The 565834-nt window shown below is 41.3% G+C and overlaps 37 protein-coding genes and 1 long non-coding RNA gene across 59 annotated transcripts; 20 read left to right on the top strand and 18 right to left on the bottom strand.

Moving 5' to 3' along the window:
* Positions 1-13480: 13480 nt before the first annotated feature.
* Positions 13481-62095, bottom strand: acot7 (acyl-CoA thioesterase 7; the record flags this gene model as incomplete). Its single annotated transcript, XM_083975217.1, has 9 exons — positions 61937-62095; positions 56816-56933; positions 55125-55281; positions 45192-45283; positions 44803-44917; positions 44263-44349; positions 31505-31621; positions 24297-24481; positions 13481-13579 (listed from the first exon to the last, which is right to left on the bottom strand). The coding sequence occupies exons 1-9, from the start codon at positions 61984-61986 to the stop codon at positions 13481-13483; spliced, it is 1020 nt and encodes a 339-aa protein (XP_083831343.1). The 5' UTR covers positions 61987-62095.
* A 1211-nt stretch (positions 62096-63306) lies between these two features.
* Positions 63307-64226, bottom strand: LOC310988339 (transcription factor HES-2-like; the record flags this gene model as incomplete). Its single annotated transcript, XM_083974889.1, has 4 exons — positions 63307-63629; positions 63740-63827; positions 63936-64031; positions 64137-64226. 4 exons carry the CDS (start codon positions 64224-64226, stop codon positions 63307-63309), a joined length of 597 nt encoding a protein of 198 aa, XP_083831015.1.
* A 13464-nt stretch (positions 64227-77690) lies between these two features.
* LOC310989242 (transcription factor HES-2-like) lies at positions 77691-78734 on the bottom strand (the record flags this gene model as incomplete). The annotated part of the gene is given in 6 exon segments (XM_083976236.1): positions 77691-78037; positions 78145-78328; positions 78438-78558; positions 78560-78612; positions 78614-78659; positions 78661-78734. Coding segments are annotated over 6 exon segments (825 nt in total).
* Positions 78735-91236: 12502 nt separating this feature from the next.
* espn (espin) lies at positions 91237-131038 on the top strand (the record flags this gene model as incomplete). The annotated part of the gene is made up of 14 exons (XM_083975831.1): positions 91237-91539; positions 93504-93697; positions 100918-101104; positions 101503-101685; positions 102660-102791; positions 104122-104377; positions 104714-105021; positions 108927-109085; positions 111991-112225; positions 113002-113055; positions 116424-116569; positions 116745-117122; positions 126959-127038; positions 130894-131038. The coding sequence occupies 14 exons, from the start codon at positions 91237-91239 to the stop codon at positions 131036-131038; spliced, it is 2760 nt and encodes a 919-aa protein (XP_083831957.1).
* LOC310988872 (uncharacterized protein) lies at positions 119787-121187 on the top strand (the record flags this gene model as incomplete). Its single annotated transcript, XM_083975676.1, has 1 exon — positions 119787-121187. The coding sequence occupies one exon, from the start codon at positions 119787-119789 to the stop codon at positions 121185-121187; it is 1401 nt and encodes a 466-aa protein (XP_083831802.1).
* Positions 131039-134037: 2999 nt separating the features above from the next.
* On the top strand, positions 134038-146220 carry arhgef16 (Rho guanine nucleotide exchange factor (GEF) 16). Its single transcript, XM_083975969.1, has 15 exons — positions 134038-134208; positions 135001-135647; positions 136210-136261; positions 137643-137806; positions 138148-138204; positions 140124-140284; positions 141687-141839; positions 141922-142051; positions 142645-142719; positions 142856-142948; positions 143107-143258; positions 143942-144127; positions 144514-144584; positions 145725-145826; positions 145939-146220. The coding sequence occupies exons 2-15, from the start codon at positions 135069-135071 to the stop codon at positions 146076-146078; spliced, it is 2115 nt and encodes a 704-aa protein (XP_083832095.1). The 5' UTR covers positions 134038-134208; positions 135001-135068; the 3' UTR covers positions 146079-146220.
* A 573-nt stretch (positions 146221-146793) lies between these two features.
* On the bottom strand, positions 146794-151891 carry ybx1 (Y box binding protein 1). 2 transcript variants are annotated; one of them, XM_083976097.1, is made up of 8 exons: positions 151624-151891; positions 149639-149702; positions 149355-149388; positions 149179-149268; positions 148692-149042; positions 148245-148330; positions 147589-147881; positions 146794-147135 (listed from the first exon to the last, which is right to left on the bottom strand). In XM_083976097.1, the coding sequence occupies exons 1-7, from the start codon at positions 151727-151729 to the stop codon at positions 147635-147637; spliced, it is 978 nt and encodes a 325-aa protein (XP_083832223.1). In that variant the 5' UTR covers positions 151730-151891; the 3' UTR covers positions 146794-147135; positions 147589-147634. The 2 variants fall into 2 exon arrangements, with proteins under 2 accessions (XP_083832223.1, XP_083832224.1); XM_083976098.1 differs by having other exon boundaries at positions 148755-149042.
* A 2154-nt stretch (positions 151892-154045) lies between these two features.
* On the bottom strand, positions 154046-167120 carry ppih (peptidylprolyl isomerase H (cyclophilin H)). The gene is made up of 9 exons (XM_083974804.1): positions 166963-167120; positions 158447-158511; positions 158308-158331; positions 157969-158013; positions 156495-156537; positions 155743-155835; positions 155358-155445; positions 155209-155249; positions 154046-154543 (listed from the first exon to the last, which is right to left on the bottom strand). Exons 1-9 carry the CDS (start codon positions 167026-167028, stop codon positions 154475-154477), a joined length of 534 nt encoding a protein of 177 aa, XP_083830930.1. The 5' UTR covers positions 167029-167120; the 3' UTR covers positions 154046-154474.
* Positions 160314-162936, top strand: LOC310988871 (putative G-protein coupled receptor 160; the record flags this gene model as incomplete). Its single annotated transcript, XM_083975675.1, has 2 exons — positions 160314-160352; positions 161820-162936. The coding sequence occupies exon 2, from the start codon at positions 161842-161844 to the stop codon at positions 162934-162936; it is 1095 nt and encodes a 364-aa protein (XP_083831801.1). The 5' UTR covers positions 160314-160352; positions 161820-161841.
* Positions 167121-167741: 621 nt separating the features above from the next.
* Positions 167742-170254, bottom strand: taf10 (TAF10 RNA polymerase II, TATA box binding protein (TBP)-associated factor). The gene is made up of 5 exons (XM_083975975.1): positions 169858-170254; positions 169219-169376; positions 168805-168869; positions 168211-168325; positions 167742-168040 (listed from the first exon to the last, which is right to left on the bottom strand). The coding sequence occupies exons 1-5, from the start codon at positions 169988-169990 to the stop codon at positions 167951-167953; spliced, it is 561 nt and encodes a 186-aa protein (XP_083832101.1). The 5' UTR covers positions 169991-170254; the 3' UTR covers positions 167742-167950.
* A 1375-nt stretch (positions 170255-171629) lies between these two features.
* Positions 171630-177056, top strand: LOC310988461 (putative oxidoreductase YteT). 3 transcript variants are annotated; one of them, XM_083975057.1, is made up of 14 exons: positions 171630-171782; positions 171987-172095; positions 172478-172562; positions 172639-172712; positions 172964-173023; positions 173141-173248; positions 173472-173525; positions 173802-173932; positions 174195-174249; positions 174473-174565; positions 174672-174806; positions 175236-175337; positions 176075-176236; positions 176541-177056. In XM_083975057.1, the coding sequence occupies exons 1-14, from the start codon at positions 171769-171771 to the stop codon at positions 176685-176687; spliced, it is 1329 nt and encodes a 442-aa protein (XP_083831183.1). In that variant the 5' UTR covers positions 171630-171768; the 3' UTR covers positions 176688-177056. The 3 variants fall into 3 exon arrangements, with proteins under 3 accessions (XP_083831183.1, XP_083831182.1, XP_083831184.1); XM_083975056.1 differs by having other exon boundaries at positions 173469-173525; positions 176541-177055; XM_083975058.1 differs by having other exon boundaries at positions 171994-172095; positions 173469-173525; positions 176541-177054.
* A 7614-nt stretch (positions 177057-184670) lies between these two features.
* On the top strand, positions 184671-193413 carry errfi1b (ERBB receptor feedback inhibitor 1b). Of its 2 annotated transcripts, XM_083974951.1 has the most exons (4): positions 184671-184915; positions 188897-189049; positions 189909-189988; positions 191125-193413. In XM_083974951.1, exons 2-4 carry the CDS (start codon positions 189012-189014, stop codon positions 192141-192143), a joined length of 1137 nt encoding a protein of 378 aa, XP_083831077.1. In that variant the 5' UTR covers positions 184671-184915; positions 188897-189011; the 3' UTR covers positions 192144-193413. The 2 variants fall into 2 exon arrangements, with proteins under 2 accessions (XP_083831077.1, XP_083831076.1); XM_083974950.1 differs by lacking the exons at positions 184671-184915; positions 188897-189049 and having other exon boundaries at positions 189062-189988.
* An 850-nt stretch (positions 193414-194263) lies between these two features.
* emc1 (ER membrane protein complex subunit 1) lies at positions 194264-204722 on the bottom strand. Its single transcript, XM_083974762.1, has 22 exons — positions 204570-204722; positions 203986-204113; positions 203825-203890; positions 203643-203736; positions 203428-203556; positions 202969-203095; positions 202645-202794; positions 202312-202479; positions 201966-202037; positions 201467-201565; positions 201238-201334; positions 200319-200435; positions 199300-199499; positions 199017-199166; positions 198663-198824; positions 198339-198458; positions 197856-197993; positions 196252-196425; positions 195960-196170; positions 195745-195829; positions 195537-195666; positions 194264-195186 (listed from the first exon to the last, which is right to left on the bottom strand). Exons 1-22 carry the CDS (start codon positions 204659-204661, stop codon positions 195007-195009), a joined length of 2889 nt encoding a protein of 962 aa, XP_083830888.1. The 5' UTR covers positions 204662-204722; the 3' UTR covers positions 194264-195006.
* A 652-nt stretch (positions 204723-205374) lies between these two features.
* Positions 205375-254376, top strand: ubr4 (ubiquitin protein ligase E3 component n-recognin 4). 11 transcript variants are annotated; one of them, XM_083975087.1, is made up of 107 exons: positions 205375-205500; positions 208661-208758; positions 208876-208979; positions 209188-209317; positions 209620-209765; positions 209915-210014; positions 210390-210531; positions 210860-210984; positions 211105-211229; positions 211886-211945; positions 212066-212256; positions 212504-212603; positions 212932-213069; positions 213343-213460; positions 214790-214831; positions 217281-217468; positions 217624-217780; positions 217933-218018; positions 218330-218499; positions 219334-219613; positions 219998-220130; positions 220354-220433; positions 220569-220697; positions 221173-221355; positions 221642-221764; positions 221873-222102; positions 222429-222547; positions 222636-222733; positions 223120-223277; positions 223395-223601; positions 223721-223822; positions 223912-224012; positions 224714-225101; positions 225249-225312; positions 225420-225611; positions 225945-226015; positions 226176-226368; positions 227127-227360; positions 227448-227618; positions 227756-227938; positions 228562-228720; positions 228962-229114; positions 229263-229490; positions 229736-229893; positions 230077-230251; positions 231535-231736; positions 232015-232178; positions 232296-232512; positions 232998-233214; positions 233765-233797; positions 234096-234159; positions 234279-234413; positions 234854-235028; positions 235191-235322; positions 235421-235542; positions 235847-235958; positions 236076-236206; positions 237252-237429; positions 237603-237707; positions 238146-238283; positions 238717-238885; positions 239037-239241; positions 239319-239432; positions 239654-239863; positions 239957-240106; positions 240213-240440; positions 240645-240723; positions 240832-241074; positions 241466-241634; positions 241926-242070; positions 242282-242367; positions 242463-242550; positions 242793-242986; positions 243144-243383; positions 243475-243613; positions 243724-243849; positions 243992-244021; positions 244234-244362; positions 244462-244811; positions 244934-245024; positions 245135-245219; positions 245438-245565; positions 245661-245790; positions 245907-246067; positions 246247-246356; positions 246492-246633; positions 246867-246948; positions 247100-247273; positions 247552-247673; positions 247793-247990; positions 248163-248243; positions 248366-248453; positions 248671-248798; positions 248896-249003; positions 249138-249254; positions 249376-249566; positions 249725-249898; positions 250010-250109; positions 250234-250452; positions 250582-250695; positions 250898-251040; positions 251174-251299; positions 251386-251580; positions 252067-252291; positions 252571-252661; positions 252943-253105; positions 253288-254376. In XM_083975087.1, exons 1-107 carry the CDS (start codon positions 205376-205378, stop codon positions 253350-253352), a joined length of 15627 nt encoding a protein of 5208 aa, XP_083831213.1. In that variant the 5' UTR covers position 205375; the 3' UTR covers positions 253353-254376. The 11 variants fall into 11 exon arrangements, with proteins under 11 accessions (XP_083831213.1, XP_083831217.1, XP_083831210.1 ...); XM_083975091.1 differs by having other exon boundaries at positions 212504-212612; positions 226176-226323; XM_083975084.1 differs by having other exon boundaries at positions 212504-212612.
* Positions 254377-258822: 4446 nt separating this feature from the next.
* LOC310988260 (transcription factor HES-5-like) lies at positions 258823-259648 on the top strand (the record flags this gene model as incomplete). Its single annotated transcript, XM_083974791.1, has 2 exons — positions 258823-259083; positions 259202-259648. The coding sequence occupies 2 exons, from the start codon at positions 258823-258825 to the stop codon at positions 259646-259648; spliced, it is 708 nt and encodes a 235-aa protein (XP_083830917.1).
* A 4565-nt stretch (positions 259649-264213) lies between these two features.
* her12 (hairy-related 12) lies at positions 264214-264848 on the top strand (the record flags this gene model as incomplete). Its single annotated transcript, XM_083974792.1, has 2 exons — positions 264214-264282; positions 264396-264848. The coding sequence occupies 2 exons, from the start codon at positions 264214-264216 to the stop codon at positions 264846-264848; spliced, it is 522 nt and encodes a 173-aa protein (XP_083830918.1).
* Positions 264849-268023: 3175 nt separating this feature from the next.
* tas1r1 (taste receptor, type 1, member 1) lies at positions 268024-271724 on the bottom strand (the record flags this gene model as incomplete). Its single annotated transcript, XM_083975821.1, has 6 exons — positions 268024-268949; positions 269423-269543; positions 269924-270142; positions 270230-271000; positions 271086-271413; positions 271540-271724. The coding sequence occupies 6 exons, from the start codon at positions 271722-271724 to the stop codon at positions 268024-268026; spliced, it is 2550 nt and encodes an 849-aa protein (XP_083831947.1).
* A 3369-nt stretch (positions 271725-275093) lies between these two features.
* Positions 275094-279981, top strand: rprd1b (regulation of nuclear pre-mRNA domain containing 1B; the record flags this gene model as incomplete). The annotated part of the gene is made up of 7 exons (XM_083975557.1): positions 275094-275793; positions 276497-276626; positions 277091-277236; positions 277430-277548; positions 277983-278109; positions 278477-278652; positions 279832-279981. Exons 1-7 carry the CDS (start codon positions 275643-275645, stop codon positions 279979-279981), a joined length of 999 nt encoding a protein of 332 aa, XP_083831683.1. The 5' UTR covers positions 275094-275642.
* A 3174-nt stretch (positions 279982-283155) lies between these two features.
* Positions 283156-285893, top strand: LOC310988985 (kelch-like protein 10; the record flags this gene model as incomplete). Its single annotated transcript, XM_083975820.1, has 5 exons — positions 283156-283286; positions 283452-283938; positions 284172-284789; positions 285083-285232; positions 285549-285893. 5 exons carry the CDS (start codon positions 283156-283158, stop codon positions 285891-285893), a joined length of 1731 nt encoding a protein of 576 aa, XP_083831946.1.
* A 437-nt stretch (positions 285894-286330) lies between these two features.
* Positions 286331-292768, bottom strand: LOC310988267 (protein-glutamine gamma-glutamyltransferase 2-like). The gene is made up of 15 exons (XM_083974799.1): positions 292679-292768; positions 292101-292286; positions 291733-291966; positions 291466-291584; positions 291128-291256; positions 290568-290736; positions 290238-290370; positions 289954-290057; positions 289424-289512; positions 289060-289213; positions 288737-288825; positions 288037-288220; positions 287586-287746; positions 287133-287269; positions 286331-286794 (listed from the first exon to the last, which is right to left on the bottom strand). Exons 1-15 carry the CDS (start codon positions 292686-292688, stop codon positions 286647-286649), a joined length of 2046 nt encoding a protein of 681 aa, XP_083830925.1. The 5' UTR covers positions 292689-292768; the 3' UTR covers positions 286331-286646.
* Positions 292769-293988: 1220 nt separating this feature from the next.
* Positions 293989-316534, bottom strand: LOC310988984 (pleckstrin homology domain-containing family G member 4B-like). Its single transcript, XM_083975819.1, has 25 exons — positions 316284-316534; positions 309196-309393; positions 307582-307911; positions 306405-306636; positions 305703-305882; positions 305400-305606; positions 305111-305231; positions 303728-303755; positions 303522-303620; positions 303176-303327; positions 302908-303046; positions 302351-302473; positions 302075-302272; positions 300978-301578; positions 299894-300173; positions 298527-298776; positions 298191-298280; positions 297693-298004; positions 297445-297615; positions 297070-297247; positions 296842-296958; positions 295963-296247; positions 295576-295805; positions 295280-295338; positions 293989-295173 (listed from the first exon to the last, which is right to left on the bottom strand). Exons 1-24 carry the CDS (start codon positions 316284-316286, stop codon positions 295300-295302), a joined length of 4563 nt encoding a protein of 1520 aa, XP_083831945.1. The 5' UTR covers positions 316287-316534; the 3' UTR covers positions 293989-295173; positions 295280-295299.
* On the bottom strand, positions 303768-304961 carry LOC310988443. The gene is made up of 3 exons (XR_014595484.1): positions 304930-304961; positions 304669-304755; positions 303768-303844 (listed from the first exon to the last, which is right to left on the bottom strand). It is a non-coding gene; the product is annotated as an uncharacterized lncRNA (long non-coding RNA).
* Positions 316535-332806: 16272 nt separating the features above from the next.
* Positions 332807-349560, bottom strand: kif5aa (kinesin family member 5A, a; the record flags this gene model as incomplete). 2 transcript variants are annotated; one of them, XM_083974780.1, is made up of 29 exons in its annotated part: positions 332807-332870; positions 334084-334169; positions 334287-334326; positions 334610-334689; positions 334987-335164; positions 335321-335537; positions 335865-335969; positions 336758-336829; positions 336962-337022; positions 337207-337308; positions 337541-337650; positions 337894-337955; positions 338123-338240; positions 338350-338538; positions 338651-338797; positions 339136-339342; positions 339457-339525; positions 339697-339878; positions 340021-340169; positions 340741-340889; positions 341397-341501; positions 341594-341718; positions 344699-344786; positions 344902-344957; positions 345077-345125; positions 345388-345492; positions 345813-345886; positions 345974-346061; positions 349432-349560. In XM_083974780.1, 28 exons carry the CDS (start codon positions 349558-349560, stop codon positions 334091-334093), a joined length of 3135 nt encoding a protein of 1044 aa, XP_083830906.1. The 2 variants fall into 2 exon arrangements, with proteins under 2 accessions (XP_083830906.1, XP_083830907.1); XM_083974781.1 differs by lacking the exons at positions 332807-332870; positions 334084-334169 and adding an exon at positions 334173-334218.
* Positions 349561-350829: 1269 nt separating this feature from the next.
* mbd6 (methyl-CpG binding domain protein 6) lies at positions 350830-367680 on the bottom strand. Of its 3 annotated transcripts, XM_083975966.1 has the most exons (14): positions 367293-367458; positions 367075-367167; positions 366280-366510; positions 365419-365558; positions 362970-363072; positions 360861-361032; positions 357938-360355; positions 356456-357465; positions 355957-356065; positions 355697-355842; positions 354042-354815; positions 353822-353874; positions 353543-353609; positions 350830-352450 (listed from the first exon to the last, which is right to left on the bottom strand). In XM_083975966.1, the coding sequence occupies exons 4-14, from the start codon at positions 365532-365534 to the stop codon at positions 352379-352381; spliced, it is 5040 nt and encodes a 1679-aa protein (XP_083832092.1). In that variant the 5' UTR covers positions 365535-365558; positions 366280-366510; positions 367075-367167; positions 367293-367458; the 3' UTR covers positions 350830-352378. The 3 variants fall into 3 exon arrangements, with proteins under 3 accessions (XP_083832092.1, XP_083832091.1, XP_083832093.1); XM_083975965.1 differs by lacking the exons at positions 367075-367167; positions 367293-367458 and adding an exon at positions 367465-367680; XM_083975967.1 differs by lacking the exons at positions 367075-367167; positions 367293-367458 and adding an exon at positions 367465-367680 and having other exon boundaries at positions 353543-353602.
* Positions 367681-368647: 967 nt separating this feature from the next.
* stac3 (SH3 and cysteine rich domain 3) lies at positions 368648-373591 on the top strand. Its single transcript, XM_083976364.1, has 13 exons — positions 368648-368968; positions 369601-369641; positions 370088-370166; positions 370449-370602; positions 370757-370854; positions 370980-371040; positions 371315-371412; positions 371610-371679; positions 371855-371904; positions 372059-372141; positions 372313-372364; positions 372492-372629; positions 372816-373591. Exons 2-13 carry the CDS (start codon positions 369634-369636, stop codon positions 372921-372923), a joined length of 999 nt encoding a protein of 332 aa, XP_083832490.1. The 5' UTR covers positions 368648-368968; positions 369601-369633; the 3' UTR covers positions 372924-373591.
* A 1162-nt stretch (positions 373592-374753) lies between these two features.
* Positions 374754-377435, top strand: LOC310988983 (kelch-like protein 10; the record flags this gene model as incomplete). Its single annotated transcript, XM_083975818.1, has 5 exons — positions 374754-374884; positions 375046-375532; positions 375756-376373; positions 376509-376658; positions 377109-377435. 5 exons carry the CDS (start codon positions 374754-374756, stop codon positions 377433-377435), a joined length of 1713 nt encoding a protein of 570 aa, XP_083831944.1.
* A 1994-nt stretch (positions 377436-379429) lies between these two features.
* On the top strand, positions 379430-383944 carry LOC310988571 (neurexophilin-2-like; the record flags this gene model as incomplete). The annotated part of the gene is made up of 2 exons (XM_083975222.1): positions 379430-379516; positions 383090-383944. 2 exons carry the CDS (start codon positions 379430-379432, stop codon positions 383942-383944), a joined length of 942 nt encoding a protein of 313 aa, XP_083831348.1.
* Positions 383945-384472: 528 nt separating this feature from the next.
* LOC310989207 (serine hydroxymethyltransferase, mitochondrial-like) lies at positions 384473-394267 on the top strand. The gene is made up of 12 exons (XM_083976192.1): positions 384473-384609; positions 385622-385816; positions 388533-388612; positions 388822-389022; positions 389805-389886; positions 390029-390151; positions 390944-391083; positions 391709-391871; positions 392020-392119; positions 392509-392664; positions 393036-393143; positions 393381-394267. Exons 1-12 carry the CDS (start codon positions 384577-384579, stop codon positions 393506-393508), a joined length of 1509 nt encoding a protein of 502 aa, XP_083832318.1. The 5' UTR covers positions 384473-384576; the 3' UTR covers positions 393509-394267.
* A 4046-nt stretch (positions 394268-398313) lies between these two features.
* On the bottom strand, positions 398314-402749 carry LOC310988440 (NADH dehydrogenase [ubiquinone] 1 alpha subcomplex subunit 4-like 2). The gene is made up of 4 exons (XM_083975034.1): positions 402610-402749; positions 400034-400119; positions 399180-399237; positions 398314-399034 (listed from the first exon to the last, which is right to left on the bottom strand). The coding sequence occupies exons 1-4, from the start codon at positions 402652-402654 to the stop codon at positions 398948-398950; spliced, it is 276 nt and encodes a 91-aa protein (XP_083831160.1). The 5' UTR covers positions 402655-402749; the 3' UTR covers positions 398314-398947.
* A 5448-nt stretch (positions 402750-408197) lies between these two features.
* Positions 408198-413926, bottom strand: actr5 (actin related protein 5; the record flags this gene model as incomplete). Its single annotated transcript, XM_083974730.1, has 9 exons — positions 408198-409020; positions 409523-409655; positions 410104-410243; positions 410452-410556; positions 410937-411101; positions 411780-411997; positions 412294-412463; positions 412564-412802; positions 413543-413926. 9 exons carry the CDS (start codon positions 413924-413926, stop codon positions 408718-408720), a joined length of 1857 nt encoding a protein of 618 aa, XP_083830856.1. The 3' UTR covers positions 408198-408717.
* Positions 413927-421400: 7474 nt separating this feature from the next.
* Positions 421401-424186, top strand: LOC310989292 (vesicular inhibitory amino acid transporter-like; the record flags this gene model as incomplete). Its single annotated transcript, XM_083976307.1, has 2 exons — positions 421401-421793; positions 422774-424186. The coding sequence occupies 2 exons, from the start codon at positions 421401-421403 to the stop codon at positions 423959-423961; spliced, it is 1581 nt and encodes a 526-aa protein (XP_083832433.1). The 3' UTR covers positions 423962-424186.
* A 1226-nt stretch (positions 424187-425412) lies between these two features.
* On the top strand, positions 425413-431099 carry LOC310988415 (bactericidal permeability-increasing protein-like). 2 transcript variants are annotated; one of them, XM_083975007.1, is made up of 16 exons: positions 425413-425551; positions 425721-425857; positions 426035-426149; positions 426322-426453; positions 427500-427655; positions 427733-427796; positions 427915-427975; positions 428133-428224; positions 428434-428610; positions 428697-428756; positions 429207-429374; positions 429734-429801; positions 429881-429923; positions 430015-430075; positions 430176-430252; positions 430361-431099. In XM_083975007.1, the coding sequence occupies exons 2-16, from the start codon at positions 425758-425760 to the stop codon at positions 430439-430441; spliced, it is 1455 nt and encodes a 484-aa protein (XP_083831133.1). In that variant the 5' UTR covers positions 425413-425551; positions 425721-425757; the 3' UTR covers positions 430442-431099. The 2 variants fall into 2 exon arrangements, with proteins under 2 accessions (XP_083831133.1, XP_083831134.1); XM_083975008.1 differs by having other exon boundaries at positions 425473-425551; positions 425724-425857.
* Positions 431100-431811: 712 nt separating this feature from the next.
* Positions 431812-438745, top strand: LOC310988416 (bactericidal permeability-increasing protein-like). 2 transcript variants are annotated; one of them, XM_083975009.1, is made up of 16 exons: positions 431812-431977; positions 432109-432245; positions 432407-432521; positions 432752-432883; positions 433858-434013; positions 434099-434162; positions 434367-434427; positions 434522-434613; positions 434763-434939; positions 435026-435085; positions 436568-436735; positions 437186-437253; positions 437335-437377; positions 437469-437529; positions 437630-437706; positions 437801-438745. In XM_083975009.1, the coding sequence occupies exons 2-16, from the start codon at positions 432146-432148 to the stop codon at positions 437879-437881; spliced, it is 1455 nt and encodes a 484-aa protein (XP_083831135.1). In that variant the 5' UTR covers positions 431812-431977; positions 432109-432145; the 3' UTR covers positions 437882-438745. The 2 variants fall into 2 exon arrangements, with proteins under 2 accessions (XP_083831135.1, XP_083831136.1); XM_083975010.1 differs by having other exon boundaries at positions 431937-431977; positions 432112-432245.
* Positions 438746-439580: 835 nt separating this feature from the next.
* LOC310989178 (PRELI domain containing protein 3B-like) lies at positions 439581-444322 on the bottom strand. The gene is made up of 6 exons (XM_083976143.1): positions 444220-444322; positions 443088-443256; positions 442906-442995; positions 442260-442330; positions 442038-442140; positions 439581-441920 (listed from the first exon to the last, which is right to left on the bottom strand). The coding sequence occupies exons 1-6, from the start codon at positions 444249-444251 to the stop codon at positions 441804-441806; spliced, it is 582 nt and encodes a 193-aa protein (XP_083832269.1). The 5' UTR covers positions 444252-444322; the 3' UTR covers positions 439581-441803.
* Positions 444323-451327: 7005 nt separating this feature from the next.
* LOC310988982 (ephrin type-B receptor 2-like) lies at positions 451328-462687 on the bottom strand (the record flags this gene model as incomplete). Its single annotated transcript, XM_083975817.1, has 15 exons — positions 451328-451436; positions 453147-453302; positions 453404-453597; positions 453819-453968; positions 454595-454810; positions 455055-455302; positions 455888-456010; positions 456164-456228; positions 456495-456603; positions 456954-457116; positions 457222-457346; positions 457467-457802; positions 458328-458483; positions 461402-462086; positions 462592-462687. The coding sequence occupies 15 exons, from the start codon at positions 462685-462687 to the stop codon at positions 451328-451330; spliced, it is 2931 nt and encodes a 976-aa protein (XP_083831943.1).
* Positions 462688-487354: 24667 nt separating this feature from the next.
* Positions 487355-494046, top strand: lrrc38a (leucine rich repeat containing 38a; the record flags this gene model as incomplete). The annotated part of the gene is made up of 2 exons (XM_083976163.1): positions 487355-487982; positions 493799-494046. The coding sequence occupies 2 exons, from the start codon at positions 487355-487357 to the stop codon at positions 494044-494046; spliced, it is 876 nt and encodes a 291-aa protein (XP_083832289.1).
* A 4411-nt stretch (positions 494047-498457) lies between these two features.
* vps13d (vacuolar protein sorting 13 homolog D) lies at positions 498458-546967 on the top strand. Of its 3 annotated transcripts, none has more exons than XM_083976153.1 (69): positions 498458-499173; positions 499860-499974; positions 500475-500552; positions 502073-502263; positions 502463-502543; positions 502921-503037; positions 503407-503511; positions 503849-504019; positions 504252-504352; positions 504673-504841; positions 505255-505356; positions 505755-505944; positions 506518-506700; positions 507019-507149; positions 507273-507327; positions 507720-507899; positions 508094-508224; positions 508310-508442; positions 508533-510803; positions 510916-511070; positions 511475-512530; positions 513246-513336; positions 513453-513579; positions 513678-513858; positions 514537-514761; positions 515371-515518; positions 515884-516100; positions 516636-516807; positions 517227-517342; positions 517525-517749; positions 517871-518166; positions 518352-518485; positions 518747-518902; positions 521937-522123; positions 522242-522316; positions 522439-522639; positions 523629-523718; positions 524837-524977; positions 525138-525263; positions 528996-529098; positions 529259-529411; positions 530078-530213; positions 530341-530388; positions 532023-532173; positions 532350-532566; positions 532655-532902; positions 532995-533186; positions 533292-533418; positions 533582-533724; positions 534148-534278; positions 534625-534800; positions 536079-536202; positions 536341-536576; positions 536667-536769; positions 537005-537162; positions 537312-537420; positions 538183-538353; positions 538861-538965; positions 539558-539707; positions 539906-540055; positions 540213-540309; positions 540699-540847; positions 541263-541397; positions 542290-542457; positions 542846-542978; positions 543368-543563; positions 544764-544895; positions 544990-545230; positions 546176-546967. In XM_083976153.1, exons 2-69 carry the CDS (start codon positions 499878-499880, stop codon positions 546305-546307), a joined length of 13119 nt encoding a protein of 4372 aa, XP_083832279.1. In that variant the 5' UTR covers positions 498458-499173; positions 499860-499877; the 3' UTR covers positions 546308-546967. The 3 variants fall into 3 exon arrangements, with proteins under 3 accessions (XP_083832279.1, XP_083832281.1, XP_083832280.1); XM_083976155.1 differs by having other exon boundaries at positions 498459-499173; positions 514537-514719; XM_083976154.1 differs by lacking the exon at positions 498458-499173 and adding an exon at positions 499271-499373.
* Positions 546968-547755: 788 nt separating this feature from the next.
* LOC310988981 (immunoglobulin superfamily member 21-like) lies at positions 547756-558625 on the bottom strand (the record flags this gene model as incomplete). The annotated part of the gene is made up of 10 exons (XM_083975816.1): positions 547756-547838; positions 548215-548244; positions 548347-548539; positions 548986-549086; positions 549751-550243; positions 550884-550999; positions 552257-552375; positions 552797-552918; positions 553238-553350; positions 558568-558625. 10 exons carry the CDS (start codon positions 558623-558625, stop codon positions 547756-547758), a joined length of 1428 nt encoding a protein of 475 aa, XP_083831942.1.
* Between the last annotated feature and the right edge of the window lie 7209 nt (positions 558626-565834).

Here is a 565834-nt window from a genome sequence, read left to right as displayed (position 1 = left end):
AATGATGACAACAGCAGTGTAGATCAGATCTGTATCTTGTATTAGCAACTAGAGAAACAGCTTTATACGCTGCTTCAATGCAGATTTGTCAGCAGTACCTTTCTCACATCTAGGCACATTGCAAGTCACATCCTGGATGACAAACTTGTCACTTTCACATTAGTCACATTTTGGGAACAAAGACTTTTCACTCCTCATCTCAAACTATAATCTGCTGAGATGCAGGGGGGGGAGAGACGGGTGAGCCGAGACAGATTTTGGCAGGCATGAAGAAGGATCCATTCACTAAAACAAAGGCCAAAATGGATAACAGTGTGTCTGAATGAGATCAAACCAGTAATTACACAGAACCCTGTTCCAAGGAACACAGCGATTTTCAAGGCACTTTCTAACCATGCTAATCATCGCAATGTCGGTCAGTGTGTTTGGTTTGGTAGAGAGTAAAAGAAGAGAAGAGCATAGAAGGGCATTTCTGTCTGTCGATCAACAATACATTTTGTTCCTTTCTATCACACTTTTTATGTGCATCTTGGAGAAACATTTAATCTGCAATTTATAATGTCTTGCGTCATTGTAGCGTCACATTATTTGGTCACACGTCACTGGGGGCTGGCTAGTCAGGCTGAACAGTGTCGGACTGTGTTCGTAAAAAAGTTTTTGACCATCACTATTGTTTAAGGACTTTAAGTTACTAATTTCGTTAATTTGATGGTATTTTACTTATTTTTGGAATTTATTATTAAAGGGACAAAGAGGAGTTTTGGAAAAGCGAAGCGTTTTCACACTACATTTATGAGCCTCAGCGCGTACCGTGAAATTCTTTGACCGGCGCCAAGACAGACTCATGTTTTCATTCATCAAGAATTAAAGTCAGAGGTTTGAAGACGATCACATACCGTCGTAGTTCCGACCATAAACGGCGATTTGGCGGCGTTATTCTCATGACCCGCCGGGCAGCGTCCGCGAAACCGAAAGTAAGGAAACGCCGGTCAGCTTGCCCAGCATTTCCGCCACCACTAATAATAACAAAATAACGATAGAGACAAAACGATATATTTATTGAAAATGGGCCCATTAAAAAGTGTGGGTAACGTAGATTCATCCACATTAATATGAGACTTTGTTATTGTTGTGGAATTTTTCGTTCGATGGAGAAACTCCTCGTTGTCCCTTTAATATGGAACCAAGTTTGTCATCGTTTTTCGACTGCTTTGGAAAATAAACCTTTTAAAAGAAGTACCTACACAGTCGCTTTTTTCTTGTCTTGCTTTAAGTACATACTGTACATTTACAATGATGAGGGCCGTCAAACCCTGTGGGGGGGGGGGGGATTTCCATGATGTTTATTTGTTTATGATGATGATGTGTGGTGGTGGTGGTGGTGGTGGTGGTGGTGGTGACCCACATCTCTCAGCTTCAAATTGGCAGGAGCTGGAGTAGACAAGGGGAGTGGACCTCTTCTATAAGCACCCCGCTGACAGGTGTGAGTGTGGGGTCTTATTGCCAGACCAGCCACTCATCCCCGGAGCTGTCGGAGAGGAAAATACTCTGCCCCAGGAGGCAGCACAGCTCTCCCTAGAGCACAACCTCAGTGTTTAATATTACATGTCCAAAGCTCACCCATGACAGGTGCTTCAAGTTAACTGGTGTGACTTTGTCAGCAGCACCCTGCTTATAAACACTCATGCTAAGGAGCTGACATGAGCTGATACAGTCCACTGCAGCTTTTGTACAGTGAATGTCAGGAGCAGTTATTCATTTTTACATCATTATTTAAAGAAAATAATACAACATATGCAGTTACTGCACTGCTGCCTAATTTATAACTATTTAAATTGTAATTCTTCTCTGTTACAATCCTGATTTTTTTTCTAGGTGCAATATATTTCCTTTGTTTAGTTATGTTTACTGGACACATGCATACCCTGACATACTTTAAATAAATAAACCTGATCCATGGATTATAATCAGCAACTTTCTGGTTGCACAAAGTGAGAAACACAACTTTAGAGTCAGCGAGCCACAATCCACGGGCTTCAGTACCTACAGTACAGCCTATTTCTATTTGCATGTTACAGGCTTGAACTGTTAATTGTTTGGCCTTCACTGTGCAGAGTGGTACATGTGCAGTTTAACAGGAGGCACTGCAGAAGTAGGAAGGTTCCCCTGGGCTCACCTTCAGTCTGTGCTGAATATGAGTGTCTGTACTGCAACAACTAGTTTTGAAGACAATCTGTATTCAGGCAGTGAGAAAACTTGAAGCCTCCAGTGTAGAAACAGTGAGACATCTCAATGAAAGAGGGGATATCTTGTGTCAAGCTGTTGAACTTTTGAAATGAAAAATTAATATGGTTATGAATATTCAATATTCATACATTATGGGAGAAGCTTTAGATGTAATGTTGAAATTTTTAAACAAGCTAGAAGTCACTAAATATTATCCTACACCAGAAGTCTTGATGTGGTGTGATGTGATATTCTGGCATTGTAAACAGTCACTGTCCTTCACAAGATCTTATATGTAAATACAGTATAGGAATAGCCCTTACTACTGTATTTATAGCGCATATGGCCAGGGAGGAAAATTATCAGGAGTGTTTTCTTGGTTTTAAGATTAAGACCTATTACACAGAGGTATCATTCTAGTTGAATATAAGCATTAATGTGTGTGAAATCTAATACAAAACCATGTAACTATTTCACTGTATATTTTCAGTTCAGTTTCAGTGTGTTTACACTGTGTGTCCCACACAGTGCAGGTAAAGAGCTCTCCTTCACCCCATGAAGGATTACAATGACCCTCAGAGGCCAAAACACTATCAATCTCACTCATCTCCAGCGAGCGCTCATTATCTAGTTATCAATGAGAGGCCTGGCGAGGTTCTCCTTGCGTGACAAATGATCAGCTGAACCGGCTTTAACATGCAGTCCAGCAGAAGGGCTGGATACCTCTGACAACGTACCTCTTTAAAACTCAAGAGGCTGTTTTTGTGACCTCTCTAGACCTGTTGTCGTAATGTTTTTACAAATTGTATTCCTGGAAGAAAGGAAAAAGAGGCAACAGTTATGCCTTTGGATTTTTCGGAACTACCCTATAATATTTTATTGGTAAAAGAGAAATGAATGAAGTAAGAATCTCTGCAGGACAGTTTGTCCTTTCCACAACTGGTTGAGAGTCATTACTAGGAGCGCCTTCACCGCTATGACCTAATTACGCTACTTAACTGTCTGACCATCAATTTCATTATATGCGCCTCATTTTAAAATGCCTGGTTGCAAACCCATCAAAACTAAAAGTGGGCCAAGGCTTAATTAAGAGCTATTAAAATTCCTCTTACCACTCACAGTGTGTTTAGTCTGGGCTCTATATACAAAGGGGGAGGGAAAGTAGACCTGCTCAACTTCCAGCCAAACAAATGGCCTTTACTGAACAGTCAATGTCCACCATAAATTCAATCTGTTTTTATTTATATGACATCCAGAGGCTTACTGTGTCACCAGTAACTGTCATGTCCTCATCCTCGCTTCATCAGATCAGCTATTGGCTCTTATTGTGTACTGTATGTTGCATAGCAACTGCATTAGTCTTGAAGAAAGCATTCACTGAAAAAACATTTGGATCACAGTAACTGAATGTTTCCCTCATTGCCATAAAAATAAAACACTAATTAAACTTTTACTGCGAGATAGTGACTTTAACTATTCCAAACCATAAAACTGGCACTGCTGTGTTGGTCCAGCACATCATGTCGAGTAGGGCCGGTCATTTCAAAGCAATGTAAGTGAGCAGCTCCAAAAGTATCAGCCAATGGTAATTAAAGGATACTGGCACACTGAATTTCCCTGCATGTCTCATTATTCTCCTGGGTCAGCAGCTTTACCGTAATTACATCATCATTAGGCAATCTGTCTGAGACCGAAGCTGTGTCCAATATCACAGCCCGGTTCGCTCATCCAGTTTCCCCTATAGCCTATAATGTTACCTATTCAATACTCACATTCAATATTTAGTTATAAATGGTCATCACTGACAGGTGTAGTGTCACACAAATGTGAGCTTTATATCTGTGTTATGTGGAAATGCTAAAACACTTAATTAAGCATTCTTTTCAGACTGAAAGTATGAACTTTCACGTACATGGTGGAAATGTAGTGCAGCCAAGTAATTTAAGAGTTGAGTCCACAATCTATGTTGGGTGCCAGTTTCCATTCATATATTATTTTATGTTTTTGAAGTTGCCTTATTCTACATTATGGACATTCCAGTATGAGGATTTAAATTTAATTGTCAACCTCAACCACATCATGTTACAGGTGTAAGGCGGCTGTGATTAATTGCCATAATGGACAACTATCAAAATACGTAAATATTATAAGTGGACAAATTATTTTGCCTGTTGTTGGCTTGTTACTTTAACTACTACAGGTACACAGCGCACACTCACTCATGCACACACATTGTTGAACAACAGAGCAGAGAAGTTGTGACACAGACGATAATTTAAGATTACTGGAGTGGACATCACTGAATATTAGTCTAAGAGAAAAACTAAAAAGGTCAAAAACAACTAAATCAAACAACCTGTTCTACAGTCTACAAACAGAAAAGTGATATTTGCATCTACACAACAACATTTCAGTGGTTGAGCTAACTGTCAAGAAAAATGAAAGCAAACTGGAAGCAACAAAAGGAAAGCTGTCTGTGTGAGTCAGTTCATCACTAATCATTAGCTAATTCTTTCAAGAAATGATTGTTTAAAAACAACTAAATTGTTTAGTAATGATACAGAACAAGTACTCTTCAGAGCTCGACCAATAAGGCAATAGATTTAATTAAAGATAAAATCCCAACAATACCCATCCTCACAGTTGATTAAAGGCTGAATGAGGGAGCATGAGTAAGTCTTGTTTAACCAATGTTATTTTGTGACACGTGTTGGTTTATTAGTAGACAGCGGTTTTAAATACCTTTTTTTCCTTGTAACTGACAAACACGCGCTTAGCCAATAGTTTGTCTGCTGCTGCCTTTGCCTTTACAATGGATAAGTGTTGAGAAAATGTTTAGGCCAGTGGACAGTGTGGTTTTTCAAACATTGGTGAATGAACTAACAACATACATTTCATACAGTGTATAACCTTCCCCTGTGAGTAACTGTGCCATCAGACAGCAAATATGCTTTCATTTCAGGACTGAAACAACAACAATAACATGTTGTTGCCACGCGCCGCTTCCGTTTAATCACAGCATTTCACTAATGCACAGCATGGAGGCGTGGTCAGCTGGCAGCCTGCTCTCTAATCAGAGGACGTAGATTCAGGCTCCTGAGTCAGCCATGCTCCACTTAAGTCTCTAAACGAAACCAGTGACAGTCTCTATCATCACTATCAGATCCAGTCATCGCAAAATAGAAAGCTCTAGAGGTGCTCTATGACCTTGACCACTGACATTCCTGTCAAGAGAGGTAAGCTAAGTCAGTTTCTCTATTGATTCAGTATCCTCCGCCTGTAGGTTCCACATTAAACCAACAAACTAAACACAATGCAACCTCCTTGATCAATAGGGTCACTACTGAAACCTAATGCTTTGTGAGAATGAAACTAATCGTTTCCCTAGAATCAGGACCAATATAAGCCTATTTAAATTCTGTTTATTGTCTCCTAAAAGGAAGAAATGTCCATGGATTCACAAATGTAGGAAAGCATCAGTCAATGAATCCAGTGATGATTAGCAGATGTTGCCACATGGCTGTCATACCCTAAAAATCAAGCCCATGTCACACTGATGCAGCGTGATCTTGAATATTTAATGGCATAAGCATCAATTGATTAAATACCCAGTAATTTAATTATCCTCAGACGTACTCTGAGGAAATCTAAAACTTCGGCTCTAATTGGCTTTTACAGTGCACTGCAGTTAAATGGAGTCTGCTCCACAGTAAACATAAAGAGGAAAACCTTACACCTAAAGCTCATTAGAGCAACTTCCAAAGTAAATGTAATTTGCTGATCAGTTCAAAATCTACAAGTTCACAAACACTTCATTTGACCCAGGATGTATCCATTTTGTTGGGCCTGTGAGGATGTATTGGTGGTATACCAATACTGCAAACTAGTATAAACCTAACATTGTTTTTCATCAAAAACTGAGCACAGTCATTAGAGAGCAGCAAGCTTGCAGTAGATATGCCCTATCCTCTGTGATTTCCATAGCTCCCTGCCTGCACTTGGTTGTCCTGTCACACAAAGCTACAGTAAATACCTAAAATTACCAGCTGTGTCAGGAGGGTGCTTAACCACAAATTTGCAAATGAGGTAAAAGATATTGAAGGGTCACAACCCAGGATCCAAAATGCTGTTTGATATTCTTGAAGCACATTTAAGCACTTGACTTGGCTGAGCCACCAGTCAGAGAGAGTTTACAGAGAGTAAGTAGTTGAATTTTCCATCACAACTGGAACCCTACGGGCTCTCTTCCTGTTTATGTTAAGCTACCTCCAACTATGACTGTATTGGGCACCATATGGCAGAGGGTTTACAGTTTGCCTCAGAAACATACATGTTAAGGTGATGGAACGATGCCATAAACTAAAACAGAAACACAAAATTGATTATTAAATTCAAACTGGTACAAGGGACTAAACATTTTTAATTGGCTTAAATGAGATATGATCATATAACGCTGTTTGAAGGAAGGCAGACTCTTTTCAGTGTGTTGTGGGAATAACAGAGCAGTGTGAACACGGGCTAATGCGGTCACAAAACGACAGAGCCAAACGTGTGACGAACAAAATGTCACATATGCCCCGTGAAACTCTGAGGTCTAGTGAGGCTTTGTGTTGTAGCACAAAACTGTCACATGTAATGCCATGGATCATCCTCCACGGCCGCCCTTTGACTTGTGGCTACATACAAAATCACTTTCTCCTCTATTTCTGCTGTTTCCACTACAGGCTATTATTTTCTACTGGGGACACCTGCTTAACGAACATCTAAAATAAGGCAAAGCTGAGTCTGTCTCCTCATTCTTCATTTTTTACATTCCTGGGATAAATGATGTTGACAGTGGAGCATGTGGCTATGACACACAGCAGAGATATTTTCTAAATGCAATAGCATAACGGTATCTTATTTCCTTTTGAGTAAAGTCACAAGCTCACATCAAAATTTCAGGACAATGAGTAAAATGTCTGAAAATCATTAGGCTATGATTACTTGGTACATAAATGCCTACTTAATTTATTTGGCCTGCTGTAGGCTACTATAAATGTGCACCTACTGTGTTCAGTCCACCAATATAGTCTAAAAACCATTAACAACATTGAGTGTTTGATGCTACAATATAAAGTTTTTTTTGTTTTTTACTATTTTCCTCTTAATATTCAGTAACTCAAGTGAGCATTGTACATGCCACATTAAGAGGCTATAGGCCCACTATTTAATTTATCTTCTCTTTATCTTCTAATCTGCTTGATGAATTTTGTGATTATAGGATACCACATTAGTAATGTCAAAGCAGCCTCTATCACTATTTCCTGTTACAGGCTGTTTTTTCTTTCTGTCACCAACAGTGTTAACTCAGTGTCTAATCTCGGTCATATCCAGTAATCCCGCCCCTACCAGCTCTGTGTAATTACCATTCTTAATCCAGTGCACGGATTTAATGTAAAAGACTCCTCACTCAGTTAAATTAATGTGTAACCCAGGTCACACTGTGCAGGCTGAGACTCGTAGCCTAATGTAAAGTTTCACTTCATTCGCCTTGCATTGCAGTCTGGTTAATGAAGCAATAATCTGAGTAGGCTACCGTAGCCTAGGTCATCTTTACAGGAATGCTACACGTTAATGCAAATGTTTAACATTTACACACTTCTCCTTGTGGTCGTTCTGAGCTGCTCGTCCTGCAGGACAGGACAGGACAGGACAGGACATCACCTGTCTCCTCGTTTTCCTCCACTTGTTCCATCGAGCTAATCACCAGTGATTGTGAAACATTGTGAACATCAGCTGTGAGACTTATTTTACCTTTCCACGAGACGTGCAGGCTCTCTAATATCGACTCATTGTTCCAGGAAGAGAGATGATGAAGAAAAGAAAAAACCTCCACTGTGGCTGAAGTCACATCAGTTGAGCTCCGTTAAAGTGGCTTCCTGTGGTTATTTACATCCCCCAAAAACTGAACAGCGGCAGGAAGAGTCGACAGCATCAAGTTAAAGCAATGACCTGCGAAATGTAGGATGAGCACATCACCACAGCTGTACTCCCATGTATCGTGTTGCCCTCTCTTTGTCTCATTAACGAGAGGAAGAGGAGGGGGAAAAAATAACAAATTATCGACGAGTTTTCACCTTCTTGAGCACGCGGCGAGCGGTGGTGCGACAGCACGAGCGCTGAAACCACGAGGATTTTGGGGGGGAAAGACGAAAATCTTCTCCCTTATTTCCCGACACTGGCGAAGCGAGCGACGGATGAAGGCATGACTGCTGCGCGCTCCCGACAGCTCAGGCTCGTTCGCGGGTCAGGCTCTCCGTGGCCGTGGGAGTGAACCGCAATAAGAAATAATTCATGGAAAAGAGGTCGGCATTTCAACAGAGCGAGAGCTGCTCCTGCATGTTGCACGTTTGCTCATGAACGGGAAGACACGGGCTGCTTTCATCAAAAGGCTCATTTGAATTAGAGTTTATTAAAAATGGACTTCACTTGTTAGAGTCAGACAATTGCAGCTGCGAGTCTATAAAATGAAACTAATTTTTGCCATAGCAACCATTTTCATTATCCAAACACTTTGGGGATGCTAACTGCATTAGGCCCACATATGAAGCATATTAATAGCAGTAATTCACGTTGTTTCCTCGTGTAGTTCATGCTGTTTTAAATGGGCCCCTTTCATTGGCATTATAGGAGTTGTTATGTAAGACTGGATGATTTGTTTAAGAACGGCTCTGCTCCCTAAGGGCTTAGATTGTGCCCAGTGAGAAAACTAATAGGCCAGACATGAGAGGAGAGACACAGAGGGGTCCCTGGTGCCTTTGTTTTCACCACTACTATAAGGATTATTTTTCATTTTCGTTTATTTGGTGGATGGTCAGATGAGTAGTGCACACTCTCCCTGCTTCCCATTCATTAAAATGGATACACACAAAACCACCTGGGAGCTGCCAGTGCAGCACACATAGCCAGGCTGTTCAGCGCTGAAGCACTTTAAAAAGAGAAGCTCCTCCAGATACTGAGGAAGGGAAGGAAATTACCCCTGAGCTTCGCAGCTGATCCAGTCGATATCTCCAGCACCTTAAAGAAACACTGCAGCCTCAAAATTTACACTCTCATTCCAAATTACTCAAATGTACACTGCAACCACACCAATGCATTTTATCAAAAATAAATGCTGTTCTTTTTCTTTCTTTCTTTTTTTTTTTTTTGCCTTATTTGCCCGGTTTATTTGCATGGTTATATTTAAGGGCAGGATTTTTAGAAGCTGACAAAAAACAGTGAGAGCTGCTGCAGAAAAAGACAGATTTCCCAAAAGACTCTTGTTTCCTCAGAGGGAAACACAGAGGAATTCACCTCCTATGGTAGTGGTTGGAAAAAACAAAACTTGAACCTTTTTTAGAGTTACTCCTACACATTAGGGAACCAGTGCAAAAATACCAAGATAAATGTAGAACTTTATTACCGTATGTCCTGTTTCTATACTAGATATTGGGTGAGAAAACTGAATGAGAAAGATGTGTTAGATTTTGATGGCTCCTCTCCTGCATGTGTGAAGACAAAAAGGAGAACAGTAATATTTTCCAAAGCCATTTCAATATTATTGTTACAATAATTACAATAACCTGTTTCAGGACAGGTGTGTGTTAGCAATATTATTATTTTTATTTATTTATTTACTTTTTGTGTGGTTTAGATAAATGAAATGTAGTCTGCTCACTTATGTTGCTGACTTTGTTTTACTCCATTGTAAAATTCTGTGCAACAGTGCTCGTTGCATCTCCTCAACCTCAGCAATGAACCTTAAAATAGCATCCAGGTTGTTGTTGTTTTTTTTTAAATATCAGAATTTTTAGCCGCCCCATCAGTTATGTCATGGTCCACTTCACAGCTGCAGCAACTCACTCGCTGTGTTTAAAGCTTTCGCAGGTAAAATACCCTCTCGATGCAGTGTGTGTGTGTGTGTGTGTGTGTGTGTGTGTGTGTGTGTGTGTGTGTGTGTGTGTGTGTGTGTGTGTGTGTGTGTGTGTGTGTGTGTGTGTGTGTGTGTGTGTGTGTGTGTGTGTGTGTGTGACACAGAGAGGGAGCAAAAGAGGGGTTGGTTGTGGAGGGGAAAAATGTAAAAGTTTCTTTTCATGATTGCAAACAAATGCACCCCATTTACAGAACTACGATGAGCATCCATTGAGTCCTACATTCAAATCATTTTAGGTAAAGCTTGTGTATGTGTAGATTCACCACTGTATTGGTGAATATGATGATGTCTTCATTAGAAGAGAGTTTGTTAAAAGAAGCAGACTGTCCATTTCTAGCTTCTCCTGTTTGATGCTAGGTGACCTGGAAGTAAAAACTAACAGAAGGCATTCCCGCCCACTGGCTCTTCTGGCACCAGGCTGCCCTCCTCTCTCACCGTCAGCTCTATGATCACACTTCACATCACACACACACAAACACAAGCACAGGCACAGAGGCTCGTGAAAGCTTAACGCTGTTTTGAATGTCCTGCTGATGTCCTCTCAGGATGTTGCCACCCCTCTGCGTGGAGGAGTGTGTGTGCTTTACAGTCAGAGGTAGCCTAATTTAGTAGTACTCCCAGTTAGGTCTCCTGTGGTTGTAAAAAAAAAAAAAAAAAAAAAAGGTTCCAGGCCAGACAAAGTACGGCCTGTCACCTACTCCTCTGCAAGGAAAGCCCTGCTGGCTCCAAGCCCAGAGAACAGAGGAGGGATGAATGCTGGACTCGTATGCCTGCTTTGTGAAGGTGCTCCAGGAAGAACAAAGAAAACAACTTTTACAAACAAAAAGGAAACACTGAGTTGGTTAACATTCTCTATAAGACATTGATAATTTAGGCATATTAAAGCCCTGCAAATGGACCTGACAGTAATAGACTGTTGCCTCATGCATATATTGATGGATTTGTATTCATGTGTGACCTTGACGGATAATGTGCACACGGTTTAGGTTTCTGTGTCTCATTTCATGTGTGAAAATAGAGGCCCCTGCTGTCAGAGAGTGAGTGACGATGGAGTCGCTCCTGAGCCGGGGCGCACACAAAGAGGGTCACTCAGTAATGAAATCAGAGAGTTTTCTCCACACCACCTCGCTCTATCGTTTATCCTTCATTCAGAGTCCATAATGGTTTTTCTCCTGCACCAGAGGATCATTCATTTTCTAAGTAGGCTTGTCAGTGTCTTACACCATCTCACAGAGCCGTGAGATAGCTGCTATCCCATAAACTGAGATGTAGAGACATGAGGTGGATGTGTGAGATCAGCTTTTACCTTTGTTTCAGTATTGTGAGGTGGATTACCTGATAAAGGTCTGAGGAACAAAACGTTGTTTTCTTAAGAAATCAATTACCTATCACCAGTGTAGACAGTGTGCGGGAGTATTTTCTTTTGCACCGTTGCGTGGTGGGAAAAAGCAGCTTCCTCTGGTGCCGATGTCTAGTGCTTCAAAGTGATACACCGTAACACACTGTGCACTGCATGATATTTCATAATAAATAATCTATTTACATGTGACTTCAGTTTTGCATTTCACCATTTCTGCTGCTACCTAGAGGAGAAACATCTATTTCTGATAATGTCATCTCTTCTATTTCAACTCTGTTCTTCCACACAAGTAACCATGGTTACCATATTGTGTCACTATGTATAAAAGCCAGCTGCTACTAGCTGAAATGGCAGAAGACAGTAATGAATACTGTTGTGATTGACAAGAAATAGAAATGACACCCATTTCTGAATGTTTTAACAGCAGAAACAGTCTACTAGCTGTGCTGATGTGTTACATCAGCCAAATGCTTTTCAATAAAGGTTAAATTTCCCAGAAGCCTTATCTTGACATCTAAGATGGACCCTGTCTTCTCCTTCTCCCACCAGATGCCTCAACTTCACTGAGGATAAAAATAGATAAATCCCCCCAGTGCAGCTTGAGCCTAACTTTACGGGGGGAAATGAAAAGCGCGCACACTGTGCTGGAGGGGCTGAGGGGCAAAAAAACAAAACAAACAACAACCTTCAAGATCCAATGACAAATCATTTTCCATCTGTGTGAGAAAAACTCTAAGAGGAGGAACAGGAACGGCATTTTTCTGAGGTTTAGACTTGTCCCTCTGTTCTTCACAGAGCTCTCTGCTTGTAATCTTGTAATTTCTCTTTGAGTTTGATCTCTCATTCGTCTGTTGCACAGGGTTGGAGCCTAAATCCTGCTAGTGGTGAATCAGATTCAAGTCTGATTGTGTTTTCAGTACACACATGACAAACCAGCCCTGCTGAATATTTAAACATGAGGAGTTTTCTTATGGCAGGTTATTAATCACAGCCATTGCAGTCCATGTCAATATGGATATTGATTTCACACTGGCGGCTGCTGACCTCAATTCATTTCTCTGATCTCTCTGAAGAGAAAGATGAACATCTGGAGACCTTTTTTGTTGTTATCCTTACAGTTTTTACTCCTATCGGGCTGCAAGGAGTCTGAACATCAAACAGAGGGAAAGGCAGGCAGAAGAAAGAAGGAGACAGAGGGAAAAAAACGGTGAAAGAGAGATGCAAGAAATGGGAGAGTGACATTACAGGAGAACGGAGATGGATGGAGATATGACAGTAACCAGGAGAGGAGAGCGCAGTAAGGCAGAGCAAACACTGGAGTGAGAGTGTGACAGACAGGGAGAGGAAGAGCAGAGTGGAAGGAGGGGGAGGGCGGGCGTGGGAGAGATGCAAGTTGAGTCAAAGCCCCTAAGCTTCCCTGATTTCACTGTGATAGACACAGTGCCGAAACGATAGATAGTGTGTGCCCTCGCTGCCAAGGCATGCCCAAGACAATGACATCATTATCATCAAACTATCAAGGACACGAGGCGAGAGCCCCAGACTCACACTTGGATCTTTTATTCATTATTATTCACTCACTTATTCATCATTTTCCTTCAACTCAGACTTTGCACGGACATGGTCATCAAGTCTTTATACTTAAAAATCTTTATAGAACAAAATAGTGCTCTCACTTCTACGTACAGTCAGACTCTCACTATTCACCGACAGTGATCATTAGCAGCCTTCATACATCAATAGAAATCCCCAAAATAAAATTATGTTCTCATATTTTGCATACATACACAGCCATATGTGGACACTTTGGTGTGTAGCAGAGGAAAAAAATCACAAGTTTAGGTTTTTCAAGAGGCTACCATTACAGAACAGGAGCGAAGGATTTTGTTTCCTTTATACTGAGTGTTATGTGGGACATTAAATGCTGCGTAGCCGCGGCGTCACTGCTGGCGCTCTTTCTCTGCAAGTCTCTTCGCTTTATTCTGGAGGTAACGCGCTTTTCCCTCTTCAGAACGTCTCTGCTCCTCCTCTCCTTCAATCTGAGAAACAAGCAGAGACAAAACATTTGTTTTCAGACACATTTGTCCCAAACACATATTATGCACTGAAATGTTTCCCTGGATCTTATTATATTAACCGTGGCATGATTTACCCGTCCATGCTGCTGTAATTGCATTCATCTTCTTGGTGAAACACAGAATGAATGACAGAGACTTGGTGAGGCATTATACGCACAAAAAGTAAAGTGGAACAAAACCACATGAGGTCATTTGCAAGACATCTGCATGATGCATTTGAATTCCTTCAGTTTCATTACAACAACATACAGTATAAGAACATGATGAATGTAAATGTTCAAAATGTGTATATCTGCAACGCTGGGACGCCAGGAAGGATTGCTGGCGGTCAGTAGGTCAACCTACAGTAAAGGTTCATCAAAGATCGTTCTTATACTTTTTGGTGGCTACTGACCTAAAGGTGTTTTGATCTATGGCTATGTAACTCAAACTACCCGACAGATGGATACTTGAGGCCTCAGCTGGATGAATCCTCATGTTTTCAGCTGTACTATTATACTGCATTGTAGGATCTACTTTTAAAACTAGGGGTTATAGGTACATTCCCATGCGGCACATAGTATATAACATATGTTTATAATAATACCTTCTGAAATAGATATCACCTTCACAACCAGGAAATCTGGAAAGCCTCCAGATTTACAGCTGCTCTGAATCACTTTCATACTTGTTCTTATTACAAGCAGCACATCCAGACCTGTGAAGAACAAATGTTCTTTCTCCTTCACTGATATCAGTGCTGCTGCTGATTCGTGCACTAGCCGCACAGTTTAATTAGACTGCCTGGCAACCACATGACTTAAACAATAATACCACCTCTAATGACAGTGTCAACACTTCACTTTTGTAAGGCTGCCCACTTCCACATGCCCTCAGCTGCACACTGTTCTTATGGAGTGGAGATAATATGTTGTATGAGTGCACATACACACACATGTTTGTGTTAGTGGTTGTATATGTAAAATATACTGTAAATGTTGGAAGCTCTTAGCTCAGATGGAAGCTCTTTGCTGTGACACACCAGGTGGGTGGCAGATTCAAGAGCACCTGCCACTCAGTAGCGCTCATGCCGCAAAGCTGACAGATGGCACCTTAACTTTATGGAGTGAGCAGAGTGGAAGCAGATCTGATAAAAGAAAATAAAAATAAAAACATACCAGAGACAAGTCCATGGGGTCACAACTCAAATATAACGAGAATATTGAAATAGTGACGCTGAGCTGCACAAGACAACACCAATGGGAATATCTTCTCTTTAGAGCAGGTTTACGAGTTTACAGCTGTAGTATTGGTGTGTTTGTTGTACGCTGGTTATATAACAGTCAACATACTGTTCAGTCAAATTTGCTTTTGCCATTCATCTGAAAGTAATGGATCATTCCAGTTCATTGACTTTCAAAGCAAAAAAGAAAAAAAAATTAAAGAACGGAGAGAGAGAGACAGAGAGAGAGAGAGAGAGCGCAAGTTTCACCACAGCTCTAGTATTGTCAAACATTTGCATAAACACAATTCAGACAATCTTAATATCAAAAAAGTTAATTTCTTCATTCCAAACGAATCAATAAACAGTCACAAAACAATTTATATATGAAGCTGAATGATAATGAGAGGAATTTAAAACCCTATGAGAAATTGAAGTTATTTCCTTGATTTGATGTCATTATCAAAAAATCACAAACAGTAATTCATGGTTTTTCTATTTCATCACTGCACAAACAGCAAACACTTTGTTTTGAAAGTAGTTAGTAACCTGCATGTGATCATGTTGAAAGTCTGGTGAATACACAAACAAGGACAATGATTATAGTATTTTCTGAGCAGGCTGACTTCCTCGATTATGCACTGTCATGATGAATGAGTGTGTAGTAATTAATGAGAAATATTAGACTATTAGTTAACGTGTCAAACTAGACATCAAGCAGCAGAATACACAGGGAGCTGGTCGTTACAGTGCATATTATCACAATAAGCCTAGAAAATTCTTCTTTCAGTATGCAGCAAAGACATCCATTGTTTCACACAAAACACTATACTGACTTTAAATGATTTATTACAAGTCAAAAAAGAGAGCACAACCATGTAGTCCCAAGAAAATAAAACACCAGTGTTGGTGAGAAAGTAATAATGCTGAAATGATTATTGGTCTGTGGTGTTCCTCCGCAGTCACCGAAGACAAACAGCATTTCGAAACAAACATTTCAAACAATGTGCCACTGGGTAACATAAGGAGTCAACTAAATGTTCTATAGCCGTTGAAAAGAGTGAACAGTGTGTGTGTGTGTGTGTGTGTGTGTGTGTGCATGACGGTTATGGGACAGCATAAAGCCCTAGTATAATGTGCTGACAGAGGGAAATTCAGGTGTCGACACACAGACATGAAACACGCATAAAAATCTCCATACTGTCTATATGGCAGGGCCTCTCTGTCACTCAGGCCCTTGAGGACTTGTCTATCTTTTGATTGTACTTTTAAATCACATTCACACTGAGCTACAGCTTGGGATGGTATCACAATCTATTCCATTAAAACCTATTATTCCTAAATAAAAATGACTATAAATAACAACACGAGATACTGTTAGAGGCAGAGGAGAGAGTTGATTCTGGCAGCAGAAAATTTCAGGCTGGCTGGTTGAGAATAAATGACGTATTGGGGTGGGGGCTATATTTGCCCCATGCTGGGTTTCAGTCCCATCTCATCTGACCAAACAAACCTAAACAAACCACACGTTCCAGTTTTTTTCTTATTCCAGGAAACTCCTTCAGATTGTCAGCATATAATCGAGTTATACGTTCTGCAAAGACAAATGCTCCTCAACTGATTGAACTTATGTGATTCAACCCGGCTTCTAAAGAAAGGCGGTTCCATCACTTGAGTCAGAACACATTATATTACTTTACAAGTTAGTTAGTAAGTTGTTCAGTCTGAGTTGTTCAGTCACTTTTCACTTGAGTTTTACCTCCACAGTACCTTTTTTTTAATGCTTAAGTATTCAGAAGTATAGTTCTATTTAAGTACATTATTGTATTGTTAATTTACATAATCAAACAACCTATACAATAAAGTGACTTACTAGAAGCTGTGGAATAAAAATCTTGCAGAATATGATACAAAGCCTATGTAGAAATAACCATAAAAACACCACTGAACAAACAAGTTGCTCTATTCATAATTCTGTTGTGATAAACACAGCAAACATTTAAAACAAAATTACTCTTTCTTTATTTTTAAACCATCAAACACAGATCTTAGATCAGAGCATGATCTCTGGAGAAGAATTTTCTGCCCCATCTATAGCTAATGAAAATGTTCCTCTGTGATCAACAGTGTGTGGTATATTATGTTTTCAAAATAAAATAAAATCCATTCCTCTGTTTTAATTGTTAATATTGTTTAGATTTACAAGGATTACTTGTCTCTTTTACAGTGACAGTTTGAGATGATTTGGGCCATCATGGCTAATATATATGCTTAAGAATAAATACTGATGTCCCTACTCCTTTGTAAGTATATATGTATGTGTATATACTCATTATTTGTCCTGTTCATATTATGAGGACATTACTGCTAGACTGCACATGTGCATGCATATGTTTATGCAAATGCGGATAACATTTGCATAACTCAATGAGACAATTCAATGCCAAGTTAAAAATGTCCTTTCAGTGTCCCCATGTAATTGGTATTCCCACAGTGGCTCCAGTCTAATAACTATGATTATGCAGGATCATCAACTACTACTGCTGACACAACCTATCAACCTGGCAAAAAAAACACTATTGTTCTTTGTGTCTTTAACTTAAATATCTCCTTTCCCATTGGTTATCACATTCCTGAAAATTCTGCACTCTCGTAAAAATTAGATGAAATCAAAACACCAGATACCATGTTTGACTCACAAGCAATACCTTGAGCGTATACTGTATGATGATGGCAGTTTGCAAAGATTGGGGCCTTTCCTGTCAAAGTGCACTTATTTGGAAATTATCTCATCATCCTCTTGTATACATTATTACTATTATCATGTTTTATTACTACTTTGAAATAATTTGTCGTTGAAATAGGCAGGATAAAGCAAAGGGATAATTCACTACACTTAACAGCTGGTGTGGGCTTCCTTGTTAAGGTGGTTAAGGTGCATGCCACCAAATCACAGTGACAATTGCTCAACTCCAGCGGCGGTCCCTGAATTAGGCACAAAATACATTTGGGGGCATTTTAGACAACAAAGGATCAACCCATTGTATTCTTCATCATCAAGGAAACTGAGGGAAGATTTGAAAGAGTCTTCGAAATGGGACAGTCTAGTTGCATCATCATGATGTAACTGGTCTTCAAATACATGCAGTCTCTGAACTGAGGTACAGTAGGAGTATTTCTACAGCTGATAAATAAAGACAAAGATGAGAGCAATAGCAGTGACAATGATCTAATGTTTGTATAGAATTTCACTGTAATTTTAACAGTTAGTAGAACTGTTTTGGTAGAGGGGTTCAAAACAATTGATCAAAATACAAAAGTAAAAAATGAAATGCATAAATAAATTAAATGTAAGCTAATACGATTATATAATGCAATGGAGTACATGAAGTATCAATCTGAATGTCTTCAATTGGTAAACAGGACAAAGTCAAAGACTAGTGCTTTCACTAATCGGGTCAGAGAGCCAAGAAAAAAAAACTGCTGTTTCACCTGGTGTGTTGGTCATCCAATAAGTGAACAGTTGAATGGAGCACAACAAACCAAATGGTGTAAACTTGGAACAGGGACATGGCTTGTAAAAGGGACTCGTTCAGACGATGCTAGCAAAATGCCAGAAGGGTTCCTTTGTGTTGGCACAAGCTGTTATTAGAGTAGGCACAGGGCATCAGTGGCACTGCCAAATGCCAGTGTCTCAAAAGTAGCACTACTCTGTAAACAGCCAACTCAAAAACACTAATAATAATAAAAACAATAATAGTTTGTCTGCCGACTAACCTGCAGCACATGTTTGAGTGTGTAAGAGAGAATCACAGTGAGACAGATACACTCATATACTCATGGTGACATTTTAGACAATGCTGAAAGATGTTTTATTTATGGACATAAAATGGATCCTCTCAAATACTCTGCAAGGCTTCTCTTGAATGCTGAGAGGACCTCTGTCCACTCATCATTAATATTTTATGTTGTCTGAATGAAATGGTAACAGGAGATATACAGCATGATTGAGTTAAGTAAACCACAAACAATTACCTATATTTTTTTGTTTGTGGTTTAACTCTGAATCACATGAAGACTACTAAGTAAAAACGTTGTATTCCTGTAACCACAATGTTGTTTGGTGTTTAATCATTGTCGGTTGTGTGGCTACTGGTTCCTTTGTTTCCTGACAACATACTGTATTTTCAAATGGAAACCAGTAAATAAAAGCTCAGTACGCCAGGAGTGGATTTCTTTTTCACTCTGAGCTTTTAACATCCGGCCAGAAATCAGGTAACTTTGAGCACAACTAAATCATCAAGCACAACCACATTTCATGTTGATTTTCAGACATAAAGTAAATGGACTATTGTAAACTCATTCAATTGCTTTTGTGTGCTTTTGGAAATACGTGCAATTCATAGAATGCAAAGAAGTATCAGTGAATCTCTATACTCTATCTTCTTATTTAAAGGCATCAAAGTACATATTATGATGAAGAAATTCCAAAGTCACACCTGTGCTGAACTTTATGTAGCCTAATAGATGACCTATGTATTGTTGTGTCGAAGGGTGAAAAGTGAAGTGTTTGCTCTAGTTTAGTTTAGTCTTCATTTGGAGCATGGAACAACCAGCTTTCTATGCATAATCATGAAGAAGATGTAATGAATAACTCTTAACATTTGTAATTAGCAAAATACAGCAATAGTACAAACACTGGAGTACAAACATCGGTATGTTGCCCATGTCATGCCTTGGGTCACCACAGAGGCAGAAATATCTGTAACCCTGGCACCCGTTAACCCATTGCTGATCGTCTTGAATGGGAGGCATCTAAAAATAAATGTGCATCACTTCATGAGGACTACAGGAGGTTGCCATGCCAACCGGGCTTGTTTTCATGTCAAGGGAGGCCAGCTGAGTCTCTGCCAGCGAGGAGGGAGCGAGATGGAAGAAAAGGAGAGATGGAAAGATGCAGAAAAGAGGGCAAAGGAGGAATGGAGAGAGAGAGAGAGAGAGAGAGAGAGAGAGAGAGAGAGAGAGAGAGAGAGAGAGAGAGAGTGAGGGACGCAGGAAAGATGAATAAAGACAAAAGGAGTGAGAGATGAAGGGACAGATGGGATAAAAGATGGCAGGAAGGAGAGATATGATGAAAGAATGAACAAGAATGGAGGGGAGTAAAGAGAAAGAACCAAACCTACTGTATGTTCACCAGGGATTAATGCACTGAATTAACTACACGCTCACTTTTCGCTCTCTTCTTGCTGAACGTGTGCACAGTATTGAGCAACAACCTTTTCATTCATTCACCATAACACACATCCACATGACTCTGCCCAGTGTAACCACAGTACGACATCATTCTCCCATCATCACTTTGAAATGAAGCGCTGACCTCGGTAACACTGTTTTTCTAACCTTGAGGATACCACCATCCCTTTAAAGTCAGAAATACAACCAAGACAGACGCACTATACTCAAAAGGTGCTTCTATGCATTTTTGATTATATCGATGCTTTGCCCAGAGCATGCATATATTTCCTCTGTGCTTTTCAAGGGAACTGCAGGAGAGAGGCGATGCATTCCCCTGATATCCTCCTTTCTGCTCATGCTGTCCTCTTTCCCCACTTCAGCATTACCCACAGTATGCTAACATCAGTGACAGCTCATCTACAACCCTCCCCCAACTCCCAAACACCCCACCCCACCCTCCCTAACCCCCAGCTGAGCTAAAACAGGAAAAGCTAAAAATAGTTAACGCAGCGGGCTGACTTGAGAGAAAGCGAGGATGAGAGAATGGGGGGAAAAGTACCTGCAGATAAAAATAGCAGAAGCTGCCCTTTCGATCAGGCTATTCATAGAACACAAGTGGGGCAAAAGCTGCCACAATTTCACAAGATATTCATTAGAGAAGGTTCAACATCTATTATTAACGTCTTCTCTCTGCAGTGTTTTTATGTTTAAATTGAAGGATTCAATGAAAGGAAAAATAAGACTTTCAGTGATCATGTGAATTAAGAGGAGGAAGGTGAGCCTGGCCCCTCTGAAATATTTTCAAAATAAGATGTGAAACTATGTGTTCTCGCATTCAGAAAGCATTCACACTCTTAGTATTGTTTCACAAAATGTCTCTTTATCAAGTTCCTACATTCTGACTGGAGTCCACCAGTGATAGACTCAGCTGATTGGATGCACACCAGTCTTTATCTGGTCTCACAGCTGACAATGCAGATCAGAGCAAAAATCAAACCATGAGGTGAAGGAACTGCCTACACAGCTCAGAGACAGCATTGTGTTGAGATACAGATCTGACAAAAGCTATGAAAAAATGTGCATTAAAATAAACTGATAATTATGATTAAATAATCTCAAACAATACATCTGATACAAAATCAGATTCAACTCAAATACACAGTGTTATATATAGGGGCCGTGCATTGAAAACCTGCAGACAAAGGATAAACCATATAAGAGAGGGTTGTTTGCTCTATAATAAGGTTTGACTATTTTATCATAAGGCTTGTTTGTTTTTTTAAATGGATTTTCAGTATGAGCAGAATAAAGAGGATCTGAGGGACAGGGATGGGAGTTTTTGGCTCAGGGGTATGAGACACTGGGAAAGTCATGTATTTTTAGAAAGTCACCCAAGATAACATAGCATGGTCTTTCAAGGAAATGTGCTTATTTTATTTTCTTGCCAAGAGTTAGATGAGATCAATATAAATAAATACAACTTTCCTGGGTGTATGCCAGCAGCTCAGCTTATCTTAGAACAAGGACAACAAAGCTCTCTAATTTACATTATTAGCATCTCCTTTGATAAACCTCTATGTGTAAATATTTTCATGCTAACACAGAGGAGCATCATTCTTTTTAATAACAGCAGCGATTATAAGGTTTATTGGGAAAATACAAAATTGCGGCACAGAATTACAGAGTGTGTACTTTGTTAAGCTAGAAAAAGCTAATTAATGTCATTGTTGCGTTTCCATCCCTCACAGTCCCATCTCCACTGTTAGGGGAAATCCAGGTGTTAATTGGATTGACGTGTTAAACCTTATTTCCTGCACGTGTCATGTCTCTACTCACAGAGGGACTGACATCTATGAATAGGTTTTGCATCATCAGTTTGAACGAACACTCCCTCATTTTGAGTCAATCTCATCCTATGTTTAAGCCTTCAGTAGAATCTCATAAAGCAAGAAATAGTCATCCCTCTCTCGCTCATATAAATAAACACACATTTGTGCCCAGTGATCTGTTCAAGCACGTGCGCATCCACTGGCAAAGCCCTCTCTCGCAAACACAGTCCTACACATGCAGGAGGTCTGTTTGTCTTTCTTTGAAACACAAACAAAGCCTGTCTATATCATAATTGTCCAGCATTTTCTTCTCTCTCACACATGCACACACTACTGTAATCTCTTCCCACCCTTGTTTATCTGACATGCTACATCAGAGCCCTGGCAGCCCAGACCACATTTAGATTCCCATTTAGATTTCCATTTATAGCGTTGATGATGAATTATTAACATCACCAAGAGATTTTTTTTTCCAACACTCTTTTCATAAAATTGAGGTGAACCGAAAAAAAATTACAATGACTCTAATCATCCCCTGCAATTCTCTGCCAATGAAACAAAAGCCATGAGCAGCTTGTGTGAGATGGAAAACCAGGTAAATGAATTCATGGAGGGAGGCAGACAATGGGCAATCCAAACATGGGGCCTTTGTGAAATGGAAATGGGGAAGACACAGTCACTTTATTAAAGGCCAGCCAGCACAGACACAAATTTGATGCACTTTTCTATCTGACGGCAGTACAATCTGAAAACTGTGTTCCCACATCGACCTGTCATGCTGTTAAAAACTGCAGCTGCACATTAAAGTGTGCTTTATGGTAAGAGGGGTCACTGCAGCACTTGGTAGCATGACAACACACTTATTACAACCATTTTCCACACACACTTCAATCTCAGCCACAGTGCCAAGCTTGGATTTCATCCCACAAATTTCTTACTACTCACTTGTGTTACTTGAAACCCAGCAGGATGTGGTGCTATGCTTCTTTTAAGCCCTTATGGTGAGTTAGACAGCACATACAGTATTTTTCTACAGACTTGGATTCATTATTTTGGCTATGGCAAAAGAAAATATGCAGGTAAACCAGAAAACAGCTTTGCTTTTTGATTCATGGCCCTCGCTTTTAATGCATTCCCCTGACCTACTCAGTACTCACTCTGCACATGGTTAAAGTTTAATGATTAGCTCAGGTGCAAACTCTGTGAATAGTGTACAAGTGTGCACTTAAGAGAATGATGACCTACTGTTGGTCTATCAGATTTCAGTGAGGGCCTCTGCTTATGGACCTTGCTGGACTGCAGAGCAAAACAAACTCTAGCATTAGATTAATATACACATGACATCAGTTGTTGAGTCACAAATATTTGGAATAACATTATTAATATTAAATGAAATTATTTGCAATCCACTAAATCCTTTATTTGGTGCTCTTGATGTGATTTTAATAGCTCATCACAGAGACAATCAGGGTGTATTATTGGAGCCAGGGCATAATTTAAATGTGCTGAGTTAAACAGATGGTCTGTGCATACAGAGCAGTGTTTGCATATAAACAGTGTCTGGACCACTGTGTACTGAGGAGGCAGCTCAAACAGTGGGTATCTCTCTCCTGTCTGCAGGTAAACACACACACACACACACTTCACATCCAAACAAAAAGAGCTGAGTCAGCGAGACACTGCTGTCCAGGGATGTAGTGGGGATATTAGCAATAAGCCCTCTGTGCTTAAGGATAACAGGGAAAATTTGCAGTGTCTCTAATGTGGACAGCTTTCCAAAACTCACAGGTGTCACTGACTTAAGGAATGTTACAACAACAACCAACACTGTGTGTGTGACTGACATTTAGTCAGTAATGCATTACATTTAGTCAAATTAAAGCAGTTGTAATTACAATGAAAAATTTGTCATATTACAATTTATTCTTAACAACGTCTAAAAATCAATACAAATATAAGAATAGTCTTGATCCTATCTTCCCTGTGTAATCATTTTACTGTTATGTTCATCATAATTTGTGATGAAATTAATGTATTCTGAATGGTAATCGGGGCGGGACCTGATAAGCTTTATGCTTCTCCCGTTTTCCCTTTCGGTCATGTGCTTGTGTAACTGAAATTGTGTGTGATGAAGTCTGATTCAATTAACATGTCTGAAATAAATAAATAATAATAAAAATAAAAAAAAATAAAAAGTTATTTGTTTTGTTTTTGCTTTTCTATTTAGAAAGTTATCCGAGCACACTTATCTTATTGATTCTTTATTAGCTCTTACCATTAATAAAAAAACATGATAAAGATCCATATCCATGAAAAGATTACATTATTGGCTGTATCTGGATTTTAAATGATTTACAAAATAAAATCTATTCTACATCACAGGACGAACTTCAGAGTTTAGATCGGTACCAACCTTAAGAGGAGGAATGGGGAGAGGTTTATTATCCTTATCCAGGGAGATGAAGGTGAAGAAGGCAGAGACAGCGCGGTATTTCCCTGTGTCTGGCTCCATCAGCGAGGAAGCGTCCACCAACACTTCAATTTCCATTGACTTGTTACTGACAAACGTGGGCCGTCCCGTCACTGTCACCACACAGCCTTAGAGAGAGAGGAGAAATAAGATAAGAAAAACATGTTAATAATAAATTAAAGCAATATAGTGCTTTTCCGTATTCTTAAGTCAGCATGCGGTTGTCAAAGACAAGTCCTCTCCTCTTCATTTAATCCTTTTAAAAGTAGCACAAACCAAAAAGCAAGTTTGCTTTTGTGTTAGAGTAGAACATAAGTTAGAAAATAAGTTAAGCTGTAAAAGAGGTGAATGTTTATTGCCACAGATTCAGAGGACATACTGTATCATTCCCACTGCTGCAGAACATTTGCTTCCCTTCCCTTTGATTTCAACCTGAGATTCATCCAGTCCACCTCAGGTTTGACTAATCAAAAATTATTTCTCCTCTCCTTTTGTCACTGCGGGGAGTTGGAACGAAAACAGTCAACTAAAAGCACTGGGCATCGCTGATATGTTTCTTTATTCTCTTTCATGTCTCTGTACTGTATTATTACTGCTGTTGCCATAGAGACGACTAGAGAAGGTGTTATCCCTGCGGTCTGAGACAGATATCCAGTATATGAGTGAGATCTCAAAAGATGCTCAGTTGTCTTAAATAATAGAACGTGTACATAGAAAGTGAAAAAGGCTTTTATCAGAATATGAGCCGCAAACCGCTCTGATGTTATGAGAACTGTTTCTTTTTTTCAAAGTATATTTTTTGGGGGCTTTTTGCCTTTGATTGATAGTGTAGTTGAGAGAGAGAGGAAATGGGGAGGCAGAGAGAGGGGAAATGACATGCAGCAAAGGGCTGCCCGAGTCGGGATATGGGGCCGGCTGCAGAGAGGACTGTAGCCTCTGTATAGGGGGCGCCTGCTCTACCAACTGAGCTAAAAGACACCCCATGAAAGGCATCTCTTCAGTAAAGTCATGACCCTTGGAATTTGAAGACTAATCTCATCAGGAAAAACTGCAGCATTTGAAATTGTATATCTTTACTTTGGTTTTCCTGTTTGGTGGTGTAACCATGGTTTGCCACCAGTGAATTGCCACTAAACTTTGTTTCACTGCTGTGTATATCATCTAATCTTCATATTGTCTTCCGCCCCACTGGTGACCCATAGGAGTGGAGCTTGTATAAAAGACCTCAGATGAAGTGTGCAGCATTTGACCATTCACTACAACAGGGAAAACGTTTTGCTGCCTTTTTATGCATCTGCTCATTTCCTTGTAGAGTAGAAAAAGTACTGAAAACTGCACTAGTTAGAATTGGATGATTGTTATTCTCACTTCTCTATGAGGTGTTATGAAATCACATCATCATTATCAGGGACCTTACATAATATGTGTTTTGAGAAATGATATCATGGTGACAATGAAAATCCCACTGAGTGAAGAACTGTGAAAAGGTAATTAAGTGCAATGATTGTATTAAAAGAAACAATACAAGGTGTGGCAACATAACTATCCATTTGTTTCTAGGCAGTGAGCAAATCTAGCACATGAGCACATACACTGAATGTTTTCATTCTCTAGCCTGTTGCCTGGCCAAGTGACAGTTTTTATATGTTATCTGACTGGTTCAGGTGAACTCTCTCTGGTGCAGATGTATCAGGCTCAGTGAAGCGTGCTCTGCTCAGTGACATTACACACACAAAAAAACTGAGCCCTGATGACAGCCTTGATTAATGCAGAAAGTCGATCTTGGACTTATGCAGCGCTGAAGGTCAGACAGTGTGGAAAAACTGGCAGGGGTTCATTTCTGAGGAGCTGTTTGATTGGCCAGATCCTCTGTGAGGAGAGTCCATGCTGGGGCCTGATGGTGTAGACACCAAGACAGGACTACAATAAGCCATAAATTCACTATTTTACAGTGTCTGCGAAGAGTGTTTAGGTTGTTTCCATAGGGCTATTGGTATTGTGTTGTCTCTATTCACAGATCATTCTCTATTACTGGATTTTTGCCAAACTGAGCTGGCCAGGTCGCCAGTCTATCAGCACATTCACACCTACAGTGCAGTGCGGGCACATAATAGTCACCAATCAACCCTGAGTGCATTTATTTGGACTGTGGGAGCCAGAGAACCCAGAAAGAAGCTACGCATGCACAGGGAGGGAACATGCAAACTCCTGAGAAAGGTCCCAAGGTCAGTGAATCGAGCCCAGAGGCGACAGAGCTAATCACTGTACCACATAAGTTAATGTGCAGGTCAAATAACTTTCCAAAATTTCTGTTGCTGGTAATCAAAGACAGTGTCTCACATTCAGACATTTGTTTTTACTTTAGTGGTGCTATCATTAGTATTTGACTTCAGGAATTCTTACTGTACGATCCTGCTTCGATGTGGATTTATTGTAAATACGTTTTTGAACAGACTCTTGAATGAGTAAAACATTTACTCTAAAGTAGCATAATATCACAGTACTAGTACCATACCATAGTTACCATGCAGTAATTATATTGAATTATGTATTTTAATGATTTATGGTGTTGGTGTAAGGTGCTGCCAAGACGCAATGGCAGAGCAGCTGTTACTGACATCACAGCCCTTACTTCCATCTTATTTACAGATTGTGGATGCTCTACAAGTTGTGTAGTAGACAAAAACCAAGACATTGATGTATCACTCTGACTATTCACTGTCTTTACTTATTCCAGCATTCTCAGAAATGTCAGGTTAGTAAAAACCATGCTGGATCCACAAAGTAAGATTTAAAATCAATAAACAAGAGCATAATTGTGGATGTTCAGTATGCTTCACTGTTCCCTTTACTTCTCTCTCACACAGTCTATCACTGTTAGTGTGCCTCTCCATCTCCTTTCATCTGCCATTCATCTTTTGAAGTTTTACGCCTTTCTTCTTAGTCTTTGTACCTCTGAGCATTTCGCTGTAATGGATAAAGAAGCACTGACTGAACACTACCGTGGTACATCAATGGCCGACACCTCCCTGACTTACATTCTCAGTTCATAATAATGCATTTTTGTTGAGTGGGACATCGTGGTGACTCTGCAGTTTACAAGCCGTGCAACGCTTCACCGTGTAGCTAAAGCGCACAAACAGAATCTAATAAACAAGTGATTCACAAGCTGAGACATGAATGCAGCCATCTTCTAATGTGTCTCAAGCATTATCATAGAATTTGTGCACATTTCAAAGTATGACCAGATATCTAAATAAATAAATAAACAAAGAAATGTGCGGCAGCTAGGATACCCACAAACTGCAAACACAAGACACAATCTAGATGAAACATTTACTGGCTTCAACAGTTTATCACATGTGTGTTTTTGCATACTGGACCTCACCAGATTATTTAAATGACACACATATACTACAAATATATGCTATAAAAGAAATCTATTATAGCTGGTACAGCAGGTTTACTGATAGCTTCAAGGGTTGATGCAGCAGAAAATTAGGCAGAAAATGATGTGTGAGATGAAATTTGTCAGGAAGACAAATTACTAAATTAAATAATGAAATTATAAAATGACAATGTGTTCATTCATCCATAATTGCTAAATCAGATGCCAATTTAATAATTTAATCTAATAACAGTTTTCATAAACTGTTTGCAAACGAAATAACTTTCTGAATTGTTTTTTAATTGGGATTACTCCACTAATTAACCCCCATCCCTAATTATTACTGTTCTCATAGACACAGTGTGGTGTTTCACACAATCCCTTTGATCAGATAGAGCAATCAAACACTTTGCTCCACGCTCATTAGTTTGTTCTGTTCAGATATTTTTCTGCCAAATCAGTGATACGTCAGAAGATGGTGCTCGCTCTTCCTGCATTTCACTGAATCAAGCTTTCAAAATTCTACATTAATTCACTGTGATCTGAAACTAAGCTCTATCTGTTTAAGCTCAATACATCAATCCACAGGATCCCCCTTTGGCTTTGTCACACAGCATGACAGAGAAAATGTGATTGTGGTGGATCATTAACATCTGGGATTTTTATTGATCCTCTGACCTCACTCAGTTTTTTATACTGTGGAGTCTCATTGTAGCTGTGAAGACATTTTTAAATTGCTTTATTCATTATTAAAGCCTTAAACTCTGTTCTTTCTATGCAGTCAGGTTGTTTTAGTCTCTGATGATATTTGCTAACACTGAATACCTGCCCTGCCTCTCCCTCTCCCTCTGCTGTGAATCTTCTGCTGCTGAACCGCACATTAATAAAATAAAATCTGCAATTAATTAAAGCAGAAGTAAGCGATCCGGTCGTTTTAGCTAACTTTCTGTCAGCCGATGGAGTTAGCAGTCCCCGCCCTCGTCCCTACGTCACCACATTCACGCGCATCCCTTGGCTGCACACACAGAGAGGACCGCCCCTTGATGCCGTTCTCTCTCCTCATTGGATAAAGGTTGTAGGATACAAGGAAAGTTTTCTCCTCAGCTTACAGCAGAGCAGAGTGACTGACAGACCCGTGTTTCGGACCAAACACTCTATATAAGTGATTGCTGTCGAAAGATAAAACTATTTAAGACTTATATTAACACAAACATTCCGCTTACTTCTGCTTGAAGTGAACTGTTCACTTGTTCAGGCTAAAAATTTTTTTTATTTTATTGTTTATTTGACAAGGACAATGCACATTAATGAACAATTTGTGACGTGCACATCACGTCATGTAAATATGCCGGATTTAGCTCAAAGCTAATTTCCATCCGTAGTCCTCACATTTAAGGCGGACAGGCATACCATACAAAAGGAAGCTACCTGCGTAAGTATATGAAAAAACATAGTATTAGCAGCAGTTACAACAATAAGAAAACGAATAGCAACCTGCATAAATAAAAGAGGGGACAGAGTACTAGCAGCATTTATATCAGTAAAAGATAAGAAATAAGAAAACGGATAACATTGCCATGCAGCTGCAGCTAAATCTAATGGTGTTGGCTACTTTTTTGATGTGTTTTTTAAATGTGAGATTATTGTCTACTGTAATAGTAAGGTACTTGAACTGGGTTACCAATTCAAGTTCCTCTCCTCCAATGAATATACTTTAGATCTGTTCTGATTTATTGGTTGTTTAGTGAATGTCATACACACCGTTTTTTTTGTACTGAGCATAAGGCAGTTGTTATTAAGCCAGTCTTGTACCTTAGTTAGAGCACTTGTGAGTTTGCTGGAAGTAATGTCAGAGTTCGGACCATGAGTAAAAATGACTGCATCAACACAGTAGGACCTCCAAAAACTCATAAACAAGTCATGTGAACATCCTCCACATGAGCCATGTGCAGACACAGAGCTAAGTCTGTGTAATGTCCCGGGTTCTTATCGTCTCATCTCGTCTCATTTGTCTGCTGGTGTGTGGTCCTCCAGCTTCACGCAGAATTGAAATGGAATACGCATTAGTTAAATGTTCCTCTACAATTCATCCATTTTTGTCAAAGTACCCATGAGCACTTATTGGAAACATAAGTGTGTGTTACTGGACAGAATTGAAAATTTTCACTGCTGAAATCTAAACCATTAAATGGCTTTGGCCCAGCATAAGCTGCTAACCTGCGTGTACAACATAAGACGACCAGACCTAGTAGATCCTCTGGAAGAAATATTTCTACTGGTCCAAGAATGAGAAGAAAGATTGGTGAGGCTTCATTAAGGTACGATGTCTACATCTATGGAACAAATTATCTGAAGATCTAAGGTGTGACCCCATTCAACATGCCTTCATGATGAGCAAGTGTGTTTATAATTTCTTTTATTTTGACTGTACATCACTTTGACGTTGTGAATTGCTAGATCTCTGCTAACCCTCGAATTATGCATATAATCTGCATTTAGCTGGCTGGAGAGAGTAAACTAGAAACAATACAAACCATGAAATGACAAAAGAAATGCAGAGATGCAGCCTACAATGCCAGTAGCTGTTTTTGTCTTGCTTTGTGTTTTGATCCGTAACCGTTTCCTACGCACACCTCATAACACTTAGGCCACTGTGGAAGCCAGGGGAAATCACATCACCACCTCCTAAACTAATGGGACAGATGGAGGCAGCAACTGGAGCGACCAGGAGCGGCTGAGAACCGTGGACATGGATCCCAACTGGTCCGTGCAGCTCAGCTTTCTGGTCCTCACAGAAAAGTCTGTTTTAAATGCCTCCAAACTCTCACTCCCTTTATGTACTCTGACCTGAAAAACATTTCAAGGCTTCATAAGTTATCTACCAACTGCATTTGAAAACATATTGTACTATATTAATGTGCAATGAACCTGGGCCAGCACTCATTCAGAAAACGTAATAATTCAACGATGGGGACAGATGTAGCTGATCCATTGTTAACATCATATCCTGGGCTAATCATAACATCTGGATGTTAGCCCTGGTTGTCTGGATCACATCATGTCCAGCACATGAAAAAAAAAAAAACTTTAACCCATAAGTGTACTGTAACACTGCTCCACTGACTTTGAATTTGGTCACTTCTGAAATATTTAGATTCAATAACAATCCTTCCTAAAAGCACTTTGCATCAGCTGTGTCCAAACGGTGCTGTCGATAAAACCTTTAAAAGTGGCATAAATAGTGTCACCATTATAAGTGGACACCTTTGACCCTCTTAAATGCTAAAAGCTACATGGACAGCAGTATTTGTCAAAACACTTGAATGGACTTTGAAATATGAGGCCTGTGGAAAAGGAAGCATAAACGTTGTTCTTCCCGTTCTCAGTGTCTCCGAGGGAGCAGCCCCGGGACAGAGCCTGGTAATGGAAAATAGTTCAATCATAACATCTTTCCAGATGTACCAGCTGAACTGCAAAACACAACTGGTCTTGATTAGTGGCTGTGTGACTGGTGTTAACACTGCTTAGCTCAATTTAAAAACATCACTGTCTGAGTCTCAAATTTATAGACTGCTGAGTTTTTCCACATTATCGTGCAATTGGGTCTGCAGAGAGTGCTGTTCAATGGGTAAAAAGGAGCTTTAATGGAAAGTGGAGACACGGTACCCAGTACTAATGCAGTACTAATACATGTTCGAACTTGTGATTGTTTCTATTTTTCAGACACTTCAAACTCTGAGCGGATTTTCTGTGTCCTCCTCACCTTTCTTGATCTTACGGTGGAAGTTGATGGCATCCACAGAGGCAGTGACGACGTTGGTGGCGCAGTGCCGAGCCGCCACGATGCCGGCGACCTCATCCATCAGCTTCATGGTCACACCTGTGTCAGAAACACATAGTTTGAGGTCATTGAAATGCACAGCATAGCCAGGCAGGAGGATTAATAGATGTTTTGTTTTTTTTTACTCTGTGTTTGAAAAATCTTTTAATTTTCTGGGTGGTCTTTAGGGTTAATCTCCTCATTAAGTTGGAGGATCCTCTGTGATGTTTGACACGCCATTTCACAGAGATATGATCGTTTGAAGTAACAGCTAATGGGTTTCCTGATTCAATTCACCATCCACTGTGAGATGGTGCGGTCTATGTCTAATGCATATGGATGCTGAGTGAATTCTTGTCACCGCAGACTGCCACATTTCATCAGTATTAAAGTCTTAAGCCTGTTACTCTCCAAGGTGATCTAAAAAGCTGATGTCTTCAAGTGACCTGTGTAATCTGGATATCAAACCTCAGTGCAAAGAGTCCCATTTGAAAAAATGTTCTGTTAGACCAGATATTGGTGAAGGCGGAGAGACGTGAACCTAAATTATGAAACTTAACGTACGTATCTGTAGAAATGGGAGTCAAGAATGTCACACTGTAATTTTTTTTTTTCAAAATCCATTACACATTTTAAGCTGTTTCTGAAAGGCAGGTTCTAGAGAGGAGTTGGCATAGGCCACCGGCTGCAACAGGCAGCAGAGATGGTGTCTGTAGATGTTCTCAGTGAGACCAATTTTTCAGTGAGCTTGTTCCCACTATTCTTGCTTGTGTTTAATGGTGCACACAGTGTTGAAGTTAGACACTGGGCTACAAACGGACTGCTCAAACCATGCTACACTAGCACCATGATGGAAAACCAATATTTGGACAATAGCTTTGCTGATGTTGGAAGCCCAATAGAAACAAAAAAAGAAATTCGGTCATGCTAGTCCTACATTTGACTTTAAGTCATTTACTGAATTGAAGCAAGAACTTTTTTGGCAAAAAAAAAAAAAAAGCTAATATTTTCTGAAATAAAATGACCAATAGATTAATGGTTGTCCACACTTTACAAAAAACAACTTGATTATAGTACAGGATATGTGAACCAAATGTAGCTGTGAAGAAGTGTCAGTTGCTGTATATAAATAAAAGCTTTGTGACCATGTGCCCCTGTGACCTCTAGTGGTTATTCGATCATTTATAACTGAGGTAGTTTCTGGGTGGAGTTTGCATGCTCTGGTGGTGCAGCTTCCTCCCACAGTCCAATGGCACAATAGGTTGATTGGCAACTCTAAATTGCCCATAGGTGTGAAAGTGGAAAGTGAGCATGTGAAGTTGTTTGTCTCCATGTGTCCACGGTGTACGCTGCCCTCACCCTATGTCAGCATGGATCGGCTCCAGCCCCCCAATGACCCTACACTGAAAAGTGGCATAGACAGGGTATGGATGGATGCATGGATGGATGGATGGATGAAAACACACCACTGTGAGTGAAAGGAATCCTGTTCTAAACAGACATTAGTAACAGCAACTTTCCAGGCCCATGATGCCAAGTGTAATATATTATGTAGTATTTATGGAGTATTTGATGCTAAAAAGATAGAAGCATAACTTTTGAGCTGTGACAGAACATCCATTCAGGAGTCCATCATCAAAAACTTACAGAAGACTTACTAAAACTAAAAGCTTGCAAATCATTGAAAGTGCAAGGAAACAGAATTCAAAGTTGCAGAATACAATAAGGACTGAGAGCCATTAGGCCCCTAATGGAGCAGCACTCACTGAAGTATTCACGGTTCCACACCTGCATTTGTCAGATTGTGACACACATACAGGCTTTGGCAGCTTGTGTCATGTGTGAGGGAAACAGTTGTTTGTGGGTTTCTCACAGAAAGTGGGACATCTTGTGTGGAGTGGGTGGGCTGTAGATGTGAGAACCGAGAACGAGTGGTGGCATCTGTTTCACATCACAGAGAAAGTGTGTGTGCATGTGCGATGTGTGCGCTTCTGCTTGTGAATGCATGCTTATTTAAGGATATATCCAGACCCTTGACTAGACACTCCAGTGGCCCCAGTGATTCCCAGCGAACTGCTTTTTGTATCTCTTATAGAACAGAAAATCTATAAGTCTGCCTGCCGATGGCTGCTTTGGCTCAAAAAGGCTTCTACCATCATCTCTATTTATGACAGCCAAATGTGTGGGAGTAAACAAAATGTGCTGCTTGCTCCCAATTGCAGCTTTCCTTGTAAAAGCAGACCCACTGAGTTGATCAAGAACTAAACATGCTATTATGTTGACATCTTCTTATCCGTCAAGGTCATGGCATCACTTTCATTTTATTGTGCTGCTAATATTGATTGAGGGCTGACAGAAAGTAGATTATTATGTGGGCAAGCTAGATATTTCAAACGCGAAAGTAGACTAATGCTAGAGGAAGTGAATTAATTTTCTGCAGTTTGAAGACATTGGGGAGTTGATTCTGTCATTATCAACCACTAAAGAAGTGTGTACTGAAAGCTGAATTGCCCACTCCTCATAAACAGATCAGGTGATTCAAAAACACTGAATGAAGTAATTTACCTCTAAAAAATCAGGACTCCTGCCAGTTAGGGATGTTAATCTTGACCATTTTTGGCAAACAACCATAACAATGACGCATGTTACCTTGATTAAAATAAAAACACAGAGACATAATAGATAAAATATATCCACTGAAAATGGTCTCTGGTTGAGGGTGGTGATGTGACCACAGCTCCAAGAGGTGACAACATGTCAGGCTTTGGGTTCAAGTGAGCAAGGAAAGAACTCACTCTCTTCCTCAAGCTTGTTATTAGTCATTTCCAAAAGCCATCTTGTTTTTTCTTTTCTCTCCATCTCCACTTTGTTGTGAAAATTGATGGGATCGCACTGAAGACTGGAAATTTCCCCTGGGCAATAAGGCACAGCAGGCCGCTGCTATTCAAAGTCTGGAGTGGTCATGTCTGAGCATGTAACACTTAATGGAGATCATGACCTGAAGAGATGATGGAATTGAAGACTGTATTAGACTAAACCGAATCTTTACATCTCAGTTAAAACCCACTGTACGTTACCTGCTCAGCACCAAATGTTGGAGGACTAGCTAGTAAACAGAGCAACAGGAAAATTAATATTACACTTACAACCATCTACCTGGTAGCCAAAAACATACTGCACTATACTGCACACTAAATCTGAATGATAATGTTGCACTGAATCAAAGAGATTTTTAAATAAAAACTCTTCTCTAACAAATTCGCCTTCAAAAGTGGTAATGTTGTGTTTAGATATATTAGATTTTGCAAGTTTCCAGGGTATGGACGAAAAGACCACTGCTCCAGTCTATAGTAGGATCATATACTGTAGTGTTATTAATTAATTATCCATATATTTACTAAAGCCCAAAGATCAATGTTAACTGAGGCGTTTCAAGCTAAAGTCTTGTTCTCCGTTGTTTCTATGGAACAGCCTCTTTGGGGCTGATATGATCCACTATCTTCCCAGCTGTCAAAGTTTGCTCTGACAAAAACCTTGGGGAACATAACTCTGGGGGAACCAACAGACCATGAACATTATATTTCTCTTCCTCATCAGCAGGGTTTGCTGCAATATGTGTATTGGTGTTTCACATTTTTAGAAGAATATTCCTAAGATAACCCGAACGCTAATTAAAGAAAGCTCTTGTCGGGGCTCCGTTTAGCTCAGTGGGTAGAGCAGGCGCTCCATATGCAGAGGCTATAGTCCTCACTGAAATTCAACCTAGCCAATAACAAGTGCCAAGATCATAAGAGGAAAGCTGCCGTTAACGGGTGTGTCCGGTGACTATTTTTGGGTGGATGGGTTATACCTGGACCTGAGTCCGTAATAATAAAATATTATATATATGTTATACCAGGGCTAGTGGCTTGGGGAAGCAGGATAGTCTGGATGAAGGCAGTTAGAAGCAGGCGAGTTTCCTCGTCACCAGCTTAAATATTCTCTAGAATTTCTCAGGTCAGTGACTGTTAGAATTTGAGAACTGACCCTTTAAACAGAGAGCTGGTCCAGTAAAAAGCCTTAGTAAAAGGGGCTAAATACCGGGGATCTAACAACCTGAAACGTCAGATTTTGTTTCAAATGCAATGTTACGTTTTTAAAATGTTAAGGTTAATTTTAATGTTTTTAAACAAATGTTATTTTTAAGGTCCCTAACAGTGTTATTTCTATACAGAGTAAATACATAAGAAAACTAATTGGCCTACTAAAATTTGAAAATGCTTTCAAAAAGATAATCAGCCTGCAATATACAATTTATTATTTTGATCCTTTTCACAGAAACATTTATATTTTTATCTTTCTCTCATAGCAGTTCTGCAACACAGCAGCTATGGTAGCAGCAGTCATCAGCTGATAAACTCTGATGACGTTAATCCTTGAAAAAAAAAAGTGACCCTGCTTTTTTTTTTTTTTAGATTTATCTCATTTGATCTTCCATTTGTGAATATTGTGAATTTTTTTGCTGTTTCTCTGTAATGGTATGAGTGCTGTTATCAGAATGAAATGGTCTTTCAGAGGTCATGCCGGGTAAATAAATGAATCATAAGGGACACAGAGAGGGCCCTGCTCAGCATGCTATGGGATGGAATAAATGCTTATGTGTGGCTATGCTGGAACAGTCAAGAATACAACTTAATAGCATGACGTGAACTCTGTGACTTTGTCAGAGAGAAATTCAATAAAATGTAGTGGGGACTTTGAATTTAGATAGAGACAGTGGGAGTGGGCTCCCATGGTCTGGTTCCCCAGCTCCTGAGTGTTGGCAGCTCCCCAAATGCCCAGAGAAAATGAGGATGGTGAGTGTCGGGGGGGGGGGGTATATAAGGGTATAAAAGTAGTGTTGTTTCACCAGTAGTTCTGAGAGCCAGTTATGACAGTAACTGATGAAGATCTTCATTATCTGAATTGCTGAGATTTTACCTGCTTGTTTTCACCAAGCTGACTGTAGGTATAAATGCACACTTTGCTGGACAGGCATATTAATATTTAATTGAATGGTTATGAAGAAATTAGGGACACGTGCACATGTGATGCATTATGGTCTGGATTTTAGATTACAAGTACTTCTCCTATAACTGAGACCTTGCCCCAAGTCCTCAGTCATGACAGGACCTTCTCAACTGCAAGGGTAATGTCCACCTTTTTTCCCCACCTACTTCTACTTTATGTTGCCTTAACTTAAACTATACACAATGTTTTAATTGTAATAGTGGGTTACTACTGTGTGGATCTGTTTTGAGGCCATTGCCCACCCTGTTTCATGCAGCAGGCAGCCAACAGTTCATCTGGTGCGCTAGAGAAACCTGTGACTAAAAAGCCAAGACATATCAAGTGGAAGACTGCACTGTCCTTGAGTAGCGAAGATGCTTGTCTTTATTAATCACTACCATCAGTGGATCTGTTAATGCAACGCCTGCAAAATCCCCCTCTCCTTGTACAGTTCATGTAAAAGGTTGAAGTGAGGCTCAATGTGAGACTACAAATGAGGACAAGCGAGGCCAAGACAGCCCTGGGCCTGGCGTTACACATTCACAGGGGTGACATGGCACACTATGACTCTCCCTTTGCCGTAGGGTGGGAACACGAAAGGCAGCGTGTGGAGCGGAGAGGGTTGGGGGGTTGGGGTGCAGCGGGATGAGGATGGAGAGAGGGGTTTGGGTGGATGGAGATGGTGTGTGCGAAGAGGAAAAGACAGCTCACTGCAAATGGGGGGAAAAGAGGGCAATTAGTAACCAAGACCCTAGTGCAGCCCAGTTTGCCATTGGGCAGAATACCTCTGTGATTAGATTCCTTGTGATGATTTTTCTAAATCTCCAAGCATAACGGCATCCAACGGCAACAAGCATGAAGGGAGCCTCTCTGTCGCCTATCTACTAACTTCAAGCCCTTTGGATTAGAAACAACTCACAGCAGAGGAAAGTGTCGCATCAAGAGATCAAAGCATTTGTGACCTGTGCCTTTCTCACAAATTCTCTCATCACATCCAACACCTTTTCTTTTCTCTGCTCTCCTCCCTGTCCGCTGCCTACCTCTATCCACCACCGACAATACCCCATCTCCCTCTGTCCCTCTCACCCCCTCCCCAATGAGTGCTTTAATCATGGACAGTATCAAACGGCTCAAACTGCCTCCTAATGAGCTGTTACTATAGAAACAGCTCCTGTTAACGTTACTGCCATGCAGCAACCCACCCACATCCGCTTATGAATTCCCATAAGCTGCAAACATGTTGTATATTTTACCATTCCAGCTGTGCTGAGCTTTACTAAACTCCACTAAAACAACTTAACAGATTTTAATTTGTAAGCAAGAACTGGAAAATCACTGAGATAGGATTCCTGTGAGTGAAATGCCCTCAGATATCGGGCTTTCAGATAAAACTAACCTCTGGCTGTGATGGTAAAGGTCACCAGTCCTGCAGATAGGTTTTCTAGATGAACAATTTGGCCTTCAGCTTCTGATTAACAGTTCATTTCTGCTCTGCTTTTTTTTTTTTTTTTTTTTTGCTGAAACATCCTCTCCACTAGTTAACATCAACGTGTGATACAACCAGCATGAGGAAACTTTTTAGGCAATGTCCTTGTCTCTGTAGTATGGAAAAGGAAAGACGCACAAGTACACAAACAAGATCCTCACACCTCCTCTTACCCACAACCCTGGTATGGTGGAGATTTCTCCCATTCAAAAAAAAAAAAAAAAAAAAAATATTGAAATTAAATATAAAAGACAACCAGGAGAAGTATGAGGTCTCAAAGTGTGTTAAAAAGGTATTACAGCATTAAGATGACAGGAGAAGCACAGTCACAGGTTAGATAAGGGCTTCGACAAATTCACATGTCAGGAGGATGCCATGATGAAAGCAAGGTCGTCCTCATTTCTATTTAAAAATATTTTTTTTATTCTATTCATATTTTCATCTCTCTATTTTTACATTTTCGGTTTGATTTTCTCTCGTTGTCTCGAGAAAGTGTTCTCTTTCTTTTAATATAAAACATATATATTTAAAAAAAAAACTACATTAAGCTGTGGCTACTTAAATAAGTTATTACTCCGCATTCACAGAACACACTCTTTACTCCTAAAGGTTAACAGGCTCCTTAGCCCTGTGACCAGTGGAGGTATCTGCTGTTGGTGTAGTGCAGGTGCAACATTTTTCATGGCATGGTTCACATTGATAGACAACTGAGCCTATTGGAATCACTTAAAGTATGTGTCCATTTCACTTCTCCTTTTACACACACACACACAGAGAGAGAGAGAGAGAGAGAGAGAGAGAGAGAGAGAGAGAGAGAGAGAGAGAGAGAGAGAGAGACAAAACACATGCCTTATTATGGTGGTCTATGGGCTTATGTGGTGTTGAATCAATTTGATGCAGGGAGTTATAGCTGGTCCCTTTTCTCCCTGTATTGATTATATGTCAGCATCTAGCACAAGTAAACAAACTCTGGCCAGTTAATGGCTGGTTTGAACACGGCAAGGCTCTGCTCTGTTTTTGGTTCAGTTCATTAAAGATCCTTTCACTCAGTAATAACCATATTCAAGTTCCCTCACTGATTTCAGCTGCATAACTGAGTCGTTTGAATTTGCATCAACACATGTTTTTTTTGTTTGTTTGTTTTTTTGCAGAACAAAAAAAGTTAACTTTGTAACTTACATTGATCTATTTAAGATGACCATTTCTCTTTGGGATTAATAAAGTTATCTGTATTTCAGTCTGCCAGGAGAAACCAGTGTCTCTGGCAGCAGCTTCACTTTCATTGGGATGTCCTGATCTTTAAACACTCTTCTCTCTCCCTCTCTTTCCCTCACACACACACACACACACACACACACACACACACACACACACACACACATGCACAAACGTTCAATCACACAAGCTCCAGTAGAACCTGTCCCTGTCTCCCCGATTTCCTCTGTCTCAGGCAGTGACATGTTTATATACTCACTGAGCACATATCTGAGCGGAGGACAGAGAATATATAGAGTCACAGTGATGGATGTGTTCCTGTGCTCAGGCAAGCAGGCTCAACTGAGACACACACACACACACACACACACACACACACACACACACACACACACACACACACACACACACACACACACACACACACACACACACACACACACACACACACACACACACACACACACACACACACCCCTACTGGCTAATTAAAAAAAAGGATCAAATACACTGCATCAATCATCAAATTTAGTGGACTAGCTAACAAAATCAGTAACAACACCTAACAACATTTGTGTCGTTTTAGCCTGATGTCTGATTTGATTTTTTTTTTTTCTTGGGCTGTGGTGCCACCTGTGGCAATCAGCTGCTGTTTCCATAGAAACAGGTGGTACACTAGAAATGAAGGAGGGAGGGAGGGGAGTGAGCAGGGAGAGAGGAAGAAAGAGCATGAGATATTGAGGAGAGGTGGGCTGAGGAGGAGAGGCAGCAGCAGGAAAAGGGAAAGCAAGAAAGAAAAGGAAGAATATGAATGGGCCTAGTGCAGGGTGCCAGCCGATGTTCTTTTGCATGTACAGCATTTCCAGGCCTGTTGAAGGCTTTCATTATGTACCCAGATGTTAACCACTTGAGGAGCAACTGTACAGTCGCGGGCCTCGACCTCCCAACATCTGGTTTTGTAAATATTTTGGGTATTTGTCAGGAAATGTGAACGCTAACGTAAACGCAATGTGCAGCCTGTTCACCTTCTTACTGCCAAGCGGCACGCATCTGTTATCGACTCAACACCACAAATGTGATCCACAAACATCAAACTACAGTGCAAATCAAAATTAAATATAAATAGATGCCACTCACTCACTGAAATATCACATTTTGTTCCAGAAGTGTTCTGTTACACTGGATCATCACTGTAATGGATAGAACGTAAATGTCTTTTGATACATGCTAAGTGAAAAATGATTTCCAAAATGAGTAATCTGATGCCCATATAGGGCAGACTGGGATCCCAAACAGATGATCAAATAGATGGTTTTAAAATGACACAAATGTATTGCATAAGCTTCGGCAACATAATTGTCAAATCTCGGTTCTGCTATTACCATCTGCTGTCAGTCATGATTCTACAGACAACAAATAACGATTCTTGTGTGCAGTCATTAAATGAACATGCATGTTCATGTTTGTGTGCACGATCTTTACATCTCCTTATTAGACTCATGTGAAGTAAGTCACTTTTCCAAATCACAAAGGGGAACGTACATAAATACCCTGTCATTGTCATAGAGAAGTCGGTTTGCCTTCTCCAACAAGAGTAGAGAAAGAGGAGAGCAGCTGAGTGAGAAAGAGTAAGACACAATTAAAGAGGGAGTGAGAGAGAGTGTGTGTGTGTGTGTGTGAGAGAGAGAGGGAGAGAGAGAGAGAGAGAGAGAGAGAGAGAGAGAGAGAGAGAGAGAGAGAGAGAGAGAAAGTAAGAGAGAGAGAGAGAGAGAAAGTAAGAGAGAGAGAGAGAGAGAGAGAGAGAGAAAGTGCCCTGGCTGCCTGACCTGACTCGGTTATGTAAACAAAATAAGTGTAGTGAAAGCAGCAGTGGTGAACAACAGGGAACATTGCCTAATGAGCAATGGCATGTACAGAGAGCGAGAGAGAGCAGTGGTGTGTGTGTGTATGTGTGTGTGTGTGTGTGTGTGTGTGTGTGTGTGTGTGTGTGTGTGTGTGTGTGTGTGTGTGTGTGTGTGTGTGTGTGTGCGTGCGTGCGCGTTTCCTAAATGACCTGCATGCTTGTTCCACATTTGATTTTTAATTGGACAGATTTCTTGGTGCTCTCTACAAATTAAAAAGGCAACCATGACACGTGCAGCACTTATCTGTCCCACCCTGCTCCCTCTCTTCGTCCCCTCCTCCCATCCTGCCACCCTGCCCCGGCTCTTTCTCGCTCCCTCTCTCCTCTCAGTCAACATCTCCCTTCTGTTTTGTCTTCCTCACTATCTGGTGTCTCTTTGATGGCCTCTTTACATAGCTGACCTCAATAGAAATGGCAGTATGAGTTGGGAACATCCTGCCAGAAACAATATACCTCCACTGATACAAAGCATCTGTTCTGTGGTGATAAAATGTTGGATTTGTTTCAGATGCAGCCAAAATGGTTTCCAGTGATGGCTTGCTTCATCTGTTTGGCACAAGAGATAATCAAGTTTAAAGTGAAACCGTCAAATCTGAATATGCATTTCTTTCATTAATTGTTTATCTTGCTTTTAATACTAGTTTGCTTTTTGTTTTGTTTTTTAGGAACCTGGCTCAGGCTCAGCCGAGAAAAGGGCCAAAGGAAGGGGAAACAACAAGAGCATATCTGTTCTGACAGTTGTTGTGAATACATGCAGAGGAAACACTGTTACTACCGAGGTGAAACCAAATTCTTTTGGATCTTGAGACACAGGTAATTGAATGTGCCCGAAAGTCATAAACTGGAGCGACAGACGGACAATTTGGTTTGTAAGTGAAGCAAAGAACTGGAAACTGCATCAGCACCAAGGGCCTTCTATTTTCCTGTTGTTAATTCTAGGCATTTATTTCCTGCTTTGTCCTTGCCATTTTGTCCTTTAGCATTACAGCCATGATGTCAATGCAACCAACACAGAACTTCGACAACCGTTATTTCAGCAACACAAGAGTGCACACACAAACACACAAAACCAGAACGATGTAAAATACTCGCCGTCGAAACAAACAACAGACATTACAGAACCTAAAAACACATTTTTATTCTCACTTCCCCCATCTTTCACTTAGGAGAACATAGGCACTAAAAGCCATGACATTTTCTCTCAAGGACGCTTCACTTTGGGGTATTTCTTCCTCTCTGTCAACAAGGGACATGTGGCACCGATGTACAGACTGTGGATTAGTGCCAAATGCAATATAATTTGTAGAGACCTTGCTGGTAAGTCATAAAACACAGCTGAAGATGTAGGAGGGAACAACATAGATAATGGAAACTTGTTGATATGGACTTTGCATGTGCTTGTGTGTAAATGTTTCTGTGTTTAAAAACTATTAGTCATTAAAGACTAGGGAAACCAAAACTAAATGTGTATATGTATCTCCTATTTCTTGTCTCATCCTTGTCAATTTCTGCCTCCTCTATAAATCTCTCTCCCTCCCTCCTCCCAGCTGTCCATGCCTTTTAACCTCTCTCTATATGTTCTCTGATGTAGGCGTCTCTGTTTTATCCTCTTCCCCTACACAATTTCCATACAGTCTGGCCTGTCCCTGCCATGACTACCAAACAGTTTGATGCTGTTTATGTGCTCTTTGTAGAAAATCGGCCACATACAGGAGACTCAGAGGGTGACTTGGAAACACAGGGGGCTGAAATAGCTTGTCAGCAGTTGTTAGCACTGTATCAATCACACAGTGCAGTTGTGCATTTTAAATAGTGCTCAAATAGAAGAAGAACAGTGCCAGTACTCAATACAATTCAAAACATAATACAATTATACTTATATTTAATAATAGATGGTCACTGCTCCATATGTCTGTATGTATGTATTTCCTTATAAATCTATCTACATTCTGTGAGCTTGTGTAACTTACAATTACATCTTCAGGAGATGAAGGTTATGTCCATATTTTCATTTTAAAAGACATTTGTTGTGCTAAAACTGGACCAGATCCTCTGTTTGACTGTGAATGCAATTGCTCATGTATGTGTGCATTTACAGGTGTGATAGTCTGGACTGAGGTTGTTTCTGACACAGAGATAAAATGACTGCCCGGACGGAGATTGTATCATGAAAATATAGTAGAGTGGACGTAGCCTAAAGCAGGAAAAGCCAGTGAGCTGTGTCAGGAACACAGATGTACAGTAACAATGTGTGAAGCAATTATAAGAAGCCCGTACTTCACAGCACACTTGCAGCAGTGCAACTTCCTTGAAGAGAAAAAGACACCGTTTTGTATTTATCAGGCTGTTGGTTATTTTTTCGTTGTAAAAAGTTGGTCTGTTTAGATACTGGGCTCTCCCAGACAACCTGGCTGGATTAATTGAGACGAACTGTATCCTCTTAAACTACCACACAGGTTTCCATGGACTCTTAACCAGATTGTTAGAAATAAGTTATTTTTCACAAAAACCTGCAACACAAGCAGCAGCAGAAGTTTGGTACTCACTGTTCTTCAATTCTGGTTTTATCCACCAACACCCGAGGAAGAAATCTAAGTCTTCAGCTGTTGTAAAATGTCTGAGGTCTTGAGAGACGCTTCACTTCCCAGGTTGTCATTTTATTCATTACTAATAATAAAAAATATGTGCCCATAGGAGCTTCCCAGTTTTCCTCAGCAATAATAATAATAATAATGGATTACATTTATATAGCGCTTTTCTACCGTTACCCGATACCCAAAGCGCGTACAGTAACCATTATTCATTCATACACATTCACACCGGTGGTGGTAAACTACGTGTGTAGCCACAGCTGCCCTGGGGCAGACTGACGGAAGCGTGGCTGCCATTTCGCGCCAAACGGCCCCTCCGACCACCACCATGATCATCAGCAGTATGTTATCGGCCGACTCTGGAGCTGACTCTACAACTCACAGGCCGTAAGACAGAAAAGTTAACTGTCTACAGCATGACTCCACTCTGCCTTCAACCTGGACATGAAGAAGATGAGGAAAATACAGTTGGACTCACCTCCATGAACGTAGTTATGAAGTGTGCAGTCAGAGGGACCCACCAGATGGATCAGGCTGGACTGGCTGAAACCAACAGTGTGCTGTTCTACAATGCAAACACACACAAACACACAAAAGATCTGTGAAAAACTTTTTTTTTTTCATAAAAAACCTGCCAGTGTGTATTTTCCAAGCAAAGCCACAGACACACACTGCATGCTGTAACGGACTGACATGCAACCAGCTGAACGAGTTAGCATACCTTTTGCTGGATCATCTGTGGTTGAGCCAATGCCAATTAATTAGAAAAATGTGAAAATAACTGTGTTATTATTATGTGTATAACAATATTGTAATGGTTATTGTTAGGGGACACAAGTGACACAACAGGACAGGATATGCAGGTTAAACCATTATTACACTTTAGATTTCTATGTAAGCATTTATCAAACTAGATTTCAGCTAATATGTTGCAATGTTTTTCAATTCACCATCCCCAGGTCTAGATTACTCTTCTGTCTTTGAGGTGAATCGGGGCCATCAGGGTTAGGGTTGTTACCTGGGTTGATTGGAGGTGACACCACCTCTTCAATCCTAGCTTTGGTCTCCTGTCTCTCTATCTTCTGAGCCTCATAGCGCTTCCTGCCCTCCTCCTCTTGCTCTTCACTGGCATACTACAGACAGAACATGGGAGAAACATGTTCACATACACATGGGTGTTTATAAAGAAGATAGACAAATCTTATCACGTTGATTTTCAAGACAAACAAGATGAGTAAAAATGAGCTTTTCAGCTTGTTAAATGTCACTATCTTTATCTCGACCAGATGTCCTCCCCTCCTTGACTCCTGGTCACGGTGTTTCTTATACATATGGAGGGAGGACAGTCAGACAGAGAGAGTGAAGTTGACAAGTAAAATGCCAAACTTAAGGTCAGAATGGATGTACCTTGATGGGCGGCACCTCCATAATCTTGTCGACATTCTGGAGAGAGCAGGGGACGTACCACAGCGCTGCCTTGTTGGCCAGCTTCTTGGCACCTGCGGTCACAGAGAAAAGGTTGAATTCTTGTGCCGAGCAAAATGTCAGCGAGGAATTTTACAGCTTTCTTCTACCAAATAAATGGGTAAAAGATTATTTTCGTGTCTGTAAACCAACTGAGTTTCGACAAGTCCGTTAAATAAAACAACACCAACAACAACGGAGCAAACCATTTTGAAATAGCTATTGTCAGTTTTGACAACACTTGCAGACACTTTTCATTAACACCCCAATAAAAGCCAATCCAATTTTTACAAATCCATTGGTGCTGCCCAAAGATTAGTCTTTCTTTTGCAAACAAAGGAGCAGAAAACAAATGGAGACAATATTCAAAGACAATCATTCATGTCTATTCAGAGCACACGCTCGCATTCACTAAACTCGTTCAGTCGGTTTGCACAGGGTTTAGCATAATCCCTAAATCCTGAACTTTCTGCATTCTTGTATTGTAAATATAAAATGGATGGTACGCAGTGAGTAGCAACCCACTTATTAAATTTTCTTTGCAAACAGTTATGTTTTGACATTCATTGTTTTTCTGATCGTTGACATGTTATGATTAGAGGTGTTGTCTTTTGTGATGATTACAAAGGTCTTCATGAGCAATGTTTTCAAGATACGTGAAACTATAAGGAATATCTGACACGGCTTTCAGCATGACATCTTGCACTCTGTAAAAAACTAAAGAAATATTATTTTCATTAATAATATTAATAATAGCTATGCATAACTGATTGATTTGGTTTTTTTATTACTTTTGTTCTGAACTTGCTTGAAACTAATCTTCTGGGCGAGTTGATCAATCACTACTCAATCCCTTTTAGGCGTGTTGGCTTTTGGATTTTTTTGTTCTCCTTTTCAAATTATTACATTTACTCAATTATTTCAACTGTTTAGATAACAGGTATGTAAAGTGTAAATATCTACAGTATGGACAATTCATGCTACTGTTTGTCTTCAGGGTGAATAGTCCTTCCAAAATTCTCAAAGTCAGTGCTCTCAGACTAACTTGTTGTGCATTTGATATCAATTCTTGTTAAGTGACATGCACTGCATCTGCAAATAGACACATCTGATGTCGCTGCAGGTTCCACATATACAGAAGATGAAACATGTTAGGGCGGTTGGGGGCTGCAGCGTCGTCTCTGCCGTCCTACAGAAAGTTATCATAAGATCAGAAGAAAAACTTTGAAGAAATCACATCTCATAGCAATCAGGCGGAGAGGTTGTCATAGTGATATCTGCTCTATTCTGCCTACACTTTTTTCACTTAATTCCCTAACAGAGAGAGAGAGAGAGAGAGAGAGAGAGAGAGAGAGAGAGAGAGAGAGAGAGAGAGAGAGAGAGAGAGAGAGAGAGAGAGAGAGAGAGAGAGAGAGAGAGAGAGAGAGAGAGAGAGGGGGCTATTTTGAGGTTGTGTTGTTATGGCACACAAGGGAGGCACACAGATTAACGACAGCACAGGGCCAGCAGGTTGAAATGAAATCTGTCTACAAGTGGTAAGGGTTTTACTTTATTCATCAGGCCGCTGCATAATCTGATGAAGTTAGTGGGATGGTTGGTCTAATTATCGTGAATTGACTTTGATGTTTTGAGATTAAAGTTGTGTTTTCTCAATTGAACAAAATGCGTTTTCTGTAACTGTTATTTTATTCATACATTGTGTCAAATACATAAAAACTTGCACATGGTAATTATGCACTGCTTCAACATGGACATTAAAATAGGATGCTTCATTAAAAAAAAAGAAATCTTCACCAAAATGGAGACTAGTGATCGACAGTTCATCAGCCTGAGACTTGGAAGGAGGAAATGTGAAGTTGAGAGAAGAGAGTGGGAGCGGAGACTTATGGCAAGCTGCTCTTAGGGAATAACATTTGCATTTTACACCCGAGTTAAAACCATGCAGGCACCCGGGTGGCGTTGCCATGCCGACCGCACTTCTCTCCTCCTCCTCCTCTTGTTGGCTCCCGCCCTTGCCAGCAACCAGGAAGTTGCCCACAGGAGAAAGGGAGGCATATTTACATATCCTTGACTCCACCAAGACTGAGTGACTCCGGTCTATTATTAGCTCCTGCTGGACCTTTTACATGAACTGTTTAGGATGGAGGGAATAAAAGGAGGAAGGAGGAACAGAGGGACACATAGTGGTGGGCTGAGCATTGGAATGAAGCAGGGAGCTATAAGAACCATTCCCAGTCCCACTGATAACCTTTTTGACCAGAACGTAACCAGGGAACCGGCTTTGAATTTGAAATCCCTCCGCATCAATAGCAGACAATGTCAGTGTTTGACTTTGTCCTCGCCTGAGCCCTGGCCACCTTCACAGTATTTACACTTTGCAGTATCATGTAAAGAGTGAGGCAGCCTGCATTCCCAACATGCACTTTAATACTGTAATACAGATGTTGACCTCAGTTCAGTAAATCTTTGAAACAGCTACAGAGAAACTCCTGTTCATTGGATGTGTTGGTTTCTATGTGACCACAGTGATTGCAGTCACAAAGGAAGGGTCTCAACAAGCAGGAGCGACAGCTGGCTTACTTAGTTAGCATGAATTAGTGAATAGGAAGATTTTGGCTACAACGACCATGAACACAAGCTCCACAAATCTGTTCACTCAAATTTCCACACTCTGGTACAACATTGGACAAATGGACCAACAGCACCATGACTCTGTGCACTGTGGCAGCTTTTGGATGAGAAAGGGCAAAATAAAATAGTGGTGTTGGTGTATTGGTATAGATAGAACATCAACGTAATGGATATGCAGCAGTGCATCGAATGCATGTGCATGAGTGGAAGGATAATCTGCATCCAGCAACACTCATTTTACAGGAGTATAATGTCTGCAAACAGAAAGCACTTTAGAGTAGCAGAAATAAAACATAGGATATCAATGCTAAGCTGAGCAACTATGAAAAACACATATCCTATTTATCTGACTTTCAATCAATCTATCAACATTCACCCAGTTAAAGGGACAGAAACCCAGCAAATAAAAACATCACCACGACATAGGCAGAGAATGTGTTTTTTAAATGTGATAGGCAGCAAAATTCCCACACAATACGATCTGTCATCTTTTATTATAAATTAGAGCACTTGCGGGAGCTGATTTGACTATTCACATGGGTGTTCAAGCAGAAGAGACATCCTTCCAGCACTGCTCGTGCATCATCCACACATCAATCCCATGGTATTCTAAGTTTAAGGCATCAATCATGACTTCATACTATTCACAAAATTCCCTAAAAGCACATTTTCTGCTCTCTATTTTTTGAACAACCCCCAAACCCCAGTCTGCACTACTATAAGAGCTTTAATCGCTAATATTTTCAAGCTTTCCCTCCTCTTTTGCCTCAATCTCTTTCCATCCTCACCCTCATCCATTTCTTTAACCTCAAGCAGTTTCACTTGATTTATTGCTGCCTTTCACTTGCTCAACCCCCTCTGCTCTCCCCTTTGTCTCTCCCCCACTACCCTTTATTCTTCCTACGAGCAGAAAACTCCCCTTGTTTTCTCTTCTCCTTCCTGAACAGCGTGTTCCCAGCTCGGAGACACTGCAGCAAGATTCATTCTTAGTGCTTGATCCCCGTGATCAAAACCACAGATTTTCCATTGTGCTGAGCCAAGGCTCCATTAGTTTTAACTACATTACAGTCCCACTGTGGGATGTTACAGCCTGATAGGAATAGATGAAATCATGCCAGAAGTAGAGCTCTGGGACGCAGCTTTGTGACAGAAAAAACAAAAACTATTTCTCACCCTGAGTTCAAACATCATGCAACATTTTACTGGACGTGGACTGGAAATGATCAAACTAAATCCATAATGAAGAGAACCAACTGACTGTAAGACGAAAACCTGCTCCACAGATGACACTTTGCAGTGACTCAAAGTAAACTGTTTTCTGTTGTACTCAAATGACCTTTAGTAATGTTGCATGTCCTGTTACGGACCTCAGATCAGCCCTTGGGAAGCTTTTTTCTGTGCTCCAAAAGTCAGACTTGCCTCAATCTTAATTGTTCCATGTCTTCCTTGTCTTTAACAGGGTTCAGAGTTATTTTGGGTTTAAATTTAGATTTCCTAGATTTCACATCATGAATATCCCATCTACTTTCTACTGTTTTTGGCTCGATGTCTGACAGGATGGATGAATAATTATAAGGTGCAGTATTTAGGCCAGGCCTAAAACAATACTTACTATATATTTTAATGGTTGCAAAAGTGTGTTTGTTTATTGCCATAGCACTCTTTCAGAACATGAGCCACTGGGATCATGGCAGGAACTGTCATGCTTATTTTAAGCCTCAACCCACAATGCATTGCTCTCTGCTCTGTCTATGGATGTGTGCGTGTGCATATTGAGGGGGCATGATCTATGTATGGTGTGTTTATGCAAATGTGTGCCTGAGTGTGCATGCAATACAAGATTTATTACCTCCGTGGGAATTGTGCTCATGTGTGTTTGTGACTGTGCACAAACTATTGTATTGCGTCTATTCATCCATTAATATTTAGTGTTTTTATTTTTGTGTGGCAATTTTATATCGGCAGATCCTTGTGTGTGTGTGTGTGTGTGTGTGTGTGTGTACGCCTGAGCACACATAACTCTCTGAAGTGTATGCATCATGTTGGATCTATGTGTGTTCTTCTATGAATGTGTGCAGTTCTACAGATATGTGTGTGTATTACCACGCATATTTATACATACCACACATGGGTATGTATAAATCTGTGTGCCAGTGTGCGTTGGTCTTTGTGTGATTGTGCATGTACGTGTAGTATATTAGTGCGCATGTGCTATCCCCCCCAGCGGGGACAATCATCACGGCTCGTGCCCACAGTAGGCAGCCTTCCCCTGGGGGGCCGTGACTGAGGCCTGCCTGACGAGATGCTGCCTGACTGACTGTGGAACCTGGATGCTTGCCCCCTCCCCCAACACACACACGCACACAAACACACACACGCATGAAATAAACATGAATGCATAAATACAAAGATGCATGTTCGCAGAGTGTAATATACGTACTGTCACAGTAGAAGCATGCATGTATACATATATGCAACGTATACACACAAGCTGCAAATCATGCATGGCTGCACCCACACTCAGGCTCTAACGTATAGAAGCATGTATAGAAATATAAACACAAACTACATATGCATAGTCTACAACCCAAGAGTAGCCTACAATTCCTTCTTTCGTGTTCCTGTCTAAGCTGTCAATCAATCTTTTGTCTGGGCAACAATGTAGCCATGAACATGTAAAACGCTGCCAGTCCTGCCTCGGTATGAGACTTCTCTAGGAAAGAAGGGTAATGTGTGTGTGTGTGTGTGTGTGTGTGTGTGTGTGTGTGTGTGTGTGTGTGTGTGTGTGTGTGTGTGTGTGTGTGTGTGTGTGTGTGTGTGTGTGTGTGTGTGTGTGTGTGTGTGCATGTGTGTGGGTGTGAGAATGCGTAGGTGTGGGACTTTTTCTATACAGAATGTGTCAGCATATGCAGATCAAGGTCTGTGTGCGCGCAGGTTGTCCCTACACAACCGTGTGTGTGTCAGCGTGATGGGTACGTGCATGCATGCGTCGTGTGGGAGCATGTGTGCAGGTACATCAGCTTGGCGTTTGTGTCTGACTGGGCCACAGTGTGTGAGGCCTGACGCTAAGCCGACATGACAGAAGCAAATAATGTCTGCTCCCGTTATCTTCTCTTCCCCCTCGGCCCCGCAGGAACCTTTTAAAGGGCCAAACGCTGAAGAAAACACACACATATTCCCATCCACACACATGCATGTAGCCTATACAGTACAGATGCACACACCCACTGTGAATAAAACATAAACACAGTCACCCATATGAAAAAATTACGCATCTAAAGGTGCAAGGTAAAAACATGGATTAAACTTTTTAAAACTGTCATTCTGTAAAAAAAGAAAAAAGAAACGAGTCGTTTGTGCAGTGCCTTGTTATGACCTTGAGTTACAATTTGTTGCTAGGCGACACCTAGTGATCGTAGTAGTAATTATAATGGGCAAAAAGGAGGAACAATCTGGATTAGTAGAAGGATGGATAAATATGAGGAGAGTGTTCAATTCCCATGTGAAACCAGCAGTTTATGTTTTGATTTTTTCCAAAAGCATTCAACAAAGTTGACCACATTGTTATTATTGTATCCATGACAACAATCACCTAATGTTGAGGAAGTAGGCTACTTTTCCTGAAACTTATCAAATATTTTTTGTGCCTCAGCCTAACCAAGGCATTATTATAGTAAAGATTGGTACCAGGGTAACTACGGCAACCAAAATCCAGTATGCATGCTGCTGCAGAAGACATTATTTAAGATACTTTAATGAGTCGTATCAGTTGGAAATAGGTCAGAGGAGTTGCTGTTTACATCACATATCTCTCAATTATGTTCATACAAATGAGCCTCTGTATAAATTCATGTCTAAAACTCCAACATATCAACATCTTGTCACACTGAATAAAACTGGATTTTTTAAATTTTTATTATTCATATATCTTTCTCCAGGACCACTCACTCCCTTAATGTTGATACAGCCTTTATATGCAATATGAAAACATTAACTGACCTGCTGACGACTCAAAACAGCGCTGGCATCCTAATTCATTTTCTTACAATGTTGTTTGATTTCATTAGACTGAAACTTGCTATCAAATATTAATCAGGGTAAATTTGTATGTTGGTGATAAAGTGAGCAAATCCCAGGTCCAGAGAGCTCAATAGCAAAGTTTAGCATCCCAGAGGATCTCACCTCCATGCCCTCTCAACACGAGCTTGAGCTACACTCATCTATATTACACCCACACTGGCTTCACTCTGAACCTACAAAGTTTACCCTTTTTATCTTATACATGCAAAGCTGTGCACTTCCAAACTAGAAGTTATTTTTTTTAAATATATACAGAAACTATGTGCATGTCATTTTCTGACCCTAAAACCAAGCTGCAAAAAAAAAAACAAGAAAAGAAAACTGTAGTTCTTTGAATGGCCACTAGGGTCTGGCTCTGACAGTCAAAACATTTACTGTACATGGAGGGTGTACTGGTTGGAGTGACAGCCAGCGTGCACTGAACACTGAAATGACTTCCTCTTGACTAATTTTTCTATCAGCCAGGAGTTTGGTGGCGTCAGACACGGCCAACATGATGATGACGGATCAGCCCACTCTGAGCTTCATAACTGCTCTTTAGCCATGTATGGGTGACGTCAGGGCTACATCCATCTTTATATGTCTATGGCTGAAACATATAAATGAATTGTGGAGTTGAAAAATGTATTCACTAAATAACCTTAATCTGTCTTAATTAATTAGAATTTTAAATTTGCAGATTCATGAAACAAATACATTATGACATCAGACACTGTTTTTGGCCAATATCACAAAGAAGAATAAGGGCTAAATCCTGTATTTATTTAAAATTCATATCAAAATCTATATTAAATTTGTTATGACTGTACTGAATCGCAAATCATGTAGTCAATCAAACCAAACAGTGCTGTGAATTTACTGTCAATCAGCTCTCTTCTTGACTGGGGTCCTTCCTGACAGGCATGTACTGTAGCAGGGTGTCCATGGCGATGCCTGTATGTAAGCTGCTCTCCACCTGTCATCTCATATCTCTGCCTCCGCCTCCGTCAACCTGCTTCCAGCCCAGCAACCAGCCAACCAACCAGTACAAGCCTGTTGCTAGGGCAACGGCTGTCTAGGGGATACTTCTTTTGTTTCTCACACCTCATCTCACCCTTTATCCTTCTTTCTTCCCTACTGTCACTCTTTCTTCCCCTTTCCTTTTCCCCCTGCTCTCTTTTTGCCCACTGATATATCTGCCTGCCTCTCTCCTCCCATTTGTGTTTCTTTCTCTTTCTCTGTCACTCTCTTCAAACGGTAGACTGACATTGCTTTAATGACACGCTGTCTCCTAATTATGAACTCATTAAATAAAAACCAACATGTAATCCAATGAGATTTGCTGTTTTACATATCATCATACATGCACCAGCACTTCCTGTTGTATATTGTAGGCTATATGTGGCTTTACATGTTGATCATTAGTGTATATCATCTTTCCTATTTTGACATGCATCCAAGCTTATGCAGTACGGTGAGCACATGACATTTGGTTGCTTCAGACAGTCTGTACATCGCTGTTATCACTGGCATTTAAAGGTTCAGTGATAACACTAGGTCAGTCCGATGTGATCCCTTCCTGCGTCTTACTCACGAGACTCTGGGCTGTGTACGTCTCAGTCTCCATACGTATCTGTGTGCATGCTTTTTATGTGCACAAAGCAGACGTTGAATGTGTGCAGATCTTAACAGACATTAAGATCACAGACATCAGTTATGAATAATCTAAAAGTGGAAACCAACATGGCTCTGAGTTCCTGTTCCCCTGCCTCAGCTCCTGCAGCAGCACCTCATGTGAATCATCATGTGTTGTAGCTAAGCTAGTGCTGCATTACTTGTTGTGTGCTGCCCTCTACTGATCAAAAAGCAGAATATCACAGTGAGGTCATCATTTTTCTGACACACACACACAAACACAAAGAGATGACAAGACTAGCTAAAAAAAAAAGGGTGAAAGATCCACAATATAAATTACCAGTGACATGGACTGACAATTATATTCCACTGTAGCGTAAATTACATATGGACAAATAATTCATAATTTCAATTTTTTGATGGAATAATTTCTGCTGCCAAAGTGATTCTGATATTTCATTTCCCATCTACTGTCTGCACTCCAGTCAAGCAGGTTATTATTATTATTATTATTCTGAAGTATATTTTTGGGGCTTTTTGCCTTTAAAGGGATAGTTCAACATTTTGGCAAATTGGCCCATTGCCATAATCCCTATAGTTTTAGGAGTAGGTTTGTTACCTTTAATTGTCGGTGCAAGCTATTTTTAGAATGGCGGAGCAGAGCCGCAAGCTGCTCAGAGCTACGCTACGGAGGCTAATGGGATTTCTTGGTTTCCCTCATTAAACTCATCAAATACACAATCCAACAACTCCAAAACGCTCTCGTGGACAAGTTGTGACCTGCACATATTCACCACACTATGAGATAATAACAGAACGTTAGAGACAGAGTTGTTTTCAAAGTAAATTCAGAGACTGCTTGCCGAAAAACTGCCCCAGACGAGGAACGCGCATCAACGTTTTTGCATGAATTTACCTCTAAAACAACTCTTTCTCGTAACCTTCCGTTATTATCTCATAGCGTGGTGAATGTGCAGGTCACAACTTGTCCACGAGAGCGTTTTGGAGTTGTTGGATTGTGTTGGATTAAAGGTAACGAACCTATTCCTAAAACTATAGGGATTATGGCAATGGGCCAATTTGCCAAAATGTTGAACTATCCCTTTAATTGATAGTTTAGTCGAGAGAGACAGGTCATCGTTGACATGACAGAGCCATTAATGTGATTAGTGACACCTGTGCTTCTCAAAATGTTTGTAGATGCTGTGAATCCACTGAAATCTGTCATTAAGAAGTCTGACTTCAGCTGTGTGAGTATTCACCAGGACATTACAGTGTTTATCAGAAAATAAACCCTCAATTAGCAGTGTGTGTGTGTGTGTGTGTGTGTGTGTGCCTGCCTAACTTCCTGTTTGCATGTTATGAATATCTTCTATCTCCTCTGCAGGGGTGAAAATGAGGCTAAAGGTGAACGCAGGTGGACAAACAACAGAAGCATTGGACTGCATTTTTGGGCATGCAGCGTTATGAAATAGTTCAAGCAACGACTAAATGGCTTCACTGTGTGGTAAGTTCCTGTTCTGAATGTCTAAAATGTGAAAAATGTGTCACCTGTGAGGATGTTCTCAGCCATGACTTTGACCTGCACCTCCAGCGAGTGCTTGGAGGTGTAAGTGATCTCAGCGGTGACGTGAGCGACCTCGCCAATGAACACGGGGGACAGGAACTCTGTCTTCTCCACTCGCACCAAAGCTGCCAAACAGCGGTCCTGGATAAGAGAAACATCAAGCCTAAAAGTTATACAAATATTATACACACATTCACAACATTAAAGAAAATGTTGTTGTTGTTTTTAAATGGGAATGCACCAAAAAATCTTTGAAAATTTGAAAGCCAAAAATCTCAGCACCTGGCAATAAGATCACAGATTCACTGGTACTCATTTACTATGCAACTCTAATGGGCTCACTTAGTTCTGTACAATCACAAATCAAACAAAAAATATAAACTAATTTTACTCCTCCTTGTCTGGTCCACTGAGATTAATGTTCCTCAACTGTAGGATGTTTTTTATCCATTACCAAGCTGCTTTTAACTCATTATAATAAGTCATTAGAGCCAGGTGTAGAAACATAATCTTGTTTATTATCCTTTGACCTTCACATCTCCAGTGGCACCACGGTGGCTGTGTGTCCAGATAAGTTGTTCACGTGAGTTTTATCATGATGTCTTCAAAAGATAAGTGTGCGGTGCACTTACAAAATATGCAAAGGGGCAGATGAAACTCAGTGTGTAGTAACACAAAGTGAGGAAACACAATACTGTTGGTTGTCACTGGCTTTCCCTTCTGCAATTTGACATTTGACCCAGGTGTGAGGTGTAACCGTGAAAAACAACACTTTTTTTTGTGCTTCGTAGTGAATTGTCCTGATTATTCTATATGTGTCTTATTTAATTTCATAAGTGAAAAACAATGTTGTATATATATATATATATGGGCAAGAAATGTCTAAAATAGACCAATCTGATTTGACTGTGTACAACCAGTATTTTCATTCTTTAGTTCCTGTGTCTTAATGAGGCAGATGTGTGCTGTAGTACGAGCAAAAAGATTATCAATGTGTTTGTCTGATTGACTTATCTACGCAATGTATGATCAGAATGTTTGGCAGGTGAGATGACAATCCAATGATGCAAAACAAAAGTTGGTTAAAGTTCACCAGGTGAGAGGGCAAACTGAGATGGTGAAAAAGAAAATGAATGTGGGACATGTCCTGTATATAAACATAATCAATGCAGCAATGCCCTTTGAAATGTGAGATTAAAAATCTGTTTAGAATAAACAATCTGAACTGTGGAACTGTGTCACGATATTCACATTGACGACGGACTGAATGAATCAGTTTCTTTAAGCTGCACAATCTCTTTAATGCTCTCTAAATCTTCAACTCCTTTGAGCAAAGAAATAACCCATCACATACTGGAGACAGAAACAATACCATGAAAGAAACATGTGTTAATGAAATAGGTAATCATATTAATTGAGCAGTTCACATTTATTGTGCTACACAGACAATTTCTACACTGCACAATAGGTTCATGTTGTATCTGAGATATACCCTGACACTAGTCTGAGTGGTGGAGGCAGACAACCACTGGGCTGCAATTTTAGTTCTTTAGATACAGTAATGATTGTATAATTCACTTTTTTTTGTCTTAAATCTGTACCTAAAACAACATAACTATCAACGGTACAATGAAATATCTAAGTGTTAGCTCTGAAGCTTGCTGTAGACTCTCACCCCATTCTGTGTGTTGCAGTGTCTCGTGCCCACGATGCATCCAGCTTCCTCAATCATCTTGAGGACGATGCCGCCGTGGATGTTGCCAACAATGTTGGCGTCATCTGGCCGCATGATCCTACAGCAAAGAGAAACTCAATTAGCATTAGGAGTCGTAAGCATCTTGTGCTATCACGGTTCCTGATTCTGCTCCTATATGATGGAGGCCAGAAAAGAAACACGATGATTTCAAGGGTCAAAGAAAGGTAATGTCTTCTAACTCTTCTCATCTGGTCTCATCTCTCATCTGGTACTTGAGGCTCATTAAAAAAAAAATAATAATAAAATTTGCACATGGTGGTGTGTTTACAGTTGAAGTCACTGAGCACTTACTAACAGTTACTGTGTTATAACCACACAACATATCTAGTTTACTATTACTATTACTATTTAGCTGAACTAGGCTGTTTAGTTGAAGCATTCTTTAACGTAGGGAAGGTTATCGTCTAATATCAAAAATAACCCCCCAGAAAAATGTTTTAGAGTAGTTTGTTGACAAAAGCTATCTAAACTACATATCTAGAAAAACATGTGCTGAGTTAAAAGCATTTCTATCAGATATAGCGCAATTGGTGTGGACAAATGATGCGCTCAACTTTGATAACATTGTATATTTCAGAGGAATTTTTAACAAAGTTGAAAGCATCCACATACTAGCCATGTTGACATAAATCATTATCTCAGACAGTCGTCATGTATCTCAGCTGTTTCCAGTGCGTGGGTTAAACCAGTCTTACCACATCTTATCTAACCTTTTTTCATACTCACACACACACAAAACACACAAGTATGCACCCCTGAATAATCATCACCAGACTAATCTTGGGAATCAAATAGTGAAGAATAACAACAGCTGTGATTTAGATTCTTTGTTTATATAAATTAAGTCAAGTCTTCCAATTTAAACACTATGAGTCAGAGTTGCATCCTGGGAAACTTGGCAATTGCAACACTAAATAACAGCTGAGCTACAGTAGCACTGAAAGATAAACATGTTAACCGTCGACTCCTGTGAAAAACTCCTTTGCATGACAATGCAAATGCACTGTAACAAATCATACATAACGCCTGTTGTCACAAGTGTTGCTGTACTTTCATAAAATTGTGTGTGTGTGTGTGTGTGTGTGTCAGAGATGAACAACCTGCTGAGCTGATATTTGGAGTTCTTCGCATCACTGCTAACTTGCTGATTTGTACTTGATGGATGTTTCTGCAGGGCAGCTGCCGTCTTGTCCACTTCATCCTTGCTGCTGGTCCGAGGCCTAAAGCAACGCATGTTTACACTCCAGCTGACTCTCTGTCTGACACTCTAACCTACTATCCTCCTGAATGATCTCCACATTCACAACCTCTGACTATTTGGGACCAGGCGTTCCTACGGTGAGTGATGTCATACAGGGTTTAGTGTTGACTCCGCCTTAGATGTCATGACTGGTCAAACTGGATCTCAGCACAACCACTGATACATACAACCACATACTGTATCTTATGACCATATTGCACCAAAGGTGTCACAGGTCCCGCTGGCACATAGACAGTTTAACAGGCAAAAAAGCATGGCCACACCTCAAGCAACTGATACTAGTTTTAAAGAGGAGAGAGTGAAAGAACCTAAATGTGGCAACAGTGTTTCCAAACTACAACATTGTCTGAAAATCCATTAAAAATCCTGATCACAAACACCTACCAAAAGCATGATGATGTACTGGATGGATCACTATTATAGTTTACAGTGTAATGCAACAGCCAACAGGCTTCATAACATCACCCAAAGGTTTCTGAAGAGCGGTTTTGAAGCTCGGAGAGAGCTTTCCCCGGTTGCTGACTTTGTCAACACCTGACGCTGACGAAATCCTGGCCAATCAGAAAATGGGCAACAAGTAGGGACACGTGAAGCACAGACTTCAGAGGAAAGAAGGCTGTGGCAAATAAAACACTTAGGCTACTTGCCAATCATTCAAAGTGGTACCCTATAGAAATCTAAGCCAAATCTAATCAAGTGACTTGGGACATGGGAGTCTATGGGGGCTTGTGGTCATTTGAAGTAGTGCAGTTTTTAATACGTCCATGTTGGCCTAATTTTTCAGCCTCAAGGTTGATATTTGAAATTATCAGACTTATGTTAATGTAGAAATTATTTCATATGCATATGAATATTGTACAACCTAAAATCGAAAAGATACAGGGCCTGGTCTCCAGCTGCTGAATATTAGTTTTTAAAGGTGTTCAGAAAAGAAAATTGAATTTGAGCCCACTGTGGGTCTTGACTTTAGTGTAATAACTCATCTATCAGACGTTGTAGGCCAAACTTTGTTAAAAAATCTATTTTTGAGTAAATCCGGGATGAAAGTGGGGTAGTTTTTTTCACATTGGATAATGCAGGCACACGAATTATGCGTCACGTTGCTCACAATTCATCAGCCACTGATATTGGATCCGTCATCCGTCAATCAAACGTCTGAGACACACACACACACCGAGCTTGGTCTCACCCCAAACATTGAATATCCCGCCCGCTCGATAACGACCAATCAAATTCGTTTTCCTTACTCGGGTAAACTCGTGCGGCAACTCGTGGAAACTCACGTTTAGCTAGTAAGTTGGCAACATCTGAAACAACTGACAGAGAAGGCGCATGACTCCCTTGAAGAAAATTGTCACCCATTACCAAAATCATCTTACTGAAACAAACAAAACCCCAAAGTTTTACCTGTGCGGCTGTGCCAAGGAAAAATATTGGTGAAAACTTCGAAGTAGCTTCAGAAAAGCAGGCATTCGTGTCATTTCTTTCCCAAGGCCCAACAGTGAGAGTTCAGCAAAGACCACAACTGATTGGGCTTCAGGAGACCTCACAAACTGGGGTTGAACTGCACTTTAGCCAAGACAATCTTACATCACCAGGTGAGGAAGGCATTTGTCAAACACTCACATACAACTGTAAACACAACCTTAAAATACTCACTTCACCCACACGTGCATTAGTGTTTGAACAATTCCTAAATTAACGACTCTTACTTCCAGGGAAAAACTGAATTACTGAGTAATCTTATTTTCATTTTAGACATTTGGATGATGAGTCAACCCAAAGCAACTTGTAATCAATGGCAGAGCAAACTATGCATATATTAAGTTGCTACGTTTGCGCACACACACACCACTTGATCTGTATCAGTATAAACTCTGTACGGGATCTAGAGCTGATGTCTCCATCTGCTGGCATCACTCTACAGGGTCACAACAACAAGGAACCTCAGCTGACTGTACAAACTGCTGTGGCTGTCCTACTCATTTGTCAGTAAACGGCTCTAAAGCTTCTCCTCAGGCCAGAATCTACTATTTCATTACACCTATTCAAAACGTAATACAGTTTATGGCACATGAAGTCACATTCTGATTCACACTGACAAACTCAGATATCCAAATATTTATGAACAAACTTATTTGGTCTTGTCTTCTACATAAAAAAACATTTCCCAAACTGTTTCCTGTCACACTGTGGCCAAACAAATATTTTATTGTTCATTTTACTTGGGTTGAACTGTCTTAACTGTATTGTTTGATTATAATTCTGCTTTAAAAGTAAAGAAGACCTTGACATGTTTTGTAATGGTGTGATTTTACCAAGTTGCCACATTCTGTACGTCACTGCTTAACTATGTATATACAGATTCTCACATTGGTTGGCTTTGTTACATTCTTGGCCTGGTTCCCTCTATCTGTGTATGTAGTCATACAAACTATAATCAATATGGCCTTTGATCTAACTATGCTCTACAGATGCTGTTCTGACGAGTGAGAACAGAAATGTGTATAAAGGTTTTTACCACCATCCCCATTGTTTAACTAGCTGTACCAGAATGGTGGTTTGAAATGAACATCAATGAAATGACTCATACTTTACCTATATAAGAACCTGCTCTTTCATCTTATACAAGTAGCCAAATTCAAACTTCAACGGTATCAGTACTAATCAAAAATTTAGACTTAGTCCAAAATATTAGTTTCAGACCTAAAAATATGTTCTTTGGCTGTAAAACCTACACACTTCTTCACGCAGCCATGCAAATTCACATGCACGATCAGGGAGGGAGTGGGTACACATTGTGGTGAAAGGGATGCTGTTACAACCATCCCTTTGTTACAACCATCCCCAGTCGCCCTACTATGTTTTCACTGTTGTGTGAGGCTTGTATTTGTCTGTTAGGTCAGATCACTCTCTGTCTCTCATGAGTGGAATCTACTTTCAAGATCTCTGCTTGTGTTCACACCTGTGTGACAATTAGTCACAGTACTGTAACTCTCTATGTCATTATATGTCCAGTTTTAACCTGTCCAGTTGCTTTGGGGATAGTTTAATTCAATTTCAAACATATGATTTAGCTGTTAGGCCTCCGCCTACAGGCGATCACAGGTACTGTACAATCTGCCCTGCGTGCTACAGGGAAATGAAGCCTATTCATTGCAAAGGTATTTTAATGGGTAACATCCAACTGAACCACAGAGAACTGCCTTTTTATCCTCTGTCGGTCCTGGTTATTCCACATGGGATAATAAATAATGGATCAACTGGGCGAGACGCGATTTCACCACACAGTCTAGACAACCCGGATACAGGAGACGAATTACAGTAACCTATCTGAAGGTTGCAGATTGAAATAAAACTTTTATTGACGTGTCGGTGAATTTATGGCGACCTTAATGTGTCCTTGGTAGTTGATAGCACGTCCTGCCGGTGCTATCGGCGTTGAGGTCATCACATAGGCTACGACATGCGACATACTAGATGATCAGCACTTCTGCCGGAAGCCCGCTGAATAAAAACGTGTAAATACGCATTTTCATTTTCCATCACCGATTACCAGGTTTTCACCCCAGAGACCGGTGTCTGCACACGGTGACGCGTTGTGCATTATAACGGGACATGAGGCGGATTACACGGGGGATCATCCCCGTGGGGGGACGCTCGCTCACGCGGCGAGACACCGGTAGTTCCGCGCGGTTCTCGTCAGTAAGTCGATGGGCAGCAGCACTTTATTAGCGGCTGAAGTCGGCTCGCTCGCACATGTGCTTTTAACGTCCTACCTGCATAACTGGAGAGAGGATGCTGCCTCGCGCGCCTCTGGCACCGACATGGTGATGATGAGGAGGAAGAGGATGATAAGCTCTCGTGGTGCAGCGAGATTCCTGTGCGATGGAGAGAAGGGGAAATCGGACTCCTCCGGTGTCCGCCGGCCGCTACAGACACGGTCTCAAAGAGAAATGACTCATCTGCGCGGAACCTCAGCTCAGTAGAAACGTTAGAGCTCTGTTTTGACTTGTGGCGAGAGAAAAAAAAAAGTACTCTCAAAGTTTCCTCTTCCCTTTCCTCTATAGTGAGCGATGCCTTGCAATGAATTAAACGGGAAAGGATATGATTGTGTACTATGTAAAACCATGTAATTGCCTGCAACTGCCGGAGGAGGGCAGCAAAGACTGCAGCAGATCAGACTTCAGTGCTACATAATTATGCAGATAGGGGCCTTTGGACGCAGCATCCATCCAGTCGCAACGACTTTTTCCAATGTCCTGTTAGAATCTGCTCGACAGATGTGTCTCCCCTGCCTTTGTTCGCTAATCATAGCGGTGTCCCCGCGACAGGAAACATTAGCTCGTCGCGACACAAAGAGTTTAAATCATTGCCTGCTGTAGTCGTTAAGTTTTCATGCGTCTATTGTTGGAAGGAGGCAGCCTCACAGAGCGTCTCCCCAGCTGCATCCCCGTAATGTGTATCTTTGTGTGTGGCGCGCTTTGCTGGGACTTATTTTCCTGTCCATGTTATTTTAATACAAATTACATATCTTTTGTGTGGCCCTCTTGTTGTTGCCATCTGTGCGCTAAAGATGTACCATTACGCATGAGTGTGGACCTATATTCTTATAATCAAGCATAAACAAACACACAACACGAGATATAACACTACATCGTAGTTTTATTTGTTTATATAGCATATATACAGTACATGCTTTCAATAGCATAAAACACATCCCAACAGAGATACTTAGTTTGACACATTATGTGTCTACAAAATCATCTGCACAGACTCAGGATGCTGACGTCTATGGTGCAAATTTAAACATACAATGACCCCTGGGGTCTTACAGGGCTGTTTCAACAGCCCTTAATAACTTAGTCCGCGAGGAGGACTAATTATTTACCGGATACATACATGCAGATTTTAAAAAAAATACGACTGTCTAAACTTGTCAACTCATAACAGGACAACAGACTCGTGCGCAAAACGTAAGTATATAATACTCAACAGTACGATTTAACGATGAATTCTGGCTTTTCATCAACGGAAACGCGGCATTAACTCACTGTGTATATTTACAAGTGATGTTATCTCAACATGTTGCCTAGATGGAGGCTTTTCACAGGCTTTTTGAAGACTCGGTGACTTTAACTTGAGAAATCTACCAAGGTCTCCACATGGCTGCGCTAACAGACTGCGGGCCTGCCTGTGCGGGACTGGGAACCACTGCGCCGCTGCTGCTGCGGGACTGGCTGGAGCTGAGGCTGGATTTGATGCTCATGAGTTTATGCTGGATCTGAGGAAAAGTCTTGAAGCTCTGGGTGCAGCAGTTGAGGCAGGTTGGGGTGACGGTGGCGGACATGGACTGCTGAACGAAGTCGTTCACCCGCTGACACGCGTCCTGGTCCAGGCTGGTTTTGGGAAGCAGAGCGGAGACGCGCTGGAGGCAGGCTTTGTAGCCTTCTCTGTAACTGTCTGTAGAATCTGAAAATACAATGGAAATTGTTAGTGTTATGTTTTATGTTCACAAATAATGTGTCCACTGTTTATAAAATCGTCAGCAAACGCATTAAAGAGACAGAACAATAACTCACCTTTGTTGTTAACGGGTGGAATGTCGCTGAGAAACCTCACGGTCATTTCGAGGATGTCGGCTTTTTCAAGTTTGGAGTATCGAGTGTTCTAGAGAAAATAATAATGAAATGTTAAAAAAAATAATGGCCTAAAGGCTTCATTGATATTGAACATGGTTTTTTCTCTGGATATATAGGAATCAATATAATAACTTACATCTCTGCCAGTGAGGGGAAGGATGAGGTTTTTCAAGACGTTCAAGCTGTCGTTGATACGTGCGCGCCTTCTCTTTTCCATCAGAGGTTTCATAGACTGAAAAGAAACAAATTACATTAAGTAAATATTTCAACACATTGAAAGAAATACATTTGAGAAATGGTTTAAGATTATGAAGGGAAGTCAAGTGCCTTCGCTTACCTTTCTGAGTTCAAGCGCCTGTTTTCGTTTGGCCACAGTCAGCCTTGGAGGAAAAGACTGGAGAGCTTCACAGGTCATGTTAGGAGACATTTTCAGCGTTGAATTTGTGCCAGGGATGTGTCCGAAAGAGAAATCGGTGAAGATGTGTCTCTAAAGGCCGAGAGGAGCGGTATTTATCCAGGTCCGTGGCGTCGGTCTTCGTGCGTCACGGGTACGCCCCCAAGCCGACACAAAACGATTTGAATTGGCCACGTATTCGATGAAAACAACACAAACGCATCACATTTAGCAAGATAACCATCTGTCTTCTACTCTATCCAAGCGTAACAACTGCAGTGCTTGTCTGCGTTATGATCCATAAACTAAATTAGACTAAATCTGCCTCAAGCAGCTGAAGAAATGTGTGCGTAAAGACGCTTTAGGTTTGGATGCACCGAATGCCCAGTGCTCCAATGTAGGCTATATAAAGTTAAAATAAAGTTAACAATTCATTTCACTGTTATTTTATATCTTGTTCTATTGTGTAAGTCATTTATAGGCTATAGAATAGTAAGTAAATGCATTTATTTGTGCGTAATTACGCATGCAACAATGCTTGGAAACAAAGCATAGTCTTCATTTATTTGAGTAGCTGCACATGAAACACAACAGACTGCATTAAAAATATATACTTTGTCTATAACAACAAATTCAGATTTTGCAAAGAGGATTTGTTTGCTGTTTTCCTTTGGTGTACGACTCCAATGTTTAGGTTTTTATGTTTAATTTTGATAACATATCATTTGGGTAATGGTGAATACTACATATAAAAAAATATACAGAAAGAGATACTTGTATAATATACTTCTATGTATATACACATATTATGCTCTTTGAACAACAGAGTGCAATACACACATCGCTGGCATAGGGGTCAGGCTTGCGTGTATGGAACAGTGTTGACACAGACAGACTCTTACTCCAATCACATACCCAAGCCACGCTACTTTCAAATAACATCTGCTCTTAGATTTTGACAACAATAGTTTTGCATATGACCTTTTTTTTTTTCTTTTTTTTTGGAGTTCCTGCCTGGGGGAGTGTCTACCTGTAGGGTGTATCCCCCCACCGCCAACGCTTCATGCAGGGCGGCGGGGGCTGAGAAACAGCGAGGGAGCGTGCTGCTCACAATAGCCACCGCACATGGTACAATCAGCCTAGTTATACATGATGCATTGCATTTAAGTAAATATTTAAACTTTTCTGTCTTTTGGATTTGAACTTGATTTTGTCATCAACCAGCTATCGTCTCAGGTGAGGCACAACTCAAACCTGAATTACAGATATAAGAATTTGCAGAATATCAAATCTAACAAAAACAAAAAAAACTGGAGCAATGACAAGCCATCAGATGCCACTGCACTCAGGGGAACCACGCGCGCAGCACGCGCCATGGGGACCAGATGGCTGTCTGTTACTGAGCCTTGAACCCCACCCCCCTCAACCTCCATCGATGACCCCACCCCAAACTGCCCCACCACACCAGCATCTCGAACAGCCAATCCCCCCTGTACCACCATCATATAGCAGCTAAGATGATCACACACACACACACACACACACACACACACACACACACACACACACACACACACACACACACACACACACACACACACACACACACACACACACTCTTTTTCTATAAACTTTACATACAGGACACATGATCTCCACGCAGTTTTAGCGTGGGTATCCCATCTGCATGCTTCTAATAGGTCCACGTTGTCCAACTGAAAACAAACCATCCTCACCCCCCCGTTTAGAAACTCCATGCAATTGTCTCCTTTAGCTTGACTCTTGGATATTATGGCGTCCAAGCTATCATGCAATGCCTGTTTATCAATATTATATGGTGATGACGAAACACAAAGCTCAATCTGTTGATGGGGGTGAAGCAGTAAAGGACTATTTAACATCACATAGTTCACACTGAAAAACGCACACTGTATATCTAAGAACCACTCAGTTTTACTCTTACACGGTGGAAACATCACACAACTGAAGCATATAGTCCATAAGGAGTGACAAATATGAAACTATATAAAATAAAAGCACAAAGGGAAGTGCCAAAGGGATTTGGCGTTGGCACTGGTACAATTCAAAAGCCTACAGTCAAGATTGAATTGATATTTTTAGGGCCTGTATTTTATTCTATAAAATTTCATTTTCTAAACTTTAATTATGGGGAAAATCCACACAGTTGAAATATGAAGGGAATCATCATGCAAACATGATGCGCGGCACGGAACATGAAAACCCAAGCGCTACCACGAAGTTGAAAGGCACACTTGCCGCACGCGCCTCTCACCAGCCCCTTGGGACCGAGGGATGATGGGGGTTGGGATGAGGGGAGGTGGGGAGGTTCGGTGAGGGGGGGAGTGGACTAGTCCCGAGTTTTTTGCTCTTACGGTTAGAGTCCTCTTTTGTCTTTTCAAGCAAATTCGGCGTCGGTAACCCATCTGTGCAGGCCAGATAACAGGGAGCCTTTGTCTGGAGATGTTCGGACACTTCATGGGAATTAAGTCACATGCGGCTGAAGGGTGTGTGTGTGGGGGGGGGGGGGGGGGGGGGGGGGCAGAGAGTGGGACTCCACCTGACTTTTGCCGCTGTGTGATGTGAGCTGAGAGAAAGACGGACGGTTTCTGCTCTCAGAACATGGCCACAGCGTTTGACTCCCATATGTGAACATCAGAAGGTCGAGACCGTTTCAGTGACTGAAAGATTCATTCTCACTTGTTCTTGTTTTCTCTGCAGTCAGTTGTGTTTCTTATTATGCCAAATTAAACTATCATGCTGCCATAACAAGTAAATTGATACTCGTCCTACTCAGAGCCTATGAAGACAAACAAGTTTCATCTTGGTTTTATTGCGTAATAACAAACTGGATAATGTGGATGTTAGAGTTTAGACTTCTTTGTATAGGCTGCCGAAAAAGACATTTTCCTTTAATGTTTTAATCATTTGATATGAGATATGTGGCAACAAACAAACAAACAAAATTAGATTCGATTTTTTTTAGATAGATAGAAACCAACAAGGTGGAGAGGCAAAGCATAAAGCCAAAGCTACAGATTACAGATCTCATAATGATCACATAATGATCACAAAATGCAGAAACATAAGCCACACCAAATTCAGCATCTACACACTAAAGGCTGCAATTATTGCCAAAGAGAATAAAAACATGGGTAATCCTTTAATATAACTTAAAGCAGAAGTGAGTGATCCGGCCGTTTTCGCTAATGCTGCGTTCCAGGCAGGCTTTTGAAATCGTAAATTACAGCTTCAAGTCACAACTTACGACTTTGTAGCGTTCCAGGCAACCCACTCATGTTTTTCCGACCTGTTTTACCGGTGAAAGTCACTATAACGGCCACTCGTAACTTCCGACCGGTGAACTCGTACCAGATCGAACTGGTACCACTTCACGGTCGGAAAAATACGAGTTTCCTTGAACGCACCATAACAGTCCTCGTCACCACATTCACGGCGTCCCTTGGCTGCACACACAGCCCTGCATGCCGTTCTCTCTCCTCATTGGATAAAAACTGTAGGCTACGATAAATGTTTTCTCTTCGGCTCAGAGCAGAGCAGAGGGACTGAGAGACCCGTGTTTCAGTCCAAACACTCTATGTAAGTGATTGCTGTCGGAAGATAAAACTATTTAAGACTTATATTAACACAAATATATCACTCACTTCTGCTTTAATGACCGTTAATACCACTATAATGTAAAAAAAAATAAGTAAATAAAATAAGTAAATAACAGTCAAGGATAGTTGAATTGATAGAATTATGAGTAATTATGGTAAAATATTGGGAAATTATGGAGTAAATTTGAAACAAAGGAAAGATGATTGGGTGGTAATTATATTGGAATCATAATAGTAAGTAAAGCCTACACATACTGTACAGGGTAAACCAGAAGGATTGTTGTTTTATTGGTTATCATTAGTTGATAATCTAGTATTATTCCCTCAACATTGTTGGTTTCCTGAACATACTGTATCTTTCCCAATCGGTCCCATCCAATATTTGTGAGGTGTCTGTCTAAAGACACACTGTACATTTTAATTAGTTAACTTCATGCAGAAAAAAGCATGCAAACCTATTGCCTTAAAAAGATAATAGAAAATGTATGTTGTACTAACAAATGCTCATCTACTGTAGTATATGTACATGTATGCAATATATGTACTTGCACTTGAGTTAAAGCAAAGTGCTTATAGGTTTGGCAGATTGTCAATTATAATACCTCCCTTGTTAATGATGGCAGTGTACGCACCGTGTCGGGGGGTGAAGATGATTTGGAGAGAAAGGTGTATCCTCATCTTTGATGCGCGTTTGTGTTGTGGTGCGCAGAGACAATAGCTGGGACACTGGGGCGGTGGCACTGATCTTGCAGAGTTGTTTTGCAGCTACAGTAAGAGACGCAATAAGTGACATGCATGTGGAAGGCAGAGTGCCTCCATTCTCCCTCGTAACAAGTTAAACCATTTATTAAACCATCACAATTACTCCAAAGCTGTTTAATTAAGGTAAAAATGTAGCATAGTTAAGCTACCAATACTGCATAGTTCCTCTTTAAAGGTAGAGTCTAGAGGTTTTTGCCCAAACATTAACATAGACTTATACAAATGAAATCCGTCTTGATCATCACCTATGGGCTTCTAGTCCTCGGTGGTGGTGACAGTGTCTGCAGAGCCCCCTCCCCCCGCCTGTATTTTGGTCTTTTGCTTTGTTTTGTTTTGCATGGGGACGCTTCTGGGTGGAGAGTCTGTGTTTTCTCTCCAGCCAATGACAGAGCTCAGGTGAAGCTCCAGGCAGCACAGTAGGAGGGCTGCTAGTCCCGCTAGCTGTCCCGGATACTAGTGGCCTGCTGGTGGCGGATGCTATCCACCACCACTAACACCAGCTAGCTTGACGCAAACTTCCACTTCCCAGCTCACCACAACAGCCCTCCTACTCGTTACAGCATAATACTTGAAGCGCCTGCCGAGTATCGGCCAACGGCTCCAGCGCTTCACTACTGTATTTCCTGTATTTTTTGGCTCTTTTGCCTTTAATGGAAAGCACAGTCGACCCTATTTCCTTTTCTTTGCGGTCCTGACAACTGCTGCTGCTGCTTCTACCAGGGGCAGGAGGCTGCACAGTTGAACCCAAGAGGAGGGGCCCAGTTTGAATGTTTTGTTTAGAAACTGCAACGAGGGGCGTCGCGTGGCGTAGTGGTTAGAGCGGGCGCCCCATGTATAGAGGCACAGTCCTCGCTGCAGTCGGCCCTGGTTCGAGTCCCGCGTCGGGCACCATTTACTGCATGTCATTCCCCCTCTCTCTGCCTCCCCGTTTCCTGTCTGTCTCAACTGTACTATCTATAAAGGCATAAATGCCCCAAAAAAATATACTATAAAAAAAAAGAAACTGCAACGAACAAACCTCCAGACTCTACCTTTAAATATATGACTGCTTCACCATATGGGTGATGCCATTTGGCCAGCTCATATGAAGGGTTAGGGTAAATGGGAAAGGAAAGTTAAGTAAAGGAAAGGTAAAGGAAAATATACTTCCTCACCATCTCTCGCCCTTCTCTCTCTCTCTCTCTCTCTCTCTCTCTCTCTCTCTCTCTCTCTCTCTCTCTCTCTCTAAGATATTGCTGCACACATAGCAAATTTCCCCAAAACACTATGTGCTTCTTTAAGTTGTATGAGAACTTACAAAGCAGAAGCAGAAGTACTGTAGAAGTGGGAGGCCTCCATGATAAGGGTGCACACATCTGATCCCTGCAGGTGAATGGAGAACAAATACAGTTCCAAGTCAGGTAGGCTAACAATCATAAGTATAAACACATAAACACATTTGTCAAAGTCTGTATGAATCTGATTATGTTGTCCCCCCCACTGTGACAGTGCAATTAGGTCACTGATTGAAGGAATTATTTTGAGGTCACAATCCACAGATTTACTGTTAGCAGACATATAAATATCTAATAAGATCAATTCAAATTCATTTTACTCAACACGCAATGGATCATAGACTAATATTTAACTCACTCAGAGTTCTGACATTATGCAGCCAATATGTGTTTTGAGTTGTGTCAGTCAATTCACTAATTAAATTAAGTCATGTTGAAATCAAAATACAACATGACGAAGAAATTCCAAAGTGGCTGACTTTTGTTATGTTGTCATGCTTACAGATAATTTTAAACAGCTCAAAGAGGTTAGGTTAGACTGCCAATATCGGTCTGAAATATTACAGTTTTTCTCAGTCGCTTTGGTGCTATTCTCAGATCAGAATGAAAGTTCTCATAACTATTAGTTCAACCTCCACAACATGTAGTCATTTGTCCACATCATAGTAGCAGTTTCTCCTTCCTCTGAACAAATTGCAAATGCTTTTGGACATGTATCAGTTGCTCTCATACAATTCTCTGCTGTTTTACAACATTATCATTTGTTTATGTTATGTCAGTCAAAATGAACTATACTTTTGAAGGCTGAATAGTCTTTCTCTATAAAACTAATAGTCCTCATTTCATTGCTTGAGTCATTACATACAAAATTCTTGAACTAGTTTTCAAAATCTGTCAAACTAGTTTTAAATGTTGGGAGAAGCTGTGAATTCAATTATTCAAACATTAAGGAACAACAGGTATGTATGGTATTGGACAGTAATTCAGCACTAAACAATCTGCACTGCTGTCATTGTGTCAGGCATTACTGTAAGATACAGTGGGACATTTACATTTAGACTTAGAGCTTCACTAGAGAACAGATTTACTGTATTGTAATGTATTACAGCAACCACAGTAAAGATTTCCCATCTTTACAGTACGGTACTGTACTACAGCATTTTACAAGTAGGAAGCACTTTGGCAGTATTGTACACTACAGTAATAATGGTTGATGCAGTACATGTACTGTACATTACTGTAATTTTACTCTGCATCACATAGGATTACAAGACAACCTCACAGAGGTGGAAGAGACTGAGCCCATTACAAACAATGGCATAAGGTTGAAAGAGATACAATGTAAGGATGACATTACTGTATCTTTGGGAATATTGAATCTGTTTCAATCGCTACAACTGACAGAGTGATGTAGATGAAAATGTGACTGGAACGTCTGGATGTGCAGGAATGATTTACAGTACTCTGTAGGTTCAGTTACTATATGTACTGCAACATTGTTTACGTAAAGTTGTACCCAAAGAGTGTTTCTTATGTTTGTTGTAGATGACTGTAGTGTATTTTTCCTTTGCACAACGCTGTGAACAAATCAGAATTGCAAAGAGCATATGCAGTAGAAATGTGAAACATACATATTCAGTATCTCCACTAAATACAGTAATGTGTAACTTTACTGTAGTTTTCACATGGCTGTACAAGTAGTGTATAGTGCTGTCTGGAGCATTTTCAGGTATCATCACTTTTTGCATTGGAAAACACTTAGAGAATAAAGTGTCCTAATGAAAACATGACAAAGCCATTTGACTATCTTGTTCATAAACGATGGTGTCAGGACTTCTCATTTTGACGACACTGACAGTTTCATTGACATGAGTACTTGCTTTTGAGGGATAGACAATCCATTTTGAGTAAGTGACGCGCTTTTGCAGGTCATCCACTAGGTTTTGCAGTTTGTGATAATTGTTCTGAGAAATGCACTAACTGTTGTGCAAATGTTAAGAGTGATGTGAGAATAGCACCAAAGCGACTGAGAAAAACTGTAAGTAAGCAAAGAAACCCTTGTCAATAATAATTATTCACTGTAGCCAAATTAACATTCCTTCAAGCCTGTGTCTTCTCGAGTCAATGTGACATTAACTTTGATAATGTACTGGTGTGTTACAGCAGCACTGCAGTCATTACAGCCTACAGAGAAGCAGCAGAGGCCAACCTCCATGTTTACATCCTAAGAGCTGCTACCACTTGAGACTTCGGCAGTTTTTATCTCGAGCCAAGCTGACACACATCATGTAGGCTACATTATGCAACTTCACCACTAGATGCTTTGGGAAATCTGTTAATTTAGATAGATAGATAGATAGATAGATAGATAGATAGATAGATAGATAGATAGATAGATAGATAGATAGATAGATAGATAGATAGATAGATAGATAGATAGATAGATAGATAGATAGATAGATAGATAGATAGATAGATAGATAGATAGATAGATAGATAGATAGATAGCCAGGATGGTCTTCAACTTACACCCCATCCTCCACTTAACCACAGCCTCTACCAGCTCCGCTCCCTCCCCCATCACAGAGCTACATTTTTTGATGAGCCTGTCTAGTCTGTTCCTGTCCCTGACCCTGATGTTGTTACCCCAGTCCCCAGCAGACAATGGCAAAGAATGTAACACTTGCAATGACAGACTGATAGAACATACGCAGCATTACATTACAGATGTCAAAGGACCTGAGTCGTCTCAAAAAGAAGAGCCTGCTTTGTGTCTTTTTGTACACATCATTTGTGTGTACGGACCAGTCCAGCCTGTCATCAAGGTGTACTCCAAGGTACTTGTATGACTGAACCCTCTCAATGTCCACCCCATCCACAGTCACAGGCCATAAGGATCTCTTGGACCTGCCAAAGTCAATAATCATTTCTTTGGTCTTTGATGTATTAAGCAAGAAGTTGTTCTTGTTGCACCAGTCTGTGAACGCCCCCACCAGGTCCCTGTATTCATCTTCCTGTCCCTTCTTCACGCATGCCACTATGGCCGTATCGTCAGAGTACTTCTGAACATGGCAAGATTCAGATTTAGACGTGAAATCTGCAGTGAAAAGCGTGAAGAGGTAAGGTGAGAGCACAGTACCTTGTGGTACTCCTACGCTGCTCACCACTGTGTCTGACATGCAATTCCCCAGCCTCACATACTGTGGCCGCTCTGTAAGATAGTTATAGACCCACAAGATGATGGTTGGATCTACACCCATCTTCTCGAGCTTTCCTCTCAGAATTCTAGGTTGAATTGTGTCAAAGGCACTGGAAAAGTCTAGAAACAGCAGTCTCACATATCGCCCAGGTTTATCCAGGAAGGAGTAAATCCGATGCAACATGTAGATGATTGCATCGTCCACCCCAATGTTCTCCCGGTATGCAAACTACAGGGGGTCCACAGAATGCTGTACTTGAGGTCTAAGGTGGCAGAGTAGTAGTCTCTCCAGAGTCTTCATAATATGAGAAGTCAGGGCTAATTTACTGTTTCTGCTGCTTCTCGACGTCAAAGTTCCCAAACAGGAAGTTAATCTGTTGCTTGTCTTCCTTGAGCCTCGATTTGGCGCCAAAATATTTAAAAGTAAAAAGCACAAAGAGGTAGTAAAGGACGACTTATGCCCATGCCCATAGTATTTCTTCTTCTTTCAGGAGTAGGCACAGCTGGGTGCACGTTTGGCTCCCACTGGTGTGATGTCATAGCCCGCTTTTCTTCATAAATCAAAGTAAACCCTACTCAGAAATGGTGTTGAGCAGGTGGGTTGAGCATATGCAGAGGCTATAGTCCTCGCTGCAGTCGGCCCTGGTTTGAATCCCGCATTGGGCGACCCTTCACTGCATGCCATTCCCCCTCTCTCTGCGTCCCCATTTCCTGTCTCTCTCAATTGTACTATCAAATAAAGGCAAAAAAAAAGCCCCCCCAAAACGTACTCAGAAACAGTAGCTAAGTAGCTTAAATCGTGCTCTTCACCATGCAATTACTGAAATGGAAAGAAAATGGGATGAAAGCTTGTAAGAATTCAGCCTAGCTATTGTCAATAATCAAGAAAAAAAGGAGTAATACTAAGTCAGGATAACTATTAGATTTTATAGTATTAAACACTGATTAAACATTCTCAATAATGTAAGCTGTTTTGGTACTGATTATCAAACAAGCTTCAAGTAACTGCTGATGAGGCATGTACAATGTTCAGGAGAATTCCTCCTGATAAAGCTGCTTCAGCACAAACATGTTCAAGATGTCTGCTGTGAACAGTTCTCTTCTGATCATTCAATTGGATTTAATCAAGTCTCTGCTCACAGCCACTCCAGAGGTTGGATTTTCTTTGTTTAGAGGTAGCAGATTGACTCAGTTTTAGCTTTGCCTGAGCTCCAGTGGGAAGACAGCATCATCCTGTAAGACAGCTCAATAAACTTGGGAATTCATTTTTAATTTTGGCAAATCATTTCTTGGTATGAAGTGCCCTTTTACTTTACTTTACGTGTTGCATGTTCTTCCCAAACAATTCAATCGTTTTGACAGCCCACAAAGCTTTATTTCTGTATTGTCTATGTGTTGTCTACTGTCTATTTGTGTGTCTATGTATTACCCTTGTATAGTAGTTTGTGGTCTGTGTTTTCTGTGTATTTTGTATAAGTTATATGTTGGGACTGCAGATGGAAATTAGCTGTGAGCTAAATCTGGTGCAACCATCTCTTCATTTTCTGCAAATGATTAATGCCATTGCACACTGTCCCTTAATAAACTAAACTAAGGATAACAATATGAAGAAGAAACTTTTATCTATACTGCACGTCACTGTTCTTTACAGAGAGAAAAAATGAATTAAAAACAAGAGTTTAAAAATGAAAAAAGCAAATACATCACAAAACAAAAGTGAGTTCCATGAAAATATAAATAGTGGGGAAATAAAACACAGCAGTATATAAAACATTCATATAAACTCTGATAGAAGAATGTTCTAAAAGAGTTATAATAGCCGGTCTGATTGGATGTCGACTGTTCCACATTTAGGAGTTCAGAACAGGATAGCGTCGGACACTTTTAGTCACCAGCTGAATCCTTGGAATAACCAGCAGAGCTGCCTCCATTGATCTAAGATGCCCAGGCACATGCAGGGATAATAAATCATTCATGCTTAGAACAAATCTTCACATCAGTGTGATTTGCTCACAAGGCTTCAACAGTTTAAAAAAAAAAACAGGACTGTACGACTCTTCATTTGTGCATCAAAAATTGAGGTTTACATTGAAAATTATTCCAGTGCTGTGTGTTGTTGGACAATGAAGTGAAGCAGGTTGGAAGAATGTGTGGGACCAAGTAATATGACTTTTTTATTATATTTTGGGGGGCTTTTATGCCTGTTGATAGGATAGCTGTAGAGAGACAGGAAATGGGGCGGCAGAGAGAGGGGGAATACATGCAGCAAAGGGCTGCCAGTGGAATCAAACTGGGGCTGCTGCGGCGAGGACTATAGCCTCTGCATTTGGGGCATCTGCTCTACACAGTGAGCTAAACGATGCCCCAGACTTATCATTATTGAACCTAAAAACATTTTGCAGATGGGAAGACTGCTGGACCAGTTCAGCTAATGTCTCTTTGAATACTTGTTTAAATGGATGTGGCTTTAGTTTTGTGTATGTGCTCTTGTGAATGAGAATACAGTTAAACACATCAATAGTTCCAGGAGTTACTGAATGAAATTAGGGTGAGCACATCTTTGATTATGTAGATTCTTTGATATATAGTAGTAGCAAATGAAATGTTTCTTAAATGTAAGACCTCATAGTGTTGTGAGTGTGCTCTTTGACAAACTCCATCCATTTATGTGATGTCTTTTGGGACAGGAGCCGTCACCTCAATGATTCTTCCTCCATCCATGTGTGGTAGATTCATCAATGGAGATGAAACAGTTTAAAATACAATTAAAACCCTTTAGCTGTTACTCTGAGGTTCTTTCTTAAATAACTGAATATTGATAATTCGGTGATGTGGTTGTGGAGTTTTTTTGTTTTGTTTTTTTTAAGTCAAAGTAGCTCTCCACACCTTTAAGAGAAAAGAACAAGACAATGACTTGTGCGTTATAAGGTCAAATAGATTGTGTCCATTTGTGTCTGACCATAAATTAAAATTGATTTATGTATAATTCCTGAGGGTTCATGTTTTCCTGACACTAAAACTGGTCTTAGATATGTTCCAAGTCCCCTCGTGTTGATTTTCATATCAAATCAAAGTGACTGAAACTAATGGTCACCAAAAAGCAAAGCAATAAAACTTCAGAAACCTCTATTTCACTTCTGTCGCAGCACTGTCACAGAGAACTAACAACTAACAACTAAGACCATAAGCCATACAGTATGTCAATGCATTAAAGAAACCATCATACTGCTTATAGTGTCCTAAAACAAAGACATCATATTTTAACTTAAAAATAACACTATATAGTCAGGTTTTAGAACAAGTCATTCTCATTCTTCCCTTATTCTGTGAAATCTTAAAAACTCTTAGTAAGGCTTAGTAGCCCTAACCCTAACCCTTTTTTTCTTTTCATAACAATGCACTTTAATCTACTTTTTAGGTTTTGTACAGTGTTACTTTTTTAACGTACTATCTTTATACTATGGGATTCATACTAGCAGGGGAATTGTTTGAACAGTGCACAGCTTATTTAATGTCATGTAAAATGTTGAAAGTAAGCAATATCCACTGACTAAACACATGCACAAACTGGAGCTTCTCATCTGATTCACTAGAGACATTAGCAAATATAAAGATGTTTGTGCAAAATGGGGTAACAAACAACTCCTATTATGATAAAGAATGACCAGGTTTGATACTCAACTGCAGTATTATTAAAGTTAGGTTTTATAAGGTTAAATAACTTAAAGATTAGATGATTCAGGATACCCAACACAGATATCACTGAAAAGCCTTATGGCAATTAAATATTAATGGTGTTGGATATAAAGTTGACCTAAAGTGATAAGATAATCTATTGTTATAGGCAACTACGGACAAAAAAAGTGTATGGTCACTTCAAAACTGTCATTGTAATTTGCCGCTGCGGACATCTCAATGTGTGTCACGATCACACAACCAGTCCAAACTTCTTCCCACCGATTTGGCGGCAGCTAGAGAGGCGCCACACATGAGCAACAATGGAGCAGCTGCTCATCAGCATCAATGGGCTCCAGCTGACCTGTGGCTTTACGCGTTGCGCGCCCTTTTTTTTTTATTTATTCCTTTCATGCCCCTGCGAGTCTAATCTTAAGAGAGTGAGGTCTGGTAATACATGTAACAACCTTATAATATCGCAAAATATACAGTCGACACAACACAGGCATTTTTTTCAATGTGTATATTTATTGAGAATGTTTAAATGTGGTAATGACAAACGTGGTTTTCTCTTACATGCCATCAATAGATAATATATAATCCTATTTAACACATAGTGTTTACAAACTACTCTGTTGCACAGACCAAAATACTTTTAAGTCCATCGTGCAAACCTCTAACAAAATAACCCTTGGGGTCTTACAAAAGTGTTGTCTACAACCCATATCTTTGACACCCCAAAGAGGATTGCATTTTACAAAGTTCATAGACTTTACAGTTTCTTTGAGATCTGTGCTCGTGCCCTCTGGCATAAAACGCAAAATGAGCCAAATGCTGAATTAACATTATACAGCAATTCTTATTCTTACATCGTAAAGACTACAGCTACTGGGATCACATCACACAAATAAATAACACACGTGTAATAGAAATGCATATATCATCTAATCTACCAAGGTCTCCACATGTCTTCGCTGGCAGGCTGCGGGATTGGCTGCGCGGGGCTGGGAGCCACTGCGCTGCTGTTGCTGCTGCTGCTGCGGGACTGGCTCTCCAGTCTGGAGCTGAAGCTGGATTTGATGCTCATGAGTCTCTGTTGCATCTGAGGGAAAGACCTGGAGGTCTGAGCGCAGCAGTTGAGGCAGGTTGGGGTAGCGGTGGCGGTGGCGGACATGGACTGCTGAACGAAGTCGTTCACCCGCTGACACGCGTCCTGGTCCAGGCTGGTTTTGGGAAGCAGAGCGGAGACGCGCTGCAGGCAGGCTTTGTAGCCTTCTCTGTAACTGTCTGCGGATTCTGGAGGAAGGAAAAATAAGATCTGGTCAATGACTGGGAATTTCAGAGGACGCATAGGTAACTGAAATGAGAGATTCTGTACATTGCATTCAAGAGATGATACTGACCTTTGACTGGAGTGGAGGGAAAGTCTCTGAGGAACCTGACGGTCATTTCCAGAATATCAGCTTTCTCCAACTTGGAGTAGCGTGCGTTGTCTTTGCCAACAAGTGGCAAGATGAGGCTCTTCAAATGACTGAGGCTGTCATTGATACGAGCACGTCTTCTTTTCTCCAGTAAGGGTTTGAGAGTCTGGGAAAAAAAAAGATGAAAAAACATTAATTCTATGCACTTTTACAAGAGTCAGTATCAGAAAACGTTTTCAATTGAATAAAAGGCTTTAATTTCTGCTTCTTCTTACCTTTCTTAGTTCGTTGGCTTGTTTTCTCTGGGCCACGGTGGACCTGGCAGGGAGAGGCTGGCTGGCCTCAGTAGTGATGCTGGGACTCATTTCGTTTGTTGTTGTGCTTTTTTTTTTTTTAATGTGAGATACTTGCTCTTGGAGCGGCTGAGCTGAAGTGTGGAGCAGAGCTGCAGGAGCCTCCTATTTATGTGGGTCCGGCGCGTCAGAGGGGAGGGAACACAAGCCACACACCCTCGGGGGATGGGTAGTGGGGGTATGCCTCTGGGAGTTGAGTGGAGCTCCGGTGTGGACCATCTGGTCCCTTAGGGCCCCTGCATCTACCGGTGGTATGCGGAGTTTTGTGATGGTGTTGCGTTTAATTGCCTCTAAATCTTTAAGTTTTAACGTTGGACCAAGGTCCTATTACACACAGAAGACAAATAATGTGTTGTTTTCCCCTTAAAAGACTATGTGAAACCCGATTCCTTTCATTTTGCTACATAAGAACCTGCTTCTTTTTTGTCTGCATGGCTTTGCCATAAAGATGGTTATGTTTCTGTTTATTCTTCTATTTGCATCAAAATAGAAGAATAAACAGGTCAGTAGCCAAACCATTCAAATCTTACATTGTGCGATGATACAAAGTTGCCTTAATATAAAGTAGACGAGTTTGATCAAAAATGATTTTTAAAAAGCTATGGGCCATATCATTTTAGTCAATTTATCATTGTCTGTGGGCTCTGCTTTCCCACCCACAACAAAAGAAACGCAAAACCACATGAGTAATCCTGCGGTGGGCAGAGGAAATCTATTCCTAAAAAATAATAATAAAAGCAGATACCCAAGCCACGCTATGTATGGATTAACATCTGCTTATAGAACCCCCCAGCAGCTTGTTTCCAATATCAACAACGTGGCGTTTACCTGGACCAATGGGGGAGGAGACAAGAGTCATAACCTGCAACAGACCAGATGCAGACAAGTGCATCTGCGGAGCATTACATGGACCAAACAAAGGACCAAGCGGCACACTGCTCTAACACCGCGCGTGAATAAGGCAGTGAGGAATATGCCTATACCTATATGAATGGAGAGCTGTTTTGGAAAGTGTCAGTATATATATATAACATAGCTTATATATCTATCATTGTAAACACTTAAAAAAAATTGAGTCAAACAGCTATTATATTAACACAGTATAGTTTCAGTCAATGTCCGTAGTTGACCATTAAACCTGCTGAAAGCTGACTGTAGGATTCACGCGTTCGGCACGCGCCACGGCCGCGCAACAGATGGGAACCCCCGCACACCCACCGCCCTTCTCATGGTCACCAGTCTCTACCACACACCCTCCCCTCCCCCTCTCTCCCACTGCTGTACCACCGCGCTGCTCCCAGCATCCCAGCATCCCAGCTCCTGCTCCATGTTCCTGTGCGTCCATCACTGACCACGGTGCATACACACACAATGACGCAATTACAAAGCAAGACTATGCTGGTCCAAATAAAACACAAAGCCATAACCAAGCACACACAGGCCATAGGACAAAATCACTTGGTTCTGAATGTCTGAACAACACGATTCAAATATGGAAAAACAGCATCTTTGTGCGTTGATTTTATGCAGGGGATGTGCAAGTGAAGCACTATAGACTGTGGGAAATGATATAAAATGCACGTTTGTCACAGAATTTGATCGAGGGTGGTTTATTTTACATGTATTTGATTTAACAAAGTCGAAGATGACGCTGCCCTTCGGCTGCAAGCTGTCCTCTCGTAGCTTGAGGGTTTTCAACCTTCAACCTATTTTCCAGACATTATAGATGCGTAGGTTTGCACGCGTCCCTGTTGCAACCCCCTCTCCCTCCTCCTCTTCCTCCCCCTCATAACTGCCACCAAGTCCAGTCTGGGAACGGGCCCTTCGAGATAAGACAGGAAAAAAAAAAAAAAAAAAAGTTAAAGGGAGGCTTCGGTTAGGAGCCTTTTTGTCCTGGTTTCAGCGTGGGTATCCATCTGTGCAGCTGAGGGCACAGTCATCCTTTGTTGAAAGGACATACAGAAAAGTTCTCCAGCCACTTTAAAGAAATACAGCCCCAACTCGTTTATTTGTTGTCTTAAACCACACGTTTGTGAATTCAGTGTCTGGCAATCGAAATAGAAATTGTTGCATTATTATCGTTATTATTAATTTGATGATAATTAATTAATTAATTAATATCTAATGAAGACATTAATAAGCTGCTGTTTTGAACACCAGTAGCCTATAATCTGGATGAAAAGGTGAGTAACACATTCTAACACATTCCCAGATTACATTTGATCCGTTTAAAGTTTGAGAAATAAATTCACTATAGGTGAGAATCAGTGTGTATAACCGGCATGAGACTGACACGAGCCACAGCGGTCGCACCAGATGGTTTAGTGAGGCGTGACGGCAGAAGCGTCGACGGGCTCCGCGCTGCTGAGGGAGGTCGTCGTCATCGCGCCGAAGGTGAGGGCTTCCAGTCAGACTGCAAAGTTTTCCATCCTCCAATTCGTGACTGCAGCTCAAACGCTGTCTGGCATCATCAAGCCAAAACCTACGCCAACATGATCCTGAAGCATCTGCATGCAGAACAACAATATCTGAAATATATTGGTTGGAAATGCTCGTTTATATGACACGAAATATTTTGGGGAAAAAATAATTTTGTTTACTTTCATAGTGTTACTTACATTTACAAGTGCAAATTATTATATTTTTTATTATATAATTTCCTTAATTTCAAAACTAATTTGCTGGTTGAAAAACGGTGTATGATGTGGTGTGTTTTTCTTCTTTTTTTTTAAGGCTACTTTAAAAGTAAGGGCGTTAAACCTATTTCCCAGCTGCCTCAAAGATGAAAATGGGGAAAATAAATTAGAGAACACAAAGAGACGCTGCTCAAGTTATTATTCTCACAGACTTCTTGGCTGCTCTATTCAGATTATAACTTGCTGGGCAGATTATTACTTTGCAGATGAGAAAACAACACTGAGTTGACCATGATCATAATGAGCAAATAAATCTTCAAGACCACAACAGAAACCAACACGAGCATTAAAGAGGGTGTAAATATGACAAATATTTGATACATTAGTCCAAGTGTAACTGTGCCATCTCAAGGTGTCACAAGATCATGTGTGGCCTTTCATATCTTTTTTTATTTGTATTTTTTCCAGCTTGTTTTGGGAGGCTTTTAGGCAGTCAACAGGACAGCGATAGAGAGGCAGGAAATGGGGAGACAGAGAGAAGCGGAACAACAGGTGGAATTGAACCGGGGCCGCTACAGCAAGGACTCTGCTTACAGGGCACCTGCTCTACCCACCAAGCTAAACGATGCCCCTGGCCTTTCATATCTGATCAAGAAGATTCAACTGTAAGTGACTGCAGGTTGGCACACTGTGCTGCTTTAAGAGCTCTGTCCATAGTGCTGAAGTGTTGGTCCATGTGTAGCAGTTGCTCTATTAAAGAGTCAGGATACCAAAGACAGTGAAGACTTGCCGTTGGACTTGGTCAACAATGTGTCTTACTTATAAAGATCTGCAAAAGACACATGTTAATGAAATCAAGAAGGGTTTTTTTTCACCTAACGTGCTGTTACGCTGAATGTATCTTCAGCTCTGTTACCAGTCAGCACTGTGGATAATGGCTTTAGACCATGTTCCTGTGTAAAAAAAAATAGAAAAAAAGAAGCGCCTTCATAAAGTCTGATCAGATATGAAAGGCCACACTTGACTTTGTGACACTTGGATGATACAGAAGTAGATAGAGGAAAGCATACACAATAATGCATCAAAGATTTACATCCTCTTCAATGCTCATGTTGCTTTCTGTTGTGTAAGTGGAGGGGAAGAAAAACTGCTCTTGAAGTTTTTGTTGCTCATTTTGCTCATGGTCCACTTGGTGTTATTTTCTGACCTGGAACATGCTAAGAGGTTTGTGAGAATAATTACCTGAGCACTCAGGTAATTACTCTATCTCTCTCTCTTACTCCTCATCTGTGAGACAGACTCTGTAAAATAAGTTTAACTCCCTGATTTTTAATGTAGCCCACAAGAAAACCAGGGACCAAAGTGACACTGAACATCCAGGAGCTGCAGCTAAAATACACCAGATCATAAACTATTGCACCAATTTTGAAATGGAAGCATATTGTCTAACTGCTTTCAGAGTAAAATGTATAATAATTTGAACCTTGAACTGTACGCCGCACGTTTTGATTTGAAGATACCACAATATATGCTATTCCCAAATATATCATGATATCAATATGGATTTTAAAAGTTTTTTAAATGTTTGCTCATGAAGCTGACATGCAGCACATTCAACAATGACGCTCAAATTTTGCAGCACAAGTAAACGTTTTGTGAACACTAAATGACTACACTTAGTTAAAACTAATGCAGGTTGATACAGCTGTCCGGCTATAAAGTAACCTCTATAGGGATTATAATGTTCTGTTTTTGTCAAGACTATTTTGCATTAAACCACCAAATGTAAATAAATGAGTGCTACACCTGTCTGTAGTTGAATCAATGCCTCTATCATGGTCATTGTCATCATCAGTGATTGTTGTTACTTTTTTTTTTTACTTCTTATATAAAAGGTGGCACAGGCTCAAAACATATCTGCATCCTTGGCTGTAAACTGACATAAACATATTATGCCTATAGTTCAGAGGAGGTTTGAGGTGCGAGGTTTGCATTATATAAAATGTTAAAACTTAACTTTAAATAAGAAACACAGTCAGATAATTTCCAAAAACCATTCTATTTATTATTATATTATTTTGTGTTCTTTGTTCACTGGATCACATCGCAAAGATGCAAAAAGGAGACCTATCAAAATTTGCCGTGAAGCTTCCCACGCCTAAAACAACGCCATGCCCATGAAGCATCTGCCGTTCCCGTGACGAAAAAACCCAATCTTTTTTTTCTTTATCCTGCACGAGGTCCATTTGACGTCACAGACCCAGTCCCAAAGTCCACATCAGCATCCACATCGTGCTTAGTGACATAGGGTAACAAAGGACACTGATAAAACCGTGTTATCTGTGCATAAAAGACATCTTACCAAGCTGAAAATAAACTTTGCCAAAGTTATTTATGTCTTTTATATGAATCCACCAGTATTAAAACTCTCAGAGTTTTAGCTGCATATTATCCTCTGCACGAAGACATAGCTTCTACAAATGATGTGCTTGTTTTTGTTATTTGTTATACATGGATACAAAGTACAAAGAAAGTACAAAAAAGTACAACTGTTGTACTTGGACACACATCGAAGAAAGATCTGCAACTGTTTCATTACGCACAGTAGAAACCGAGCATTACGCACGACTTCAAATATGAAATACTCCTAAATGTGGTGAAAGACAAACCACAGACGCAGTTGAATTTGCTGAATGAAATACGGGCATAAAAACTGCAAGTTTTTGTTACTTTGTTAAAATTGTGCTTTAACTATACATACGTTCTACCTTTGGATAGTCATTCTTATTGTTCCACTTTGAAAATTACAAGAAGCATCAAGCCCGGCGTCGTTTGCAGGGGCGGAGAAATACTTGTTTTGTGAAACGCGTAATGGCTCAGACAGGATTTGAATAACCAAACAAGTCCGACCAAGCCAAAAGCCAAGCTCGTGAAACAGAACGCACATCTGGCTGCCCGCGTTTGTTTTGTCCTTGGAGGTTGACAAAGGTAAACTTATAGAGCGTCACTCTCCACCAACACAGCTCTGACAAACTTGGACATTCGTGCGCAACAGCCAGAGACCAGACACTTTACCCCAAATTTAGAGAAAAAACAACTGTGTATTATCTCCGTGAATGCTGCAGCAGATTGGGCATTAGAGCGACCACATACAGCCGAGGTGAAATCCCCAGGCTTGTTGGCGGGTTTTTTTTTTTTTTTGTAATATTGGATTTCTGATTGAGGGAGATCCATTGTGCTGCCATGTCAGGGGCACGAGAACAGCACGAGCCAGCCAAACAAAGGCAGCAGATGGCTTTCCTGCTTCGATGAATTATTTTTAAGTTACAGAGACACAGGGACCATTAAGAGTTGTCCATGGGGAAATTAAAGAGCGAGGGGTTAATGATACAAAAAAAAAAAGATTTGTGGTAAAATGTATCCAATTTATAAAATATCTAAATTGGTCTATGACAAGGTGGATTTCTTTATATGATTCACAAAAAAAGTATTTGTGATTACTGTAACTGTAAAAAATACAGTAAATAAGAAGTGGAGAAAGAAAAAAGATGTACATAGGTATAAAGATATACTGTAGCTTAGAGCATCCTTGACCTCTGAGTGATTTACCCAGTTGATTTTATTACATTTTGAACTGAAAAGACACCTACAAGAAATAAGCCAATGGTGCTTCCGGTTTAAAGACTCTTGCAGAGGGACTCAATCAACTGATCGCCTCATTTCTCCGTGCAGAAGCAGCCCCTGCACTGCGCCTCAAGGTTGCAGCAGAGCTGGGCCGTGAGGGGGCGGGGCCTCTGCGAGGGGTCCGCCCACAAAGACAACGCGCCCCTGTCATTGAGCCACAAACCTCGTGTAGTAAAAGGGCGCTCAATACAACTGCAGCTTCCAGCCAGCGATCATCTATCTGCCAGAGCTGCTGCTGGCTTTAAATGACAGGCAGCAGAGGAGCAACCGAGACACGTCTGGTAAGCAATATTTATTTATGTATTAAATATATATACAGTATATTGAATTAATTATATTGTGTATCATACCAATCAGTGTAATGAATATTGCTAGTGTTATATATTTTACCCCTTGACACCAGAATTAGTATGAAATCTCACTGTGCTTTTTAAATATGTTAAATGTTCATAGATTAGAGTGTAAATATTTGTGTCAGTATTTATATGGCTACAGTGCAAGTCTTAACCATAGCCTTTACCTGTAACATGTGACTGAGAATGTGCTTAAGATTTTATGATCTTACTTTTCTTGTGGGCTTTACTGTCTTTAAATTTTTTTTTTTTTACTGTAGTTGTTTGGTGTAAATGCTATAAAATGACTGAGCTGGACCATAAATCCTATTAAATAAAGTTATGTGAGACACAGAAACTATCAAGTACAGTTTCCCACATTTCCAGGAAATGACATCACACCAGACAGAGTTGTCTCGGGCTTTCCTGACTTTTCACTGTAGATACTGCATTGTTAAAACGCCTGTCTTGTTAGATTAGTTGTCCTGTTTCTGTCAGCTGCTAATGAGCCTGAATGTGAGAAAGTCTGACCACATAAATTCTCACTGCAGCTTACGGATGACTGGGTCGCTGTGGGAGAGACGTCCTGCCTGCGTGAGTTCAGGGGCCAGAAGACGTCTCACTAATGCAGGACAGACAGAAGAAACAAGAAAGATTAGAAGTAGAGTGATGTTTATCACCTGTTGTCTCCAGGAGGCACTTATTCCTGCCTCTGCTCTTATGTCATTTGAAATTCTTTAAGATCCCGTAGGTACACTGACTTCTAGGCTACTTATTATCATAAGAGAATTAACTCCAGACAAGAGAGGCACACAGGGGAATTGTGTTTATCTTCTTCTGTCCTGTTGTTAAATTGTGTTTGTTAAATATAGAAGTAGTATATATATATATATATATATATATATATATATATATATATATATATATACACAGTATATATATATATATATATATATATATATATATCAAGAACAGGTAAGCCTAATGTCAAAGTGGTGTCAATGTCAGTTGTGACAGAATTGTTTCAGAGGAAAATAAAGCTGCAGGGTTCATTTGCTTGTGTGTAAGCACTATTCAAGAACAGTTTGACCTATTCTCCTTTTCATGTTTTAAAAGCAATGTTGGAAACATGTCTGCAATTTCAAGTAGCCAAACCAAAATAATATTAAATTATATGGATAATTAGATTTAGACTTTGTAATGTCTCCTGTAGATGTTGTCCTGATGTTTTAAGGCAGACAGTCAGAGAAAGAAAGAAAGAAAGAAAGAAAGAAAGAAAGAAAGAAAGAAAGAAAGAAAGAAAGAAAGAAAGAAAGAAAGATTGATTATGGGGTTGGGATGCAAAGTTTTATATGAATAATTAGATATACAGTTTAGAGAATGATTCATGAAAGATTATGGGGATGGGATGCAAAACTGGTGAATGAAAAAACATTTTTTATATGAATAATAAGATATACAGTTTGTAATGATTCCTGTCGATAATGATTCACGAAAGGCTGCTTTTATGAAAGAAAGAAAGAAAGAAAGAAAGAAAGATTATGGGGATGGGATGCAAAACTGGTGAATGAAAAAAATAAAGATTTATATGAATAATTAGATATACAGTTTTGCATCCTGTAATTATGATTCATGAAAGGCTGCTTTTGTGAAAGAAAGAAAGAAAGAAAGAAAGAAAGAAAGAAAGAAAGAAAGAAAGAAAGAAAGAAAGAAAGAAGTTTGGGTATGGGATGCAGAATGACAAAAATAAAGTAATACCCTCTTTTTGTGTGTTGGTCTTTTTTCAGCTGCTTAATAAAGTCCATTTTGCCTGGTGTCTTATTTTATCAACAGCCATGTGAACAACAGTTGTGTGTGTTTTATTCTAATGGCGGGTTATTCCTGTGGATCACGCGTCAAGGTGCAGACGGACACGGTCCTCTCACTGGTTCTACATAGACTGAAGGCTTCTTCCCTGCACGCGCCCGAGTTTACTCAAGCGAAAGCAATTACCTCATCGCACGCGCCAACCAGCTGAGTCGTTGCAGATGGGCGCGAGGACCTACTCTGTGTAAACATGGGCTTCTGCTATAATTTTGATGTAGCCTAATACTAGACTATATTTCTAAAATATTGAAGTTTGTTTTAAAATCGTGATGCCTTATGTGGGGAAAAACCTAGGCCTATTATTATTATTATTATTATTATTATTATTATTATTATTATTATTATTATTATTATTATTATTATTATTATAATCAGGCCTTTAGCTACTATTAATATTATATTATTAGTTAGGAGCAGTAACCTTCTTCATGGATCAAGTCTGTGTAGTACATTTTAGTCTTCACATGTTAGCTTCAGCCATAAATGTTAAATTAAGGCTACCTCTGATAAGCTACTGGCCTAGGATGTTAAATATGTTAAATTCAGGAAAACAACAGTCTGCACTGAGAAGCCACGTGAATTTAGGACTACATCTGATCTGCACGGTGCTTAATGGTCCATTAGTAGCAGCAGACAGACAGACAGCAGGTTGTTAGCTCTGAGCAGCGTGAACTTGAGCACAAACTGTCCTGATTTGAACGCTCCCGCGCTTCAGCAGCAGCAGCAGCAGCAGCAGATGTGACCATACAATAGATGAGGCCCACGCGCTGAATAATTGAGTCCAATTTGAATAACTGTCGCACGTCTGACGCGTGCAAGGAGTATCCAGGCTTTTTTCCCAGGCTTCCTAGGAAAACCGTTGGCAGCCCTCCCACCCCTCCACCACTTCCAGTTCAATAGGGATTTAGTTTCTCACTGCTTGAAGTTGTGGGAGCGTCTTTAAAGAAGCCTGGGAAAAGACTCCAGTTCACAGACACACGATTAAACCCAGAGTAAGACCCTCTATTAACACAGACCTCGGCTTTTGTGTGAGGGGCCCATTAACCAGCAGGTAAGAGAGTAAACACCAGTTCACAAGAGAAAACCGTTATTTCATACGGGATAAGAATGGGTTATATCCAAAAGTATTGTAAAATAGGCCTATCTTCTATATTAGCTCCTGCCAGTAGCCTACGTTTTTAAAACTGCAACGGTAAAGGTTTTAAACAAAATCCTTGGCGAAAAATGACTATTAATCGTTTTACTGTACTAATAGCTCATGTAGGCCCATCGCTGCTTAGCAGCTCATATGCTGCATGGAAACGTAGCCTATTAAAAACAAAATAAAATACAAAAGCACGCCAATAAACAGACTTTATTCAACCAAAATATTCGCAAGATCTTATAACCCCCTTTATATAGCCTACTTTATAGTGGCCTCGCTTCCGTGTAGGCCTTTATCCCGGGTTATAATGGTGTTGATCTCCTGTCCACTAAATCGTGTTGGAGAGTTGTTATTGTCCATTTTCCTTCGGGGAATTGTACCATTAGTCGAAAAATGCTCGTGGGAATTCCCCCTCCCCTCCGCCGCGTGTCTATGACAGTTGGACCTGTGCAACAGATGGACCTAGGAGGCACGCGCCGAGCACGAGCCGTGGCCCCCCACCCCCCTCCCTCTCTCCCTCCCTCCCGAGAGACACCCACCATGCAGAAAAGGTCAATGAGCCTAATCTGACAGTGACGAGGCAGGAAGCTGTATGAGATGCAGCAACTTCTCTGATTATCACGTCAGCTCCCAAATGATCCCATAAAAACATAAATATGGTTATAATATATAGGTTAATATAATATTTCAAATGGATTTTGGGGCGTTATTAAGACTGCATCACCAGTAAGATACAGGCCTATAATGGCTTGAATTCTGGCAGTCATTTCGTTTTGATATAAAACTTAATTGGTCATGTTTTCATAATTAGGCTATAGCCCTCGCTTTTTCCCCCACAATTATGTGTTTTTCTGATATGTTGTTGTGACGTGAGTGGCAGGTTCTCAGTGATTTAGAGAAGCCTAGACAAAATCATGACAAGACACCTGGACACCTCTGCAGGTAAAACCACTTATGAACATGAAACTTTCCTGCCACCGTTTGGTGATTTACAGAACTACAGTTTTTTTTTTACCTGACAGGATGAGAGTTCAGGCAGGCTGGGACTTAGACACACAGTCCTGAAGACACAGGTTTGGCTTATTATCCTCAAAATGTAACTAAATTATATTTAAAAAAAAATCTAAATCATCACTGTTAAATGACTGGTTAATCATTAAACAACTAAGGTAGAGCCTATTGAATTGAATTGAAAACTTTATTGAACAACATTAGTCAAGTGTTCAAAAGGATTAAAAACACAATAATGGTCCTATTTGATGTCAGGCAGCCTAAAATCTTACTAACAGTATGGACCTAATTTTCAGATGAGTGCCGTGCACTAAAAAGGAAGCTAATTCAAATACAATACAATATCAAGTGTAAATTCTTCTAATTATTGCACTTAGCGTGCTTAGTTCCAACCCTGCACACATCACAGTAAAAAAATGAATTTTTATTGTTTCCATTATGAGCTAGTCATAGATCAATTCTTGGTAGAGTTTACCAGAACATCAGTTATGCTGTAGGCTTCTCCACAACCACAAATAATGTTGCTGAATGAGTTGAAATTGCACACATCTGATTACACTGTGCCATACTGGCTCAATTTTATTTTTATTTTTCATTTAAATTGTAATGGGATAAACCAAAGCAATCATATTTAGGTTCATTTGTTTTTTTTGCTACTTGGGGATATGTCACATTATGATGATATAGGTTAGGTATCATGACAAAAACTTGAAAAGGCGACTGAAACTTTTTGTTACACATTTCAATGATTTTTCAAGTCTGCGCAAATTCTCATTTGTCCAGGTCAAAGGCATCTCTAGGCAACTGAATCAGGTCAACAAGTAGTCTACACGAACTGATGAAGCCACTTGGATAGGGGGCGAAATGTCTTCAAAGACAAAAGCTAAGTCCAGTTGACCTGATTCAGTTGACTAGAAATGATTTTTCAACATAACATGTGTGTCCTGTTGTTACAGCTACAGGTTGTGGTCATGAACTCTCTTAATTCCCAGTAAAAGATGCTGAATATTTGTCATATCTAGGCCTAATGAAGAACTAGATTTGGTTAAATATCATGTTGTGAGTTTGAAGACAGTAAAGTGAAAAGTGAACATTTTCATACCTCAACATTTGTAATAGTTTGGTCTGTCACTTCATCACATAAGGCCTAGAGTGAATCACATAACAAATTCCTGATTAAGTTATAACTGTCTGAGCCACATTTTGTATAGGCATACAGTCTGTGGTATACCCCAGGTCTCCCCTCCTGTTTCACCAAGGGCCACCAGATGGACCTCTACTGAGTCCCGACTGTGTGTGTCCAGTGATGCTGCTCCACGGCCACGCGTAATCTGAATGCCCACGAGCCTGTATATGCTCAACGAGCTAATTGCCTCATTATTATTTAACCGTGGGGTCTATATTTGACATCCCACCACAGTTGCATAACTTTCTCAGAGTTTTAACGAGCCTGTCCGCTCTGCCCCTTTAACTTCTGAGCCGATTTCCAGAAAGCAGCAACCTGTAACAGGCTCAGCGGTCCTCCCCCTGATGGATTATTAAACAGTCGCTCAGTCCCATGTCGCCATCTGCTATAGGAAGAAAAACACTGCGGAATATCCTCCGAGGCACATGATAGACGATAGTTAAGCAGAGAAGGTAAACAAAAACATAAAATAAAGCAAGTCTTTACCGGAAAAAGGGGAAGCAAAGTGGAGTAACAGGTGTTGAGCGACCGAGAGAGCAGAAGCGGATTACTGGCCCCACATCGTCGGGTAAAACACAGGCAGCAGGTCAGTTTACAGATACAGACACAGAATAAGGACAGTGGAGCGAGTTTTTTTTTTATCTCAACATGTAAAACACGTCGCTTTAAACAGCCGAGGCTTTTCCACAGCTCTATTGACCAGGAACGCGTCTTGTTTTGACGGAGACATGTGGAGCCACAATTGAACTATCGGGGGGGAAATTGACTCATCTTGAAAGTTTGTGATGCTGATCCCGTCTACACGGTGAAGTGACAGGGTTCAAACCAAGAGAAAGGAGTCGTCCGACCCTCTGCAGCGGCTATGGTGGTGGTGGAGGGCGACCGGACGCTGCTCGCCGCGAGGCAGGGGGATGTGCAGACGCTCAAAGTGCAATTAGCGGCAAAAACTCTCACGGTCGACATTAAGGACGTGCTGGGGGCTTCACCGGTCCACCATGCAGCCCGGGCCGGAAAACTGGCCTGTCTGCGTTTCCTGGTGGAAGAGGCAGCACTGCCGGGCAACTGCCTGGCGAACAACGGGGCGAGTCCGGCACATGACGCCGCAGCTACCGGTAACCTGGCCTGCCTGCAGTGGCTCCTGACCCAAGGTGGATGTCGGCCAGAGGTGAGTGACCCGAGCTGATGTGTGGCAGACAGTTAGGCCTATAGTCTTAATTCTCCGTTTCCTCCGACCTGCCTGCCATTTTTCTTAGATGTGTAAGCCTATACGTGCCAAACCCTCGCATCCAATCCCTCCTACAAGCCAGTGTGACCTCTCCAGCCAAACTTGGACAGGTATCACTGAGCTCCACTGGACACATGGACCAATGTTAGAGTGTTTTCATTGCACCACACATGTGAAAATACAAGAGGAGAGTTTGGACTTGAAAACGAGAAAGTCTGACAAAATGTTAAGACTTTAGACATCAAACCCCAATGAATCTATAGCAGAATTTTTACAGAGGCAACCCACAGATAGTCCGTTTTAATTAAGAAATACTTCAAGTGGTTGAATAACATATTTCAGATACACTACATCTTTTATCGGGGGCTGTGTTATTGTAGGAATAGGCACTTCCACAATAAATGTAGTCTAAACCTAATGATTCAGATCTAGCCCCCAAAGCTCTGAAACAGTAAAGTAAATCACTTAGCATGGACGAAGAGAAGAAGAGATCCCCAGACATTCACAGGAGCCTGAATGGTGCTTATATACTGTTCTAAAAAAGAAAATTGAAATGCAGTGTATAATACAAATCCATGAAATTTAAGGTAGATTGTTGTCGGTTGTGGATCAGTGGAAATGCACTGACAATGTTACAAAGTTTTAATTATGGCACTTGGCTTTAGTTGAAACCCCACTCTGTTGCTACCTCCTGTCCCCATGCTAATGAAGTAGCCTATGCAAAACTGGATTTGCAAAGGTAATATCCTTTATACAGCATGCTCTGTGGCACAGAGAGGGTACAAACCATAGACTGTAAAGGTACAAACAGACTTAATGACATAATGACAGTGGAGTCTGACACGATAGAGGAAAAATGTATAATGGCACTGTAAGTATTATGGTTAAACCTTCACATGACAGATTAAACCTTGTGAGCCCTTATGACTCAGTTACCTCATTCCCATGTCCCTGCTGGTAGTAGGAGGAAAAACATTTACTAGTGAGGGAATGCAGCAGGTATCTATCTATCTATCTATCTATCTATCTATCTATCTATCTATCTATCTATCTATCTATCTATCTATCTATCTATCTATCTATCTATCTATCTGATAATACAATACAATATACAATAACAAATGATAAGTGGAGTATTTATACAGGCAGAAAGGTAGAGAGATAGATATATTTTTATACACAACAGAAACACAAGCACCACATCTGAATCACTCAATCAGATACTGGATCTGTCCCGTAGTAATCTGGGATTCTAAATTTGAAACACAGAGTAATAAGAGCTCTATTATCTACTTACTGTCTCCATTACTTTTGATGACTGCCTGACAGAGCCCAGAGGAGTGACAAAGAGCACCCCACACCAAGAACTAACTGATAAAATAACTTGGCTGACATTTAGTAATTACCATCAGTTATCAGTTGCAGTGCAATTTACTTGATGGGCAGTTTCAATTCAATTCAATTCAATGTATTTAAAGTGGGACAATGCAAGTTCATGAACGAAACAAAATCGTAAACAAGCCGGATTGTAGCCACAGGCTAATTTCCATCCGCTTTCACTTGTCACAATTTGTTTTTGTTTCACGTTACTGCTCTTGGTTCCTGATTGTATCTGATGTTAATGATGTGCATTTGAGTGTAATAAGGACTAAGTTTAATAATCGCTCCACATCGCACCTCTCAGCCCAGAGACTCACCCATTAGTTTCCCTTTGGCACCATGAGTCTGGTTTAATGACAGTACCCGTAACCTTAACTGTGTGCTCCTACATGAGCTGTATGTTGTATGATTCACTGTCTAATCCTGTAACTCTGACAGTTTCTATTTTACTCTACACTGTCAAAGTCATCTGATTATTAAATTGTTCATGTTTTTTATTCTTCACTTCTGTCTTTGATTTACAGGACAGGGACAGTTCTGGTGCCACTGTTCTCCATCTTGCATCCCGCTTCAGTCACCATGAGATCACCGACTGGCTGCTGAAGAGCGGTGAGGTGGACCCCGGGGCCTCCACTGATACAGGCGCCCTGCCCGTCCACTATGCAGCTGCCAAGGGAGACCTGCCGTCTCTCCGACTGTTACTGGGGCACGTCCCAAAGTAAGAGCAACGCGGTTTCGTGAAACTGAAAGAATAGAAAACCATGTGTTGTCTTCATGTGTGATGGTCGGTGTTCCTCTGTGTAATCAGAGTCTAAACGCTGTTGATTTGGTTACTGTGCAGGACACCACACGGTGATTTAAATATGTTTTTTTTAGTATCACTCACAGCACAGTGGTTTTGTCGCTTAATGTGATCAGTGCTTAAATCTGTCAAAAAGTTATATTTATTATTTCCATAAATAAATTGTGATGTTCAGGATAAACAGCTCAAATCAATATGAAAATTACATTATCAGGCTAAACTTTGATGCAAGATACATCACTCTCATCCTCTATGTTTTCTTTATCCCTTTCTATCTTTCACCTGGTCACCCTCAGCACTGGTCTTCTGCCACTGAGTCAGCACTAGAGTAGTTTCAAATGCCTTTAGACTGACTCTAAAGAACTCAAATCTGTATTTCCAGTCAGCTTTACTCACTTTTTGTGACTGGAACATGCTGCATTAGATTGACAGTTCAGACTCAGTTTACTGTTGCACTTCAGCAATCTGACATTGACAAGTCAACTCTCATTACTTTTCAGATGCTCAGCAAATAATTCTGATAGAAAAACTTCTGACTTGTATGGTGGGGGGTACTTGTAGCTCTAACTGGTAGTGGTGGGAAGCAACCTGAACTTTGTTTTTCGATAGCTGTGGGGCAATCTAACCACTCTGTTCTAATCTCATTTAGAAAAACACTCTTAGTGGTTTAACTTTCCCATAATACTACCCACTGCCCTAGCCCCCATTTGCTAGATAATGCTATATGCATTGCATCTAGAACAGTTAACAGTGTTGTCACAAATCTGCAAAGCTCTGAGAGCCGTGTCAACAATCAAATCAAGTGTGTGTGTGTGAACTAATATTATTGGTCTTTTTTGCCGACTAAACAATCCAAAGGCCTGAAATATTTAATGAACTGTGCTCTAATGCAAAGGCCAAGAAAAGCTTCTAGTTGTCACATCTTAAAAAGGAGTTCTATCAAAATAGTCGCAGATGAACAAGAGTCGAAGGGTTAATGTATGCATTATGTTAATAGGGTGTTTGCGTGCAATTAGCCTTTGATAGATATCACCCTCAAGCAGTGCAGTCTGTAGCATCAGACCCCCATGTCCTAGGGAGATAACAACCACCCATATGGACTATGTGACTGCCATGGACATGATTGAGGTGCACTGATCACACAAGAAGGAAAAGGTCAGGGAGAGTCATGATGCAGCAATGTAGGTGCAGATTTAGCAGCATAAAACTGTTGCTGTGGAGCCAGTACTGTAGGCAAGTGCTGATATTTGTGATCTGCAACAACCTGTGACATATACTATTGTATATTCTGTAACAGCATATATCACTAGTTGAAATACTGTCACAGAAGGTGTTAGTTGTCCATATAAAACGTCATGTTATGCCCTCTGCAGCACCACATAGAAATTAAGGTAAATTAACAGGTGGGATTTAGTGTCCTGTTTCAAAGAAGAAGTAAGCGATCCGGTCGTTTTGGCTAATGCTGCGTTCCAGGCAGGCTTTTGAAACCGTAAATTACAGCTTCACTTCAATTACAGCGTCACGACTTACGACTTTGTAGCGTTCCAGGCAACCCACTCGTGTTTTTCCGACCTGTTTTACCTGTGAAAGTCACTATAACGGCCACTCGTAACTTCCGACTCGTACCAGATCGAACTGGTACGACTTCACAGGTCGGAAAAACACGAGTTACGGGTTGCCTTGAACGCACCATCAGCCGATGGAGTTAGCAGCCCCCGCCCTCATCATGGATCTATTGGTCCTTGTCCCTACGTCACCACATTCAGGCGCATCCCTTGGCTGCACACACAGCCCTGCATGCCGTTCTCTCTCCTCATTGGATAAAACTTGTAGGATACGAGAAAAGTTTTCTCCTCGGCTCAGAGCAGAGCAGAGTGACTGAGAGACCCGTGTTTCGGTCCAAACACTCTATGTAAGTGATTGCTGTCGGAAGATAGAACTATTTAAGACTTATATTAACACAAAAATATCGCTTACTTCTGCTTTAAGAAACAAAAATAGTCTTTAAGTTGCAGAGCCTGGTCTGTTCTGTGCTGACCTTGTCCAGGTACTAACTCCAATATTGTGTGGTTGCACCCCAGACAGGTGCATAGCTGCTGAAAATTTAATGAGTCTCAGGGACATGGTAGCTCCCTGATAGCTGGGTCCCATTCACTCTTCTCCACCGCCCCTCCCCCTGTTGCTGTTTACCACCATCTCCATGGAGACACACACAGTAGCGCCAACCAGCGATAAGATAATGAGGGAAACAAATCCAGTTGAATAGACAGACAGCTTTCTAGTTTCTGCCCTCAAGCATTGTTTACAAAGGAACTTTGCAGCAGCGAGATAGCATTCTCGTTTCAGGGTTCGTTACAAGCCACAAATTTATATCAGTGACTTTTCAGAGGGAACCAAATGGAGTTTGTTCCACTTGAAAAACCACAAGGATAACATGACCCTTGTTACATCATCGCTTTAGCAAGTGGCGGCCTAATGACGGTACAACACATGGTGAGTGTTGCCGCGCAGAGGTAAATAGCATGTAAATAAACAGTAAACAACCAACACCCACTACACTCCTTTTATTGAAAATAATATTTCACAATATTAAACCTGACCAGTACTGACTGTGAAGACTCAGGGCCTTTTTGTTTTTAATGCTACTTGTGCCACTTCATTTATACCTCATATATAAAATCCTGATACGTTTTACAAGTTCATTTTTAGAATTTAGAGCAACTATTCAACATCTGCACAAAATGTGATGAAAGTCACTGAGATAATTTAAAAAATTTGAATCGCCTATTTATTTTAGTTTGATCAAAGAGTTACATTCATACAACCGATATGTTTTGTTTAGAATGACATGCAGACAAAAGTCCAGCGTGACCTGAAGACAAGCACTCAAGAGATGGATCTCGAAACTGTTGCAGCATTTAACTGCCTGCCATTTTCTACTCATTATGCAATCCCTGTCTGTCTGTGTTTTAAGGTCGAGGCGGCTGTGTTTCCCTGATACTTTGGTGTCCTTTAGATTTACAAGCCATATCTGAATCAGTAGGTCGTTAGCGTGTTCATCCCCAGTGACCCAAAACCAACAGGCTCATGTGCTGTGTTGCTGCTGATAGCCTCGGCACACAAAAGACTGAATGAATGACAGGGAGGGAGGGCAAAAGAAAGACAGAGGGAGAGAGACTACAGACAGGTTATGTAATGAATTAGCTCAGATTAAAATCTTTGTCCAAGCCATAATTCCAGCATATAGTTGGGAAAGGTAGAGAAGGGTTACGTTAGGGTCAGCCCAATATCAAATGAAAGGTACAGTAATCCAAGTATTTGAGTTGGTAGCAAGAGATAGCAAAAATATTTGCACAGGTAAGAAAACATAGACAGGAGAAGTAAAAACACATTCATATAAATAAAGATGACCAATTAAATTGGCCAAGATGGCCACTATAAAACAGCAGGTGTACTCTCAGGGTGAGCGCTGCTCTGCTGCATCTCTGCAGCATCTCTGCAGGTCATTTATGTTTTTGTGAGAAGAAAAAAATTGAAGTTGCGGGGCGGTGTTTAGCTCTGGAGGCTATGGTCCTCACTGCAGGCGACCCCGGTTAGAATCCCGCACCGAGCGGCCCTATCCTGCGTGTCATTCGCCCCCCTCTCTGCCTCCCATTTCCTGTCTCTCTCTCGACTCTCCTGTCCATTAAAGGCGAAAAAGCCCCAAAAAATATACTTATAAAAAAGAAAAAAAAAAAAATTAAAGTTGCACCGATTCTCATTGCGTAACAGTTCACCAAGATGCCCACTCTCGGCTTTAAGTTGCTAAAATTAGTTCTCAACTCAAGTGTGTTCATAATTAGGCCCAGAGTGGTGGTGGTGGGGTGGGGCGGGTCGTGTTGCCGATTTGTATTTATTTTCTTCAACTTTAATCTTCTTAACTTCTTGGTGCAAGATGAATAAAAACCTCCGCCTACACAATTAGTACTGCATGCTTTTGTAAGAGCATTGTTATTACGTTGAAACCTCCAAAATCTATTCTGAAAGTGAAGGATTACATGTAGGTTTCAAAACTCACTTGATAAAAAGGCAGTGAGAAATATTACCGATATTGGAAAGTGTTTGACTCATTTAGGACCAAATAAAATGACCATTTGTTGTCTTTTCCTTTTTAAGGCAATGTAATCAATGACTACCTCTAAAGGAATATGTGTAGACTTATGAAACCGTTACATATCCACGTTGGAATATGGAAAGATCTTTAAAAATGTGATATGAGACACTGAGGTCACATAACACAACAGTTTTCATTATTTAGACAGGGAAAGCTATTGAGAAGGTAACTAGCCTTTATCAGGCAAGAAGACCATTAGTGTGACATCAATTACTTCGCTAGTAATGAAGCATAGTAATCAACCTTGGTCTTTGTTTGCATGTAGATGGGGGGCGGGGGCGGAGGGGACACCGGATGGACAATTACTGAGTTGAATTACTTATCGGCACTGAACTGGAAATATATCAGATGTCTGCTACTTCACACTGTGTTTTTTCCTTTGAGTGACAAAGTGACGGACAAGGCAGCGCTCCTTGTGCCGCTCGCTAGCTCCGTGGTCACACAAGGCTAAGCTCTTTCTCCTCCCATTGCTCTTTGAAATCTACACCTGTCCTCCAAAAGCACCTCTTTAGGTGAGAGAGCGTTCGAGCCTCCTCACTTTGAAGCAGCGGAGCCAACGTGTGCTTTGTTAGAAGTGTGTCCGCCTCACCTAAAACATACTCTGTCACGATCAGAGTGCGTGGTTAGGATTAACAAACGTAAGCTCTCCTACACAGACCCCAGTGCGCAGGTGAAACTTCAGCCCACTTTGGTTACACTCATCAATAATTGACCAGTGTGCCCACTTCCTGATGACAGAAGTGCAGATTACTTCCCCTTCTTATTTAAGACATGTTTGTTTTTACATGGAAGCCTTCCCTTCATCACAGAATCCATTCATTTTCCTCATAGACCATAAACCATCAGACTCTATTATCTTGTATGCCTGAATTTCTATGGAGAATTTGCCATCCATTTGTGGTTCAGGATAAAACCCTGATTGATCGTAAGCAGACAAAGTCCATGATCCATGTGCAGTTTTAGCGCAGGGTCTTTAGCTACTACTGTTGGCTTGAGCTCGTCTCTAAAGGGAAAGCTCGACAGGGTCATGTTTGTGTCTACAGGATCGGATCCACTCGTCCACCTATAAGCCCTGCCTCTCATTTCTGTCACCTTCTCCATTCCTCCTCTTCACCTACTCAGTCCGTCTTGGCCCCTGGCAAACCTGCGTTAAGCAGCACACAGCAAGTCGGGCAAAGCCATTGGAGTGATAATCCTCTTAGTACTGTAGACTCATTGCTCATTTGTCAGTGTCCAAATAAAGCACGACCTTATGGGATTTACCAGGGAAGCGCTCATTCACTCCCTGACCTCCCACTGTGACTGGAAAGATCTGGGACGGAGGAAAACGGGCAGTGGATGAGTGTTTCATTAGAGGTGGGGCTAAGGCCCTTTGGAAATAATGGGGAACAGGATTTGGCTCAGCATTGCTGCTGTCTGCTCTCAGAATAGTTTCATGTTGACAAATGAGGGGCATGTTTTCCTGTCAGTTACCCGTTTACGCCACACCCACACTGGACAGATAGACTGCATGTACAGTAATGTGTAAACAGATAAATAAATAAAAACCCATAGCAACTGTCAGACAGTTTTAGCTACAGATATTAACTAAAAGTTGCAATTTGATGGCAAGTGATGATTATGTTAATATTAAAGTATTTTATATTTTTTCAGTTTGTGTCCAGTTTGTAGCCTCCTTACTATATTGGGACTTTCTAACTTTTCAAATTAAGAATCAAAAGAATAAAAGTTTTTGTTGCAAATAGCTACATTCTGTATATTTAAAGGGCAACTTCGGTTTTTTTCAACCTGGGCCCTGTTTTCCTATGTTTTTCTGTATATGTGAGTGATGGATAACACTTTTATTGAGGTGGCTCCAGTATTGAGCCCGGCAGGCAGCCTGCAGCCCAGCTAACGCTCTTACATGGGGCAAGTGGCTCCCGTCAAAGTTTGCGGTATAAACAGGCATTTTTTTCAAATTGACAGGCTCAGATAGTTACAATGAGTGTCCGACAACATACCAGACCCTGTGGTCGGCACGGCCTCGCTGAAATTGTCTGCCGCTGCGCTGGAATCTTGATTGAAACTCAATGTAGGCTACGGTATGGAAGCTCAGCGGCGCTGTTTTCAACTGGTTCAACTCGACCGCAGCAGGAGGGGTGTGTTTGATTTCAGCTCCGGGCCAGACCGCAAGATGCCGTTGATGCGCGGCTTGCTTGTGTGCCTGCGGGGGCGGGGCTCATTGGGGCTCATAGACTCCGCTCCGTTCAAACCTGGTGCTGAGTGTAAACACACCCCACCGGCACAGAGCGTAGAGAGAGAAGGAGACGGAGACGGAGAGCTGCAGCTACTGTAGCGAGCCGGGCTCTCCTTTGCTACAAAGGTGGCTGTTTAACCCGGATAGATCTTCATGGTAATTTATTATTTATGTTCAGAGTTTCATCCTAAAATCAGCTGTAAAAACGCGGATGTTACACTATTACAGCTGGCGGCACCTTTACTTTGCAGTGGATGTGGATCAGGACGGGGCGTTTGACCGGAGGGAGAGATACGTATCCCTGCGGCCGCCTCAACCCAAATTTTGGCCAGAAAAAACCCTGAATACGTTAATTTCTCCTTTCTAGTATGTTGTCGGACATTCATTGTAACTATCTGAGCCTGTCAGTTTGAAAAAAATGCTCGTTTACGGCGAACTTTGACGGGAGCCACTTGCCCCATGCAAGAGCATCAGCTGGGCTGCAGGCTGCCTGCCCGGCTCAATACTGGAGCCACCTCAAAAAAAATATTATCCATCACTCACATCTACAGAAAAACATATGAAAACAGGGCCCAGGTTGAAAAAAACCGAAGTTGCCCTTTAAGTGTATATACACATACACCTGTCAGTTCTGTTTGTACCAATCGCACGATTCAATTTCCAGTGCCTCAAACAAACAACATAGAAATTTGGTCTCCCAGAGCCTTTTATTGACTTTCCAATTTCATTTTATTTAATTTCATACAGTGTTGTCAACTCCCAAACTAAGAATGGTGCCACACCGCTCTACCTGGCTTGCCAGGAGGGCCATCTTGAGGTTGTCCAATACCTGGTCAAGGATTGTGGGGCGGATCCTAGCATCAGAGCCAATGATGGGATGACATCACTGCATGCTGCTTCCCAGATGGGCCACAACACCGTCATCGTTTGGCTGGTAAATAAGACAAATATGTGCCCTGATTTATTCTAAGATTGATGTCCTGTCCTCAGTGTGTTTTTATTGTATTTTAAATTAAATCTGATCAAACGTAGTGAACTCACAGATGTCTATGAACTAGCAAATGAATGCTGTGTAATCTAAATTAATCCATAAAATGTTATTGCAATTGATGTTATATAATGTTATATAATTAATATGAAAATTATGTTTCATTAAGACATGTTATGTCATGTTACATCATGATTTGACACTTCGTGTTTTTATGGGAAATTATAAACATTTAAGATATAACTTGTTGCATTTACTAATTCACCCTACATTTAAAATTGTGCAGAATTCCTACTTGTTGTTGAATCTGAATCTAACTTGTGTCATTACTCTTTCTCATTTAGATGAGTTTCACAGAGATCAGCCTGACAGACAAGGACGGCGACGGGGCCACAGCCATGCACTTTGCAGCCAGCCGGGGCCACGCGAAGGTGCTCAGCTGGCTGCTGCTGCACGGCGGAGAGATCGTCACTGACAGCTGGGGAGGGACTCCACTACATGACGCAGCAGAGAACGGTGAACTGGAGGTGTGTGTTTGTGTTATTCTTCTGAGTTAATGTAAGTGCGGAGAGTCAGACTACAATTGACAGTGACGTAAAATGCAGGTTAATAAAAGACATAGTATAGTTATAGTTATGTGAGAGCTTAATGAACGAATATCAACGTCATAGCAATACTGGGTTTCACCCAAAACCATGCGTTTTGAATAGAAGGCCTCTTGCTCATGGTTTTGTTGCCACTCCAACCTAATACTTTGAATAGGGTTTTGTTGTATCCACTCCTGGTCAGTGAGTTGTTTCAACACAAGCTCTTTGTATCAAATGTACAGGAAACCCTGGTTTTGTGTCACATATGTAGCGTTTCAGATTCAGCTCAAAGGAAATTGATCCCAAACTTTGACTTACAAGGTGTTAGCTCACATTTTCGACTAGAGAGAAAATTTTTAAGAAGCTAGCTAAAACACAAAGGTCACTCAGGCTGAGAACAACAGGCTTAGTCTGCTTTTCATCTGGCACTTGACTGAGGTTTTCAAAACTAGACGCTTTACACCATTTGCAAGTTCCTTCTCAATACACATGGCTATTTGAATGTTTTGCCAGTCATATTCTGGGTAAAAAAATGAAGTAGCTGTTGCCTATTACAGTAATTATTGTTAAAAATGACTCAAAAATGACTGTATTTCTGTGTAGTCTATGAATTAGATGGCCAGTAAAGAAGTTATTTAGCAATTAATATTTTTAGATTTAGAATTATGGTATTAAAAGACTATAAAACTATAACATTTTAATATAAATCTATTTTACACTGTATTGAAGTGATGATATACTGGCAGTGTTTCAGCTGTATGATATGATATGTTTGATGTGGTGTTCTTTGAAGACATGTCATCTTCATTTTATCAGTGCTTTCACATTACCTAAAGATTCCAAAGAAGAAATTACACTTATTTCAATAGATTGAAGGTATTTTTTTTTATCTCCTCTGTGTCATCTGCCTTTAGTGCTGTCAGATCCTTGTGGTCAATGGTGTGGACTTAGGCATCAGGGACCAGGACGGCTTCACAGCAGCAGACCTGGCTGAATACAACGGCCACTCCCAGTGTGCCAAGTATCTGCGCACTGTGGAGAACATGGTAAGAGACACAGTGATGCTCTGCATGCTTCACCGCATCCTGAACCCTGATAAGCACAATCAGAGATCTTTATCAGCAAAGATCACAGCATTTACACAAACATTTAATTCAACTTCTTACTACGATACTTGTTATTTAAAAACTGCAACCCTTTAGGTCAGTGGTTCCAGCCTTATGGGGACCTAAGACAAATCTGAGGGGGCACATAATTAAAGATTTATGTAAAGAAATTATGTAATTTAAGTCTGTCACACAAAACTTAAGAACTTAAAAAATAATAACAAATGTTCATAATTCAAACTATAACAGTGTAACTGTGCAGGTAGAGTCATTAGTAGAGTGACCTACTTTCAGGTGAAAAAGGTGGGAACCACTGCTTCAAACCTGGTGATGTCTCACTGATGTGTTTTGCTTTTCTTTCTTTCTTTTTTTACCACTAATTGGTCCTGTGGGAGTTTAACTCTCACACGTCAAATCAAGACAACATACAGTATTTATTCCAGACAGAGAACATTCACAGAGTACAGCATGTGAACTGCTGCCTTTGTTGTTTGTTCAACCGGTCCCGCAAATATCCGACGTCCACTTCATCCTGTTCTGCATGAAATTATGATTCAGTATATCAGCTATTCTGACAAAATGTTGCATGCCTGAACTGTCGTCAAAAATTTTGATCACTCCAATCCTAACTTGTTTTGCCCCTGAATTAAAGCACAACATTGGAAAACACAAGACTGTGACACTGCAGCAAGAAAATAGTTGTCGCTGAGCCAACATGTCCCTTGACTGACATCAGTTTTTCTCAGCTAATTACTAGAGCTATTAACACTTGACACACTGTGGCCTCCACAGCTTCAACCCACTTAAATCCCCAAGTGGTTGGAGGAATAATAACTCCTACACACTGAACTTTCTCTGGTGAGCAAGCAACAACCTCCATCACCACCATACACACCTCCCCCCTTGTATTCCACCCATAAGGGATTGCATTGTGGGAAAAGCAGAGGGCCCCAGAGCCTTTCTGATCAGCTGTGAGATGTTTCATTAGTGTGCAGTAATTAAACTCATAATGCTGTTCTCCTTATGGGGCTGGGAGGTAGAGGAATGGGAAATCATGAATGAAAAAGATAATTATATTAAAGATAATTCATTTTCCATCCACTGTAATGACACTGTATCCTTTCACCTAACTAAAAGAACCACCCATGTTTTTATTAGGAGCATTTAATTAAGATATAATAAATCAAATAACAGCTTTGTTGTTTTTGTTAGACAGTTGAACAGAATTGACGTAATAGCGCTTGTATTCATGAGCTGCATCCTCTGACAGAGTGTTGAGCACCGTGTTTTGTCCCGGGACCCCTCGACGGACCTCGAGTACAAGCAGCCGGACTCAGGCCTCTCGTCCCCAAACACCACCATGCCCCCTGCCAACCAGGTGGCCCACTTTGACATCAGTTCACCATCCAGCTCCCTGTCCAACTACGACTCAGCCAACTCCAGCCAGTCCAGCACTGGGGAGAAGAGGAGCAGCTTACCGATGTCTCGAGGCCCACCTGCTCAGCTCAACACTGTTGCACACACAGGTCAGAAACCTGACTGTTTTCAATCATTCAGCCGTAACTCCTGGACTACTGTTTCTGTTATAAGTTATAGCTGAGGGTGAAAACTTACAGCTATGTACTGAACTAGAGTTAACAACATGCACCAGTTTCCTGCTTGTTGTTCCAGGTCACAGGTGCATGATATAGTGGTGCTGCTCCCTAGTGGCCTGCATGCAGACATTTTATTATGATCGTCTGTGAATGTGCACCAAGAGAATGGGATCTTGTTCATTTACAATCAGCAGTTCACCGTGTTTATAAACCATGCAACTCAAATCTATATCAAACCTGCCTACATGGGCTCTGTCTCTGTCCCAGGCGCCTCGGAGACAGCCATTACGGATATGCAGGCCTACATGGACATGCTGAACCCAGACATCGGCTCTGACACGGCCAAGAAGAGCAACACACCGGCTGATGCCACATCCAAACCCCCGCCCCCACCACCTCCGCCGCCCCCACCACCGCCACCGCCACCAGCCTACCCGCCTCCGCCTCCACCGCAGTGTCCTCCAGTGCCCCCTCCACCCCCGGGCTACCCTGCTCCACATGCCCCTCAGGAGCCGTCGTCAGCCGAGTTCCTGAAGGTGAAAAGCAACTTGCGGCACGTGGAGAGCAAGAAGAGGGTAAGAGCAGTGTTAATCTCTGAAGAATTCCCTCAGTCATTTTATATCGCTGTCATTGTTGGTGCATGCATAACAAATGGGTGCTCTGTGCTGTAATATTAACAAATACTACTTATTTTACTTATTTGTAGTATAAAGACAAGTACTTTGCATATTTTAGTTCATTAAAAAATGTAGATATCCATAACTATCACATGATGGAACAATCCCAAACAAGCAGAGGGAGCAGGATGTTTGGGATAAATCATTCCTTGTGTAAACTCAGTTGGGCTGCCTGTTGCTCTTGTGTAACAATGCCCACAATGGCATTATTGTGCGAGTACGAGGTAACAAGGTTAAAAAAGATGCTCATTAATGAGACAGGCCGTTGGGTTGACACGCACAATGGTTGTTATGATGGGCTTGATCTTAATTTTACTAATTAATCTGGCCTCAGATCACTCAGAATGTGCTTACAGAGCTGACGAGGAGGAGCAATTAAAAGCGACAACAATGGTTTCAGTGCTGCAAAGTGAGTGCTGTGGTAAAGGCCATGAAAAGTGGTTTTGAAATTGTAATTGTAATTGAATTGTTGCCGAGTCGTCCAGGGAGTGTATGATAGATGACCAATCTGAGGGATCACTTTCACTTCATGCAGAATTTATTTCTTGAGCGTTACCATGTCCTGACTATTTGGTCATTTAAACAAAGTTGCTTCAGCTTAAACCACGCACCATAAAAAAATATAGGTGTGATGAGATAGAGATGTGAGAGATATATATTTTGGATAAATACTTTATATATTTTCAGCATGGTATGGTATTGGCAAAGTAGCTGTGAAGTCTAAATCCACTATAGTGAAAGCCTTGTAAGTGTTGGAACACTTCATTTTAAAACCTGAAGTGTAGTAAGAAAAAGAAATGTGGGAGCTGCAGAATCAGCTCATTTACAGGAAAAGTCACACATGTCTAGACAGATAGATGGAGGCTGTATGTAAGGATCAGCTATGCATTAGACAGAAAGTCCAAAAGGCACCATTCATGTCTCCAGGCTGAGCTCTCTCGTCTCTGTGCATACACGCATGCGCCATCGGCCGAGTGGGGGAGAGTTTTTAGCAATTGCCGCCCCCCTCTCCTCTCTATACCCAGGTGACCAGCCCCGGGCACACACTCATTAACAATTGAACAGCACACACACACAATTAAGATAAGCATGCATCATATACATTGGGAAAAACAATCTACCTTGAGCACCATAGTAACAAAGAACAATAACCTCCATCCAGAGACACAGAGCTTTGCTTGTGATTCTTTGAGATTTCTGCCGTTTGTCTCATCTCATTTGTCTGAATTTGCCTCAACTGAGGTCAAACGTCATGCATAGCAGGCTTTATGTGTCATGTACTTTGTAACATATTTTATTATTCTTTAGACCTACTCCAGACCTTTTCACTATAACTAGTGGTCAAAATGTATCCTTCATGCTGCTAATTCAAGGCACTAGAATATTCTAATAATCCTAAATCCTGAGAGATTTGAGTGCAGCCAGCCACAGTGAGCTGACCAGCACCAGAGACTTTGAGTTTTGCATAAGAGGCACTGGACAGGGTTGGGGAGTGGTTGGTCTACGGAGTGGTGGTGACATCATTGCCAGTGCTGTGGACTGTCCAATAGGTTATTGATGAGGCCTGTGGGTAAAGTGAGAGGGCAGGTAGAGTGACAGATGTAGCGCTGAGCGGAGACGTGGTGACACTGTGGATCTGGTGACAGCTACTCTCTGTGCTTTGCTGAGCTTTGTGGATAAGGCTGAAGGAGCGCCGCAGGAGAGGATTTTTAACGCTAAGGTAAGATGTTCAGAGGAGCGAGAGAAAAGCTTTGTGTTCATCGGTCCCCTAAAAGTGATGCCAGGTCAAACACTGGGAAAGCAAACGTATTCAATGTTGCTTTGCATACGTAGGCTTCAGGTTGTGGAGCTGCTTGAGCTGCTGAATGGTTGGACAGTGAATGTCTCACATCTGTTTCATTATGTTTTACTCACAAGTTTCCTCTTGTTTTCTATTTTACTGGTTGTTGTCAGGCATGCATGTAAGTTTAGAGTCATCACATGTTGCACAAACAGCTTCCCTGTATATTTGTTCCTATGGTTGTTGTTTTTTTTGCAAAACCACATTAAAATGTTACTGAACAATGTTAAACAGCAACCAGGCTAAACAGCCGTCCACAATGCACACAAAAAAACATTAGACTGTAAAAACAAATATATAACAATGACATTATGTTGACAGACAGGTCCTTATAATGGGAAGAATGGCTTCCTGTCTGTCTGTGTATGTGTGTATATGTCTGTGGGGGAGGGGAGGGTGCAAATACAATGCTTTGTACATTTCCTATTCTTCGCCCACCTCCCTGGAGGATGACAATCAAACCATCTGTAGCGCTCCCCTGCTCACATTACCCTCCCACCTGATGAGCGCTCAGGGACCATTTCTTTGAAGGCAGACATGAGTCAACAGATCTAAACAGGCTTACAAGAACTCAGAACATGACACCACAAAGGAAGAGAGGTCAGGGGTCAGTTGTCAATTATTTCCACTTATATTAACACCAGACATCTGCTTGACATCTGAGGCTTTGGATTTCGTGAGAAGTCATGGCGACGGCAAGCACTGAAATGTAAATCAATCCCAGTTTGATTTGACAGGCAAAGTAACATCTTTTTTTTTCTGTCATGTCCAAGGTTGACATTTTTGGAGGTTAATTTTTGATAATATACAGTAAAAAGGGGATTTAAGTGTTTAAATGTATTTAACACTTATATTTTTTAGTTATATTTATACACTTGTTTTTCTTTACAATTTTTTGTAATATGCATGGCTGGAAAAAAGCAAAAAATGAATTTTTGATAAAGTTGATTTTGGAGAGTACCCAATGCAAATATGAGACTTTTTGCATGAGGGAAATGTTGTCACAGATTGGTTAGAAAAGCCACAATATCACACAATATCACTGCTCAAAATGCAAGGTGAGATTGTTCCCTTTTAATATCCCATTACTTAACCATAACCATAACATTAGTTTGATAGGCTACTGCCTTTACAGCTGCAGGTCGAGATGGATGTCAGTGCTAAAAGAGAGAGTGCTCAACTAGAGAGGCCAAGCTAGTGACCTCTGACCCTGCTCTGTGGGCTAAAGGATACTCTTACACTGAACTCAAAGCTGCATGTGAATTCTTATGTTCTGTGGTCCTGTGGGCCTTACATGAAACATGCTGATATTTCACTTGCACTGAATAAGGCCTTGTTCTGTTATTTAAATAAAGCTGCTTTGGTCGCATGGGACAGCTAATCTGGCCTCAAAACCTCCTATAGATTTTACTGTGTGTTGTGCTACAAGTGACAGGTTCACTCCACAAGCAGAGATTATCCTCATAAATCCATTTCCCTCTGTGTTTTGAGTTGTTGTTTTTTACAGCAACATGTATTGTGTTGTTCAAATACACAATTATTGTTATCAAATAATAATTTATCACTTTCATTTTATTTGACTTTTTAGGAATAGATACAAGAATAATTTATACAAAATTCCAGATATCCTGTTTTTCATCCCGTTTTCTGTAGTTAAAAGAAATGTACTACCTTGTAATTTGTAGATAATTTTACTCTGCTCTGGAAATAAAAATAATTTGCACTGGTGATTAATTTACTGATCATTATTTTCATGAAATACAAGAACAATACAAAACAGACACCAAGGAAGGTGACAGTTTACAGCTGGTTGATTAAATAATCAGATTTGGTTGATTATTTCAGGGATATTTAACCAATACATGTAATATACAAATTAAGGAAAACCGATAGGTGAAACCAAAGCCTTTTCTGACTATTCATATTTCTTAAAATAAAAAATAAAAAAACATCTCTTCCGCAGCTCAGTGCTGGTGAGAACCACGAGGCACTGCGACGTGTGGATTCGAACAGGAGGTCGAGGAGCTTCAGCAAGCAGCCCAGCACTGGGGACTACTACAAGAACCTGGGCAGTGAGTCGGCCGAGCCCCGCGGGAGCAAAGGCATGGCACCCAATGAGGAGGTAAGACCTTCAGATCTCTGCTGTTTGTTGTAACAGTAGTTCAATGGCACATCACACACACATACCGAAATTGTGTTTATTAAACACATGGATATACGATCATGATCTGGTTTGTTTTTGCTGTCTTGTGCTCATCCTAATCTTAAATCTCCCTTTATGTAATAAAATACATCTCAAGATTAAATCACTCCCTTGCAATGCTGTAAGATGTTCAGTGTTGGACAGTGACTTGTGAAGTGGGGTCTGTATGTCTTTATAGTCACTTAGAACACACCAACAAGTGCTGACCTGATCACTGAAAGGGAAGTGACACAAGTTGTGAATGGTTTTATTGGGAAGTACACATATTGAGATATCATGATTTACGTCTCTGTCAGAGGACGTGTACTGCAATTAATTCATGTCTATCGTGTTATTAAGAAGCAAAAAATTATGATGATGTTACATGTAACGTTGTTGTCTAACATTCACTAGGTTACTTTACAAACTTGGGTTAGGGTTAGGATCTGGTTAGTGGGTTGAGACTAATAAAATTAAAGTTTGTTTTACGTTTGGTTTTTAATTATCACATCTTAAAATCAATTATAACAAAGACAGTGCAATTGCAATGGATACTGGAATATGGTTTGTAAAGGGTTAATATACCGGCGTGCCCTTGATTGTGCTGCAGATAAGGTTTGGCTTGGTGACGGCATATTGGCATTAGGTTACCAAACTGCCTGCACCATTTGCCTGTGCATTATGCCACTCATCATGTTGCATAATGTGTCCTCTGGAGCTTTTGTTTGCCACCTGATGCAAACTGGCCCCTCATTTCCATTGCCTCTCCAGTCTCCACCCTGTTGTGTAAACTTACAATGGGACAAACGCAGGACAATCCAAGACAACACAGCATGTTGTAGGAAGTCTCCAATGACCAGATGAGAATAACCCTAAATGTTGTATTTTTTTATGGCCAAGGATCTGCTGTATAAATCGACGTATGACACAAACAAATCTGTAAGACCAGTTTGAACTAATTTGGGTAAAGATGTAAAAGCTTCCTTTAACCTTGACATTTAGGTATTACATTACAACCCATTTTTCCAAAGTAATCGATCAGCACAAATGGTGCGATAACCCAGATTTCTTTATGTTTATTTTTGGCAATAAAATTTCACAAATAAAATGTACTGCAACTTGTTATTTTGATTTTGCTATAATTGAGATGATGCTGAATTGTAAACATTTACAAAATAGAGAACCGGCCATCCTCCACTTCAAACATTAGCCTTAATATATGCTAAATACTTAATCTTTTAGGTTTTGTTGCTTAATATTGGCATTTAATTAACTTTGTCTGGGTAGGTTCTTAGAATCACTCTGTCACTTCTCAAATTGTGCCTTGATGTCTTGCTGAGCTGCCACTGGTTGCTCCATATTTAATGTGCAACACACATCTAAAATGTTAGATTACAAGCAAAAATACTTTTGCTTTTGTTCCTGCCAAGAAATATTCATTAGGGGAAATTTCTGAGACGTTTGGTTAAAACACTTGTTGGCTGCCACATGCCCGCACAGGCATCTGAATGAAGAGCCCCTGTGAGACTCTCGCCATTGTCCCAGGAGATTATATTCTCATGGGTATCAGGGGTGGGGGTGTTCCATCTGATATGGAGTATAATCCACATTTAGCCAATTAAAGCCTCAGTGGGGCCCCTCCTGGTCTCAGAGCCTTCCTACCAGATGGACCGGCTAATCAGAGAAAGCAACGGCACGTGCTGTCAAGACCCATCTGGACATGTCAGCCCCCCCCCCCAATCCCCCAATCCCCCAAACCCCCAGCCTCTCAAACCCCAACTCTCTTGGGGGTTTTAAAGAGTAAAGAGGGCAACAATGGCAAGCACGCGTCTGAAGAAAAAAGGAGGGGTGGGTCGAGTTAAATGTCACGGTCCATTAAGCAGAGTTATGGCACACTTTCAGAGCGTGTCTGACGCGTGCATGCGGGGGGGGGGGGGGGTTAAAGCACTATCACTTGCAGTGGCAGATGGCTTCTTCCCACTGTTTAGCCTCAGTTTTCCCCAAGAGATTAGGTCATGTTAACTCCATTATTAGCAACACAGTATTATGTTTTATGACTTGATTAGAGATGGCAGGAAGCAAAAGCAATGCAGTTCTACGTAGGCTGCACACATCTGTCACTGTCCGCAGTCTGTGTGCAAGAACTCACTGCTTGTTCAGCCCAGCAGGAGTTTCAACTGGCATGCCAGTGCAGGCAGGGAGAACAAAGCCACTGTCACCGCTGATTTACGAAATGTTTTCTATTTGTTACATAAAACAATTAGTCAAGTTGAAAAGGCAAATGTGTTAAATGTTCGATAGGTTAATACATTTTTGGTTTTTGTCATTTTCATGTTATAGGAATATACAGTTTGGCAAGTGGAAGGTAAAAATTCAATAATCAATGAGTCAGGAGCATCGACCCAAAATGATGAGACATTGATGCATATTATAATTTGTAAGATGTGCCTTTATTTTGAAATTCTCCTAGCACATCTGAGTAATGATGAGATATGGATAGAATTAAGGTCCAAGGTCGATGTTAAAACTGTAAACTCAACCAATCTGAATGTGGGTCTCTATAATGAACAGGAGGCCTATTCTTCTTTTTTTTTTTTTTTTTAACATACAGTACATTTTTTCATTTAAATGGTGGAGCTCAGAAATTAAAATGGCATATGATATTTCAGTTGCTTTTTGTGATTTGATATAATTGAAAGTAATTTTTTTTAATCAGCAGTTGATATCGTCTCATATCAATCACTGGTCCCTGAATCGAATCAAACTGAAATCGTATCAGGGTCGGCACATGTTAACGGGAATAAAATCTAACTCCGTCATGTCCCTCCCCCTCTTCTATGACCAGGGCTCCGTGTTATTGGAGGAGCCTACCGACAACTCCGCCCATAGCTCCGAGAATGGCACCGCGGAGGAATCCGTCCCACCCCCGCCGCCACCACCTCCACCCCCTCCTCCCCTAAGCGACCCAATGCCAACACCCCCTCCCCCGCCCCCTCTGCCCCCGGACACACCAACCACCCAGCATAACGTCATGTCTTACACTCCCACCAACCAGAGACGCCCATCCTCCTCTTCAGGAAGTGAGTCCTCCTTGACATTTCTCCTCTTGTTTTCTCCAGCTTTTCATTTACTCTGAAAATTTCCCTTCATTTTATACTTTTCTTTGGAGCCAAATATCTGTTCAGAGTTCCTAAATACACTTGTATACACATGTTTTCTGAAGGATTGTTTGCTCACACACCACTGTAAAATTATTCCTAGAAAGCAGAGTCCGTTGCATGATGTGCAGAATGTAATCCCTCAGCAGATGAGTTGAGTCTGACCCCAGCATCCTAAATAGCAGATTATAAATTAATGACGCTGGGCTACGATTACCCTGAGAACTGGTTTAGTGTTCAGCCATTTCCTTAAGTGCTCGTTGCCCTGGGTACTGCTGTCTGCCAGTGTACATGCTGCCCCAGTAACTATGTAATATTGGGAGTTTTTAAAACATGTCTGAGGTTCCGAGTAAGCTTGAAAATGCATGAGGATCAACTACAAGACTAAAGTTATTAAAGAAATAACATATTTGGAAGCAAAACTTAGTCCAGGGTTCAGTACGCCTGAACATGCAATTGGTGCTCGAACATAGAATAATAATAACAGTAACATTACGACACATGACTCTGACAATAACTATTGTACTGGGGTTCTACTTTTTTTTTGTGACTGTCTCCTCATTATCCCTCAAGTATACACTCCTGTTCAAATATTCTCCTTCTTCTTTTCACCTGCTGCATTTCCACCTGTCTCGCTTTTTGTTTGTTTTTCATTTGTTTGTGCCGCCCTGGCCTGTCCTCACCGCTGCTCCATCAAGTGGGGGAGATCTTTGCCTCTCAAGCAGAGGGAGGGGCACTAAGACCAATGAGGAGTAAGTACAGACAGTAGTTAAATCCCTTCATTACACATAGCATTAGGGCTCCATGATAGATCTTTGGCCTTTCCTGATAACATTTTAAACTCATGGGGCGTCCCAGCGACTCACCTGGTAGAGTGTGTACCATGTAGGCTTAGTCCTAACTGCACAGAGCCATGGCTTTGAATCTGACCCTTTTCTGGTTTTCATCCTTCATCTTTCTCTCTCCCTCCCACAGACTTTCCCTCCTTTTTCACTATCATGTCTAAAAAAAAATCCAACCTGTGTATCCAGCTTATCAAAGAAACAAATTGGTGTTCTAAATAATCAGTGTCCAAGAATGAAACAAATCACATGTATTTCAAAATAAGATTCCTCAAAACTGTAAATCAGTTTAATTGCAGCATGTTTATGAATGTGCTATTAAAAAGCAGTAGCATTGGGGAAGAAAGAGGAGAAGAGAGAGAGAGAGGAAATAAAAAAAGGTGGTGGTGTACAGAGATATCTCTCCTCTTTCTTCCCCATTAAATTCATGTATATTTATTGTATACGATTACTTACCATATAATTCCTTGTTTTTTGTATGCATTTGTTTTATGTTATCTTATGTTTCGCTGGGTTTTTTATACTCTTTTTCCCCTCTCACTTTTACTTTATACAAACTGAAAAGGGTATTGGTAACTATGATTAATTTGACTGTGTCATATTATCATCTTTGACTCACTGTGCCAATAAAAGTTTAAACGACAAAAAAAGAAGAAAAAAGCAGTAGCATTTTCCCTTTAACATTAAATTATAAACTAGTAAAACAGCCACAGCGGGTGCAGACACATGTCCAAGATGCCTCAGTTCTGGGTCCTAAACAGTGACATCAATTAAGCTGTTAAATTATGAAATGTTTCGTTTAATTTCGTTTATAGGCACTTTAAAATCTATGCATTTTATTTGCACACCTTTTTCACTAAACATCCAATTGTCTGACCTGTTTATGTTCCACCTGCTGCCTAATGGCAGGATGGCAATAAAACACTTAGGAGAAGTGTTTGTTCATTAATGGCATGATTTGTGCTAAAACGTTAATCAGGCAACAAGCAGGCAGTTAGGTCATAAAATCACACATCTGAGAGCTCAAGATGAGTTTACGGCTCAGACAGCCATTGACATAAAAGCAATAAAACAGGTGTCTGAGTGAGGATGCTCCTGCAGCACTGTAGACGGTTTGAAGTTCTCTATTGTTTCCTATTGATCAGAGGGAAGGAGATTGTACTTTTTATATTGTACAGTCATCTTTAACTTAGGTGCTAATGAGCAATGTGTGCTCACTAATGATATCATTTGTCAGATGGCATTAACTGTGTGGTTAAAGAGGCAGTTAGGTGGTCATAAAATGAAAAGCCACCAAAACATCTAAAAGCTCAATGGATGGAAGTTCCCTGTTGTTTTACACCGACAGGATAGAGAGGATCCTACTTTTATAACACAGGACACACCTCTAGTTGGTGCACTTTGTAACAGCACAGAACTGAGGAGACAATGCAGCTTGATTGTTCTTCACTTTTCTAACCCGCAGCAGCAAACCTTGCTGTGAGATTTCCATCGTAAGAGGCTATTTGTCAAATGACCTGTCACTGCCCCGCCCTCCTTTTTCACATACTCTGGCCAACTCCACACCCCTAGCCTAAACAGAATTAAACTCACACGCATACATAACCTCTATTACACACAAATAGGTAGGTGTATTCAAACATTGCACCAACTTCAGTCCAGTGTAATTTAGCTGCATATAACACATCTGACTTTGGATAATCTACTGTTGAGGAGTGCAAATGCTTGTTAAGGCTATGGGTGAAGGTAGGCTATTTATATTGCCAAAATTATTTTATTTTTTGTGACTGATCTAGTTGCATTTTCAGAATATTGCTCTAAGAATTATATTTTTGCTAAGAAGAAATATTAATTTAATCCACAAACAATTCTTTGACAACAGTTTTGAGTGTGAGGAAAAGTGCGTATTGTCTAAGGCTTCTATACGGATGGAGATCATTAGTCTTTCTTTCTCTCTATCTCTTTGTAATCCAGTAAATGTGAGGTGAGACTGTATGAATGCGTGTATGAGTGAACCAGGTTTGTTGTGGAGAGGATTGGTCCGGGACACTGGACTAATGAGCTAGGGACTGGAGGCTGTGTGTGTGTCTGTGGGGGTGGGTATGTGTGTGTGTGTGTGTGTGTGTGTGTGTCGCCTGACCACAGTGTGCGTGTGTACATGTGTGTTAATTCCTAGCCAGCTTGCCAATGGCTCGCTGTCACTTCCAGTTACTGGTGATTCCTTTAGATTTACCCCAACTGTGATGATGGGTTTTTAATAGAAAGCTGCTATCTCCTCCCTGAGAGAGAGACACAGAGAAAGAGAGAGCAAGTGAGAGTGAGGAGGGGTGGCAGGCTAGCGGAGCTCTGTGTCCAGCTAGACCGCACTGTGGTGGCCTCATCAGGGAACCTTTTTACAAGAGGACACTTTCTCCGTTGCCCAAGTAGAAAATGAGTGACCAATGAGGGACTGAGGAAACGTATTTCATTGGAGGTTTACTTTTACTGCAACAGGTGAGATAGCAGCTCTTTATGTGTTTAGGCCACAATATGTGAAATTTAAATGTATCAATATTTGTACGTTACATAATGCTGTTTGAAAGTTTGCTTGCTAAATCAAGTCTGGATTTTGCTGTTTGAATATACTACATTTCATCTTGTATCACTATCTTGAAATTAGTATTTAAAAATGTGGCCTCACATGTAAGCAGTGCTTTGATGGCTTTAGCTTTTCAGTGATGTCTGTCCTGTGAAAATAAAGTTCCCTTGTAGTGGTATTACCAGTAGAGGTCATGGTTATAATCTGCCTGAATTTGCTGCATGGTTCACTATAAGAAGATTAGGCTCCAAAGATGAATGTATACATTTTACCATCGACCCACTTTTTTTTCTTTCTTTTTTTTAAAGATGAAAGTTCAGCTCAGTATGTTAACATGGGCTGACACTTCTTTCTCTGGGTTCGCTATAGTGAAATAATTGCTCCTCCCCATTTTGATTAATCCATAAACTGTCAAAAGCCATTAAGTAGAGAAAAGGTAAACAAGAGTTAGAGGAATCTATCCATCTATGAGAGGCAGTGGCTGAGGACACCGTAGTGACTCCCATCACTGTCCAAATTGTTCAGGTCAGCATTGTTACCTGCCTGATCGAATAAAATATTCAACACTGAAATGCCATCCAACCCCTCTCTCACCCCCTCTTCTCCAGTGTATCTCTCTCACTCTCTCTGTTTCTCGTTCCCTCTATCCCGTCGTCCTTCTACCCGGTTTCACTTTTCTGCTCTGTCCCTTTGTCTGCAGGCACAAAATCTTTCAACATGATGTCCCCCACTGGTGACAACTCCGAGCTGCTTGCAGAGATCAAAGCAGGAAAGAGCCTCAAGCCCACACCTCACACTAAAGGCTACACAACCGTGTACTCCAGCACTGGACCCACAGGCAACAATGTAGGTCTTTGGTCACCTATACTGATGATGCATTAATAGAAAATTGTAAATTAATCAGCAAGATATAAAACAAAGATTGCAACAAGGATCTCTTGGAAAAGTAGTTTACAATCTCAGAGAAGCCTCTGCATGTGAAATTTAATTTCCATGTTCTCCTATATCCTATCCTCTACAGGGAAATACTACATCACCACCAGAGACCCGCGCATCTAGCCCACCAGCCAAACCACCATCCCCTCCAACATCCAATACCTCTGTCACCTCACCACCCGCCACACCAAGTCCCAGCCCCAGTCCCACCGGCTCTGGACCCGCCAGGACCATGTCGACCTCTGCAAGCTACGAGCAAATGCCCTCTAACTTGGTCATCAATGGGAACGGTGGAGGTGGCACAGCGGGAGCAGAGTCTGGAAGGAAGACTAGCCTCACAGATGTGGAGGCGCTAGTGCCCACTCACGATGAACAGGGAAAAGCAATACCTGAATGGAAGAGGCAGGTGATGGTGCGAAAGCTTCAGGTCAAGATACAAGAGGAGGAGGAGCACAAGCGTAAGGTAGGCATCATTTTACAAGGCTGTACAAAGGTCCAGAGGTTTTGTCTTGTCTTAGCTATCCCCATTGGTGGTTTTGAGCATTTAAAAAGTTCTTTAAACTTGATAATATAATATATGGCTTAATTTTCCAGTAATTGAACACCACAAAGGGGATAGCTGGTGCTTGCTTGAGTGTGGATTTTTGTGATTTTGACAAAGAGGTTGTATGAATGTGTTTTCAGTATTCATGCATGGCATAGATTTTGCTCACAAATTTTGGCTTGTTAGTTGAGTGGAGTCAAAACTACAAGTTCACAGGTTTATTTGACATATAAGGATAAGGATTTTGTGCAGTCAAGTTACGGGGTTAGGGGCTCATCCTCAGAACAAATGACCCAGGCAAAGTTACCTCTAAACTTTACTTGTGAATGTCATTCTCTGGCATCTACGTCTTGATGAGTTGTAACTACAGTGTGTGATACTATTACATGCATGTAGACATGGTATAAATTAGTAATTCATACAGCAGCAATCTGAACACTTGTTAGTTCTGAGTAATTCATGCAGGACTTGTGTTTGATTTGCAATCAAGGATTGAAATCTTATACTAAATGATCCAGTAGATAGGAATTTCTTTCCAGTGTTCTATTGTGACTGTAGTATGATGTTACAGTGGCATCATTAGTCTAACTGACAGTTTGGCCTAAAAGTGTTAGACTGACGATGAAATTTTATTAATATATTTCTCCCTGTGAATAATATAATTGAAAACAAATGTATTAGTACTTGCATGAGCAGCAATGGACCTAGGTAACCCTTAATCAAGACTGTTTTTTGTGCATCTTTATGCATGTTCTTTCCCCATATTGAGAGTCTTTGTTATTAGCCACAGACGTTTTGGACTGCAGTGAATTGAATACTTGGCTACACTGCCCATCACAGCATTAACACACTTGACTATTCACAGTGTGAGCTGGCATTTGATGGAGTTTTGCAGCTTCAAGTTGTTACATGCTGATTCAGTGGTGTGATGCCAGGCCCATTCACACTACAGGTCATCCAATAATAATAAAAATAGCAATAATTAGAATACTAACAACAACTGCAGAACACTTCAGTGAAAGTTTTAAATGTTGCATGTAAAATGTACATAAAGTGAAAAAAAAAGTTTTCCTTTTTTGGCAAGGAGATCATGACCTCTTAAAGAGTAACACCACATGCAGTTCCTTACTCAGGAAACCTTTGCAGCACTGACCACTCAGGGTTGACAGTTTCAACTCTGTTGCACCCTTGACCACTCCCACTGTGGTTTCTCTTCACTGTTGGGTGTGGGCTGAAGTGTGTCTGGTGCCAGTACCCAACAGTGATGTAACACTGCAACATTACACCACACATGAAATGCAGCAAAATTATTCATTAATAATCCAACAGCTGGATATCAGTACAAGCAGAATTCTCAGTATTTGTGTAGTCACTATACACGAACTAACAGAATAAATTCAAAAACTCTAAAAAGAAATTAGAAAGACAACCTGTAAAGGAATTCAATTAATATAGAAATGCAGATGTAAAAGTGCTGGTCAGTGTCAAAGGCCTAAAAGCTTATCACACACACATCAAACTTTTATCAATATTGGTTGAATTGATATTTGCCAATTAATTTAAGAAAAGCACAGCTTTCCCTTTCTTTGACTCAAAAGTAAAGGATGAAGTTTTGTGCTTTTGATGAGGCAGTGCCATTGCACCACTAAATCCATGTAAAACGTGTGTGTCGAGATGGATTTGCACTGAAACGTGTATTCACACCAGGAAGTTCAAGCTGAAGGAATCCCTCCCTCCTTCCCCTTTTTCTTGTCCTCTGGTCTCCTCTGACCTCTATTTTAGTTTGCGGCAAGTGGGCACTACCAGCCTCAGGAATGGCACTACTCCCATGTCCACAATGCCATTTTGGGCCCATTTGGGGAACTAATGACAGAAGAAGATCTAAACCGTATTGAGAAGCAAATTGAGAACCTGCAGGTCATGCACAAGGTGTCAGAAGTCGAGAAGGAGCTGGAAGAACTAGAGCATCAACTTCACCAACTCCTTCCAGTTTCTGCTGCCCTCGGTCAAGGCCATTTCTCAGTTAATCCCAAGCAGGTACATGGCCAAGCTGAAGATCTTCCAGCCTGGTGCAGCAAGATTTCTACCCTACTCAAGAGTATGGCTATTCTTCTTGCAACCCTTGGGGGGAAAGAGATAGATATCTTGGATCTTATATGTCCTGGATATTCTCAGGAAGATGCAAGGACTTTGAGTACAGTTCAGCCTGAAACATCAGCAGGCAGTGGCTTTATTGGAAGGTCTCAGTCCTTCTCAACAAGAGAGGATGTCGAGAAGGAAATAAAGCAGTGTGGAGTTTCAGTGAAGAACCTCAAGGCCAATTATGAAATTCAGAGTCACCCACAATCTGCAGACAACAAAATAAACAGGGTATACAAACGTAAGAGGTCACTCCCTGTGGTAAGTGGGTCTAGTTACCATCCAGAGACAATTCAGGAGGACACTTTCTGCTCCTCTGCTACAGTCCCACAGTCCAATACCAATGGAGGTTTACCTTCAGTAGAAGAATCAGTCTTACCACTTGTTGAGGAACAAGTTATTGTTGCATCTCGTGCTCCTGTGACGTTTGCATCTCCAGAGATAATGGCTCCAACTAACATTGAACAGTTCAACCAGGTCCTCTCTGCTGACCCCGTTTTAAATAGTGATCAACTTACAAGGAGCTTGGAGGTGCAGACAGATCTTAGCTATGTCCAGGAGTGCATTGAAATGAGGAAAGAGAGAATCGTTTTCCTGTTCCTTGAACACTGGCGGAAGTACACTATCTCTGAATCCTATCGGACTAAATATTCAGGCAGGAGAGGAAATCATTTACATGTTGGCTGGGAGGACTACAACCAATTTAGTGCACAGATTGGTGAGGAGATACAGAATGAAGATGACAAACTTCTCCTTTTCATGAAGTCAAAGCAGGTAGTAGGAAATCTGATTGGCCACTGGAGGACAATCATGAGTCAAGTACCCACACGTCAGATCCGCAGGTTGAGTCGAACCCAGATGATCTACTGGCCAGAGCACTTCTTGCCGCACATCAATGGGTCCCCTGTGAGCTATGACAGCCTAACTCTTGATCTTTTTATGCTTGGATACTTCCAGTTGCTAGAAATGAGCATGTCTCGCAATGAGCGCAAGTTCCGCCACCTTTTGTGCTATGAGATGTTTGACCGCCTTGGTAGCCATAAATGGGAGCACATAAGGCAGTTTCACAGAGAAGTTATGGAGGAGATTGAGAGGGGGAAGCGAGACTGGGCAGATGGTTTTGAAGAGATAAAGCTGAGGTGTTTTGGGGACTCTCGTGAGGGTGGCGGTGTAATGACGGCCTCCCTACATTCCATGTCACCTGACATGTCCATCAACCCAATGCAGGAATCACTCCCTCCCCCACCTTCACATCCACCACCTCCTCCTCCACCCACCCATCCTGCACCCCCACCTCCAAATGCACTTTCTCCTCCACCTGCATCACCACCACAACCTTACCCCCCAACCTCACAATCACACGTTTCATCATCATCTTCATCATCTCCTGCAACCCAGGATGGTAGATTGGATAATGGCCAGTGTCCAGATAAGACAACCCTGAAGAACTCATTGGAGGACAATGCTCAGGGCCATGTACAAACCAATGAGCAGACCTCATCAAATGAGGCTGTGGTTTCTAATGGGAAAAGCTCGGAGCAGGACCAAATACAGAGCTTGGCAACTGAAACTGTACAACACACTGATGCAACAGCAAAAGCTGAGACTTTACAAGCCACAACAAAAAGCTCAGGACTAGATCCAGTGAAAGATATTCCACCTGTTACTGTTAAAGTCATTGAAGAACCTCATGTTGATAAACCTCCACCAAGAGATGAACCTAATGAAGACTCGATCAGCCTGATCTATGAGCTGAAAGAGTTTAGCAATGAAGAAATTATCAGATACATTGACCGGAGCTTTGCTTTTTGGAAAGAAAAGGAAGCTGAGCTTTTTGATATTTAACAGCAGTACCCCACTAAAATCCCAGTTCACCTGGACCACTAAAGATGAAAGGGCAGGATCAGGGAAACTGAGCTGCACCGTGAAGAAAGGGGGAAACTAATCTGGTGTGTAAGTGTTTAGGTCACATAAGGGACTTAACTGCAGCAAAGCATAGAGCATCCACTTAGCTGTGCTGACTTTATCATTTGCGTAAGTGGACGAAAAGAAAGCATGTGATGTCAAAGAGACACACATTTGCTGCAAGCATTTCATGTTGAATTGTGTTGAACCATGAGTTTTTTGGAGCTAGTTTGATTGATTGCCATTGTACACTGCTTCTGGGAAAACAAGCTTTTAAAGAAAAAGATTTGCCATAAAAGTTGTAGTGTATTGTGTTTTTGTCTTTGTAATGAAGGACACAGATGGTTAAACTCTGCACACTTGGTTTCTGTTGAGTAATTCAAGGCGAGGGAGTCACTTTACAGGTGAAATCAATACCTGATCAAACATTTGATAGAATGCAATGCAACTAGGTACTCAGATGGTTTTTAAGAGTTTAAGCAGGTGTGGACAGTAACAAAGTGCATTGACTTGTACTCTACTTTGTACTCTTTGGATTATCTGTAATTTACTTTTCGTTTTGTTTTTGTATTTTTATTTTATTCTATGACTACATTTCTAAAGTGAGGAATTAATTTTCATGTATTTATTTTAGCAGAGCATACACTGTGTTGATTATCATCACAGTCATTACCACCGCCACTGCCAGTCGTGCTGTGCTAATGCATGTCTGAACAGCTCAGTTTGAAATTGCCAGTGCCCAGTGTTGGTTACTAGGTTTAAATGAGGCAGGGGATGCTTCAAGTCAATGTTTAAAGTTTTTAAATTAAATTTCCCTTTGCTTGCTGTGTTAAACATGATCAAAATTAATCAATACTTATTAACTAATACAATACATATTAATTTATTGACCAGCTTTGGAAAGCATGTTGAGGTATCAAATCAGATAAACAGCTTGTACTGGCTATTATTTTGTTAATTAAATTGTGTTTTTATGGTCATTTCTATCAGCTTTGTATCATATTCTACAAGCTTTTTGTATGTTCTTAAGTGAGTCAGTGCTTCAGTCACTTCAGAGTCATTAGATTTTCTAAATGTGGAACTATACAACAATGTGCTGCTGACAGAAAAAAAGATTGAATACTTAGGTATTTTTTCAGTCAAGTACTGCAGTACCTAAACTCGAGCAAAAATGTGACTGAAAAACTTTTACTTGTATCAGAGTGTTTTACCAGAGGTGAAGGTTACTTAGTGGGTAACAGTGGTCTTTGATTTTGTTTTGACAACGTGTGCCTTTCAGTATACATTAGAAAGACTAGCAGTACGGTAAGTGCAAGGCATTCTGTTACTTTCATCTTTGGTAATACAGAACTTGCAAAACTGCAAAATTATGACAGCAAGTGTGGAGGTGTTGATGTTATAATCTAAATTAAGAGTTTGTAGTTTTTTCATGGAGGTATGCCCCATTGTTTTGTAACTATTTATAATTATTGAATGCTTTTGGGAGACTTGCATTTCCTTTATTAATTGATTTTTATGTTGCTGTTAAAAATAAAATTTGTGGACATTTTTGTGATTATAAAAACATTTCAGTACTTCACTACACAATTCTCTGTTAGAGAATAATCTATAGATACATCTTAATTGACATATTTGGTATACATTCTAATTGATATATATTCTCAATGAGAATTCAAATAATCACTCTTATATTTGTACCAATGAAAAGGCCCACTGTCTGTCACTGACCTGTTGAATGTGTCATCCTTCACTGTGAAGAACCACACTGACTGTACTAATAGTGCATTCTCTGTAACATCAAGATTACCTTGAAATAACCCTCTTAGCACCACCTGCTGTCATGCTATCTGTGGCTTACAGGAGCCATAAGGAGGTTACAGTGAGTCTCGATCAACTCGCAGCTCAAAGAGGAGGGCAGTCAGCTGGTAAACTTAAAGACACATATATAGATTTGTATTCATGTACAGTATTTGTGACATACTTAAATGAAACAGCCCAGTTAAAAGTGTGAGGTTAATAACACAGTAACGTGCAGTCAACATGCTAAGTCAAAGTAAAGAAGAGCAAATGAAATGAAATTTATACTTTGCAGTTCTCTGCTCAAGGCAACAGGATGCGTCCAGAGTTACAGGTGTTGCTTTATACAGTTACCTATGCAAAAAAGAAAAAATGGCAGTGCGCTACAGTTTATAGTTCAATAATTTCCATCCTGGCAGGATGTCAAACAAAGAAACACGAGAGAATTCGGTCAATATTCAAAATAAAACACCGCGATTGGCGAATACGAGAGGCCAATGTGTGTGCGTTTGTAGTTTATTTGTGTTTATTTATCTAAACAGAGAGCGAGAGAGATGAACACACACACACACTATTGATAGATTTTGTGATGACTGCTCAAAGTGGGAATGTTAGTGTGAAACATAACACTACACATTGTTGTTTTCATTAAAAAACATTTGCACAAAGCAAGGCTATCCACTTTTCCATGTTGATAAGGGTATTAAAATGATCATTCAAGGGACATTTAGAATAGATGACACGTACCAAAAGCAAAAGCCAATACCTTTAAGCAAAACTTCAACAATCAAAGGCCCGTAATTTTTTCCCCCCCATTCATTCCAGCTGTGTTGGTCCAGCAACTCTTTGCCTGTTATTTTTATCAGCACAACTTTTTTTTCAGTACTTTGTAGTTGTCAGGTATTTGACTGGAAACATGGTTCAATTTTAAGTTGATAGTAGCTGTGGGTTTCAGAAATAAAAACTGTGTGGTGCCCCAACCTGTAAACTTGACATCACAAGAAAGTCACAGGTCTGATTCTTGTGTGAAGTCCATTCACTAATGCAGCAGTTGTGTGAACTGAGACTTTTGACTCTGAGGCACAGCCGTGACATTTCTAAGTCTAGTGGTTGACAACATCACTGGTTGATTATTACCGTGGGTGCATGAAGCTTGTTTTTTAATACAAATGGTTTGTAGCATCAAGCAAGTAACCATTAGTTTAACAGCACAGAGTAGTAGACAGTCTACTACTCTGTGCTGTTAAACTAATGGTTACTTGGTAAAGTTAATAATTTCACTTGATGTGGCCGTGAATAAATTAATTCCGATGTGTCGCCTGTTATATTTCAGTGTTGCCCAAACGCAAATCTTGAATAAGTCTCCGCTGTTTTCACATTAAAAAAGGTCTTTGTTTATGAGATTTGCTTGCTACAGCACCTAAAAAAACCCTCACTGTAACCTATCCAGCCTCGCTTCCAATAAAACACACACTCGCGTTATAATTGCGATCAGTGAAATATATAACAATATAAAACACAATTTAAAATGACAGTTGATGTTGCTCTAGTTTATATGGATAAAGCTTCATATTTAAAAGTAGCGCAAGAGCTGTCAGAAAAATTTAAAGCAGCCTCCTCTCTTGTCATATTTGCAGCAACACTGTTGCTTCAGGCTGATCGTGCTTTTTTTTAATATCGCTCATACTCTCTCCATTAAAACAATTGCACTCGTCTTGGCTGAAATCAGCCCGTTGTGGATCCATTTCGTGCGGAAGTAGAATAATATGACGTCAAACGCCCCCTTTTATGTGAACGCGCGCAGAGCACAAAGCCGTCACAGTACCGTTTAGCTCTGATTGCGGACTTGAGGGTTTGTTGAGCTGCATCTTGAGCACAAAGCCTAGGTATGTTGAGCCTCCTTCGCAGTACAGGCCTCTGCCGTGCCGTGTAAAAAAAACAACAAGTGTCACGACTTCCTGTATCTGGCCCTTCAAAATAAAAGCCCCATAGTCTTTCATATTGATTTTGAGACACGGCTCCAAAGGTTTGTTTGTTTTTTCCTGCGACCAATCGACCAAGGCTAATTTTTGGGGGCAGCCCTAGAAGTGATTTAAATGCCATATCCAATACATACCATTCAATTTTATTTCATGACATTTATGTCAAAGATACAGGAGAGTGATAATACACACATAGAAGCCAATAAAATCTCTTGTTCAATATCTCATGACTGATGAAAAATTTGCTGTGTTGAGTGCAGTAGAATTTTGATGCATTGCAATGCATCGCAATGCATCGGAGAATCGAATCGAATCGTTACCTGCTGAATCGTAATCGAATTGAATCGTGAGGGCAGTGCCAATGCACACCCCTACTATGAGTATTAGTCAGGGTCTTATGCAGAATAATTCAGTTATACAAAGATTAGACTACTGGGGATTTTTGTGGGCCTTCTGGGCGCTGCATGGGCCCCTAGAATTATCATCACCTTTCTCCCCTATACAACGGCCCTGGCTGCTCACCCCAGAACGACTGTTGAGTTCACAACAGCCCCCCCACATCGCCCAGCCCTACCTACCAGTGATATTCTCATATTACTGGTAATATCTAATATCTAATATTGACCAACCATAACTTTATATAACCCATTATTTATAACGTTTATATAGACTATGATAGGTGTTTATATAGCTTAGTTTATGTTTTTGTGTATATATATATGAAATGGCCCCCAAATATTTTGAAAATGCCCCCACTTTTTGGACTGTGGGGGGCCAAAATTGCCCCCAAAATATTTTCTTAATTTCGTACCCTGAGTAGACTATATATAAAACAAGCTTTTTTCCAAAAATATCAAGTAAATATAGTGAGTCTATCATCTCTGAGAATCAGTGCAACATGTGCCATGATATTGGCCTATACCACCCATTTTGAGACAGCTCACACATGACTCTTGACTAGTTCCATATCACTGAAATTATAGTTTTAGCTAATCTATCAGCAAATTTGTTTCTCTAATTTTTTTTCTTGCTGTGTAATTCCCTGGGGAATCATGAAAAATTCACTGTGTGGATAATCTTACCTGGATTCATGTTTGCCAGGGCAAGTGAAATGCTTTAGTAACAGGGATGCAACAGGGTAATGTATCTTGTGAAGATGGGATATCCAAGATGGCTGTCCTATGGTTGCTTCACCTCCAATTACAGCCTGAAAGAGAGGATCAAGTTACTGTATGTGTGCACTGCGTGAAGCGACGTCCTGTAAACAATGTCTTGTCCATTTAAAAGACCATTTTAATTCAAAGACACCTATTATGATTTCTGTTTGCTTTCTTCAGTACATACAGCAGTTAAAATAGTCTGACATACTCAGTGTTTAGTCGTCTAAGTGTTCCATAAAAGCTATTTGTCTAAAGTTTGACCCGTGGAGAATGTCTATGTTGATTGAACTAATTGAGCATTTCAGTTTTCTCTCTATGCAGGTGCTTACCTGCCCCTAAATCATTACCAGGAGTGTCATTTTACACTGCAGGCATGAAATACCTCTGTTGCACCTTTGATTTGTGGTTTCAAAGCCACAACCAAGTTATTTATATTTTATTTTATATTATATTTATTTTTTGATAATTATATAATATTTTTTATTATAAATAATAATTATACATTAATAATAAATGTATTATTATCAATAATAACAATAATAATAATAAAACACCAGACCAATATTTCTCATTTGGTCAGTGCCTTAAATGATGAAAAGAACCTTAGTTTGTATTTCTATGACTTACCATCCTTCAGATTTGTCGGAGGCTGATCTCTTCACTTGGGGATGAGGTCATTCAAACAGGATAGTGGGGCTTCTTCCGTTGTTACTACAATCCTTTACCAGTTGGTATGGGCCCCTATCTATCTCTCCCATTTGTTCATCTACAGGTGGAGGAGGAGGCTGCACGCCTGGCATCTATGCCAGCCTGGAGGAGAGACATGATGAAGAAGAAAATGGATGAAGAGAAGTGAGTAACGAAGCTGTGTTAATTTTCATCTCATTAGTCATCATGTACTAAATGTATCATAATGTGCCAGGAGGGGAAGAATGTGCTCATTGTGTTTGTACAGGTTAGTGTGTCTCTCTTTTGATGGAAGCCAATGACATCTTGAAAGTATGTATGTTGATGAACAAGGTGTTTTTCAATTTTACAAGATCTCAGTTTCTGCCTTCATCCATTTTGACACTATGACTTTGCACTGCAAGAGGTCATTCTGCACAACACTGATCAATTGTATTAGTAGTATTAAAAAGAAAAATTACAGCATGTCTTCTACACCTCCTATGATTTTGGATGTAATGTCACTGACTGAATGTGTGGTTTGGTTTACATGCATTTCTGAGGCAAATTGGTACACAGTGACATGACAGGTCGACAGACTGTGGAATATATCAGTTTTCAACATTTTTCTGAATGAGTGGACGATGGCATTCTGTGCTGCAGGTCTGCATCTCCGACAGTGTTGTATCTAATGCTTTGTGGATCTGTTTGCCAATCGTTCTTCATTGTTGTATTTCTGTTTTAGTTTTTCTACATTGTTTTATGTTGTGAAATACCTGTTGTTGCTGTTTAAGATATTTACACCTTTCCCTCTTGTGCTTATGTTATCCTGATGTGACAGGGAACAAAAAAGGTAAGGACACATTATCAATTATCTTTCATCTATTATCTATGTGAAGCTTCTTGTAAAAGGTGTTAAATGATACAGTGACAAGTCTCCAGAATTTCACAATGGGATCAAGGATCCCATCTAGTGGTCAAAGGTGGTCACAGTGTCTCATGCAGATATTTTAAGATGATGACAACTGATCAAATCTGAGACAGGGAAACAACAGGACAGTGGCATCCACAAATTAGATATTAGCCAAAAAACTAAAAGGAAACATAAAAAGCAGAGAGAATGCTCTCAGGCAGTGGGTGTAGTGGTATAAATATTAGGTGCATAAGTATTGACAAAGAAATAAAACATAGATATATTTCACCACTAGTCATATATTTTTGCTGTCAAAATTAAAGGTGTACAGAAAAGAAAATTGAATTTGAGCCCACTTTGGGTGATAAAATTAATGTGATAACTCATCTTTCAGACGTTGTAGGCCAAACTTTGTGCAAAATTCTATTTTTGAGTAAATCCGGGATGAAAGTGTGTATTTTATTTTTCGCATTGGATAATGCAGGCGCACGGATTATACGTCAGCCTGTACACGATTCACCAGCCACTGATATTGGATCCGTAATCCGTCATTCAACGTCTGAGACACGCACACACACACGGAGCTCGGGCTCGCCCCAAGCTTTGAATATCCCGCCCGCTCGATAACGACCAATCAAATTCGTTTTCCTCACTCGGGTAAACTCGTGTTGCAGCTCGTGACAACTCGGCGCGACAAACAGGACAAACGGCCATTTCTGTACACCTTTAAGCTAACAGGCGTTTGCAATCCTCAGGCCCTGAGTCTGTCAGACCACCCCGCACTCACTGACCTAACACTTTGAACCCTAAAGACCTGGTCCCATGTAGGTCTGTAATGTCTACTGACAGAAAATTAAAAGTATAGGCTGTGGTCTCTCACACTCTCACACACTCACACTCACACACACACACACTTTTTTTTTTACTAGGAGCACAGTGGACCCCAACTTAAAACTTCAGGAGTGCAAGAAAATCGCCCTGCACACCAAATATCCACATTTCCTTTTCATCCATGATCCAAACACACATTGGTCTGCCACCTGTAATGACAGATTCGCCATCGCCATTTCTGTTTCACCAGTGTTAAAAAAAATTAAACATTTACTACTGTCTCAGATTTTAGGGGCAGTCTGGAGCCCGCACACATTCAGCATGCAATCGCCTGCCGGTGTTGAATTTGGCTGTGGCTGAGGGGCGGATATGGGCTCTATGCACACAAACTGATTAATCCAGGTGTGTCTGTAGTCACAATGGTCAGACACACCTGGATTAATCAGTTTGTCCAATAATGTAAGACAGGAAACAGCATTGGGAGTAATATCTTTGGTGGAGCTGTGCATAGAGGAGCCCATTCCCGCTCAAATGCAGCGGAGGGGTAAATTGGCACCACGATTCTTGACATAACCAGCGCAGCTCCCCTTATCTTACCCTGGGCTTGATGTAGCAGTAGCTCCTTCAGATGAATCCTGGTGCTCTGGTTCAGCCACAGTCTGATAAGTTATACCGGTAATGCGATTTGTTGACGATGACGCAAACATCTGCTAGCATGATCGTAGGCGCTGCTAGCTTGTGCGGATTAGCATGATGTAGCCTGTTAGTCTGTCGGTCATATACTGTGGCGCATTCACACACTTTCTATTCACATACTTCTCAGTCATACCAGTCACACCGTTGTTCCACTAAATACACGCATTGCAGTTTCAAGGAGGGAGGCCGCAGTAAACATCAGACATATTTCTACCATGATTTCTACCTGTGGCTGGAGACTTAAGCCCCTCCCCCGAAGCCATGACGTAAACCGCGTCAGTTCCTACGCGCGGCGCGGGAATGTCGCCGGCCAATTCAAAGCAACAAATACTGGAAAATACCACGATATATTTGTGGCGCTGTTATAATTAATCAGTGTTGTGTTATCTCATCGAATAACGGTTTGTATAAACGGACATGTCAAAGTTATGCACCACAGCTATAAGGACAACCCAAAAACTTTAGCTCCCCTTGTTGGAGGTGCAGAGCTATGTTTCCAAAAGTTCTTGTAGCTGTTCCTGAAAGTGCTGCTGTTTTATTTTTTTCTAATTTAATTTCTCACAGGCTAAACAACCAACGCAGAGACACTGTATCACCCATAGTGTTGTTTGTTCAACAAATAGCCAAACAGAAAGATGAACATCCAAATATAATATCCAAAGAAGGAAAGAAAGTTTTCTCAAAAAATAGGAGTAGAAGCAAATCTACCCTTCTCACTGAGTGGATGTTGGTGTCTCCATACTTTTGTCCTGATATGCCACAAAATATATTAGACAATCAATGGCTACTAACTAGCTAGATAGGTGATAGATAGATAGATAAACTTCGTTGTCTGTCACGAGTGACAGAAATTCGTCTTTGACAGGCTCATGCAAAAAAATTGTCACTATCATTTTGTATTTCATTTAATTTCATTTTCATTTAACGAGATTTGCATGATTGTCTTTCATTACTTTCATTGAATGACACACTTAAAGCAGATATCAGTGGAATGTTTTTGTTAATATAATTCCTAAATAGTCCTATTTTCCGTCAGCAATCACTTACATGAAGTATTTCAGCCTAAACACGAGTCTCTCCGTCACTCTGCTCTGCTGTAACCCGAGGAGAAAATTTTCCTTGTGGGATACAAGTGTTATCCAATGAGGAGAGAGAACGGCATGAAGGGCTGTGTGTGCAGCCAAGGGATGCGCGTGAATGTGGTGACGTAGCACGAGGACCAATTGATGCCTGACAAGGGCGGGGGCTGCTAACTCATGGTGCGTTCATAGAAACTCGTACTTTGTGTTTTTCCTTCCTGTGAAGTCATACCAGTTCGATCTGGTACGAGTTCACGGGTCGGAAGTTACGAGTGGCCGTTATAGGGAACTTTCACAGACAACAGGATGGTAAAAACACGAGCTACGGGTTACCTGGAACGCTACCAAGTCGTAGTTGTGACTTGAAGCTGTAACTTACGGTTTCAAAAGCCTGCCTTGAACGCAGCATTAGCCGAAACGGCCGTGAAGCTTATATCTGCTTTAATTTACTTTCATGTGACTAAACCGAGTGTGTATTCCTGCACAATTTTAATTATTGTTTTGTTTGATGGCTGCATCTAGAAAAGTAGAGGCGGAGGCCAAACAGGCCAAGGAGCACGAGGAGAAGTCAGAGCTGGAGCGACTGCGGACGCTGGGCTATGATGAGACCAAGCTGGCCCCCTGGCAGCGACAGATTATCTTGAAGAAAGGGGATACGGGCAAATAACGAACTGGGCCATCTCCCCCTCCTTTGCCGTGCTGCACTCACCCCACACACACACACACACACACACACACACACACACACTCAACCCAAGGCCTTCACTGAACGCCTCCCCCTTCCCTGAGCCTCCACCCTGCACTGTACACTGAACAGAGGGAAAAAGCTTGTTTGTCTTCCCCCAAAACCCTGTCTCACTCTTCAGCCTCCAGAAACATGGGACCATGCAGTGGTTGCTGCTGTTCACAGGGGCTCTGAGCCTCAGCCTGGGTGACACACAGCACCATGGCCCCTCACCTCCCATTGAATGTCTCCTGGACACAAACTCATGGCACTGATTCTTCTGCTTAAGACACTTGCTTTAAATGCACCCGTCCTCAACTAATTTAAGGTTGTCTGTGGTATCTGTCCTTGGCTTTCCTGCAAATCAATAGACGCTTTTATATGTACAGTAGAAAATATAAGTATCTGTATGGTATGGGGAAAAGCCTGTTATTGCATTATTTACCTTTATTGGCCCCACTTCCTATTCAGTAACGAAAGGAAAAGTAGCTCCAGAACAGTTGTGTCATCTTAACATGCTCAGCAGATGCATATTACACAATGAAGCAGCTAATGCATTATTTATGTAGACAGTCATGAGATTTTGTATGAAACTCATAGAAGCACTTTCTGAATTGCTTCACTTTACTGCCAGAACTGTAATGCTAACACTGCTCAAACTAATCTGTTTGTTTAGATAAGCTTGTCGTCACTTCTGGATTGGGAATATTAATGTATACTGAATATCTTATTTAAAATAATGTAAAGATTATGTAGCTGTGCAAATTTAATTTTTGTTAATTGTCACAGGTAAAAAAAGCTGCAATGTACCAATTTAATTTTTATATTTGACATAAAAGTCAAGCTAATGTGATCATGAATGTGAAATGTTGTTGCATAATGCATATCAACCATGTTGTGATGTAGCCTATAATTAAGGACATTTGATCCCCAGGGCCCTGGATTTTTAGAGAAAAAACAAATACTATTATCATGCTAGTTTTTGTTTGAAAATGGCCTTTTTCTGAAAAGACAGAATATACAAAGAGCAGCAGACATCCCTGGAGTATAGCAAAGTTTGTCCTGTGTACTGTTCCAGCCTTTGTCCCACTAACCTGGAAGATGAATGTTTGATGAGCAGATCTGCTTTCACAGTGCTCTCTGTCTGCAAGAAACAGCTGTAACATCAAACGGTACCGTTCCTTAGATAGTGGCAGTGTTTTTGTAAGCTGCAGCCAATAGTGTGAAGAGTCTGGTTCTATTAGACACCTGATCAAAATAATTATTATTAACAAAAGTTATACAATGCACTGTATAACATGAGACACAAATAGAAAGTTGAATATGATACAGATAATTTCATAGTCACGATTTCTCTGGTTGAAAAAGCCTCAAGAATTCCCAGGATTCACATGTTTTTGGCCATTGGTTCATCAATGTGGGGTTGAATATGTAAATGGTGAGAGCTGTCTCTTTCTAAATGTCACACATAGGTATTCCCACATGATAGAAAATATTCTCTATGTTTACTAAACTTGTATGTAAAGTTTTACAGATGTAGGATATTGAGTGTACACATGTTGTCTTTAAAGACGTGATCCTGGTTTGGGAATCATTTGCAAATATTCTAATTCACTTTTATCGGATGCCATATGATGTTGAAATTGAAAATGATGTAAACGTCATTGCCATTTGATTTTCAATACATACATATATGTGTGTATGTATATATTCTCCATATAACTCTGTATTTAGTAACCCTCCCAGAATTTTGTCATTCATTGTTTCCACATTGCATTATAATACATGTCTCAGCCTTGCTTGAATAGAACGTTGGCTAATTCATGTTTAATTATATTTTCAGACTGTTAAAAATAAAAAGAAATAAATCTTAAATCACCTAAATTCAGTATGTTATTGTGTTGCCGAGGACAAACACGTGTACAATAAAATCCACTGGAGTTGTAAAACGATAAATTAATAAATGAGAGACCAGAAGCCCATCATGATCGACGATGATTCACCAGACTTATGAGGCCTCTGTTTGTGCCAGTGCATTGGAAACAATTATAGAAATGATGTAAGGATTATGCAAATTGACTGCAATGTCAGGAACTTTGAGGTAAGATAATGTAGCCTAGAATCACCAGGGGTGTACAGTAATGAAAGTATTTCTAAAATGTATGTCTACACTTAGAGACGAATATTGCCCCTTGGACTCCACATTTCCATGAAGTATTCTTACTTTGAAGTAGAGCTTTTAATTGGTGGAATTGATTTTATTTTGAAAATGTGATAGACCATACACTGTGTTGATCACAGAGGAAAAACTGTCACAGTCAGTCAGTCAGTGTCATGTAGCCTACTCCGTTAGATAAAGATTATAGATTCTTCTCCAGAGACCATGATCTGTGTCTGTGTTTGAAGACTTATAACCACAGATTACAAATGTAAAATAAAACCTTTAGCTACATTTGGGAAAGACTGAACAATTTGATGAGTGTGTGTATGTGTGTAAAGGCCTACTATATCATAATATGTAGGCCTATTATCTACACGCGCAGTTGTTTAACAGTCGGCCACCAGATGGAGACAAAGAGCTAGTGTCATCCAGGCAGATAAGGTGAAATAAGTTAAACGAACATTAGAGATAATGAATTTTGATGAAAAGTAAAAGGAAGAGTTTATCTTCTTACCTTTATATAAGGATTGGAACTATGTCCCAAGGTCAAACGTATAGACTTTGATCTTTCTACATTTAATTGAAACTGATTGTGTTTTATATGGAGAAGATTAACTTGTTAAAACCCAAAGATTCGAGCTTCCACTCTGTAAAAGCTCTTTTTTTTCACTTTTACCTGAACTTTTGCCTTCCTGTGATTGATTGAGGCTCACCTGTGGTGACGTCAGCGGCAGAGTTTAATGGGCGCCCGCAAACAGAGGAGGAAGTGAAGTGTGTAAGAAGAAATATGTGACAGACGGAGCAGGAGCGCAGGAGTGAGACCGCTGCTGCTCAAGCCGCACTTCTTACCTACTCCCTCTCTCTGTGGCCACAGCTGGCTCACACATCTGGACCCAGACTGTGGTGTCATTTCTACGGAGTCCCGCCGGTGTTTGTGACGCTCACCTCTCGGGTAAGACGACCGCCACAGAGCTCAAGACTGTCGGTGTTTGTTGAACTGCGTGTCACCTCGCTGTTTTGAGCCATGGGAATGTGAGGCAGACATTTTTTTTTTCTCCCAGCCTAATCCGTCTTTCAGGCGGAGAACTTATTGGAAAGTTGAGACTGAGCAGAGAAACAAGCAACTCATTTATAATTTAGTATCATATCTGTAGAATGTAAAATAAGTTTCTTACTGTCTGTAAAGAATGACATTTTAAGACTACAATAATAATAGCTACGTTTATGAAGGTTGGATCCAGGTGTGTCTTTATTTTTATGACCAGATAAAAAGTAGAAAAGTGCTGTAGTTTCTGTGGTGCACGGATTTGTTGGAGCAGGTCTTAGTATGTTCTTTTGTGTTGTGCAGTGCAGTGTAGGAAGATGCTGTGAGTCATGTGTGAGTGTCTTAATGTGAGTTTGCGGACTGACACAACTGGCTGCTCTCTCCAACTGTGTTTGTGTGTGAGTGGGGAACTGGATCATAGGTTACATCTGAAAGCCGCACTCAGTAGGGTCATTTAACCTGGTGTAGGCTGCTGTGTAATATCTAAGACTTTATAGGGGGGATATGGAACTGACAATTAAATGATAAATGTTAATGATAAATGCCAAGGCTTATCCTTATCCATCTCTATTACCCTTCTGTTTTCCTTTTGCCTGTATGTTAAGGTATGTTCTCTGCTATGTTATCTGCTCTAGTTTGAGGTTTCTGCATGTCTCCTAGTTGTTCATACAAAGGCTGTGTTGTCTCCTTCCTCTTCAGACTCCTCCAATGTTGTAAGTTTTGAAGTGCTCAGAAGACCGGGCCGTGGTCACGGCCAAGAGAACACCATGTCCCAAAACCAGTCAGACAGCTGCAAGGGCGACCCGGCCCCTATAATGCTGGAGAGCCATTTCTCAACAGAACTGCATATATGTGAGCCAGGTGACAACTGCTGCAAGCCAAAAAAACCCTCCACACCTCAGTTGGAAACAGAAACATCCACAACCAAAGAAGGTGCTGCAGATAAGCTTGCGGTGCCTCAGCAGGTGCTTTTGAGCACCCAGACTCCCGCAGCAATGAAGGTCGGCACCCACCAACTCATCCCCAAGAGTTTAGCAACATCTAGCCGACCTAAGAACCGCCACCACACCACCGTGGTCACGTTCCCAATAGGACTGGAGCACTCCAGCAGTGGGACTCGTAGCCGACACTCGACCCAGGGGCCGGATCTGTCCTGGGAGGACTATGACAGTGATGGAGATGGCTTTTCTTTGAGGAGGAACCGCAGGAACAAGTCGTACAGAGCAGCTGTGACCAGCCTGGATATTGATGCCATGGCGGCAGGACGAGGGACTATGGCCACGCTGAAACCTGTCAAAGAGGGCAGAGCACCCAGCCCTTCTCCAGCTCGCAGCCCTGGACGCAAGGTGAGATAGCCCAAGAGGTTGAGGAAGAAAGACCAGCGGGGTACGATAAACTCGTAGTATATTTAACGGAATTTAACAGGATATATTTCACAATGTGGGGTAATCAGTAGCAGTCATTCTCCAGCAATGAAGTGATCTGTAGATCAACTATGTGTGTTTATTTAGAAAGTGATGAGTTATTATGAGCAAAACTGATTTAAAAAAGCGACTTCACAGCCAGAACATACTTAACATGAAAACGGAGCCTAGTCGATACAGTTTTGTTCTTCTAATAGTCTCACAGCTCACAGCCAGCATAGCCAGTCCTCTGTCAAATTCTGCTTTAGTCATAGGGAACATGGTAACTGCTTCCTGTCTTCCAGAGCTGTACTAGTGTTGAGCAAGGTCTTGTGGGGGGTTTTACCACATTGTAATTAAAGCATGCATCATTTGAGGATTACAGAAGAGAAGCACTGTTGTAAAGACAATAAGATATTAGGAGGGGAAAAGATGATGAAGGTATGATTGATGCACAAGTACTCCACAGTAATAAACTCAGACAACACTGCTGTCTTCCCTGTAGAGAACCCTGATGAGAAAGAGGAACCAGAAGCATCGTGGCTCCTTCAAAGACGGTACGTTCACCAATGTGTCACTCTGTCCGTTGCTCTAAATTTGGCTACGGGACTACAAATAGTTGGGGGGAAAAAACAATGACATTTGGTGTTTTGCTCGCAATGTAATTACACGTCCTAGAACATCCCAGAAATGATTGTGACTTGTTACCTGGAATTGACGTGTGGATGCTATAATCTAAATGTCATATCTATTGAGAAAGAGAAAATCCCTGGAGGGAGCAGGGGGAGGATCAAACAGGAAATCATTCCCTCTGTACACTACACTCCCAGCATACTGAGGCTCTGTTGTCCTGAAGGTGGACGCTGGTTCTGCATCTCAGGACGCTGTTGTGATCAAAAGACATTTTCAGATCTAATTATGTGGATTTGAGAAGTTTTTTTTATTGAAGTATCTCCTTTTAGGGGGATGAAGCTGCCTGAGAACGAACTCTCTAACAATGTTAACATTAAGTATGTGCAATTGAATTGACAGAAACATTTCTGCTTGTTTCTGGTCGATGAGGAGTGTTTTTATCTGATCTCAAACATTTCAAGAAGAAGGGTGGTCATTTAACAGAAGCACTGAATCTTTTTTTCCCTGTACATTAAATACTGAGAGAATCAAACCTGTGACCCTTAATTAAAGCAGAAGTAAGTGATATATTTGTGTTAATATAAGTCTTAAATAGTTATATCTTCCGACAGCAATCACTTACATGGAGTGTTTGGACCGAAACACGGGTCTTTCAGTCACTCTGCTCTGCTCTGAGTCGAGGAGAAAACATTTATCGTATCCTACAGTTTTTATCCAATGAGGAGAGAGAACGGCATGCAGGGCTGTGTGTGCAGCCAAGGGACGCCGTGAATGTGGCGACGTAGGGACGAGGACTGTTATGGTGCGTTCAAGGAAACTCGTATTTTTCCGACCTGTGAAGTCGTACCAGTTCGATCTGGTACGAGTTCACCGGTCGGAAGTTACGAGTGGCCGTTATAGTGACTTTCACCGGTAAAACAGGTCGGAAAAACACGAGTGGGTTGCCTGGAACGATACAAAGTCGTAAGTTGTGACTTGAAGCTGTAATTTACGATTTCAAAAGCCTGCCTGGAACGCAGCATTAGCGAAAACGACCGGACCACTTACTTCTGCTTTAACTTTTACTAACTCTCAATGTGGGCCATGTTATTAGGAACTGATTGATATCTCTACTTTGGGTTAAGGTTAGGGGTCCTACTTTCATTTCTATGCTTTACAAACCACTTATAATGGGGGAATAACAACTTTGACCTCATTTTATTATTTGTTGTATGTATTTCCTGCTTCTGTGGTTATGAATCATGTTCGTATCTCCACATCTCACAATCCTGTTTGGATGTTTGTTGATGCCTGTGCAATCCACAGCTACCCCACGCCTCTACCAGGAGATCCGTGAGCGTGGACTGCACTCCACCAACCAGGATGAGCTGCTGGATGACTTTGTGGTGGTGGAGCCTCCCGTGGAGGACCAGGGCATCGTGGTGAAGAGCTACCGGCCAGCACAGCTCACCTGGAGCCAGCTCCCACAGGTAAACCTCTTACTGACATGCAAAGTGTGTGCAACCAAGCGCATACATACAGTAGTGTAAGTGTACATAAATTCATCTCAGTCATCACTTCCTCCAGCAGAGAACACTGGCAGCCAGTGTGTCGGTCTTCTGATCTTTTGTATAATTAGGGGCAATATGAAAGCTGAAATCAGCCTGATATAAACGTACACACCCCACGACCTTGTGTCTGTTTAAGATGTCAGAACATCCACTGAAGCTGACTGACAGGCTGCTGATGATCACATTTTTAAACATCAATGACAAAGCAGACTTGATTGCATAATGTGACAACTTAACTTCTTTTTGAATGTCTTGCAAAGGTGAAGGACACAGGAATCCTCACAATGATCACACCTCAGGAAAGAAAGAGACAAGAGGTAAGTTGTGTGTGCGCGTGTGTGTGTGCCATTATGTAGTTGTGTATACAACAGGTCCAATGCAGCTCAGTGGTCAAAGTATTTTTTTTTACACTCACTCACTGTTTTTTTTTATCAGCATCCAGGAGCCACACTGATTCCAATAGACTTTTAAAGACATTTTTCATTTGCAGTTGGGCACAGTAACATGTTCATAACATTTCAACATAGAAACATGCACTTTAAATAGAACAAGCATTTTAACAAAACAACATGTGATGCAGGTTCACAGTGTTGTTCAGTCTCTTTTTACACTATCTGTTGTTTCTGTGTCAGTGAGCTGGAATAATAAAACCTTGCAGTCGTCACGAATGGTTCTTACAGTAATATATGGTTCTCCACCGATGAAGTGTTGCACTTTCACACAAAAGACAAATGAAAAACGAACAGAGTCTGTGATACCTTAAGTCCATGAAAATAACTAGATCCTAAATTTCCTGTAGCCTAGTGCAACTCACTTTCATTATAGATAGATAGATGTCTGTATAACATCAAGGCTGGTTACATTTACTTAAAACAACAACAACTGGAAAGCAGGTCCTACATATCCTACATAGAAGTGTCTGAGGGTATATTTTCTCTTTCTCTTCACAAGTGCAGATGTTGTGTCAATACCAAAGGTCCACCCTGTGTGCACTGTGGTCCCTGAATAAGGCCACACCCTGCCAGTGTAATCACACTCTGGGCCAGGTGCTTGTTTTGCTCCTTTGTACTGTTGGTCACTTAATGGGTCTAGGTGTAGTGTTTGAGCAGGGTGATCTCATGGCAGCTCATCACCCCAGTGTTAACGCTACATTTTATGGATATTAAAGTACTAGGGTGAAGTTTGGGGCTATGAAACTTTGATCAACTAAGAGACATTGCTCTTCGACTATGCATGCTGTAATATTGTAGTATCAGGAAGATCTGAACAGAAAACACATTCCACTTTTTTCAGCCAAGTCATAGGGGAGCTCTACCAGAGTCAGTATGCACTAAAAATGATTCACTGTTCTTTTGTGAAGTTCTGAATTTTCAGCCCGAAGCATTAAGAGTGACCCAAGATTTTCAGGAAGTAGTGTTCTTGATTCAGTTTAGCTAATGCCCTTTGGTCCTCACAGTGGTGTGGGAGGTGTGCCATCACCGCCTCATAGCTCACCTACGATCATGACCACAAGCAGCAGAAGTTAAATAAAGATTCTTCACAAAATATTTATACTGTCATACAGGAAGAACTGCCGTACCTTGATCACACCTACAAATCAACCACTCTCAAGGTGTCATCCACTTCTGGACCTTTTTTGTTAGCTGCTGGTGTTTTCTGTGGGGGGTCAGCGCTATGGTAGCAAGTGTCCTAACTAAGTCATAAACATGTCTCACATTCTCTCACAGCCCATGAACCAGTATGGTCTCGCAGGTCCTCTGGCTCAAGTCTGTTGTGCCTTCCTGCTCTGAGCTGTTGGAACAGTTTCCACAGAGAAGCTGAGAGCAGCCAGAGGCGTTGTAGCTTTAAAGTGTAAATTCAGCACGCACCTCTTCAGCTTGGGATGTTAATTACTGTAAATCTAGTTGTCAATCATTAGTCACACAATTGTGATCATGTTCTAAATGATATTTTATTCTATTTTTACGAATTATTTAATGAAACATTTTTTATGCGCTTTCTTGTTTTTGCTCATGTTATAAAAGCTTTTTATATCTTCTTAATTGTATTTCAGCTTTCTTACTTGATTTGTTGCTTGTTAGTCATTTGGGAAACACTAACCTGTATGAAAAGTGCTGTAGAGATAATGATTGACTGATTGATTGCTGATATCATGACAAAATGAAAAGTACATATTGTAAATGTGACCGTTTCCTCCACATCCACGTCATTTTCGCTCTGTGTGGTCATTTCACAGGCCATTTTTGAGATAATCACCTCCGAGCATTCGTACCTGCACAGCCTGGGCATCCTGGTGAGTCACTTCAAGAGCAATGAAGCACTGAAAAAAACAATGACGGCGACAGAGCACCATCACCTCTTCTCCAACATCTCTGTCATCCACCAAGTCAGCAAGCGGTGGGTACAGCACCCTTTTTTTTTTTTTTTAAATCTATGATATCATGTTTTCTTGTTGACTGCTCCCTTAAATTAACTACTTACTTATTTAACTATTTATTCGTTTTTAGTATAATATGATCATGTATGCTGTTTCTGTTCTGGGGCTTGACTTTCAACTTGACTTCAAACTAATTAATTAATGTGTTGAACGAATGAATATTGTATGTAATAATGGTAGCTGCAAAACTGAATTGCCGTCTGGGATAAATTAAGTTGTATTCTATTATTTTCTATTCTATTCTACCCTGACAGTCTCACTTGTGTAGCTATGTGAGATGTGCTGATGGCTGATGGAGAACTGGTTGGATTTTCGCCACCTTGTAGAAAAGGACTTGATGATGCTATCTGTGTGTGAATTGGTGTACTGGGTTGTTGCTTTATCTGCATATCTGCAGGTTTTAAATGGAGGCATGTGTGTGTGTGTGCTTTCCCTTAGCATGTCTTCACTATCCCGTAGGCTCCATCAACATGTTAAAACATGCAAGCTGAACTGGTTCTGCTGCCTTGCTTCTCTGAATGGTATTCCCGCCTGTAAGATGGTAATGTGCTTGAGAGCTTGTGCTGCTCTATGCATTGCTGGCTACTTTACTTTGGATAGAAACAGATTCGGTTATAGCAGCAACAGAAGTGTCTGTCTGCCTTTGAAACTCCCTCTGTTGTCTTTTTTTAAGGTAGAAGTGAAAACGTGAACTGGAAGGCAGAAGTTGTCTGACTGCGGCGCTGCTGTGTGACATGTCTGACTTACAGTAGCTGAGTTTTTTTAAATGCGTCCTGGAGTTGCTTCCTGGGTTGGGCTGTTGTTTAGGTGTCATTTTACTCCTTTTTGTTAAAAAAGTTGCTTTGCAAGGGTGGGGCTGAAATTCTTTCAAGTCAGTCAAGTCAGAAAGGGCCTCCTTTTGTTAGTGTATTAAAATAGAAATGAAAATGTACGCAAGTTGTTTTAAGATAATTGGGAGGTCAAAATGATCAGTCTGGTGGGTTTGCTCTGAAGTTCACATTTGTCAGTGTTCACTGATTTCAGAAAGTATTTTGTTTCCAGAGATACAACAGAGGACACATAATGTAAATAGGCTCACGTGACCTACTTGGGTTGGACAAAGGCATAGAATCTTACTTTCTAGAGCTTTAAGTTTTTAGTTTTATTAGATGATCAATGTCAGTTTCATGACAGTGATAAGTTCATCCGTGCATTGATGGTGCAAATGTACTAATACATTTTCACTCTCAGTTCAGACTCAATGCGTCACTAAAACAGCTGTTGCACTGAAAACAGTCTGTAGGCAGAAAACATACCCCTCACTTCTTTTTTTTTTTTTTTTTTTTTTTTTTACTAACCCCTCTCCTCTCTCTCTATTTTTAGTTTTTTTGAGGACCTCGAGCGGCGTCACTACGATGGTCCAGTGATTCGAGATATTAGCGATATCGTTCAGAACCACGCTGCGCACCACTTTGAGCCCTACATCGTCTACTGCTCCAATGAGACCTTCCAACAGAGGACGCTGCAGAAGCTGCTGTGAGTAGCACAACAAACTGTTTACATCACCGCCGAGTTTCTGTAGTGAGCTAAAGCTACATTCTGCTTTCTGTCTGTGCAGGACCAGTAACAATGCTTTCAAAGAGACCCTGAAGCAAATCGAAGGGAGCAGTGAATGCGGAGGCCTCCCAATGATCTCCTTCCTCATCCTCCCTATGCAGCGAGTGACCAGACTGCCTCTGCTGATGGATGTAAGTTTAACCTCTACTGTCCTACAGTCACAGCTCTCAAACCTAAAAAAAGAAGCAAAGGCTCATTCCAGCAGGTTCATGTAATGTAATTACATTTACACTTCCTGGGTTTTGGACCACTGGCGCCTATAATTTGGACCAGGTATCTGATCTTGGAGGTGGTGTTTTTTTTAGAACATTAACCTGGAGAATCCCTCGCATGAACCACCTGCTAAACAATTTGCTCCAGCAACTAAAAAAATGTTTTACGTAAAATGAGTTATATTTTGTATGTTGTAAACCCTTATAATGTTGTAATGGTCTTGTAGTTTGTACTCAAACATGTGCCTCTACAAAGACTTTTAGCAGAACAGTATCTATAATCTATCTATGACTCATCCTCAGATTTTGGAAACTGAGTGAAAACCTCATTAAGTGTGTTTTTTAGGATCACACAAACCCATAACTTTGTGTTCAACATGTGCATGAATAGTGCTGGACTTAATGATCAGAGGCTGTCAGTGATTTAGGAGCCTCATATTCGGACTGAGGTAGGGCGATACTGCCAACAGAAGTACATTAGGGGATTTCATGTCTTTCTTTTCTCCACACAGACAATCTGCCAGAAAACTCCAGACACGACAGCGGAGTACTTCGCTGCTGTTTGGGCACTAAATGCCATCAGTAAGGTAGAGTTGCTGTGAATAAGCTCTGCTTTTGTGCTGAATCTCCAGCTGTTTTATGACCTCATGAGCTGGGGACTGTGAAGCCGATACGTTCTGATGGTCTTGATTGTCCTCGTTGTTGTGATGAATATCTCAACAGCTGGTCTCTAGCTGCAATGATGGAGCAAGGCGGATGGAGCGGACAGAGCAGATGTACACCATCCAGAAGCAGATGGATTTTGGTAAAATCAAGGTGAGGGTCGGAAAACAGTGCTTCCGGGGTTTGACATTGAAATATTGGCTATTGGTCTGGATGTAAACGGCAGAAACACAGTGGGACTAACCCTAACCCTAACTCACAATGGGACTCTCCCCCTTTTGCTAACCTGCACAAATCTTGTGTCCCCACAGCCGTTTCCTCTGGTGTCATCATCACGGTGGCTGAAGAAGCGTGGCGAGGTGACTTTCTCTTCTGAGGAGCTCAGCATCTGGAGGGCTTTCAGCACCAGGAGCTACTACCTGTTTCTTTTTAATGACGTACTGATTGTTACCAAGAAGAAGAGGTCAGTGGAGTTAAAAGGCACAGTTTGATGTGAATGTTATTCTCATTCTAAACCACATTAATGTCAGTAAATGTTCTCAAGGATATAGTATTTAGACATTAAGTATAAAATAATAGAACCACTTGAGATTGAAATAAAAAGAACTGTTGGGAGTCGACTAAACTGAACTGGGGGCTGGAGAGAAGAAACTCCAGGATCACATCTTTCCTGGACACTAAATAGGTCCAGCTGCTGGTTTGCAGGGAAAATGAAAAAACAAAGAGGACGGGGACAGAGAGAGGATAGTGTATGGCTGTGGTGCGTGTGCATACTTGAGATTCTTCAATCTTGCATTCAGCATGTTACTGTGACTGAGCACAGCTTTCTGTTTTGAGTTAGGGAGAAAGCAAACAATGTGAGCTCAGAGGAGTGAGTGACCCACAACACTGGAGTCATTTTAAGGGCTGTAGAGTCAGCACTGTGACCTGGTCTTCAGGTGCTAATAGGAGGAAATGCTGTTAGCAGATAGTTGCAGAATGCAGTTTTCAACTTTTTTAGCTGCACTATAATGTCTCACAAAAATTATTGTCACATTATATCTGTAAATGTCCATACTTGTTGTGACCAGAGAAGAAAATGGCTTTTGCCTGTTAAAGAAAATTAGCTAATAAATGTAAATACTAGTAAAAACTGTCTACATGCAGTGAGGAGAGCTTTGTTGTGATGGACTACGCCACTCTGGAGAACGTGAAGGTGGAGGCTGGGGGGGAGACTGAGGGACGGACGACCTCGCCTGGAAAGAGCTCCAACCACTATCTTTCCTTCAAACTGCTGATGAGCAAGAACAGTGAGGGGAGATCAGAGCACATTTCCCTGGTGGCAGACTCAAGGTACTGCTGCTCTCATCCTACATCAGCCATGATGGAAGATTTGAGTATTAAAAGATGACTTTAGGTACAGTTTCTTCTGGAATAGTAGACGATGCAGGCTGTGATTCTGTCAAACATTAGTTTATACATAAATTAAGAAAAACATCCAATGTTGATGCATTATAGTTAAGATGGCCTCTGAGAAACTTGTGCATGTGTCACATCCAAAAAAATCATTCACTTGCATGACCTTTAAAAAAGAGCTGATCGTTGGTGTCTGGCGCCCCCTGGTGACAGAAGTCTGAACTCCAACCTGAAGTGCTCCCCTGCATTTAATTAATTCAGAAAAGACAACTGTACTGGATGTGGCATTTACTGTGAGTGTTTGTTTTGTTTCTGTTGCCAAGGATGGACAGGGCTCGGTGGATAGTGGCTCTTACAGAGCATGAGTGGGGAGGTGTCATCACTTCTTCAGATGGTAAGTCAGTATGCTTCATTTACCGAGGGTGTCACCCTTGAATTAGACCTCAATCTTCAATATTCCAATCAATGACAACTCTGCTTTTGTACCTCTCATGTGTAAATTACTTGTTTTGGCCTTTAAGGGTGTTTTGCATTTTCCATTTCAAATGAGTCTGTAAACTGTTCAAAATAAAATCTTCCTCACACCTACACAGGTTCTCCCTGCTTTGCCAGGCTTTTGAACTGTGTGCCAACATTGCCCGTTAGTGAGTCGGTCAGAAAAGGAGGCATATGGCAGCCCACTTTGTCAGATAGCATTTCAAAGACTCAAAGCATGAGGGAAAAAAACATCTTTGGCTTGTTGATACACAATATAACTCTGGTCAGAACTAGAGACCTTAGGCTGCTCATCACCTGGCATGTTGTCCAGGTGGTGGCAGCAAATGCTTTAATTGCCGCCATTGTAGCCAATTTTTGATTTTCAATAAATGTGAACATTTTCTATAGTTTCCACTTGTTATTATGGCTTATAGGGTTGAGACAAATGGACAAAAATAGCTATTTAAAAAGAAATCTACAACAAAGTGTGCACAAATGGAGCAGGTTTGGGCACTTTCTAAAGCCACAATGTGTGTGTATACATACTGTGGACATCCGCAGTATGGATTTCAAGGCATGACAGTTGTGGAACAAGCATTCAGATTCCTACAGAGGACCAATAGTATCCCATATGTCTGAAGGCCAAATAAATGAAATGAATGGATATTAAACTTTATATTTTCCTTATTTAATCAGTGCCGTTCTTGTTCATACAATTACACATGCTTGTTAATGGCTAACTGTTAAGGATTAAACGCCATGGGGACACTATGGTGTTTGTGCTATAGCTGTTATTTAAAGAGTGCGTGATAGCACTGATGTGACGTCCTTATCAAAGGGTGTGCCTTTCCAGGGAAGATGACGCATCCCAGGAAGCAATGCCATGGGCTCAATCAGCATGTTTTTATTGTTCAAAAAGGTGCCCCAGTCTTTACAGGAAATAAGTAAAGAACCTTAAATGCTGAATCACTTACATAAAATCCAGTAAGAGATACTGTACCTAACAGTAAAGCTTTGGTTTTTTTTCACCACATAGACTAATGTGAATGTGTTTCAGGTATGCCACAGTATGAGGCCACTAAAGCCTACATGCCAAAGGAGCTAGATGAGCTGGGGCTACAACAGGCTGAGCTCGTCATTGTCCTACAGGAGGAGGAAGGTGAGGCTTTGGTTGTCAATAGGTCTAATATAACTCAGTGTCTCCTCATCTACTCCCCACAAAAAAGATGCAAGAAAACTCATTGAAATGTCCTGCTGTTTAATCTTCCTAGCCTGGTGCTACGGAGAGAGAATGCGAGACGGAGAGAGAGGCTGGTTTCCTGCTAACTGTGCCACAGAGATCACCAACCCCACAGCAATGGAGAACAATGTGCAGCGCATGAAGCGGTTGCGCAAAGAGACCAATGTTTGAATGGCAGTGCTGCAGTACAAGGACGTGCAGGGAGTGGACAAAATGAGATATGCCTTCTAGCAGACATGAGATTCTCACTGTCTTCAGTTTGTGTTGACACACTGATGAATTACACTGAACACGGGGGGACACATTTCTGTCCCAGAGGTCCATTACTAACGTAAGGGATGTTCAAGGATAAGGAAAGCGTGAAAGCCATTCTAGCACCTGAGTGGAAAACAGAAATATGCAGTAGTAGTATTTTCATTTACCTTGTACAATACTACTGTTATACTGGTGTAAATGTAATTTTTAAACTTACTGGTTGTAGTAAATGAACCTCAAATGTAGCTTCAGACTTTATTTCAATTCCAGGAGCTAGAAAATGTTAAGTGAAGTGCATTTCCTACACTTTGTTTTAAAGAATCTTTACCTTACCCGCTAAATGAGAAACTTGATCTTTGTAGTGCTAAACATTGGTTATATTTGTGTCACAACTGTGTTAGTATCATATATAGATGCTGTCTAGTCTTTGTAACCACTGTTTTGGTAGGAATTTGCCATTTAAAAATGTGGGTTATGATAAAGTATTTTATTGTTGGATGTGGTACATTAAATATTCACTGCACCACACATGGTGGCCTGGTGTAAATGTATGTAACTGAAAGAAAACAACTCTGGTTTGTGCCATCGTGTAGAAATAATATACTTGAAAAATAAAACGACCACTCGAGAATCCTGGTTTCTGGACTTTTATTTGAGCTTGCATTTTGTTAAAATGTTTGAATACATAAAAAGTTATTTAAAAATGTCAAACTGACCAGATATCAAATTCCATTTTCTCTTTAAAAACCATTTGGTGTAAAAACTTAGGACAGATTTAGAAAAACATTTGCTGTTTCCCCAAAACGTTTTGTTGCTGTCACATAAAAATAATGGAAAAAAAACAAGTCTGCATAGATTCTGCAGGCAATCGGTGGTAATCTGGTCAAATGCATGGTGCAAGCTTGTGACGTTCGTCAAGTCAAATCTTTATTGCTCAGATCTTGTTTGATGTTTCTTCTTGTTGACAAAAAAACTGTAAAGACAAAAAGCAGAAAATTTGCAAATTAGTCCACTGGTCATCTGTCACAATTTATTTTAGTTTTATTTGACATTTTCAATCATTTGGGTTTTGTTGTGTAGATTGCTATGTAATGAGTTGCCTGAAAATGTGCATCATCACCAGATAGCAGAAAAAGAATGCAAAGGCTAAAGCGACTGCTCATATGTTAGTGAGACAATAGCGAGTAGGCTTTACAGTGCCAGACAGTTTGCTTTATCAAATCCACTGCATTACCTCATGCTTTGGATCATTCATTACAGAGCCAAAAAAAGTGCAATGACAAGCTAGGCAGGCAGGCCTAGTAGGGGAATTAAAGGCAACTGCTGAACCTTAATGTTTGAGTTGCACTATTCCATGTGTTGAATCTGAATAATCATGCAGCCGAGGCAATCAGAACCATCAGCCATCATGGGATAACGGACTTACCCGGACGATGGTAAAAGATGGTAGGTGCCGGTGGGCAGTTTGCTTCCTACTCAGCCCCACCCTGCTGGGCCTCGGGAGCGGACGTTTTCTCTGCAGATGGGTCACCTCCTGTCTTGGCCTCCTTTTTTTCCTGGCCGGGGCTGGGCTTTTCACCAGTGGTTTGGCGTCTGCGGCGGTAGTTGAAGTTACGGCGGTAGCGCCGCTGGCGGGGCTGTTGGTTTTGACCACCTTCGCCACCCTGATTCTCTTTGTCCTCTTCACCGTCCCGCACCGGTCTGGGACGGGGTGGACCCCTGGAGAGAGCAAGACAAGAGGACTGTCAGCCAACATGAAGCACACAATGATAAAGAAGTGAAGATGTCATGCAAAGAACACAACAACTGAGACAAGATGCAATTTTATACTTTCAAGACAATTACTACTGAATTGGTGTAGAGAAAAAAAAAGGCAAATTTGGATGCACAGCTGCACTTTGAGGTTAGGCTGCAATGAAAGGAGAGCTTCTGGGGCCAAAACAGGTGGCAACAGTTATTATTCAAGGGTCCTTGCATTTAGTTTGGTGGACTCGATGCTACAATCCAGACAATCCAATGCTTTGCTCTCCCATTATTGCAGCTCTGCGTCAATGAAGCCAACATGCAAAACTTGGTCTGAACCTTGGTCGGAAGCCTCTGTAGTAGTTCTGCCTCACTGGTTTGTTGCCTTGGTCTGGACCTCCCTGGCTCTCGTCACCCTCACCACCCTGAAAGCAAACAGATCAAGCAGCAAGTAATACACCGCTTTTCCAGAGTCGGTCCACACGAAAACATGCGAACATGTTTATGTGTTCTTCATCAAATAGTGATGAAACTGACCAGGTAGCCAATCAATGTTGAGAATGATAGAGTACAACGTTGCCGTTGCCGAGGGGCCTATTTGAATTGGTTTGCAAAAATGTTGGCAAGACCCCCGATACACCAATCATTAATTTGTTCACAACCACGTGAGTGTTAAAAAAGGAGAGTGTTTAAAGCCGTGTATGATATTAACATATCAAGGTTCTCGACTTTGTTCACGGGACAGCTGGGTGCCTGCTTCAGGATAGTAGCCCTGTGACGGCGTACCTCAGTCATCTCTCCGCGTGGTGCGTTGGTGTACGGGGGCCGGCGGCCGTAGCGTCTACGTACAAAGTATGGCGGGTAGCGCCGTCTGCCAGGGTAAGTGGGTCTGCGCTGCTGTGGCTGCTGGTCTCCTTCAGGGGCGCTCTCTCCCCCTTCTCTGCTGCTGCCGCCTTTGTCACGGCCTCCGCTGCCAGGTTCACCCTCTCCGTCGCTCTGGTAATTGTCTGGGTACTCTCCGCCACGAGGAGGGCCCCTCCGTCGGGGGTAGCGCCTGTAGCGGTTCCTGTCCGCAGCATACTTACTTCCTTGGACTGCAACGCCTCCTGGGCCTGTGACATTTGCCGCCTCTGCCCCCTGTGCACGAAAGAATATTTGAAACAATGTAATTTCCCAAATGTATGGTTTTTAAATCGCTATTACGAGTATGTATTTTTCTAAGAGGCTGTAAATTAAAATCAGAACTTTTGTCAGTTACAAAAACTGAATGTACCTTCTCTCCCTCGACTACATCAAACTCCACAGTTTCTCCATCTCCAACACTGCGAAGGTATTTCCTCGGGTTGTTCTTTTTGATGGCTGTCTGAAATCACAAAAAAGCTAGGATGTGAGATTTTGTATTTGTGAAAGCTGAGAAAAGTTAGGAAAGTAAACATATCTACAACTTACCTGGTGTACAAAAACGTCCTCTTTTGTATCATTCCTAAACAAAAGAAGAAAACCACTCTCAGTTACATCTTAGCTGGCAGTATTCTGTTAAGCCACATAATACAATAAAATGCAACTCAACCAGATTAATCAAGTACTGAACAACCGTATGGAGACCCATGGACAAATCGTCTGGTAAGCTTTGTAAGCAAATCAAAGCCATAATAGGATTGGGAATGGTCCTACACACGCATAGATGCTATCAGGGTCTTTACGAAGCAGGGGTGGGGGTGGGGTTCACTTACCTATTGATAAAACCATATCCGTTCCTGACGTTGAACCATTTGACTGTACCCAAGACTTTTGTTGCTGCAAAGAAAGGCAGTAAAAATAAATGATTAAGCAATTATATGGTTGAGTCGTGTCATTTTTGTGTTAATGTTCTTTCAGGATATCATGCTGGACACTAATGATAAAGTTACAAACAAGGTTATGTTTCACAAGACTCAACCAATGAGAAACAGTAAAGGAATCAAATAACGACAGATGATGAGAAACTGACCACGGTTGGAGATTTTGGAAGAACAGAAGTTATATTTAACTCCCAACTGTCACCCTTTTAATAGATCCTGATGCTCAGGGGTGCCCTATGCCAGCTGCACTTAGTGTGAGGAATGACCAAAGACAACTATGAGCCATTAGTCACTGCACCGTTCCTCATGTAGATCTAAGTATGTCTTATTACCCGTATTATCAGTCTCTTTTCGATGTCTGCACTGCGGTAGCGCAACATGACAGATATCTGAGGTTGTAACATTGTAACATAGTAACCCCGGGGGCGCTGACAACGCTTCAAAGTTCAACTACTACTACAGACCTACTGCCCCATTTTAAGCCGCACTGCCGGAGCGTTCACACGTGGTAGTGTCGCGTCCGCATACGCTAGCAGGCAGTAAGCCCAGCTGGCTTGTTAGCATAGCCGTGTAGCTAACTGGGTCTCAACCATGTGGTTGGATTAGAGCCAGCAAGCGGAAATGGCCGTAGCATACCAGGCAGTATTGATTATAACTAAAGACGTTATTAAAAAAATATCAGTAATGCGTCACTGTTGTAATTATTTTCAACAAGGATAATACTAAATAGCCAAAAAATCCATGGAATCATGCGGCGGACATTTTGGGTGGCCCCATCAGCCATGTAAATAGCTAACACTAGCCGGCTAGGCTAACATGAGCTCGTTAGCCAACGAGCTACCCTCGTTATGAAGAACCTAGGCCATGATCATAGGGCTCATTTTCGGGCAAAAATTGACCATCGTTGACAGCGGTATTGTTGCGAATCTATAAACCAACACTGATACGGTTGTTTCGCCAGGTTCACAAGATAAATGTTTGTCCGTGAGTTTCGGCTATTATGGTGAAAAAATACCATCGTGGAAACAGGCTCTTTCGTGTGAACAAAGGGACTGCCGATAGCTAACGTTAGCCTGCGCTCGACGACGGCAGTCGTAGCCGATTAAGTGACCAGTACGAAATAACTTAGTGTTCCTCCGTGATCTGATCATCATTAAAGATACGGAGTATTTTCTAACCTCTCGACTGAAATAGCCGTTACCCGATAAGCTGAAATTCTGTTGAGAGTGACATTAACGTTGGTGCATAGGGTCCTATTAACAGCTGGATACAACTTCAACGGTCGTGCATGTGACGGCCAACCGGCAACATAGGATTCTATGGCGGATACTGAACGTTAGGAGGCCGATGAACAGGACATATTACCAATTTAATTTGAAGGATTAATATTATTACCACCCGCTTGCTCTCGTTTGAATGTGATTCATCCTTCTTAAAGTAACGGTTAACGTTAGTATTTAACTGATTTTTAATTACCAAGTAAGGTAGAAGAAGAGGACTAATACGGACAACGCGATCCATCCTCCAACTGACATTTTAGGACTGTTTCTGTAACTGTTAGCTGACAGCGAAGGGAAACACATTTTACTTTACCGAGGGAAAAAAATCAAATCATTACTAAAATCCGGTACTTCTTTACACATATCCCACAAATATCCAAAATCTGTAGGAATGCAAGCGGTCTTGTTGGCTAAATCGCCGTTATTTGGTCGTCTGTTAATTCCAAAAATGCTATTTGAGTTAACGACTGTGTTAGATTAACGTAGATAACCAACGGTTGATTGAGCCAGCGAAGGTTAGCAACTGCCGCTTTTCCGCATCGCCTCCACTGGGTCCCAAACCGTGTTAGCTAGCTAGCTAATTTCCCGTAGTCTTACCGATGACCTTCTTATCCCCCGCGGAAGCTGCGGCTGCCGGGCTGGATGGGCTCTCCGCATCGGCAGCAGGCGGCGGTGGTTGTTGTGTCTCGGCCTCGCTGCTCATGGTTACTACTGGTTGGTAATGGCTTCTGCCGGCGGCGGCTCTCTGCTATGTTTCCCGGTGCTAGATGGTAACCTGGGCCGGCGGTGGTGGGGGCTACTGCCTTCGGGCTCTCTGCTTTCCTCTTTCCGCTCCCGTTGCCGATCGAACTGGGCAGACTGAGAAACTGTGCTGGGGAATGTTCTTGGTAGTGGGCCCGCCCAACGACTCCTCCTATTGGTTGGAATCCTCAACAGAAAACCGAATCCGCTCCCATTGGCTAAAACCGTTGTCAATTTCGTTTGGCGTGCGCGTTTGCTAAAATTGATTGGCTTATGGAAATGTACCTGTCCATTTGCACTGCCTCATAATGATGTCAAAGCCAGACGACTGAGACAGCGTGTTCCAAGCTATGTCAGTTCCATACCTCGAACAACTGTTTGACAAGCAAAATAACTTCAATTCTGTCTCTCAAATCTTCAAAAGGTTTAAATTTGGTAAACCGAGTACTCACTTTAACCGAAGGGTTGATAGTATAGTTGCCATTACTAATGACAAAATAAAAGAATGTGGACTTTCCCAGAGCGCACTGAGTGGAAAATGTATTGAGGTATAAGTGACCTAAATTAACAGGAGAATTAGGAAGGCGTTAATATTTTATTTACTGAACATGATGTTAATGTATAATGCATCAGGCACCAGCACAGCTGCACTGATTGTACCTCTCAAACATACATGATACCATGCAAGATTTAGGGAGGAAGCCCATTGGTGCACTGCAGAGAACATTAAGTTCTCACCAGCCTATACACTGTCTGTCGGCATAAATAATAGCATGTAACAACAGAATAATTAAGTTAACAAAGCCGTAGCCATACAAACAATTTGGTGATTGATTTACTGTTGAAATGTGATAATTGTTGTCCCAAATAGTTGAGTAATTTAGATAAATGCTGTCTTAGGGCATGACACCTATGATGAACAGTAACCATAATATTTCTCTTTTTGGACCCCATGCATGATATTTGATTGCATACTGAAATAATTCACTGGTAGAAATATTATTCTGTTTTTTTTTTTATTTTTTTAACATGGTTACACTACTACTTTAATTTGAATGTGCACAAAAACTGCAATACGGACAGCGAATCCAAATATGTAAACTCAAATTTTCCAGCGCAGTAAACTAGTTATATGTTGTACCATCCTGAGTAGAAACCCCACTTCCAGTAGCACAGAGCAAACAGACCCAGACTGAGTGCGAGACAACCCCACCACAGCCCCCACCCATTGTCATGTTAATGCTCCACTGGCACTGTTTATGAGCACTGGCTGATGTGTGAAGAACTTGGTGTTAATGGCCAAGCCCCATTCTCCCACACAAAGATGGGCTTTAGCATTGACCCCAGAAAGCCTCCCCACGAAGAGACCCCCCACCCCCACCCCCCTCCCAAAAAAAAAACACACACACAAAAAAAAAAAACCTTCTTCCTGCCTCCATAAGAACTGAGTCTACATCTGAAAGGATTCTTTTGTGCCAAGTGAACTAGATCCAAGGCAGAAGGGGGAGAGCGTGGATGGGGGAGGGGATCTGGGGGCTTGGATTTGTATGGATGGCTGGGACATGAAGAGGTAACCATAAGTTCAGCAGGGGATTGCTTGGCACTCAAGTGTGTGGTTTAGAGGACTCTTGTGCTTTTCACTCCAAAGTGCTTCCGTCCCCTGCACCATGGCATTGGGGCATCGGCCCACTATCACTTCAGGATTCACCAGGCTGTACATCTCTGTAAAATACCCCAATGATAACTGCAATTTCTTTAAAAACTAAATAAGACATCATACTTGCTTTTTCTAAAGGTAAAATCTACCAAAATCAATGCATAATACACTGGGTACACAATGTTCTTAAATGCAAAGTTGATTTCAGAGAGGTTTCCAATCATGGATATCAAACCCTCTGTTCTTAGCACAACAGATATTAAGTACATTTCAAGAATGAAAAGGCAGATAAAGCAGCAGACCAAAGTAAAATACCCTGATAGCGGCCTACATGTATGTATAAAATAATTTAGTTGGTCTGAGACTATGGCTTCTGTAAATATTAAAATATATTTCATGACACTAGTAATAACAAATGTACTCTTGTGGACACCCCAGTGATTCACCGAGTAGAGCATAGACCATACAGGCTTTAAGTCCTAACTGCAGCAGCCATAGGTTCAAGTCTGACTTGCGGTCCCACAAGTGCGTTATCCCCACTCTCTCACGCCCTGACCCTCCTGTCTCACTATCGTAACTTAATAAAGGAAAAAAAAAATCAGGCAAAATCACCTCTAAAAGTTTATAAAAATGTAAAATATTTTATTGATAAATGAAGACACAGTGTTGTGCATAAGGAATGAGAATGTTTCACATGGTAACCAAAGATATGGAAAGTTATTGTACCAGTGAGCACACATTGTCTTTATGTGTATGAGGAAAAATATCAACACCCGCACTGGACATTAAGTTTTACAAAGTGAAATTTAAACCAATATATTTATTACATCCCTTCAGTGCCAATGGGGTTTGGATACAGTTGTCAGCCTGGGATTATTAAACAAAATTCTAAATTTTGATGATGAAATGATGTACTGCTGAATTTGACATTGTCCTCCCCTGTGCATTCTGGGAGAAGGCATCCATACAGGAAAAAGATGTGGATTTATATTTGTGTCAGAGGTACAGAGGTGATGGTTTTTTTTACATTGGTGTTAATGAGGAAGCTGGTTACATCTCTCCACACTGTGCTATAAGGATGGGCAGTTTGGGCTTGTTGTTGGGTCCTGTAGGGACGTTCTGTTGGGAGGAAAGACCATACATTTAGGACAAAACACTCAACATAAAAACATTACACTGAGCTTCATTCACTCAAACTGTCAGTGGTTGGTTTTCAGGCCTCCTCCACACCACTGCAAAGGTTTTGAGCACAGAATGGAGCTTTTTTTTTTTTTTTTACAGTGACACTGTATAACTGCTCCTTTTTAATTTTTACAGCATTTATACAACTAATCAACTGCAGAGAAGAAATTCAACATTGTGTTTACACTGCCTCAGTAGTTGTAGGTAGGATGTCTACTCTACTAAAATATTTGTGAAACTGGTTTTATTACATTACTCGAGATAACATTCATAACATTCATTTTGATCTAAGGGATGATTGCAAAAATAAGAGACATACACTGTTGTATGACAAAGACAAGGCCGTCTCAATGTAAACACATTGCATAAGTGTTTATGGGAAGACTATTCTTCTGTTTCTTTATATGCTGTGTTGGCTTGAATACATTTTTTTTTGTTTTCAGCATTTTCAGTGGGAACCCTCCACTCAATGTTTTGTTCAGTATTTTTGTCATTTTACAAATCAGTTTGAATTGTCTGTGGATTTATTCCTGCCAGAGAAAGAGTGAACATTTGTATTTCATCCAATTAATAAATATAAATGAATAATTAAATAATTTTACCTCAATTTTCCTCATGATCAGCAAACCATCAACCACTTTCCCTGAAACAGTTGCAAACAATACAATTAAACTCGGACACATAGACAAATAAAATTAAATAAATATGGATTTAAATGAATAGGAATGCACAAATTGTACTGGGGGCTCACCAAAAACAACATGTTTCCCATCTAACCAGTCACATTTAGTGCAGGTGATGAAAAACTGACAACCGTTCGTCCCTGGACCACTGTTTGCCTGAAAAGAAGCATTGATGAGGATAAGAGGAAGACTGCTGAGAGATAATGGCAGTTTTGAACACATTAAAGCCGCAGTTAATTCACTTTCAATGCCTCACTCAAATCCCATTCTCTGCAGAGATTGGCATCAGTTGACTTTGAAAGAATTAATCAAGTCTTGATTAACGTTTTGTTCTGCAGGATGTAGAGAACGATTACAGGAAATCCAGTGTTGATTTAGCTGAAGTCAAAGTCAATAGACCTTTTAGTGATTCATGAGTATCCCGGACATCAGTACATTGATGTACATACATACCATGGACAGAAGGCCGGGCGCAGAGTGCTTCATTCGGAAGTTCTCATCTGCAAATGGTCCTCTGTAGATGCTGCAGATACCAGTACCATCGCCCTTCACAAGAGACAAGGCAACCAGCCGTAAGACAAGTGGACACGTTTCTGCAGTGCTGTAATTACTCTCATCATCCCCCAGAGGGAGACATACCAAAAAGTAATTTCAGCCTGCTCGGTTCAAAGTTCAACTGCAGTTTGTTCAACATCCTGGGAGGCCATGTTGAAAAGCACAATATATGGTGCATAGATATGTAGGTGCTTTAGAGAGGAGTGCAAAAAGCTGCTGTGAGTCACGTTGGCCCAGTTCCTACACCACATTCCATCCACTGACGCAAACTACACCGCCTCAGGTTTGTTAAAGTGCAACTTTTAACTTTTAAAGTGCAATTCTTCTTTTACCTTTCACACTGAGAACAATTATCATAGATACCGCCAAAGCAGCAATCCTATCAGGGATTACTCAATGTGCAGTTACTTATGTTACCTAAGCACTCACAGTAAGCAGAGATGAACTGTCTCCTCTGCTGTGTCATGAGAAAAACAACTGTTGTGGTTCTTTATTTCAAATGTGACTGTTCTACAAACTTACTGCAGCCTCAAAGCCATATATGCTAACACAGACTGATACCAAACATTAAACCATGAATACGTTACTCTTCCCACAGATGTGACAAGAAGACTTATCAGATAGAAGATGAGGTGTTAGTTTGTACTTACATTCACAAAGTCCCCTCCTTGTATCATGAAGTCTTTGATAACCCTGTCAATGAGTAGTTGAAAACATCAGTAAATTCTGTTTTGCCTTAGGCAGGAAACTGTCGGAGAAAAACTTTGCCAGTAAGTCTTTCTTCCTTTTTTCACCTGTTAATCAGTGTCCAGCAAAGGCACTTTCATAAAACAAGGAAGTCTCCATGGGGGATAGTTACCGTAATACTTTTTATGGTTTATGGTTATACCACTGTTTAATCCAGGTGGCAAATGATCAAAAGATAAAAATCTCTTGCTTTGCAAAACAGAAATAGAAGTCAACCCAAGGGAGATAGGGAATCTGTTCTAACACATGATATATAAATGGATATTTCAAAAGTAACCAGAGACTTGTTGCGCTGGTTTAAAAAAAAAAAAAAATGTACATAAAGGGAAATTAATATGTTGTGTTGTCAAAATAAATAAAAATTAAGTTCTAAAAAAAAAAAAAAAGTAACCAGAGACTTGAAGTTTTTAGTCCAGTTGAAATCATTACAAATACTGTAGCAGCCTCTTACTTTTGTGCTTTAAAAAAAAAGAAGAAAAAAAAAACTTTCAGTGGTTTCCTAATCTGGGATCAATGAAGTCTATCTTATCTTATAAATGCGTTTTAATTAGGTTATTCATTTGGTTGTTAACACTTTAACACAGATATGTGAACAGTGGGACAAAGACTGGATAAGTGGACACCAACTGTGTTATAGCTGGAGAGCTGCAATCCCATCGGCATTCAGATATCCATTGTGAAGAATAATCTGATCAACACCTGTGACTGATTGCACAGCCAGGGAAACAATACTGACAAGGACTCAAAGTGATAAGATGGTCATTTAATATATCGTTGACTATTAAAATGCTGACGGTGGTTAATAGCTGGTAACTGCAGTGATGGAGAGACAGCTACAAATGAAGGATCATGGTTCAGGGATCAGGGATGCTCTTTAAGAGATCAGTAAATTAAAATTATTAACTATGAGTGTCAAATGATTTCCCTTACTCAGACGCTTGTTTTTGTTCTCATGTGAAGAACCACATTAATCATTTAGCTTATTGGTAGACATATATTACTGCCTATCACTGGTATATTACTGCTAAACATTTTCTAAATCACAGAATTTCATATTAAGTTTCAGATAATCAGAGGGAAAGTGACAAGATTTCAGTGTTTTGTAGCTCAGACTTTTTACCCCTCATTGACCTCGCTCTGACTTTTCATTTTCTTGCTTAAATTACTAGGGGAACAGCCAAGAGGAACATAGCCTCACAATTTACAGAAAGAGCATAATAAACTACATGATTCCTTTATAATGGTAGTCTTATTGTAAAAAGCTGTCCATCTCCCATCATCAGATAGAAATCAAGATAAAAATCAGATATGATAAGAAAAGATAAACTTTATTTATGCCTGACTGGGAAATGACTGGAAATGTGCCATGTTATTTACCTGTGGAACGTGCAGCCTTTGTAACCAATGGGCACACCATCTTTCCTGCGGGACAGATGTTTGAGACAGTAAAGATAAAACACACTGCAGTTTAACAAGCCATTAACAAAGCAGGCTTTCTCTGCATCACCTATTGCAGCTGAGCGAGGTGTTCATGAGAATGTGAGACGATCATGAGCAGCACAGCACTGCTGTCTCAGTGAAACAGGTAAACCCAGAGTTGGATAAACCAGCTGTGTTGTAATGGCTATTCAAGCCAGGCTCATAGAAACCTGCTGTGTTAAACAGGTTTCTCTGCATTGTCTTAACCTGATAAAAGGAGAACAGGGTTTGTCTTACCTGAACTCTCCAGTGCAGAACTGCCTGTAAAAGATAATGTAGGGCTTTGAAAACAGAAATAATCTACATGAACATATAAACCTGACATGTCATCTCTCAGATATGAAAAAAAACAAAACAAAACAATGTTTCTCCTTACCGGAAATTTTCTGCCGTCTTGGGAACCACATCGGCAAACAGCTCAACTTTCATCCGTCCCACATCCTGACAAACAGTTGACAAACACACAAACAAGAGTTATCAAATGAAGACAGACATGTAAACCTAAAAAAAAAAAGAGGAAAATCATAGCAGATGAATTGAAACCCATGAATCTTGCCCCTGGAGGCTTCTTTACGACTCTAATCTGGACTAACCAGTTATACCTCACCTGGTAACAGTATGCTCTACTGTGGCATACATCACCAATTCTTCTTGAATAACTGGTGTAAGTGTGGGACTGAATTTTGGTGTGTGAGTGTGTGACCCTTATTCTTATTCCAATGGTTGCATACTGTTTGCTTTCCCTTTATTACTTATCCCTGTCCTGTTTTTTTTACTAATCATTATCATAGATATATTTTTTTTTATCATTATTATTGTTGAACTTATTATTCAATCTACTGTTTTATTGAAACAATACACGCTTCTGTGTCCCGTGCCAGATACCATTTCCCAGTGGTCAAAGCATACATAATAGAATTATGTAAATGTGAGGACTACAACACTATTTGACATCAAATCCTCCTCTGTGTGTGCGTTTCATTGTGGGTGTCGGTCCACCCAGGCCTCCCACATCATCAGTGTGTCAGTGTGACAACAGACAATAAGCTGGTGTAAAAAAGAAGAGAGGCTTGTCTTCATGACATCGCTGCTCAACTGTTCCCTCCCTCCAGGCCGACTCCTCATTATAAAACAAGCAGACTTCAGACCTCCTGTCTCTGCTACATGGACAATCCAGTATGAGCGTTGAAATGAAACGCAGAAGTCGAGTGTGTTGACACAGAACAAACATCGGCTGCAGGACACGCTATCTGCTGGAAGGGGGGGGGGTTATCTGGCTGCAGTGAGACATACCCTGAAGACAAGTGTCTAACAACAGGTAAGAGAGAGCATATGAGGTCATTAACGTCATGTCGTTTCAGTTTCTACATTTAAAAAAAAAAATTCATATGTTCACATGTTTCAACGATGACTTCAGATTGTTTAAAACCAGAAAAAGAATTGCGAGATGAGACACATCAGGCGCACTGAGCTGATGCAGACGGTTATTAAGGCTGAGGGTTTCACTCAACAACCATGTTAGAGTCCAGAGTCCAGGGATAGCCACATCTACCTCATCTACTCTCCAGCATCTCCAAACGCAAAAAATATACATGGAGCTGTAATATCCGCACCAAGAGCAAACAGCTGCACACGGGAATCAAACTGAGCAAAGGACCTGCGACAAAGTGTGAGACATCATGTTAAAAAGTCTCTCAATATTTTCATTCATTAATTTCCTCCACTGTTTAACTAAAGCCTGAGCTCTGTGATGGCGCGGAAAAAAATGGCATCCAGGAAATAAGTAAGGTAGGTGATAACTTTCCAGCAGACTGTGCAGTATACGTATGTTACAAAGATTACAGTTTTATTTATTTATATAATTACAGCAACCTGTTGCCTCCATCACCTGACGTGTCTAACTGTATAGAGAAATGGTGTAAGCCAACAAAACCAGTGGGTGGGTGTGGTTTCAACTAACATGCATTGTTAGAGCTACCGGTCATAGGATATGTGAATCCACATAACAAGAGCCAGTCACCTCTTGGGAATATAGGAGGGAAAACAAGTGTGTTTCCGTGTAGGCTACAAAGGCGTGTCGTGTCCCATCCGATGTTTGCACTCACAGAAAGGAGGAGCCAAAAAGAGCAGCCTAAATGTAAACTCCAACTGACAGCAGTCACACACCTGCACCGACCGACCAGTCTCACTGAGAGCATGCAGGGGCTCTGGACTCGTATTGCCAGATGAGGGGGGGGGAGCATTTGGGCCTTTTGCGGACTAGGACAACCCTGAGCTGAAAGGTACAGACAAGAGAGGAGGGTCTCACTCGTTGCGTAATGCTGCACACTTAAAGCGGCCTGACTTGCTTTACCTGTCATGTTACCGGTAATGCGGAAACTAAGGATGCTATGTGTGTTGCTGGGATGAATACCATTGCTTTAATCATGTATGTTTAACATGGAACTGACTGTAAAGGAGTCATAGGTATGTCTTAATATACTTGTTTTTAAGTTAGCCATCTGAAATAAGGTGCCAAACACATTACAGCAATTCAGCAATGTTATTTTTTTGGCTGGCTAAGTAAGAGATGTTTACAAAGTAATGTCCTGTTCCAACATGATCTAACTGTGATTAGTTGTAAAGTCATATTTGCTAACTTAAAAGGAATGTGTCTCAAGACATCACTCACACATTTTTAAAGGGCCCATATTATGCAAAATCCACTTTATACTGGTTTTGTTGCGGGTATATGTGTTCCCGTGGCCTTTTTATGACGCCTGGAGGTGCTTTTCCATTACAGCTGAGTTCTTCACAGTTCCTCCTCAGTGTGGGCAGGGTCGTCATATCATGGCGGCTGCTACCACGTCGTCTCTCTCTCTCTCTTTTTCTCGTCAGCTCCAAACACACTCAGTGGGCGCTGTTGTTGTCTGTGTTTTTTTCAAATTAGTGGGTTTGATTCTCGTGTCGGAAGTCGCGCTTGCGACTCTTCCAGCAGTGACGACGCTCTGGCCAATCAGTGGAAGGCAGTCGGCTGACGTCATGTTTAGTACCGCTTCGGCTCGCCTGGAACCAGGACTGAGGCGTTACCAAAGAAGTACCAGGTACCAGGTACTAGTGGAAAAGCAAAAAAACCAGAGTAGAGCCGTGCCGTGCCGTATCGTGCCGTACCGTGCTAGTGGAAAAGCACCATTAGATTGCTGCAGATTGATTTGGGGGCAATACGCTACGGATACAATGTGGTTGGACCACTTAGACCTACGTGAAATGGTTGAAAAACAGCATAATATGGGACCTTTAAAAAAAACACATGTCATCCATCTTTCATAGTTTGGTGGTGTTGACGCTGCAGATTTTGCATGGGTTTGACTGAGAGCAGGTGGATGTTTCAGCATGGTCCTAGTACCTGCAGTTTCTGTTATTTAAAAAAAAAAAATATAACAGCAGCTTTTTTTTTTTTAACCTTAACCTCACTGTAATTTGGATCACTTTGGAAAATGGTGTGCACAGTGCACACATGATCAAAATAATATGTGGTGACACAATCTTACAAACTGCGTTTATACAGACCAATTCATGTGCAGGAAATGAGCCTTTAAACAAATTCCAAGGGGAACGCCAGGTACCTAATAAACACTCTCTTTCCTGTATGGGCAAAAGTTTGTTGCAAAATTAGGAAATGCGTCATCCTCTTTGTTCCATCACTTTTGTCTGTCTCTGCATAGCAAAAGTTCCTAACTGGTAATATATTGTTTTTCTTCTTTTTATAGCATTTTCCGGACTGCTACGTAAATGTCTCCAGAGTTGCCAGAGACTCTGCCAACCAGCACCTGCATCAAAATGCTGGCCATTATGGAGCAATGGGAGGAGGGATCTGCCCATCACACGGACAACGCTGACAAGTATCTGATTCTTCTGCTTTTCAAGTGCGGACTGGACGTGGTGGTCTTCTACCTATGCTGCCGGAAGCTGTCTGCCTCTTTTCTGAGCATGTGCAGCGTGTCCATCGTCCTGGCTGATGTGTTGGTGACATTTGGTATGGCGGCTATGTGGTTTCTCGGGGATGAAAGGTTTCTTGGGTCACGTTGCTTCCTGTTGGCCCACACCTCGGCGATATTTGGCGCGCTGCCTCTACCAGTGATGTTCCTGGGTTTATTGGACTACTGTTTAGAAGACTCCAGCCTTGGCAAGCAGAGCACCTGCTGCAAATTTGCCAGGAATGTGTTCTTGACACTGCTGGTGTGGATGCTGGCTGTTATCTGCTCCTTCAGTTCGGTGAAAGGTACGCCGATGGAACTGGATTATGTGACGGGGATAAAGGCAATGGTGTGCGAAGTGGAGGAATCCATACTGGTCCCCTACTTTGATTTGTTGCTTTTTATCCCAATCCTTTTTGCGATGCTACTGTTTTGGTCAAGAATTCCACATTGGGTGAAAGAAGCCGACAGGATATCTGACATGAGGGAGGAAAAAGAGGACCGGCGCAGCGATTTGTTCATCTCACCGCTCTCCGCAAAGACAAAAAGCAGGCAGGACAACAATCTGGACGAGACCGCTTTGCCACCTCTGTGGTTCAGCCTCACTCTGTGCTTTACAGCAATCTGGATACCTTACCTTGTGGTATCTGTGCTTTGTCTGGTCTTAGGCTACGGGGTACCGGCCTACATCAGTGTTAACCTCCTGTGGTTGGAGTGCACCAACAGTTTACTGATGGGTGTGGTGTTCTGGGTTAAAAGCAAATGGCTCGGGCCATACAACCATCTGCCGGACAATGTGTGTGCATGGCACGTTTACTGGCATTTGAGCAAAGGAACGTGGCGGCAGCAATCCCCCGCAGGTGTGTTTAACCCTTCGCGACAGAAGAGAAACTCCCTTCTTTACGTGTAACATGTAAAAAAAAAAAAAAAAAAAACTCTGTCAATTCTCATTTCACAGACCTGGAAATGAAAACGATGATACAGAGGAGTGAGTTAAGACTTCATGAGGATGAGCACACCTCTATACCTCTATGGACAGTTCAACAATGTGAATGCAGAATCTGTGCATCTCACATCTCTCCTTCAGCTCACGCACAAGTTTCCTGGAGTTACACATAAAGAGGAAGATGTTGTCTTTGATAATGTAATTATTTAAAGAACTGAGCAGCAAAGTATTGGGGGAAGAAAAGAAAACTTTGTAAATATTTGCAGAAATGAACTCTGAAATGTTTTATAGACTGATTTTGTATGTTGCCTTCAGGGATATGCAATTGCAATTAAGGATTAATACTCAGTTCAATTTTACTACCACAACAGTGCGTCTTTCAAGATGCTTCTCAATATTTTGAAATAATACCTTGATTTTTCTTTCACCGACCTTGATTATTTTTCTACTCTAATTTGCCAGTACACATTAGATGGATGCACCTGAAAGGACAGGATGTGTCTGTGTAAGCAAAGTCAAAGAAGTTCATAGCTCTTTCCCTTAACAAGGAACACAATGTGATATGATCAGGCTGATGGACTGGACAACAGACTACAGTACTAAGGATAAACAGGAACCAGGAAATACCTCAATTATTGTACACATGAAATCACATTAAAATTGCCCATTACATTTATCACTGCTGTATTTCTAAAATAGCAAACTGTAAAGATCATTTATGTTTATGTTCAGGGACATGTTCGGGAACAAAAGGATAAGACAACAGATCTGATTATTATATCTCAATAAATTTCTCTTTTTCCACGATGAGAACATCACCCATGTGGGAATATTAAATTCCATGAAGATGTGCACTCCGGTAAGATAAACAAAAAGGAAAGGGATTTTAGAGTTTTAGAGTTAAAAGTTCATAAGTGTTGTTCAATATTAGGTCCAACAGACTGCTGCTCAAACTGAATATCAGTTCGGAGAGTAAAATGTCCAGTTCATAGAGAGCCATGTGCACTATGATGTTATGTGCATACTTAATGTGATGTACGTTGTTGTACAATGTATTTTAAAACTACCATGACAATAAAACTTTTTTATGTTAAAAATGTTTTTTCCCTGCTTGTTTGTAATTATGTTCAAATGAAGAAGCGACTTCTCTCTTCAACAAACCAGCTGCTTTTCCCATGGAGAATTTCTACTGCCAATCATATGAGGTCTATCTGGGAACTATTCTGGATCTGAAATATATTTTAAGCAACAATTTAAATGCATTAATACGTTTTTCAGTTACATTTGGCCTTCTATTAATTTATGTACCACCAGGAAAAGCATAATATATTGTATTTGGATTTTCCCTTCCTGTATTTTTTTGTTTCCTCCCCAAAGTTAAGCAGCAGGACCTGTTTTCAGAGTCCAAACATAAAATTGTAGGTAAAGCTCACATTTAATGCTATGGTGGTTGCTTTCAGGGAGATTTAAGTGTGCCCTGTATTGGGCGCCTTTCAAGGACGTGATTCCGTTCCACATGAGTACGTGTGTCCGGTAAAAACAGGAAACTTGGGAGGGACTTGTCATGGATATTGATTGCCGTTTGCTGTTCATGGTAGCAAACAGTATAGAATGTGTCGAGTTGGGGAGGGATAAAACTGGGGAGATGATGCCGTTTTTGGAGTGAGGCCACATACTGTATGTTTGAGCTGAGGGCCAACCGTAGCAGTGATGCCACTAATCAGGCAGCACAGTCACAGATACAGAGTTGGCGCCTACTGTTGCATACTTGCAAACCAGTTTTTCGGTTAACCACAAAGAGTCAAGCAATTCTGTCAGCGACAGGATCTTAAGTTAAAATTCAAGAAACAATGTTGAGTGAATGCCAAAATGGAAACGCCCTCATCAAATATTTGGAATCCTTTTACAGGAAGAGGAAATTATATCAAGGGATAAACAAACAATCAACATGAGGATAGGGATTAAAGCTGGGGAATACATTTTTCCTGTGATGAGGCCTTTGACAACTTTGTGATCTAAATTATATAATTATATTATGGAAGGAAGGGAGGACATTTCCCTCTGTTTATAAAGGTGAGATTATTTGTGCTGCCGCAAAACCATCCATAAACTACACTACTTTTTCATACAATGTGTACTTTAACTCTAGGCATTCTACACCTCTGTGATGCATTTACAAGACATGTTTTTGTATGTTGGATTGAAGGATTCTTCCTACAGGATGAAGTGACTCTTAAGCCGACCTAAAGTACGGTATGTAAATATGCTGTGTTTGGTCATTAAAGTTTAGGGTTTAGTGCCTTGAAAGCCCCGAAAAAGTTTCAAATTTGATGTTAAAGAAGATGTGGGGACCCACAGTGCCTTAGGAAGCCACAGTCACAGTCATTATCAAAATTATATCTTTCAACTTTTACTTCCAATATTGAGGTACATAACAAACTGGACTGGAATCTACACAAGCAAAGGGACAAATGGCAAACTGCAGGAACGCCCCACGCCCGGGGATCGAACACAAAACCTTGTTGCTATGAGGTTTACCACTGCACCTGCGTGTTGCCCCCATAGAAATCAAATAAGAGTATCAATTCAGACAATTTTGGACATGTCTTGGTGTGTTTCGCTCAGGGCTTTGCTCATTAACTGTAAGGTTGCCTGCAAGATAAGACTGACATGGCCTATTATAAATGCTAAGATTAAGATTAAGAAGACCTCTATTGTCTGTCTGTATGGAAATTTGTGTTGCACAGCAGCATTTACGCATGACAACTCAAACACGTATATAGTATCTCACAAAAGTGAATGCACCCCTCACATTTCAGCAACCATTGTATTACGTCTTCACATGGGACAATAGTATAGAAATGAAACTTCAATATAACTTATAGTCAGTATACATCTTGTATAGCAGTATAGCTCTACAATCCACTGAACATAATTGACCACACAGCCATTATTGTCTAAATGGGTGGCAACACAAGTGAGTACACCTCACAGTGAACATACAGACTGACTTGATGCAGTGTGCGGCATATGCTCTGAGCACTGACAGGCTGACCTCCTACTTCTTCAGCCTCAGAACTCATGCATCTGTTTTTTGAAGCCAACTTCTGGATATGACGCAGGGCACAAGGACTCAACTTCTTTAGTCGAGCCCTGCGAGGCCTGTTCCATGCGAAACCCGTCTTGGAAAACCGCTGTATGACTGTGGCCATCGTGCTGTGTGGCTCAGTTTCAGGGTGTTACTGTTCTTATAACCTAGGTCATCTTCTTTGCCATGAGGGGCCATGTTGAACATCCAGTGGCCAGTATGAGAAAATTGTACCCAATTTAATAGCTCTAATCCATGACACACAAGTTTGTATGGTCCAGTCAAACATGCAAAAACATGGACATGGGGGATAGGACCGGTGGCTTTGGATGTTTAAATGACATGTATAGGTATCACTAGGGGTCTACTCACTTGTGTTGCCAGCTATTTAGACAATCATGGCTGTGTGTTGAGTAATTCTCAGTAGATAGCAAATCTATACTGCTATACAAGCTGTACACGGACTACTCTAAAGTTTTGTTTAATTTCTATAGTATTGTCCCATGAGAAGATATAATAAAATGGCTGCTGAAATGTGAGGGGTGTACTAACTTTTGTGAGATACTGTAGACACACATATATGAAAAGTTAATTAACTTATTCTAAACAAAAGCCCTCAGCTCACTCCTCAACACTTCAACACATCACTCTACAAGTCGTTCAGGACAAAACACAGAGGCAAGACCGCGAGAGGAAAAGTGAAACTTGTGTTGTTATGATCAGACATGTGTATTAACGTGGCGCTGTTTAAACACCTGAGCGGTGGTGTTCATCGGATCAACACATTTAACCAAACTGAGACATGAAGGTGAGACTAGTTAGTGAGATGTGAAGACGTTGACTGAACGTTAGCTGAGAGCTAAAGTCTCTGTCATTTAGACCGGACTGGGTCGTCTACTCACCTGCCCTCCGATGGTGATGTCGAAGAAAACTATCGGGTTGTTGGGATTTGATGGCACAACCGACATTTTAAAACTTTCCTTGTATTTCGGGAGTAAAAATACAGTTTGACTGATTTCACACCAATAATTTGAACATTGAGCACATGCGCTGTTCGGACCTACGGCGGCTCAGAAGAGACAAACTACGGTTCACAGGTCAGGACAAAACAAATGCGTTTGCGATTAGGCGCTGCAATACAAGGTGGGTTATTGTTTAGTGCTGCCGCCTGGTGGCCACTTCGCAGTTGTGTAACCAAATGCAAATGTGAAACCTTTTATCAAAGATACTCAAACCGTCTTTGCTTTTATTTTGCGTAGATTTTTTTTTCTTAAGCTTTTTTTTTTGTTTCTCTTTGTTAATTTTCATCTAGCTGCCTTTTTTTTTTTTTTTTTAGCTTTTTTTTGTTTCTCTTTATTGTTAATATTCATCTAGCTGCCTTTGTGCTTTATATTCACATATGACACACAGACTGTCAGTCTATTGATGCAAATAATATCAACACAGATAATTTCATACCCTCTTAACAGGCCACTCAACCAATAATATTTAAAAATAAACAAAAGTTTAAATATCATTTCCAATTATTCTCTATAAATAGCCAATGAATACCATAGCATTTTACTTGAAATATAGCTATTCTACTTGTATTGAACATTTCCACAAAAGAGCACTGACCAGACAAAGTAACATCCTGGACACGTATCATAGTTTTTGTTAATGGTTTTATTTTTACAATAAAATGTAATGTTACAATTTAACATAACGCAGAGGTGGCTCACAAAAAATAGCAAATGGCAAAATGACTATATAGATTTGTCAAGACTGTTCTAAAGCGATGCCATCAAAAAACAAAAAAAAAAACATTTTAACAATAAAGGTGTTAACAGACTAGTGGGTCAAAAAGGAGATACACCTAGCAAAAGCAAAAAGCCTTGAAGAAAGACAGTTCTATGTAAAGTAATATGGTTTCTTGACATTGACGCCATATTCTGAGAGAGCAGGACTCAGATCTTCCATAGTCAGAGTGTACTTCTTATCCTGTAAACAGAGAAGAGAAAAAATAATAATACCATGGTCAGAGAAATATTATGATCAGAGCATTTGAAGGCAGTTTACAACAGTACCAAACTTTAAACACTCCCCATTCCAACACACCGCATTGTCAAATATTGTATTTAATTGTGCAAATTAAGATGACAAACACTGACCTTTGTCTTACTCCTTGAGCTTCCTGAAGCAGTGCCCTTCATTTTACAGTACTGCAGCGCATCATTGGCGATGTCTGAGATAAACTTTTGAGAAGCAAGGGAGATCAGACGGATTCTGTAGAGATGAAGAAGAAAATCAGTCTTTTGGACATTTCTTTCTCTACACAGCCAGATTGTGTCTGCCTGTCATGGCAAACCATTCAGCTGTGTGATCTTAATTGTCCTTTCCAATTGAACATATCAGTCAGTATCTATCAGAACAGAAAAGAGTCTGTATTTTATGCTCACTGATGCCAATGACAGGAAATATGGAAAATGATTATTTCTAATAACATGATTGATAGATTAGAATTATTGCTTATAGTCAGCTATCACCTGTGGTTAATGCCCACTTACCACCTTGTCTGGTGCATGCCAGGCCACCAAAACAAAACAATATGTTGGCTGTGTGTGAGACTGATATTCTGTTTACTCTTTAAGCTGGTAGCTGTGACTAACCTCGAAATGTGACTATGAATAGATCTGTTCTGTTTGTGTCATTTGGTACCATGGGTATCGGGCAGACCACTCACACTGAAACTGTGTGGAACTTACATTCTTGGATCAGAGGCCTCAAATCCAGCCCTGTTGAGGTAGTACCCTGTAACTGCATCAGGAATCTGAACAAGAGAAAGAGAGCAGACTTCAGCATATGTTCACATTTCACATAGCCATCTATCTTTCACTACCCCGGACATGTGATTTGTCATTGATGATCAAACTGATTTCCTGTGGCACAAATTGCAGCCTCAAGATAGTGGTTGTTGTTGTGTAATTTCATGTCAACTATCTATTCTAGTTCATTTAAATGATCATACTTATTCAGCACGGAGTCAGGACATGAATTTATGTTTCCAACATTAACCAGTATTACGATGTAGGTCATATGTGTAATGCAGGCATATGTAGGGTTTTGTGTTTCTGATCTTTCTGTGACTGAAAGCAGTGTCTGACACTACTTTTACTTACTGTGGGAGTGTACTCTTCCAGCTGCATGAGGAAATCTGCCAGGGGCGTGGTGGTGATGGCAGGCTTTACATCTCCATTGGTGATGCCACCAGGCACATAAACGCCATTGGAGACATTTGTGTCTGCTGATGGTGTCACCATGGCTGCAGACGTAGAAGCTGAAATAGATGTCATTAGGATGAGTTAATCTTGAGTAAGACAAACTAAATTGTCTACCTACCTACAGCACTGCCCCATAATGAGAGGTTACAGTCTGTACTTCTTTGGAAAAGCACTAACGGGTGCTGATAAAATATATATACTATATAATATGAATTAATGATGGTATTATTAATATTAATATAAGAAAGCAGTACTGTGTGTGCTAAACTCACCACAATAGCAGTACAGCCTTCAACCATCGGAATAATCACACAACTGAACTAACATATAGTTCAATAAAAAAAACAACTGCACATTATGGTTTATTTTGCACGGTTGGACTGAATAGCATTCGTGGATCGCCATCGTATTGTGTACTGCGACAGGCAAACATTTCAACAACCTGAAGTAGCCTACAAACAAAACACTTGCTACCCTACTACATACTAAGCTAGGTGATGTTTAGCATAAAAACATTAGCCGAAGCCACAACCTTACCATTACTCGTGACCGAAGGGATGCTGCTGACGTTGGTTGTTGCATTATCATTTACGATACAGTTACTTGAAGTTGAAGACGTCGTAGATGGCACTCCAGTTGTGGCAGACTGGTTAACGTTGTCAATGTTCATGTTGATGTTAACCTTAGCTAAAGCGCTAACCTCGGCTAGCTAACACTAGGAAACGTCCGAATGTGCCCAAAAGCGCGACTGTTGTGTGTGTATAGCTGTAAGACTACGCCTCTGCAGAGTAGTGTATCGTAAAGTAAGGCTACTTTTGTACTTCGGATGATGATAAAACTAAAGAATTAAACGTTAGACAGCATCGGAAATGTAGCTACAGTGCAGTGGATCGCTGAGTTCACGCTGCAGAGGTAACAGTGTCACGTGATTCTAAACGCTACATTCGGAGTGACGAAGATACCCGGAGATGTCCGAAGAGGAACGAAGTTACCCGGAGAAGTCCGAAGAGGAAGGCCGACAGATAATGAGCAATCACCATAGAACACACCTTGCAGTGTCAGTCGGTGGCTCTCTGGTGCCCTGTAATGTAATATATCATTTCATCCAGAAGTGGAGGTCTTAATATCATGATCCTCGAATGATGGTCAAATGTTCACATTAATACTGTTTTTCTTCTTTTGATACATTGTTTTCATTTCACTCAAGCCAAGTAAGTTTGAGTTGAGTTTTATTACATTAAACTCAAATTTCCAGATAACTTTGGCAAGTAGCTATAGCGTTTTCCTGTACACATTGTCCTAAATCCCCTAAATGTTTTTGTACTTTTATAGGCTACTTCACTTAATTTTTCACCTGTATTATTATCCTCATTGGGAGTTATCTTTCAATTGCTCAAATAAATAAATAGGCCATATAAATAAATAAATAAATAAATCTCTAGTTGTCCTGAAATCATGGGTCCATGCCTGAAGTCCTAATGATCATATTATCGCTTCAAAAAACAGCGTTTCTGAGAAAATGGAGACGAGGCACCACCATGACATAGTTTTATTGTGGCCCGTGGAAAAGCAAACCGGTTCTTAAAAGGTACCAGACTGGCACTAGGTTCATTTTGGTGGAGCAGCTCTATGGGACTGATAATGAGTGGTAATCTGCACACGTTTTAAAATGGGCCGGATTAACCATATGGGCAACGGAGCAGTTGCCCAGGGGCCCAGCACCTGTAAAGGGCCCTGGCCCTAAAATATAAGAATATAATAATTCATAGTAGTGCATCAGCATAAATTGTTTACTTCTCTTCCATACACAGTAATTGCCTGCTTATGGCAATAGTGGTGATATCCAAGAATTTCAAATTGTAGCACAATTTATGGTCCCCTATGATGTTTGCATGCCCAATAGACTAGCACTGTGTTCTTAAGTTCTGTGATAGATCTATTGCACACAAAAACTATGTGAAACATTTGTGCATCTGTCAATATGACACCATTGTACTTCTGTACTGGTCCATGCAGAGGCCTGATTTGTTAGTAGCCTATAGAAATATGCTCTTGATGATGACAGCGACTTCGTGATCATTGCTTTGGGGTGGGCCCTTGAGTGTTGTTGCCCAGGGTAGTACTACAGAAAAGTATTACAGTAATCTGGCCGGCCCTGTCTATACATTATGGTGTATTTTATTTTCTCTGGAGGTCTTCGGCAGCGGTCAGTCCCTCCGCCGCCCTGCAGGGGGCGGTGACGGGCTCTCTGGCTGCTCCGCTGCCTGTCGGCTTCATTACTCGAGGAAGTGAACTGCCTGGTTGTTGTGTTGTCTGCATAGACTGTATGGTTGTCTGTCACTCTGTGGACGTGACGCTGGTGTGTTTACTGTCGTGGGCAGACCAAGTTGGACCCACAGTCTATGGTTGGACCACCGCTGAAGGCGGGCAGAAGGTTTTGACAGGCGTATGGGACAAAGCAGGTACGGTGTACATTTTTTTTTTCTACACCAGAAACTCTGTAGTACTCTCATTTATTTAACCAGCGCATTGCGATGAACTGTAGCCTAATTAAGCCCATGTTCAAATCATATCTGTGGATCTGGAGATGGAGCGACCTGTAGGATATTATTGGACTTTGGAGTTTATTTTGTGAGTCATTGTGTGATCAAGTTGTTTTGTTTAAGTTCACAGGGAGCCACAATGACCTCTCCTGTCCGTGTCATCGTGGTGGGAGCTGGGTGTAGAGGGGAGATCTACTCCAATTTTGCCTCCATCCATCCTCAACGCATGAAGGTGAGGAGAGGTTCTCCTTTGTGCTCAAAAGACAAGGAGGCATTTCAGTGAACTGCTTTAGTAACAATACAAAACATTAGCTGACAGCAGAGAAAGAGAAAATCATTGGAAAGTGACAGAAAAGGTAAAGCAGCATAGAAAATTTTATGTCACAGTGTGAACAGATCTACAAACCAAGTAACAGTAACAACGTAGGATAAAAATTGCAATGAATGAATGAATGAATAAATAAATATCTCTTTAAGGTGCTGGTATTGCTTTCATGAGCATTTAAGTTCATTTAGCCGATAAAAGTTATCCCTGCTGCTTTGTGATTAGAGAACATGACCAGAAGACATTTTCCAACATGACCAGTAGCCTATATGTCACTTTACAATTTCAGGTTGTTGGAGTGGCTGATCCGAGAAAGTTTGCTCGCACTAAACTTCAACAGAAACACAACATTACAGATGAAAACACATATGAAGGTGAGCATGGAAGAAAAGAAAGCAGTTTATTGCTCATGAACAACTTCATGCTAAAATGCTCTCTTTTTCAAACTAGACTGGCACAATATGGTTGAGAAAGAGAAGTTTGCAGATGCTGTGTTGATATGTACTCCAGATCGCCTCCATAAGGTAATGGAACTGTATGAAACTCTGAAAGTTTATCTCCTCAGTTTCATTTTGGGGTTGCAACAGAAACACTTAAATTTTCCAAATTTTAATTCCATTCTTGAAATCTTAGAACAAATACGAGTCTTTCCAAATAGTACATTTCAGCAGTAATACCCTGCTCTTGAGTCTTCTTATTGGTTGGGTAATAAATGTGCGAATGTTGTCATTGTTTCTTATCAAATCATCCTATTAAACTGGTTTGTCTTTTTTAGGAACCTGCAGTGGCCTTTGCAAAGAAGGGCTACCATATTCTCCTGGAGAAACCAATGGCAGTGAGTGATTAAGATTCAGATTACACATAAAACATTTTAACATAACACACCCCTCATTTTCTACTGTCTCTCACTGCATGTGTGTGATACTCATGCTGTCCTTGCACATGACTTTAGACAACTGCTGAAGACTGCAGAGCGATCGTGGAGGCTTGCACTCAGAGTGGTGTGATGCTGTCAGTGGGTCATGTTCTCCGCTACGACCCTGTCATCCACAAGATAAAGGTGAACACGTTCAAGTGAACAACACACTCGCAGCACCTGATCAAGATCAATCAGTAAAAAGAGCTCTGTTTAACTAAAAAGGATTTACTTGATGCAAGATAATACAAAGTTATTTTTACTTTTGATCAATAAAATCAATTGGTAGAGTTCAGTAAGTACTCAGAGCTTTTTGCTTTGGAGGAAACCTGTAATAATCAGGTTTGGTTTTATTTTTCTCTAGAAGCTGATAGATGATGGTGTCGTAGGTGATGTGATCCATATTCAGCACCTTGAGCCGGTAAGTGTGCAAACAAAAAACAAAAAAAAACAACATAAACATAACAAGATTATATTGTAAATCATCAGCCCTATTGATTGACAGTTGTTTTCATGTTTCTTGAATCCAAATAAATAACTGTAAATCATATCCTATAACAATCCTTATAAATGCAAGAACATGATATTTTCCAATTCAAATTTGTACTTCATCTGTAGTGAATATGTCCCTATGAAATTAGTGCATTTCTACATTTTTGTGTGATGTTTAACATGCAGCATCAACCTCTTGTCCTAGGTCGGCTTCTATCACTTTGCTCACTCGTTTGTTCGAGGAAGCTGGAGGAACGAGGCTGAGAGCTCTTTTGTTCTTTTGGCCAAATCGTGCCATGACATTGACCTGATACACAACTGGGCTGGAGCCCGCAGGTAAACCATAAACACTAGTCAATGATCAACTCCAAACTCGTGTCAGGTTAAGAAATACTGTTTAGAGTTGTGTATACTGTCACCACTAAAATAAATATTTTGACTCTTTAGCTGGATGATATCAAGCCTTCATCCAAACAGTGCTATCGGAGCTGGACTCAATGTCGTGGGCTTTTTATTGAACGACAGCTTCTGTGTTGTCAGGTGGTTGAGGCTGTTTGTTCTCTTCCTACGATTAAGCATTAACAGTTTGTATTTGCAGGTGTGTGAAAGTGTCATCATTTGGATCAGTCAGCCACTTCCGAAAAGACGACAAGGTGTGTGCACTGTTTATAATATGTGATCCAACAGACTGACTCATTGCTCTTGTATTTGGTTTTAAATTTGTTTTGATTTTTACATTTTAAAGATCTATGAATGCTCACATCACTTAAATCCTATTCATCCTCTGAGTTAGTTGTTTTTGTTACTGCATCTTATGAATGACAGAAATGGCTGTAGTGAGTATGAATAATAAATATGCTGTGTTTTTATCGTCAGCCCAAAGGCGCCGCAGATCGCTGCATGGATTGTTCTGTGGAAAAAGGCTGTCCATACTCGGCACGCAAAATCTACCTAGACAGAGTGAAACAGGTTCGTATTTCATCACGTTCTTTTCACCATCTGCTATACTTCACCATCTGTTATCATGATGTGTATTTCTCGTTTTATATGTGCTGTGTGTACGTATGTGTACTAGGGTCACACTGGCTGGCCTGTTGCAGTCATATGTCCGAACTCATACCCGGACATCGAGTCAGTAACTGAGGCACTGAGGACTGGACCATACGGCCGCTGTGTGTACAATTGTGACAACGATGTCTGCAGTAACCAGGTTTGTAGCACATTCACATTCACTGAGAATTTTACAACATAATGAGTACATTTTTTATATATTTTTATGATATTTTTGTTATATTTAACTTTGTGTCTCATTTTTCTGTTGCTTTCCCTGCTGGTCTCTTTAGAGTTACCAAACAATGTTCTGTTTGTACAACTACATTGACCGGACCATGACCATGACATTAAGATTGGTTTCTGATTAAATTAAACTCAAACACTAATACAATTAGTTTTGTGCTATTACTCATGCTGCCTTTCCTGTTTCTAAAATTGGCACTGTCATTAACTTAAAAGATGGTTGTTTGAACTGAAAATTCACAATTTACTCCCCTTTAAAACAGCTCCATTTATGGCACTTGAGATAACTTACCGTTTTAACTCCCTTTGTCTTGTCTAGTAATATCTGTTCTGTTTTGCCCAGGTTGTAAACATGGAGTTTGAAGGGGGTCTGACTGCAGCCTTTTCCATGGTAGCCTTCACTGAGCAGATGTGCCAGCGAAAAACAACCATCTATGGCAGCAAGGTAGGACTGGAGGTGCCACAAACAAAAAGAGTACACCAAACTTTACACCCAAAAGTTACTCAAATATGATTAGTATCCAAAATGCTACGATTTTTAATTGCCTTTAAGAAAGAAAAGCACAAGTGTATAGATTAAGTGACGAGGTAAGAGTCTGTCATCATTTCAAGGTGGCTATATAGATCAGAAAAAACACAGATTAAAACTACTGTTTCATCAGTGGACAAACTGTATTATTGGTTAATTTGCTGGAACTGTATTAGCATTGTACCACCAATCCAAAAGGTATTCAATTAGGGTCTGATATGGTGGCTCAGGAGGTTCAGTTTGTTCAATCCCCAACTCTGGGAAAGATACAGAACCCCAAACTTGGGGTGGTGCGTGGCGCAGTGGTTAAAGCGGCCGCCCCATGTAGAGGCTACAGTCCTCAACGTGGTTCGAGTCCCGCGTCGGGCAGACCTTTCCTGCATGTCATTCCCCCTCTCTCTGCCTCCCCCTTTCCTGTCTATCTCACTGTGCTATCAAATAAAATAAAAAAAAATATATAAAAAAAAACAGAACCCCAAACTGGCCCCACATGTGTGTGTATGGTAAAAAAAAAAAAGGGCAAGGCACAGTACACTTTACACTACTAATTACAGTTACCCATTAAATTACCCATTATGTCCTAAGGATGAGAGCATTGTCACCCTGTTTCTTGTTTGTTATCTGTGTGTATGTAATGAAGCATGTCTTTACAGGGGGAGCTGTCATATGATGGCCATGAGATTCGCGTGTTTGACTTTCTCACCCAGAGATCTACTAATCACAGAGCAGACAGTAATACCCCGGGGCACTTTGGCATGAGTGGGCACGGTGGAGCAGACTACCACCTCATGGATGCTTTTATATCTGCTGTGGCGGTGAGTTTTTTGTAAATAGTGTAAACGTTTAATCTTGTTAATGTAAATTTTCTCCGGAGCTTTTAATTCACATCTCCTTATTCCACATCATAGTTAATGTCTTTGGTTGTTTCTGGGTGAGCAGGTTTGATTTGAAGCTTTAATTTAGCTGCAGCTGTCAGGGATGAGGACAGATTACCAGCGTTTACTGTGTTTACATTTTGTACCTGTTATGTGGGTGAGGCTCTGGCACAGGATCTAAAGGATGAATGGGATTAGGAAACACTGACTGTGTTGGTTGATCATGCTGTGTTTGTGCATGCAGAGCAATGATCCGTCCTTGATCCGGTCGGGCCCTGAGGAGACGCTGGTGAGCCATTTACTGGTGTTTGAGGCTGAGCGTTCACGACTGGAGAGCAGGGTGGTGTACTGTGCTGATGTTATTAGGGACCAGACGACTGAACAAAACTAACATGAAAAATGACCTCACCTTATATATCAAACACAATGATGCTGCCTGGATTATTAAAGACAGTTAAACCAATGAATTAATTAACTAATGAACATAAGGCCAAATCTTAGGACAGAATACATGTTGATTATTTAGTTCGTATTGCTCAGGGATTTTAATACTGTCTGATTGTCTGTGTGAGTTGATGTGACTGAATTTTATTTAATGATTTTAGCACAATGGGAAGAACTTGATCATTTGTTGTTTAGCATAATGTCTTTGTGTAATTAATGATAATTTACTGTCACAATTAAAAAGTTGGGAAACTTTACTATAAATTGTCTTTTTAAATTATTTTTTAAATTGTCAATATGCAGAACATTTGTCAGGATACTTTGGCCTCGTTTAATGCTCAAAGGTAACCAATATTGTGCAAAATTGATGAACCTTTGTTTTTTGAGACACTTCATTACTGAAGTGAATTTATTGAATGTGCATAAAACTGACCGAACAAATGCATGTAAGTATGCACAATTAACTCTAACACTTTAAAATCAAAGTCAGTTGTTACATTAGGCAGTTTATCCTCTGTGGTGTAAGCTCTGCACTTTTTGCAGTAAACTACAGTAAGTCAACCGCTCTATAAATAACTAAATTAATAACTTTAATACTATTGCCTCTAATCAGAGATAAAAGCTATGGTCCTTGTAGGATAAACAGAGAACTTCTCTGCCCATGTTCCAGGTGCTTGTTAGTGACAGTAACATCTTCTGAACACCAGGTGTCACTAGTAAATTTAATTTGCAGTCACCATATTTGATAAAGTTAACACTGAGTGGGGGTGACAGTGATCTGCCCTGTTCCAGTCTGTAATTAACACTGCCAGACCTCAAAATGTTGCAGAGCATCACAGCAGTAATGATGATGTGTTTGATGGCTGTGAAGATGAACACTGGCCACAACAGGAAAAAGACAGAAACACTGCAACAAAGTGTTGGTTCTAATAAACAGGATGGTGGGTATTTAATCTCTTTATTAACCTGCTTGATACATTTCAAATAATGTTGTCTAAATGGATTTTGTGGTTAAAGCATGACATTTAATGACCTTTTTTGTGGTCAACATAGGCTGCTCCCTCCTGAACTTCATGAATCTAAACTGTTTTTTCTGGACAGAAAATATTACATTTAAACAACAATCAGACACATCAAATGTGCTAAAATGTATGACTTAGGCGACTACTTTTTTTTGTCAATTTTTTTTTTTTTTCTCTGGCAGATTTTTGTTGTCAAGATGCTTTGCGCCCCCCATTAAATATTAATGCATTTATACAAGGTTGACTGGCAATCTCTGCCTTTTTGCTATTTATAACATATTCTTTGTACCTGGCCAAATCCGTCTTCTGCCATTTAACTTATGAGTGTGATTATATGCTCCTCCTGCAGTTGCTTCAGCTCTTAAACTGTCCATTCCTAGTCGTCGACTCGACGAAGCATTTGTGACTCTGGAATAGAAATATACTTGGAGCCAGAATTACAAAACAGAAAAGAACAGAACCTTCACAAAAAATGAGGTCGGTGAAAATCTAATTTTGTGTGATGGGAAATTGAATCTCCATGTAACACTAACCCTGTGCAGTTTATTTCCTATTAAGCATGTGGTTTTCAGTAAGTTACTGTTATCAGATTTCCAGTGTGGCGTGTAGTTCCCCCACATCTCTCCTGGCCTGTCAACTTTCTTTCCCTTCTCAAAATCTGAAATCAAAGTCAACAAGCAAAGAAAATGAGAATTTGACTTTTACTATACTCTGTATACTATAGTCCACATGAAAAAGACTTTATCTGTTCTCTTAAAGATACAACTTGACCTTTTTTGTCCCTCAGCTCTTCATCTACTTGGTCTCCACCAGTGAACATGCATGGCAGTTTGGTCTTAGGTCAACACTGGCATTTGTCCAATAGCCACAACAAATTTGAAAGACTGGTTGGATAAAAGCTCTGCACATTCATCCTAAAGCCTCTGACACAGAGACACAAACAGTTTGGACAGGACAGGTAAACCCTTTAAAAATATTACAAGTTATATTTCAGGCAAATCTTAAAACATAACATAACCTCAAAAGCTACCGAAGTATGAATAGTTTGGGTTAACCTATTTTATCTTATTGCACATTTTCTCTACATTCCACTCTTTCTAGTTTCATGGACTTTCTGTACCCTTTCTACTTAGGGTTTGTTTGCTTGACTCTTTGATCTGAGCTTCATTCTGGCTCCTCGCCTCTGTACACAAATGCATGTATATGATATATGTAGCTGCAGCTTGAAAATATTATGTGTGTCCCATTAATTACTACTTTTGTTTCCATTATATCTGATTTAGAACAAGAGGCATTTCTAGTGGTATGTGAGAGATAGCTGAAGCTAAAGAGATTAAAGTGAATCAAGTTTAAACCTAACCCCAGTAGCACTAACCTATGTTGTTGATTCACACTAGGAATTAATGCTGTTGGGGTTAGGTTTGTTCAATGTAGAAATTCAGGGATGATCACATGCTGTAGGCTATAGCTAAATATCTTACAAAAGTGTCCAAATAGATGACCTCTGAGAAATAATGATTGAATTTTGGCCTCTTAAAGAAATAATACGGCTGTCGTTAGCAAATTTCTTTGGAAGTTAGCTAGCAATGTCAGAAGCACTGTTGTGCAGTGTAGGCTAGGGTCATAAACAAATTCATTAAATAAAAGTAGCCTAAATGAAATAAGTGATTTAAGTTATAATTCTCTAGATATGATAAGCTATCACAAATCACAAGATGCCAATTAAACAGAAACTGGCCAGGACCAACTTACTGTAGGTCGACCAGGTGATGGTACTTGATTACTGTAGCTAAAGTTGGCACCATTTAGCCAGTGGTGCCCATTTCCATTTATTCTAGGTATAGGCCTACACATGCCATTGTTTGTTTCTTCCATTTTTGGATTAAAATGAAACCATTAGGTTAATTGTGTTTAAAATTAAACTACTTAGTTGCCTGAGGTCAAACAGATTATTGCTGTGCATAATCGAGGAACTGATCACCGAATGACTCACATTGCATCACACTACGGTAAAATAGCTCCTACAATTTTATCAGGCAATCACATTCCATTATGGAGGGAGGTGTCCTTCTTAATTACCCTCTGAACACAATAATGTCAACAACAGCACACACACCATTCCTGGACCTTGCAACACATCCAGGATGACTAATTCTGGAGTGGGTCCAAGAGTCCATACCCCCAGATGGATCACACTGTTGATGGTTGGACTGACACAGTTATAAGAATACTGAGGCAAGAAGGGTGTGTAGAGAAAACTGAAGAAATGACGAAATGATTGAATCACAGAAAAAAGATCCTGGTGCCAGGATGGTATTACAGCAGTGGTGTGAACAGGCACTCCTTCAGGGCTTTGCTTCGCTTCATTTTCCATTTGAGGTAATGATTTTAATGATGTAAAATGTTGTGTCTAGCTGTGTCTAGATTTTGTTCTTTTCAGCATAAGCAGCCCTGAGGGACGTCTTTAACCTGTCTAATGAAGATATTCTGTCCTCACAAGAACAGGTCAGTCACACATACACACACACATAAAGGAGAAAAATGCCAGAGAGACTGGCAACGTGCTCTAGGAGAAGTTTGCAAACTGAGTCAGCTGCTGTATTTTTGAATGACTCAACCAGTCCACCGCAGAACCCTTTCATTTCTCAGAGCCCTGCCCTCAACCCTCCCTCACACACAGGCATGCACTGCCTACGTTTAAGGCCTTACCTCACCACAGCATCACTTCCCACCACTTTACTAGGATACATCTACCAACAACAATACCAAAATATTTTCCAAGGTATCTAAACTCAGAATTTTTTTTTTTTTTTTTTAGTTTTTTTAGGTAGGCTATTTTAGGTTTTATCAGTTGATTCTGATTGGCCTTTTACAACACTGACATGGCTTGGTGACATGCCGTGGTCAGTGACGTGGTAAATTTTCTGCAGAGCTAATAATCTTATGATCCTGAGTTTCATTTACTGCATGAATCAGTCACGTTGCCGGGAAGAAACTCCTCCATCTGCTTCGATTCTTCTTTTCTGCAGTAATAGCTATCTGCTGGAGGGCTTTTAATAATGTCCCATGCTACTTTTTCCGACTTACACGACAGCCATCTGTGAACAAGGAAGTGGAGGAGGAAAGCAAGGAGGGGAGCAGTAAACTGTAAAACATGGTCTGGCTGTATCGATGACTCAACAGGAAATGATGAAGCCGGAGTAAGTAAGGTGAGAGAAGAAAAAGGGAGGAGTGTAGGAGTGAGAGATAGAGCAGGAGAGAGGGAAGATTGAGTTTGTCATGCCTCAGGCCTCTGTGCTATGTCATGTGGAGAGGCAACAAGAGAATATATGTGTTTTCTTCTGAGGAAATCTGTCGGCCGTGAAAACACAGCTGGCCTCGTGCCCCCCTTCCCCCTCCCCCATCACCACAATACTCAGCACAATAGAGTCATGACGTACATGCATAAAAGTTAAATAATGGGCAGTCGAACGACTACATTACCAAACTTGACTATTTTCCGTTCAGCTTTCCTGATGGCTCGTCCTCTGAGGTCATGTGGTGATTCAAATCGACTTTGACCCCTGAAAGAGTCGCAAACATTGCGAAAACAAGCAAACATTTCGAGGGAACACTCAGTGGGTTCATGGCCTGTTGGACAGATTTGACGACAGATAATATTTTTTACTCTGATGATGAGATCCTGAGTGAGATAAAATCAAGTCCATTGCCCATGTTTGGCAGTGTAAACCCTCTCCGCTCCCTCCTTTATCCTCCCTCATTTCCACTGAAAATCTTAATGAAGCAGGGATCAACTCCACAGCCCTGCGGAAGGCATCCTGCTGGGCCAACCCTCTGCCCACACTGGGATCACGGGTAGGGAAGCTGCCCAGGCTTCCAGTGCTGCATCCTGGGAAAAGAATCACTCTTTTCATGCCTAGGTCTCTGCCATTCATTGAAGCTGTCACCATGAAATTAGATGTCACAGAGTTTAAATCACTTTAATCCTTGCCACTTCCTCAGTCACTTCTTTGCCTGCTGATTCACTTTTGTCTTTCTCTGTTGGTTCCCTCGGAGAAGAACTCTTGCTTTCCTGTCTTTTACAGAGATAGCGTCAGCAGCACCACACATAAATCTGTCTGTTTTCAACCTCTTATCCAACTGAATTTGTGGTTTGTAGCTACATTTTATTCCCAGCATGCATTAGTGGTATTGCTGTATGTATCATTTTTCAAGACATCCATATTGCATTATGATAAGTTTCACAGATATGATTTTCTCTTGGCCCACAGTGCAGTTCTTGAGCTATCCAACAATCAAAGGCAGCACAAACATCATTCTTCAGCCCATCCTCCTCTCCTTCCCAGTGGCTGCTGGTTCTTTGATAGCTGAGCTGTCTTCTCACGGGATGAGGTCAAAGGCTGTGGTGCAAAAGCCCACTCAGACATTTGAGGAGCCTGATTCCTTCCTAACGCCTCCAACTTGTCAGACCCCACTTCAAATCCGTTAAATTAGGAAAGATTAAATGAAGTGCGTGTTTTTCAAATCGCACAGCACTCTGTAGACAGCAGTGATACAGTCTGGTACTAAACCAAAACCTGTGTAGTGTAGTCCCTTATTTATGGAGAAAATGGGGCGTATTAAAAAAAACCAAATCCGCTGTTTGGGAGTCTACTTTGAAATCAAACATGACCGTTCAGGCTGATAAGATCATTTTCACCATAATTTTAAATATGTCTACCTACATAATTATGATACAACTCTTTTCTATACGCTACAGGCTCCAGCATTAATTCACAGAAACAAAGGAATGTGTATAACTCAAATGTAAGTTGACCACAACTTTGAAAATAGCCACAGGGTTGTCTGTCTGCAGTCTGTAATGGTGCTCTAATTACTATTACATGTTTGTACACAGCTGGTTCCTCTATAAGAGAATTCCCTGTGTCACCATGTCAGCACATCAACCTACACAAATGTGTTTACCATAGAACACATACAGTATGTTAACACCTACTTCATTTCCTTCTCCAGCTTGAGACATTGTTGAATGAGCAGTGAGCAGACATTAATCTTTTGAGATCTTTCCTATTTGTGGCTTTTTCTAGTTAGATATGAAGCAGATCTGCTGTTGATATGTTCAAAATGATTGTAGCTGCCTATTTGCAACCCATTACTTTCTGCTTCAGATGTCTTTGATAACAGTCCAGCATTGATGGTCAGCCTCCATAAGAGCAATCCATCAGATCTTTTCATAAAAAAGAAAGCGCATGGGTGAGGGAGGGGGATGAAGGGGGTAGTTACAGATGTGGGAGGTGGGCTTCTGACTGCACTGACAGCTGTGAGGGACGGAGGTCTCTCAGAGCAGGAAATGACTTGACCTCCGCTGTGGGAGACTGGCCCACCCCGACAACAACCCCCACAGCTCTGTGCATCCTGGGTCACCACGAGCACCCACAGTGGACCGCAGATCAACAGCAGAGCAGCGGGGACGAGAAAATCTGCTGGTCCAGGTGGCAAAAAATGAGACATTTTTATATGCCGCTGTGTGACGTCTACACAACAAAACAGAACAAATGACCAGACGAAGACCTTTAAAGGGATTGTGTGTGTTATGTTTCTGAGTGGAAGACTTGAGCTGCGCCCCACCACTAAGCCTTACATCACAACTGAAAGCAGTTTCACCTCCTTATGTCACATTGAAATGACATGTGCTATCACTTTATTGCACAACAGGAAGTCGGGCAAATGGCTTATTTGCTTAAAAAAGTATGAGTATTCCTTTGAGCAAACAAGTTGCGTCGATTGGAGAGTGACGGTTGATGATTGCAGCAATACATGTCATATTTATTTTTGGTTTCTTTGATTTACAGTGGCTATCTAAAGGAAAGGAAAGGCTATATAGGTATACAACACTCCTTTAATCCATATATGAGTCTGTATGGTTTCAACTGGAATATAACAGCAGAGTGGGTGAACAATAAGAAGGAAGGAAGGAAGTTTAAAGGGTCATATGGCATCACTCCTACACTTTTATGAGGTGCTTATTTTATTCAGTGCTTTAATGAGGATTTATAAGGAGTAATAAAACAGTAAAAATATTATTTGGCAGTGTAGAGGAAGACTGAAGGCCCTGTGCGTGTGTGCCAGACTCTGGTGAAAACAAGAATGGCCTGCACTTCACTTATTTTCTAGTAAACGGCCTCCCGTATTGTCCTTCAGCCTGTCTCTGCGTGGGCGAACGCAAACACAGACAGTGAACTCCTATGTGACATGCAGGCTTCAAAAACACAGTGTCATCCACCATGATCAGACTGCCAATCTTGTAACTTGTTCCTCTCTATCAGCCCTATATTGTACTCCTGCCAGAAGACACCCACACACACTCTGACTCCTACACTGGGGTCAGACTAAAATCGTTTACTGTGTGTTATGAGGGGCAATTTCCCATACACTCATTCTTCATTACACAATGCAGATAAACATGGTTCAAATTCTGACTCTCGTGAGGATGACTGTCAACTTCAGAGCTGGTTTGTGAAGGGGACATGTTATTTTCCACAAACTGGAGATGATGGGTCTTTCTGAAATCAACACAAATTATATTGGGATAAAGAGACATATCTTTGATGCACTACAAGTAATCACTAGGCTAATGTAGCCTACTGCTCAGCCAGCAGTGAGGACGTGTTTAGTGAGTAATGACAGCCACACCTTGGGTGATTCTCCTGGATTATTTGACCTATATGCTAAACTGAAAATCTACCAGACTGTATGCTACCGTGGTTTACACCCTCAAATTCTTTAAATACCCCTCTTCTCAGTAGACAGTACTTTTCCCCATCGTGTTTGACTTTTCCTGATACTTTTTTTTTTTTTTTGGTTTTTAGGGTGGTTTTCCCCTTTAAGGCGGGCTTGGGTGGAGTTACACTGATGTGCCGGGGAGCTGAATGCATTTATAAGGAGATGTGGGAAATCCGCGTCATTCCACGACTAAATGAGATTCGCCTCCCGGTGTTGTTGACAAGAGGAGGGATGTTGCACATGGTTCAGTTTTGATTTGGGAGTCCCGGCTCATACACACAACGTAGGCTATTTACTCTCAGGTTGTCTCCCATTGGACGTGGATCGAGCGCCAGCTCTACATGATGGAGAAGTTGTCCGCATGTTCATGGTAAGACCTTTTAAAATGTGAACTGTGTCTAGACTGATGGAGCTCCGACTAGTTTGTCTGAGGGGAGGGCAGCCGGGGAGGCTGCTCCCCTCAGCCGCTCCACGGCTTCTTCATGTCCGCCCAGTGCGTCCATCGAGGCGGGATAGTTCTTGCCTGGGAGCCGCTAGTGGCCGCTACGTCTATCTATCTATCTATCTATCTATCTATCTATCTATCTATCTATCTATCTATCTATCTATCTATCTATCTATCTATCTATCTATCTATCTATCTATCTATCTATCTATCTATCTATCTATCTATCTATCTATCTATCTATCTGGAGACTGGATGTCCACATGACAAAACATTTATAAAAGGCTATAACATATTTTTTGTAGATGATTTTAAAATTATTTGCAGGCTATTACAGTAGGCTAATGTATGTAATGATTGCTTATAAGCATGTAATAATGTAAATGGGATATGGAAAGTGGGGTAGGATTGAAGTCAGAAAGTTAAATGACTTCAACCTGATTTTAAAATTTAAATAGGATTTGTATTGAGAAGATGTTCAACATTGTTCACATGAAGATTTAGATTAATTGGTGACCCATGACATTTATCTCTGATCTAAATACACATTTGAATTGAATTTAACAGCATATAATAGAAAAAAAATGTCTTTAATTTCCTGGAACAGCATCTGTCCAATGAAATTTCTGGGCTATTTCTTTCACTGGATAAAAAAAATAAAAAGCAAGAATGGCAAACAAGAAAAAATAAACACTGACTCCGATATAGAGTGAATTTATAAATAAACAGAAAAATAGATAAAAGAGTAATACACACATAGCACATTATATTATATTGCATAGTGTAATTTGGTGATTGATGGCACATGGGTAAAAGAATATTCAGTAGTCTGGACATGTGGGCCTTCATAGACCTGTGACGCCTCACAGTTAATTGTGTTTCCACACTGTAAATGCAAATTTGGTTAATGACAGAGGTTGATTCCATTGAAATGACTACCTCAACCTGTCATTCACTTACTCACTCAGTGTAAAATTTGCTCCAGCCTTCAGGGTGACTTTCAGACCTGTTCGCTTTCTCTTACACTTCCTGAACCAGCTTCAGTGATCCGATAGGACTCTGATTAATCTGAACAGTGTTTAAGTGATTCATATCACAACAAACTGCTTTACTCTCAGCAAATAAACGATCTAGTTCGTAAATGAAATGAACCAATCTCAGCAATGTATGATTCACCAGCATTAGTGTCACAGTCACAAGGAATTCATTTGCGGTTCAAAGAGTCAGATTTTAAGGATTTTTTTTTCATCAAGGTAACATCAAACTGTGTGTATAGTAAAATGAAGCATGGCATACTGACATGGCTCTGCATAGAGAATAATTACTGTAATTTACAGTAAGAATAAGAGTTTAAAAAATTGGTTTAAAAATTCAAACTTCAAAGATCAAAGAAAATACAGATGTATGTCTTATGATAACTACTAAATGGTTATTGGGCTGAAATGAAGCATATAAACGGCATTTTCAAGCACATAAACCACATACTGTCAACACTTTGAGATACAACAAATTGGTTATCGACTTTTAGAAAACTTTTTTTGGGGGGTCAGATTTGTAGTTCACTCTGCAAAATTTTATTTTTCAACTGCATGTCACAAGGTGGGGTGCTGTTTGTATCCCATCATGCTGCGTTGCACCGAATTCTCATTATCTGTTGAAGTGAATGGTTTGGCTCTGTCACAGCTACAGCAAGGGTCTCATGTCTGACCCCTTAAAAAACTGTAGCTACATTATGAAATGTAGTGTATGTCTGCAACAGGCTAGTTTGTTAGCAAATTATAAAGCTCGGTGAAAGGCCTGGTAACACATTTACATGTTCCCTTTGAAAATCCATTCACATTGGTCTATTAGATTGATTTTGTTATAGAAATTTTTTTTGTACCATGGCTTCAAATGGTGGTGTTGAACTTTTATTTTTTATTTTTTATTTTTTTACATTACCGCATTTTTCTCAAGTATAGTGGTTTATGTTGTTGTGGTGGAAATATTTGCACTTGCCACTTGCCAGGCCTGAGTGTTTAGAGTTTACAGAAAGTTTTAATTAGGTGATGTGAAGCAGCACAGACTGTATGCCAGTACCTTCATCATTATTCAGTGATTTAAGGTCCAGTCAGTGAACGGCCTATCACCTGAAAAAAGAGAGGTGCAGACATCTTAGGACTACACGCCAAGGCTCCTACAACCAGACAAACAAACAGCTTTCTCTGGCCCCTTGGTCGTCCCTCCATCAGTGCCAGTTCATGTGGGGCATTGGGTGGCACAGGCTCATGCCTTAGCCATGTCTGCTTGTCTCCATGGCGTATCTTCAGTCCTAACCTCATGGGAGAGTTCACTTGGATTTTTCAGGCTTGTTTCAGTGTGCACCAAAGTGACACAAAGGCCCATTCATGCCCGAGAGTGGCTCCATTCATGGACACTGTGTAATTGCCGGTAGAATTCATAATTGTTCAGCGTCTTCCATCTCCGAGGTTCACTGGTGGAAATGACGCCACAGTTGGTTGTTTTAAGGATTACATGAATATTCAAATAGATGCATGGGTCACTGTTTTGTTTGTAGTGGGGTTTTGTGTTGCATTATGCATGCTCCACGTTGTTGAACTGTACACATGAAACAAAGCCGGACTTTGAAGAACAAAAATTGCAGTGTGGTGGTAAAAGGGTGACCTTCATGCTCCAGGCAAGTGTGTGTGAGTGTGTGCGTGGGGGGGGTGTATTCCTAATGTCTGCATAGCTTAATACAGACAGGAAAGGAAATGTGAAGTGTGCAGTCTCTTCAGGTCAGTGCTTACATTTTATTGTGAAATAAACCTCTCTGTCTTGTGTCTGCATTGCTGTTAAGGCTATAGGAGGCACTAAATCCCTTCAGTGGTCAGATAATGTGTTTTAACCTAAATTGCCCCCCTGGTTTTATACGTTGTGAATAAAGCCAAGGCTGATGTTTCCACCTTTCACATAAAAACAGAATGACCTTACTCTGACCCAAAGTACATGTGTCCATCTCCCTGTTAAAGTGAAACAGGTGGCAGTGACAAGCATCTGAATCATCTTATATGGAGGCCAATTAGTTTTTTGGCTTGGCATGTCTTTATTATTTTATTGTTATTCTAGGAAGAGGAGAAATATTTAAGGATCCACAGCCAAACCTGAATCCTGAAGTGTGTGTATGTGGCTGCAGTGTGCCGTCTCAGTGCTGGAGTTTGTCATTCAGCATCACAGGAATGCTGCACAATTAGTCCCTGTTGTACGGGTGTATACTGCAGGGTTTCATGGTCACAGAGAGGAAGGAGGGTGAGGAGTGCTGCTGCCCTCCCACTTCTGACCCAGAGGTTGTGCAATAGCCTGCTCATCAGACAAATGGCTTTAAGCTGGAACCACAAAGAGGTACACATGGCAGCTGCCAGAGCAGACTGAAGTAATTTACTGGGCTTTTGTTGTGACTGTTGTTTCTTGGGGGCTCAACTAAAACAATGCAGCGTTTCAGGAATTTAAGTTAGTATTTTCTGTACCTAGATGAAAAAATCAATTGCTTGCTTCCCTCACAAAACGGCTTTTGTTTACTCAGTTATGTTTCAGTGTCGCAAAGCCTTTTTCAGAGTGAGAAAAGAGTAACGGTAATAAAGGCGTGTAAATAATACCTTACTGACATCAGTTGTTTAATCAACAGGTGATATATGTTTTTGTCCTGACCTTTGACCTGCCTGGTAGGACAGGAGCGTGCAGCTGGGTGTGCTGGACTGAGTTCAGTTCTGTACGTGCATTATGTGCCCCGTTTATGAGCACATTACATTGATGAAGGCGTGGCCAGAACAAATGGAGGGAGACCAAATGTGGAGGATTCAAGTTCTGAAAAAACCTGCAGTAAAAGGCCAGCATGGATCCACTCAGCTCTCCATTTCTCTCCCACAGCGTACGACTGGCTACGATGACTCTGTGATGAGTGTGAGGGAGCAGACTTGTGCTGGAGCTCGACCAAACAGACCCTTCATGATTTCTAAGAACACAGCTGTCTGTCTGCCACAGCATGGCCAATAGCTACTGGGGACACCTTGACCTGAACAGGTACACACACACACACAGGACACACACGACAGAAGCACAATGTCAACAACAATGACAAATATATTGTTAGTTTATAGCGTAATTAGAGGATTTTTATGTGTATCTATCTATCTATCTATCTATCTATCTATCTATCTATCTATCTATCTATCTATCTATCTATCTATCTATCTATCTATCTATCTATCTATCTATCTATCTATCTATGTAAAATTAGCTTTAACAAGATTTGAATTGCTTCATCAAGCGAGACAATGATAGGAACAAAAACAGGATTACCCGACAAATAATAAAATTCTAATCAGTAAAATAATAAGTGTAGTGATAAGGCAGTAATTGGCCTCTGTATTGTAACGGGGTGTGATGTGACCCACACCATTACTGGTTTATGTGTCTATGATGAATATTCATTATTTTCTTTGATAATGGACATTTTATTTAAATTGTCAAAAATCATAATTTTGTTGGGAGAAGCTGTACATCATTCAATAATACCCTCCATATTAGATAACGCAGATTTAAAAAATGGGAAATATGGAAAAAATTATGGACAGATGTGCACAGATGTAGAGTAGAATAGTAATAAGAAATATGGTGAAATAATATAACACAAAATGACATTATTAGGCAAATATTGAGCAAACAGAAATGCTGAATATGCCTCAGAGAAGACATGGAGTGATTTGCAGTGGTGCTACATTATGTAAACACTTAAAGATGAGAAGAAACAATATTCTGTTAAAGCATGTCATGCTTGTTGTTTCACACATAATGACTTACTCATGACAGGTTATATGCAGGAATGATTTACACTCATGCACAACTCTGTGTGTGTTTCTCAACTCCTCTTGCGTTGCAGAGTATGCTTTGGCCTAAGTGCTGATATGGACCACAACCTGACGGAGCTTCAACAGCAGCAAACGGCCAAGGAATTCAACTGTAAGTCCTTTACATTTGAGTTAGACATGTAAGAAGCTGTACAGTCATTTAGCCCAACATGGATACAGCCTTTCTGAATTTGACTTATTTCTTCGAGAAACTGGCATTAGAAATAAATTGTTGCTACAAAATACTTAGAGTAAGACAAATAATATTAAAATCTAAAATATAGTGCTGAAAACTGAAATAAAATAAGACAAGAAACCAAAATAATAAAGAAACATTGATGAGATTTTATAGTTGTCATTTTTGACTTACTATTTTGAATTATTATTATGAAACATTTCAAAAGTTTGACTAGTGCTATATATGTTATTTTTTCTTTTTATAAAAATCATTTATTTTCTTCATGTTGATATCATTTTATGTAAAGTTTCTAGTCTAACAGGTTTATATTCTTAGGTTTGCCTCGGCTTGACAAGCTGGAGTTTAAACTCTGTTTGAGTAATTAAACAGCATGAGGACAGGGCAAGTGAAAGACGTGAAGGAGGAGGGAGAGCTATCGCTCCCCTGTCACCAGCTGTTCCTGCAGTCAGGGGCACGCCGGATGTTTCCACAGAGAAGGTTATGGGAAGCTCCGTTAAGATTGCGTCCCGCCCCGCAGATAATGATGATTCCTGTGTTAATCAGGTTGTTGTGGCTGATGTTTGACGAAGAGGGTAATAGGTTAAGCGGTTGTTTTTTCGACGTGTTTTCTCTCTTGTTTCCTGTGGGATACCTTCACGTATTTTTTTTCCTAAGGAGAGTGGGCAGCCCACTCCCCCTGGTATTTTCCCTCCTACACTGTCACTACACTCTAGTTTAGAGTTTTTCCTCATTGCAAGTTGTTTTCCATGTTTCTTCCTCTGAGAGTTGTTTTCACTCTGAAGGAAACAACAGTGATAGTAAAACCACAGTAATACCAAAGCAGCGGTGCACAGTGCAGGTTGGGATGCCATGAGGATCTTGGGTAGAGAGCACTAAGCTGAATACTAAACCATTTTCTTGATTTCATGAATTGCCCTTGTATCCAAAGAGCACCTGTCTTATGATACTTCGACCTGTGAAGCAGCACTCTTTAGCAGACCTATTGGCATTAGCTTTTTTTAAGATCTCAGGTTGATGTTTGATTTTTTTTTTCTTTTCCTTTTTCGCAGCCAACATCTCCATCCCCCAGTCTCCTTTCTACTCTGATACCTATCGCCTAACGTCTGAGAACATCTTGCGGCTCCATGAGGGAGACCAGGTGGTCCCTTCCTCCCAGAGACGGACAGTGTTTGGGGGCATCCAGAAAGAGGCCAAACCCCTGCCGCCTCTGCCTGACCCTGAGGAGCTCATGTCGGACGAAGCTGCTGATAACGAGGTGGAGTTCTTTACCAGTGACCGACGACGCCTTTTGCCGAAAAGCTGCCCCAAGGCCGTGTCCAGGGGCAGTAACAGAGACTGGGGGCAAGTAAATCATGCCTACCAGGAGGGCTCGTTTCGGGCCGGCGGGGCTGAGATCGCCTCTATGGCTTTCTCCTGGCCTGGCAGAGAGGACAGGCCAACAGGTAGAGGGGCTGGGTTTGGAGCCAGCAACTGGACACCTGCCCTCCACAGAGAAGACCACCCACACATGGTGTCACCAGCCGGAGAGCCTTTGTGTGGCAAACAGCCGGACCACCAGCAGACATCCAGATTTCGATTTTCCTTCTCAGGCTCTGCCTTGCAGCCACACAGCAACACCATAACCTTCCCTACAGACAAGCCTCAGATCCCTCCTCGCATCCCCATCCCACCAAAACCTCCCGCTCTGTCACAGACTGCCAACACAAACGATGGAGACCGGCCTCCTAAAATCCCTCCCAGGGTCCCTTTGGTCCCACCCTGCCCACCGCGTACCCCGAGCCCCAAAAGCCTTCCCATTTACATCAACGGTGTGATGCCTGCCACACAGAGTTTTGCTGCTAACCCAAAATATGTCAGTAAGGCGCTACAGAGACAGCACAGCGAAAGGGCGCCCCCTACAGCTCAGTTTTCTCCCTGCATCGTTCCCATACTGAAGGATGGCAGACAGGCAAGCGCCACACACTACATCCTCCTGCCCCCAGACCGACCGGCTCACACAGACAGGCGAGAAAGACTCCTCAGTGAGCCGGCCAGGACGGGAAACTCCAGCGTCTGGCAGAGCAGATAGAAACCATGTCGTGAAAACTGATTGGTTCTGTGACTGACATCGTGAATAACCGTGTGAAAAAACATCTTCGTGCTGCCTGCATGGCGTGGTGTTCTTTTCAGTGACTGATGTTCCCCAGCTGCCAGAGCACACTGTGTGGCTTTGGTTTGTTTTTAACTTAACATCTTTTACCAGTCAGTATTTCATCAACCTCACCTCTAGTTCAACCCAGAAAACATCCTAAACATTCCAGTGTTTTCACTCGTGTTGGAGAAATATTTACCTCCTAAAAAGACTTTCAGTTTCTGGTTACATGGATGTTGCAGTTTATGTCACAGGGAAAATGTCTTATCACTCGTGTCACTAAAAGAAACTGAGCTAATACTACATTTCTTAGAAGTGAGCAAATAATTACTGTATGTACAAGCTGGGCTTGTAATGCTGCTTTAAATCATGAGTGCATGTAAAGATTGAGTTCATGTTTTGCAGAATCATTCTCACATTAAGATAATTTATGGTATATTGGTTAATATTGGAGGTTCTGAGCTAAACACTAGTGTCTTTCAAAAGTGTCGGTGGATTCTGCTCCATTTGTGTACTTTTTGTTTGGCAGCTCTCACAATCAAAAAGCAGATACAAAAAAAAAAAAGTAACACCAAGCTACATTTTACTCATTGTTATCACTTCAGACATTAATTCTTTTGGAATGTTATATTTTCGTGCGCAAAGTGTTTAATTTATTGAAAGGGAGATTGTGTGATTGTTAATGTAAACAAAGGACAGTTGCTACATAACAAACCTCAGAACGTATGACTGAAAACTGAAGTTGCTTCAGTTGATTTGATTGACAGGTCCTTTGATACACACATGGAGAACATTAGCCAACAACTTGAGTCCGTCATGTTTCATGATGCTCCTGAAGGTTTTACCTCAGCTGTGTATCGGGAGGCTTGTTTGCAATTACAATGAGGTTATAAACACTAATATTAATCATTTAGGCAAACTGTTTAAATTTAGCTCAAATACTGCAAACATGGTCAGACATGTACAGACTGGACCTTTAATGATTCCCTGTGTGCCTGTGTGTGGACATGGAGACCATGTTACATTGTTGAAGTGCAGACTCACATTTGCAGCCTTTGTTGTGCAGCTGGTTCTAAGTTCTTGTGAAGGTTGTGTGTCAAATCTGAGCGAAGGCTGTAAGTTTGTAATGTTGTTGTGTCAAAAGTGAATCATTGTTAAATCTGTGTTTTTAATCTATTTATAGAAATAAAGTAACTTATTCATTGTATGATTGCTTCAGTGTTCTGTGTTTTTGGGTTGGTGACCTTTGGGAAGACAAACATCCGTTCCTCATTGTCCCAGTGTTTGTGTTAGGAAACGCTAAGAAAGAGAAAACCTATTCTGGAAACTTTTTATTTACTTATTAAATCATCAAAGGTAAAATGTGATTTCTATGGGGCGGTGCGTGGCGCAGGGGGTAAAGCGGCCGCCTCATGTAGAGGCTACAGTCCTCACCGCAGGCGGCCCCGGTTCGAATCCCGCGTCGGGCAGCCCTTTCCTGCATGTCATTCCCCCTTTCTGCCTCCCCCTTTCCTGTCTATCTCTACTGTGTGCTATCGAATAAAAGGGAAAAAGCCAAAAAATATACTTTAAAAAAAAGTGATTTCTATGCATATAAAACAGACTATAATGCAGAAATAATGATTTTAGGTGCTAATGATGGTTTATATTCATTAAACACCTACACATTCTGCACCTAGATTGAAGACAAATTCTCTCAAAGCCTCTCAGAAAGTGTGGGAAAGCAGAGAAAAACACTCAAACTGGAATTTCCGAGACAAAATTTAATGGAGCATCAACAACAGTGGACGTTGGGTCAAAACTGCTAAAAAAATTGAGTTGCAGGATGACTGATGGGCCTCGGTCAGGCGCTTGATGATGGTGACAGTGCGTCAGCGCCTTTGGAGGGAGAGTCTTCAGGTAAGCCATCTCTTGTCCATGCTACATTTTCTCCTCACACTTTATTATTCACAGTTCGTTTGCCATCAGACCAAATGGCATGTGGGCAACGTGGCCTTTCAGCAGGTATATGTGGTTCTGCTTGGTAATAAAACCATGCTCGTGTTGCATGTCGTCTGTGTCTCTTATCTCTCACCTCCATATTTATCATCACTTTCAATGAACGCAGTCTAACGGAGCAGAAATGTAATGATAAGTAACTTTTACATGTGTTAATGAGAGGGATGAGCTGCACTTCTCCACAATTATATAAAAAAAAAGAAAATAAAAAGGGAGTGAGCAAATTCTCCAGAACCAAGTCAAGAAAAAAAGGCGCCAGTCCATAGTGAAACCAAGCTACTGGTTCTGCTTCGGCATCATGATGTTAAGAATCAACTTTATGCTGAAATGGATCAGCAGACTCACACATTTGTCTAAACAGATCAAAACTCACAACCTTTTGGGTATAAAAAAAAAAACCTGACTTGACTCTGCAGAACTCACACACCAACTTTCTCATGTGCTGGAAAGTCCAACTCCACAATTTAGTAAATTCAAGTCTGTTTCATTAATTTTTTACTATAATTAGTTTTGTATTAAACATTTAATCAAAGTGACATGGCACAAAAAAACAATTATTCTACAAAGAAATAATCACTTGTGCTTGCAAAATAAGTTAAAAAGAAACACATGAAACCTTTACTAACCCCGTCCTGTCACACCCACCCCATTCTCCCCTCATCCCTGCAGTTCCTTATGGGCCTTATTGAACTTTAACCTGTGTTCCTCTACAGGCACGACCTCAGCCACCTCATCTCTTTGGGCTGAGGTCCTTCATGCAGCCTCAGGGGGGGCTGCCAGAGATGAGAATATGATGTTCACTTTACCGCCAGGCCCGGTTGAGCAGTTTGACTTCCGCCAGGCGTTTGCTGATCATGGTGGCAAAGAAAAGAGCGAAGAGTACGCTGCTGATCAACATGTAGTCGTAGTCGTCTTTTAGTACGTCAAACTGCTTTGAGGGATACACTCGTGTCTGATAGATGTCCAGACCATATGCAACCACCTACAAAGGAAAAAGTACCATTCACAGATTATTGTTAAATTCATCTGTGGGGGGAAAACTGTGTCAAAAACTTTATATTCATTTCTTTATTCATTTCTTTATTAGTTCTATACCAAATAACAGTAAGTATTTGTTTGATGACTTTTAATAATGGCACAAGTGATTAATGTTAATTTTAGAAGATGAGTGCATATATGACTGGATATAAGTTGCTGGAGGAAAAAAACTTCCAAACCATCTATATGTCAAAATACAGTTATGTTATCAAAATAATAACTGATTCTAGTTGTGATATGGTTATTATCATTATCATAAAGCAGACACCTGCTATACTGTGAGAGCAGACTCACCAGACATGTGGACTCCAGCCCAGAGGGGGCAGTGTGAATTCCTCGCACTCTTAACACAGTCTGATTGTAGTTGATGAACCACTCAGTGCGGATCAGCAGCTCTGGTGCATATGGTATGAGATTCTCTTCGCTAGAGATAAAAGTGAACAGGTTAGACAGAGAGAAAAGAAACATTTTAAATAGGTGAAAATCTGAATGGAGGTCTTACCGGCTCTGCTCAGACACCATTTCTGGCCTCCGAGGGTCAAGGAACATCTTGGGTAATGACAAAATCCCTCCAGTGGGCAAGCCAACTGTGACAGAACAAACCCAAAGGAAGACTTAATAAAGGCCAAACCAAGACCTTTTCATTTATTCTCAAGACTGTATCAAACTGGAAAATGTGTGGCAGACAGACGGCAGAACATTGGCAGCAGAACTCACTGAGCAGATGGCGGCTGGTGATGCCCTTCTCCGTCAGAGTGGCCTCCATAGTGGAAATGGCGGAGGGGAAAATGTAAGACTGCTGAAGCACTTGTGGAGCGTGTGGCCGGTCCAGTGAACTGAACACAGTGCTGTTGTAGAGCTCCATCCCTTCATACAACTCGATCACGGAGAACTCGTTCCTGCGAGACTTGGTGCTCCAGTATTCGTACTGTGGAGGCAAACAGAGGTAGGGGTCAGATTACATGACCCCCTCCCATCTCTGCTGAGAGCACCTGTCAATAATACTCACCACCACCCAGTTCTCCGAGTGCACCACATGCACCGGCCCTTTGGCCTTTCTCTGAACGGCTTCGTGGAAGATACGACCGGTTACTCCATCGATCAACATGATCCCAATGAAGCTGCGCTCCTGGTGCAAGTCTGTGCTCTCAGTCACCACCGCAAGAAGGTTGGGGTTCAAGTACTGGAAAAAGTATCATCAGATTATTTAACATATTCATATATTCAGATACAAACACCCCCACCCCCACCCCCCCCTTCCTCTTTATATACCCCCTTGTCTTGTGTGCCGTTAAGATGCTTACTTAAAGCAGAAGTAAGTGGTCCGGTCGTTTTCGCTAATGCTGCGTTCCAGGCAGGCTTTTGAAATCGTAAATTACAGCTTCAAGTCACAATTTACGACTTTGTAGCGTTCCAGGCAACCCACTCGTGTTTTTCCGACCTGTTTTACCGGTGAAAGTCACTATAACGGCCACTCGTAACTTCCGACCGGTGAACTCGTACCAGATCGAACTGGTACGACTTCACGGTCGGAAAAATACGAGTTTCCTTGAACGCACCATAACAGTCCTCGTCCCTACGTCGCCACATTCACGGCATCCCTTGGCTGCACACACAGCCCTGCATGCCGTTCTCTCTCCTCATTGGATAAAAACTGTAGGATACGATAAATGTTTTCTCCTCGGCTCAGAGCAGAGGGACTGACAGACCCGTGTTTCAGACCAAACACTCTATGTAAGTGATTGCTGTCGGAAGATATAACTATTTAAGACTTATATTAACACAAATATATCACTTACTTCTGCTTTAACTATTAATATGAAATAATATTCCTGAGCTAAAATGTGTAAAGTATGTATGGTTTTTGTATTGTGTTATGTCCAAAAATGTGTTTAAAACCAAGTAAGAGATAAAGTAGAAGAAGAAGGAAAAAAAAGATGAGATACTGTAACACACACAACTTCACAACAGGAATCTTTAAATGGCCTAGTATGTTAAATACAAACAACCAAAGTGATGAGGTGTAACTTCACAAAGTAAAATAGCATCTGTCTTCAATTAGAAACATGTTTGTTTTTTAATGTACATATAAATGCTCATAACCCACTGACACAATAATAAAAATGTGCTTCTTGGACAGAGGCATCATGTTGCTGCCTGTCTCTGACCTGCCGTCTTTTCCTTTTCCCCTCCACACTCAGGTAAAAGTTCAACCCAACCCTCCCTTTCTATTGTCAGATGTCATGAACACTGCACTTCCTCCAGAAAGCCTTGAAAGAGCTTTTGAGTTTTCTATCATTGCTGTACATTTAAAGCGTTTATGTGATGGCGTGACTTATAACGAGTCCAGCAGTGGAAAATTTTGATTCTTATTCAGAGTGAGTGGGGGAGTAAATATGATTCACTGGGCAAACAGTGGCCTGACGTACAGTATTCCTTGGAAAGATGAGTTCTCAGTTTACATCACAAGACAGGGAGTGACTGCAGTGGGAAAGACCGGGCACAACACAAACCAAATCCAGAACAAATAAGAGCAATAGTAAAATGTTGAATCTTTCTCAGCACCACTTCCAGAACACAGCATTAGTAAGGGTTTCGAGGAAGTTACTCTACCTTATACAGGACACTGCGGTCTCCCATTACTCTGCCCTGGGAGTGGACGTGTTCATTGGGCCTTTTCCCTTCCACAGACACTATTCTCTGAACCTCTGGTGGGACGACCACCTCCCAGATCAGCTCGGTGGACAAATCCTGACAACACAAAAACACCAACATTCACTATCTTTTTGTGGTAGCAATTGATCAGTTCAGATTCAGATTCAAAATTACTTTATTTAGGGAATTATTTATTTATCTATTTTTATTATGATCAGAACTCAGGTTATAACTTACATCACTGAGAATGTCCACTTAACATCCACATTAAATGTCTATTAAACATTTTTTATGTGGAATACCCCTTGTTACTGTTTCCAAAATAAGGGAATAAATAAAAAAGGAATAATAATTTAAAAAAAAAATTCAATCATTGTCAAACTCCTGTCCTGATTAGCAAAGACGCTTGAAATAAGGAAGCAGAAAGAATTGTTCACTTGCCGTCCGTAGCCTGTAGCCAGAGAGCCTTCCCTGGCTGGAGTCAACAAGGTAAAAGAAGATGGAGGAGGCCATCTCCTGGAGCTGCTGCAGCACATTCTTGGTGGAAGGAAAGGCAGATACCTGGAGAAAATACAGCAGGTGGATGAACTTTTACATGCTGTTTCTGTTACAGTGTTGTACTGTTGTCTGCAATCTCTGGACAAAATGAATCAAAGAAGAAAGATCTGAATTGCTCTAATGGGTACAAATGAGTTTGAGACACAACCTACAGTATGTGTAAAAGCTATTTCAGAATATTGATCTGGTTCTCAGTGTGGCACCGACCTTGTACTGGTCATCGATGAGAACTAGGACCTTAGCATAATCCTGGTCCATGAGTGGCAGCATGAGAGACTGGAGTATTGGCTGAGGAAGAGTGGGTGGAGTGACGTGGCTCTTCTTTCCAAAGATGGGGTTAAATACATGGAGTGTTGCCAGGCCTGTGTCCTAATCAAACAAAGAAAAACACGAAAACAACTCAACAACAATAATGACATGGGATGGTAAAAATAAACATACCACTTCAGTTTTACTTTCAAGTGCTGTTAACTGCGGGGGAAAAGAATCTAACTGTTGCCACTCATCAAACGACAGTAAGGTTCATTAGCCACAGAGCTCAGACCCCTTGTGATAAAATACCTTGTCTTTAATGAGCAGTGTGCACTGTGGGGGATGAGGGAAGTGTGCAGTGGTCCGCTGCACCATTAGTTTGAAAGCTGCATTCGATGGGATGTTGTCCAGGTAGTGCCTCCATAAAATGCTGCCGGTTTTGCTGTCGATTCCAAAGAGCTGAGCAGAAAAGAAGAAAAGGATGAACGAGGCAGGAAAAAGTGAGATGCGAGGTGGACAAAACAAACACTACGAATATGAAGTCCTCAAGCACAACCACTGAACAATAACTACATGAGCTTTAGTTTCGTACTTTCCCCGATGCGGTGACCATAACCATCATCTTCTGCAAGTTGAACTCATCTCTGGACAGGTTCTCAATGGTCACATCGTTTTTCACTTGACTACGAGGCTTCCGCGCATCGTAGAACAGCTTCCAGAGGTGGCCGACCCAGGCCTGCAGCAGGATGAGCTGAGAGGAGAGCCTCTTCAGCACCATGGACAACAGGCCATCTGGAAAAATCACAGCAGGGCCACAGATGCTGCTTCGTGACTCTCATTTAAGATCTTATTTGACACAGCGGACATATTGTCATGTCAGATAAATCACATGTGCTCCTCACAACATTAGAATGATCACTGATCACTGTATAAATACTAATATGCAGTACAAAACATGCCGATTATCACCATTAATAAACTGGATAAGAAAAAAAGAGACGTACAAATCTACCATTCATTCAGCAAATCTATAAATAGTTCTTAAGGGTTGGGGGCTAACTGGGATGTTACAGATGGTTTCTATTAAAAAAGATGACTAAACCTTAAGATAAACAATCAAGAGTTACTGAATAAGAGCAGAGAAATCTGTTACCTTGAATGGCTGAATCCAAACGCAGCAGTTAAAACGGGACAAAACACAAAAAAGTGAAGCCAATAGCAGCGACAAAAAGATAAATTCCCTAACATACCCAAGAATCTTTTTCTTTTTTTTTAAATTGTCAATCTGACTCTAGAAACTGCAAAAATCATTTTAAAATATCTACATGTTTGATCATTGAAGGTGCAGCAGTGCTGAGCAGTGGAGATAAGGGTAAAAGCAAAAACTCACAGAACTATATTTAATGACATCTCAGTTTTACATTAATAGATGCCCCATTCATGTGGAAACTATGAAACATGCTAGATTAGAAAACAGTCCTATGTTTTTTAGAACATGCATAAAAAATTGAGAACACCTGAAAATAAAAGATGAAATAATTAAACTAATAAAAATAAAGATTCCTAAAGACGGACGTAGAACAATAAAAGGGATTCTTGTTTGACATTTACCGGCCTTTTTGCCAAACTCTCCCTCCAGCTCTGCCTGCGTTCCTGTGAGGGGCAGATCCACCATTTCCATTGTTACCACATCTGAGAGGGCCTCCTCTCTTGTCCACATTACACGCCCTGGAAAACAAGACTCATTATTGTTCTGTAATCGTTCATTTCTCTTTCCACACCCTGTCACAGTATGCGGCGTGTGCCGACACTTTCTGTGAATTATGACATGACACATTGTTTCTCCCCCTCATGCTTGTGGAAAAGACAAGAATATGTGCACAACGTTATGAAAACTGAGAGCGTGTTTGTGCTGCACACAGCGGTCAGATGTTGGCAGTGATTATGATGATTAAGAGGTGGAAATACAGAAAAATATTATCATAAGGCAAAGCACGGTTCACCGGCTTTTGTGCACTTTGGAAAAATATACTGGATCTTGACAGTAAAACCCATAAAGGGTAGATGCTCATAAATCGCAACTCTCACCTACTGACCATTATCTGGCTGTGTTTCTCTACACTACACACAGACAACTATAAGGTCCAGATTCAGTTAGATGTGAGATCTAGCCAAATTCCAGCCCTCCCTTTTTTCTTCCTTTGGCGCTCACCAGTGGTCGAGTAAAAACTGACAGTTTAATGCACATCAATATTTCATTTTCCAGCTTCCTCCCACACTCCAAAGAAACGAACATTAGGCTTATTCGTGAGTCTAAATTGCTCATCGGTGTGTGTTACACGATCATTGTGAGGTAGAGCGGCTGTTTGTCTCTACATATGTCAGCCCTGTGATAGACAGTTGATTTGTTCAGGGTGTAGCCCACCCAGGCCCTGGGTAAAATGGGATTGGCTACAGCTCCCACACCCAAAGCAGTATAGCCAATGAATGGATACAAACAGTGTGCCCCTTTTTTTCTCTCCATCCATACCTGGCTGTTGTATGAAAGTGAGTGTGTGGTCCTCTGTCTGCACCATGACCCTGTAGCCCACAGAGTCATCTTTCTTGAGGAATGCCTGCACATACAGCTGAAAGACAAAATGAGTTTTAACACTCAAAATCTAAAACTAAACCCATCTACTCTGAAAGTAATGATGTTAAACTGTGCAAAAGCCTTGGTTGAGTGACCAGCCACAGAATAATCAGGGAACATAGCATACCTTTTCTGGTTTCCCACCATTGGGATCCATGTTAAAAATCAGTGTTGTGTCAAGAAGTCTGCGTCCAGTCTCTGCACTAAAGAGGTTCACACTTGAAGCCTGCAGGGAAGAAACAGATTTTCATTTGACTTTTCAAAGACATGTTGAAGAGGACCTATTATGGTCATTTTCACTGTTCATTTCTTAAAACAGACTTCCATGCTTCAATATATCTAAAATACATTTTCTTTTCCAATATAGTTAATCTTACATCGCACTCTGTCTGCAGGGCAAGTTAATGCACTCTTACGCAGCTCTCACGATGTTTTGTCTTTGTATTGTGAGGACATGTCAAGCTTGAGGGAGAGAACTCAAAATAGGTCCCCTTCAAACGGAACAGAAAAGACTTGCTATAATATCATCGCCACAGCACAGCGTCAACAGCCATGTGTACTGTAACTTAGGCAAATGCTATTCACCTACTTAACAAATCTGAATGTAAGATTCTTCCTTAACTCACAGTTTTATTTTTGGGTGACATGACAGCAGCAACAGTCTTCTCTCCAGTAGTTGCAAAAGAAACCAGCATCGCCTGTGAATCAAGACAATAGCATCAATTATTTTCACAAAGTGTCTGCTTCAGAGCCTAATATAAGTACTTGTTTTTAAATGTCCAGGTGACATCTTCATTTCAGGTGTGTAAGTGAATATTTTGTCTGGAGTGATGTACAGTGCAATTTGCAATGCCAGATTAGGACAACATTCATGAAAAGAAAACATTAAAAATTGCAAGTAAGGTGGATTCCAATTGTTGGGTTTCAATTGTGAATTATACAAAAGTGCAGTATGGGGAAACGGGTACATACCGGCTTGAAATCCCTCAGTGTAACAATTTGACCGTTGTTGAGCTGGAGGAGCAGGTGGTGTTCAGGCCCGAGCTGAAGGAAGAATTCGGACAGTGGTGGCTGCGCTGGGTTCGGCTGGGTGGACACCAGCACTGGACGGAAGCCGGGAACAGCTTCGAGTCCCAGTGACTAGAGGCAGACAAATGGAAATCACACTGTTAGTAGTGGTAAAAAGCATTCAGTCTGCTGTGTTGGTGGTGAAATGCAGAAAAAATAAATCAGAGCAGAGGACAGACTTGCTCATTTCATGTTTTAATGTTTTACCGATTGCATTTTCTCTTGACAAGTACGTACCTGCAGGGGGATCTGGGTCATTTGTGATTGAGTATGTAAGTCAAGCATGTGCAAGGAAGCAGTTGCAGAATCCACACATGTCAATATCCCCTCGCCGACTACTGCGCAGCTGGCCTGTATGTTGGAGAGCCATGGAGCTTCGACCGAGATCTGAAGACAGAAGAGCAAAGCAGTCAGATATGTGGGGATTTCTCAATATTTTGCTTTGTTGGTTTGGATTGCTCATGTACTGCAACATTTGTGCTTGATTGATTCAATTATCAAATATGATGAGAACCACAAATCTTTACAGATTTTATGCAGAACCCAACAAATAAGGATTACCTGCTTCATTATCTCTCCATCCTCCACACTGTAAGTAACAACAGTAATGTGGGAGTGGGGAACGACTCCCAGTGCATATACTTCTCCACTTCCATCAGAATACACAGACTGGTAATCCACAGTGTCACTGCAGAGGGGAAAAACAGACAGTTACACAATTTTAATAATGCTTCCTCCTATAATAAGAAGTCAATAGTTAAATTATAAATGATAATAATGTGCATAATATCCATCTTTTTTTTTAAAGTCTCAGAATGTTGAGTTCCTTAATTTAATATTTGTAAGAATCATAAATGATCATAAACATTAAAAAAGTAAAATGACGTGAAACGCTACCAGCATCTAGTAATAAAAGTGGTACAAAAATCATTTCACAGATGCAGATAAAGTAAAAATTCTGTGTGGACAAAAACATGACTTTAAATGTTGATATAGTGACTTAAAAACATGGTCATTCACCTTTCTGGAAGATTTTCTATCCATTTTTGATGGCCATTGGAAAGGTAATGGAGAGAGATGGCAGTTTTCTTCAAGACAGCAACATGTTTCACTGTGTCTTGCTGTCCAACCATACATGCAGACTGGAAACTAAAATGTAGAACAAAGGCAGTTATCACCTGATCAAAACAAGGGCAATAATAAACTCATTCAGTACCAGTCAAAGAGGTAATCACCTGCCGGAATCAAGCACAATCTCCCAGTTCAATCCACCAAAGGTTATGTCCCAGGAGCGCAGCAGACGGCCGTTACCGACCACCAGCACAGCATCTAGGGAACAAGAACAGTTTACTGAGTAACCTGTTTTCAGTGGAGGAAATACAATCTCCAAATATTCAACTGCAATGACAAAACTCACCTTGTCCATGTTGCAGAAGAGCCTCGATGTTTCCTTCTGGCCCAGTCTTATCCACATGTCGCCAGACTGTATCAGACATTGTAATTAAAGGTAATTAATATCAATGTTGTGCACTTGGTCCAGTAGCAGTGTCTATTATTAAGGACTAACAAAGCACTCACTGAGTTCTCCGGTCCTGGTGTTGATAGCAGCGAAAACATTGTTCTCTGTTGCCATAAGCACTTTTTTGGAGGACTGCATATGAGTGTCGAAGTGAGAAAAACGAACCTTGCCTACATATTGTTGCCTCCTGTGTGGATCACAGAAAGAGAGAAGTTGTCAGAAAGTCAACAAACCAACTCATGCCAATGACTAAACTAATGTCTCTGCCACTAGAAAACATTGTAAGAGCTCATATAAAAAGGGTAGATATATGTATATTTGTGGACAGTAAACCAGTTGTTATCACTGCTTCGAGATCAGCTTCATTCACATTGACTCTTTGACCTAACTAGACCACTGGTTCCTCAATGACAGATTAACACCTACAACAGCAGTACATCGTGTAAACTGGCGAATAACGTTTCTTGTATTATTTCATTGCAATCTATTTTTTTGGCCTGCTCTCTCAATCAAAGCCCAACACATACACACCGGGTCGCAGCTAACGTTAGTGGTTGTGACAGGTGTTAGCATTAGCATGTCGACATTAAAACATTATTCTGAATGGCAGACGTATTTGTTTCGTTCCCTACGTTAGACTTACCAGTCAAATTTTCCGACTTGGTCCTCAAACACAGCCTTGACTGCGCCGCACAATACAATAAATTTCAGACACAGCAAAATTAGCTTAGCCATTGCAGAAGTAGCTTTGGCTTGCTCTTCAAAGCGAAGCAAGAAGGAAGTCGGAAGTTGACCGGGTTCCTTTGTTTCGTCTGGTCATTGAGAGGTGCTGCCTCCTTCAGGCGACATGGATGTATTATGTTCAGGCGACATGGAGGTACAACAACTGCAGTGATGGCTGTCAGTTCATCAGGTACTGGTACTCCCATCCAAACTAATGCACTGCAGTAATTAAAGCAAATGAATAAATAAATATGAAACATTTAGAAATTTGACGAAATGTTTGATGCAGAGATATATCAGTGAAATCTTGAATATTGAAATAGGCGTCTGTATATTTGAAGAAGAATACGACCAGACAATGAAATAGTGCCTTCGCAGTCCAATCAATGGAAACAATGATGACCAGAATGGGCTTTTTTTTTTATTTTTATTTTTTAGTTTTTGAGTGTTGAATAAAAAGAAGGCAAATCCAGAAAAGGCTGTGTGCAGGATTTACAAGACATGGAAAAGGAAATGTGCTGTCAAACTGCCTGAGGAAGATCTTCATATTAAGTTTTTCCCTTTCTTGAGTGTTGAATAAAAAAACATGGGGGAATTGTTTGAAAGAAACCATTGAAGAAGGCAGAGTTAATTTTCAGTCCGGTTTGTGAGATTGTGAGCGCCCCCTGCGATTCACACCAACAGTTTCTTCATCCAATAGCTGTTTTTTTTTGTAGGGGATTCAAGATGGCGTCGAGCGGAGGTGATGGGGAACACGAATGGACAGCGGCGGTGCGGCCACTTTTATCGGCTTCATACACCGCTTTTGAAACGAAAGAGCTACCTCAGCTTATTGGGTCTATAATCAACAGGTAACCGGCCACATGTCAATAATTTGCGTGTCTCTATTTCCTTCTAATACTGGTCGTGTCCACCCAGGGGTTAGCTAGCTGGCTAGCTGGCTAACTTGCTAACCTAGCTGGGGCAGTTAAAAACGATGGAAAACGTTACCCGCTGAGCTAACGGTTAGCGGCTAACAAGCTACCTGAGCCTCTAACCTGCAGTGGCACCGAGTCAGCTGCTTACGTTAGCTCATGTGCTAACGCCAGCTAACTTACTCTAAATACTGTATGGTTCACCGGGGGGCTGGCAACTCGTAAACGACGTGAAACAACGCACAGCTCATGAGTGAAGGACTTTGTGCCTTCATGTTACTCTGTCACTGTGCAAACGTTAATCGACGCCGCAGTGAAACGTCTTGGAAATTTTGCTTCATCATTAGCTAGCTAACACAAACATTAGCCAGCGAGAAAACTGATGGGCCTGTGGAACGGGTTGGATAACGTAGTGTTCAAACACCAACAGCGTTGTTTAACGACGTAATTTAACTCAACTGAACCAAATGTGAATTGGCTGATGTGTTTAACTTGCCACATTCAGCTTCTTAGGGGATGTCAACTGACTGTTTGGGATCGTTGGCTAACAATCCTCCGTGTTTGTCTGTGGTCGGACTGAAAGTAGGCGGAGATCCTTTTGCTGTTCACTCAGTTTTGATCAGCTGGTGGTGGTGATGGGATCACCGGTATTGTATAGTCAGGGGAGAAATGAGTGCTACAACCGGAGACATAAGTACTTTGGAAAAATCCGACATTGTGCTAAACCAAAGTAAAGGTGGTACAGTGCTTGTCATCCAAGAGGAGCACGTCTGTGGAGAGTGTTAATTATTGTCTCAGAGGTTTTTACAGATACTTGTTTGTTCATAAACCGGTGTAGACTGTTCCCAGTTTACCATATCATTCTAGGGTGATCATCTAATCAATAGTGCCTTAGTGTCTTAGCCAGGTGGTCACTTGACACTCCTCCTTGGTGGTAGTATCAGCTGATCCTTCGAGAAAGTCAAGAGAACAGCTTCCTACCGCGTTTAATGCTTTTATTTCCCACGATAAGAAATAACTACCTAGCAAATCAGAGCACCACTGTTACCAGGCTGGTTTGTTTCGTTTTCAAGGAAATCAGGCAGCCAGCAGGTATTACAACTAAACGCTGACTTGGTTGCATTGTCCTCGGAGGAGTTTTTGCTATTCTCTCACCTCCTTATATCGAAGTAACGTTTGAGAAAATGTAGATGTGCTTTAGTCAGTAACCTTAACAAATGTCTGTTTCATCACTAGGCCCCTGCTGTTTATGGAGGGTACATTAGATATTGAAATGACTTGTAAATGAAGCACCCTAAGCCAGTAACTATCTTCTGTCTTTAAATGACATATTATGCAGGGGGTGTTGTATTTTTGTATATTGAATAAACAGGTTTAAATGAGTGACAGACCTAAACAATACTGAGTGTAGCAAAGTGTAATCCTCAAACAACATGCAATGCATGCACTTGCACAGTTGTACATCAGAAATACAAATTTATTCTCTAAGTTTACGTTTGGTTTACATGACGATTCTGATGATGATTGCTAAACTATGAAAGTGAAAGCAATGTTTGTTTTTTGTTTTTTTACCTTTCAAGAATCTCCAAAATCCTGAACATAAGAGTTGGATTATGCAAACTGAGAGCTCCATTTTGACTTTGTTTCCCCCCACAACAACAGAAAAGCTGATGTTTGTAACTGATTGGTTGTCAGCATTGATGTGATGTATGATAGGGGGAGGTGTGCACTGTGCATGAGAAAAAGTAATTATTTAAGCTTAATTTAACCAGGAAACATTTATCTCATTGACAAAAGGAGCCTACCAGAAATGGCAAGGAACAAAATATATTTTCATGAATCAACTATATCTTAATGAGATGGCTAGCTAGTCTGAGCTAGCAGGTTTTAGGCTTACTGTCATTGGCCTGTTTCCCCCTGGACAGTTTATGAAGCAGGTGTTAGCGCATGGATTAATTGTGAGTAGGAGCTACTTGTTTCTTTACCTTAGTAATGTGTGTCTTCTTTTGTTGTCAGGTAAAAATACCAAATCATCATTTTGTTGCTTATTTTAGCAAAAGCATGAGTCAGAGAAAAAATGATCGTTTTGTTATTTTAGACAGCAGAGATGCTTTTTTTGTGTATTTATTTGGTTGGGTGATTGTATTGGGTGATTGTCTTTGTGTTGCCATGGAGCAGCACATGGAAATATTTTTGTATTGTCCCTTACATTCATCAAATTGAATAGAGAAGCATTAACTATGCCGATGTGGAGTATAAGTAATGAAAAAACATAGGCTTCATATACCTACCTATACCTTCAAATACCAGGTCAGTATTGAGCAGCACAGCCGTCCTACTGCTTGGAAGTATGTGATAAAATTATATTGGAGAGGTGTAATTTAGCTTGGGTTATTTGTGTCGGTGCTGGAAAGATCATGTTGACAATAAGAACTCTGTGTTTTCTGGGTTTGAGAACATTAAATAGGTTAATATTAAGTGCATAATTAACTAGAAAATAGTTTTCCTCGTGGCAAACTGCAATTAGCCAAAGAGCAGAAGTGTCAAACATGTAAGAAAAGACCACTTAAATCGTGCACAAGAGGACAATCCACAATGTTATATCACTATAATGAGAGCCATTTATCTTGTTTATATGATAATACATTAAACACTTATAACAAACTGTCTTGATCTATGAAATGTGGCTAGATGCATACAGATGTTCCTATACAATAATAATTTGAATCTCTTCTTGATGTCCGCCTTCAGAGCTTAGCCTAATAGTTATAATCCACAAAATGAAGCAAATATCAAGTGCCAAACATAATGTCCTACTATTTTTTGGACATTACGACAATTACAACTGTGTTTATCAGTTCTGACTTTTTAACTGCATCTGCCTTTCTGCTAATACCTTCTCTGGGTCATAGGATGTTTTTTGGGTGGTATAGGTGTTATTATGTTCCCTAAACTCTAGTGTTTCTGTTCTAAACTGCACATTTCTCTGTTCTGTCCTCCCCAACTCTTTTTTTCTGGAAATACATTTGCAATGAAAATATTCTAAGAAAGTTCACATTTTACAACATTAATCTGATATTTCACTTATCATTTGCAGTGAATCAGACATTCTTCACCATGACAAGCAGTATGAGCCTTTCTACTCATCATTTGTGGCACTCTCTGCACATTACATCACCACAGTATGTGGACAAAGTATGTATTTAATATCTTTTCCTATATGTTGTCATCGACAAATTTCTATACCAGAATATTTGGATGTTCGTGGTATTGTTTCTTCCAGCCAATAATTACATGTCTCTGTCTTTCTAGTACCAAGAAATCAGTTGTTGTCAGTTGCTGCAGCGTGCAAAGTGCTGATTGAGTTCTCATTGCTACGGCTGGAGAACCCAGATGAAGCATGTGCAGTATCACAGGTGAGAGAGAGAAACTGACGGGGAGAGTGTAATGTTGTGGGACTGTATTAAAAGGATAATTTTTGGTTATTTTTATGAATAGACATTTTACACCAGTAACAGACAAAATGCTGCTAAATTGGTCCTTGAGTGCAACTTTGGCTCTATCCAGGTATTTAAACACTTGCAACTCACTAGTTTAATGTAGTATACTGTGCATTTTCCCCAGAAACACCTGATTCTCCTAATAAAAGGACTTTGCACTGGCTGCAGCAGACTAGATCGCACAGAAATCATTACTTTCACAGCGATGATGAAGTCTGCCAAGTTGCCTCAAACAGTCAAGACCCTTTCAGATGGTAAGTGTCCCCTCAGAGATGAACCAAAGTTACAGAATACTTTATTGATAATGACACTGCAGTAGCAGTTGTAAAATGATTCATTCATATAAAAAAGATTTTATTAAAAACTGACAAATCATTGTGGATCTGCATGTTCTTAAGTGGTAGTAATTTTGTTGTTACAGTTGTTTCCTATATTGACAATTGTACTTATTGTTCAGAGTTGTTTTGGGTTTTATCCTTACAAGCTAAAATTCCCATAGGCCCTTGTGACACATAAGGAGTTTTCAGTGGTTTTGAATGTTTCCTTCATGTAACAGTGGAAGATCAGAAGGAGTTGCCCAGTGCTGTGAACCCAGAGCTTCGACAAAAAGAAGTACAAATGAACTTCTTTAATCAACTGACTTCAGTTTTTAACCCTGACCTTACCACCATCTTGGCCTCCCCATCAGTAGCACACATGCAGGCAAGTGTTACCCTGTGGCTGCCCACTCTATTACCTTAAATGTATTAAACACTACAGCCTATTCTTATCGGTATCACGCACACTTGGCTGCTCTTTGACCATAACAAATCAACATAATTGTGACATTTTTCAACTGTCTCCTGTTGCAGGCTGAGAGTGATTGCGATGACCAAACCACAGATCAAGCTGTTCAGGCCAAAATGAAAAATGCCTTTGTCTCCCAGAATGTGTCAAGCTTACAGGAACTTGGTGAGTAGAAACTTGTTGATTTATTGCAAGACAATATTGACTTATTAGCATTTAGTTTACAAACATATCTCATACATATTTTAGACCATAGTGACGATAAATCACTATGCACTAATAGTTGCTTGAGAAATTCTATAACAGTGAATTTTGTCTTTGCTTGTTCACATTGCCATTTCAACTATGAATGTTTTGGCATTATGTTTCTACTTCATTTTTTCCCCCCAAATTCAATGGATTTTAATTTTAATCCATTTGCCGATCCTTGCCAACCAATGTATTATTGCTCCTGATGTTTTATTGCCACATGGTAGGTTTACTTGCATTTTTCTTTTTTTCATTAGAGCTAATAGTTTTTTCCATAACTTGTATTTCCAGGTGGGTCTGAGAAGTTGCTACGAGTGTGCCTCAACCTGCCCTACTTCCTACGCTACATCAACCGTTTCCAAGATGCTGTATCAGCCAACTCTTTCTTTATCATGCCTGCCACCGTGGCTGATGCCACTGCAGTCCGCAATGGGTATATATTTTTTTCATATACTATGAGGTTAAAATATTTTGATTAGAGTAATATGATACATGTTATTATAATTAGGGCTGGGTGTTGCTGTTGATTTCCTGAATAAGTTCAACTATGATTCACAAAGTTTCGATTCACAACTTTTAACAACACTTTTAAGGAGGAAATTCTGTTTTGCGTGGTACTCAATGCTCTGTTGACCAGTGACGTGACCAGTGACCAGTGATGAAGCAGTATCACCTGATTAAGTTTATACATGGGTCTCAGATAATGTGTGTTTCTCGCCCAAGCATTTACTTAACTGTCTGTTCTTAAACCCTATACCCAGATTCCACTCGCTGGTGATAGATGTAACCATGGCTTTGGACACACTTTCCCTGCCTGTACTGGAGCCCTTGACGCCAGGGAGATTACTGGACATGACTGTGCTGGCTTTGAGCTGTCTCTATGCTGGTAGGTGGCTGGTTGTCAGTTCATAGTGAAACAGTTTATTTGTCAGTCTCTGCAGTCATTTCTTTTAGTTGTGCAAGTCATATTGGTAATTATAAAAACTGTTTTTTTTTACCCATTTAGGTGTCAGTGTGGCCACTTGCATGGCAATTCTGCAGGTAGGAAGTGGCTTGCAGCTTCGATCTGCCTCCACTGGGACTAAAGAGGAGGACTATGAAAATGACGCAGCAACAATTGTTCAAAAATGTGTGAGTATTATCAGTATTTTTTAATTTTATTTGTGGTTATGTTTAAGAGATATTTTCTTGTTTATTCTTTGGTACTCTTCTTCAGGAGCTAAACGGTTGCTGTGGCCCATTGTTGTCTGTTTCCACCATTTAGGGCCTCAAACACACACTCACAGTCTCTAAAAGTGAAAATAGCAAATCAATTGGCTCCATGGACAGTTTAATGTAACTGTGGGATAAGACACCCATAGTGCACGGACAGACGAGCCAGAAATGTAGAGTTCTTCAGACCATCAGAGCAAAGTCAGAAATCCATGAATTTGCTATTGTCTTTTATTTCTATTTTGCCGCGTTTCTCAGTTTAGGCGAGTTAACCATGGTTAGAACAACTCTGTGTCTCTGTTGCTCAGTAACTCTCTCATGATCACTAGTGAGACATTTTGTCAGGAGCCTGCACTGCAGGTGTCCTGTGTTTTATCAGTCTGACACTGGCATCTTTTGTTTTGGTGTCCTGATGGTTGGCAGTGCAGGTGATAGGTTTCAAAATCATCCGATCATGATCCGTCGCCTGCTTCCTGTGGATTTTTGTAATCATGACTGACTGCACTGCTGACATGACTTTCCTAAAAACGGCACAGTCGAAATGCTAACAAAAACAAAATTTGTGTTTGCAACAGCTGGAGATCTATGAAATGATTGGACAGGCCATCAGCAACTCCCGCAGAGCTGGAGGAGAGGTGAGCGCCGGGCTTCAGTTCTATGATGGGATAGTCAAATAATGCTATGCTACCAGTTCAGTAAGCTCTGTAAACTATTTTGAGGTCTCTGACATTTTTTTTTCACCTTTGTGTATATAGCATTATCAGAACTTCCAGCTGCTTGGAGCCTGGTGCCTTTTGAACAGCTTATACCTGATTCTCAACCTGAGCCCAACTGCCCTGGCTGATAAAGGCAAAGAGAAGGATCCCCTGGCTGCCCTGCGTGTCCGAGACATTGCTGCTCGCACCAAGGATGGCGCCGGATCGCCTAAGCTTGGTCCTGGCAAAGGGTATTTTTACTTAATATAAAACAAATTACTATATTCTTTATCGTATCATTGTGAGTTGATTCTGTCTGGATTTTTATTAGTTATGCTGTTTCTTTATCAGGCTATATTCTATAGTGGCATAGAGAGCTATCTATGTATTTTAATATGCAGTGCTTATTTTATAAAAAAAAAAAAAAAAAAGATGACTTAAAAGTTGATTTGAGTGTATTTTTTTTCTTTTTTTTTCTTTCTTTGATCCTCTCTCTAGACACCAAGGGTTTGGAGTTCTGTCTGTCATCCTGGCCAACCACGCCATCAAACTTTTGACTTCCCTTTTCCAGGATCTTCAAGTTGAGGCCCTTCATCGGGTAACTTCGGTAGAATATTATTTTTGCAGTTAATATTAATGTTGGACTTGTGCCCAGTATCACTATAAGAACCAAATAACTTCCTCTTCTGTAGTAAGGTGCTAACATGACTTTCCGTATCACTTTGGTTGTTCTTCTTGTCTTATTTTTCATTGTTAAAATCAGAAACAGAGGTTTGCAAACACACTTACTCATTTAATAAATGAAAATACAAAGCAATTCTATTTTATGATTTAGAAAATTAATAAAAAGTGAGGGGAAAAGAATGAGGCTTAGAATGACGTTTATTTTCTACCTTTATTCCAACACCCCATCGCTCTACCTGCAGGGCTGGGCAAGTGATGGGCCACCAGCCGAGCTCAACATCATGGCACAGAGCACGTCCATCCAGAGGGTCCAAAGACTCATCGACTCTGTGCCCCTGACCAATCTGCTCTTCACCCTTCTCTCTACTTCCTACAAAAAGGTGTGATCATTTCTATCCAAATATCTGTAATTTGCACAATTGTTGTCATATTATTGATTTCACCATTCATTGTTACATGAACACAAAATGTGATATTTGGTCGAATATAGACACAATGAAATATATAAAAAAACAGAACATGTTACAGAATGTTTATGCAGCAAAAATAAAAGGTATTTAAGCTGCTAAGTTTGTCCTCTACCCACTAATGTGAATGATTAAAAAGACAAGTGATCATGTGATTAACATAATTTATGTTTTTGCTGCTTACAGGCTTGTGTTCTCCAACGGCAGAGGAAGGGCTCAGTCAGCAGTGATGCCAGCGCTTCTACAGATTCAAACACCTACTATGAGGATGACTTCAGCAGCACAGAGGAGGATAGCAGTCAAGGTACTTGGTCTTTCTGTATTCCAGTATTTAAATCAACACTTCAGTAAGCTCCCATAAGATAGAAAGTTCATGCTATTGTCTGCACCCATTTAGCAGCTTGAGGTTTGCAAAACAAAAAGAAAAATCACACCCCCGGCTATGGTCTGGATGTCATTTTAACGTAAATCCTGACTGCAGGAGCACAGATAATTGCACACAATGCACAGATTTTTGTGCACAGCACTGATAGTAAAGTAACGATAACTCTAAAGGTCTACAGAATTACATATTATATGCAGCTCAAAAGCAACTGAGGGTTTGGATACAGTAGGTGGAAAAAGCAGCTGGTCTACTACTACGCCATTCTCGTGAAATAATAAAAATTTGAAGTTACATACTGCAAAAATTCAGGGGAGCAAAATGGCCTCAGAAGAGAAAAGGCTACTAGTGAACACAAGTGAAACACAAACTTAAAACAAAGTGGTTTATTCAGGTAGTTTTAAATAATGCTCACTCATGCAAGAGCTCAGCTATGTAAATAATGTATTACAACTAGGGGTGACCTCGACTTAGGATTTTCATAGTCAAATCTGATTCGTCAGATTTTGCCCATTGTCAACTAATCGTCGAATCATGTCTTTCCCTCATTGATTCCTGATCTCATTTGCACCTTTTTCTGCTCCGGAGAAAATAGTTAAATCACCCAAATAAAGAAATGTAATTCTTCAGTTAGCATTAGATCAGAAGAAGAAGAACATCACTGTCTCTCTTCGGGGATGGTGCAGCGATGTGTGTGCTGGGAATTTACAAGTGTTTATGGAGAATGAAAACGTGAAGTCCCATCGTTGTGTGGCCAGACGGTTCAGGGGTCGAGTGTCACAGCACCATGGACAGCACTGTTTTGTGTGTGTGTGTGTGTAGGTGCTGCGTGATTGATAGACAGAGAATGCGTCCTCTAGTTTAATATTGTCAATAAAACTTTAGGCCCGAATTTAATTTTCCCTCCATAGAGGAGAGAGAGAGAGAGACTCTGCGAATAGTCGACTGTTCGAGGTCACCCCTAATTACAATTATTAAGTATCATAACATGGACCATAGAAAGAAGGTGCGGTCAGTGCATCTTCTCCTTGTGGATGTGATGAAGACTGAGTAACATGCCCAAAAAGGTTTCGTGTGATGAGAGCAAGATCCCTTTCAAGAGTTGAATGAGGTGTACTGTCAGTGGTTCAGTCAGGTTACGGCAGCAGTGAGAAGGGTGAACACCTACACACGCACACAGTCAAGTAATTGATTTTTTTTTGTCCCTTCATCACACAATGACAGTGTAGTTGACAGTGTCTACTATTTCAGCAGAGAGAAGACAGGAGAAGACAAGTGCAGCTTGTGTTTCAGGTCAGCAGTTTTCTGTCCTCAGGTCAAAGACTTGGTGTCCACTTCACTGTCCTAGATTCATTTTGTTATTGTTTGTCTCACAATTTAGGCTGAGCTGTGGCCCTACTAGCTTAGAAAATGACGGAGCCACAGGTGAAGAGGCTTTGGCAAAATAGTCCCATACTCTCCTCTGTGTTCCAATTGACACAAACTAAATCTAAAACTTGTTTTTTTTGTCAAAGAGATTCACCTGTGGCTTGGTGTGGTTCAAAGAATAAAACCAATGGTGACATGTGGGTGCTCGTTTTATCTGAACAAGCATTAAGACCTCACAGGAGAACAGGGTGCTGAATGGACAAGTCACTGATAACAACATTGACAGTAACCAACCAGCTAATGTAGTTGGTCCAAAAAGCACCATGTGGGTTCCTGTCCTCGTACCGTAGTTGTCCTGTTCAATTAGCTTTCCAAATGTTGAGAGCTAATGTTTTAATTGGCCAACAACATCTCTCTGCAGACATTATATGATGTCATTTTTTGAAGTGAATATTTGAAATGATTGTGATATTGATGTTAATTTTAAGGTCAATCTTGGCCCTGTTTCACATCATATAAATTTTTAATCGTTTCCTCACTTGTCATTGTGTTACTTTTTACACATGAATAAAAATATCTTTAGTACCAAAATACTGTGGCGCCCACATCAAAACAGTGGTCTTATTCTTGAATATGACAAATTGAAGTTGTGCTTGTAAACTATGGGCTTAAATACACTATGCTACGTCTTGCTGTCACCTAAAAGATGATTTTTGTATGTTGCATGCAAATGTGAATATCAACTTAAAGTGATATTCTTTCAAAAAAATTAAGTTGTTTTGTGTACTTGAGTTGATCTACACATACTGTACACACCTAAACTGGCTACGCCTACTGTCGCCTACTACTGCTTTTCAATTATAATGATAATTTTGCTATAGTTTTAATTTTGCTATTGTAACCCCTGTGATTGACAAGTAGCCAGGGCTGGTGAGCGGTCTGATAATTCTGTAGTTCTTCTGGGAAACATCAATGCTCAGTGGATTATGGACAGACCTAGAGAGGGTTGATTGGAATGACTGGCCTTTCTGCTCTGAACTCAAGTGGTGCCTTGTGACTTCTCTGCTGGTCATGGGCTTTCTGTGACAAATGCTGTTAGTGCATAATGTAGTGGTGGTGTTCTAGAATGTAATCATATCTGCTGACATATCCTGCACTTGTGAAGACAGGGCTAAAACTGTCATCACAGTTCGATCAGGTGGTGGATAAGGATGCCAGGCAGACTCTGTTAAACCTAAATGTTTTGTGAAGATGAAGGTGAATCTGTCAGCGCTTCAAATCCCATCTTCAAAGGATTAAAAAAAAACTTAATGGCTAAGGGGGAGGGAAGGGAAGCAATAAAGATCTCTTTGCATATAAAATGAGTAATATTATATTTCAATTCCATTTTTTTCTAGACATCATTATGTCTTCACTACTGAATGCAACATCTGTTCAGAGTAAATATAATTAAAAACAATCAAGAGTAGGTGGTTGGCCATGTGACAGAATCAACCTTCTATCATTATAGTTAGAGGGTTAATCTGGTGCTTGAAAATTGTTAAGAGCATGCAAAACTAAATCTACTGTATTTTAGTGTAATTGTTAAACGTTCATGAGTTCTAGCTGATGCATGATGCTAGTGCATAAAAAAATCCTAGTGCTTGTGACATTTTGAGTGTAACACAGTGCTCACTGTTATGAAACAATGCAGTAGTGATGTGCTCTCACACAGCAGATCCAGCTTCCATTGGAGAGTAACAATACATGTGCCTCACAAAGTGTGAACTTGACCCTCTCTTTTGCATTGTTTGGCTCACTGTACTGTATATAAAGACACACACGATTCCAGATATAAAATCAACATTTTATGCTATTTTGCTTAGAGTATTTTTGTTGACTTTTTTATTTTTTAACTCTGATAAACCTTAAATTTTTTTTTTTTTCAAACCATTAAATTCCAAATCACATTTCAATGATATTCTTGGAATCTATTGGAGCTCCTCAATTAAAAAACATTCAAAATGCTATTCATAATTGTTTCCCACCTGTTTGGATGGCAAGTGTTTTGGTGGAAACACACAAAAACCAAGCTTTATCTCATACTCAGTGACAACAGTTAAAAGTGGGGGTCTTCTAAAAAAGATAGATAGAAAGAAGATAAATTGTTTGTGTCTTTCTTTAAGTGGATATTCACCAGCAGAGCCTCAGTACATGTTCACTTTTTACCGCAGTGTTTGCCTCTTGTCCACCGCCTGTACATTTGTTGTAGGTTTCATAAACTAGTTTGAAGCTTTGTACATTTTACCTTTTGATGACACACCACACGTGTTGCAAGTTGTGGATTATCTCTCAGCTCCAGTCTAAGATATTGATATAAATATATTTTTTTTAGATGATGACAGTGAACCCATCTTGGGGCTTTGGTTTGAGGAGACAATTTCACCCACCAAAGACAAAGTAGCTCCCCCACCACCACCTCCACCCCCACCGCTGGAGACTTCTCCCAGACTGAAGAGCCCCAGCAAGCAGAATCCGAGTGAGAATGGAAACATCTTAGCTGGTCGTAAAGATCCAGAGCTGGTAAGTGTTTTTTTGTACCTGACAACTTACAGAATAAGGTTGCAAGGCGACAGAAAGCTCCACTTGTATTACCGTATTTTTAATGCTAGCATATCTGTCCTTATGTCATAACTAACGGCTTGTGACAGCAAAAATAAGTTGTATTGCTTTTCTAGTTTCTCAGTTTAGCGTCCAGCATTCTGAACTTCATCACCACCTCAATGCTCAAGTCCAGGAACAACTTCATTCGCAACTATCTGAGCGTGTCCCTTACAGAGCAGCACATGGCTACACTAGCCAGTATCATCAAAGATGTGGACAAGGATGTCAAAGGTATGGCTGAGAACAGTCACACTGTGAATCGTACCTCAAGAACCAACCCTAAATCTCTCTCTTCTATTGGCCTAGTAGCCAATAATGGATATAATCCATTATTGATAGACAACAGTGCAATGCAGTGTTTAATAAATTTTTTTTCTGTTCAGGTTCCTCAGATGAAGTGTTTTCTTTAGCTCTGTATCACTTTAACCACACCTTGGTGACATCAGATCTTCCATCCCCGGCCTTGCAGGTAAGAGGAATTTGTAATACTGCACACACAGGAGAAAATTCAACCTTTGTCCAGAAAATACACAGGGCTGCAGCTATGTTCTGATATATTTATATTGTTTAAATATTTCTTACATTTGTCATAATTTGAACGCAGCCTGTCTCCATCAATACCTTACAAGATTATTTGTGAAGTTTAGCCTGGTGAATAAACTTTATCATTTGATTTTTGTCTGTTAATATACTCGACCGAGGCATCTCTAATGATAAACTTCTGTAAAAATTATTTGTTTAGTGTCAGTGTCTAACTATTGCACCTCTTCTCATTCTCAGAGTACCCTTCTGCAGCAGTTAGGTGTTGCACCCTTTTCAGAGGGTCCCTGGCCTCTGTACATTCATCCACAGTCATTATCAGTCCTCTCCAGACTTCTCCTCATATGGCAGCACAAAGCCAATGTGCAAGGAGAACCAGATGTGCCTGAATGTATGAAAGTCTGGGAAAGGTATGGTTGCCATGGCATCCATGGCTGTAATATCTAATGAGAGTGGCTAACATTTTCTTACTGTCACTGTAATGAAATTTAATTCAGTTTGCATTGATATAAAAAATATTTGGCTGCTGTCACATAAACTAAACATTTCAAAAATAGACAATGTAGTGCTTCACTTTGGTATCCACCTTAAAGCAGAAGTAAGTGGTCCGGTCGTTTTCGCTAATGCTGCGTTCCAGGCAGGCTTTTGAAATTGTAAATTACAGCTTCAAGTCACAACTTACGACTTTGTAGCGTTTCAGGCAACCCACTCGTGTTTTTCCGACCTGTTTTACCGGTGAAAGTCACTATAACGGCCACTCGTAACTTCCGACCGGTGAACTCGTACCAGATCGAACTGGTACCACTTCACGGTCGGAAAAATACGAGTTTCCTTGAACGCACCATAACAGTCCTCGTCCCTACGTCGCCACATTCACGGCGTTCCTTGGCTGCACACACAGCCCTGCATGCCGTTCTCTCTCCTCATTGCATAAAAACTGTAGGATACGATAAATGTTTTCTCTTCGGCTCAGAGCAGAGCAGAGGGACTGACAGACCCGTGTTTCAGTCCAAACACTCTATGTAAGTGATTGCTGTCGGAAGATATAACTATTTAAGACTTATATTAACACAAATATATCACTCACTTCTGCTTTAAGTTACATGAGCTTAAATTACATTTCAAGCTCATCTGTATTCAATGCAATTGACTATGTGTGAGTTTGTAAAACCACACCTGATTTCCGTGAATGTAGTAAGTATCCTTTTTTACAATTTCTCTCCTCTGTTACCTTTTACCCTAAGGTTTTTGGGAACATTGAAGCAACACACCATCCAGGGTTCTGTTCAAGGAGAAGACGACCTTAATGTGGAGCACCTCCAGCTCCTGCTGCTCCTTTTCCACAATCTGTCTGAGCGCGGGCGACGGTCAGTCCTCACCCTGGTCACCCAGGCCATCATTGAAGTGGCACAGAGCAGAGACTCCCAGCTGAAAGCGGTGCCCCTCAACCTGGCCCGCCTGTTGCTTGTGTTTGACTACCTGCTGCGCCACTACTCCAAGGCCCCCTTGTACCTTTTCGAACAGGTCAACAATTATTTTCTAATGGTTGTTTTTGATTTGTCCTGACAGTAAATTACACAAAAGTTGGTTGTATGGTTGTAAATGTTCCTTTTATTTTATATTATCTAAATATTTTATCCTATCCTATTGTGGTTTATATCATCCAGAGGATATGTTGATTTAATAATTTCTAAGTCGGACCAAGTTAGTAAATAAGTTATTGTTTGATTTAAATGCAGGGTGTGGATTTTTTTCCCATACAGTCACTTTGCTAGTTAATGTCTTTCATTAAAATGCCACTTGTTCTGATTAACTACATGAATAACATAGCGGCCAAATGAAGTGGTATTCTGAACTGTTTTCTAATGCAACTGGATAATAACAATGGTAACTCAAATCTGTGTGTAGGTGCAGTACAACCTCCTCACCCCACCATCCACTGGGCCTAGTTCTCTTCAGGAAGGTGGCAAACGCAGCAGTCTCCCTCTTTACTATGGATTCAAAGAGGTTGAGGAGAACTGGGCCAAACATTGTTCAGCAGGTAGGACCAAAACTCACCACAAACTAACTTTTGAGGATTTAAACCAATCTTAGTAATGTCACTGGTAAAATAAAAATAATTGCCACAACCAATATTTCCCAGCATTCATATCTTCCAACCTCCGCTTTTATGTTCTTCCTTCTTATCCACAAATAGGATGTTTGATACTGTTTTCATTGGTAGTGGGTGAAACATTCATGTATCCAAATTCTTTTTTCTTTAGATTCAAATGTTCAGCCCAAGTTCTACTGCGTTCTGTCCCCTGAGGTATCTGAAGATGATATCAGCAGACTAGACAGCAAGGTGAGACCTTTTCTCAAATCATTTTCATTTATACAGTTAGGTATGCTGGAGATGGTGCATGCATATAGAAATATAATTCATATATTCAATACTTGTATATCATTGATATTTTTATATGGGTTTTTTCCCCAATAGGTCTTTCCTAAGCTGTTCAACGGAACAGTTAAATATGATGAATTGTATGCAAGGCTCATTTCGCTCCTGGCAGCAGGTTCTCAGTTTGACACAGCAAGAAGACAGGAGAACAAGCCCATCACTCCTATGGTGAGAACACATCACACAAACAAAATATGAATTGTGCACCAGGGAAAGTAAGCCCAAGACATAATAAGATTGTATTAGTTTCTGTTACTTTTGGAAGTTTTGCTGATTACTTATGGGTTATATCTCTTAATATTGTTTTACCATGTTGACCTGCATCTTCTGGCAGAAATGACTTGTTATGGCCTATCTGCATATAGTATGAGGTTGAGAAATCTCTGTCGAGCACCAACAGACTAAATTAATGGTACTAAAAAGTAATCAAGAGGTGAACAAATTAATCTTAATGACATTAATCTTGTCACCTTTTTTACCCCTGATGAGTTTGCACCCCTGTAATGTTATTGAGATAGATTCTTTACTAATTTACATAGAAGAATACGTTTTAATTGATACACGCTGAGCAGCAGCAGACAGTGGCTTTGACAGCAACTGACTGCAATTTATTGAACAATGTATGTTTATCACCTGTGCACAGGAGGCCTGCTCCCTCCAGTACTACTTCCTGGTGCTGTGGAGGATTCTGGGTGTTTTACCTCCTTCAAAAGCCTACATGGAGCAGCTAAAGAATGGCTGCAGTGACCCCAGTGAGAGCGACATTCTGCACACACTCCGGTGGTCCTCACGTCTCCGGGTATCTACCTATGTGAACTGGATCAAGGTCAGTTGACAGCTGAATATACAACTGAATGCTTTTTCAGCATGAAGGGTGCCAACTATTACATATGACTTTGTTTCATCATTTTATTTTCAGCTAGGGCTGTCAAAATTAACGCATGCGATTAATCTGGAAACAATAATGTGTTCATTTTTTTTTACACGCTTGATTTATGATTTTAAATGTGTTCTATGTCCCGTATCCTGTCCTTAATCCTATTGTGTAATATCTTCAATAATTAATGTCCATTGATGTTTTGATGTATAAAATGCCTGTGTCTCATTGACAGGAACACTTGGTGAAGCAGGGAATGAAAGCCGACCAAGCAGCCTCACTAGTTGAGATGACCTCTGCTAAGTGCAGTACGGTTAAATATGACGTGGAGCTGGCAGAGGAGTACATCGCCAGACAGGTAACTATTGTAACGTCGTCACTGATGATGTGCATATTTATTGTTAGTCAGCTTCTGTCTGTACTCCGTTTTCAGCCTTTCACAGCTTTACTTTGTTTTTTGTTGCAGATTTCCACCTTCTCCAGTGTAGACCCAAACGCCATTCTCCCACTACATCAGTTACCCTCTCTGCAAGCCATCTATACACTGGATGCAGTCATCTCTAAAGTGCAGGTTTCCTTAGATGAGCACCTATCCAAGGTTGCCATCGAGGCAGATGCCCATAAATCCACTGAGATTACAAAGAACCTGCTGCCAGCCACACTACAGCTCACTGATGTTTACACAGCCTTCACCAGGTGAGAAAGAAGAGCTGATGTGGCTCATCACACACTCACCAGTTTTATCTGGCAGGCCCAAAGATGACTGAATTTGTTTGATGAATTAAGAATACAGATTAAAAGTAGATGATTAAACAAAAAAGGAACATGGTTTCCCACATGGTCTTCCACATGTTACAGAGGACAAATGTAAACATATCAGCAAATTCAAACAGAATTTACAGTGGTGAAGTTGCATGGCCTTCATGGTCCGACAACATGTCATTCAGATCATACAGTACTGAGAAACAATCTTTTTGCATATGTGTGTGTAAAATTGAATCCAATGTGTAACCTGTAAACAGGTCTTACCTACTAATGAACATCCCAGAGGAAGGAGAGAACAAGCTGACAGATGCCAAGCTCCAAGGTTACGCTGCAGTTCTGTCTATTGGATCCACTCGCTGCAAGGCCAACGTGCTCGGTATGTGGAAGAATTACTCAGAAAGAAGCACGTTCTTTCCTATAATTTGTGCACATGCAATCTAACCTTTTAAAATGAAACTTTACAGGTCATAGCATCGTGCAGAACTTACCATCGGCTGTTCAAACAATTTGTGAGACTTGGAACAGCATCCACACCAATGAATTCCCCAACATTGGCTCATGGGTAAGTGACTGAAGTTGTTACTTATGGCTCAGTTAAATTTAATCGCTGAATGTAGTTTTGCTTTTACCACCTGAACCTTCTTAAACTCTTCGTCTGACAACATGACCATAAAATGCGACATCCTACCTTTGTTCTGTTGGCTCTGTCTAATAAATGTTCAGAGCAGTTTACTGTGGTTATTTTATTTATTTGAGTGTAGCATGTAATTTTTAGAAACATTTCTTGAAATTTCTGTTTTAATGCAGACTCCTAATTGAATTTGTTGTAGGATATTAATTGTATCAGACAATACGATAAAGAGTTACATAAAGACCCTGCCAACCACGGCAAAAAATAATTTTATCAGCAATAATGAGACTAATAATCTGGTTTGTTTTCTCTCTCAGCGAAATGCCTTTGCCAATGATACCATTCCATCAGAGAGCTACATCAGTGCCATCCAAGCGGCTCACCTGGGCACACTGAGTTGTCAGTCCTTGCCTCTGGTCTCTTCCCTCAAACACATCTTACTCTCGCTGGTTCGCCTCACAGGGGACCTCATTGTGTAAGAGCTCCTGAAATCTGAATCATTTCACACATAAGCAGTGATATGTCATCAATGGAGTCTACGTGCCTGTGCTGTAGCTGCCTGTTGAAATGACTGTATGTTTGCCCCCCTCAGCACTGAGGAGCTGAATCCCTCGCAGGTTGTGCGCACTCTGCTGCCCCTCCTCCTGGAGAGCAGCACAGAAAGCGTGGCTGAGATCAGCAGCACCTCACTGGAGCGCATCCTCGGACCATCAGAGTCAGACGCCTTCCTGGCACGCATCTATGAGCGTTTGGTGACTGGGTGTTACAACATCATTGCCAACCACTCAGACCCCAACAGGTTAGTCTTGTGTAAAACATTATTAACAGCATTAATGTTTTTTTCTACTTTTCTATTTCTAAACCATTTAAACTGTCTGCTTTTTTGTTGATCTCACAAGCTTTTCTCTGATTTTCCAGTGGTTTGGATGAGTCTGTCTTGGAGGAATGCCTCCAGTACCTTGAAAAACAGCTTGAGAGCAGTCAAGTCCGTAAGGCCATGGAGGAGTTCTTCTCTTTCAGGTATGTGCTTAAGTGATAAACCAGTCCACATTGTTACACATGTGTACATCATGTGTAGTGCACCTGATTCATACTGCTTTTTATTCCAGTGGTGAGCTTGTCCAGATTATGATGGCAACAGCCAATGAAAACCTGTCAGCGAAGTTCTGCAACAGAGTGCTGAAGTTCTTCACCAAGCTCTTCCAGCTCAGTAAGTCTCCATGTTGTGAGAGTTAATTTCAATAACACGCACTTAGTGTAAAGGTAGAGTCTGGAGGTTTGTTTGTTACAGTTTGTAAACAAAACATTCAACGAAAAGGAAATACAGTCCGAGTAAAGCGCTGGAGTGGCAGGCCGATACCCGACCGTCACCGGCAACGGGAGCCTCCAGTGTTATGCTGTAACAAGTAGGAGGACCGTTGTGGTGAGCTGTGAAGTGGGTGCTAGCGGCGGATGCTAGTCGCCATCGCTAGCAGAAGTAACGTCGAGCTAGCGGGTGTTCGTGATGGCGGATAGCATCCGCTGCTAGCACCCGCTAGCATCCGGGACAGCTAGTGGGGCTAGCAGCCCTCCTACTGTGCTGCGCGGAGCTTCACCTGAGCTCTGTCATTGGCTGGAGAGAAAACACAGACTCTCCCCCCAGAAGCGTCCCCGTGCACAACAAAACAAAGCAAAAGACCAAAATACAGGCAGGGGGAGGGGGCTCTGCAGGCACAGTCACCACCACACAGGACTAGATGCCCATAGGTGATGATCAAGACAGATTTCATTTGTATAAGTTTAGCGTTTATTTTTGACCAAAAACCTCCAGACTCTACCTTTTAAAGTGTCAAAAATCAAAAAAGCTGCAACATGCCAATGCATCAGATGTCTCTGTTATCTTAAACGTCATGGTCCTGCTTTTATCCCCAGCGGAGAAGAGTCCAAACCCCAGCCTGCTGTGCCTGTGTGGCTCTTTGGCCCAGCTGGCCTGTGTGGAGCCATCTCGACTGCAGTCCTGGCTGACACGCATGACGGCCACACCACCGAAGGATTCGGAACAGCTGGAAATAGTGCAGGAAAACCGGCAACTTCTGCAGGTGCTCACCACTCATATTGTGCGCGACAACAGCCAGGTGGGAGAAGGAGTGTGCACCGTCCTCCTCAGCACACTCATTCCCATGGCAACAGACATGCTGTCCAATGGGGATGGAACGGGCTTTCCTGAGCTCATGGTCATCATGGCCACACTCGCCAGTGCTGGACAAGGGGCCGGCCACCTGCAGCTGCACAGGGCAGCTATTGACTGGCTGACCAGATGGTAAGAAACAAGTTTCACTGATATGCTGTTCCTGATTTATGCTTTTTTGGCATCAGTACTAGGTATAAAGTAAAAGACCAGACATATAAATGGTTAGTTGTTCACGAGTTACTTTTTTTTTTAAGTTACTCAAATTCTTCTTTGCAGCAAAAAGTATTTAACACAGAAGAATGTTGTGGAAAAAGTGAGCACGAACGTATCCCAAGGAAAGGTATGTTGTTAATCAGTGAATTGCCACAAATTATAAATGCTAAATTTGTCAAATTAGCATTGAATGAAAGGTTATGTCAATTTTCTGCACTTGTTCCTTGGTTTTAGCATGCAAGCATGCTGGAGTGTTCGTGCCACATCATCTCCTATTTGGCTGATGTAATGAACGCCTTGCGGCAAAGCAGTGGACAAGGTACCTCAGCACTGCTGATGGAGGGAGAAGAGAAGGCCATGGAGGTGGACTCGGACTGGGTGGAGGAACTTGCAGTAGAAGAGGATGATTCCCAGGCAGAGGACTCTGTGAGATCTCACCCCTTTATGTCTATCCTCTCTTTGATACAAAATCTCAGAAAACAGTTTGTCTGGAGCTCGCAGCCACAGACACCACCAGTCTTAGTTTGGGGATGTAGTGGGTCAATCTGCTACATGTGTTAACATTTTTATCTCCACTGTGGACCTGCAAGTAACATTATTATATTAAAAGCCTGTACCACTAGTGATTCACTGAAACATAGTCAAGCTATGCATTTAATAGTAATAGTAAATAGTGTTGTTATTTTCTTTTCTTTTTTTTTGCTCCATTAATTGCTAAATGGAACAATCCATCTTAATACATTTGTCATTGTTTGACAGGATGAAGATTCCCTTTGCAACAAACTCTGCACCTTCACCATTACTCAGAAGGAATTCATGAACCAGCACTGGTAAAGAAAAGCTCAGTGTTCCCTGTGGTTTCAGTTTAATCGTGGTCAATTTAATGGAAGCATTGATCTTTTGGTACAGTATGGAAATGCGGGTGACATCTTATCTTGACTGGCCTGATAAACTATACAGAGTCTTGCATTGTTCCTTTTTATTCTGCAGGTACCACTGTCATACCTGTAAGATGGTGGATGGGGTAGGTGTGTGCACAGTGTGCGCCAAGGTCTGTCACAAAGACCATGAGATCTCCTATGCCAAATATGGCTCTTTCTTCTGTGACTGCGGTGCCAAAGAGGATGGCAGCTGCCAGGTGAGACCGAATACCTCAGGTCATCATGGGAAGAGAACAACAGCGGTAACTTTGGCTTGCAAGTCATTCCCCCATTGACTTCCATCCAGTCATTTCATTTGGTCAGGGTTATAGCTAGCCCACACAAGTGGTCAGGAAACAAGAGAAATCATGTTAACAAATGTCTATTGTCAACATTTTGTGTACTGAAAAGGCCAGCTTTCCTAGTTAATCTTAAATGATGAATCTCTCAATGTGCATGTGACGATGTACAAACCATCAACTACATTTTACCTTCAGTTTGTTGTCAGTTTGATACGATGTGTGATAGAACTTTTGCATCTTTCTTTGTTTTTGTGATTCCAGTGCTTTATTCTTTGTTTTGATTATATTGGCTCTCAATGGTCCACGTTTTAAAATCTACTTTTTTCCAGTTTTGTAGTCATACACATTATGGTCTGAACTATCCTACAAAGGGAACAACAAAGTCTATGCTATGGGTATTCAGGAATTTTATTGTTCAGTTGATAATGCTCCAGTTCTATCAAAGGTCTTTTTCAATCAGTGACTTATTTTGCCTGTGGAGGCAGATGACATTAAGTGTGCCTCCATGCAACAGAACCTTTCTTAATACTATACACTCTATATTGTGGAGAAGCTAGCAAAGTGAACAAAAACAAGTTATTCTAATTGTAAAGCAGTAAAACAGTGATGATACTCCCATGTGAAAATCCTGTATTTGATAATACTGTTTATTATATTGATGTGAGTATGAACCCTGTTGCTGTTCTCACTGCTTTATTTCTGTGTTGTATCATCTACAGGCCTTGGTCAAACGCAGCCCCAGCAGTGGCATGGGCTCCACTCTCAAAGAGTCGTCTGCGTTCCAGAGCGAACTGCGTATGCCTGAGAGCGCTATCCGCCATCAGAACGCCTCACCCTCTGACAAGGGCAAGGTCACAATCTGTGATGGCAAATCCGGAGATGAGGACAGACCTAAGAAGAGCAGCGTGTGCAAGAGCATTGAAGGCTGCCAGGAAGAGCTGATTACACAAGTGGTGAGGGAAAATGCTTTTAAGATTTATTTTGTATGCTCAGCACTGTATATTGTGTGACTCAAACTTTTGGCTCTTTTTCAATGTCAGATGGGATCATCCACTGCAGCAGTCATACTGGAGATGCTCATGTTTCTCATGGAGGCTATCCAGACCAACTTCCAGCAGGCATCAGCAGTGGGAAGCAGCAGCCGTGCTCAACAAGCTCTCAATGAACTGCATACTCAGGACAAAAATGTGGAGATGACGGACCAGTTAATGGTATGATGAACTCTAGAGTTTGGATGGGGTTAGGAATATCACGTAATTCATTGATCATTTATTTAAACCTTATCAGAAACTAGATATTTTTTATCCTCTGTGGATTAGTTTTCTAAAATGTAGCACTTTTCCATCAGGTGCCAACACTTGGCTCTCAGGAAGGAGCTTTTGAGAATGTGAGGATGAACTACAGTGGTGACCAGGGACAAACTATTCGCCAGCTCATCAGTGCACATGTCCTCCGCCGTGTTGCGATGTGTGTCTTGTCCTCACCACATGGCCGTCGCCAGCACCTTGCAGTCAGCCATGAAAAGGGCAAGGTAAGCTGCAAAACCTAGTTACTTAGTTCATTTGTTTTTGATTCTTTTTTTAATGAGGTTGAGAGGATTTAAAATGGTTTTAAGATTTTTCCCTAAACTTGCGTTAAAAAAACAAGCAATGGTTGCAACGAATATCTACTTGTACCCTTTTCAGGAACTATGCAAATCTGGTCACTTTTCCGCTGTTTTACCAACCCTCCGCCTGGCCATGTACATTTGTTTAAAACAAAGCCGGTGAAAAATCAATGCATGGAGCGGTGGATAACGTTACGATGTCATGACGTGTTTGTGTAGTCTTAACTGTGATAAACAAAATATTGCGGGTTACGGATTACATTTGTGATGCAGGGCCAAGTACTACACTGATGTTGCAAGGTTGGTTTTCAGCCATGAGACGCCAGGTGGAAGGCAGAGAGCCTCCATTCTCACTTGTAACAAGTCACAAGTCATGTAGTTAACTGTCACAATTACTCCGGAGCTTTTAATTAGGGTAAAAATGTAGCATAGCCACAGGAAAAAACCTGCTTAGTTTCTCTTGAACTTATTTCTAAGGTTCATAGCCAATTTGTGGTGCCTTCCCATTTATAACAATCATAACATTTTTTTTTTTTTACACTACACAGATAACAGTTCTCCAGCTGTCCACTCTCCTGAAGCAAGCCGACTCGAGCAAGAGGAAGCTAACTCTGACCCGTCTGGCTTCTGCTCCAGTCCCTTTCACCGTCCTCAGTCTCACAGGAAACCCTTGTAATGAAGATTACCTCGCTGTCTGCGGCCTCAAGGTCAGACAATCACCCTCTTTTCAGTTTTTTATCATCTTTTTTGGCACACAGAATTACATTTTTTTTTTTTTAATGGAGGAATTCAGTCGAGAAATAGAAACTACAACTAATTTGCCATAATTAGAAATCACTGGAGAATCCAATTGAAGATAGACATACAAGCTATATAAGAATATTTAACAGTATACTTTTGAGATTTTGAATTGACATAGTACATAACTTGGGTGCTTTTCTTTTCCAGGACTGCCATGTGTTAACTTTCAGCAGCACAGGATCTGTGTCAGACCATCTGGTGTTGCATCCACAGCTGGCTACAGGCAACTTCATCATCAAAGCTATCTGGTTACCAGGCTCGCAGACTGAACTTGCGATCATCACAGCTGACTTTGTCAAGGTAGTATATGTGTTCACAGAAGATGCCAATTTGATGTACTTTTGAGTCAAGATTATTGACCTGCTGTTGGTTTCCTACAGTAGGTGTAATCTTTAGCATATCGTAACACTTGCAGCCATCTTTATCATATGTCTCCCTCACTTAACAGATATATGACTTATCAGTGGATGCCCTGAGCCCCATGTACTACTTCCTGCTGCCAAGTTCCAAGATCCGTGATGCTACATTCCTTTTCAACGAGGAGGGGAAGAACATTATCGTCATCATGTCTTCAGCAGGGTACATGTACACCCAGATCATGGACGAGTCTAGCAGTGCCCAACATGGCCCTTTCTATGTCACAAATGTTTTGGAGATAAACCACGAGGACTTGAAGGTACGTGGGATGTATACCTAGTTCATCAAATTATGCCTTCCAAATAGTGTGAGCCACATAAGCACAGACATGTCATTGTTTACTGCATTATTGCCACTCTACAGCACATTTCTGTCTGCATTTTCTGGATTTGTTGACTTCAATTTATCAAACTCTCAACACAGCACAACTCAAACCAGTATTTCTTGAAAGTTGTGAATGGCAGGAAGCAATGTTGAGGTAAATTCCCTTTGTGTGACTTCCAGGATAGCAATGGGCAGGTCGCTGGCGGCGGTGTGTCGGTCTATTACTCCCATGTGCTTCAGATGCTTTTCTTCAGCTACAGTCAAGGAAAGTCCTTCGCTGCCACAGTGAGCCGTTGCACCACTGACGTGCAGAGGCTCTTTCCCATCAACGTCAAAGGGTAACACTTCCTCTACAACACATATACGGTCTCTTCATTTCCTTGTCACTGCATGTTGAGCCCTCAAAGACAAATTTCTGGTCAGACAAATAAAGTTTATATTCTATTATAGTGAATGAATGGGTTACTAGAGGAAGTCTGGCCTGTGTTTTTATGTCTGTCTTGTCCTCCTGCCCCCTTTAGCTCAAACGGTGGTAGCAGTAAGGTATCCCCTGCTCTGTGCCAGTGGTCTGAGGTCATGAACCACCCAGGGCTGGTGTGCTGTGTGCAGCAGACAACAGGCATCCCACTGGTCATCATGGTCAAACCTGACACCTTCCTCATCCAAGAGATTAAAACTCTGCCAGCCAAAGCTAAGGTGATGGACATTTACTATGTTGATTAGGGGTGTCACGATTCTCCAAATCCTCGATTTGATTTGATTTTCGATTTTAGGGTCACGATTCGATTCTCGATTTTTTTTTCTTTTTCTTACAGCACAGACGCCTATGCTATTTTCAGACTAGTCTAGTCTACGATCATTGGTTTTATTCATCAAATTTTGTACAGTAAATCTTATTTCAAAAGATGGGCTACATATAAGTGATGCAATTTCCATCATGTATCACATTAGGCACTAATGGTCACATTTAAATAATTTCTTAATATAAAGGTAACGGGTAACATGAAACAAATATATTTATATCTGTACATTATCATAATTTTATTTTCATTAATTTACCGTCGTGTCTCATTATTCTCCTGATGTCGGCTTAATGTAATGTAAACAAGATTGCGCTGATACGTGAGAGTAATGTGACAGACAGCGGGACAGAGCTGCAGCTGCTGCGCTGCGATGGACCTGATCAGACTGGCGGTGGTCCACAGTCAATCAGTCCCGGATCCTCCACCGTCACCAGATCCCCCGAAAGCCCCCGCAAATAATACATCGACAAAAAGTGGCAAGTTGCACCTTTTCGTCGGCCTATTATTTGCAGGTTTTTTTTTTTTTTATCTTATAACGTCTCTGCAACATGTGCTTGTCGGTGCTGTGTAGTTAGAGCTGTGTCTCCCTCCTGTTTCCCAGGTAGGAGGGGGACAATAGCCCACCAGGGCTGGGTGATAAAACGCTATAAATTGTGAAATAACTTTTCTTCGATAGAAATATGAGACGTGGTCCATAGTTTTCATTCATCCATGTTTTGGCAAATAGCCAATGATATTGAGAGTTGCGCCGTGTCGAACCAATCATGTGGCTGGAATAGAGCCAGTCAACATGTGCATTTGTTTGGGTTGCTGCAGACGTGCACATCAGCTGACACTGCCGGTGTAAAAAAAAAAAAAAGAGAGAGAGAGAATGAGTGTTGTCTCGAAATAAAAAGTAAAGGAAAACTCGGACCAGTGACTGACAAGACGCTTGGTGCGCAATGGGGACAACAGGCAGTTGTAGCTTTTGGGGGGGGGGGGATCGTCGATCCTCTCTTTGACTTCGATGCTCGAGATCGTGACGTAATTTGGATCGATTTCGATAAAAAATCGAAATCGTGACACCCCTAATGTTGATGCATAACTGTCACTAGTAGGTTAAAACATGATCAATTACAGAAGTAATTGGGAAACATTTCCTAAGGATAACATTGGGTTACTGTTTCTTTTCCCCAGATTCAAGACATGGTAGCGATCCGACACACTGCCAGTAATGAGCAACAACGCACCACCATGATTCTTCTCTGTGAAGACGGGAGCCTGCGAATCTACATGGCTAATGTGGACAACACCTCCTACTGGCTCCAGCCCTCACTGCAGCCCAGCTGTGGCATCAGTATCATGAAGCCGGTCCGCAAACGCAAAGCGGCTGCCACCAGTGAGTGTGAAGTCAATACAACTATTATTGATGCGAAATGGATCCTAATATAGATGATTTGTACAATCAAATCATCACATCCTAACAATGGGCACAAACTCGGCCCTATCATATTTTCTATTCCCTCCTCTTGTATCTTTTGAAAGTTCATACCGACCAAGGTGCAATCAAGTTTTCATTAATATTTCTGTAATAAAGTGGAATAAAAAAGAGAAAATGTTAACTTTTCGACCACATGTGCCAATTTTAATGCAATCATTCTACCATTCTACCATCAGCCACACGATCATCCAGTCAGGTGACATTCCCAGTGGACTTCTTTGAACACAACCAGCAGCTGACAGAGGTGGAGTTTGGGGGCAATGACTTGCTGCAGGTTTACAATGGACAGCAGATCAAACACAGGCTAAACTCCACTGGGATGTATGTGGCCAACACAAAGGTAGAGACATTTTGACAAACTTGTGCTTTTTTCTTATACATTCTTAAAATATGCCATTAATTAAATCATGTAAGGGTTCAAACAGAGGGACTCATGACTCTGGTTGTTTCCTTCCAGCCTGGGGGATTTACAGTGGAAGCCGTCAACAACAACAGTTCGATGGTTATGACAGGCATGCGGGTGCAGGTGGGCACTCAGGCCATCGAGAGGGCTCCTTCCTACGTGGAGGTCTTTGGCCGAACCATGCAGATAAACCTGACAAGAGCCCGCTGGTTTGACTTCCCTTTCACCAGAGAGGAGGCCCTGCAGGCCGACAAGAAGCTGTCCATCTTCAGTAAGAGCGAGAGTGTGCTGTGATGATGCTGTCTGGTTGCTTGTACTTAAGAGGATATGTCTTGCCTGTTTCACGTAGGGATGGGTATCAAAGCTTTGTGCATTCATGAAGTTCCATATTGTGTATGGCGATATAGCCTGAAAATAATCACAATAATATTTATAGACTGTCACCCAGCCATTCCTAACAGTTACAATATAGTCAGATGACAGATCCCTATAAGTAAAATTTCACGCAATACCTCGGCATTATAAACTAGTGTCTTACAGCTGTTCCTGCTCAGCTTCCTCCAAAACAGCAGAATCCAAATGTTTTAGTTTATTGGTCAAAAAAGAGCTTATGCTATTTTGCATCATTGACATTGTAGATTCAAATCGACTTATTTTGCACTTAGTCTGCAGCTAAAGTGATTCAAAGCGACCAGGTTGAAGTGCTGTTTGGAAACCATCCTCTGATTCAGATTCATGTTCCCATTCAATTTTAAGTTGGCGCATCTGTCGACCCGGCTGGAGTCACCATGCTTGATTCAATCAAGATCTACGGTAAAACCAAGGAGCAGTTTGGCTGGCCTGAGGATCCTCCAGAGGACTTCTCTTCTGCTTCGGTGAACAATGTCTGCAGTCCCAACCTCAACCAGGGCAACGGCACCTCTGATGGAGACATAGCCACCCCCACTACCACGAGTGGCACCGTTTTGGAGAGGTATGGGCTTTCTATCTCTTGGGATCACAAGGACAACACAATTTTCTTTGGTATTGGAATTTACAGTTCCCAGTCCCGTGTAGAGAAGTAAACCACACCCATGGTTCCTTGACTTCATAATGGCCTATCTACACAATGCAGATTTTGCCATAATGTTTATATGTCTGTGCTTTTAAAACCTGTGGGTGTACAATACAATTGTGGGCACTTGTTTGATTGGTAGTTTCTTTATTGGTTTTCCAATTCAGAATTTCCATCTTATACATCACAAAAATCCACAATAGATGTTATACATTTTATTCATATCACTCACATGGTATATCTTTACACTTCATGATTGCAGCTATAAAACTTTATGGATTGAAACTGAAATTTTAACAATGGGGGTTGGGTTTCCTTTAGATTATTTAGTGCATGGCTATTGTGATGTCATCTTTTCTTGCATGCTTATCTTTTGTTCAACTGATCCATTTAATTTCACTTGTTTCTTTATGTGATCCTCACACTTTTTTTGTTCTTTTTCTTTTGCTCCCAAAAATACAATAAAAAGTTGTGAAACTGAGTCCTTATCAACCTTGGACCGGTTAGTAACTGCCCTTTCTCTGCTTGTTTGTATGGTTTTGTGCACGTGTGCCAGTTTGTGTGTCCATGCCTGAGACTGTGAACATGCCATGCACCATCTCCACGCTTGTACAGCAGCAACAAAAAACCCATTCTTTTCCTGACTACAATCATTCTTGCATTCAGTGTTACTTTTGGCATTTAGCATAGCACAGATTGCAGTGAGTTGAGATTTGGATTTTGTTTAAGTTTTTGTTTGTTTGGTCAAGTTAAGGCAAAACTGCAGTAGCTGTAGTGTTGATCTTTTTTCTTAATTTCAGGTTGGTGGTCAGTTCCCTCGAGGCTTTAGAGAGCTGCTTTGCAGTTGGCTCCTCCAATGAAAAGGTAATAAAGGCATAAAGATTTTATCCTTTTATGCCTTTAAAAGTAACAATATGTTGAATGAAAAATCCTGGATTAAACTTGTCTTGCTTGGGTGACTACCCGTCTTTAACTCTTTGTAGGAGAAAAATAAGGGTGCAGCACTGGAGTTGGCCACTCTACTCCTGTCCATGCCAACCCCCGCAGGTGTGCAGCAACAGACTAAGGGACTTCTTGCCAGTCTGCACACCAGTCGAAATGCCTACCACAACCACAAGGTAAAACCACATTCCTAAAGAACTGCATTTTGCAAACACACAGTAGGGCTTGAGACTAACAATGTCCCCATCTGCTTGCTGTTAATATGTTTGTATCAGGCTATGTATCAGTTTTTCTCTGTTGTCAGGCACTGTTGTGAAGTGGGCCATGTAGATAATATTGACTTGACGACCCTGAAGGGCTGCATGTTGCACACCAATATTTGTTTTCTAATTAAAGGCAGAGTCAGTAGGTGTGTTTGTTGCAGTTTGTACACACAACAATTCGATGTCGGTTCTTTTCGAGACAATCCTGGCTGGCAGAATGTGATAGGAGCTTCTGATGAGGTCACGCTGTGTGTATAAATTACACAGCAGTGCACAGAGATGTTAAATGTGCTTTGTCTACATCCCATTATTCCTGAATAACTAATGCAGTGCTTGTGGTCCTTTTTGATCAGGACCAGTCCTTGCTGAGTAACGCAGTACAGTGCCTAAATACGTGCACTCGTGAAGGGAGGGAACTTGACCCCGATGTCTTCCAGAGGCTTGTGATCACTGCCCGCTCCATTGCTATCATGAGACCCAATAACTTGGTCCATTTCACAGAAACAAAGTCACTACACCATGACTCTGGTAAGAGGCTTATTTGGTTGACTATACTTTCTGTATCCATTATATCATGCTGCAAAGTGTTTTGGACAGGGACCATTTATAATGACTTTGTATTGGACTTGGAAAAAAGATAATCAAACTGTCAGGCCAGAACTAACTTGTGTTCTTCTTGTCTTAATCCAGAAATGACAGAAGATGGACAAAAACATGGAGATAGCGAAAGCTGTAACTTCATCACACAGCTGATGAATAACTTCTGGAAACTTCATGCCCTAAAACCAAAGAACGCCTTCCTTGCTCCTGCTTGCCTGCCAGGTACGTGCAGATATGAAATCTGTCTAATATTTACCGATTATCAAATCTGTGCAGCTGGATGATCCTCAGTGAACATGTTTTCTTCTCACCCCGCTAAGGCCTAACTCATGTGGAAGCAACAGTAAATGCCTTGGTGGATATCATCCATGCATACTGCACATGTGAGCTGGATTACATCAATGTAGCCTCCAAAATCTACATGCAGATGTTACTATGCCCTGTAAGTACCAAACTTGTCAAGATTATCAAGATTATTATTACTGCATACTGATTGTTTGAGAATGAAAGTTGATATTAAATCACTATCATTGCAAAATATTTGTTATTTTCCAAATATAAGGAAACAATATTTTTATGCTTCTGCTGTTGAACATCACCAATGTGACCCTCCAATTACTATCACATTAATAAGAGAGCTACAGTATTTGCTGTCAGAATATGAAGTGTTTTATGGATTACTGGAGGTATTGGCAGTACAGACAGACTATCAACAGGTAACCATGGTGAATTTGAACCACTTTCAGGACACAGCCGTGAGCTTCGCTTGTAAGCAGGCTCTGATCAGAGTGCTAAGGCCAAGAAACAAACGACGACATGTGACCCTTCCATCTCCCCCACGCTCCAACACACCGATGGGTATGTTTGGACAGGCTTCATACAAACATCAATGTGTGCACTGAATTTTCACCACATAATGGCCAGAGGTGTTTTTTTTTTGTGAAGTTAAGATTCTGTCAAATTTTCTTCAACCAGGAGACAAGGATGATGATGACGACGATGATGCAGATGACAAGATGCAGTCATCAGTGCTGACTGCAGGAGAAGAGGGTAGACAGGAGAGTCAGGAGCAGAGTGAGGTGGACCATGGTGACTTTGAGATGGTGGTGAGTAAAGATCTGTGGATTGTATTTGATATGACCCTTGCATTGTTTAAACTGGTATGTTGACCAATTCTTTACACTGAAATCTGAAATTTTATATTTAAAATGATGTATTCATGTAGTGTGTAATACAGGTAAGGGATAATGTATAGTTCGGAGGTTGTTATGGAGAAATAAACCCCGACAGGTTGTATGGAACCCCGACGCGAAGCGGAGGGGTTCCATACAACATGAAGGGGTTTATTTCTCCATAACAACCGACCAACTGTACATTATCCCGCTTATTACACGGTTTACGAGTGAAATAATTAATTTGAAACATAATGTTGATCAAAATACGACTTTCATCGATTTAAAATTGCATTTAGCGAATCTGCAAGACGTACCGGTCACTTCCGCTGTTTTGCCGAGCCTCCTCCCGTTCGTGCATTTGAAGCCTTTGATAATCAATCAGTGGATCGATGGATTACCATACACGTGTTAAGATGTGTGTATTGTGTGTAGTCGTATCTGTCATAAACAAGAGATTAACTTTACTGTTTACGGGGGGCGTTTGTGTCGCGGAGCCGCGGTGCCAGCTGCACCGAGAGGAGAGCTGACACCGGGTCAGAGGCTCTGATCAGCAGGTTTGGTTTCCAGCAGAGATGTGGAAGGAGCCTCCACTCTACTTGTAACAGGTTACCAGTCATTTATCTAACATCACTATTAGTCCGAAGCTGTTTAATGACGGTAAAAATGAAACACAAGGTAAATATCCTGCATAGTTTCTCTCTTCTGTGCTGCGCTGATCAGAGCGGCGTCCCTAGCAACGGTCTGTTATACATGACGACGGTCCGTTATACAGAAATAACAGACCGCAGAACGCAGCGCTGGACCAATCAGAGAGCAGCATTCAATAGAGCCGTGTAATAAGAAGAGATAACAGACATGGTTTAAGTTATTTAAATTCATTTAATTGCTGACTGACTGTATGTCATTATCAACCATGTTCTGTTGAGATATAGTATGTTGCAGAAATTATACCAGCTTTGTTTTTCTGTGTCCTTAGTCTGAGTCAATGGTCTTGGAGACATCAGAGAATGTCAACAATGGAAATCCATCTCCACTCGAGGCTCTGCTGGCTGGAGCTGAGGGTTTCCCGCCCATGCTGGACATACCTCCTGATGCAGATGATGAAACTATGGTAGAGCTGGCCATCGCTCTCAGTCTTCAGCAGGACCAACAAGGTCAGTTGCCAGAAAATAACGACACCATTCAGGAGTGAATTTGAATTGTGTGTTTCTTCCTAGATGTCATCATTCTGGTATATGGGTGTCTTGTACCTCACATAGCTGCCTATAGCTTCATCAGGTGAAACATAATTTGTTGGTGTAATGTTTTTACTTTTTGACATTTTTAGGCAGTAGCAGCAGTGCCCTTGGCCTTCAGAGCCTTGGCCTGTCTGGCCAAGCCCCAAGCTCCTCTTCACTGGATGCTGGCACCCTTTCTGACACCACTGCATCAGGTAACAAGACCAACTCAGGATAGCATTTGCTCATATGTGACTTTTATACCTGTACGATCGCAGTGGTTTGTAAATTCGTAACAAGACGCCTAAATTGATTTTTGTCTTGCATAGAATTTCATGTCAGAATTGCTAAAATATAACAATATGTGCATAATCATTGACCATAATAAATCCTAATTTTCATAATCCAATCTGTTCACAGTTTGTGTTCTTATACCATAATTTTGAAAATAAAGCAATTATTTTTCCTCCTTTATAGTTTAACATAAAAATGTCCACAATAGATTGAACATAATAATAAATGTTGTAAGGTTAGAGTGTTTTCAATACTGCATGCTTTTCTGTATTGTTCGTGCTCAAGTGTGAACTAAGATCATGTATCCTGGCCAGATGACCGCGGTGTATTTGCTGTTACAGCTATTGCTATGATTTCAGCCCCAGCATCAGATGATGAGGGCAGCACAGCTGCCACTGATGGCTCCACACTGCGGACCTCCCCAGCTGAGCATGGAGGCAGTGTGGGCTCAGAGAGTGGAGGTTCTGCAATCGACTCTGTTGCAGGGGAGCACAGTGGTGGGTGATTCCAGGAGAAACAGCAATGACCCTGAACACAATCAAATGCGAGATACTAACTTTTTAAAGCTAGACCCTTATATGCGTATGAATTGCCATAAATCTATGAAATGCATAGATATCAGTAGACATGAAACAGTACAGAAATTCAATATCAGGATTATAGTGACCAAAATGATCAGCTTTTTCAATGCAACAGTTGTAATTTACAGATCATTAATCAAGGCACCTTGTCCACCTTTCCTTCACTCCAATTGGAGGTTATGATATTCCCGTAATCTCATATTATTAATTAAACCCAGTAAATTATTTTCCAGTTTTTATGAAAAACCTCACATCACTTTTTAATCTTGCAATAGATTCTTGATGCTTATAATCATTATATTATATCATATAAGTTTGCTTAGTTGTGCTTGTGAATGCTTGTGTGCAGTGTCGGGACGCAGCAGTGCTTATGGGGACACAACAGTGGAAGGCCACCCTGCAGGTCCTGGCAGTGTGAGCTCCAGCACTGGAGCCATCAGCACAACCACAGCACAGCAGGAAGGCGAAGGCTCAGAGGGAGAAGGAGAGACTGAGGGAGACATCCACACAAGCAACAGGTCAGACATTGTGAATATGGATGAGGAATTAAAACAAACTAGTCAGATTTTGGTGATAACAAACATCTGCCCTTTTCTGTGTTGTGAGATTTTCTCTTTTGTCCACGGGTCCATGAACTACTCTTTTTTTTTTTTCTCTCTTCGTCATTAGGCTGCACATGGTTCGTCTCATGCTCCTGGAGCGCTTGCTTCAGCACCTTTCACAGCTCCACAATGTGGGTGGTGTCCAAGCCATCCCTTACATGCAGGTTATCCTCATGTTGACCTCTGACCTGGATGGTGAAGATGAAAAAGATAAGGGAGCCTTGGATGACCTGCTTGCACAGCTCATTGCCGAGCTTGGCATGCACAAGAAGGTATCTAAAGGCTTACTCTGATAAATCACAGTTGATGTGTCACTGTTTTACTGAATCCATGCAATCTCTCCCTACAGGACGTGTCCAAGAAGAATGAGCGCAGTTCCATCAATGAGGTTCATCTGGTCATCATGAGACTGCTCAGCGTCTTCATGTCTCGAACCAAGTCTGGCTCTAAATCTTCCTCTGAGGTACACCCTGTTTTCATATCCTAACGCTCTCAGCAGATTAGCAAGATGTGTAATACCCTAGCTCTACTCTTTGTACTGAAAAAATCAAGAAGATGGATTTCATTTGTTATAGCAACATAAAACTTCTCTTGCACATTCACTAACTCTACTCCTGATGCGTTTTTTGGCGTTGCCTACTCAGTTTTGCTCATTACTTCTGGTTGCACCCTTTTCTCTTCCAGTCATCCTCCCTGATTTCCAATGCCACAGCAACTGCCTTGCTTAGCCTGGGTGCCATTGATTACTGTCTCCACGTGCTCAAGTCGCTCCTGGAGTTTTGGAAGAGTCAACAGGGTGAAGAGGAACCTGTGACCGCCAGCCAGCTCCTCCGCCCACACACAGCCTCCTCTCCTCCAGACATGAGCCCTTTCTTCCTACGCCAATATGTCAAGGTATAAGCTAACAGGAAACTTGTTTATCACCATAACATCAGAGCTTTTTATTTTGTAAGTAATATTGAATAACTGTGTTGTTCCTGGCATCAGGGCCACGCTGCTGATGTGTTTGAGGCCTACTCTCAGCTGTTGACTGAAATGGTGCTGCGGCTGCCATATCAGATCAAGAAGATTGCGGACACCAACCCTCGTATCCCACCTCCTGTCTTTGACCATTCTTGGTTCTACTATCTGTCTGAAGTAAGCTTTTGAATGTAGCACGTAGTCATTTTCATTTCCTTTTCAATGTCTGTGCTCAGATAAGAAATAAAGACCACTCTCAAATCGGTGTCCCCTTTCTTTTCAGTATCTGATGATCCAGCAGACCCCGTTCGTCAGGAGGCAAGTGAGGAAGCTTTTGTTGTTCATCTGCGGCTCCAAAGAAAAATATCGTCAGCTGCGGGATCTGCACACTCTGGACTCCCATGTGCGCAGCATCAAGAAGCTTCTGGAGGAGCAGGGCATCTTCCTCCGGGCTGGTGTGGTCACAGCCACGTCTGGTTCAGCTCTGCAGTACGACACGCTCATCAGTCTGGTGAGGATCGTCTGGGAACATGTCAAGACTACTCTTATAAAAATGCTTTTGTATGATGTGTACTCAGTATACAATATGTACATTTATTTCTGGTGTATCCCAAAACCTTCATCTGCTGAACTATTGTTAATACTCCCTTTTATGTTTCTGTTAAACTGATAAGGACTGAGATATTTATAATGTAATTTGTTTGTCTCGGTTCAGATGGAACACCTGAAGGCTTGTGCTGAAATCGCCACTCAGAGGACGATCAACTGGCAGAAGTTCTGCATGAAGGATGACTGTAAGTAGTTTTTTTTTTTTTCAGATCTTCTCAGAGACCTTTTTAAATGAAACAAAACCAGCGCAGCCCTAACTCTCCTCTTCATCCCTTGTTGTCGTCTCTGTCCAGCTGTGTTGTACTTCCTGCTCCAGGTCAGTTTCCTTGTAGATGAGGGCGTTTCCCCAGTGCTGCTGCAACTCCTCTCCTGTGCCCTGTGTGGCAGTAAGGTGCTGGCCAGCTCCTCCTCTTCGTCGTCATCGTTCTCAGGAGGAGGCTCCGCTGGTTCTGGACAGACAGGAGGTTCTCAGTCATCTCAGAGCAAGTCCTCCAGCAAAAAGAGCAAAAAAGAGGACAAGGACAAAGACAAAGATGGTGAGGTTGCACCACATCTCATACTTACACTGTGGCTGCTTGTTCAGATGATAAAGTACACAGTTTGAATGCTGGAAAAGACTCCAGTTGTGATTCATTTGACACACACTAGGTGACAGGTGTGTCTATGGCACCTGAAAGATCTAAACTCCTGCTGGTCTTATGTGATATAAATGTTTTGGGCATGTGTAATTTAAATGTTAACAGTTGAGCATTCACTAGTTAAATAAGATGAAAATGTTCTTAAAGCAATAAGACACAACATTAAACCTTTGTTTTTACCAATTTGTGATATTACTGATAACACAATAACTTCATGTTCATGATATCATTTTTTTTTAATATTGTGTCTCTGTCTTCTTTGTGTTGTATCTTTGTGGACTCACCACAGGTGATGGTGTTGGCAGCCAGGAGGATCAGCTGTGTATGGGTCTGGTCAGTCAGCTCAACAAGTTTGCAGACAAGGAGACGCTCATCCAGTTCTTGCGCTGCTTCTTGCTCGAGTCAAACTCATCTGCTGTGCGTTGGCAAGCCCACTGCTTGGCACTTCATATCTACAGGTACTGGTACTGTTTAATGTTTTGTCTGAAATGCAGACTAGAGCCACATTTCCATGGTTCAGAATCTGCAGAAAACATGGAAATGACTTTGCAGTAGTTGTGTACACAACATCTGGGTGAACCTTTCATTTGTAGCACAGACACTGTAGTTAGACATGTGACCTATGGCTTAACCATGATACAAAAGGTTGTAGTACAAGTGAACATACAGGGCTTATTTGTGAACAATAGTTTGAATAAGTGGTGAAATCATAACATTGGCATTTGCCTAACATTTGCATCTCTGTGCAGGAACTCCAATAAATCTCAGCAGGAGCTGCTGCTAGAATTGACGTGGGCCATCTGGCCTGAGCTCCCTGCATATGGCCGCAAAGCTGCTCAGTTTGTTGACCTGCTCGGATACTTCTCCCTCAAGACTCCTCAGACAGAGAAAAAGGTTTATTTTGATTTTATACCGATTTTAGCATAATTGTTGAATGGAAGGTCTTTGTGTTTATATTTACCTTGACATTGTAATTTGTGATCCTTCATATTATGGACGTTTGTTTGCATGATGTATTGGTTCCTATTCTGTCTTTTCAGTAGAACACACTCTTGTGATGACAATGATTTAAAATTATTTTGATTTTTACATTGTCTTGCTCCAGCTGAAGGAATATTCTCAGAAAGCTGTGGAGATTCTTAGGGCACAGAACCACATCCTGACGAATCACCCAAACTCCAACATCTACAAGTACGTCTCAACAAACATATTGTAACATGTTCAGGAGAATGCAATTGCCAGTAGTGGACATTATCTACATTAATATTGTGTATTCTCTCCTGCAGCACTCTGTCAGGTTTAGTTGAGTTTGATGGCTTCTACCTGGAAAGTGACCCTTGCCTGGTGTGCAACAATCCAGAAGTTCCGTTTTCGGTATGTACAACACATCCAGAAGTAATGGACACAATGTGTCACAAAAAAGTAGAGTTCAGCACTTTTTCCATCACTTTTGTATGGGGCAGGTGTTTCTGTTTCTGAGTAAGTAGTTTGAAGAGCTAATACAAGGTGAACCAGGTTTAGGATGCTCATCTCTATATGTGTACCACTGTTTATTATGCAAAGCATGCCATAATCGTGTATTGTGTTTTCAAAGTTGTCTTGTTTGTGTCTTTCAGAATATAAAACTGTCATCCATCAAAGTGGACACACGCTATACCACCACACAGCAGGTTGTCAAGCTCATTGGCAGCCACACCATCAGCAAAGTCACAGTAAAGATTGGTGACCTCAAACGCACCAAAATGGTCCGCACCATCAACCTCTACTACAATAACCGAACTGTACAGGCTATCGTGGAGCTGAAGAATAAGTACGTTTCAACAAAGAGCTGCTTGTGTTTTGCACTTTTTTTTGCACTTTTTTCCACCCCACTTCCACTTCATATTGATTTATTTAACAATGATGCTTTAAGAAAACGAAGTGACTGCTTGCCACTATTCGCTTAGCTCTTTACTATCTATTTACAGGCCTGCTCGTTGGCACAAAGCAAAGAAGGTTCAGCTGACACCTGGACAAACAGAGGTTAAGATCGACCTTCCCTTACCCATCGTCGCATCCAACCTGATGATTGAGTTCTCAGATTTCTATGAGAATTACCAGGCCTCCACCGAGACGCTGCAGTGTCCTCGCTGCAGTGCCTCTGTGCCCGCCAACCCTGGGGTGTGTGGCAACTGTGGTGAGAATGTGTATCAGTGCCACAAGTGCAGGTAAGAAACTGGTTTCCTTTGCAGTTTTGAAATATTAATTGCAGACACGCAACTACACAGTATTTTTACCCTTGTCGTCTTCTCCTCTCAGGTCCATCAACTACGATGAAAAAGACCCCTTCTTGTGCAATGCCTGTGGCTTCTGTAAATATGCCCGCTTTGATTTCATGCTTTATGCTAAACCATGTTGCGCTGTGGATCCCATTGAGAATGAGGAAGACAGGAAAAAGGTAAAGCATTTATTTGTTGGGAAGGATATGAAAAAGGAAGTAATCAAAAGGGGGCTTTACTATTCCAAAAACGTTCGTGCCTCTAATCTGTGTGTTTGTTGTCCCTGTAGGCTGTGACCAACATCAACACCCTGCTGGACAAAGCTGATAGGGTCTACCACCAGCTGATGGGGCACAGACCCCAGTTAGAAAGCCTCCTATCTAAAGTCAATGAGGCAGCGCCAGAAAAGCCACAGGTCAGTCACATGAAGGGCATGAACAGTACCTCTGGTCCCATACTAGATGTTGGATCAGAAGCTAGTGTATGAATACTGTTTAGGAAGCCACTTTGTCCACATTTGCTGGTATCAACTTAAATTTAAAATACTGCATCTACAGATATATCACAGGAGTAGCTGGGCCATTTATGTGAGTATTCTATAATACTTAAAAAAATTCAATAAATGCTGTGGACAGTGGACCAACAGTATTGGCACATTAGTAATACATAATTGAACATTGAGTAATTTTGTAGAAGTTCTGTTGTAAGAAACTACAAAATAAATAATTTAAGATTTTTGATTTCAATGTCTGCAATGTACTTGAACAATATTTTCTCTTTTTTCTTTTCTTTTTTCCAGGATGACACTGGAGCAGGTGCAGGGCTTGGTACGTCCTCTGCTAATGTGAACCGGTACATTCAGCAGCTGGCTCAAGAGTACAGTGGAGACTGCAAGACGTCATTTGATGAACTCTCCAAGATTATCCAGGTTAGGAACAAAGAAGAGCGTTTATTTTTCTTAGTTACAGGTGTGCTCCCTTTTCCTCTCTCACCCAACTCTGTTGTTTCTCTTTCCTTTTGTTTATAGAAAGTGCTTGCGTCTCGTAAAGAGCTCCTGGAGTATGATCTGCAGCAGAGAGAAGCTGCCACCAAGTCATCCCGAAGCAGTAGCAGCCATCAGCCCACCTTCACTGCCAGCCAGTATCGTGCCCTCTCTGTGCTGGGCTGCGGCCATACGTCCTCCAACAAATGCTATGGCTGTGCCTCAGCTGTCACGGGTCATTGTATCACACTGCTCCGTGCACTGGCCACTAACCCGGCCCTCCGGCAGATCCTGGTCCTCCAGGGACTCATCCGGGAGCTGTTTGAGTACAACTTGCGACGTGGCACGGCAGCCATGAGGGAGGAAGTGCGCCAGCTGGTCTGTCTCCTCACCAGGTATGATGGCCCTCGCTTACATGTCTAGTAGTGAGAGTGAGAGTCTATGTATTTTCTTACATAGAGGTATGAAATGATAGTTATTTATTGTTCTTGTTTCTTTCTGTATTTTCCTGCTTCAGAGATCATCCAGAAGCCACTCAGCAGATGAATGACCTCATCATTGCTAAGGTGTCAGCTGCCCTGAAAGGTCACTGGGCCAATCCTGACCTGGTAAGCCTTCTCGCATGTCCTAAATGAACACAGCTGTTTGATAGTGCTTTTGAGTTGAGCATTTTAACAGCATTTTTCGATATGAAAGGGATGTCTTATTTTCCCAACAGGTGAGCAATCTGCAGTATGAGATGCTGCTGCTGACAGACTCCATTTCAAAAGAGGGAGGATGCTGGGAGTTGCGGTTGCGTTGTGGTAAGCCTGGTTTTCCAACCTCATCTCTTAATTCAATTTAAACTGGTGACTTTTCATTCCCAGGATCACAAAATGAATGAAATGAGCAACCTCTGCAGATTATTTTGCCTGTTTTTTTGCTTGGCCAAGCCTGTAATGTGTGTATGGAATATTATATTGTTACTGGTCACAACTAAACTGACTGTGCATCTAAAAATGCATGTTTTTATTCCCCATAGCTCTCAGTCTGTTCCTCATGTCAGTGAATGTGAAGACACCTGTAGTGGTGGAGAACATCACTCTCATGTGTCTGAGAATTCTCCAGAAGCTGATCAAGCCCCCTGCTCCCACCAGCAAGAAGAACAAGGTAACGTTTTAGCTAACAGTGGTACATTTTGGTAGGAATTTAAAATTGTCTGTTTTTTTTTACACAGCTGTGTGTGGTTTGCTCTTTGTTCACAGGATGCTGCTACTGAGTCCCTGACAACAGTCAGACCCTACAGTAATGAAATCCATGCCCAGGCGCAACTCTGGCTCAAGAAAGACCCCAAAGCATCTTATGAGGCCTGGAAGAAGTGTCTGCCAGCAAGATGTAAGTACTGTGAACAAAACCACAGGTCACTTGTATTTATTTATTTATCATATTGCTGTGAAATTATGAACTCTTGACAATACGTGTTTGTTGTGGATCTGTCCTGGGAACCACAGGCCAGGAGACGGTGTCAAAGCCTCAGGGGAAAGCTGAGTTGCGGAAGCAGTATCTGCTGGAGAAGTATGTGTGGAAGTGGAAACAGTTCATGAGGTCCAGAAAAGGAGAAGGCCTTTTCCCTCGCCTGCTCAAACTGAGCCACAACAACTGGCTGCGACAGGTAGAAAAAAAAAAAAAAAAGCTTAATGTAGTGTTGTTGATTGCTGTTATATTACTGCAGCTTTGTCACTCATGCATACCTTTTGTTAGAACACAGATTTAACTACATAAACTGAAAAAAGAAATAATTTAATCTAATCAGCACATTGTCTAAACATGAAATGTCTGCATTTGTTGCAGGTCCTTTTCACACCAGCCACTCAGGCAGCCAGACAGGCAGCTTGCACCATCGTGGAGGCCCTTACAACAATCCCCAGTCGCAAGCAACAGGTCCTGGACCTGCTCACCAGGTATGATCCACAAACCGTAAAGCCCAATACCGCGTCATTTGATATTAGGAATGTAAATAAACCATTTTTAGGCTACAGTAATACAGTTTGTTAAATAAGTAAGTGTATCTTAATCTTTTCCTGTGTGCCTGTCAGTTATCTGGATGAGTTGAGTGTGGCTGGAGAGTGTGCAGTGGAGTATCTGGGTCTGTACCAGAAGCTGATCAAGCCGACACACTGGAAGGTTTATCTGGCTGCACGTGGAGTCCTGCCCTACATCGGTAACCTGATAACCAAGGTAATGCATAAAAGAAATGTACAAGATGTATACATGATATCTGTAAGTGCCACTAGTTTTGTTAAATTAAAAACAACAGAGGTTTTGTTAGATGTGGTGAAATTTGACCGTCCTGAGAAGAACACTGTGTATTACACATGTTTTGTTTTTTTCTACTTTTAAAATGTCTGTTAAAAATATGTCAGCAATACTAGGATCACAGCAAAAATGTTTTCCTTTAATTTTCAATTTAGGAAATAGCCAATCTGCTGGCTCTGGAGGAGGCTACTCTGAGCACAGACCTGCAGCAAGGCTACGCCCTCAAGAGCTTGACTGGTATGTTGGTTTCTGTCTCACTGTTTATCTGACAAAGCAGGCTTTAGGTCTACAGTAGAATTTAAACACCATTATAGAGCGCACCATACAGTACAGATACTACAGCTCTTAAGACTGTTAAATAATGTGTGTGTATTTGATGCCATTGCAGGATTGCTCTCTTCTTTCGTGGAGGTGGAGTCCATTAAGCGCCATTTCAAGAGCAGGCTGGTTGGCACAGTGCTCAATGGGTATCTGTGTCTGAGGAAGCTGGTAGTGCAGCGCACCAAACTCATCGATGAGACTCAGGACATGCTGCTTGAGATGCTTGAGGACATGACGACAGGTTTGTCCACACATGAAATTTAACAAAGTTGCACATTTTATTGTTCATAGCAATAAGATTTGCATTTCCAGTTTTGTTCCATTCAGAATTAAGTTTTTTTTCCCTTTTTTTTTTTTTTTACTATTTCCATCACTCATTAAAAATAATCTGTATAGAATAAATTATAAATCAACTTCAGATTTTTAGTGAAGGAATAATCCACGGAAATGTCTTCAGATGAAGCCAGTGTGTTTGTACTAAAAAACATGAATTTTGAAGTGCTGTCATTTTGCTCATAGGTACTGAGTCTGAAACCAAAGCCTTCATGGCTGTGTGCATAGAGACTGCAAAACGGTACAACCTGGATGATTACAGGACACCTGTGTTCATTTTTGAGAGACTCTGCAGCATCATCTATCCTGTGAGTTACCGTTACACTTATGTATTGCATTTTAAAAAGTTCTGCGTGTTAAAATTATTTGGATTGATTGTAGCTGTCAAGTAGTCATCTGCAACTTTTGTTTCATCTTCTGTTCTCAGGAGGAGAACGAGGTGACAGAGTTCTTTGTGACCCTGGAAAAGGATCCTCAGCAGGAAGACTTCCTGCAGGGCCGCATGCCAGGAAACCCTTACAGCAGCAACGAGCCTGGCATCGGCCCTCTAATGAGAGACATCAAAAACAAAATCTGTCAAGACTGCGACCTGGTGGCCCTTCTTGAAGACGACAGTGGCATGGAGGTAAACTGACTTTCTGCTTTAAGCCACATTTGTTTTTTATTTTCCTCCTATTACACAGTCATCCTCCAACATTAAGTTTTTATTTCCACACAGTACGAAACTGTACAAAGTGTTTCCTGTGTAATTGTAAAAGCTGGCTGACATTGATGTGATGCCTTCCTGTTCCTTTTAGCTTCTGGTAAACAACAAAATCATTAGCCTGGATTTGTCAGTGGCTGAGGTCTACAAGAAAGTGTGGTGCCCAACAAATGAGGTGAGTGTCCTAGTAGCTTTTGATAAATGGGTGTGTGAATCTTTAACTATATTGTCATTAAATTGCAGTGTAATAAAGTGATAAACGTTAGTCACAGAGCCTGCTGACCTTTGTTTTTCAAGGGTGAGCCAATGAGAATCATCTATCGAATGAGAGGTTTGCTGGGAGATGCCACTGAGGAGTTCATAGAGTCTTTGGATTCAACCACAGGTTTGTTTTACTATTGATTTACGTGATGTTTACAATTCTGAGTCAAGTATAACTTGTAACAGCATGTTTTGATGCAATGTAATTTGTATGTCTTTCAGCTGTTAGTTGAGCTACTACTAGAGTCATTTAGCTCTTTCTGAACATTTAACTGTTGTCAGTATATTCCTGGGGGAGTAAAAAAAAAGTACTGTCTTTAATGAGTGTTGTCTTTTAACAGATGAGGAGGAGGATGATGAGGAGGTGTACAAGATGGCAGGAGTCATGGCACAGTGCGGAGGACTGGAGTGTATGCTCAACCGTCTGTCTGGAATCAAAGATTTCAAACAAGGAAGACACCTGCTCACTGTGAGCCAACCTTTGTTTTGTGCCAGATGCCCTTTAAGATAAGATGGTAATCGTTATTCTATGGCCTTCTAAATGTGTGTATTCATGTTCCTCACAGGTTTTGCTCAAGTTGTTCAGTTACTGTGTGAAGGTGAAGATCAACAGGCAGCAGCTGGTCAAACCAGAAATGAACACACTCAACGTCATGCTGGGAACTCTGAATCTGGTGAGTCTTCTGTTGTCTGATTCATGGGGAGGAGATAGAAAATTCAAACTATTAAAAATTCAGTCTTAGCCACGCTGTTGTGACTCAGTTCATCAGTTCTTGTGTTAAGCTGATTTAATTTACTCTTACTTCAGGCTTTAGTGGCAGAGCAGGAGAGCAAAGACAGCGGTGGAGCCTCCATAGCAGAACAAGTGCTGAGCATCATGGAGATCATTCTGGACGAAGCCAATGCAGAAATTTCAGAGGACAAGGTAAGAATGTGACGTACCATCTGAGTGGAGATGTAGAGGAGTACTGAAGGAACCATAAATCACCAAAACCAGAGATTCTTATTATTTGATTTGATTATTTGATCTGGTTTGTCTTTCGAAGGGGAACCTGCTGCTGACAGGAGACAAAGATCAGCTGGTCATGTTGCTAGACCAAATCAACACCCCGTTTGTGCGCTCCAACCCCAGCGTTCTCCAGGGTCTGCTGCGCATTATCCCGTACTTGTCCTTCGGTGAACTGGAGAAGATGAGGATCCTGGTGGAACGCTTCAAACCATGTTGCAGCTTTGACAAGTGGGCATCACTTAGATTTCACTCACAAATAAGCATGTAGCAAGCATTCAAAATTGGCAGTGTTCAGTTATTCGAATAAAGAGAAAAACTGTCATTGTAACATCAGTCTTTAGATACTAAAGTTTGCTAAATCCGTACCTTCTCCTTTGCTTTCTAAGGTACGACGAGGAACACAGTGCAGATGACAAAGTGTTTTTGGATTGCTTCTGTAAAATCGCCGCTGGTATCAAAAATAACAGCAATGGCCATCAGCTGAAAGATCTCATTCTCCAAAAGGGAATCACACAGAGTGCACTGGACTACATGAAGAAACATATCCCAAATGCCAAAAAGTAGGTCGTCTCAAGGCTTCAAGTGTCTTAAAAAAAAAAGAAAGAAAGAAAATCAGTCAAAACTGTAGACACAATATAATGTCTTTGTTTCTTTTCTAAAAAACCCTTCAGTCTGGATGCAGATGTCTGGAAGAAGTTCCTCTCCAGACCAGCTCTACCCTTTATTCTCAGATTGCTTCGTGGTTTGGCTACCCAGCATCCTCCCACACAGGTACTAAAAACTTGCAACAAAAAAACTCTGTTGGAGCTCTACACAGCCGTTGGCATCAACAATTCTCTCACAAACAAATGAAGGTCCTCGCTTAACATGACCGAGTGTTTTGATTTCTGTCCAGGTGCTGATAGGCACAGACTCAATAACCAACTTGCATAAGCTGGAGCAGGTATCCAGTGACGAAGGCATCGGCACTCTGGCAGAGAACCTCCTGGAGGCCCTGAGGGAGCACAGTGACGTCAACCTCAAGATTGAAGCGGCGCGTAGGGAGACCAGAGCTGAGAAGAAACGCATGGCCATGGCCATGAGGCAGAAGGCCCTGGGAACACTGGGCATGACCGTATGCATCTCCTCTTTTATTTTCTCCTTTTCTTTTTGCTTTCTTTAAACATTCTTCATTTGTGATTCTGCCTCTCTCACTTTATTTCATCCCATCATAAACATGTTATTGTTGATTTTTGCCTTTCAGACCAATGAGAAGGGGCAGGTGGTGACTAAGACTTCACTGTTAAAGCAAATGGAGGAGTTGATAGAGGAGCCGGGCCTGACCTGCTGTATCTGTAGAGAAGGTTACAAGTTCCAGGTAAAGGAGACATCTGGGATCATGAATGGATAACATCATAAACAACCCTCAGTGGAGTTGATTTGGTTGTTGTCTTACACGATTTTCCCTGTGTATCATCCGCTGATGATAGCAGTCAGCAGTGTAAAACTCAAGGATGTGGGAGCCTCCTTTCATATGTATTGAACTGACTTGTCATGTTTCCACCTGTCTCTTAATTTAGCCAACCAAAGTCCTGGGAATTTACACTTTCACAAAGCGTGTGGCCTTGGAGGATTTTGAAAACAAGCCACGCAAGCAGCAGGGCTACAGCACTGTGTCGCACTTTAACATAGTCCACTACGACTGCCATCTGGCAGCTGTCAGGTAACAACAAACACCATCATGAACCTGCTGATGTGAAGAGTGCTCAAGAAATCTTCACATTTTTGTAATACAAGTTTAATTTAGTGCAATCTGAGCTTTGTATTTTTCTTTCTTTCTTTTCCCCATTGGTTAGGCTGGCCCGCGGGCGAGAGGAGTGGGACAGTGCTGCTCTCCAGAATGCTAACACCAAGTGCAATGGACTGCTTCCTGTGTGGGGGCCACATGTCCCAGAATCAGCATTTGCTACATGCTTAGCAAGGTAAAATCACCATTGATACACACAGTTATCAAAGATTCCTTACATGGCACACAATTAATGAGCCTGGATTTCTCTCCCCTGCACAGGCACAACACATATCTGCAGGAGTGCACAGGCCAGCGGGAGCCCACCTACCAGCTCAACATCCACGACACCAAACTGCTTTTCCTCCGCTTTGCTACCGAACAGTCGTTCAGCGTGGACACAGGAGGAGGAGGCCGGGAGAGCAACATCCACCTCATCCCCTACATCATCCACACCGTGCTCTATGTCCTCAACACGTACGTACATTGATGACGTAAAACAGTTGTGTGGAAGTTACTCATCAGGCGAGGAACATGCTTCATGAGTGGCATGAGCTAGGCGGCTGTGGCCTCTACCAGCACCATTACTCAAAAAACTTTTTTTTATAGTTTCAATTCAATTCCAAAAGCTTTATTGTCTATCACAAGGACAGAAAATTGTCATCAGTTTGGGCTCCGAACAGTTAGACATACAAACACCAACGTAAAAACCCACATTAAACAATCTCACATAAAAGCCATAAAATCCACATTGACGCTCACAAAAAAACTGCAACAGCAGGTAGATCTTTCCCTATGTCAAGGCTGAATCTGACACAGACATGAAAAAGATATACATTTAATTGTTTTATGAAAGAAATCACACTTTGCAGTAACCTAGAGGCATCACCCCACATGACCGTCATTCAAGTCATGTGTATTTCCTACACTTATCTCACTTTCTGGTGCAAACTGTCTCTGCAGAACAAGGGCTACGTCTCGGGAGGAGAAGAACCTGCAGAGTTTCCAGGAGCAGCCGTGTGAGAAATGGGTGGAGGGCTCATACGAGGTGGAAGGACCGCACTATTTCACCATCCTGGCCATGCACATCATGCCGCCCGAACGCTGGAGGAACACGCGTCTCTACTTCCTACGAAGGCTTCTGGTCACCGCACATGCCCGCAAGGTCTCGGCCGTCTGTGCCAACAAGTACGTGGAGTTTCCCCTAAGCTGGACATGGGGCAACATGAAATGATAACTTTGTAGGGTGGGGTTTAAGGGAAGTCCCCAAAAGAGGATATGTCTCAAGCCACTGTTTATAGTTTACAGTTTGCAGATGGTTTAGTGTGCTGTAGTTTACTTAAGAGTTAAAAGAAAAAGAAAAAAAGCTTAATTCTGTGTTCTTCATTTTAGAGTTTCATTTTAACATCATGCTTTAATCATAGTTCATCTCAATATCCTCATCTTTCCCCTTTGTCCTGTCATCAGACTTACAGACAAAGCACCAAAGGAATATGCAGTCTATCGCTCGCCTCTTCTCTTCTGGGGCCTGGTGGATCTGGTCTACGACATGTTCAGGGTAAATGTGTAAAAGATGAAATGTACTATGTACTGTATATTGATGCCACAAACGGTGATATTCTGCTGTATTTACTTCACCTGCTTTAGGCCGTTGAGCACTGATCAATGTCAAAGAGAATTTGAGTCTGATCTTTGACATGTTTTGGATTTTGTGTGTTTAGAAATGTACAAACAGCCGAGGATGTGTGATGTCAGTGGGACAGCGCTGTTTCTTGGCTTTTTCTATAGATGCTTTACTGCCACCAACACCTTTCTCCTCTCTGCTGTTCGGCCCCACAGAAAGTACCCACGAGCAACACTGAGGGGGGCTGGTCCTTCTCGCTGGCAGAATATGTCCGTCACAATGACATGCCCATCTATGAGGCCTCAGAGCGTGTGCTCAGGGCCTTCCAGGATGAACTCATGCCCGCAGAGTCCTTGTCAGAGTTCTTCGATGTTGTAGGTCAGTATACACACACATCTGGTTGATTCAGTAACTGCTGAATCGTCATGTTTCAAAGAGTCCACTTCAGATCTGAATACGTTTTTAAAACAACCCAACTGACAGAGCTGTGGCTTTTGCTCAACTCTGAACGTTTTGTCTTGGCACTAAACTGTGGCTTTCTGTCGTCTTTTCCTCTCCAGGTCTCCTCTCTGAAGTACCAGACCCTGACCTCTTCCTGCAGGATTTGTTGAACTCTTTGCCCTGAAGGCCACCTTCAGCCCACACCCCTCCAACATACAACAGCCCTGCAAAATAACGTTTGGACACCTACCAACTGAAAGAAATGTCCTGTGACACACTGACACACACACACAAAGTAAACGCCATGCTTCCTGCTCACCTCCCTCTCCCATATGACATAACAACTTAAAGCAGAATCTAAGTGTAGTCTGTAAACATCATCCACATCTGGCCACATCTAACTAAACTGAGTTTTCCATGTTGTCCGCTGATTCTGCTTCAGTGTATAGTTGAGGACGTGACTCAGTTTCTCACCGAGGTTGAGACAAGACTTTCTGGGACTCTACAAAAGATGCTGTGTATTTTCTGGTTCACAACAGCTCCTACCAGTTCACCTGAAGCTTCACCATTGTGACGTCACAGATTACCACAGAGAGAGCGGCTGATTCAATTTGGTTATTCACATTTAAAAAAAGAAAAGGAGAAAAAAAAATTTGATTGGAATAACTCATCCTCCCTGTGTTTTAGGGTGGACATTTTGGCTTTTCAGATGACCCCCCCCCATCTACATCCTGTTCTTGGGGTGTTGGGGTGTAATGTTAAGGTAACTAAAAATGTGGGATTTGACCTACCACCTATTACGGATGGCATTTGATTTTATCTTGTTTTCATTTCTTGTTTGTTTGGTTGAAGTTTGTTTTTTGGTCGGGGCTTTTTAAACATGGCAGGTGTCATTGTCACATGGTTGCCAGCTAACCTTTCCTTTCTTCCAGGCTTTTGCTGTTTGGTCTTTAAGTAGGTTCAACTGGAATTTGAGTGATGGACAGAAAAGGGTTTATTTGATTAATGTGTATGTGTAAGGTTTCTTTTTATCAACCTCTGAGCAAAAGGAGGGGAAAAAAACGAATAAAAGTTTGTTTTACTTTATTCCATAAAGCAATGCCTTGTTGACAAAGTGAACTTTGGACTTGTGAAAGATTCCATCTGTTGCAATGAAATATCAGACCTGTCTAAATTAACAATAAAACAGACCCACATTATATCCTTAACCACTTTTTTTCTTTGTTTTGTCTTTTGGTTTGTTTTCTTCTATACACTTTGTTTATATTTCTCGGGCCTCTCTGCGTTCTTTAATTTTTGGTTTTGGTTTTCCCCCTACAAATCTCTGGCAACACTCTGGTGTCAGTGCCCACAGCAGATTCCTGGAGAGCAAAGTGCAGCAGAGTGTTATCTGCACTAACGGATCAATTTTTCAGCTTAGACAGTTTAAAGGTGTCCTTGTACTTAAGAGTGAAATGCATGGTGTGGAGTTCACCCAGTTTATTGTTAATTTGCCTATTCCCGCTGCTACAGTGTTCACCTGTTGCTGAATGTCTGCTTTTTGAATTTAGCTTATGATTAATAAAGCCGTAATAACTCAAAATCTGACCCAGGGTAACCTCTTCTGTTCCTGGTGCTGTGTAGACTCATAACAGGGATGGATCACCTGTGTCCAGCAAACGTGGTTTCTACAAGTTAATGAGGTGTTCAAAGTCATTCAATGTTATGGTTATTTATTTTCAGATGAGGTCTTTCCCTCTTTGGTCTCCATATTTTGAATGGCATGTCCACATCTTTATTCCTCTATGCTGGCTGCAGTCAGAGATGGTGGCCATACTGAATTTCATGTTGTCTGTCCGTCTGTGTGTCCATCCCATACTCATGGAAGTAATATGTCAGTAACCATTTGTTCACATGGATGAACTGATACAGACTCTAGGACAAACTGACTAGATCTTGGCTAACGTTGGCTAAACTTCCCAGTAAGCTCAGTAAACATGTTTAAGCCATTATACGTTTGGACTTCACACAGTCATTATGATGCACATAATTTCACTGTACTTTTATAAATTTGTCATGGAGATCCACTTTTTGTGGAGGTGTCGGGATCATGGGGAGTCATGAAGGCCAAAGCTGTAACTATGTGGATCCTATCTCAAGGTGTTACTGTTCAACAGCCACTAGAGGGCAATATTAATTAATCCTCAGATGCGACAGGTGGTTTGTATTGTAAACTGGCCCAAATAAAATGGAAATGACCATTTCCAACACGATCAGTGAAGAAAATATCAAAAAACATTTATTTTCACCTTTGATATAAAAACATGTTTCACACTTTACTTGTGGCTTTAACCATGACATTTTACATTTAACAATAACAACAACAAAATATTTTACAATGTCAAATACATTTACAAAAAAGTATGCATAGGCATAAACATTTCTCCTTCATACAAAGGAATATAAAACCTCCACAACTTGGTCCCTATGGTGACCAGTGACGAGGAGCAGGCGACTAAAGGTTAAGGCATAAAATGCACATTTTCAGGCCCATCTGTGGACCAATAAATCACAGTGTATTTGGTCATTGATTGGTGTAAAACTCCAATCTTTTCACACTTACTGATGATTCAAGGCACTCCAGTAACAAACAAACAAAAGGCATCACTTTTTTGCTCTTATATTTTGTGTCCTTTTTTTTTCTATCTGAGAAATCTTCCTGACAGTGTCCCCACTTGTCACTGGCAGCACAGTGGTGCCACATCCTCTGCAGGTGAGGGGAACAACCTCAGGGCCCCTCTGGAGGATTTGGTGTAGCCGTTATGGAAAATCAAGGCCTTCTTCACGGCGAAGAAGGAGACGGTCTTGTCCCATACATCAGAGCTTGACACCCCGGCATTGAGCTGACCCTCCAGGGCAGAGCGGAGCCTCACTGCTCTGTCTGTGCATTTCCTCTCCAAAGTCATCACTTTGCACATGCTGAGGAAGAGAGGGTGGGGAAAAATTTGAGATTGCCCTTGGACAGAGTGAACAAATCCTTGACCATAAAAACTATTTAAAGGGTTACTTAACCATAATGACAAACAATATCGGAAACCATGTGTTCACAATTTTTTTTGAATAAGCTGTGAGATTTCTGCTGCATGCTCCAATACAAATTAGATTAATGCATTTAATTTGATCTGCAGTGCTCACAGATATGAGAAACAAATAGCATTTAAGAAATGTCAACAGCAAATAGAAATGCAATAGGAGCCCAGAAAAAAATCTCACAACATAACAGCCAATTGAGAAAAGCAAACATAATTTAAACACCTCAAACACCTTGAAGTCAGAATAAGTTATAACTTTTAATCAGTACTGAAGAGTATTATTGTCAAATTTCACGTCATGATATACTTATAAAAGCCAGACATCCAAATTGTTCCTAAACCTTGAATGACTTTGAATGAGAAACTATTTCAATGAGAAGAATTAAGCATGAATATCTGTAAAATACAGATTTGTTTTGTCCATGTGATCTTACGTTGTGTGGTGATCCCTCATGGCGAATGTGAAGTGGGATGGCGTCCAGTCAGTCCAGGTCTGGTACAAGAGGCGTTCAGGGTTATAATAAGAGCTCCATCCCTTATATACTTATAGCAACTTTCCCATCGATTTAATGTGTTGCTGGTTCTCACACTGCTTGGCCAATCACAAAGCGGCGTTATGACAATAGGATGTGAATGAATTAGTCGAATTCATGGGGCACAATGGCCTCAATCCAAACAAACAGCTGGGAGGGGCCCTTCGCATGCCCCCTTGTTGCTCAGCTGATGTGCCACAACCAGGGAGATGTCCTCATCATTGTGTGGACTGGGAGTGATATGTGGTGGGAACATGGGGGAACAACATCTGCCTGAGGTCCTTCACTTATATACGCCATCTCTGTAACCACGAGACAACATAGTGGATGGATATGTATGTTGAGTGTCAAGGTGAATGGCCTCACTTTCTAACTGTTCACAAATCAACATTTGCTTTACAACAAGAAGTAGAAGTAGTGCCTCTGGAGAAAGACTTACAACATACAATACTTGATATTTTCTTATATTGTTCCTGAAACTTCTAATAAACCTCTTTCTTATGCTAAAATCGTATTAATGAGTTAAATGTTTGTCTCACAGTCAATCTATCCTACTATTATCCCTCCTTCCCACACACACACACCCTACCTTTCTTATTTAACTTTCTGTCTCTATTTCAGCCTTGCCCAATTCTCACGGTGAGCGTCTCCCATGCTTGATTGGCTGACAATAGCGTACGATCTGTCCAGATGGTGTGCCTGGAAGCCCTGTTGACAGCCCTGTCTTCCTGGGTGTGTGTGTGTGTGTGTGTGTGCTGGGAGAGGGAGGAAGGGGGGGTTGGTCACTAAATCTTTGTTCGATGGGGCACACTTCCTTTGTGCAGGCGGCCTCAGTGTCATTAACACTGAAGTGTGGGAAGCCCAGGACCACAGCGGCTCCCACGTTCCACACAGGCAGGAATGGAGCGTGTGACTAGAGACGTGGCCAGCGGCAGGCAGGTCAGCCAGCTGTGTGTGTGTGTGTGTGTGTGCGTGTGTGTGGTGGGTGGGGTAGGATGAAAAGTGAGTGAGAGTGTGTCAGTCTTTGTGGGGGGGGGGGGGGGGGGGGGGGGGGGGGGTTCCTGATGTGTGAACATGTGCTTGGAGGGTTAACACTTTTGGATGTTTACAATCGACAGTTCAATCATGTTCATGTATCATCACATTAGAGTTCACAGACTCCACTTCAAAAGGCCACTGAGTCCTGTTGAAGGCAAAAATATCCACTTAGTATTGACTTTTTTATTCATAGAGAATATAAAGAATTGTTTGACAATCTAGTAGAAATAACACTAAAAATATAATTTGGCAACACACCAGGAAACAACACCACATCATCATCATTCTGAATCTTTAAAGGAGGATTAGATGTTATAAAAAAAAAAACCTGGGTCCCATTTTCTCAGGTTCCATCATGATATGTGTCTGTAATAATCACACTGCGCATACAAAAACAACTGTTGAGACATGAGGACACAACTATATAGAGTCAGATAATTAGTAAACAGTTAAATCTGATTATTTGAACCACTGAGAAGAGCACAAGCAAATCATGTGAAAGACACAATATTGTTTTAATTTTGAGTTAATGATATTTCGGCAACACTTGCGATAATTAACTGAATAATAAGCAGGTTAATGACTTGGCCTTTGATTGGTAGACTGTTTTGGTGAGTGAAGGTTCTTCTAAACTTTTCCAAACTTCGTCTCTGAGTCATCTCAACTGTTGCACGGATCCATGAGGGGAGTCTGTGGTGTCAAACTGGTGGAAGTGGCTGCGTGTAGATCTTTTCTAATGACTGGCCCTCTGTAACACCCACGTGTGCCTGGCGGTGGAGGCACTTTGTGCTCAATTACGAGGCGGCGGAGATGACATGAGACAGCGGCGTGCTTCCCTCTGGGGTCACCACTTTCCCATATCAACACAAGCACTGGGTCAGTCTCCCAGCTATACTACCCCTCCTCCATCTGCACCCCCTCCACACCGGGCTCTTTCTCTCGCAGTCTATTCCTCCACCTGCTCCCCGGAGACACACTCATTGTCCCCATGGCCATAAACACTTCATTGAGCATGTGGCAGCCCTGCGTTCCTCAAAGCCCTTCCCAGTGCTCTCATTGGCCCGGGGACTGTGAGAAACTCCAACAAGCCCAAGACCCACACATTCATATGGAGATTTGGGCGTATAAATACAGGGCGGAGGCAGAGGAGAAGGCAGCTCAGACTGAACTGGCTCTTCAAACTGAGCAGACACACACTGACTCTGCAGCTATGGCGCCCACTGTTTTTGGACAAGCAAACTACTCTAAGGAACACCTGACTCCTGCTCATAAGGTAAACATCTTTTCTATAAAGTCTCTTCATAAATCCCTTATTGAAATGTGTTCAAATAATATGTAAACGTTTGCAGTGTTCAAGTGGACTAAATGTTTTCTATCTTCCCTCTCCTCAGCTGAGAAAGCCAATGGTGGAAAAGCTGCGCAGAGATCGCATCAACACTAGCATCGAGCAGCTGAAGTCCCTGCTGGGTCCAGAGTTCCTCCGACAGCAGCCTGACTCCAAGCAGGAGAAGGCAGACATCTTGGAGATGGCTGTGTCCTATCTGAGTGGCTGGCAGCAGCAGCAGCAGCAGCAGCAGCAGATCAGCTTGACCTCTGGCCTGACCACGGCCAGTGACGGTTACTCCCGCTGTGTGCAGGAGGCCGTCAGCTTCCTGAGCCACTGCGAGGTCCAGACCCGGGCCCACAGGCGGCTGCTCAGCCACTTCCAGGGCCTGCAGGCGTCCAGCAGGACCAGTCACAGTCCCTGCACCCTCTCGCCTCCCGGCTCTCCTCTCCATCAGGGCAGCCCCAACAAGGGGGTGAGCCAGGCCGGCTGTGGCCTGTGGAGGCCCTGGTAGGATGGAGGCAGCATCACCTCTACACACAGAGAAGAGAATCACATCTGTGAACGTCACAGACAGAAAGTTGAGGACTCACTGAAGTCTGAGTGTTTTATTAGCGCTGCGAAAAAGGGCTCAATGTCCCAGTAATCCTTTGGAAGGACTGATATGACTTTGTACACAAAGTGTATACATGTTATGCTTACTTATAATTTCTTGTGGTCACTCTGTGATTGTGTTAATTGTTGTTAATCGTTCATGTGTGAATGTAGATCCTGAATTCTGTTTGTTTTACAAACATCACTGAAATATCTTGTTTTCTGACCCACATTGGGTCGAGTTATTTAAGTGTCTGTGACACTGTTGGACTGATGTGTTTAAACTCCTGTTTATCTTTGATACCATGTATCACTGTCTGATATGTTTCAGCACCTTGGTGCTGATGATTCAACAACATCCCATAAATGGATCCCATGGATCCACTTAGTGTGAATCATGTTATGATTATACTTTATTATAACTATGTGTAACCATTATTTGGCCTAAGGAGTGTTACTGCTGAAATTGTAGCTTTTTACTGTTCAGCTGTGATGTTTATAATAGATGTTTTTTCATCTTCATATGAATACCTTTTATAAAGACATTCCATGTTGACATCAATCTTTGTTAAAAGAAACTGTTGAATTGCTTCCTTGAGAAGTTTGCCTTTCGAATATTTGAAACAAATAAATTGAAAACTTTGTGTAAAGTTTTGCAAACAAACAAACACTGGTGTTTTGCCATTATTATTATTACCTACTTATATACCTTTTTCTTTTTTTTCTTTTTTTTTACCATTCATATCTGACTGAAGCAGTGAGTAGGTAGAGTTTAGATCTTGTCCAAAGCTTAGACACAGAGGCTGCATGAAGGACTAAGTCCACAAATCCTGTCCCACCAAAGAGTTTATCAGTACAGTGTTCAACTAATGGCACTGTCACTATTGTGTCTTGCATCCCTGCAGCCGTTTGTTCAGGTAATGATCACATGACTGGTTTGTCAGATCAGTTAAGTCCATTCTGCACGCTCACTTGTCAGTGTGTTTATAATTGTGAGAAAACAGCGTAAACAGCTGAATAAGAATCAAGACACGAGAATATAAATGAGACATTAACAGAGACCATAATGCAAAAAGCAACACTGAAATTTAGAAGGACTTCTGCAAAGGAATGCAGACAACATCTAATATCTATATGCACAGGGTTTGGATTTTATAATGAAATTTGTTGCTGCCATTAATGGGCACACATCAGATTTTTATTTTATTTGGACTAATTTGGTTGTAAAGTCTGAATCTATTTCAATAAACTTCAAAACATGTTTATGTTCAATCACATAATTAATATTATAGCGAGTTAATTATTCATCTAATTTAACTGGAGGTGGTTGTGGATTTTTTCCTGATGTATCATTGCATTTTTCCCACATGGATCATTAACATTTAATTTCATCTGACCCTCCTGGTGCACAGGTGTCTCTATGAATTGGAAATCTCCACTCATGTCACATGTCCCACTTCTGTTGCGGTGGTCGCGGCATGCTGTCTAGTGCTTGAATTATGTCTCAAGTGCCACAAAAGTCTTTCACAACTATTTGTGTGCGCAGAAGTTGTGTAGAATGTGGCATGCCTGGGACTTTCTCAGGGTCTAGTTGGCCAGGCCAGATGGTCTGGGTGAAGCTGCCTCCCCTCCCCCCTTCAACAGGAGATCAAACACCGTAGCTAATGTGATGTGTAACAAGACACACTTCTATTGTTCCTGCCTTGGGACCAGTGAATAGGCACAGAGTGTGGGAAACGGGAGATACCACACTCACAGAGAGATGGCTGATGGGAAGCCGCTCCGTGCCGCCAAAATTGTGAGCGATGGCTGAGACTTTATGGCAGGAATTCAGAGCTACTGGTGGGAGGGGAACTCGTCTTCACACACACTTGTAGACAAAGACCCCCAGCAGCCGTGTGGTGCACATTAACTTTCAGAGAAGGCACAGATTCACACAAATATGTCAACAATGAGGACAGATAATAAAGACAAACACGGTTGTAGCTGAAGAGATTGGAATTTAATGTGTTTTTCAAATGCTACAGAAGAGATGTTCACCCACATATCTACATGTAGGCTACTTAAAATAAAATGTCATGTGCAAGACACTATATCTGACCTGGGTTAAATGAGTATGATTCAGGTGTATTGACAGAAAATTAAAGCACCATATGTGAAACCTATCAACAGGTTGGAAACCTGCTCAGCTTCATAGAACAGGGAGGAAACCAGGTCCATTAAATCAAGTGCTGCTGATCTGTGTAAGTTCTGCAGAGCTAAATCTTTGTTGAATAAACTGATTTTGCGAGATTACTTTACCGATTAATATTTTATACTCACTATTAGATGAGATCATGGAGTGTTGCTGTTGTCAAGAAAGACAAGTCTGCAGCTGTTTGATGATGCATGATAAAATGCATTTCGTGAATTATGTCAGTATGGAGGGAACTATGTGTCCCTAGTATGAAATCAATTCAAACTATTTCTATTCATCCTCCCTTTGACCTTCACTTCATGTTTTAATAAGCAAGGTACCAGATCTGTGCCATAATAATTGAACACTTTTTAATGTCGTTGTTGTACATGTTGCAGATCATTCTTGTTTATCTTTACTTTGTCTACGGTGAAAAATGTTAACAGTGGATCCTTAGTAATGAAGTGGGATTGTTGTGGCATTACTTCTTTGAGTCAACTAAAACTTTAAGTGAGCAACTTCTTTTGGCATTGTGGCTTTAATGAAAGAAGTCAATATGGACCAAAGGCAGACAGACTGCTCTGTGCCAAGCTGTGGAGCCAGTTGACTTGATTTTTCCCAGATGGACCAAGACACAGAGTTTCTGTTTGTCCTTCAACAAAAGATCAATTAACATTCCCAGTGGAGCATTGAGCAGCAACATGGCTTTTGTAGGGCCATTTACACTGATGTTGGGACTGGTGGGAAACTAGGGAGACGGGGCTACTCACACTGAGCCTACAAGGCCGGATTCACATCTGGGGCCAGCCAGTGATGGAGGCCCTAAGAGCGAGGCACACTGCCAACCCTCTCTAATGCCATTAACTTGACATTAATTTGACACAGTTCACTTAGAACAGGGCCTGCAGACTCTCAGAGGCCGTAAGACAAGAGCTTATAATTAATGAATGCAGTGCCAACAGTTTTTTAGCAGAATTCACTCACTAATATGGGACCACAAACAACAATAACAGCTCTTTTGTATTATATATACGGTAATACCTGTCTATTAGCATAGAGCTATGCAGGGCTTCAGTGATGAGAAATAAAACACATTTCCAGACTGTTTTGGCATAACACCTGCAGGGCACATTTTACAGCATTTTTTGTTTGTTTGTTTGAATGAAGGAAAGCAGGTTAATGTGTGTTGTTATTCTTGAACAGACTAAATCAAAATCCCAGTGTCCCCCCAAAGACCTGAGCCCTGAACCCTCACAGACTATGATGTCACAATGATGCACATGCAAAGATACAAATGTATTAAAAATTCAAAAACAGCACAGCACATGTTGCAAAAACTCACAACACAACAAGTGTTTCCGAGGACACAAAAAGTGATCGACCTGGCTAAAGGCTAATAAGCTAACAGTACATTTTAGCAATAATAAGTAAATCATGACATATTGACGTTATAATAAACTAATGAACACCCAAGCCGGGTGTCTCTTTTTGTGTCCCTGGAAACACTTAAGTTGTATGAGGATTTTTTGCAGCATGTCTTTTCTAAATTTGTGGTACATTTATGTTTGAGTTTGAGCTTTCATAAGTTGCCTATACTTGCCTTGTGTTGAGCTCTTAGGGCCACCATGCTTCACACATCAGTCCTGACATTAAACTGCAAGGTTAAATAGCAAATACTTCCAGAAGCAACAGGTGGAAAAAAGACATCTCTCTACTTGCTCTGTGCTTTATATAATCCAACCCAGACAGAATCGCCTGTTCCACTGGGGAAAAAATAACAACAGCTTTCTGTCTTCAGATGCTCCTGTTTGTGCACCAAAATGCATCTAGACGGAGGTTCAGTCGTCTTTGAAGAGAAAATGAAAGCCTTGACTTTATATTGTTTTACTGCAGTGAGGCATTTGTTCCTTAATTGCAGCCCCAACATCCCCACCCCCACAACAACCACCACCACCACCACCTTTGAAGGCGTTCATCTCTCTCTATTCATCATTGTACATCTTAAAAGTCAAATTCTGACCCTCAGCTCTTGAGGAATTGTCTGATTACGCCTTGATTAAGTTGTTAATTACCTGTTGCTTATCTTTGGGAACAGGCCAGGCACAGATAGATGCCCCTATGAATTATTGTCATCTCCTCTGTTGTTGTCCTGGGAGTCCCACTGGTCAGAGTGTGGGAACCCCAGCCCTGCCTGGGCCACATGACTTTGTTATGCTAATCTCCCAGTATAAAATGAGGAGCAGCTCCTCCAGAGACACCAGAGCTCACACTGCCACCAAGAAGACGCTGCTCACATCACCTGCACAGACATGGCCCCCTGCTCCACTAACTACTCGTCTATCCACCACATCAGGATTTCTGAGAGAGACAACATCAAAGTGAGTAGTAGAGGGGATTTGACTGGGTTTGCATCAGCCTCTGCAGCACAAATTTCTGCTTGTGAATTGCTGTCTTGGAGCATAAACTTACCTGGCTGTGTCCATTTCCCCAGTTGAGAAAACCTGTAGTGGAGAAAATGCGCAGAGATCGCATCAACACCTGCATCGAGCAGCTCAAAGTCATCCTGGAGAAGGAGTTTCACAAGCAGGAGCCCAACTCCAAGCTGGAGAAAGCCGACATCCTGGAGATGACCGTGAGCTTCCTGAGGCAGCAGCTACAGTCGGGTCTCGACTACAGCCAGGGCTACTCTCACTGCTGGAGGGACTCTCTGCACTTCCTCTCTGCTGGCTCCAGCACAGAGGCATCTGTCACTGCTCTGCAAGGCCTCCACCAGCAGCAGCAGCAGCAGCAGCAGCTCCATCAGACCCAGAGAGCAAGCAGCTCCTCCCCAGTGTGCTCCACCCTCAGGCCCACCACGCTGCAGGACAGCAGCAGCAGCAGCAGCAGCAGCAGCAGCAGCAGCAGCAGCAGCAGCAGCAGAGGGCCCGTGTGGAGGCCTTGGTAGAGACTGTCACACAGACACTGAGACCTGAGGGAATCTACTCTCTCTCACTATGTAGGAAATATATTTCCAGCCTGCTCATTTCTGATGGGTTTCCTTATTGTCTCATCACATTGATGGACAGGTAGTAGAAGCGAAAGCTCTGATTGATTTGAAGATTGTCCTGCTATGATGTTGATTTACATCTGATATTTGTTTTTTCTTCCTGAAGCTGGGGGTTGTTTTGAGTAATGATGGTTTTGTCAAATCTAGTGAAATGATTGTTTACTCCAGTGGAGTTTATCTTTGGACTGCTTGATGTAACAGTATATATGTGTACATGTATACCATACTGGGTTTTACTGACAGCTGATGTTGAGAATATTTCTCTTCTGTTTGAATTAACTATGCCAAATTTTATGGATAAGAATGATGTGATGTGTGTGTGTTTGTTTGTGCACGTGGATGAACATATTGACATTTTGTGAGGTTGTAATGACATATTGATATGGCTTTTTTGCTATTACATTGTGGCTCTTAAAACTTATTTTTTACATTTGTATGACAATTAACAATAAAAAGAAACAATCGTTAAAACAAACTTCCTGATTCAGAGCTTTGAATAGACAGACAGACAGACAGACACAGACAGACAGACAGACAGACAGACTGACAGACAGACAGACAGTCAGTCAGACAGACAGACAGACAGACAGACAGACAAACAGAGACAGACGGACAGAGAGAGAGACAGACAGACCGACAATAACTGTGTCATCAGAGTGTTTCTGGATATGGCAAGATCAAACATAAAGGTTGTATTTAAAATCACAACTGACTTTTTTTTGCAACTATGTAACATGACAGACATAACCTCAGAGCAGAACTTCACACATCTTCATATACTATAATAAAAACCCTTTCAGTACAGTATCACTGTAGCACTATATCACTATATGATAAACCAATAACACCCAGTGTCACTGCGAATGAGCAGGCTGGAAATATATTTCCTGCATACACTGAGAGAGAGTATGTTCCCTCAGATCTCGGTGTCTGTGTGACAGTCCCTACAAAGGCCTCCACACAGGGTCTCTGCTGCTGCTGCGGCTGCTGCTGCTGCTGCTGCTGCTGCTGCGGCTGGTGGAGGCCTTGCAGAGCAGTGACAGGGGCCTCTGTGCACGAGCCAGCAGAGAGGAAGTGCAGAGTCCCTCCAGCAGTGAGAGTAGCCCTGGCTGTAGTCAAGACCCGACTGTAGCTGCTGGCTGTCGTCTCCAGGATGTCATCTTCCTCCAGTTTGGAGTTGGGCTCCTGTTTGAGCTGCTCAATGCAACTGTTGATGCAAAATGCACATTTTTTCAATAGGTTTTCTCAACTGGTGAACGGACAAAGCCAGGTAAATCTATGCTTCAAGACATTTTGTCCCGTAGAAGCTGATGCAAACCCCTTCTACTATTCACTTTGATATTGTCCCTGTCAGAAAAATCCTGATTTACTGTAATGGATAGGGGAGTCGTTGGTGGAGCAGTGAGCCATGTCTGTGCAGGTGATGTGAGCACCTACATCAGGAAGAAGACACCATATGGTCTGTTACATTTGGAGAATCTGCTCTGAAATTGATTTGGAAAGATTAGCATAACAAAGCCATGTGACTCAGGCAGGGCTGAGGCATCTAAATAATGGGACACACATCAATAACTCAAGCAATCACAAGCTGACCAGTAGAGATAAAACCATTCCCCAGATACAGATCAGAGTGGAGATGAGTGTCAGTTTCTAATCACGTTCTGTGGCTTATCTCACACACCAGCGACACAGGGTAATACATGCAACTCCTGATGTGCACCCATTTGTACAATTTAAGATAAGATTTATTGCATTGGTGGCATTCAGGGAAAAGGCAGTTAATTACCAAGTCATTGAATATTGTTGCAACACATCTACTTGAGTGGAATGATTGGGAATTTCTGGGTTTTGAAGGTGTTGTTCCTTTCTCTGCCAAAGATGTGATATATAACCATCTTATAAATAACAGTAAGTATGTAAATAGATACTATTTAGAAACTGATGATGAAAACAAACCCCTCTCTGCTGAGCCTGCAGGTTTATAGTGATTAGTTAATGAGAATAGGATTAGACCTCCAGAGATAGTTGAATGATACGTTCTCACTGAAGCAGGCAAAGATAATCTCTACTTCTAACTAATACAAATCAAGAAAAGTGTGAACTGGCTTGAGATGAAACATAAACATGAAATAATGATTTATAGGCTTTAATTTTCCAAAAGTCATTAGATCAAAAAGCTTGTGAAATGAGAGCTTACTAAAAGCACCTCGTCCCAGTGCTTGGATTGCTGACAATAAAACCCCTGCTTGTTCACCCATGGCACACTTCAATTGTTGACAGAGGGTATTAAGCTGTGAGTGGACAGAGAGACTGTGGGAAAGCCAAGCTTGGACTCTACTCACACATCTACTGGTCAATAGCACTGACCTCTCAGTCACAAAAGGCCTTCTCATCTCTCCTCTCAAACAACAGCCAAGCAGCAGTTATGTGTGTGTGTGTGTGTGTGTGTGTGTGTGTGTGTGTGTGTGTGTGTGTGTGTGTGTGTGTGTGTGTGTGTGTGTGTGTGTGTGTGTGTGTGTGTGTGCCAGCTAACTAAAAGGCAGGCTGAGACTTTATTTTATATGCAATGTGAAACTTGCCACTTGTTGAATCCCTGTGACCGTCACTTGCTGACATGAACAAACTATAAAAACGTTACAGGTCCCAAAAATATTGAAATGTAAAAAAGAAAAATGCTTACATATGACAATGTTTTATTTTTCTCCAAAACTCCAACAATTTTAATGATGTAATCTCCAAGAGTAGTTTCTCTTTTCTACAATGTTCACAAATCTTCTGAAACAAATTACACCCTCTAAGAATAAACGGTCTTCTGACACTGACAGTTTCAGTTATACTACATCCAACAAGGAGCTCTATATTTAAAGATTTAGTGACCTACATCACAGCACATTTTCATCATTAAGGCACTTATTGCTCCAAAATGAATAATAATAATTTGAAGAAAAAAGATAAATCAACTACACATGAGGCAAATTTGAATTTGAATTTTGATAAGTCTATCAGTAGGCTACTTAAATGTTTAAAGCTGATGATCTGTAACTGCTCTTCATCTACTGCTCATTACGCTGCTTCACTGTTTGCTCATGGTGTACATTTGAATGCAGTTCTGGAAATGGGCAGTCGTGTTCATTTGTGGTTTCAGCACAATGATATAAACTTTGGGCAGGAAGTAGCCCCCGAGAAAGGCCAGGACACTGAAGAGGATTGCAAACACTTGTGCGGCGATGGTGAATGGGCCTCTGCTGATGAGGTATAAGGTAAAGAAGCTTATCCAGGAGATCATGTACACCATGAGGCTGAAGGTGATGCACTTAGCCTCGTTGTAGTTTGCCGGCAGGTCTTTCCCCATGTAGCTGAAAGAAAAGCAGAGGACACTGAGCAGGGAGACATAAGCTAGCTCGAGCCACGCGCCGGGTGAGAGGGTGTTACTGCACTCCAGGACAATGCTGTCCTTGTAGAAGTCGAGGTCTTGGGACGGCTGGGGGGGATTGACGGCCACACGGAGCACAGAAATGCACAATATAGTGCCAGACAGCAGGAGAATGGTAAACTCCGGCCCGTGTTTTTTGGCCCACTTGTCATAGGCCGGCGGCAGCTTGGATGCAAATTTAAAAATGCAGACAACCTGGAGGGAGCGCACAGTGATGCAAGCCAGGCACACAGTGAAGCTGAAGATGAATAGAGGCTGCTTGAGGATACAGGCCAGAGGAGATGGCCTGCCAAAGTGGCACAAAGAGCTCATAGCAGCGGCAGTCAGGGCTGCCAGCATCAGGAGGCAGGTGCGGCCTCCAGCAGACTTGGCCACAGGCGTGTTCAGGTTGAGCAGGAGAATTACTGCAGAGCTGCAGGTCATGAGAAGACAGGTGGCCAGAAAGAAGAGCAGGGCAGTAGAGAGGGGGGCGTCCCAGGCCAGGAGCAGGATGGTCCTGTTCAGGCACATCTCGCTGCTTGGAGGTGCCCACTGCTCTGGCAGACATGGCTGACAAGTAGTGGGCTCTGAGGAGAAAAAAAAACACATGCTCATGTTTTAGATTATGTTGAAATGTTGTTGATAGGCACTGGGACAGTGTTGTGACAGACAGATTTAGGGATATGGAGTCAGTTTGCCCCCTGAACCAGCACATACAATGGAATTAGTGCACCACCTGCTGGTCAATCTCATACACAACAGATGTAAAATACTGCTTTGAAGCCGGGCTGGGGGGAGTGGGGGGTGGAGCCAGTCCCAACTGACAGGGGAGGGCGGGGTACATCCTGGACAGTCCACCAGACTGTCTGTCAAAGGCCTGAGATATAGAGATGATCAACCTCACACACTCACATTCACACCAATGGGCAATTTAGAGTTGCTAGTCAACCAGGTGTGCATGTGTTTGGACTGTGGGAGGAAGCTGGAGCACCTGGAGGTACCTTATGATATTATTCAGATATTTTTCTGGCCTTTGAAATTTTGTTTATCATTATGATACCACTTATGTTGAGGAATGTAGCCTCTGGACAAGCCTGGCAGTCGAAGCAGCAGGTGTGTTGCCCAATCAGCAGCTTCTTCTCGCCCCTCGGGCAGGGAGGAGAGCAAATGGACAGCGGCACCTTCAAGCAAGCAACACAGTTTGAAAAAAGGTTAAAGGTTAAATAACCTACATTTAACCAATTAATAAGATATTAATTCATAGTCCTACAATGGGAAACTTTCCAGTACTGCTGCTGCAGACATAAATGAAAGGAATAAAGAACTCTGAATAATAATAATATTAGTACAATAACACTGTTGTTATGTACAGTCTAGTTATAAGTGGTGACATCATGTATAGAGTTAAGACGTGGCTAATCACAGAGAAGCACATACAAACACCTTAAGGAGCTAATAGTAAGAGATTTGATTTTTTTTTTTTTTTTTTTTTTTACATTTTCAGAATTGTATAATTTTCAATACAAACAATGCAATAACAAGTATTCCCCTTTTGTCTTACTTTTATTAACTCTTCAGTGTCATGCCACTCAATCTGATCATCATGAATTGTCAGGGTAATGGGATCTGGGCTGAAGGAGCCCACCACCCTGAGGGACCAGTCAGTCCCCCTCCAAACCCAGGAGATGATGTCATATCCTGTGGGTGGGTCACCGTTGGAGTCAAAGTACACAGAAGTGTTGCCCAGAGAGAATTGTACCTGCTTGAGCTGCTGGAAAAGCTGTGAGAGGAGAGAGAAGGCATCGCAGCTTAAAGACATGTGGTTATGAGAGATTTTCCTTCATACAGTATTTTCATTTTTGCTCACCTCCCATGGGTGCACCCTCCTCCTGTCACACGCTCCAGAATCGCAGCCAAGCGCTTGGTGCAGAGCGTGAGCCACAGCGTACACCGCCTTGTACACATTGAAGGAAGAGGTGATGTCATATTTCTCCAGTGAGAAGTTGTTCCTGGCAAGGCTGTACAGGTCTGTGGACTGTACGCAGTCATTGCCTGGGTTTGTGGAACTGTTGGAGACTTTCTTGGTGTCGCTCTGCTCCAGTGAAGCCTGAACTACCCTTCTCTCAAAGTCCTCAAAACCTGGAACAGTCAAAGATTTAATGGACACACCAAGCACGGTGCCAATTGTGTGGATGCCAGGTATCGCTGATATAACAGTTGATACTGACCAGTCCTCTGTCCCAATCCACACTTTATTCATCACTTTGCGCTCAACAACAAATGGGAAGAAGCCACTGAGTTTGGATTTGCTGGAGAAAACTACGATGGTGTTGACTTTGGTCTTCAATATGCTGTCCACCATGTTCCTCATGGTCTGGACTGTTTCGGGTTTGAGTGAACGGATGACTCCTTGGTAGGCGATACAGATGCCGTGGTGAGGTGCTTGCTGGGAAAGACTTTGCATGCCCTGTAGGCCGTAGGAGTTGTCACTGCCTAAAAGAGCGATCCAGGTCCAGTTAAAATGAACTAAAAGCTGGATCATGGCTGCAACCTGGTTCTTGTCGCTTGGAATTGTACGGAAAAAGCTTGGATAGAGAAACTTGTTGCTCAGCAGTTCATTTGAGGCTTCATAAGAGATCTACAATGAGACAAAGAGGAAGTGAGGAACTCTTGTACAGTAGGTCATATTCTAAAAGCAATGACTGAAACTCAACAGAACTCACTTGTGGTATGAGATAGGCCCCGAGTAATGAAGCAGGGGTGAAACTTTTGCTGCTGCTGTCCGGCCCAATCACAGCCACAGCTCTTTGGCTGTTACCACCATCTCTCTCTGAGTCCTCCTCTGTCCCGGGCTCCGAGGGGCTCTGGCTCTGTTGTGCCAGCAGGTCCAGTGTGGCCAGGATACTAGCGGGCACTGAGCAGATGTCGTACAGCTGGTAGCCCAGCTTTACTCCTGGTAAGAGAGGTCGCGGTGTGCTGCTGTTGTTGATTTCCTCCACAGCAAACCTCATGGCTTGCAACAGGTGAAAGCCATGTTTGTTGGGTCTGCCTCTAGATATGGTAACACAAGAAAAGAGAAATTCATCTGTCCACAAGGGGATAAATAAAGCAAATATCTACAATAATACATAAAGCCACAGTGTGCTGGAGAATAAAAAAACAATCAGTAAAACTCACTCATTACATGGACCAAGAGCAGGGAAACCAGCATTTTGTACATCTGTGTAGTGGAGAGGAAAGAGCCCAGCAATGGAGAAGTTGCCTTGCAGGTGCATCCCCTGTCCCTGAGAGAAGTAATCCAGCTCCCCATCGGTGAACTTCACAAGCAGCCAGCCCAAGGAGAGAAACACAGCCTGCAACATCTCCAAAACTGTCTCCAACTCACGCTGCTGTGAGAGCTCCGTGTGGTTTGCAAAACAGATCAGACACTGTTTTTAAAAGTGTGGAAGGACTCAGGGAGGGATGAGGGAGTCACATTTGCATCATTCTGGGGAGCATTGGTTGACTGAGGTATATTTGCATATGGGTGATTTGTTTGTGTGACTGTAGAGTTTCCCCCCCATTTAAATGAATTGCATAAATGTAATAAGCCATGAAAAGAGAGACTGGTGCTTTTCCATTAATCTTTGACAAGTGACATAAACTGGTGACTGGAGTCTGCTTCAGCACAGATTTATCAGTCAGTTATGGTTAATACAGAAAAATCTGAATCTTTCATATTTCAAGAATTCAACATCTTCTCATACTGTTAAACTTAACAATCTCCAAATGCAGCTTCAATATTGCCCTTTTTGTCATTTTAACAATTGAAAAGCATGCTTTTAATAGATGCTTTTACAATTTAGACATGGGACTGACCTGGTTAAATACATTTTAAATAGTGATGTTCATGACAGCAAGCAACTAAATTTTTATGGAGATTAATGACACAATTGTTGTGTTGGGCTTGTCTTTAAACAACAACAACAACATTAAGATTGCAAGTGATTTATCCTGTGCTATGCATACAGTCACCCAATCAAAAATGTGTATTCATCTTTAAGAGAAATTAAATGCTGTGTCAGACATCATAATAATGAATCCTCACACACAGCTGATAAGAACTTTTTTTTGTCCAATTTCACACTCTGAATCTTCAGTTTTTCATTCACCGTTGTAATTATCACCAGTGATGACAGCATCTCATACAGTGCCCTATAGACCTGCTATGACCAGTGCTGTCTCACCAGCAAGGAGTAGCCTAGGCCGTAAAGAAACACAATCTTCTTGGTTATAATGTGTGTAATGGAAAAGGCTTGTATGTGTGGCTAGATTTGCATTTTTGGTTGATATTTGAGGCTCTTCTTGTTAAACACACCTGTTGTACTAACATATAATTTGCCTGAAACTCACTGGGGTCCAGAACGCAAACCCATTGTTTTGAAAGGAATATTGTGCATTTTGTCAACCACATTATTATGGAGGCAAATAGACAGGTACATTTCCATATTTGTAGAAACAAAAATGAAAGCTATTTGCATAGTGCAAGCTTTCACAGAAGAAGTAATTGAAGCTTTTATTGTAAGTTCTATTTTCCTATTCAAACATATAACAACAATAAAATGTCTGTCAGAATATGTTAACATCAAATTAATTAACTATGACTTTTACTAACAGAGAAAGAGTAAAACAGTAACATGATTCAGTGACACTACAATGCAATTATAGTTAAACTCCTATAGTTTGAGTTTTGCAGTGTCCTAAAGATCCTATAGATAAAAACATCTATATAGGTCTTACTGTAGGTTGCACTCCTCTTGTTTTTATTCAATTTATCGGCTCTTCTCTGCTCTTGTTGAAGATACACCTCAACAAAATGAACTTTATATCTTGTTGAAATATGAACTGTTTATAATTACATAATTGCGAAATTATTAATTATTGACTAGGCCTACTATATATCAACTTAAAAGTTAGATCATAGTAACAGCCTATCATTCACATTTGTCTTATTTTTCACTTTTATAGGCTAATGTTTCCACAATACACTAACAAGTATTGTTGATTAATTTTAAAAAATACATTAATCACATCATGGTTAAAACTCTTGAATGATCTCAGTGTATCTGGAGTGACATTTTTTCTACAATATAAATTAGTCAAGCAGCTAAAGCAGAATAGCTTTCTCTGCTCAGGATCACCTATGAAAAAAATATTTCATTTCCGATTCATAATCACTGTTTTCACACATAGGCCTAGTTATTTGAAGTTTTCTAGAGCCAGAGAGTGTGAAAGAATAACAGGATACACGTTGAAATTTTCATTACATAAGCTATTGGTCCTATATTAACCTAATATATTTCATAAGTGATTTCAGAACCAATTTCTCATTTGTGTTGTTTTCCTTTGATGGTACAGTTTATAGCCCTTTGAGACAAAATGTTTTTGGGCTATACAAATAAAATTGCCTTGCCTTGCCTTAGGCTACTATACAAGTGCCAAAGAATGTGGGGAAATGTTTTGATCAATCAAAAATGTTTCAAAATTTAGTATTTTATTAGGAATAAAGATGTCTGCTAGTGATTTGTACAAAACGTTTAACAGGTAGTTTGGATGTAAAACCCAGTTTACAAAAAGCAATGTGGAAAGAGCCGGCCCAAGGCATAGGCCTAAGCCAGTCTGCTTGGGGCCCCCCCAAAAGGCAAGTAACTTTTTTAAATTGTAGTGCATAGATCCTTAGAGAAACACTGCGTAATTACAAAAAACTTCAATTATTGTTGCATTTCAAATTGTTGTTGCACTTTTCTGTTGCAGTAGGCTATATTTAAAACCAAAACCTATGTGTTTTAATGCATTGTCTGCTGGTTTATTTTGTTACTTTTAGTCGACCTAGGTGACATTCAGTATCCCAGTAGGCTACTAGGCTATATCAGTTAGATCAAGAAGATGAAATGTAAATCAACCCCAGGCTGCACTTTTAGCTGAATTTGGTGCCATTTCAGAATAAAAACCAGAGATGGGTAAAAACCAAAAACCTGCCAGGATATGATGATTCGTGATGACAGAGTAAAAAATGAAATACTATTATTGGCAGTAATAGAGGGCACCAAAAGAAAGACTTAGCTTGGAGCCCCATGGAGGCTTGGGCCGGCCCTGAATGTGGGGCTTTTTAAATTTACCTTTTTCCATCTCTTGGTCATAAGCGCTTGAAAAAGCGGTTGGTGTGCGCATAGATATATATAAGAACTAGATGACTCACCCCCAGCTGTTTCCCAAAGACACGGCGTAGCCAGTACGGCGGCCATCTTGGAACGGGCAACTCTCTCCCTCAGAGCATTAAGCCTATGGTGCATATTCTGCTATAATGACCACAACTTACTCAGTTTTTGTCCGATTTCAAAACGGTTTGATTTTTATGAACGTTTATGCAGTTATGATGCAGCATATTTAGAATCACGGATACTTTTAATAGTGTATTTTTTTTTTGTAAAAGTAACATTATAGTGACATTATGCAAATAGTTAAAGTAATAGCTACATACTGATTTATTTTTCACAGAGTTATGAATCGTTTTTTTAGTGCAGATGACTGGATCACCTATCTACTGCACTGTAACTGCAGCCAGAGTCAGAGCAAGTTGCCCGTCCTCATATGGCCGACTGTGAGCTACGCCTGCGTGTAGTCAGATCCACCCCCTTGGGTGTGCGGCTCTGCCTGCGTCACTACTGTGCGACGCAGCCTACATGCCGAGGTGAAAGTGCAAAGCTGCCATTTTTTCGGAGGAACCTTCCCGATTGGCCACACGAGCCGAGGCGAACAGTGAGTTTGGCCGTGACTTTTTAACAATTGTCTCTCTCCTGTGGGCTCCGAACACACACACAGGCCGGGGCAGTTACACCTGCTCGGGGTATTTGACCTCGGGTGGAGGCGGAAGCTCCGCTCTGGTCTGCAGGCGGCTGCCTAGCTCAGCAGGCTAACGTTAGCATCGCCTGTAAACAAACAGTGCGGGCAGTGGAGGGACAGCTGCAGGTCCACCACCGCACCTCCTGCGGGTCTGTTCGGCGCATTTGGTCCGACATTCAGCCAGGTGAGCGGGCTAACATCAGGCAGGAGAGGGCGGGGAGCCGAGAGACGCTTTGGCGCTGCAGGTCTGGAAGTTTAGCGAACAACTTCAGTTTTGATGACAGTGCGAGTTTCTCCAAACGAGCTCGGAGCTCAGTCGCCTTAGGGCAGGTAGGAGGGTCTGTTGGGTCGCAGGAGGGAAAAAACACTCATACACACATACACAAACACACAGCGGCATGTCGTCCTTCTCGGAGTCGGCCCTGGAGAAGAAGCTGTCGGAGCTGAGCAGCTCGCAGCAGAGCGTCCAGACCCTGTCTCTGTGGATCATCCACCACCGCAAGCACTCCGGCCTGATCGTCAGAGTGTGGCACAGAGAGCTGAAGAAAGGTGAGAGAGCTTCCAGCACTGAGTGCATGATTAACAGAATAATATGAAATGAAAACTATCACACTAATATACACTCAGTTTTACGCAATTTCTCTGTTCTCTGGTGGTTACCTGTTGTTTTAATATACAAAGGTAACTTTTTTCAAGTTTCATAGTGTGGAAGTGCTGCTTGTAGGCACTAGTGTGATAAAGGTCTTGACCATTCGCACTTTTGTATTCAAGCCTAATTTTGTCTGATTGTTAAGTGAAATAATACAAAATGCCCAAAATGTAAGAAGAATGTGAAATTGTGAGAAGCAACAAAATGCTAACATTTGAGAAGCTTTTCCTGATATTTTATAATCTAGATTCTTTGACCAGGGTCATATATGTTTTTGCAGCCATAATGGTGGTGATATTTGTGTATGACACACAATTTAAAAAAGGCAGATTTTTTTTTCATTATTATGGAAACTAGTAAAGGAAGATAGCTTCATAAACTACTAACTCGAATCCATAAACACACAGAAATCGGTCATGTTAACGTGTCTGCATGTTTTACTGAAGGTGCAGATAACTAATCATATTAGACATTGTGTTGATGTACAGTTTAATAGAAATGTAATAGTATTGGCCATCACAGACTGACCTACTGTCTAAGAATGATTTTTTTTCATCAGAACAAAACAGTGTTTTGAATATGCTTTTTTCATGTGTCGTCCAGCTAAAAGCGGCAGGAAGCTGACCTTCCTGTATCTGGCCAATGATGTCATCCAGAACAGCAAGAAGAAAGGACCAGAGTTCACCAAAGACTTTGAGACAGTCCTCGTTGATGCCTGCTCCCATGTAGCCAGGTACACAATAATGTGGCCAGTGTGTGGGTTTGTGTACGTGTGAACAGGTGTAATGCTTTTTGCCCTGAAGCTTTTTGAGCAATAGCTGAGTAAGTGCATTCCTTTAAAGTAATCTACTTCTACATCTCACAGCATTTGTTGTACCTTTTTCCTTTTCGAAAGGACTCTTCGAATGGTTGTCGTTAGACCACCAAATTTGTCTCGGGCATCTCTTAAAACCAACACAGAGATGCGTTTATTCAGCTCCAACATAGATTAAAAACATCTGAAACCTAATACAAGAAAAATGAAATAATCAAGGTTTCATTTTTTTCTTATACAAGAAAAAAAACAGTGTATAAATCAGGGTTTCATTTTATATATTTGATCCCATTATATTTTTTAAATTCATTTTCTAAACAATGTTTTCTCTACGTTTTGAGCTCTTTGGTTTAATCATCTGAACTCTGTTGCTCTTCCTGCAGTGACGCAGATGACAACTGTAAAAAGCACATGGAAAGACTGCTGAACATCTGGAAGGAGAGGAGCCTCTACAGAGGTGACTTCATCCAGCAGCTCAAACTGGCCATAGAAGATAGCAACAGCCCCAGGCCGGCAAGTAAGACAACTGGTATGTAATCGATCTTTGTTGCACCTCTACATGAGTATACTTACATGATATCTGTGATTGTTGTTAGGGGAGGACGGGACCACAAGATGTGGTCTCAATATAACATAAAGTAAAACTGGGTCCAGCATCACAACATCAATAGAATAACAAGTGTTTTTTTTCTGCTCTGTGGTCTCTGAACTCGACACTGCAGAGGAGAAGAAAGCAGTGAAACGCAGCTATCAGAAGTTCCAGGAAGATGAGGATGATGAAGATGATGACTACAGAAGCCACAACTCCCCTCACAACGCAGATATCGCTGCAACTCAGCTGGTGAGTATGGGAACTTTTTATGGAAGGGAGAAAAACACACAAAAAAGGAAAACAAAGTCTCTCACAGTTTAGGTCTGGGCTTATTTTGTGTTTCTTCCTCTCTCACTCCTCACCTTCTCTCAGTTATGACATTTCCGCATCTTACACAAAATACAAATTGATGCAAAGCAAAGCACAACACAAGTGTATTTGCCATTTTCTCGTACACCATCCTTGTTTAGATGGCAACAATGTGCTTTGCTGTAGATGTTTGAGCAGTGCTTTGATTCTCTCAGACAGGACCCACTGGTCAGTCACAATATGTAATCAACTGACCACAATCAGAATCTAACATGGTCTGAAACACGGCATCAAAAAAATAGCAAGGTGGAACCTACCTTGCTGTTAAACTCTGATTACCTCTCTCCATCTGATTCCTTTAAACGCACATGCAGACAGAGGAGCTGGTCAAGGCCCTGCAGGACTTGGAGAATGCTGCATCAGGTGATGCAGCTGTTCGTCAGAAGATCGCCTCGCTGCCGCAGGAAGTTCAGGACGTTTCCCTGTTGGAGAAGATCACTGGTAAGTGACCAGGCTGCATAGGTATGGCATTGTTTTTGTGCCTATTTGTGCCTATATGTTTTTGGCTATGGGGAAAAATCTAAAGCAAAGGTTTCACACAGGCAACAGGAAGTAAATGAAGATGGACAGTGAATCATAATAATAAAAGCCTTAACACGGTATTTAATGTAAAATCCGTTATTATCAATTATCAGGTCCTACAGTCAGCAGTATTCTGTACATCATGCTCTCATTGTAAATATAAAACCATTTGATTTGTTTTAAATTGTCCTAAACAAGGAAATATGAATTGTTCAAGTTTTACTCCATAGGAGGTTTAATTTTTTTAATGTAATAATTTGAACAACCCCCTTTGGTGCCACTCCAGATAAGGAGGCAGCAGACAAGCTGTCGAAGACGGTGGATGAAGCCTGTTTGCTGTTAGCGGAGTACAACGGCCGACTGGCTGCAGAGCTGGAGGACCGGAGGCAGCTGGCCCGAATGTTGACTGAATACATCAGCAGCCAGAAGGAGGCGCTCACAGAGAGGGAGAAGAAACTAGAGGCAAGACAAGACACCACACAAACACACATACACACAAAGAGCTGACATGTTGGTTGTTGTCTGAATATGTTTGTGTTAACGTTTCTCCCTCATTGCAATAGTTGGACCGTAACAAAAAGAGAATTTCATTTTTAAGACTGTGACCTAGGAACTCTTGATTTGTCTAACACAGGCCGCTGAAGCCCCATTAACTAAAAATAAATAAATTCAAAAACATAGGGAGTTTAGTCCAGCATCAGTTACTTTATTGAATCTTTGATTGTAGTGACATTGCACAGACTTCGAAAAAGGCAACCTATCCTCTGTCTGTTCAGAAGAAATGGTGCATACTTGACTTGTATTTGAATTCACACATTTGAATTGACATCACAAACTGTAGATGGGCCACATGTGGGCCTGTAACAATTATAACATAATTGCCTGATTGCAAATATTTGAGCTGACTGCAATTATTTTTAATAATTGTGAAAATCGCTTCCATTCATCTGTATAAAAACAGCTGGATGAAACTAACAAAAATGTCACAATTCCATCACTATTTACTTGTCATTTTCCACCATTCTACTGTATAGTTAAATGACACGAGTGGAGTGCCACAAACTGTTTTTCTTGAGGTGCTTAATTTCAGAATTACGATGAGCATCTATCATGGAAGCCTAAAGAAAAACAGAAATGCAGTTTTTATTTATATGTTCCAATGTTTAATGCCAATACATGGCTCTTCTTCTTCTTCATAAGGTGTATGTGTATTATTAAACTATGTTTAGGCTTATAGTAATATTGGCATAAAATGAAGACAATTGAATCTCTAATCGCAATTATTTGTATGCCATTTAATACAAATAATTCAACTAAAATGTCATGGTTGTGACAGCCCTAGCCACAAGTCTGTTTGTAATTGGTAGTGTTGTCTGTAATTCACTGCACTGTGCAGCTTGTTTCTGACCTTTTTTTGTATCTCTTCTACACAATGTCTAAGTTTAAATTCAAGGAGAAAAGAAACCGTAGAGTCATTTATCAACAAAACTGTCCATTCAGCTTCCTAGTTCAGCTTTGTTGTAATGTTTTGTTTACAGTTTGCCTCTGAAAATAGGATTTTATAGGATATTGTGTTGTCATGAAGTAATCATTATGCTCATATGTACCTGTGCTATATCTTTCTTAATGTTTAACCTGCAGGAATATAAGCAGAAGCTGGCGAGGGTGACCCAAGTGAGGAAAGAGCTCAAGTCCCACATCCAGAGTCTCCCTGACCTCTCCCTCCTGCCTAATGTGACGGGAGGTCTGGCTCCGCTGCCTTCAGCCGGAGACCTCTTCTCCACCGACTGAGAGGTCTTACCTAGACGAACTAGTCCGGTACTCCCTCCGACCCAAACCCAGCCCCATGTTTGATTCACAAAAATACTCCCAGATGCGTCTCTAAGCCAGAGGACACATGTGGTCAAACCTCTCTCAGCAGAGTAGCTAGCCCATCTGCAAACTCCAAACCTACAGGACGAGAGGCAGAGAGGGACGTTAGAAGGAAGGTTTGGTGAAATCAAAACACTCTGCAGAGGAGAACAGAGACTCTGTCAGCCTGGATCTTTTCTGTTCTCTGATTCCACTCCACCAGCTTGGAACAAGTTTGTTCCCTGTTTGTTTTAATTTCTTTTTTAAATGCTGAAAATGTCACTGATTTCAGAGGCGGGAAAGGGTAAAGGGCAAAGCTTGGAGACAGACATACATGTTGGTTGTCAGGGAATGTCAATCAAAGTGTCTTTTTGTGTGTTATATTTTGGATTCAGTGAGAGAAGGTGGGCTGTTTGCTCTGACAGTTCTCAGAGGTTGTGACTACAATGTGAAGAGGATGTACCAGTTATTAGTTTTATTTTTTAGCTTTCAGTTGGTGGCTTTTTAATGACACATAGTCAGATAGGTGGTTTTGATGAATATGTACAATAATACAAGATCTGGTTCCAGGTGTTTTGCTTTGATGAATGTTCATGGTCCACAGCTGTTACACAACACAGGCATTTCAGTAACACTTCATCCGGTCGTGACTGAATAGGATTTGTGAGACAGTATCATCCTGACAGTTGAAAGTCCACAGACAAACTTTGATCCCATGTCCCCTTTTGGAAACATTTGTATCTCATTTACAGACTAAAACTAGCAAATTTAAAGAATGTTTTTATTTTCATGCTTTGATTTGGACAAGATGCTTGAAATGTGAGGAGTCTGACTGTGCACTAGGCAAGGTTTGAGTTTCACAAAACAACAGTTTGAGGTTTGCTTTCTAAGAAACTTATTTGTATGAAAAAATATATGAAATGCTCAAACAAAGAAAAATACAGCATCACTGAAAAGTGCAAAAACCTAAATAAAAATGTTACAGGTCATTTCATGTAGGTATGTAAAGTTAAGTATGGAGAGAAAGACATGTCAAAATAACAAGGTCAGAACAGGACTTATGTCTGGTATTGGTGTATATCACACGGTCTGTTTTGGTATTAGAGATGATATTAGAAATAAACCTGAACTGTCGCCTTCACTTGCAAGAAATATGTTCATTATGATTCACATGTGATTAAAATGGTGAACCATAATTGATATTGCTTGACCAACACTGTGTGCAGAGGAAATATTGAACCAAAAAGTATCGACAGGAGAATTTGCCTTATTTTTAATTCATATTTCAAATTCCCTTCATTTAGACATTAAAGCCAGGTTAAAGCCCGATTTAATTTTTGGTACAGCAGGTTGTGGGGATCTTTCTAAACTGCAGGACGATAGGTTTCATTTGTTCAGCTCATTTGGTTTTCCATTATTTGTGTGTTCATCTTATGATAAAATATGAGAGATGTTTACCACAGCATTTTGTTTGAGCTTCCAGAAGCTCAAACAAAATGCTTCTGCTGCTAATGAGAACAGTGTTTTCTAAAGTTTAAGATTACAGTAGCTCTAACTGAACCTGCTGATACAACAGGCCTGTGCAAAAAATGCTGCTACAAATCCCTTTTTAGTCAGCTCTCTGTCTTCTGACCGTCTGAATCCAAGGTATAATTCAAACATCAGGTAAAATGTGACTCACAGCAGCTTCAGTGTGTCTGTTAAACCAAATGTGTGGTTTTCATCATTAAAAGTCAGATGTGGGGGCCCAAAGCACAAATTCAGCCCCTACGGCGACGATGTTGGATAAATGTCATATGTTTAAGTAGCTGCATTTTGACTGATTATTTAATTTCTAATACAGTTCACTGGTTGATTAAAGGTAAAAACAGCAAGTGTTCAATCCAACAACTGTATACCGGAAAGGATTTTAGTAACATTTTGACCCAGGTTTGCTTTACTGTTGATATTAGTTAGATCTTTTATTACCTGTTTGCTGTGTGGTATGTGTCTCTCTGCAGAATCATGCTGTACGACCAGGACTGCAACATTAAGGATAGTGTTTTTCTGTAATGAAAGTGACTCCGTGGAAGCCAATAAACTGGAACCATTTGAACTATTGCGCCATGTGTATTTTACATGAAGTCAACAAATTCAACACATCCGGGTTACGGGTTACCAGTCTATCACATGTAGACATAAAGAGGCGGATAACACACTCAAATTCACACCTAGACAATTAGAGCCTCCAGTCCACCTATTGCACATGTTTTCTGGATTCTGGAAGGAAACCAGAGTACCCAGACAGAACCCATAGAGAAATAGGGAGAACATGCAAACACCAGCCAGAAAGGCCTCAGGCCCGGCAATTGAACCAAAACCACCTTATCTTGAGGCAGCAGTACTAACTCCTGCACCACAGCTGGCTACTGGTAGGTTCCACACACAGAGACACTAGCTTGTGTCTGCAGTAGATAGACACTGTGTGTTTTTACTTTGCTGCATTGAAAACAAATCCCTTTAAGTTCATCTGCTGGTAGGAAAGTGTAAATGAAACTGCTATACACTGTGTACTTTTTAATGATTGTTTAAAATCAGCATTGTGTATCTATATGCATTAACATCCTTGCAAAATGTAGCCACACCTGTATGTTTGTGTGTATGTATATGTATCTATCCAGCCAGAGTTACAGCCTGGGAATAATGGTGCGTTCCAGGCAACCCGTAACTCGTTTTTCCGACCTGTTCCTATGGTTACCCGTTGGAACGTACAGTCAAACTCGTAACTTCCCATCTGTGAACTCGTACTACTACTGTAGATTGACGGACTCCCAGTTCCCAGTTGTAACTCATAACTTGCCTGGCACGCTACAAAGTCGTAACTGGTGACTTGAAGTCGTGACTTACGGGTTCAAAAGCCTGCCTGGAACGCACCATAAGACACAGATGCAGCTGCTCTTTATCAGAATGTTGCTGTCTGTGACAGTGATGTCACAATGATCCATTCTAAATTCCATCAGGACCTGAGTGAGTTCACACAGTTCTCTACACAACAACACCCACTTGTGGAGAGTCTGAGAAGAAACCTGCACAAGAAGATCAGAAACATAAAAGGTGTCACACTGAAGAGCAAAGATGAGTGAGAATAGGTCAGTGTATGATGAGCTCCGTCTGGAGCAACAGCTTTGTGATGCAGCGATTCGGGTGGACAACACTGAATTTCATGTGCACAAGCTGGTCCTGTGTAACTGTAGCCCCTACTTCAGGTAAGTAGATGATTGCATTTTACTCATTTTCTGAGAACTTCAGTTGATCTACCTTATGTTCGCAATTTAATTTGACTTGGGCACAGCACTTGAAAATAGTCTTATGTTTTACTGTTTCTTTACTTTATTTTCATCCCCTTGTTCTGCGCCCTCTCTGACCCACAGAACTCTCTTTACCCACTGGTCAAACCCAGACAATTGGGACTTTGACTTGTCTGGTGTGTCACCTGACATGATGAGACTGATCATTGACTTTGCCTACACCGGTGTTGTTCCTGTGACACCAGAGAATGTCCGAGAGGTTTTTATAGCAGCTGACCGGTTCAATGTAGAGGGCATCATGGAAGCCTGCAGTCACCTCCTGGAGGAGCAGCTGACCCCACAGAACTGCATTGATACCTGGTGTTTCACAGACCTCTATTACAACCCCGAACTGAAACACAAGACCTTCCTCTTCATCCTAAATCACTTTGAGGACATTGACACCACCTCAGCGGAGTTTGTGCAGCTTTCTGAAACGGAAATCACTAAAATCATTGAGAATGACCAACTCAATATAAAGACGGAGGAGACAGTGTTTGAGGCCGTTCTCCACTGGATCAACTACGCTCCTGAGCAACGCAGAGAATACATCTCTCAGCTTCTGTCCAAGGTAAATTAGGGGGCTGAGCCAGTAGGCTATAAAGGTCAACCCAAAATAGGAGTTAATTAAGTGAAAGAGAAATGTAGCACTATCTGCAGGAGCTCTGCATTTAAACTTTTTTATGACCCAGCTATTCAAGGAGTTTGATAAATCTGAATAAGCTAAAGTCTGCTGATAATGCTAGCCAGTATAATTAGCTAGTATGGGCCGTGGCCTATTTCTGTCTTTATGTCTCTGTGCAGGTCAGACTGGCTTTAATGAATCCAGAATACATGATGGAGAATGTGATGAAAAACGAAATGGTGAAGGCAAATGAAGAGTGTCGCCAAATCCTCCTTCGTACTATGGATGCCATGATTGATATGAGAGCAAGGAGATTCTCCAACTCTATTTCCCTCCATCATTTGGCCTGTCCACGCCTGCCCCCGGCCATCCTGTTGGCCATTGGAGGCTGGAGTAGCGGTGGCTCCACCAATGCTGTTGAGGCGTATGATGTCCGTGCAAAGGTGTGGGCCCAGTTAATTGATGATGGGGGTTTTCCTCGGGCCTACCATGGCAATGCAGTCCTCAATGGGTCACTTTACTGTGTTGGTGGCTTTGATGGCGTTGAACATTTCAACAGTACGCTCAGGTTTTACCTGGAGACACACACCTGGGAAGAGGTGGCACCGATGTATTATAGACGCTGCTATGTCAGCGTAACTGTTCTGGATGGGTACATATATGCTATGGGCGGCTATGATGGATACAATCGACTTGAAACTGCAGAACGCTATGAACCCAGCACCAATCAGTGGACTTTAATTGCATCCATGCATGAGCAGAGGAGTGATGCTTGTTGCGCAACTCTCCATGGCAAGGTAGGTAACCCTAACCCTAACCCTAACACTAAATAAGATAGATCTATGTTAGGACAGGGACAGCACACAGGTTTTATGGTTTGACTCTATGAGCATTTGGTAGGCTACGGTGGCCCTAAGAGGTCAACACACGGCAGCTTCAGAAAACATGTGCAAATACACAAATGAAAATGATCAGAAAACATCTTCATAGATCAATCAACAATACAATGAAAGTGTCTCCAGGGGACACTAAAAAATGATGATACATTTTTTTTTCAAAACACTATTTTACCTCCACTAATTCTCCCCAGGTCTATATCTGTGGTGGCTTCAATGGGAGTGACTGCCTGTCAACGGCTGAATGTTACGACCCCCAGAGCAACCAGTGGACACTGATCGCCCCCATGAGAACCAGGCGCAGTGGAGTTGGGGTCGTGGCTTACAAAGACCACATATTTGCAGTAAGCAATTGACCTAACACCTAACTCTCAGAAACACACGCAGAAAAATATGTTATTAGTAGAGTTTTCGCATAGACCTAAGCCAGATAATAATCTTTCAATAGAAATCAAGCCAGAGCTGTGCATCTTTTTCATTGTCTTCAAGTTGACTGAAAACAGATGTTTCAATAACATTTTACCTATTGCAGAACATGTCAGTTATCAGCAGTTTTACTCAGTGTTATATATGTAACCTATGCCTCTTCTTAAAGTATAAATGAGATGCAAAATACAATCAAAGCACTCCCAACTTCATGTTTTACTCTAACTTGTTTAGGTCGGTGGTTTCAATGGAGCCAATCGGCTGCGTACTGCTGAGGCCTACAACCCCAACACTGACACCTGGTGCCATATCCCACAGATGCACAACTACCGGAGTAACTTTGGCATTTCAGTAATCGATGACTGTCTTTTTGCTGTTGGGGGTTTCAACGGTTTGAGCACCACCCCTTATGTTGAGAGCTATAATGTTGAAACTGGTGAATGGTCTGAGATCCTGGACATGGAGATCTCCCGCAGCGCCCTGAGCTGCTGCGTGTTGTCCAGACTCAACAACTTGGCAGAGTATACTGCCACTCGTTACTCCCTGCAATTCCCAGATGTAGAGAATGAGGTGGATTGATGAAGATCTGTTTATGACTTGCTCTGTAAATAAATATCCCTGTGAGTCATACTACAGTGTGATAATTTGGTAGCTTTCTGTTTGATACCCCCATGACCTGTGCCCATTTTGTTGACTGTTAGCTGGTCAGTATGCAGCTGCAGATTAAGTGATGTGTGTAATATGCAGGAAAAAACGAATTGGTTCCAGGCAATATCAAGCCCACTGATCCATGAAATCCTATCAAACAGAGAACTATACTAATGCTGCACTAAATAAACGCAAAGCAAGAAAGTTGTTAACTTGTCGTGTGTATGGGTTGAAGTTGGACACCACATTGTTATATTTCATGTTTGAGTTCTCATCTCATTTTTTTGGTCTAACAAAGACAAAATACCCTTAAAAAGATTATAACACACAAGTAGTTCTACTTAAATGACATTTATTTCATAGCATGTTAATAATGGGGATAAGTCAAATAATGACAACCTGCTTCCTAAAAACAGTTGAGATGTAATCAGGATCAATAAAACCGTATTAAACATTCAAGTAAAACAAACACATTATATTGATTTTTATTATGGCCTATAATAAAGATGATAGTGATTTCCAGAAATAATACTCAGATTAAACTCTTTTCATGGATGAACAGAAGCGGATTAAAAAACAGAGCCAAAGGCTTCTATGGCAGAGGCAGCCCTGTAATAAGAGTCTTTAGACACTTATGTCCAATTAAACAACAAAATAAAAAAGGTGTTTGTGGTGCAGATTGGTTCAGTCCTTCACAACAACTTTGATGAAGCTCTTGATGTTCCTCAGATTGACGCTATCAAAGTTCACCAGAAGCACGGTGGAGCCAGCACTGGTGGGAAGGAACTCTACACTGGCTTTGGCTTCTTGTTGGGGGCCCACATCTCCAACCCTGTAACAATCACATGCACCTGTGAGCATAATGATTCAAACTAATCGCAAACGAGGCTCCTGTTTTATGTTGAATTCTGATCTAATCTCTTGCACATTACATGGCATAATGGGATTTTATCGCATCATCTTAAATTACAGGACAACATCATTTCCTGTCAAGATGGAAGAAAGAAAATGTTTGGTGCAAATTAAAGTGCAATTTACTTTTTTTTAGGCTTTGTACATCAAACCCTGATGGAAATTGGGTGACATAAGCAAAAGCCATGCAGTCGAAAGAGATGCCAAGCATAGAAACATGCATGTGCATTCTGCTCATAATTCAGCTCTTAAACATACTTAGCTGTAATGGGTTTGCCGCCAGTGAGGCCGACCCCCTCAATGGTGAAGCTGCAGTCCCGCAGCGGCTCTGGTAAAGGGTTCAACAAGGTCATCTCTGCTGTCACAGCGTGGTTCACTGTGGCCTCTCCTAACAGCTGCAGAGATTAGTTCAGGTTAATGGGTCTCATCATGTAAGAGGTATGAATTATATCATAATAAACCTGTATATATATAATGGCTGTATGATAGCCAAGTGCTCCAGATCTATTAATGAATTCATACTTTTTTTCCCTAAAGGATAAGACTAGAGAGCTGTATTATTGCTAATAAAAAAACTGTTTTTCCATCCATCCGTCCATCCATCCATCCATCCATCCATCCATCCATCCATCCATCCATCCATCCATCCATCCATCCATCCATCCATCCATCCATCCATCCATCCATCCATCCATCCATCCATCCATCCACCTTTATCTCAATGTCTGGCTCATCTAGCACAATGGTCTTTTCAGCCTTATGGTAGTCGATGGTCTTCTTGTCGATGGTGATGGCTGTCAGCCGGATCAACCTGTCTGAGGTGATCACTGATCCATAACTGTCATACTTCAGTCTGAGAGGCACACGCTTTTCTGAAAAAAACAAACAAAGACAAAAAGCATATTTTATACACATTAAATAATGGGTTACAACAATCTCAATGCATTTTCATTATAACAGTATATCATGACCAAGGTATTTATCCTAAGAAACATTTGTGGGGTATCTGGATGGCTTTGGATTACTTCAAATGTCTTTTTCAGGCATAGATGGCCTTGTTTCATTGAGGTATCTTAAAGACTTTGTACTTGCTAACAACACAGCCATTTAACTAATTTACTGATCAGAAAATGTGATACACAGTATTTTCATCACATCAAACCTTCTCCAGGGGCCACCTCCAGTTTGTCTGAAACAAACCCACAGCTATCTCCCAGTTTCCCATTGTAGCCGATGGCTTTGGCGAGGAACAACAAGGTGCAGGTTCTTGTTTCCATGTAGTTGTTAGTGAGGACAGCGTACACCTCGAAGTCTGAGCCCACTATCATGTTGTCCGAAAGCTTGACCTTAAATGAGATTTACAAGATGATTCATTTAAGGTGAATATCTTGTAAAAAAAATAAAAAAATAAAAAGTTTTTCATAATCAGACTATTCTGTGATTTTAGGCACAATGTATCGCTATTCTGTATTGAAGTGAATTGACTCGACAGCCTTTATTGTCATCAAAATACAACGAGATTGGGAGCGCTACTGCACTACACTACTACAATAAATAACTACGAAATAAAATAGTAATAAAATCACAATTGTTCATATTAGGCTGTGTATCAGTTATGTCTGTCAACTATGGTTATTATTTTCAGCCTTGATTGTTCCTCTAGTTTGTGGTACTGGCTTTATTAACAAGAAATACTAATGTACTACAATGTATTTTATGTCTCTATTTCTTTTCTTTTTCAAACCGCTGAACCTACTGTTTCACTCCAGATGATGTGAGCTCTTTGTAGCCTTGTACAGTCTGTAACAAATACCTCCCACCCCAGAGTATCTGTGTAAAAGCTGTAACAACAAAACACAAACCTTGAGATGGAGCCCTGGTTCTTCTCCTTGCTGCTGTAGCTTGTTGTGATGCTGGGCCTTCTCAAACACCTGTCTTTCCTCCTTTGAGCCTGAAAACCATAAAGTTCATCTTTATCAAGTTCCTAAATAAGACAAAACAGTGCCCAACACAGAGGCTGTTAAATACTGCGATCATTTCATTTTGCGTGACGTTGGTCTTAAAACTGCATAAGACTCTTATGCAGTTTTATTTGGTACATTTGTGTTACCTGAGGGCTGAGGTCATCTGAAAATGTTTGCAGGAGCAGTGTGTGATGTGTATGTTTTGAGTACTTCTGCAGTACCTTCAGGATACTTGTACTGGTGTGTGATGTCGTGTCTGTCATCTGAGCCCACTGATTTGGTGCTGATGAAGCGTCCAACAGACTTGGTTGACCCACTGAACTTCACAAATGATCCATTTGTCAGGCGCACCAGGTCCACAACATCTGCATTGACCTGTCCCCATACATGACACGAACACAATATAAGCTAGTAGCACTACATACAGAGATATCCTTATACACGTATATAGTATTTCTACTGTAAATATTTCACTCTCTGCCTGGTGGGTTAGCAGGGCTTGGCTAAAATGCAGATCTCTAAATCTAACCCTGATTATTCCAAACTAGGTTAATTTTTACTTGAAAATGTTACAATAAAACTCACCTCTGCAAATATGAAGGGAGCATCATACTTCTTTGTCAGTTCTCCTTCCTTGATGGACTTTAGTGAGGCTGGTCCACAACAGAAAACCTCTGAAATGGAAAAGGTTTCAGACATGTATCATTCACACCAAGTCAAAAAAAGAAAAAGGGAACATAAAACAATAAAAACAAAAAAAGGTACAAATTCTTAATATTTTTGCTGATTCGTTTTGTGGCAGAACACACATGTGAATTATTGTACTGTTATCATAGCCAAAATGTGGCCCCAGTAAAGACATGGACACAGGTTACAAAAGGTTACATAATCACAAGTATTACTGTAATATGTATGTGTGACATAACAGAGTCTTCCAGAGACATCGTGTGCTTAGTACAAATAAAACTGCTGTGACAAGTTAGCCATAGACCACGCACTCAACCTGTGACTACTGAATTTGAAACCAACCACCATGGTGAAATAGAAAGCAACCCATTTTGATGCATTGTTGTAGCAGGTTTCATATAGTTACAGTCAGAGTTATCTTTTATCACCATCGCTTCTCTCCTGCGGGGTTGGGTCGCTGGTCTGCCACCCGTCATACTCAGACCCCAGATCTGGACGAGTCATCCAGCTGTCCACCCAAACATGGAAGTTCCTGGGAAAACATGTAAAAGAAAGGACTATCTGTAAAATTATGATAATAAATAATAATAAAATCAAAGCTTCATTCTGTCACAGAATAATCATAATATAGTGGAAGACAACAACGGAGAAAGAGGATTTAGAGATGGCTTATTGGAGGAGATGGTCACATTCAACCCCACCACAGACTCACCAGATTGAATCACTGTTATCAAGTCTTTCACCATCTTCATCATACAGGTTTTCTATCACCAGGTTGGCATCACTATCATGAGCTGATCCAAAGTTAGTAACCACTCGACATGGGATGCCCAGGCTTCTGGACACTGCATGAGTGAGGGGAGCAACACTTCATCACACCACTTTACTAAAGCACATGCTTCAGATTAAACAGGAAACCAAAGATCAACAATAATGACATCACATCAAACGCAGACAGATAAACACAAAGCCATGAGATAAATTTCTAAAATTAGGGGTGTGGATAAAAAAAATACTTGTGCTAGTTGCACTGTTGTTCAACCTGTGCAGGCAACAGCAGCGAAGACCCAACACTGGCCGTAGCGAACGGGGCCCTTTTCAGCCCACTGATGCAGAATGTCCCCGCTGCCGATCCACAGGCCTGGATGAACTCCACCTGCAAAGTCGTCCCACTCTCCCACCAGCACACCTCTGTCATCATTACTGTTGATCTGTGGTCATAGACAGAGGGGAGATGAGGGTGGACATGTCTGTGGACATGATGATCCTGATGTATTGATTTGTACCAGCACCTAGCAGAAATAGCTTTAGTTTCTCAATTAGCTATTTCGACTTGCAGCAGAAATAAATGAGGACACACTTGCTCACTATAAAATCAAACACTCTTTCTTTCACTCTTTCAGCCGCTTTGCATCACAAATGTTGCTGCAGGGACGAGGGGAGAGCATTAAACATTTCCAAAGAGGGACAGAGGTTTCCCTGCACGACCATACAAAGTGGCATAGTTTTCTAATGCACCATGGTAATCTCTTCTTGTGCAGCTAAAAACAAAACAATCCTTCACAGGCTGACTGCAGCTCTTACTAAAGCTTTGACACCTACCATAGCACTCAGCACCCTGGTCACATAGACAGGATTTCTCCTGGCAGTGCAGTCCTTGTCAGCATCTGACACAAACTTTGGGTTGTCATCCAGGATTTTCAGACAGATATCCAGTATGCCTTTCTCAAACTGCAGAAGATGGATAATATTGAGCAGCATAAAAAGGTGGTTTATGTCATAATACATTGTATTTGGTTAATTGTAGTATAAACATCAGGGAACTCATTGAAAAACGTAAATTTTAACACTAAAATATTTTTTTAATATCATCAGTGATGATTCCTTTCCGTTTATTTTCTTCCCTTTTTTTCAAATTCAGTGTTTAACGTTGTGCATACCTGTCCAAAGTTCCACGGTGTCCCCTTGATGCGTTTAACAGTTCCTCTGTAGAGCTGCCCATGTTGTGCTAAAACATACTCCTGCCTCTTTGTCTCACTGCGCATGTAAACTGCATCTCCTGTAAATCAGTGCAGAGGGGGACAGCCGCACATACAGTAACTGTTGGACCAAGTTTATGTTTTAGTTATAAAATCACTTCAAACTGTGCAAGCTGCTGTTGGACCACAACAAAATATAACTCATTCATTTTATACTTAACAACTTACCATTGCACCAAGCATTGAAAAGCAGGGTGAACTGTCCTAAAACAGTCTTCTGCCCTTCCTGGTCCAGAGTCAGAGTATAAACTCCTATGGGGCTATAGGGGGAGGAACTGATGGACAAAGACACTGTGTTTTCAGGGGAATCATTAATAACAGATGCGCTCCATTCATTGTCCACTGTGGAGACACCTAAACCGAAGGAAACCTTAGTGTCTGACTCTTTCCTGGGTAAAGGACCTGCAGAGACATAAACAGTAAAACTGAATCCAGATAGTAGACAGGCACAGATCCATGTGCACACACTGCTGCTGCTCTCCTACAAGTGCAGCACGTTCAGCAGCCTGAATCTAAACACGAGAGAAGATGCGTACCAGTCTCAACGATGAGTGTGAAGCTTGTTTCACCCAGTTTAAACTGTCTGCTGCCGGGTGTCAGATGTAAGATGATGTTGAAAGGCTGTCCCCTCCTCACAATCAAACGCTCCTCTTCATACAGCTCCGTGTGATGGCTGCTGTTGTTGCTCTTAATATTCAGATCACACCTCTCGATGCCCAAGGCTGTGAGTGGAGAGAAAGGCAAACTTTTCGCTTTTGACTTCAGTTTAAAAGTTCTCACCTGCAACAATGTGATCTGACATATGTGACTCAAATAACCTGGCTTTTATCTCCCTAAAAAAACTTTTTCCCCCCAAACAATAAATCACAAGAAATCATCAATACATTCCTCGGTACAAATAGAGTTGCTATGTATTTGATCTGAGAGATCTTATGTCAGCCACCATTTGCACTCATCATATTTCACAGTTCACTTTCAATCTGATACAGTATGTATTCAAAATACTCTAAGTAACAGAAAACCACATCTCCAGTTGTAGATTATTTCCTCTTCTGATATAATGCAGACACATGTGCTACAATATAAGACACAAATATAATTTTCTCGTCCTTACCTTGACTCATGTCTGCAGCAAAGTTCTTGTCTCTTGACTTCTGTGGAAAGTGACACTAGAGCTTCACACTTCCTGTGCTCATTGGTTAATGACCTTGCAGTGTAAATGCCTCAGAGGGATATTTGTAGCATGTGAAACTTGATCACGACGCCCCCCTTCTGTCTGGTCCCCACATCAGTAATTCTGTTTTTAGTCAGCAGGGGCAAAGAGACTCACAGCACTCCACTTCATACTTAAAATAGACTGTGAATCTTGAGGCTATTGTGAAGGATTTCTGTTGAAGAGCAGTATTCATGCAGCCGTGTGTTATTGAAATGAGTCCTTAGTCAGCTAATTAACAGTAATGTCTCAGTTATGTTAATTTAGGCCTATATGTTTCACAGCAACCTAGCAGTTTACAACAACATTTTCCTGCTACATTAAAAAATAAGCCACCAACAAAGAAGTTTTTTCATAAGTTATTGTACCATATATTATTGTTTGACTCAACATAAACAAAATGATATCATTCAAAATCAATAAAAAACAGATATTTTTTTTCCTTTGCAACTCAGAAAACCACTTCACACATTTTTTTTTTTTATCAAGACAGCACAAAAGAATTACTGGATGAAATTCAATGTTTTTCTACATTTCATTTGTTTTTTTCCCCATGAAAGTCCAGGTTAGATGGAAACCAATGAAACATAAAATAAAGATCACAAACAAACAAACAAACAAACAAACAAAAACAATCAGTTTTGGGCAGTGTTGTGAAATCAAAACCTGCACACACAGTGACAATGAAAAGTTTTGCAATAAGTGTGTCCATCTGTCCTGAGGAATCACTATGTCTCTGGAGAAAGGAAGTGAAACACCATCACAGTGGTGCAACATCCTCACTTTACTGCAGTCAGTCATGTCTCTGAGTCTGTCTCGTCTTCTCTGAAGGGAAGCACAGAGTTCAGAGGAAGAAACAAATGTATTTTTAAAAAGCTGAATAGGAATAAAAAAGGGTTAGACCTGACTGACCCCACATTTGAATAGTGAAATAATGTACACATTATGAAAGAAAAAGGAAGTTACATAACAGAACAAAACAGCAAAACATGGCTCTATCATGTCAAAGAAATTCAGTGGTTTTAGAGCAAATTAAGAAAAGTCAACATTATGGCCTCAAAACAACTTCAAGCTCTTGTCCTTATTTGTATATTGTACATTTTTTCATGGACAATAACAACAATTTTCATCAAAAACTTGTTAAGAAAGCATAAAAATAAATGAGAAAACATGTACTATGTAATCAGAAAAACATTGTTTTAATGGTCATGTTCATGTGGGTTAAGCTGGAACATCGACAAGTATGGAACCATTAGTGGACCCTAAAAGGAAGTGGTTCTGGTAGTAGTAGTAATATTCAGTATGTTAGTATGCAGTAGTTGTGTTGCTTTTTTAATGGAGATTACAAAGTGCACAGCCCTGTTTCCCAAGATCCTTTGTGTTAAATGGGGAGTACTTCAAATCCAGATGTGAAACATGCTTTTGTGATAAATGATTTAACAGAGAACAACTGTAAGAAACTCAATCAGAACAAATGTTCAGGAAGACAGCAGTAGTATCAAAATTGCCCAGGAGAAATATATATATATATTATACGTGCATATATAATTATATTCATATATTAATCAATACACCATCAAACCATTTTTCCATTTATAGTCACCAGCTTTACTTTGTGAGTCTGCAGTGTGTCCGGGCTTGTGGCCAGCGCATAGCTCTGGCCAGGAACTGTATCTTGGACTCGATTGAGTTTTGCTTATAACCAAAACAATGCAGTCCAACTCTCCAGTCTTCTGAAGCAGCACTCTGCTGTCTCTCTCCTGAGCCGAAAGAGTGACTTTTGTCTCAGGACTCGTGTCTCCCTCGTGTATGAATGGTCCGGCATCTCTGTTCCACACAAACTGCGGATTTCCACAACAGTAGCAAATACAACCGTCTCTTCTTTATTCCCTGCATGTCAATGATTGTACAGGTTGTACAGCACACAAGATCCCTCAATATAAACATGTGACACATCATGGTGGTATGTGTGAAAGGAAACAATAACAAAAACATGACAAGTTCACTGATCATAATAACACTGAAAAAAAAAGAAATGAAAGAAAAACACTTTTTTATGCATGTGAACCATCTTTCCTGTAATTATTGTAAACTCAATGTGTAACAATACATAAATTAATAACAATGTCAATTTTGAGCTACTTATGCTCAAACCACTACTTATGTAGCAGCTATAGCAGTTATTGTGGTTATTATTTACGGGTTAATATTTAATGTCACCACATAACTATGTTGTATTCACATGCCAAACAGACCTTGTGACCTGACCATGCTTGTGCCACATGATAGTGCTGCCACATGACTGTGTTGCTGCACATTTTTTCACCCAGAGAAACTGTCTGTCTGCAGGGTAACCAGGAGCTCTCCAACAGAAACAGCTGCAGCTGACCCATAATCTGCAACAATATTCAAATCACAAATTATTTACTGACAAGAATAAGATGGAGAATGAGAATATTGAGGAAATAATATTACATCTTGAGTTTGGGCTTACATGCTTACCTCCTCCAGTGAATCCTCGGTTACACCTCTGTTGATTTTGCCATTATAATTTCATCACTCTGGAAACAACCACATAACATAAGTTCTTGGTTAATGGCAATTATGCATCCCATTGGTGCATGAAATGTGCCTTCAGTTTGCTTTTAGGAAAGATGTCAGGACTATTAGTTTACTCACACTAACCTTTCAAACCATTTTCAAAAATGTGCCACAGCTATCATTAGAGACACACTATGTACCTTACAGCTAATAAAGTGGTAATTCTCGGGATTAGATTGTTAAACTATCATGTGTACCTGACTATGAGCCAGATGTGCAGTTCCTGGAGTGGCACCTGGTTTCTTTTTGATGACTGATAAGCTGTTGCTCCTCTGGGCAGGGGTCTGACACAGGGGTGGGCGGGGCTTTGAACTCTGGGATATAAATGAGGAGGAGCTGTCCACTACCTCTCCACCAATGGCAGACAGGCAACTGTGGTCTGAGCTGCTGAAGTTGATGCATTCCCCAGATGATTCGGTGCTGTCCGCTGAAGGAGAAGCACATCAAGTTCAAATTAAATACATCTTCTTATTTCCCAATGCACTGGGCTAATATTGTATCATTTTCATTTACATTTTTCTCACAGATCAGTTGAGTATGCAGAGTCTGAAGGGAAATAGCAAACGGCCTAAAATCAAACTCACTCAGTGGATGGTGATTTTTCCACAGCTCACAGTTACGATGAAGGTGATACTGATGAAGGTGATGATTGTTGAGCTCATTGTCACTCGCAGCCTCAGGGGAGGAGCCGGCCGCAGGATTGGACTCCACTCCCTGTAAATGGTTGGCAGGGTAACCAGCGAGGGGCAGCGAGCCTCGGCCGGAGGAGGAGGATGATTGGCTGAGGGTGGTGGAGGCCGTGCTGCCAGAGCCAATGGAGTGTGGTCGCGGGTACTCTAAGCCCCTGTGTGAATAACATGTCACAGGGACTGACGACACACATAGATAGACGTCATCAATGAGAAAATGATGTGCTGGATCAGTGAGCAATGAGGAGACAAGCATGACTGTTATTTCACATGTATTAGTTAAATTTAGTTACTGTGTCGGCCAGTTTTGATTAGGATATAAAACAAACAAACAAACAAACAAACAAACAAACAAACAAACAAACAAACAGACCTATAACTTAGTTTTCACCTTCCAAACTGTAAAATATCATGAGAATTAGAAAGACTGAAAGAGTCAGCAGCAGGAAACCCTGCTAATGTGCTTACTGTATAGGTGACTATGTTAACATGCTGCATTTTAGTGAAGCTAATGCCAACATTTGCTAATTACTGTATCACTAAACACAACCTACAGCTGTAGCTGATGGTCGTTTTACAGGTCCTTGGAGATAAACCAAAGCACAATGTCCAGATTTGACCTGGTGATGGTCAGTCAGAGGATCATCACAGCTGCTACAGCTCATCCTGAGAGGATGGGTCATTGAGACGCTTCAGTGTGGACAAAGGTGGCAGAAGTTAGCTGAACTTCGTTTGAAACTTGTTGTTGAAAATGTTGTGTGTGCAGCTCCTTACTTCTCCCAGACGGGACACAGTTCACAGCTCGATCACAAATTGCAGCATCACTTGGTTGAATGTCCATGAATGGTTTACAGCCCATTCCCATGAACACCCTCTCCTGCATACGCAGCTCTGGAACATAAGGTAGATTCACAACATGTTTTCAGATACGTAAAACATTTTTTAAACTGAACACTTGGTAAGAGCTACATTTAAAAAAAAACATGTTATTGTTGCTACAACCTCTACTGTGAGCTGCTTGATCCCACAGGATCCTCTCCAGATCAGTGGTCCAGGCTTTCTTCACCTCCATGCTGGAGGCCTTCAGGCAGTAGGTGTCCTCACTCTTCCTCCTGCGGAACCAGATCTCAAAGCACTGGCCACTCACGCCAGAGTTATGAGTCATCCCGATGTCGCTTGTCTGGGATGAAAAAGAGACACAAAAACCACACTGATTGAGATATCAAATGTGGTTAGGTGTTTTGGCTTCTCTATCTTTGCATGCTGGAGGATCTAGATGGCTGTGAGGTGTAACTCGAAACACTTGGGAAATGAAACATGCTGTAAATCAAAACTAAAGCTAAAAATAAGGTTGAGTATTATGGCATATGTTCTGACCTTGAATGACTGTTTGTAGACGTAAACATCATTGCCAACATCTGTCCTTTTGGTTTTGCTGAAGAGGACTAGATGTTCAAAGAGGAAGACGCGGCGGACACATTTCTTCTTTCTGAAGAAAACTGTGAACTCGTCCTGGCGAATCAGTCGACCCTGCTCTTTTAAATTCACCTGATAGAGCAGAGCAGAGTTAACTTAATTTAACTGCTGTGTTAAAGTACATCTGATCTACCACTTCAGCATCTTACATCACAGTCCTGGATGGCGTCCATGGTGAGCAAATCGTTGCCGTGGCGCATCTGAAATCGAACCAGGTCTGCAGCAGCCTGAATCTCAGCCCTCTCACGCTCCCTCTCACTGCCAGTCAGATCAGGCACATGCACAACTGGGCCACGCGCGCTGGTCGAGAGCAGTTTACCCTCGACCACATCTTTTGGCCGGTATGAACCGGCCAGAGCCAACATGTCCTGCAGCAGGAGGCTGTACTTGCTGATCCTCTGGATGGGTCTCAGTAGATATGATGAAAGGTCCATCATGTCGCCCAGCTCCTGCTGCTTTTTCTGTAGGGGGAAACAAAGTGGATGTTAAAACTGAAAAGATAAAGCAAAACACTAGTAATCCCAGTCTGAGGGGGTGATACAAGTACTGCAGCCACAAGAGTGTGTCAGGAAAGATTAATGGCAGACAATAATGTTCAGAAACACTCCTGATAAACTGTAACATGCACAAGACTTAATGACTCTGACCTTGAAGATGTCATGGCGACGGTACAGGATGAGGGCATCTGACTGGGGCTTGTTCCTACTGTACAGAGCGTACAGGCCAAAACTATCCCTCTGTGGAGACAACCCATGTAAGACCATGTCAGAAAATGTATTTTACTTACATATTCTATTTACCAAGTAGCTCTTAATTTTATAATGATCTACCTTTTATGATCTTTTAAGTACAATTTTTGGTATATATAATGATAATAAAAACACAAATTCATGACAGAAGTTAAAAATAAAATATAAGATAATCAGTATTTAGATATACTATTATATTATTAGGAACGGTGGTTTTCCACAGTTGCAGCTCACATGTCTGAGAAAGCAACGGGCCACCATGGCCGGCTCCCTCTGACAGGCCTCCAGCTCTGGCAGGAAGTAGTGGCTGTGGAAGTCATAAAGTTTCTCCAGGTTGCCAAAGATGACCCCTCGCTTGCCCCTGAGGTCCTGGGGGATGTCTGGTCTGTCCAGCAGGGGGAGGTAGTGGGTCAGGATGTAGCCCAGTGAGCGGACATACTCCCTCTCTGTGAACAGCAGCTCCTCCAGGACACGCTGCAGCCTCCTGATGAGACAGGACGGGACAAGTCAAGTCACTGACTTGAGTTCAGTCTGGATAAAACTGGTAGTAGAACTAGTATTTTATAAGCTTAAGATTGGTAGTGCTGGATAGATTAGGGGTGATGACTGAGGTTTATTTGGGGGGCAGTTAATTTGATAGGGAGAGAATGACAGGAAAGTTGGGCAGAGGGAGAGGATGATGGCAGAGCCATGACTCAAACCCACAGCTGCTGCAATAAGTACTGAGCCAAAGTGGCATGTGCTCTAGCAGGTGAGCCACTTACTATGACTATGTTTCTGTCCTTGCTGACTAATATGTTGCTTAAATCTTCTACAATTAAAAAAATAGGCTAGCATAAGCACTTTGACTTTTGAAACATGCTTGATAAACTATGATGATAAAAGGCTATTTTTAAATACATATAGTAATTATAATTACTACTAATAATAATTATATTATTATTTTGTTCATAAATATAATTTAGCCATTTTGGTATTTATTCACCTCATGTTATTCATCATTGTCAACAATTTTATTTGATGACACAGTCACATGCTGTAATCTTACTCTCTATGATTACTATGATATATATATGTTGAGCATGAATGGATTCTGACACAAAGGATCCCAATACACAAAAACACGCCTTCAACCACTCCTGTGGTTGAACTTTATTAAATGTTTATTATAGCCAGCCTCAGTATAGGGCAGTTAACCCTACTGGAAGACAAGAAGACATTAGTTAAGGACATTTTCTCTTCTGACTGAGCTTGTTGACTTCCCAATGAGATTGATATCTATGACTAACTGCTTGATCTAATCACTTCAAGCTGGGTGTCTGTGTCTGGTCCCTGTTCAATAATCCATTCATGCTGCCAAAATATAAAAGTGAGGCAAAGAAAGTCTGAAGAAACAGTACCTGTAGCACTTCATTGTCAGCTTAGAGACAGAAAAGAGGGGCATGACATCTTTTAAAGCCTTGCAAGACTCTAGAGATTAGTAAAACTAAAGGAATATCATTAAATTCCCACAAAATATAAACTTGCAAAGCAAATGACTGACAATTCAAATCTTTCTATTTATGAGTGAATTTCACCCACAGCTCCTGTGATAAACTTACAGGGCATTGCTGCCACTCTCCTGTGCATTTGCCAAACAAGACGATCCCTCGTATCTCCCAACAGGCAGGCTGGAGTGTTTGGAGCACGGGGTCCCGTTGCCTCCTGCAGCGCCCCGCTCACTCAGGCAGGAGTCCTCGGAGCAGAAGCTCCCGTGGCGCGAGATCTGGAACTTCTGCGCCTCCTTGAGAATCCGACAAGACGGCTGACCGTGGTGGGAGCAGGATGACGGTGGTCGAACCCGTTGCTCTGGAGGAGTGACCGACCCCGCTGTGGCTACACCTGTGGTGCAGGAGTCCTGGCTTACTGATCTCCCTCTTAAACCTCGTCCCCATGGAAACCACTGACAGCCGACAGTGTGGGACTGAGACAGAGCAGCAGCGTCTCGTTCGCTCCTCGCTCTGCTTGCCTGTCTCCTCTTCGTCTCTCTCTCTGTTCTCCTTGTTGATCTATTTAAAAAATGAAATGCTTTGTCAGGAACAAAGAACTAGACTTGAAACAGAGCAGATCAAAGCTCTGCACTGCTTCAATCTCACAAATCTTTTTTTTTCAAATTCTAGTGGAGATCTTAAGTTTACAAAGAAAATCATCAAGCCAGGCTTTGTATCTTGGAAATATGTATAATGATCAAAAAAATAAATACATTTGCAATGGGATTGTGTAGCTGTAAGAAAACATGGTGCTGCAATATTTCCATGGAAGTTCATACACAGTAGATGTGTGAAACTGTCAGGCGATTTGAAATCAGATAATTTTCCAGCATTAAATTTAATCAATTATGATGCAATTGAAAGGAAACACTAGATGTTCATTAGTGTAGTGCTGAGTATCATGCTCATTTTTGTTGCATTCATTGATTATACAGTATCAGGATTTATAGGATTGGAAATGTGCATGAGTAACACAGTGGATTACAATCAACATTAGATAAATGCAGAGAAGAGATTAATTTCCACTGTCAAACAGTGTTGCTTCTGGACTGTTAGTGGATGAGCTACTCTGGTTGAATCCCACTCAAGTAATAGGAATGGACAAATGAGTTTTATTACCTGTGAGGTGACTGTGGAGTGACCTTTGCCCTCTGACTGGTTCCAGCATCCTCAGGTTCGATGACCACGCTACAGCAGGCTCCGTTTGTTGCATCAATCGTCTGCGTCTTTGCTAAATCCACTGCACCTGACACGATACCCTCCCACTGTGGGTGGCGAGGCCCCGGGGTCGATTGTACCACCAGACTCTGGCCCCCAGGCGACGCTGTCTGAACATTAGTGCTCATGACATCAACATAATGACATTCACAACGGCTGCTGGAGTCTGGGTTTTGGTGGCGAGCTACATCCACAATCTGCATCCTCTCCTGAAGCTGCTGTCTGGCCTCCTGACATCTCAGCCAGGCTGCGTTCCAGACTCGCATCCCCCTGGAGCCCCGCAGGGCGCCGGCCTCGGCCTTCACCTCCTGAAATTTCTCTGGGCTAAACTGCAGGAACCGGTCCTGGAAAGTCTGAAGGACAGATAGTGAATCACTGCTGGTGGTTGGACCAGAGCCCTGTGCCGTGGGGGGCTCAGACTGGCAACGCAAGGTGGTGCTTGGTCCACATCCACAGTCCTGGTGTGGCTGTTGAATTGGCTGAATGTTTAATTGACTCTGATCCAGGTAATCGGTGCATTCACTTGCCAGAACCACAGCCTGGTGGGAAAAGAGGATTGGGTCGTCACAAAACAACACAGCATCATCTTTATCTGTTTCTATAATGTTATTGTGCTCAGACTCACGGTGCAGTGGTGTAACTGCGGCAGATGTTATTTAGGCAGCACTAATGTAAAGTATGACAGTAAAACTAGTGTTGTCCTGTTGATGTCTTGTTCGAAATGAGAGAGCATCAGGCTCTACAGAATACTGTACGCTCTGATGAAGTGCTCTCACATAATAGACAGATACCTAAATATATTTGGTTTGAATATGAGCGGCATCCCATTGGTGATGATTTCAATGTAAAGTTACTATTGTTTACTGTTTCATTTGAGGCTCTATTAATCTAAATTTAAATGTATAGTAATATAAACCTATATATACATTGTAGCTGTAAAACTGTTACCTCCAGAAAGGCCTTTGTGGGTTTCTCCTACAGGCTAAGAGCTGAGCTCATGAGCTTAATTACTGAATAATATTATCTAATACAAACCTGCTCACAAAAATCACACACGTTGACCATGATCTGCAGCTCTCTACCGCAGGCTTCTGCCCTGCACAGGAAGTCCTCCAGGCCGGACTTGAAGGCACAGACAAGAGACCTGAATGCGTCTGTCTCTGGATAGGAGAGCCAGCTCTGCTGAAGCCGCTCTGCCTCTGACACCAGAGACAAAGCATGGTGCCTTCGGTCCTGGGGGGCAGAGGAGAGAGATTCAGACAGAGGAACCAAAACGCACACAACGGAAGACGCAAGCAAAGTTAGACTCACATTAGCTTCAATAAGGAAACCAGTGAAGCTGTTGAGGATCTGCTCCATTCTGTCTCCAGAGTCCTCGACTGACTCAGCCTCCAGCAGGTGACGCTCTCCTTCTACATTAAACCACTGCTGCATCTGCAAGGAAGGAAGTGATGCAGAGCAACACTGTGTAAACATGTGCACACTCAAGGAAACGCTATGTGTGTTCACACTTGTTTCTTTATTCATCTAATGTGTGCTGGAATTTCAGTCCACATCATACCAACGCATGGAGGACACTTAGGTCACGGCATCAGTGTGACTCCACTCACTGCAATATTATGATTTCTTAAAGGTAGAGTTGGAGATCCTGGAGATCCAGGCCACATTTTGAAAATACACAAGTCAAAAGTCCCAGCCCCACGCCTTCACCTTTCCACAGACGTGGGTGAAGACACACAACGTGCATTGCCAGAGCTATATTGATCTCCAGCCCAACCTTTGAGCTCATAACTGTAATGACTGTGAAGTGCACTCATCTAAAATATCTAATTGTACATGCGATGGTCAGTTAGTGAACTGACCAGTACCTGGGTGAAGTGCCCTTCCATCTCTCTGAGCTGCAGCAGGTACTCCAGGTGTTCCTGTGACATGTTGGACCTCTGCACGAGGACGTGAGCCTGTTCCTCCACGTGGTTGTAGAGGCTGGTCACTGAGTCCACTGCATCACTGCATGTCAGGAAGAGACAAATCACACAGCCTGATATCAGATGACACAAAAACCTTATGTGAACATAGCTGGTTTTCCGCACATGTATGTAAAGCAGGTGAGAGCAGGAGTTTTTCCTCAGTCTTTACCTGAGGTCCTCGCAGTGGGGATACTTGAGGTCACTTTCCTTCCTCAGCCTCGCCAGGACAGCCCCGCCCTCCCTCTGCAGGCTAACCAGTCGGCAGTCCTCCAGTACATCCTTCATCAGAGTCCTCTGGTCCATCATGCACTGCTGCACAGTCTGTTTGAAATAAGCACACATCAGTAACGGATACAGTGAATCTTGAAGACCTGTGCTGCTATATTGTGAACGTTATCTTGAAGACAAAACCTACAGTACATAGTGTATCATCAGTTAGGTACCTCCAGGTAAACTCAGCTCCTCAGGCCTTAATAGTATCATGGGAAAGCACTCACAGAACAGCTTTAGAGTACCTGTACAGTGTCAGTCCTCTGGGGTTCCTCCAGTTTACTGATGGCTCTCAGTAGCAGGCTGGACGCCTCATGAAGATCAGATACAAACGGGAAGAGTTTCTAAATGATAAAAGATTTCTGAACATGAATAAACTGTGAGCCCTGATAGGTAAAACAAATATTGCAAGGCAGAGAAAAAGAGGTTCAGGTAAGGCAGCTGAGGTCACCTGGTGCAGCTCCATCCAGTCACAGTGGCTGTGAGACAGTGTGCCGTCCAGACAGGAGCTCAGCTGACTCCCCTCCGCCAGCTTCAGCAAGGCCTTCATCGATGTCACCACGTCAGTCTGCTCAGTGAAACAAATGTCTCAGTAACACCAACACATTTTCTCAGCCTCAGAACTACTACAAACAGGACTCTCATGTCTGACTGGGATTGATCCCAAATAACACTGTGCAAATCAATCAATTTTTTAATCTTTATAATTGAAATCACACTTCGAACTTTATAATCTGTTTATCATCTAAGGTGATATTTTTCGAGCAGAATACTGTTTTTTTTTTGCTCGTATTTCTCATAGGTCACCAGTTCCATGATGGTCACTCACAGCCATGTTTTGCTCAAATTTTTCTTTCACCACAAACAATTACCGTTATTGATTGAATGCAAACATGTCTCATAAGGAAGGCAATTCAGCAGGTTGAGATAGCTGCAACCGAAAATCAAGACAAAAAACCCTAACAGTGGTTGGATCCTACAGATAACAGTCAAATGATAATAAAACATCTACTTGATTGGTGAAAATCTGGCCTGCTGTTTGCACCAAAGGAATAAAATTGTGGGAAAAAAAACACCCTATATGTCTCATGATATTTCACTCAGTCATTAGCAGTCATCCTCTGGAGAGAAATGTATTTCATAGTCATTTCGATATGGAATCAAGGCCAGAAAAAAACCTAGAAAAAAAAGACATACTGTACTTGTTATTCAATTCTTTTAACTTTAAAGTCACAATTGAACAATAAGTCCCAGACATGTTCATCTCTTTTTGTGTGTCCTTTTCTGTTCTTGTTGTTGTGTGTTGTGTATTTGCATGTGTGTTTTCTCATTGAAGTGTGCTGAACTCTCAGGGCTGCTGTATAAGGCTTGTGAAGAGGGGGAAAAGCTGACCTGGACACCGGGGCATCGCTCAGGCCGGGAGCTGCTGTCCTTATCCACCAACAGCACCAAACTGTTCACTGCCTGGGGACTCTGCTCCTGCAATAGTCAAACAGACAATACATGTGACTTCACTTAAAGCATTAAAGTAAATGGAAGTGACATAAACACTGGAAAACTATATCACAATGATGTTCATACTGAAGAGGACCATACAATGTCTGACAGCTCTGACCTGCTGTACAGCAAAGGTTTTTTTGTTGTGATTCTTACCTGAAGTGTCATCAAGGCCTTGTAGAGCTGTGGTGGAGGGTTTGTCCTCCTTGCGTCAAAAATGAGTGTCATCCCCGCTTCTCTGATTTCTCTCCTACACACATAGATAAAAGGCAAATTAGTATAAAACAGTTAGAGTGACCTTCATTGATTTACTGGGATGTGGATGTTAATACCTCACCTGGTGATGGAGTGGAAGTAGAGGAGCATCTGAAGGAGTTCCTGGCTTGTTACAGCTGATGTCCAACCTTGGTGGTCTCCATAGAACTCAACTATTGCTCTGTTTGTCCTGTCTCTGCCACCTGTAAGGGTTAGGGAGAGAAAAGTTCAGGGAACATCTAAAACCCAGTCATCAAATAGACTGAATTCACCTTAATGAATAAAAAAGCAATTACTTCTATTTTATTTAACACTTTGACAAACTATGTATCCAGATAAGAGTGAGTATCATGGTTGTCAAACTAATTTACCTGTGCGAGATGCTACTCCCAGATATAGGGGGTGGGCTTTGGGGTCTGGGGATCCCAGAGGGAGGTGGTGCGGTCTGGGACGGGCAGAAGCTGACTGGGAGATCCTGTGTGTGTCTGCAGCTGGAGGCGGATCTGTCTGCGAAAGGTTCTTTGTCGCCTGAGGGACGTTTCTACTGGACATGGATGCGCTGCTGTGCTGAGCACCATCTGAAGAGAAGACGTGTTGTTGAAACAGCTGAGGACTGATTTTCAAATGTAACTGAACCTAGAAGAAGCAAAACTAAGAACAACATAACTATGCACCTGGAATGACCATCTTCCTCCTGTTGATCTTGGGTGAAACCAGTCTGAAGGCTGTGCTGTTTTTACACTTGACCACATGAAGCTGGGGAATCTCCGGACAGGCGTCAATGTTTTCTCTCCTCCTCACGTTCTGACCTTCAACAATGACCAGTTCACACTTCTCAGAGGTGTCCACCACCGCTGTGGAGAGGGATGAACATCTTCCATCTGACATGGATTCTCTGTTTTGTGGAGCCGTGAGAGACTTTGGACTCATCCCCGTGCTTCTGTTTCCAAGTCTTTCATGAGGCTTGAGGATCATCCTTGAGATTTCACTTGAACTAAACGGTAATCCATGTTGTTTGACAGAGATGACATCGGACTGGTTGGGATCATTTGAGCTTGACAAATGTCTATTGGTGCCTATCCTCTTTCTTGCTAATGAATTTCCCCCTATCACACCGTGTAAATTGCCAGAAGGTTTGGCAGAGTGTGCTCCTCCTGGTTCCCTGAATGGCACGGTGGTTTTTTCGGGTGCCTGCCCTGGTAGCCCACCATATTTGAAAGGGATACAGGGGACCGTGTTTGAATCCCCTGGTTTTGAATATGGCACAGCGTTTTTTTCTCCAGATTCCTTACAGATGGTTCCACTAAAAGAGAATGGAAACTGGTTGTCACACCACATCGCTTGAGAATGACACCATGGATCCCCCGGTTCTGTACCTAGTGGCCTGTGTCTGTTGTCACACTCCAAGAAGTCGCCCTCCTCCTCCAGCACCATCAACATATCCCCCCTTTCTTTCTCCTGGGCAAACGCCACAGGGTTTTGTATAGCAGCCTGGTAGGAGTCTCTGTATCGACACCTCAGCTCCTGAGCTCTGGAAACCTTTCCACCTTGTTTCCTTGTCATGCACGGGGTACAGGGTTTCTCTGAGAAACGGACAGTGCGGATACACTGAGGAGGTTCCAGGGAGTTGGGGTGTGGCTGGTGTGACTGGGAATGATGCTGTAGAGCAGATGGAGGTCCTGCTTCGGTTGACATGTTGGGTGTTGAAGGGCTATGTGTTTGCGGTTTCACAGGTAACTGCAAATGTGCCTGTGATGGTGTCTGAGGTAGTATCTGTGTGTTTGGCTGGCTGTGCATTTGTGTTTGTCTCTGTGTATAACTGTGCATTTGTGCTTTGGTTTGTGAGTGTGGATGCATTTTCACTTCCAATTTCTGTTGCTCCTCTGTTGCTAAGTGAGCTTTGGCAAAAAGCAAAGTTGCCTGTAGAACATCAATATAATCCCCCTCTGCAGCAACTTGGCCCGCCGGCTCACTTTTGCTTGTATCTTGCAGGTTTGTGAATTTCTGTTTATCTTGCCCTTTGGTTACAGAAGCAATCCCAATCTCATCTGCACCTCTGCGTGTATTTGTACTTGCAGGAGTGCACGTACCTGATAATGTGCTTGTTTTTGTAGCAGTGTCTGGATCTGTCCCTGTAGAGCGGCTGTCCCATGTATTTGGGGACACCCAGCCTATAGGCTTAGGCTCTGTTTCAGTTTCTTTCACTTTGACCGGCTTTAATGAAGAAGCAGCACTAGTATCCACCAGGCAGAGTGACACAGCAATGCCGTGCTTCGCTGGACATATTCTGGTCTCAACAGAAAAGGCAGAGGGATGTGAGGAAGAGGTTAAAATTGAACTCTGAATGGTTACGTTACACTGTTTAGGTGCAGACTCTGTAGAAGGGGACAGAGAAAATGAATGATGTGATTTCTCAGAAAAGAGTGGAAGAGGTGGAGGAAGAGGAGGTGGTAAAGGAGGATATGAAGGAGGAACAGAGGCCATACTATTCCCAGCGCAATCTGGAACACCCACAAAATCAGGTATGGCCACCCGTTCCCATGGCAACCTCACCACGCCCTGCTCGGTGGCAAGCAGGCACCGGCTGAGAAGCGTACCTTGGCGGCCCTGGTTTATCTCCTTTAACCAATCGGGGCTAAATATACAAGGATAGGAGGTTTCAGGGATTGGGGTCTCCTCGACGACCTCCACTCTCAGCCCCTCCTCTTCCAGGAGGCTGCGGACAACGATGCGAGCTGATTGGTCACAAAACGGTGTCACCTGGAGGTAAAAGTCGCCAGGGTGAAGCAGCAGAGGGTCGAGGGGCGCGAGGTGGATGACAACTTGGTCACCCAAACACAGAGGCCAGCCCTCACAGAGGAAGAGTACATCAGAGAACTGAGCCTGAAGGGGACAAGGATGAAGTAGATCAATGTTTTTTGTCTGTTTTCATTATGATATGAAGTGAGCAACAACATCTCAGTGCAGCTTTGTATCTTAAAGGGATAGTTCACCCAAAATTCAAATTCCACTCATTATCTACTCACCCTCATGTCGACTAAGGGCTGGGAGAATTTTCAGAGTCCTCCATGCCTTCTCGGAGTTATGGGGAGGTCCGTGCAGCAGTATTTGTCCATATAATGGTTGTGAATGGTGCTCACTTTTCTTCGTCCAAAAAGACACACCAAAAAACATCCAAATACCTCCATACTGCTTGTCTGTAATATCCCTCTTGTATTGAAGCCCGACATGAGAAATTGTTCCGAAAGAAATTAAGTAAGTCTATATTTTTAGGCTTGTTTGTAGTGGAAGCTCCCAGTGTCTCAGTTCAATGCTCTTCCTGTGTCAGTGCAAATCTCGCGTGATTTGTACTGACCGGCGGAACAATTTCTCATGTCGGGGCTTCAATACAAGAGGGACATTACAGACGAGCACTATGGAGGTATTTGGATGTTTTTTGGTGTGTCTTTTTGGACGAAGAAAAGTGGTATCCATTCACAACCATTATATGGACAAATACTGCTGCGCCCCCCCCCCCCCCCCCCCCCCCCCCCCCCCCGGTAACGCAGAGAAGGCACAGAAGACTCTGAAAATTCTCACAGCTCTTAGTCGACATGAGGGTGAGTAGATAATGAGTGAAATTTGAATTTTGGGTGAACTATCCCTTTAAGGCTGTCTTTACACTATAGGCCTTGATGCCCAATTCCGATTTGTTGCCTATATCCGATTTTTTCGTCCGTCTGTTTACATGTTCTATTGAAGTGACCCATATCTGATATCTGCATTTACACCTGCTTTGCTTGCACGAAACGGCCCGCATGCGTAGACGCGGTTGGCCCAGGTAAACAACACACACTGCCATCAATATGCGCCATCAACGCATATTTGATGACGTACGACCCACAGGGAATATCCGATCTGTCTGTTTACACTGCAGATGCACTGGCGGATATCCAATTTGTATCTGATTTATTTCCAGATATAACAGGGGCCTGAATCCTATCTGACAATATCTGATAGTGTTTTTTTCCCGTTAACACGTTCATGTTACAGATCCAATCTGTGCCACTTGAGAGGAAAAAAATGGAATTGGGCCCCTTTAACCTTGTAGTGAAAGACAGCCTATGTCTCCACAGACTCTCACATAAGCTTAGCCCAACGCTGCAGAGCCACAAGACAGTGACTTACACATGCAGCCTGCTGCACAGTGTCCAAGATGTGCTTAGCTGGGACCAGAAAGTCCAGCAGGCACCGCAGGGCGTCCCCCTGATAGCGACTATCGATGACTTGGAAGAGCTGGCTGAGAAGGGTGGGGGCGGTGGCCTCAAAGGGCGGGTACAGCACCGACAGCAAGTTCTGGATTGAGCCCTCCAGGGAATCAAGGTTCTGCAAACATAGAAGAGAGAGAGGTGAAGCTTCAGCACAGGATACATGAGAGTGACACAATGTATTGATGTACACTGCTCGGATGGAAACAGCCACCAATGTCTCCAGTTTAAACCTTGTCATGTGATGCAATTTCACACATCACCCACATACTTGCTCAGTAAAGGAAGACAAGCTGGAAAAATGTGTCTCTGCAAATATGTGACATTTCAATTAATGGCAGATAATGAAGACAAACTATTTCCTCAGTACTTTTAGAGATATTTATTTTATTTTGAGGGAAATATTTATGCTATGTTATCTGTAATGTAATAGTTTTTTGATCATTTATTAGTATATAACATGTCAGACAATCCTGACAGCGGTCCATCAGAGTTTCATATATTTTAAATTTCACAAATACATAACACGGCACCCGAAAAGCTGCAATAAATCCTATAACATCTGAAACTTCAGCACCAACAAATAATTTAAATAACAAACCAACAAATGATTAAGAAATTATACACAACAGGAAACCTGGAGTCAGTGGGTCACGTTCATCTGACTGAGGCCCTGTGCTCAACCTCCTGACCTGGTGAGAGAAAAGCTACACAAACACAAACACTCAGTGCTCATCATTAAACATATAGTCAGCCAGCCTGACAGCAAACATCCAAGTAAACACAGTGTGTAATGGCCGAACTCAAGGCTAGCTAGCCTCCCGGTTTATGGTTTCACATTCCCTTTGACCCGAACTCATGGCCCGCTACCCACTTTTAGGCCCTGCTTAATTTAGCCTAGCAAAGGCCACGGCAGCAGACCTCAGGGGTTAATGTATATATACAGGCACAGAGTCTCTGTGGGGGAATATATGGTATCTGGAGGGGGTGATGTGTGAATGTTGACGCATAGCAGAAATGCTGCCCCCTTTCCCCCCCCAGGCATGTTTCGACTATATGCAATTACACTAATGTCTGTGAAAATCCTGCAATGTTCAGCATAGAATAGCCTGATATTTAATGAAGATATCACAATCAGGAAGTCATGGTAATCCCCAAAACCCAAACATAGATGTAGATACAAAAACCAGAACAGACTTGCCACTGTCATCACAACACAAACCCATCGATCCAAATGATTTCCAAGTCACATCATGATATAATAATATTATAGGAGCTGGAAAGGCCCCTGTTATCTGTTGTGCATCTTCTATTCTGTAACTTTGAGATTTTAAATAACAGTCTGTCTTTGAAGGCTTTAGTACTCTATACTAAGTGGACTCTCTCACTGACATCTCCTTGTGTGTTTGTTTTTTTATGTGTCTCCTTCTGCACGTCCCCCCCTTTTTTTTCTCACAAGCAAACTGTCTTTTCCCATTACATTTTTATCTAAGAGTGCTGGACTCTCAGCTTGTCCACAGCCCCCACAGCTCCACAAACAACACAGTGACTCACAGCTTTCTGGTCAGTCCTGCCACACCCTGCTGGGGCCACAGTGATGGGTGATCATGATAACACTAAGGAGAGGGAGGGGGACAGTAATGGAGGCACTGGGTATGTCTGTCAAATCAGTGTGGGATGAGGATGGCTGGAGACTCAGAATGACGATTATTAATTATTAATCACGATTATGTACAATGAGCAATGTAGTTTTCCACTCATGAATTTTAAATTCAGTGTTTCACCATCCTGAAGACAATGGGAACCTGCTTCATCAGCTCTTGAATAATGGCAGTGACTTCCACTGATTTTCTCACTTAGGGACTCTATATTTGGTCTGATGATATTTAGCAAAGGGCAGCTTGAAAATAGCTGAAGTGAAAATGAGTGCAATCTTAAGGAAATGAAGCAGTGGGTTGGGTCTGTTCTGTTGGGCAGTTATGATACATGATACATGAATAAATATGCAAAGTCTTTGGAGAGCTTCCAAATGACAGTGAAAAAACACTGCCGCTAATGGAAGTCAGTTGATGTTCCAATGGTAGATCGATGTGTTTGTGTGTGGGTTTGAATCTGTGTGTTTATCTGAGAGTCTCTTTCCAGTATGTTGTGTGGACCGGCCTCTCTGCCCAGGCCAGCATACTGTTGCAGCAGATTCACATGGCTCTGTATAAACACCCAGACCTCTCTCACTCAACCACTGAAATAAATAATGATGCTCACATTACATATATCTCTGCCCGGTATCATTAGGAACAGAAATAGTCTTTGAACATTCCTGATGTCAGGCAGCTTCCTGCACGGACACAACAAAACATTTTACCATAAAAAAACAAAATAAACTTAAAGCATTCATGGCGGCTTCATACATTCCTGTGGGACATTTTTACCCTGCAGTGTCTCTTGAACTGTGACATTACTGTTTTTAGATGACATGCAGCAAAATTCCCCGGCCTGGTCTGAAATGAGGATGTTGCATGATACACAATACACAGAACCGGGCCAGTGGGTGACCCAACTTGTCCTTTTACAATACATACTAATAGTTTCAAAAACTGTTAATCCATTTCAATCCTAAAGACAAACTGACAGTGGGAACAATAATAATGTGAATACAAAACAGAGATTTAATCCTAAATACAGGATTAAAAGTTGGGGAGGGAAAGAAATAGGAAATAAACTCACCTAAGATAAACATTAAATGTCAGTGCTTCTATACACCTTCCTACTTCTACTCTACCTTCCATCTGATTATGACGTGTCCCCATGAATAATATGCCAGAGAAGTGAAGCACAATAAACACAACTGACGCGATTTGGCCAAACTTCAAAGCATCTACAGACACTGATACAGCTCCTAAATAAGCATGAAAAGAGTCAGTTTCCTGTATTTAGTTCTGTGGGTTATCATCTGATCTGATACACAGATTCCCGACCAGATCACGCAAACTATGTGACATGCTGATGTCTGCTGCCCACACAAAGGACAGCTGAGGGACAGAAATTAAGGGAGGGGGTTTTCATCCCAACTCATTCCTGTAACTGAGTTTGATTAACATCTGTCTTTTTCATCATACTGGGGCTTCTGTCAACTCAGCTTGACATTTTTTGGACCAAAGTTGAAGCTGAGTTACAAGTGCTGTAATTCCACATACAGTAAAATAATATATAATATATGATCAACAATATATATAATAAATGAATTACTAACAGGAAGTGAGAAGTGCTGTGAAATAAATGGGGTTGCCCCAGTGGGAAGCTTATGGAAACAAACAAAATGAAACATCTTTATGCATGTTACACTAATGTGTTTGATGCACTTGTGTATTTCCCATGAACACAAAACACCATTGAACACTCTCTAGATATTGTGTATAGATGGTAACCAGAATGTGGTAGTCAAACAAGACAGTGGAGGTTTTGAGTTGAAGTGAGTGGTGATGTTATGTCACAGCAGAGTACTTTCTCCACTATAGGGTTTTTAAAATTGCATGAATGTATTGAATGACACAACAAAACTGTATGAAAACTAAAATGTTTGTCTATTAGAAGTTGTGTTTTTGACTCAATGACATCATCCCATGGGAGCAGTTTTGCATATGAACAGAATGGTTCATATCCTAGCCAAATATATACTTCCTTAGAAATTGCTCTTGCTTTGCATTGGGTGAGATTCACTTCTTCACACACTTCACGCACAATCTCAAAAACAAACTGGACTATACTGGAGTTTAATCATAGAGAGACGTTTTGCTTCCGCTCTGGAGGACTCCCTCTCTAGCATGTCACCACACTCTGATGATGATGCGCCATCCGCTGGAAACCAAAACTTTCTGACAGACAACAGCTTGCTCCAAAAACATGTCACCTGACCAGGAAACACCGACAGCGACAGACAATCTTAACTATTATGTCATCTGGAGAAAGATTCAATTGTGCAGTAAACAGATTAGCTCTGACGCAGAAGCTGTGTGGGTGACAATCGATAAAGCACAGCAGAGCCTCACACTGGGAACATGACAGAATATGTGCACTGATGAAGAGTCTTCTTGTTAAAACAGATGCCTGTTAAAATGTGAGATTCTTTCATGGTGAAGAAGCTACATGTCAAAACTATTCATCACATTTTTTTTTTTTTAAAGAACTTCCTTCAGCTGTCGGAAATATCTGTTATCCAACCTTGAATCCTCTACTGCAATTACATTAACAACTAATTAGCATCATTAAAGTCCTCACATATGTAAAAATGTATTAAAATTCTACCCTTTATTTGTGATCAATGATCTTTTTCCATATTATCATGTGATGTGCTATGAATTTCATTCTTTTGTAATATGTTTGGTGTATGTTTGACATTGGCCTTGGTGCTGGTCTGTGCTGCCTTCTCATTGCTGTTCTGCAGCATGAAAAGCTATACATTATATATATCTATTTGTGTGTGTGCGCAAGAGTGTGTGTGAGTGTAAAAGGTCCAAAATACCTTTTCTCGAGGGAGCTTTTTTTTTTGTTGAGCAAATGGATGCATCTAATAGATCTGATGTTGTACCTTTTAGCTTAAAAGCTGCACCTTTGGACTAAAAGGTACAGAAAAGGTTTTTTTTCTTTTTTCTTTTTAACACAGCACTCTGTGGGTCTCCTCAACAACACACTCGATGACAACAAGCACATATGAGACACAAACCATATGCACTGGGGTTGGACATAAACAGAGCAGAGCATGACCACTGAGGCACCGAAAAGGCAAGACCGTATATTTAGTAGCTTCGCAGGGATCAGCAAATTGGAGCTTGCGGAAGGCAAACACTAATCATGATGGCCTTGATCAGCAGGGAGGTTTGGAGGTGGCTGTAAAGTAGCAGTCAGGAGGCAGCGAGGCCTGTGTTTAAGTCATTAAAAACACGTCAGGGAAAATTATGAATGAGCCAGAACTTTAAGCGTGTCTTTAAACTCATCATAAGTGAGCTGACGTGTCTCAGCTGTGTGTGTGTGTGTGTGTGTGTGTGTGTGTGTGTGTGTGTGTGTGTGGTGTGTTATTATATCAAAACATGACTTCCCTTTCACTGACACATAAGTATCATCTGTAATTAGCCCACAGCTGTGCTTGATGTAACTCACACCAGCAGATAACAACCAGAAACCATCACTTAGGTACCGGAAAAACAGGTGAAAACACAGATGAACAACAAACTTCTCAGATCAAACACCGAAACACTTAACATCAAATCTGTTAAATCACACTGAATCTTACAATCATGCCGGCACCTAAAGATCATATAATTATGACATGAACTGGGAATTGCCTGCCACTGCCTCTGAGCCACATCAACTCATTCAACACATGGACTCTGAATTACTGTAACCGAAAAAGTACATCATCAGAAATGTTGCGGTGTGGTGTGCTCTTGCGGACGGTTTCTCGTTCTACAGCCAAAGCAAAACACAAACTGGAGGCTCCAGGTAAAGATGAGGTGATGATTTGTAGTTGTGCAAACTGGGCTGTTGAGCTAACTGTTGTGTATTTTCCATTGAATCACAAGACGCCTTTCTGCAGGGAGAAAAAAAGATGCTCTGTGTAACCTGGTCAACACAGGAACAAATACCCAAACATTGAGGTCACTCCCAAAGCAGGAATAGTCAGGTTAACGGACTCTGGTTTCAATGACATGGTGTATGTGCAGGAAACAGGGTGGGAAAACACACATCCACACCCACACACACACACACACACACACACACACACACACACACACACACACACACACACACACACACACAGATCAAACCTACAGGAGAGCTGGGCGGGCATTTTAAAATTCAGCTGCCTACCTAACATCCTTCCAGTCACTGGGTGCCAAACAAAATCAACTTTATGTATGCGCGGGGCACACCCTCTATGCAGCCCGGGCAGGGGGAACAACACAGAGAAAACATATTCATCCAGAAATTTCCTGAGATCCTCAACGGGCCATAACAGGAGGAAAACGTCCACCCTCTCACTTCAAGTTTTAAATATCAGACAGTGTCGTCTTCCTTGGTGCTGTAGGACAGTTTCTTCACACCAGACCTCCTCCTATGGCTCTTGAATGACTCACATGCCAGTACTGTAGTAGGGGATCCAGGAAGGAGGCAGATACAGTGGCTGGTTTGTGAAATCTGCCTTAATGCGCGGTAACCTGAGATCTTCACCTTGAGTCAAAACACGAGCAGAGAGCAGCAGGCAGTGTGAGCTATGGCAGCTATGCTGAGTGTCGCACACAGAGTACATGCATGTTTCAACATAAAGGGCTGCTTGTCAGGACATAATAAATAAATGACTCAGCAAGACTATTTAAGAAGGAATCTGTCACGTCTGACTTTAGACTGATTTACTTTTCTTTTTTCCCCCCAAATGATGAACATGTTTTCAGAATGAAGGGTGAGGTCAACAGTTTAAGTGTTTAAAACTTTAAGGCAACTCCTCACATTCAAGAAATATTGAGCCTCGGCTGATATTTAACATTTTTGTTTGATAAATGACAAAAAGATTGATCAGCTACAAAATTAATGAGCTGATCCATCAAGTAGCATGGAGCTTCTCTGCCTCATCTTACTGTACATCTTGCAAACAGGATAATGACAAGAAAACTGTATATTATAATCTGACTGCCATGAAACAAAAACCCCACTGGACATCCAACATCCTCTGACAGGTTTGCTTCATATACAACATCACTAAAACCCTACAAACTACAGTATAAGAGCACATAGCTCACGAGTAACAGGTCTTACCATGTTATTAACAGTCAGTGACTGTATGACAGTCAGAGAGGAGAGAGGAAGTCATCCAAGATTCAACTTAATAAAGTTTCAAGTTGAAATATGAATCAACATGTATCCCTAACAGCTGAAAGAAAAAAAAGAAGAGAGGATGCTGTGTTCACTCTGAGCAAAGACAGACCGGGGTGTAAATGAAGCTGATTCTCACGTTACCATCTTCCTTTACTGCGTGCTGTCATTCCCGTTCATCACAACAGCGACGGCAGCTGGAATAATCCAAAGTGGGTGATGGTCATCTACAGTACAGAGTCGCTGCTCCCGCTGCTCCGAGGCTGCTGGACCAAATTAAAATCCATACTGCCCAGACACTCGTTCACAGTCGAGTGAGTGTGGACAACCTTAAGCCAGCTGGATGAGCATTCGTGGAGTCCTCAGCTGCACTGCACTTAAGTCTGTGATTTGTCTTGTTTCCTCCTTTACTTCACTCTCTCGCTCTCCCTTTCTGCCGCTGATTTATTGTGCTATCTGCTTTCTGTCTCTGCTCCTCTGTCTCTCTGTGTGCTCTCTCTCTCTCTCTCTCTCTCTCTCTCCTTCTTGCAGCACCTCCACCACCGGTGCCGGGTGCTATGTTTGTCTGAGAGAGGGGTGAGTGTGGCCAAACACGAGGAGAGGTGAGAGCAGGAGGGAGAGAGAGAGAGAGAGAGAAAAGAGAGAAGCCTAAATGTACATGCAAGCACTTCTATCCTTTCCTTCTTTCTTTCTTACTATTTCATTTTATTATTACTATTTCCTATTTCACAGCATGTGCTAGATGTAAGTCCTCAATAATTTCTCGCTGTTAAGCAGACAATGGGTTATTTGTTGATGTAACAGTAATGGACTGGCAGAGATGGCATTTACGGTGGTTTAAAGTGGTGCAGTTTTATTTTACAACCAGACATAAATATATACAACAACATTTTAAAATATGTACTTATACTGTTTGATCACACTAACCTCTTCTTCCATTTCTATATGCTAAATTTGTGTTTCTTTTTCAACACAGAACAGACTAACTTTTAGGTCTCAACTAATACTTTCCAAAACCAATAGGGAATCAGGCTGCTGCTTCCCAGAGGGATAATCTGCTGGCTAACACAATCAAAGCCACAGCAGCGGGGCTTTTATAAACTCAATGCTGTCACTGTGGCAGCAAAACCACCCCTGCCCTGATATCGTCCTGTCACAAGATCATTGTGAAGCCAAACTGAGAGAGGGGGCATCTGACAATCAAACGATCAACGAGTGGGAAGAGGGGAGAATTTGTGAATACTGAAACTGCATCATATTAATCATATTTCACTAGCTGAGGAGTTTGAGTTGACATATTGTGGTGACTGGAACTGAAACAGGAGGAGACAGAGCAGAGCAGGAGTCAAGGAGGAGAAGTGAAGACGTGAGAAGGGAAGAAAAAGTGCTCGAGAGGCAGTGATATCAGGTGAAACATCATACAGACAGCAGCTGTTGTGAAACAGTAGCAAAAATATCTCGTCTCTGTGTGTTTGACCTGGTCATGTCAAAGCGGAGACAAAGAGTGACAGAGTGAGATAGACTGACTGTGAAGTCTGACCCACACTGTGAGACATGTAGCACATTCCTCTTTCAACACTTTAAAAAAAAAAATCAACTACAGTGTTTCACTGTCACTTTGTTACACCTCACACATCAAAATCCTCATTCTCACATTTCTTAATGAAGCTCTCACATCGGCAGCAGAATGAAACGCTGCTATGGAAATAAAAACATCTCAAAATCAAGTATAGTAACCAGCCTGTTATAAATCTTAAATTCTTCTCTCTTCCATAGGCTTGAATATTTCTTAGAGGGAGAGTTCAGTGATCTGTTGACACTAAATTGTCCAATGGTGTGAATGTGTGAGGTTGTTTGTATCTATATGTTGGCCCTAACAGACTGGTGACCCGTCCGGTACGCACTTCCCTTGCAGGGAGTCAGCTGGGAATGGCTCCAGCCCCCGCGACCGTGCAGCCAATAGAGGGATGGATGGATGATTCAGTTTTATGACAAATACAGTATAATGGACTGTTCTGAAAGCTGCAGTAGTGAGGATGATGTTTCTTCTGTCACTGAAATGAATGAATGAATGAATCGTTTTATAGTTTAAGTGCCATATGTCACACATGTAAAGGTGTGTCACATGTGGGCTTATAGGGCGCCACTTATAATACCTTATAATAGCTTCAACTGCAAAATTAAGTAAAAAGAAAGGTAAGCTAGAATCACCTGCATGGTCACACTCACCCGTCTGAGTTTAAAGTGAATAATGGCCAGAGGTGTTTTTGCAAAACATTGTGATGTCACACTGAAGTTGACCTTTTGGTTATAAGATGTCATCACTTCATAATGGTATCCAGTTACACATTTGTGTTAATTGGATAAGACATATATACCACATATTTTGTGTCACCATACAGTATGTCATAGTGTGTATGTAATATTATATAAACTGATCAAATTGCACATACAAGATGTTCAAAAAAAAAATGTCAGTACTAGGACACTCAGCAGACTCTCCAGGAAAAGTTAAACTCAGAGAAAGTGATGAAAAGGACATTGAGAGAGACTTTGTCGGTCCTTCTCTAGGACCAACTGCAACCGTCCACTTTCCACAACCAAGTCAGGCTGTCAGATCTTAACTGAGCACAAACAGACCTCTGAGCTCCAGCAGGCTTAATACCATGTTCCCTGGTTTGGTTTGTTTAAGTTTTCTTGTTACCATTTTTCTTGATAATTTTTAAACAGTAGTACAGACTTGTAATAATTAGTTACTCAATTCTAAACAGAAATTTAGTCACCACTAAATCTCAAGTACACAATGATTTTTTTTGTCATACTTCCATGATATGTAGCTATTTCTGTGCATAACCCACTCTTGTGAGCAATGACGCACCAACAGGAGTAAACGGACCTATCAGATGTATCTTACCCGGCAACAGAGCAACTTATTCATCATCATAATGTGTCTCAGAGTGGTGTGTCCTCTGCCTTGACTTCAGCAGTTGAGAACAAGCCAGAGGACAAACACGTGTGTTAATTCTGTTGTTGTTGTCACATACTGGAGCTATCATTGTTGTCCTCATGTCCCTGCCTCTTCTCTCCCCTCTCCCACTCTCTCGTCCTGCTCCAGGCTCCGTTAATACACTGACTCTGACTCTACTGGTTGACAAGGCAAATGGGCAAAAGTCACAAAGAGACAGGAGGAGAAGGGGAGGGGGGGGAAGAGCAGCATGGAGGAGCGATGAGAGAGAATAAAAAATATGCTATATATGTGTGTGTGTGTGTGTGTGTGTGTGTGTGTGTGTGTGTGTGTGTGTGTGTGACAGCATGTCTGTGGTATTAGGCTTGAGCACAGTGAACGTGTCCTAGCCAGAGGAGAGAAGCTGTTTGATTCAACTGGCCGTGGACAAGGCCTTGTTGCCCTTGTCCTCATCTCTCTGTATCCTTCGCTCTCATATTTCTCATCTTACTCGGCCTCACTCCTTCTCTCTCTCTCCGTTTCACTCTTAGTATATTCCAAACAGGATGTTTTACCTAACCTACTGTACAATCTGTGCCCCCTACACTTATGCTTCTTTGTCAAGTCATTATGGTGAATTGCAATTTGCCTGGTTAAAAGTGAATATGCATCATTGGTGGGATGTTGGACGATTAAAAAAATCAATACAGTTTTAACTGGCCCTCTGTGTGTGTGACCTTGGGGTATTTACTGTGACACACAAACCTTGCATGGTGCACAGAGGCTGTGTGAGGATCAGATGAGCGCCACTGCCAAAATTAAATCTTGTGTTGTTGCTGTGTTTCACTGTTTGTGTTTCTTTAATTCAGGCTGCCATACTTTTTCTAAATCATATTTTTACATGTTAGCTGTGCTGTTTGCTCCCTGTATTTGAGGACCCATGCATCTGTTCAATTCAAAGCAAAGAATAGCTCTCTCCACCCAAAACAGTTCAAGCTGTCACTGCTCTGCAAAGCCAACCCACAACTGCATGTGCATTTGGGAAAATTGTCAATCCGAAAATGATATGTCAACTATTTGTAATTTAATTTAAGTATGTTTTGGGGCATTTTTGATTTTATTTGATAGCATAGGAGAGAGAGACAGGAAATGGGGAGGCAGAGAGAGGGGGAATGACATGCAGTAAAGGGCCCGCCCCTAACCCTTTCCGATGGTCTCATTTAAAAGAAATATCTTTTAAGTTTTATACTTCCGTTTTTGTTTATCAGGAGCTCAATACAACCTATTTTATGGAAATTAATCACTTAATCAGTTCAAATTATTACACAAACAAACTATCTGGTGACAAATGTCAGTTTCGAGACTTAACCAAACATTTCCTAAACTGTTTGTCAAAGTAGTTTTTGAATAAATGTGCAGTGAGAAATGGATTGTGCAGTTGCTGATTCACAGCTCTTCCTATATTTAAGACTTGTACATAAGGGTTAGGAATATCGAGACACAGGAAGTCATGTGATCATCTTAACACTCCCTGTGGCCAAGGCAGATCACAGTGGGCATTGCCATTTAGCCTGTGCATGTAGTATTCAGACACACCAGCTGTTCTGCTCTGCACAGCCTCTGCAGCTCTGTCAGGATGGATGATGTATTGCACAGATAATGAGCAATCAGTGACCAAACAGTCCAGTCTCGCTTTCATCCATCACATCATTTTGTTTCTTACAGTTTCTGAGAGTCTTTGATTTGCCTCAGTCTGTAGTCTCCTCAAATCCCTGCTGGTAGTTTCTACCACTTCTTTCTCTCCACAAAGGATCTCTGGAGCACAAAGTCCCTGGTCACCTGTGTTACCAAGGCTCTCCTCCCTCAGTTACTTTATGTAGTTCATAGTTTGGCCAGACGAGTAGTTAGATTTTTTTTTAGATTTAATTTATTTGCACAATTTAACAAGCAAGAAAAACAGCATAAAAACAGCAAACCAGATGTGCAGGTGAGATTAAAGAAACCCAGAGGAGTTCATTGTTAAAAAAAAAAAGTTTAAAAAGTAAACTCTAAAATTGGTTTTCATGTTTTCATAATGGTGTACTGACTGAGTGAAGATTGATAGAGGAAACATGCATTTAAAACAAGTACAATATGGATGCAAAATCACAAATTGAAAGTCTGAAGGGCTGAATATTTTATGAACACACTGGATAAAACACATGATGAGAAAAGTATTTACTGGTTATTATTTGGGTTGAGTCTGCAGCCTACCCCATCATCTTTCTAATCCTCACTGGGAATGTGTCTGTGCAACATTAACAGCTCCAGACACATAAAAACAGCCAATAAAACACGCACGTAACTCTGGCTTCATTGTATTTGGAAGTAGCATGTCAATGTCCTGGTGTGCCAGAGTGGATTTAAAAAGGTGTATGCGTGTTCACGAGTCTGCATACATGGTTACAATAGCCTTAACAGAACAAAGTGTTTAGAAGCTGCTAATCCCAGCCAGAGATGGAAACAAACGCACCTCGAGCCTTGGCCTTCTATTTTTGCCCCCAGCATCCTCAGCACTTCAAGCATGCATCTTCACAAGGTCTGACTTATGCAGCTAGCACCTCATTACCATTCTGTAAAGTAGTTAACATAGCTGCAGATGCATTTCCTCCAGTGAGCAAGCAGGGGTCAAAGCTGGGCTACACAGGAAGTTCATATAATTGACACTTTTATGAGGAACTGGCTGCTTCGGTGTTTCTTGAACCTCTTTATTGACATGATGCAGACATGTTTCTAATGTTAAATAATACAGTCATATCCTCAGGACTGTGGGCCCTACACATTAGCAACTACTTCATATTTCTGAAGGCTATTTAAGCAGGCCAGTGATTTTATTTTAAAGCCCCTACAAGGAACTTTTAACTGGATATGCAAAAGTCTCTGGTTTCTGCTGATGTCTCTGTGTGACCTGCAGCAGCAAATGAGCCCATTAGTGTGAAGATAAGCTATGTAGTGGTCAGGTAGGCAGGGCAGCTCGGTCTCACTGCCCTCAGCGGTCCTGGTGCTCCACCGACCGAGACCCCCCGTCTGTCTCGGCCGATCGGAGCTCACACTCCATGGCCGGTGGTCGTGAGACGACATAGCCGGCTCTTGAACACCGGCTATAGTCAGCCTAATCCACTGTCCTGCTAGAGGCTGTTCTAAAGTATTTTAAATACTTTTCCAGAGTAATTTGCCTAAAACTGCTCACAAAAAAGTAAGTCTGGAGCCCTGGCACACGAGCCAGATAAGCAAAGTTACAACGATACACGCTAGAGCTCATGGGAAATGCAGTCTTCATTCCGGCTTTTGTCTAAAGGGGCCAGAGGTCAATCAACACAAAATGAAAGATCTTTGTAGGGGCTTTAATTCTGCCCGTCTTTTATTAGAGGTACCTTCTGAAGTGGACAATGGACTTCTCCCATAAATTAAACTAATATTGTCTTTAAAAATAAAAATCATTTTCTTTGTCAGATGACAGCTCCTTATTTTTCACTGGGCTTCTTGAAAGTCAAGTGAAAGAGAAAATGTTTTTTTTTAAAGAAGCAGATCAGGATGGTTGAATCCTTTAAAGGAAGTCTAAACAGCTGCAGAAGCTTCTGCTGCAACCCAAACTAAGTCAGCTGCAACACAAGTTGTTTTTTTTTCTGTTTCATGGTATCTTTATTGTTTGTTTTTGCAGGGACGTGTCTATTTTCTGCCCAGATTGAGAGTATGCTTGTGTTCCTGACCACAAGCTTTTCATTCCTGACGGTTAATGTATCTTGTGATCTGTAATTTGCGGTCAGTGGACAAGGAAAGCACCTGGCACAAAAACCCTATGGTTTCTCTGCAAAGCCGCACCATATAGCTGTATCCACAGTGGTTCTCACTAAGGTGGAAACGCGCACAGCTCAGCTGATCCTGGAATCCAATGAAATAACATCGATTCCACTGAGGTTAGATGCTTTTCAAACTCAAGTAGAGTAAATTGAGTTTGGTGCCACACAGCTTTTAGCAGAGATGAGAACATTATACATGTACTGACCCACTTTACGAAGGTGTAGACAGGAATGTCACAGTAATAGTCTTGACATACATATGACATACAAAACTGCTCAGTATTCCACTGGATGCTAAAATAGTCCTACACTGATTTTTAAATCCAGCATGACACAACACAGCAAAGGAGAAAATCATGCAGCCAGCCATGGAGTTACACAGACTGGACCCAGACATCCAGGCTGACTTGCTTTAACAACGACGGCTTTGGGTTGAGAGAGACAAATCGACCCAGCGGGACAGAGGAGGAGAGGCGTCTATTTTGGCCGTCCAACTGTCTGTCTGTGTGACCCCCTCGCAGCCTCCTCTGGAGCTGACCTTGCCGAGCCATAAATCACCATGAGCTGTTTGGGTCGCTCAGAATGAACTGACTGTTTTTTTCTAAACATATTGTTCTCACAGAGTCGTGTGTTCCTCCGTGTGTGTGTCTGTCTGAAATATGATGCCCACAGTAACAGTATGGACAAAAAAAAAAAAAAACTATGGCAGGCCAAGTATGGTATAGGAAGGGCTTAACCTAAGAGAACGACAAATAAAGATGGCCCACATTTATGAGAGAGAGAGAGAAAAAAAAGTAACTGAGGACAGACCATAAATCTAAAGTTTTAAATTTTAAGCTATTGTTGCTATTCCTATTCTCACAGCTTGCTGCAGTACATTTACTAACCATATGCTGTGATCTCTACTACAGTAAAATGAGTCCACAGCCTTGACCTATAGTGCATGTTCCTTAGGCTGGTTGCTGATGCTCTGACTCCTATATTATTCACTTTGCAGCCATAACCTTGAATGTCAAGTCGCAACAGCCCTGGAGAAAAAGTCATCCACTGCATCATGGACAAACTGCAGCAGGAAAAAACAGAGGCTCATCTCACTGTGGTTTCTGTAAATTAAAATCCTGAACCCTGTGCCAAGTGAACTGCCTGCTGACTCTAGCATCACATTCACCGCACAGTCCTGAGAGTGATATCAATCTTCATCAAACACAGCATCCCAAAATGCCAAGCTTCTTCTTTAATTAACAGGTTGGTTGTATTTTCTGGGCCAAGGATGCTTTCTTGTTGAGATCTCAGTAGGAAAGGAAGCTTTCACTACACTTCTTGTTGGTGGACACACACACTGGAGATTTGTTCAAAGATATATATATAAAAAAACACTGTATAAAGAATAAGTTATAACCTATATCTTAAGGTCTGAAAGCCTTATAAAAAAGCACTTTGAAAAGTAGTTACACTTGTTTTGGGTATTTCCTCTCTCCCACTCTATAGCCTCTACACTCATTTAACAATAAAAGTGTTTTTTATGGTGGTGTAGCATAGGACATAGGAGGAAGGGGTTTGGATTAAAGCCAGTATGAGCACTGTACTGTCATCTTAATATAAAACATGTGCTGTACATGGCTGAGTATACATGTGGCCCTGCCTCTGTTAAATAGTGTAGATATCAAGCTGTCAATATTTAGATCTTTGTATGTGACTGTCACTGATGGTGGTCTGCCCCGCAAACTTTCCCATGCTTCTCTCTGTCCAGACAAGTACACACACACACACACACACACACACACACACACACACACACACACACACACACACACACACACACACACACACACACACACACACACACACACACACACACACACACACACAGGAAAAGGAAATTCTCTCTAACTTTCAAACGTCATCATTATTTCTCCATCTTGAAGAAGGACAAATGACTGCCCTGTTCATGACACTACCCCCACTGTATTGTGTATATTATGTGCACATTAAAACGTTATTTAAATGAGAGTCATACATCTGCACATGTGAGGAGTATGTATAAAGCTTCTTATCTTGAGACTTTCAAAATAATGGTTCTTCAAAATAATCTCTCTCTCTCTCTCAAGTTTCAAGTTTCAATACTTTATTGCCATGTCAACAACATTGTTGATTGGGATTTGTTTCAGTGGGCTTCACACACTGACATAAAAACACAAACATACACCCAATACAATACATGATAAAATCAGAGTAAAGTGCACAATAAAGGTAGTAATAAATAGATAATCAATAAATATGGCACATTAAAACAATACCCTGCCCCACTGAATGAACCAAGGTGTTTAAAATAATATTTCTAAGGTGTTGAGGAGTCTGACAGCTTGTGGGTATGTACTGTTCTGGATTTTATGCTCCTCAGTCTTTTTTTTGTGAGGGCAAGAAGTTAAAGCAGATATCAGCTTCACGGCCGTTTCGGCTAATGCTGCGTTCAAGGCAGGCTTTTGAAACCGTAAGTTACAGCTTCAAGTCACAACTACGACTTGGTAGCGTTCCAGGTAACCCGTAGCTCGTGTTTTTACCATCCTGTTGTCTGTGAAAGTTCCCTATAACGGCCACTCGTAACTTCCGACCCGTGAACTCGTACCAGATCGAACTGGTATGACTTCACAGGAAGGAAAAACACAAAGTACGAGTTTCTTTGAACGCACCATGAGTTAGCAGCCCCCGCCCTTGTCAGGCATCAATTGGTCCTCGTGCTACGTCACCACATTCACGCGCATCCCTTGGCTGCACACACAGCCCTTCATGCCGTTCTCTCTCCTCATTGGATAACACTTGTATCCCACAAGGAAAATTTTCTCCTCGGGTTACAGCAGAGCAGAGTGACGGAGAGACTCGTGTTTAGGCTGAAATACTTCATGTAAGTGATTGCTGACGGAAAATAGGACTATTTAGGACTTATATTAACAAAAACATTCCACTGATATCTGCTTTAAAAAGGCAGTTAGCTGGGTGGGAGGGGTCTTTTAAAATTTTAATCTTTCTTCTGCAGTCTGGCCTTGTAGATCTCAGATGTGGATGAAACCTGACATCCAATTATTCTAGATGCAGCATGCATACCGCCTTGTTCAGCTGCCTCTCTTCTTCCGCAGACACACACATCTCTCTCTCTCTCTCTCTCTCTCTCTCTCTCTCTCTCTCTCTCTCTCTCTCTCTCTCTCTCTCTCTCACACACACACACACACACACACTAGACAGGTGATGCTGACCCAACACAAACAGGCCGAGAGCATTGAGGTAAAAGCAGGGTGGTAAGTGCTGACCAGTGGGTGGTGGTGACTTAAAACAGGCCTGAGAACAGCATCTAGAGGCCAGTGAGTACACCTGCACTCAGAGGAGACAAACAAACCTCCCCCGGCAGCTGGTTAAACAACACACACACACGCAAAAGCCTTCAGCCTCTTATTTATATCCTGTGCCACACGACAGAGGAGAAGCCTCGGAGCCTCCCGGCCGAGAAGACGCAGCCACACAGACGGACAGAGGGAAGGACAGACAGTAACAGCTGCCACAGAAGCAATGTCACACAGCTCAGGTCACACAGGAAGTGCACTAAACATTAGGAGCAACACAGAGCGTAAGCAGTTCAAAGCTGCAGCAGATATTTCTTCTAATATCTATCAATTATGTATTGATCAGCATCAGCAAAGTGATAATGTAAATGACTCTACCAATTCATCACAGACGTTGATATCTGCTATCAATAGTCAAACATTTGTGACTAGATCTTGTAGCAATTAATTTGTAATTGACTTACTGACTGTTGATTTCCTTCATTTCTAAACTGACTCTGATATACAATAAATCTAAGAATAAATTAACATGCAACCAGACCATGTCTACGTTGAGTTTTGTAAATGATTTCCTCTTTCATCTCAAACTAAACTTGCCATTTGTGTATGACGCATTAAACTTGTTTTAGATGAGCTGATGATAAATGTGACATGAAACAGTAAACAGTTCTTCCTCACAGATACCTCTCTCTATGCGGATTGACATGAGCTGCAGTGATGGAGGTCAAATATCATTTTGATCCAGGAGTGACACTTGAAGCACACTGTCCTGGTGCCACGGTGCTGCGTGTGTGAGTGTGTCACCACATCATCAATTTAGGTAACTCACCATTGGCCAAGCAAATAGTTGGAGATATTATTACTTTGTCTTCGGCTTCAGATAAAAGAATATCTACCTGGATCATTTAATCTATTTGTAATGTGAGTTTTGTTTGAATGATGAAGCACCACCTTATTATAAAACTGTCCTTATAAATAACTTATAATGAGGTCATTAATTTGGTTTTTAACACTTAATAATATAATAAAACAAGTTCTAACAGTTTTCATACATACATAAGTACAACCTGTATGAAAACATGATGCAGCCTCATCATTTGGCAAGATGAAATTATTTCTCAACACTCAATAATCACATTTACGGTATGAGATACTACTACTAATTGGTTAAAGGAGCTCAAAGTGTAAAAAACATATCACCATGTAAGTTACAATAAGGCTTTAGATAGTTATAAGTATGTAGATATGACTTATAAACCACTTGTAAGGGAATTTGAATTGTTAAGTCCCAAAATGTCTGAGTGCTGCTGATGTGCTTTTCATAAAAAGACGTGACTGGATATGACGAGTCAGCATTGTGTTTTACAAGATCAAACCTGATCTGAATCTTGATGAACAATACATAAACTGAATCAACATAAAAAAGAAGAAAAAAAGAGAATTTCTGAAAATCCAGCAGCTCAGTGACATGAAATGTCACAGTGGGAAAACCTCAACATGCTGCAGATATAATGCAGATTCACACACATCTTCAGGCCTCTTCATTTACACACTGGGCTTCTCCAGCTGTAGTAGGCTAATTCAAGACTATTGAGTACAATATATTTCCATAGAATTTTTAACTGTAACATGTCCATCAAAGACACCACCACCACCACCACAACTATCATCATCATCATCATCATCATCATCATCAAGTCACCACTGTTCCAACTTCAAGAGCATTTCATTGTGGCATGGGGTTTAACAGCTCATCTCACAGACCAACATCATCTATCATCAGCCAGTCGTTGTCAGTTTGTATCTGTGTGTGTGGTTCCTACCTTGCGTCTTTCCCCTCGTGTCCACACTCAACAGCAGTACTGGACTTCATCTGCTGCAGCACCGTGGTGGACAGACACAGTAAGGCTCCTCCTGCCTGCGTCAGTGTGTGTCCACCTGGAGGTGTGGAGGACTCCTCTGCTCCGCCGGCTCCTGTGCTTCAGGTCAGCGGTGTGTGACGTCCTCCTCCTCCCACCGCCGAGTCTCCTCGGGTTTCTCAGATCCACGGGGCAGCGGGAGCGCGCAGCTGGAGCGCGCCGCCGAGTTAGTGGAAGTCAAGGGATCTCTAACTCAGGAATACTGGATACTGGACCTTATGTGCATATGGGATCCGAATAGCCAATCACATTGAAATATCACATCAATTCTTTTTTCTGTGTCAAAATCTGGTCAAAATGTAGTCTGAATCAAAACTTGTAGCAAAAAACTAAAAGTGGATGTCTATGTTTTACCTCATTACATTTTGTAAAGCACTTCCTGCTCTCGTTAGCTAGCCTACACTCAAACACAGATATTTTTCATGCTAGTTGTTAGCCATAGTCCAACAAAACAATTAGTTAAAAAAGTAATTTCATTAATAAATAATACATTAATAAATAATAAATTAAATTCATAAAAATATTTTAATGCCAATGTATTGTTATATTGTTTTTATGTCATAATGTATCATAAGCAGAACTGTAACATTATGCCTGAGACTTCATCACAGTCATGTTCTGTTTGTTTTACAGAGCACCAGCCATCTAAAGTGGCTTAACAGCCTAAAGATGAATTTGTTTTTCTAAAATGTTATTTTTTGATACTGAGGATTAGTTACATCATCTTCTTATTAGCTACCCATTATGCAGCCTGAGAAAGTCTGAGAAACCTGTTCCTCTCCGTCTGTTGTAATGGTTTTCCAGTAGTTTTTGCACTTAACTATAATATTTTCTGATCCATCCCAGCCTGATCATCTTTTATTAGCTGAGTGTGTGTTATTTTAAGGACATACAGCATCACACGCACACCATGCTTCACATGCCACTGCTGTTTACAACAGTGCTTCCGTTCTTGTGGGAACTATGAAGAGCAGCTTATTATAATACAAGAGGGCACAGAGGAAGTTCCTGTGGAGTCTGGGGTTTTCATCACTTCCAAGGAATCTGGGAAATGTGGCTGACGACAGTGTTTATACAGAGAAGTAATGGGTTTGATGTTGCACTTGACCTGTAGAGTCTTTGATAATGCAATGAGAAATTAAAATTGGTACATACAACTGAAGATCAACTTCATTAATGCAGATTCTCCTGAATGATCAGTATGCAAACTAGACTCATTGTTTGCCTTTATTAATATATGTAAAACATAGGAATGTTTTGTCATTTAGATTTTTTGTTGTAACCCCATGTCCCCATGTTGAATGTCCATTATCAGGAAACCCATCGTCCAGAAGAAGCAGTTTTAATTGTCTTCATATGATTCAAAGACTCTGAGTCAAGTTGTCGAGTTTTGCATTTTTCCCATTATGAAGTCATGACGTTCCTATCTCTCTACAGGATGAGTTTCAGCCAGCTTCAATTTCAAGTCATACGTTTTGGCACATGCTCCATTGATAACATAGTTTGAAAATTAACTTCCTGTTTAGGTCAGAGGTTATGATAACAACCGAGAGCGCCCAACATACAACTCAGCAGTAGTCACTGATAGCAATCAAATCAGAGCTTTCACTGGAGTTGCAGTAAATAAAGAAAAATAAATACTGGGATAGAGATAAGTAAAAGTGAGGTATTGCCCTCTCTTTACTTCTTAATTGTGTTACTCGTGCTCTGGGAACTCTATTGAAGTCTCTTGAGTTGAAGTTGAAGATGTGTGAGATGTGTGTGGAAGAATATCCAGCCATTGAAATGGCTTTTATTCCCTGTGTTATTATACCAATTTCCCTCCAGTAGATGGAGCCATTTTCAGCTGCCATGAAATTCAAACAATCCTTTGGATCTCAACGATCCCTCAACAAACTCCTTTCTACAAGTTTATTGAACTTTTTCCTACAACACAATGGTTCACATACAATACAGCATAGTGATGTGTCTATATATACAGAAATTTTGCACGGTGATTCTTCACATAATCATGTTGACGCTACAGTACTGGCATACAGAAATAAATAAAACAAACATTTCTTTGAACAAAGTTAGCGTGTACCTTTCTTTTACATTTTACTATGTCATGGCACGCTGTTTTTACTTACAAGATTAACAATATATAGCACAGAAATTTTAGATATGTTGAAATCAGACAGGTGACAATATAGTACACGTTCCCCCTCCTTTAAAATGATTTATTACATTTAAAACATGATGTCAAATAGAGGGTCTGTTTGGACACATACAGTAGGGTCTGACCAGGGTGCAGCTGAGGGATCATTTTACTTTGGATGTCATGAGCTAGAATGGAAATGTTATGCATGTATAAAATGATGTTATTCTTGCACGTTAAATTCATCATCCCATTCCCATGCTAAGCCTCGAGGAACTCACACTGACCTGATTGTTTATCTGCGATCGCAGAGTTTGAAGGTGATGAAGGAAGATGGTGGTGGTGATGGTGGCCTGTGGTCGCTGTGATTGTGAATGTGAGGCCCTGAGATGTTGTTAATGCCAGAAAGAAAATGAGAGGTGCAGTCATGAATGAGGACTGAGGTTCATACTGAGTTCCTACCTGGGCAAAGTTAGAACAAGTCCAGTCATGCAATCAACCTAATGCACTGAACTTTCCACAGTGAAATACATTGGAATACAAAATTGGAAGTTTCTGTTATTCAACTGTGATCAGAGAATTCAGATCAGAGACACATAATTTAAATGTCTGGTCAAAATGTGAATATGAACTATAAATGGAGAACAAATTATATCTCTCTCATGAACTCATATTACAAGTTATTTATAATCTCAGAAGGCACTATTAGCTTCAAAATACTGTCTGCCTTTTCTTTTCATTTTAATTTGTTAGTATGCATGTTTCCTTAAGGAACAATGCACCTCTTGGTCTAATCTGAACGGTATTTCCAGTGACTGCGCTCAATCCCATCTCTTCCTCACCCACCGCAGACATGCTGCTCTCTTGTATCCTGATTGGCTGGTCAGGATTTCGAAGCCAAGAGTTACAGCATGACCTGATAAACAATCTTCAAACTTCTGTCAAACCATTTGTCCATGCCAGACTGCTGGCTGCTCAGCTGGGGGACTCATCTGTAAACACTCTCTGATCACCGGATCTCATTGAAAACACCGGATCAGAGAATGGCATCCCTCCAGTCTCAATACGTTCTACTGTTTAAATTTGAAAATTTGAAAAGGCAGGGGGAAGTACGTGAGAGTTAAGAATACATTTGAATATTAATATAGTATATTTCTCCTCTGACAATGAGCTTGACACAATCTGACCTGCCCTAACTTTAGGTGACTCTCCTGCATTAAGGAGTCTTTGAAATGTTCTCTGTTCAGGTCTGATCCTGTTGTATAATGGAGAGAGGAACTGTGTGTCTGTGTACTGTATGCATGAAAATCCAGGAGAATAAAACTAATGCTCTAAAAAGAGCATTTAAATCTACTCACAGCTATTGGTGCACTAAAGTTGCAACTTACTCTATAAACTCTAAGATGCTGCTTGTGGCATTGATATCTTAGTACACTGGGATAAATGTATAATAAGTAGCTCTAGAGGTAGTAATTACAAATGTATGCATGTGTTAGTTTGATCATGAGAAATCAGCTCTTGTTAAGGCTCAGAAAGACGAGTCAAAGTGTGCGGGTGGGGGGAGCCACATTAAATGGATAAGGGCAACATTACCTGAAGTTACAATGGCATCATACGGCTGCAACATCACAGTATCAAAGCAATTACAAAGGTTTCCTCTATAACAGCCCACACTAGGCTGAGTTTCCCCTCACACATTTTGCATCTGATTTTCTCTTCTTTGAAAATAAAAATTACACCCAGATGTGATTTTTGTCATTTGTCCTGTGATAAAACCACAACAACCTCCTGTCGGGATTCAAATTCAGTTGAAAATAGAAAATCTGAAGTACTAAGACCAGGATCAAGATCAAGGGAAGCCAGCTCTGACATCTGTCCAAGTCGATCAGACGGTTCACTTGCAGCATACCAGCTCCCGAGTGGAATCATGACACATGCAAAGATTTGAAAGCTAACCCGCTAAGCGACATGCATGCAGAGTGTAGGTTTTCTGTTACAAGCTGGCGTTACACACTATACTCTTATTTACGACAGAGGAAAAAGGTCATGTCGGCCTACAGTATGTCATCCACATGATGCCCTTAAGAATATGTGTGTAGGGGACGGTGGAGGCTGTGCATTCCCACAAACACTTGCTGGTTGAAAAACCTCTACTGGACTATACAGCACTATTATTTACAACATGTATGTACTAAATAATAAGGGATGGAGCCAGCCCCACTTCAGTTCAAACACCTAAATCAGCATCAGTGACATCTTTTGACAAATTTCTTTCAATGCTGCAAGATCTGTAATAATAATAATAATAATAATAATCATAAAAAAAATCTAATTTTGTGTATCGGTTTAACTGACTGAACTGGAAGAGACTGGACCCCAAACCCTTGGATGAGAGTGGTCACCGTTAGAGCGATGGAGTGGGGTGGGGTGGAGGGGCTACAGTAAAGGGCTACAGATCTTCATCATCATCTTCATCAGTGATACAGTTGAAGGGGGGGCAGGCTGCATGCAGATGGGACGGCAGGGTCCTTGGGTCGGTACAGTGCTTGGTCGTCTTCTGGAGAGAGACAGTGATAGAGAGTCAGCATTGGTGTAACACAGATCTATGCTGTTTGTGTGTAATGTGTGAGTACCACTGGCTGCCCTATGATTGGAAAAAATGCGTTTTGCTGCATCTATTAAGACAGTGACAACTTATGTCATAGAGCTCCTCCATTACACCTAAACATCACTGCAGGCCAGGTATGTGATAAGTTAAACCACTGGAAGTCAGCAAAGGCAGGGCTATTACATACTACTGTTTACATCATCGCTGTGTGTTTTTCAAAAACTGCCATCAGGTGTTGGGCTGATTCTTAGTTTTACCGAAAAAACTAAAACAAGAATCAAATTGTGACATTAAATAGAAAACAGCAGTCTAACATGGAGACTGTATAAAGGATAATGTGATTTTGTAGATCAACCAAGTTGAAGGAGAGAATCATTCTGAAATAAATCTTGTGGTTTTCTTTGGAAACTTATCAGCAGTTAAGTAAAATGTAGGTAATTTGAAATTATGATAACAATAAAATTCATTCATAAATCACTTTTCATACCCAGAGGAGTTGTTACTCATAAAAGTTGCTCTTTACTGTATCATAACAAAATCAAATAGTACAATAAAATAAGAATGACAACAGACAGAAGAAATGTGGTAGAAGATAAAATAAGTAGATGAAAGATAAAAAAGAGAAGTCAGTAAAAAATAGTAAAATATGAGAAAATTTGCTAAAAGCCATGTAAAATAAATCTGCATCGCTTATATTTCTTCTGTCATGTGGAGCATAGGTACAAGTTAGTTTCTAGCAATAAAATCTGGGAGCAGAAGATCTGTGTGGGAAGAATAATAAAATGACAGAGAAGCAGTGTGGGCTGATGCTTAACCACAAAGAGCTTTGTGAACAAGTACAAGGATATTAAAATCTATTTTAAAAGATACAGGGAGCCAGTGGAGTGAAGATCTCTTTTCATTGTTTTAGATAAAAGACCAGCTGATATACAGTAGTTCTCAATCAACTGGACTCTTTCAATTGACTGCTTTGGAGGAGCAGAGTAAAGAGCAGTGTAATAATCTGATCTATCTGAAATAAAAGCTATGTGTCTCTGAATCTTTATAGATGAGGACTGGCAATATCATAAATGATAAAAAGCTGTTTTGATCACCTACTTAATGTGCAAAGTAGAAAAAGATTGTAAAGAGAGAGAGTGTGTGTGTGTGTGTGGTCCGTTACCATGGCATTAACTTGCAGCTGTCTCCTGCTGAATGATGTAGTGCCTGTTTGAGTCATCCACCTCGCTGCCACAGTGAGCATCACTTCTGTTAATGCAAGAGGTGAACACACACGTCACTTAGTACACAATCGAATCTGCTGTTGTTGCTCACTGTGTATACAACTCGTTTTCTCTTTTGCCATATTCTCACTGACATCCTCACCTGTTGTCATTGATGTCTCTTGTTTCACTGATGCTGTTGCCTGTTGGAAGAAAAAAACTACAGTTTGATTTTGTTGATTGATAACTGCTGTGAATATTAATACTAATTTAGTAATACCAATAATGATTTAAAATGAACTAATTGATACCATAATATAATAATTGATAGTATAAAGGAGTAAAGAATGTACACTCTGAGATAAAAACAAGTGAATTTTAACCGTTTCAGAATAATAGGCTAATACAGTTATGATGTTATCATAGCTATAACATCATTATTCTCAAAACAACTTCGATGCACGTAGAAAGTGTTCTTTTGCGTACCGTTGTCAATGTTGAGCGGGAAGGATTCCAGTATGTCTCCATTATATCTGCCTGCTCTGTAGCCCAGTGCTGTGGAAACTCTGTGGAAAACACAGCAGAGAGAATACGCAAAGTTACAAATTAAGAAGCCTCGCTAACCCTGATAATTTGAAAAAACAGAAGGTAGATAAACATTGTATACAACTGGTCCATGTGATACAGCATGTCTGTGCTCCTTATATAAAATAATAGTAACAACAATAATAATAATAATAATAATTATTATTCTTTGGGGATTCTTTGGGGATTTATAAAGTAATTCTAATTCTTAAAACGGTTTGTGATGTCAGAATTACAGGACTGAACAGACAAAGGTGGAACGAGGGATTCAAACTCACGTGTTGCTCTGGATAGAGTTGGGGTTGCAGTTGACGCTGGCAGAGGTCGGCTCTGTCACGTTGCCCTGGAAGAGGGCGTTGCTGTAGGTGTTGGCCTGCTCGGCAGCCCGGAGGTAGGGGTAGAACGGATTTGTGGGGGAGCAAACTGGCAGCTGCTGCTTCGGTCTCACTGGTTTGGCTGTGAGGAAAATACAGTGATGTCAGACAGGGTCGACTGTCACGAAACTGGGTCAACTGTCATGACCCCGCCCCCCATGACCCTCAACATCACCCTAACCCTAATCCCCCACTAGACACACAAACAAAAGGCATGAATCACACTTCAGCTCAGCACCTATCTGTGCTGCATGGGGGCGTCGCAGGCCGTTCTTTGCCCTCATGGCGTCCTTGATACGGTCGACCTCCTGCTGATAGCGGCGGCGGTCCAACATGGCGCCCTCCTTGGCGTCTCTCAGTGCAGTCTCCAGGGCCTTAACTCTCTCAGCAGTAGACCGAAGACGTTTCTCCAGCTTTGGAAGCTCACAACGCAGATCTGCATTGTCACGAACCAGCTACAGGGGCGAGAGCATCCAGAGACGATTAAAAACTGAATGCAATATTCCCAAATTAACTTGCTACGTTAAATTGAATGTTGAGTTGAATGTTTAAACTTAATTCCCCATCACCATCAGTATTTTGATGCAATATAACTTAATTAGCCACAAAGAAAAATGCATTGTTGTGGCACAAATAGTTACGCAGTTTAGTAGTTGTACTAGTTTGAAATGATTTTCTCAAACTGCTGTGTGCAGCTTCTGTAACCTGCCATCTCTTTGGATAGAAATGGAAAAGATAGATGTCAAACGTCAGCTTCTCTCTTTCATTTGTGTGTTTCTCACCTGTTTGTGAACCTTTGTAAGTTGGTCCAAGTTATTCTCAAGAAAGGAAATCTTCTGCTTCTGGGTGCAAGACCCCCCGCTATCATCAGGCTCCATTTCGGAACTCTGTGGAGTAGATGAGAGAATAAAACAGAGCTGTGGACGGGAGGGAGAAGGTTTTCTACTGATGTACCAGAAACAAAAACCACAGTAATAGTTGGCTAGGGCTGAGCAATGTGTTCATAAACATCATTACTCACTGACCACTTTGAAAAGTTCTTGAAAAGTTTGTGCTTTCAAACTCACGTTTGAGTCATTGTGGAAGAAAACCTTTGACCCTAACTTTAGTCACATTGATAATATTCTGACCTTGACCAAGGGCGTAGAGTCAGTCTCATCTCTATGACCCTGCCACTTTTTAACATCAACATAAAAACATATTGTCTACACAGTAATTCAGTAATATTCACAGAACAAGAGCATGGACAATGTAAAGTTATGTGTGTTGCTCGGGCAGTAGAGGACAGAAAGTCCAGTCATCATGGAGACAATGTGCATCTGGGAGGGCACATTGTAATGATCTAATATCACTTCATTGCAAACTTAGTGAGAACAAGTTCATTAAAATGTCAGTAGAGACACTGGTAAGATGATAAGGGGAGTAAATTGTCCATTATTGGGGTTGTTTTCAGAGTCATATATCACCTCCTGTATTACACTGTTCTACATAAAAGTGAATTTCTTGTGTCACATATATGATATTGAATAAGCCAGGGAGTAAGAGGAACGGAGGCTGTTATTTCTACTGAGGTTGATCAGGGGCTATTACTGTAAGGCCTCACACTCCATAAAAATGAGAAGAAAAAAAACATTCAAAAGTGAGTGCTTTCTCTTGTCGTCTGTCAGCTGCTTACTTTTTTAACCCGCGACGTGAGGTCTTGAACGAACAGCTTGCGCAGGTTGTGGAGGGTCTGGAGTTCGCGGGCCTGGGGGACAGATAGATGGAGACAAGGTCAGGAAGACAACTCTGGACATTGTGAATTAAGATAAAGGTTTGATAAGACAGCAAGGCATGGGGACAGAGAGACACACACACAACAGGTGTATAATTTACTCACAACTGTCTCCTCCAGACCCTTCAAGTCCTGTTTGGTCTGCTCATGGCGTTCATGCAGGAATCTGACAGAAACAGCAAAACTTGTTTGAAACATCTCCCTCATTCTTCACCACAGTGTAATATTTGATGTTTGACTGTTGACTGCCCTGCGCTGGGAAGAGGTAGACTTGGACTGTTTCCAGCCACTCTGTCGATATGGATATATTGTCTGTAGAAATGATCATGAAAACATCTCCTAAAACTTACGAGAGCTCCTCCAGGCGCTCGCTCTTGCTGCTGTCCTGACTCTTCAGGCGTTCAAAGTCGGCACGAACCTGAGCCAGCTCCAGCTCCAACTTGGAGTTACGACTGCCGGTGTGAAGTAACAACACACATGTTCAGGAGAAAGAACTAAATGTGTTTAGTTCACAGATAATAGATCGACTTCTAAAAAGATATCCATAATACATCATTAACAGTGGAAGTAACTACGGTGGCCCTGAGAGCTCAATGTTAACACTGAGATTCAAGCAAAAAACAAGTGATCCCATGTGTTGTGTATTTGTGTAAACAGAGAGAAGAAATCAAGATTGTCACGGACTCGGTGAGTTCATCAATGATCCTCTGCTTCTCATTGATCTCATCCCGCAGGCGGGTCAGCTGCTTGTGATGGACGCCGCGGTGAGACTCTCCTTGCTGACGAGTGGTCTTCTGCAAACGGAAAAAGCAAATGCACAACGTCTCTTAAAAATGTTCTGTTTCTGCAGTATTTGTAAAACTGAAAAGATAAAATAAAGAGCCAGATGATTTGAGGTTACAACAGACAATGAGAAAGCTCTTTTTCCTAAACAGACAGAGTATGAGGGGACATAGATAGTGACATCTTAACAAGTACTGTACAATTCATGTTTCTGAATCTGGGGTGAAAGAAATTCAAGTGATAAGGCCTCTTACCTTTACGTTCCCATCCTCAAGCTCTCCCTTCTCTGCATCCTTCTCTTCAAGCAGGGAGTTATCTGAAAAAAGGAAAATGAGGAAAAAGCATTCAGAGCTCTGACCTAATAACAGCTTGAGGGGAAATCCCAGTCTAAATCCCATTTCAGATACCATAAATATACATCAAAATCATTTCAGACCACTTTTTTTTTAGTATTTCTGTGTGTGTGTGTGTGTTGCCTGGTACCCTGGTCTTGCAGCTTGGCCAGCTCTTCACTCAGGGAGTCGTGGCTCTCCTCTAGCAGCCTCTTCTTCTGCTCCACACTCTGCATGTACTCCGTCAGGGAGCGGATCTTAGCCTCATGCTGCACAAACACAATTCCACACTCAGTTTATTTTTCACTCCTGCCCATCTAATATCCCATCCTTAAAGTCAATTCTATCCCTCCTTGTCCCTCTCCTCTTATCCGTCACCTGAGAGATGAGGAGCTGGCAGGAGGAGAGCTCCCTCCCGGTCTCCTCCATCTTGCGGTGGCACTCGAGCTGCATGTTCTCCAGCTGGCGGCAGCGCTTCACCATGCTCTTCACCTCTGACTTTATCTTGCTTATGTAGAGGCGAGCCACAGTGAACTCCTCCTCGATCGCACCGCTGATCTCCACCGGCTAGAGATTGGAGGAAAGAATTTACTCAACAGGACACACAGGAAACACATTAGGTACAATGTTTCATAATACACCTAATATGTAGATGTTGTCCTCCTACGATTCAACTCACCAGCTTGATCTCCCCGTTGCCAACGATGGAGCTGAACTCACTGAGGTCCCTCATCAGACCGTTGAGGACGTCAGCGATGCGTTTCCTCTGCTGACCGCTCACTTCCTGCATACGAGAAAGCTCCGCCTCCAGCTCCATCAGGCTGGCCTGTTGCAGAGAGAAAGAGAGTCAGTGAGGATTAGTGAAGCCTTACCACAGTATGTTTAGGAAACCTTAATAGCTGCAGCTAGACTCAGATCTCGCTATACACCAGCTGGTTGATGGAGAGTCTATTGGGCTTAATACAAAGCTGAGTCAGAATCATGACCACTGAGCTATGGCCATTTAAAGCAGAAGTAAGCGATCCGGTCGTTTTGGCTAACTTTCTGTCAGCCAATGGAGTTAGCAGTCCCCGCCCTCGCCCCTACGTCACCACATTCACCGACCTCCTGTCTCTAACTTGGTCTCATTATGTCGATTTTCACACGATTCCTTTTCCAACGTACCATTTTCTGGGACAGTTGGTCGGCCAGCAGCTGGTTCTGCAGGCCTTTCTCCTCCACCTCCTGACTCTTCTGGTCATAGTTGATGGCCAGCTCCTCCAGAGCCTGCAGCACCTCCTTCACCTCAGCCTTGGCGCAGTCGCTCTCCACCTGCAGCCTGCCGAGTTCAGCCTGGACCTTGTCCCCGTCACCACGGGATGAGGCCAGGAGCTGGAAAGAGGGAAATATGGCGTGTGTCAGTAAAAAAGTGAATGTTTTAGTTCTCACAATATACTGTAGTGTGGCCATGTGTGTTTCTGTGTGTATGAGTTTGCATGAAAGCACCTCATCCTGGTCTAGCATCTGCTGCTTCAGTTTCTCCACCAACTGGCACTGCAGGTTGATCTCATCATCCTGCATACATCATATACATTTTATTTTAAAACATTTAAAACCCCTATAACATGGAAATGACACCTGCACATGCACCATTCAACAGAGATGGAACTACATTAAAGCTCATGTAGAAAACTTGGCAACTAGAGCTGTTTTGCATCGGTTAAAATCATATTTGTGTGTTTGAACCTTGTCATCCAGCTGCTTGTACAGCTTGCGGATCTCCTCCTCATACTTCTGACGCTCCTCCTCAGAAATACGGACCACAATGGAGGAGGTGTCATTGTCCAAAATGGGGCGCTGCTCCTCAATCGTCTCAATCCGGGTCACCACCTCTGACGTGGTGCGCTCTGTCTCAGGCACGTCCTCTCCTGAAGGGATGGATACGAGGACAAAGAAAGAGGACATGAGAATAATGCTGTTTTGTTTACAAAGTATAACACAGAGGAGTCTGTGTTCTTCTGCAGGAAGAAAAGAAAGTCATCCAGTCAGAAAAAGCCAAACACGATTCACCATTTCTCCAGCGGTTGAGCTCTGCCTCCAGTTTCTGGATGGTGTCCTTCAGGGTCTTGTTCTTCTCCTTCTCCTTCTCAAACTTCCTCTTCCACTGCTCCGCTGTCAGCTCCAGGTTGATAGAGGCGGTGTTCCTGATAGTCTTGGCACTGTCATGAACGAAGACAAAGACAGAAAGACATCCTTACTATGTGAAACTGAAGCTAATATAAAGACTGATGATTGGTGTTTGTGTTTCACTAACAGTTCTACTGGATATTCTGCCCAAAAGACAACAAAGAAAAGGAAACTCTAACAAAATAATGGCTGGTCAATAATCTAATAAATTCTGCTTTCCTTACTATTTGAAATGATCCTATTTCTATCATGACAAAGTCCGACTATAACAAATCAAGTTAACTTTCTCTCAAAACTCTATATTACAGTTATCACTGTATGTATTGTAATGCAGTGGGCAGTGTTGGTTGATCTGCCTTATAAGGCCAAAATGACCTAGTTCACTGTCCTGCTTTGAGGAGTAAATATAATTTGACCTCCGACTACAATGTTGCAGGATGTGCAACTTACAATGACACTGTACTGGGTAAAACTGGGTAGAAAACACATGCAAATACACTGTCTAAAGCACCGAAAAACAAAATGTGTGTGGAAAAGGAGAATGAGAGGATGATATTGGGCAAATGACAAGATGTGTTCACTGCATCCACATATGTTATCTACCGTTGGCCAAACATCAAAGTTGACTTGGTCTCAGCATCGTTGTAGCTGGAGGGAGAGCAGCAGATGAACATGGTGGTGCGACAGTTCCCGCCGAGGGAGTCCTGCAGGATACGGGTCATTTTGCTGTCACGATACGGCACGTGAGTTTTCTGTAGGAGAGAAGACGAGCGAGGAAGAGGGGTGGAGAGAAAGGAGGCAGAAAGAGGGGAGAAGAGAAGAATTACAGATCAAGATCAAGAATCAATTTGGGACCAAAAGACAACATCTTTGAGGTGCGTTTCTTTTGCCTGCCTAATTCTGAGCTTCTATGGAGATTCACAGATTCAGCAGAAATTAGTGCTTTCTCATTCCTCAATCTGGAATCCTGACAAAGCCCCAAACTGCTGTCAAAGCAGTCGATTGACTGTGCCACATCCAGCCAGTCTCATAATTGGCAGGGACAGTTTTGGCTGTTGAATTAGGGGAAATGAAAGAAGAGTGTGGGAGGATGCTTTTCAGTAACAAGCCAATGTGAGGGACAAAACTCCTAGGGTTGGAAGTGAGACAACAGCCATTTTCCATGTGGTCACCAAAATATTCTAATATTTCATTAGAAACTTCAATTCTTATTCTATTGCCTAGAAAAAAGTGAGGGCAGATGGGTGGAAATGTCTCACCGTGCCCTCAGCCAAGGCAGAGATGACATTTCCCAGAGCAGAAAGGGATTTGTTGATGTTTTTAGCCTCATCCAGGACGGCTCCTGCAGCTCCGGTCTTGCTGACCTGTAATAAAGAGAAAGATAGACACACACAGTGTCTGGTTTGAATCAGGTGAGTCATAATTTGGGAGATCTTTAGCCCCGAGTGACTCCTACCTTCTCACTGCCAGCCAGATCCACCAGGTAGAGTTTTCCACACAGTTTCTGCTCAGTCTCCACATGCTCCTGCTTGATGTTGATCAGGAAGATGCTGTGGCTGCGAGAACTGTGCTCGTTCATGTCTGTACAAATACAGAAACTAAGTGTTAGACCCTTTAGAGACAAATTTCATCTTGCATTGCCAAAACTGGTGTTAAAAGTGTTTTTGGAAGGAAACAGTATTCACAAATGAGATCTGATCAACGTTAAGCTATTCTGAAACAACGTCATGAATGCTTTTATTTATTTTTTCTCTGAAGGTTTCTTATTTATGTATCAGGGAAAAATCATGATTGTCACATTAAAGGAGACTACAACTAGGCCTCTGTTATTAAAATAATCAACATAAATTCAAACGATGACACAAATGATGAAATACAAATGATGTAAATATGTACATGTAATCTGTTTTACAACCCATAGGGACCATGACATGACTTTCTCCTGCTGTTTTTAGGATCATGTCACTCTGAAATTACTATGAAGATGTATGAAATAAACCGTGTTAACTCTAATAAGCCACTGCTGCAGCAGACTAACGTCACCATTTCACTAAGTGCAGATAAAAACAGCACCAATCCTGCCAACCAGCGCCAAGCCTCTCTTCCTTGGACGCATACACAGACTGATAGTTCAGGTTTCTCTGCAGATGATATCTGAGGGCATCGGCTCAGTGTCTGCAGAGGGTCGCGCCGTTAGTCTGCTATCAGCACACTGTTCTGCAGCACAGTGAGTCAGCAAGCATTAGAAGGAAACAGAGACGACTGTGCTGCCCGAGAAAACAACTTTCAGCAAATCTGGTCTGCTGCTGTGTACATTCAGTCCAGTTTCAAGGGTGGACTATTGTATAATTTGAATGTTATCACATTAGTATCATTTAAAGGCTTTATATTAATTCTGGTCTACAGAACAGCCTTTTTATAATCATGGGTGATTATTACATTTCTTTTTGAAAAGCAGTTAACATCTTTTTAATTTGTCACCATGATGGATTTTGTCTTGGCATCCAATCAATAAACAACAATCCTCTGGTTCATAATACATCTGCATGGATGATACCTGATGTCATAATAACACACAGGAGGAAAGTCAATTTGATTCACATCAGTTTAACTTGCACCACATATGAACTGGTCAGAGATCAGTTTAGTGAATGTATGATTTATTTAACACTAGTGGGCTACTGAATGGGCAAACTGAGTTTTCATTTCATCACACTTCCTGCCAGTAAAGAGGCAAAAGCAGATCAGTGTGTGGTAAGTTAACAGTGTTGGTCCAGAGGTAGTAGTTTAGCTACCCAACATGACCAGCTTTACAATCATTAGCCTACAGTCTACTGATGTGTCTAATCTACATTACACTGTTGTAGCAGGTGAAGGTGGAGCTGTTTTTAAAGGTGAAGTCAGTGAGAACAGGGAAACACTAGTGCATCTGCTGAATATTGATATGGCAATGTAAAAGTGAAAAATATTATGTGATTTTGATGATCTTAATCTTTTATCTGTCATTGTTTATAATTTTTATTTAAATGTAAAATAAAGGTTGTACTGTAGATGATATGCTAAGGAAACCATTGGGTTGACAGCATTCAGAAATCCTCTCTGTTTTGTAGGAGTTGTTGTGTTCCTACCAGTGTTAAGACCAAACCTGTTCCCTTAATAATAATATACATAATAATATTATATAATAATACAATACAATACCATGGCAATATCAGTCAAATTAACCTCAGATATGAACACAGACAGGCAGCACTAGTCCTGTGGCATACAGTATGTGAGTCTGGATTCAGGCCTGTCGTTTGGAGACACATGCAATGTATCCCCTGAAAATACAGGATATATTAAGGTTAAAATTAAATGAGTGATGTCTTGAAAATAAGAAAGTCTGCTGTGAGGACAGACCAACACACTTATCACTGAGGCACATAATGCATTACCTCTGAAGACAGGACTGAGCACGGTGAGATTTATTACAGTGAATGGTCCTGGTGTTTTTGCTGGGCACTGAATCCCAAAGCTCATTTTATTTTGTTCTTTTTACTTCGCTCGAATTCGGTTAAATTCAGAGCTGTGAGTCAGCACAAGGCTCGGCTACAGAAATAATCTATGAATATACTGCGTTGTTGCTTGAAAAGCTCTTTATTGTGGTCTCATCTTTTCAAATGTTATAGGCTGCTGCAATACATAATCTGTTTTGACAGTAGAAATTCAAAGTTGTTTAATCTGGGTTAACTGGTAATTAGGTCACATGTTTTTAGCTGCTATTTTACATTACATTACATCACAGTTTTTTGTATAATGCAGCATTACCCTGGAGCCATTAGTCGCATATTATTACTGGACCAAAGAGGGCTGCGTCTGCAGCACGGAGGCCAAAAAATGAGCAGATATTACAGAGCAAGAAGATTTTATTTTCAATAAGACTAAGAACTCCACTGTCAGGTCACTGAACTCTGCTCTCTTATTAGACTCTGATAATCGCTGTGTGACACATTGCTACGCTTTGTTGTTGATCTTCTCCAAATCCAAAATAACTGTCCATCACTCCCCATCACGTTACATTGAGCTCCATCTGACAAGTTCTTATGTCTTTTCATTAGGGATGACTAAAGCTTTGAAATTACATCACGCTAAGATGAAGATTACATAACAAGAGGAAAGAATGGGCTGCATGAACTCAGCTGTCAGTTCACGCGTCAGTAACGTGCTGCGAGTGCTACTGCTGGCACCAGAGAGAAACCTACACTGGAACTCACACTTTGCTGTGGATGTAGAGCAGCAAAACAGTGAACCATATTATCAAGAGGAGAGGCAAGCTCAAATGTTTCACTGCATGTTTTGTCTGTTTTGTCTTAAGTACAGTGCAGACATGTTTTTTTTTTTCATTTTTCATTTTGAGGCTGCAATATAACAAAATGTGAAGAAGTGTAGATGTCTGATCTCTTTCTGAATGCCCTGTATACTGTATTATAACAATCAGATTTCATTCATGAATTCCAGTGTTCATGTATTTATGTATGTTTTTTGTGATTCAATATTCATATTTAAGATAAAGACTCACTGGTCACAGCAACGTGACGGGCAGCTTTGCCCTCGTCAATCACATCCATGACCTCGTCAGGGCTTGAGACAAAACGTTCAGTGCATCCCTGAGACAGAATATAAGAGAGAATTAATCAGTTAAAGGATTTGATGCATGCATGACACCTACAGACAGATGTTCACCTTAAAAATAATACATATAAATCACTGCTTTCCACAAACCTTGACATATGGGACCCTGTTCTTATCTTCATGCACAGACAGGTTGGTCTTTGTCACTAGAAACAGAAGAAAGATTGGGTGTCAGAATATAGTACTACTACATGGGTGCTACATAATGGAAAATCTGAAGAATTAAAACACTGTTTGTGGTGATGAGGAGTTAATCAGGACTAACCATCCAGGAGATCACGGATTTTGTCCATGTAGATTTCAAAGTAGGAAACCTATTGGAGAATAATTATAATAATATTTACAGTGCATGGTTTTATGGCATTATAAAGTCTTATAACAAGGGAAGCAAGTTAAATTACTATTTATTCGGTCTGAAATAAAATTACCTATCTGTGACAGAACATAAAAAAAGAAAGGACAAAAAAGATTTTAAAAGGGCCACGTCCAAACAAAAAATCACACAGTTTAACATAAATATATAACAATATAGTTATACAAATATGGCAAAGCTTAAGACATCAACTCATCTGATACCTTGATGTGAAATTCAAGGTTTTCATCCATAGCAAAGATGTGGTTGAAAATGTCCTCAGCAATGCGTGGAATAATGCCCATCTGGTGAGGGTCATGGAGCTTGCCCTGCAGCAGGAAGATAAATATATATATATACAAATATATACAGTACATGGGGGTGAATGGGGATGTCATGCAACAATGCTATTACATTCTCATAGTTTCTGTTCAATCAAAACCAATGATGATTAAAGGTTTAGGACAAAAATTTGATCCTGAACACAAATATTAACCACAAAACCACCCAAAAATTAAAGAAGTTGTACAAAATGTTTTTCCGAATTGCTTTAGTTACAAGTTTGTGGTACACAGACTTCCAAATCTGACTGGCTGGATAATAATGAAGCTTTATTTGAAGAAACTGTTAATTGTTTTGAGAACTGCACCTCCATGGTGTGAGTCTTCCCGGAGGAGGTCTGTCCATATGCGAAGATAGTGCCATTGTAGCCACCGAGCACATCTATGGGTCAAAAGAAAACAACAATGAGACCACACAGCACACACATTTCAAAACAACTCTGAGTAGCTACTGTGAATGCAGCCGTACCCTTCACAATCTGCTTGGCGCAGGTGTTGTACACTTGCTCCTGGGTGGTGTTGGTTGGAAACACTCGATCGAACGCAAAGGACCTCCCCTGTGAAGACCAGGGACAAACAAAAGTTTACAAGAGGAACAAAGGAGAGAAAGCAGTTGTTTCACAGGTTGTGTTTCATTTTCCTGTTTTTAAATTGTAACTTTCAAAAGGTCAGTAGTTTTAATAATTCTTCTACATTAAATGTTTTTTAGCTGGAATTTAAGTAACTGAAATTAAAATTAATTTTAAAAATGTCATACAACTTTGATACTGCTGATACAACTGCTGACAACTATCTGGCCATAAAAATATTAAGAATAAGATGTACACTCTTTAATGTGTCTGTTACTAAAGAAAGCAACTATTACTGCAGTGTGAATACATAAAAACACATCTTACTCTTCAATTCATTATTGGAAAAATGTACAAAGAGTGTATTCTTTGAGTTACTAGATTGTTTGAGTTAAATGGGTTTCAGATAGACACAAATTGTTTATTTGCAGAATATTACATTGCTGGAGAAAAAAAATATTGAATCACCAAATGTTTTTGAAATGTACCAGACAGCCAGGATTTTGATTTAGGTAACGTTTTAATTAAGCCAAGGACCCACAGAGGAGCATGTAAGCTTATTCAACACCGCTTTTATGTCCCAAGTACACAATAAAAGAAGATGATGTCAGCAGAGTGAGAGAACCAGGTCTGCAGTGCTTCTTTCTTCCAGCAGTCAGAGCCATAGCACATCCACAGGCTGTGGCACAAAGAATGACTGAGATGTAATGGTCTGAATACATCTGTTGCACAAAGCAGTTTCAACCTGCCTGGAGCTGGACTGTGGTGCAATGAATTCTGGGTAGAAGACTTACATTAGACTGATCTAAGACCCAAATGAAGACTGGACCAACACTACAGACCAGTCTAAAATATCTTTATGATCATGGATCAATGATGCAATTGAAATGTTCCTTTGCTTAAATAATAAAGTCAAAGTAATATGGAAAACAACACAGACCCTCCATTAGTAGCCATGTATCCAGTATATTGCTATTACCTGCCTGTAACACTGTAGGTTTTCCCATAGACCAGCGACACCTATTAATACTAACTTCTGTACTGTTCGTCTGTACTGTATTTGTCATTGATCAATAAAATAATGATTTCAACAATTTGGGAAATAAACTGAACCAATTTATTGCTAAAAGTTAAGAGGTGGTTAGCTTATCAGTCACACTGTTGTCCCCTTGTTTCCAGTCATTGTGCTAAACTAAGGCAGGCGCATACTGGCTGTATTCAATGGACAGAAGGGAGGTATTGATCTTTTCATTTAATACTTGGAAACAAGCAAATAAGAGTCTCACTTCAAAAAGAGAGAAATATATAGGCTACAATCCAGCCAAATTCATGTATAAGTGCTCTTTAAGAAAACACATTGACATACAGGTTGAGCAGATAGCTCAGCACTTTCATGTCTTGTGTAAAATTTCTACACACAATATTTTAAAGTAATAAATTCTATTGGAAATTATCACTTGGGATCATTAATATAGGCAAATGAAGCTCCTACACACTGATTAGTGAAGAGAAACAAAGCTCATTAGAAAGTGTATTAAGGCTATGTTGCCATATATCAACATGATGTTGCCTTGGAGTGTGTTTTTTCAAGAAACTCCTTTGAAGTACTGCTGAATCTTTCATGTTTTACAGCAGTCTGGCATTTTGTTCATCCCTATAATGGAGGCGTGAAGGTATTTTGTTAATTCCAAAATGTGTCCCCAAAATAACAACCACTGTGTGACACACTCAAGAGTGACTCAGCCCTGACAAGCCTCGCTGCAGAAATGAGGCCATTAAAATCCCGGTATGTCACTGTCCCATCTGATACAATGCAACACAATCGTGCAAGCTGCCACAACATGAGCCGTATTAAATGACATTAACAAATTGAATCATCGGCTGACGCCCCCATGACAGTGATTTAACAGAGACATTCAGTCCCGAGGACGGGGGAGGGCACAAAGGAGGAGGTAGAGAAAGAGACATAAAAACAGAGATGGATGAGCAAAACAGACGTGGGGGAGAGAATCAAAAAGACAGTGACTAAAGAGAGAGAGAGAGAGAGAGAGAGAGAAACAAGAGCTTGAGGAAAAACTGAGGAAGAGACAGACAGATGGCGACAGAGAAAAGAGAAAGCAGGTCAGTAAAGTGATGTATGAGCTTTCTGGATGGTTATTGATCCTCTCTTAAGGCAATTAGAGAGATCAGTTTCTGACTCTACTGTAAAGCGTCACGCTGACAGGAGAGAACGAGGTCCGTTCGAGATGTTTCCATTATTGCTGGTGGAAGTTCAACATTATTCCTGTAGATTTGTCTCTTCTTTTCCAGAAGACAGAGACAGACAGCTCACAATTCCTCATCCTTTAGCCCTCGATAATCATCATATGCTCTCTAAGATATGTTTACTGTCATCCTCATCAGACATAAATGGCTTAGCCAAGAATAGAAAAGAGAGAACCAGAACATTTTTTCTGACCCAAATCCAAAAAGTGGCGTGTGGTTCTATAGACTCGATGAAAAAAGGACTGTGTAAGAAACTAACATCGGTAGGTTTTAATGTTCTAATGTTGAAATTAGATGAAGGTACTGCAAAGTGAGTTCTTTTTCACTTTTGACTGGAATGACATTCAGATTTTCTGAGTGAAATGCAACACTTATCATAACACATGAGAGCCAGCAGCTGTTTGGCCTACACATGTTAAAGCCAGTGTATTCTGTGAACCCACCCTTATAAATTAATCTACAGACTGAAGGGAGCATGCAGCACTACTACAGAGATCACCACTTGTATGAAGTGTCAACATCTGCTGAATAATACAGCCATAACAGAGAAGAGAACAGGGCAGGTCTGTCCCCTTCATTAAGGAAAGGTTAGTCAGAGGCTAATTAACTAAAAACCCAGGGTGGGTGAATGGACCCATCAGTCCAAGCCTGGAAAATACGTCACATTCAGCAACAATCATTTTGCTCTATGAAGGTTGTGAGGGTGAGCTAACAACCAGGATTAGTCATGAGTGTCTGATAGGGGCTCACAGTTAAACACAACTTACAGTGTAAAATATATGATGTTAGTGCGCACGTACAGTAGCTTAACCCTGTTGTTGGGCAGGCTATGTCATCCATTCAGCTGGTAAAGGCGCATTTCAACAACATTGGGCCGTATGTATAAATATATCTTTTTTGCTTTGTCATCTCATGGTTTAACATATCTCGGGTGGGGAAATGACGATGGATATTTCCGTGTGCTGCACTGATTATCATGTTTTCCCTGATCAACCCACAAACCCAAACAGATGGGTCCACCAAGCTGATGATGATTTATTGATGAGGGCCCTGTGTGCACAACAAAGCGCTTCCCCCCCCTCCCCTCACTTACCCCGACGACGACAGTATCATCTCCTTGAAATTTGGGGATAAACTGGTCCCCTCGTACGATCTCGGACTGGTTGAGCGGGCGAAAGCGACACAGCACTTTTATGTTGCACTCCGCTGGGACGTCGGCCATTGCGCAGATTCGTTGAGGAGAGAGGAGGGATGCTCGGCTGTGAGGATGCTCCTGGAGGCAGATCGGGGGGGCCCTGATGTGACCGTCAAAATAAAGGAGGACGAGGACGAGGGGCGCGCGGAGACTTTGACCTTCTTCGTCGAGGTTGTGAAGGTTTTTATCCTGAGACTGACGGAGGCTGCGGTTTATTTATGCGCAGCTGGATGATGTTTCCGTGTCGCAGTGAGGCGGGCGGACTGAATAAGATGCGAAACGATGCTCTACCTACATCATTAAAGCAAGCGATCGGGGTGCAGCTCGACTTCTGCTCGTGGTTTGTTTGACGCCGTCTCTCTTTCTCCGTCTTGTTTTCTTTATTTTCTGTCTCGGGTGCGGCGGTGCGCGCGCGTCTGGGCCGGTTGAAGGTGAGATGCTGCTGGAAGGGCAGTGAGGTAAAAGCTGCTGACTGACGGTCGGCCTGTTTTGGTCGCCACAGCGCCCTCTCTCGGTGGGTGGGGGAAGGGCGTGGTCTGCATCCGTCTCTTTTTTAAAGTGGTACCCACGGCCTCAGCATCCACGCGTGCAGGCGGAAACCAGGGCCGCGCGGTGCCGCTGCGTCACATCCGAGCGGAGGGATGAGGGGAAACTTCATTACAGCTCGTGCAGAAGCAGCCACCGGGGCCTCTCTGCTGATTCACTGACTAGTCATCACAGCACAGCAGAGTACAGCTCACTTTGGCTCCCTCTCTACTGCCCTGACTGTGTTTCTTGGAAGGCAAGAAGCCATTAGAAGCCAGTGAGGACTATTGATTAAAAATGAGATCAGGCCTCACCTTGAAGGAGCTTTACGGTGTCAGATGAAGCAGGGATGATGCAGCACAAAAAAAAATTAAAAACGGGATAACACATTACAGTGCAGACAGCGCATAAAGGCTACTGAATGCACGAGGGCTGTACAAATAAACAGAGAGTAACACGTCTGAAAACACTCTTCACTGTGGTATTATGAATGAAGACCAATAACTGCACTAATAAACAATATTACCTTGGACACTGGAATGCATTTTCAAGCGGGCTCTTCTTCTGTAGGCAGATTTGTTGATATGTTTTGTGCAAACATCCCATAAAGGCTAAATCTTATACAACAGTATGTGAGCTACAGCCAAATTCAGACACATATAGTGAAAACTGCATCATCATAAAGTTGCTTGCACCCTGTTCTCAATAGAAGTCAACACAAGGTAACTTTTCTGTAAATAGTTTAATATTAAATAAAAAAAGACTCCCATATAAAAAAGAAAGCTACAGTCCACAATTTAATCGTCTTTTTAAACATAAGTATTGAAAGCAACGGGTAGAATGAGAAAAATACTCAATTACAATTCCCAGGAAAATTCACAATTCAATGTTTTCTCTCTTGTCTCTTTCTCTAACAATATAAAATCAAAATAAAACACATTAACTGTACATATGTACAAATCTCCAAGTGTAGAAATTGCATAATCTGCTTTCTTTTTCACTTTATTCTTTTTTTTCCTCTCTATCATTTTTTTTTTTAAATACAGCTAGAGATGCCAGTACTTGGGGCGGGGCAGTGTGTGGAGGAGTGCTCAAACAGTGATATGAGACAGAGGGAGGATATTACTCCAAATCCACAGTAACACACGGACTCAACAGATCCACGTAAGACATCATAGCTCTCTGCGTTTAAGTTCTCCAGCCATTCGTTCATACAATCAAAGGACATGCTTGTACTTTCTATAAACCCAGGGTTCCTGCAAATGTTCTGTGACGATGTTCCCGGGGGCAAGTAGCTAAGTAGTTTTTCACAGCATCAAATTAGACAGCATGTGAATTGTAAGTGGGTTATCAAAGTGGGACGAATGGTTCTTTAGGATTGTTCTTGAATTGTTCCAGGTTTGTCGTGGACTTTTCAAAAACTGGGTGTGGAAAGACAAAAAACTTCATTTAAAAACATTTTCTCGCTTCGTTAAACTATTAGTGTGGACGTGGAATCAGGATTTAAAAAGTTCTGTCATGAAGTTGATGTCAACTGGCAAAGAAACCTGATAGGGTGAACCACATTATTTCCTTGGCTTGTCCCATACAAAATTGATATCATACTGAAGAAAAAAAGAAATCAAGTCTGTTCCTTCTTATGTTTTCATTTAGCACCTCTCAAAACTTTTCTGTAAAATACAACCGCTGTGTGTCTCCAATACTGACAGACACAGTCTTGTTTTCTGAAATGAAAATAAATCTGACTAAACATTGGACAGGTAGGGCTCAGCAATAGCACTGTTGTCCAACACACAGAAACATACACACAAAGTAACACACGTCCACTCATGCACAGACACACTTTCAACAGAGAGCATCGTTCAAGTAGATGGGCTTTATCCTGACTCACAGTTACACACTGATGAGAAGAAAACAGTACTCTTGCTTGTTATTTTTTGTTTTCTCATTGACATAATTCTACCACCGACCATAATTAACAGATCTCTGATCACAATGTCAAGCAACCATTATTTTGTGAACTAGACCTAAGAGAAGACCTAAGTGAAAAAGTGAAAACTCTCCTTTTTTTCCTTGTCTTTTTTTTTTTAATATTTTATAAATTAATTTTTCAGACTAGATCTCTCCTATGTGTTTTTCATAGTGGTTGCCATAACAATGGTTGACATGACAACATAATATTAGTGCAGTTGAATTTAAAAAAAAAAAAAAAAAAAAAAGGTCAAAACAGTGGTGAGGATGGTGGAGAGGAGGGGAAGAGGGGGGCACCTGGCCACCTTTGATTGATGAACAGTTTGTGAGTGACAGCTCCCTCCACCAATCACTGCCTCTGAGACCTGGCGCCTCGTCGCCTCCTGCCGCGGACTGATCTCTCAGGCTTCAGCAGTGCCGTCTGGAACAAGAGAGAGATGACAGTCACATGAGGTCCGTCTCATTTGACTTCACCATCGTAAAGAGCACAATCACTCCCACATACCCAGCCCTGAGCAGAAACCTTTTACTACAGCAGACCATTCAGAGTCAGAGAGCAGTGCAAACTAGACATGAAACGGTAAAAAAATCGTAATGAAATTCAATGTAATATCTGTCTGTCTTCTATCATTAGACAAACTTACCTTGGCACACAAACTGCTTTTTGGATCTATCATTCAGACTATTTTATTTAGATATTTAATTCAAAGGTTAAGTCTGTAGGTGACTGTCGCTTCTCCCAGGTTAGCTGGAGCTGGTGCTGAACTTTCCAATCAAACGACTTCGTACCTTTTGAACAAACAGCGTTGTCGAAACAAATCCTCCATATGAAATGAGTTTGAAGTGAGTTTTTTTTTTTTTTTTACTTAAAGGGGACATAGGGAACTATCACCTTTTGAAGGCTCTTTAACATGTTTGGCCTTCTGGCCCTCAAAATGTGAGAATTGACAAAAAAAAGAAGTAATTTTCAGGCTCCCTAGGTTGAAATCCATGTGGTTTTACAAGCTGTTCCCTCAGTTGTCATCCAATGGTGTCATTAGTTTTCAAATTTGCATAATACCACCCCTACCTGTAGATGCCGGTAAAGGGGGTGGGGCAAGGTGAGCCGTGGCTCATTTGCATTTAAAGGAACAGGCACTGACACCATCCGTTCTGAACAGGATGAAAAGAGCTGTGATGTTTGACCCTTGGAGTATTTTGACAGAAGCATGTCACAGAAATGTCTTTGAGACACCTGGGAACTATTTTATTTGTGGAAAAGGGGCATAATCCAACCCTCGGAGAACACTTTCACATAAAATAAGGGTGAAAACAGAAATAAATCATCTGTGATTCTTTAATAAATGGCTCTATCTGCTCATGAAGGTCACGTGATATTTTGGGCTGGTATTTGTACTAACCCAGAGTTCCCCCAGACCAAGCCAATTAACCCACTTGCACTCCTTGTTACTTTCACACAGAATATGAATAACTTAATGATATGAAAACACTGCATGATGCGACATGGTCTCACCGTGGCCTTGGTTTCCTCTAGTGCTGTGGCATCCATGTCTCTGAAGTCTTCCAACACATTCTGTAGCCTTATAAAGGAGGAATCACATTAGTACTCAATTGAGCGTGACATAGCCAAACACTCCCAATAGGACAACTGTAATGAAGCATCAGCAAAACTAAAGTCTAATGCGTTGAAGATTGAAGTCTTGCAAACTGATTCCCAATGGAAAATGCATTTATCCAGTTAATTTCCCTGTCCTTGTCTGAAAAATGAGCCATTAAAAAAGAGCCAACTTACGTTTGTTTCCGTTTCCTTCCTCTTCTGGCTCCACCTACTGCTCCTGCTTGATCCTTGGGGGGTAGAGTTAGAAATCACATTACAAAAACGTTATGATATAATCCACGATTTAAAATGCGCTCACCGTCCTACACCCAAACCAAAGTGTAAAGTCTGATGACTCAGCAGCTTGAGTGCACAAACACACAGTTTGAATAAAGCAGAAGAATCAAACACTTACCCTTCCCTGTTCAGTGAGCAGTAATGTCCCAACTGTCTCCTCACTGGGCCTCCCACTGCATCCATCCATGGGACTAAGGTACCCTGAATGGGGACGGTGCCCCTGCCTCTCCCCCCCTGCCTCCACAAAAGGGCACACAGCCGCAGCAGGCCCAGTACAGTCTGTCTTAGCCTCTTCCAAATATATAGGTGGCATAGGAGGTTCTGGGTGTGTGTGCCCCTCTACTATGACTGGCTTTCTTTGTAAGGGTGATGTGGACCTGTCCTCAGTGGATTTGGGTGTCCCCTGGGCAGGGGAATGGGCTGCTGCCTCCAGGCTGAGACGGGACAAGTCTGGGTTGCGGAGTGAACAAGCCCGCCGTGGGCTCAGTGAGACTGGGGCACTTGCCTGTGGCAGAGTCGGGACAGAGGTGGACGGGGTATGGTGATCCACGGGGAAAGAAACAGGCGGTAAGGCACAGAAGGGTGAAGTGGGGTCGGATGGTCCCATGTGAACCCCACTTTCCTGTTCTTTAGCACTGACTTGCAGGAAGGAGGTATAAATCGTGTCCATGAAAGAGGTGTAAGGATCGATCACAGCCCTGCCCTCAGACTCCCGCTGAGGGGGTGAGATGGGTTCTTGGGCAGGGGCAGGAGCTGGAGGCAGAGGTGGAGCAGGACTGGGGACCACATCAGGAGTAATGTGACTGTCTGGAATGTCTTCCTGTGGGCCAGGGCTTTGTGTTTCCTGCATCGAAACTGGCTTCTCTCCCTCTGACGGTGGTGCAAGGCTTAGCTGGAGAACAAAGTGAGAAAGTTCAGGCACTTAAATATCTCAAAATAAATACTATATAGGCCTGGGTATCTGCCAACACAAAGTCCCATCCGAGACTTTTTACCATTGTACCTATTGTTTAATACATATGACTCTTTTAAATAAAAGCCATAGAATAATACATTTGCCTCACCTTTTTCCACCAGTTCATAAATCCATGAGTGAGGGACTTGGTTCAAAAGCTTAAATTATTGAAACAATAGGAATTAAATTTTAACTGGGAGGATGGAACTCGTCAAACTGATGACACAATCCCACAGAAAAGTTGGTCAGTGTTTCCAACATATAAACACAGCAGAAGATTATGAACGCCGCTCTTAAAATTTCAAACGATCATTAGGGTCAACAACAGGCTCCAAATGATTTTAATTTACACACTGTGTAAGCATGACAATACCCAACATTGTTAGTCATTGACAAATCCTCTCTGACCCACTACTCATTCTTCACAGGGTATCTATGTAAATGGTAACTTTAGAGTGGTGCAACTCCATAAGTGAACAGGGCAGTGTGTAACAAATGAGCAGCAGAAAAGCTATAATCAAGCAGTAAATGCAGCGGAGCATATGGCTGTCAATATGGCAGCAAATGACCAGTATGGGCTGCAATGTGTTGGTTAATGGAGCTGCAACTTCTCAAGAGTCTTACATTTTTACCTGTCAGACGCCTGCAGTGTAAAGCCTAGTTATTGTAGTTTGTATGATGCATCATAAAGTGTTAACTAGAACAAGAGTCAGATTTTGACCAAGTGACAGACACCAGTCCTTCACATGGCTGCATCAAAGCATCAATATGAAAAAAAAATATATATATACATACACATCATACTTCCTGTTACCTACCTGTATATTGTTGAGCAAGTTGATGGCCCCATCATGACCCTGCAACAGAGGCATGCCTAAAGCAGAGGTCTGGACGTGGGGCAGGAGGATGGAACCTGTTCCGATCCCCAACATGCTATGGAGGCCTGCGATGCCAGAAAGATCTCCTGCAGAAGACACAATTCAGAGATGCACTGATGTAATGGCTTTCTGCTACAGAGTGCCTACAGTGTTGTTTCCTAACATGGAAAAGAGAGATTACAGTGTGGACACTAACTCACCTAATAAAGCAGGGTTAAGCAAAGTGGGAAGTAAGTGTTGGAGGATGGGGTTGTCCTTGCCTTGGAGTGAAAGGGGTATGAGGGTGTCAACACCAGCATCAGTCGGTACCTGCAGAGGACAAGAACGGAGAAGATTCGATGTTTAGGGAAGAAACACTCAAAAAAGGCAAAACAGGTAGAGACTGGGCTGGAGACAGAAAGACAGATTTTTGTCTCTCTCGCTCTCTGTCAAAATAAAAATGTGATTAAAAATATGTGCCTTCACATGATGCAACGCACTAAGACTGACAGACTGTAACCAACTCAAACGAGACATTTAGTTTGTAGCTAAGCTTATGGCAGACGTGTTTTGGAAGGAAAGGAATTTTCTGGGATTTTCAGGAAAAAGCAGTTAATGCAGGGGAAAACTAGGGAGCAGTTATGTAATGAGCTCATTGATTTTTCAAGGGAGACTCAGAGGAGCTCAGAAGAAAGAGCTATAGGAGACAAGGGAGCCTACCTGAGGTTGGGTATGTTGGGTTTGCTGTGCAGGAGCTAATTGGGTGTGGGGAGGCGAGTTGAGCTCAGCAGAGCTCAGGGCAGCAGTGAGCAAGGCAGGGCTGAGGGGCAGGAAGGCTGCAGGGGGAGGAGGAAGCGTGGCAGGAAGGAGCAAAGACTGCAGGGCTTGGAGAGCGCCCTCGGCTCCTGGAGGAATGGGGAGGAGGCCCTGGGCGACCTCCAGGAGCCCGTGGCCCGTGAGGGTAGACGGATCCAGGACACCAGAGGCTTTATCCAGGGTGAGTCCTTCCAGAGTGGTGGGGATCTGCTGCGGCTGCTGGAGAGGAACTTCCAAACTGACCTGGCTCAGCTGACCCAGCCCAGACAGAGGAAACGGTGCCTGCTGTTGCCCAAGCAACAAGGAGGCCATGACCAGAGCCTGAAGGCTGGGTTTTTCTGTGAGCCCTAAATCAGCTTCCTGTCCTGGGGTAGGGGTTGAGGCTGGGGATGGGAGTGGGTTCAATAGGCCCAACAGGTTCAGAGGCAACTCCCCTTGGGTACCACTCAACAAGGGCAACAAGGGAAACAGGTGATTGCTGTTTATCTGCTGATGCTTGTGGTGGTGATCCTGGTTGTGCTGCTGCGTCTCTTGTTGTTGAATCAGTAAATGCTGTTGCTCTGATTGATGCTGTTCTGTGAGACTCTGTGGTGTTTGTAGTGTGGCGCTGGCAGAGGGTATCTGTGGATGTTGTCCTCCCAACCACAGCCCCCCTAGGGACAATGAAGCGAGGGCAGTGGGGTCCAGGAGTGATGGTAGACCTCCTGTGGACGACAGCAGCTGAAGCAACTGCTCTTGGTTCATGAAGGGGAAGGCTTCTGCCAGAGGTAAGGGAGCGGGTGAGTCACCGACAGCTGAATGGGTGGGGGGATTATGATCCACGAGACGAGAGGAGAGGGGCCCGGGGCTGGTGGCTGCTAGAGGTTTGGTCACCGTGGAGACCTTTGGATTCACACATCCAGATTGATCTGCCCCTGTAAGAGAGAAACATGAATCATTTACCTCTGTTCAGAGTGACTCATAAATCAATCAGCTCAATAAATATATTACAGTGGATTTAACTGTGTCTGACAGTTTTTAGCTAGAGAGCAGCATTAGACTCACAAGCCAGAAATAACTCATCAATAACTACACATGTGGAATCCCATATCGCTCCAAACTGACACGCATAGAGGGTCCAATCATGAGAAGATATTATTCTTTGCCACAAGCCATTATAAGACACAAGGGCATCTGTAATGCCTGCCTTGAAAAGCTCATGATTACACACAAAACTCACATTAAGAGTCCCTGTATAGGCAGCATTTTTTATTTTATTTTATTTATATCTTTATATCTATAGCAGTACATTTTCAAAATTCACCACTAACCATTTAAATTGTATATGCATTCAAACACTTAAGTTTTAAGACTTATGATGTATTTCAGACTAAAGAATATCCTCACCTGTGAAGTGATTTTCTTGGGAAGACATCTCAACATCAGTGGTGCGTTCGGAGGCGCTTCCCTCCCCCTGTGGGAGAGTGGAAGATGCAGCGAGAAGGGCCAGGACATGGTTGCTAAGATCAAGAGGCTTTGGGGAGGTGGATATTGCCATAGAAACGTTGCCTTGAGAATGACTTAGGTCAACTGATGTGGATATGCCGTTACCACTGAGCTCCATTGCCACGGTGCCTTCTGGTGCAGCTTCCTGCAAAGGTGCCTGCGAAACAGAGTCTATTGTAGGAATGTGATTTTCAGTCGGTTGATGCTTGTCTTCAGGATTTGGGGACGTGTGCTGCGCTGGGCTGCTGCTGTTGTGTAAAGCTACATTTGAGTTGGGAGAAAGCCTTTGAGGGGGGCTTGATTTAGCAGACTGAGGGGGCAAATGTGACTGCATTAATCTGCACTGAAGGGAAGTGGTAGGCGGAGAGAGCGGCTGTGGCACCGGGGGCAGAAAGTTAGTGTCATTGGTTGGGCAGGGCGACCGACTCCGTGGTTGCCTGACGTTAGAATGAGACGTGGAAGAGGGCAAGAGTCTGAGGCTCTGTTTATTAGTGTGTCCACCGCCTTCAACAGACACGGATCCTGACTGAGCGTTGGTTGCTGACGTTGAGGCTGTGGCCTGTGCGTTCTGCACACTGAGCAGGTGTAACAGAGCAGAGAGTGGCTGGGTGGGAGGATCCAAGCTAAGAGGTGCAGGAGCCAAACCTGTAGTGAAATCCAGAGCCTCGGTTTGTCGAGGAAGCCTGGAAAGATGTGCTGTCTGTCGAGGAGCAGGGAGCCTGTGGATCTGCCCGGGGAGGAGAGGATGATGGGTTTCTGGCGTGACAGCGTTCTGGTTCTGCACAGTTGAGGTAGAGGAGGAGGAGGAGGAGGAGGAGTGTGAAGAAGATGGGGAGGAAGATGCGGAAAGGTTGATAACTGTAGCAGAAACAGATTCTCCTGGTGGGGTCTTCTGTGGCCCATTAGCCAGCTGCTGGGTGTCTCTGAGCATGCTGAGCACTGTTGGGGACCGCCGTTGTCTCTTTCTGTGCGGTGTGTTGCGCTCTGGCGTGGGAGGCAGGTGGGGCAGAGAGGAAGCCAGGGACTGGGCCAGAGAGTGGGATGGAGGAAAGAGGATGGCAGAGGCTGCTGCAAGGGAGGAATGGGGAGGCCTAGTAGAAGCAATGGAGGAGGGAGGATGACTGTTATGTAAAGTGCTGTTAGTTACCTTTGATGACTGTTGCTGTTGTGCCTCCTTCAAGACCTCCAGAGAGGAGGGCACACTTGCTGAGTTGCTGACCGCATTTGGGCCCTGGCTCTGGGTTATCTGGTTAGCCAGCTGAGCCTTGGCAGCTGCAGAGAGCAAGTTGCTTGCAGGGAAAGAAGCTGGATGTGGTATTTTGCCCTGATGGCTGTGGTGGTTCAGAAACGGCCCCAGAGGTAAATTAGAGGGGCCTGCAGAGTTCAACCCAAAACCAGGTGGTCCTGCACTGGAAGTCTGACACACGATGCTCTTTGAGGGGTTTGAGGGGAGAGCATGAGGGTTGCTACTGCTTTGGTTGGTCACTATGGAGGGGTTATAAGGGTTTAGGAGATGGTGGTTATTAGTGCTGCTGTTGCCTGAGTTTTTAAACTGCTCCAAGATATCTTCCAGCTTGTACTTGGGGAAGTGGGGGCTGGGGTTTGGGGAGCCACCAGGGAGAGGGGAGTGTGGAGAGGAAGAGGTGGATTTCCTCCTCTGATACAAGTTACTTCCCATCTGTCCTCCTCCTTCTGCTAATGTTGAGCTTCCACTCTGTTCAGACAGAGGGGAAGGAGAGGCTGAAGGGTGGCGGGTCCGCTGGTGAGGAGAAACACAGTTGGATTTGTGGACAGAGGGTGAGAGAGAGGGAGATGGAAAGAGGTTGGAGCCTCCCACAATTACACCGTGGGGGTGATGACTGTGAGTCTGTCCTCCTCTTCCTCCTCCACCAAGTGTCATGGGGGAAGAGGGAGGTGGGGAAGAGAGGGGCACTAGCCGAGGAGAGCCAGGAGTCTCCGGGGTTTTGGGTGTTCTTTGACCTTGACTGACGTTCTGGGGTGACCTCTGGGCAGAACTGTAAGATGGGAATGATGAGCTGGGGGAAGAGGTGGAGGAGGGAGGGGGAGGAGGAGGATGGTGAAGTCTTCTCAAAGCGTCCAAGGGATGGTGAGAGTTTGTGCCTGTGTGCAGGATGGGGGAGGAACCATTGTATGGGTAAATGAACTGGTGAGGGGACTTGGGACTGGCACAGGGGTTTGAGTGGAAGCTGTTGTGGGGACGAGCCGGGACTGGATGGAGTTTGGGATGGTAAATGCCACGGTCCTCTTCTGCCCGCTCCACGAGTAGGCCCTTTGGATCGTGGACTTGACCGCTGACCTCTGAAAGTGGATACACACAGAGTTTAGGCAAGGCAAGGCATCTTTATTTATATAGCACATTTCATACCAAGGCAACTCAATGTGCTTTACATAAAGACAAAACATTTAAAAAGAACAGCATAAAGACAGAGTTAAAAGCAGGAGCAAAGTTTAGTACAAAGTTTTTCTACATTCATAAATAAATAGAATACTGTACCATTTAAAGATAAAGGTGCCATTTTCTATTTCTATTACTACTTTATTGTGGTTAATTTTACTTATATTAGGTTTTGCACAGCATCAACCAGCAACACTCTGCCAGGCACATGTGCAGCAAGCAACATAAGTTTGTTATGTACCAGTCAAGTCATAGGGGAAGACGGGGACACACATGAACTGGAGAGATCTTACAGAGACTGCATCCACGGCACAATTGATCTAATTTCCCACATGATGGTAATTAGCATCTGTTTTGTAATTTCTTTAGACAGTTTGAAATTACAATGGCTAATACTAAAAGACTTACCTGAATGATGAACGTTGGGAAAGGGCAGCTGTGAGGCCTGCATACTCCGACACAGTGCAGCCATCGCTACTACTTTCCTTCGGTGGTTACAGAGTTTGGTCATGTCCTGCTCCGTTCTGCCTAACGGCGGGCTGTGCTGTTCCACCTTCACTCCCACAGTGAAGTTGAAAACCTGATAGTCAACAGACAAAAGACATTGGAGACGGAAGTAAAAAAAGAAATGCTTCCTAATATTTGATTAAAATCAAGATAATTAAAAGCCACCAGTGGGAGAGTTTCAATTATACCAGCACAAGAAACAAGCTTATTTTGTCTGAACTCTTAACTGTTAATAAAATCAAGAGTAAAATGAAGAGGTTGAGGAGGTTAAAAGGTCCTCACCACTATTGGGTACTGTTTGTGGATATGATACTACTCGTTATCGTTTTTTCTGCCAATAATGAAAACCTGATAATATAACGCCTGGATTTCGTAGTGAATTAAGTAGTGACGGACCAGCGCTACTTAATTATTGCAGCCGCACAATCATTTTCCAAGTGTTCTCACTACACGCTGTTCTTCTGTAAACAAACACATATGGCGATGGTGCCGCAACCAAACTAGACAGCTGTTAAATGATTGACTGTTTGCCCATCACTCGTAGCCTCCAGTGATATGATAGCCTGTTTCAATGAGCCAGGCAGAGAGCACACGTGGGACTGTCTGTTAGATGATTGGCTGCTTGCCCATCACTCCCCGATTTCCTCATAATCCGTCTCTGCGCCAATCGTCGCCATTGCGCACGTTGTAGCAATGTTCCCCCATTCAAGTCAATCTGTGTGCGCTGCAGTACAATGCAAAATGTATGCAGTGGTCGATAGTTTCGTCCGTCATTCAGAACGCTTTGTGTGTGTGTCTGTTAACAAATAAAAAATGTTAATTTGTGGAATGCATCCATTGGGGCATCACAATAAAAGTAGGCATATGGTAATGTGTTGAGTGCCAACCACGTAATTTCTCGTTTTTCGTTCCCATGCGTTGAGTGCCAAAAACGAGATTTCTCGTTTTTTGCTTTTTTTTTTTATTATGAAACTAGACACTTTAACACACCTTATGTGTAAATTTGGGGACTCTACGACTAGTAGAACTGAAATAGATGACGATCAAAAACTCATGACAGCTCATGATCTGGAAATTTATATCATAACTCGGCTTTTGCTGCTCTGCTCTCACCCGCGAGGCTCCAGCAGCTCGGAGCCGAAACAGGAAGCTCTCAGCCCACAGTCCCGCCCGGTCTTCATCTCGAGCAACAACGTGTCCTCCCCAAGGTCCTCCCGTGGTAAAATGTGATGATCACTCGGTCAAAGCAGACCGGCATCACCGACCCGTACCACAGAAGGACTGCGACCACCGGTGGGGCCGGTGTTCCTGACCTGCTGTGGCCGAGAGACCATCACATTCCGCGGCGAGAGGCTGTGACACGGCACGGTGCGTCTGTGTTATTGTTGTTTAGTGGCGCCCCCCCCACCCCCGATGGTGGATTTGTGAATAGAACAACATTTGTTGTATATATTTATCTTACACAAGCCCTTTGATCCAGAAATGCGAGTGTCAGAAGAGCGACAGGCACAAACAGAGCACCTTTCATAAAAGACGCTCTATCTCCTTTTCTAGAAAAAAAGGAGGGATTTTGGTGAAACCCAGCCATGTTTAGCTTGACTTTTCTCAGGAACAGAGGCACGTAGAAACAAACGGTTTGTGGCCATTTAAGGCATAAAGTTTCACCTTTCAAATGAGCCACAGTATGTGTTGGTGGCAATAATATAGAATACACTGTAGCTCTACAAAAATCGTCAAAAATCATCTAAATTGCCGGTACACTTGACTAAAACTTTGGAAAGGAGCACGGCACTCAATGAGTTAATTCCTTACAGGAGATATGTTAATAATCTGTTTTGGGGGGGAAAAAGTCTGCATAGATAGATCGGTTATTATTGGAAATCGGAAATTAGGGTGCTGGACAACATCGGCATATTGGAGATCTGCAAAAAGGCATCCCTAGTTTTAATACATATTGATAGAGTGAGAGTGACTCCCACAGACACATTAAGATTTATCACTGGTTTTTACCTTATGGATGATGAGTGGACACTCCAGGCCACATTTGCAGGTGCCATCAGTCAACAGATAGGTCTTGACCTCATCCAGACAGGACAAGGCAGTGCCACTGGGACTACAGGAAGACAGCAGCAGAACACTATGTTAATCAATGCAACTCTAGACAAATTGAAAAGGGACATTCACAGACAAAAACAGTTGTATTTTAAGTGGCTCTCCAAACAGGCCTGTCTGTAATAAACTCTAAAATCCCATTTTAGCCCAGTTAATTTAAGTGAGTACACAATTTAGAAATTAGAAATAGAAATTCAAAAAGTAGAAATTAAAAACAATTACAGTCAAGTGACAAAAACAGATTATGCACACTCAACATGATAGATGTGATGATGACACATTAACCTTTTTCAGACTGTGTCTGAATGGCCCTGATTAGATATCCATGGGCAGCATTAAATTCAGGTGTGAATGTACTGAAGGTGCACTGAGGACGAAATGTGAGATCTAATCATTCAGAGCTGGTCTGAACCCAGGGTTCCTACACATCTGAAATGTCCAAATTCCATACTTTTTCCAGACCCTAATTTCCAGACTTCTCGGTAAAAAAATTCAAATAATTTGTGATATTTGAGTAAATAGATAATAATATAGCATAAAAGCATAATATAAAAAAGCATGTAATTAATCATTTGTTTTCATTATTCTGAATATGTATGCCATTATGTAACCAAATAATTTCCAGGAGATTGTAGCTAGGTACAATAGTACAAAATAATTAACCCAAATAACTTCAGATAAGACCAAAACCAGATAAGTATTAAGATAAATATATTTCCAGACAATAGTTTCCATTTTCCATACATCTCCAGACCTGGAAATGTATAAAATCAAATTCCATACTTTCCATACTTGCGTAGGAACCCTGTGAACCACACATGTCCACACTCCTTTAGCAATGTGAATACAAATGTATCCTGGTCACCAGTTGAGGACCAACTACACCACCGACATCCTCTGCTACAGTCTGATTGGTCCCAACACGGTTCAATTGTGAAATATTTAACCATTTCAAATGGATAAAGCTGTATTTCATTGTACAGGCTGTACTCAGCACGTTTATTTGCTCAAACCCACACAACAACTCAGGGAAGACTGACCTGTCTGTTAATTAACTAAAAACAACAACCCAAACCTTTTCATGTGCATATAAAACAGGAAAAGAGATCCAATCACAAGTTGACAAATGTCGAGATGTATTATAAAGCAGGTGTGAGTGGAGTGGACGTTCTCAGAGCTGACCACTTGTGATCGTATTATTAAAGACGAATGAACTGAGGTTGTAGCTGAGAGCATCACTACCCATGACTGTAGTCTGGGTTCTTCATTCAAAACTGTACAAGCACACTTCAATATGTGTGTATCTATGAAAAGTCATATCATCATTACAATATAGAACTGTGTTACTGCACGTTGAAAATGTTCAACAGGGCAGCAGCTAGATCAGGGTTTTACTGGTCCATTGTATATTTTCAATGGCCCAGCTGCCAAAAAGTGAAAATGAGTCTTTGTCTTAATTTATATAACATCCAGTAAATACAACAATACTAATTCCATTTCTTCTCATCAGTCTTGCTTGATTTAAACGACACCTTGAATATTAAAACAATCGATGAATTTAGGATATATGGGACCATAAATCAAATGCAGCCTCTCAGGCACTGAATGAAGAAGCAGCAAACAAAGACCATCAACTGATGCCAGTCACATTGTTAAAAACAAATCTAATTGTATATCATAAAACACAGCTGAACACCACACAGCAACAATGACATTAGTGCTGAACTCTTACTTTTAAAATGTCCCCACAGTTGTTGGCATAATCAACTTGCCTGTATAAACCTTTTCTGGCCCTAAGCCCCAGGCCATCAGTTATGATGGGCACTGTTGTCCTCCCCTTCAAGGATAATCCTGAATCTACCATCAGCATCATTTGCTTCATTGTTGACAACTGTCCTGTGCTTGGTGTTATAATCACCGTGCTGTCATAACCAGGTAAGCAAAGTTTTGACTCTCCATTTGACTGGTTTGAAAATGAACTTCTCACAATAGCCAGAGGTCCTCCACACTTTCATAATAAAAACATCACATTTTACCCTCTCTTAGGTTCAAAAAGATCCAAACCACAGAACATGAAATATGTGCACGCCTATCAAAATAAAGGAACTCTTCTGCCCTGGGTAAGCTAAGGAAAATAAGCAGGGATAAGGGAATGAAGGGAGTCTTTATTTGGGGGAAAAAATACTAGATTTTATGCCACGGTCATCTTTCATGGTAATATCCTCCAAAATATGTTACACACAGTCATACTCCGATAAGCCTTCACATCAGAATGATTTGTGAAAATATTGGAAAACATTACAGATGAAGTCTGCATGTGCTGTCTGTTCAAACTGCACCAACATACCTGACATAGATCACCCGCCCGTTCTCCACTCTCCTCTGCCAGCCGATGGGGACGTGTATTGCAGTGGTGTGGACCCCATCCTTGTCCCCACTGACAGTCTCACTGCCTCCCATCATTTTGTAGCTGCAGCCTGCCAGCACCTTGGAAAAGCACCCAGAGTAAACATGTTTTACTTTTGTTTTTGTTTCATCTTGTAAAAAAATGTGTTAAATTTTTTTATGAGTCAAGATTTTTGCCTTAAAATGTTAAATTTCCCCTTTGACATTGTAAATACAAAACAAGGAGTTTTCACTGTTGATTACGTTTCAGGCTAATGATGTAATGTCTCTTAGCATCAGTATACAGAACTTTACTTTTGTAATATTTTCAATTACATTTAAATGCCATTGCAGAATATAATACAATATAATGCCTCAGCAATGAGGGCTAACGAACAGCAGAGTCAAAACAACCTGGAAGTCAATTTTGGGGGGACTTTAATCTGATAACATAAATGGCAACGTCAGACATCAATCATCATTACAAAATTTTACCTTGCTGTGATTCTGCTAAAGTGTGGCTGATTTCATCATCGTGCCAAACAAATAAAACTAATGGCTGTTTATTAGGTTATTGAACTACTTTAATGTCTCTGACTGAGCGTCTTCAACTTGCCCAAAAAGTGCTGGATAAGTGCCTTTAAATTTGCTATGCCTTTGTCTGTGCTCTTGATAATTCAAGCCACCATATAATGTTGTCCCAAAATCCCAAATACCATGCATCTTGTTTCAATATCATGTGGGTGTGACCATGGAAAAACACACATTAAAGTATTTTGTCAAGGTAACAGTATAAATAGGAACCGAAGCAAATTTGACATACCTTGTCATCTTTGGGAAGCCAGGATCTGTTTTGGCTAGGGTATCCACTGTGCAATGTGCATGCTGGTGGGTTAGAAGCACACAGACTGCCAGTAAAACCTGACTTGAGGCCCAAACAGTTGGACTTTCCCCAGCTATGAGGCGGCTCCTCAACTTAGAGGATAACTCCAGACAGATTTGTTTGCTCAGTTCAGTTCACATCAGAGTAGGGGCTGAAATGAAGATGGAGAGCCTGCAAAGAAAAGGAGGAGGTGGATTATGTAATCTGACAGGGACGACCGGGGTAAATAAGTCATGCAGTGAACAATTTCCTGCAGTTGGTGTGATCCAGGCGTGCTCAAAACGGTGCACCAGATGCACTTCTCTTGAAAAATAAAACAACTTCAGAACAAGCTGTGGCTACTTTGAAGTGGGAGGGTGTGTTTTGATAGGCCCCGTGGTTTTGCAGGGTGTTTAGTTGACGATAAAAAGCGGCTACATTACCAGGACACTAGCCAGATAACAACGTGGACAGAGCCTGTACATAAAACCCCGAAGGCAACTGAGCTCAGCTCAATATATCTGCAGCGTGCAGCCATTAAACTATATTTCTGTAACTACGCGGCAGAAGGCAGCTAGGCTAACAGCTAAGCTAACAGGCTACTCTCTACTTTGTACTGTGTTGTCGTGACAGCTGTCAGGCGCACAAAACACTCCGAGGCGAAACTTGTTAGCTACGTTATAACGAGCAATGCATAACACAGCTTCGCAAAAAACACACAGTCCACAAACGCGGTCACCAGAGTAGTGCCCTTACTTGTTTAATGACAGGCGGGGGGCTAACGCTGGTGTTAGCGGGACCTGTGACCCTCTCTCTGCCTGCTGGCGAAGTTTTGGACTCCTGGCTTTTCTGGATCGCGGGAGAATCAAGAGTTAGCTGGTTAAGCTAAAGGACTAGCGGAGTGTTTTGAAAACCGTTGATTCATAAATAAATAGCAGGGATATAAATGATCCCGCATTTCACATCACACATACGGATGCTTATTCAGCTCTCGGCGTTTATGAACCGTCTGCCAGTCGGATTAAGAAAAAACAAAGGGCAATAACGCTTAATTTTTTCCCCCTGCGCCTGGGATGTCGGTGCTAACGCCAGCAGCAGCAGCAGCAGCAGCAGCTAGGCTAGCAGAGCTAACAGACTGAAATTTACTTGATTGTGGAGAGTCCCGACAACACCGGAGGATGTCCCGTTCACGCCGCTTCAGCTATCCAGCCGTCAGTTTGCTCTCTGCGCTGCTAAACCGTCTTGCGCGAGTGTATAGTCCGACAACCATAATAACGATCCATGTAATCCCAAATTCACAGTTACCCACTGTTTTTTTTTTTCTTACAGATTCCGAGAAAAAAAAATAATGGAGTTTTCTATCGGGCATGCGCACTCGGTGCTCAGGGAGTAATGTACCCAACATGCACCGGGACCTTTGTAGTGCTCCAGACAGACATGAGAGGAGCAGCCTGATGGAGGACATGATAATGACACAATAATAACAGGCCCGGGACTCATGTCTGCTGGTCACAATTATGCATTCATGCTTAACTATCTGAACATTATAAAGGATAAAATGTAAAATTAGGAAAAGAAAAAGAAAAGTAAGAATAATAGTATAAGATGTAGGTATAGATAGCCTATAAGATGTATAGGTTATCAAGGATGTGAATAAAAAATATTCATTCACAAAAAAAAACTGCACCCTGTGACACCATCAAGGTGACTGGTGTCATATAGCTACTGTATTCATAACTTATACTTGTGACAGTGACTCTGTAGACCTGTTAAAACAACTATTGAGGTTAAGAGTTATAGGCCTATGAATAAAAAATCAAGATTACTTTAGCTCGCATCCAATCCACTGTCATCAGTGTCTCTGCATAACCTAGCCATGGTTTTAGAAACACAGAGGGCATAAGTAAAAAATTCCCCCTAAGCAGCACTAACCCCAAAACAAAATAAAATCTTTTGCCATTTACATTTTACCTTTTCATATTAAATCTGTTTTCTATATACTTTATTAAAGGATGATGTTCTATGATGAAAACAGTTAAACAACAGTGTCTTCATGTAGCTTTGACCACAGCAATTCATACACACACATTTAATACAGCACTAATGTGAATCATTAGATAACATTTGTTCATTGTTGTTGCTCTCCATTGGATAAAGGACAAGGACAGTGAGCAGTGTGAATGCGTGAGTGTGTCTCTGTGGATATGTGTTTCTGTTGTTTGTGAACAAGTGGGACAAGGGGAAATAGGGGTACATATGTATGTAATGAAGACAGAGAGAGAAGTATCTGATTTCCCATCGTCATCGGTGCTCAGTCCGAGGTCCCCAGCTGTCGCAAGCAGTCAGTTTGACACATGAGTGCTCAGCCTACTGAGCACACAAACACACATGCAAACACACACACAAACTTATAGAAAAGCAAACAGATACACACATACGGTCACACCCTGAGCCTGAAGTCACTTTGGAAATCACTTGGAAAGGCCGAAGAAGAGGAAATCAGAAAGAAATCATCAGAAGAAAGGGATTCAGGGCAGTGCGGATGTTTGAATCCCGAGGGCCTGGAGTGACACGGCTGGTTGGTTGGCAGGTTTGACACACTCAGATTTGCTGACCATACATCGCTGATCGCTCCAGTCATCTCCAGCAGGTGAAGGACTCATTCACAGAGATTTACCAGCACACCGGGTTTGTAACTGCTTCTTCGTGATCTGTGTGTATTTTGAGAACAAGCATGTTCTAGGATTGAAGCATGAACTATTCTATTGTAGTGTTGAAATACTAGTTGAACAACTGTCACTTTTGGGAATGTTTTTATTAATAATAATGAATACCAATTGCAGTGAATTGTGCCTTTTTGTCTCTGACTAGCAGATGTACCCATATTTAGCTGTGATTAGATTAAATTTCACAGGCCTTGAATAGCCTCAGAACAAGTGCATACACACTATATGTGTGTCTGTGTCTATGCAGTGAGTGAACAGTAACATGGTTCTTGGTTTGTTGTTTGAGAGGATAAAGAATTACATATCATTATACCAAACCTATCCAATACATATTGAACGAATGGCATGTGAAGGCAGGTATTGATGCATGATGAATAAATACTAAATATCACTTACTTTGCAGCCTATATGGTTCACTCAGTTGTGAAACATACACATATGGCTTGTGGTGCTTGTTGAGTTTACCCGTAATGACAGCTGATATTGGAAAAGGCATAATTTCACAAAGAGAATAAATGCTTTAAACTTATAGATAATTATACGAATATCTTTGTAGGTGAGGAAGCACAGACATTCTCCACCAAACACCATGGACCTGTGAGTAATTTTCCTGCAAATTACTTAAATCCTCTGCTGTGCAGACATATGACTTACCTTACTTTTCACTTTGTCACCATTACTGTTCACATTTTCAAATACAATAATGTTGAACCAACTCTAGGTAATTTTAGAAAATACATCACCGGGGTTTCCCAGAAAAAATAAATGCTCAACTATTTTAAGGTGGGATGGCAATTTGATACTGGTACAAGCACATTAGCTACATCTGGTCACTGTATGGCGTTATAAAGCGAAAACTTGTGACCTTAACAATGGCACTCTTAAGTTCATATGCCTATGTTTAAGTACACATCCACTTATGAAAAGTAGGAAGTCAAATTGCAAAAGCAAAGTTACTGTACCACTGGGAAGATACCTGCATAGTGTGATCTTATCTCATTACTGTGTTTTTCTTTGTGTGTGTGTGTTTGTGTGTGTGTCAGGGAGGAAGACAAAAACTCAGTGGATATCCATGACAATCCTCCAGCTCCTGACAACGTAGTGAGGGAGGACGGAGACACTGTGAGTGTCCAGAGCATGTCGACCCCCAGCTATTAGCTGTGCCATTCCCGAGCGGTTCAAAATAGCCACCAGCTGGGAGAGCAACGCAGTGTTGAGTCAGTTGGAAAGTTATGAACTCGGACTAAGTGTTTCTTCACATGAACCTAGTCCACATTATAATGTGTCTTTTCCTTTATAGGCAGATCTTCAGATTCAAAACATGACTTGTGTGTGTATGTGCTGTTTCAGAGGTTTTTTTGGGGGAGGGGGTTGCAGTCTGAGTTATGTCTTTTGTGTCCCCAGGTTTATTTCATATATGAGGAGGAGGTGGAGGTGGAAGAGAAGGAACCAGAGCCTCCACCGCCAGTTATCCGGGTCAATGACAAACCCCACAAGTTCAAGGACCATTACTGCAAGAAACCCAAGTTCTGTGATGTCTGTGCCCGCATGATAGTCTGTATGTAGTGGAATTTCAAAAAAATTGCGCAAACATCATCAACAAATTTAAACATTATATTTTCTTTCAAATGTAAGCCTACTTTTTACATACAGTGTGCAGAATGGGGTTTTTACAAGCTGGCCCCATGGATGTTACTTTGTTCATCTTTCAGTGAACAACAAGTTTGCTCTGAGGTGTAAAAACTGCAAGACCAACATCCACCACTCATGTCAATCATACGTTGAGTTCCAGAGATGCTTTGGCAAAATTGTGAGTCCCTGTTGTCTAGGAATGGATTTCATTAGATATTTTCAGTGCAGTGTAGTTGGCCACTGAATCTCTACTTTGCCCATGATAAGCATTTAAATATGGTGTTTTGCTTTTGTTCCCTCCAGCCCCCTGGTTTCAGAAGGGCCTACAGCTCCCCTCTGTACAGCAGTGACCAACCAGATGCAAGTGAGTCCAGAATGACTTATGATCAGTGTTTTAGTAACTTTGGGAGTTTAAACAACATTTTGGTCTTAAATTTTCTTTCCCACTGAAATCAAGAGAAAATGTGTCAGTGATGATGATCAGTGTTAATGTCTGTCTGTTGACAGTTGTTGAACTCAACATCACAATAGTTCTATGCTACAACTTTCATATATCATCATTCTGCTATTCAAAAGAGTAATATTGTTTAATTGTCTGTACCAGTAATCATCTAACTAACTACCCTGTCCATGAACAGACAACCCAAACCGGAATGACCCTGTCTTTGATACCCTGCGGGTCGGCGTGATCATGGCAAACAAGGAGCGCAAAAAGAATGAAAATGACAAGAAAAACGTAAGTGTACAATACGAATTACAATCAAACCATATAAGGGGACATTTTCAGAAGAAAAAAAAATCACACATCCATTCATTGACAAAACAAATTAATGCAGCAATTCAGACACTTTTTCTATTTTGAGGTAACTTGACTGCATGTATTTTATATAATATTTGTTTCCATTGCATATTCTAATAATGTCTTCATTGTAGATGATGATGATGATGGAGGAGGAGGAAGAGGAGAATCAGCAGCCTAAAGAGAATGAGGAGGGGGGAGAAGGTACAAAGAAACAAACCAGTTAGATGGTTAGATGTACATTTGGTTTATACACACCAGAAGAAGTTCTAGATACACATATCCACAATAATACGCATGATAATTACTGATTTAAATCCTGTACCATAAAAAGCATGATCTTTCCTGGTGATCGGATCTCTGATGTTCATACATACAGGGAAGCCTGATGATAAGAAGGAGAAAGGAGGAGACAAAGCAGATGACAAGGTGAGAAATAAAACAGTTAAGGTTTAACCTCAACTGTCTATACAGAGTGACAAATGTCCTTTTTTGACAGATTTAATACTCTGCACAGCCCTACTTTTGTACAATCAATATAAGTTGTCAGTGTGTTGTAGCATCTGTGTTGTTTCATCATCAGGCTAAGGGCACATTCTCCCAGTCCCACTATCACCTAGCTCTCTACCGCTTCAAGGCCATTGAGAAGGACGACCTCGACATTCAGTAATTTTGACTTCCATAAGAAATGCACAACATGGAGTATCTCAACTACATGAATTCAGTATTTTCTGTTGAAGTAAAACTCAATTTTCTTGTAGTGAAACAAATTGAATTTTACTTTTAAACAAAAAGACAATGCTGAACACTGATTGTCAATGTGTCTGTGTGTTTTAGCCCTGGTGATCGGATCACAGTCCTGGATGACTCAAATGAGGAGTGGTGGAGAGTAAGTTGATTAAGCTCAAATCTGAATCTGAATCAATCAGTTTGCAGTAAAAAAGAGTCCAGTTCTGTTGCTCTGTGTTCTTGTTTGTGCTGAGGATGAACTCAAAGCGTGTTCACTCTGTTTTCAGGGAAAGATGGGAGATAAGACAGGCTACTTCCCTACCAACTACCTCATAAAAGTGCGTGCATCCGAAAGAGTTTTCAAGGTGACACGTTCCTTTGTAGGGAATAGAGAGATGGGGCAGATCACACTGAAGAAAGATCAGGTAACTGCACCAATATGTATAAATGTAGGTATAATTGAACAAACATGCAACAATGTGCCACACGTCAGTATGTTTTATGGTGATCCTTTTGTTGCTCATATACTGAAAAAATCTTATACCAATAAAGTTTTTCTTATCTTTAGAGGTCACTGTGAATAAACAAAGCTCTTAACTTTGTGTTTTTAGATCGTAGTAAAGAAAGGAGATGAGAAAGGCGGCTACCTGAAGGTCAGCACTGGACGCAAGCTGGGCTACTTCCCTGCTGATCTGCTGCAGGAGATCACTGTAACATAGAAAAACAGGACTTACAGCGAGAGAGCCTGCAACACGCTTTAAATCTCAATACTAATGTTGTCAAATGTATGGGAGATGCCTCCCATTTTTTCATCAAGTTTCTATATTTGTTACCTAACCAAACCCTAAAGAAAACAAAATTTGCTCTTACTGTGCTTGTCACTGGAGAAATGTAGTTTTGTTTGATCTTTTTTAAGGCCTTTGAGATTAATGATTACAATTTGAAATACTTTTTCCATTGATACTTATATTTTATAGTTGGAAAGAGATAATTAAGCAATGTTTTGGCTTTGCTGTGGATAGACTGTCAGATGCTTTACATTACAACATGCTGACTATACAGTAGTATAAGGACTGAGGAAAAAACCTGAAAAGCCTTGCACAAGGACATGAAATAACTCATTAATTGAGATTAGGGTTAACAAATAATAGAGGCTAAACATAACCTATAATAAAATGCATTAATGAGACCATTTGCAGGGCTCTCTAGGTCCTTTATAGTCATATAAAGCCCCAAAGCCATTTCAGCATGTACATAGCTTTATATTAATAGAAAGCTCAGATTTTTCAGGGTTTGGATGTGGTTTTACATGTGATCCTCACAAAGTGCAAAAACATCTGTATTAAAGTGTAAAAAGGCAAAAGCGCTAATACATGGTTTTGCATTAAACTGGAGCTGCTGCTTAAACTACTGCTGCTAGCTGAATTCTGGAAGTATGAATGTGTTACCTACCTGTGGAACATTTGTACAATGTTGGAGATTTGTCTTGCAGTGTTGGTTACACAAACCATACCATTTGACTCTTCTGTAGTACCCATTACAACCAAGTGCAAGGAGTGTTGGCTATATAGCTACTGTATGTGACAGGGCTCTCACCATATTGGAGCTGTGACCAAGAAAACTGCAAAACATCTATTTGGCACAGTAGCAGCTGCAAAGTCTTGGACGATCTTATTCTTTATTGGGCTATGTAGGTTCATATGATTTTAAACTTGATACTTTGTTTATGAAATTATTCAGTGTTCCTAACTTAAGTGCCATGACACACATTGTTGTTCATGTTTATTTTGAAGCGTACACCCCCTAGTGGTCATAGGCAGACAGTACAGCCTGCTTCACTATCTGTGTAAATGATTTGGGATTCTGATGTTTTGTTTTGAGATCACTGACACAAGATTAAGTTTATAAGAGAGAGAGACTGTTGGGTCCGGTGTTGAATTAATGATTACCAACAATAATGAAAACTGCAAAGAATGCTTAATAAGAGGTTGCATGTTCTCTAGCCATATTATAATTTTTTTTTAAATGAGAATTTTTTATATTCTTCTCAAATGTGGAGATTTAAGTAATCTGAGCTCCAGGAAGGTTTAGCCAACACATTACATGGAACAATTTGCAGAATTAAAAAGTACCCATTTAAGCTAAGGGTACTTTAAATATTTAATCATATCACACTTTACTGCCACATGTTGACATTTTAGCTGTAGCCTACTGTTTTTGTTTCCTGTCACATTCATGTAAGATCAACATTTGTGTTTCTTTGGTCTAAGACCATTTAATATATTCCCCCATTCAAATAAAGGTTGAACAAATGAATGAACCAATGAAGGAATTAATTACAGTAGTTACAGCCTGGGAAGATGCAGCTGTTCTTTATGAGAATGTTGCTGTCTGTGACAGTGATGTCACAATGATCCATTCTAAATTCCATCAGGACCTGAGTGAGTTCACACAGTTCTCTACACAACAACACCCACTTGTGGAGAGTCTGAGAATAAACCTGCACAAGAGGATAAGAAACATAAAAGGTGTCACACTGAAGAGCAAAGATGAGTGAGAATAAGTCAGTGTATGATGAGCTCCGTCTGGAGCAACAGCTTTGTGATGCAGTGATTCGAGTGGACAACACTGAATTTCACGTGCACAAGCTGGTCCTGTGTAACTGCACCCCCTACTTCAGGTAAGCTGCATTTCACACACCATTATTTTTGGGAACTGAAGTTGAGCTACTTTCTGTTCGGTCATTTTAACACGGTCACAGCACCTTGAATGTTTTTTTTTTTTTTTTTTTGCATTTTTACACTTTTCACTCCCTTATTTTGTCTCCTTTCTGAACCTCAGAGCTCTCTTTATTCGCTGGTCAGCCCAAGACAGTCAGGTCTTTGACTTGTCCGGTGTGTCACCTGACATGATGAGACTGATCATTGACTTTGCCTACACCGGTGTTGTTCCTGTGACACTAGAAAATGTCCGAGAGGTTTTTATAGCAGCTGACCGGTTCAATATATTGGGCCTCATGGAAGCCTGCAGTCACCTCCTGGGGGAGCAGCTGACCCCACAGAACTGCATTGATACCTGGTGTTTCACAGACCTCTATTACAACCCCGAACTGAAACACAAGACATTCCTCTTCATCCTAAATCACTTTGAGGACATTGACACCACCTCAGCGGAGTTCCTGCAGCTTTCTGCACAGGAAGTTGCTAAAATCATTGAGAATGACAAACTCAATGTAAAGAAGGAGGAGACAGTGTTTGAGGCCGTTCTCCACTGGATCAACTACGCTCCTGAGCAACGCAGAGAATACATCTCTCAGCTTCTGTCCAAGGTAAATTAGGGGGCTGAGCCAGTAGACTATAGAGGTCAACCCAAAATAGGAGTTAATTAAGAGTAACATAAATGTAACAGGAGCTTTGTATTATGCCTTTTCATCACCTAACTTTTCTAGGAGTTTGATAAATCTGAATAAGCTAAAGTCTGCTGATAATGCTAGCCAGTATAATTAGCTAGTATGGGCCCTGGCCTATTTCTGTCTTTATCTCTCTGTGCAGGTCAGACTGGCTTTAATGGATCCAGAATACATACTGGAGAATGTGATGAACAACGAAATGGTGAAGGCGAATGAAGAGTGTCGAAAAATCCTCTTTAGTACTATGGATGCCATGATCGATATCAGAGCAAAGAGATTCTCCAACTCTATTTCCCTCCATCATTTGGCCTGTCCACGTCTGCCCCCAGCCATCCTCTTGGCCATTGGAGGCTGGAGTGGTGGTGGCTCCGCCAATGCTGTTGAGGCGTATAATGTCCGTGGAAAGGTCTGGGTCAAATTAATTGATGACATGTTTTGTCCTCGGGCCTACCATGGCACTGCAGTCCTCAATGGGTCACTTTACTGTGTTGGTGGCTTTGACGGCATTGAACATTTCAACAGTACGCTCAGGTTTTACCTGGAGACACACACCTGGGAAGAGGTGGCGCCAATGCATTACAAACGCTGCTATGTCAGTGTAACTGTTCTGGATGGGTACATATATGCTATGGGCGGCTATGATGGATATGACCGACTTGAAACTGCAGAACGCTATCAACCCAGCACCAATCAGTGGACTTTAATTGCATCCATGCATGAGCAGAGGAGTGATGCTAGTTGCACAAGCCTCCATGGTAAGGTAGGTAACCCTAACCCTAACCCTAACCCTAAATAAGATAGATCTATGTTGGGACAAGGACAGCACACAGGGTTTATGGTTTAAATCTATGAGCAGGTCTTCATAACAATACTTACAACCACTAATTCTCCCCAGGTCTATATCTGTGGTGGCTTTAATGGGAACGACTGCCTGTCAACGGCTGAATGTTACAACCCTCAGAGCAACCAGTGGACACAGATCACCCCCATGAGAACCAGGCGCAGTGGAGTTGGGGTTGTGGCTTACAAAGACCACATATTTGCAGTAAGCAATTGACCTAACACTAGTAGACTTAACTAGTAGAGTTTTTGTATAGACCTAAGGCTGATGTGATAGTCTTTCATGGCCAAATCAAGTCATAGCCGTTGCACTTCTGACATGAAGAAGGTTTATTATTTAAACCTTAACACACAAAGCAGTAATAAACTGTACTGTAGACAGGTAGCTGAAATAAATAGTGGATCATAGAAAGCGATTTGATGAGTGAAAACAACAAATCTAAATAATCAGCACCAGGACAATAAGATCATTTTTTACTTGCAGTCCACAAAGACAACAATGCACAGAGCAGATGCATGAGGCCCTGATTTTTGTACAAAGGACACTTTCAGTGTCTTGTGTGTTATACAACACGTGAAAAAAGATATTTCTAAAATATTCTGAAAGGAAAAATTTAAAAATACATACTTTGGCATTTCACCCTTCCTTGTTTAGGTTGGCGGTTTCAATGGAACCAGTCGTTTGAGTACTGCTGAGGCCTACAACCCCAACACTGACACCTGGTCCCGTATCCCACAAATGCTGAACGTCCGCAGCCACTTTGGCATTGCAGTAATTGATGACTGTCTTTTTGTTGTTGGGGGTTTCAATGGTTTGAGCACCACCCCTTATGTTGAGAGCTATGATGTTGAAACTGGTGAATGGTCTGACGTCAATGACATGGAGATCTCCCGCAGCGCCCTGAGCTGCTGCGTGTTGTCTGGACTCAACAACATGGCAGAGTATGCTACCACTCTTTACTCCCTGCGATCCCCAGTGTAGGATGTGGTGTATGGATGAAGATCTGCTATGACTATTCTGTAAATAAATATGCCGGAGCATAAAACCACAGTATTGCTATCTTTAGTTTTTGTGCAAACTCACAAACCCCCATGACCCCCTTGTTGAACAATGAGAGAAAAAAAGCAGTACAAAAACAATGCAACAGTAAAGATACATACTTGGTAGAGACAAAATGCTTTTATTCCACTAAAACTTTGAATGAATGATTTTTTTTTTTTTTTCAGTTAAAAGCTAGAGAAAACTGGGGGCGGTGTGTGGCGCAGTGGTTAAGGCGGCCGCCCCATGTAGAGGCTACAGTCCTCAACGCAGGCGTCGCCGGTTCAAATCCTGCGTCGGGCAGACCTTTCCTGCATGTCATTCCCCCTTTCCTGTCTATCTCACTGTGCTATCAAATAAAGGCAAACATGCCAGAAAATATACTTAAAAAAAGAAAACTGGAAATTACCTCTCTCTTTTGTTCCAAGGCCTTGGTAACGTTAAAGCAGAAGTAAGTGGAATATTTGTGTTAATATAAGTCTTAAATAGTCATATCTTCCGACGGCAATCACTTACATAGAGTGTTTGGTCCAAAACACTGAAACACGGGTCTGTCAGTCACTCTGCTCTGCTGTAAGCCGAGGAGAAACATGTGTACGTCCTTGTATCCTACAACCTTTATCCAATGAGGAGAGAGAACGGCATGAAGGGCTGTGTGTGCAGCCAAGGGATGCGCGTGAATGTGGTGACGTAGGGACGAGGACCAATATGACGAGGGCGGGGGCTGCTAACTAACGAAGTTAGCCAAAACGACCGGATCGCTTACTTCTGCTTTAACTCACTGAGTGTACTGTAGGTCAGGCAAAAGAACTGTTAACCTTTGCCAATTACATGTTTGGTTAATGGTTGTCTAAAAACTAATTTGATGCACTCTATTATATCTCAGGTCTCTAGGACTTGCAAACAAGCTTTTTAACCCGACACCTTTAGATCACTTAAACTTGACTATCAAAGACAATCACTCTACCAGTGGCCATTTTTAACTGTTTTCTTGTTTGCCCCCATAGTCTTTCTTGTTTTGGCCATGTGGTCAAAGGGGCTATTTTACTTTACGCCCCAGAAAATACACCCCCACATACACAGGTCTATTGTTTAATTATTGCTTTATTGACATTAACTATTAAATTAACTATGAATTAATCTAATTTTAATACAAAGATGCATAATATTGCAGAAATGTGAATGTTGCCAACCTCTTCTCAGTAGAGCTCCATAGCTAAAAAAAAAAAAAAAATCCTAAATATTGGAATGGATAAGTAGGCTAGTGGATGTTTCTCATCATTACACTGTTTTCTCTAAACCCTGTTAAAAATAAATTACTGTAAACCCAGTCCTATAGATTTTGAGGGTCTTGAACCATTAGCTACTACCTGTGTGTTTGTATTTTTATAGGCTTCGTTATGATTCTTTATTTAACAGATAGGCTATGTCCTACATGCAGTGATATGATGGCTTGAAATTGAGGCAGTGGCAGAATCTCACCAGACTTGTCACTGATTTTTACATTTCCCGGAGAGACCCTTGTCATTTTGTCAGCCTCCCCGTGGCTAAAGTATGCGGGGACAACGGGGCTGGCTGTCAAACTGTGCCCGCTTGAGAGCGCCTTTCCCTGGGTTGATGAGTCATAATAAGGGCCGACCAGGTGGTGAAAATGAGCACGGTGTGTGTGCGTGCGTGTGTGTGTGTGTGGAGAGAGAGAAGAAGAAGAAGAAAGGGGAGAGAGAGAGAGAGAGAGAGAGAGAGAGAGAGAGAGAGAGAGAGAGAGAGAGAGAGAGAGATGGTGGGAGGGAGAGGGAGCAGAGAGTCGAGTGTTCACTTCAGATCTTGGGGATTTTTGAGTCTCTCGCTGCAGAATGTCTTCTCTACTTTTGAAGTGAGCGTGGGCTTTAACTCGGTAAATCACCACTTACTCTTTCTCAAACAATCCGACTCTCTGGATGGAGAAACGTTGCTGCTGTTGCTGCAAGATGAAGGTGCTGTGTTTGAACTTTGTCATCACCTGTCTGTGGCTTCTCCCTCCAGCGGTGAGTAGGATCAGTCTTTTGAAGCTGTTGTTTGAAAGGGGCACTGGGTGGTTTAATTTTTCAGCATATTCACTTATCTATGATATTGTCAAATAATTCATTACATGTGTCTGGTGCTGCCACTGCTCAACATGTTGCAGAATTATTGCAAAATCAAGCATTGTTCTTGTTTTGCTTTGCTTTGCTTGGCCACAAGAATCAAGATTTGGATTTTAAACTTATTTGTTACAAAAATCTCTACTTGACATTTCTAATCAAGTAAACAATTAAATATTCCCTGGTGTAATGGTAGTTTTAAAGTAGCCTAACATCTCTTGGTGTGGGAACATTGGTTGCAGCGCAAATCAAGATTATTGGAAGAAGAAGACAGAGATGAGGAAATGTAGTCAGCCTAGAAGGACTTTGGTCAGATGATTTGTGCTAATTTTTGACTCCATGAATTTTATTGATTTCTTTTTTTCACTGGTCTTTTTTTTCTCTGACATGATTAGGTTTTCTGTGCTGTGCTGACTTGAAAGCTTGCATCTTATGATCTGGGAAATTTTGGGGGGGGTTTGATCAAAGTTGTCTTTTCTAAGAAATGGTGAAATGAATATTGCCATCCTCAAAAATTTAATTTGTTCCAGTTTTGTCGTCTGTAATTCACTTTCAGACAATTGTAATTTAATCTGCTCTCCTGTCTCTAACTTTCTCAACTGCTGCATAAGCACCTCGCTGTAGTACCTTTAACACTGGAGCTGTTAGGGTAAAACCACAAAGCAACCTAATTTTGTGCTTTATTTCCCAAACTAAATGAGAGTTCCGTCTCTGTCAGTTGAAGAAAGTTTTACTTCCCCTGGGGCTTAAGAAACATTGTCACTTTTTGTAAAGTCTGAAAAACTGACACATTAAGTGTCTTTTTAGCCAATGGCAAGAATTTTCTCCCATGTCCTCAAAAATGCAATTACAGCTCTCAGTTTTCACAGTTTTCGCCTCTGCAGGTGCTTTTGCACAGGTGTTGTGCTGGTAGCTTCCACTTCACCGCTGTTGCACAGTTGCAGTCACTGTGCTGGCATCTTGACACAGAGCCAATGACACGGCTGTCACACAGTGAGCTCCAATTAGGGTGGGTGAGAACAGCACGCAGTCGGAGATTCAGGCTCAGTAACAATAGGCACAGCTGGAGCTCAACTTGGTTACAGAGGGAGGCAGAGATTGGCACACAGGGCTGGCGTGGTTAGGGGTGATGCGAGACCCACTTGTTGGTGAGAAATAATGATATCGTGGGAGCTGTTTATTCAGAAATCTTGGGGAGAATCAGCCTCAACCTCCACCTGACACATTATGATGAAACCAGAAATAAAGTCTCAGACAACAAGTGGGCAGAACTTTTTTTTTTCTTTTTTTGCACATCCCATATCTCAGCTCTCCAAGACAAGTCTCCCACAGAGCATCCATGTGAAAATGGAAATGTTTTTAATTAATGACACATTGAGGTGTTTTAATTATATTTCTTAGTCTAAACTCATTGATTTTTGTTAAAATGTTGCTCTTTTACATTTTCACAGCAGCCAATGTCAGGAAATATCACACACGTAAACATCCTCGCTAATGGCTGGATTTATTGGGATTTGAAACAGCAGGTGGCTGCCTGGTTTATAATAAGCTGCTTCATTAATCTGATGCACCTAATTTTCACAGCTGCACATCTTTTATATTTTCTCTGTACTGGTAGTTTTTAAGTGAGCAAGACAGTCAGAGGGAATTAAGCATGTAACAACTATAATTGTTCTGTATTCAACATTTTCAGCAACAAGCTATAACAAATGCTAAATTTTCTACAGTTACTCCTCAATATTCTGTATTTATTGGAGGAATAAATGATATTCTTATATTTATTTGTTCCGATTTTTAACATTGTATAAATGTAAATAGCTTAGAAAGCAGAAGTTTTTCCAGATAATTAACAAGCTGTTCACCTATCTCTGTGTGACTTCAGAAAAAGACCAAGAGAAGTGGGTTTATGCTTACTGTATGCTTCATTTACAACAATACAAAGGACAGAAGGGAGACTGGTGTGAGCAGAGCACATTAGAAAAATCAATGATGAAACATATAAAATATAAAATGATAATGAAGCTGGGATTCTCAAGGGGATCATGGAGGAGAAAAGGGATTTTTAGACTCGTTGAGACAGTGAGATATTCGTCAGGGAAGAAGCACGATATGGAAAATGTGCTGCCAACACTCACACTGTAAATGTCTCAGCAGTGACCTACAGTATGTGTTGACAATGTCCTTCATTAATAAGCCCACAGATTCATTTCATCATCAAGGTTGTGGTGAAAGAGTTTAAATAAGGGAAGGAGAGTTTGAGGGGGGACAGCCTGATGAAATTGTGTTAATGGAAATATGAATGTGTCGTGTGTGGGGGTATGTGCATGTTCCTTCCTGTAGTCCTTGCCTGAAGGAACTGACCTACAGAATTGATCCCAGTCAATTTCAAGTTGTTTTCTTTCAGAGGCGCTGACATGTCAAAACATAATTACTTTAATCGATTATCTGCCACCTTGTATCCTACTTATGATGAAACTGTCCTTCATTTGCGGTCGTCCTGGTGGTCTAAAGGGCTTTCTCCCTCCAATCTATCTTGTCATTTTTCATAGTGCATAGTCAATATTGATGGAGCTATTCAAAAACTATGATGAATATTGAATGAATATAACTGCAGGTGTTGATCTCGGAGAAATGTCAGGAAGTGCAGTTTTCTTTTGTCTCCTTCTTTTCCATGGACAGTGTGTCTGTGTCTGCATGGAGTGACACAGAGGGATTTACTATACTGAAATGACTAACACTGACTGGAGGAAGTCTGGTTGATTGCAGATATGTCACCTTCAGCTTCAGAACAATAACACAAACCTACACGATCTTTTAATAGAATATATTTACTCTGTTGATCAGATTCGGAATAATTCATCTTGACATCACTAGCACACTTTTCTTACCCACTGGTGAAGTGAAATGGATCAACAAGTCTCTTTTATATCTTAAAGACAGATACAGATGCAGTGGCCAGTGGCTGCTATAGACTACCGATCTTTATGCTGTACTCAAAACACACTCCACAGCCATTAAAATGAAATGAAGTCAGAACATGGTACCTTATTCCTTGTCCTTTTTATTCTGTGTTTTTCAGAATTGATTCACCCCTAAAAACACCTTTAATCGCTCACCTCTAGTTGTGTCTGGCCATTCAAAGACTTTTCAGATCTCTGAAGGAGATTTCAGAATCCTGTTTGTTGTGCTTCCTGCTTAAACAGCGACATGTCTCTTTCGTTGTATTTTATAGTTGCAATGAAAACTGTTCATAGTGAGCTTTTTGGATGACTTAGACACAGACACTGATTCTAGGAATTTCTTTAAATCTTTTCAATTTTTTGATATGTAATTATTCAGTTCTGTTAGAATCCCAGACACATTATGTTAACATCTGTTATAATGGAGGTTATTTTTTGTGTGCAATATGAATTGACTCTAAATGAGAAGAAATGAAGACTGCAAAATATTATAGTCCTTTTTTTTTTTTTTTTGCAGGTCCAGGAGACGGCCAAGCCCTTGGACTTTCAGAACCCACAATGGGGGCAGGAGGAGGGAACAGGGGGTTCAGATGCTGTGAGAGCTGCACTGAAGGTCAAACATATCTCCAAAGATTTACAGATCATCTCCACCAAACACAAGACACCGGCTTATGGCTCGCTCGGTCCATACGGTTGGCCGCAGAACTTCTCCCGAGCTTTGGATCAGTATGTATACCGTCCTCTTCCCAAAACCAAGCCTCCTGCTAAAACATCCCCAAAGGCCAAGAAGATCTTGGGCTGGGGAGATTTCTATTTCAACGTGAAAACGGTGAAGTTCAGCCTGCTGGTGACGGGAAAAATTGTTGACCACATCAACGGAACCTTCAGTGTCTACTTCCGCCACAACTCCTCCCATCTGGGGAACATATCTGTCAGCATTGTCCCGCCCTCCAAAGCTGTGGGATGGGAAGCTCTGGATCCTGTGAGTCAGAGCATTCACACCAAAAACTCAGTCCTACTTCCAGATGTGACGTCTCAGTTCCAGAGCCCCCCACCGTCCACCAGCTCCACCCCTCCTGACCAGCAGAAGCAGCTGCAGCAGCAGCAGGACGTGATGATGGTGACCGAACTTAACTGCCGGATTGAGTACCAGAGAACCAACCGGTCCAAAAAGACCAAACCCTGCATGTATGACCCAGGGCAGACTTGCTACTCAGAAAACACCCAGTCCCAGGCTGCCTGGATCTGTGCCAAACCCTTTAAGGTTATATGCATCTTTATCGCCTTCACCGGCACTGATTACAGGCTGGTGCAGAAGATCTGTCCAGACCACAACTTTCAGACGGAGCAGAACCAGCAGCACTTTGGATGAATGCTTGTGTGCGGCAGAAACTGAGACATTGAATACTGACTTTTCACATGCACTTCAAAATTCACAAGTTCAGATTTTCATAATGGGTTTGAGGAATGTTTTTATATGCTGCCAAAAACTTATTTCCAACATTAGTGAGTGCAGTTTGAGTCGAAAACATGTGACGATATGTTGACAGCAGAACGTTTTTATGATAAGTGAACATAAGCTTTGTGTTGTCTGAAACTACACTCACTCAGTGACTTGATTCATGATATTGCTTTTGTGTGTTGTGTTTTCTGAATATGTAATAATAGATGTGAAGATTTTAAAAACCAGAACTAATTATTCCCTCTTTGAAAGATGTGACTTCTTGACTGATTAATAAAACAAAATAGACACATCTTTAGGGACAGCATCATCTGTAATGTTGGAAGCATGCACCGACTTCAAGAACACTTGTTCATTGCACAGTGGCAATGATTGACTACATATTTCCTCCTCAAACACATGAGCCAGATGATTTACACTTGTAGTCACTTTTATCAGTGACCCAACGTGCGCATGTCCTTGGCTCCCCTCCAGTGCTGATTTTACTTTCACCCTTTGCACCCTAGAAGTTTTTGTTATTGCAGCCCTCTGCTGTCACAGACATGCTTTCTTTATCATTGCGGCAAACCTTACGGGTGAGTACATTTTCTTTAGCAGTGTAATTGTTTCAAAGCTTTTTTAAAGATACATGCACAGATCCCCTTTTGTGTCTGTTTAAAGTTATTTTCTGCTGTTGTGACTAAATCACTTATTTTCAAAAACTAGGTCAGTCTTGTCACCCCAGGTCACCTCCACCCTGATGGAAGTGTCTGGAGTGTCAGTCCAGTTGCACAAGTGTCACCATATTTGTGCGATAACTGTGGTGACCCCAGGTTCTCAAGTGTTACTCTTTTTACCAGAATATTTTTTCTTGTTGGAGGAGAATGCACTGTACACATTGTGCTTTATGCAAGACTTAATATGGTCAAGGCTTAGAAAACATAATGAAAACAAAAGATGAAAGGAGACTTGCTTGAATATATTCTTATGCGTCAACGGTACTCTGCATTAGGCCAAAGTAGCACATAGTTATGTAACTATCATGCAGCTACATGCTGCCTTCAACAAATAAGGCCCTGATAACTAAGTCACTGCGTGTCTGGCCAACCCACATTACACTTTTCATGTCCAAGGTTTTCCATAACCGCTCGGCTGAATACCACATTTGGTTGTTCACTGCCTTTCATTTAATGGATTGTTTAGAACATCAAAAGACACATTATTCTAACTCCCTTGTTTCCAAACCCCCGGTGCAATGTATTTTGAGTGATGAAAGTGTTTTTTCACAGGCTTACTTTTCATGAGGTTTTCAAAAAACACCAAAGGAGCAATCATGGACAACAACAAAACAGAATCCCTCAGAAACTCTTCAACTCTGTGCAGCTCATGGCGCAATGGAGAGTTACATCAGATCCTCTGACTTAACATTTGTCTCCTTGTTTAGATTTTTATCAATTATGTTCAGAGTTATCTCCACAGAGTCTTTATATTATTTTGTTGTTGTTTTTTGCCAGAGTAGAATAGTTTTAATACCATTAGATCAAAAAAAGACATTTATTCACTGACTGTGATGATACTTGTGTCTTCATCCACCTCCCCATGCTGCAGCCCTTCTTCCAAAGGGTTTCAGGATGTTTAGGCCGAGATTGCCAAATCGCAGTGGAGTCATACAGGCCAGGCCTCCGCAGCACCAGTGGGTGGACGGGACAGGAGAGCCTGGCTCAGGATGACCCGGAGATGTGGGGTCTCCTCCAGCAGGAGAAGGACAGGCAGTGTCGGGGACTGGAGCTCATCGCATCAGAGGTGAGATCTAGATTTAAATAAATAAAAGTGGTAGAAGTATGTTTTGTGCTTTTTTGTTTGTTTAACCTTTTTACTGTTTGTTACATCTTGTATTAACTATTGATAACATTTCTGAGTGTAACTAAGCTGGAAGCTGGAACGAAATTAAATATTTAATACCCTGATGAGACATGTTAATTTACAAAAACAAGCAAAATGTTCTGGGCCCATAAAAGAGGTCAGATTAAAAGAATTAAACTCAAGCTGTGATACCAAAGTAACCAAAACATCACTGGCCTCAAAGACAAAGAACAAAGGTAAACATGTAGCATACACAAAGGTCAATTATTTTAAAAACTGAATAAAAATCCTAGCGATTCTAGATCAAAAGAAATATCCTAATGCATTAATGCAAAAGGCAGTACCCCAAAGTTTTAGGAATACCAAGGTCCAGAAATATCCAGACCAAAGCTTTAAAACCATGTCAGTGGGCAGTGGCATAATAAGTTATCTGTAAATCCAATTGATTTTACCTTCTTTATTTAATCTTTGTGTTTGAGTTTGCATCAATTTGGATTTGACTTATAGAAATGTGTCTCATTATACATGAATATAAGCAGTACATTAATATATAAACTATATTTCATTGTTTATTTTTTACAGTTGAGCCTGTTATTATACAGTATATCTCAGGCTTTCTTTGTGTTGACTAGTATGGGGACATACTGTATGTTAACCATATCCTGGGCACATCGGACAGTACCATGCTCTTCTTCTCTAGTCCCCCCCAGCCTCCTCATCTTGTCCTTCATCTCTTCCCTCTCTTCGCTCTCTTTCTCTCAAATGCTCACACAAAATACGCCAATGCCAAGTGGTGTAAAGTAGATCTGCTGCTTGAGGACAATATGAGGGGAAGAATGGCATTGACCTACAAACAGCTCACTAGTTAGTTACTTCTATCAAGATTTTGCAAATTCATCTGCTTTGCAGACTCATCTTGTTGAGCAAAGATTTTGTGGTAACATCAAGATCTTACAGACAGTGGGGATATGTAATTTATCTTGGCATCATACAATACCACTTTAGCACCAATGTAGACTTATTTGATTTCATAACTTTTATTTGATAAACCTCCCCAAATAAATACAGAAAATGTAATAGTTTTTTATTATTGATTCTATATTTTCTGCAGCCTCTTCTGTATATTATCTTGTGAGCAAAATGCAGAGACCCAAGGATCAACCTCCAAGGCTGAAAAATTAAGCCAATACAGATGCACCAAAAACTGCAGTTCCTCTACTGACCACTAGAGTGTGTGTCCAGCAGTGAGTCAGTCCCCACAGACTCCCATGTCAAGAAGTCCAACTTTACAGCAGTACATGTGATGAAACTATTGCACTATTTTTATATAACTCATTAGTTTGTGATTCACTCTTCGCCCATGTACTGTATGGGATGGCTTGGAGTTGGGTGCAGAGTCAAACTGCCAACACGACAGTGACAGTGGAGCAGCTCTTCAGAAACCTGTGGGGGACGTGATGTGACGTGTCTTTTATTTATATGCTCAGACCCACGTTGTATATGAACAGTGATGACCACCAGACCATCATTTGCACTTTTCAGTAGACATAACTGTGAATGACGTAACACATGAGACGGAGAGCAAGAGAAGCAACCTAAACTGCTGAGGAGCGTCTTCAACTGTCGCCAGAGCTGTTGCCTCTGAATTATCTTCTTCTAAAAACAGATTGCCCCTTTACAGTTTTCATTCTTGCATTTTCCAGTAATTATGAATCCTCAGTACCACCACCAGTCACAATGACATCTGAAAGATTTTCATTCGTCTTGTGCATGTACTGTCAGTCAGTCACTGCCGCAGGCTGACTCCCAGTAGAGAGCCCATGTTTTTTTTTTCTCCAGCAACACAGTCAAATGATCTCATTAGGTTTCCTCACTGATTTCTACCATTGATCTCCCTATTTTTGTTGTTAGTTGTGACAGCGGAGGAGGGGCGACTGTAGCTGTTTATGTGTGTGTTGTGTTGAGACTGTGTTTTGAAATGTCATAGACAGAGATTTGTATCACTCTGGGGATTGGGTTTTAAATCCCACCGGAGTGATTGAGGCTTCCCCGAACAGTGACAGGTTTAGTTTAATGCAGAGGAGGCGACTGGGAAGGACACACAGAGAGAGAGAGGTGAAGAGAGAGAAAGAATATGTGCAGAAATGAGAGTGGAAGAGAAAAGATTGAGACAGGAAGAAAAATGTGTTTGCGTTTCCACAGCTTCATCTCTCATCTGACTCTCAAGTGTCTTCAGCTGTGCTGAACCCCAAAAGGATTCAGTATCAGTTAGATTCCTCTATAATATCCTTCCCTTAATTTGATAATTTTATCTCTAATACTGAAATATTTTTAGAAAAGCTAATTTTGCAGCCTCAAGACAAGACTGTGATAAAACTTGTGCAAGATTTATGCAACAAATCCAACTGATTGGAAGAGCTTTGATTATCCTTCTCTGACTCAGCAACTCATCTACCTGTCTTTATAATTGGTATTTGCAAGAGACTGTGCAACGTGTACTGTGTGGCTGTGCCTTGCTGGAAAAGAGCAGGGATGTTCAGTCACCCTTCTCCAGGTAAATAAAGGTTATATTTGGAAGGTGACAGCGTTCTGAATATATTAAAAGAAAAAAAAAACACAGTGTGTGACTCTGGATCTTGTGTGTTTATCCTGTCAGAACTTCTGCAGCCGTGCAGCACTCGAGGCCCAGGGCTCATGTCTGAACAACAAATACTCTGAGGGATACCCGGGACAAAGGTAACTACATGGTTTAATATACTTATCAAGTTATATAGTGCATGAGGATTTTACAATATAATAAATATGAATATATAAGAAATTATGAGGATGATGTTGATGATTGATGATGATGAGAATTATGCATTTTGACATGATACAACAATCCATCCACCCATTGGCGGTATTTTTCCTATCAAATTTTCATGGATCCCTCATGTGTATCTTAGGTACTACGGAGGTGCAGAGATTGTCGACCAGATCGAGCTGCTGTGTCAGAAACGAGCGCTCACTGCCTTTGGTGTGGATTCAGATTTGTGGGGTGTCAACGTCCAGCCATACTCCGGCTCCCCTGCCAACTTTGCAGCCTACACATCTGTTCTGCAGCCACATGACCGCATCATGGGCCTGGATCTGCCTGACGGAGGACAGTGAGTGAACATTTTATCTGTTCACACCAGAGAAGTTTGTAGAAAAGTAATGATAATGATCATATTCCATCGCTTGAAATTCAAAGCAATTAAATATTACTCATAACATAATTTAGCTGGACGTTTATTTAATAGTCTGACAGTTTTTATGTTAAAAGTTGCTACCTTGAAATTAAATGGTCTGAAATTTTACCTGTGTGCATTTGAGATTTTCCCACATGACACTGGATGTTGTTATGGGACTTAACGTCAAGAGGCATTAATGTAGCTGACAAAATGTTATTCATACAGTTAGGATTTGTCACATTATACAAACCTTTTTTTCAAATTGCATAAATCACTGCATTTAAAGCACATAAAAGATGTTGAAGTAAAAAAAAAAAAAAAACTTGGTGAATGAAAATGTTTTTCTTTTCAAATTTAATACTCAGCTTATATCAAGACTAAGGTGAGAGTTTGCTTTACGAATGCACGCATGTGTTTTATACTGCCAAACACCATGCCAAAACTCTGATGGCAAATCTGGAGTGTACAATACAGAAAGAGAGAAAGAATAAATGTATGTAATTATGCATAGAAGACATGGTTTTATTGAACTACTATAGTAGGTACAAGCTACAGTCAGTAAAATGAGCTGGATGGAAGGAAACTCACTTTCATAGAAACGCTTTGTATTATATTTGATCGTGTTATTGAGTTCACAGTGCTGTAAAATATCCTGCATGTTGATCTTATGAGACACACTATGCAAATATATATTTTTCTGATCCATGTTATTTCAGCCTCACTCATGGCTACATGTCAGATGCCAAGAGAATTTCAGCGACCTCCATCTTCTTTGAATCGATGCCTTACAAGTTGGATGTGAGTAAGAACATGTGAATAGAAGCCCAGAGTTGAATCAAACTTATAGCTGTTAAAATGTGAATAAAGAGAAGAATCCAGCTGAAAAGATACAAGACTGTACAACTCCTCCCTTTGTCACTCTCTCTTTTTATCATCTCAGCCCAAAACAGGGCTGATAGATTACGAGCAGCTTGAGAGGACAGCCCGACTCTTTAGACCCAGACTAATCATCGCAGGAACCAGTGCCTACGCTCGCCTCATCGACTACCCTCGCATGAAGAAGGTATTTCTTATAGGTCTGCCTGACTGGAGGCACATTAACAGATGTTGATTTGTCACTAACTGCCAGACTTTAAGACTCAGGGCCCTTAGGACTGTAAGATTTCCCTTTTATCCAGCAATATAACAGATTTGTTTTACAGTTGTTGTTTTTTTAAATAATGGACAACATGAAATAAAAAATAAAATAATAATTATGTTGTCCATTATTAAAACACCCCACCATCCCAGTGAATCTGAAACAAAAACAGTACAAATCGGAAAAAATAAAGAAGAAAAAGGGAAAAAAGACAACAAAAAGACAGTATAGACAAAGTGGTAAAGTATTATTAAAAGTTTAATACATACAGATTTAAAACATTTAGATCAAGTGTTCGACTATTGTATTTTCTATTTAACTGAGACTCTACAACGTGACCAGTAATGTCATTTTTGAATTTGAATATTTTGTGCAAGTGATCAGGATTGAAATGACATTGACCTCTTTTCCTGATGTATAGTTTCTACATGTCCAGCCCAACCAACCCGATACTAATACACTTTGATTATCTGAATGACATGTTTATCCACAAGAACAAAGTAAAAAGTTCCCCCATGGCGAAAGCTGGGGACACCTTCTTACATCATTCATAAGTAGCAGTGGTCCAGTACAATTAGATGTAAAGAAAAGTCCAACATCAAGAATAGATGAATATGAGGACAATGAAATCATGTGTGCACTAGTGAGTATTTTATTATGTTAAATGGTAATAGGCCTAAGTGTATAACTTATTGTTTCCGACTGTGTGTCATTCAGCTGTGTGTGGAGCTGAACGCCTACCTGTTAGCAGACATGGCTCATATTAGTGGGCTGGTGGCAGCAGGGGCTGTTCCCTCTCCTTTCCAACATGCCGACCTAGTCACCACCACTACCCATAAGTCACTGCGTGGTTCAAGGTGAGGTCTGGATGCTGTGTGGCATTTTATTTTATTTTATTTTTAAAACTAAATTATCACAGGAAAAGTGCTGACTCATTTTACTGCCCAGTAAATGTGCGGGGAAAAAATGCAGTTAATTTACTTAAAATCTGTGCAAGACCAAAAGGAGGACAACTGATTGATTTATATGATCGATCTCCTAGAAGCCATGACTAACTCTCATGAAATGAATGAATGAAGTGACCTGTGTTATGAGTTAGTGAGACATGTTGACTATTGACAATTTATAATATGGCTGTAAAACTGATGATTTCTACATCTACAAAGGAAATTTAAGTAAATATTGATATAAATTGACATCAGCCCCATCATGAGGGTTAAGGTGATCTGCCGACCTGTCTTATGGGTTGAGTTTGTGTGTGTATTCCTATGTGGGTCACAGGGTTCAGGATTCAGTGAAAGTCAGTTTTGGTGTTAGTTTTCATTTACTGTATATAAAGGTACAATATTATATAAATACATAATGTCTTACTGTTCTTATTTGTTGATATTGAGTTTACCATTTGACCACATTAACTTTTAATTGCTTGTGACTAATGCCAGATACGGTGCACCTGTCTCTGTGTCTCTCTACGCTCTGCAGGGCCGGTCTGATATTCTACCGGAAAGGTGTGCGATCAGTGAATAAGAAAGGTAAGGAGGTGACCTATGACCTCCAGGACAGGGTGAACTTTGCTGTGTTCCCTTCACTTCAGGGCGGCCCTCATAACCATGCCATTGCTGGGGTGGCTGTCGCCCTCAAACAGGTCCAGATTTCCTTCCTTATTTTTATGTATTTTTTTTTTTTTTTTTAGAATTCAACAATATCCTAATAAAAAAAGAGAACAGGATCATTTAAACTCAGCTTGAGTATCTTGATCTGGACTCTTTATCAGCTAATTTCTGTCCCTGCAGGCGACTACTCCTATGTTCAAACAGTACATCGCTCAAGTTCTGCTGAATGCCAAGGCCATGGCCAACGCTCTGCTGAAGAAAGGCTACACCCTGGTGTCAGGTACCAAGGCAACTGTTAGTACACATATGAATGTACATAAGCTATTTGTTTATCTTTTCACATGTATCTTTTTCCACTGATTATGGTATCAGTACCCTAAGTGGTACATCTCTACCTCTCTAACTGAATCAGCTATGATTCAGACACTACTTAATTCGCCCTAACCTCATTTGCATTCTGTTCTTATGATCCTGGAAAAGTGACTTAACCTTCACTTGACAGCTGAATGGAAAAAAGTCAATGTTAGGAGGAACTCTCAGGAAGAACTGACAGCAATTTCACTAAAGTTTGGATGGAGAGTGAATGGAAACGGTTTATTTTGGCATTACCCCTAAATTTGACAGAATTTAATCTAATCATACATTTTTAATCTCTCTTCTTTTTGTCAGGTGGAACGGACAATCACCTGGTCTTGGTTGACCTTCGACCTCGTGGGATGGATGGGGCTCGGGCAGAGAGGGTCTTGGAGCTGGTGTCCATCACTGCCAACAAGAACACCTGCCCAGGAGACAAGAGCGCCCTCACTCCAGGAGGACTTAGGCTCGGTAGTCAAATAAAACCATAAAAGCTTTGCAGGATGTGCTGGGTAATGGATTATTCTTGGTGAAGTGATGCAGGAGTGGAGGCTGTTTGGCCAGAGTCTGACAACCAGTCAGTCTCCCTACCTGTGTGATACTGGATCCTATCTTGTGTGTGTGTGTGTGTGTGTGTGTGTGTGTGTCTGTCCTTTCTGATGTGTCTCTGTTTGCTTTCCTGCCTGTTTTTTGTGTCCATCAACCTGTCAGTCAACCATGTCAGCTCATCTCTCTCAACTCAAATGCACCAGTCTTAAACTCTTTATCAATAGCGAAGGAGCTAATGTCATATCTATTTTTCATTTTCTTACCTTTCTTTTATCTGTTGTCGCTTCTTGCAGGAACCCCGGCTCTGACCTCAAGACAGCTCAGAGAGGCAGACTTTGAGAAAGTTGTGGAGTTTATCGATGAGGGGATTCAAATTGCGCTAGATGTGAAGAAGAAGACTGGTGAGAGAATAAGTGTCTCTATACAGTATGACTTTCTTGTGATGTATCTGGGGAGAATGGAGGAATAGTGTCATGATATTGTGCAAAAAATGAAAATAATAACAATAATAATAATGGATTACATTACATTTTTTTTAAACAAATGAAACTTTATTTAAACATTGTCCTAACCCCAATATTTTTTGTGCAGTCCCATCTTTTTCACACCTCCACTGTATTTCTCCTGTCACCCAACAGGAAACCTGAACAGCTTTAAGTCGTTCCTTTTAGAGGACCCAGAGACAGTGTCGCACATCACAGAGCTTCGCCAGCGGGTGGAGCTCTTCTCCAGGCCCTTCCCCATGCCAGGATTCACTGACCACTGACAACATCGCAGACTGAAGGGCAGATTTCCCCATCACCTCTCCAACATATTGGATCCTTGAGATGGCCTCTAATGTAATGTGGCTATGTCTACACTCAGTGAATCTGCCAGATAACATGAAACATCTAATTTCATGTAAAGGAATGCAAACCTCGTAAATAATCAGTCACGTGACACAAATTGCCAATGATGTAGCTAGACCCGTCACAGGGGAGAGATTTAATCAAGTGTTCAGTTAAATAATAATATAGGCTATCATATAATTCCATTATAGCATGTTTATTATTTTCTAATGGCTATAACAATGATGCAAATGTGCAATTACAGTGTAATACGTTTGTACAAGTAGTATTTTATATTACATGGTACATAGTATAATGTAACATGAGTGTTTATTACTGTAATGCATTTGTCAAAAAGTATAACTTATGGACTGCAATGAATTGTGGCTAGTGCATTAGAAGGTTTTCACTTCTCAGACAGAACAGCTAAGATGGCCCATAAAAAAAAGGAAAAAAAAGTACTTGGCTTTTTGTCTCAGAGATCTTTCCACTGCTCTTATCAACTTTGTCCCTGAGGCCCTGAGACATTCACAGCAGCTGTTTTGGGAACTGGACACATGTTCAGTTTACACCCACAAAACCACAAAAATGGGAAAGGGTTAAAAAGCACTTGAACTTGCAGGCTTTTCTTGTAAAACCTTGGATTTGTGAAGAGTGTACAGTGGATCTTTTCATTTGTATTAAAACCTCATCCTGAATATTTGGCTCTTTGATTGATTTTTATATCTCAGACACTTTCAGTTGTCTCTTACATTGTCTTGCTGTGGTATGAGAACTTGCTGTTGTGTAACATTTGATAGTGAGGGAGAAGACACAGAGGGAGAAGACTTCAGATTAAGTAAACACTGATCTGTGTTAAGCTGCTGGTATTTCCTCTGGTCATTTCCTCTCACTTTCAACTCCAGGAAAATGAAATAAAAACAAAATCCTACACAAAGACAGAGATCAGACAGGACGATAGTTAGGGCCAAAGCTTTACACCCTGTAATAAAGGGTTAAGCAAAGCTGCTCACTGACTAACTGATGATAGTTCCCTCACTGGTCAAATGAGTGCTGGGCTGCTGTCTACTTTGCCTCTGTGGTACTGTAGGTCAGCATGAGCTCTTAAATAAAATGGAGAGGAGACTAAACCAAACATAAGGCACCTTGAGCAGAGAGAGGGAGGGAGGGAGAGAGAGAAGTTATCAGTAATGAGGTGTGTCAAACAGAGGGAGTTGGACATAAAGACCTGTTATCTTCTGGAGATGAATTAAATAAAGACTAAATTACTGTGGATCCCAGACTGGGGCTGTAAGCTGTGTGGGAGTGTGAGCCCTGGTTGTTCACCTGGTGGAGCATGTGTTCATAAGGTTTAGTTTTTGTCCTGGTTTGAATCTGACTTCTGCCTCTCCAATCAATTTAAGTGAATCCAACTGAAATCACAAATCAGACTCAGTTTACCATTAAACTGATTCTGAATAATTTTGTCTTTTATGAAAGGTCTAAAAATGACATGAGTGAAGTAAATCTTGGTGCTGTTGCTATTTCTGTTGTCTATTTATTTTTTCATTCATACTTTTTTGTTTGTTTGACCATAGGTGGTCCAGACACATATTTGGTTTTTAAGTCCAGTTATTTTCATGAAACTGTCTTTTTACATCTGTCTCACCCTGCTCCACCACATTACATAATGATAATATGCTCAACATATACACAGGAATATGAGAAGATTATGTAACTCTCTTCACTGTCTTCACAAATCCCTATGAACTTGCTGCAGTCAGATCTTGTTACTCACAGGCAGAAAAAAGGAGTCGTCTACTCTTTAATAATAATACATTTTATTTATAACGCACTTTTACAAGTGCTCAAAGACGCTTACATAAAAATAACAACACAATTAAAATACAGAAACACTGTAGTTTCTTTCTCTCACTCTGGGATGAAATTACAGTGTTTGCTGTTATTTTATGTGGGTGTGTTTATGTTTCCACTGAGACTCGGTGCTTCACAAAACAGCAGAAAACGAGCTGTGCAACATGAAGAGCTGCTGCCACTGCTGCCTGTCGGAGCGCAGGGTTTCTATTTCATTAGAGAACTGAATGGACTTTTGTTTAGTTTACGTTCTCCTCTTTTTTTAAATCACTGACTTTTTTCCCCCCCTTTACTTCATTGCTTCAACTTCTGCCAGGGGAATGTGTCCCCTCCACAGAGAGTGGCCAGCTGAATCACGGGACAAAGGTCAGGAAAGCTCTCAGCTCTGTCGTCAAAAGACACACACAAACACAAGGACACACAGACACACACAGGCAGCATCACAACACAAATAAAGACTCATCTATGTGCCTGTTTCTCATGACCCGACAACTGCTTTGACGCAGTGTGTGTGTGTGTGTGTGTGTGTGTGTGTGTGTGTGTGTGTGTGTGTGTGTGTGTGTGTGTGTGTGTGTGTGTGTGTGTGAATTTTTGAATATCCTCAATCCCTCATGCTCCACCGTTCTAGGTCACTAGGTTTCTCCTCCTTATTTCCGCAACACTCCCTGTGGTGTTCAAAAGAAGGATGGTTTATTTGATCCTTGTTATTCTTATTCTCCCTTTATTCCCTCTTTTTGTTACGTTACAAGGATAAAAACTCGGCAGAGGCTGAGGTGAATCTGGCCTCAGAGGGGGAGAGGTCTGGGCTCTCTCAGGAGGATGAAACACTAGTCTCACCTTCACTGAACAAAGCTGTGCAATCCTGTAAGAATTTGAGAGCTTGTTTAGTTTATCCTTCAGAAGTAGCTTGGGGGTAGATATGGCAGTAAAAAAAAGGAGAGAGATAAATAGTGAGTTCATATGACAGAGGGATTTTTTTTTCAGAAATGGGGCAATATACACAATCCAGTCTGACATTAAGGAGTGATTCCTCTTGAGTTTCTATATATTTGTATGGACTGTAACAATCTTTACGTATTTTAAACCATTATTTGATTGGACCACAACAAGTGATGCTATAGCTCTATAATGTTTATATTGCACTTATTATATTGCAGATCACATGCAATAGTTTTTTCTGTCCTATACAAGATTATCTGAGGCCTCTGAAAAGAGAATACTATTAAATACATAACTGGATGTCTTGTTTTTTTTTTTTTTTTATACAGTTAACAGTGAAACAACAGAGTTCATCAAGCCAATACTCTCCTTGGAATTATAACAACTGTCTCTGGGAACGTCTCATTGACCTCTCTTTCCAAAGCCATATTAACAGAATTATTATTATTATTATTATTATTATTATTATTATTATTATTATTATTATTATTATTATTATTATTATTATTATTATTATTATTATTATTATATATACAAGAAGATGCTAAAGATTTCATAAAAATTCATCCATACTTTTATTTCCAGCCAGCTATGCTACAGTAATGCACTGCTGACAGGAATATCCCAAAACTGTCAGGATCATCTGCAGCTACTCCAGAGTGCAGGTGCCAGAGTTTTAACGAGAAAAAGGAGATACAATCATATAGCATCTGCACTGAGGATGTTACACTGGCTTCCAGTATATTTTAGAAATGATTTAAGAATTTCAGTGCATATCTTTAAGATGTTTCACCTCAGTATCTATCCGACATGCTTGGTTATTCCCCAGACATAAAAAAACTGATGAGATTTTTATGCCATAAGCCATTGGATATGTTACCTAATCAAGAAGTGCTCCTGCTCCATAATCTTTTAAATCTAAACAGAAAACATTTCCATTTGGCTGTGCTTTCTATTCCTTTTTTTAATAGTTTTATTTAACACACACATTGGTTGTTGGTTTTAATTGTTATATTTCATTACAGTAATGGTATTAAATCTATACCCATAATTTCATGTGTCTTAAATGTATGTATTTTTACATCCGCATAGTTTTTCTGGCTTCAACTTCCTTCATAATTCTGACTTTGTGGAACACATTTTGGTTCCAGATGGAAAGAAATGCACTTTATGAATAAAGCTTTTCACTTATAAAATCAGGATTTAATCATATGTGGTTCAGTCACATGTTGGGTTTTGACCTAGTGTTTTTTCTTCTCTATCTGCATCTTTTTGATCTTTTTCACAAATACATCATGTGAAGAGTCAGTCACAGGAGTCTCCACCTGATTCACCTCATCAGTGTGGTTCTTTCTCAACCTGTATGCACTATATGTGCCTGTTTCTGCTGCATGGAGACTGAGACATGCAGTGATACCTGGATGTGGGCTGGTGTGTTTTTGTGTGTGTATGTGTGTGCGCACAGTGTGCTCTGCTGTCACACATCAACTTCATGCTGGGGACTGTTCAACATCCTGACACTGCTGTCCTTGATCAAAGACACCCATAGGGCTGCTGTCACACACGCACGCACGCACGCACGCACGCACACACACACACACACACACACACACCACTCAGGGTGGTTGTAGAAGCACCAGTCAGACTGCAAAGTGACAGCTGCAGTGCCAACAGATGGATCTGTTCCATCACAATTACTGATTATGTTTTTTTTTCTGAGGATGTGGAAAAAGATCTGTATCTGACTCTCACTCAGTTCCAAGCAGGTGTTTGGGGATGGTTACCTGTGTGTGTGTGTGTGTGTGTGTGTGTGTGTGTGTGTGTGTGTGTGTGTGTGTGTGTGTGTGTGTGTGTGTGTGTGTGTGTGTGTGTGTGTGGCAGGGAGTGAGCATGGTTGGCAAGACAACACTCATATCCAAACTTGAATCACACACTTCATTTATTTAAAGGATTCAGCTCAGTTTTCATAACCTACACAGTCAAAGTCACTGCGGCGTTTAGTGGCTGCTAAAGCTGCAATCATGTGACAGTTGTGAAGAAATACACACACATCTCAGCCCTGTTACCTTGGTGCAGGCCAGTATCATTTCATCAAAAGGTGGTACAGTTACTTGAAGAATACAAAGGGAAACACCAGCCATGTGGCACAGCAGTGTGTTTGCACAGCTAAGCTCCTAAATCACAAATTAATGGATAGATACCTGGAACAATCACATTAAGGTATTTAAATGTTAAGAATACAGTAGACTGGTTTATTACATCTAATCAATTGTGATTTGGATTCGGTTTACTAAATATGCAATACCACTGGTAGATGTCACCAAATCTGCACTCCGTATTTTATGATGTACGGGCAAAACAGACCAGAAGGGTTTAGAGATACAGTGAGAATGTGCATCCATACATCCAATATATTATATCATTTCAGTCAGTATGTAGAGTTACATATTGAACTTTTTCAGGTTTCATGGATGTCCTCTGGATCCTTTAACTGACACATCAACAGTGACAGCCATGTTTTCACCTTCCACCTGCATTGAGGAGGCGGAGGGTGATGAATCTGACCCCAGATCAGGGGTTTTCTCTTATTTTTCCACTTTAGGGGTTTTTGAGGTTTCATAGTCAGGTCCCTGCTTCTTCAGGTTTTTGTAGTCTGTGGTGATGGCCACAAACTGGGGAAGAAATTAGATGAAAAAAATATAAAAAAAACAACAACAGAGTCTTGATTATTGATTATTGTAACATCTGCATCCAATAATGCAAGCAAAAATGTAAATCACACTCACAATACTTGTATGTGCACTGTACATGTATTACCTTGTACTGGTATGTGGGGTCAAGCTCATTCCATGGCTCATTTTTGGTTTTCTTCCAGCTAAACACACATAGAGATGAGCACAAGGTTGGAACAAGGTCCATTCATATCAGGCTTAAGAACCTGATACACATCATAAATGGACCTTTCACACAGAGTCACACCATTTTATTGTTAAATAGCATGCAGTGAAATATAACAATGGCTCAGACAACCAAAAGTTGAGGGTCACATTCAAACTCAGCACACAGTATGTGCTTTAAGCCCACTGTGCCACCACCAGGATGTGTGATTTCTAGTGATTTCATCAAGCTTGTAAACAATCGCTGTTGTAAAGAAATGATGAAAGACTTGTAAAGAGAAAAGAGACGGGACACAGTATCATCCTGTGAGCTCGTGTTCAAAGCATTTAGCTGTGTCTGCTGTTATTGGAGTATCATTAAGGGTAGAACAACAGTTTTTGATAGCAGCAGGAGAAGTGGACGTTCAGCCCACACGTGGCTCCAGGGGGAAATGAAAGCAGGCAGGAGACCTTGTTGTCAGTAACGCTCACAGAACAAATCCCTCTGTTTAATTACAGTGGGAAAATGTCCTCCACATGCCCCTTTTGGGAACAATATTATGACTTACAGACAAAGAAATCTGAGATGAATTAGTCCGAAATCAACATTTCCTTGTGAAGACAGGTGTCTTTATATAAAAACAAGCCATCAGCAGATTGCATGTGTACAGTCTGTGAGGCATTTGATACAAACAGCTAAAAAAAAATACAATGATTTTATTTTTAATACAGAGAAATGTGGGTGTCACATATTACCAGACATTGGATTGAAATCTGAAATTTGAAGGTCCTTACACAACATAGGGTGCTTTGGCCAGACGAATCAGGTACATACATGCCCCACCCATTCCCAGACAGATGAAGAAGAACTGTGGGATGAGCTGAAAACAGAGGGAGAGAGAAATAGGGTGACAAGAATAAACTTAAAATCTGATATCATGTTGGTTCATTTACCCTTTGTTGATTTGTCATTTCTACATGATGCACATATCTGAACAATGCACATACAGTGATAACCCTGTCAGAAGCGACTCTTTGTTTGATTGACATTTGATTGAGAGACTGGGTGAAGGCCTAAAGGGTCAGAGCGAACAAACAGCTGTGATTCACAGCCAGGGGTGAAAAAAAGGTCCAACCCTAAAATAAGCTCAGCATTCAAGCTTTTTATGTTTCTCTTTTAGTAACTTGATAAGTGTATATATCCGCAGCAGCTGTAACCTCTGCAGCACAGCCGGTAAAATTGACAGTTTAACAACATAAAGGATGGTTGATTAAAAAAAAACTCCTTCCAAGTTTCCACAGTGAGAGCAACAAGGTCAGGAGCGCTGTTCAAACACTCACTGGGATGTTGGGCTGAAACTGGACACGTACACTGCTGATTCAGAAGATACAGTATTTATATACTCATTTAATAATAACCTTAATGAAAGTTATTGTTATTGTACACTATTGTGTGTTATTATTACATTACAGTTTTCTTTCTTTCTTTCTTTCTTTCTTTCTTTCTTTCTTTCTTTCTTTCTTTCTTTCTTTCTTTCTTTCTTTCTTTCTTTCCATAACCACAGCAATAACAACAATAAAACTATATATAACCATATATAAACTAAGAGAATCATCCTGTATAGACATTAAGCAGCTGGTATTGCAGTGAAAAACAGTAATTTCTTCTCTATGTTGCATCAGCCTCATGACTCCTGACAGTACGTTTACCGAGTGTCTCAGAGAATATGCAAATGTCAAAGCTTCTTCTTACAGTTAAAAAACAGCAGATGCAGCAATTTAAAAACTGAGGAAAGGAACCAAAATCAACTTACATAAGAGAGACTTTCCTCTGTATGTCAGCTGTCAATGTTAACTCCAGTACAGCTCCTAACTCAGTACCTATGAAGTGCATTTGAATAATCTTCTGTTTATTGTAAACCGCATGTTGTGCATAATACTGTATATAATATTACACCTGTCCACCTTTATTTCTGTCTGTCTGAAAATCTTTGACATTTTACCAGTAATACTAATGATACTAATATGAATGGATTATAGTTAAAGATCGGATGATAATTATCTATTGTAAGATGTAACTTGTCTTTTTGTTTGGTGGATTTATGTGAATCAATTTTAAAGGTCACAATGATTCAAATGAGACAAAGTGGGACTATATTTTGAGGCATGGGTCTCAATCTGCTGCTCCGTCTCAGAGTTACCTGTCTCTGACTCTCTCTTCATCTCTGTCTGTCTGACTCTTAAACTTCATCACTCTCTCTAACAGCCTGTCTCTGTCTGTCGCTCACTCTGTCACTCTTGACTGTAACTTGATCAAGGAGGTTTGTTGAGTCTCACAGAGATTTACTCCCTGCCGCCTCTCTCACTCTCTCTCTCTTGCTCTCCTCCTGCCTTTCAGTGTGTCTGTCCGTATGATAGACCATATCAAGGAGTCTCATAGGGATTTCCTCCCTATAGGCTCTCTCTCTCTCTCTCTCTCTCTCTCTCTCTCTCTCTCTCTCTCTCTCTCTCTCTCTCTCTCTCTCTCTCTCTCTCTCTCTCTCTCTCTCTCTCTCTCTCTCTCTGTCTCCTGGGAGGCCAATGACGAGGAGTTAAAACTCTGTCACTTCACTCTCTGACAGCAGAACTGGTAAAAAACAGAAATAATCCTTTTCCCCTGTAGGGACAACTCTCATTTTTAAGTTTAGTTTTTTCCAACTAATGCTTAGATTTTTGTCAGTTTAGATTTATGCGCTCTCTAAAAGTCATGGGAGTGTTTTTAAAGACTTAAGCTTCTCTAAGTTTGACTTGATTTCAGATGAGCCACTGAGGCAACTTAACCTGCTCAATTAGAATTAAAATAAGATTAGATGGGCCAAATTAGATTTAGATCACAGCACTTGTCTTGACTAATTCATTTACCTATATAACACATCAAATACATGCAAAGCACACATTTATACTGTATTTTACAACGGCTAGAGCATTTTACTTACAGTTTATTTGGCCAGATGTGCAATGTTTTCTAAGAAATCTAACTATCTGCAGTTAGCTAAATTATATTTACAGTGGTGTTAGATTATGTGCATTGCTCTACAAGCACAATAAATGCAAGAGAAAATGACAAAGAGAAGAATCCAAAAGCTGACTTCATCATCACATCCACCACTGAATTATTTCTGTGCTAACAACATTTCTGCTCAGTTTTTTTTTCATCATATTTTTGTAAACAAAATTAAGGAAATGTGGAGTGCAAAGACTTAAGACTTATATGGTTTGCTACTCAATTTCATCTACATGTGAAAATATTTTTAATTAGAAAACGAGTTAAAACCACTTTGTTAAAAGGCTACTAACAAGTCAGCACAACAAACTCAATTAGGATTACTTACGCCAGGGTGCTTCTTAGCATGCTCTACAGCTGTCCGAAATATCATCTCTCCAGTTTCTAGAAAAATTTAGGAACATACAATTCAAAGTCATTAACTCAGACCCTTGTTATCAAAAACCACCAGCTCTGCACAGCTGTGCACAGACAGGATTACGACCTGTTGTGCTCTGCAATTGGAGGGAGGAGAGGAGAAGGGGGAGGAGAAAGAGGTCATTTACATCTGATTACAGCTACTTCTGCTCCCATGTTGGTGTGATTACACTGCGCCTGGACACTGAAATGGCTTACATATATTTATTTATTTCAATGATAACGCATCCTCCTTGTAAATATTCATTAACTCATTACTCCTATCAGGGTGCTCAATCAGAGGAAGCTGTGTAAAGCTCCTACAGAGAGCTCACAGGCCCCTTCTTCCCTCATTTCCTTCACTTCTGCAGTTTGACTTTTCAACCCTTTGGGAGCCGGGTGGAGGAAATACAAAAGCATACAAACACAGTGTCCTTTTAAAAGGCCATTGGGGAATATCTATGGCTATGGACCTCTATCTGTAAAGATTCCAGTGCAAGAAGACAGTATAAACAACCCCCTACCCCCCCCCCCCCCCCCACAAAAAAAAAAAAAAAAAAAAAAAACACAGTTGAGAAGCTGCAACGACAAAAAGAAAGAGTGCAAGACAGAGAGTAGGGGGCAATTTGTTCCTCTGAAAATGAAATAGCAAGAAAGTAGTCTTGAAAAAAATACACATCAAATAAAACCAAACGCTTTTCCATGATGACTTTGTCTTGCCTGTTCTTCAAAAACACTCAGGAAGATTGGCCCTCTTCTCCCTAATGACCGACTCTACATCTGATGACCAAGTTCACCACTCCAAAACATAATTATGAACCACGGTCGTTGTGTTTGAGGACATCAGCACATCAGGCACAGTCAAGGCCGGATTATAATTGGGGCACACTGGGCACGTGCCCAGGGGCCCATGGCAACCAAGGGCCCATGGCAACCAAGCCCTTGGTTGCCAACTTGCCAAGGGCCCCGCCCCCTGCCGAGCGAGAGGTCAGAGTGTGTGAGCGGGAGGTCAGTAGTAGAGCGTGAGTAAAAGTAAGCAAGATTATGGATAAAAAAAAGTATTTGAGCGGTGGAGCAAAGAGGAAAAGCAAGACAGAGAAGCGGCGGTGATTGAAGATGTCCCGCGAATCACATCATTTTACAAAACATTCGCTGTTAGTTCGGCCTCGGCCAACATCACAGAATTCCCGGAGCAACCGGAGGAGGATGCAGAACCAGTCCCGGCTCCCCCTCGCACTAGCGCCGCGGTGATGAGAGCAGGTGAGCCGTCGGAGGACCCCGCTTTATAGGGCATGTTAAGTGAGAGCTAGTGATGCGCGGGCTGACCCGTAGCCCGCGGGTCCCGCGGCCAACCCGCGGGGCGGGGCGGTGCGGGTCAAGAAATCCTTACTTTATTTGCGGTGTGGGTCGGGGCGGGTCATTAAAAAAACTGACGATAAAGTCCAGAGTGTGTTATCAGGGGCGCGCTGATGTTGAGGGGAAAGCCGGCGGAGGTGTGAGGGAACCGGATGAGACGGCGGCTGGGCGCATCAGCAGAGCGGGGTTGGTTTCACTGAGCGCAGGGACTGGGGAGGACGAGAGGAGGCGGCCGCCGCGGCCGCTACACGCTGCTCTGTGACTCTCTCACTCCTCATGAGCTCCACAGTCCACTGACAAGCTACCGGCAACACAGCACCTCTGTCTGCCCTTTCAAAGTAAAAAAGGCCGCTGTCTGACGTTTAATAGCGGCGGGGCGGGAATATATTATAGCGAGAGGGGCTATGTCTTGTGTATGTATAGGTTTTGCTGAAACTGGTGTGAACACACACACACACACACACACACACACACACACACACACACACACACACACACACACACACACACACAGGTTCAGCCGCTTGCGCTGAGCTGATGGTGCGTTCAATGACCTGGGCAGTGTGGGAATTCACAAGGGCTGCAATTATAAACAATGAAAGAAGCATGCACAGAGGGATTATCTCATCTTTTGAGCAGGCTTCTTTTCAGTTCACAGAATTGTTTGCAAAGTTCTTAAGACTCAGTGTGTGTATGTTGCTATTTTGTAGTTGGTTTGTCAATTTCATATGTTGGCTGCATTTAGCCTAGCCTACTGTGTGGCTATAAGAATGGCATTCTTGTAAACTCCCTAGTGGTCATTGTGTGGATGTTGTGGGTTGTGTTGTGTTGTGTTTATTTGATCTGCTGTTTGTGTCAGCCTTAGTTGTACTAGAAAGTCTTGACATAATAGTTTGTGATTTTGGTCTGGTTTTGACATGGTACTTCATATACACAATTGTGAATAGGTCTAATTAAGGTGGAGTTTAATGACTTTCCTGGTTTGTAATGGGTGGAGGTGATGTGTGAGATGCCAGCGGTCTGTGCGACAAGGGCCCTCTGGGACCTGGTGCCCAGGGGCCCTTGGGGTGCTAATCCAGCCCTGGGCACAGTGCAAGATCCAGCTCCTTGACAAATAATTGTACATTTCTGGGTTTGTATTAAATGTTGAATCAAATGAAGGAACACTGGCTCTACTCAGCAGAGGATTTAATCTGAACATGGTTAGTGGTGGTGATTCTGGCTTGTATAGTGCCAGAGATGATATAGAATGATATACAATCATGAATACCAAAATAAAAACAAAGAGAAAAGAAGGAAAACACTTTTGCTTTCTTTATACATGGATAACCAGAGAGGGAGCTACAGCAAAAACATCAGAGAGGTGTTGAAGAGGACGAGGACTGTCATTATTATCTTTATTTTACAGCTAGTTGCTGATTACTTTTCTGATTCATATTGTATCCTATATACAAAACTGATGATCAATGTTTGTAATACGATTGTGAATACAGTATGTGAATAATGATTGTTGTTGAAACAAAAATATTCACATCAAATAGTTAAAATTAGCTTGCACAAAATTTTAAATTACTACTTTACATTGACATGACAGCGCAGCAATTATTTTCATAATTTTACAAACACATTTGCAATGAGCTTTACCAAGAAGGCAACACGCTACTGTATGTAGGTTGAAACTACAGTAGCTACAACTCCTCTTCCACTGAACACTGTGCAGGTGTGCAGGTGTGCAGAAACTGAGTCACAAAAATAATGGCATGATCCTTCACAGGTTGGCCACCCTCACAAATACCATCTGTGTGTGCTGCAGTCTGTCAAAATATAGCAGACAGGCAAGAAGCATGGAAACACCAGGTCCATCTGCAGTGAACATCACAGTAGATCAGCAGTGCACACTTTCTATGCCAATAGGACATTCTGCTAGTAGGGTATCTTCTTTTTTTAAACTGATAATAAAAGCTAAAATCTTGTTTCTTACAGAACGATTTAGAATTTTTGACAAGCTCATGTTTTGGATAAAAAACACAATACTGTAGTCCAATCATTAACAAAAAAGACCTCATCTGTCACACACTGCCAGATGTGGGTTTTTAGATTCTGCTCACCCCAAACAAAGGACTGTGTGTCCTAAGCTCTTCCGTGCCTGGTGTTCCCTCTGACCTCCACCATAGCATAAATAGAGCTCTCTAATTGGACGCTGGGCAGACTATGTCCAAAAACAGACAAACAAACAAAAAGGGGTTCAATACAGAGCAGACTTGTTAAATACAATATATGCGCGTCATACTCACAGTATCCCTTGAGTTGTCTGATTGCCAAGTTATCTAACCCATAATGATGATGCTTAGCCTATTGGTCCATGCAATAAATGTGAACTGTTCTGCAAAATGGTGACAGTGCTCACAACAGAGAAAATGGATCAACACAGATCATAACCACAGAATAGAGTGACCATCAAATATGTATGCTTCTTAGAAGTTCATATTACAAATAATTGTAAGATTATTCACCCAAAAATCCAATGTGAAAAGATGTCAGACCTATTTTCTGAACAGTGAGTAAATATTGCATTAAATGAAAAGGTAGAAAACAGCCACTATCCACTGTCCATGTTGTGCCTGCAGTTGATATTTTCGCCTAAATATCAACAAGAAAGCCTCAAATGTAGTGTAGCCGTGGAAACAAATCCTCCTTTAGTTTTACTAATAAACAATTGGCTTGTTCTCCTTTTTTTAATCCCTCTTGTTAAATTTGTATCAGTCACCCTGCAGTAACAGTCCTGTTTTGGCTCTGATTAGCCGAAACAAGACCTGCCAGGGAAACCAGGGTTGCGGTGTGTGTGTATATAATTATGTATGTATGTGTGTGTGTGTGTGTGTGTGTGTGTGTGTTTTACTTGTATGCTGGGCTGGTTGCTTGAAGAGTAGCAGAACAAGCTGAAGGCTTTTGAGCTTTCAGCTGTGGCACAGTCAAACCCCACGTAATACCATTAGGTGTTAATAATGTGAGCCAACAAGGATCAAAACAACACACACACCTGCAACACACTCGACCAGACCTCCACACCTCATACGGTGTGAGCACAGTGTCAAGCTTCAAAGGTTCCTGCAGTCACATGTTCTGTGGATGAGTTGGAATAATGAAATGACAACGTGTAGTTCACTTGGTAAATAAAATTGGGTATTACTTTATAAAGATATCATTATAAAGGACTTATAAATGGTTTACACTTAATTTATTGATTAGCTTGCAAACACTGTATAAATTATTGATAAGATGTTTGCAAAACAATAAAATCAATTTCAGACCAAGTTATGGCAGAGCAATGATATCAATTACCATACCAAATGACCAGATTAATGAAAAGAGTCAAACCTATCATTGTTTATTAACATATTACAGTAAGGCTATAAATGGTTTAAGCATTAACTTGATCTTGTTAAATAGTGAGACTGTATCAGCGTTTGCAAACTGTTGCTGGAACTCAGAGCCTTCCCTCTTCTTCCAGTGTTTACCTGGTTTCTTTTTTCAGTGGTGAAAATGCTCTTTGTTTTTGTTTGTTTTGTTGTTAACGTTAATGTTTTCACTGATTACACCCTGGCTTATTGTGAGCCAATATTAGTGTGTTATATTTCTGTTTATTTACTATGCACAAATATCCAAATATCAGCAAGGATTGAAATAAAATTGAACTGAACTGGGCTGAAGTATTGGGCTTATATTTTGCAGAATAACATTGAAAGTGCATTCTGTTCACCAGCCATTCACAAAAGACACAGCATTAGTTTCAGTGTAAGAAAGTGTCTCTTCTCAGAGCTGGCTGACATTGCAGTCTGTCACTGCAGAGGTCAGTGCATTAACACTATATGACAGAGGACACAATGAATACGTTTTGTTAATCTGAACAGTGGGAGCTGATGACAGAATGACAACATTTTGTTAATCAGTGCCATCTCGTGGTGCAACACTATACTGCAATGAGTGCACTGAGGGGATGGAAAACTGTGGTAGTGAAAAGGAGAGACAGAGGAAAATACAACACTTGGTGTCATCTGTGACACGTGGATGTCTACCGGTCAATCAGAAGCAAAGAGCCGTTTCCATCAGTGAAAATATTTTATAAAAACAAAAAACAAAACAGCAATTCTGTTTACAAAATGATACAAAAATCATTCTCAGAGGATGATCAATAACTTGATGGCTGTTCAATATGAACAGCCTCTTTTGGTATCCTCAGGCATAATGACAATAAAACAAACCAGTGTGAAGTGATGAGGTTTCCCTGCCGACTGACAGCACAGACAGGTGTGTTCCCAGTCAATAATGCTGAATGGTGACTTTGCTGCCACATAAAAAAAACACTGTAAAAAACTCAGCTCCTGCAAACGTCTCTTACATGTCTGAGCTTATATTGTTGTTTGGATGTATGATGTCCACAAGAAAAACAAAACAACCGACCACACTGAGATGTTTCATTTTAACAGGACATTTTCCAGCTATCTGAACAATCAATACAAATCTAAGTACTTTGTTTTTAGTCTCGAATAGTCTAGAAGTGAAGAGCATGATCTTGTTGCCCTTCGACTGAATTCACACATGTGAGGTGAAATGTGAATGAAGGTGTGCACCCCAAAAAGGTAAATACTTCACTTGCAAACTAAGACATGTGACAGCTGAGCCTTTAGGAGGGAACCATAGAAACATCAGTCGCAACAGATGTAGCTATGGAGATGGCAGCAGAAGTTGCTGTTGGAGTCTGTGTGGTAACGGAGGGCTCAGGGGGACGAACAGCAACTGGTTTGGCGAGCTTCATGGGAATGAAGACGTTAGAGGCACCGTGCTCACTCAGATATTCTCCTCCTTTCTCCTCGTAGTCCTGCCTGCTGATCCATCCCTCTCCTGCTGCTTCTCCTGGTGAATGCTCCAGAGCCCAGTCTCTTGCCCCGTGCCAAGAATCGAGGGCTGGCTGTGACGCCATGGTCACCTGCAAAGGAGTGCAAATATTTGAAAACAGGTTCCCTATATTGACAATTCAGACTTTTAGGCCTTTCTTTTGAAAGGACAGCTTGAGAGACAGGAAATGTAATGATAATAAGACTGATGGTGGAGAGATTTAAGCTGTGATCAATATCTGGTAAACAACACATCGACTTAAAATACTGACACATCAACGTATTTCTATTAGTCAAAGTAGTCACTTAGGGCGACAAATGGCAGCAGTCTCACATTAATAGATAATTTATAGTACATGTAAACCAAGACAGAAATGAAGTTAGTGCGAATTATTTGCATCTTCTCATTTTGGAAGTGACAGTCATAACTTTGTGCTGCCAGTTAGTGATATAACAAACATGAGACGCTTTATTGTGGACATTTCTTGATTTTCTGATGGAATTCAGTCTTTGTCAACTTGTGAGTGAGGTATGTTTCAGATCTTTGTTTCAACATTTTGACTGATGAAAAATTAAGTTTTAAAAAGGACACACCTTAAAGTGTGACTGGAAGGGCCTCATAGCCAGCAGCTCTCTCTCCACTCTGTCCCTCATCCCAGGGTACTGCATGTTCCCTCCTGTTAGAAACACATTGCTCACCAGCGCCTCCTGCTGCTCCGGTGTGTACCTGCATGTATTATTGGAGAAGTAAGAAACACGTAAGTGCATCAGAGCTGCAACAACACCAGTGGTGCCCCTCCTGAGATGAATATATCCACTGGTTTCCTCGCTGCTTGGGGACTGCAGGGAAGAGGACAAGCACTTCCAATACACTGCGGTTCAACTCCTTTACAGTATATAAACTTAATCCATGAACTTAATCCTTTCATTACATGTGTCACTATTACTAAAGGAGGTAGAGCATTAACTAAACGTGAGACACACATGACGACATCACAGGTAGAAAATCAGGATCCAGATACAGTTTGTTTCCAAAACATTGACGTTAATGGATAAATGTTGCTACAGACACAAGAAAGAGAAAGATCCACTTTTGTATTTTTATGTCATCATTTGTGCCCGTATACCAATCAAACACAACAGTGTACTGTTGCGATAGCACATGCTATGATTACCTTGCCAAGACATACTGCAGCGTCTCCATCAGTCCCATCTGTTCTTCACCGGTCAACGAGGGCTGGAACAGGATCTCTGGACAGCGTAGACGCTCCGTCCCTACAAACAGCTGGTGGTACTCTGCCATGTTGAACACAGGCTGGAGACAAAATCCAAGTTATTCTTTACTAATGTTAGACGTACTGGCACAAAATGATTAGGCTCATGAGCAAAGTTAGCCAACTTCATCACAATTCTGGCACTCAAAATATTAAAAAGGACAAAAACTCTGATAATTTCCTGCACAGCATTAACAAGGGTTTCAATATCTGTCTGTCTGGGAAGTAACAGTGTCTCTGTGCCACTACCTGAGCCACATTAGTAGTTTTTTCTGGTAGCGTGTCCTCAGGGAAGTCAGGATCCATCAGTGCCACTCCGTCTCCCTCATCCATGGGCTGCTCCAGCTCAGACACCTGGCAAGAGACCAACAGAACAGCCTCAGGCCTCATGTCAGCTGCAGAACATCCACTGCAGCAAACAGGGACAGTCCTACAGAATCCCTCAGCACATTCACCATAATGACATGTAGACCCAGTTATAGGGTCATTAGTTTACAACTTCACCTCAGTGGCTCCTCAATTTGTTAGATGCTGTCATTATATAATGAATAAAATGGATAAAACTACACTCGATGTCTTAAAATATCGTAATACTTTGCTTCCTTGTTAGTACTGGCACCTCAGACATTTACATACCACACTGAGAGCCCAACTATACACCATAAACAGACACTGCTTTTATTACACTACTGTGTACATTTATATGCAATTAATACACTATACGTTTACCCAACCTCCATCTTTCCTTCGGCTCCATCACTATGTAGCAGTTTCTGTCTGCCCTGCTCCACCGCCAGCTGCAGTTTGCTGATGTACGACTGCAGCTCCTCAGCCGAGTCCATGTTGAGTTCTACCAGGCTCTTGTGAAAGTGATCCAGCAGCCCATCCTCCAGCAGCTCCTGCAAACACAAAGTCTTCATGATCACTGCGTAGCACACACCAGCTGTGATTTCAAAAATATATCAGTGCAACTTTTTATTTTTTACTTTTGTACACTTTTATAGTTACATCTCAATTTCATAAAATAATAGGCTTCTTGCACAAAGTTACTTCCTACTTCCGGTACAGCGCCGCTTCATGTATGCCTGTTTCCGGTCACCATCTTGTAGCATCGCAAACTTTACTCTCCGTCAATAAACCGTAATTATTTTTCCCCGATCTCCTTGTAAATATTGTATTGTATATAAGTTTAATTAAATTATTGTTATTTGTTCTTAGTTTATACAATTGTAGTATTTTTAAATTAGTATATTTGTAGTATTTTTAAATTGTAGCCTAGCTAGCGTTTATTGCTATGGTTAAGTTAGCTGTGTTGACAGCAGCACGGGCATAACCTGTAGTTTTTAAATTTAGATTTTTAAAGTTATCTTACTGACTAAAGTTTGCGATGCTATGGATGACCAAGACGGTAACCGGAAACAGGCATACATTAAGTGGCGCTGTACTGGAAGTAGGAAGTAACTTTGTGCAAGAAGCCTATTATTCACTTTCTTACACTTTATTGTGGTTTGTATTTTGTAAGTTTAAGACTCAATAACAAACCATGCAAACTGTTGATTTAACAATGGGTTCCTTACCTGTACTGCCAGGAGTCTGTCCAGTCTCTCTTGGTCAAGCTGCAGCTTCTCCTCCCGGCGGCGAGCGTTGATCTCCTGCAGCCGTCGGAGCTGCTGAGCTCGCCTCTCCTGCCTGTCCTCTACACTCACACAGCCACCTGGCACTTTACCTGAGAATGGAAGTTGCATACGGTGCACCTCCCGCTCATAAAACTCTGGGCTGCGCCACTTTTCCAGCTCTGTGGGGAACACAACATGGAGGAGAAGGGTGGTCAATAAAGATGAAAGGAAAACACATGGGGGTGCATCTCTCACCACGTTGTCTTCAAGTTTCTTTAAATCTATGACCACCTGGATTTCCACCTGCCACAAGGTAAAGGTTTACTGATCTGTAGCTTATCATTGTTCATCTAGATTAATTTCCGAGTTCATTAACTATTCTAGAACCAGGTACTTATTTGCTGCTGTAACATGGAGCTGTAAACTTCCCCAGAGGAGTGGTCATGTTATGTTATGTTGCACTGACATGTTGTACCCTCATGATAATCCACCGCAGTGTAGCTGTGTTCATGCAGCAGCTCCTCCATGCGGCTGAGTGTGATGGCAGCAAGGTGACCAGGGTATTTCAGCTGGAGGAGGCGCTGCAGGTAGGATGCAGCCTGGCTCCCGGCAACGTTGACTCGCTTACAGTTCACTGCATCCAACCTCGAAACACAACCATTTCAACATTAGACTTCACAACAAACAGCTAAAAGTCTGTGAATGCATGCACTAAAGCAAATAAAAACCATCTGTACAATCTCACCTGCCGTTTATAACAGGCAAGATGTGTGAGCAGTGGTATCCAGAGGACAGAACAATGCCCGTATACGGTGGACGAAGGTCCCTCTGGATGTTATTGTGCTGCAAACTATACAAGGCATCCACACCGTAGGAGACGTACGGCACATGGTAGCACTCAAACAACAGTTCTGACATCATCTGTCGACAGTGCAGAGGGTTGCATGGGGCCTCTGTCAGCACAATGGGGTGCTCCACGCTGCCCTATAAGAGTATGGGAAAGTAAAAGTAAGTGACCATCTGGACATCATTGCCATTACATATGAAATACTTTTCACAAAATCATATTTCAGGACTTTTCCAGGACATTTTTCAGCTGCTACAATATTACAGACATGCTAGGCTATATCACGCCATACACTAAGATAATACATCCCACGTCCCATTCATGCTTTGGAGAAGTGTTCTTTTCAAAAAATGTCCCTTATTTTGTACATGATTGTTTCTAAGTATATTCCTCTCTTACCCCCAGAAATCTGATTTAAAGATGTGCACCCTCATGCTCCCATACTGGAAACACTCATCAACTCAAAGTCTCTAGTTTTCTAAGTAGGCCTACTTCTTTGGAAAATAAATCATTGGGGTCTGAAGAAGTCAAACAGAGCTCTGGTAGATGATGTCACAATGTGATAAATAATTTTCCAGGGCAAATGAAGCTTTTCCAGGACATTTGACTTTTTTCTTCTTATTTTGCATTTGTTTTCCATGACTGGAAAATCAACCTGTTTCCAGGTTTTCCAGGACGCGTGGGAACCCTGAGACATCTTATTTTGATAGGAAAACAGAGATATCTGGACTGGAAATAAAACCAAGATAAAAAATAAAAAAAAGACGTTCACATCACGATAAATGTCTACAAACCCCTCAAACATTTCCTTCTCTTGTTGAAAAGGCACTGACAGGAGGGGAAAAGGTGAAGTCTACCTCCGGCACCGTTAACTTACCTCAGAGCCGATGCCCATGTGTGTGAACACATGGTCGCAGATGAGCTCCTGAATCTCGAAGTTGACCACCACGTTTCGGTCGAACTGGCTCTTGAGCAGCCACCGCAGCGGCTCCAGGTTGGGGATGTCGTTGCCGATCTGGGTCTCGCTGCGAGCGGCGCCTCTGCTGCGCGCCGCCACCGACCTGAAGACCAGCCGCGGGGAGGCGAAGTCCGCCCCCGGAGCCGCCCAGCCGGCCCGGGTCTGGAAGGAGCCGTTGTCTATGACTATCGGGGCCGGGGTGGAGGACACACACTGGCCGGGAATCTCAAAAGTCGGGTCGGGAGAGGCTTTGCAGTCCTGAAAAGAAAAGACTTGACAGACCGGTCGCTCTGTGGAAGCCATTTTGGAAGTGCGCCACCGCAAAATACACCCGAGTGGAAACTCAGTGTCAATGACATATAGTTCCGACTCAACATAACAGTACAGGTGTTGGATCTATGCAGAGGAGTGTGCCGAATAATATTTAAATAGTAGGCTAGGCTACTAAAGCAAAAACAACATAGAAAAAATAGCCTATAATAAACATAATGGTTTTACTGCTTCAATAATGCAGAAAAAAACAACATGACCTCACATTTTGACTAATATGGCAACAAAAGATTGGAAACACCCAATTACCGTACGTTTATCACCTTTAATATTTATTGGAAAATGTAGCCTAATCATATGAAGCACGTCAAATGTGTCAACAGCACGGTAGCCTGTTAAAATGAATATAGATAGTAGCCTACCGAAAATAGAAAATGGAAGAACAATTGACAGTTCAATTAAATGTGATATAAACACTTAAAAAGAAAATGATAATATAGAGTGTAAAAATCATACAGTCTATGGTAAAAAAAACAAAAAAAAAAAACGCACAAATACAGTTGTAGAATAAACCAGAATAAATCTTATGTGTAGGCTATGTTTAACCACCAGAGGTCGCAGTATGCAGACCCTGTGAGATGATGAGACCATGAAGCCCTGATGAATCAATAGGAAGAAGACGGTCTCTCAGATTGAGCCTGTAATCAAGACGTTCTGTTGGCTAAGCATTTGGATTCGTATAGCTTTTTATTTAGGCTATTTAAAAAATAATCTGCTGCAATAATTCATTTTTATGGAATAAAAAGAAAAAAAAAGAAAAAAAAGACGTTTGTCACAGAGCTACTTCTGCTGCAAAAGGGGGGGGGGGGGGGGGGGGGGGGTGGATATAGTAGCCTAATAGGCTAATCTCACTACCGTTTCCTTCATCACTCAGCACCTAAAATGTGGGGTCAGTTGGAAATACTTGAGTCCATTTTGAAGACAGTGAAACCATGTGAACAGACATTTTCCCTCAGGCCTGAGATCCCTGATTTCTCTGTGTCTGCCATCCTGTTATTTTCAGCTGACCGGGCGAGGCCACAGCTGGTGATGTGGGACACCTGCACACCAGAGCTGCTGCACGTCCCAGCCGAGACCACTCTGCTCAGACCTTTCTGTTGGTAAACACGTCGGAGATCTCACTCTGTTTTTGTGACCCTGCTGCATGATCTTATGCACCCAGTGAAGTGTACAGTGTCAGATACTTAACACACGAGCAAGTATGGTTGAACCCTCTGTAGATTTCCTTTTTTGTTTTCATTGGAGGGTGTAGTCTTTTCTCTGTCGTTTGCGGAATTCAAATTCGCAACATTTTTACAGTCAATGTATGTAAAGGGTAATCTGAATTAAAATTAAAACATCAGATGCATTTTTTCTATACAGAAGTAGGCTATTTTTAAATTTTCACATCACAGTAGATTTAGTCATTCTTCACATTCTGCAATTAAATAGCGAATTGTCTTCAATATAGCCTACTGTAAAATTAGGATACAGAACTGTCTTTACAATGGTCGTCCAGTAGAACTTTATTAATCTCAAATATGCTGGCAATATTTAGAGTAATAGCCTATAAGAACTCATATATAATGAATTTCTTATCAATTGAGTAAAGAGCAGCAGGACATTTACAATATAATAACAATTGTGATGATGAAAATGTAGTAGCCTAATAATAACAATAGTTATAATAGTATTATTATTATTATTATTTGTATGGCATTATAACACAAATAGGTTCTTCAGGGTGAAATGCAAATTAAATTAAAAAGATATCATACAATGAAAGCTTTTTTATGTCTTAAGACGTGAGATAAACATGAGATCTTATACTTCATCTGATCTCCTCTGGTTGATTAATGCAAAGCCCTGAAGGCAAAGGCCCCACATCCTTTGGTTTTTAGAAAATGGTCAGCAACAAACTACCAGAGCATCTCAGACTGAAACCTGGTTCAGGGGGACACAAAGACAAGAGGGACCTGCACAAGCCCGACTTTAAAATTATTAAAAGACTTTTAAAACCAATCATAAAATAAATTGGCAACAATAGAGGCTTTAAAGGACCAAGTGAAGACTTTTTGTAATGGTGGCAGCAAAATAAAATGCCTATTCAGGCTGTAATATTTTCTTCAGTCTACTGCATGTTGTATTACTGTAACATAGAGCGAGGATATCAAACTTCCTATATTTGAATTTATCATATTTTGCTCTTATGCTGACATTTTTTTTGGTTTCACTGAAGTACCTGTCTTTGCTGAAAGAACATCACCAGTAAAGGAAGTGTGTTTAGTGCAGTGATTGGGTATGTTTCTTCGACAGCACAGACATTTTGGAGTGGAGGATGAAAAGGATGAAGGTAGGAAAATGTGTTGCATGTATGTGTGGGAGGAGTGTTACTGTATGAAGCTTGATGGTGTGTCACTGAAGCATAGCACAGTTCACTGCTCAGGCACAAAGCTCTAAGTGACTGCCGCCCCCTCCTCCTGATGCTAATAAGCAGATCTAGGTCAGCTTATCCTCTCTCTCTCTTCTCTCTCTCCATCTCAGACACACACACACACCACATTTTCATACAGTATACACATCCAATGCACATATGGCCACAAACTCATATAAATACACCCCCATCTATGTTTTCTCCTCCAAAACACACACACACACACACTGGCGTCCATTACTCCCAGGAGGCAAGACGTGACATTGTGCCGCTGTCCGTGCACGATGCTTGCAGCTCTCTGCTTGTTGCGCTTGTCATCCAGGCAGCAGTGATGAGGCACAGGGGAACTAACAGTCTACAAGCTCTCTGGGACTGTCACGCGTGATGCCAAGCAGCCTCCATTTTGTGGAGGAATGAGCAGACTGTTAGTTTTCACTGATTTGGGAGGGGGTGGGTGGGGGGGAGGGTCTGTGGGGGGTGGGTGACAGATAGGGGCAATTATTGACAATAACATAATACAATTATTCATTGTCTATACATTTTTGGCTGTGGTTCCTATGTTTCCATATGAAGGAAAAATAAAATATTAAAGGGAAAAGGGAAATGTTGTAGTATAATGATAATGCACTGATTTTGGTCTTCACATTCCCATTGTGGGGCCAAAAAACTGTGACTTCCCAGTAACAATATGCTATGCAATATATATATATATATATATATATATATATATATATATATATATATATATATATATATAAAGACATACAAAAAAGACATACAAATATATATATATATATATATATATATATATATATATATATTTGTATGTCTTTTTTTCTCTGAACACTCTGAGGGTAAAAAAAAAAAACATCTGTCAGTGACGATTAAGCTTGTGAGTATGAATCACGATTTTGCAACCATTATTTCCACTCGGTTGTCATGACAACACAGGACTTTCTTTTGTAAACAGTGCACATCCAGACATCAGGGGACATTTTGTTTGCAATTAAAATGTTGATTTATCTGTGTTATGTCACGATGTCACAACAGACTGAAGTCAAATTTAATTAATTGGAATGACCATGACTAAGTGTTGCCTCAAGCAGACCAGATTTCAGTGAAGCAGAAATAAAATTTAAAAAAAAAAAAAAAAATCCCCTAGATTAGCACATAAACCTGTGAATGTGGGAGTCAGTGGATAAAAAAAAGAATCAAGAGCAGACAAGAAATTGCTCTCCCTGTGTGTGTGTGTGTGTGTGTGTGTGTGTGTGTGTGTGTGTGTGTGTGTGTGTGTGTGTGTGTGTGTGTGTGTGTGTGTGTGTGTGTGTGTGTGTGTGACTGAGTGAAGGAATGACAGTTAGAGGAATAAAGCCCAGTTTATGTAACAATCCTGAGTCTGAGCACTTCTGATATATCAGAGCCACACTGCGGACAAAACCCCTAGCAACCTCCATGACTCTCCTCCACACCCTGTCATGCCTACACACAGACACACAGACACACAGACACACACACACACACGGTCTGTCACTACTACTCTCTTCACTTCCTGGCCCTATAAGCCCAGCAGATCTTTTTGGGCCATAGAGTGATTAATGTGTTTGTGCACCTGTCACTATTCATGCATTCATGCATGTGTGGGAGACTGCATGAGACTGTGACTGCAGGGAGACTAATTCAAATGTTTAAATTCCCTTGTGTCTCTGCGTTTTTCATTTTGTCAGCATCCTTGTCATGTTTTAATTAGTTAAGATGAAAATGTCTGCGAAGGTGTGACACCACTCTCTTTAGAAAGCAGGTATTTCAGATGTTGGATGCGTGTGGCTTTGCACAGTCAGGTTGAAGCTGACTGTTCAAAAACCCCACCCCTTAACAGCAAGTGTCCAATCATATCCACCAGAACTTGACATGACAGGACTAAGCTTTGAATGCAGAGTAATCTGTATATAATAATAATATATAATCTGAATATAGACTGTATGGAGCTGCATTCTGTATGGTGGACACCATAATATATATAAATATAATCTAATTTAATATTTGACCAGGAGTTCAACTCATTTTTAATTTTCTCCATTGTGTCTTGTACATCATTCAGGTATTTTTCAAAAAACATCTTCATCTTACCATCATTAAGATTCCCACTGATCTCCATGCAGGTGCACATTTAAAACATTTAATTGCTATTAGACTCTTCTGTTATTTGTTTATTTTTCCTTTCCTTTCCTTTTTTAAAAACCATTTTATCGCTCCCTCTATAGGCAGAAGGGAAAAAAACTGTTCTGGGAAAATCTCTTTTCTCCAAAATCTCAACATAGACACACACACACTAGCACAGCCAATTACTGTGGCCATGGCAACTATCAGAGATTACTGATCCCAGTCAGGGCTGCACGGCTATTAGACGAGGCTATAAGCTCCTCCATATCTCAGGCCTCCACACACACGGAGAGAGAGGGGGGCGGAGGGAGGGGGGCACACACAAGGAACCGAGCGTGTTGCTGCAAACATACACTCTTCTCTCCGAGTGTGTGTGTGTGTTTCTCTCTCACACACACCGAGCCTGAATTAATCCCTCTCTTTGTAGCCTTTAAAAGCTAAATTGGTCGCCCCAGCAACCAACCTCAAAGCCTCGTTCAGAAAAGAAACAGACTGAAAATCCAGTTTGGCGATTGTGGTGTTTTATTTTTTATTTTATTTATTTTGTATTACTATTTACTAAAGATATTTCAAACATCTGCGACATTATTTTTATTTTATTTTTTTCTGAGTCTTCCCTATTTAATTCTCCTCTTGGCGCGCGTGCATGTGTGTGACGTTCCCAGCCTCGAGGACTCTCCCTATATTTTCCTGACTGTCCTACACGCGCGCGCGCGCACATACCCTTAGACACTGATGACACACACTCACTGACAAACACTGCGTTGGCCTGAGCACAAACAGCAGCTGGCAAAGCAGCCCAAGCCAAGCATGAAAACATGCGGAACTTTCTCTGTCCTCTAGCTGCTTTCTAAATTTAGCCCTCTCGTCCCTGTTGCCATTTTTTGTCTTCAGATGCAGCACGCACAACATTGTCTTTTGACGTTTTATTCTGCGGCTCCACTGCAATTTTCAAACGGTCTTTGAAAAAAAAAAAAAAAAAAGGTCTTAGTTTGTTTGCACATCCTTCATTTTGCAGAAATATTCGGTGTTATTTAAAGGTCATAAATGTCGCATCTGTGGGAGAAGCCTCGGCTTTTCAGCCTCTGCAAGCAGGTTACAAAAAAAAAAAAAAAAGATGACAGTTTTGCTCATAGCCGCGTGTCACAGCAGATTATGGAGGGAAAGACCAAGTGCTTCGTATTCCCGACGATTAGCTGATGTGGAGAAAAATATAACTCCCCAACTCTCCTCTGTGCTGACCTTTAGCAAACATAGCCTACCACCTTAAAATACAAGAATAACTCTAAAAGAAAAATAGCTACATCGTGTTAAATGGACAGGCTCATTTGTTTAATTCTGTGTGAAGGAGGAAAAAAGCCTGAGGAGCCGTGGTGAAGGAGCTGTCCGTGGTGCTGCGTGTCGGTGCTCTGCAGCAGGCCAGCTGCAGGATGTTCATCATATCAGCAACGAGTTGCGTCCCTCAACACGCTCATCTGGACTGAAGCTGTTAAATGAGCAGGAAACTTCAAATCTGTAGCCGTGTGCGTGTGTGAGAAATTCATACAGGGTGTCATTCATAATGTTTTCAAAGTGAGGACTGTTTCAGGGACAGGAACTGTTTTTGACGGGTAACTAAGATTTTAAATACAGAATTAGAATTTGAGAGAGAGAGAAAAAAAAACGAAAAAATGCATTGAATATCGCATTGGGAGTAGGCCTAACACATTTTGATAATCCCATAGGCTACCTCACTTTACATAAGGCCTTTTGTCTTTGAACTGTGTGTAGTCTTAGAGGATAATGTGCTTCATTTATGTAACAAATGTAGCCTAACAAATGTAAAATGAATTTCATTTGTTATATTGGTACAAAATACATTTAATTTAAGCAGATTTTTTCTTCTCCATAAAAAGAAAAACGAAAAAAGAAAGAAAGAAATATGTTTCGGTTGTGCTTTCTAAAGTGTTAACTGTCTCAAACACAACGCTAGCTGAATATCGTGATTAAAATTATTATTTATGACATTCATCACATTTCGATAAACAGACGTGGTAGTTTTGTTGTTAGATATTTGTTTTGCATGTGGGCCTATATATGCAATGGCGCCTGCTGTTTGTTGACTGCGACGCCCGTCGACCTGCTGCCAGGAGGGAGCGGAAAGCAGGTGAGATGTTTGATCTCTTCATTCATGCATAATGTCGGGGACGGTTCTAACATTATGCTGCTGCGTTCAAATACACGAGAGGACCGTCCGTGCTCGTGACCACCGCCGGTAAACATCTCTCTCTCTCTCTCTCTCTCTCTCTCTCTCTCTCTCTCTCTCTCTCTCTCTCTCTCTCTCTCTCTCTCCCTGTCATCCGTGACTGCTCTGCCGTGCACACTGGAACTCTATGCGGACACATGCACGCTCCTCTCTCTCTCTCTCTCTCTCTCTCTCTCTCTCTCTCTCTCTCTCTCTCTCTCTCTCTCTCTCTCCCTCATTGGGTGACGCGGTCAGAGATTCCAGCGCTCGCGCTCTCACTGACAAGACTCCCAACTGGAAAAAAAAAGAAGCAACAAAACTGATTTAAGAGAGGAAAAAAATGCGATTTATCTTTTATAGCCGCTAATGAAGACATATTTTCTCTCTCTAATTTTGGGGCGTTTTCTTGTTGATGCAGATGTCAGGGAGTGTTTTTTTTTTAATAATATGGATGAGCAAGCCCAGAAAAGGGGCTGAGGATTTTTAGAGGGTTCCGGTTAGACGGTTAGGTAGTTGCGACGACATCGAAGAGGCAACAGGCATGACTTTACAGTAGCAGTCAAACAGCTATAATAGCCTAAATCACCCTGCTTTTTTTTACTCGCTGGTATCATTTTCACTTGAAGACTGTATTTTACTCGGACATAAAGATGGCTCACCTCATCCGACACAACCTCAGCAACAAGCTGACCAATGCGGCCCACACGGTTTCTCACAAATCTCAGGCCAAGGTCAGCGGGGTGTTTGCCCGGCTCGGCTTCCAGGCCGCGACAGACGAGGAGGGTTTGGGTTTCGCCGAATGCGACGACCTGGATTATGACTACAGGCAAGGGATGCAAATGGATGTCCTCCAGGGAGAAGAGGAAGGAGGACACATGGAGGGAGAGGGAGAGGGAGAGGGGGAGCTGGATGGAGACAGCCACTACCAGAGAGACGGTACCGGCCCCAGGCCCTCGTCCCTGAAGACAGGAGGCTCGCTGGATGAGGACAAACCCAAAATCACGTCATGGGAAGCTGGATGGAACGTCACCAACGCCATTCAGGTAGCAGAGAGTTGGATGTGTGTGTGTGTGTGTGTGTGTGTGTGTGTGTGTGTGTGTGTGTGTGTGTGTGTGTGTGTGTGTGTGTGTGTGTGTGTGTGTGGATGCTGCAGCAGCTGCTGTATGCACCATGCAGGCCTGCAACTGTACAAAATGTCACCTTGAAGATTTCATATTCTAATATTTAATTTCTATACAGAGAGAAAGAGAGCAGGCTACTCTCGACACAATGTCACACTGTCCGACATTAGAATAAAGCAATATAAACACTATAGCTGAATAAAATTATATCCATCTTTCAAGTATAGGCCTAGATTAAATCCTGCTATATTTAAATAAATATTAAATCCAGACTTCGATGTAACATTAAATTCAGTGTCTGCATGTGTGAATTCACTGCAGCGATGGGTCTTAGAATTTATTCAAATATTTTTTTATCAGTGCAGCTGCAGGCAGGGCCTGTTCGCCTTGGATAGCCCCGAGGCTGAATGGCACCCACGTGCTTATCAGCGGCTCCATCAAATAGAAGTTTTAATCCAATTGATTTCAATGTTTGATTTAAAATCGCCTTTTAAAATATTTTTTTGATAATTAATTCATTTTATTGTGTGTGGCCTGTACAAACGAATGGCGACGGCGGCCAGGAGAAAATAGCAGATAGGAAATGGGTGATGAATATGGTGATGAGTCACACGTGTCGCTGCTGCAGTGGCTTTTAAATGTGCTACAGTGTAGGCCTATATTTGATAGATAGATAGATAGATAGATAGATAGATAGATAGATAGATAGATAGATAGATAGATAGATAGATAGATAGATAGATAGATAGATAGATAGATAGATAGATGTAATATTTTGTTATACAGTTGGTGTGTAAGATGTGAGCCGTGTGAGCCAGTTATTGCATGCCCGGGCTGGCTCGGCCTGTCACTGCGATGTGAGCCTCGTCCATTACCACTCAACTGCGCTTCTCTGTCCGCAGGGCATGTTCGTCCTCGGCCTGCCGTACGCCATCCTCCACGGCGGCTACCTCGGCCTCTTCCTCATTATCTTTGCGGCTGTGGTGTGCTGCTACACGGGCAAAATCCTCATCGCGTGTCTCTACGAAGACAACGAGGACGGCATAAAAGTGCGCGTGAGGGACTCCTACGTAGACATCGCCAACGCCTGCTGCGCGCCTCGCTTCCCCGCGCTGGGCGGGCACGTCGTGAACGTGGCTCAGATCATCGAGCTGGTCATGACCTGTATCCTCTACGTTGTGGTCAGCGGGAACCTGATGTACAACAGCTTCCCGGGATTTCCCGTCTCACAGAAAGCCTGGTCTGTGGTGGCGACGGTCGCGCTCCTGCCGTGCGCGTTCCTGAAGAACCTAAAAGCTGTGTCAAAGTTCAGCTTCCTTTGCACTGTGGCGCACATCGTCATCAACATCCTCGTGATTGCCTACTGCCTCTCCAGGGCGCGGGACTGGGCCTGGGAGAAGGTCAAGTTTTATATCGATGTGAAGAAATTCCCCATTTCGATTGGCATCATCGTGTTCAGCTACACCTCCCAGATCTTCCTCCCCTCGCTGGAGGGAAACATGCAGAAGCCCAGTGAGTTCCATTGCATGATGGACTGGACTCACATTTCCGCCTGCGTCCTCAAGGGCCTCTTCGCCCTGGTGGCCTACTTGACATGGGCAGATGCCACCAAAGAGGTCATCACGGATAACCTGCCTTCAACTATCCGAGCTGTGGTGAACATCTTCCTAGTCGCCAAGGCCCTGTTATCTTACCCTTTGCCATTCTTTGCTGCAGTTGAGGTTCTGGAGAAATCCTTTTTCCAGGATGGTGGGAGAGCCTTCTTCCCTGATTGCTACAGCCCAAATGGGCAATTGAAATCATGGGGTCTGGGACTTCGAATAACCCTCGTAGTCTTTACCTTGCTCATGGCCGTCTTTGTCCCCCACTTCGCCCTACTGATGGGCTTAACTGGGAGCCTCACTGGCGCTGGCCTGTGCTTTCTCCTGCCAAGCCTCTTCCACCTGAAGCTCCAGTGGAGGAATCTCCTGTGGCATCATGTCTTCTTTGACGTTGCCATCTTTGTTATTGGAGGCATATGCGCCATATCTGGCTTCATTCACTCAATTGAAGGGCTTATAGAGGCGTACACGTACAACATCGAAGACTGAGAGCCTCAGAGATGACCTTTATTGAACGGTGATGTCCTAAAATGCCACTCTGGCAGGCTGTCATGATGCAGACCTTATCAAAACATCATCTTGGTCACTTGACATAGGAGCTCATGAGGAGGATATTTTGTGTGAACTGTACTTTTTTTTTGCCTTCGTGATAATGTGCAATAATAAACTCTACAATCATAGTGTAAAGTAGTCTACTCATTCCAGAAAACATGTTTTAGGCTATCAACTGGACAGAGGAAGACACCCACTGCATGAAAGGGGGGTGATTAAATATGCAGGCATTAACAGGCCTGTCCAGGTATCAGTCTTAATGCAAATTTGTCAAAGATCCAGTGAAAATGTCTGCCATGGGTCTAACTGTGAGTGTGTACGTGTTTATAGTTGGGGAATGAAATATGTGAAAAACTGTGGGAAGAATATAGTGGGTTATTATTGGGGTTTGCGCTGCTAGATATATCATTAATCCCACTAAAGAGAAAATATAAATCCGAGGCACCTTTCAGATCAGATGGTGCTCGGTGGATTATAATAAACCATGAATAACTTAGGTGTAGTTGTTTAAACAGAATGGTTTTATTTTCAGTTGTTTTTTGTGTCTTATTTTCCATCTTATGCCTATAGTAGTCCTGTTGGCTCGTTTGTTTTCTTGGTGTTTCAAGTGTCATTCTGGATGAATTCAAAGTGCAAGCAAGTGGGTCCTAATTGTGTTATATGAAAAATGTTTGTCTGATAATATTCTCTTCCTATTGAACTTGTTCATTGTGATTAAATGGAACTAATCATGGTGTGTGAGACAGAGTATTTGTTGAACTAAGAGATAAATAAATCAAATATTTTATGGCTGGTGATTCTAATGTTTCCTTGCCCTATGTGAAGTCGAGACTTTCAGTTTTGTTTTTACTGTAGGCTACTGACCGCTGTTTAACTTCCTCTTAAAGGTGAGAATTTTTGACACGATGCAGACTACTCTCTAGAACTGCTTGTTGCTGAGTGGCACTGTTCGCAACAATGATATAGCAGCAGGATTACAGTAGAAATTGTTTAGCCCACTGATCTCATACAAATGTTTTGAAAAAATTATAAAGCCAATTGGTGCTTATCAAAATACAGGAGCTAAGTTTCACTTCTTTTCACAGGCTGTCCAACCAGTCTGTCTTTATTCGGAGACTGAGGATTTTGTTAAGAAGTTTATACATGGCCTGGTAGCTATCAACCAATCTTTCAAAAACACCTACATTGTACATTCACTACAAGTATGTTTTTCTATTAACACTTCAGTTCCTTTTTCACTTTGTTGAATTTGTTGCTGTGTGTGTGTGTGTGCACGTGTGTAGGGTGGTTGTAGTGTGTCCACGCCTATATCTGACAGTAGAATAAAAAATAAAAAAACACCTCTTGTTCCTCACCAACATTCAACAGTCTGGTCCTGGCTACAGTGAGTTTCACTTCTCTGTAATGCCGGAAACAAACGCTGCAGTATAAAAATCAAAAGCAGAGAAGCGGCGAGGATATTTTTCACATGTAGAAGAAGCGTCAGGTCCATTCTCAGCTTGGCAAATACAACTCATCTTGGATCAGGTATGATACAGAATACGTATTACTTTATTACTTAGGACAGTTTTATTATGAATAACATGTTTGCTTTTAGATTTTATGGCTCACTGTGGTGAAACACTATGGTTCACATGGCTCTTTTTTAAGTCTTGTGGTTACTTTGATGCTTAGAGTTTGTTTCTTTGTTTCACAGTAGAGGTGCTGCTCGCACCCACAGGGGGCTCAGCAACATGCTTCTAACCGTGTCAGCAGTGCTCATATTCCTCTCCTGCACCCATGGAGAAAATCCTGCCATACAAGTCACCCTTACTGAAAAAGGCCTTGAGTATGGTGAGGCAATGTGTTGTGTTTTTCCATCAACTGCTAAGTTTATCTCAGTTTTACTTGGTCTTTGATTAATTTGAGGAAACACAAGTCCTTTAATAAAGTAGCAGTAAAATATTCATTATGTGCAACATTTTTCCATCCACAACAATGAAAACTTTTTGCATGTGTGTTTTCTTGTAGGAAAGCATACAGGCACAGACTGGATTCAGGAGAATTTGGAGCATGTCACTCTCCCTGATATCAGTGGTGAATTTCGTCTGGGCATCTTTGGCAGCTTACACTACACTTTATCAGGGTGGGTTTACATGCTTGATACTCTGAGATATCTTTTTTGTGGCAAGTTATCCCAATTTAAGACGACTTCTTCACCTAGTTCAATGTTCAAAAGAAATAGGCTGGACCTATTTACATTAATCACATCTGTATTACCCCACCTGTAAGTGTCTTTGCTCTCCAATGTGCTCTAGCATCACAATAGTCAAGTGTGACCTTCCAGAGCCATCCGCTGAGTTCTATCCAGATGCCCCAGGAGTCAAAACGTCCACAATAGGCCTCAGTGTTGCAGTGAACGGCGAGTGGTCAATACGCTATCACATCATGTGAGTTTTCTCCAGCCTACAAGTAAATGCCATGATCAAAAAAGCCAGTAACTCCACAGCTTAGTTTAGGAACTTAAAGATTTCCAATTAGGAAGAAGACACATCTTTAAGCTTTCTAAAAATATTTTTTATGAAAGAGTTTTAAAAGAATGTCTGCATATAAAGTTTACCATTCTAAAAGTAACACATTTCTCCTTGAAATGTCAATGTTGATGATGAAATCTGTGTACAGACTTGGTGAAGGACTGACAGTGAGCCTTTGTGTTAGAAAAGCAAGTATCCGTTTAAAAGGTGTCATTTTTATGTTGTTTTAACTCCTGTATTATTGTGTGAAACATAATTGGCTTTGCTATTACACATTTAAGAAATCATTCATCTGCCATTTTATGCCTTTATTGGATAGTGTAGTGGAGACAAACTGGAAATGCAGGGAAAGATTTAGCGAATGAAATGCTACAACAATCATTTTATCGTCATTTCAATATTGCCAATCAAATGTGGATGTGGTTCTGCTCACCACTGTTATATGAATTGACAGAAAAAGAGAGAATCCCGTGATTTTGGAAACTTCCTCTTCTTTTACCTTTATTTAGCAGACCTCTATGGTATCTGTGTGAAACTATATGAAAGTGGAAGTAAATCTAACAGAGGTTGCATTATTGGGTCTAGAGTCATGGGTCATAGTTCTGCTGTCTGCACGAGTTACTTTAACACTGAGGTATAGAGAATTAAGGAATCAAGACATGGTTCTTCTGATTATGAACTAAAGAGAAATACATAACTTTTCTAAATCCACCTTTACATGTTGCCCATTATTTAGTCAGGAGAGCCTGGAATCGTTTGTAAGTGATGTGCTAGTGATGATGAATTACCTTTAGCAACAGGTTTATTATCAGGTGTTGTTATTCACTATAAGTAAATATGGCTTTGACATCTGATTTTATGTTTTATTGCACAGTGCACACATGTGGCACAGGGTTTCTGTATCTTTGCTGCTATATGCTGCATAAATAACCAACTCCATTGTTTGTTCTATGTATTTTCAGACATGACTCGGGAACATTTGACATGGCTGTGTTTAATGTGGATGTGATCTCTGTTGTTGAGCTGGGGAAAGATGCTGACGGGCATCTGTCTATCACCAGTGTCAGCTGTGGTGCTCAGGTTGGAGATGTGGATTTGAGATTCCATGGTGGAGCCAGGTACAGTAAAACAAGGAAGTGGATACAGAGGGGTCACACTGATAGTCTCTAAGTCCTGTATCTCTTTTTGCCAATAGTTGGATCATCAAGCATTTTATAAAACACTTCAAGGGTCGTGTCCGAGGTGAAATACAGAGCCACGTGAGTGTTTCTCTTCATCATTGCCAGGCTTTTTCTCTCCTGCATGTTCATTCTTACTCAGACGATGTTAAGATTTTCAGTGTTAAACATTTCAAGACATGAATTTTTTCCTCCCCAGATTTGCCCGCAAGTGGAGGAAGTAATTGTAAAGCTTGAGCACCATCTACAGGCCATGAATGGTATTGCATCACAATACTCCAACACAAAAATGATACATCCATGTTGATAGCCTACTAGTTACGAAGGTCAAAGGTTACATCACTTCAGGCCAAAAATAAAAGACAGGAACTTAAATGTATGATGGGTTAGTCTACAAATGATTTCTACTCTGTCCAGTTTCCTTTGATGTGGATCAAGCTCTGACTCTTAACCTCTCTCTCACTGATGTACCTGAGATTGATGTGTCAAGACTGAATCTGGGTCTCAAGGTAAGGATACACGCATGAAAGTAGTTTTATGTTTACCTGTTTGCATTTTGGAGATATTCTGACATTTCACTACGTCAGGCCATCCACTTCTGTGTGTCTGACACACTCTGGTATCAATAACTTATCCTGATGGCTTGTGCATCTGTGAAAAGAAAAAATAACAAAATGTGGTCAATAGCTGGAAATGATCATTTGCAACTTTTTTAAAGGGAGAGTTCTACGGTATCAAAACTCACACAGAGCCTCCATTTGAGGCCCAGCCTTTTACCGTACCTGAACAGTCCAGCTACATGTTGTCACTGGGCCTGTCTGAATTCACACTGAACTCTGCCTCATATGGGTACTACAAAGATGGAGGGTTTCAGCTCCTCATCAACGACAGCATGGTAAATATAAGGATGCATTGAGTAAATGTACAGATGAGAGGAAATAAAAAAGCGGGATCTTAAAACATGTTGTTTCAACACCACAGATACCTCCAGGTTCTCCTATACACCTAAATACCAGCTTAATGGGACCCTTCATTCCTCAGGTAAGTTTATTTAAACTTGTACATATTCATGGATGTCTTTGCGTTTGCTTTCAAATTTCTTCTCCCTTGTGGCCTCAAGCAGAAACTATATTTCCAATTCACAAAGCCCCAGAAATGTATTTCCCTTTACAGTTATCGAAAATACATTAAGTTATAAGGAATTCAAATGTTTGTTTGTTTTTTCAAAATCAACACAATAAAGCAAAAGTCTAAAAACCATCTTCTCAGTCAGCGATTTGTAGAATATAATCTGTGTAATAATTTAAATGAAGTAATCCTGAGCTTCTTCATTCCAGCTTTGTGAGGCCTATAGGGTAATATAACATTGTTCTAACATTAGAGTTCAACTTTTATCTTCTCTTCCAGTTTCATTTGGTAGTATTGAACAAATGACAAAAATATTCAGTAATTAAATATTTACCTTCCACTTTTTCCTCTCTCTCTCTGCAGCTTCCAAAGATGTTTCCTGGTCTGCTCATGGATCTGCAGGTTTATGCCAGAGATGTTCCAATGTTTACCTTCCACCCTGATGCTGCTAAGGCGGCCTTCCAGGTCGCTGTAAAGGCCTTCGCCATCCAATCGAACGGTACCCAGACCCCGCTGTTCCAACTCAATGTTGTGAGTCATTCTCTCTCTTTCTGCTCTCTTGATATGTTTCCAGATGGATCCATGCAGGTGTTTGCTGAAGCACATTCAATTCTGAACATGTTCATGAGAGGTCTTGAGCACAGATCTAAGAAGAAGAAGCACAAAAATGAGAGGAAGTGTTATCAAAGAATACAATTTTAGCAAAAACAAATCTTGGGCAAAGGAATACACAATTAATTGACAACAGAATGGTTCAATTAGATCAATCAATTAATTGGTGATGATTATGTTTTAGTCATTATTTAGACCTATATGTTAGACCTAAACACAATGATCGCACATGATTATAGTAATCATTCATCCAGTTCACAGATTTGTTTTTCTCCCAGGACTCTAATTTCACTGGTAAAGTGTGGATTGCTGAAGAAAAAGCGAAAGGATCAGTTGCAATGGACAAGTGAGCACCGCCACATTATAAGACACAAACCTGCTCACAAACTCAAACGCAAAGTAATGCTGCTGTGTTCTTTCAACAGTTTTACACTGACACTGGCAGGAAGTGAAGTGGGAACCTTTACGGTACATGACTCATTTCAAATGCTGCATCTTATTTAATGTTAATTTGTGCACAAACCTGGGAGACTGTAAACAATCATGTTTGTCATTGCAGACTGTTGCTTTGCAAACAGTTGCAAGGATGGGAGCTAATCTTGCCTTGATGAATGTGAATGGTGAGTCTCAGTTCCATTAGGAACGTAATAACAAGCCCTGTACTGATCCAACATATTACTGTATAATGTCCTTGCCTTGACTTGCACCTTGCCATTTCAGAGAAACTGGGTGAAGGTTACGATTTACCCAGAATGAAACAAGCTCAGCTGGTCAACTCAGTTCTGAAAATGCAGGAGGTCAGAATTAGAAATAACAAACAATCAAGGCTCAATTCTTGAAGCAAATTTTACCAGTTCAAAAGTAGAAACTGTGTTTGCGCTAACAATTGACTTTGTTCCCAACAGGGGTTTATGGCCCTCTTTTCAGATGCTGAGGTGTTGCTAGCAGAGAGTGGCTTCAACCCAAAGACAAACAGGCCTGTGTAACTGATTCACTGAACACGAACAGTCTTCATCTCAGTTTCAAAATTTAAACCTATCAACAAATGGGATTTTGCTATGTCTAATGGAGAAAAGGTTTCGCTACACAGTACACAATCAAAATGTCTATATTGATTATTGTATCATGCTAAATCAATACCTTAGAAATTGCCCTCGTACTGTAGTCTTTTTGCTCATTGCCGTCTTCGTCCCCCACTTCGCCCTACTGATGGGCTTAACTGGGAGCCTCACTGGCGCTGGCCTGTGCTTTCTCCTGCCAAGCCTCTTCCACCTGAAGCTCCAGTGGAGGAATCTCCTGTGGCATCATGTCTTCTTTGACGTTGCCATCTTTGTTATTGGAGGCATATGCGCCATATCTGGCTTCATTCACTCAATTGAAGGGCTTATAGAGGCGTACACGTACAACATCGAAGACTGAGAGCCTCAGAGATGACCTTTATTGAACGGTGATGTCCTAAAATGCCACTCTGGCAGGCTGTCATGATGCAGACCTTATCAAAACATCATCTTGGTCACTTGACATAGGAGCTCATGAGGAGGATATTTTGTGTGAACTGTACTTTTTTTTTGCCTTCGTGATAATGTGCAATAATAAACTCTACAATCATAGTGTAAAGTAGTCTACTCATTCCAGAAAACATGTTTTAGGCTATCAACTGGACAGAGGAAGAAATGTTTGTGTGATAATATTCTCATTGAACTTGTTCATTGTGAAATGGAACTAATCATGGTGTGTGAAACAGAGTATTTGTTGAACTAAGAGATAAATAAATCAAACATTTTATGGCTGGTGATTCTGATGTGTCCTTGCCCTATGTGAACTTGAAACTTTCAGTTTTATTTTTACTGTACTGACCCTTGTTTAACTTCCTCTTAAAAGTGAGAATTTTTGACACGACGCAGACTACTCTCTGCTTGTTGCCGAGTGGCACTGTTCGCAACAATGATATAGCAGCAGGATTACAGTAGAAATTGTTTAGGACACTGATCTCATACAAATGTTAAAAAGATTATAAAGCCAATTGGTGCTGATCAAAAACAGGACACATTGTAAAGGTGAACAATACAGGAGCCAAGTTTCACTTCCTTTCACAGGCTGTCCAACCATGGTCTGTCTTTATTCTGAGAATGAGGATGTTGTCAAAAATGTATATATGGCCTGGTAAGCTATCAACCAATCTTTCAAAAACACCTACATTGTACATTCACTACAAGTGTGTATTTCTATTAACACTTTAGTTCCTATTTCACTTTGTTGAATTTGTTGCTGTGTGTGTGTGCGTGTGTAGGGTGGTTGTAGTGTGTCCACACCTGTCTGACAGTAGAATAAAAACACCTCTTGTTCCTCACCAACATTCAACAGTCTGGTCCTGGCTACAGTGAGTTTCACTTCTGTGCAACGCAGGAAACAAACGCTCAGTATAGAAATCAAAAGCAGAGAAGCGGAGAGGATATTTTTCACATGTAGAAGAAGCGTCAGGTCCATTCTCAACTTGGCAAATACAACTCATCTTGGATCAGGTATGATACAGAATATGTATTGAATAATATTGCTTTTAGCTTGTACGGCTCACTATGGTAAAACACTATGGTTCGCATTGCTCTATTTTGACTTTTGTGGTTATTGCTTAGACATTTTCCTTGTTTCACAGTAGAGGTGCTGCTCGCACCCACAGGGGGCTCAGCAACATGCTTCTAACCGTGTCAGCAGTGCTCATACTCCTCTCCTGCACCCATGGAGAAAACCCTGCCATACAAGTCACCCTTACTGAAAAAGGCCTTGAGTATGGTGAGGCAATGTGTTGTGTTATTCCATCAACCGCTAAGTTTATCTCAGCACATGTTTTACGTGGTCTTATTATTATCTTATTAATATTATTAATATTCATTATGTGAGACATTTTTCCATCCAAAACAATGAAAACTTTTTGCATGTGAGTTTTATTGTAGGAAAGCGTACAGGCACAGACTGGATTCAGAAGAATTTGGAGCATGTCACTCTCCCTGACATCAGTGGTGAAGTTGGTCTTGGCTTCTTGGGCAGCGTAGACTACACTTTATCAGGGTGGGTTTCACATGAGACACCATTGATACTGTTTTATAGTGAGATATCATTTTTGTGGCAAGTTTTCCCAATTTAAGACAACTTCTTCACCTAGTTCAATGTTCAAAAGAAATTGAACTAGGTGCACCAGGGTGAAAACCAGGGGCAAATCTATTTCATTAGACCTATTTGCATTAATCACATCTGTATTACCCCACCTATAAGTGTCTTTGCTCTCCAATGTGCTCTAGCATCACAATAGTCAAGTGGGACCTTCCAGAGCCATCCGTTGAGTTCTATCCAGATGCCTCAGGATTCAAAGCGTCTATAACAGGCGTCAGTGTTGCAGTGAACGGCGACTGGTCGACACACTATCACATCATGTGAGTTTTCTCTACCCTACAAGTAAATTCCTTGATCAAGAAGCCAGTAACTCCACAGCTCAGGGTTTATAGGAACTTAAAGATTTCCATTTAGGAAGAAGACACATCTTCAGTGCAATGAAGTGATCTTGTAATCAATCAATTATTCTTTTTTACCATGATACCAAAGTGTTTTAAAAGAAAGCCTGCGTATAAAGTTGACCATTTTAAAAGTTAAATGTTACACACTTGTCAACATGTCAACGTTGAAGATGAAATGTGTGTCCAGACTTGGTGAAGGACTGAGCCTTTGTGTTAGAAAAGCAAGTGTCCGTTTAAAAGGTGTCATTTTAAGTTGTTTTAACTCCTGTATTATTGTGTGAAACATAATTGGCTTTGCTATTACACATTTAAGAAATCATTCACGTGGTCATGTGGTTCTGCATTCCACTATCATACATATAAAAGAAAGTAACCCATGTTTTCGGTGACTTCCTCTTCTTTTACCTTTATTTAGCAGACATTGGTATCTGTGTGAAATTAAAAGTGGAAGTAAAATCTAACAGAGGTTGGGTCTAGACACTGTTCTGCTGTCTGCACTCCACTTTGACACTGACGTATAGAGAATGAAGGAATAAAGACATGGTTCTTCTGATTATGAACTAAGCATTGTGTACTGTAGCATTTTAATATAATTTGTAACTTTTCTAAATCCACCTTTACATGTTGCCCAGTAGCCTATTTAGTCAGGAGAGCCTGGAATCGTTTGTAAGTGATGTGCTAGTGATGATGAATTACCTTTAGCAACAGGTTTATTATCAGGTGTTGTTATTCACTATAAGTAAATATGGCTTTGACAGCTCACTGAGGTAAAGTTAGTTGGATGATTTTATGTACAAATTATTGCACACACATGTGGCACAGGGTTTCTGTATCTTTGCTACTGCATAAATAACCAACTCCAACTCTGGTTTGTTTGTTCTATGTATTTTCAGACATGACGGGGGAACATTTGACATGGCTGTGTTCAATGTGGAAGTGATCTCTGTTGTTGAGCTGGGGAAAGATGCTGACGGCCATCCGTCTATCACCAGTGTCAACTGTGGTGCTCAGGTTGGAGATGTGGATTTGAGATTCCATGGTGGAGCCAGGTACAGTAAAACAAGGAAGTGGATACAGAGGGGTCACACATAGAGTAGTCTCTAAGTCCTACAGTACATCTCTTTTTGCCAATAGTTGGATCTTCAGGGAGTTTGTGCAATATTTCACGGGTCGTATCAGCGGTGAAATAGAGAGCAGAGTGAGTGTTTCTCCTCATCATTGCCAGGCTTTGTCTCTCTTAGCTGTTCATTATTACTCATAACATAACATAATATATATATATATATATATATATATATATATATATATATATATATATATATATATATATATATATATATAACATAATGTTAAAATTTTCAGTGGTAAACCTTTCAAGACATTTGCATTTTTTCCTCACCAGATTTGCCCGCAAGTGGAGGAAATACTTGTAAAGCTTGAGTACCATCTACAGGCCATGAATGGTATTGCATCACAACAATACACCAAAAATAAAAGACAGGAACTTAAATGTATGATGGGTTAGTCATAATGACAAATGATTTCTACTCGGTCCAGTTTCTTTTGATGTGGATCAAGCTCTGACTCTTGACCTCTCTCTCACCGATGTACCTGAGATTGATGTGTCAAGACTGAATCTGGGTCTCAAGGTAAGGATACACGCATGAAAGTAGTTTTATGTTTACCTGTTTGCATTTTGGAGATATTCTGACGTTTCACTATGTCTTGTACATGTGAACAGGAAAAATAACAAAATGTGGTCAATAGCTGGTAATGATCATTTGCAACTTTTTTAAAGGGAGAGTTCTACGGTATCAAAACTCACACAGAGCCTCCATTTGAGGCCCAGCCTTTTACCGTGCCTGAACAGTCCAACTACATGTTGTCACTGGGCCTGTCTGAATTCACACTGAACTCTGCCTCATATGGGTACTACAAAGATGGAGGGTTTCAGCTCCTCATCAACGACAGCATGGTAAGTAAAAGGATGCATTGAGTAAATGTACAGATGAGAGGAAATAAAAAAGCAGGATCTTAAAACATGTTGTTTCAACACTACAGATACCTCCAGGTTCTCCTGTACACCTAAATACCAGCTTAATGGGACCCTTCATTCCTCAGGTAAGTTTAATACATGTAGACATTCATGGATGTCTTGCTTTGGAGTTTCTGCTCCCTAGTGGCCTCATGCAGAAACTAAACTCCTCAAAAAAGTTTGGAAACGTTATTTCAGTCAATCTTTTCTCCCTCTTTAATGGGTGTTGTACATTGGAAAGCCTGATTAGTCACCTTTAAAACGAGGTACAATCTGTAAGGATCGTGCATCCGTGGAATGAGCTAAACATGTGGGTGGTGCCTCATAAAATATGTGTCAAAATCCCCTTTTGTTCTTAGTTGTTTGGTGAGCTGGATGACTGCACTCTCCCACAATAATATGGAAAAAACACATACACATATTGGCCATTTTTACACTCTATTCATTTGACACTGTCAGGGACCTCAGTAGCATGTGGAAGATCCATACACAGCCAAAACAGCTTGGCACCTTCTCTTCATGCTGGTCACCAGGTCATTTTGCTGTGGGAGTTAAGGCGTCCCATTCCTCAACCGAGTTGTTTATGGTCAACCAGCATGGTTATGTTGGTCACTTGAGCACATACAGCACGCCCAGTTTGATCCCACAAGTGTTCAATTGGGTTGAAGTCTGGATTCACAGCAGGCCACTCCATCCTTTCCACTCTCAAATTCCTGGGGTACTCTGTGATGATCCTGGCTGGATTGAGCATTGTCATCCTGGAGGATGGTGGTAGGTCCAAGATCCTGGAGATATGGGATCGCCACTGACTCCAGAATCTCATTCCGATAACTCACTGCATTAAAATTGTCTTCAGTGATGGCAAGTTCTGTATTGGGGATTTTGGCACATTTTTTAGGGTGCTACCGACACGTTTAGTTGTGTTGCTCATTCCACAAATGCACGATCCTTATAAATTGTACCTCATTATAAAGGTGACTAATCAGGCTTTCCAACTATATCAAATACACCAATAGGTATTATTAAAGGGGAGAAATGATTGACTGAAATAATGTTTCCAAACTTTGTTTGAGGAGTTTCTATTTCCAATTCACAAAGCCTAAGAAATGTGTTTTCCCCTACATTTAAAAAAAAATAAGATATGATAATCCTTTATTCGCCCGCAGTGGGGGAATTTACGAGGTTGCAGCAGCAAAACAACAGCAAAGAAATGTATAGCACAGATAATAAATTGCAAATGGCAATAGCAGTAAAAAGAAAGATTCATTAAGTTGAAAATAATTCAAATGTTTGTTTTTTTCAAAAATCAACAGCATAAAGCAAAAGTCTAAAAAAAAACATCTTGTCAGTCAGTGATTAAAGAATAAAAATGTGTAATAATGAATTAATCCCAAGGTACTTCCAGCAATTCCAGCTTTGTGAGTCCTGTTTAGTAGGGTGACGTATTTATACATTGTTCTAACATTAGAGTTAAACTTCTCTTCCAGTTTCATTTGGCAGCATTGATGAACAACAAAATATTCAGTAATTAAATAATTACCTTCTCCTTTTCCTCTCTCTCTCTGCAGCTTCCAAAGATGTTTCCTGGTCTGCTCATGGATCTGCAGGTTTATGCTAGAGATGTTCCAATGTTTACCTTCCACCCTGATGCTGCTAAGGCGGCCTTCCAGGTCGCTGTAAAGGCTTTCGCCATCCAATCGAACGGTACCCAGACCCCGCTGTTCAAACTCAATGTTGTGAGTAATTCTCTCTCTTTCTGCTCTCTTGATATGTTTCCAGATGGATCCATGCAGGTGTTTGCTGAAGCACATAGTCTCAATCCTGAACATGTTCACATGAGACGTCTTGAGCACAGATTTATGTTCAAGCACAAAAATGACATCATGTAGAGGAAGCGTTATCAAAGAATCTTACGATTTTAGCAAAAACAAATCTTGGGCAAATGAACCCTAAGCTGAACAGAATGGTTCAATTAGATCAGTCAATTAATAGATATTTAATTACTACTATTTTGATTGGTGATGAATTTGTTTTAGTCATTATTTAGACCTATATGTAAATATTCACTGGGCAATGAAATTTGTGCTATTTTTTGCACTAATGATCTTGAATTTCTTTTAGGATCAGTCTAAACACAATGATTATGGTAATCATTCGTCCAGTTCACAGATTTGTTTTTCTTCCAGGACTCTAAATTCACTGGTAAAGTGTGGATTGCTGAAGAAAAAGCGAAAGGATCAGTTGCAATGGACAAGTGAGCACCGCCACATTATAAGACACAAACCTGAGCTGACAAACTCAAACGCAAAGTAATGCTGCTTTGTTCTTTCAACAGTTTTACAGTGACACTGGCAGGAAGTGAAGTGGGAACCTTTACGGTACATGACTCATTTCAAATGCTGCATCTTATTTAATGTTTATTTATGCACAAACTTGGGAGACTGTAAACAATCATGTTTGTCATTGCAGACTGATGCTTTGCAATCAGTTGCGAGGATGGGAGCTAATCTTGCCTTGGGGAATGTGAATAGTGAGTCTCAGTTCCCTTAGGAACGTAATAACAAGCCCTGTACTGATCCAACATATCACTGTATAATGTCCTTGCCTTGACTTGCACCTTGCCATTTCAGAGAAACTGGGTGAAGGTTACGATTTACCCAGAATGAAACAAGCTCAGCTGGTCAACTCAGTTCTGAAAATGCAGGAGGTCAGTATAAAAAACAGTTAAGGCTTCATTTTTTATTTTACCAGTTCAAAAGTAGAAAATGTGTTTGAGCTAAAACTGACTTTGTTCCCAACAGGGGTTTATGGCCCTCTTTTCAGATGCTGAGGTGTTGCTAACAGAGAGTGGCTTCAACCCAAAGACAAACAGGCCTGTGTAACTGATTCACTGAACACAAACAGTCTTCATATCACTTTCAAAATTTGAACCTATCAACAAATGATTCTCAAGATTAATGGTTGGAAAAAAGGGATTTTGTATGGAAGCCCTAAAGTGTCATACATACATTTTATTTCCTCCGTTTTCCCGTGATAGAGATAATTCCTCCGTTTTCTCCCGATAACGAGAAGTTTTTCCACCGTTTTCCCACGATAACGAGATAATTAATGAAACGCAAAGGCCTGAGATTTCCATCACACGTGACATGCCATGCTGACTGACGTCTCCTTGAACACGAATGTAGGTAACGTTAAGCCTAGTTCTCTCACAAGCAAGCCATCAAGTGAGCTGACAAACAGCTGTTGTAACATTAATTAATTCCTTGCACAAAACACAAACCACAGAGAACTAGGCTTAACGTTACCTATATTGGTGTTCAAGGAGACATCAGTCAGCATGACATGTCATGTATGATGGAAATCTCTGGCCTATCGCATTTCATTCATTATCTCTCAAATTAATTATCTCGTTATCTCGGAAAAACAGAGGAAATTAAATGTATGTACGACGTATGACCCTTTAGGGCTTCCGTAATTTTGCTATGTTTAATGGAGAAAAGGTTTCGCTATACTCTTGCTACACAGTGCACAATCAAAATGTCTATATTGATTATTTACACATGTATCATGCCAAATCAATACTCATCCTGTCTGATCTGACTTTTACAACTTTATAAATAAAATCTGAATATTTTAAAACACCATCTCATTGATAGTTATGGGTTTGACTTACCATCACCACAATTTTCAACATAGAGTACCAAAAAATACTGAGCACAACGCCCTATTTCCAAAGGTCACACATTATTTAACTGGCTGCATTAATGTGACTGTAAAGATGAGAATCACTGCTATCCATCTAGAGCAGGGGTGCTCATTACATCGATCACATCTATTTTTGAAACAGAATTCTACCAGAAAGGTTTTGTGTATATGCACTTGAGTAAATATAGAGAGACCGGTGCATCTTGTCAAACTTCTTGCTGCCTTTCATTTCAATTTCTTGTAACTGAACATCATTGTCTCTAAATTTCCACATTTAATTCAATCAGTAATTCTTATGCTCTAATGGGTGATCTGTCCTCTACTATAGTGTTATATACATTATGGTTATTTGTGACAAGTTCCTTCATCACAGAATAATTTGTCACATTATATTTTTCAGAGGAAAACATCTTAACTTCATCTACTTTGTGCCGTCTGCCACATTAAATATTAAATTAAATTAGAATAGAAAAATAGGCTTTTAACCTAACCTCAGAGTCTGATTTATTTATAAAGGTTAATCAGTGGAGGTGATTAAAAAAAGAGGAACCCGTGCGCTTAAAAATCAAATCAAGTGTCCTTGGCAATACTACTTATGGACTTACTATTCTTTTTGGGGGGATTTGGACTTCCATGCCTTTATTTTCTTTTTTCTGTTAGACAATTCCTTGAAAATATACTTTATAAATATAAAGGCCTTTTCTGTTTTCTTATTACATGCTGACTATCATCGTCACCTTCCTGTGTATTTCAGCCTTTTTATGACCACATCATTTACAAACAAGATCAGCTGAAATGGAAAGTCCCTTTGTCAACATTTCTGATAACACCATTGGCAATACAATGCTTAAACCACTTCATCACCAGAGTCATGAAACAATGACATCTCTTTATTTTTGAACATTTCAGTATGCACTCTTTAGAATCTGTCACATGTTTACATTCTTGGAATGTAACACAACCAAAATATAAATAAAAGCCTATTTACAGCCACTTGTTCTTAAAATATTGCCCATAGAAAAACAATCACACTTCATTCATGAAACAAGATGCTGTGTGGATACTTTCTGTCAGTCTGATTGGTCAGTTAGGCAGTAGACCAGACCTTAAACAGAATGGTCCTGAGCTGGGCTAAATGCATGATGGGATGGGAAATTAGTTATGGACGAAGCTGTTAAAAAGAAGCTCAGCTGAACTGGAAGCAAGAGGGAAAAGTGCTGAATAAACTGACATGACTGTGTGGAGCAAGATACTGACTGTGTATGGAGCATCTTTGGAAGACTTGTGATGCTGCTGGGCGCCATCAAGAGACAATATCGACATTACAAAACCCCTTTTGAGTAAACTTTAGATTTTTAGAACTGTCCTTATTACAACGTCTGGAGAAGACAAACGGAGAGGGACAGGGTAATGTCGCCTACATCTCAATCCTGCTGCATGTGGAGTTGTCCAGGGACTATACCAGGCAAAAGTAGTACACAAACTGCACTGCCACTTACATAACACCACAATTGAACAACTGAAATTGAACAATTACACTGCCTCTGTCAAATTTCATTAATACAAATATACCATAAATATCACCATTTATAGACAATATTTAAAAAAAAAAAAAATGGTCAGAGCACAGAGAGTGGCTTTGTTCTTAAATAATATCATAAATAAAAAGTGTAAATGTTTTGGGGCACTGAACTGGTACAGATTTTTTCATCTTTACACTTGGCATACTCTGTGGTCCTTAATGTAACCCTGTACTTGATAACTATACAGCACATCAGTGTAGAGAAATGACATACACTGGCAAAAAGTGGAGTGACTGAGTCATTTTTACCAAAACTAGACCAGAGACTACAATTGCTACAGACTGGTGCTCAGTACTGACAGCAGACAGACCTGCATCTGCATTAAAAGAACTATGGTAAATTAAACTAAAACTTTCTCTTCCAATACGGATAGGCACCATTTATGTCAAGACGCTGTTCTGGTCTTCAAGATGTTTCTGCGGAAGTTGTCATTGTTTGGATCCTTGCACCGTATACCATGACAGAAGTGCTAAATACCCTGGCATTTCAATACAACAAAGGTTACAGGTTGCTTAGTGTCTGACCTCAAATATCTACTGCTTTAATATCAAAAGCCAGACTGCTTAATGCCACCTGTATCTCACAGTCTACATTATTTGTTACAGCCAGTGTCATTGGCAGGTTTTGGTTTTGAGATATTTGGGTCAGTTCAGCAGGACAAAACGAGATTGGCCAGCTGTTAACAGTGCTAGAAAACAGTAAGTTGATGAGATGATGGAGGCACAGTGTGATTTTTTTTTTTTTTTTTTTTTTAAGAGCTTCAACACTACAAAACTAAGGCCAGGACCATTGGATGTATGGTGTGAGCATCACTGCTGTGGAATGTGTTGATTTCCATTTTGTCTCCTATGTTCATAGATCAGAGTGGACACACCGGTGTGATGTGAGACATGTGTCATACATTGCATGATCTAGACTAGAGATCTGGCTCTTGCTTATTTTTCATATATGCTGCTACGCACGGCTCCAGGCAATAACACAGAAAGACCAGTTGATGTCATATTCACATTGTAGTGGCATTAATACATAAAACAGACGCCTCGTCTGGGCTGAATCTTGATGGTTGAAAATATATTGTCTGAATGTCACAGAAGCAGCACGTGCAGGCAGAGGCATTTTACTGGTGTTTTCTGCCAATAATGAATCTGAAACTAATTGATAATGGAAAAATCCAACATTCCAACATCCACCAAACTTACACCACCATTCAAAGTGTTCCTGGCCTAAATCCTATGAGCTTCAAGTGCAGTCCAATTCAACCCTGTTTGTTTGTTTTTTACTATCATAAGCACAACACTCCTGGTTACTGCCCACAGAGACAAGTGTCACACTTGTTGGTGGAAGCTGCTGAGGAGGGACAAACTGTGAATTCCTTTGACATACAAACAAAAACAAACATACCAGGAGGGGGCTGTGGTTATTAGGCTGTGCTGGCAGATGAGAGATCCCCTTTGAGGGGAAATAGTTAGAGAAGTCCATCGGTTCATGATGGTGAAGGAGGAAGGCTAGGCCAGGATCATTTGTCTGCAACCGCCGCTGCCATGGAAACACGCATTGTACCACGAGCGGTTGCTGCCAACTCCTCGATTTCTGTGTTTAATCGCCTGATGACCCACTCCATCGCCTCCCGGCCCTGAAACAGATCAACGTGTTACCAAATACAATGTGGTAGTGACAGGTACACTGGGAGGTTTTAATTCTGTTGATTTTTTAACAAAGATTATATAGCTTAATGAAGATTTCTAGTCACCTTGCCAGCGTTCGCTGAGATCGTCTTGGCCATGAGACCCTCGAGGTAGCTGCTCAGACTGACACCTTTCACACTGATCAGGGCTTCCTGTGTGAGTATTGTTCTGACAAACACACAAAATAGGTGTTAAAAGCTGCAGAAGGCTGTTGTGTGTTATATGAGCTGATATTTTTGCAAAGTTTTCAATTAACAAAAAAACACATTTAATGTGGAATCATTTACTTTTCGGGGTCCTGTGGATGTGGCTTGTAGGTCAATTTCTCGTCCACGGACACTAGGTTAGTGAAGGAGATCTGGGTGGAAAAAATAAAGCTGGGATTAGCTGTTTTTATGAAGCATAATGATACTTTGACTACTGGCATTTCAGTGTATTTACAGAACTGCAGGAGAGAGCAGTCGGGGTAAAAAAACTGAAAACTGAAACATTACTCTGAAAGAGCTCATGGTGAACATGTTGCAACACAGATGAAGGCTCCAACTGCATGAAGCTGATGAATAGGTATGTATACTGTATGTTTAGGAGGACAAAACATTAACACACAATCTGAACAAAAAGCAAAGTGTACTGTAGGTAGGCAGCTCTGCCAAAATTATCTCAATATGATTTTTGTATATCCCGAAGCTCTAAAAATAATACTATAATAAAATAATCCACAGTAATCCGAGAGCAAATAATCCTCGTTTACTGCTGTAATTAATACATGCACACAGCAGTTCAACAGTCAAATATTACTGCAAACAACCTTTACACAACTTCTTAATCACTGCTTAATTATAACAGCTTATTTACACCATTATTAAAAGTGTGAACTTCATGTCATTGCCAAGCAACAAGAGTTGTCATGATCCACACAGCAGTGCTACTCACATTTGTAGATTTCAGCTCAAAGGTCTTCTCTTTGGGGTCCACTACCGAATGTTCCTGAACATAAGTACATGTTCTTGTAGCCCCAATGATCTGCAGGAAAAGGACACAACTCAGGCTTGGTATAAAGAAAGAAAAAACAAAAACACATCACCTCAAGTTCTTCTTATCATCATTTAACTTACAGACTTGGCCATGCTGGGCAGCCCCCACTCTGTGCTGAGCAGCCTGGTGCTGTGTAACCGTCCGGCTGAGTCCACACTTCTGTCCAAGACATCCACACCAAACACACCGGGGTTCATAGGGTTGGGGTATTTCTGCATCGCTGCCTTGGTCACCGTCTCCCATGGGTGGCTGTGAAAACCAATACTGGTATCAGAAAGAGCACTTTTCTACAGAGCATTTGGCCATTTTCAGAGGGGCTGGGTATGCTTTTCCAAATGCAAACACACCCATCACAAAGAGTATGCTAAATTTAATTGCTTTTTGTTTGTGTGTTCTTTTAAAATAATAAAATAATCTTCACAAATAAAACCACCAATTAGCCGTTAAGGTGAAAGTGTTGTTGTGGATGTGAAGTCCGGTGACACCGGCAGGAGGCAGAACTCTGCACATTATGGATTCAAACAGAAATGTCTAGAAATGAGGAGAGGTATTCCTGTTGCTATGGAGACAGATTAAATACTGAGAAGGCGAGGAGGGAAAACAGGGAAAATACCAACAAACAGGCGGAATAATCTACTCTCTACCAGCAGAGAGTGTGTCTGTGTGTGTCCTGACAGCCCGTTATGTAACACGGTGCGTTATGTCACGTTCAGCAGCAGACCGTGTTGTTTCACAAATTAAGACAAAAACACAACAATGACAATGACAAGCGTTTCCCCTTTTGGTTGAAATGCTACCATAGGCGAAACAAATGGGAAAAATATATATAGCCTACTTTGCTGAGCGACTAGCATCGCATTAGCTAAAGTTAGCTTCAATGCTAGCAGGAAGAAGCTAACTTCAAAGCAAACTCAGCCAGCTAAAGCGGTTTACCTGCAGCGAACAGACCAATAAACGCAGATAAACACAACACAACATGACAACTGGAGGTTTGGTTTCCTAGTTATCATGACTAGCAGACAAACTGAAGCATTGGGTAACTTTATCTTAGTCTCTCAGTGGAAAGTTACTTAACTTGAGAGAGTGACATTAGGAGCTAAGGAGGAGCAGCTGCTAAGTTACATGGTCAGCGAGGAGGGAACAAAAACTAGTTTCAGTCACTAAAATACACATACTAATGTAAAACATCCCCGCAGCCAGAAGGATACTCACTTGAAAATGTGCTCTGACGCCCAGATCTTCATTTTAACAGGCTTTTCTGTCAGGGCTCGGGAGCCGGGCGACTGGTGACAGCGTGACCGGAGCAAGGAAGAGCGAGGGGGGCGGAGGAGGAGAGCTTTAATGGCGCCTCATCTCCCAGCCGCCTCCTGGTGGCAGGGAGTCACACTCACATCCACCACAGTCCTCATAAACATCTCTCAGGCAATGGTAAACAGACTTCATATAAAACAGCTCCCAGTAAGGTAAATCTATAAACTCACAAAAATAGTTTATAAATATAAAATGTCCAAATACACAAAGAAATTCCACAAATAAAAACACACCTGTTTCTATTCCGTGTTAAAACTGTCACTCAATGATGTCATTCACTGTAATTTTAGAAATCAAAGAAAACCATTTGTAATTATCTCCCTAATATTTAGGCTACAACTGTCAAAAAGGTATGTGTGAGTCTTCTCTGTGTGCCCCTGTATAAATAGATGATTCATTTGAGTTCAAAAGGAGGGAATAGTCCATCCACAAATAAGCTTTAGCACATCTCGCATAATAAGGAATTTTGGTGATTACATTGCTTCTTAATTTCTAAAAAAATTTAAAATCAGTTTACTTTCCATTTTAATCTGTTTTTCTTTAAACGACAGTGAAGTAAGAGACCATTATGACCTCGCTATTCTCTGAGTAATCCTTGGGACAGATAGCTGTCAGAGGCACTGCTTTCTGCTCGCCTGCCTTCAGCTGTCACTGAACGGGATACTGAGCTAAAGAGTCAGCATGGAATAAAGGAGCCATTCTGACTACAGTTGACGGACACCCTTTTTGGCACCGGGTGTATGAACTTAAATGATCCTTGATCCAAAACTGAAGTCAGATACCTGATAGTTAACCACAAAGTTTATGACTCAGACGAGTTTGACCAAGTTGCTGAGGCACTCGTCATTAGACACCAATGTTTACAAGAAAAAGAGTTGAACCTTCACACCTCTTTCTCATTGATGACACTTATGACAACAGTCAATTTTCCATGTGTTCTTTTCTGTCATTACTTTTTAATTTTTTTTCTTTTTTTTTTTACTAAATGAACAAACAACATTATAAAAAAGTAAAATAGAAAATAAAATCACAGTGGCTGAGAACAGAGGCTGTGGATGACTGCTCAAAAATCAAAGTCTTAAAACAGTCCAGCAAAAATATCTTGAAATATATTTAAAACGTCTTTCTGCACAGATGTGCATCTGGCATGAAGACTCAGGTTGAGGGAGCTGACTCTATAAAAGGGAGCTGAAACCTTACGGGCCTTTGTTCATGCACTGAAGCACACATGAGAGAGCAGCTGCAGCCTTTGTTTGGTGCTTGGTTTTGTCGGCTACTTTATTTACTGTTGTTAGAAAGCGTGTAATAATAGCACCATGAAGTATTTCTTGAAGCTAATGATATCTAATTATAGATTTAAGATATTCATTTATTTGTCCCAATGGGGAAATAACTAGAGGAGCCAACAACTGTTTTCCTGCTTTATGAAATTTCAGATGAGATTTTAGTGTATTTCTAATAATAGGCCATTTTCTAATTTACTTGAGGGGTATCTTGCCAGGTGGAGTAGTTCTCCTGCATGTGTGGTTTGGCAAGTTTTCATTCATTTTTGAGATAATTCTATAGCTACTTCAGCTCCCTTAAGATTTCTGACCTGACCATGTTTATTTCTTTTGTTTGTATAGTTAAATCTTTGACTGGATTCAGACATCAATTGTAAATTTTACTCCATTACTCCTTTAGTAAGGCCCACACTGTGGCCTTCTACAGTAGCAACGTAGACAAGCCTTTTATTAAACTCAATGCACCACACACCACCTGTCAATGTAGGCGCACTCCTGGGTTAGACTACTGTACATCAGTCTCATTCTTCATTTTAATCATAGGTTAAGGTAAGAATACCACAGCTTGAGGCCGGACCATGCTGACTGCGCAGTCGCTGCTGTGAAGTACCACAACATGGTTTTACATAATATTTTGCGACATACATTAGTTCCTATGTAGGTGTCTCCAGGACCACATTCTGTCATGATCACAAGGCAAGATTAAACATCAACACCCCACTGCTGGTCCCAGCCCTCACACCAATATCAGGAAGCTTTTGTTGTGTGTCATTAACCCTTTCACAGACACAACACAAATGTACTGTTAGTAACAAATACTAGAGTTTTAGGATTCATACTCTTTTGAAAAAAGTGACAACGTCTTACTGGCAAATGTACTGTAGCCATATGTTTTAACAAAGACAGATGGGCAAAGACACTATCCAATGTAGATTGTCCCTAATTTACCTTAAAAGAATATAGTTCACCCAAAAATCTAATTATCTACTCACCCTCATGTCGACAAAGGGCTGGGAGAAGTTTCAAGAGTTATCCGTGGCTTCTGTGAGTTACAGGGGGTCTCGGCGTAGCAGTGCATGTCCATACAACGGTTGCAAATGGATACCAACTGTCTTCGTAACAAAAAAGCCCCACCAAAAAACATCCAAATACCTCCATGCTGCTCGTATGTAATGTCAGTCTTTGCGACATTGTTCCGAAGAGCTGCCGTTACAAACAAGCTTGAAATATAGACTTATTTAATTTTTTTCGGAACAATTTCGCATTTCGGGGCTTCAATACAAGACGGACATTACATACAAGCACTATGGAGGTATCTGGATGTTTTTTGGTGTGTCTTTTTGTTACGAAGACAGTTGGTATCCATTTGCAACCGTTATATTGACATGCACTGCTACGCCGAGACCCCCTGTAACTCACAGAAGCCACGGATAACTCTGAAAATTCTCCCAGCCCTTAGTCGACATGAGGGTGAGTAGATAATGAGTGAAATTTCAATTTTGAGTGAACTATTCCTATAAATATATGAGACCATTGATGTCAGACATTTAAACCACACTGTATCGTTGGCATACTTCCAGTGGGCTAACATTAGTGGTGACAATGGTTGTTGTTCTAATGTGCCTGTACCATATGTGGAAACCTACCAACAAACAGGAGAAGCTGCAAAGGAGAAATGCGCAGATGGACTAGCAGTTGTTCTTAAAAGAAATAGGTTCAATTAGTCACTGTGTTTGCATAGTGAGTTGGTATGGCACAGTAAACATGAGCCAGATGGAGCACAGCACACACTCAAACATTTGAATGTTCATATCATATTCAGCTGAGGCCATCTTGGTCCTCTGTGTCTGACCTCTGTGTCTGACCCTGCATTCACAGATGAGACAGTCAAAGTAGAGAATCCCTCCTATGGCTATAAACAAAATTCAATATAAAAAACAAGGAAATAATATCAAGTGGAATGAATATAACAGTGTTATGCCTTTTTGTATCTCATGTTAGTATTTCACATCTCACTGCAACATAGTTCAGATTGAGTACCTGAATAATCCAGTTGGTGAATGAGAAATAACACAGATTCACAGATTGACTTTGCTTCATTGTATGTTCCATGTTAATTTGTAACCTTATATTTCAATTTATAAGGTATGTTTAAGGTAAAGGTAGATTTTCTGTCTTGTTCATTTAGAAAAACACAAATATCACCATAGCCTCTGCTTACTTTTGTGAGATAGGCTTATTAAAATGCTGGACTACAAAAGAGACTCTGGAGTCTCTCTGTGGGGTTTCAACAGACACGGTCTGAATTTGTTGCCAGGCCCCATTGTGTCAAAACACTGAAATGTGCATACCATATAGTACAGTGCAATGTCTGTAAAATATGTAGGACAGTTATTAATATTGCACACAAGTACACATGCATATGATAAAAATAGTGCAGACTAGTATTGAAAATCTGACTGAACAACATTTATTAATATCAAAGATAAAAGGAGAATGTGAAAAAAAAAATAGTTGGAAGAGCTTCAAATGAGACATGTGAAGTTTCTGTTTTTAGCCATGAAAATTTCAAAATGACACCAGAAATTTTGACACAGAGCACAACTGCACACTCCCAGTAAGTGTAGTGTCTATTGTGCGTTTGAGATGAGCTAGTCTTGTACGGTCCACAAAACATACTGTATATCATATGTTCAAGCATGCACCAGCACAGATTGTACAAATTCAGTGCATTTTTTCAAACTCCACCTTATGACCTCACTGTGCACTTGCATGTAACAATACAAAGACAGAGGTAAAGTGCATGGCTATTCAGCCAGTGTGAATAACACATGAAATGAGCAATAATAAAAGTTCAAACCTGCACCATATGTTCTTTTTGTTTTTGTTTTCAGTGTGTTTTAGTGAGCAGACAGTAAAGAAGAACTGATGTTCCTGACTATTGTTAGATGGGAAGACCTTTAGGGTTACTATTGGAGGCTATTACAAAATCAGGAGTACCTTATATGAATTGAGCACAACCTGACCATTTACAAACAAGACAAAGTTCAAAGGGTTTTGAGGTCATTAAGGATTCATGTACATACAATATATTAACAGTGAATGGGTAAACCTGTGCCAAATGCCCTAATACCAAAAAATACTCAGACATCACAAGGTGAGAATTCACTTTTTTGTACCGTGAAGTATAAATTATTGTTCTAACATTTATAAAAAAAACACAGTTTTATCAAAATTCACATTTCAAAAGAAAAAAAAAAACAACAACAACAAAATAGAGTTCTGAGAGCCGATTGTGTCTGTGAAGTTTAAAAATCATGTTCTCTTTAAAGTCTCCATCCACAGTGGTTCCTGAAATTCAGCTGGGTCATCTTAAACCATAAAGGGAATATGCACAGATAGTCGAAGCATAGTGGAAGGGCGCAGACTTCATTGTGTCAATATGGAGCACATGACCTGTATTTCCCCACAAAAAAAACCTGAGAGGGTAAACACTCATTTAGATTTTGGTGCCTTCTTGGGATGTCACACTGTCCTCACAAGAAAAACAAGCAGGAGTGGGATATCACTGCACAGTAGTGCCCCGAACATATCAGAATCTTTTCTTAACCCTCATCCAAACATAACCAACAGGCCAGCAGTTGTACGGTTCTCAGAGTAATGTCGTGCTGACCGAGGCATCGGATCAGAAAACAAAAGGCAAATGACGTATGTTGCTGTTTTGTTCTTGTATCTAGTACAAGTGAATGTATGTTGTGTATCTTGTATCTTCACCAGTATACACCTTGGACTCCTGTTCTGTGACCCAACCATCTTTGACAAATTCCTGCTAGTACCAGTAACTAGCTGGTTGCTATAGGATCAGAGTCTGTGCAGTAAATCACTACCGACTGTATTATACATTGGTGCAATGACAGATCGCAGATGAAGGTGGTCAAGAGTGCAACAGTTGGTACCTGATCACAAATAGCTGTGCTGGTGGCAATCTTTTGGCGTTTGCTCTTTAAATTGTTCAACAGCAAAAAAATCCCAAATTCACTACACTTTAGCTCAACTCTTGGTGGATTTTATGGAGACATTATTTCATGTCTCACTTGAATTGGGACAGATATGTAAGTTGCATGTTTGACCCACTGAGAGCACATTTAGTACACTTGTCCCATCTTCAGTGATGGAACTACAAAGTCTAACATCTCTTCTTTTTTTGAATGAGCCTAAATGACATAATTACCATTATGAGTAAATATATGAAAAAATGACAATTACGGTAGTCTAGTTTAGCTTGTGGCAGTAGTTAAAACAGAAACAGAGAGATTTTATGAATCAAGGTTATTCTTTGCTATGTTGAGTGTACTGAATGTACAGTGAGTGATTCAACAGACAGGTAGTATCTGTCACTTAACAAACAAGGAGCATTAGGTGAGACACAGTGAGTTGCGATATTTTATCTTTGGTGATTACAACGCAACCCATGTCATGTTTTAAAATGAGAACAACTGAGCTGGGAAAGGGGTACTATTATATTTTACAATTATATTTTCTTAAAATCTAGTAGCATATAAACTAATGAACATACTGAAATCACCCAAAAAGAAAGATTGCACATTTGTGATACAGTGGTAGTAACTGTAATAAACATCATTCAGCTTTTTTTTCTGGGGCATTGTATGTCAAAATGAATCAATGATATGTACAATAATGATGACCATGTTTTCAACTGTAACACAGATTCCTCTTGAAAAACTACCAGGCAAACATGACATATATTACTGAAACCCTGTACCCAGAATTTACAGCAAGTCCAATTTAACTAGGACAGTAAAACCACAGTGAACTTGTGTCTAGGTGGCTGATGAAGCGGTGAAAACATTCCAGATACAACGTACGCTACACAGCAGAGCGTAGCTCAGCGTCTTCCTGTGCGCTTTTGCTCCTCAAAACCGAGAAGACACTGATCTGACTATGCATATGTACCTCACAAACCCCTACTTCAGATCATCCGAACCATCACTGTTTTTTTTTTTTTTACCTTAGGGATCAGGTACTTAAATTAAGGTGTTCCAAGTGTTTTATGCTCTAACTAATTAAAACACCTTGCAGTCAAATCTGGAGGACCATTATCACTGTGTAATAGAGCAGTAGCCAGCCAGGTCAGTGCTATACGTGCTTCACTGAAAACAATGGGTGCTGCCAGGTAATAATGTCATGTATTTAGCAAAAAGGGTTTTTAAAAGAATTCTACCACTACTTTCATTCACTCTCATTCATTTTCAACAGTGAGTCTTGTGCGTCAAAGTGCAAGGGCAAGTTTGGAAACTTGACTTCTTATTGAATGTTTCAACTTGGTGGCAGTGGAGCCAAGTGTGCTGTGTTACCATTTAATAAAAATAAATTCAAATGACAAGGTGTCCCATTTAAGTAGACATGGACTGAAGTTTGAAGACTGGGTCTAGAGATGGCTGTAAACTAGAACATCAAACCCACAAGCATAACTGTTACCTGGATATTAAACAGCTACAAGAAAACTACCAAACATCTGTGCTGTGCTGCAAACTGATGGAACCTTCTGGAGAGAGTTCGGAAGGAGGGACAGTGAGCTGAGGTCGGATCGAAGTCAGTCTGTGTGCAGGTCCTCAGCCTTCCTCAGAGGCTCCAGGAGGATGCAGGGTTGGTGGCTGCTGGGTTTTCTGTAGTAAACAAAGCCTGTGCGTTCCTGGTCTGTGAAATCACACTTCCACTGAAGTGATCTGATTCATCTGGGCTCTCATGGACTGGATGCTGTTGAGGATCTTTTTCTGGTGGCCAGCTAATGTCACTCCCACTCTGAGGATGTCCCTGGAAAAGAAACCATGTGTCAGTTCCACCTCAGTAACACAAGTGTAAAACTTTATCATCTCTTTTAAAGCAGAAGTAAGCGATCCGGTCGTTTTGGCTAACTTCTTCCGCCGATGGAGTTAGCAGTCCCCGCCCTCGTCCGTACGTCACCACATGCACGCGCATCCCTTGGCTGCACACACAGAGAGGACTGCCCCTTTATGCCGTTCTCTCTCCTCATTGGATAAAGGTTAGGATACAAGGAAAGTTTTCTCCTCGGCTTACAGCAGAGCAGAGTGACTGACAGACCCGTGTTTCAGACCAAACACTCTATATAAGTGATTGCCGTCGGAAGATAAAACTATTTAAGACTTATATTAACACAAATATTCCGCTTACTTCTGCTTTAAGACTTCCAGTTCTCTGGATGCTGAAATACTTGTCTAAACGTCAATTTATAAGACTTCTTAGCTACTACAGCACACTAGCAAACGGCTGTTACACACAGTAACCTGTCTGGACTTAAAGTCTTTGAGTGCCTTGATGGAAATAAACTAAACTTTCTAACCCGGGAGCAACTTAATTTGAAATTTATTTGTGATTTATATGTTATCATATGATATATATGAATACATTATAATTATATGTGTATATATCTGATATAATTATGTCTGATATGTGTAGGTCTGCTACACAGTCCATCACAGATCTAGGGAGAATGAGCAGAACGTTTCCCTTTACATTCACTAAAAAAACAGACAGCAAAACTAAAAATGCAATTTCTACCACAATGAAAATAATAGCCTACCTGTTATTGTTATGATTATAGTTAGTATTATAAAGTAATGACAGAGATGATACCATATCATACCAGTAATTTGCTCAAGCCTGGTGAAATCTGAACACTATGCAGACAGGGCTTAGACAGCCCTTAGTACTCAGGGACTAGTGTCTGTGCCCAATAAGGTGTGGCATGAACATGGCGCCTGTGGAACATGTTGATTTTCATTTCAGTGCACATGTTTAACACGTTAGAGCAGACATCCCACGAGCCATACAAGTCGCGTGGCTCTCCTGTCACGGTTGCATGCCGTGATCTTGAGATTTAGCCTCTCACCAATTTTTAATGTGTGTTAATGCATGTGACCCAGAAGAATCAGACAGAGAGCACTGACATCATATCAGAAATGTTCCCATAGCCTACAAACAGCACTGCGGCAGAGATGCATCCGGTGTGAACATACTCTGTTCTTCTCTGCAGTAGCTCAACAAACTGCCGCCATGCTCACGCCACGCATCCAGCAGTGTGCTCCAGGCGTATGTCCATGAGTATGCAAGTGCAGTGACTCAGCCCGTGATTGTAGGAGGCAGATTAAGTCTGAGAGGAAAATATGCAGATTCTCCTCAGGGCTGACATAACTGTCAAAACCCATCTGCATGTTCTTGGGAAAACTATATTTACAGTTGCTGTGTAATTATAATCAAAGATCTCTCCACCCATGTTATCATTACTGTTACAACCCAAGCTCTAGCCCTATATTAGATGTTAATTTCTATTGGTACATAACAAACATACATTATGTCATAAACACGACTGTTATCTTAACCCTCCCTTCAATTATAAGTACTCTTGATGACATCTAATAACAAACTAGGATCTCTGCTTTATGTTTTAAATAACATGTAAGTGACAAATAATGATTTGTGTGAAGTAGAAGAAATCTAACATACTCCATTGTCATTTGAGAGACCACATCAAAGCTGGTGAAGCCTTCGTTCGCAAAGTTCTCCTTGTACTGGCTCATCTTAATGGCGTCCAGCCAATCATCCACTGTGCTGAAAGAGGAGAAGTCTGGAGTGCTACGATCAAGCAGAGGTAGGTGAACACTGGTGGACAGAGAGAAGACAAGAACAAGAACAACATCAACAGCCTGTGAGAGGGTTGGTTTGTTCACAGCGTTAAATGATGGAGGTCCTTCCTGCTGTACCTTGATGACAGTGGTGTCATGGCCTTGAGGCTGTTTGGGTTACGGATCATCTTGTCCAAGGTGCTGACAATCTGGCTGAATTTGGGCCGGTTGTTCCGGTCTTTTTGCCAGCAATCAAGCATCAGCTGATGCAGCGCACTGGGACAATCCATAGGGGGTGGCAACCTGTAGTCCTGCTCTATGGCATTGATGACCTACAAAATCGATGCAAATACGAACAATGACTATCCGAGAACTTCACTAGAACATGCAAGACCTTGTTTCAATGCAAAACTGCAATTAGCAGGTCAGACACATTGCACGAGAATTGTAGTAAAGTGAAATGTACATGTAAGGGCTATTTGAACATTTGAGCTAAACCACATTATTGGTCATTTCCAGCAGAAACTGACCTCCACAGTGTGTTAGTACTCACATCTTGATTGCTCATGTCCCAGTAGGGCCTCTCTCCATATGACATGACCTCCCACATGACAATGCCATAGCTCCAGCAATCACTGGAGGAGGTGAACTTCCTGTACTGGATGGCTTCTGGTGCTGTCCAACGGATGGGAATCTTTCCTCCCTGGAAAAGAGAGTTTGGAGGGTCAACAGTGGCTCCTCAACCTGTATGGTGTCCCTCACTCTAGTGCAACCAACAGGGACATTGTGTCACTACCAGTGACAGAAGATAATGTCACTTCCAAAAGAAAAAAAAACATATTAACAACATTATTAACAATATCTGTCTGGTTTCAGGCTTATTCAGGATTTGATGGGTTGTCCAGGTTATACAGGTCAAAGTATCTTCACTCATCCTTAGAGACAGGCTGGTGTTTTATTACTAAGGTCTTTATAGAAACCTACTGAGTTTTTGGTCAACTATTTATTTTATTTTATTTCATCATGTTTTTATGTATTTCATTTACTTTTAAATTATGTCTTTCAATTGATAATTTTATTTTATTTTTTCTATCTAATACAACCAGGTTCTTTTTAATGCTCCCACTTGATTATGCATTCAGTGAACACAGACAAATCAATTTTATACTATTCACTGTGATGTATTTCAAAAAGAGAGTGAAACTGCCAACACACAATGTTATCTTTCGAGTTCTTTGTGAAAAGTTCAAGAGGCAACTCTTTGCCACGAACATTTAGCAGCAGTCAGGAGGTCGACCACTGAGAGAAGAGTCTGTGATGTGGACTCACCAGTGCACTTGTGTAGGTGGGGTCAGACGTATCATCCTCCAGAAAACGTGACAAGCCGAAGTCAGACACCTTGCACACCAGGTTGCTGTTCACCAGTATGTTCCTGGCAGCCAGGTCTCGATGGACATAGTTCATGTCACACAGGTACTTCATTCCAGCTGCTATACCTCGCAGCATGCCCACTAGCTGGATCACTGTAAACTGCCCATCGTTTTGCTTTAAGAAAGAAACACCAGAGAAGTGTTTTTACTTTACTTTGTGATGATGATACAAAAAAATGAACATTACTTACTATAGTAATATGGTTATAGAGTATAAATTCCATCAATTAATGAAACAATCACATTAGATTTCCTCCTGGTAATCTGTGCTCAGCATCATAGCTTGTGTCTACAATTATTTGGAAACAGAATAATCATAGTTTTCATGGCTATAATCAACATGACCCCCAAGTTTTTACCCTGAGGAAGGAGTCGAGCGATCCGTTCTCCATGAACTCAGTGATGATCATCACAGGGCTGCTCTTGGTCACCACCCCCTCCAGATGGATAATGTTGGGATGGTCGAATTGACCCATGATTGATGCTTCACTGAGGAAGTCACGCCTCTGGCGGTCAGTGTAGCCGGCTTTCAGAGTCTTAATAGCCACGAGGATTTCTCTCTTTCCAGGCTGACGGAGATTTCCACTGCACACCTCCCCAAACTCACCTGAGCAGACGACAGAAGCAGTCAGCTAAAGGTTATTTGCATTCATCTTAAGATTGTACTTAGTGCTCCATGCCATCATCAGACTTGTTGTAATCCTGACTAATAGGAATTTAAAACTTTTAATCTTATTCACTACTCACCATAAACTGAATAAGGATCCAGTTTTTATCATCATAGCATAGCCCATTGTCCACTGACATAGACATGATTAGCAAAGACCTCAGGATTCATCACTATGATTAATGGTCTAAAATTGCTGTTTTGATTATATCAGGTCTAATAAATCTACACAAAAATAAGAGAGATTTGTACCCTTTTAATTCTTTATAACATACACAAAAAATGGGAAACGTGTTGTTTTTTTATATTTTATGTTTCTGTATGCCTATGGTAGTTCTCAGAAAAAGTTGTTCATTTTGTTTTTCTCATTTTACAGAGTCACTGAACAGACCCTGGCGTATTAAATGCTGAGTACCCTCAGACCTGCAGAAGAGTTCCAGTAGGTCCAGTAAAAGATCCTAACCCTAACCCTGTCCTCTCAGCTACTTGGCATCAGTTCCTTTTTCATCCATTGTTTTCCCTTACCTGCACCAATCACTTGTTCAATCTTAACACAGGAAATGTCAATCTCCTTGGCAAACTCTCTGACTGCTTCATTGGGGTCTTCGTAAGTGAAGGGGTCAATGTAGATCTTCATTCCTGGTGACACTTGAACAGAGAGAGGAGACAGCAGCAGTTACTTACACACTAAAAACTAACACATAAACACAGAGCAAAAAGATGTGGCATTTCATTCATCTGTGATGTCACTGTGTCTGATTACAACATACCTCAAAAGTAAAAAAAAAAAAAATGACTTACTGTGGCCACTGGTGTAGTGTTGCAGTTTGTCTGTGTACTCAGATTCTGGTCTGTCTGAATTTCTCCTGCTGGGGACAAACACACATAGTCTTGTATTTCAACAGATCCATGAATTGATCAACTCCAAGCACTAATGAAGCCCACGTGACATGAATGGAGCTCAACAAAAAGCTAGAAAGTGAGCCTTCAATTTTAACTATTTTTCTTGATGCTGATGTGCATGTGAGTGCCTTAAGTTCCACGTTTCTTCTTATTATGACTAATTATTACGGATACTTTTATATCTATTATACTGTATCTGTAATATATACCTGTAACACTTCTGACTCACCTGCGGCAGACAATTATGAAGACAGTGATGGCAATGATGAAGACGACCCCTGCAGCAGCAGAACCGATGATGAGGGGCAGCTTCTCCTGGATACTGGAGTTGTATTCCTCTACAGGTGAAAAAATAGAAAAGCAATAACTGTGTCTGATTTTTAAATACAGCCTCAATCTATGGCTTCAGGTGGTGAAAGTTCTTTTTTTTTTCTTGAAAGATTTTTCAATGACTGAATCATGTACAGTAGAAGCACTTTCGTGTAAACTCGAACCTTTGATTTTATATCAAAGTACAAGTCTGTTGATTTAAACTTCTTCATGCTGACTCAAGCTGGAGGTGCTACACTATGTTTCTGGAAGAGTATATTAAACATGAATTGCACTTCTGAAAGTAAAAGCAAAATAACTCCCCCTCAACAACTACACTAGGCAAACATGTTTGCATTTAGCTGCCTGCCAGTCCTACCTTCAGTCATGGTTTGGAAGTACATTTTGCCACTGAAGCGTCCAAATCCAGCGACAGTCCGAGCCCGAACCTGAAAGGCATAGATCGTTCCGGGCTTCAAGTTTCGTATGACTGCAGTGTTGGTTTGACTCCTTGTTAGAGATGAGTTCCACTCTGCCTGGTTCTGAAATACATGCAGCACAAATAATTAATCAGAAAACTATAAATGAGCAGTAAGACTGTCACTGTCTAATGTGGGGGAAGCTCATTATCAGCACTGATACAGTACCTTCTCATAGTACTGCAGTTCATAGTCCAGGATGACTCCATTGGGCTGATCGGGCTGGGACCAGGACAGTGTGATGCTGCTTGGGGTTCTGCTGACCTGGTGGATGATGGACACTGCTGATGGTGCTGAGAACAAAACAAGTGCAGGGTTAGAGTGAATATTGAAAGGCAGTTGGGCTACTGAGATAGAACCTGGACCTATTCACAATAACAAGTCAACCGACTGAAACGCTCACTTAACCTCACCGGCCTGGTTGGTGGTGATGTTGACAGATGCGTACTGTGGCGAATAAGGACTCTGGTCGGACACTCCATTGACAGCTTGTATTTCAAAGGTGTACTGCGTGTGAGCCAAGAGGTCGCTGATGTGGACGTGAGTGTCGGTCAGTCCCAGCTGACGTGGGACAAACTGCACATTGTCTCCGCAGCGGGTGCAGCCACCACGCCCATTGCCACAGCTCTTACATATGATGTTGTAGACAACGTCCTCTCGACCACCAGAATCCTGTGGTGGGCCCCACTCCAGTCTAAGAGAGGTCTCATTCACTATGGAGATGACGTTTTGTGGAGCTGATGGAACAGCTAAGAAAGAAGGGGGGGGGGGGGGGAGGCATTGGTGATGAACTGCAATATATCCATCTGCTTCTTCTGGGTTTATTTTAAAACCCTCTCCATTCCCTTTAATATGGTACAATACATGAATAATCCATCTCAGCATCTCATTTCACTTTTAATTTGCAAAACGCAAAAACAAGAGCGTCAGGACTTATTTCCCTCAAATTTTCGAAACAAAGTTTAAGTGTCTGACATAGGAGGTCATGGAGGTATTATCTGCTCCATAAAGGAAACCAGCGGGGATATCCATGTCAGTCTATCTCCCAACATGGTATTCGTAGTCGTTTAATCCAGACCACAAAGAAGCAATCCATTCAAATTCCTGGCTGGTCTTCTGTCTTTTAACATAGAAATGATCTGTATCACAGCATAATAGCATAATGCTCAAATTATGTGCCACTATAGCCCCAAAAGAAGGATAACTAATAATATAATACTAATAAATTATATTGATATGTTAAATCTATGAGTTGCTACTTGATGTATACATACTGGTGCAGGGCATCTGTGGAGGGTCGGAGTCAGTGCGGTAGTAGTTGTTGCGACAGACACAATTAGTTGCTCCATCACTTGTGGTTCGACTGTTAATGGGGCACTGCAGACATTTGTGGTCTCCCTGTGCAGCCTTAAAGAAGCCTGACAGACAAGCTGTAAGGGAGATACAGGGTTGGGACATGGTAGATAGAAAACAGAACAATTATAAGGCTTAGGAACAAGATACTCATGCAGGAAAACAAAACTAGGTAAAACCTAGTATGTGGCTGGACCTGAACTGTGACATCCACTGACGAAAATCATCAAACAGATAAATTAACGACAAAGACTGAGCTATGATTTCACCTGTATCCATTTGTAAACACTCAGAAAGAAAGTTAGAAGAGACAGATTACCTGTCTTCTTTAGGGTCATTGTTTCAGGACTACTAGGGCTCACACTCAGTGTCGGACATATTTGCTTTTCTGTATCTAAAACAGCTTACAGCCTCTGTCTGAGATCCACAATAATTAAGTCTTTATTTATCTCCATAGTCAGAGGACAGATATTTAGAGTAGCCTAAGTCAAAGCCCCTTAGTGATGACCCCCTCCTGTGTCTGATATTTAGTTGCCTCCTCAGGTAATTTTGATGATGATAATGATAATGACTGGTGTTATTAAAGCACTTCACAATGAGCCTCATCTGTATATAATAGTGCCCCTGGCTTCCCTGCAGTTCCTGATCAACAGGGAAAACACATAGTAGACTGTGGATCAGTACTCCACTGAGAGGCGGTGGAAGTATCATCACTCAGTCAGTCAGTAAGTCACAGACCTCTGTGAGGTTAAGGCCGGCCCCACCTTGTGGTGCGGCTAAAAAGGAAAAAAAAAAGAAACAGGACCTTATCAACTCAATCAAAAGTGCTTCTTTGTCTTCAAGGCTTTTGGCTGCTTCAGTTTGATTATTTTCCGTTAGTCAGATTATAAAGTCCTGTGTTCAAGCTTTTTCATCTCTACATTTTCCACAACAGTGCATATGTCTAGTCATGATAGCCCGGTGTCTGCATCTCATAAAGGTCAGTTCATTGAAGTGACATGTACTGGGACTCCCTCAGATGCTGTCAGTTCTGTTGTCCACAGAGTCGGTAAGACATGAAAGAATGTAGAGCAGAGGGATTACACAAAACAGGAAAGAAAGAATATAGCCGGCATTACAGGCTTTTTGGAGACCAAAAACAAAGGACTTGTCTAATTCCTATGACAGAACAAGATGGGGCATGTGACTAAAACATTTGACATGTTGAAAGAAGCCAATTGAGGCTAATAATGAATTCAGTTTAGAGCGAAGGCTGTCACTGTCAACTTCTAAATTACTACTGAAATCATCCAATACACTACAGAAACACAAAATATGATTGTTTGCCTCAGAATTTGCCAAAGCTTGGTTGGTTCATATTTTAAATGACTCGGGATAAACAAGGATGTAACCTGAAACTAGTCTGAGTGGTGGAGGGATACAACCACAAAGAGGTGATTCTAGTTCTGTATTATTCATGCCTTCATTCATTTCATATTCATTCATCTTTAATGTATCTGTATCTGCCTCTTTTCTTGGATAACTACGACCTGGATGAATCCTCACAGATATCTGCCTCAATTCCGGGGGAGCTGTCTCACACCTGACCATTTCTTACACTGTCAAAAGAACTAAATCCAAAATGTATCAGGTTGTCTATATTTTAGGTATATGGGTGCTATTAAACTTTTACTTACATTCAGATTACATCCCTAAATGTAACACATAAACACTTAAAGAGACCAGAATGTCTCCTGGTCCTACCATTTCTATACAACACGAGGAGCTAAAAAAAACTAGAGAAAGAGATTAACAAATAAACTGCAGTGGCAAGTCCACTGTGAATTAAATTATATTGGAGAGCATGCTGTTGCATCTTTGCATGGACTGTGCTTATCTTGGCTCTGAGATATCTGAACACTATACACTATGTCAAGAAGATTTCCTCCAGAGAAAATTCCAACTTGTCAAAGTAAGCTGTCCCAATGCAAACAAAAGAAATAAACATCTGAACCCCAAGCATTTGTAGCTGCAACAATTTGCAAGAACAGAAGTTATAGATTATTTGGAAGAAGTGTAGGGCACAAATACAAAAAAGTAGAGACCCAGGAGAGGAGGGAGGTCAACCATGTACCTGAAATTCCAACTGAAGAAACCCCAGCCACATTGGAAAATGAGAGACACTTTTATGTAAAGTGAGATAACAAATGGGCAGAGATGAACAAACTGGCCGAGGCTTTTTCACTGCTAAGAAAAGGTTAAGAGTTGAAAGACAGTCTATGCTTTGCACCTTAATGTCAAAAATAGTATCCCATACACCACATTGTTGTAATGTAATTGGTAGAGTAATGGCCTTTAGATGTGCCATTTTATGATAAACTTTTCTGACAATTACAAGCAACTCCAGTCACAAGCCCTGGCCTCTTCAGACAAGTATCACAGCAGGCTGATTGAGATAATCAGGGAAGACCGAGGATATACATAAAGTATCATGTTTGTTGACCTGTTTCTTGGTGTGTTGTTTCTTATGTCTGCCTGAGTTCTTCTGTTCTCTTGTTTTTCCCAGACTGTGTACAACCTCCAGCTCTGTCACCACAACCAGCCTCAAGCTGCAGCCTCGGCAACCTTCATTTAGTAATGGACTGAACCTTTTTTCACTACCCACTGTCTCAATGTCTGCTCTTGGGTCCCAGAGAAAACCATATTGTCACAGAAAGTTATTGATTAGATATTTACTTGCCCAGTGCATCATCAACTTATCCTTATGCGTCATTCAATCCTTCTGAGGCTCTTACAACCAAAAAGCTGAAATATCTCAACAAATACTGGACGGTAAGACTCATTTTGTTGTTTCATCACTTATAAAGTGTTTTGACAAAAATCAGTGCGGCAGCCATTTCACTAGATATATGAAAACTTGTTATTTAGTCTATTAGTCTATTATAAACTAAATTATCACATTATCAATAAAATTTCACTTGACTTGAAGACATGTTCAGCACTGTCAGGCTCCTACCTCTGCAGGCTGTCCCATTGTCAACTGCTTCATACCCAGCTTTGCACATGCAGCGGCCAATGGGTACCATCCACTCCCCATCCCCATTACAGTACAATTTAATGGGTACATCCACCTCTTCCCCATTGGGAACACACACCCCTCTGGCTGCCACCAGCGAGGTGCTCTCTGCTCCAGACAGAGTCTCAGGAAAGACGGCGCCATTCTGGATTACCCTGGGACATTTTCTGTAGAAGACTTGAACAGCAATGAGTGACATGCAGGCACCATAATCCTGGAAAGCGAGGTAGAAGCCATTGCGCGAAACAGGTCCAAAACTCCGTACTTCACTGTTAATCTTCATGATGCGACCGCCAAGATCAACCTGAGAGAAGCTTTCGTCGGCTGCTATAGTATCCACTTTCACCCAGGGGTTCTCCATCCATGCGGGAGATGATTTAGTAGCTGTGTCTGAGTCAGACTCATAGTAGTACAGGTTGAACGTCTCCTTGCAAGACCCAGGGACATTGGGTATAGAGCTGCAGTCACGCACTGAAAACTTCATCTGGACATGGATGCGCTGGGCACCACGGCGGCGGATATATTTAGTGCGAACCCAGTTGTTCTGGCTGCTGTCAAAGACGTTGCACACCTGGTATGTTCGTATGGTGTTCATGTGTTCATCATAGCCGCTGACTTCTTCCCACTAAAGGAGAAACAAAGAAACAAAACTACTGTAACAAACACCAGACTCAAGTGCAGAACTGCAAATGTTTTCATAGTACAGTAAGTTATTCTCCAAACCAAAACATCAGCACACATCATTTATCTTTAACTCGTCTATCTTTGGTAAGCCAAGATCACTTCTCATATCTGGAACACTAGCATCTGACAGTGATCACCAGACAAGTAAAAGAAAAAGAAAAAAATTAAAAAACAAATACATCAGTATGCATCCTAGTGTATAGAGACAAAGTTGGCACCCTGTTGGAAAAGAAAAGAGGAAGAGCAAGAGACAGAACCAGGCTGGAGACACAGAAGAAACAAACAATGACACACAGGGGTGCGCCCCAGGAAACTTGGGCACACTTCACAACATGTATCGGTTTCCAGCTGTCGATCAAAATACATGTTTTGAGAGTAAAGGCACCAGGCCGGCTGCCACAATAAGCACACCATCTGTTCCTCACAAGTTGATTTATTAAACTCACCCCCTGTGATGGGTGGATGGTCCAGCCCAGTTCTGCAGTTGCTGTTGTTGAGTCCATGAGAACTTCTGCAGAAGACAGGGAAGAAAATCCAATCATGTTTCCTACTGCACAGAATGTATAAAGAATGGTCTTTGTCATATCAAAGAACACAAATAGATAGATAGATACAGTAGATGTGTCTAATTTGTGAAATCTTATCACGCACACACATGCATAGCATTTTTCTGTGTGATAATGTGAAATCAACTCTCATTGGTTCCTCTAACAAAACACGCCCCCCCAGACACAGTCCCCTACAGTCTGCTAAATTCCACAAGACCCTGACAGTTGCTCCACTAGCCTGGAGACATCTGCTCTTTTTATCCATGTGCATCCTGAGCCCATGAGACGGGGTCCATAATCTCAGTGCCATCCCCCCGGTAAAGAGGAGAAACGATGTCAAGTAAAAGCGAGCTGCTGTATCCAACACATGCTCAATTATTTACATCATCCTGAGAGTAGAGGACGTTAGTGGCTGCACAGCTCATGTGTTTCAATCTGTTTTTTAATGAAGTTAAAGTTTAAAAATAAAGTGATTAAAACCTAAAATCTTACTTTGTTTCATAAATTCACCCCTTTAACAGAAAAGCATTCATTTGTATTCATACTTATTTGTCCTGTTTTCTTGAAAACAAGATTTCCATGAAGATTATACCAACTCACTCATTTGCAACATGTTGTGTTGTTCTTTGCCGGGAAATTATTGTGTGTGTAAGTCTACAACAACATCATCTAAAGTAAATATCAGTGCTGTTCATGTTGAGAACTCTTACACCTCTCTTACGATAAACGATAACCTTAACCATAATTCCATGAATGTTTGCATTGATCAAACTTGGTTAAAGTTATTTAGTATTCTACTTCAATGGCAGTGAACAACATACAAAATTAGAGCAGCAGTGGCTGAGACTTCAAGACTAAATGCTGAATCCCATTATTTCCCATAATACAACAATCTTTTTGAGATCCTCTCTTCATGGGTCAGACTTTGTTTCTTCGAAGACTTTGAAACAGAATTAGGCCTAATTCTGTCTGGTTTGAACTACTATCCTTGTGAGTGTGACACCACAAATTCTACTGTCTGGGGAGAGATTGTCTGAAGGTCCTGAATTCAAAGACACAGAAGCCGCCAGAAGGAAGTTATTCAAATGACTTCGACTGAAGAGGTTGAGGACACTTCATGACAGTGAGTTTGAATGGCCATGTCATTGAAACGCTCCTTTAAAATATCTTAAAGCAGAAGTGAGCTATCCGGTCGTTTTGGCTAACTTCCTGTCAGCCGATGGAGTTAGCAGTCCCCGCCCTTGTCCCTACGTCACCAAACGCGCATCCCTTGGCTGCACACACAGAGAGGACCGCCCCTTTATGCCGTTCTCTTTCCTCATTGGATAAAGGTTGTAGGATACAAGGAAAGTTTTCTCCTCGGCTTACAGCAGAGCAGAGTGACTGACAGACCCGTGTTTCAGACCAAACACTCTATATAAGTGATTGCTGTCAGAAGATATAACTATTTAAGACTTATATTAACACAAACATTCCACTTACTTCTGCTTTAATCTATCTCTACATTAATCTGGAAAGTGTTTGCGATTAGAAAAGCACATGGAGCCAGGATTTGTCTGGGTCCTCACAGTAGTGGCAAGAGAAATAGTGACACTGGTTGCTGGTTTTAATCCTTGGACTGGTCAGATAAATTTAAACATAAAACAGAAAAGCCAATCTCCTCATAAATCACAAAACACGAGGTTGGATGTCTAGGAATGAGCTTTTTTTAATGCAAAAAAAAACCCATTTATAAAAGTTCATTGAGTGTTTTTAAAACTTATTTTGAAGCTGCACTCACTCTTTCATTGTTGAAAGGAGTTTAGCTGTGGTGTTTCTAGTGTACAGTAACAGCACAATGCAAAGTGAAGGAGTGCTTCCAATACACTGAGCCTCGCCTCCATTACAGCAAGCAAACTTTAACTGTTAACACATCATTCAGTGACTATAAAGCAAGGCTCAATATGTAATTAATTAGAGGATTACTGTTAATGAGAGGTAGATCAGTGATGTGAGAGAGAACGAGCGCAAGAGAGAGAGAGAGAGAGAGAGAGAGAGAGAGAGAGAGAGAACCAGGGCAGAGCAATAAGCCAAGAAGATTGATAACAAGTACGTTGGAAAGGACTGTATATCATCACTTGGGTGTATCATTGTCAAGTTTGCTGTGCAGTTTTTCTTGCCTATCTGTAAGTTATCACTAGCCAATAGGTTTTTGCTACGTCTTTCCACTTTCCCTCTGGGGTCGTCAGTAACCATTTTAGCCAAAAACTTTACCGTTGATAGTGACTCAGCAGTTGCTGGGCAGAAAGAACCAAGTCAGACTGGGCAACCACTTTGACTATCAGCCACATTGATCCACTTGACCACACAGCAGCTTTAAGGCAGATCAGGCTATTACTGGTGATCACAGTTAGTCTACAAGACATGAATGAAAGTGAAGTGTGTACAGTATTTTTCCAATTTTATAATAATGTTAATATAGTGCGTGCTATAGCTATACCTTCATATTACAAGTGCCAGTGCTGTATTGTTTTCCATGTCAGACTGGCATGCAGGCATCCACTGTTGAATCCAAATGGCCCATTTTTCCGGCTGCTCGCTTCCGATTAGTATCAGCAGTGATTAATAAGGAGCTTGGAGGGAGTGGCGAGCTAGGTGTCAGCGCCGCTACGAAACAGGAATAAAGAGGCCAGAGCACTGACCCGTAGCCAATTCCCACAGACTTATCCAAGAAGGAAGCAGAGGCAACAGTGGAGACTCGAGATCCAAATGTTTCTCTGTGTTAAAGGGGTATACAGCCCATTGTGTTTCACACTGTCGTTTTTTGCTCTTGCTGCCTAAACCTAATGTTTTCTGATAAAATGATTTAAAAAAACAAACAAAAAGAAACGATCATATGCAATTTGGCAAACTTTAGACTGGGTAAACAGTCATTCAACCTCTACAGTCTCTGTATAAACAAACAGGAATGTCATGCTTTGTGTGTGACTTGCCAAGGGACTGCAGATGCACTAAGCTAACACTTGATACAATGCATCAAATGGTAACATTTACATTTAATACTGTACAAATTTTTACAAATAAAATAAAATCAACAAAAACTAAAATTATTATATTTCAATAAATATTTATATGAACACAACAACACAAGCAGCCACTGAACAGAGATATATGCCTCAACAAATGGTCTAAAAGCTGTACGAATCAATATTTAAGTACAGACAATAGATCAATCTGGAATAGGAAATGCAGAGGCAAAATCAGAGACTCATCACACTACCTCTACAGAGTTATAGTGAGCTGTTTACTCTTTCAGCCATTTTACAGCCCACAATTTTACTGTTCTGGTTCAATCTTAGTGCATCATCCACGTTGTACCAATATTGGTACAAATGTTATGACCATGTTCACAAGAGTGTTAAGATATACAGGTGTGTGTGTGACTGTGTCTGTCTATTTGCAAGGACAGCAAAGGCAAAATGGCTGATTCAAAATGGTCTCTGTGACCTAGAGGTGGGCGATATATATCGTCTATGATATTATCGTAAATGTTGTTTTGACGATGTGCAATTTTCCATTATCAATTTATTTATACTATCTTGAAAAGAAAACAATAGACGGTAAAGGAGAGGCGCATGGAAGTCCTCATTCACCAGATTCATGCCTGAGAAGCCAATCAGTGGCCAGGATTCATTCACGTGGTGGTAACGTAATCTCCCACAAACAGTCTTGGCCGTAACACAACATCGTCTGGCACATGGATCTATTATACATCCATGGTCTGGCACGGAGGAAATATGACCCATACTTTCAAAGCGGACGTGCATCATCATACAGATCTCCATGTGAAACAGTAGGAGAGACACAGCCCGAGGGGGAACCGGGACACAACGGGAGAAGCAGGTAGGAGAAGCGGGTCCGAGCTGTGCGCCACTTCTCCCACAGGACTAATCATAGTTAAGTCTCTGCTGGTATATAAATTAGGGCTGGGACGATATGCTTTTCTCCCGATTCGATTCTTCTACGATTTTTTGGATGGCGATTCGATTTAAATTGCGATTCTACGATATTGCCGATTCTCTCGATTTTTAGTCGCATTTTTAACATTTATCTGCACACAAACACTGTAGGAGCCTAGAAATTAACATACTCCATTATAAAGTGAACTCAAACCCTTTTCAAAACCTGTACTCTCTGTATGTAAAATAGGCTAACAAATACACATTGCACAATATTTAAAAAATTAAAAAAAAAAAAAAAAAAAAATCGATTTTTGGAAAAAAAAATCGATTTAAAAATCGTCAAAAAAGATATCGCGATATCTATGTGAATCGATTTTTTCTCCCACCCCTATATATAATGTTCACTTCTTTCTTGGGCAAGTAAGGTAATGGTAACACTGCAGCTAAGTCAAGTAGCTTGTCCACCTCTTTAAACTCCTGCCATCCGGCAGGAGACTCCAGTGCATCCAGGCAAGATGCACTGGAGTTTTGGCCGTTGGGGCCCTACTGAGGGTTTTTCATATTAAAATATTGTTAAATGTATTTATTTTTTAATTCTTTATGTGATGCTTTAACAGTCAAAAACTGACAAAATCAGGGTTTTACTTTTCAATAAACATAATAGTAAGAAGCATAAAGTAATGAGACATAACCCAAAATCATGTCATCAAGTGAGAGATTTCATTCAAACATTAAAATGAAACATGTCCAGTACATTTATGACATATTATTACAACAGGGACCAGTAGCGGGACTGTCTGCTACATGTCCACTCTTTTTCATTACGTCTTTCAGACAGACACTGCCACCTGTCCAGCACGGTGCTGTCAAACTGGAACACATTGGTTACACTTGGCTAAGGGATGAAACTGTAGCTGTTCTTAGAAAAACACAATCACCAACCAAAGCATCTCGCATGGCAAGTCAGTGGCTACAACTCATTCTCTGTCATCTGTGTGCGTGTGTGAGCTCTGTGGTCACATGACAACTCCTCTGACAGAGTACTACTAGGAGTCAGTCGCCTTTTTAGCAGGTTTACTCATTTAAAAAAAATCTGCTATTATCCATATTAACTTTGGTGTAAAAGGCTTAGAGAAGCTTAAAATCTCCAAAGCAGCTGTTACTCTCATGTTTTGAGTGACACAACAAATCCACACTGTAGAATTGATCAAAGATTTATTTCTGTGCAAAGCCTGGTTTTCATTCACTTCTGTGTGCTGTATTTAAGTTATTGCGTATTAATTCAACACTTATTCCTATGTCTGCTTTAGATATATGTAATAAATAGATTATGCTGTCATGATGGCAAGGCTCAGTGTATCAGAAGCGCTCCTCTACCTCAATGTGTACATGCATATTCCAATGCAAGTGTCACCCCATTTGTTTACATGGAAACAAGCATGCAAAGTCTGTGATCTACCTTCTGCTGAAATCAGAATGATCTTATTTCAAACACATATGATTAGGTCAAAATGCAACTGATTTCCATCCACAGTGATGTGAGGTTAGTTTTTGACGGAAGAATATACTGTAGGTGGTAAACACTTACTGACGTGACCTTTGGCAGGAAATATCAAGGTAATCACAAGTAAACACAGTTCAGTTCACACGGTGAATGTCAAGAGTCAGTTCAGCTGATGTGTGTGGTTGTTGTATGGCTGAAAAGACACAACAATCACCTTTTTTTCACTGTTGTTTAAATTATCCAGTGACTTAAGTTCTGCACAATCACATACAGGATCTCTTTTTAACTAGAAATCTTTTAGTTTTTCTTAAATGTTGCTGTATCGTTTTTTTTTAAAGATGTAGTGCTAGCTGTCTGTATAGGCTCCGATGCATCACTATGACACTACTGCACTGTAGGAGGTGGGACAGCACACTGACGACAGACTGGCTGGTCAGGGATTCATCCGACAGCAACATAATCAGCCAAAACATTAAAGCAAAAGATTCTGATAGTGGACATATTGTCTGCTCTACTCATTATGTATACCATATTGTGTTCATATGTTAATATTTATGTATTTAATACATGTATTATTTGTTCATATATATTTTTGGTAACTATGATGTACGTTTATAGCCCACTTTATTCTTAGTGAGGCAGACAATATACTGATAATACAATAATTGCATCTTTGTTTAAAATCATTCATCGATTGATAAAAACTAGACATTTTTGGGCAATTCAGTTCACCCTACTGACAGTTAGCTGAGATACTGAGATAAACAGATTTTAACAGCACATAGAGAGATGGATATGTCATGGTGAGAAGAGAGAAGTGAGAGGAGAGAGGACGACACGAGTTAATATGTTTGTTAATAATGAACAGCGGAGCATTTAAAATGCAGACGGGTTGCTATTGGCTGGTGCTGCTGATGGCAGCTGAAGCAGGGAAATGGGGACAGTGTCGGCTGGCGCGAGCGGGGGCAAGCGCGGGGGTGCAGCCATATATGTTGCCCTTGTTTCGTCACTAGACATTCGTCATGGCAGCTCCACAGTCTCTGCAGTTTGAACACCACTGACTTGACACAATATGTTGCTGGAAATCAGCCGACGGGAAAGCAGTCCTGAATGTCAACACTAATGAAGTCCTGCACAGTCTGGAACCGATAACAATTCTCACTGGCTGTAGCTATAATTCAAATGAATAATGTCTATTTGGGGACAGATTTCTGTTTTACTAAAACCTGTGTTGGATGCTCTTTTTCATCATTCACTCTCTTTCTCTGTCCAGTAATGGCTCCATCTGTCCGACTCCTAACACTCCTGCAGTATATACGTATATATATTTAGAGAGCTCTTGTTCTGCCTATTACGGCATGATTCAAAGAAAAGTAGGGCAAAGAGGAGGAGAGAATGGGCCAACTAAGTCCAGCTCACATAATCCTTGTAGGCTGTGCCACGCTTTGTATGCCACGCTGGATTAAACCCATAGGGATACATCAGCGAAATTCACTTTGTTTCCTGTCAAAGTGCAGCCTCCATGCTGCTTTCAGCACCATGTTCACACTGAAAGACAGAGCCCCGTGTTATTCTCACCATCCTTCCTTCATTCGGTATCAGACATTGTTTCATTTGAATCTAAATCTTGAAGTCAACTCATGGTGTGGATATTTTCAGTCTGCTTTGTGCAATGCCATATCTCGTTCTCTAATGGATTACTATCTGGGTAAAGTCAGTAAATGCCCCTGGGCGTCAAGGAATCCCACGGGCCTTAAAAGCCCCAGGTGTTCTGTCAGTAGGTCATAATTTGATTAATAGAGGATTTGTTTACTCAAATGTCAAACAGGGACTACATCAGTGTATTCAGATATACCTTCAGCATCCTGTCAGAAAGTAAATGATATGAAATATTAAAATAATAATTAAATATTAGCTTCTATAGCTTTTGTAGCTTTTCCCCACCTGCTAATTCTGATATCTATTAATAACAGTGAGCTGTTGGATAACACAGTTACCATTGTACAGTGCAGAAACTGGACAAAATCTTGTGATCTCCCATCCCGAGGAGGGCAATATGGTTCAGTAGAGTCACAGTTGGAGAAATATACAAAAGTGCTTGTGAAATGTCACGGCAGCCAAAAGTAGGGCATGGAGTGACTAAAGGTGGATCAAAATTCAGTCATTGTTTATTTTTTGCACAAATGATGATGTAGACAGAAAAAAAGGGTTGATGCTCAACAAGTTTTGATCTGTGCGGTTCAATGGGGCTCACTTTGGCAGAAGTCTGGTACCTGTGACCATAAAAGCCCTAAACAGGGTGCCTCACCAACAGAACCAAGTCTTTGTTGTTGAATTGTTGTGTTTTGATTCATTTCATTGTATTGTACTGTGTCATTGTTGTGTTTATTTTATGTCAGTGTGGTACAGTGTGATGGAAAAGAATTTCCTATACAAGGACAACAAAGTCTAACTAAGTTAAACTCCACAATACGCATAAATAGATTAAAAAGAGACAGTAAATAAATAACAACATCTAAAAGGTTTAAAGGGAAGTTAAAAGAGTCCAGACCAGCTTAGATTCCATTGTCCATTTGGATTGATTAAAGGTACAATATGTAAGAAATCTAAAGCAACTGGCCGTAAAATCCTCCTAATATGTCACAGAGACTCAGGAATAATGTTCATATAACAGGATGAACTCACCAACAACAACTACAGCCAGAGTATTCGCATTAAAATCTTTTTTTGCAGACTGCAAATCATATTTATGTTTTGAATTTACGTGTTGGCATGTTGCGCCACCTAGCCCTCTCTCCTCGTCACGGCGGTGTTAGTGGCATTTCAGCCTCCGGTTTGGTCCACAATGAGCTGCCGCTACGGCTGGGAGAAAAAACGAGATCGCTGTGTTTTGAATTTGACTGCAGTAACCGTTTTTGGCCACATTCTTACATATGGCACCTTTAACTGTTGGGGGAAAATACTGTTTTTCAGCCTGCTTGTGCTGGCTTTGATGTGTTGGTATCGTTTACCTGAGGGCAACAGCACAAACAGGCTGTTATGGGGTGTGTGGGGTCCCTGATGATTCTCATGGACTTTTTGAGACAGCGCTGAGCTCCTCCAAACTGGGCAGCTGACATCCAGTGATGCCCTCTGCGCTCTGATGTTTAGCATGTACCTGCTAAAATAGTTACAACTCCTAATTGTACTTTATGTAATCTAAACCAAACAGGGACATTCCTACATGTCATGTGGGAATGCCCAGCTGTTTATGCCTTCTGGAGAGAAGTAACAGGGTCTCTCTCTGAACTCTTCCAGCTAGAAATGAACTGTAGACCACAAAGTATGCTTCTGGGGGACGACTCAGATCTACAACTGAGTCCAGCACAGAGACAAGTTTGGCTGTCAGCATCCACTGTGGCAAAAAGGATGGTGGCAGTTAGATGGAAGCCACCACATAGTCTATCTATACCACAGTGGATCCAGTCGCTGGTGGAAATACTGGCTATGGAGCTGTCAGTGGCCAGAGTAAGTAAGTCTAGTGGAAAGGCCATTCAAATCAGGAAAGATGCTCTACAATTAGTTAAGACCATATTGTAGATGCATATGTCTTTCCCTTTTTCTTTTCTTTTTTTCTTTTTTTTCTTGCAGCAGAGGAGGGTCACGTGGAGGTGGGAAGGAACTGAGGGGAAGGGGAAGGGTTGGAGGGCTTTATTTTTACTTTCTATCTTTCTCTCTTCTTCTTCTTTCTATTATATTCTGGGTAGGGTTTTTGGGTGGGGGTGGGTTGTTTATATTATGTTTTGTGTCTTTGTTTTTTTCTCTTGGGGGGGTGGGGGGTGGGTGAGGGGGTGGGTGAGGTAGGGGTGATCAAGATTTAGAAGAATGATGTGGTTGTTTTTCTTTCTTTTTGTTTGTTTATTTGTTTGTTTTGTTTGCTTGTCTGTTTATTTGTATGTCTGTTTGTTGGCAATTGTGGATGTTTCCTATGGGATGTTTTATTACCAAAAGGAAGAAAACAAAAGAGAGAACGTCTACAGTTGCATGTTGGGTGTGATCACTGCACATCTCTGGGTCTCTAACACCTTTGTTTTATTTGTCTCTACTTTGATGGGCGTTGGTCTGAGAGAGAGACGGACTTAGGCCTGTCTCTGCCTGTTCTGTATGTGTGTGTGTATGTATGTATGATATGGATTTTATTTACTGTAATAAAGTGAAAAAAAAAAAGAAAAAAAAAAAAAGCATGTACCTGCTGTAGGTGTTTCTCATCATTGTATAGCCGTCAAGGTCCCTGGGTAAACTGCGCTAAACTGACTAAACTAGATATTGTTAAATATCGGTTTGTCGCTAAAGAGGCAGTTGTTCTCAGACTTGTTTGTGGAGCTTCCTAACAAGTCGCCCTCTCCCTCCTCACGGCACCATCTATATGTGGCTCATTAAAACTACGGGCTCTATTTTCGTAAACTAGCGCAGGCGCAGCAGGCCTGCGCTTCGCGTTCGCTTCGCCAACGAGGCGTGTCCAGGAGCAGTTTGCAATTTTCCTTCGAAGCGCAGCAGGGCGCATCCCGCCTACTTCCCTCCCACCAGCGCAAATGGCATAGAGGGAGGAGAGAAGGCGTGGAGTGGGTTTGACACAGCCGAGTCAGATCTTCACCAATCAAATGAGCTCCTCTCCTCGCCTTTAAATCTGCCGCGCGCGCGAGGCGCACGTTTGATTTCACCGTGGAAGAGGGAGGCAATTGACTTGGCAGGTTTCCACAGTTCCAGGCACATTTAAATTGAATTAATAATCACAATAACCCCTATCGGAATCAGCACATACACGTTTATCTATATCGATTGTCCCGTCACACTGATGACAGATCAAAGGCTGTCGGCTCGCGTAATGGAAACTCAACCTGACTGAATTAACACAGATGAAAGATGAGGATGGATTACTGCTGTGTTGACACTACACACTGTGCCGTTGCGATGATCTGCTATTTATTTACTTATTGATTTATTGAGCCGCATCGTCACGCGACCATAACAAATAAAACTGAAAACAAATAAACTAAAATCTCTCACAGCAAGTGAGACGGGAGGAAACTGATGTTCTGGTCCGGTCCAAGCTCGCAGTGTCCGGTCGCGCGAACAGACCTCACGGGCTGATGATGCAAAAGTAGTCTGGGAGGGAGGAGGTTATGATGTTAATAATAATAATAATAATTCATTTAATTTATATAGCGCTTTTCAATAACCCAAAGACGCTTACAAAGACACAAAAGAAACAGGGTAGAGACATACAGGGGGAGACGAGGGAGAGACAGTACACAGTGACATATTGATGAGCGAGGTGATGGAGAGACCGGCTATAGGTAGGGGAGGTCATAGGCTTGGGAGAAGAGGTATGTTTTTAACCGGGACTTGAATGTGGGGAGTGAGGGTGAGTCGCGGACAGATGGGGGGAGAGAGTTCCAGAGTCGGGGTGCAGTACGGGAGAAGGCTCTGTCGCCGAAGGATTTGAGTTTAGATATGGGTGTTGTCAGGGAGAGAGTGGAGGAGGATCGGAGGGCACGGGTGGGGCGGTGGGGAATGAGGAGGTCAGACAGGTAGGGGGGCGGGGGCAGGTGGTGAAGGGCTTTGAAGGTGAGGAGGAGTATCTTTATCCAGGTTTGCTCTGACATATTGAGAGCTGTTGCCCAGTAAAAAAAAACAAAAAGACAAAACACACACACACACACACACACACACACACCTTTTCCATTAATAAAGACACTCATATTTAGTAACCTACTATTTAAACCCGTGTGCACAGATCACAACATAAACAAACAGCTGTGCGTAAAGGAGGCATCACGGAGCTTCTCTCTTTTTCTTTTTTCTTTAGAATTTACCTGAGATGGGAGATGTGAATATCTGCTCACTATCTGATGCCGAGGCTGATTGTGGTTTGCTGTGAGAGATGATAGTTTGTTTGTTTTCAGTTTTATTTGATATGGCCGCGTGACGATGCAGCCGCTGCCCTCTAATAAATCAATAAGTAAATAAATAAATATAGGATCATCTCAACGGCACAGTGTGTAGTGTCCACACCTGCTCTTGGGACATCCACGGCTGCTTTTTTGTCCCAGTCCCTCCCTGGTTTCATCTGTGTTAATTCAGTCAGGCTGAGTTTCCATTACGCGTGCCGACAGCCTTTGATCTGTCATCAGTGTGACGGGACAATCGATATAGATATACGTGTATGTGCTGATTCAGATAGGGTTATTGTGATTATTATTATTATTATTATTATTATTATTATTATTATTAATTGCATTTAAATGTGCCTGGAACTATGGAAACCTGCCTGTGAGGTCTTGGTGACGTGGGCGCACTGCGCGCTGGGCAGTCAAAATACCAGTCCGCTGGCTGCGCTTCGCCTTGCGCTGAGAGTAGACCAGGTTGGAGCTGGCGAGCTTTCGGCGCACTCTCCGCGCGGTCTATCGGCAACAAATTGTCACTGCGCCACGGTGAATCTGTCGACACCTCCCCCTGCTGCGCGACCACTCCCATCTCGGCGCACAGCAGTCTGCCAATTTACCAAATCCACTGCGCACGTTGTTGCACTGGAGGAAAATGCCACTGCGCCGGCTGCGCCAGGGCTCGCCTCGCTGCGCCCCCCTGAGTTGCGCCAGGAAAATAGGGCTCTACATGTTAACCAACAGTCACTTCCAAGCTGCTGCCAAGATCCTGATTTTATAACTACAAGTCATCAGTTAAAAATGATTCTGTCAGTTCAGCAAATATTTGTCAGTAATTTAATTTGTTACTAAACAACACGTAATGAGCTAATACAGGAGGTAGCCTATGTTGTTAATGGTAATATAGCATGTGTTACTGTCATAACTACCTGAGTTAATTAGGCCTACATGTTTAAAAAAAATGGCATGTGGTTATTATCACAGGAAATGAGCTGTTAGGTAACAAATGGACAAATTAGCCAGACAATTAAAACATACTTCCATTAATATTACTAAAGACATTTCTTGGACTAGCTGCTCCACAGTGGACGCAGTCTGGCCATTGATGTGACACTGCTTTGGCTATCTGTCACGATGAAGCGACCACAGGCCAGTGAAGAACTGGGTCATGGGCTGTTTTGATGTTTGATTTTTTTTTCTGTCACTGCTCCCACAGGCGAAAGAGGACTGTGCCTTTCCTAACACTGAATATTGATTGGCTTAGATAAGTGACTTCCACTGAGAAAATGTCACCAAAGGGCAGTGAGGCCATGCTGGCTTCTCTCCAAGAATAATCAGCATTGCCTGGGAGGGCCAACATTAGTCTGAATCATACTTCTAAAATTCAACTGAGCCGTGAATATTTATGTTTTGTGTGAGAAAATATAAATTATTATGACACTGCGGCTCCTGTGTGCATTTTCCAACAAACTATTTCATGTTGTATTTGTGAAAACACTACTGTCTCATCCTTGAGCCTCTGCATTGGTTAGCTGACAACTGACAGTTGGTGTTGCTAGGAGACAAACTGACAGCCTCTCTGTCACAAACATTTTATCTGTCTGTCCTTTATAAAATTCATTATTTGGGAGATACCACTGTGGTGTTGCACCTACCTGGGCTGTGGTGGCCACATTGTGGTGTTTCTGTGAGTCTGTGTCTGACTCCATGGCATAGGAAGTCAAAGTGTGTCAAAAACAGCGTTGCTGAGGTGACAGACACAGCAAATGCCTGGATGCAGCAGATTTGAGAAAGGGGAAAGATTTTCATGTTTCGGACTTCTGACTGTTCACATTATCAGATGACTCAGTTTGATTATAGAGTGGTGAGACTGTAGCATTTGGCATTGACGTTTGTTTGGTTTACAGCCACATCAGCGTCTGGATCATTTCATTATTTTTTTATATCTAGTATATTTGATGACAGATTTGATGCTGATGGATGATAGGCTACTGTCTGACAGTTGTCTGGGAAGAGATGTCCTCGAATCTGCAGAAGCTCAAGGGCTTAAAATCCTCCACATTTGTTTGGTTGGCTTCACATTAGTGGACATTTTGTGTAGATCTGTAGTGCTTTTCATCAAAGAATTTGGGTGTGACTCTGGACTGTGACCTCAGCATAGAGCTACATGTTAAGACTGTTGTCCAGTCATACTTCTACTAACTTAGAAGCATTGCTAAAATTAGATCACTTCTATCCTCCAAGAACACACAGAAAGTCATACATGCACATGTCTTATCAATCGAGTCATTGTTCAGCTCCAAATGATCAGAAACTCTGCAGCTAGACCAAAACCAAACTGTCGACACACATCACACACCAGTCCTGGTTTAGCTTCTCATCCCCTTTAAAGTTATTTTAATTCCAAACAAAGCACTAAACAACCTGGCACCATATACATCACAGAGCTTCTCACAACCTACTGTCCGAACAGGTCCCTCAGGTCTGCAGAAAAAGGCCTTCTCACCGTTCCAGAGTCCAGTTTACAGTAAAGACAAGAGGTGAATTTGCAGTCCTGACTCCTCGGCTCTAGATCAGCCTCCCACTGAGGATCAGGTCAGCTGATTCTGTTGTAGTTTTCAAATCGTATCTTACATACTTACAAAAATGGCATTTTTACAGTAAAAAAATAACTGTTACTGTGCTGATTCTTTCATTTGTGCAAAGCGTAAACGACAACGTACATGTTTTTGTGTATGTGCATGTGTGTTCTGTATAAGCATGCACCTCATTTCTATGTTGTTTCTATGAATTCAATTTGTGTGTTGTCTAATAATGATTTTATTGTTTGGTTGACTCATTTTTTGGAAAGCACTTTGTGCGTTGGCTTGAAAAGTGCTTTATAAATTAAAATATTATCATTATTATTACAGTATTACTGTATCACGGTGGACTTCATTCACTGCATCATGCACAGTTTGATCAGTCACTGTCACCAATTTGGGATGGACAGATAACCCAGCAGCCACATCATAGCAGTGGTGGTTCCCTGTATAGATAGATAGATAGATAGATAGATAGATAGATAGATAGATAGATAGATAGATAGATAGATAGATAGATAGATAGATAGATAGATAGATAGATAGATAGATAGATACAATCGTGGTTTTGGTTCTGAGTGTGTCACACTCTCAGTTTCGTAATCATAACAACCCAACAGACACCACTACAAAATGTCATGGCTTCTTTCCTAGCTCTTGCTCCATCACTCTGCCAAGTTTGGGTCAGTAGCCTACTCATTATGTAATCCTGCTGACAAGTGAATAGACACGGACGAAAACATAACCTCATTAGCACAGGCAAAATTAAAAACTGCAGTGTGTGAATATCTAATCTCACCATGATTGTGCCTAATCACATCTTTCCATTACTGTAACAACACAGGTACACAACAATTCAATTATGTGCAGCCCAGCTCCAGTTGGGAGGCAGCACTGTTGGATCAACACTAACACAACATCTGTGCCCTGCTGCTGCTAATGTGACCCTCCAGGTGAGAGTCAGTGTGAACACAGAGCACAGAAAGGTACTGATTGGTTGGCTTGTGTCTTGTGATAACCCATAAATCCTCATGTCATCATCATCGCTTTATGAATATGTGAACATGAGCTCATTGTGTGGTACTGTACGACAAAGTAGAGAACATCACAGACATCACAGGTTTTTCAGCCTGAGCTAAATTAACTGGAAAAAGCTTCACAGCGTTTGGTGTCCTGATGGTCAGGCTGCATCTCCTCTATGAACCACAGTCACTCAAGCACACACACACACACACACACACACACACACACACACACACACAGGAACGGGAATGAGAAGCAAATGTAGGCACCAATGTCTTTCTGAGCCTCACAGCAAACCTATCCGCTGCTAGTGGGAGGTGCAAGACAAGAGCTCCACCAACCAGGACAACTTGTGAAGTGCCATTGAGGGCATCCTCACTCAGCCCAACCAGGAGCAGCAGCGCCACGATGACCTCTGACGTCATCACCAGGGATACAGAGCAAGAGTGTGTGTGGACATGGTGATCTGTGGATTTCTTTGATGGTGGTGGTTGTGTTTCGCTATTTTGATTAATTTACTATCTTCTAACTAATTGGTAAAGAGGGATTTACAATAATATGCTGGATGCTGAAAAACCCAAAACAAATCTTTTAATACACATACTGCCTGAACAGCAGAACACAACAACGCACTGCCACACTTATTTTTAAATATATTTTATAAGGGATTCAATTAAATCCTGGGTTGAAAAGTTAGGTGGCTTCAGATCTGACCACTAAATCATGTCATACAAGAAAGCAAATGAGCAAAGAAGTAACGTATTGATTAATTTCCAAACGTAATCACGCATTGAGTAACATTCCACCTTAAATATGTATGACAGTTGCCGGTAGCCTCGGAGCTGCACAGTTAAATCATTTATTAGTAAAGATGAAAACTCTGTCACTGACACAAGTCAGGGACATGATAACATTCATCTGTTACGTTTGGACAGAAAGCTAGTTAGTCTAAATAGCTTAGCGTGTTAGCTTAGCTTCAACTCTGCCTGCAACATATCTTACCACTGTGGCTTAATTTGCTCAACACAAGTAAGTAAATGTACCGGAACAGTTGTTTCATAACCTTTGAAACACAGGTTTCGCTCCAGTATGTGAACAAGCAGCACTGCACGTCTGCACATGAGCGACAGAAACATAGACACATTCCTAATGAAGTCTCTGGCAAGTGTAAAGGTAGATGTGTCTTGTATTAAAAACTATGAAGATAGTGAAGAGCTGAACAATGGCAAAGATATGTGTGCAAAGAAAAAGCCATTTTCCAGATCACAGTGCAACATCAACAGTGAGACATAGCTAGTGAGGTTAGGTATGTGTTCATGTTAATTAAATTGTGTCACAAATACTGTTTTTCCACCCCAGGTTAATAGCCTACTACAGAGAGATTATACCCAGCATATGTTTGAGTATATCAACCCACCCACTCTGTCACTCTTTATAGGTCACCTGACTTCCTCTTTTGTTCCTGTCACACTTCATAAGTAGTTCATGAGTTGAGTATTTGTGAAGTGTTCCTTTACAGTAATGTGGACTATCTGAGATATCATCGGGGTTGTTTGCTAAAACTGAGGTTCCTCATGTTGTAGATAGATAGATAGATAGATAGATAGATAGATAGATAGATAGATAGATAGATAGATAGATAGATAGATAGATAGATAGATAGATAGATAGATTCCTACTCACAATGTTTTGTTCACTGGTTCAAAATCAAACCAGACAATTATTCTACACAACCACGCTGACTTTGTTCCATGTAATGTCTTAAGTATTGTGCATAATTAGGCTATATGTATCAATATATTGGCTATATATACTAGGCTATATTATAGAGTTGTCTACACGTTAAGACTTAATGCAGTATCTAAGCCTGCTGTAAATGCACACAGTAGCCTACTACAGATCTAAATACTGACAACAGACCGCCAGACTGAGTCCAGAGGAGAGGCGACGGTACTGACGCCTGCTCCCGCGGCCTGCAGCCTGCACTGATGTCAGATAAACAGCCAGAGGGGCAGATGTAATAATAACCCGGTATAACATGTTGGCAGCTTTAGTTTCTTCAAAACCAAGTTAACACCTGTTTTTGTTTCCCTCCATTCACATTCAGAGACAAAGCTGAACGCCGGCTTACCTTGCTCAGCCCACACCGCCGGCAGTATCCACAGAAAACACAACAAGTCCAAAATCACTCCCGCCATCTCAGTGTAAAACGCCAATGCGTTCATCGCACAGCCGTCCAGCAGCGGGCCATTGACCGTGGCTTCATTCAGAGCTGCAGCGCATCCTCAGCCTCAGCAGCAGCAGCAGCAGCAGCAGCGGGGGGATAAAGGCTGAAGAGCTGCTGCTCAGGCCGGTTTGGGCGAAACCAATGTGAGGAAGGGGGCGGGAAAACAACGAAAAAAAACTACACAACACCAGTGTCCCGCTGCATCAGCTGATCGCAGGACAGAGCTGAGAAGAGCTGTTCCTTCAGTCAGTCAACACATCACAAGTTAGATCTGTAGCCTGCTTAAATATTATCATGAGGTAGTTTTACTTTCTATGTCTACTCATTCACATTTCAAAAGAAGCAACCTGTCTTCACTTTTGACATGAAAGTTTTACATTATGAAAACATTAATTGGCCAATAGCCTACTACAGTTTTGTTGTTGTTTTTGACAATTGCCAAAACACATTTCTTGAGACCATGCTTTTTTCAAAACTCTATTCAGTGGTCAAGTTTCACCAAACCCCCAACTCTTCTTGCAAAACCAAACATACTACACATCAAAACAATTTTATCTGTGTTCAAAATGAAACTGTTGTCAGAATATACAAATGCCAGTCAAAACACCACACCACATTCATTACACTAGAAAAATGGGAAACATGCACTCAGAGCATGGAGCTGGAGAAGACCATGTTCTTGTTCATGACAGTTTCAAAAGTCAATAAAAGTGTTTCAAATGAGGATTTGGTTCAGACAATGAGATCAATGGACTTTGGTGTTTTAGAGATTCATTTAAAAAAAAAAAAACATAGTCAGTTGTTCCTAACATAAGCACAACTGCCTTTGACTCTTTGACGCTGTTTCATTCATTTGTCTGGGGAAGTGTCAAATCATTCTGTTTCACAGAAATCACAAGGGTCAGAGAAGTGTGTTACTTTCAAACGTAGCAGATGATCTATTTGCACACATCAGTGCCCAGATTAAAATGAACTTGTTCACCTTCATTTCTCACTCCATTTCACAATTTAAATGACTTAGCCTACTGTTTCCCATGATTGTCACAAAGCCAAAAAAAAAAAAAGTGTGAGTAATTTTTTTTGTCTGCCGTGACTAACATCCAAACTTTCAGTTGGAATATGCACTGACCTGCAGAGATGAGGGACTGAGGGTGATTTGTAGGCTACTTAACTTGTAGTGTGACGCCCGCAAACCTGGCAACCTGCTGAGATGCAGCAGACCAGGAGAGACAACTAAAAGCGGGAGGTTAAGACAGCATGATTCAGGTTTAGTACCTACTGTATGGCACAGGTCTGGATTTATTTCCCCTCTGTTCATTTCACTTTCAATTCATTCACTTGTTTATACTGAGCACTTCATAATGATAGAGCCAAAACAGAATTGTGGAAATGTTTGTGTTAATGTGTTAAAAAAGCAAAAATTCAGATATCATACTCACATAAGTATTTAGACATGCAGGTTCCTATATGACACCTATATCTCTATCCTTCCATGTCCACTGATCATATGTGAGATGTTCCTTGACTGCAGTCCACCTGTGTTTTTTTGAGCTGACTGGACAAGATGTGGACACACCAAAGTCTCACATCATTTGGACATAAAAGCAACACATTATTTTGGGCACATTGCAACTGATGACTGCTGTCTGCTCTTTTCTATATAAACTGCTTGTGTCATGATCATCATTGCAAGTGTGGCTCCGTCTCTTTTTACTTTTTTAAACACACACTAAAATTATGAAGCACGAGCATGTAGTTGACGCGTGTCTTCGCCCACAAAAACTCCACAGTTCTTCCTTCTCACGAGGGTTTATTGAAACCTTTCTTCAAGTTACAACAAAAAATAAAACTGTGTATCAATTCAAAATCAGGCAATAATCATTAGCACGGTCTAAAACTAGTGTGCTCTCCTCGCCTCCATAATCATAACTGAACCTAAGTACGCATACATCACGTTACGCACGTCTTAGCCAATAAGAAGAGAGCAGCTGTTATTAACTAATAGGCACTCTTATAACCTCAATATACAAAATCAGAATAAATCCAACAAATCTAAATTATTTATCACCTTATGCGTAATATACAAAATGGCTCTAACAATTGCAATGCAACACTGTATACTTGTCTTTTTGCAACGCGTCAGATCACACCTACTGATAGATTTACAGCACAGGTTCAATTTGAATACTCGGCCCAATTGTACAGTGACCCATGTGGAAAACTCTCGTAATCCCAGATGGTCAATCGTCTGGTAATAAGTGGTACATGATGAAACACAGGTGTAAACAATCACAGTTGCAGGAAGAGAAAAAGGAATCAAGTAGACACAGACTAACTATCAACGAACGAGTTCAGACACTCAATGAAGAAGTGTCTCACCAACTTAAAAAGAAACCCTAAGATTTATATTTGCACAAGCAGCTTGCTTTTAAGAACATGGTGCTGGGGATAAAAACAAATGCACAACAGGATTGGCAAGGTCCTCTTTCCCCAAAGCCAAAGGGGTCAGACAAGGACGCAGTTTGAGTGTGATGTCACCAACAGTCGACAGCAGCCTAAATTGTAGGGCCACATAGGACACAGCAGTGGACAACCTGAGAGACAAGGTAAGAAGGATTTGCTTACTTGCTACGTGGCTGCCCAGTTAGGCTACCAACATGAAGCAATATCTCTCCTCACATCTGATCTAAGAACAGCCTTCTACAGTATGTCATAAAAGGTCTGATGCCCGTTTGGGTTAGGGTTCGGAGAGATTTAGGGGTTATGGTCAGAAAGTAACTTGGTGTAACTGCATCCTGTCAATAAAGGCTGTGATTATCAAGTAAAGAGAACAGTATCCATTTTTTGGCGGGTTGCACATTGAGGATTATCGTAGGATCTTTGCTGAGTTGCTAGCATTAGCCAAAGCATGCTTTTAGCTTCTACCATCCTGAGTTATGATATTGATATTGGCAGGCCGGTGGCTCTAGATCAAGAGGAGGGACATCATCTGGGCCCCAAGGTGACATCAATGGCATCAGCGGGAGAAGGTTTAAAGGCAGAGGTGGGCACACCTGGGACGCCAGGTGTTGCAGATGAGCCCTCTGTCGTGGGCCCATCATCAAAACACAGCAACCAATGACCCGCCTCCAGATCCATCCCCAACAGGCAGCAATACCCACCACCACCACCACTCATCCCTCCTCCTAGAAGAACATTTCCATCTTCTTAGAGTAAAGGATCATCCCCACCCTCATCTCAGTAGGCACATCAGATAAGGGATTTTTCCACCTAGTCCTATGTAGAACTGAATTGAAAGAAATACATGTCTGCATGTGTGTGCAAAACAAGGTTACTCTTTAAGAGGCATATATGTAGTATATAGTATATACACACACACACACACACACACACACACACACACACACACACACACACACACACACACACACACACACACACACACACACACACACACATATACAGTATATGTGTATATATATGTATATATACACACACACACATAAGTAAGTAAGTAAGTAAGTTTAATTTATATAGCACTTTTCATAGATACAATCACAAAGTGCTTTACAACAAGGATAAAATGCAATAATGCAATAAAACAATAAAATACAGTACAGAGATCACAACAGAATATAGCCTACATAAGAGCACAATTACAGGTAAACTTTACAGAGGCCCCACAACGTCAACATCAGTTGATATATATATGTGATATACACACACATATATATATATATATATATATATATATATATATATATGTGTGTGTGTGTGTGTGTATATATATATATATGTATATATATACACATATATACTATATGTGTGCGTGTGTGTGTGTGTGTGCATGAGAAACATAGGCCTATATGTTTCTCATACTATATGTTTCTCATTTCAAGGAAGCCCCTTTGAATTTAATTGAATTTAACTGGGACAGAGAGATGGCAAAGGAGAGGGAGGGAGGGAGGGAGAGAGAGAGAGAGAGAGAGAGAGAGAGCTCAGTGAGGAAATAGAGCAGAAGAATATGAGCCTGACAAAAAGGAATCCAGCCTGCCTACAGATGAGTGAGGGCTGCAAAACAACAGATTAAAGGAACCCAGGGCTTGTTCCCATGGAAACCTTTGCCCAGGGAAACGATGATGAGAATGCAGCAGATTGTAGGTCAGACGAGCCATCAGCGATCCAATCAGACGTAATCTGTCTTGACTTGTGGGTCATAGATTGAGCAGTAAAGCTGGTGCTTTTCTGTGGCTTCTCTCACTGTTGGAGGTGCAATCCCAGCTAACACACCAGAGCAGTGTCTCACTGGAGGACTGCTCCAGTAAGGTGTGGAAAATACATAGTAACATTGTTATGTTTAGCTATAGTTAAATAAACAATAAGCATTGTTTTGTGGCAGTTCATTATAAAGGATATAAAACCAACACAGCAAATAACATGGAAATAAAAACATAACACAGATGTAAGCAGCAAAATGAATACAATTAAATCAATAATCTGGGTAAATAATCAGTTATTTGCAAGAAAATGTTTTAAAAGGGGAGAATCTCAGGACAATGTGAGTCTATTCAACAGGTGAGTGTTTCTTTAGGGTGGGGGCTCCAAGTGTAACCAACAAGGCTCCATCAGCAGACAATAGTGGTTGAGAGAACACATCCCAGGTTTATTACAGTTTTTCTCAGTCGCTTTGGTACATTTATTTCTCAGATTCAGATTCAGATTCAGATTCAGCTTTATTTGTCCTTTGCAAGGAAACTTGTTTTCACCCCCGTACGCCACACACAACCTCAAGATACATAAATACATACATTACATTACCCACCCATACACATTAAACAGGAACACACATTTCAGAATTGAAATTCTCAAAACTACTTGTGTAACAGGGGTTATGCATATGATCATATAATCACACAAAATTGTTTTTATTTGATTTCCCTGATGGTGATTGTGAGATAAAATGGCCAAGGCCCGCCTAAACTCTTCCTCTTACTTTTTACTCTGTGGGAGAGGTGAGCGTTTTCTTTTGCTCCGGGTTCTTTAAGTTTTATTTGGTCTTCATTTAATGTTTTGAATTATATAAATACATTCATGTTATGTTTATCCTTGTAGGGGCTCGGGTAGTGTCCGGGAGGATATAGGCTATTGTTTTATTGTTTTGTGTCATCTTCGTTTCCTTCCTTCACAACACAATGCAGAGTTTTCCACACCGGTTACACTTGTTCATTCACATCATTATGTCACTTGTGTACATCAAAAAAGCAGTTTCTCATTTCTCTGAACAAGTTGCAAAGGCTTTGGTACATCCATGCATAATAATAATTGTGTACTCTCTGCTGTTTCCTACATTATTAATTGCACAACACAATGTTACAGTGTCTGACAATGGAAGGACCAGGAATTGGGCTGGATCAACAGCAAGAGAGAGAATTCTGTGCTATGCAGTGCTGTCTTTTCCTTTCTGTATTGCAATGACATGGTCTGTCAACAAATTACAGTACAGACAGTAAATTGAGAAGGTTGTGATCATGCCTTTTTGTTTCCAGTTACAAGCCTGTCAGCTATCAGTGACAAAAAATGACATTAGTATATAAACATATAAATAAATTGTTAAATACCTCAATAAATGCAAAGTAAATTCATTTTGATAATGAAAAATGCTATTTTTGTTTTTATAGTGTACAGCGTTTCCCCTGCTAGCCCACAACAACAGAGGTGAAAAGATTTTTATGGAGATGCATGTGGTCTAATAAAGCAAATTATGCTTCATTTAGTAATACGTCCCAATGCCAATAACCCTACAATTCCTATTACCTTCTGGTCCATAGTAACCAGGGTGTCAGTGCTTCTTCTAATAATAATAATAATAATAATCAGTGGTAATATTGATTTTTCTTTTCAGATTTAACGTTTTGTCAGATTTATTTAACATCAACATCTGATCATAAACAGCCTGAACTAGCCTATAATATGTATCAATGTAAAAGAGCCTTGAGTATGAAGAAGGTTCAGTTTAATGTTTTACCACAAGGTGGCTGCATTTCCCCTGGAAATCAGTTTATACTGAACTGTTGGCTGTGAAATAATAACATTGCTGTCACTGCACCTGCCAGTATGTTTTGAAGACACCAATAAATGCAGCCAGGCTTCCCTTAATTCTTCTGACTGATCACAGTAAGATGTCTTGATATTAATGTCACTGAGTGAAGCCTGGCAGGTTTGGTACCATCCTAATAGATTAGTATTTTTGAAAGCAAATTTGTGAGTGGGATAAACACAAGACAACTAGGCATTTCATTCACACATAAATTATTAAATTATATTTGTCTAATTTAACACTATTAAAAACTAAACTCATGAAAGATGGAGATCACAATGTTTCCAAAACAAAAAAACTGCATATCACAGTGGATAAAAAAAAAAAGTGGCCAGGCTGTTTATCACATTGGATTGGTCTTTGGATTGATTCCAGTTTGCATTTTACGTCATCAGTCAAAGCTTCCTAATGGCTGTTTCGTAGTATGTTGGATTGCATCACCTGCCAGGACTGTTTATAATCATGCGTTTTGCATAATGAATGATAGGTGACCATGAAACCATCTCCTTTCCACCCACTGTCAGAATGTGAAGCAAATGTGAGATAGAAATAACTGAGAACTAGAAGATGAGGCTGGGAGGGAGCGGCAAACATCGGTGATTCCAGCCGCCTGCATGGGATACTGCTGTTGACTGTACATACGTACATCACAGCGTCACATGTGAGTCACAGATGGTGATGGTGTCCTCATTTTCTCTTCAGGGCTGTCTGTGTAAACAACAAGCAAATATATACAAATTCAGTGACATGATTTCAGTCACTGAGGACGCTCACTGCGTGTTTGATCAACTAATACCACTGATGATGGAGACCATTATTTCACCTCAGTTGCTGACTAATGAGACATGCGGGGATATCCCAGCAAATTTACATAGACACACAAGCAAACTCATGGGTTACCCCATAAACCCAACCCCTCCCCTCGTTTGCCTCTATTTACCTCTGTGATAATCCACTCTCTGTTCACATCCCCCCTCTTCCCTTCCTCACCGCTCTCTTGCACGCTCGCTTTTTGCTCCTCCCCGCTTTTCCCTCAAACCCAGCAGGCTGCTATTTGATCCAGACTGCTTGTTACGTGATCTCCTGGTGTATCCCACTCCCTCGCTATTCGATGGCTTTTCGAGGTGTTCTTGCTTTGCAGTGCAGGGACCGCCAAAAAAAGCCACACTGAACCTCCATTGTTTCACCTTTCCTCTCCTCTCCTTTCCTTTCTTTTCCTCTCCTTTCCTTCCATTTCCCTTCCTTCCCTTTCCCATCCTGTGATCTCAACCTATTTATTTGTCCATCTTCCTGTCCATTGTTACCATTTGTTGTGACCCCCTCAACCCCCTGTCTCCAGATTAATGCTGCTGGCCCCTCAACGATGTTACCATGCATTAACTGGCTACAGCCTTTTCTTGCCTTGATCTCTTCCACCTTGCTTACACGAGGCCACAACTGCCCATCCAGCTGTCTGTGTCCAGACCATCACACCGTGGACTGCACCGGCCAAGGTCTAACAAGAGTCCCAGACTCCATTCCTCTGGATGTTCGACGTCTCCTGCTCTCCAACAACTCGATTCCCTGGATCCCATCTGATTTCCTGTACCTGTACAGTGATCTGGTCTACCTGGACCTGAGGAATAACTCCCTCTCCCAGCTGGAGCCAGGGTCACTGAGCACCACTTCTAGATTAGTCTTTTTGGACCTAGGAAGCAACAACCTGACAGAAATCTCCCCTGGAACATTTGGGGAGTCCAGGAGTCTGATCAAACTAAGACTGGGGAACAACCCCTACCTAAGCATGGTAGGCAGTGGCTCTTTTACAGGGCTGACTTCTTTAAGGGAGCTGGAACTGGAGAGAAATGGCCTCACAGATTTGGATGTCGGAGTCCTGGAACCTCTACCTTCCCTTCGGAGGTTGCGTCTGGAGGGCAATCCCTGGCTCTGCAACTGTAACTTTGCCAAACTCTTTGTATGGCTGACAGAGAATCGCCACAAGCTTCCAACTGGTAAGATACACACCACATGGACTCCCATGTATCTTAACCACCAAAAAACAACTCATTGTATTATTGTTGTTATCAAGTTATCCACAAAATTCTGCCTGTGTTTCGTATCTCATAGAAAATTGAAGGGGACTGAAAGACAGTAGCATCTTGTTTACAGTTTACATTTTGTGTCATTGAAAGTGGAACAAGCAAATCTGTGTGATTAGACATATTTGACAAGAAAGTCATTGTTCACACTACACAGTGAACAAGGAACCATTGTAACTTCCAAACAGAGTCCATCAGTCTGACCTCAGGAGTAGTGCTTCCCATGCTTAATTTAGATGAAGATAAACAACACTGTACAGTACTCATATATCAAAAAGTGTAATTATCCCTGGCCATATCAAAAATATACTGAACAACAAATAGAGTTTTCTCTTGTTTTCTCTGGACCAAGAAATGAAAAGATATTAAATGGCTGTAAGGCTGTAAAAACACTATGCAAAGGCTGCATGCAAAGACTGGCTGGCCTACCTGTCTGTCCACTCTGGGTCAAACATTCAGCAGTCACAAGAACCAGAAGAAGATGCACAGGATTTATAGACAAACTGTAACCGCCTGTTCCATTGAAAGCATTGACTCCACCAGATTGCACTTGTCAAAGGAAGACGACTGCAGAAAGAGCCCAAAATGCAAAAGTCCAAATAGGAGTCAACGTTGACGTCACTTTTCAACAGCAGCGACAACAGACAAGCTATAATGAATGGCTGTGTTTCTGTTACACAGGTAGTGTTTCATTTTTTTCAAGGATATTTTGATGTAGCTAGCCACTTGTTATTTCAGTTGTTTCATCATTGATTTCATCATGTAGCCTATTAGCCAAAGTTAACATTAAATAATGCAACAGTTGTGCTAGTAGAGTTGTCTAGCTAACGTTACCTTGGATGTAATCTTTATATCTTATATGTTTGGTGATGATAGTGTTGATATTGTTGTGTACAAATGTAATTAGATTGTAGTTTATCTAATGTACTATGTAGTGGCCTTGAGTGGGACTTTTGTGTTATGTCTTTTTAGTTATGGAAAGGACTCTTTGGATTCCTCACCCTCAAAACAGGAAACGATGAGCCCACCATCCCGGCTCCAACACTGCCATTTCATCAGTTTCTCTGGGAACGGTGAGTGCAACTTTATGCAGACAAGAAACATGACTTAGCCATGACTTTATTCACATACAACCACCTTCCCAACGCCACAAAATGTATATATATATATGTCCTATAAAGAATTAAGATCCAATAATATAAATGTTATTTTTGTAGAGATTCTTTGACAGTCATAAAAATCTCTTTGAAATGTTGCAATTGCCGTTATGTAACTGTGTTATATTCTTTCTATAGAGGTCAATGCCAAAGCAAAGGAGGATTACCAGTGTCCACATGATGCCACATGCAAAGCCTGCAATATGAATCTATGTTGTTAATAGCATTTCAGTGATGTTATTCATATGTCGATGAAATTACAATACACAAAAGTTACATACCACCTCTGTCAGAGTATGTTATTTTCTGAGTAGCAAATGACAAATGACATAATATGAAATGCCTTCATTATTTATGCTGTGTGTACAGTAAGTGTAAAGAAAAGACTGTATGACTTCAAAGTCTTCGTTCGAACAAACTCAGAACTGTTAAAGGGATAGTTCAACATTTTGGAAAATGTGCCCATTGCCATAATCCCTGTCATAGGAATAGGCCTGCGTTAATTACCTTTATTTGTCGGTGCATGTTGTTTTCAGAGAAGAGGCGCAGAGAGGCGGCACACGGAACTTTTGGTTTTCCCTAAATAAACATTCCAGAGCAACAACTCCAAAACGCTCTCGTGGAGAAGGTGTGACCTGCACATTCGCTATGAAATAATAACGTAATAACGTAACATAAGTAATTATGTAACATTACAATACATGAAGCAAATACTCGGAACTACTTGGGATTTTGAAATCACTCCGCCCAGCAGCCGAGTCTGGAATGTAGTTCCGGCTACAGATTTGCTAGAAAACATCTCTAGTAATGTTACATTATTATTTCATAGCGTGGCGAATGTGCAGGTCACAACTTCTCAATGAGAGCGTTTTGGAGTTGTTGAAGTGTGTATTTAGGGAAAACCGAAAGTTCCGTGTGCCACGTCTCTGCGCCTCTCACTCAAAACAACATGCACCTACAAATAAAGCTAATTAACGTATACTCCTATGACTATAGGGATTATGGCAATGGGTGAATTTGCCAAAATGTTGAACTATCCCTTTAAATAAATACCATACAAATCCAAATTTTGGCACAAGTATTTTTAAGAGCAAAAAACCCTCATCATTACTTGGCATTGCTACATCCTCCTGGGATGTAGCAATGCCAAGTAATGATACGGATCACAATTCTGTGACCCTGCCCTAGAGCTGTGCACAGAACATCTACAAAAAACATCTCCTGGATCAACCACTCCATCTTTAATATACTCACAGTCTACAGGACCCAACCTGATATTGTGAATTAATATAACCACTAAACTATATGAGTACAATCACACAGGCACAGAATTGCATATTTGCTTTTATTCATTTAATCATAGGAAAACAATAGAATTACCTCTACTTGCTGGCCTTTAATTAAGCATTCAGCTGCATTTCACAGCCTTCAGCTGGGGCTGAAGTTTGCTCATTTGTCAGAATGTGACTTGAGTATCAACATCAATCACAATGGATGACAGTATATGGGGGAATTGCATAACCTTGCCTGTTCTCAAAAATGGTTTCTGGCATGATTGATGTAGTTGTCCACATCAATCTTTCTGCCAACTGCTGGATAATTGTGCCGATCATAATATTCAATTTTGTGACATACAGTATGCAACTAAAACGCAAACATCAGCTGTACAAATGAAACAGGTTGATGCTGTTATATTTTAATTCATAATATACATGCCAGTTTTAACTGCAATTTCTAGCTCAAAATTGCAATCTGACATACCTGTAACTGCGGTGGGCATAATACACAATACGTTAAACCATAGAACATGAAAACTGATACATAAGCACAAAATTCATTAAATATATTTGTCTATTTTACTGTCACTGTGTACTGTATGCATATTTAAATATGAGTACAAATCCTGCACATCTCACTTTGTATATTGTTGATGATATTGCCATGTTAACATCATAGTGTGGATGCTGGACAATATTTCCAGAGTGAACAAATAACAACAAGTAATTTGTGAAAGCGACTTTTTAATTATACGTTACTTTAAAAAGATTGGCTTTCGAGAAAATTACTGGAGAACCTGCACAGTGTAACATGCAGGTGGTCATTTATAGGCATTGAACTTTTCGTACCTCTTAAAGTAAAAGCAATAAAACAAAATGACCCACCCACCCACACACAATAAATAACAGTAATAAATGAAACAAATAAAAATAAAACTGAAACAAAAAACTGAGAAGAGACATTATTCACAATACTGTATTTGTGTGTATCCACTATGGATGTGTCCCAATCGAAATATTCAGAAAGGCACCCATAATGAGACGGCTCCAAGTATTTTTCATATCTAAAAATTGTCATCATTACCTGGAAAAACAGAGGAAAGATTGTTACGCACTTCCTCAAATCACCATCTCTTGCCTGCAGACTTGTCTCCTCAGACAAGTCTGCAGGGTTTCCTCAGACGGAGCAGCGTCAGCTACTGTGTCTCGAAGCAGCGAGCTGCAGTCATCTGACTCACCCCCTCCCTGCTGGATTCAGTCACCGAGGCTGAGGCTTCATTTCAATCCAATTGCCATGCATGCTGCCATGCATACATCAAAACAAGGCATAGAACTAGTCATTTTAGCCGGATGTGTTCATTCCATCTATTAAAACAAAGTCTAATAGAAAGTGGTGTCATTAAATACACCATCGAAGAACAGTATGTGATCCTCTGTGTGTGTTTGTATTAATGTGCATGATACGGATATACAGTGTATGCATTTGTATACACAGACAATGCTACATTTGCACTATGTTTCTGAATGTATAAAACTCTACAGATGTGAATACATATTCTCATGCGCACCATCTTTTGTCCATGGGTGTATTTTGAGTCCACGTGCATGCCTGTGTGTGAGGGGATGTATTTCTGTCTGTCTGTGTCCTGCATGCCTGTGTGAGCATGAATCTGGCTGTCTGTTGTAGCGCCACGTGACTGGAATATCACCAAGCTATGTGGTCACTAAGTCCCTTTTCATGTGGAAAACCCCTTCTGGTCTTACAGTGACTCACACAACCCCCCCACCCCACACACACACACACATGCACACTTGACAATGATGTCTTGTGACTTTTGGGTACAGCAGTGCTACAGGAGAATCACAATAAAATGTAAGTGCCTCTCTTTACACAGTGGACAAACTGTGTCCGAGGTGTTACAGTGGAGTGGTACAGAAAACACACTATTTGTTTTTTCTTGGTTTAGTAAAACAATGTTCACCAACGGTGGTTTGCAGAAACCACCGTTGGTGTTTTGGTGAAGAGTCAGTATTTTTTCTTTGATGTTCAGCCTTTGGGTTTAGTTATATAATATTACTAATGTGTAAAAGCAGGACGTCTCCTCGTGCATTGGAAGTTGCAGCTTAAAAACATAACCTTTGTTTAAAATGGGGATTTCAATGTTGTATTTAAATGTTCCACATTATTCCAAAATAATTTTCAGCTAACACTGTGACCTTGCCACATTATGCCTATGAAGTTCCATATTACTCTTGCTAAAATTACAAGGCTGTCCATTTAGAAAGCTGAAGCTAATAATAATCAGCTTCTTGTGTTATGGTGAAAATGAACGTGGCAACAGGACAGGAGCAATGAAGGGGCAAAAGCATGACAACCTCTCAAAAGGTAGCAGTTTTTTATGTGGTGGCCAAATATAATTTCTCTCCTTATCTTTCCTACAGTTATTAGATTATAATGGGATGGAGATCCCAGCCACAACGGAACAACCCACACTGAAACAACAGGCCTCCACCTGTTGGTGGCAGTTACATTTCTTAGAAAAATTAAAATGATGATCTACATCATTGTGTGTGTGTGTGTGTGTGGTACCAGAGTGAAATTGGATCAGGACAATTGAAATGATGGTCCCTCCTTTTCAAAAGTCGTTCTGCGCTTCATACACTGACTGGCCCTCACATTTCCCTGCCTGAATCCAATTGAGCACCTATGGGAAGTTATAAACAATGCTGCCAAGTGCTACGTCTGTGCAGGAGATCACTGATGGCCTGATCCAGGTCTGGGATCCCTCCCAGTGGCCAACATCCACTGACTCATCAGGAGCATATCCAGATGCTGATGTGTGTATGCAGGCGCACACACTACTACACACGCAGCCATACACACTGCTGAGTCAGATTATCAGTTGCAGTGATGAAATTCAAGTTGGATCAGCTTATGATTTAAATCTCCCTTGATTTACACGACAAAGAGTAGCGGACTAAGGGCAGCTATATAATGGAGCTAGGGATCTCAGGGGAACAGACTAATTGCTGGCAGACATGACGCAAATGACTAGGGAACCACTGAGGAGGATAACTTACACAGACAGCTATGGGGCACTACAGAGAAAGAACAAGAGCTTGGTTGGGCACACAGGGAGATCGAGCTGACTTTTCTTAAATGTAGTGCTCACTTTGGTCTGAATACCCACTTTCCCTTGTAAATGACTTTTAAGGCAGAATGTTGATCACCCATGAAAACTCAGTATCTTAGTTGTCAATCAGTCAGTTCACTTGTTCTTTTCTCTCTTCCCAGGTATGGAGGGGATTGAATGCTCCTTGCCTCTGGATGGACGTCATATTCCCCTCAGTTTACTCTCGGAGGACAGTTTCCGGGAGTGCCGTGGTATCCTCACCCTAACAGACTACCTCATCGTCATCTTTTCTGGCATCTCCGTCTCAGTGGCGGCCATCATTGCCAGCTTCTTCCTCGCTTCCACCGTCCATTGTTTCCAGCGCTTGAGCAAAGGCAGCAAAGGAGATGAGGAGGAAGGGAATGACTGATGGGAGAGGAGGGAAAGGAAATTTTGGTTTCATACAACTCCCCTCCTGAGAGATCTGGTTTGTATCCCAGAGAAGATCTGATAAAACATGAGAACAGGAAGAGGTCAATGGTTTGGAGGTGACAGAGTCAAAGGAATAAGGTCTTAGCATGTCAAATCAATCAATGAATCATTGTGGCAATACTGCTCTGACTGCTGAGACACTGCTCAGTGTCTGTTAAGAAAAAGGAGAGTTGTAGAACAACAATCATGCCATTTTTGAAAAGAAATATTGAGACTGAAATTGGCAAAGAGATTGTAGGGTGAAGAGACAAAGGGATGCATACTGGAACAGTGTACAGTGTGATCAACAAGCACTGCAAAGAGAATACATATCATGTCTTCAACATTACTATGATGCAAGAGGAAGAGGTGACAGGGGGCTGACCAGTAAAACGTAGAACAGTCCTTCATCACAGCCCTATTCTGAGGTCTTTATGGGTCTGCAAATACAGTTAAATCAAACTATGAAATTAGACTTATTGTAGGATTAGATCACACAATATTATAATCTTTGTGACTGTCACTGTTGTCATTGATTTATATAAAATCTTGCCATGACATTGCAGACTACACATTGGACCTTGACAAACCTTAGTTTTGCTATCATGAGTGAACCAACAACTTCAGTTAGCTGTGAGTATTACAGAACACAAAAGTTTCGAACCAGGCAAGATAAGTGAAAGAGTCGAACACTCAAGGGCTTAAATTACACTTGTTGTCTTCCACTATGATATACTACACAGGATAAAACATTAATTACCCACACCCATGACTGACCCATGGGACATTATACCTAATCATAGAGCCCCAACATCGAAATGGAATTTAATGCAGTTTTATAATAACTATGAAAGTGACTGCATCAAAAATGAGATTGCACTACAGCGGTCTATCCCTGTTTACAGACCCAAGCCCAGTCTTAGCAGCAATGCTTTTCAAGTGATAGTAAAATGGTATAGAAATTAATTTGAATAAAAATCTGAGTGCAGTGTGCTACATGTACCTGTTTTGGGTTGGGTCCTCAGGTTTTCACAAGTTCAGGTATGCCAGCTGGTACAGCTGGTTGAGAAGTGCCTTGCTCAACACCTTCTTGGTTGTTGAAAGAGCAGTTGTCAGGATGTGAATACTAGGTCTTTGAAATGTTTGTACAATTGTTTATACATTATACATGATACATTTAGACATTTTTTTAAATCTCATATCACAGTTTCTTCCAGTAAAAAAAATCATTTCCAATACACTCAAGCTAACCTCTGTAATTGGCATACTAAACTTCACTTTCCTTTGGGTGTCATGAGAACTGCTGTCAGTCCAACGTAGTTCTTGTTTACAGGTGGCAGGAAATATTCAACTTCTACAAGTAAGAATTCCTTCTGACACTGCACACGTTTGATTGGTCCAGAGTCCTGCTGTGATCCACTGAAGCAATAACTTACAATTCAGCTGACAGCAGCTGATTTGGAGCTAACCTTCTTAAAGAGGTCAGTGGAGAATATCCAGACTGGTTGGACCTGGTTGAAAGGCTACAGTAAATAAGCTTACTGCAGTTTACAACTGTGGTGGGCAGACAAACTTGAGAGTGAACAACATGTCCAGCCTTGGATGGACTACAACAGCAGGGGGTTACACTCCCACAAGGCAAGAACAGAAATCTCCAGTGAGCATGGCACGGGCCTCCTGCTATGATGAATGTTGGTTTCTGTTGAGACAGCACATTAAGGGGTAGGAATCTGGCATCAACAGCACAAATCGATGTCTCCATCCTTGTATCAACAGTCCGGACTGGTGGTGGTATAATGAGGAATGTCAGCCTGTCAGAAAGTAGCTAAATAAAAGATCTGGCTATCTTGGTGCTGAGCCTGAGTCTGCTCCTAATTCCACATCTGGACAGACTCCAGCTGTTGTCCTCCGGTATTGGCTGACAGCTGGAAGATGTTTTGTGTTTGTCTAAATTGGTACAGATGTAGAAAAAGCATCTGACATTGTATGTTGTATGTAGGCCATATCCAGGCCATGGATCTGGGCACATACCAGGCCAGATGAAAACATATTGCCCCAGTAAGGGCTGAATTTACTCTGATACATGGTCCTTTGTTTGGTGTCTTGGAGAATGGAGTTGACTGACACCTGACTGTCATTGTGTTAAGGTTCTGGTTTGTTTGTATAGGTCAGTGTTGTTTCTCCACTGACCCCATCTTGTGAGAATCCCTTTGACTCAAATCCAGTAATTTAGAATCAATATTTTGTAAATTCATCTGAAGGTATAATGTCACTCTCTTCAGATCTTTTCAAATAAAGTAATTATTTTGACTTACTCCTTCAGTATTGTTTCTTTCTCATATATTATTTACAGTGCATCATAGCTGTGGTTTCAAACATTTTCAAGAACGCCTAATCTGACACAAGTGTTCACTCTACCAGTCACATAACTGGAATATTAATGTCTTAATGTCTTAATGCCCCATGTGCAAAGAGTGTTTTAACAGAATCATTTAATCTCAGAGATGGCAGCTTGGTCCGGACATTAAAGAGCTAACAGCAGAAGCAGCTCAGGGAAAAAGCTGCCCAACATGTGAGATGTTTCCAGTGATAAATGCTGTGAAGCTCGACTGAAAGCTGTGAAATCCTGTCTGTTTTGTCTGACCTCCTTTTCTGACCATGTCAAGCCTAAAGAGATGTGTTCAACAGGTTGGACCACAAGATTGTCAGTGTGCACAGCTGTCTGTCAGACCACCAAATAATAACACTTCATCTCTGTTACCCTGAAAGAAGAATATGGAAGAAAGAGGGCTATTTTGGGAAAGATGATAGATGAGATATGTTGGATCATCATCAACACAGAGACTGCAGACAGGGGGGTGGCAGCAGGTGTTAAAGGGATAGTTCAACATTTTTGAAAATTGCCCCATCGCCATGATCCCCCTAGTAATAGCAGTAGGTTCGTTACCTTTAATTGTTGGTCCAAGCTGCTTTTAGATCGGGGGAGAAGAATAACGAGCGGCGCAGCTACACTACGGAGGCTAATGGAATTTCTTGGTTTTGCTCATCAAACTCAGCAAATACACAACCAAAAAACTCAAAAACGCTGTGGTGGACAAGTTGTGACCTGCACATTCACCACGCTATGAGATAATAGCGGAAAGTTGCGAGATGGAGTTGTTTTAGAGGCAAAGTCGGACTTTACACTCTAGACGGCTGCTCGGCGGAGTGATTTCAAAAGCGCCTGTTTACTGCAGATACGTCCGTATACTACGGCACTGGCTGAGGTGCGCACACTGTGTCCCTCCGACCAGTGGTTCACTGAAGAAAGTAGTTCCGAGTATTTGCTTCACTTCTCTTAACTTTCCGCTATTATCTCATAGCGTGGTAAATGTGCAGGTCACAACTTGTCCACCACAGCGTTTTTGAGTTTTTTGGTTGTGTATTTGCTGAGTTTGATGAGCAAAACCAAGAAATTCCATTAGCCTCCGTAGTGTAGCTGCGCCGCTCGGTATTCTTCTCCCCCGATCTAAAAGCAGCTTGGACCAACAATTAAAGGTAACGAACCTACTGCTATTACTAGGGGGATCATGGCGATGGGCCAATTTTCAAAAATGTTGAACTATCCCTTTAAAGTGTTCACTGATCTAAAACAGGCCCTTGAAATACAGGTCTTTGAAAGAGGTCTGGCAAAACTATTCAAAATTTTAATAAATGGCTTTGATGCACTACAGTAATCTCTCATCAGTGTAAATAAAATAAATACAAATAAACCTATAATGAGTAATTACACACTTTTTTCTCTACTGGATCAACCAATGCAAGGACAACAATTATAAATTAAACACAGTCAGTTTGCAGTTTGCCGGCAAAGTTTGAAGGTTGCCATTGCATTTATGTAGGTGACACAAAGCTGGAAAAGCTTTGTGTCACCTACATAAATGCAATGGTTCACGTGCCATTTTTAGCGAGGCTATACCCTATCACCAAAGGAGTTGTGAAAGGGGCTTCAGCAGAATGTGTCTCCATTCATTCATGATGGTAAGTCAGCGTGAACAGCAGCAGAAATGTCTGTTGTCTTTGCAGCTATAATTCCCAAATGAGTGCTGCATATATAAACATTGGCTGTGGCTCTGGCCGGTTTGTTGGGATCGACTTTTTAATATCATCAATATATCAAAGGTTCTCATTACAGTATTCATTACTGTCATTAACAATAACTACAAAAAAAATGAAAATAGAAATACAGATTGCACATATAGGCTATTGATGGTTTTCTAATAGAATCATATTATTATAATATCATAATTGTATCATAATTATACATCAAATTAATTTCTGCCATATTTATTAGTAAAGTCAACTGAACAATGTAAAATTATCAATTATTTATTTTCACCACATTGAGTTAAACTAAAGCCCTGACACTACACGCTGCGACACATTAGGTGGCGGTAGCGCCTGTAAAGCTGGATATGATCCGCCAATAAACGCGTGGAAGAAGAAAAAGAAGAGGACTGGTTTGTTTTGGTCACGTGACAGGAAGTGTGTGCTGGAAGTTTATCGCTATTAGGAAGTGTGTTTATTTACGATGCAGCAACACACGGTTTGTGTGGTCTGATAATACAATAAATTACCCATTTATTCCACGAGGATTAATTGTGTTTGTTGTGAAAACGACACCGGTTCGTGTTGCCTTTGAGTGCGACACATCGGGCTGCCTTTTTTTTTTTTTTTTTACTGCGAGCTTTTCTCCTTCGCATGCTAGTTTTAGCTACTTGGCTGGTAGCTCACTGGGATCACAACCTTGTCCTGCTCTGCTCGCCTCCACAACCACCTGCGCTCTGACAACTTTTCACTGTGTTCATTTACCCGTTCATGCTTTGTCCTCGTCCAGCTGATATGTGCTAGTTACCGTGTAGTGGTAGTTTACGGTATGTGGTTCATATAACGCCTCACCGTCGCCTCAGCGTGCGTCCTGTCCGGTGGTCCGGGGTGTCTGTGACAGGACATGACCGCCTGGTGACGGGGGAGTCGGACTGGCAGCGGCGACACCATGGTCTCAGCAGCAGAGCTGGGTCGATAAGCGGACACAGTATCTGAATCGGTGAGTCAATGACCCTGCTCTCTCGCTCTCTCTTCTTTTTTTTTTTTGTGGTGTGCTAACATTATTTATGCTGAGTTCATGGTGGCTGTAGCCGGGGGGGGAAGGTTATGGTGCTGCTTCACCACTGCTAACTAAAGTTCACTTGTCTAGTCACTGTCACTGTGCCAGCGCCGGATAAGGAGGAGGAAGCCTCGAGTAAAGTAAGCCACCGACTGTGATTAGAAACGGTCACCGCTTTAACTAAGTCTCTACCGAGAAACAACGACCGTGTGTGAGCTGCTGCTGTCGGTTGATAGAGACTTGATACGGGGGGTGACGACATGACCTCGGACGGGCAGCACGTTCACTTTCGTTTTGTCACCAAACCAGTGCTTATTAAACTAACGGTCCAAAGCAACAGAAACATAAATGTATATCACTTTCTGTTTCAATACACTGTTAAACAAACTGTGGCCATGTTTGAATTCATGGCAGGAGTTTCTTCCTTGTCCTCAGTCATTATCAGGATGGCAGTACTAATGTCACACATGCCGTAATAACTTATGGCTATGAACAAACCTTTTGCATTTTAGATTATAGCTCTGTCCTGTGTTTATTAGGACTTTTAAACTTACTCTGTTAGTAATACAGTCAAGAGTTTTTTGTTTTTTGTATTCACCACAGTTTCCTCTCACACTTTTCTGTAGCTTTCACCATCCATCAGTATGTTGGAGGGCCTTGTGGCCTGGGTGCTGAACACATACCTGGGCAGATATGTCACCAACCTGAACACAGACCAGCTCTCCATCGCCCTTCTGAAAGGTAACTTCACAGTTCTCTGCTCCTCTGCTGCTCACTTTGTCTGGTCACTCAAAATAATTACTTAGTACCTTACAAAGCACACTCCAGTGTTCTGCTTGTTTTCCATTCTCCCCCTCACTGGATGAACATCAGTGGCTTAAGTGATCAGTGAATATGATGTCATTTTTATAAATGGCTGGAAAAAATCATTATAACACAATATAGAGCGACAAAGTAAATTACCATACAGCTGAAACAGTTGAAGTAAATACTGAACATTTGAACTTTCAATAATGAGGATCTACTCCAGGACTCTTGTAGTAGACAGCTGCAGTTTAAGCGACATGTTGCTATTACTGAGAAGTATGTAAAGACATTTAAATCGAGCGGTGTGATAAATGCAGTAACAGTGCAACAAACTGTTATCTAGTTTTAGTGTTAATTGAGATCATCAGCACTTACTGGGAAAAAAGGCGGCCCAGCACTTGCACAGACTGTGTCTGATTCTTGTCATTCCTCAGGTGCAGTGGAGCTGGAAAACCTTCCCCTGAGAAAAGATGCCCTCCGAGAGTTTGATCTGCCATTTGAAGTCAAAGCTGGTGAGAGACACCGACTGACCTCATTAACATACCACATTAATAAATTACAATACTAAAACCAACCACCAATTCTTTCTTTCTTTTTTTTTTTTTTTGGACAATGCATTTCCATCAGATTTCTTGTGCAGGAGCACAATGGTTGACTCATGGGCATCCCATGAAGGTTATTATTTGAACTAACCTCGGCCCTTTTAACGCCACCGGTGTTGTCTTCACAATACAGTTTGATTCCACCACAGAGTTGTTGAATCGACGCATAGACTGTATTTTACATCTTTACTGAAAGTGTAAATTTAGTGAAAAAAGCATGGTATTGTACGTTGTAAGAGAAGAGTCGTGCATTTGACTAACTGTTTAATCAAATCGACAGAACTTAGTACAAACAGGCAAGGTACTTTTCCACCACAAGCCACGGTTCATCAGATGCTGGAACAAAACACACAAACCAGTCTTTTTGTAGCTGCACTGCCTGCACTGCTTTCAGTTTCACCGTGAATCAGGATTTTCCTGTCTGCCTTCACGTGATCTTATGTAATGGTGGAGCCACGGCATTCTTTGTCTTACATACCGGTACCTGCATTTACTACTGAAAAGAAATGAGGAGAGATGCTTTTGAAGAGAAAGTCAGGGATCTTTTGTATTTTTCCATACATTTTCCACCAATTCTAAAACACAGAGAAATAAGTGATATTTGTATGGCAACACTCAGTGTCATTAATTTCCCTGTTAACAATGTTGTATACCCTATACACATGTATCATTGTGGTTACCTACCAAAACCTTTTAATTGCCTTTAACAAAGTTCAGTTCATGTCATCATGTTTTATCACGTTACATTCATTTCCCACAGAGAGCCATTCCAACATTTAGGAAAAATTGGGTTTGCTTTTACTGACTTTCTTCTTTTGATATCGGTTGAACTACAAAGTGTAATGAAATTCAGGAGCATTAGACCTCTAGTTTCTAAATGTCTCTGTTACAAATGAGATGGAGAAAATATTTTTGGTTCATCATGAAAACTGAGAGGACTTCACTGGAGGACATGACAAGCGTAGGATGTCCTTCAGTGTGGTCAGGACGCATTTGTGTACACATTTCAAAAGCAGTGTGGACACATGTGGCCCAGGCCACCTCTGAATATGGTCTGAAGGATTGGATCTCTAATGCGTACAGAATGTGCTTTGGGCGTCTTCACAGCTGAACTTAGAAGTGACAAGTTTTCATTGAATCACCTGACATGGCTGAAGTCTGAACGGGGTCATTATGATAATAGATCTTTATGTGTAACAGTGATTCAATGCCCCTCAAATGCTTCTTATACACATTTGTTTCCAGCATGACAAGTAATATGATTTCAAATGAAGGCCTTAACACACATGATACGGGGAGATTATCCATGACATCTGTACAAGATTCACAAATCTTCTATCTAGCTTGGATATAACAACGCTGACTTAGATGCTTTAATTATATCTGCATATAATTTCCTCTGTTGTGATTCATGCATCATCTTTCTCCAGGCGTTATTGGAAAGATTACGCTCCAGATCCCTTTCTACCGGCCTCACAGTGACCCATGGGTCATCTCCATGTCCCAGCTGAACCTGATCATTGGCCCCACCCAGCTGCAGGAGTATGATGGCGAGACGGAGAGAGAGGAGGAGCGAGAGCGCAAAAACCGTCTGCTCAAGGCTCTCGAAGACAGATTTAAAGTAGGTGCATCAACATTATAGATACAATTAGATTATCCCTTGTCCTATTAATGGCAAATCTAAAAAAAAAAAAAAAAAAAACCCACCAGGAATCATTTTTTAATCCATTTAGTGGACAACTCACTTTCATATTTAACATTCTTTGTTGTTGTTAAAGGTTTATGCACTTGTTGTCTATGTATGTGTCTGCCTTCTCCAGAGTGAGTGTGAACAGAGAGGAGAGTCTTACTGGTACTCAGTCACTGCCTCAGTAGTCACTAGGATTGTGGAAAACATTGAGGTAAGTTATCCAGAATTAGAGGCTATAGCTGGAACTATATTATGAACAACACATGTATGTCTGTTGAAAACATCCCATTGTACTTTATGTAGTGAGTCAGTAAAGTGTTGTGGTTACAGTTTTTGAAGTCCTTGTTGAAGCAATACTCAGGTGCTAACATGTAATTATGCACAACATAGTCAAGTTACAAATGGTAAAACACTCATAAAAAATGAATGCTTAGTAAGTAAATACCTTCCAAAAGTCAGGACACAGAATACCCATGTTGTTGTCTGGACACTGTGGTCAGCTTTGCTCAGCCTGTCTAAGGACAGCAGGTGGTTGTTATTATCTGACTCTGAGGTACAAATTGAACTTTTTGTCTGTTTCATGTTTAGCTGAATATTCAAGATGTGCATCTTAGATTTGAGGATGACTTCTCCAACCCAGAGAAACCTTTTTCCTTTGGGGTTTGCATCAACAACATTTCTGCCCAGAATCCCTCCAAAGAGACTGTAAGTAGCAATTCAAAGTGATTTCAAAGTAAGAATGTAAAATTATACCTAACTTTTTGTTTCAAAATTTTTAGTGGTACTTAAACATTAGCGTTCATAGCATGACATCTGGTTTGAATATATATCTAGGACTTCTCTATTATGCAAAGCTTGCAGTTAGTGTGCAATAAAGAAGCATGTTACATTCACCAAATAAGTTTTTGTAGCAAGGATGTCCCAGAAACTGATATTTATGAGAATTGTATGTTGTAATTGTGTGTGTGTTTGTATGTTCAGTCAAGTGAAAACAAATATCTATTCTGGGACAAATAAAGTCTGTCTTTATATTGTAACTGGCAAGGTTAACAGGAATTTTCTTTGCGTTTTCAGGTGCAGAAGTCCCTCCGACAAAAGCAGCTGGAGATCGAAGACTTCTGTGTCTACTGGGACACTGAGTGTGAAATGCTTGGAAAGTTGCCTGCAAATCAAATCCAGGTGAGTCTCAACCACTTTCTTGGTCACCGTGGATTAAATCTCATCTCTGAACTGCAATCAGAGTTTTTCATGTCACTTCTTTTAGACAAAGTAGCATTTATACCATACCAAACTGAATTGTACAAATGCCAGAAAAAAGGCATTCCTGCTACTTGAGGCACACAACACACTCTTTACTGTGACATTAGAGGGACAGACCATCACTTATCTGGGGGAATGATGTATTGTCATGATGCAAAACAAATTGGATTTAATAGCACCTTCTCGGGTGTGACACTCTCTAGTTCAAGATATTGAAGTCAATATCATTGGTCTGTTTTGTTTTGTAACTGTATAGGAAGCGATGTCGCGGTGTATGCAGAGCCGTGAGCATCAATACGTCTTTGAACCAGTGTGTGCCTCTGTGCTGCTAAGAAGAAACGCCTCCAAGGAGCCCCTGAGGTCTCGGCACACTCCAAGGATTGAAGGCCAGGTTCAGCTGGAGCCCATGTCGCTACGCTTGTCACAGGTCTCAATACAGTATATGACTATGCAAAAATATTTTCTAGAAATATTTGAAATGTGTGAAGTGTACTGTACGACACTGAACACTAAAGTGCCCCTGATGTAGGGTAAAGTGTTTTGAGTGGTCTATGCTATATAAATACAGTTCCATACATCACACCAACATAACCAAACAAAATCAGAGCAATAGATCAAACATTAATTTGTGTGTGTATGTGTGTTTGTTGTCCCCTTAGGTACAGTACCAGCAGATCATGGCGTTCCTCAAAGAGCTTGACCGCCGGGAGAGAGAGATGCTTTACCGAAAATGGAGACCCAAAGTCCCTATTTGTGGGAAGTAAGTTCACACACTCCACATAGTTTTTATTGTTGGATCAGTGAGTTTGAGTCTCCCAAGTACAGTGAGATCTCAATTATCCAGCAATCGTATTTTTAATATTTACAAAGAACAGAGAAGCCCAGTTTACAACACAGAGGAGGTGTAACTTAATTATCTGCCGAGTATGCTATTACTCTACATTATTAAATAGAAAATAGTTGTTTACTGCTGTGTTATTGTTTAGAATCTCTTATAAACAAGCTGTAACAGAATGCCCTTCTTCATGTTATTACGCATTATTTGTGTAATATAAACATTTGAACGGTGTTTTCCTGCAGCTGTCGGCAGTGGTGGATGTTTGCAATCCAGGCCAATCTGAGTGAGATCAGGGAACAGCGGCGACGAGGCACCTGGGACTTTGCCCTGCAGCGAGCTCGAGATGCACAGACCTACACCAGCCTCTACTTCAGAAAGCTCAAAGGTGTTCCACTGAATCCTCAGGAAGAGGTACATCTATCCATATCTTTAAATCTAATCCTGATATTGAGTCCATACAGCAGCAACTAGCAAGTATGAATGTTGACCAGCGTACTAATAGTGCGTACCAGGCCACCAATACAAAACATGCGGTTTTGAGTAATATAATGCATAACATCTGCAGTACAGGGCTTTTTATGAACTGTGCTCTGTCTTTTGCTGCAGTAACCTTAAACTCACCACAGAGCTTTTTTAAGATGTGATTTTAGTAAGTGTCTAATGATGCTATTTGCGCTGTCAGAGTTTGTTCTCTGCTCTACATCTGCTACTAGGTTTACTGGTATATTTTTAGCACATTACTGTGATAAGACAGCAATTGCAGGAGTTTAAGTTTGAATGCTGCTATGAATGTAACCAAACTGATGCTTGTCTTTGTCACCTAGAGCGAACTGGAGCGAGTGGAGGAGGAACAGACGTTAGAGGAGCTGCAGAGTCTCAGAGAAGTTGTTCATGACTGGTCTCGAAAGCAGGAAGAGATTGCAGAGGTAAAGTTAATGATGACTGGGTGTTAAATAGTGTATAAAATTAAAATTGCATTAGCATTGACACACAGACCCTGCTCTTAGTGACTATGTCGGAGACAGCTAAATGTTTTAAAGCGTGTTGAAGTCTTTATCAGGGTAAAACATGAGTGACGTCTGGAAAAATCCAAAAACAGTCAGGAAGATGTACAGTTCACAACCCACTAGCTTACAGTTTCACCGGTCACTGTTTTATTTTATTTACTAAAGCCAAAAAAGTACCGATATGAGGAATGTGAAGAATCGATAGGTGGTTTTGATAAAAGTAGTTGTACATTAAAATCTTCATCATACCCATCCTGCCCTACCACCCTTTGTCATAGTTTCAGCATAAGTTCTCTGGTCTCTGTCTCCTCTTCCAGATTGTGCGAGAGCCCAGCAGTGAACCCCCGCCCTGTTCACCCACCACATCCATCCCTAAGAGTGGGAGCTCAGGGATGATACAGTACCTGCAGTCTTGGTTCCCGGGCTGGGGAGGTTGGTATGGAGATTCCCAGGATCCAAACGTTCCCGAAGAGCTCTTGCCAAGTCCATCCTCCTGGGATATTCTAGGTAAGGAAACTTCTGTATGATGGCAAAATGTTTTCATGTCTCACATCTGTTGATTACATTCTCTTGGACATGAAAACTCTGCAGAACTTCCTGAAATTTGGTAAGGAAAAAAAAAAAAGTTTAACTGGACTTGAGGACCAACTAAGTAGATTTTGATGGTCAAAGGTCAAGGTCATAATAGCCACAGAAGACATGGTTTTGGTTTTGTGAATGTGACATCAACAAACACTAATCTGGATGTTCATGAAATTGTTAGATTTTGGTTGTCAAAGGTCAAGATTGCAGTAACCTCACTTTTTAGCCCTGACACAGCAATTGTGACAAGCTTTTGCACAGGATGAATATTTTGTATTTCTGGATAAAAAGGGATGTAACCTTAAACTAGAGGAGTGGAAAAGGCAGATGGCTATGAGGAAGTGATTCTAGTTATTAGGCTACTATTGAAATTGGTTGTTTAGTCTAGAGACCTGTAGGATGAATCAGTCTTTTATGTTTTATATTGTATGTATGTTTCTTGTTTATTGCGTTGCTATTTCCGCACTAACCGGTGATTCTCATGATTTGCATCTCCAGCAGAGACAGAGGACTTGTTTGACCCGTTGGAAGACTCTCACACGCTGAACACCTTCACCAGACGTGATCACCTGTTTGCCCGGCTGGAGTTCTTACTGGAGAAGGGGGCAGTCACACTCTTTCACGAGGACAGGAGGGGGGACACACTGCTTGAGAGTGGGGTCATCCAGTTGGAATTCTCAGGTACCAAGAAGAAGTGTTTGGATAGATGGTAACATGTTTCAAGTCATTTAGATAGACCGCCATGACCCGAGGCATTATGTTCTCGGAGGTTCATGGTCGGGCTCGCTGTTACCTCACTTTAATTTTAAATTGCTTATTTCATTTAGAATTTGGTAAAAGGTTAAAGGTCAGTGCGGCCTCATAAAACATGCTGCTGCAAATATTCTCCTTTCCAAAACTGTCTGTGAGCTCCAAGAGTTTCTACATATTCCTTAATACCTACTGTCCATCACTGATTTTGGATTTATGATTTAATTTAATGTGACCACATTTCCGCAGGTGTGCAGGTGACTGTGGAGTCTCTCCCCCGCTCAGAGTCCTCACTGCTCTCTGTTAAACTGGGCTGTTTGTTCCTGAGAGACTTGACAACTCAGGGCACCATCTTCCCAGTCTTGGTGTCTCCCAAAACGGTAAGTTAATGAGCAGAGGTGGGCAGCAGGTTTATAATGTGAAGAAAGGTTTGAGAAAGTGGATTGCAGATCCTGCTTGTTTTCTAATGTGTCACCTAATGGTTTAATATCTGTCCCCTGTAGGACAAAGTTGTTGTTACCTCTAATCAGCCAACTGGCCATTCCAGCTCTACCTTTGGTAAGACTATGCTTTTTTGTTTTTCAGAATTGATTTAACAATATTATTTAAATTTTAAGATATATGTCACACATTCAGTGACCTTTGACCTCAGTTTGCAGTCAGCTTGAGACAAGAAAGGGTTAAAATGCTGTGGTCTCCTGTGTTGCTCTGTGTGAAGTGACACATCAAAATAGACTGATACTTTGACTGAAATGAGGACTGAACTTTTACAACTACAATGCCTACCTCTAGGGACCACTGGTAGGGTTTTTTGCTCTTAGCCTTGTTCACAAAATGCCGGTTCAACATCTCTTTACAAATTGGATGTCGCAAAAATCAGACTGTTGAGGCAGTATGACTAACGGGCACCAGCATGCAAAAACATTTTTGCTTTATTCTTTCTTTATTAGGATGCAGTGCAGAGTACTCATCATCACCAGTGTTTGAGATGATTTATGAGCGTAACCCTCCAAGGTGTAAGTTTGAGAGAAGACTAGAAGTGAGCACTAGTCCACTGAACATCGTCTACAACCCACAAGCAATTAAAAAAGTTGCTGAATTCTTCTATAAAGGAAGAGTTCACACCTCAGGTAAGTGCTGAAATTTGCTTTTATGGTGTACGTAAGCATGCATATAATTGCATACAATAAATTCAAAATTTAAAAAAAAAAGTAAGGGATCAGTGAGTAGCACTGCAGATAATGAAAACTGATCAAGCAAGCTACAAATGATTGTCCTCTAATTTTTTATCATTGTATTTTAAACTTTCATATTTCATCTTTAGGTTTTGGGTATCAGTCAGAGTTGGAGCTGAGAGTGGCAGAAGCTGCCAGGAGGCAGTACAACAAGCTGAAGATGCAGACCAAGGCAGAGATCAGACAAACCATCGATCAGCTACTCGTCGGAGAGTTTATTGTAAGAAAGATTCCCTGGATGGTGCCACGTAATAGTTCTCAGTTTGATTGTCGCCTAATATACTGCTCTTGTGTTTGCTTGATAGGAAAACAGTAAGCGTTGGACAATGAAACTGGACATCTGTGCACCCCAGGTGATTTTTCCTGATGACTTTCAGTCAGGGGATCCGATGTTAGTAGTTGTGGATCTTGGCCGGATTCTCCTCACAAACTCTCAAGGTAAAATACTCATACATTTTAAAAATGTAAGTACAGTTAGTTTACCACATGTGGTTTCTAAATCAACATATTGCTATTCATTTTTTTAAGATGACAGCAAGACCAGCTTAAAAACTGAACAAGCTGAAAAGGAAGACATGAGTGATGATGAGTACCAGACACCCCTTGCCACCCCACCAGAGTCTCCACCACCTGAAATGGACTTAAAAGAACAACCCAAAAGCCCAGAACTTCCCAGCCTCGTATCTCCTGAAATTACACAGGCCTACACCAGAAAGCTTTATGAAAAATACTCTTTGTCCTTTAAGGACCTGCAGATAATGGTCGGTCGATATAAGGACAACTGGAAACATCTTCAAGAGAGTGACGTAGGACCCACTCATGTGGTAGAGAAGTTTAACGTGCTGTTGCAGCTTGAGCAGAGGCTGCGCTATACATCAGACCCCCAGCTCCCTGGGGCTGTGCTGTCTGGAAGTCTACCAGACCTCAAAGTCCACATCAACCTTGAGAAAATGACCGCCCTTAGGAGTTGCCTGGCTAGGCTAACCAGTCCAGCTGTAAGTGAAGGGGACACAAGTCAAGAGAAAGGCTCCAACATACGGTCTCCGGACCCTCTTACCCTTCGTCATGATAAGATCTTTCAGAGAGAGGACAGCTCCTGGAAGCTACAGGGTTCTGCCAAGAACCTGACACAGAGCGTGATGACTTTAGAGCAGCACACACGGGAAGTCCTGGTGGAGTCACGACTACTGTTAGCTGAGTTCAACATTAATTACATGCAGCTTGGTGTAGAGAGCGATGGACGCTACATATCTGTCCTCAAGGTATTTGGCACAAATGCTCATTTTGTCAAGCGGCCTTATGATGCGGAAGTTTCTCTCACCGTCCATGGTCTTCTGCTGGTGGACACATTACAGACGTATGGGTCAGACTTCGACCTCCTTGTGGCTTCTCATAAACATCTCAGTTTTGACATACCCACAGGCAGCCTCAGGGAGAGCCAGCCGTCGTCCCCTGTGTCATCCCCAGATGGCAGGTCTCCCCAGCATCAGGGTCCACATAGTGAATCAACCTCTGATCAGCCTTGGGATAGAATTTCCCCTTTCAGTTCCCTTTTCAAGGACCAGGAGGCACTAATTAAACTTGAGTACCAGTTTGTGAGCTCAGACTGCCCTTCCATGAATCTTGACAGCTCCCTTCAGGTGACAAGCATGCAAGTCAACAATCTGGACATCATTCTCAACCCTGAGACCATGGTGGAGCTCCTAAAGTTCCTTCAGAAGTCTTTCCCCAAAGAGGAAAGCAGTTTGACATCATCGGCACAACAGTGTACAGCACAGCCTTACAGTGAGCAAGAGGAGGGAACGTATCAAGCCACGTATGACCAAAACAAAGAGCTGACTGTAGAGATCCACCGCCTTAACGTGCTACTCCTTCGGACTGTGTCCACTGGCTCTGTCCTGGTTGCTGAAAAGAAAGGTCTGAAGATTGCCACAGCCAGCATCACTGGCACCAAAGTGAACGTGTCTATGGGCAGTCGATTGGACATCACTGGTTCACTTGGGGCCATGCAGTTGGTGGACCTGACCCAGGAAGGAGGCCGAAGCCAGTTCGTGGTCAGCATCGGCAATGTCGAAGACAACTCCTCAACTCTTGCAGGACTACCGTTCCTTCCTGACACAGAAGGTTCCCCCACAGAAGCTTTAAATTTTCGCCTTATGGAGAAAGCCCAAGGTGACTGCTCCTTGCGGCTCGAAATGGCATCTTTGCACTATAATCACTCAGCCAAGTTCTTGAAAGAGCTGAGTCTGTCTGCTAATGAGGTAGAGGACAATTTCCGCTCCATGTTAAAAACTGCTGCTACCAAAGTGTCAACCGTTCTAGCCACCAAGACAGCAGAGTACAGTGGTATGGTGTCGCTCTTCGAGACTCCCTCACGGAGAAGTCGAACTCAGAGTCAGAGCTGGGCTTATCCATTTGAAGATGAGGAGGACGTTCCCACAGAGGAACCTGAACCCTCCTTGGATACATTCTTGGTGAAGCTCACCCTTGATATCAGAATTGAATCACCAGTCGTGTCCATTCCCCGTAAGCCTGGACACCCTGAGCTTTTGGTTGGTCATCTCGGAAGTATAAAAATCCAGAATTTTGTGACTGGACAGGACACTGACAGAGAGATTCTCCAGGTGTTCGTCAAGGATATTCGGCTGTATTCACTCAACATGAGTCATTTGGTTTTGAAGAGGCCAGGCAGAGGGCCTCGTGTTAGCACCACGTCACCATCTCGCAGTGGGAGCGTCAGTCGTGATGAACAACAGTTTACACGTCATGACTTCTTCGAGTATGTCAGCCGGGGGAAAGGTGAGAATTGGTTGCTAATATGTTACAAATGCAAAGGATTGTTTTATTCTGAATGGTACATGGTAATGAAAATAATGAAAACATACCTTTTTCATATGTATTTCTTCACCAGCCTTCCATATATTGAAAGACACCACCATAAAGTTCACCCTGGAGAAAGTTCCCGTTGACGAAGACAATGTTCAGTTTTCCTTCCTCACCACGGAGGAGCCCTGTAGGAGCACAGGGTTACTAAGAATTGAGGGCAAATTTGTCAACCCTGTTCAGGTTTGTACTATGTAAATTCTGTAAATCTATATCTACATCTAATATAAATCCCTATAAGTGTATGTGTTTTGTATAGTAATGGTACTAGTACAATTTTACTGTGGCCAATTTTAGAGACGGATCAGACCCCAAGAAAAGTCTTGTAACTCATATTAAAGGGTGGTTCTCTTTGCCTTACTAAGTAGATTCAGTAAACAAACACAGTGCTCAGTCCATCATCACAGCAGTAATCTCATACTCACCCCTCTGTTGCTCTTGGTTGTTTTCTTTAACCGAAACTGACTATTTAACCAGAATAAGTGAAAAATAAAAATGCATCGGGGTATTCAGGGCCTTTTCATAACTATTTTACAATGTTACTAAGTATTTATTAACGGTGTTAATATGTGACTCTCTGGTGATAGGTGTTCCTGTGCAAGTCTGTTTATGAGCAAGTCCTCCACACACTGGATAATTTGTCCTTCATTGAGGAGCAACGGGTCACACCCAGTCAACCGCCCACACCCCCACCACCAACTCCTTCCTCCACCAGACCTCACCGCTTCCCTGATCCTCAGGGAGGACTGTTCGCAAGGGATCCTCCCCACATCAGCTTCTCCCACTCATCGTTTTCCTCTCCTTTGCCTCTGCAGTCTCACAAGCCTCCTCTTCAATCCCCCACATTCACTCAGCTGAAAATGACCTTACATGTGGCAGAATTGCAGGTCCAGCTTAGTGCTGATCTGACCCAGGGCTCCCAGGGATTAGTCAGTCTGCGCTTCCAAGATCTGGAGGGAGACTTCACCAGAGACCACCCACAGACACTGGCGGTCCAACTGGCACTGCGCTCGCTGCTAATGGAGGACCTCCTGGAGCAGAACCCAGAGTCTAAGTACAAACATTTGATGGTGTCTCGTGGAGCTCCCAAGCCCTCCACCTTCAGTCCAAAGGAATACCTTTCCCAGAGCTGTCCGTCAGCATCTAATGCCCTGTACCCAGACATGCCTCGCTCGCTGCCTGCTCACATGGAAGAGGCCCAGAATGTCTTCCAGCTCTACCAGAGGCATCCCAGCACCCCTTCACCCAGCAGTCGCAAAACCAAGACCGATGCAGAATGTCCCAGCACTCCACCCCCCTCTCCTACCCACCATACACAAACCCATCACTCATCTCCAAACTTTGATGAGTCTTTGGTTCATATTAATGTGCTCCTGGTGGACCAGAGCCACCCAGAGTTCAGGACGCGCTATGGCGGTGTGGGACGAAGTATAGATATTGACTTCAACTGCCTGGACGTTTTGATCACGCTGCAGACGTGGGTGGTCATCCTGGACTTTTTTGGTATCGGCTCCACAGCCAATAATCATGCTGTGAAGGTAGAGTCTGCGTCAGTTCAGTCTGTGCCGGGACACCCCCTGTGTGAACCAGACATCAGTGAGGAGCAAACACCAGAGCCCGTCAACACCAAGGTGGACCTAAAGGTGAGTCAATGCCTGGGTCTAGTTTGTCTGGGCTGTGAAAATACTACGTGCTGTTGGTAGGCTGTAGTTCATGTATGTGTAATGTAGTATTCATGTACATTACATAACCCATATCCAGCATATAGTATATACCATGTAAAAAATGAAATGTTATGTTGCAAGTAATTTAATCTACAAGCTATCGAGCTAGGCTTGTCAACATCTGTATTTGTGTCACTTCACTTGACCACTACATAATAATTGTATCTGTTCCATGGACATTAATTAAATGTTGTTCAGGTGGTTATGGTCCCCAGAGGATGAATGCTACTGATTTTGGTGATGCTGAGATTTTTCCTGACAGTTTTGTTTTAGAGTGAAATATCACAAAACCTTCGAACCAGTTTGTGAAATATATTATATTGTGGATGGAGAATGATATCAAATAGAAAGAATGATCAGTGGGACAGTTGTTAGCCACATCCCACTGAATGACTGTAACTTTCTAAATGAAATATTAAACAATAGCGTTCTGTTACTGGAAATAACTTATATACGCATCAAGTAGCATTTTCAAAATGCATTAAAGTCCTCTCTTGGGATGTTGCTAACATCACCATGGTATAGTGACTAATGAAAATATTGTGATTTTGTATTCTCTCTGCCAGTGTCTAATCTAGGATCAGTTCTGCAGTGGCGGCGCCATGACTAAACTTGTCTATGTTTTCATTTTTAGGTTCATTCTTTATGTCTTATACTGAACAAGAAACTCAATGAGCTTGCCAGAGCTAGTGTGTCCAAATTATCTGCCCATCTTGAAATGTTAGGTATGTATGAAAAAATTCACAAATCATGTTTAGTTAAGGCCTCCACATAACTTACCATTTTTTAGTTTCTTGAGGATAACCTAATCCTCGCAATCACTTCATGTATAATATTTCAGATGGGGACTTGGAATTACAAGGCAGTTTAGGGAGTTTGTCGCTGAGTGACCTGACACCACATGGTGATCTCTACCGGGAGCGTTTCACCACACGAGGAGGGGAGGCCCTTATTTTCAACATCCATAAGTATATATCACAGAAGTTTCATCAGACAATTAGTCCTCACAACACCAAAGAACTCAAAAACATTTTTTTTGCTTACCTGTCTGTTCTGGTTGTTTCAGATACGGCCAACCTGATCCCTACCTGGAGCGGGAATGTGATATCAAGGTGTTCCTGCAAATGGCCTCAGTGCAATATGTCCACACCCAGCGCTTCCAGGCCGAGGTGGTGGCTTTCATTCAGCATTTCACCCAGCTACAGGATGTCCTGGGCAGGCAGAGGGCTGCAATGGAGGGCCAGGCTGTGAGTACTGGCCGTTACTGCTCCTTATCCTTTTTTTAGCATCACTCCAACTTATTTTTTTATTTTTTTATTTATTTGATTAGGACATTTCCTATTAATCAACATGTCAGCCAGAGCATCAATGTAAATATGCCGGAGTTAGCATAATTGCTAATTCACATCCGTTGTCCTAAGGCAAGTCATAACATACAAACAATATACCAGTATACAAATAGATAAAACACAGTTTTACACAAAAAATAGGTCCCAATTCACATTAATACGCATAAGAGTCCATATAGAAAAATAGAAAGACAAAAAGTTACGTATGAGAGCAGGTCTGGCTTGCTACTAACCACTGTTTGAGGGTCTTTTTGAAAGTGGTGTAAGTGGCACAGTCTCTAATGTAAATTGATAATATATTCCAGGACTGTGTTCCTCTGATGGACACCACCATTTGACCAAATTTGGTCTTGCGCCGTTGTATGTCACAGTCACCTCTGTTAGTACTTACAACAGAATCCCTTCTATAGTCCTGAACATGCCAGTGCAGGTCTGCATCAAGCATTCTCAGGATCTCAGCTGATGCCAGCTCAATTTATTGTCGAAGTTAATTGTTTTTACTACTTAGTCCTCTTCACTATCAATTTCACTTTGTTTATCTAACTTTCCTCTCTGGCCTCCTGTCTCCGTATGCAGGTGCGCTATCATCCTCAGCGAGCATCCAGGGTTTTGCTGGATATTGAGGCAGGAGCCCCAGTTATTCTAATCCCAGAGAGCTCACGGTCACCAAGGGTCATTGTGGCCAATCTTGGCCAGTTGAAAGTACAGAACGTCTTCCTACCTGCTGGAGCTCATGGCACCTTTTCCCGAAAAGACAAGGTAGAGAAACTCACCATGGCACATGCGTTTTTCCCTTCTTTGGTGAGTCACACTACCTGTGCATCAACCCATACAGTGCCTGCTGACTTGCTTCTAACATACCAGACTGGGTCTCTGACAGTGGCTCAATAAAAATAGTAGCCTTATCTAAACCCCAGCTGTCCAAGTTTGAATTTGACTTGTGGCCCTTTATTGCATGTCGCCCCCTTCTCTCTATAACCTGATTTCCTGTCTCTCCCATACTGTCCTATAATAATGATGAAGGTACAAAAAGCCCCAAATTTCTTAAAATAATTATCCCATGCATAGTCCAAAGGCAGCTGGCAGTACATATAAATTATTTTTGCCAGTTGATGCATCATTGTAAACTGCAGTTAAATGCAGTTTCAGATTGAAAATGTACTTCAGAACTTTTGATGAACCAGCCCCTGGTCTGCCGTTTGTCTGTTTGCAGCTGGTTCTGTGATGGACTGAGCTTTCTGCTAAAATATCTGTTGCATGGATTGTTTTAAGGAATGCTTGAACAGTGGAAACAGTGCTAAACAGTGACACATCATTTGTGCTTTGGCCCCTTCAAAAGGTTTTTGTGTGTATGTGTCGATCATATTATTAAGTGGACTTGAGGTCTTTTCTCTTTTTTTCTTAAAAAAGGAGCGCGTCCAGAATGCTGCAGGAAGCCATACTGAGCAGGAGAAGACTAAAACCTCCCCCTCCAGCTCCTCTTCCTCGACGGGTTTCACTCTTGATCGGCCCCAGGTGCTCGACATAGGCAGAGAAGAGGATGGCCCTCACAGCTTAGGTGAGTTTCACCTGAAAGGAAGCTGTACATGGTATTTTCAGTACTACTACATGCAGGAGCTAGAGCTGGGTTACCTGAAAAGTGAACCTCAGTCATGATAAGAGGCCAATTATATTGCAGTTAAAGGGTGCTAATGTTTTAGTACGAACCCACAAAGATCACCATGAAAGATTCACTTGATATAACATGCATAACATAAACCCATGACTGTTTTGACTGATATTTTTGGAAGTTTGAGAAAAGCTAAAACTTTGTGGTGGATTGTTGTCCACCTGTCACTTGTACTCTCTTTTTTTCTCTGCACTGTACCCTCCATTAAACCGTATGGTTGTAATCCCTGACATGTGGTGTACTTTTCCTTTCAGAGGACCATGTATGCCTGTTGGACTGCATTGCACTGGACCTACAAGAGATGGATATCTTTGCTGCAGAGCGTCTCCCCTGTCAGCCCTGGGAGAGTGGGGTTAAACCTGCAGAAACATCAGACCTCGTCTTTCCTTCATACACTGTTCGTCGCACTGGAGACAACCTGTTAAAAAACTGCTGCCGCCTCAAGCTCAAAGTGGAACGTAACCTGGACAAGTACGCCTGCTTAAGTTAACTCATTCAGATTTACTGTTATAAACCAGCAAGATGAGTGACATTGTTGTGAGTCTCTCCCTACTAGTGATTAGTCCACAAATGTCCACCATGCCGTAGTATAATTCTCACAGTTTAGGATTGATGAGTAGAAGCACTGGGCACTTTCAGGACACTTTTAACTGCATAAATTCACAAGTCTATAGTCCTAAGGTGTTTTAGGCAAGATGTGGAAGGGATGGGGTAATTTATTTAATTCTTGCATAGAGTAGGTTTTCAACTTGCAATGAATTTGCTCTTAGGCATTTTGGTGCATAGTTATAATAAACACAAGAGTAAATGGAAGCAAACATAAAAAGTACTGAAGCTTAATAGTCCATTTTCATAAAACATGACTAACATTTACCCACATCATATAGCCCTTTCACTTTTTGAGTATTTGTTCTAAAAAAAAAGCTGTAGGTATGGAAGTGCCTGATGTTAACATAGGACCAAATGCTCTACTTCGACTCATGTTTGTGTTCATTGATGTTATCAGGGAGCTGTGCCACGCAGTACCTGACATGTCCATCCATGGCAACCTGTCGTCGGTACACTGCTGTTTGGACCTGGACCACTACCAGCTGATCAGAGGGCTGCTGGAGCACAACCTAGGAGAGCCAGTTGAGGAATTCTTGCGACCTTACAACCTGCAGGATCCCAGCACCTATGTAAGAAAGCATGCAAATGCACATATACTCTGATCAACTCGCTGAATATATTATTGCAGTGGACCTTTTTGTAGCAAATTCTACTTCTCTCATGAAATTCACCTGATTTGCCCATTTTGACCTGCTAAACACATGTAATATCCTGGCTTTGATGTAATTGTTGATTGTTTCTAGTCAAATTTATATTTTAAGATTATTTGCAGGGGAATTAAATGTTCTCAATATTTTTGCAAAATTGTGAGAAAAACACGCATGTTTTTGCTAACATTGTTATAACATAAAGCAACATCAGCTTTTCCTTTCGTTAAATCTATGCTGCAAGAAAGGTTCCAACGTCTAACTTTTAGTTCATGGTGTATTTAGATGAAAGGATGAAATAGAGCTCATAGTTTTTGATAATGATGTTTTATATCCTTCAGACGGTGTTGAGTGGAGATGTCTACACAAACTTGTCATTCCTGGTGGACATGATGGATGTCAGTCTGGAGCTTTTTGACAGGCCTAAACCCACGGACCACAAACGCTCATTAGCAAGGTGAGCCTTCTGTATCTTTAAATGATAATATAAAAACATATAGAATCATATTTTGATTTTCAATACTTAGATGTGACATTTACTCTGACTTTTTAAGGGAATACCAGATGTCAGCATTGTATAATGCTGTATGGATAGACAAGATGATGTTTGAATATTATATTTGTATTTCTCTTGTAAAGGTTTGATTTTATGAGATCCAAGCTCCTCTTTGAAAGTTTCTCCAACGGATCCAAGTCCTTCAACCTGGTGTCTCACTCCATACTGGCATATGACACTCGGTACACTGGGCTGACCAAAAGTATGGGCAGAACTAATGGGGCAAAGCACAACGTCTTTGACTGCATCCTTCAGCCCTCCAAAACAGGCTCGAACCGGGCGTCTCTACAGCTGGAGCTGCATTACAGGTATCAGTGGAGACTTTTCAAGCTGATGAAACATTTCCAAAAATGACTATACATAGATATGTAAGGTGATTTTAGCCAGTAAAGAGTTAGTAACATAAGCTGCGGGCCATGTTCTTTGCAGGTCTACACGTGACTCCTCCTGCTTCACGGTGGTCCTCAACAACCTGCGGGTCTTTCTCATCTTCGACTGGCTCCAGCTGGTACGAGACTTCCTGCAGACACAGGAGGAGAAGGTGACGAGCAGCAGTGATGGTCGTCAGCAAGGGCCCAGCAGTAACAGTACTGACTCAGGCACGGTCAGCGCCACCACCACTGGAGCCGTCATGCCAAAGACAGTCAAGAGTGGTGTGATCACAAAGAGGTCCACAGTACCTGTTACTCAGGACCGCTATCTGGAGGTCAAGATCAATGTCACAGGTCAGCATGATTGGACCCATTTCTGCAATAAAATGCTTCAAAACTGTGTCAACTAGGAAATATAGATGACTGGCCAATTACTGTAAAGGGGATTGAGAGGTATGGATGACATTTCCTAGAGCCAAAGGCAGATGACCACAATCAATATGAAATGCTAAATGACGTGTCCCCACATTTGTCCCCAGGCACAGAGTTTGTGGTTGTGGAGGACTCATCCTGTCTGGATACCAATGCCATCATTCTGAAAGGGACCACTGTCCTCACCTACAAACCCCGTCTGCTGGATAGACCCTTCTCTGGCAGCCTTGCAGGAATAGAGGTGAGCACTGTTGTAGCACTAGTTTGTGGCAATATATTACTAATGAGGACACTATACTTCTACCAGTGCAACCATTCATTAGGATTCTTTTATTTAAAGATTTACAGTCTCAGTTGCTACAACTTGCACCTCCACTTTACCCACCTCACCTCATCTTTAGTTTAGTACCCAGTGAGGCTCAGAGAGGAGGAAAAGTACACATTGGTACTTGTAGTTTTTTATGTTCACCAGTTTTGATTCTTAGCATCTTGTCAACCCCAGGTGTTCTCGTGTCGGCTTGGGAGTGAGCAGGAGACGGCGCTGTCCATTATAGACCCTGTCAATGTTCAAGTAGAGCTTTGTGGGAGTCCCACATATCAAAGCAGCTCAGGCCTACTGGATGCCTTTAATGTGGAGGACATCCCACCACTTCTGGAGGTAAGAAGTTAGCAATCAACCAAAGAGAGATATGCATGTCATATTTTACACAGAGGCACAGAGTTTAACACTTCACAGCATGGGGTATAGCTAACTGAATGTAATGTAAATGTAGCTAAAGGGGGTGTTATCACAACAAACAATGGAATAAAAACCAAAGAATAGCAACAAATGATAATAACAAATGAGCATTATTGGACAAACTGATTAATCCAGGTGTGTCTGACTCTGACCAATCGAACGCAGCATAAGTTCAGGAAGTAGTGAAGCTGTGCATAAATCCTATTCTTCATTAAAACAAGTACTGCGGTTGGTTTTGTTTCTATGACAACAGCATCTTAACAACACATCATCACACCAACAACCAGAAGATGCTTATCTTCATACCATGGATGGGCCTGTCGCCAATCAGTCTCACAGTCATAGAGCAAAGAGTGCATGACACAATCTGTGGACAGCAGCAGTCAGTGTCTGGCTGATCTGCTCCGATAAATATAAAGACACAAGCAGCTTTTCTGTCTTGTGAGTTTCTGCAGACATATTAGTCAAATCAATAGTCTGTCCACTGATCATGGTTGGAGAGATTGGAGAGCTATTGAGTTGAGAAGTTGTGGGTGCTGACATTAGACAGATGGAGTTCATTGTATTAATCAATGTATTCAGTTATATTATAATGACTTAAACATCTTCCTTTTCTTTCATTTCTAATGTGTGACTTTTGGTACACTGTGCAGCCTGAGCTTTTTAAGTTTTTAAGTTTTTCGAGCAGCAACACAAAAAGACAAGAAATAGTGGGTCTCATTTTTAAAACTGTGCGTGGGATAGTTACTAAAAGGGCACGTACGCCCAAAAGCCAAGTTTTGCGTGCGCCAAAAAATATTCAGACTTATAAAATCCTGCGTACGCACACTTCTAAGCAAACTTCCCTTTATAAATCACATAGTTCTTACAAGTGTGCGCAGCTGAATCAGCTTCACGTTCCGCCCTGTACACGCCCCATTTTAACCATAGATGGTCAATGCAAACCACCACATGAATGCGATCTGCATGTCAATGAGCCTGACGTGCTCTTGTTCTGTCGGTGTTGTGAATTGGCTGCAGGTGTGAAAGTGATAACGTGACATGTTGCTGCAGCTGTTAACGGCGTCAGCGGCACGGAGCGCACGCAGTGTTGTTTTGGTGCGCTGCCCTCTCACATGCTGGACCCGGTTCGGCACATTTACAACAATGACAACAGTTCTAATCTGAAATTAGTTATTAACCATTCATCATGGTCTCACTCTCCCTCCTTTCTCCTCCAGCGGTGCTGTGGTGCAGAATTACGCATGGGGCTCACTGTATTATTTACAGTAATTAGACTGATCGATAAAACTTTGAATAATTAGCAGAATCAATTAAATTCATTTAATTCAATTCAATTCATTTATTAAGGACTGCACAACAAGTCGACAGAATTTGCTTTCGGCACAGCATAGTAGCAGCACATAGTACTGTGTAGCAACAAACATCAGTTATACATTTAACATACATGAGCAGACATTTACATACAGACTATACATTTAACACAGACGGAGTTTGGAGATGAGTGGAGTTCAGTAGCCTGATGGCAGTGGGAAAAAAAGCTGTTTTTGAACCGGGTTGTTTTTGTTGAAATGGACCTAGAGCGTCTGCCAGAGGGCAATAGTTGAAACAGGTGGTTGGTTGGGTGTATTGAATCAGAGATTATTTTATGTGCTCTTGTTATTGTGCGTTTATGGTAAAGTGAATCAAGTGATGGGAGGGGAGCGTTTGTGATGAAGGATGCTTTTTTAATGATACGTTGGAGTTTGCTGCGTGAGTGAGTGTTCAGACTGCCGTACCAAACTGAGATGGATGCTGTGAGGATGCTTTCTAGGATGGCTGTGTAGAACTGGAGGAGGAGATTGCGTTTGACTTTGAATTTCTTGAGCTGCCTGAGGTGGAATAGTCTTTGGTTGGCCTTTTTTTATTATATGGCTTGTGTTATAGTCCCATTTGAGTGTGTTGCTGATATGAGTGGCAGGAACTTGTAGGAGTCTGTGATTGTGATGGGTTGTCCAGAGATGAGGAGGGGTGTTTTGAGGGGTAGTTTTGGAAGTGTTGAGTTGGAGGTTATTGTCCTGGCACCAAGTTACAGCTTGGGCCACCTGCTCTCTGTAATGAGTTTCGTTGTTGTTGGTCATCATGAGTCCAGTTATGGTTGTGTAATCGGCATATCGGCAATCAGTTACATTCTGAGGAATGATCAAACATGACACTTCTCTTGATAACAAGAAAACAGAATGTAATGTGAACGATTACTGGATTTTTATTTTCCAGGCTTTGAGATTTAATTGACTCTCGATCATACGTTCACAGTATCATAGGAACATATAGTTATTTACACCATGTATTTATCCCATGCAGCCGAGCCGTCCTCTCCTCCTCCTGCGCTCTGAGAGTGGACAATATGATTGAGAGATGGTGGTGATTAAATATAGAGAAGGAATTTTGATTTTGAATTTTCAGTTAAATTCTAAGAAGATGTTTCTGAAACACCAGTGCAAAATAACACAGTTTAATTAAATCACCGTGGCAATAAAATAATAAAAACATAATCGTTCTTCTCACTCTACATTTCCTGAGTCTGACTTCAGTTCACCACCACACCGTCTGTGTCGCCAATTCCCCTTTTCCTCCAAACCATGCGTACGCACGGGTCAGAGTTTGCTTAGAGCTGTGCACATTCTCCTGTCAAGTTTGTTTTTTATAGATCACAACCTTGGCGTGGAAAGTCACGTACGCCACTTTCAGGCCCCGTTTTATGTGTACGCAACGGTTATAAATGAGACCCCAGCACTTTTCCTCTGGGTGCTCCAATTGTGAACAATTGAACAACACAGGCTACTGTAGATGTGCACAGTGTTCCTTCTTGTAATCCTGTTGGGTTCTTATTAGCAAAGCAGATACACAGAAACTATTCCTATTGTGCTGTCTCTGATGTTACGTGTTAATTGTCCGTGTGTTTCTCTGAAAGGTCCAGTTTCCTGCTCTGGACATTCGTCTGTCGTACAACGACATCCAGCTCTTTTTGGCCATTGCCAGATCCATCCCAACTTCTAGCGCTCCACTGCCTTCTGACTCTGACACCTCCACTGCACTCAGCACCGAGCCTCCTGCTACGCCCAAAGACAGCTTCAGGCAAAAGACTGAGGCCCTCATAGGTATGTAAAGCACTCATTTGAATTTTAGTCTTTTTTTATTTAATATTTCATTAGTCAACAAAGACTAAACTTGGTCCCTTTTTTTACACATGTGTTTGGTTGTTGTTTTTTTCCACAGAGGGCCAGCTGACCCGTTTACAAGACCTTGGCTTCAGGAAAGAAGACTGCAAAAGAGCCCTGATCCACTGTAAAGGTAAGTGAGACCTTCAGACATGTTCTCTACATGACTGTAGACTGTGGAGCTCACAAAGTGTCGATTACTATTTACTGATAATCTACACAGACAGGATAAAGACAGAATAATGTGCCCCTCAGGTCAGCTGGACCAGGCAGCCACATGGCTGCTGGAGAACGCTGAGAACATTGCAGGTCATTCCCGAGCCAGAGCTGACTCCGGCTCAAACAGCCACTCAACTGCTCTGTCTGGGGTGGAGGTGAGGGCTGAAAGTGTTTGCATCTGTTTCATCGATGACTGTCTGGATTGTGACATACCATTGGCTGAGTTGACCTTCTCTAGTAAGTCTCTTTTCTCTAAGGTATACCACAGCATCAAACATGAACATTGGGAAATGTGTTTTCTTATTATGAGAGATTTAACAGCTCAAGTATGGCACATACACACATCGATGCACATATTTGAAATTTTTCAGTTCCAACAGCGTTGCTCACTGTTATTGTTGCCCTCTCCCCCTGTTGTGGACAATTTAACTTAAGAGGCAGCCTACAAGCCACAGCCTGTTGTGCCCATCGATGGCATCGATCACAGAACACCTGTGACAATGAAGCTGCTTTATTTCTATGTAGCAATGATCGTGAGGAATGCAATAACATCACCCACCCACCGAAATAACACAAACTCCACAGTGATCTTTGTTCTCTCACTATTGAGTTATATCTTTCAAGTAAATCAGCATCAGTTGAGGTGTCTGCGACAAAATGCTGTGACATTGAATGAAAGCAGACTTTGTGATTTGGTCTTCTTCTGAATCGGTAAGTTAGGACTTACTTTTAGCCTTGACACACTTTGTGAATACAGGGCCAGATCTTCTAGTTTCTTACCGTTTCTTCTTACAGTTATCAATGACCGATTAATTGAATGTTTGCATCCACACACTCTAGTCATCTATTAGGTTTGAAAAAAAGTCTCTAGAAACAACGCTGAGTTGTCAAATCTGCAGCCGTAAACATCTCCCTAACAGAACCTGTTTGAACCAGATACTCAAACTCGGTGACAAAGCACTTTTTGTTGACCACTGGTGGAAACTTGGTCAGTTAGTTATTAAGTTTATGATATTTGAAATCATATGGCTGGCCTCATTGTTGTGGTCCAGTGAAAAAAACTACAAAAACAGAACTGCGATCACTTTTTTTCCGTCAGTAGAATAAATCCAAAAACAGCCGTAGAGAACTGTAGCTATATATAGTACAATAAATAAATAGTTGCAAATCGGTGAATTTAAAGATGAAAGTTATGATTGTAATCCACACTATGTTTGTGATTGCAGGGCTGTATGTGCTACAGCGCATTGGTTCCACTCAGGAAGGCAATGCCAGTTTCACCTTGTCTGGAGACTACTACAACAGAGAACTGTCAGGTAAAAAAAATGTACTTACAGCACTTTAACATGTATTTAATGGTTTGATGATAATGAAAAGTGAGTTTAGATATTAGTTCATTTGTTGAATTAGAATTCAAAGAATTAGAAAAGATGATGGATAAACTTTTGAGGATAAGTGCTGTAAAACTGTAAAAACATCATAACATGGACGTGAAAATGAAAGATGTGTCCATCTGTCCGAGTGTCCAAAATAAGTGGTTTCAAGAAAAAGCATAGCATTATTTTTCTTTTTTCTTTTTTTCTGTTAAAGCAGAAGTGAGTGGTCCGGTCGTTTTCGCTAATGCTGCGTTCCAGGCAGGCTTTTGAAATCGTAAATTACAGCTTCAAGTCACAACTTACGACTTTGTAGCGTTTCAGGCAACCCACTCGTGTTTTTCCGACCTGTTTTACCGGTGAAAGTCACTATAACGGCCACTCGTAACTTCCGACCGGTGAACTCGTACCAGATCGAACTGGTACAACTTCACAGGTCGGAAAAATACGAGTTTCCTTGAACGCACCATAACAGTCCTCGTCGCTACGTCACCACATTCACGGCGTTCCTTGGCTGCACACACAGCCCTGCATGCCGTTCTCTCACCTCATTGGATAAAAACTGTAGGATACGATAAATGTTTTCTCTTCGGCTCAGAGCAGAGCAGAGGGACTGAGAGACCCGTGTTTCAGACCAAACACTCTATGTAAGTGATTGCTGTCGGAAGATATAACTATTTAAGACTTATATTAACACAAATATATCACTTACTTCTGCTTTAACTCAACCAGTTTCAACTGGTTTTGTTAAACAATGTCAACACATCTTAACTAACAGCTTTAATGTTTCATTTTATCTTTCTTTCCTTGAGTGAGGACATTATTATTATTATTATGTATAATAATAATAATAAATTAAGCCAGCTTCTACAGATAGTATCCAGCAAAACACACTCAATCAATGCTGTAGGGTGGTAATAAACAGGAATTGCAATTGCTAATCTTTTGGGGTATATTCTGATACGGATTAGAATAAAAAACACTCCCAGACTTCAGTGTAAGTCAGTGCAGTTTCCTCTAAAGCTGTCATAACTTACTGCATCTGTGTGTGGCTGCACCAGGCTGGGAGCCCTTCATTGAGCCGTGGCCCTGCTTCCTGTCGTGGCAACAGCAGGCCGCTGGCCGACTCCATCCTCCCCGCCTCAAGATGGGGATTCGATCCAAGCAGAGACTGGATGTCAACATCACCTCTGTCCTGTTGGGTGAGTGAAAACTGGAGCATGCTTCTTTGCTTATCAACAAACTTGAATGGGTGTGACACGAAGAGTGTTTTGGAGTGTAACAGTGCTCAGTCAAAAATCTCTGGATTGTCAACTGAATCGCCACCATCAAATCTAAAATGTTTTTATTTGGTCCTTCCAGAACAATACAACACCACCAAGAGCTCCTGGATAGCTGACTACTGTAATAAGGAGGAACCAAGCCCCATTCCTTCACCTCCCCTACCCTGGATGGGCTCATCAGTCGACCCACCAAACTTAGGACAGAGTGAGTGTCAGTCACAAACAGTACCACAACTGTATCACAGGGTTTTGAAGTTTTTTTACTCACATACACACATACATAAATTGTCTTTAGATGTGATAACAGCTTAATCTAAGGTAAAATTCTGAATTCTGAACACCATACGTTTTAAAGTTATTGTTTTGCCTTTATTGGGATTACAGTACTACAGTGAGAGAGAGAGACAGGTACAGTCGGGTACAGTGTGGGTATTGCAGCAAAGGGCCATGGGACAAACCGGAACCAGGGGTGGGCAGTCAATTCAGAATTGCCAAACACAGGGTAGGGGGGGTAGAGAGGACATACTGTTGGTTTTTGTTCTTTATGCTTTCATGGAATTGGCTGATAACAAGAAAAACAGAGAATAGCACCAGTTATTCCTTAAGAGGCTGGTTTAAGATTTGGGGGGCTTTAGTTGGATACTTGGTCACATGCATTTATCCTTTGAGAAACTTGGTTCATGGGTTACTTAGGTATGAAGAGTTGTTGGTATAAAAGCAGATTTGAGCTGATTTTCTGCAAGCCTTCATAGTGTTATTTTTGAATGAGATGCAGTGATTAACTGCTACCCTGTCATTATCGGGCAATTTCATAAAAAATGTGTGATTGAAAGATGGGAATTAATACTTCTAGTCACTGATCACCTGTGGTTTACACTCTAGTATCTGCAGCTGAGAGAAGCACTGTGTGCTGTGAAGTGTAGCCCGTGTTCACTGAAACAAATCAACCAAAACAAAAACATGTTGGCAATGTGGAACTTGGTATTGATATAACATACACTCACTTATAGATGATTGGTACTGGTGGCTCTTTTTGTTTATTGACCAAGGGGTGCTAACAATATAAACAGTATCAATCAAATAGATTTACCACAGAACCTGCAACTCATTAACCAAGTTCTTGTAGTCCTCTAGTAGAGAAATGTATTTAATGGACATGCGATATGTTGATTACAATTCTGAAAACAAGCAAATAGAAGGGAGATGATGTGAAGTGAAGCCTATTGTGTGTTTCCTCTGCATGTGTCTCTGTGTGTTGTAACTGTCTCTTTCCGCTGTCAGGTGCTCCTCTTGCTCATCTTAGAACTAGGAGCACAGCCAGCTTGACCTGCCTCGAGCAGCAGATTCACTCCAGAGGTACCGTTCAGAGCTTAGTCGTCTAGTCAGCCACTTCGCCAGCACACTGAGTATCAAAGGTCTCATTCAGTCAGAGTAAGGTCCATCAAAATAAGATCATCTGTTTGCTACCAACAAATCAATTGTATATTACAACTAATATTAGTATCAGGACCATTGTGCAGTGCAGCTATGTGGTTCAGAAGTCAAGACTGACCAGAAATGACAGTGTCCCAGGGTGGAGTCTGACTGGGACTTTGTTGCTTGTCATTTCCCCTTGTCTTTACTGTGTATATATCAAAAATATTATTGTGCACGACTGTGCAAACATATAATGCACTTTAGATGTTTATCACACAATCCCAACAGGGAAGTATGACTAATCCCAGATCAGTTCTTGGTCCAAAACATATATATCTGCAACAGGTGGTCTGACCCACACAGAGCCATGATCCCTCATTAATAAGACAGTCTGGTATAACATGAAAAGACAGCCCAAAAAATAATTTAGACCATATATGTTTATTGTCCGTACACTTCCTACCCAGTACTTGCATATATCACTTGGAGGACTTCTTATTCAAATAATTCAGGCTCATTTGTCTTGCAGATGGTTTTGTTAATCTGCCTGTAATGCCTGACACAGCTGAATGGACCCTGCCTTATATTCAGAGGTGTTGTGGGATTGAGTGGTGACTACTAGAGTTAAAAATCAGCTTCTCTCAGTCTAGTCTAGATTTAACTATAATTATATACAGTATGTCTTGTCTTTCCTCCCCTAAGTTTCCGTCTGCTGTGTGTTTCCCTGAGCAGCATGAATGTTCATCATTTGTTTTCCAACTGCATCATTGTCAGTTGTGGATCCTCCCGACATTATTGCACAATAGTTTAGTCTATGATTTGTTTTTAGAGATTATGTGTGATTATTCATCATGTGATTGCTGGTTTTGTTTTTTACATTACTTTGAGCATAAAAATACTATATATACTTGTAAATATGTATATATAGGGTGTCATAGTGTAATAACCAATTATCCTTCTCTGACCATTTTGCATCCATCTCTCAGTGGCACTTTGCTCTATACAACATCAGAAAATCAGGCCTTTCTTGACCCAGTACACCACCCAGCTCTTGGTCCAGGCCATGGTGATATCACACCTTGGTTATTGCAATACTCTTCTGGCAGTTCGTCCTTTGTGTGCAGTGAAAGCTGAGCAGTAGGTCCAGAATACATCAGCCCAAATGGTCAATTATTACCCTGGTTCTCAGTGGATCAAATTCAGTCACTAATGCTGCTCTCAGAGAGACGTCTGGGTCTGCACCCACTACTTGTACTCAAGCAATCATCCTTATGCTCCTTCTCAGCCACTGTGTTCCTCCAAGCAATGTTGCATTCCCGCCCCTGCACACAAGACAATCTCAGACCAGACCAACTGTCTGTGGTTCCCTGATGATGGACCAAGGCACCAAAGTCATGGACGTCCTGCTCTATCTTCAGAGAGCATTCCCTCTTCTAACACCAACTAACCGTGCTGAGCAGAGAAGCTTTAAAGTGAGCAACACATTCAACATTGAGATGGACGAACTACAGCTGCAGGCCATATCAAGTTCCGATTCCTGTCACCAAGAAAACCACCAGAAACTCAAAGCTTCAGTAGGCACAGATTCACCAACACTGGACAGTTGAAGACCGATTCTGATGGATCTGGGTTTGTGCTGATTGAGCAGATGGTCAACAGAGTCAGAATCTGAATCCATGGAGCCAATCTGCCTTATGGGGAATGTTTTCTTCTTGGTACCTACCAGTCAATCATGGTTTGAATGTCACTGTCTTGAGTATTGCTTACCATGTTCATCCCTTCATAGCAACAGTTCACCATCTCTAGATAGATGGCTGAGGTGGCTCTGGTGTTGTACAGTCTGTTGGCAGTGGGGACAAAGGATCTCCTGAACCTCCCAGTCCTGCAGCCTAGTGAGATGAGACTTTTGCTGCTGCTTCAGCTTCTTCTCCGACCTTCCACAATGTTGTGGAGAGGTTGTATTGGCTGATGTCCTGCATCATACATTGCATGTGTCTGTCAACAATAGTCCTCATTGAGTCTAGACTCTTCCCAATCACGTTTTTAACCGGCTTGTCCAGTCTCCTAGTGTTCAGGTCAGGTGACTGATAAAACATATGCTGCATTTCACTGCAGACGTCAAAGAACCTGAGCCTCCTGAATAAAAAAGGGGCTGGCTCTGTTCCTTCCAGTAGATGGCAGATGTGTTCAGGGACCAGTCCAGGTGCACACCTAGTAGGTATTTATTAGTGTGCACCATCTCAGTCTCCTTCTCTCACATGTTGACTGGCTGTAGAGTGAGCCTAGACCTCCAACAATCGATGACCTGCTCCTTCCAATGAAGACCAATGTATGTAATCAATTGTATATTTGGATGTGACAAGGCGAAGAGTTGTATTTCACATCTGCCATATACAGATTGAACAGGAACAGACACGCATCACTGAATTGAACAAACACTAATGAATTAGTATTGAATAGAGTTAAGACGCCAAGCACACTCATCTTCTCTCTGATTGGTTTTCATTTTTGCTCCCGGCAGATGTGAAGTTGTCCAAGCGGAGACAGCCATTTGTACCGTACGCTCTATGCAACCACACAGGATGCACCATGTGGTTTGCCACTTTGACAACAACCCCAACAAGGTAGGTTGCTAACATGATATCATGCTCCCAATGCTCCCATCATCTTTTGACATTATTGATCCCTGGCCTTTCTGGTTGCATTACCATGGTAACAGCTACTGCTGCTCTGAACCATATAAAGAAATGTCTTCAGATAAAGCTGATCACGTGTTTCCCACAGGGTGGCACTGTCCCACAGCAGTAGTGCAGACTCCATCTCAGACTTCCACGGTCCAGGAACTGATGACACTCACAACGTCAGCCAGTGGAGAGAGGTGCTGCCTGGAGAGGAGATCCCCTTTGAGTTTGAAGCCCGAGAGAAACTTCGCCACCGGTACAGCTCTTTATGCTCAAGTCACTTCTCCTGTGAAAGTGGTCAAGTTAATATGGGATTGTTTATGAAACTGTTGACTGGTTTAACAATCATTCTTAAATTAAGCAACGTTAATTTAATTATTTGTTTGTTTTTCTTACAAAATCTCTTATAGAATCACAAAATGTAAGATATAAGCACTGTGTACGGTGCTGGGTCGTTAAGTGGTATTGATAAATAATTACAGTACCATAGTCATTTAACTGTTTGAATTTAACCTTTTTGTGGTATACTTCAAAATGTGATTATCAGTTCTATTACAGAGATTTGGAGACATACAGTATGAGCCCGTTTTAATTTTTCTATAAATTATATAGATATACACTAAAATCTACCATATATTTATGTTCATCTTTCATTTTATAGGCTTTACTAATATATCAAATATATTCTTCTGTAGGTCATAATCGAACATATACATCAATAATGCGTGTATTAGCAAATGTTACAATGTTGTTGTTATTAATGTTAACTAATATGAACTTAGTTATAAAACTCAGTCTAAATAAGTATAAATATCAGTATATTATATCAGTATAAATGATGGAATGGTAAACGTTGTTTTCTATTCATAGTTTAATCTTATAGATCAGCATTATGTATCCCTTTCTGTCTTGTCCTCTGCAGGCACACTCATGAGCTGAAGTTGCACCAGCTGCTGGTTCGTGTGTGTGGGTGGGAGCAAGTCAAGCCAGTGTCTGTGGACAAAGTGGGTGTTTTCTTCCGTTATGCTGCTCCAGATAGAAACAACTCTTCCAACACTGTAAGTTTGAGTCAAAAACTCAGAAGAAAGAAATTCATGTTGACAATCCCAAGGCTAACAAACTGGCCAAGAGTTTGCTGTCAAATGTTTATTTGTAATTATCTCATTTTCCTTTCCTCCTCCACAGGTTGGCAGTCCTATTAGCAGGACCAACATCATCCACCCACATGTTTATGTAAGCACAGCAAGTCTTGTTTCTTGATCAGTGAGCAGTCAATGAAAGCAGACTTATAGTCTGTAACTACAGTTCCAGCTGTAATGCTCAGTATTCACTGGATACATAATAGTTGGGCGGATTAAAACTGGAGAAACTAATTTGCTTTTCTTGGCACTAAAAACTAAAGAACAAAAGGAAGTTTGAAAGTTTACGCCATAAATTAAACTAAATCTAGTTTTCAGATAATCACTAGCATGAACACATAAAGGCCCTGCATATTACACAGAGTGAAGATGGAAGTATATGTATTATAACAATCTAATATTAACTCTTTGTACACTTTCACACCGACACTAGAATACCTGTTGCCTCAACATGTTCTTTTTAAAGTACTTGTACATTTAAAATACATAGTCCAATTGTTGTCAATGAAACTTAACAATTCTTGTAGATGTTTCAAACGGAAAGCCAAACAGAAATGGGATAGATTTAAGACTCTAATTAAGTTAAGGACACGTAATGTGATAGAAATGGTGGCGCCGATGAGGTTTACTCAGGAGAGATATGATCTGTTCTCCTTGTTCCTGTCACTACTCTACTGCAGCATTTTGGATCAGCTGGAGGCTTTTCACCCAGTTATGTGAACATCCTGTTAATAAAGAATAACAGTGCTTCAGTCTAAAGTCAAACAAACACACGGAGTAGTTTTTCGTCATCTTTTTGAGACATAATGTTTCAAGTTTGACAGCCTCATTAAGTCTCTTCTGGCCTCATCACTTGATCACAGCCTGATCTGATGATGACTCAAACCAGCCTAGTGTGGTTCCTTTAAAACCAAAGACATGTTACAGTCTCAATCAACAGTGCAAAATGCATCACTAAGACCCAGAAAAGTAAAGAAAGAAAGAATAATCAAACTGGTTAGTAACAGTTTTGTTCAAGGATTTTAAGAGCATTGAGGTTGGATATGGGTCTATGCTTCAGCGGGTTAATACGCCCCCTGTCCTGTTGACTTTTCTGTCACCTCCTAAAAAACTGAATATAAACAACTTATAAGCTTAATAATAAATTATCAACTGCAGTTCCCGACCAGACGCGCCAGTCTGGGCTGGATGCGCACTGAGAATAGGATACGGGCTCCCTCTCTCTCTCTCTCTCTCTCTCTCAATGTATTATTAAGGATGGTTTTATGAACAAGGAGGTGTAACTAATTAAAATTGGATTTTTAAAATCAAAAAAATCTCTCTCTCTCTCTCTCTCTCTCTCTCTCTCTCTCTTTTTTTTTTTTTTTTTTTTAATAAAACGCTCTTGCTGGTCGCGCTGTGTGAAATGCATTGAATCGGCGCTGATGTTGGGTTTTTTTCTTTACTTTGCCGGGTTCGGGCGGCTTCTCTGCTCCACTTTGTGCGGTTGTGGAGCATGCGCACATGCATTGTCCAGTTATACTCCGATTAAGGTGTATACATGACGGAGAAAATCGAATTCCAATCGCATTATCTGGTGTCTTAATTGGAGTTCTCAACTCCGATTTCAGTCGGACTAAGGTGTTTACATGCACTTCAGTTGTCCAGTTATAGTCGGATTAAGGCAATAATTCGGTTTTTTCAAGTGTCATGTAAACGTACTGAGTGTGACTCTCTCTGGCCCCTCAGTTCTCGGCCCTGCCTCCTGTCAGAGTGGTGTTCTCCATCACTATGGAGGGCAGTGCCAGGAAGGTCATCACGGTGCGCTCTGCTCTCATGGTGAAGAACCGGCTCGATGTTCCTATGGAGGTCAGACTAGACAGCCCCTCCGCTCCTGACAGTAAGACAGATTTCATTAATCCTGTTCATTTTATTCAGTTGTGTTATTATGATTCCATTAATTAATATATTTTGTGTTATTTTGATTTTTTTTATACCTTTTTTGATCTCACATTATCTTTTTTTATATTGTGTTTTGTCTCTTTAATAAAGACATTTGTTTTTCTGTGCCTGCAGAACCAGTGGTATTGCCTCCTATCGTTCCTGGCCAGGCCTTGGCAGTCCCCCTCCACCTGACGTCTTGGCGGCTACAGGCACGGCCCAAAGGCCTGGGCTTATTCTTCTGCAAGGTGCCCATCCACTGGACCAGTGTGGAGCGGCAGGGAGAGATCAGCAGCAGTAAGAGGGAGTGTCAGTCAGCAGATTTTGATGATAACTTCAAACGTAACTTCAGGTAAATACAATAAACTTTGACTTTGTGTTTTTGGTTGTTGTCTTCCTCACATGTGGTACGGTTCAACTAATTTCTCTGCATATTTCAGGTTTTGTGTGGTCATCAAAAAGGAGGACTACCCAGAGCAGCAACCTGCTAAGAGAGTTTCTGGCAGTGCAAAGCAGATCTATCGACAGCCAGGTCACACCATCTACCTGTTACCCACCATGGTCGTGGCCAACCTGCTGCCATGTGACCTCAACTTCTACATCAAAGGAACGCCCATAAAAGGCTCACTGAAGCCGGGAAAAGAGGCCATTCTTCACGCGGCCGACACCTCACAGAATTTAGAGCTAGGTAGGAACTTTTCAAATGTTTATCACCGCGGAGTGCATCTCTTTAACATCTTTTAATCCTCACTCCTTCTGTTCCTGGGCTGTGTCCTTCAGGAGTCCTGCTGGAAAATTTCCCTGTGTGCAAAGAGCTGTTGATCCCCCCTGGGACTCAGAACTACGTGGTACGCATGCGACTGTATGATACCAACAAACGTCTGCTTTGCCTCACCATCCGCATCATCCTGCGGGCACAAGGGGCCCTGAAAATCCTGATTTCTGCCCCCTACTGGCTCATCAACAAAACAGGTAATGTTGTCTTTTATTACTGAAAACTACACTTGTATAGATTTCACAAGTCAGTAACTAAGAGTTTATCAGCACTTATTTCCTAAAGACACTTTCCTCCCCCAGGTCTGCCATTGATTTTCCGTCAGGACAATGGTAAAGCCGATGCAGGGGGTCAGTTTGAGGAGCATGAGTTGGCCCGAAGTCTAAGTCCATTACTCTTCTGCTACACGGACAAGGAGCAGCCTGCCATGTAAGTGCTTCCCAGTGACCAGACCACTCCATTTAGCAATCTGGATCGTACACAATGTCTCAGTTATTGAGCCCGAAGTATACGCTACAGATGCCCCCCCCCCCCAGAGATTTTATTTATCTGTCATTGCATCACATCTTCTCCACATATATCTTGATGCCAGGTGCACTATGCGGATCGGGAAAGGAATCCACCCAGATGGAGTACCGGGCTGGTGCCAGGGATTCTCCCTGGACGGAGGGAGCGGAGTGAGGGCAGTGAAGGTTATACAGCATGGGAACAGGCCTGGCCTTATCTACAACATAGGCAAGTACATTCGACAGTTCAAAAGCACTCACTGACCTACCGGATTATGTAATGATGTTCAGCACAGATGAGATACAGGATTGGCCCTGAACTGGATCCTCTGAAGATCATTTTAATGGATTGTTGTTGCATATATAACTCTACACTAGAAGCATTAAGAGAGACATAATGGAGCAGCCTGTGGGGATTTTTTGTAAAACGTACTTATATAGGCCAAATTCCAATTATGTTGTAATTTGTAGTGAAAAATCATTTTAGAAACGTTTTACATTTCAGCATAGGTTTTATTTCATTGCCTTAAAATTTATTTTTTATCGATGCATTCAGGTAAATGTTGTCTGTGGGATATGTATAAACTGTATAAATTTGCTGATAATTAAACACTTAGTCAGGTATTTATTGTTCTGTGTCTGATCTAAACAGGCATCAGTGTGCGAAAAGGGAAGGGACGCTACAGGGACACCCACATAGTGACCTTTGCCCCACGCTACCTGTTGGACAACCGATCTTCACACAAACTGGCTTTCGCTCAAAGAGAGTTTGCACGAGGAAAGGTGAGGATTTGATTTTTCTGGATGTGCACAGCGAGCCTGTTCATTGGTGTGTGTTCACAAAAAAGTGTTGTTACCTAGAGGGGGGGATATGGCTCACTGCCTTGTCATGGGGGATATGTTGCCTTCTCACTGCACTAAGAATAATTCAAAAATACCATCCTTAGTTTCTTGATGACTTCCAGTCAGAAACCCTGGTTCCACGTTGTTGCCTCATGTTAGGGTCCAAGTAAGCGAGAAAGTGAATGATTCCAGTGAACCTGCATAAACACCTACAACAAGTTTGACTCACAGGGTCAGGCAATAAGTACAAGGTAACAGTTTACATTGATGAATTACTATTTTAAAGGGTACGGCCAACCCAGAGGCTTACATCTCCACCCTGCCGGGCTCCAACGTTGTCTTCCACTGGCCCCGCAATGACTATGACCAGCTGCTGTGTGTGCGCCTCATGGACACTGCTGACTGCACCTGGTCTGGGGGCTTTGAGGTCAACAAACCAAAGTCATTCCACATCAACATGAGGTGAGCTACAGATAGAAACTGTTGATGTCCTATATTTTGTCTCACAAAGAGCCTGATTGAACTTGTGTTTTCCTTCCTTTACAAATTACATAGCATTCAGTGGCAGAATATACTCTACAATGATTTACAATTCACAATTTGTATTATACTCAATCATCCCTCAACTGTTTGCTAATTGAATATACAGCATACATGATTACATTAGTTTAATGTTGTACATTACAAAGACAAACCACATTTTATAGCCCAAAGTCACTAATGTGTTATTATTTTTTATGAGCATTGGGCAATAGCAAAGTACATTTTCTAAAGTACTGTACTCTAAAAAAAGAAAGAAAAAAGTACTCACCACTTTGAAGCAGTGCTTTTAGTCAAATGAACAAATATTATTTACAGGACTCTTCACCAGAAGCCATGGCATGATAATATACAACTCAGTATGTTTTATACTGAGACAGAATAAGGGTGTATTCACACCTGTTTAGTGCGCACCCTGGTGCGCACCAAATGTTAAAATGATACATTGTTTCATTTTTCAGTTAGTGCGGTTGCGTTCACACCTGCTTTTTGTCACTCGGGACCAAACTTGGAGAACGTCACGTCTCCATGACTACCGGTTGGAATCTGGAAGCGCTGATTGATAAAACTTTCATGATGGAGACTCCAGTAGGGCCGGTTGTTAGAAGCTCTGGTCATTTATTTCTATATTGTTTGCATGTATAACTCTGTTTGGTACTTCCGGCTGGTTTCCGGTTGCGTTCACCCAGCTCGGTCCCGTTAGTTCCCGGTTAAACGTTAAACACGGACCTCCGCTGCTCGGTAATCAGCTGCTCCGCGGACCCGAGGGACGGACCCGCCGACCTGAGCGGACTCAGCAGACACGCACCGACCGGCTGCCCCGCTGCTGCTGCTTCGTTTGTGGGGACAGAGCTCCGCAGCACCGGAGCACCGGGCGGTCTCCCCGCTGCGTTAACCCGTTGTCAGTGACTACGGGAGCCCTTTTAGCTCAAACGTGTTGAGTTTGCCTGGCAGTTGGCTCGCACCAGAGTGCGGTTGCTTTCACACCTAAACTAGTGCACCAGAGTTCAGCTGGAGCCGAACCGAGACCACCTCCTCAGGCCGCACTAGTTTTGGTGCATTAGAGTGCGATTTGCTTTCACACCAACCCAAACTGGACCAAATTTAGTGCGCACCAGATTTAGTGCGCACTAACACTGCAGGTGTGAATACACCCTAAGTGTATTTGACATTTGTGGTATTTGATCTTTGTTTGAACAGGGACATACTGGGGAACTGTTTCTTCCTTCGGACAGAGGTCACCCTGAAAGGAGCCACTTACCAGATCTCCTTTACTGACACTGATCAGCTGCCTCCACCCTTTCGCATTGTCAACATGTCTGAGGTAAGCCACTGTGATGTCACATGACCTCTTACTATGGGGTAAACAAAATTACCTGTGCCTGAATGACTACCTGAATGCTCTGATCTCTCTCTATGAACTAGACAAGTATAATAGATGCCATTATTTTAATCCCCTCAGGTGCCGATCCAGTTCTGGCAGCATGGAGTGGCTGACATGCGGCTGCACACTGAGGTGAAGGCAGGTTCGGAGCTGGACTACGCCTGTGATGAACCCACACTGGCACCCTACCTCACACTGACCGCAAAGGGAGCCGGATCCTCAGAGGTCACAGCTGATATGAATTTCTTCAGAGAATACAACAAACTCTACTACGAGAACTTCATCTACATCGCAGCCACGCACACTTTCTCACAGTATGGGCCAGTGTTATGTCTAATAAGAATCTCATTTTGTAAAATAAGTTTAAAATCGGGAAAAAAGGCAGCATTGCTCTGTTGTTGCAGGAATGCTGAGAAACGACTTGTTGGAAAGAAGCGTCTTGTGAGCTGTGCTGAGCTTGTTCTTGATGTGGACACCAAGACTCAAAGGGTCATCTTGAAAAAGAAGGTAAAAGTGTTAAGTTCAGGAAAACCCAGAATGAATGATACCTGTTGTGTGGATCTCATAAAAGTCACAATGTCCCCCTTAAAGCACTGACTCTTTAGTTCCATTAGTGTCATGAAAATTCAGAGGGGAAGGGGAGAAATGCCGGCAATGCCATCGTAACATCCGGTGGGGGGGCGGGGGGACTTCGATTTTTTTGGGTCAGCCCTAAGCAAAATGTATGTTGATTACTGTGCAGGAACCAGGGAAGCGCTCACAGTTATGGAGGATGACTGGGACCGGTATGTTGTGTCATGAAGGCTCGTCTCCACCGCAAAGCAAGCCAGCTCAGCCGCGCCCGCTGGACTCCTCCTTGGTGCTGGACATAGCAGGGCTGGCGGCTGTTAGTGACAACAGGTTTGTACTGTATGCACCTATATGGGCTATTAGACAAACAACAAATTATTAATAACAACAAATTATTCTCTCAGAAAGAATTTACAATTGATTAGTTTTAAGTAAAATGAAAATTGGTTGTGAGAACCCTCCCTGTCTCTCTTTCCCAGTTTTGAGCCCCTGATGCTCAGGAGGCCAGACTCACGCCGTAGCACCACACAGACGTGGTACTTCAGCTCAGGCATGCTGACCTGCGGGCTGCCACGGCTGGTAGTACAGGTGAGTACACCAACTACCTTGAAACAGTTGCGTCAAGAAAATATTCAGAAATAATATTTTGATTTTAAATGAGTACTCTACATTTATTAACTCGTAATAACAAACAGAAAAAAAACATGTTTTTAGAAAACAGTCTTCTAAACAAAGGTACAGAACACATCATACTGTATGCATCATGTTTGCTATAATTATCCTTGGGATGTGTGTATAGAACTTAACGTCCACCTGTGGTGAATTCAAGTGGTTGCACAATTTTGTAAGGTCACAATTCACAGTAATTGTCAGGACAAAAACCAAGAGGTCTAAAGAGAGCTCCTGGGACTGCAGTGCTCCCAGAACAGTGGCCTCAATATTTGTGAAATGTGGGGTTCGAATCCCGCGTCGGGCAGACCTTTCCTGCATGTCATTCCCCCTCTCTCTGCCTCCCCCTTTCCTGTCTATCTCACTATGTGCTATCAAATAAAAAAGCAAAACCATAGCATCCCTACAATTTGTGGTGGTACACTGTCTATTGTACATAGTATGATGTAATATGTTTTATTAGCAATAAAATGTGTGTAAACTGAGGACAACTGAATATTTTCTGAAGTAACTGTATGTCCTGAGGAATGTGTAAGATCTCCTCTGTGCACCCCTGCAGACCGTTGTGTTGTGAGGTTTAATGGCGCTGCAGTTTCATCACATCTTTTGTGTTGTAGTTTCATTAGTTTGTCCAAGTATAGTTTTCTTCCATTTATTTTTTTAATTACTTGTACCCGTTAGGTGAAGGGTGGTGTGACAGGCCTGTATGATGGAGTAGAGGTGGTGCTGGGACCAGACTCAGGGCTGATGCAGCCTGGCCCTGAGCAGCAGTTCATCAACCAGAAGATGAGACCTGGTTCTGGTGTGCTGTCAGTCCAGGTGTTGCCAGATGGACCCACTCGTGTCCTGCAGGTGAGAACAAAACTCTGTAAAAAAATAAATAAATAAAAAGCAATAATAGTCTTTTAACACTTCTAATTTAATAAGATTGTTCATAAACAAACAGTATTAGGAATAAATACACCAGTCATTATTTTAAACTAAAAGATTTTTACAGAACAATGGTGCTACATTGGTTTCATGCTAGTTGTATTAGTGTCAAGTATTTATCATAACATACCAATGTGTATTATTTACCTTCAAAGTTAACAATGGCTTATTTTCAGTGTTACCATGTTTGTTCAATGTGTATGGTTTGCAATGGGAGACATACAGTGAAATCTGAGTTAAACTTGAACTGAACTAAACAAAGCTTGTGTGTTCATTGTAAATCTGATAATCTGATAACAGAATCTCTTACAGATTGTTTGAGATATGTATAAGATTAATACTATCTGCTTAATAATATCTGCTTTTCATTTACAGCGCAACCTCACAATTTCTGCTCACAGATATGCGTTTGGCTTGTCCCTGTTTCAGATCAGTGACTTCAACCAGAGGAGAATGGTCCGCAGCTCACCTAGCACAGAACAAGACAAGAGCAAAGAGGATATGAAGAAAAAAGAACCTGAGCAGGAGCTGGAGGTACAAGAGACCTTGAAACTATTTCATGGATGTATTTTTCATGCACAACTGATGTTCATGCATGGAAAAATGTCATAGTTACCACATCACACATTTGTGAATCCCCAGTTTCTCATTTTTATCTGTTTATTCCTATTTGTTCTTTATTTTATTAAACAAATGAAAGGAAAAAGAAGATACTGCCCAAGACTGTGCACTCTGGTGGCACTTTTCCTGTTTTTTAGCTGTTCTATGTTAGATCTGTTGTGGTTCCTGTAGCCTTTACAATCAGCTGGATGACTTGTGTCATAGCTCTTGGCGTTCAATTGAACTTGTTCACTCTCAATGAACTTTCAGCAAGCACTCGTGTCACTGTTGTTGAGGAGGAGTGTTGTCATACATTTTCCTGTGAGCAGGTCTGCAGAGCAGAACTACTACTACCCAGTGTGAGAGTGAAGTATTATGGGGAATGGAGTTCATATAGGATTCTTTCGTCTACAGAATATACTGTATATTTAGTCCGCACCATCTTGAATGGAGATCTGGTAGCTGTGTTCAGTTTCACAGTTATTTTCTTAACGAGAAACTGATTCTCCTTTGTATTGTTTTCCAGGTGTTGGTGAACTTGGATGAAGGTCTGGGTGTGTCTCTCGTCAACAAGGCTCCTGAGGAGCTGGTTTTCACTACACTGTCTGGCATAGATGTCCACTTCACTCGCACTGCTACCAATGAGGTGTTGGAGCTGAGCATTCAGAACATCCAGGTGAGCTCACAGCTATTAAGTTCATCTTTAAGTATACAAAACCATCCCATAGCAAAATACTTAAAGATGCTTCATATTATAAGTTTTTAATAATTCTAAATACAGGTCATTTTAAGATAACGAATCAGATACAGAATATCAGCTTGTCCCTGAGAACAGAACTGTATAAAACGTGCTCTGTCGTATTCTGGTCATCAGGTGGACAACCAGCTGCTGGGAACCACTCAGCCTGTGATGTTGTGCATCACTCCCAATTCTAGTGAGAGCGGTGTCACTGAAAGCGGCCCAGCCCTGCAGGTTAACTCTGTTAAGGTTCCCAGCAACCTAATCCTCACTGATCTCTTCAAGGTGAGTGAGTGACTTCAAGAAATGTGCAAAACCTAGGTTTTACCAACTCCTAGGCCGTGAGTCCGATCTGTGCAAAACTAATCCATAGACTTAAATTACAAAGAAACAAAGTGGCTATAAACATGTCACTAATGATGTCACCCTGGTGTGTTGACAGCATCTCATGGTGACAGCCCGACGCTTCACTGTGATCATTGAGGAGAAACTGCTGCTGAAGCTGCTCAGCTTCTTTGGATATGGGACGACAGATGCTGGTAGGTCATTATTTGAATGTCATTGGTAAATGATGTGTGATACTGTGAGTAAGTGGGCAAGGTTTACTTTAAAGAGAAACTAAGCACGTATTTTCCCGTGGCTGTGCTACAATTTTACCTTAATTAAAAAGCTCTGGAGTAATTGTGATAGTTAACTACATGACAAACGCTCTCCATAACTCGCAATCTTTTCTTTATGACGGTTAAGACTACACAAATATACACGTCGTAACACCGTATATGTTATCCACTTCTCCATGTATTGATTTTTCACCAGCTTCATTGTAAACAAATGCACATGGCCAGGCAGGTTAGCAAAACAGCGGAAAAGCGACCAGACTTGCATAGTTCCTCTTTAAAGTAATACTATAAATCATATTTTATTGCAGAACTTGAGAAATTGGATGAAAACCTGCATGAGAAGTCTAGTGAAGATGCAGGACCACCCAAACGTTATTACTTTGAGAACCTGAAGATCAGCCTCCCTCAGGTCAAACTGAGCGTCTTCACCTCTCACAAGCTGCCTCCTGATCTCAAGGTAACCCAGCAACACAATCATCTAATCATCTTCCTTTGGTTGGATTCAATCAGATTTTCATTCATGAATGTTTTCTTATCCAGGATTTGTTCATAGCTTAGAACAAAATCTACGCACAGTGACAGTCAGGAGCATACTTACGCACATTTGAGAGCTGAAACTTAACTACTGATTACTGCGTTTTCTTCTGTTCTGCAGTTGTATAATAGAATATGATTTGAATTAGAATAATTTTCTTATCTTTTAACGTGTAGATGGTTCAGCCATAGTTAAAAATCAACCTTAGATGAAGTGAACATTTTAACGTTAACAACAGTGTCCAGTTTTGTCCATCACATTGTTACTTCCTGTTGCGTCTGCCTCTTTGCTTTCATATGTCACATGGCTGCTTTAATTGTCTTTTTTTTCACTATAGGCTCTGAAAGGCACTCTAGGCTTTCCTCTGGTTCGCTTTGAAGATGCTGTCATCAACATGTACCCGTTCACTAGGGTGCACCCCTATGAGACCCAGGAGATCATCATAAACGACATCCTTAAGCACTTCAGAGAGGTGAGAGGAGCTCGCACTGATATAAAGCCTCATTAATACAGGCTATGATACATGCGAGTGAATTAGTTATTAAGTCCTGACTTAGAGTGGCCAAACTTTTGCACATACTACAATCATCAGTTCATTTCTTTCTTTCTTTTTTGAATTTTGAAATGGTCACCGCCACTACTTAAACAAATCCTAGGAAACACTGCCCGACCCTTTCTTTTGGGAGTTAAATTGTCTTTCACTATGTGAATATATCTGATTTATAATACCAGTCAAAAGCTTCAACACACCATCACACTCTGAATTTTTTCTTTAAGTGTGGGTACACAGCAAATAGCATTATTGATCAACTATGCCAATCATATAATATCAAGAATTGGGGGGAGCTTTGCTGGTGACGCTTGAGGTAATTTATTCAAATTTGAAAACACACTTAACCAGCATCACTACCACCGCATTCAGCTGCTTAATGCCATCCCATCTGCTTTGTGCTTAATGGAACCAGAGCTTAGTTCAGGCCCAAAAAATCCAAGCCGGGGGACCATCATTTGCTTTTCAACAGCACACTGACCCAAACAAACTGCCAGCACCTGTAACGACTATTAAACCAAGAATTAGATTGAAAGAGCACTGCATCACATGACCCGTCCTCCACACGTACAGTACATGTGGACGTGTGTGGCCAAAGATGAGCTCAGGGTTTATTCCCTGATTGTTTGCTGATCAAATTAAAGAAACTGCTTTTTGGCAAAGATTATAGCAACAACTGAAGATATGGGTGCATAGTTAGTTACAATAGTATTATTTTAAATTGTTGTAATAAAAATGAGCTGCTACATGGACAGATACTGTGTGTCACTGTCTGATCATATTGTGTGTGTTGTGTGTCGTTTCTTGTCTGTAGGAGTTAATGAGCCAGGCAGCTCAGATCCTGGGCTCCGTGGACTTCCTCGGAAATCCAATGGGCCTCCTCAATGACGTCACCGAGGGTGTGTCTGAGCTCATCAAGTACGGCAACGTGGGTGGTCTCATACGGAACGTGACCCATGGTGTGTCCAACTCTGCTGCCAAGGTACATCTCGACTCAGCTGTGTATAACACACTCTTTGGGTACTATTCGTAGTGTTTGTTCAGTATATTTTACAGCATTTTTTTCTTCACACAGACACATCACAAAAATGTATCATCAATTGCTTGTCTGTTTACAACATTATACACATTAACATGTACCTGTAACAAAACTAGGTCAAAACCAAGTATACTGTATGTCCAACTGTATGTTCACTGTGTGAAATTGAGGAAGTAAAACGATGATGATGATAATTGTCTTGTATTTGCATTGTGTCAGCCGGTTTCGGCTCTTTGTTGTCTCCTGATGACATAATAGAAATTGAAATTCTTCCACCAAATCATTCCAGTTGCCATTTATTGTAAACATCCTACTGTTCTCTGTGTGTCAGTTTGCAGGGACTTTATCCGACGGTCTAGGGAAGACGATGGATAACCGGCACCAGAGTGAACGGGAGTACATCAGATACCACGGAGCCACCAGTGGAGAGCACCTGGTTGCAGGGATTCATGGACTGGCTCATGGTACAGTCAGGAAATATTTATTTTTCTCTGATCACAGCTACACCTTGTGGCCAAGAGAACTGTTCATGGAGTTTCTCCATTAACACTTGAAGCCTCCTAAACACTTAAAAGTCTCAATTTTGAGGAGCTTAGAAAAGATGGCAAAATATAAGAAAAGGCCTCTAAAAATATAATATTTACCCTAAGATGACTTGTGTGCACGTGGTTTTCTTGAAAGAGTTGAGTGAGTGTTGGGTGTTCTCCTTGGACACTAATGGAATTGGATTGAAATAGTTTTTCGTACTGTTATTGTTGTAATATTTGCAAATATTCCACTGTAAATCCCAGTCTTTCTCTTGTGCCGTCTCTGCAAGTTTTCATGTCCTTTTGCCCATACTCCTGCTCCCCAGGTATCATCGGAGGCATGACAAGCATCATCACTTCCACAGTGGAAGGGGTGAAGACAGAGGGCGGAGTCAGCGGCTTCTTCTCAGGGTTAGGTAAAGGTCTGGTCGGAACTGTGACCAAACCGGTGGCCGGAGCTCTGGACTTTGCCTCGGAGACAGCACAGACAGTGCGGGACATGGCCAGTCTCAGTAACCACAGGTGGGTTAATTAAGTCTGTTGCCTGTGTGATGTGAGCATCTGAAAAAATATCTTCACTTCTGAGAAAACATGGGGTTCGGAATTTTCTGCAGAATAATGGATATTAAAAGTAACAAACCTGTTCAGTCATAACTGTATTTGATTAGCGTTAAGACTTTTTTGCCGTATGCAAAGCTCAGGTCATTATCATCTGATACTGGACTTCAGGATGGAGTGTGCCTGGGAGTGTTTTAGTGCCAAAACACAACTACAGAAGTAGTACAGCAGTTAGAAGCAATCTATTACCCACAAAGGTAAAATTAGTTTCCACAGCCTGTGGTTTATCCATCCTTCCAGACTATAGATACATTTGCACACAACGTAGAACATAAATACGTTTCTGCTGAATATACAATGTGTTATTGATCTATGGAATTTAGCATTGTTATAGCAGGGTGGAAGAAACCCTCTGTTAAAATATCCCTTCCACAAGTGTCCTGTGCCTGCGACCAGATACGAAGAGAAATAAATGGATCGAGGGGAGTTTGGGGTCATAAGCTCTAGTGAGCGCCATGTGAGTAATGAGTCATGTTGGGGGGCAGGACACCAATGATTTTGGAAACACGAGTGCAAAAGAGGACAAGTTGCCCTAAGAGCAACAAGACTAGGTCAAAACCTATTATGTGTTGTGTACCGCCTATGGTCAAATACTGACTTTATAACTGTGACATCCTCTGATGAAATCAAATCACCCAACACGTAAACAACAGACTGAGACTTTTAATCACAATGATAGTGAGAGAGAATGATTGAATAATTGGAGTGAGGGAAAGAAGATGTTGAGCAGAGGGCCCAAACTGGACCTGAGCCAAGGCCGCTGTGGCAAACACAGCTCAGCCTCCATCTGGGATCCACAATAATTTAGTCAAGCTCAGCTCACCACTCCACTGAGCAGTGGTGGAAATATCACACACACTGACAACGAACATCCTGCAGAGTCATATATATAGATATAATTTATATATTAAAGTGTATTATTATACATTTCAGCACAGTCCTTGTCACCAAGTGCAAAGAAACATAATCATCTACTGTACAACTACAAACTCATCCTTTCAGCACTGAGAACAGAAAACACCCAAGACAAAAATGCCATGACAGTTCTGTGAATTCCTGCGTGAACAGTGTTGTGAGTTGTGTGTTTTTTGTTGCATTGTTCAGGCTCGGTGTGCAGAAGGTCAGGAAACCTCGCTGCTGTAAAGGACCCCAGGGTCTTCTTCCTCGATACTCTGCCACACAAGCCGATGGTCAGGAGCAACTCTTCCGCCTCACTGACAACATCCACTCTGAGTTGTAAGTCTCACTTATTTCATGGGATGTGTTTAATACACTTATTACCTGCAGTTCCATCAGACAAGAGTTGCTTTCTCTCCATTTCTCACACCAGCTTCATCGCCGTCGAGCCCATAGACAGCTACTGCGTCCTCATTTCCTCAAAAGTGGTCTACTTCCTGAAGCCAGGGGATTATGTGGACCGGGAGGCCATCTTCTTGGAAGTCAAATACGACGACCTCTACCACTGCCTGGTCTCCAAGGATCATGGAAAGGTTTACGTGCAGCTCACCAAGAAGGCAGAGAGCACCAGCAGCGGTGTGGCCATGCCTGGCCCCTCCCACCAGAAACCAATGGTGAGACCCATCTGACTGATCTTTCTTTGACAGCCTCATTGTTTCATCATGTTCCTAAAGTACCCTCTCTCCATGAAGAATACTCAACAGTCAGAGAGATAAAAAAAAAAAAAAAAAAACATATGTAAGAAACAATTAACCAGAAACTATAGGTGAAACTGAACATCTCCTCAAAAACATAGAGATCCAGTCAACTTTCAATTCTGCCTGATCTCCTCGTGTGAACACTTGTAATTTTTCTCAGTTCTCTTAGAAGTTACTCACCAGTATGTAGAAAAGTTGCAGGCTTGGCATCAAACAGCTTCTCTTTGTTGCCCCGAGCTCTTCCAGCAATGGAAAGCTGCACCAGCTTTTCCTTTTGCATTGATCATAAGTTGCAGCCTATAGAACAGACATTTAACTCCACCCATGTCTGATTTTATTGGTTTGACTCATGTTCAACTTTTCCTGCATCTGATTTGATTTTTTAGTCCTTAAAACTGTTAGACTAAATTAGCTTTAATTTTGTGTTCCTAATAAACTGACGTCTGGATGTAGATGTGTGTGTGGTGCTTGGCTCCAGACCTCTTCATCATCGCCAACTGTTGAAGCACATTTACTCAAGTCCTTAGTTTCAAAGTTTGTTGTAGTGGTGTGAGTTTATTGGCACTCCAGAGCACAGTAAACCTGACACAGTCAACAGACTGATCTAGAGTGAAGGGCAGGGGGCAGTTATATGGTTGAGCCAAAGGAGGGGGCACCATCTGTATGTAAACACAGTTGACCCCTAGTTATAGACATTGTGGTCAGGCAGGACGCAGTGAGAAGCGGGATTTTAAAAAACAGTAAGAACAAAGGCTCTTATTTCTACATTCAGAGACCTTTCACTTAAGCACCTAGAGTCAGCTTCTTCTCCTGTCGTCAGTCAGTCAGTTTCAAGAATTAACGTGACAATCTTCTCCACAGGTCCATGTGAAGAGTGAGAGTCTTGCCATTAAAATCTCTCAAGAAATCAACTATGCCAAGAGTCTGTACTACGAGCAGCAGCTGATGCTTCCTGCCAGTGAGAATGAGGACTACTTACTACTCGAGGCCTGATCATCCGTATGAAGGATTCTAACATTTCTTAAACCCTGAGTGGGAAATGGCTTTTATTGAATTTTGTAGGCTTCTGTTTTTTAAGTGTTTGACAAGCTGCAATAAAGGGAATAGTCAAGCAACCATGCACATTGTTTGCTAACATGGCCTGTTGTTTGACAAAGCACATATGTACATTACATGAGTAATATATGCAAGGCAGAGTTAGTTTGATTGTGTATATGTAAAAACACTTTAACTGCAGGTGTACACATCCTAGAGCTGTTCTATATTTTGTGAATAGACAGAAATGTAAATAGAGCTATACACCAACACTAAAGTATACTGGACTGATTGTGATAAACGTAGACCTCTGGAGCTGTCGCTCACTATCTCTGCCTTTTTCAATCAAAGACCTGCAGTGTGAAGGTCTCTAATGGAGCCTGCAGATCTTTCTTAACAAAGGTCTCCTCCTCGACTGCCCTCTAACCACACTTCTCTCTTAATTCTACACAACTTGTTGAAGAGTTGCTTGTTAATAGTCGGGGCTTCAGGTTTTGGTTTGGTGTCAGATGAGATTTTCTTGAGCTGAATTTGAGTTGCATGCTAGGAGGAGGGGTGTTCAGGACAGGCCTCAATGTGTGATTCTGTAAAATAATGTTCACTAGACACTGCTTTAAATAAAGCACCACATCTAAGTACTCATCGTGTCAGACCTATTATTTCCAAGAGTGTGTGTGTGTGTACGCACATACTGTATGTTTTTCCATATTTATTTTTTATATTGGAGGTCTAAATGATACAGAAATAAATAAGAGAAAAACAAAATAATCATTTTTCTTGCAGACTTTGCGAGTCTGTGGAAGAAGAGCAAATACTGAGTTTGGTTTGTCTGGGACGTAACTTAGTGAGCAGCTGCAACGCAAAATAAAAGCTCATTTTTGAAAACTTTATCTTAAACTTCACCCACTACAGACTAGGACATCACAAGCTCCCCAAACACTTTCACATGGCTCTGTCTGCTCTCTACATATTAAGGATCATAAACATTTTTTGAGCAAGGGGAGCAAAGTCAAGCAATGGGATTTAAAAATGTCTTTGGCCAGTCTGCTGGATGTGATTGGACCACTGTTCTTCAGTGGGATTACACCTGGGATCTGGTGTGAACCTTGCACTCACTCACTGGTAGGTGACACCACACTGCATCCAGGATAAGTATGCACTAGTATGATACAGGTAGAGCTTCATACATAGCCATAATCGGTCAGAGTGTGACCAAGTTTCTCACAGCGTGACAATGCGTTGTACAGCAGCTGTTCTGTGTCAGTGTCAGTGTCTCTCAGGGTCCTGCTGCAGGTCTGTTGTCCCAGCTGTGCCAGGTGTTGCTGTAAACAGCTGGGCGTAGGGTTTCCATGGGGGCCTCTCGTGGGGAGGGTGGGGTTTGGGTGGAGTTGCAGCAGAGCCACAGGTCACGTCAGCTCGCAGGTGAAGATCAGCAGCAGGGCCGTGGAGGATAAGGTGAGGGAGTGCCAGCTGACCGCTGCATCAATAGCTGCACACAAACAAGGCAGCCTGCGTTACAGAGCACTGCTGTTGTCCAAATGATTAGACCATGACTGTGACGTTGATATTAACTGACAAAACAACTTACACCGTTACAGTATAAATTTACATTCTGAATTATTAATGTCATCATGCAGGACCAAACCAATGATGACTGTGTGCTACTAATTTGAGGACTGTAGTTTAAAGTAACACTATTTTTCATCTTTATAAGATCAAAGAATGTTTTCAAATCTCTGTAGTTATTCATTTAAAAGATGCTGTATTAAAATAAAAACTAATCAAGGATAGCAGCTTTACAAATGGGCGTATTTGCTACTATGGGTAGTATAATTTGAAAAGGTTTGCCTGAGTGCAGGACCTACCAATAAAATGTTTCTTCAGTCTTGGGTTTTCTGTGAAATCACACAAAATAAAAAACATACATTTACTGTGAGTATACTTCTGATATACTAAATGATGAATAATTAGATAAAATCCTCCCACTACAGACCCACCAAACACGATGAGGCGAGTGTGGGTGTCAGTGGAGCCAAGAGGATTCTGGGCTGTGCACCGAAACATGGAGCCATTGAGCTCGGCAGGGACTCTGTCCAGAACGAGCTCCCGGCCGTTGTGCTCCTCTCTGCCGTCCAGCAGATGTCCTCCAACCCTGGTCCAGGTGTACATGGGCTCAGGGAAGACCTCGTTCTGTAGACACACACACACACGTCATACACAGGTAAGTCGTCGTTTTCTTACACTTGTTCAAATATAATTATAAGTAGCAACACTAACTTTTTGATTATTAAACTTCAAACCATCTATTACATAATATCTATCGGTCATTTTATTCTGGCTGTATCTGCGCTACCAGTCAGTAGTAGTAGTAGTAGTAGTAAACCTTTATTTTACCAGGCAAGAATTGCTAAGAATACATTCTTAGTCAACAGCAATCACTTGTTTTACTCACTTGTTTTACTTTAATCCTTTATATTATCATTTCTCAGATTTGATCTGGTTCTTCTTTCTTGTGTTGATGGGCTGATAGTGATGTAACTATAAAGGAGTCTGGTTTGTGATTGATGCAAATAGACTTTGGGGACATCTAGACTAGAGCTCTTTCTATTCAAAGATCCACTGCGTTGGGAACTCACTGCAGAAGGTCCCAGCTGGAAGCCTTGGACAGTGATCCGCACTGTGTCTCCCACCTTGGCCCTGCTGGGGCTCATAGACAGCTTGGGTCCCCTAGGAGCAGCTGGTAGCAGTGGTAACATAACAGACAGGGGATTAAAACCAGAAACAGAAACAGCAGTTTCCCTTTAAAAATCAGGGATTCAGGCCCCGGTGGTTCAGTGGGTCATGTAGTACAGCGTGTACCACAACGACTTAGTCCTACAGTACCTTCAGGTTCCTGCATGACACATGGCCTGCATGTCGTCACCTCTCTCTCTCTCTCTCTCTCTCTCTCTCTCTCTCTCTCTCTCTCTCTCTCTCTCTCTCTCTCTCTCTCTCTCTCTCTCTGACTTTCCTCTCTCTAAAAGCAAAACTGCTTCAAAATGAAATAATCTGTGATTCACCAACACTTCAGCTCACACAGCCTCTCAAAGCAGCTACAAAACAGAGAGTTTAATAATTTATTGTAGTGTGTAAACCACAATTTATGGGTAATAACCCCATGTTTAAATGGGGCACTATGATATATATTTCCTAAATCTTATTCCAGGCCCAGGTCTTCATTTATATTTATAACAAAATTTGATATCAGACACCCTCCCAGGGGAGTCAGACACTCAGTGGTTCACCTCTGCAATAATTTCATTACTGCGTGATCAGAGTACTTGATTTAGAGAGGATTCTTCTTTGCATTCACATCGAGTTGTGATCTAGTTAACTCAGTGTGTCGGTGCATCATGACTCACCCAGCGTGACCTCAGCCTGCATGGGCATGGACAGAGCCGGGTGGTTGACCTCACAGCTGAACAGAGCCTCGTTGTCCAGCTGGGGGTTGAGGCTCCAGGTCAGCAGGGCCCTCACCTCCATGGTGCCGTCTCCTGTTGCCTTCTGCCGGTGCTGGAAGTAGTAGAGTGGGTCGCTGCTCTGGACCCAACGGGGAAACTCCCGGCTAACCACAGTCTCAGGTATCACCTCAGTGGTTGGTTTAGGCTTAGGCTCAGACTTGGATCTCTGCTCTCGGACCTGGTCGGGGACACCGGGCCCATCTTGGCCAAGCCGAGCCAGCTTCCCGTCATCTTCCAGCTTGGACGCTGACTTGCGAATCTTGGTGTCATCAAGGTCTCGACTGCTGAGAGGCTTGGCACTCCGGAGGCCCGCATGGCTTTGGTATCCCATTATGGAAGAAGACTGGGGAGTTGGCACCACATCAATAAGTTCACCATCGCGCTTGAAGTATACCTGACAGAAGCAAAGACGGGTGAAGAACAGCATTGATTGTTGATTGTTCTTGTATCTTGTTAGTCATTTTCACACTTGATATTAAATCTACCTAAAATAAGTATAGAGACCTCACTCTAGCTATACATACTGTATACGTGTTTGTCAGTCAACCACCTGCAGGAACTACAATATCCCAGGACTCTGAATTGTCAATAGACTGGCGAGAGAAAACCTGCATGGATAAGCACTGCAGTATAGCTAATACACATATGGATGGATGGACAATAGCCCAGGGTAAGGCAGAGACGGTAGATCAGAAGAGAAACACACCAAAAATCTGAAATTTCATCTGCCGCAGTCAAGACATGTAAAACTCTTCTTTTCTGGACTTTTACTTTATCACATAAGCAGCTGTCCTGTAATCCCCCCACCCCCACCCCCATCCAATATTAATGAAATACATTTCCCAAAGAGGTCACCAAGGGTATGGCTGTAAATAGCTTTTTTCATTTGAAGCTTTCAATCCACTGTAGCAAAGCATGAAGCAAGGACATGTTTTCTGTGACCACTAAACACTTCACTTCCAATATTGCTTCCAATCCTGCAACATTAAAGCATTGTCTTTCACAGGATTTCAGAGCAAGAGGCTCCGTCTCACCATGGGAGCTGGCTTTGCTCCTGTAACAATGCAAACCAGAGTGAAGTTCTGGGCTTCATAGCGGCTGAAAGGAGCCGGGCTGTTGGCTGCCACCACAGAGATGGACTTTGGAGGAACTGCAGGGAAAATAGAAAATAAGAAACACTAAACAATCTTACACCAGTTAGACACAAGCTACAGATTTCATTGTCACATTTTCTGCAAAAGTATAGACACATGATGTACGTGTACCATGCAAAGTGATGCACAATTACAGCACTGGTGTCATATCTTTAACACAGCAACTAAATTGAATATGTACAGCTCAGTAACAGAGTATGATCTATAGTGATTGTGACTGTGACCTTATTGTGACATTCAGTTCAAAGAGTTAAAAGTATTAGATAAGTGCATCCCCTGAGCACTGGCCTGGTTCATGTTGGTCTGATTAGAGTAAAGTGTAGACAGTTTTTGTGTTTAAGCAAAGACAAAGACAACTGTAATTATGTTATAAAAAATACCATTATGCAAGTGCTTTACAGTGCACAGTGTGTTTTAGTAAGAGAAAATAGGTTTCTGAGTTATACAAAAGGATGACGAGATCTGCAACTTCTGTGTAAGGTGAAAATGGTTTATGGTTTTGCCACATGAGTGATTGACTAAAGAGTGACTGTAATGCAAGATGTGAGGCAGCTGATTAAAAGTCAACGTATTCTGGACCACAGCTAATTATAACAACTGAACCTAACATGCAGCCTATTGGCCACAGTGTATTGTACCAGAATACACTGTGGCATGGTGTCACACGTCCTTCATTTAGACCTGGGTCCGAAGAGGATATGAAAATGTGGGTATTTGAGAATCCTAATGCAATAGGTGCAGCCACTCACAAAATTTAAATAGAAATAATTAAATTGATGCCAAGATTAGTAATTCCTGAATTTCTAATAGTTTTGAAAAGAAATTGAAATATCCAGAATTGCCAGTATTTTTCAAACGTTTTTTGAATGATCTGAACACAAGAGCTACAGTACACCCAACTTCTCCCAGACATATTGTGCATGTTACTACTCGAAGTCTACAGTCTGACCTTCCTCAGAGTTACTGAGTCTACAACACTCTGAGGAAAGTCTTACGACCGAAACGTCAGTGAATCATTAAATGGTGATACCAAGCAAGAAGCAGTGTGCGAGTTTCTCCTTTTCCACAGACCGTAAGCTACACTGACCTCTGCACCTGCAACAGAAAATACATGGATGTGCGAATACTCACTTCAAAAAAGATCTCAACGACATTTAGGTTGTTTATCATAGAGATCTCAGTGGTTTGGTGATGCTCGTACTTTTCCTATAAAGATAGGGTAGCCTATTCAAAATGAACACATCAACACATACCTATGACAGTGAGCATGATGCTGCCCGAGGCCAGAATCACTTTGTCTTTGGAGCTCTTGTCATAAATCCCCACATGGCACTCATACAGACCGTCATCCACCATCTGGACTTCAGGAAGCCTGATCATACACAACAACAGTTTTTAGTTATGTTTCTCACTTTCCTCACAAGTGGAGGCAAGAAAAATGGTTTAAAAAAAATGTCTTAAGATGGCAGGTTTGAATGTCCATCCAACTTGTATGTCCTTTACAGGGTTGAGGACAGCATGATGCTGTAATTAGAGTTTCACATCACTGGGTTCAAACCTGCTGGCTGGCAGGGACATGATCTCCTCCCCACACTGGCTTTCTTCCACAGTCCATAGACATGCAGGTTAGGTTGGCTCAAAGTTAATATAAGCCTAGGTGGTTGTTTGTGTGTATGTACAGTATCAGCACTGACCAGTCAAGATCTCTGACCACCCATTGGCTCCAGTTCGTTAAGGGTAAGAAGAATAACTGAACCTAACACATGTTGTACAGTTGTAGTGGTTTGCCTTACCGTACAGTCGACTGGTAGACCAGGTCATCGTGTCTGTGGATGTCCTCCGTGTGGGAGTAGGTAGTGTTGTACATGGCATCATAGGTGAAGATTTTCTGCTTGACGCCGCCTCCCTCAGTCACCTGAGAGAGTGAGAGTACATAAGTGTTGCAATCTGTGTGGTCGATTCAGATAATTTCAAGATAGTTTAAGATCATTTCAGCGCTAGGTCATGCGTTGCTTTCAGAAGTAGGAGCCAGAACAAAGATTTTATTTGTCGCTCTTACTCATGGCATTAATAGTAACAGAAAACAAACGGAGTGGCAGATGCTGTCAGTTTGGGCCTGATATTATTCTTCTACATTATGCAGTTTCTCTTGATTGAAATAGGTTAAATGGTTCACAACGGAAGGACGGCCTTCTGTTGTGAACCATTTGTATTAAGTTCACCTCTGTGTTCACCTGAAACCACACAATCTCTCGGAGGTTGCCATCTGTCTGAAAGTTGCACTTGAGTGTGACTGTGTCTCCAATCACAATGGGAGGAAGTGGCTCAATGGAAACAGTTAAATACGCTGTCAAAGAGACAAAAATGGAAAACGTGAAAATCACATTACATTTTACCTAAATGATTCAACATGAGAGATGTGATATACAATATGTTCTCTTTTATTTTACACAGTAACCTGCCATGTCATTAAACATTTTTAAAATACATTTCAAACACAAAAATACAAATCCTCACAAGGTTTATTTATTTGAGGTTATGAGAAACCCCAAGTTAGAGAGACTGAGAGTTATGAATGCGCTGACAGTCTCAACTTTGTGTCACCCGGTGATATAGCAGTGTTTAATTTGTGTGCATCTTTTAATAATGTAATAAAAGTTGACTCAACTGAATTTCATAGACACTGCATGGTCTATGGATATTTAGACAGGATGGTACAGAGTGAGCATGACATGCAGCAAGCGAAGGGCTGTAGGTTGGTTTCGCACCCATTGCCACTGCGATGGGCACAGCAAATAATGGTAGTAGCACAACCTTAGGTTTTTTACCAGCACCAAGATGCACTTATTATTATATTATAAATGTTAACTAACATTAAAGTTCACGACTGGACCTTTTTTTCTCCACTGCACATATGTCATCAAACTGATGAGGATTTTTTTCTTTATGTCTTTACGTGCATTTTTTTTTTTTTTTACACTGCCCTCTGGGCCACCATATGACCCCATCCCCATCCAGTCTAATAACACACAGACAGTTCACACAACTCACAGCTTAGATAATCCCTAGGAGCAACAGTATTTATATGGGTCTGAGATTTAAATGCTGCTGCACCAGGGGGGATTAAATGGGTTAATGCAAATGTAGGTACATACAATTACGTAATAACACAGGTGAAACACATTTTGACATATAGAAATATGTTGGACACGGATAGATACATTTGCTTTGATAATTTTAGACGTCATGCAATACATTTAAATACTGAGCATGTATTCTACCTCAATTCGAATATCATATCTAATATCAAATAGGTTTTAAATACCATAAATTGATGTATACTCAGATGCTTTTCAACATTTTGCATATGAGAAGAAAAGAAAATGCAAAAATATACAACCTTGTGTGGTGTAATGTGGTGAAAGTCCTAATCACTGTACAACCATGCCACCCCAGCATCACTTAATATGTTGTTATATAAGGTTCCAGTTGTTACATGAATTTCATATTTAGTTAAATGTGGTTTTTTACTTAAAGAATTCAGACACAGTTCATTTGTTTTTCACCCTTTACATGTAAAATACCAACTACAAACCTGACCTGGTGTCATCTTTACAGCATGCATGTACTGTAGTCAATGTGGGCTGAATTATTTTCCAGGAGCTGGACAGCTTCCCTCTGACATGTGGACTAGGATCAAAGGCACCTTGCAGAGTTGCAGCCTGCTGGTACTGAGAGGCACTCTGATGCCCTCTAACACCACAGCCAGTCTCACCTCCACAATACTGGCCTGTGCTGCATGACGTCAGACAGCCTACAGATTATTTTCCCATGTTTTTCCTCTTAATCCTCCCTCCAGCTTTTCATCTAAAGAGCAAGCCATTTGCCAAGCTCTGGCCTCTCTCCACACAAACAAACACACACACACACACACACACACACACACACACACACACACACACACACACACACACACACACACACACACACACACACACACACACACACACACACACACAAGCTCTCTCTCTCTCTCTCTCTCTCTCTCTCTCTCTATCTCTCTCACACATACACACATGTGCATGCACACTCACACACATAAACACACAAGGTAGTAGAGAGATTAACACATATCAGAATAACACTGAAATGCTAAATAAATAAAAGAAACAGTAGTCACACATGATAACTGATTCATAATGTCCAGTGTAAACAACAGAAAGCAATCATTTAACTGAGGGAAAGCATATTTCAGAATGAGATTAAGGTTAGTGGAATGAGATATTGAGGAGTGATATTACTGTCCCTGCTCAGCTTAGATTTGGTTTTAGACTACAGCTGCTTTTGCCCTACTTTGTGTGATAAACAGAGAAAAGAATTCAACAGTTAGCCTTGTAGTATTGTGTATTGTAATGTCTGTGATATTCCATGTCTTGTGTTGGTGTATGTATTTAAAGGGTGGCAAGGTGAAATATAAATACATATTGTTATAAGATAACGTTAATAATTTCAGTTTACTTGTCTAACCAAAGCAAGGTTACAGCTCAGAGACGAAAGCCTTTTGTTCAGAAAGGGTGGGATTTTAAAAGATTACACAAGAGAAATTAAAATAGAGTCATTATGTATTTAAAAGGGTTGGGAGAAATTATAAAACCTCCCCAACCAAAAATCAACTGAAGCAAATAATGTGGATTAATGTGGATTAATCAATTAAACTTCAGTTACAGGAGAGGACAATTAAAAATAAAGTCCCTCTGAAGGCCATGATGTAATGACTACATTAATGTTGTTTAATTATTGCCATTATTTTTTATTACTGTATATTTCACCATTACCATTTCAACCCAACGTTTTATTTGCATTTTGACAACTTGTTAATTTGTGCATTTTTCTTATCCAATCAAGTATATTCACGATATACTTGTATTATAATCATAATCACAAATCAAAACATTGTCAAACAAACAGTAATTGCAGCATGGCTTTTGTGCCAAATCATGAACAACATGCATGGCTGCTTTACCAGCTAGCTCTCTCAAATTAGTGTGTTGTCATTTTATTTTCCTCTGACTGTATTGTGATGGGGAGGTCAAGTTGCAGTCTCTCTGACAGTGATGAATCTTTAAGACTCACCACCAATAAAATTCATTGTATGGTTCCCCATATTCACAGTTTTCCCTCAGTGCCTAAAGCACTGTGATGAATGAGTCCACTGTTCTGGGAAGGCTGTACTGTTTTCTTTGACTCAGCTTGTTCACAAATCACATTTTTCTTTAGAATAAATGATTGAAGCTATAGCCTCCCATGTAGTACACCAGTGTATCAGCTTCAGAAAAATTGTTGAAAGCAACAAGTCTGGTAAAAGTCATAGCTGCTGCAAACAGTTGCCACATGCTGTCACAGCATGCAACCAGACATTCACTGAATTCACTGTTTCAACTTTCAACTGTGTCCCTGTAGGGCAATTGGCTATGCAGCAAGTAAAATAAAACAAAATAAAATGTACAGAACACTGGACCAAAACAACAACGGCCAATACAGCCATCACAGTGTTAAGAAATGACTGTGCAAAGTGCATGGTTATCAGCACCAGGGGTAAACAAAGGGTAAAGACGGATGGATGATTACAAGATCAACATTTAACTGTGGTATGCGGTCAACTACAACCAAAAACAAAAAATCATCATAATTTCCATTATCAACATCAACATCATCATCACTGTACAATATAGTCAACAGGAAACCAGAATGACCAGTGAGTAGCCTCAGTGATCAAGTTTGGCTCTACCAAGATCTGAATTCAAAAGAGAAACAGCTCTAGGGATTAAAAAGTATTTATATCATCAACATGAAACTTTGCCAGTTTTCTCAAGCAAGAAAGACGTTGCTGGCCTCTTTTACTCAGTGCCTCAGGGTAGCGGTTAAAATTAAGCTTGTTATCGAAATAGGTTTCTAATAACATTCTTCTGTCTGTGCCTTGATGAAGGTTTTTTGGTTTAGCTTTTCAACATGCTTAGTGCAAAGTTTCTCTCTGAGAATGACACTCATTTACGCACAGACACACCCCTTCATCCTGTGATTTGCCCGTGACACCAGCATCTCTCAAAAGACATATCTGTAAACGCCAATAATCACATGTCTCTGAATTCATACTGAAATTAAGTTAGATGGACTGTGCATTAGCAACGATGATGGAGGTTACCATGACAGAGTTGAAGGCCAGGAGAGGACAGAATGCCAACCACAGTAAACTAGCTAGCCCTCACACGTTGGTCGTAATACCACTTGGTTACCACTACTGGTCTGCCCTCAGTACAGAGACACACTTCATCCATTGTATAAAGTTAGCTGCAGCTACAGACAAGTATCACAACAATGCAAAGAAGATGAAGCTCCAAGAATAGCATCACCATCTTTATTCCAAAAGGCCACTGCTGACAGGAAACCATGTTCAACCGCAAAGAAAACAAGTAAAATGCAAAATAAATAAATATATACCTCTTGGTGTGGCTTTCCACCACTGAAGACAACTCTTGGCATGTAAATATTTGTACTACTCTGTATGGTTTATTGGTTGCATACTGTGTATGTACACCTTCATGTACTTGTGTTTATATTTCATAATATTCAAAGGCTAGTGCTCACGTGTGTGTCAGCATATTTATCTTAGTATGTATATCATATTTATTTTTTAACATTCCGATCTATCCTCACTATTTATTTTAGACAAAAAAAACACAACTTACTGTATATAAAGAGCTTGTATGAGCTGAACAAATTGTCCTTTATCACATAGAATTGCAGTCCGAACATCGCCAGAGATGGACCAGCACCTGCTCTGTAGCGTCTGACCTCTTCAGTCATCAACAGACACATTGCAGTAACACCTTGTTGTATAATCACTGCATCATGATTAATACCTTAAGCACACCCTGCAACACTTCACATGATGGTTTCATTGTATTTATATACATTTATTTAAGCATCTTTTTTGAGTTTTTATTGTCATTGTGTAGTTTTTACTGCAACAAATGAGAATTGTAAATGAAAACCTACCTGGTAATTAACCTTATTTGTGATGATTTTATCATCCCTTCCATATGCTACAACTACATTTTTATTCCATGAATAATAATATTATTAACTGGACTGCGGGGAGGAGGTGAAATGCTGCCCCCTATGGATGTGTTGTATGATCTTACCGATTATACCGAGAGAAAATATATAGACAATTATTTTACCAGAGCAGCAACAAAAAGAAAAACCGACCCATTTCAAAAATTTAAAAATAACTTGTTTTTAGTAAGAATGAAAGAATAGTTGAAACAAACTTAGAGCAATGGTATATATCAGGCTAATGCCAGAAATGACAATAAGATCAAACAAACAAATAAAACAAACAACCAAACAAACTACATCATAAAAGCAAACAAACCCGTTTTTAATTTATTCTGTAAAGCTTTTTAAGTTGTTCTAAACTATTTTTTTATCAGCAATGACACCTCAGTCATTGATTGTCAACAATTATTATTTCTCCTGCAGAAACTACTTGTCGTCCACTTACCAGCTGTGACACTGAGTAGAAGGAGGAGAAGGAAGCAGAGGGTGAGAGGACCTGTCATCCTGCTGGGTTGTGCTACTCAGACCGAAGGATGATCCATCTGTTATTATCCGGGCAGAGGACAACAGCAGTATTTCATCTCCCATGCTTCACACTGATGCTGCTGCACTCTGCTGCTCGGGTTTATAGATAGAGGATTACAGTCTCTCTCTCTCTCTCTCTCTCTCTCTCTCTCTCTCTCTCTCTCTCTCTCTCTCTCTCTCTCTCTCTCTCTCTCTCTCTCTCTCCGTCCTCTGTGTCTGTCTGTGACTGCAGTTTTACTTTCGTCTGGGTGAGGATGGGTGGGTGATGGACTGCAACTTAAAAAGAGACATGCAAATAGACAAAACACAGAAAAAAAAATGTACAACACGTGCACTATAAATACTTGTTTATGCTTAATGTATGTGCTTGTGTTTTATCTATTTGGATGGGGGTTTTTAAGTTGCATGGGTGAAACACTAACGCTCCCCACCACCCCTACACACAAACACGCACATGTGTGCGTGCACGCACACATACACACACACACACACACACACACACACACACACACACACACACACACACACACACACACACACACACACACACACTCAACCTTAATTTTTTTTTAAACGTGTCCATACTTTGTTGAAATATGCGAATTAAACAAATTTTATATCTATGGGGAAAATGTTCCCGTTGCTGTTTTATGACAGGTGTGACTGTCACACAGATAATCGTCCCTGTTCCTCACCGCTCCACAGGTAGGCTATATTAAACATTGTTTAAAATGATACTTAATATTGAGTTAACAAGCTACTAAAGAGTTAAATGAGCATTCTGCTAGTTTTGTGGATTTTGTGAAAAGCTAAAAGTTGTTTCCTTGGAGGAGAACATTGTATTAGGTTGCTTTCCCGAACACTGCATATTGCAATGCAGTGTCATGCTGTGAGGGCAAACAAGACAAACAAGGCTTGACTGGTTAAAGCTAAAAATAAACATCAATCAAAATAATACTGCAGTAGAAGAGATATCTCTACTGATCTCAGAACAGCCTTCTGTCCACAAAGGATGTTTGCATTTGTCATTTACTGCCTACTTGTAGTGGCAGCAGGGAATGGTCTCTGAAACTTGGCTTGACTTCCAACCAGTGTAACTATAGTTTCATACATTTTTTTATAAAGGCTTGAAATTGTCAAGCGAGTATAACAGGTGTGTACCCCTGCGTTCTTTCTGGGGCGACCCCACATTTCTGTATAAAATGGCCATGTCCCGCTGAAACTGTGTCTCTTTTCCTTGTACTCTGTGGGAGAGGGGAGAGGGTGGTGTCTGGGAGGATGTATTGTTTATTATTTTTCTGTCATCTTCGTCAGAAAAAAAGATGTCTGAGACAGGAGCACTGTGGTTCACTTTACTACAACACAACGCAGAGGTAGGTGATACACCGGTTACACGAGTTTAATTTGAGGTTTATGCGAGGTTTGTACACAAAGGACAATCTTGGGATCTTTTCTCTCTTTTACCGATGATTAGCTATGGGTACATACAAAGGGTGCTTGTCAAGCTGTTGGCCTACTTGCCTTATCCTCTACTATTTGATAATCCTGAATGAAATATGTGGAAACTGAAATTGCTTATGAAGTGCGAACCTCCCTAACCCTCCAAAAGTCCATTTGCAGGATTTGGAGGGTTACTGGAAACCAACACCCAAAAGACCTTGTCTTATAGGTGACTCAAACCTTTCATAATTACCCTGATTAGGAACCCTGAAATCAAAGTGGACTCCAACCCAGGAGCAAAAATCCAACACAACACATTCTGTTGTGAAACAAGACCCCCACAGCACAATCAATGCAATCCCACATTGCTGACACAATCAAGCCAATGTCTCCTAGAGACAATCCACTCAACTAGCCTTTGCATGCATAATGGCAAAAATCCTTCGACTGTACATCTGCCTTGAACTGAAAACATCTGCAATGCAGAACAACAGATGAATGGGATCCACATGACTACAACAAGGGCAAAGAGATTTGGAGCCATTGGAGGCTTTCTTTACGCTTATGTAACGGAGTTAGGGGTAGTGTGATTCAACTTGCCATAAAAACTCATCACACAACACTGAAACTTATTTGTCCTATGGCAATTAAACGCAGCACCCCTGTGGATTAGGGTCATGCACCCCGGGGGTAGCAGCAGTCGGACCTCGCTGTCTCCCGAGTTATGAGCTCCGCCATTGTTTCATATTAATTACTTTAATTTTAATACTAAGGGGTGGTTTAAGTTGTATTTTTTAAACATATAGCTCCCGAACGATCGAGCATGTCCTTTTCATAAAAAGTTGACAGTGTTTTTCTCTTTTTTTTGTTTATAAAATGGCTAGTGCTACACGTTGTTAGCTAACCTGTTTCTGGGCTGTGGAAAGGCTGATGTCACAGAGCTTGAGGGGCCACATCAGGCGCTGTATTTTCCTGGCAGAAGGCTCCGGTTGATCTTGCTTAGGCTGTCCAGGAGCTGGGAGCCAACCGAGGCAGCCATGTGTTTGTCTGACAAGTCAGCTGTGTAAAGCCTTCCAAGGCTCTGTACTGGTTGGTCCACTAGCAGCGGGATCTTCTCACTGTCAACTGAGAAGGAGATGTTGACGTTCCGGACGCCTTTTCTGATGGAGAGACTGCGGGACTTGGCAGGCTTTATCCTCATCCGGGCCCATGTTAGCAGCTCTTCAAGCCTTTTCAGGAGTCTGGCTGCATGCAGATGTCTGAAGGAGGGTGGTTACGTCATCCGGACAGCTGGGAGTCGTTGGCCTGACTGGGATCTGACACCTCTGACCATCTGTCTTCCGCCGATCAGGATGACCTTGAATGCTGCTGTGAAAAGGATTGGGGGAGATGGAGCAACCCATTGCTATCCCTTTCTCCAGAGGATGCCAGCCGGTTGAGATCTCCTGGGAGGTGTAGCAGACATGGAAGTTGTCAAAGTACCTTGCTACTAGGCTTTGGATGTGTGGTGGTATATGAAAGAAGTCCAGGGCGAAGTGGTGGGGAACAGACCCATAGACATTTGCGAGGTCTAGCCAGACCACATGCAGGTCAGATTTGCTCTGCTTTGCTGACTGTATCTGTTCCCAGATCATAGCTGAGTGCTCCATGCAGCTGGGAAAGCCGGGGACTTCTGCCTTGTGGCAACTGGTGTTCACGTAGTTGTTTGCCAGGAGGTAGCTGGTCATGCGCTTTGCCATAACTGAAAATAAGATCTTCCCCTCTACGTTCAATACGGCTATGCCTCTGAATTGGTTGATGTTACGGGAGTCTTTCCCTTTCGGGATGAAGGTAGTGACTGCTCTGCTCCATGCTGGAGGGATGGACAGGGTTCTCCAGGCAGTACACATTAACCTCCACAAAAGCTTCAGGGTCCTGGGGCAGTTTCTGTAGACCCTATATGGCACGAGGAGGTGTCGAACAGAGAGGTGGGTTCTGGTGGGCGGGGCACATGCCCAGACTGTCCCTGAGCTGGTCTTTGATGTGTTCTTCCATCTCCTGCTCGGAAGCTTGCAGCATTCCCGACTTCGTTTCCTCTAGCAAGCCTTGGGCATAATTGAAAGGATCTCTGAAGAAGCTCACCCTTGTTTTCTCTTTGCAGCTTCTACGTTTCCTGATCCATTCAGCTCGCCTCAGGTGGGCAAGTCTGTTTCTGATTTGGCTCCAGAGGTTCTGGAGGCCATCCTTCTCCTCGCCCTCCGCTCTCCTCCATGCCTTCCGCAAAAAACGTCGCTCAGCTGAAGGATTTCTCTCTCCCATCTCCCCATCCGCCTTGGAGTGGTATTTTTCCGAGGCATCTCTCAAAATCCTCCCCTACCTTCTTCATAGATGATGTGGCTGAAGATGTTCAGCTTGGACATTATGTTGCCCTTTAGGGTGCCCTGGAGGACTGTGTGAAGGGTCCCATCGAAGTTACTCCATCCATCTTTGTCGCTGGCTTTCGGCCACTTGATCTTGGGTTTCCGGACTGGCTTCTCTGTACTTCCAATGGAGGGCTCCCTGGTTGGTTTTCTGGTCTGATGCACCTCCTGTGGGGTAGGTTGCAGCTGCTGTGAATCCTGCTGGGAAGGGTGAACATGGGCACTCTCACCAGATGCAATGGTGCATCAGTAGCACTGACTCCTCTCAATGGACGTGGACAGCCTGTAAGGCAACAAATATCTGACTTGGATTTTGACGGAAACAATACCTGCAAATCAAAGGAACGATGCCAGCTACTGTATGCCAAGGGAGGGTGCTACAGCCAACAAACCTGGCACACATATTTGGGACCTATACAGGACCTATACAAGGCTTCAGTGAAAAAGATAATACTGTATATTAGGAGGCTAGTTAGCAGCTAGCAGCAAGCCGGCTTGCTAGTCTAAACATAATATCCCGTGCGATAGATGAGTTATTTCTATAAAGAAAAGTACAGAACGACCTTTGAAGAGAAACAATGATTATTAAATATAACACACACAAGTTTCAGGTATAGAGAAGAAAGAGAGTGACAGCAGCAAGCGGCCCCCTCTTTGTCCCACTGGCAAAGGCCAAAATAAAAACGCAAGTCTGCCACTAAAAAGGCAGACGCAAAGAGGAGATGCAACAAATTGAGGGCTCAAAGCCGAGTAAAAATCAGGTAATCGTTTGACCGATGGAGAAAGCTCCACCAAGATATTGGTGACTATTAAGATATTAAGATTGTGACTCGTGATTCCGACATTACTACGCATTAAAAGCTGGCGCCGTGTTTGGTTTCTGCCGGCTGGCTTAATGCTCTGCGGGAGGGGGTGTGTCGTTAGGAGGCTCCGAGAGGAGAGCGACACAAGCTTTTTTTCAATTCTTTCTCATCATCTTTCTCATCGTCTTTATCAATGTCGATCACTTTAAGACCTGAATTTTCAAAAGCTCAACTTAAAGGTTGAATATAAAGAATGAACAAAGAACAGACACACCCAACAGAGGAAAGGAGGAGAAACTAAAAAAACTGGGAAAAAACACTAGGAATCCTGAGGTACTCTTACTTGAAATTATCTCAATGTCATTATGTTTTCATGTTACTGCTTATTTTATACTGTTGTTCCAGCAGGAATCAAATGACCTGTCACCGAGGAGGACGAAAAATGGGCAAAGAATGAGTTGAGGTGGATTTTTAGTCCTGAAACTTTATGTCTTTATCACACACACACACACACACACACACACACACACACACACACACACACACACACACACACACACACACACACACACACACACACACACACACACACACACACACACACACACACACACAAACATCTATCTATTTCAGACCAATGCCCTTTAAAACCTTTTTTCTTCATCACCAGCACTCACCCAATATGAAACTATGACTAACCATCACCCTTTTATTTAAGGAAAACATGTATACACCCACATGACGTTATTTCCCTGGATACCACTCACTTTTGTGAAGACATCAATAACCTCTGTAACTATTCAAACCATATTACATATAATATCCATCACAAAAAGTTTTTTTTAAAAACAAACAAACAACTTGTATGTCTCACCTGCAAACCACAAAATAAAAAGATTTGGAAAATGTGAAGTTTTGCAGGAAACAGGTGGCTCATCAGAGAGAGGGAGGGTTTTTCACCACCGCAGTACCTATTTACCCCTCTCGGGGGAGCTGGTGCTTCAGTGGTGGAAAAAGTCCCTCTTCACACCTGGAATGTAATTTACAGTCCTGTAACTGAGCCTTAAGCTGCTGCTTGTTTTCACAACTTTTCTGAATGACTGTAGATCATCTCAATAGCCTGAACTGTGAAGGCCTCTGAAACTAAACTATCAGGCCTGTCAGGACTAAAGTTTGAGTCGTTTTTGAGAGGATGTAGAAGTATTTTGGATCTTTCCAGGCAACCGAAAATTATAAAAGGAATACAATCTATTAGTGAATGTAATTTAGCTAAGGTTGTTGTCACATGCAATAGTAACCTCTACTAGAATATGTTGCCTTTAATGAGGTCTCAAAAATGCATTTTGACAGTACAGTCCTTCTAAGCTATGTATTGCAAATGAGGTTGTTCCATTTCTTTTTCATTTTAAGTTGTTGTATATTTTATTCTTTTGTGTATTTGTATTCTATTGTTATAAAGTTTAATCTTAATGTGTAGGATGAAGAGATGTGTTACAGGAGTTTTGAAGTCCTCCTCACACAGTGAAAATGATTAATTACAGGGACATATGTTTTATGGTGTTAACATCCAGGAAAAGCAGCATAAATAGTCTAAACACATAGAGTACAGTTAGGAGGTGAGAAAAGTTCAAAGGCTGCTTATGTTCTCACCTCCATACTGAAGGTGACCATGTTTGATGGATTGTTTCAACAGTTTCGCCTGATCAGTCACCTTCAGTTCTCATTACATCCTTCTGTCTCTCCCCATCACTCTGCTTTTCACTCTCTCCATCTTTATCTTGCTTACATTATGTCAGTCCATCACTTCATCACAGTTCATCTGTTCCTTCATCTCAGCACCGACGTACAGTCCAGCAGTTGTCAGACATGATTTATTTACTTTTCCTTCCAGACGGAGGGAAAAAACTTCTGTGACTTGTCCTGTGTTACATACAGAGACGAAGCCTGGTCAACGGAGACAAATAAATGGGTGAGTGAATGCAGATGCAGTGTTCAGACTCCAGATCCAGGGCACATGTAGGCCTACATACAAGCATGCGCGTGTGCACACCCACACACACATTCAAGGCAAAAACCTAAATTGTTTTCATTTTCAAGATGACACTTTATAGAGTACCTTATGAATTTATTTAATATAAAGATTTACTGGTGTTTTCCAAAGTTTCCCAAGTTTTCCAATCTGCAATTCAACCATCTACATTGATTTTATCTGCTCCACTTTTACTTTTAGAACTACTACAATTACACAACATGACCAATGATTTTGACACCGGTTTCCTTCCCACAGTGAACAGTCTCCAAACCAAACACTGAGAAACAAAATGGCAAATATCCTGAACATTATTCAATAATTCCAGCTCACTGTAGAAACTCTTTTTCTTGCCCAGGGGCCAGTCCACCACTATAAACATACAGGGTGGTGCTCTTAAAATAGGCATCGGACCAACGTGTATTTTAACGTCTCTGACTACAAAGTCGTGGCTTAGGCTAGGGCTGCTCGTTAATACATCTTCCTAAAATTTGAAACCACTCAACCAAAACTTAA

This window comes from Trachurus trachurus, assembly GCF_905171665.1.
Source record: "Trachurus trachurus genome assembly, chromosome: 7".
NCBI classification, from domain to species: domain Eukaryota; kingdom Metazoa; phylum Chordata; class Actinopteri; order Carangiformes; family Carangidae; genus Trachurus; species Trachurus trachurus.
The sequence above is the reverse complement of the archived record's forward strand: the minus strand, read 5'-3'. Positions and strand labels throughout refer to the sequence as shown.

What these genes read in the sequence shown, in the direction of transcription:
- arhgef16 (XM_083975969.1), top strand. Translation starts at nt 135,069, where the DNA reads ATGTCCCAAAACCAGTCAGACAGCTGCAAGGGCGACCCGGCCCCTATA. An exon ending in TCGTGGCTCCTTCAAAGACG is followed by an intron (nt 136,262 to 137,642) that starts GTACGTTCACCA and finishes TGCAATCCACAG; the next exon opens with CTACCCCACGCCTCTACCAG. An exon ending in ATTGTTACCAAGAAGAAGAG is followed by an intron (nt 143,259 to 143,941) that starts GTCAGTGGAGTT and finishes GTCTACATGCAG; the next exon opens with TGAGGAGAGCTTTGTTGTGA.
- ybx1 (XM_083976097.1), bottom strand. Translation starts at nt 151,729, where the DNA reads ATGAGCAGCGAGGCCGAGACACAACAACCACCGCCGCCTGCTGCCGAT. An exon ending in AGGACGTTTTTGTACACCAG is followed by an intron (nt 149,269 to 149,354) that starts GTAAGTTGTAGA and finishes TTGTGATTTCAG; the next exon opens with ACAGCCATCAAAAAGAACAA. An exon ending in TACAGAGGCTTCCGACCAAG is followed by an intron (nt 147,882 to 148,244) that starts GTTCAGACCAAG and finishes TGCTCTCTCCAG; the next exon opens with GGGTCCACCCCGTCCCAGAC.
- ppih (XM_083974804.1), bottom strand. Translation starts at nt 167,028, where the DNA reads ATGTCGGTTGTGCCATCAAATCCCAACAACCCGATAGTTTTCTTCGAC. An exon ending in AAAGGCTGCACGTTCCACAG is followed by an intron (nt 156,538 to 157,968) that starts GTAAATAACATG and finishes ACTCATTGACAG; the next exon opens with GGTTATCAAAGACTTCATGA. An exon ending in CGCCCGGCCTTCTGTCCATG is followed by an intron (nt 155,446 to 155,742) that starts GTATGTATGTAC and finishes GCTTCTTTTCAG; the next exon opens with GCAAACAGTGGTCCAGGGAC.
- taf10 (XM_083975975.1), bottom strand. Translation starts at nt 169,990, where the DNA reads ATGAACATTGACAACGTTAACCAGTCTGCCACAACTGGAGTGCCATCT. An exon ending in GAGGCCTCTGATCCAAGAAT is followed by an intron (nt 168,326 to 168,804) that starts GTAAGTTCCACA and finishes TCATCTCTACAG; the next exon opens with AATCCGTCTGATCTCCCTTG. An exon ending in GCTCAAGGAGTAAGACAAAG is followed by an intron (nt 168,041 to 168,210) that starts GTCAGTGTTTGT and finishes CTCTGTTTACAG; the next exon opens with GATAAGAAGTACACTCTGAC.
- LOC310988461 (XM_083975056.1), top strand. An exon ending in CAACCATCTATGGCAGCAAG is followed by an intron (nt 175,338 to 176,074) that starts GTAGGACTGGAG and finishes ATGTCTTTACAG; the next exon opens with GGGGAGCTGTCATATGATGG. An exon ending in CTTTTATATCTGCTGTGGCG is followed by an intron (nt 176,237 to 176,540) that starts GTGAGTTTTTTG and finishes TTGTGCATGCAG; the next exon opens with AGCAATGATCCGTCCTTGAT.
- errfi1b (XM_083974950.1), top strand. Translation starts at nt 189,865, where the DNA reads ATGCACAACTCTGTGTGTGTTTCTCAACTCCTCTTGCGTTGCAGAGTA. An exon ending in AACGGCCAAGGAATTCAACT is followed by an intron (nt 189,989 to 191,124) that starts GTAAGTCCTTTA and finishes CCTTTTTCGCAG; the next exon opens with CCAACATCTCCATCCCCCAG.
- emc1 (XM_083974762.1), bottom strand. Translation starts at nt 204,661, where the DNA reads ATGGCTAAGCTAATTTTGCTGTGTCTGAAATTTATTGTATTGTGCGGC. An exon ending in ATGGTGGGAAACCAGAAAAG is followed by an intron (nt 201,335 to 201,466) that starts GTATGCTATGTT and finishes TTTGTCTTTCAG; the next exon opens with CTGTATGTGCAGGCATTCCT. An exon ending in TCATCGATGACCAGTACAAG is followed by an intron (nt 198,459 to 198,662) that starts GTCGGTGCCACA and finishes TATTTTCTCCAG; the next exon opens with GTATCTGCCTTTCCTTCCAC.
- ubr4 (XM_083975084.1), top strand. Translation starts at nt 205,376, where the DNA reads ATGGCGTCGAGCGGAGGTGATGGGGAACACGAATGGACAGCGGCGGTG. An exon ending in AAGTGCAGCTTGTGTTTCAG is followed by an intron (nt 214,832 to 217,280) that starts GTCAGCAGTTTT and finishes TATTTTTTTTAG; the next exon opens with ATGATGACAGTGAACCCATC. An exon ending in CGCCCTCAAGAGCTTGACTG is followed by an intron (nt 246,949 to 247,099) that starts GTATGTTGGTTT and finishes ATGCCATTGCAG; the next exon opens with GATTGCTCTCTTCTTTCGTG.
- LOC310988267 (XM_083974799.1), bottom strand. An exon ending in CCAGTACAAGTATCCTGAAG is followed by an intron (nt 288,826 to 289,059) that starts GTACTGCAGAAG and finishes TATGGTTTTCAG; the next exon opens with GCTCAAAGGAGGAAAGACAG. An exon ending in GGCAAACCCATTACAGCTAA is followed by an intron (nt 286,795 to 287,132) that starts GTATGTTTAAGA and finishes TGATTGTTACAG; the next exon opens with GGTTGGAGATGTGGGCCCCC.
- LOC310988984 (XM_083975819.1), bottom strand. An exon ending in ACTGGATGGAGCTGCACCAG is followed by an intron (nt 303,621 to 303,727) that starts GTGACCTCAGCT and finishes TTTATCATTTAG; the next exon opens with AAACTCTTCCCGTTTGTATC. An exon ending in GAGAGTGGCAGCAATGCCCT is followed by an intron (nt 298,777 to 299,893) that starts GTAAGTTTATCA and finishes CTGTCTCATCAG; the next exon opens with GAGGCTGCAGCGTGTCCTGG.
- mbd6 (XM_083975965.1), bottom strand. Translation starts at nt 365,534, where the DNA reads ATGATGGGAGGCAGTGAGACTGTCAGTGGGGACAAGGATGGGGTCCAC. An exon ending in CCCAACATACCCAACCTCAG is followed by an intron (nt 356,066 to 356,455) that starts GTAGGCTCCCTT and finishes TGTCCTCTGCAG; the next exon opens with GTACCGACTGATGCTGGTGT. An exon ending in GCTTAACCCTGCTTTATTAG is followed by an intron (nt 355,843 to 355,956) that starts GTGAGTTAGTGT and finishes TGTCTTCTGCAG; the next exon opens with GAGATCTTTCTGGCATCGCA.
- stac3 (XM_083976364.1), top strand. An exon ending in CAGTGACCAACCAGATGCAA is followed by an intron (nt 371,041 to 371,314) that starts GTGAGTCCAGAA and finishes GTCCATGAACAG; the next exon opens with ACAACCCAAACCGGAATGAC. An exon ending in TCACACTGAAGAAAGATCAG is followed by an intron (nt 372,630 to 372,815) that starts GTAACTGCACCA and finishes TTGTGTTTTTAG; the next exon opens with ATCGTAGTAAAGAAAGGAGA.
- LOC310989207 (XM_083976192.1), top strand. Translation starts at nt 384,577, where the DNA reads ATGCTTTCTTTATCATTGCGGCAAACCTTACGG. An exon ending in ACTACCCTCGCATGAAGAAG is followed by an intron (nt 390,152 to 390,943) that starts GTATTTCTTATA and finishes TGTGTCATTCAG; the next exon opens with CTGTGTGTGGAGCTGAACGC. An exon ending in AGGCTACACCCTGGTGTCAG is followed by an intron (nt 392,120 to 392,508) that starts GTACCAAGGCAA and finishes TCTTTTTGTCAG; the next exon opens with GTGGAACGGACAATCACCTG.
- LOC310988440 (XM_083975034.1), bottom strand. Translation starts at nt 402,654, where the DNA reads ATGATATTTCGGACAGCTGTAGAGCATGCTAAGAAGCACCCTGGC. An exon ending in ATGCTAAGAAGCACCCTGGC is followed by an intron (nt 400,120 to 402,609) that starts GTAAGTAATCCT and finishes CTCTGTTTTCAG; the next exon opens with CTCATCCCACAGTTCTTCTT. An exon ending in ACCCCACATACCAGTACAAG is followed by an intron (nt 399,035 to 399,179) that starts GTAATACATGTA and finishes TTTCTTCCCCAG; the next exon opens with TTTGTGGCCATCACCACAGA.
- LOC310988415 (XM_083975007.1), top strand. Translation starts at nt 425,758, where the DNA reads ATGCTTCTAACCGTGTCAGCAGTGCTCATATTCCTCTCCTGCACCCAT. An exon ending in AGATTCCATGGTGGAGCCAG is followed by an intron (nt 427,656 to 427,732) that starts GTACAGTAAAAC and finishes TTTTGCCAATAG; the next exon opens with TTGGATCATCAAGCATTTTA. An exon ending in GAGGTGAAATACAGAGCCAC is followed by an intron (nt 427,797 to 427,914) that starts GTGAGTGTTTCT and finishes TTTCCTCCCCAG; the next exon opens with ATTTGCCCGCAAGTGGAGGA.
- LOC310988416 (XM_083975009.1), top strand. Translation starts at nt 432,146, where the DNA reads ATGCTTCTAACCGTGTCAGCAGTGCTCATACTCCTCTCCTGCACCCAT. An exon ending in CCATCTACAGGCCATGAATG is followed by an intron (nt 434,428 to 434,521) that starts GTATTGCATCAC and finishes TACTCGGTCCAG; the next exon opens with TTTCTTTTGATGTGGATCAA. An exon ending in GTGAAGTGGGAACCTTTACG is followed by an intron (nt 437,378 to 437,468) that starts GTACATGACTCA and finishes TTGTCATTGCAG; the next exon opens with ACTGATGCTTTGCAATCAGT.
- LOC310989178 (XM_083976143.1), bottom strand. Translation starts at nt 444,251, where the DNA reads ATGAAGATCTGGGCGTCAGAGCACATTTTCAA. An exon ending in GCGTCAGAGCACATTTTCAA is followed by an intron (nt 443,257 to 444,219) that starts GTGAGTATCCTT and finishes TGGTTTTCACAG; the next exon opens with CCACCCATGGGAGACGGTGA. An exon ending in CATCCACAGGACCCCGAAAA is followed by an intron (nt 442,141 to 442,259) that starts GTAAATGATTCC and finishes TGTGTTTGTCAG; the next exon opens with AACAATACTCACACAGGAAG.
- vps13d (XM_083976153.1), top strand. Translation starts at nt 499,878, where the DNA reads ATGTTGGAGGGCCTTGTGGCCTGGGTGCTGAACACATACCTGGGCAGA. An exon ending in CCATTCCAGCTCTACCTTTG is followed by an intron (nt 507,328 to 507,719) that starts GTAAGACTATGC and finishes TTTCTTTATTAG; the next exon opens with GATGCAGTGCAGAGTACTCA. An exon ending in CATCACCTCTGTCCTGTTGG is followed by an intron (nt 524,978 to 525,137) that starts GTGAGTGAAAAC and finishes TGGTCCTTCCAG; the next exon opens with AACAATACAACACCACCAAG.